The sequence below is a fragment of the Dicentrarchus labrax genome, unplaced genomic scaffold, assembly GCF_905237075.1.
Source record: "Dicentrarchus labrax unplaced genomic scaffold, dlabrax2021, whole genome shotgun sequence".
Taxonomy (NCBI): domain Eukaryota; kingdom Metazoa; phylum Chordata; class Actinopteri; family Moronidae; genus Dicentrarchus; species Dicentrarchus labrax.
Window position 1 is genome coordinate 4,145,690 of NW_026136702.1, and position 510,751 is coordinate 4,656,440.

Below are 510,751 nucleotides of genomic sequence, written 5' to 3' on the forward strand. Positions count from 1 at the left end.
GAACAGAGAATAGAAGAGTAAAGTTATTAAGATTAAGCCACCAAACTAGTTCATTATCAACAATCTTCAAAGTTAGTCTCTGAAATATTCATATACCAAAAGAGTATGAAACAGATTGAAGCAGACAGAATGAAATACAAAAGAAAAACAGCAGAGTTCTCTGAGGGAAATGTGAAAAATGACAGATATTTACAGTTTAGTAAATATTTAACCATTTCTCACCATTTCAGCTCCATTTGCCCAATTTCCTAAATCCTAATCTCTCGACCCCATCCTCCACCTCTGCAACATTTCTCCTCCAAATCTAACATTGTCTTGGCCAAACCATCCCTGACCTCAACCACCCCACGTACTCATATACTCTGCCAAAACTAACTGAGGTCAAAACATTACAACACATTTACTATATAGCCAGGACTGATGTGATAGCTCATTTAAATGAAAGTGTAGCCTAATTATGTGCATAAAATGTGTGCTGAATATGTTTAAACTAAAAAATGTGTCTATCTAGAAAGATTTTCTTGCCATATGCCATTTTCATGTCCTAATTCAGCTGTGTACCAGTGATAAACTAGACAAAGTAGGGCAACTTGTCATGCCATGAAAGTGGAAGCCATTAGTGCCATACTGTTGTTAGCATTCCTTGTCCTACTTTGCAGGATTGGATGCATCTGCCCCCACAAGTTCACAAGAGCTGGCAATACCTAATGATGTAAGTGTCACATTGTTTGTGTTCTTCCAGCATCGTTTTAATCCTCCTGTTACTTCATTAACACTTTCCAGGAGGACAGCTATAATGAGGAAATTTTGGACAAATGCATTTTTACCTTCTTAGCTGCAGAAAGTAATTTATTCTTGGCTAACATCAATTATTGCATAAATACACCAAATTCATCAGTGTATGGTTGTATTGTATTAGCTTGTTGAAGCTTATATTTCAAAACAAGAAAGAAAATCGGTGGACTATAAATTCATATGGCTTTTTTAGCAGTTCATTGCATATTCATAAATAATCATAAATAATCTGAGAATTAATCAATCATATGTGTTTTATATTTCTATAGAATTACACATAGTACAACCAAACCTCTGCCACTGATTCAGGGGTCCAATAGTTCAACATTTCAGGAAATATGCAGTAAAGTAAAATAAGATACTTCTCTCATGTCTGGAAACAGGGAAACTAAATATGGTTATTTAATCAGTACAAAGAACGAAGCATAAAACTGACAGGTTGTTGTTTTGCAGAGGATTGTGTGTCGGTCTATTTCTATGGTGGGAGCATTGACCTCCTGGAGTCTTGCTGGCACTGTGAGATTGCCAAGCAACAAGCTGAGACTCAAATAGTCGTTTGTACACTTTATTTTTTGCACATATTAAACAAGGAAGATAGAACTAAATGTTAATAAGTGAGATTTAGAGGTAGCCAGGCTAGCTGTTTCCCCTTGTTTCCAGTCTTTGTGCTAAGCTAAGCTAACCAGCTGCTCGTTGTAACTCCTATTTATTGTACAGACATGAGAGTGATACTGATAAATGTATCTTCCAAGATGTCCAACTATTAAAATTAAAGAGTAGCGGAGCCTGTGCTCTACTGACAACATGTGCGATATCGTCAACTAACATTTCATGAGATCTTACAATTACAGCGTGGTGTATGAAAAGCATCGAAACATGAGCTGATTAGCTATTTACATGTTTCCACTTTCTCCCCTTCTAGTTTATTGGCTGCATAATTGGAAGACAAGGCAGCAAGATCAATGAGATTCGCCAGGTCTCTGGAGCTCACATCAAAATTGCCAGCGCCACTGATGGCTCAGCTATGCGCCAAGTCACGATCACTGGTTCGCCGGCCAGCATCAGCGTGGCCCAGTACCTCATCAACGCCAGGTAAGACATTATACAGGGCGACCACGTCCAGCAGGGCTTCACATCGCAGCCTGGCGATAAGACAGCCAAACACCATGCTATTGTATGAGGGCAGAGTTATTGTACTCAGGGTGAGGCTGGATTTGTTCCATCTCACTGCTCCGTTCTCTTGACTGCATTAAAATCCTTATTGTCTCTGCTTTTTAACACATTCCTACTTTGATTCTTATGTTTTCTCCTCTCTCTCACCTCCCTTCTCCTTTTCTCACCCATTCTCCCCCCTTTTCATTTCTCACCGTCTCCTCTTAACCCATCACCATCTCAACTCCCCCTTTTCCAAACGTCACGACCTGCAGCTTAGAGATGGCTAAATACACCATGCAGGCCGCTTCCTCTGCGACCCCAGTTGACCTCAACATGAGCTTCTCTCAGTCCGCTCCCACTGCCTCCAACGCTGCTACCTCTATGGCCGTCCTGGCGGCCACCTCCCAAGCCCCCACCACCATTAACGTCCACTCTCCATCCACTTTATCAAACATCCAAAACCCACACTACGCCATCCCCATTTCCAGCCTGCTTGGCATGAAAAGTCTTCCCCTCCTGGCTGTCCACCCAGCAGCCGCTTCCAGCCTAGCACAGGGTTTATCCCCTTACACCACAAAAATGCCAAACTCCGGCATCAAAAAATCTGAACGGCAGAAGTTTGCTCCTTATTGATGTCTGCTTTTCAAGTCTAGTCAGTGTAGCTGACTGGTAAGACATTATTAAATGATGAGAAATTATTAAAAAAAGAAATTCGGGCATATGGGTGGAAAAATAGCTTACACCAGTGTGTGTAAGTTTTGCCAGTGTAGCACTTGTTATCCATAAATCAGGAGACTATTAGAAACAGACTGAAAGGATGGCGGTATCAAAACATGCCCTCATTAATTACAACAGGCAGCAGAGGTGCATATCAACTCAGTATTATCTTAAGGACATGCATAACAATTAATGTGGGTAACTCAGGCTTGTATTAGTATCCTAGAAAATATATTTTTCCGACGGATTCATGTTACAGAGCTTTATATTAAGGAGGAGAGGTATTTTCCATGATGCAAATATTGAATTAGTTTTCTATCTGTGTAACTAGTTTACAGTTTTTGTTAGATAATGCAAACTGGTATCATAAAACGTGGTGCTTTGTTGGCAGCAGGCTGTTATAATGTTTGTCTTGTACAATAGAAGTCAGTGTGTTAAGTATTTTTTAACAAGGATTGCTCCACTCTACTATAGGCTCTCATCAGTGCTAACAGGCTTGGGTGTCCTGTAGTTGCATTGCACTGTAGCAGTTCTGATGGGATTATCCTAAAGCCACATTGGATCCTAGTGGATTTCACTCTACACAGTAATCCTGTAAGGCGGGAATGGCCTAACTAACTCATTTATTGTTTCTGTATGGTAGCTTGTTTCTTGTTCATTCTACAACCTAAATAAATGCTCCAACTTTCAGCGTCTGCAATGGACGCTGAGCAATTATTGTAATAAATGTTTTATTCATGTGTTTCTGGTGTGGGTCTGCCCCCAAACAATGCAGATTTGTAATATTTGTTGATGAAATGACTTTGAAATAAATGGGACTTTTTATGAATACGGATTGGTTGTTTTGTTATAATTCTGCTGGTGTAGGAAATATTTTACATTTTTGTTGATTACTCTGACCCCTAAATAAAAACGTCTACTCTGAGGATTTATGCATTGTTTACTCTTAAGTGGCTTTGAGCTTTAATTGTATATAAATAAGGAATAACACTATTTCCACTCAACTGGAATTATAGTTAATAACTCAGAGAGCATTGAAGCTATTTTGTTTAAAACATCATGTCTCAGAGAAAAATCTCCTTGGTGCCAATTTTGCGTCAACAAAACATTTGTTAGACTTTGTTTACACATAATGGATGAGGAATTTGAACACCTGTAGTGATATAATGTGATATTTGTCTAATTTTCACATTTGATTGACGCAAATCCTTGACATACAGTCTAGGTGAACTTACACATAAGGTTATATTTCTTGTTTTTCTCTCATCTGTCAGCAGAAAAACAAAGACCAGATACAAAAGTCTGACTCACAAACAGATATTTTTCTCCAAAGACAATGCGCCTCCGCAGCCTGCACATGTAAAACATTAAACAGCAGTGATGCTGAAATATAGAAAACAATAGAGAGCAGAAACGGCCATTAGCTGTTTGCAACACACAGACGATTAGAGATGTTGGCAGGTATACAAAGACAACTCTGCACTAGCTAGTTCATGGTATTGTGGATGTAGTTTGTGTATGGCAGAGGGCACAAAGCTACTGCCCAAACAAACTTTTCCAGCTGCACTCTCCTGAAAAACAGGTACAAACTCGGCCTAACCCTCACAGTAAATATTCAACACATGTTGTGGCAAAATTCTCACGGGTCCCCGAAAAAGAACAACTTAACCTCCAGTTGTCCGCTCAAGCATACTGCTAATGGGCTGGTAGGGTACAGCGTAGTCGGTCGTTGTTGCTCTGTGTCCCTCTTTACCCTTAGCCCTGAATCTGACTCCCACCTCACCACCCCGCCACCCCCTTTTTTTTTCAGTATAAAAACCAGGAGGTGGGCACTTCTGTTCTGCTTGATCCGTGGAGTATGAGTAGCGAGCCATGTGGGCCATTTCCACAGCAGGGCTTGAAAATGCTGAAGTGGAGATAATCAATAGTTAATGGGGGCAGAAATGTAATGACAGTGAAGGATGACATTTGAACCTCGGGGAAGGTGTAGCAGCAGAGAACAGTGCTGCATGTATGCTGATGTGTGCCCAGGGCAGTTATGGGTTCACAGCCAGCTTCTAATGCTATATTAATGATTTCCTTTTTCAACCTGACACAGGCAGGAGTGAGGGGCCCATTTTTGGGGCTTGCTGCCATCATGCAGTTTTGAAAAAAAGCAATTTGGAAGTAAATAAGTAAATAAATAATCTTAGGAGCATAACCACTTGAAAGTTTGTGGCAAATTGGTAGGCACGGCTGTCACTCAATCCCTGATGAAAAATCACTGCAATGCTCTAAAAATATTCCTCTAGGGACAGAAAACCATGCATGTGGTGCTTAATTGTATATTTTACTTTGTCTACTCCATCAGTAGTTTTCCACTGTTTCTATAAACCACTCTTTTCTATTATTATAAAGCATAATACTTTATATATACAGTAAATAATGAATGTTTTAACCTGTTGTGATACTTATATAATATTCCTCAGATTTATTTATGTGGCAGTCGGTAGTGATTCTTATGGTTAACTTGCTGTGGTTTATGGTTTTATAAATCTACAATATTACAACAATACTACAATTATCTTCTTAAATTATGTTTTTGTGATATAGTAAATAACTCTGGAGACCATCTATTGCATTTCTATAATATTCTTATAGTATCCATGAGCTTAGATAACAGTGAAGTTCATCAGTTATGCTGATTTTTTAATGTGAATTTGGGGTTTTTAGTCGTTACCAGTGCTAGAAGAAGTAAAAGCAGCAATACTGCAATGTCAAATATATCCAACTCCAACACAAGTAAACATCCTGCATTCAAAATCTAACTTAGGCTTCCTACAAGGGGTTTTAACTGGTTATGAAACAGCCTAAATGTAATACTGATGCCTGTATATGACCTACATAAACAAACAAGAGCATCAGTGAGAAGACTGTTTCTATATAGTTATTTTTAAAGCCTGTCACCAGGTTGGAATCCCTATATAAGCAAATTCTAGTATTTTTTAAATGCAACTATTTGGCCTATATGTCAGCAAAATAACAAATAGATAAAAGACAACATTTAGTCCTTAATTTTGGTGAATAAAAAATAACTGAACGGTTAAAGGACCAGTTTGTAGGATTTACTGGCATCCAGCGGTCAAGTTGCAGATTGCAACCAACTGAGCACTGCTCGCGTCTGTATTTGACGACCTGGGAACGAGAATGGGCTTGCAAAACTCCCTACAGCCAGTGTTTGGTCTGTCCGTCCTGGGCTACCGTAGAAACATGGTGGTTCAACATGGTGGACTCTGTGGAAGGCGACCCGCAGCGTAAGGTAACGAAAACACATTGATTCTTATATTCAGGTGATTGTACACTAATGAAAACATACCTATGAATATTATATTAAATTTCTGCTGAATGTGACAAACTGGACCTTTAAGTGAAGAAATAAAACGGGAACAATCCAAATAATAATAAAGAAATGAGATTTATTTTTCAGCTGGTGGATTATATGTGGGGGTGTTAAATGCTGAAGGGGGCCTCAGTGTCTCATAAAATCCTGGCTGTGGCCCTGTATGATTCCTTGATGTACAACACTCAGGTATTACACTGTGTCTACATTTTAATTCCCTCCTTGTGTAAAATGTGCTTTAGTCTTTTTTCTCATTCGACAACAAATTACCCGGTGACCAAACCGTGTCAGGGAAACGACTTCCTAATTCGAGATAATTAAGTAAAGTCGTTAATCACAGCAGTGTGTGAACCTCATGAACCGACCTGTGAACGTCCACCGGGCTCACTAATTGACTGGCTGTTGTTCCTCATGTCTAAAAAACTGCTCCATCTAGTGGCGGCTCGGCTGAACGTGACGTCTGAACGCCACTCTCCCCCCTCCATCCTCCCTCCCTCCAACCTCCCTCCTTTTCATGTATTAAATTATTTATTTTTTTGTCACCGTGAGAAATAAAGTGCCAGTGTGGAGCAGGGACATCAGTAGCTGCGCGGCACTTTGCAGCGGCGCATCGCCGGAGACGGAGCGCTTTCACTCACTGTGGCGATTAAAGTTGAGGCGCGACACGCTGATGACCTGCGAGCATCCTCCGGGGAAACTGTGCATTTGACTGGCTTAACGAGCGTCAGTTTCCATCTCTTCACTACTGATCATTTGTTGCTGTCGTGGCTCCGCTGTCCAGCAGTCCGAAGGCTGTGTTTCAACCCAGCGCACTGACGGATACAGACAGACTCCCGAGGATCACAGGTGAATTATGCCAGTGCGGCTGTGTCAGGATGCAGCTTTTTTGGTTGTTGTTGTGGGTTTGTTTTTAAAATAAATCCATGCATGTTAAGTCCCATTTGCTTTAATGCTCAGGTTCAACTTTTACTGGGGATGAAGTGTTGGAATTGGTGTTGCATTTGAAGGTTTTTGCCTCCATGCCTGCCTGATAGATTAAATTGCATCTCATCTGAAAAGCGTTTATATGTAAATGAGCTTGATGTGGAAGGAAGGTTGGGGGGGTTGCTCTAATGCAGATTGTTCAAACCTGTGCAAAAGGCTGTTGCACCTGTAGAAGCTTCGTAGGTTTCAGTGGAGGTGAACTGTGTTGGCGTTTTGATGTAAATAGGACTGAGGCTGCTCTAAGAAGCATCAGAGGGATTTCAGTGGCTGCACAAAGACTCTGCCTGCTTACACACTCCAGGATGCAACATCCAGCCTCTAACACTAGAGCCAAAAAACACATAATACAACATATTTGTCGTTTAATAAATAAAATGTCCAGAAAAGCAGGTGGTTGGATGATGAATCTATCTTTTTTTAATGAATATAGCTGCTTGTTTTTTTTTTTTTTTTTTGTTTGTTGTTTTTTTTGTTCAGTTCTGATCACTGAATTGAGATTTATTCACATTTTTAATTATTACACCTCTGGGTGTGTCACAGAGTCAGAAAGAGCTGCTTGCCATCATCATCATCATCCTCATCTCTTTGTTCTTTTTGAGTAACATTAAAAGAAATCATGCTGATTTACACTCCTCTCCCTGATACATTTGCTGCTACAGACTTTTCCTGACAGGCTTTGTGTATGAGCAAATTCCCACCTTGTTCCGCTGCACATAATCTTAAGATTATATGACAGTTTTGCAAGGGCTGTCGGTTTTTCATCGCATGTTTAGGCAAACTTTCTTTTGATTTGGGTCACTCATAAGATTTACAGTCAGAGGATAAAATTCAATTAGGCAGCCCTGCAGCAATCTTTACTCACTGGCAGATGGCTTAATATTCTTGGATCCTGCCTTAGTGTCCCTTATTGCTCTAATTGGATTTCATCATTTCACACTGTTTATGTGTGTAAAAAATGAGTTTTAAAATGTGGCATCATTAATTCAATACTTTCTCAGCCCTGTCAGATCCAAGCCCACTAGCCAGCACTGTCTAAACATTTCACATCTCGTCCCTGGTGATCTGCTTTGTCATAAATTGAAGTAGACCTCAAAGTAAATTGTTGCATTCCCCGTGTGCCGTCGACGGCATGTTGGGATGTCGGAACAGTGTAAGTAGGAGAATCTGTATAGTGCAATAAATGAAGTGCACACAGCGGCGAGGGCATATTGTCTGTCTGAGTTAATTCTAGCCCCGAGGAGATGGTTTTCCTCTCAATGACATCCAGTTTGATTTTACAGCGAGACACTGCAGGAGTTTTATTCTCCAAGACAATGTGCATGTGATGTTTGCTTGCTTTGGAGGCTCATTGTCAGACTTACACAGTGCACAATGCCGGCCTCAAACAGAAATCCCAACAAGAAGGATGCTGTGAGCCTCACCACTTGCTGTATGACTTTCTCTGTTGCTATCTTTTTCTTCTGTCATCATGAAGTTTTTCAGCCAAATCAGATTATTCTTTTAAATAGTGCTCACACTTATTAACACCAAATGCTAATTAGAAATAAACAGACAAAAACATCTTAGCTTGTGTGTGGAGAATTCCTGGAGATGAGAGCGTTGCCTCAGTACATTTGGCCCTATTTATAGCATAATTGTGTGAGTGAAACTGCCATCAACCTCCCTGGAAGAATCCTTTCTGAGTGACATGAAAGAAGAAAGCAAGAGGCAGGTCAACCTTAACACAACTTAGCCACTAGGCCTTGTGTTATTGAACCCCTGCCAATTCAATCTATATGAATTATAGTATCTTATTAGCCAAGGTAAAGCCAGAATTTTACTCCAAGCTCAGGTTGTTGTGTCAAGACTTATGCGCTCTGCAGGGTAATGAAAACGACAATAATTTATGAGTCATAAATCAATGCAATGGTAAGCATCATTGAACCGTGAACTAACAGTCAGGTTGAAATCTTGCTTGATTAATCATTGTTGCTGCACCTCACTGGTCAGCTGGCTATGTGCAATAGCCTGAGATGTAAACAGAACTTTGGCCTTTGACGAGGGGGATTTACAGTATATCTATAGTGGTAGTGGTAATGACTGAACCCGCTCTCGCTGGTAAACACCGAGGCTAATACTGAGTTCATTCTCTCTATTGCAAGATGCCACTGCAACATTTAAATGTCAGTGGAAAGTGGAAACATCGTCAGTCATCAAAAGTAATAGTGCCGGGCATGGCAGCGTTTACATTTGCAATGTTAATAGGTGAGTGGAATAACAAAATCCAACTTTATTATTGTGAAATTAGCCATTTACAGCAGATAATTACAATTTTCTGCCTCTGCATGGCAATCCCAAGGTAACATCTACTTTATGTTTGATAATTGATGTTTACTGTGTGCGGAAAATTGAGCTGTAGAGATTTCTAAAGCCAGAACTGGAATTATTTGAGGAAAAAGGAAAAACATTTTTAATGGATCGCACAGTCAGGTCTTATTCTTATGAGGGTTTGGTCCCTGATGCTGAGGATGATTACCTACACTTTTACACTGGAACTGGATATTGTGCCAGCATTCAGGATCTTTAAATCTGACCTCATAAATACAAAAACATCTAATTATTTAGTGTTTTCCCCAGAAATATGAATCTCCATTGAAATCCAGACTGATACGCTGCTGCTTTTGAATGCAGTAAAAATACATAGTGGTAAAAAATAAGCATGAAATATAATTGCAGGTTGCTGCCTATGTAGCTGGAGACGGGGAGAGTGCCCTACATTACATCTGAAATGACAACATTGCCTAGCAAAGATCTAATATTTGAAGTATTAACCTGTATGTTTGGTTGACATTGACATTATCTTGATGTTTGGAGTGTAAAAATATTTTATATTTTCCATTTAAATATTTTAACCTTATTAAATTCCAACATGTAGAATTTAAAGCAGTAATGCATAATGACTGTAAATCATTGTTATTACACCAAAAAAAGGAAATATTTCATGTTTTGTATGCTGTATGGACTGAACCTGCATTTTGTTTACTTATGTTATCCTACATACATTATGCTTTAGTCAGTTAGAACTCCCCTTTAGACATTTGGTGAACGAACTCCAGTAACAGAAACACAAACACAACTATATATATATATCTTTATTTCTGATTTGGGAAGGTAGCCCAGCATAAAAACTGCAATCAACTCCAGTCACAAGTATAAAGCAGATGAAAAAATACTTGGTATTTAACCATTTTTTACAGCAGGAGTCTCTGAGACCCTAAACAGAAATAATGTGTTATTTTCTGTAGCAGACTTCTGGAACCTGAAATTAGTTAAAAATCATGTTTATAAGCAAATTGCATAGAATTAGAAGAAGTTGCCAAAGTGATAAAACAACCTGAAGTTGGGTTTTTTTGGGGCTGTTAAAGAAGAGAGGGAAGGAGACTATATCATACACATACTTTAATAGGAGGTTTGGCTTTCCATACTGACATCTAATGATGTATTATTGTATTTCATGGAATAAGCTTCTCCTGCTCTTGAGTTTCTAGTAGAGGTCCTCCTGCTGTTCGACCTGTCAGGCCGAAGGTTTGAACTGACAACTTTCACATCCCTGGTCTGAGTGCTGCCTGACCGCAGCTGTCTGGCTCAGTGGTGGATTAGAAACTCAGTTCATTTAAACTCTTGTACCGCCCGATCATTAAACTTTGATAACATGCGCAGAGATGTTTTAGTAATATGTATATTTAAGGCCTACATTTTACTCCAGGGGTGTGTAGTTTCCCAGTTCACACACACACTACATCACTTCTCACAGCTTCTGTTTACATCTTTATTTATTAATCAATTAAAGAAACAACATTAGATTACAATTCAGCGCAACAGCAAAGCTAAGTGGAGGTCTTAGTTTTAGTGGGAGTTATTAGCATGCTTTCTGTCTGGTTCCCAAGACTGTTTTAGTCCACCCCCTTATAGTGTAAAACAAACTGTATGTTGTTCCATTTTAAAATGTACAAGAACTTGACTGAATCGTCTTTTTTAATTGGCCATTTTGGGCTGGACTTATATGGGACTGTAGTATAGTTTGTCACTTGGTAATTGCTTGGGCCACTTCAGTATCAGTACCACGCAGAGTCAGTTGCAGAACAGATGTGGAAGCCACATGACCACTTAGCTCTGTGCAGTTAGAAAACACGACTGTTTCTTCAAGACAAAAATATACAGCTGATTTTCCAGCGTTAATAAGTGTTTGTTTTCCAGTGATAATTATTTGAAGCTGACAAGAGAGTTGTTTTTCCACTTCCAGAGCTGATTTTTTTTTCTCTGAAGTGGGTGTTCAAATGTGTCAGAAGTGTGAATGAACTCAGTGATGTTAGCTTATATAAACCCTGGTATGCTGCTGATTGATGCCTGCAACCAGTTGTTAGTATGAGGCTTTACTGAGCACGGGCCGCTTCAGGTCACACGTGAGCAGAGTTTATGAGTCTGACTGTGGCAGTGTTGGTAAAAACACAGAGAGTTGCTACATCACGTTTTGATCCTAAAAGAGACTTCACAGAACCATGGTTGCAGTTTATCACACATTATATGCTCATTACACTCAATTTTACTACTTGCAATTTGTCTGTATAATAGCGCACAAGCATCTACCCTATGCTGCAGAGACGTGTCAGCCCTGCATTGTGACTTTATGTAATTTCATAGCTGTGTTTTCTCTTTCAAGCCAGAAAGTATTCAAGATAGAGCAGTGAAGCAAAAAACAAAATTCTCTGCAGAGCTGTAGGGCAAAGATAAATCCATGACCTTTCACCAAATGGCTTATATGCAACACTATAAACGTAAGAAAGTTTGCCACCACTTGAACCTGAAAAGTGGTTAAGAAAAAGTATCCTCAAAGGCATCTTGAAAATGTTTAACAGTAGGCACTACAGTGAGAAGGACACATTTGTGTTTCAGTCTAACCTGTACATTTTCATGCGGCGCACATCTTTTTGTGTGGCTGGGAATTAATTAGACATTTAGAGAAGATGAGCATTAGGATTTAATGAATCTAGCAAACAATTTAATTTGTTGATCCACAGAATCTACATAAGGTTGTACAGATTTAGGTTAAATATTAAAGGATATTGCTGGGGTCCATATGTGCCTTATTATGCCTCAGCAAATGCCATGAAAAGACTAAAATTATAAATGCGCAATTCTGTCAGTATGCTTAATTCTCTATTCTGTGTGTGATACTGTCCTGAGCCCAGTCACACCTGCTGAAGACATACATCTTTAAAAATGGTCACAAATACAATAGTTTCTATTTTAAAGAAGGATCTGTATTCTCTTTGCAAATAGTGAGTCTGTTGAGGACAGGTTTTCAGCAATACATTAATACACATTTGCTGCAGAAGTGAATGTATGTCTGAATGGTGTCTGTGTGTAACTGACTAGTTAGCGACGCTAAGGGACTCTGCATTGTGTTGTGTTGAGTGGAGGAATAATGGAAATGAGGCCCGAGTTTGGGCTTGATTTATGTGCTTATTCTTGTATGGAAAGGAACAGAATACACACGAATCCGGAGGAAGACTTCCTACATTATGCACGCGTTTTTTGAATGCAAGCTGTCCAAAGAAGTGTACAATTCTCTACTTTTCCCTTTACTCTCTATGTAACATTACATAAGACAATGATGTCTAGGAAATTGTGAAGAATCTGTGTCGTTATCAGCTGCTCCAACAGTAGAGGCAAACTTCAACTTTGGAAAAAAACTGAATGTGAAACACACAAGACTGCTCCTGTCTGAGACCGCACACTTGACATACATTGTTAACATGCTTAGTGAAAACTTGAATAAATGAAAAAACATGAATACGTATTTATTAATTTTTTATCAACATAACTGGTATGTGATGATTAAATGCAACTCTTGATTGATTATGCTATAGTCTATATTTCTGGTTATTATCATAAAACATCAGTTTTAGTCTAATATGTAAAAAAATCCATATAAGATCCCTTCATCAGTAGCTGGAGGCCGCTGCCTCACGTCATCAATCCAACTACCCATGCTGCATTCACAGAGTCACTATGACTTGCCACCACAGTAATAGCGGCACAGATAGATTGTGGAGCACACAAACAGATTGCCGGACGCCAAATGTTTTTCCCCCAGGGTGGCAAAGTCATGAACTCTATTGTGGCTCTGATTAGCTAGAACTTGTTGCTTTCCCTGTCCTTTTTTGGGTTATGTTTAGGCATGAAGAGTAAGATTGGTTTGGGTTAGGATGAGAATATCAGGTCTGGGTCATGACTTCCCCATCCTGGGAGGAAAGATTGGTCAAATATTGGTCAGTACTAACCCCCACGGTTAGCTCAGTAAGAACCAGTACACAATTAAAGATGCAGAGTGTGTTTTTTGTCCAAATTAGTTCTGCAAAATGCATTCCTTCATAGTAGCATGTCAGCGAGTAGCATTTCAACACTAACATGTAGGCAACATTTTGAAATGAATTTGCTACATTGACCATAAGTGCCGAGTTTAACAATCTACCGAGACATGAACATTTGCATACTGAGAGAGAGAGAGAGAGAGAGAGAGAGAGAGAGAGAGAGAGAGAGAGAGAGTCTGTGAGCCACAAGACTACTACTGAATATAGCATATGGCAGGTGGAATAACACACTGTACTGACTCAAAATGAACTACATTGCCCATGTTCATCACAGAGAAAGACAATGCCAGCCAATATAACAGTGTGGCTCATTCATGTGTTTTTAATGTTGCAGTGGAGATCTGTGGCACAGCAGAATAAGCTAGATCAGGCCTTGGATACGCCTATACTTACATATTAGTAGGATCATTTTGTTGCTTTTCATGGGATTTGTCGACAATGAGACAAATGTATCGTAAGCCTTATCCTTTAAAGGTCCACTGTGGAGGATTTAGTGGTATCTAGCGGTGTAGTTGCAGCTGGCAACACCCTCCCTTCACCCTCACCTACCAAGTGCAAAGGTAAACCACAAAACTTGTGAAAAATACCAACAGCCCTACGTAAGGCTGCATTTGAATTTTCCGTTCTGAGCTGCTGTGGAAACATGGAAGGCTCATGCTAAGGTTACAAAAACATAACGATTAAAATTTTAGCACTAATAAAAACACTGTTTTGAATATTATATTCCATCTCGGCCATTAGATCCTCTTAAATGTGACACACAGGACCTTTAAAATTCTGTGGTGCTGTGGCAAGTTTGTGCCCAGTTGACAACCAGCCTGAGGGCCACCCAGTGCTCAGTCTTGACGGAGAGCACAGCAGCAGCAGTAACAGTGTGACAGCTAGTAACAGCTGTTAAGGTGGAGAGGTGAGGCTGAGAAAAGCCAAATGAGGTCCTTTTACTAATGAGGCTTGGGCTCATTTCCCTCTCTCTCTCTCCCTCTCTGTCTCTCTCTCTCTCTCTCTCAGCTGCAGCAGCGTTATCGGTATGCACCTCGTTCTGCTTCCTCTCAGTTCCACAGAAGCTCCAAGGATTCTGCCTCAAACATAGCAATTCAGCTAAAACACCGTTCAAATACCACTGGCATGCCAGCAGTCAATTTCAGCCTTTTTCCCTGTGAATGGATCAGAATTCATGAATATCAAAATGCGTTAAAACGAGTTAAAACATATGGGGAGACTTTGGCTTCATAGTTGCAGTCGGATAGAATTAATGTGGCTGGTTGTCCCAGCATTATCTCTGCTCTTTCTGTGTATTGCCACATACCGAAACGGATTTGCTTGCGGCTCATTTAATGTTTAGTTTCTCTTCACCTCCTGTTTAGGGCTCCTTATCGCTCTGTTGAAAATTAGCTGTGCTCATTGAGGTTGACAAATTAATCAATATGGTGGAATATTCTTAAACAGGCGCAGACAGGAGTTTGTAGTTAATTGTCGAGTCAATACGGAGTAATCTCACCTTCATTCAGAATAAGTTATAAATGTCAACACAGCTGCAGCCCGTTAAACAGAGCTTAACGATGACACTGAACATTTGGTGAGGAAATGAATGGAAGTAGGCCACCGAACGCAGGAAAGCAACATAGCAGGCATTTGAATTTCAAGACGCCGCAGTAAATCAAGTTAAGCAAGAGACAAAAACAAAAACATTGACTACAGCCTTTCAAAAATGTGCAGTCTCTGCAACGTCTGCAGTTGATCCCGGGATTTCACTCGACTTTAGCTGTTGTGTATTGACTCCTCGCAGTTCTGAGAGCTGTAAAGAAAGTGATGCGCTTTTACTTTTTGATTAAAACAAAACAATGAGATGTTTAGTGGGATTTTTTTTTTTTTGAGAAAGTTTTGATGCCCAATGCGGCTCTTCGCAAAGGCTGTAGCAGATCGGGCTTTATTTTGAAATTGATATGGCCACTTCAGTCAGCTATAGTAAATTCATCTTTCCAGACTGGAATTATGTTCTATTTTCAAATCAATTTCTCCTTTTGTACAGTTGACTGTGATTCATTTAAAAAAAAGCAGACATTGATCCTGATTCTTTGTTCCATAAGAGGAGCAGGAGCTTAAGAGTGTTAGATTCTGGTCCTTCTTTGGCTATTTTCCTCTTACTCTGTCACTGCTGGGACCGATTGATGCAGAGAGGTGTTACAGTATGAAGCAGTATCGATTTCCTAACACGGCCCTATGAATACTCCCTGTCCTGATGATCCAATTCACTGATCCTACAGGCTTGCGTCACACTCAGCAGGATGTTTAACATGATGGAGCAGTGCTCTAAAGTCGCCTGAATCTCTTCCAATGTTCTAGAAGCTGAACGAGACGAACGCCACACCTGGGATGAAAAGTGACAAAATACTGAGCACATAACCCCAGTTTAATTTTCTCTTTCCAGATGGACTGGCTCACACCTGAGATGTGAAGAGTGTTATGTGAGCCAAGGTGTTTTCCCACCTCGCTGGTGGTGGGGAGAGATGCTGCGCTCCGTTGCCATGACAGCAGAAGTTCTCTTTGTTCTGGGGGTCCTGATGAGCGGCGCTCAGTGTAATCCTATAGCGACCTTACCAGCGAGCCGAGAACGTTTGGAAAGGGTGTTGACCCAAGCCAGGGAGGACAAACATCAGGACAAGCAGGTCTCCGAGGAGCCGCTGGGATACGGCGCTCAGCAGCGGCCGGAGGAAATCAATGGTTTGGGCCCCAACAGGACTGCCGTGAGCCGCGCCAGACCGAATCTCAGCTCTCAGACACGAGGATCTAAGGGCGGGAAGCCCCAGGAGCTGTGGACTGAACAGGACAGCCTGAACCAAATAGACGAGGGCCCTACCAGTGACGTCACCCTCTCTCTGGACGCCATCGACGAGTACGCCTATCCAGACTACAGGGGGAAAGGCTGCATGGATGAGAGCGGCTTTGTGTACGCTATCGGTGAGCAGTTCACCCCGGGCCCTTCAACGTGCCCTTGCCTCTGCACAGACGAGGGCCCTCTGTGCACCAAACCAGAATGTCCCAGGGTTCACCCTCGCTGCATTAAAGTGGACACTAGCCAATGCTGCCCGCAGTGCAAGGAGAAAAAGAACTACTGCGAGTTTCGGGGCAAGATCTACGCCTCTCTAGAAGAGTTTAAGGTGAGACCATTAACTGCATTCACTCATTTTTGACATGCTCAAACAAAGAAGTGCTGACAGAACACTCCTTGCTGTTCAATGAAGTTCATAACAGGCACTACACAGAAACTAGTTACCTTGCCTCGCAGCATGCAAGCAAGCAGGCAGGCAGATTTATAATGGCAAAGGTCAGCACTTGTCTTTTTTCTTACACAACGCCTGAATATTACCTGAGGCTGAATTTAGCAATGCAGCTTCAGCAGAGTGTTTCCATATTCAGTTTGTTGATACACATAGAGTTACAGTAGTAATGTTACAACTCTGCAGAGCACGCTGCTACATGTAGGTGTTTGTGAAGAGACACAGGGCTTTTCATACTGCACTTAGCCCAGGGCTAAAAACATTCTTAGAACCTTCTTAGCTCCAAGCAACTTTTAGCCTCAGGCCAAAAAAGCTTTCACACTGCTAGAATCCCGGTGCGTTTAAAAGTGGGCTAACCCCGACTTTAGCCTAGGGCTTGTCTGCCAAGTTTGCGGGGTTATCCCTGAAAATTTACTAAACCTGGGGGTAAAAGGTGCCAGCTTGAAACAGGGCTAAGGTAAAAAGAGTGCAAACATAAATTTAAACATTAGTCAGGTGTTCCAAAAGACATTTAACCTAGGGCAGTGTCGGTCATATAGCCCAGGGCTTAGGTAAACCCCGGGTTAACAATGTGTGTGAAAAAAGGATAATTTATCCCAGGGTCTTAGCGCAGGGCTAAGAATATGCACTGTGAAAAATCAAAAAGATACACCAGCAAGATTTTTAACGTTTTATCTTCTGACACATTTTTGAAAGGCTTCAACTCAGAATTTCATCACAGTCTTGGTGTTATGTCTCTTATAAGATGCTACATTTTCCAGGTCCTAATGCTTCTCTTAATGTTGGCGAGTGTCTCAGCAGGAGGTTAAGGCTAATAAGGGATTTTCTTCTTCTAACTCACTGCGTTACCGACAGCTCTATGTCAAGTCTCTGCTGAGGGAAATCTACAGAAAGCTCCACTTTCACAAGCGACATACGTCAGCCTTTGTGCTGTGTGGTGTGGAGGGGGGTGCTTTGAAACTAAGCAACAGGCAGGTTTTTATGCTTGATTGCTAAGTTCTGGGGCTTCGTACTAAGTGCTTCCTCGCTCCATTTTTCACAGTGGAGTGCCATGCGGAGGCGCAAACCTCTGCAATCTACAGCAATGCTGGTAGAATTAACCTTTGCTCTGTTGTTAAGACCAAAGGTTTATGGCTTTATACAAGCAGCTGCTAAATGAAGCATTTCAAGTGGACTATAGTGGCTGGATGTAATTCAAACTGTATACTATCAGTCCCAGCCTTTGTCCCACATTTGTTCTATTTCGCGACACACAGGATCGCTCGGATAACCAAGTCATTTCTAATGTTTCTGTTCATGCACCAAGAAAATTGGAAGCATCTTTCGTTTGTATCCCATTCCTAATGATTTTTCCATACCCCCCGATTGGATGGTGAAATTCAATTCTCGACTCAGCACTCCCCAAAATGAAGCATTCATTGGCAATGAAGTTGAGAACGATGAGACTTCCCTATAGATGTAGCTTTGTGACATTGAATGCACACTGTCTTAAACAAACCAGACAGGCAGGAGTGTTTCTGTGTGTGTGCTGGAGAGAGAGAGAGAGAGAGAGAGAGAGAGAGAAAGAGAAAGAAAGAGCAGAGGAAAAAGAGAGACAGACACTGAGACAAACAAAGACCCAAAGACAAAGATAGCAAGAAATTAATTAAGAGGAGACTCTTTGTTGTCTGTGTGTCTGCTTGTGAACTGTTTATAGGGGTGTTAATTACTATTTCTTCTCTGCTATCCAGGTGTCTCCATGTGAGAAGTGCCGGTGTGAGCCAAGTGGAGAGGTGTTGTGTTCTGTGTCAGCCTGCCCTCAGACAGAGTGTGTGGACCCCGAGTACGAGCCGGATCAGTGCTGTCCCATCTGCAAGACTGGTGAGTGGAGACGATTTCCTTCAATGACGCTGCAGTGAACACTTGAAGGTCGAGCGTGTCGGATTTAGTGGCATCTAGCGGAGTAGTTGCGGATCGCAACTCCCTTGTTTTAACCTCTCCTTCCAAGCACAAAGGAGAAAATACAGTGGCCGCAAATCGTGCGAGAAACGCACTCTATTTAGAGCCGGTGTTTGGTTTGTCCATTGTGAAAACATGGCAACCTCCACGGAAGAACAACCTGCGGCGTCTGTAGGTTAAAAACACCTCATTCTAAGGTAACAAAAAAATAACAATGCCCATTTTCAGGTGATTATACACTAATAAAAACAAACCAATTAATATTATATTCCATTTCTACCAATAGATCATCCTAAATGTTACACACTGGATGTTTAACTCCAGTAAAACCAGTGTCCTAGTGGGGTGGCTGCTGGGTAGCTCCACTAGAGCAGGCTAGTGTCAGATATTTTTGCTCAAGGGCACCTCAACAGGAGTTATGAGGGCAAGGTAGCGTGACACTTGTTTTGCTGACGCAAAGCACGCAGCATGCTGCACTGCAGTGTTTGCAGTCCCTTGCCATATCAGATTGCATATTTGAAGTAATGAGATCTATTTCAATGAACTCACACCAAGAATGTGGTTAATCAGTTATGAGTCGTGGCCTGTTTTTGTGCAAAACAATTGCTCATGTGTCATTTCCAGTCTTAATTTCATATAATTATTCAGTTCATCTGATGGAGGCAGTAGCGTATGTTCCGAATCCGTCGCTACCGCCTGGTACAGAGATTTGAGGTCCGCTTGCATTTTTTGCTTCTAGGGGTTGTAAGTTTATGATCCTGTTGGTTTGAGAGCTTTGGCTCGTCTGAGAAGAAGGAATTCTGCGGCTCAGAGTCGATTATCTGAAGTTGTTTCGGATGACTCCAGACAGCATGTCCTAGATTATGTCCCCTTGTTTTCTTGGTGTGACTCTAATGCAACATGGCAATGTCAGCAACATTGCTTCCTTCAGCAAAAAGAATGATGACTTGCGATATGTATCTCTGACTTGGAATCTTAAAGTGGCGCAGGCTGTCTTCTATAAACAAGAGCAAGCAATCTGCATGAAGAGAAAATGCCTGTGATAGAGACAAGACACACAGTATGCTGCACATAGAAAGTGCTTCGTCTGTATGAGCCACTTATAAGACGACAGCACTGCTAATGTCATTGTTGAGTAGAACAGCAAGCAAGATATTTTTCATTTGTTGAATCTGAGCATTTTTACACATTAGAACAAGAACACAAGAGATTTAAGAATTACAGATTGTGGGCATGTAAAATTACAAAAACAACTGTCTTGAATGGAGGTTTATCCTGTAATGATTTAACTAGATGAAATAAGCAAAATATCCACAAAACGCCATATTCAGAATTTGACTACCATCTACTGAGTTCATTATAATGACATCCAAAATATCACATTAGGATAATTAATGTACCATTTTAGACTCATAAAACATTATAGAAATAAAAGTTTGCATGTAATGAATGTTCCTGACCAGTTATCAATCAGAGGTTGCCTCAGTCAAATTAAAAGCCTGTCTCACAACCTCCAGAGATAATAAGTTGAAACCATTGGTAGTCATGAAGCGTTACTCACTCTATTAATATTTGCCTGCTGTAATCTTGGGAAATGCACGATGGTCCTTTGTTCCTTTTTTTTTTTTTTTGCTGTTCACCCACTTTTTATATATGCACATATTGATCATGCTGAGAGTGCTTTGTGCAGAGTTTTGGGCAGTGCTCCATATTTTCCCCTGTGAAATGCCCAGTGGATTTGCTGGGTTGCTCCCTCAGGCACATCAGTCTTGCAGACAGATGTAGATACAGTACAGTATGTGCAAAGATGTGGCAGACTGAGGACAGCATGCTTCTGTATTCAAAAGTCCCACAAAATCCACGTGCTCATTCAGCCGATAAGGATTTTCAGTTTTAAGATGGCATCAGTCCCTATTACCATAAGATTACCACACATTACCATTCAATAAACAGAGCTCACTATGTCTTAAGATGCCAAGTTACCAAACCACAACTAACACGTTTCACAATATGAATAAGAAATACTTGGATAGTCCTTTGGGGTTATGCGGTTAAAGGGGCACTACACTGGTTCTACACATTAAGACCAGTTTACTCATCATGAGTAGAAATACGCAGCCTGTGAACACAGTTGTATAATGTCTTTCATGGCTCTGAGGGCGTTGAGTTTAAAGTATGTGGGCAGACAGTGTTTTAATACAGTTGTGAAGTGGGAGTAGCTGCTGCTTCTAGTAGTATTTTAATGCCACTGTTAATTCATTTTTAAAATCTTTTATGTTCCAGAAACACACAGAACTCTCTGGAATAATGTCACAATTCTTTATGTTTTTGTGTTGGCCATTGGTTTGATTTATGTCATCTTTGTAACTGAACAATCATGTTTTATGTCAGTTTGGCATGGCGCTGGACGGTTGTAAATACTACAATGCCCAGGAGGTTTGGCTGCTGTTGCTCTGAGTGTGAGCAAATTTAAAGCACTTAGTTGTTGAATTTGTGAATAAAAGACAATAAAACACAGCACTATAATTGCTGAATTGATTTAATATAGGTTCCAAATCCAAATGTTAATTAATATAAAATAGTTAATGTTTTATGTACACAGGTTATATCCATTGACAGTACATAATTAGTGGCTTCCAGGTCTGTGAAGTGAAGCCAACTTGGAAGTGTCTCAAACCTGTATTCTTTCTAATGGCCATCAGGGGGCAGCTCCATGTGCTGCAACAAAGAAGCACAATATTATTGAGTCTTATGGGGAAATGAGCCGACTTCTCACTTGATTTATGAGCTCAGTAAACAGTTTCCTAATGAGTTTATGGTCTCAGTCTCTAGCTTCAAGTCTTCTTCCATACATCATGATGTTCATTTAGTAAATGATGGTCCCATTCAGAGTAAAATGGATGATAAAGCAGGGTATGCTTTAGGGCGGGGGCTACCTTATGACTGACAGGTCATTCTCAGTGAGTCCGTCCAGCTCAACGCACCAAACTTAGATCAAACTGTCAAACTAAGCAGTGCAAATTAATTATGAATGAAAATTCTTTTACTGCGTTGACTATTTCTCTCCTAAAAGCTTTTCAGAAACCATTTTAGTGTGTGGCCAGAAAAAAGCTGTCATTGTTTCCTGCACACAGTTTTTTCTCGTTTGTATATACAACCAGGAGAGTTTCATCCAAGCCACCTGTCAGTCACCTAACATTGATTTTTGTTTTGCAGGAACCAGGGATGCCTCAAATAGCTCCTCCAACTTTGCAAGTCATTGAAAAACACTGCATTATGGGAATTGTAGGCTGCAGTGTTTTTGGAGCTTGACCTATATAAGCACTAACAGACAGGATCTCTTGGCCTCTGCTGTTTGACCACTTAAAAATAAATCTGTCTCTAGTGATTCCCAACAAATAGATGGTAGTGAAATAGTAAATCACTAGAGAGCCTCTCTAACCTGGTCGTATTATTTTCTTTCACACATACACCTGTATGGCACTTGGCTAAAATTAGGCTTCTGTTGCTACATCGTCATGCAACCTCTGTCAGCTCGGTCCCACACACTTTTAGAGTAATCTACAGGAGCACAGTGGTATTTATGAAGATGCGTAAATAGCCTTTGGCAGCATTTACGCCTCATTTGTGAAGCAGTCAGGCTACAGTGTTTTTAAAGCTGCAGCAAGTGAGATTTTATTTGGTAAAAATAAATATATTTTTAAGGTTTGTGCCAATCACTTACTAGACTTCCTTCTCATTTCTGTGCCTCCTGCTGGTGTTTTCACATATTCAGGATAGCCGTGAATATCAGAGCTCAAACTGTTAATTAAGCAGAGTTGAGTATTTTTGTATCAGTGTGTGTTTACAGCCTGTTATTGGACGGGGGAAACATTTCTGGCTCTGATTTGATGAACAGGGCTGGTGGGGTTGTCACTGTGTAAACATGAGGTGTAAACACTCTCTGCAATCACCAAACATCTTTGTGAGTGTCAGGCTCTGCATGCTGCTGGTCACCTTCCACCGACTGGAGAAAATGGAGGTCTCTGTCAGGGAATAATCCATCAAAAACACGCCGCTTTGAAGGCTTAATTGTCACATGTTTTCATTTGCATTTGCACTCCATTTCATGCTAGACTTGACACCATAAAGCACACATAATAAACAACATGTTGAAAAATTAACTACATAGGAGATACCTGTTTAAATAATTGGACGGTACACTAAATGGACGTAATCAGAAGTAAATGAGACATAATTTTAAATGACGCCACTGATCTTCCTTCAGTTCGTGTCAATATCAAAACGATTAAATGTTGGGTTTCACTTTGTCTTTTATTCATGATGCTTCTTTGCCAGGTATTACAGGCGCTGTGATTTAAATGATGGGGATCATTGATTGTCAACTCCCATCTTGCCGCTGTTGATCATGCAGCACTCAATACGAGACAGCGCCGCAGTGGTAGCTCCGTGATGAAATACTGATGATGTAAAATAAGGTTATTGGAGGTTGTCAGAGAGTTCCCGCTCTGGCAGTGTTGTTTGTCTTGTCTGCAGATGTTGTTTGAAGTGTAGACAGATGTTAAGACCTCCCAGGAACTCTGACACATCAGAAGTGTCACATCAAAGCTCAGCTCATTAATGGGAAAGAATTAAATACTCATCCAGATGTGTAGTGCCACCAAACAGGGGGAAAAAAGTCATAGAGTTTAAGAGAGTGCATATAAAAGTAAAAAAGGGAGAGAATGGAACAAATGAGGCGAAAGATTGAAACATCAGATCTGTAAAGAGAAAAAAACGTTTACCCTCATTTCCCGGCTAACAGCCCTTCTCTTTACCATTTTCCTCAATATTGATATAAATCACAATGAAGTATTTCAATGTTTGATAAGTTCATCAAATATGCACAGGCATTATCTTGGCCTTTTCAGGCATGCAAAATCAATGCTTATGGCAGAGCACCCTGTCTCGGATGTGTTATTCAGCCTGTATGCGAGGAGACACTTGGGGAAGAGCCAGGGGAGGAAGATGAAAGTGAGAGGTATCGCTAACATCCACCCCAGACAGTTGGTCATGAATATCAAAGAACAGCTGTGAATGGAGGCAGGTTCTCATCATTTTTTACTCATTATCTCAAAGCACTGGAACACATTGCAATTAAATGGTTTCATACCCTGTAAAGTTTGTGACTATCATTCACTCGCCACCATAAAGTTTAATTAAACAATATTGATTTCTTGCAAAGAACACCTTGTCAATACAAGTCAAAGGATGAAAACATGGTCTCTATATTTTTCCTGCTTGAAGTGTTATTTTTGTTTTCCACAACATATAGGTGTAAAAAAGACATGGAAGTGTTTGTTGTAAATTTTATGCCAAGTGTTTTCTCTCTCGCAGCGTCTGCTTTTGAAGAATGCTTAGGAAAAAAAAAATCAATGCAGGAGAAGCCTCTCTCCTCGGCACCTCGGCCGAAGCTCCCTCCCTCTTGTCCTTTGCTCTTGCAGGGTATCGCCTTGGCAACGCATGAAGAAACAAGTGGTGCTCTTCAAGACTCAGACATTAGGGTCAGCACTAATCTGGGGGGGATGTGATAAACAGTCTGAACCTGAGCCAAAATCACTTCAAATAAAGCAACACGAGACATGGTAGCCTGGTTGCCAAGAGGGATAGAGACACATTTAAATTAAGGGACCATGATTCATAGAAGGCCTTTTAAGATGTGGCATTTTTTTTATTTTTTATAAATGAACACATATTGAAGAAAAAAACACTCGAGTGAGAAAGAAATTGTTTATATGGATGTGAAATGGTGTGGTTCGTCCATTGGAAGCAGCCTCCATCTCTTCCTTACAGCACAGACAAAGAATAGTGTAGCAAACAGAGCTAGTCAGTAAATGCAAAAATTAATTCCCCTTTGTAATTGACTGTGTGCTACGCCCGGCATCCCTTACTTACTGTTACTGTGTCTGTCAAGATTTCCGTTCTCACAGTTTGCAAAGTGAACGGCGGCAAATAATAAACCATCAAATTTTATCAGATGTAGCTAGCTTGCATGGGCTAATGTCTCCACCTTTTTAATGTTTCAAGCTCATTTTAAAACCAAAAATCTGTAAATCGGTCTTATGTATGCACATGATGGTTACACATGATATAACATTAAATTGGAGGCTAAAGCTGCATGTCCTGAGCATCCTCTAGTGTTTGGGTTAGCCCTAGTATTATAGTAAAGTATTATCAATACAAAAAGGATAAAATGTTATTTATTCAAAGATTTCATTGTTTACATATTCAAGTAATATGTTACTTCTACAAGCTTTGAGGATGAGTTGGACAAACATAATGTACCCCTATCTAACAGCTGCAGTTACAGCAGCTACACACACTGTTCCTTGTTCCACTGTCTACATGGTTGTATTTTTGGTTTTGGAATCAAAACATGTAAGGTTGCATCATTCCCAGGTCATAATGCGAGTTTTTGCTGACCCTCTTACTCTCTAGTGTTTTTGTGTTTTGGCACAATGGTTCAGACTGCAATCTTTACTTCAATCCCACGCAATGACAGTCCCTCCACAGACACACACACATACCAGAGGGTTAGCCTCTCTGAGCCGTTAGCTAAGCTACAACACAGGCAATACACTCAAACTCTTACAAAAGGCCTTGAATGTGCTTCTAGTGACTCTCAAAGCTTTCAGGCTCTCTGTGTTTCGAACACGGAGAGTCTGGTAGCAGCTGCTCATAGCTGGTTAACTCTGACTACCAGCACTTAAGTTACACCTAAACATGTGAAAGATTGACTGGCTTGTTGTGCCTGGTTATGGTTGCTAAGCTATGATTGGACAATTTCTTTTTGTCTGCAGGATTTAACAGTTAATTAACAGGACAATTATAGCTCCTTTTAATAATATCAACTTATGTTAGTATACAAACAAACATCATGACAACCAGTAAGGAAATAAGTATGATGTTTCTGTTGTTACGCAATGACTGTTGGTCATTATGTAATCAGGAATAATGACTAAAGTGTACAATGATTTCATTTTTTAGATAAACCGAAACAGGAAAGTAGGACATTAGAAAAAGTTCCCCCATTTTACGCCTTTTGGTTTAATTCTTTCATCATGCTGTGTTTTATTATCTAAAGGCCATTTTTCATTACTGGACTTTCAGAGTTACAATAGAGAAAGGTCACTCTAATGAAGGTAATGGTTAGTCACATTATGTCTTAACAATTAGAGTACTGCTGGGTCACTAAGTGGTTAGATGTTATTTTCTATATTTTCTTCTGAATAAAAGTCAATGTTAATGTGACTTCCAAATAAAAATTTTTGACACAGAAATCGAGAGGACCAAAATTAGACAAAAAGAGCTTCTAGATTGACGTCAGTCCTTTAAATATGCTGTTCATGATTGAAGTCTGTCACCTGGACACTGCTGTGATGGCTGGCAAGCTTTTGTGTCCCCGTGAAGGACATCGGCCGTGGCAGTCACAAAGATTATCACTTGGCACAGTAGCTGCAGACAACATATGCAAACAAACATTCAGTATGAGGTGGCACTTCTATAAAACTCACTGTCTTCCGCTTTAATCCGAGGCGGTTCATATTTAAAAGTCCCAATCCGTTTCACACAGCACCTTGGAAAGAAATAATTCATATTGTTGTTAAACCATCGTCTCTCCCTGCAAAGTTCTGCCACTTCCTGTCTTTACAAAGCATGGTCATTTTTATTCTGCATTTATAATGCAAATGTACTCAAGAAATGCATTAAGATGAGTGATTTCTGCTATTCTTCTCTTTCCATTACCTTTATAAAGGAGCTAGGCAGGTTTTTAACATTTCAGAATTAAAGGGTGTGATGTTCGGGATGTGTCCTCGTTTCCCTGTCCATTATCTGGCACTGCTACGGAGCCAAAAGCCACAGGTGCTAATGGCTATCTCTTTCACACGCTACCCATGCCAGCTTCTAACACGCTGTAGTGACAGTTTGGGTCCAACTGTTCATGCACATGCACAGTCCATTTGTCTCTGCCTCTTCGGATGTCGTTGAGAAGCTCTTGTGAAGCCTGATGTGCCTATAAAAATCTCTTTCTGCCACAGAGAGAGAGGCATAGAAAGACAGGCAGTGATGGAGAGACGGTGGATATGTTATATTAATGAAGCAATGACAAAAAGGTGGGTGTTATATGAATGGCAGAATAATAGGGTGACAGCAATGAGTAAGCACAGTGGCTTCGAATCCATGCATTAATTAACACAAATGATGTCATGCAACTGTGAATGACTGACTGACAGGTTATGATTTAATCCAAGCTCCAGGAGGAAGCACTTTTGATTTATTTTGTAAAGTGTATGATTATTTCTCGCATTTTTCTCTCCAAGGATATCCTTGACATATGCGCCTTTTATTTGAGACGCTGTGTTCTAAATGCTGCTAATGATGATGAATCAGTAGCGACAGCAGCCTGGGCCACAGGATGAGTTGTTATTCAGATAGGGTGTGTGCGTGTTCATCTGAAGACTTATAAATGTGTTAGGGTTGACATTTTGACAGGCCTCGGCAAACTGTTCACATTGATTGATGTGCCAGCACGCTCCTCCTGGGTGCTGATGTCCAATGAAATGCGGTGGCTGCAGCCGAAAGACTCCCCATTTATCAGCATCTTAATTATACAACAGTGTGGCTCAAGACCTTGTTAGTCTAAGGGAAATAGCCATTGTTATGCTATACCTGATGTTGTGGAAGCAATTCCCGCAGTGTTTATATTTTGCCGTGTAGCTTGAGAGATAATGGATGATTTATGAGCACTTTTTTTTCGAGCCACTGGTTGAGGACAGAAGAACTTTCACTAAGCAAAAGCTTTCTCATCACACCTAGCAAAGAAGGTAATGGTGGTGATACAAGGAGGACATTTATGTTTGGTTTTGTGAGATTTTTTTTTTGTACACACAACCTTTTGCAGATGGAAAGGAGGATCAAAATAAGCTGGGTCCTAGTGGTAGTTCATTTTTTTTTTTTTTTTGCAGGTCTCTGCCCCACTTCAGGGCTCAGTTCTTAACAAATACTACCTTCAACATCAAAATTTCCATTAGTGAGATCCAATTTCCTGCAAAATAATAAAAAAAAGAGAACAGTCCCTTGGGGTGCACTTCAGAACTATATTAAAGCACTGCGTAACAGTGCTTAATTTGGGTTTTATGCACAATCCTCACTCTGTATATTCCAACCTTGGAGTTACATATGGGGGAAGGCCGCCTTCAGCAAGATTTATGCTTTACTTGTGGTGTAGCCAATCTTAGGAGTGTGGAACAAAATGCCATTAAATACCTCTCATGTGCACATCTAAAACAGAATCAAATTTTCAAGTTTGAAATAAAAGAAAACGTTGGGTTAAATGTCTGAATCCCAGGACACGACACTGGCAGACATAATCGTGTGAATCATGTCATTGAGAATTTAGTGTAATCACTGTAATCCCATGATGCATCTCTTTTACTGATGGGAGCCTGGTCTTCCAGAATGAAAATGCTCCTCTAGTTCAGCCATGAGTAGTCACTCAGTGGACTGAAGAGCTTGGTAATGATGACCAATGGGAAAGCTATTTTGAGCAGATACGAAGCCAATTGATAATTCATAGCAGATTGGAGAAACTGTAAATTCCACCTTTAAAGGGACCCCAGTGAGAGCTCATATTCATTATGATAATGCGATCAGCAATGGTTTCATTCTGATTTAATTCCTGTCAGAAATGGCCACTGACACCAGCAGAAGCAGCGTGTTCACAAATTTTGATGCCTGTGTATCCATTATTTTTTTTTCTGTGCCTCTTATGACACTATTTTGGGAAACAGTCAATGAAAGCCCAGATGTAAGAGCCCATTTTCCACTGAGAGGAATGAAATGAAGGGCAATGCATTTGGTCTCTCGTGTTCATTCTATTTCTTTGACTGACTGCGTTAAAGTTTGCTGGAATGTCATGAAACTATCTTAAAGAAACAAGATAACCAACTGCATTGAACCCCGTATGGAAATGTGGTCATTGCAACAGATATCTGAAAGTGGTAGTAAAACAATAACTGAAGCCCTGTCCTACTTTTAAACTAGCTTGTGTCCCATTGGCCTTCATTCCACAATGTATTTTTGCACCGAGGGTTTTCTTTTATCCGTCTTTGCAGAAAGCTGAAATAATAATTCTGCTCACATTCTCTTAAATCAGACACATGTTCATATATCTAAATTAATGTCTCTACGAGTTATTAAGATGTCAAACTTTTCGTCACAGCATTGACCTACTTTAGCTTGAGTTTTATACAAACATCATCAAAAAGTTGTCATATAATAATTAGAAAATAACAATATAAAATGTAAATATTTCTCGTTGAAATGATGAGGTACCTTTATTAGCAAGAACATATAATTTGGCTGAGTACTTGATTCTGATTGGCTGCTGGGTGATGAGGGACATTGTTCTAAATTAATGCACTGAAATAAACTGAATTAAAACAATATCTGTGTAGTCCTTCAGTGCCTCGTCCTTTGAACACCACAGGATGGAGACTATAATACACAAGCGCCCACACTGCCCCTCTGAACTCCCTGATGACTTTCTATAAGAGATCCTCCCACATGCGTCAGCTCAACACTTCAGGCTGCAGCCGTCAGTGCACATGCTCTGTCAATATCTATCTAATCTTTGATATTGATTTCTGTACAATGACATCGCTGGATAGCTAGCTTGTCTTACTGTTAAACATAGTGTCAAAGCAAATTTAGCATTTGTGGACCGTATGCAATGTTACTGACTTTGAATTTTGCTAGCCTAACATAATGATGTGTTTCCAGGGAAATTGAGTTATGGCTTGTAAAGAACTTTAGATTTTGATTGTAAAATGCATTCAGATATTAAATAACGATCTTGTTTTTTTCTTTGATAAGCGACCTTGGTATAAATGGGATAATGCCCTTCAATGTGTCCATAATCAGGAATTAATGGACTTTGCTGAGGCAACCGTCCTCTGTATCTTGCCTCCACGTCCATTAATTCCTGATAATGGACACAACATCGGGCATTATCCCTTACTTAGAACAGAACTGGCAACATATTTCAAGTTTTTGGAAACACCAATAAAAGAAACTACAAAATGAACCATGAAACAGAGGCTACAAGAGCTGTAATCTGATCAGGACTCTGTGTGGAATGGCAATAACCACGGTTGTTGAGCATGCACGTTTGCCAAACTAAAAATGCAGAGAATGAACTCAAATAAAAACCCTTGAAACCCTTTCTACTCCATAAGGATCCCTGTGATAAAAACCTCTAAATCTATTGATACCTTCATACACACTAATAAATCCAATGCAATATTTCATTCGTTATTCAGGGATACGTTAAAAGCTGTTCTGTGTTGCAAAAATATTTCTTATTTCTTTCATCTCACAAGGAAAGTGATCAGAAAAGATGGTTGCAAGGTCTCTATGTTTTTATCTCAGCTACAACCCCTTCTTCAGAGCTGTATAAAAAGAGATATGTACTCTTGGGTAATAAATAAATGAAATTAAATGAGATCTAGTGTCTCAATTTTTATACACCAACCCACGGGCTGTCATATGAATATGAAAACAAGTCGACGACTGGCACATCAGCTCAGCAGCTTCTCCGATACCTCAGATTAGGAGCAGGTCAAACAGTCTTGTTTTCAACAGGGTCTTAAAGTCATTTCACACCTCCCTCTACAAATCTTACGAAAGCGGTATGGACAGTTTTCTTAATGATTTAGAGTTCCACACAATTGACCCAGGGTTGGCCAGTGAACTGAACAGGTCTTTATAAATAGGAGAGAATATAGAGGCTATTAAGTCTACGCAAAGCGGGGAAGGCGCCAGGCCCAGATGGCTACAGGACTGAGTTTTATAAGATGTTTAGTGACAAGCTTGCACCAATTCTACTAAATATGTTTAATGAGTCATTGGAGGATGGATCTCTGCCCCATACACTCACTCAAGCTATTACTTTAAAAGGACAACGACCCCACAGAATCTTAAAGTCTATTTTCATTGCTTAACACAGAAAGTGAAGAGCTAAGGCCAGACGCCTTGAAGAGGATCTTCCTCAGATTACTTGTGAGGTACAGACTGACTTCATCAGCTGTTGGCACTCATTTTCCAAAGACTTTTAGATGTAGGGATGTGACGAGAACCAGTACTTCTCAAAGTTCTGAAAACATGACAATTTTTTCTACAGTGCCATAAGGTACCGGGGAAGCATATACATCTGCAAATATTCTAGTCTATAACAAACTAATAACACGTTGAAGATGGCGACAAGTGCAGCGACAGCTCTGCCTCGAGTTGTTGAAACGATATGAACTCTTCAGACGTGTGCTCACATGTTGGTAATACTCGGTTTGGTTTAGGCAGAGCATGCAAGAAGAGGAGGAGGAGGAGATGGAGGGCTCATTTGTAATTACAAACCAAATCTGACCAGAAATCACAAAATCGTCTACGTGTGACAGAAACAGAGGGTGAAGAGATGCTTTGTGGTGATTTTATAACTGAACTATGAGCAGGATACACAGACCTGAAAATACACTAATGAAAACACACCTTTGAGTATTATATTCCATTTCTGCCAATAGAGCCTCCTGTATGTTACACACTGGACCTTTAGTGTCTGAAACTTGGTCTGCCGTGTTCAAACTCCCCGTCCGGCACTTCGTACTAACAAAGTTTGATTCCTTTAGACATTCAATTTATTGAAACACCATGTCTAAAAATAGGGATATAGTCTCTAAGTCAAAGTCCAGACGGGAGGGGGTAACTGGGAATAGAACTGGCACAACAGGATTGGTGGGAAGTGGCATTAGATAGGGTGAATTTATCATCGCCCTATGCTTATTTGATCCAGTAGTGCACAGAGCCCACTTCAGTAAATCTAAACTGCATGAAATGTACCCTGATTCCAATCCCAAATGTGATTGTTGTGGCAGTCTACAGACAGACCTCTCACATATGTTCTGGTCTTGCCCAAAGCTCGGAACGAATTGGTCTTCGATCCTCGATGTATTCTTGACATTGTTGAACAACAGTTTACTTGTCTTGTTCGTTGCTGGCTATTTTCAGGGTGCCAGCGGAGCCCCTCAACCTGGTTGACATGATTGTTTTCACACTTCGAGCCAGGCGAAGAATACTCACCTAGAAATTGCTTAGCACCCCACTTTCACCCCAAATTCTCTCAGTTGAAAGATGTGATGTTGTTTTTGCATCTAGAAAAGATAATGTTTACGCTTAGAGGTTCTAGTGAGCAACCCTGTTCTTCCTCCTGACTGATTGCCGGTGTTTCTACACGATATCATCTGATTAAAGTGCTCCTTAATCTCACGCCCAAAAATAAACAAGTTAAAGGACGGATTTCTTCTTTTTTTATTATTTCGCTTTGATTTCTTTTTTTTTCTTTCTTTCTTTTTCTTTTCCACTTTATTTTTCCGGGCCATTTACTTTACTTACCCTATTGTTAGTATCATTGTATTGGTTGTCACAGAGTTTAGGAAAATCCTCTTTTTATTTTTTTTTTGAGGCCTCCATGCTGGTGACAGCCGTGGCCAGAGGCATTATCCTTCTATGGTTTTGTGCGTCCGTCCATCCCATTCTCGTGAACGGGGTATCTCAGGAATGCCTCATGGGAATTTTTTCCAATTTGGCACAAACATCAACTTCAGGACTGATTAAATTTTGCTGGTCAAAGGTAAAAAAAAACCCCAGGCATTCATGGTGGAAGATTGAACAACTAACTCTAAGATTTGAGAGCTTCTGTCCACAGTTATCAGCCAGCTTAGTGTAAAATCACCTGAATATAAAAGTCTCTGTGTTTTTGCTACCTTAGAATGAGCTGTTTTTATCTACAGACGCTGCCCTTCAATGGAGTCCACCGTGCTCAAACTATGTTTCTACAGTAGCCCAGAACGAACACTGGCTGCAGATGGTGTCTTTTGTGGGTTTTTCATAGGGTTCTACAGAATTCACAGCCCTATCTGATTCCCAGGTCGTGAAATACAGACACGAGCAGTGTTCAGTTGGTTGCAATCTGCAACTTGACCGCTAGATGTCCCTTAATCCTACACACTTGTCCTTTAATTATCCAGATCAAGACTCTTTATCAGTATTGTGACTCACACCGAGTGCACATTTGGACTAAAGGGTGTGTTTTATTGTTTATTTGTAAGAGAAATAATACATAAATGTTCTTTCTTATTTCAAATGTAACAAAGTCTCACTTTATCTCATCAGTTGCTTCCTCCATCTGTGCACTGATGTTTCTTTGTGTATTTTAATCTCACTTTGTTGGTTGTTGAAGTCATGAAGTGCACATAAAAGAAAAAAGTGTCACCCCGACACTTAGTGAGTGTCAAATGAAATGTTCACAATAATACTCTGTTAATTGGGGTCATTTATTCACTGGCTACTTATTCTGATATTTAATGTCACTTATGATTAATTGACAATAAAGCAAAGCTGTTAACTATTAATTAGATCTATTAACAGAACTGCAGAATTTACAGCTTGTTTTATTTTATGATTAACCTGCATCCAGACTGACTAGGATGTCTGTGAATCTGTGGAATTTATTAGGGTCCTCTTAGCAACAAAGAGGAATGTGACTTTGAATTCTGTGTTCAGTCCTATAATTGCACTTTTTACACATTGAACAGTGTCCTTGTTGGGTTTAGTTGCAGAAAATTACACAGACTATAGGGCAATAACACTTGTTTTCTTTCTTTAAAACTCCTCCGACACTAACATAAGGCAAATTTTTCTGCTCTCTCTATGTGTTAACAACTCATAATTCGAAGAATAAAACATGAACTGACCTCTCCTTAAGTTTCAGTTCATTTAGTTTGACCAGAGCACTGTTCTCACAGCATATTCAATCCTTGGAGCAAAGAATTGTGCATTTTCAGAGTTTCGAGTCTGACCTAAACAACGTAAAGTGGTGCTGACGACACACAAACACACAAAAAACACATTAAAACTGTATAAGACAAATTTGAAATGCAATTTTGAAACATATTGGTCAATTTTTTCCAATTTTCTCTACTTTTCCTGTTTTTCTCGTACCACTTACAGGGCCAAATTGCTACGCGGACACATCAGTGATACCGGCTGGCCGAGAGGTGAAGATTGATGAGTGTACAATCTGCTACTGCACATACGAGGAGGGGACATGGCAGATTGAGCGTCAGGCCACCTGCAGCAAGAACGAGTGCCAGCGGAGCTAGAGACTGGCACGGTGAGAGGGGACATTGGCACACAACACCAGCGCCAAGCCGCATGTAAACTCTCAGCCTTTCACCCAGTCTACCGGACATCAGGGTCGGACGGCAGCCCCCCCGGAGCGTTTCAGCATTTATAGTCACTCCTGTATTACTTTAAAAAAAAAAAATGCTTTTATGAAAGTTTATAATCCACACACAGAATATCTATTTATCTATGTATTGAATTATTTATGAATATATACAAATATAGGAGTCATTAATGCTGAACTAGTGAAAAAGTATTTTTTATAGCCTCTGTATTTTAATAAGCAATGTATTGGACCAGAGGTCAATAAAAACAGAATGTATAGAACACACACAGCTGTCTTTGGAGGTGAAAACCTCAATGTCTCGACATGCGGTGTCATCCGGCAAATCCTGACACCAGTCCCTCTACCACCAAAGTGCAGACCAGACTACAAGATTTGCTGTGAAGGACGATCAAATGCAGAGTTAAAAACAACAATGAGAAGAGGACTTGACTGTTTCCTGACTTTCTTTCATCTTTTTTTTTTTTTTTAGGGATGTTCAATTGTGTTTTGATTTTAAAGTGCTTTTTTTGTATTTTATCTTGGTACCGTGTGTTCATGTTTCAAATAAATGCCAACCTGCGCTCTGTAAATGCTCAAATGGTACTTTTCAGCTGTAGGTCTTCATGTTTAGTCTTTGCTGAAAGGATGGTGTTTTACATTTACAGACTTCCAATTGAATAAAATGTTCACTTGAATCAACAAATGATACCGAGATGGAATGATAAACCCAATTTTTCTTCCCCGGATTTTGCGTTTTAAGATATTACAGGTAACCTCTGGAAATGACAGTGAACAAATCCGGCCTTTAGATGTAACGTTAAGCATTTTTCTGTTTTGAAGTTCCAGGATGAGAACTGTTTGTGGGAAAGCTACAGGTAAATATTTAATGAGTTGTCAAGAGGATAGTTATTTAGTAATGCTGCGGTTTCATTTTCAATAGCTTTAAGCATCACAATATAAAGTGAGAATCTCCATAGCTGCCTCTGGACCTTCAACTCCATTAATGAAGGCCAGACTGGACGCTCCGATGTCATTGATCCCAATTTGCTTCCAAAAATTTAAAACCTGAAAGGTCATCTTCGATCTGAGGATGAGGAGTAATGAATGTCATGTATCTTGGCGAAGCCATTGGGCCCATCGACCAGCAGATCAAAATCATGAATAATAATTTAAGGCCAGGTTACAGTATGAACACTGAACTGCAGGTTGAGATAAACGGATCCAGATGTTGTGTTTGGTTTTTTTCTCTCTCCTGTTATCTTTTGCAGCCTTGCTCTCTCTTGTGTCACCCTTTTTGGCAATTTGTGCTGGCCGCGCCGCAGAACTCCTCTTTGATTGAGAGGTTGCCAGACAACGACGTTGCATCTCCAGCAGTGAGACGTGCCTGTCAGCCAGCCGGCAGGATCGAGGTAAATAAGCTTAAATGCATGTACATGCTACGTGACAGGTTTCTCTCAGAGCAGTAGGGGAGCGGTGGCACAGATCTATTAAGGTTTTCTGACCAGCCTTAACTCCTCTGTTTCTATGACTATAAGGGTCCCCTCAAACTAAACTCATTCATTCAAGGGACTTGTGCTTGTGCATACAAGTGGTAAATGATTGTGGGATTTTTCTCTTCTATCCATCAATCCTCACTCGTAATAGGAACAGCTCATTTTAATGCGCCTTGTTCTCCCCCCTCGGTTCTTCTTTTCAGAGGAATTATTGCCTTCCCCTCTCTATTCTTTTATATTACAAGATAATATCCCCATATGTCTCGCTTCCCTGCTGCGTATCAGCCGGGGAAGTCACGACTCTGACCAGGGATGTTATCTGTCACCCCCATCTGCTCTGTCCAGGTCATTAACATTCACAATTGGCTTTAAATCAGTTCCATATTCCAGCAGTTATTTCACTTCTCTGTATGACTGGATAGAAGAAAGTGTGATTAAGACTGCCTACAGAGTCTACTCATCAGAAACGAGGCTGGGTCTTTTACTTTGAAATACAATTCCCAGAACAGTAGGCATCTAAACTCCTTCAAAGACCGGCCATTAATTGGACACATCTGTTGGAGTAACCCATAAGAGATTAGCCTGGTCTCCCCAACGCTGTAACTAAGTAATTAGGCTTCTGCCCCGTTCTGGACAATGCGCACACAGCTGCACTGAGATGAGATGTGTTCATATTACAGTAGGTGATGAAATTCATTATTCATTTATAGCAATTGGCCAGCTCTCTAATTTGAAATGGAAGCGTAATAAGTTTGGACATACCAAAGTTTGGTCAACAAAAGAAAGTTTCATGCTCTTCAACAACATGCAGTCTCACAGTAATCTCAAATATAAAGCCATTAAATCAGATGTCCTCCAGAGTTATTGGGTCTTGGTGAAGGATTGTGAAACACTGTAACCTAAATGACACATTTTTTACACTTTAGTAGTTTATAATTTTAAGTTTGTTAAGAAAAGTAAAGTCTGCAGGCTCTTCTGGCACCAGCGACTCTCTCGTGAGCATGCAGCGAGGAGTGACAGTGGGTAACTATGGTTACGCTCTGCGTGTCTGACGCCATGAGACTTTCTTTTCAATACAATCTGCCAATATAATAACATAGCACTGTGTTGCCAACAACACCCTCTAAAATCAATCTCTCATACCAGATAAGAGGAAGCCTCAAAAGTCTCTTCTTTATGAAAAAATTATTACATACTGCACATTAATTATATATGTTAAATAGGTTTTCTGTGCACACAGGACAACGTCAGGCACACCCACATAACACTCCTTTCATACAGATTTGACTCACTTTGTGCATAAAAAATGCAACTTTTAATGGAGACTTTTAAGAGGTTAGATTATCAATAATGTGACCCTCATGCATTAGTATTTAAAGCTCTATTTATCAGACAGTAGCCTCTTATTGATTAATACCTTAATTTAGCTGTCAAGGAGTCACAAGATCACTTTCCTAGTCTTCTCAGTTAATATGTGTCAAAGAAAAATATGCCAAATCCAAAATACTTGAGCTGAGAACTCTTTCTGTTTCATTTAGTTCTAGTTTGTCTTTCTAGTTTAATAAAATCTTTGTTTGTTTTCAAAATGTTCCTGCGGGATTCACTGTCTTGGAACAATGTGTTTTTTCTCTTTCATTGAATTTTCATACAATGTTTGTAGATGTAGCTACTTTGCCAACCCTCCAGATTCTCCTGAGAGTCCCGTTTTTCAATGCCCCCTTCCCTCCCTCCACAGTCCTCCTGACTCCAACACAATTACTTCATAAATTCACCAGAATGCAGGAAAGCAGTCTGAAGTTTGCGGTTTTCTGGGGGAAGATCCTCAGACACGCTGGTTAGGTCGGGCCTCCCGATTTAGGCTATGATGTCTGGAGGTCAACCATACTTATTCATTATTGACCGTGGTTATTGACTTGGCTTTTTCATCTGTGAATGCTTTAAACTGTGACTGCTAAAATTCCTGGGGGGTTGAGGGCTGATGACCCTGGGTATTGTCACAGAAGGCCTACTCATAAAATGCCTTCACTGATACCGAATCTCACTACAAACTGAATAGAAAAGTTAGTAGCCTCCTGTAACATTAGAACTTAGCTCAGCCTAACGCAGCTGCTAGCGTGCTTTTTATTATATTAACCAAGTGCTTCTGTTTGCTTTCTTTACAGATCGTAACATTATTAAATGAATTATTGTAATGTGGTTTCATTTAACGCTACTTATATTAGGCCAGCAAGCACGATTTGCAAGCACCCATTGTGTCTTATCTTTACTTACTTTTGCTTAAATTGCAACCAAGTGGTTTAATATTTAATGTAGCCTCTTCTGTGCTGAGCAATTCAGTGAAAAAACAGAAATTAACTAAGTGAAACTTTTTTAAATGTGACCTTTGCTGGTCGTCAAAATCTGGTTTATTGCCACTTAGCTTTTCACATATAAGAAAATTGCAAATATAAATAGAAGAAGCAGAATATATGTAAATAAGGATGAAATGTCATGGGGCCTGATGTGGTTCCATACTAAGATGAGCTCTATGGTCATTTTTGAGGCCATGGTTAATATTGGATTGTATTAAGTTGTTATTTTGTCCACAGTGGTGCCCAACCTGGGGGTCGGGACCCCCCCGAGGGTTCGCCAAAGCTTCACAGGCATTCTTAAAAATGATTCACAGTAGGAGTAAATCTCATTTGATTCATTTTTGTAAGGAAAACTAAATAAAATAGTTATTTTTAAAGTTTAGATTATTATTTAATATGTAAACTTTGTAGATCTGCTAGACACTCTCTGCTAAACAGCCTCATCATGAAATAGAAAAATATGAAGTTAAAAAAAAAACCCTGAAGAACAGTGACAAGGCGTCAGGGAGAAGAAAACACTGAATTTGGCAATAAAAAAGAAGAAGCCTATTAAGTATGTATGATTGTTAAAATAAAATAAAAACATTATACAGACAGATTTTCAAAGGATAAAATCTGCTCAAAATACATCCAAATTTCCCATTTCACACAAACTCCCTGCAGTAATTGAGTTCACTATTTGGGTTAATTGTTTTTCCGTTGCTCTGTGCTGTTATTGTTATGCATCGAATATAATTTGGAAATGTCCATAAAATATGTCACTTAGTCAGGGGTCATCAGTTAACTCAATGGAAAGAAGAAAAAAAAGATGTCCCTGAAGGGGAAAAAGGTTGGAAACCACTGCTGTGCTATTACAATTCAGTCCAACACAAACAACTACAATTGAAGAGCACTGACAGATGTTACTTTCTGTCACTCCAACCAACCTCTCTCTCTCTCTCTCTCTCTCTCTCTCTCTCTGATCTGTCAAGGTTGGACATCCAAGGTGAGATGATCTTCCACCAGTCGCACGCCCACACAAACACACACACACACACACACACACACACACACACACACACACACACACACACACACACACACACACACACACACAGAGTCAGGTTCAGGTGGGAATGTAAGGCGGACAATGAGAGACTGTGTGTTATGTGAGTGTGTACACAGTTGAAAATAATCCATTACAGTTACAGAATGATACCCAATGTTTCCCATTACAACATCACTCTGTTCTCCTAATCTTACAGTTATCAATTCATTATCGAGGCCTCTAGTGAAAAAAACAAAAAGCTTCTACTGGGTGGAAGTTAGGGTTAGGGTTATTATTTAGTCTTTAAAGCAGAAACAGGGAACAACATCACAGCACAGTTCTGCCTTCCAGCTGTGAAAATGCTCTATAGGCTTCTGCCTGAATTTGTTTTATGAAAAGAAGTTTTTCTTTAAGAATATAAAATCATTATTGATGCTTGTTTTCATTTTAGTTTCTAAGGTTGCATTGTTCTTTGGTCTTACAGGATATGTTGAGGTCATCTTATTGATAATAGTTTTTGGTATCGAGGTAATCCAAAAGTAATCAAGTTACTTTATTATTGTGATACTTGGTTACTGACTACATCTTTTAACAGGTGATTAGTAATTGTATCAGATTTCATTTTTAAAGTAACCCTCCCAACCTTGTGTGTACCACAATAAACAGATAAAAGGGATTTAATTCCCCTGTTTACCCCCATGAAGATAACTTATAAGATAACAATAAGCCTATTTGAAATTAAGAATGTGTATAAAAATCATCTTCAGTTCATATATAACTAGAGCGGGAACATTTATTATCTATTACTGTTGCATTTTCCCTCTTTAGTGTCTTTTATTCTCGTCTCGGGAATTCACTTGTTACAGCAGCACAAGAAACATCACAACACGACAGATAAGAAAATACACATTAAATAAAAATATGATATAAAAATACACAATATAATAGAAATACAAAATAAGAATAAGAGTTATATGTACATTACATAAACCGTTTTATTTACAGAGTGCTTTCAATCTTGGATTCTATATTTTCACTGATTCAGTCATATTTATATGCTTTTTATAGGCTATCTGTGTAAAGTAATGTTTACACTAAGGCTCTGAAAGCTTTACAAGCAACGTTATCTCAATCTGTAGCTCCGTCTGAGAGAAATAGGTTTCTAAGTCCGTGCAGTTAAGGCTCAAACTAAATGGGAATACTTAAAACACCCCCTCCAGACATATAAATAATAATCGGCTTGGAACATTAATGTATGTCTGATACGTTAAAGTATAATTTCCACATTTAAGTTAAATATCGGACCAGGATTTGACTTACACACTGTTTCTGATGTCACTAATCATGCTTGTAGGCCCCACCTCCTTAAAATCATATCCTCAATGAGCTCAGAGAAACTTACACATAAATTTTTCTGCACAGAGAGGATCAAACATCCAACTGTAGGAACAAGAAGACTTTAAGGTATCTAACAGACAAATATTGAGCCTCAGGCTGTGATATTGTCTTACACACTGTTTCCCCATGACTGATGTTTTTTTTATTACTATTTTTTATCAATATTAGGTTTTGACACATTCCTGTCTTTTTGACATTTTTGACATGTTTCTCAGCCAATAACTTATTGAAAGCGATGTAATTAGTTTACTGCACATACTGGAGGGAGATACCGAGATGAATATTTCCAAGTCCTCCAAAAGCTTGTTGATAAAGTTCTTTAATGCACTGAGTGGAATTTGTAATGCCTGATTGAGTCTTTTGAAATGATAATAGGTGCCCTCTTATTGTTTTTTGTTGTGCTGTTGTTAAATCAATGTGTCATTGTGATGCAAAATATAAAAACAGGGAGGTTTCAGGAGCATTTCAAGACTTATTATAAATGTTTTTTGCAGTTTGGTTTGTCTTTAAAGTGCAACATAAAGATGCCATTTGATTGAAGCTTTAGATCTTCAGTGCCAACTTCAATCTAAAGTTGTGCAAGCACAGATTTATGATTTCCCACACACAAGCGTAAGCCTAAGCCAATAGCCCTATCTGTCTGCAGTCTTACAAAATGCATTAACAGCTTTGTGAGACAATGATTTGAGATGAAAATGTTCCATGAGAGGAAAGGGTCAAAGTACAGTTCACCTGCCTGCATCTATACCGGGCCAGTATTTTTTTGATGAATCATTTCTCCAGAAAGCAGCTCTCACTGCTACATGAAGAATTCACTTTGCTGTGATGATACCTTTGTGGACATCTCACTTATTAGACGTGAATAATTATGGAGGATTTTGTTTTTTTGTTGCAAATTTTTCTTCAAACAGGAAGAGCGAGACGGCAGCCAAAGGTTATGAATATTTAATGTCACATATGCAGCGTCTATTTCACTTTCTGAGGGAGGACTGAGTTTTTAACTGGAATCACTTTAAATAAAAGAAGGCTTGTTATCTGTAAGTGCATTTAGGCTTTCTGCTTAATATGGCCGTTATCAACAGAGCGGTTCATTAGTAGATTTCCAATTCTTCTTTCAGAGAGTCAGGCCCTTTTGAATTTCTGCTGTGAGAATACAGAGTTTCTGTGTCTCTGATGCTGACTTTATTCCTCCAAATTCGACTGTTCTGAACATTAATTTCACCGGACAGCTGCTAAATGCTGGTAAAATGCTTTGAGGATTCTATTTGCACCTTCTGAAATGATTTCCAAGCACATCACCTCAAATCCATTAAATCCAGCTTTGAATCTCTTGACAGTTCTGCGAGTCATCCTTGGAGCCACATGTAACATTCTCATGTGATTACGACGCTCCTTGATCAATCTGAGTGAATCACTTCATGATTGAGCGCCTGAGTCTCCAGAGTCTTGAGCCTGAAATTGTCCTTTATAGATTTGGTATTATATCTCCAGCGCTCCTCCTCTGCCATTAGCCAGACATTCACATTTTCAATTTCACCTCTCTGCCTTGTCTTGCCTCCAGATGAGGGTGACACCAGCCATTGCAGAGCTGAATTGCCCTCCCATTCATACATCTGTGGAGCACATCTCGCACAGTGACAGATAAGCTTCGATTAGCTATACGACCGGGTTTTATAAGGACAGGATATGGGAAGCAAACACCTAAGTAGACTTTGTATTAGCGTTAAAAAGTCATCTAAGCCTCCGAGAAAGCAAATCCCCTATATTCTCTAAGTGACATAGGTTGGATAGGTGAGCGCAGGTTCAATTTGGCCCTTTCCATCACAGGCTGTTACAGGCCGGGTAGGTGAGTGATAAGGCTTAGAGCATCTTGGAGGACAGCATTTCAGCATTTCATCCACAACAGACAGCCCATGCCAATGTGACCTGCTTGCTGAACACTTTTCAAGGGGGGTAGGGGGGCTCAATTCAGCAGAACACTGCTGAGCCATGCACATCTGCATAAGTTGCTGTCAGACTGGAGATAGTATTGTGGATTGTTGGGTTATCATAAAGGGAACAGCTTTTGTGTCAGCCCTGTGGAATACTAAGTGTTTGTATTTGCAACACAACATTTATCCTGGGGTATTCTTTTTTTTATTTTCTATGGCCCTTGTATGGTAATTCATCATCCAGGTCCTGATGGATACTGTGAGAGTGCCCAGTGAATGTATTAGCCACTGGCTGCACATTCCCTCGGGATATTTTGTGTATGAAAACTATAAGAACTATCAGCCCTCAGTGAAAACCACCCTGCAGAATTTGTTTTTTCCCCCTTTTTTTTTTGTCCTCCAAAAGAACATAAAAAGCTCTTCTTGGCAGAAAGGAAATGGAGGTTCAGATTGTGGGCGACCACTCTGTGGCTTCTTTACTATGCTTAAGCTTCAAAAGCAGGTAATTTCACTCTGGTCAGAGGGAACGGAAACAGCCTAGGTGAGCAATGTGGTGGAGGTTTAATAATGGAAACCAAGGTCTCAAGGGACAAGTCCATCTTTCTGAGCAACAGAGAAACTCCATTACCCTCAGTGTTTCTTTGACTAATGCAACGTCTTATTCGTAATTGAAAATCAGAGGTGTGTTGTTGCGCGCAGATCAAAAGCACAAACGTGGAGTGGTGTCCTGTATGCCACCTTTAGAAACCTTGAGACAGAGCCAGAAATATCCATAAAGGTAGAAATGATCTGAAACAGTGATTACATTTTTTGTCAGGCATACCCCTCGCATCCCTAGATGAGCTCAAGAGCCCCTTCACCACCCTTCATGGTTTTAAAGTGGATGTTAAGTAACACTATACATAAAAGTGAATATTACAGTATTTTTTTTTTTCATACAATACAATGGTCTATTTTTAGGTTGGTTTGATGACGTTTGCTTTCCTACGGCTAGAAGCCCGACCCTCAAACCCTTTAACCTCTACGTTTAGCTAATAATTTAATTTCTTTTAGTCATATATTTTAAGTGTTTATCCATTAATTGTAGCTAATTATTTTTACTGTTCACCCATGAGTTTAAGCTAATTATTTCAACTGTATATGCATTTCTTTTAGCCATATAATTTACGTGTTTATCTATTAATTGCAGCTAATTATTTCAACTGTTTATTCATTAATTGCAGTTAATTATTTCAACTGTTTATTCATTCATTTTTAGCTACTTATCCATTACTTTTAGTTTAACCAAATTAACTCTCCTCACTACTTTTCTTGGATAAAACCTTCCAGCTGACTCAGGTTGGTGTGAGGTTTGTACTCTGCAGTCAGACTGTGGCAGCTGGTAGTTTACAGGTTACTGTAACAATAAATCTACTAAAGATTAGCGTCAAACCAATTTGTAATTCTGATTGTATGTTTTATTTTCCTCCCAAATTAATTCCTAAATTTCTGTTTTCCTTAATTAGTTGAACGGCTCCGCAACCTTTCCACATACGCCCGGGAATCAGTGATCTAAAAACACCAGCTGGGCAGAAGTTCTGTTCTGTTCTGAGTATTTTACTGTTTACTGAGTTACTGTCGTTAAATGGTTTTAAAAAGCCCTTTTAGAAGAGTTACACATATGGCATACCTTTGTCATTTGCTGACGATTCTTTTTGAGCAGCACTTGCATTTATCTTTGGCCAGTTACCCCCTTTCATACTTAATAGTCCTCCAGTTCTGGAAGTTTGTGGGTGTGCTTCCTTGTAAACTAATTAATTGCTTTAATGATGTGAGACCTGAATACGTGACTCACAGTACAGTAAGAGTTTTTCCACCAGTTATTTCTTATCTTCTTTACAAGAAGGACAGGCACTGTCTCCTGATTTACAGCTGCTTGTGCATCTTCTGTAGTCAACATATTCATCACTGAAAGTGACATTGCATTATGCTGCCTCTCCTCTGGGGGATGTTAACATTAAACATCATGCTCATGCAGCATCATGATAGCCCAGAGGGTGCTTTGCAGGGGAAGAGTGTGTGTGAAAACTTCCATATTAAAAGCATTACAAAGAGCAGATTTTTCACTCCCACCACCCTCATGAAAAATGTACAGCGGCATATTCATTACTTCATTGAGTTAACTGAGTGTGACAAGCGGAGAGCTGCAGCAACCGGGGGCAGGGAAGCAGCACTACAATAAAGCCTTCGGCCACTCTCTGAGGACATGGCTACCCCCGCCGCTCATGGGAGCTTCATCCCTGCACTCTGTTTGGATTTTTCCAAATGGTTGAGGGTGCTGCACACAGCATGAGACAGAGTTCACTTCAGCCAATTTGCCCTCTAATCTAATGCATGCATGGTCATCGGGCGGTAATCAATTTACTGCCTTTACAGGGTGATGAATATGACCCATGAGCTATGACTTAGGGCCCTGATGCTATAAATATGGTCATGCATTTTCCTCAGTTAACAAGACACACAGAACACAAAAAGTGGATGCATTAAGCATCAGACGGGGCTCTTTGTGTGAACTGCATTGTATATCATGCATACAAAGAAACAACTGGGACTTTCATGAAATATAACCGCACAGGTATCCGCAGGTGCCTAATGCATCACAGCTTTAGAAATGTCACTGAACATTAATATCTGTCAGTCATCTGTTCCCATTTATCTGTTTAATTTCTTGAAGCGCTGATTCCCCAGCACAGCCAGTGATGAAGGATGCTGTCTTTCTATATTTTGGAGCACCCTCTCCCCTCTTGGATGATCCATTGCCTGCACCCGGTGGCCATATCTCCTCCTGGCCCTGCCTGTCTGATCCAAAGGTGTCATCCTGGGTCACCCTCAGCCCTGTTGTCTGATTAACAAAAATAATGCCCTGCCCAGAGCAGCATCAGCCCATATTGTCTTCATCTACAACACTACAATTATGACTTTGCTTTGATGACCCTCTACAGCCGCAGCAGCAGCAGGAGCAGCAGCAACAATGTCTCTTAATCCAGAGCAACAGTTTCCCTCAGATGAATGCAGCCTGCAAATTAATGGCTGCTGCATTGTAGCATTGGGCCCAGCACCATGGGCAAAATGTGAGATTTAAATAATTTCTGAGACTGTGGAGGAGTCTAGAGAATGGCAGACAAGCTGACTAATAACAGGGGATGCAGTAACAAGGGCTGCTCCAATGGTAATGACTCCTCACTCCAGAAATATCTGATTCCCTGCAAAAAATACAGTCATCTCAGGCTGAGGTTGGTATTTAAATTCCTGCAACAACAAAAAAGAAAAAGCCGTGAAATAATTGGGATACAAAACATTGGGGGAATATAATGTGGAGTACGGAGGAATTTCTGATATGGGAATAATTAATGGAGTCCAAATGCAATAAATCATGTGGACCTCTGGACCTATATAACCTCATTATAAATCTATGAATATACAATCAGCACAGCACTCATGAGACAAAAGACTGATGCAACAACTGGAATGTTTTCTATCTGGAGAGAGATTTCAAAAGGAGCCCACATTAGATCTCACAAGTGTCATTTTATGCTCTCCTTTTGTGGAGGAACATTGTGTGGGAGTTGGGCATGTTCACCACTCAGTTATCAGAATAACTTTAATTAGGCTATTTTTAACACATCCTCTCCAACAGCTCTTGGGTGTTTACATTTGCTAATGACAGCCTGAGTAAAAATCATCTATCAGCAAGCATCACCATCATGCCACTGACACATTAACATGGATCCTCTCCCAAGAAAAAAAGGCCACCTAGCGAGAGTGCTTTCACAATTTATATAAAGCGTGCATGTCGCTTCAGCATGTGTGTCCATATATTTATGTGGCATATGCATTTGCACATCAGAACACCCGAGCAAACTAATTAATAGGCACAGAGGCACATAGTATTTGGTGTTTTGTTTTTGCTCCAGCGAATATAAGACAGCTCTTTCAAGCCAGAGCATTCACCAGATTACACCCTTTGTAAAAACACTTTCTACATCCGTGCGATTTACATAATTTTCATTTAGTTTACCGTCAACTTTAAAAACACGGCGTACATTAGAAGTTTCACTGTCAACTGACAGCACTTCTGGCTGAGAATTATACCTTATTTAGCCCGCATGCACAAAGGAAAATAATTTTAATATTTCTTAAGGGACTTAAAAGTGTGTCTGAGGTATTCAGTATTGGGTTTATGGTCACCTTGTTGTACTATAATGGTATTTTTAATGTCATCATTTATCATCATAATATTACAACTGGGACTTAGATTTTTTTGCTCTGATATTTGTGGTCTGTCATTAAATTCATAAGGGACAGGGCAGCATACACAGGCATGTTTCTGGTGTTATAATCTGACAATACAGGCTCTTTTACTCCATCTAGTGGTCACTTTGAGGAAAAGCAGACAACTACTATCTTCTATGAAGGAGAAAAACAGCCTATTTAGAAAGAAAAAACCAAAACAATTCCTAACCCATCACAAGAAGTAATGTAGCACTCTCTCGGGAGGGTCAGTTCTCTAAACCCTGAGGCGGGGCCGAGTCTTCTCATTATTATTTGCCACCAAAACACTTCTGTCTGGAGTCATTTTCCCGGGACAGTGGCTGCCCCTGACGACTGACAAAACATTTTTATTTGGCCAGAGTGATAAATTAGTAGTTGTAAGTTGCCAAAATATAGCAGCTCAGAGGACACATTATTGCCTGTGAATGCTCCCCTGAGGTGAATTATTGGTGTGTGTGGCATCCAAAATAGATACAGGGGGTGTTTATTATACGTCTGTTCTCCATACAGAATAAACGTTCACACATAAAGGTATGCGGAGCTACACACCTCCACAGCCCGCAGGTCATGCTGCCTCCCCGCGTGTCTGTAATTTGATCCGAGCTGCAAACAAAGCCAGTCTCTGGGCAACCATCTCTCACTGCATCATTATAGCTGACATCAGATCTATGACCTGCTCTGCCAAACGCACACACACTCATGGGAACACACACACACACTCAATAGAGCTTCTCCCCTGGTAATAATGACTGCAGTTTTGGATCCCTCCAGGCCGTTCTCTGCAGACCTACAAGTCATCAGACGGTTGAACTCCAGTCTCTACGGGGCTGGTGGCAGAGAAACTGGACGTGCAAACTCTCCTTACGCTAGATTTCACCCCCCTGCAGAGCACGTCGCCCTGGCTCCCTTACGAGACGACGTCCCCTTGCTGGATCCTTGCTGCGGTCAGCTCAGCGCCGGAGCAGAGGTGGACCTGGGGGTCAAAGGTCGGCATAAATTCATAGATTTCCATCATGTGGCCTCTGCTCTGCGGGTCCCTCCAGGTTCCAGAGAGAGGCCGCAAACAGTCTCAAACCCTGCTGGCATCTGTATAGATTGGAGAGAAGACAAGGCCTGGAACTCCAGGAGGATCCCTGATGCAGTCTTAAGAGCAAGACTCAGTGGTAAAATAACAATATGTTTACCTGTGCTCCAAATAACACTGTCGGTATTAATACTCATATCTGTTGCCTATCATGATTTATATTGGGTGCTGTGTAGGTCAGAGTTATGATGTGGGGCAGGGTATCTACTGAAGAGAAGTCAGGGCTGGTTTAGCTGCGGGGCAACAAAATAAACTGCAACTAGACTAGAGCTGATTTAATTAGTCAATTAACTGATTAGTTGATTGACATAAAATTAATTTGCAGCAATTTAATTTGAGTATTTTTTCCAACAGTCAGGTCTGAAGATTTCCAGCTTTCATTTGTCTTTTATGAGAGTGAAACTGAATATCTTTGAGATCTGGACTGTTGTCTGATCAGGTCACCTTGAGCTCTCGAAAGCCGTTTTATTCACTATCTCTGGACATTTTATCTGACAAACAATTAATAGATTAATCAAGAAACTAACTGCTAGATTAATTAATATTGTCTCAGTCGATCACTTTGACCCCAAAGGGCAATCACCCAGCACCACTGCTGTGTGTGATTTACATAATTTCCATTTAGTTTACTGTCAACAAAGAAGACAGGTCACATTTAAAGTTTCTCTATCAACCAACATCACTTCTGGTTGAGAATGTATCTTTTTAGCCTGCATGTACACTATATCATTATAATTGGCAGATTAGTCAATGTTGTCTTAATTGGAAAGGGCAATCACCCCTTTCCTGATATGCACTCAGGAAACAATCACCTACAGCACCACTGCTGGCTGTGGTTGGATGTGGTCAGACGTTTGCAGGAGATCAGCAAAAACAAGATTTTCAGTGTTTCAGTTACTCTTGACATTTTAAAACAATTAAAGTTAAATTATGAGTAAAGTCATTAGTTTCTGCCTTATTAACGGCCTTAAGGTGGCTCCTGTCTGTGAGGCCTTGTGTCATAATCTAGTTTTATAACCTTTGTTGTTCTGCCCTCTGAGTGCATTTAATATATGTTAAATAAGACTTAGGCTATTGCAGTGCTCCCTCCTGGTCATTGCACAGCAGTAGTATTATTGCAGGCCCACTTTATATGAGACAGGCTGCAGGAGGCTTCTTCTTACTTGTTCCTTGGGCACTGTTTGTTAGTGCGTAAGTATTCTGTTAGCTGGTAGTTAGCGAAACCTGGTAGCCATGTGACTTCATGTTTCTGAATGTTGTAGCCTCAGCTACACAGTATATAAATATATGTTGGTTTTAATCTGCTTCCTATTGGCTTGTATTTCAGTTACATATGTGACACTTATTAAATGTCCACTAAATGTTTGGCCTTGTGTTTATTGGAGCACTTATTTGCTTACTCTTTAGCTATTAAACTCATTGCAGGGACACATATTCACTCTTTACATGTTGCATACGTTTCCATTTAATCTAATTATTATAAACAGACAGAGAACAAACTAGTATCAAGAACAGGAGTGCTAGTTGGTGTCTGCATCTCGCCATCTCTAAAACACTGAATTATTAAGCTGCCATTTATAGTCTGCTGTGTTACTCTGTACCTGATTTGTGCCTCAGGGCCCCCTCATGGGGTAGTCTGGCCTTGAGAGCAGTTGCTACTGTGCAATTCACAATCCGCCCGCGCTGTGTCATCCTAAGGTTCAAGCAGTCCAGTTAAAGTTCAAACACATCCTCTGAGGACGTCAACTAAAGCAACTTCGCACAGCAGTTTCCCTGATAAACACAGTGGACCTCAGGTGGGTGACGACTGAATTAGCTTTCCACTAAACAAGCACTTATTCACTTATTAGTATTCATATTCCATATGCAGAGGGATTGATATGAAGTTTTGTTTTCATTTTCCTTCATTTTTCCTGTTTAACTCTCTGAGCACATAAACACTTGTTGATTTACGCATTCAATTTACTGCATTGTAGACACGGCAAACATTTGGTTGAACTAATGCCGGCTTAGTAAGACGAAGTAGTTATTATTACATTTCATTAGATCACTGGTGTAAATCATAACACAAACACATATTAGATATGAAATAATAACCCATAAACACACACACGCCTCCCTTGGGGCTCACCACACATGTTGAGGGATCCCATTACTGTTATGTGGGCAGGTGTTCACAGTGAGAACATAATCATGCTGTATTATTATTATTACTATTATTTAGTTTCTGAGTCTGCTAATTGAAGTAATCATTAGTAGCTCCACATACATTATTGTGGTTGATGAGAAGCTTTACAGCTGATGTGAAGAGTTGTAAGTGTTCTCCAGTGAATGGAGGCTTGATTGGTGGCTGTATTTATGTAGTTTGAGACGTGGGAGGAGATTGGTGAATATAATGCTGCCTGTTAATGTTAAAAACATTAAAACTGTTTGATTGGCTCATTCAGATTCACACGAGAGATAATATCTTTATGTTTGTCTTTACTTTTGTTTTGGATTAGTTATTTAGACAAAACATCCTGACATGTTGTGCTTTTAGTCAGTCAGTCCACCGCTTTGGTCCAGACTAAAATATCTGATTGCCATTAAACGTGTACAGATATTCATTTATTCCCTGAGGATTAATCCTAATTCTGGGATTGTTCAGTGTTGTGGTCTTTTAGGGAAATGTCTCAACAACTGATAACGGATAAATAGTAATGACTTTGGTGGTCCTTTCAGTTTTCATTTTTTTCATCTTCAGATGAAAAATATACTTTGTGTTTAGTGTCAATATACCTGTGATACTAATTAAGGCGCTGTTCCATTTAGTGTAGCAGTTTCCAGTGAGCCAACATGCCCAATAGCAGCAGCCTGACTCTGTTTGACCTGAATGTAACACTCAGTTATCACTGGTAACACCTGTGTTTACCCTACTGTTTAATGTCAAAGTAGCTGCTGTGAGAAAGGCCTATTTGCAAGTTTTAGCGTGCTAATGGGCTAAACTAAGACGGGGAACACGGTACAACATTATACCTGCTAAACATCTGCATGTTTGCATCGTCACTTTGAGCATGTTAGTGCAGCATTTAGCTCAAAGCATTGCTGTGTCTAAGTGCTTGTGTGTAGTTTAATTCTATGTCCGGATATTTTTGTAATTTTCTTGATCCTATTATCCATCTACAGTTATTGCAAGGGTTTTAACTGAGGTGAATTTGTGCAGGCTGCCATCAGACTTACAAGTATCAGAGATCATTTAAGCTCATTAGGCTGGTGTTAGAGGCATGATACCGCTCATGTGAATAAACGATTATCTTGGAAGCTAAATTAAATCCAACGTGCCATCTGGAATAACACAGCACACTTCTTTTGGGAAAAATTAGTATACCCTGGTTCTTGTACAACACATCCTGTGAGGACTAGTCTTCTGGTAGTACCATGAACAAGTTGTATGATGAGAACTGTTCTGTATAAAGCTTCTTCTGCTTATAATATTGCTCCTCGCCAACATCAGACAGATCAAAAAGTCACTTAGTTGATGATTTTATTTTGTTGTTGCTTCCATTCATATGTAGAATCATTTCACTTCGTTTATGAGCTTTATATTTAGCTTTTTTTGGATTCTCCTGTCTCATTGACACTGAGTGATTTTAAGTTGTTGGTTGTTTTTATTGTTATTGTTTTTGGTGGACCCGAGGGAGACTAGCAACCACTTTATGGAGGCTAATGGGGATCACATTTAAGAATAAAGAATATATTAAAAAGTGTAAAAATAATACACATATGAATACACACATACTGCAGATACATCATCAATAAGTATATAAAGAAAGGAAGGTAATGACCAAGAATGAATGACCATTCAGCATCATTCATACATGTTTTTTTAGCAGTTTCTGCCTTTTCAACAAAATAAAACCACTAACAGTAGAATAAATAACAATAAAACTATGAATATTGTTTTCAAGGACGGCTTCTCTTCTGATCCGAGACTGTGGACGGACAACTCACCTGCAGTTCAACGCTTCAGATACACCTCTGCAACACAAAGGTAAACACACAGTGAGCTTTGTCTCATTTCAATAATAATAAAGCACAACAAAGCTCACCTCCCACACAATGCAGTATGTACAGTCCACACACACTTTGCTTTGAAGGGTTATTGAGAGTGACTGGGTTTGATTTTGTGCCCCAGTGATGTCATCGGGGAACAGTGTGTCCTCTTGTTGTGTTAATTGCTGTTCAATGAAATGATGTAGATGAACTGCAGCCTTGCTTAAAGCCTCGGGGAAGAATTAGCTCCCCAGTTAATAAGCTGTCTAGTATACTCCATGCAGCGAAGGGGGGGAATTAAAATTAAAGCAAATAACTTTTGACAATCAAGTTAATCAATTACATTCAAGGTACTTGGTACTGATGTTTAATGGCTGCAATTTCCTGTTTTGTACAGGAGTTATGAGGAAGTTAACTGGGATACAAAGTTACCCCGGCGCTTGAAGGCACCAGAAACGACCCTGGAGACAAAGGCAGACCCAGTGAGCGAGCGTCCCTCATCCAGGCGCTATGCTGGCCGACCTCAGCTGTGGCAGGTGAGCCTTGAGGAACAAACAGCGACTAACACTGCCAAGGCTGGAGCTCAGTTGCTTTCTCTTTCTCCAGCTTCTAAAGGTTTACACTCATTCCCACAACTGATTGAAGGAAATAGAACCGCTGTGCTGAAGTAATTAATCAGGCGTTGTTTTCAAGGGAGTAATTTACTATTAAGAAAAAATCAATCTAATTGGGTTACCTGAGTGTAATTACTATAAAAAATAAAAATGAAAATTGAAAACACTTTCCCTTCCAACCCACGAACAGTGTGTTTGGTTTATATCTGGTTTTAGTGAAAGGGATAAATGTGTCAGAGGTCATTTTTCTGCATTACTTTGTCTCACTCCACCTTGTTCAGAAATGCTGCGAGTTGCAGCGTAGACTTTACTAATTCTGTTGAACAACAATGCCCCATTACATCCCCATTACTTCCCTAATTTGTCATTAGTTTCGACCTGCTGGCACACACAATGAGACTGAAGGAGGCAGATAAAGATATGTCTGGTGATACTCTGTTGTCACTAACAGAGACCACGCCATTGTGGATGTGAAATTAGAATGGTTTACTGCATATAATGGATGAAGGTGAACCAAGATAATGTTAGCGTAGGAGGGGTGAAGGGTTTAAGAGTTTGGAGATGGACTGCGTCAGCTGGTGGCAGGAAGACGGGAGGAAACCGTTCAGACTCAGAAAAAGGGGGTTTCCATTCAGGGATGTGTTAACAGATACGGTTGAGTACTTTTCATGCAGAAATCAGATGAGTTCAACATGTGGTCTTTGTTTTAAAACCTAGTTGTAACACTTAATTTCTTCTTATTGCCATCAAATCCCATGAAAACACCAAATCAACAATTAATTGTATCCAGTATTGTATTGATGATATTCATGTATTGCCAGAGCCTGATATAGTCTTTCATATATTAGATATTAGATATCTTATCAGGGGTGAAGTGGGAATAAAAATGAAGTCATCAGATCTGAAATCTGAGATGTATAACATCATCCTGCTAGACAAACCTTTATTATTTTACCCCTGTTGTCTTCTGCCTGCCACTTCAGCTGCACAACCTCGGCGGGTGCTTTTACTTGTCTCAGTGAGCTGTGGTCCTGAATCTACTCTGATATTCTGGTCCTCTTTCTGCCTGTCATAGGCACTGCTATCTCTGCTGTCCCCAGCAGCACTGAATGCATTAACTTATTATTTTGAAGCATTTGGATGCCTCTATTTTTCAGAATTTCAGCCTTCTTTTCTCATAACTTTATAACTTTTCCTCTGCTGGCTGGGTCAGTGTTCGGTCAGAATTTATCGGAGCACCACGGTGTGAACTGCGGTTGAGTCAGAGGGGGCTTGGCTCCTCTTAATAAGACATGAGGTCCTCTGAAAACATGATTTGTGAAATTTTAGGGGGGGCTCTAAAATACTGATACATCATCATGGATCATGCATAGAATTAAGCTATTATTGATTTATGTGATTAACTGATTACAATATATCAGATGCGCTGACATGTAGGCCGTAATTGCAGCTATAAATGTTTCTTTGCAACTAGATATTAAAAAAATAGCTAATTCTAAAAGTAATAAGTATAAATTATTTTTACATTACTTTGAACTAATATGGGTAAGTTCAGCAAGATTTGGCTCGAAACCAGCGCATTTAGTGCTTGCCTGTTAAAAATAATGAATTTTACCCCCATTGTACCTTGTGCAAGAAAACACTAACTTTTAGGTATAAAGGCATAAGAGTCGGTGGAAAATCATAACAATATATATCTGCCATAAACAGCCACTGTAGCAGCAGAGTTCTGTGTTCACATTGGGATCACTAAAGGGCACCACAGTCAAACTCACATACATCACCCTGCAGCTCACAAAATGCGTATTAATCCGCAACTGAAAACAATCCACAGACAAATGGCCAAATTACCTACGTTTGAGGTAAATTAAAAATCACACAATAGAAGATTTCAATCTTCAGTAGGAACAAAGGGCTTGTGGCTGAGAGCAATGGACTGACGAAGGGTTGAGAGGGTTCAACTCTGCTGCTACAGTGGCTGTTTATGGCAGATATATATTGTTATGATTTTCCACCGACTCTTATGCCTTTATACCTAAAAGTTAGTCTGAGTGTTTTCTTGCACAAGGTACAGTGGGGGTAAAATTCATTATTTTTAACAGGCAAGCACTAAATGCGCTGGTTTCGAGCCAAATCTTGCTGAACTTACCCATATTAGTTCAAAGTAGTTGCAAAGAAACATTTATAGCTGCAATTACGGCCTACATGTCAGCACATCTGATATATTGTAATCAGTTAATCACATAAATCAATAATAGCTTAATTCTATGCATGATCCATGATGATGTATCAGTATTTTAGAGCCCCCCCCTAAAATTTCACAAATCATGTTTTCAAGGGGACCTCATGTCTTATTAAGAGGAGCCAAGCCCCCTCTGACTCAACCGCAGTCAGGTTTGTAGAGAATCTAGAATATATACTGTACATACTATATCCTGTCTTCATATCAATGCAGTAATAATACACTGATCATAAACACTGCATGCAGCTCTGCCTGAAAGGTGATTGAGTTCAATGTTTAAGTTCAGGTCAGACTACAGATTACCAATGTGAATGCTGTCTCATGTCTACCTGTGTGTGTGTTTATGTAGTGAAGTGAGAGGATGTATGGGGGCTTAATAAAGGTACCTGATAAATTCTGCTAAGAATCTGCTGTTACTGTCCTTTCCAAGTCTGTTGGAGCTGAGTGGAACAGACAGCAGCTTCGATCGAGGAATGATGCCAAGAAACCAATTTCATTGTAAGTTTCCAACAACCAGTGGCTTTTGTTTTAAGAGCGTTAATGATCACCAGCTTTACATCGTCTCTCTCCTGTCTCCAGCTGCAGTAGATGTCCAAAGTCAGGTCAGATCCCTCAGTACACGTGAGTACTTCATGTCTGAGAGGTCGCCACAAATGTCTCACATGTATGTTAGCATGTGTTCATGAATCAGGCCTTAGAGCTGACCTTGCTTTTTGTGTGTGATCGTATGTACTTGCAGCGGTACGATCGGCTCTGAGAACATGGATAATATCGACAATATGGAAGAAGACTTTCAGCCTCTGACCCTGAAGAGGAGCATTATTCCCCCGTACACGCCTACAGCACGGTCAGACACACACTCATACATTCGCTGTGGATCTCAGGAGCTCTATTTATTCACCATGAAATTTGCTCTGCATATTTATTTTCTCCCACTCTGGGTTATTAAAGTAGATTCTGACATTGCTGCTACCTTTGAAATTCCTCTCTCATGGTGATATTCAGCCTCCTGCAACAGATTCTAATAAATAATGTTCTGATTCGTCCCAGCCGAACCACCATCCCTGGATATGCAGGCAGGGCTGTGTATGCTAACTCTGCTGCTGATGCTGCAGCCTATGTCCCAGCTGTCTGCAGCCCTGCACACTCCTCCGGGTGAGTCCTCACAATAACTTTTATGAAGCCACTTAGGCAGCAAAATAAACAATTAGCAATTTGTCACTGAGTAGGCCCCTTTTTCAGTCATTTCTGGCAATTATTTAATACATCTGTCATCTTCTTTTTTTATTCTCTTTATGTTTTCACTTGATATTTCTCCCACCACAACTCACATCCTCAATATGCATTATTATTATAAATTATTGCACAAGGATTATCATGACTGCCCACTGGAGGGCGTTCTAACTCACTCCACTGACATCCTGCCTCAGGTTATGATCTGACTTCACCATACAGATGTGCTCATATTTTACTGCCATCCCTTTGGAAATTAAATACAACTGGGGTTTTACCTAGTAAATTAATAATTTAAAATGTTTTTAAGCCAGAATTTAATTTAACAGGCACATTAAGTGCTTTTATTAAAGTGAAAAGAAGCCAGATAGTTATTTTTATCAATCACTGTAAGAGGCAGATGTCTGATATCAGACCAGCAGGCTTTGAATACTGACTGAACAACGCGCTGCTGGCAGATATTTAGCACAAGATCATTCATTCACGATTTATCCTCGCGGAGAAAAAACATCTTTAAGCCTAAATCGTTGTGCTGCAAGTCATGAGAAGAAGGATGAGGGTGCACAGTGGCTTTATTCAGCTCTTACCAAAGGCACAAATAACAAAACCAATTCCATCATATAGAGAAAAAATACATGGAATCTTTTTTATATTTGTTTCTTTAAAGATAAATAAAAGAGCATAATATGAGAAAGTTTAGTAATACATACAATGAATACAGTGTCAAAAGAACAAGGATAATTTATATAAAATAATATATTATGATGTTCTTTCCTTTGCATTTTACTTGGAATTTTTATCTTTCCGTTCTTTGCGGTGCTTGTATGTGTTTGAGTGGCATCTCTTTAAGCATCAGCTAAATGTGCATCTTATTTTTTTTGGATGAGTGGGCGGGTGACATACAAGTTAATGGTCAGCTGGTAAAGACTACAGTAATTGGAAATGTTAAGAGAGAGATTAAAAAAAAACAGTGGATGTCATTCCCGAAGACAGACAGGAAGGAAATTGGAAGTCTTGGAAAACTGGGGAGAAAATGACAAGAAGGTTAATTTGAGGGCAAAAGAACATTCTTACATAGAGGAAATTTCACAGCAGATTTCAGGTTTTTCTTACGGTGCGCATTAAGTAAATATTTCAGTAAATGTCTTTTAAAAAAAAGAATTTACCATGTGAACAATGTCAGTTTACACGAATGAGTAGAGCGAGTGCAAACATCCCTCCTCTCTGGGAGTGTTGGCTGTCTGTTAAGGAGGTGCAAACCTGTTTCCTAGTTGGGCCCCAGTTGAGCGAACTTTACCGGCTTTTGGAGCAGGCATCTCCAGATGGCTGAATCCAGAGCAGCTCGTGGTAATCGTGGTTTTTCACAACCTAGATCCATTTTCCTGGTGCCTGACACCCCCCATGAGATCTGTTTCCTCTGCTGATTAGGCTGGCCTCCCATATTTTTTCCCCAAAACAGAAAAAAGACGAAGCACTTGGATTGATTAACTGTCTGCTGCAACGGTCAGACATCCTCGGGATTTTTTCTTGCCAAAGCTCACTCGTTACACAAGTGCCTGTGGGTATCTTTTAAGCAGCAGTCTTATTTATTTCACTATGATTACTGTTGGGTTCTTAGATTTTTACTTGATCCAAAATGACTGATAATTTACCGACTTTAAATCCTGATATTTTCACAGGACAATCAAACAATCCGGGGGACCTACTTTTGGCCATGCAGCCCCCCTGTCCCGAACGGTGACCACCATAACACCCTGCAACCCCTTCCTGAGACCTGCGCTTCCTGCCTCACACACAAACACGCGGAGGAGACATTAGACAAAGCAGATGAGAAAGTTTTGAGGGTGTCAGCCTTCTTTTTATGCCATCCAATCTGTTTATATGAATACGTCTATAATGATGTGATGTCAGTGACTGATTCGGAGTGAGCTGGAGAATAATGAGATGCCCCATTATCATAATTTCCCTGATTTAGATGAGTGGTTTTCTAACTCTGGGTAGTGAGCTCTTGCATTGTCCTTTTAAACATTCGCTCACTCGCTCACTGTGTTTGTATTTCAGCCCACACACTCTGTGTTTCTATCACGAAGGGCAAAGAAGAAAATATTTAGGGAAGTAAGGATTTTCTGCACTAATGTTGGATGTTTAACGGTATAAAAACTACCAAAGGTAAAATAGGTCCCTTATGAGTGACATTTTAGTAGGAACAGAGATCATTTGCTCAGGAAGTACATGTTAAAGACAGTCTGCAGTCTATGCACAGATCATTTAGAGGTGTTAGTGTGACTGTAATGCAAATCGACATTATTAAGTGTCTGCCAGCTATAGCTTTATGATTGTGGTTTGTGCAGCTTCACGCTTAGACAGGAAATAGGGATGAGCTGGTTTTCCTGTTTCTCTTCATCTATATTTTGTTTAGATTTACATTTCGCAAGGATTTTTACTTGAACACTCTGCTGATTTTGTGAAGGGTTGAGGTTAGTGTAATGATTCTAATCCACATCTCAGTCACATTATGTCGCATTTACTCTCATTAAAGGGGCACTTCAATGGTTAAGTGTTGCACTTCCATACATTTGGGGGGCTCACAAGAGACAGATTTAAAAAACAACGGTCAAGAATGAAGCAGCAGAAGCCCAGACATCCTGACTTTTAGTCTCCAGTAACTCAAAAAGTATTCCTTCATTTCTCACAATGCAGCTCAAAAGCATTTCATCAGACTTTATCAGGGTTATCTTTTCTTTGGAAAGCTGCCTACATAGCTACAGATGACAGTGTACACTTATTTACACAGGCTGTTTAGTACTCCTCCTGAAGAGCAGTGTTGGGCAAGCTACAGAGAAAACTGTAATCAATTACTAATTACATATTACACATTGAAAACATTACGTTGGTAGTTACTATGGTAGGTAGAAGAATTAACTCAAAATCCTCTCCACCTTCACTTCACATATTCTGTAGTGTAGAAATAGAAAACAAAACATGATTTTAAAGGACCAGTGTGTAGGATTTAGTGAAATCTAGGGATGAAGTTGTAGATTGCAGCTAACTGAACACCGCTCGCGTCTGTATTTGATGACCTTGAGATTGAGAACGGGCTGTGATGTGTGTAGGAGAAACTAAAGTCGTCACAAAACTCACAAAAAACAAAATACAGTAGAAACATGGTGGACCTGCAGCGTCTGTAGATAAAAACATCTCATTCTAAGGTAACAAAAACACAACCATTTCCTATATTCAGGTGATTATACACTAATGAAAACATACCTATGGATATTATATTCCATTTCTGCCAATTGATCCACCGAAATGTTCCTCACTGGACCTTTAACAAGCAGCCTGTCTACGTTTTAGAGGTATTAACTGACCAACAGCTTGATTAGCCCCAGTGACTGCACAAGGGTTCACACATCCTCCTATGAGCAAACACAGGTGACTCTGAAATGTAGGCCCACACATTTAAATACTTTGGGATAACCGGGAGTCCTGCCTCCCTACACCTCCAACTCCAGCGCCAAGCTAACATGTCTCAGACCAGGAAAGTCCGTCTGAATTCAGAGAGAAAACTGATATAAATCCCTCATCAAAATCTTTACTGGATTTATTGAAATAACTGAATTTCAACTTGCAAACCCTTTTACTAAACTGTACTGCCACATTAATGTAACATGTAACTAAGTAATGCATTACTGTTAAACACTGGTGACAATTCAATTTAAGTTAAATTTAAAGCTATTAAACATACCAACATACACTGTCCTATTGTTAAGATTTAGCCTTTCCTCTGCATTGTAGTGAATCTACAGCGTGCACTCTTCCTTCTGGCTTGATATCAGCTAACAGCTCTGTTGGTGATTGACGTCTAGAAACCACCAATTAATGCACTGGACAGTCTTGACTTTAAGTTTAAGATTAAGAGAGCCAGCATCTCGTTTTAACCACATTAATAAATGATGGAGGGCTCGGGCGATTTAGTGATCATTATTTCACCTATTTAGGATGTTTAGAGGCCCTTAAATATACACTTAAAGGTGTAGTTTGACATTTGCTTTGTTGCTGAGAGTTGCATGAGAAGATTGATATCACTAAATATAAAGCTACAGCCAGAAAATGGTTAGTAAAATCTATCCTAGCAGCTCCTCTTAAGCTAAAATATTAGCTTTTTTTAACTTCCTGTGCTAGCTGTTTCCACATATACTGTATGGAACAACAAAACAATTAATTGGAAATGTACCAAATTTTGCATTAGGGCTGTACAGTTAATCAAAATATTATTGAACTTGCGAGAAGACCAATATCCAAATCGTTGAAGCTGCAGTTTTTAAATGAAGGTAAAATGTGTGACATTACAGCATTATAATGAAGTACTGTAGAGTTCTCCACATGTAAGAAAACATGTTTGTCTGGCAGAGATCATCACAAATGTCACGTTCTCGTTTCTTGTTTTTCTGTGAAATTGTGATGCAAAAATTTCCACTAATCGTGAATCATATCAGTCAAAATTATCACAATGTGATTCTTTTTTCTTTTTTACCGTATCACGCAGCCCCAGTTTGTATGTTTGCTGTTGTGTTTAAAACCAATAAAACTGCGTGAAAACCTTCTCAAAGCAATCATAACTCTATTTTCAAAAAAAAAAAAACCTCCCTCCCTCCCTTCTCAGATTTTCCAGCCTGTGGTCTGAATCTCATCACTAGCTCCTTTTCAAAACAGGCTCACAAACATCGTGATTGATTCAGCCACTATCCTCCAGGATCTCTCAATGCCTGCCTGGGCTGGAGATTAATTTCCTTTTCCTCATCTTAATTTTTACTCATCGCCTCTCCATAAAAAGGCTAAATGTCAAGCATGCCTGACTCCTTCTAGTGACACGTCTATTCCAGCAGATAATTACCATAAGGAAATAGATGCTTTAGTGTGCAGAGGGGAATTTAATTTACTCTGACATCCTCACAGCATAATGCATTCCTAAAGAAAGAGAGTTTTTCAGTTTGCAATTGACTTTTTAGATAAATTGGACTATTTAATGTGATTATCAGCCTTGAACGTCTTTGACTTATTAAGGTGTTGAAACCAATTAAGGGTTACATGCTGCTCATGCTTCCAAATGTGAAACAGTGAATACTGCTTAAAGATCCATGAAATAAGAACCAGCCGGAGCCTTTTGTTCGGTAGTCGACCGGCTACATTGCCTGATGATGTTTTGAGACTTGCCAGGTAATGATATTAATTACAGCAACATGGCTTGCTTCAGGTTGTGGATTAACCCGAAGGAGCAGAGGGTTATGTTTAGATTGATTTGCAGCCGTGGATTACAGCCCCGTACGTGTAGTATAATCTCAAAATGCTGCAAAATTAAATAATCTTATAAAACCTTGAAGCCCTCTGCCGAAACATGCTTCAGTTTGTAGGTTTTTTGTATAAGTCAAACGTCAGGATGATGATCAGCAACTCAGCCAGCGGTGAGTATTGATCCCACCTCTGCAGTAACTTCTCTAAAACCTTGGCTGAATCATTGTCCTAACAGTATTTTGCCTTTCAGCCACAGCCACACAGAGCAAAGCTGCTGTGTCACTGGGACGGGACAGTATCTGTCGTTCATGGAAGGCCACAGTCACGTTCTGACCCCTCTGCGCTCGCTGATAGCACTGAGTCACATTTCAGTCCCAGCATTCCCTCTGCGTGGCCTCTGGAGTTGGTCATCCTGCAGCCTTCTCATACCTTGATGCGTCCAAAAGCTGCAGCCTCTTCTTACCTCGCAGACAAAGCAGAGCTGGCCCTTGTGGCTTTGAGGAAGTCGCAAAGCGTTGCTGCAATCCGTAGTATGGCCGTGAAGACACAGCAGGCCACAGTGCTCCTGCTCAAAGTTCCTCCTTTTGCAACCAACTGCCTGAATGTTGTGCTTCTTAGGAGATAAGGGCAGCCTCCCACGAAAGGTGACTCAGCAATCCAGCACCCACAGCCTCTCCTGAGATAAGAGTGCTCTGTGGGGCCTGAGGACAGCGGGATACTGGGAAGAAAAGTCACAAGTAGAGAAAAACAGTGGAAGTTAAATTCACCATAACCACCACTTATTCAAGTATTAACTCTTGTAACTTAATCAGCTGTGAATATACAGCTCTGGAAGGGGGGGAAAGAAGCTCTTTTAATAGTATAAGCTTTGAGTAGATCAGTAATTTTAAACACAGTAATTACAGGAAAGATCCACTCCACCAGTTATTCATATTAGATAATACTGAAAGCACATATCTGGAAATGAGAGGTGAGTTATTTTAGCCCAACCAGAAGTGTAACTCATCATTTATTTAGAATTTCCATCAATATTAATCCTCAATACATAGGCACCCATCACTCTGTGGCTTTACACGAATGACACTTATAATTGGCATTAGGAGAAAATTGGAAAGTAGTTATTAACCATCTGAAAAGGGGGTCTGTATAGTGAGACGTGGCTGCTGCTGTGCTGTAGTTGAGTGCACAGTCCTTATATGTTATGTTCATACTATCAGCATGAATGATAACAGAAGGGAGGGAGATGAAGTAGTGCAGTCCATACTGTTGACAGCAGGCGTAGAGTGTGGTGACGGTTTACTAATTTACATTTGATGTTGTGTATCTCAGTTTCAAGTCACTTCCAAGCAGTCCTGGATTTGGATGATTGACTTTACAGCAACATTTCAAATGTTAAGAGTTAAAAAAAAGAGTCTCATACTGGAAGCGTGAAGCTAAAATATCTCTGATGGGTTGGAACTAACAGGGCCAGTTGCATAGCGTTAGGGAAAACCACATTTCAGTGAATGTAATGCATATCTGCATGATGATCTTCTGCAGGACTGAGCCAGTAACGGGAAGAAGCACTCTGTACATGCATCTTAAAACAGGAAGTAACAAAGGCTTAAAATTGTGAAAAAAAAAGAAAACAATTTGCTCAGGGTTCAGACATAATCTGGATTCTGGACACTTTGCTGATGTGATGAGGTGGGACAGGAGGCTTCGACACTAAGGGGACAATCACTGGAGAGAAAGAGCAAAGTCAAATGGATGAAACATTAAAGAGAGAGAAAGAAAAACCTCATTATATGGGAAAGAAAACAGTTGTGTTAATTTCATGGACTGCTTCAGCAGTGCCAGAACAGGTGACAGAAGGTGTCCAATATGCAAGTGAGGACCCCCCCCATCCACACACACACATACACCCCCCCACCCCAGCTTCCTCGGTGAGAATGAAATAAATAAACAATGAATGGTCCACTCTCCTCGCGCGCCTCATCCCATCTCATGCATGGCTGCCAGTAATGGTCTACTGGGTGTCAGCTTTTATTGGCACGGCACAAAGCAAGTGCCAAGGGCTCGGTGGCTCGACTCCCCGCCGCAGACTCGGCCTGTGGATAAAAGCAAGCAAAATGCCCCAGTCGAGCTCAGAGACATAGTCATGTTGGGCTGGAACGAGGAAGTGCAGTGGAGAGGGGAGGGACTCAGGGCGCAGCTCCATGGGGCCGCCGCGGCGCTGCGACCTTCTGCACATGGAGCCGGGGAGAGTTGGAAGAACTTCATACTGCAAACTCAAGGAATAGCAGGTAAAGTGACTTCCACTGCGCTTTTCAGCTCGACACTAATCTCAAAGGCTAATTCAAGACCTCTAAAATTGAGCTCGTTTTCTTCTCAAGGGTTTTTAGGAAGCATTTGCACCTGACTGGAAAAAAGACTCTCCTTATAGTTTCGGTGCAGGTGCGCCGCAGCATCAGATCCCGTTTAGTGCGCGTTATTCTCTGCTGAGTACAGGACATGTAGCGGATTGACAAACCAGAGTGCCTTTTAAAATTAAATACAGAAAAATATATGTATTTATACGCTTCATTTGTGAATAAATTGCCAGAAGTTTAACGGAAATAGAGGAATGTTCCCCGTTTTCCAAGTCTCTTTTTCTGTTGGGAACACATGGATAAATAATTTCACAATCACTTATATTTATATAAAAATACTAGGCTGATTTTTAAGATTTTCATTCTATTTATCTACGCATTTCCTTATAATTTGAGTCTGTTTAAGACGTTTTCACACTCATGTTGTAGCACCTGTTGCAACAGATGTGCGCACTCAATAAACATATAGTCCCTCTGTAGCTGAACTTTAATAAAATATTAAAAGTCACATTTTAATGTGATAATATATATTTTTTAAATAGTAACTTTTAATGAAGACGTAAAGTTTTCTGGGGCCAAACACCAAACCGTAAGTGAAAATACTTTAGCGCTGCTTAAACAGGAAATCAGCACGCAGAGACTAACCCCTGTATCTTTCATACAGTATAAATCAATAATCGATAAATCTGATAATTTCTCATACCGTTAAGCTTTGTGTTCACCTGTTCGAACCACAGTCTCAGTTGTTAAACGTCTGTGTGAAGGGAAGAGGAAAGAAAAAAAAAACATATGTAGGCAGGACTGATGAAACTTTTTACACTGCTGACAAGTTGTTCATCAACGCCCAGACGAAAAAACAAGATTCACTGTTGAGGAAATAAAAGTGTTTTCATCTTTTCAACACGTTTCAAAAAGTTCCTGTAGAAAATTGAGGCTCTGTAATATATATATATATATATATATATATATATATATATATATATATATATATATATATTTGACCACAGGCTTTTTGGATCAAAGTAAGAATGAATCCATAATTGTTACTTTAATGTGGCGTTTAATGTGTGATGTACAGCAGTGAGTCAGTGAGTGGCCATGAGTTGTTAGTTCCTATGAGCGACAGCATATTCATCTTATGTTATCTGTATTTTCTTTTTTTTTTTTCTTTTTTTAGCAAGTATAAATGTATTTAAAGTTTACTTTCAGGTAAAAATGTTATTTTTTAAAACATTTTCAGGGAAGTTAATAATTCTGTAAATTCACTCAAATCAGGCTTAAATGCAAATATTCAACAACAAAAACACTTGACAGAAGTAGAAGAAAAGATACGTTAGATTTTTAAATGTAAGATCTATACTGCATTTTAAAACTTGGAAAGGAACCCCAATACCTGCACAAATTGGACTTTGTCATTGCTCGGTTGGAACGAGAAGTGCTGAAAGTGTGCTGCAAATCTGTCTGCAGATACATCATCTTTTCTTGTCAGTAGAAACAGAAGTAGGAGGTAGGTTGGGGGGGCAGAGGAAGGCAGACAGTTATTAAAATGATTGTACTGTCTGAATAGCAGAGTAGTGAAGTGTGTCAGATGCAAATGAAGGAAAGTTCTCTGCAGTGCACCTTTACTCTCCCCTCACCCCCTCGATAGGCTCCCAGAACACATCCGCTAACACTATCTACCCACTTACACCCATACATTTCATGAATTACTGATGAGAATCTCCATGTGCATATGAACAAAGGTGACCATGCACCACATTGCTTGGCAGTGTAAGATAATCTCTTCTCCTAATGGCTGATAAGAAAGCGCCCACTGCTTCATTACTTCTCATAAAACCCACAAGAGTGAAAATTATTAATTCAGATATTTTCATTAATCGTCAGAAAGTCTGCTTAGTAACTGTAAAAGTGGAAACTTTGAGTGCCAGTGTGGATTATTTGAGTTATGATTCATGTTGTTTTGCGCATGAAATAAGAGTGAGGTCAGCATTAATGTGTGATGAAACATGTACATGAACATGTTTTATTGCAGCCAAAAGTCTTATTGTCATAAGCAGAAACATAAAAAATATTTTACATGAGCTTCCTTGGCCCTAAATCACACTTTTATTTTGTTTTTAGTGTTTAATCGTTCTATTAAAAGTAACAGATTTTTATCAAATGACAACATAAGGGTGGATTATTATTTAAAAAATTAAAAATTTGATGACATGAAACTTAAATTAATCCTAACTAAAACCCTCAAGAGGTGTCTTTTTGTGACATTTCTATACTTGAGTGTTGGTTAATGTATTCCACTGTTTGCTGTTCATTTTAAATGTACATTATATGTGTATGTTTATACATACACACCAAGCTTCCTGCTGGGTATCCAGACTTGGTGTGGTCCTCAGTATCTGTTAACGGTTTCGTTGTTTCTCATCTCCACCCAGTTCCCTGGTGTAGCTTTTGCACCTCACTATAAGCAGACGCCTCTAACCTCCCCCCACCCCCCAACAACCCACCACCACGATCCACCAAACACACACACACACACACACTCACACACACACACACACACACACACACGCAAGAGGACGACCGAGAATTCTGTCAACCCACAAGCCTCTTCCTGCCTCTCCTCACTTGACGTACGTAAAACTTTTCCAGTCCCCCTGCGCTATATGTCAGAAGTCTTTCTGTGACTTCCATTTCACTGGCTGAAAGATTCCACCTGCCCCCAGTTCACACACACACACACACACACACACACACACACACACACACACACACACTCACACATCCAGCTACAACCAGGACATGAGCAATAATGGTTAAAAAAAAAAAAAAAGTTTGATTTGATTGAATAAATGAGAAAAACGTTATGACTGGTCATTTTTTAATTGCACCTGCTCTTATAGTACAGACACAGCGTCTAAAGATTGAGCTTCAACTACACAACAATGCGGGGAAAGTTTTATAAATAGCAACAAAACTGTCTGTAACATTAGAAAATAAAAAACAGCATAAAAATAGTATCACTTATAGCTACTTCCTGACTATTCTGTGTGCACCTTACTTTCCACATGCCTACGCAAGTGGGTTGTGGCTGAATGTAGGAACTCTCTTTTTTATTCCTGTCGAAGCCCCCCCGCCAACACATCCGTGTTTCCCCTCGCACCATCTGCCCAGAAAAAAAGGGCACATGAGAATATCCCCTCCCCCCGCCTCCCCTCTGCCCCCGACCTCCAAACTCCAGATGCTGAAGAACGCCGCTGCAGAGTCATAGCTCAGCAGAGTAACACCCAACACCCCTGTGTTGTGCCCGAACAAATCATCTGCACCAGTGACCTTTGCCCCATCTTCTCTTCCGCTCACACTTGCATCCTGGGCGTCTTTAGGCCACCGAGCTCCTGACTTGACTCCGCAGAATACTGTGCGTTGCGACAGAGCGGCCCGGTCGCTTCCCACTATTTGTTCCAAATGTGTGGAGCCATCTGTCAGTAAAACAGGAAGGCCTAGGTTCCCCTTCTCCCTTGGGCTCGTTTCGCTATTTTCGGGAGCTTCACTTCTCCCTGAGTGGCTGCTTGGACTGGGCAGCGGCCCCACCAAGGGCTTCTTGAAGTGGCGGAGCTGGGGCTGAGGCTGTCGGGCCCATCTGCTGCAGGCTTGAGGGCCATCCATTATTAATGGGGCCACGAGCACTGGTGACTCCTCAGATATTCAGCCCTGGCCAAAAGATCGCTTCTAAAAAATAAATAAAGAGAACTTCTCTGTCCTCCGGCCTGCTTTTCTCTCTTTCTTCTTTTCTCTCTGCACCTTCCTGTTGCGCTTGCTCTTCTGACTTCTTGCCCTTGCGTTGCTATCTCTGCTTCTATACCTATCTCGCCGCTTTTTCTGTCTCCTCTCTCTTGCTCTCCCTCTCTTTGTTTCTCATCGTGGCTCGCATGCGTCTGTGCTCAGGCCGCGGGCTCAGCGATGCATGCTCAGTAAATTAGAGAGAACATGAGCGCAGATCAGCTGGGCACGGCAAACACCCGCATCCTCGTGACCTGGGGGCCAGTTAATTTTCTGCTTAATTTTGCGGCAGTCAGTTTGCATTTTTGGATGATTACGTGGCAGGAAATTAACAATAAATAACAAATGTGGTCTGAAAGCCCATTCCCGGCAACCCCACGCTACCAGCGGGCCCCATCAGCCGGAGCCAAGCCGCTCTTCAAGCTCAGTCTCTCTGTCAGACTTGTAATGAAAATGTCTGTAATTCTTTGTAATGTAATGTGGGGGACAGCGGTGTGTCTGCAGCTGTGACAAGAGTGATCTCACTGAGGTGGCGAAGTCACACCGAGAAGTACACCCTTTACTCCACTCTAGCTTTTTATAATGTTGTTTCTTCAGCTTGCACTTGATTAAACTTACACACATCTACATCTCCATCTCTCTCCCATTAGAGTACCTGCACCGCATGGAGACAGAGGAGGCCCAGGAAATGGCCCAGATGCCAGGTAAAAGACTGCCTACTGCATGATTGAGCTGTAGAGTGCAAAAGGTAGATACAATAGGCCCACACACAGGCTCTTACACCACCCTGGAGGTAATTTTGCTTCCCCTGAATGAGACACGTAGAGGGGTTGCATGGTGAGTGATGGGTGTTCGATGGTGTGTGTCTCCCCAGGCAGGGACAGCCCCCCTGCCAATGAAGCATCCGAGGAGGCAGAGGAGCCCATGGCCGTCCCTGAGGACCTGTCAGCCAGCTCCACCCACCAGCAGAACAACAGAGGGGACAAAGGTACGAGGCAACATCTCACCAAACGCACCCACAGCCAGTCAGAACATCACTGATGCTTGTGTAAATTAAGAATAAGCAGCGTTGATGTGAGTGTATCCCATGAAGCAGCAATCAAAAAGAGTCAAAACCACTGCAGTGCCTTTCCCAATAGTAATTTATTTATTCCCAAAGCATCCAAATCAGAGTAAAACGCTTAAATGAAAGTAATGTCAGTATCAAAAGCCTAACATATATATATAAAAAGCATAAAAATGTTTTTATAACTTAATCCCATGCATATCCAGTGGGAGATATTTGCCGTTCCAAATCCCTTGGAAAAATTAATTTAAAGCTGCAAAGAGACACATTTAGGTCATTGGCAGAAAAAGGTAAAAAATAAATAAATAAATAAATCCCTTTGATCCATGGCATGTCATTAATAAGCCGAATCTTAAGGAATAGCTAATGTGGCCTTGATTTGAGTTTGTGAACACCCAGCCAGGGAATATCATGGTGAAAATAAGGATGAAGCGTGCTAGGGGGATTCACATCGGCGGCGTATATTTATCTCAAGTCTCCTAACGTGGGTGGCTTGTGAAAAAACAGGAAATGTTCAAGGTGGGATCATTATTGGTCATTAATAGCTAATCGGTTTGACATGACAGCAAGATGAATCAGACATAACATGCAGTTTTAATAGGATAAATAGTGTAGGTATTATGTTTGCTTATTATTATGGTTTATTCATGAGATTCGTAGCACGTCCAAGCACGTTAATATGTCCACTGAAATGTTAGGGGCCGTCACAGCGTTCAAGATCCACATTGTCATTTATTGAATTAATTTATTAAATCTTAACCAATTACAAAGATATAGGAGAGAGATTTAAAGAATCAGACACATTTTAGGGACAGTTTTCAGACAGTTAAAGATGTGAGATGTGTAAAAAAAAAAGAAAGAAAAAGAGGTGCATTTCGTTTTCATCGTGAAAAATAATTCTACTTAAAGTCAAACATGAAGGAAAAAAAAGCCTGACAGCTGACCATCCTATCGGTGTTTTTCCGCTTATCCAGATAACGGCAAAGATTAGCAACACACAGTCAAAAATAAAATGTGAGAGGAAACTGAAATAGGATGTGTAAGAGTTTCCTAAGAAGAACTTGCCATCAGACAGTTTCAACACTCCTGGAGATAAAGAGTTCAGGAACAGGGCCAAGCTCTCAGAGATCAGCGCATCACTACACCACATAGGTCACACACCTGCACTAACACTTACTCACAAAGGCTCGCTGTCTGACTTTACAACTGCTGAGATGTCGGGCAGGAATCTCTGAACAAGTCCTGAGACGGCGTCTAAACAATTAAAACACGTTAAGTGTAGTTTGTAGAGCCACGTTTTGTACGACTGTGTAATGGGTGTTTGGTGCAATACAGGAAAAAAATGGGCAGATGCTTTAAATGTGCGACCTTTATCGGCGGCATGTAAAGACGGTAAAGAAGGCACAGCTGGATGTATGACTTAATATGTAAGTTTCTGTTCATTCCCTACACAGTGTGATCACTTCGCATGTGTCTATATAGGGACAGAGAGAAAGAGCCCAAAGAAGGGAAGTGCAAGTATCTGGTACATCTATGCATCGCTGCCTTTGTGATAAAAGCCAGAATGAGTTATAATTATCACCCAGGATCATGTGCTGCTCAGTTCTCTGTTGTGAAAAAAGGCAAAAAGCAGGGGGACTATATGTGGGACACGGGACCTCAAAGTATCGAAAGCTCAAAACCTCAAAACCCAGGTTGTTTCCTGTTGCAAATAAGTCTTCACAGCCTGGGATCATCATTGTTGCTGCACTTTAACACATATACGACTGAGGTTCAAAGTCAGCTTTATTTTGTCGTTGACAGTAATTGTCACAAAAAAATGCAAGCTAGATAAATTGTATTGTCTTGTGTGGCTTTAACTGAAAATGAGCATGGAGACGTATTGTTACAGTACATTTGGTAAAAAGTCACAAGATGACTCTCAACATCCCGGTGAAATGATTTCTCTTTCACTTTCAGTGATTCAAATGGAGCCTTTGCTATTTCAGAGACCTGAGACTAAGAGGGAGACTGAGCTGAGTCTAGTTCCCGAAAACATGGAGGCGAATTTCTTTTTTTTCTTTTTTTTCTTTTTACAGTGTGAGGGGAAAAGCAGGCTGTTTTTGGTGTTCCTGCAAGTCGTGTCGAATGTGTTGCTGGCGTGGTTTAACACATGTGGTTCCACTATCTTGCACACAAGGTTATTTTCAGGCAGTGAGAGCAGCAGTAGTCAGTAACAGGAACCTCCAGCAGGCTCCCTGTGTTTCTACACTGCAACTAACACACTTGCTTTCTATCAACCATCGACCTCTTTCAGTACAGCTTGATTATTTCTTCTTTTTAATGCCCGAAAATGCTTCTTTTACACTAATGCTTTTTAAAAAAAAAAAATCTGTTTGTCACTTCTCTCAGTATTTGTCATCGTTTCGTTCTCCACAACGTGTTACCCCTAACACATTCAATATAAACTTTTTATTGCGACCTGTTTTGTTTGTCTACGATGTGATCTGACACTTGCTTCCCAAAATGAGCAAATCAGGATGTGTCACCGTGACAAACATGACATAAAGTAAAAAGCCTTCTTCCTATTCCCAATTCAGTCACAACTTCCCCATATCCATGAGAAGTGGGTGGCAGCCCAATGTTCATGGTTCCCTTCTGTCTGCTTTAGCCGGCTGATAACCTGAGAGCCTTGCTGGTGTATTAAATGTCTCAGGAACTGACGACTAAACATAAAGGTGTTTTAACAATTCTGAAATAATATGGCTTATGTACAATATAAACTTGCTTTAGGGTTATTCCTGGATCAGTGGCTACATTCCCATGTACAGATAAATGCCTCTTTTTCCAATTCTGAGCAAGGCACAAGTCTGTGTATGTCTTTATGTTGGTACATCATTTCACAACTCCCTGCTGGCTTTAGAAAAGTACTTTAGTTACTCAGAAAATTGTGGCAATCAGAGGTTTTGTGGCTAAAACCATAAATTGAATTAGAAGGGTTGAAGTGGTGTAGCCACTTATCGAGTTTTGCTTTCGAACCCTGTGATATGCAAATGGGACAAACTCGATCACTTGCACTAAAAAAAAATCCCTTTTACCTTACTTTTTTCTGACACTTACGTCATCATTAAACTGCTTATGCCTGACTGAAACACCTTGGTGGTTCAAGTGAGAAATTCACACGTAACCTTTTGCAACATGTGCAGCGTAGTCCTAGTCTCCAAAAAGATGACTCTGACTCTGTTCAGTGCAGGTTGTAGCACGTGTTCATCTCCACTGCTCTTCACAAACCGCCACAGAAGGTGTGAACATGTCGTACGTTGATGATTCCCGACCAGGCGAGCCGTGGAGGAATGTGGAGTAGCTAAAGTAATTTGAAAAAAAAAACATTCTCATATTGAGTCACCTGAACACAACTTATTGAGAGTGTGTGTGAGCTGGCGAGCGAAGAGAAGTTGTAACTGTAATGGTTAAAAGTAAGAATAAATGGTAATAGATAATGTTATGCTAAAAGAATGGATAAACAGTTGAAATAGCTCATCTCAGCTCAAATGAACACATGCATGGTTAGAATTGATAGCGTTAACGTTTAAATAGTAAGCTGAAAGTATTGGATAAATAGTTGAAATAGCTAAATAGTTAAGCCCAAATTAAGGGAGTTTGATAAAAGTAAAAGAAAATGGTTAAAATAAATGGTGGTGTGGATGAAGAGTTCCTATTACAGGTTATCTGTTAACCTGTGTAACACCAGTTAACTCCTAAATGAAAGTAAAAGCACAATAATAGTTTTGTGAATTTTGTGTTGAAATACAGTAGATCCCCACTGACATGCATAATTAGCTTTGTTGCATTGTAATTGTATTTTTAATGCACACGTTTTATATATAATGTGTAATATGTAATTTTAGCACCATTTCTTTTTCCTTTTTTTATTAACAGCGAAGCCTTTCCTTCCCTTTGCGTGTTCGGGTGGTGTCTCAGATGAGAAGATTGTCACGCAACAGCAAATTAAAAAAAAAAAATGTTGTGTGGAGATCGGACAATCGGATTATGTGACTTTGATCATAAACATTTCATGATCCTGTGCTGTTTGTTCTGTAAATTTCACTCCACCTCTTGCTCTCGATGGGAAACATTATGTACATTTGGGGATTTATTGTTCCCTTGGTTGCTCTCGGTGAAAACAAGACTCCTGCAGAAAAAAAACAAAAAACGTTTCAGTTACAGGCTGTTTTACAATTCCTTTCCCGTGCTTCCCTTTCTGTCACTTCTCCATAATTCTTGGTATTTCAGTTAGACAGGCCCTCTTTCTGAAGCTTCCCCTTTTCCATAGATTCCTATATTTCATGATTTCCACTTCTTCCTCTTCAGTTGTACAAACAGAGGTAGAGGCATGGGGAAATCAGGCTGCCACCATGACATGCAAACCACAGGTCTGTAGCCGTGGGACTTGCATGATCTGTCAGTTCTCTTAAATGCTTCAAAATGTCTCTGGTGGGAAAAAGAAGGAGCTGGTAGTTCAACACACAGGACATTTCTCTTTTCTGATTTATTTTGGGAACATCAGTCATCAAACAGTGTGTAATTGTTGCATGAATAACAGTCTGCATTTAATTTCTGTACCCTTGTAATCACAGGAATTCGACAGACTAAAAAGGCCAAATGTGAGTGTGTCTTGTGTGTGTTCATTGTGCTCTGTTGCTCTGATAGACACCGCTGTCGTCCCTAGTTTCACACTGCTTCCTGTGTCTCTGTTTCCTGTTTATCTTGCTGTCATTTGTTTCACCAAAGTGTGATGGTGTGAGATGATCTATGTTTCTTCATCACTGACATCCTCAAACAGCAGACATGCGATTCCACCTGTGAATCCTTATGAAATATACTATGCTGCTTTGAAAAGATGAGCAGTGGAGTCTACAGTTTAAACGAGTGGGCTGTGGGTTGATCTTATCTGCTGTTTGTTGATGTTGTTTCTCAGGCTGAATTCAGAAAAACGCCTGAAATGAGGGGAAGTTTTTGAAGTTTTGATGCAGCATCCCGGTAAACATGAAAATGTTGCGCACTAAAGGAGGTTTGTCGTTACGTTATTGCCGTTGTTGCTCTAGTTGTGTTACACTGCAGTTGTTACATACAGTGTCTATCCCAACATACAGAGGGAATGAACAGAACCATACTGACCACAGCACTGTATTAAAGTTCAGTTTCATGGCTGCGAGAGTTCATCAACATAGTCTCTATTGAGTGAGTGAGTCATTTATCTGAGTACGAAACAAAAACGTCTGAAATTCAAAGGTTTCTGAAACCATCTTACCAAAATAAAAGGTCAAACAATAAGGCAAAGGTGAATTTAACAATAACAACTGGTCAGGTAAATTATGAAATAAGTATAATGTTTAAACAACTAAAATAGAGGGATCAGGGTCGGGAGGGTTACCTTAAAAATGAAATCCATTACATTCACTAATTACCTTTAAAAAATGTAGTCAATAATCCAAACATCACAATATTAAAGTAAGCAACCTTTGAAAAGAAGATGGAAAGATTTTAAGCATGAAAAATGTGTCCTCTGCTTTATTTTTAAAGAAAAACGGATTTATTTTAAAATTGCAATCCGATTAAGTTATTTACCTTGTTTTGTATCCTGTGCTTAGTGACATGTAATCTATTACTCCCCAAGCCTGTTAGTACTACTTAAAAAACAAAAATAATGACAGAATAAAACTATAGTTTTACTTAAAATGAAGAAACAAAATTAAAAAGAGGCTAATTTGTAAGACAAAATAAATTCTCTTGCATCTAATTAATTATAAAGGATCAGTTATGTAAAGTGAATATAATGACCAAACCTCCATTAGAAAGAAGTGATTCAGTCAAATAGGTTCACAAAATTGTTTCCCCAACACTGTAAAACCAAATAAGTTACTTTCACTTAAGAAATGGTTGGAAATTGTAAGTAAAACTGACTCAATTTTGTCAATTTTATTCGTACTGTGAAAACAAAAAACCTAGTACTTAAGAGTATTTCTGACTTACAAAATTGAGTTTGTGTTACTTAAAATCTTAACAGTATTTTTGAGTTAGAATAACTTACATTACAGTGTATTATGAAGTCAGAACCAGAACAAAGGCACACTGTTACAGTAAGCAGCTCTATCTATTCTCACATCACATTGACAAACTGCCCATCTTCAGCATATAACATCATGACAGATCCATGCTCGTATTCTAAACCGTGGCCCCCCCTTGCCCTCTTTTCCAGCCTGTAACATTAAAGTTGAGGCTCGCAGTGATGAGGAGAATGGGCTGGCCTGTGACATGAATGGCGTGGAGGAGGAGGAGTGCGCGGAAGACTTGCGCGTGATCGATGCCTCGGGGGCCAAGGTGAACGGCTCACAGCCGAGCCCCGAAGCCAAAGCCTTCTCCTCGGCCGGCGGTATCCGGCTGCCCAACGGGAAGCTCAAGTGTGATATCTGTGGGATAGTTTGCATTGGCCCCAATGTGTTGATGGTGCACAAGCGAAGCCACACTGGTAAGCCGTCTGCAATCCTTCTTCCCCTTCCTTTGCACCCATGTTCACTGTTAGTATGAGAGGATGGATCAGGGGTAGAAAGGTGGCTCCCCCTCATGCTTAGAGCATTTCTTTAGACTTTAAAAGTCAAAAATGAAGTGAGTTGTACTGTAGCTTTGTGTCTTCTTTGCCTACACACAAACATAAGTGATAGAGTCTTAGAAATAAACTTTAAAGCCTGTTCTTATGTTTGCAGTCACCCTTATACTCAGTAGTTGTAATGGCATCCTCGCGTTTGGCTCTGTGCATGTAGACCCTCCTATCGTGCGTGAAATAGACTTTGAGCATACCATTAGCGTTCATTATTGTTCATCTAAATGACTGAATTACCACATGACAAGCAACAGTAACTGATCAAATTATTGTGCGATAAAGTAGCAGAGACGAACTTGGTCAGGAAAAAAAAAAAAAAAAAACATGCCCTCAGTTGAGAAACAGGATATCTGCTGCAATTAAATGGAATCTCTATGAACTGACAATTATCTGCCTATTAAAAGTTTTTCAAATTTCAAAATTGATATTCTATTGTAATGAAGCCAAAGCAGTGGTGGGGAACATTTTTGAAAAAGGCACTTAACTGTCAAGCTTTAGAAACTAATGAAACTCAAAATGGAAGAAAGGAACACTAGACTAATGTAAATGCAAAAGAAAGTACAATAAAAGATATAATGAAGTGCCTCCTATTTAAATAGAAAATATTCTGTGGTGAGTCTTTGCTCCTGAAATGCATTTTTAATGAATTTCCTTTTTTATATATTTTTGCTGCTTCACTGGTGACTCTTATTTTATGGGGGGCCTTTGAAAAAGAAAAAAAAAAAGCCATATTAAAACGTTCTCACAGAATGCCACAACACTCGGAGAGGCTGGATATTGGTTTATTCCAGAAGCGCTGATCAGGAAGACTGGCTCTCAACACAAAGTGTTTCCTTTGCTTTATTCAAATGAGGCTGAATTTGCATTGTGATGTGCCGCTCTTATTTTAGAGACGAAGAAGAGGAAAAAATGAGATTTTCAGATCAAATTGACCTAGGCAATGGTGCATTACGGAACTGGCAGGCTGAGTCTGAAAGGCTCTTGTTCGATCAGAGCGCCAGAAGTCGGTGGGGCAGGGGGAGCATGGAGAGATGGAGTGTCACTCTGCTGTGAAACCCTCCCACAGGCTGCTGGATCACTCTCTGCCCTAGAGACGCTCCATCATCCGGCTTGTTCTGCCGCTCGGGATTGCTTGTAGTGCAGTGACCCTGCATTCCCACAGCAGCAACATGCTTTTTCATCCACATAGAGAAGACTTTGTGCTTTTATTGTTGTCAGTGGAGGGATCAAACATACAGTGGTGAGATTAGAGAGAGTAGTGCAATCAAGAAAACATTAAAAATCATGAACTGCCTGGTAGGGTACTTAAAAAAAACATAAAAATCGGGTGCTAGTAAAACATACAAGTTATCCTTTTTCATTTTTTTGTGTGTGTTTTATCTGCATCTCTGTAGAGTAATGTCTGTTGTGTTCTTGTCCTCAGGAGAACGTCCTTTCCAGTGCAGCCAGTGCGGTGCCTCTTTCACCCAGAAGGGCAACCTCCTGCGACACATCAAGCTCCATTCAGGGGAAAAACCCTTCAAGTGTCACCTGTGCAGCTACGCCTGCCGCAGGAGGGACGCCCTCACCGGCCATTTACGCACCCATTCGGGTGAGTATGCGCAGCTCTCCCTCACTGAAAACCACTCGTGGTGTTTCTAGGACTGCTGCGTGGAAGCCTTTACAAAAGGCATGACATGTTCTGCAGTGCATACAGTGAGAGCTATGTAAGGGGAAGTTGACAGGGTGTAGATATGGTGTCACTTTTTTTTTTGCAAATAGTTTGCAGAAGTATGTGTTAATGAAATTTTTGGGTGTAAACAGTACACTTACAAAGCCTGCTCTTAATATTTTAGTAGTAGTATCTGTACTTAGAACAGTGAAACCATAACCTGCTAATTGTACACCAGTTTTAAATTAAATCAATTTGCACATTCAACTGCTTTAAAGGTGCAATCAGCGTTTCTAATCCAATATGCTTTTTGTCAAATTCAGCCAGGTTGAGCTGCTCTGATTGGCTGTGCAGCTTCGACTGTCACTAAAATATGATTCTGAAACGATTTAAGGAGAGAAATAGGCAACACAATAACAGAATCTTGATTCATATTTGATCAGCACTGCCTAGTGGCAAGAAGTAGACTAATTTCTCCATAAGACTGTATGCTATGTTTATTGCAGCCAATGAAGCTCCCCCTGCTGGCTGTTACATAAAATGCAGGTTTAAGACACTTCTGCCCTGGCTTTACTTCACAGACCCAGCAGCTTTGTCCTTTATACATGAGATATTTGACAGTGAGACTTTATTTATTTATTTTACTGTCGTCAAATCCCATGAAAGGGTTAAACCAGCAGTGTGTTATTCTGACTCTCATCCCTACTGTGTTTGTGACTCATCTTCAATCCCATTCATTCCTCGCAGGGTCACTGTGATGATGATGAATAATGTTCATCCAGTGAAACAAAGCGGCTCATTTACGTGTTGTTTTTTTTTAGCATTCTTCTGAGCTCTATCTTAGATTTTGGTCTACAGCAAAGAGGAATAAGCTATAGTTGTGGTTTATGCTCAGAGTAGCCAGAATTTCCCACTAAAACATCTGACCAGTCAACATAAGGATTTCTTTGTTTTGTATTTTATATATTCAATAGACTATGTTTCACAACTGTGGGTCTATAATTATGTAGTCTTCTCTACAAAGCCAGGAAGAAACTGCTGCCGGACTCAATCCTTTATTTATTTATTTTGAATTGAGTCTATACAGGAATCCGCTTATAAAAAACCCTCCATGAGTTGGACAAGTTTTTATCTGTAGAATAGAAACTCCCCCAAGTTACTTCCCGAATTCCCCCCAAAAAATCCAACACAGGACATTACCTCAGTAGTAGCTGGCTACAACCAAACTCATGATGCCATACCAAGAAGAAATGTGATGGTTTTGCACTGGACTTCCCAAAAAACTGTCACTGTGAGTTAAACAAAGTGGGTGGAACAGCCAGGCCATTTCCTTGGGTTTTCTGTCAAAGTTTATGTAGGTGGTGCTTTTTAAAAAAAAATCTTCTTCACCTAGTTTGTCTTCTATTTATTCCAGTCAAACTAGAAATAAAAAAGCCATCATTTCCTGTGTTTTTCCAGGAAATAGCTACCTAATAGGGCATTTAGAACAGCAGATTGAACTAACTAAAGCTTCAAGCATTATTGTGTAACTAAACCAAAGTGTATTCATTTAAAAATGCCATATACTTATATAAATAAATAAATAATATCAGGCATCACATAGAATATTACACTGCTCTGTTCACTTACATAATGTTATTTGTTGCAGTCGGAAAACCCCACAAGTGTGCTTACTGTGGGCGGAGTTACAAACAGCGCAGCTCACTGGAGGAGCACAAGGAGCGATGTCACAACTACCTCCAGTGCATGGGCCTGCAGAACAGCATATACACAGGTTGGTGCCTCACGTGACGCACACTGAGCTGTCACCCAAATATAATGACCTACTTTAGTCTAAGTGCAGGACTCACTGTGCATGCAACAGCAGTCTACCATGCCGACATTGTTGCTGTTACTAAACGCTCCAACAAGTCAGGCAGAAGTTATTTAGCCATTAAAGAGCTAATTAAGTCAAATTAATCATGTTGTCAGTGTAAAGTTCTGTATGTGGTCATATATAGTCAGCCAGTCATAAACTGAATGAACAAAAAATTCTTGAGAAACACATCTACATCTGTGAGCATGAACAGATTCTATATTTATAGACCAAGTGCTTCACATGTGTCAGAATAGTCCGCTCTGTGCTCTGTGAGAAAAAGTACCATCGTGTGTTATCAGGCGCCAGTTCATCACTTTAAACAGAACAAACTCAACTTACTTTGACTCTGAAATCTACTTTTCTGTCTTGCTTTCCAGTAATAAAGGAAGAAAGCAACCAGAATGAGCAGAGGGAAGACTTAAGCCAGACGGGATCTGACAGAGCCTTGGTGCTAGACAGACTAGCTAATAATGTAGCTAAGCGTAAGAGCACTATGCCACAGAAGTTTGTGGGTAAGGGCTGAAATCTGCTTCTTTTGTGTAAATATAATGTCGCTGCATTTGATGAAAAAAAAAACCTGTTACTGCTGCACGTATAAAGCTGCATAGGTTAATTTGTTTTGCCACCCTGGCTCTGCAGAATGCATGCAGACAAAAGGTCTATTTTTGCAGTTCAGCCTGATGTAGGAATTGTTAATTTAACTTCTTTATTTACTTTTTGAAAAGGCTGTGATTTGTTATTAATCCTGTATATTAATTTTACATTAAGATGATAGTAATCTTCATAAAAAAAGAGGGTGAAATAAAGTATTAAGAAGCTGAGGGAAGTGGTAGAATCAGACCATGAGACCAGAAAAAACAATGGTGAGTCATTTTCAAACTCAGCTAGGGAGGAGTAACCTCAGTATTAAGATCACAGGATGTAGACGAAAGTTTAAGTGTGTGAGTAACCTTCACGTTCTTCACACATGTCTCTCTCTGGTCTCTCAGGTGACAAACGTCTGTCAGACCTCTCCTACGATGGAGGAACAGGTGAGCTGATTCAGCCCCACGTCATCGACCAGGCCATCAACAGCGCCATCAGCTACCTGGGGGCCGAGTCGCTCCGGCCTCTGGTCCAGACCTCCCCGGCCTCCTCTTCTGACGTGGGCCTCAGCTCCATGTTCCCTCTCCACAAGCAGGCGCCCGAGGGCCACGCGGGGACGGGCTTGTCAGCCAAAGACAGCGCAGCTGAGAACCTGCTGCTGCTGTCTAACTCCAAGTCTGCCTCCAGTGAGAAGGACGGCTCACCCAGCCACAGCGGCCAGGACTCCACAGACACCGAGAGCAACAATGAGGATCGCCCAGGCGGGACGGCCACCGGCCTCATCTACCTGACCAACCACATCACCTCAGGGGTGAGGAATGGCGTGCTGGTGAAGGAGGAGCAGCAGAGGCAGTACGAAGCCATCCGGGCAAGCATCGAGATGGCCTCCGAGGGTTTCAAGGTGGTGACGGCAGACGGGGAGCAGGTGAGGGCGTACCGGTGCGAACACTGCCGCGTTCTCTTCCTCGACCACGTCATGTACACCATTCACATGGGCTGCCATGGCTTCAGAGACCCCTTCGAGTGCAACCTCTGTGGTCACCGGAGTCAAGACCGATACGAGTTCTCCTCTCACATAACGCGAGGGGAGCATCGCTACTGAGCCCCAGAGAACGCACACACTTTCACACAGACAAACAGGTGTACGTATGAAAAACATGCCACACTCACTCATTGACATCCCCCTGAAATAAATGCATAGAAAGAAAATGAGACGTAATGTATAATACACTGTTGATGTCTGAAAGTTGTGTTTTTTTTATACAAAGTATGCATGTTTGTTGGACACAGATAAATGTGAACTACTATTAAAAAAATGCATTTACTTTAATTTCAAATGAAGACTAGTTCATCAGAATAATGTTCAGTTACTGTTCCACAGCCTACATAGGATTTAAATCATGTATTTACAGTTGCCACATGTATAAAATGTATAAATGTGTCTTTTCTTTTGGAAAACCAGGCAGCAACTTTTCTTCTAGATTTAAAATAGAAAAGATATCCACCCTTACATTTAAAAACCACTGAACTGAAGTGTCTGAAATGTCAATAAAATATTCTATTCTGCAGTTTTCAGTGCAGTAAAACCTCCATTTTAATATTGGTATAAAACAATCAATGTAGATTCCAAAGTTTCAACCTGTTCTTGTATTTGTAACAACCTACGTATTATTTATATCACATTTACACGCCTGTGTGTTTTTGTATTTATTACAGTGATCGATGTTTGTCTGTAGGGTAGGTAATAAAAGCTGCATCTCTCTCTGTCCAATTGTACTAAATGTGTTTGAGGTGAAAACATGACTGCTGCTGGAAGCTTTAGTTTTATCAAAAGAAAATGTTATCAAGGCCTTTTGTTATATACCTGATGGCTATGGATTGTTTCACTCACAAAATGAAAATTAGCCGTTCGAGGTTTGAAGGAGCTTTATGCTTGCAAAATATCAATAAAGGATATTTTATATATGCACAAAGAGTGGGGAAGTGTTTTGTCTTTCACTGAATGAGTGTTTATTATTGATGAAATAGTTTAATATTATTTTAATTAAAGGATACTCAATGGCAATTGTATATGATTTTAACAGAATAGCTTTTCTTTCCTGCACTATAATCACAAAGAATATGGAAATGTTCACTTATATAATAATGATTTCTGGAGTTAATGCAAAGTTTCTCTGAGTTTTAGTGTATCATTTTCGCTTCTTAAGAAATGTGGAGATTTCATTTCACACTCTGGAACCTTCTGAAATAATTAAGTTTAGATGTCATTCAAGATGCTGCTCACTCCCACCTGTCAAGGAAGAGCCAAGAATGACTGGCATCTGAGTACAAAACAGAAAAACACTGAACACACTGATGGAACATTTACAGTGAGAGGTGAATAAATAAACACTTCTCCCCATGCTGTACAATTAAACTGTGTGGTTGCAAAGTACCGAATAGATTTAGCAAAAAATAAAGCATCAAATATAAATCTTTTCTTCAGTGTTTTTGTAGTTATAAAGCATTATTTAAAGCTAAAAACATTCATTTATATTGTCTTATAATTTACCAAGGATGCCAGAGTAAACAGGGCTAACACATCACAGTGGCATTTGTCTGCACAGAGACCCTCGTGTTAAAATTGAGACATCAAGGGAGTTCTGGTGCCATAAGCAGCACACCCACAAAAGGGTGTGTGAGAGTGTGGAGTTGCTCAGTGCACACACACACACACACACACACACACACACACACACACACACACACACACACACACACACACACACACACACACACACACACACACACACACACACCAGCATGTCAACATGTGCCGTGTCCAGGACCTGAAGAGTCCCGCTGGTCCTCTGAGGAGCAGCAGCAGCAGAGAGCTGGGACAGAGAGGATCAGGCACTGGAGCAGAAGGCAGGGGCCGGGGCTCTGAGGGCCAGGCCTGTCTGGAGAGGCTCAGCCGAGGCCGATAGTGGAGCTCGGAGGCGTTGTGCAGCGACAGACTCGTCCAGATGGCTGCTGTGTGATTTAGCAGAAACGGGAAGCAGCTGTGGTCAGCACTGAGCCCCCTCCCACGCTTGACTGGGACCAAACAGGGGAGGGAGGGCATTTGCATGAGAGGGATAATCTGGCCAACCAACTCGGGCCCTGCCAGAATCCCAAATCTCACTTCCCCTTTCAGCCAGCTGACTGAAATACTCAGACTCCACCATTTGTGCTGTTAACAGGGTCCAACAAGATGTTGGTAGATTCTTCACACTTTACATGACTGAATATTCACTGCAAACTTTGTGAAGTAAGTCGCTGTTTAAATTCAACTGGTGTTTCTCAACATTTGGGGCCGACTGCACAATTAAATGCACAATTAGATATAACATCTGATTGCCCCTCTTGGCTTTTTTTCACATGACTGGATGTCTATTTGGGAATGGGCAATGAGCAAATGGGCCCTTCTGCATACTTGATTCTGGGCATCAAGTTCCAGTGATGGAAAGTAACTAAATACACTCACTACTCAAGGTACTTGTTATATACTTGTTATACTTAAGTATTTTTATTTTATGCTATTTTATAACTACATTTCAGAAAAGGAATATTGTTATTTTCCTCTACTACATTAAATACACTGGATCAAATATTAAACCAGTGGTTCTTAATCTATCTGGTTTATGACAAGTTACAAAAAAACAAGTCTGTTTTGGGCCCCTTGTCACGTTTCAGATGTCCAAGAGTTGTCAGCAGTTCCACCAGACGTTTCCCCTTAAACTTCACTCATGGTTTCATTTGAAAGTGTTTGAGGCCCAAAGAGGTCAAATTCACAAAAAAGTGAAAGAGTGTAAGAAATATATATAAATGTGTGCAGCAGAACATGTGTTTTGCTTTAACTATCTCACAACCCCTCAGATGTATCCTCTGCACCACTTGGAATAACTACACTAAACTAACTTAATATATAATATATAATAATAATATAATAATACTTAAAACAAGTTGCAACTCAACCAGCTACAACAGTAAAATGCTACTAATGCACTGATGCATCAGTGTTATAAACAACCTATTTAATATATTATTAATATTAATATATAATAGTAAAACACTAAAACCCCTTTCAACAAAAAGCAGTATGTTTACTTTTAATACTTCAAAGTTATTATTATTGATAAATGGTGCAAGTACGTATTTAAACTACTGAAAACACTCTGATACAGATACAGTCAGAAATGCAACAGAAGACCAGCAGGTGTATCTATTTACAGTGAACTCAAACAAACTCATGTTGCTTTACTAATAAAGCTGTAAGTAATGATAAAAAACATTTCAGATTTAATGCTGCAAATGGCGGTAACGGAGTAGTTATCCAAAATATACATATGAAGGCAGTTTGAATGTGTGGAAATGGCAGACCCACCACCAACAATGAAAACTACTATATAATAATTACATAATGTAAATACATTAAAGGGATATTGCTGAAAAAAATGCCGATTTTTTCTTTTGCTTATACTTTGGTATTTTTTGACTTGGAGTGAAATTCATTCATAAATACACATTGACCCTTACATAGTGCAGGAACAGGCATTCAGGAGTATGAATGAAAGAGGCGCCATTCACTCTAATACAAGTCAGTGTACAATAAAAAGGATTTTAAAGGCTGTTATTTAATACCATAAAACCTCAACTACAACTGAACTCAGCCTGCCTTTATTTGGAACAGGCTTCTATATGGGACAGGACTTTTAATGTGAAATACTATCAGATTATTTATTTAAACCAGTATGAATATAACTTATTTAAGAACTAGGCTATTGAATAACAATTACCCATCATTCATTAGATCATTTGAGACGTTGGTTTCATTTATGTCGTGCAGGCGTTCTAAGCAGCAACCCAGTGGGCTTTAAGAGGTTTAATACATCCCAGAGACCTTTATTTGTTAAACACTGTAGCCACTCAGGCAAATAAAGGACACCTGCCTCTAATCAGGACCCTGCTTTTAATTAACGGTAGTTACATAATGTTCATACGGCTCTATTCTCTACAGCACCGGTGTTGTGAGTTTTTAAAGCAGAGGAAAACTATGGAGTGAAACTACACTGAATATGATTTATGCACGGAAAACAAACAAAACAGTTTGATAAAGCCATCGTGCCGACCTTTATTTCACTAAAATCCAATTTGTATCCCCTTTTTATTAGTTGCTTCCCCTGTCATTGTTAATGTTTGACCACAGCTGTGGAGTGTGGGAGAAGTTTGCTTTAACCACTGATCTCTGGGAACTTTATACCAAACATAAGGCAGTTATTAAAAAACAAATCCTCACCATCTCCCGGTTACTTTGTCTCTGTATACATTTCTAGCTCAGATTTGAATGACAAGCCTAAAGGCAGTAAAATTATTGTTTGTTTTCAATAAACATACTGTGTAATGTGTGTGTTTGTGACCACGTAAGCACAGATGGGACCACTGCTGCACAGCCACAGTCAAATTGAGCTACAAGCTTACACCATATGGCACCGTTTTTCGGTCCATACTCTATGGATCCCGCCAGCACCAGAGGAATTCTGTGCATCTGTCCCAGTCCAGCTGTGAGTCTCCGTCCCCGTGTACGGAGAAACGCCCGAGGGAAGGGTTGTGTGACTTCTTTCACTGCTGGCTAATTCAACAAAGTTTCAATACAGTGGCCAACCACACGCGTCTGAAATATTTATAAGGGACTTGACAAAAAGATGAAAAATGAATGAAAGTCTTTTTTCATGGTCTTCCAGATTTTCAAGATTGCTTCGTTAAATTTACATGAGAATTTCATTTCATGTGTGCACAATCTATAATTGTCCTCCTCGACAGCACAGTGCATGTCTGACCATTGAGGCACTCAACTCAAAAAACACCAGTGTTAAAAAACTCAGTGATCGATTAATCAACCTTCTGCTTGTGTGGAGGAGAGCAAGCGTCTGTCTTATTTATTAATACTAATAGCTGAGAAATTAAATACAGGTACAGAAATATATACATCTACAGCAGCCATGAGCCCCATGGATCAAGGTCATCACAATTTAAATCATGAAAAGTGCTTAATTTCTAATAGAAAGTGACACAGACTGCAGCAGTCTTAATCACCAACAGGAAGGGAGTCAAAGCTAAAGCAAAGTTTTAAGTTGGATACTTACTGTGTTGCCCAACTTCTGCGGATATGATTAACACATCCAGCCTCGGGAACATTTCAGGACAACGTTACTGAGATGTGCAAGTAAAACTCTCAACAAAGTGATCACACTGCCCTCTGTGGAGTAGATGGGGAAGAGGATTAAGTGGGGAAATGCCACAATACACCAGAGATAAACCTACAATTCATTTGTTTCAGTTCTGAGACATAAACAAAACACGTAAATCAGGGAAAACTTTAATTTGATTGTGAAAAAATAACATTTAAGCAACGCAATTAATCAACAAAAATCATTCAGGGGAGAATATCTTTGGGAATAAATGCTAAATAGTCAGAATATGACAAAAAAGGATGCTAATTGCTGTAAAGGAATTCAGACAAGAGATAATTGCTTCAACTTGAACACAACAGCAGGGTCCCTAATGCTTACATCGAACCACAAAACAGTAAAATTAAGATCCAAACAGAACAGTCTATGCATTACAATCTCCTGAAAATATTAATGCAGCACAGCGACTGCTCCACACAGAAGTCATTTAAGAATTACGTGTATGGCTGCATTTCAGACATTTTCAAAACCCACTTGTTTCAGCTGATGATGATTTGTTTTTATTCCAGGTCTGCCTGTAAGTAAGGACGAACGTTAATAGGCCACAAAACCCGAGAGGTTGGACACACAAGAGGTGGACAAAATAACCGAAACCTGCTCAGTATAACGCGATCTAACACACATCTCTGCTTTTAGAAAACAAATCTTTGTGAAGCTTTTTGGTGAGGCTTTCACAGAGTTGTTGATCTGAAACTGCAAGCTCATGTTTTTAGGCAATAGTGTAAAGTACTGCTGCCATTCTGTCCACCCACTCTATGTGGTGTGTGTGCAACACAATATTCAGCCTCTCCAGGATTTTGCAGACTTTAAGGGGATTGTTGCAGCCTAAAATGACTGATTTCACACAGATTTTTTGCAATTAATTAGTGTGAGAAAGTGAAATTTGCCCAAAAAATATTGTTGTAAATGTTGTATAATTCATTAAAAAACGGCAACTTGTTACAGTGAGAATAAAACACTGTTTGGACAGGGTTAATGTGAGACATTTGCATTTGGTGACACGGTTTTAAGCAGAAAATGAGACAATTAAATCATGTTTGCAGAAACGTTTGGACAAAATTTGGACAAAGGTCGTAGAGAATTCATCAAGATTGTTTGAATTTGTGTTAATGCTCATTTAACAGCTATATTTCTGAAATGTTTATCTCAACTCAGTTCAACATCACATCCATAACTTTATCGAGGTAGAGGATAATCGGAGTGATGACTTTAACGTCCACATCCAAAAGTCTTATTCCACTCTTCATACAGCTCCAAGTCTTTTGATGACACACTGGGTCGGACCGTCTTCAGGGCCTCCTGGAAGTCACAGTAGAGGATTGGTCGCACCTGATCTGCAGTGATAGTGGCGATGTCACTGAGCTGGATGCTGCGGATGGGCCCCAGAGCCGCCTCTCTACACAGCTGAGTCATATCGGCCCCTGAGAAGCCCTCGGTGGCAGTGACCACGCTGTCCAGCTCTTGCTCTCTCAGCTGGTTCTTCTCTTGAGCCATGAGGTTAGTCACTATCTGCCGCCGGGCGGTTGCTTCAGGGAGAGGTATGTACAACCTCTTTGCCAGTCGTCGGCGGGCAGCCTCGTCGATCTCTTGGGGCCGGTTTGTGGCACCAACCACCAGGATGCGGTCCTCAGCTGCTGTGGCTGCCCCATCCAGCTGAACCAAGAACTCCGTCTTTATCCTACGCGATGAGTCGTGCTCCCCGTCCGTCCGCTGGGACAACAGAGAGTCAATCTCGTCAATGAAAATGACAGCAGGCTGGTGGCAGCGGGCGATGGCAAACAGAGCTCGCACCATTTTCTCTCCTTCGCCCACCCACTTGGATGTGAGCGACGAGGCGCTGATGCTGAAGAAGGTGGCACCTGACTGGCAAGCTATGCATTTTCCTATTAGAGTTTTTCCGGTTCCTGGGGGTCCAAACAAGAGGATGCCTTTGGGTGGACCACGGAGGCCAGTAAAGATGTCAGGTCGGAGCATGGGCCAAACCACGATCTCCTTTATAGTGGTCTTGGCAAACTCCAGGCCTGCTATGTCATCCCAGGTCACAGGAGGCCCGTGATCCATAATCTCACTCATGATCAGCTCGATTATCTTCGGCTCAATGTTTTTCAGACGCTCATCCAGGATCTGAGGTTCCTCACTGGGATTACGGCTCGTCCCACCTTCTTCCTCCTCCTGACGTGGAATAGGTGACACGAATTTGGAAAATGTACCTCGAGGTCTGTTAGCACCCAGAGATTTCTTCACAGTCGCTGCCATCCCAGCGGCCGGACCTCTCTGGGGCTGATGGGAGTGCTTTTTCTGTTGATCCACAATGAACTGATAGCGAGCTGTTTTAAAGCTGCTTCCAGCTTGCGGGTCAGCGCCTGCTTGAGCTCCGTGTTGCCCCCTGCCACCATCACCTCCATCTGGGTTGTAAAAATTCTTCCGCTTAGATGGATTGGAGGTGGAGAAGGAGGACTGATAGTTCTGTGTGCTGGCTGCAGGGCCTGGGTTTCCCTGTGGAGGAACCGAAGAAGGATGTGGACGGGCTGGAGGTCGGGAGAATGAGCTCAGACTACCTGAGATCACCTCATAGCCTCTTGGCCTCTCTGACGTAATATTAGAAGCAGGATTCCTGGCAGTGTTGTTAACCTCTGTTTTAGGCTGTGGTGGTCCTATAGGTTTGAACAATGCAGCCTCTGACCTGACTCCGGTAGAGGGAGCAGACAGGGAGCCGCCTCTGCTCTCTTGCCCCACACATATGTTAACATCTCCTGCTGCCACCAGGGAGCCTCCTCCCCCTGCCCCTGCCCGAATCATCTTCTGCACGCAGGGCAGCTCCAGCACAGTCTCCATCGTCAGGGACGACTCCCATTTGTCGCTGTAGTTCCTCTGACTGCGGGCCAGATGCAAAGCACTCTCTGCATAGTTGTTAAGCCCTGCGCGGGGGTCATCCGAGTCCAGCACTGCGGCATAGCGCTCCGAGTAGGTCCTGAGCAGGCTGGCCATGCCGGCCTGAGAGAGCTGGGAGCTTGCCCATGCATACTGAATAGAGAGGATGTGGGCCCGGTAGGCATCGGCCGTCTGTTCAGGTGTACAGTTGCCAGATGAAATGTCAAAGGACCTCCTCTGCCATTCGTCCAGGTGTGCGCCACTCATGCCTGGCCTGCTCCAGTCTGATGAAGGAGAGGGGACAAAGGTTATTAAAAATACATGATCTCAGTAAAAGCCAAGGCGCACATCGCCCCCTGTACCCACACACACACATAAGAAGTTACATTTCATTACACTGTGTGAGATGTATTGGCACAGGATACAGGGGGTTCATTGATTCAGTATTGCACTTTTATAAAGTTCAGGGACGGAAAAGAACTGATTAAAAAAAGCACGGTTGAATTTGAAGCAGCAGAGGCAGAGATATTCTGACATTTATTCAATAGTAGGGGTCAAGCTCCAAAAAAATGCTGGATCCCACTCATTAACATTCCCAACTCAACAGCATCTCTTCGTTAAGACCCTCCCTGCCTCGTTAATGCCCACGTCTTTGAAACACCTCGATTTTTTGATCTGTTAGTTTCACCTGATGTGACCTGTAAATGTAAAAGGGTCTCCGGTAAGTTTGGTACAGAAACATTAATTCTATTTAGTGAAAAGTATAATCCAAATAATTATACAATACAAAATGAATCATAACAGGTCTGAATTTAGTGAAGAAGGAACACAAGTTTGAGTAGCTGAAAAGTACTATAACTACTAGTGTAACTAATTACTGTTACCAAGTAAAACAATATTACTTTTATGATGATTAAATTCAAAGAATCTATAACCAAGTTTGACTTTAAATAAAGAGGCTACAATCTAATATATTGCAATACTATAAGCAAATCTAATTATAGGAAAAATGTCCTGGTATAAATTAGACGCCAACATATACACAAAAACTGAGTAAAGAGCAAATACAACACTGCTACGTAGTGTTTGGGGGTTCAAACACAAAAATCAATACAGTGTTTTTAGGAATATCACAAAAAAAACAACAAAAACAAAAAGCAAATGATATATTTTTATATTACCTTACACCTGTATAGCCCTCTATGACATTTACAATATATACATGTATATACACACACACACACACACACACACATATGACTAACGTTATGTATAGATATGTAGATAAACTAAACCAAACTATTTCCTATAGGATTTCTGGACGGTTTCTATTGGAAAACCTGACAATTAATGACAGGTAATGACTAATAAATGACATTTTTAAGAGTAACACTGCTAGTAAATGAATAAATGTGGGGAAGTAAGTTCCTTTAACTTTAGTTTATCATGCATGCCACTGAAACCTGTATGACATACAGTTATAACAATAAACAACCTGACAGACAGACACACAGCTACAGACACACTGCTACAGACACACAGCTACAGACACACTGCTACAGACACAAAGCTACAGACACGCTGCTACAGACACACACAGCTACAGACACAAAGCTACAGACACACAGCTACAGACACACTGCTACAGACACAATGCTACAGACACAAAGCTACAGACACAAAGCTACAGACACACTGCTACAGACACACTGCTACAGACACACACTGCTACAGACACAAAGCTACAGACACACACTGCTACAGACACACACTGCTACAGACACAAAGCTACAGACACACTGCTACAGACACACTGCTACAGACACACACTGCTACAGACACACTGCTACAGACACAAAGCTACAGACACAAAGCTACAGACACACTGCTACAGACACACACTGCTACAGACACACTGCTACAGACACAAAGCTACAGACACACTGCTACAGACACACTGCCACAGACACACTGCTACAGACACACTGCTACAGACACAAAGCTACAGACACGCTGCTACAGACACGCTACTACAGACACACTGCTACAGACACACTGCTACAGACACACTGCTACAGACACACACTGCTACAGACACACTGCCACAGACACCAGGTGTTCACCAGGCCACCCCACAGCGGATAAAGACACTTACTGTCGCTGATATCTTCTTATGACAAAAACAAATACGCACGAGGCAACAGACAACAAGTTGTATTCCCGCCACCTGTTTCTTGTTTTAAGCGATCGACTTCCGGCTGGTTCCAATTCGTTTTCCGAAAAGCTTAAATGTGTCCCTCGTCGCCGGTTTCGCGCCAAATGTAGAAAACCCAGACAAGAACTGAAGTGTCTGTTTGTGTAACCGGTAAAATATCGATTTAAGACGCAAACAAAGCAACAACAACCAGCGTACGTGGAGCGAAAAAGTTACGTGAAGCTAATCGGAACGGGACCCATAACGTGTCACAGCCGGGGAGTGTTCGATTTACGCTCCCGGTTCGCCCGGAAACTCGTCACTGACCGTTAATGTGTTATTAATGTCGCTCCGTTACAGTCTCCGCGTAAAGCTACGTGATTAACGATGATTAATATTAGTCGGTTTTACCCAGAGGGAGAAATCTTTACTTGAGAGTTTTAAAACTTATTTTTTCTCCGTAGTCAGGTCTACGACGCCATCTTGTGGCGAGAAGACGCTAAAACAAATTCGACGGTTAGACGGTCGAGTTGTCGTGTTGTATTCTGGGAAATGTAGTAGCGACGTTGTTGAAAATTCAGCCGGGCACTGAATTTCGACATAAATTATATTTAAATAAACAATACGTGCGTGTAGATTACATTCCTAGTTATGTTTATTTACTTTTATTGCGTATAAGAATCAGTTAAATATCAACTACGTGCTGGATCAGCGTACGCGTAAACTACACTAACCACAACCGTTGAGCTTTTTGTTTATGCCGTCGACAGTGGATGACAGCGGCTGCAGAGAGAGGGAGCATACGCCGCCGGTGGGAAAATAGGCTGCGTTTGTGATATTGTGCAGCCAACTAAGCAAGGTAGTTAGTTAAAAACCCGCATTATTTATAATTAAACGTCTTCGCGTTTGAGGAGGGATACCGGAGAGTGCCCCGGATAGCTGATAACAGTTAGCCGAACCGGAGACGGGATGTAATACATGAATCCAGACGGGACCAGCCCCGGGAGCAGCAGTCAGTCACACCCTTGTCTGGCGGGGGTGGTGGTTTATTCCTGAAGCTCTAAAAAAACAAATAATAATCTGCTATCCTACAGATGTTGTGATGTTTTTGTATTCCCTAATGTTCGCCTGAGACTTGTGAACCGGTAGAAGAGTAGTTAACCGGGAAAGTGTGGATATGACTGACTCATCATTATGGCACGGACGGAGGAGATAACCCTGAACGGCCTGACTGCTGCAGTGCCAACCAGATAGCCTCACAACAGGCTACACTTCCTTTCACACACCCAGTCTTTTTTCTATTATATATATATATATATATAGATAGATATATAGTCAGCGTGGCATTATGAATTCCCCGGTGTACACCTTTGTCACCCGTGACGACAATAGCACTGTTTATGCAGAAGTTTCCAAAATCCTCCTCTCGACTGGACAATGGAAGAGGCTGAAAAGAGACAATCCCAGATTCAACTTAATGCTTGGTGAACGGAACAGACTGCCATTTGGACGTCTAGGTAAAGGATATTCTTCTTATTCCATAAATATATATATATATGTGTGTGTGTGTGTGTTTGTGTGCTATATTTGGTGCACACCCACTCAGGATGAGACAGCTGCTGTGAGGCTGTTTGCTTCAGCATCATTCCTCGTAGGTATGTTTTCATTGATGTCTAATCACTTGAATATGGGAATTTGCAGCAGTCAGAGTTTTCACAGTCAAATTCTGACGCGAGTGGTGTCCAGTTAGTTGCAATCAGCATCTGCAAACTAGATGCCACTGAATGCCACACACTGGTCCTTTAATGCACCTTAATGCGTCCTGACTTCGACTCCACAGGTCACGAACCAGGACTGGTGCAGCTGGTGAATTACTACAGAGGAGCAGACAAGCTTTGCAGGAAGGCGTCGTTGGTCAAGTACGTCAAAAGAGGAATCTGTAGCCTTTTTTTGTCTTGCCGTCATTTATGTAACTAATAAATTATTCAAGTGCGTGTTTACATTAGCTGACCATTTCTCCCTTCCTCACCATTAGGCTAATAAAGACCAGCCCAGAGCTGTCCGACTCCAGCAACTGGTTCCCAGAATCCTACATCATCTATCCCACTAACCTCAACACCCCCGTTGCTCCAGCTACAAATGGCATTAGCCATCTGAAGAACAATCCCAAGACGGATGAGAGGGAAGTTTTTTTGGCCTCCTATCACTCTAAAAAAGAAAATGGGGAGGGTACAGTGTGGATAGCCAAGTCTTCTGCTGGAGCTAAAGGTAAAATCTGTAGTTTCACTAGTTTAAATCCCAGATACGAGTTAGCTTTAGGCAGACATTTTCACTGTAGTGTCTTCTTAAATGACATTGACTTGTATCAAAGAGATTACATACTCCCTCGGAGCTATTTTGAATCTGCTAAAGGCAACCATTTTCTCTTTTAAATAGACGGTGTGGTAGAAGGCATATATTACACATTAACATATTTGTTTTTATTGCAACAGGTGCTGGTATTTTGATATCCCATGATGCTAATCAGCTGCTGGAGTACATCGATAATCAGGGACAGGTTCATGTTATTCAGAAGTACCTGGAGAAACCTCTGCTTCTGGAGCCGGGACATCGGAAGTTTGACATAAGGCAAGTCTTTTATGTGTAACACAAGTTACTAGTCTGTGTGGACTTTGTAGCTGAGGCTCTTATGTGTTATGTTATGCTATTTCTAGGAGCTGGGTGCTAGTGGACCATCAGTACAACATTTACTTATACCGGGAGGGCGTACTGCGGACTTCCTCAGAGCCCTACAACAGCTCTGACCTCCAGGACATGACCAGCCACCTGACCAACCACTGCATCCAGAAGGAGCACTCCCAGAACTACGGACGATATGAGGAGGGGAACGAGATGTTCTTCGACGAGTTCAGGCTGTACCTGCTGAACACTCACAATGTCACCCTGGAGACCACCATATTACCTCAGATAAAGCAGATTATAAAGTAGGTCCTTCTTGTTTTTTTAATTTTGGATGTCATCTACAAAGCACATATTTATTTTATTTCACTCCGTGGTTCTGCAGACTTTACTACTGAAGAATGCGGAGTTACAAACAAGAGATGAGATAACTTTGTTGTAGTTTGAGGGCATGTGGCAAATGAGAAAGCCACTGATTTCAGCTTGTAAATAAGTGAGATCTTTACTGCTCCATTGCATCAAATCATATTATCTTTGCGTAACTTGGATAGGATTGTTGACTAAAAACAAAAATATATCAATAGTGATTTATTTAATGTCAAACTCATCCTTTAGGCACATACTATTTATGTCTAACATAATGACTTTCATCCATTAAAGCTTAAAAGTTTTATTATCAAGCAGGTTTCTCAACCTGGATATTTAGAGATTAGTTTTCCAGTCGTCAAAGTTACCGGGAAATTAATTAAAATGACCAAATATCCTGGAAATAACCTATGTTGTCCTGGAACTTTTGAAATTGTATTTCAGCCCTTCGCTCACAGATATACGGCTCAGATGTGGGCGAAAAAATAATTAGTTCGAAACTCGACAACTCAAAGTGGAAGTGGAAATAGACTCGGTGTTGAGTCTATTTTTTCCAGAGCCACGAGCAGAATTCTCATGAAAGCCCAGTGGAAAAAAAAAATAATAGTGTTGTTGTTGCAGTTGATAAATATATGAACAGCAAAGTTAACTGCACATGTAGTACACACGTTCTACTTCTTCTTTCAACTGGCTAATAGGTTAGAAGATAAAACAATAATAAGACCATGTAGCGCCTTGTGACAAACGGTATCTGTAAATCTATTCTGTTCTTCACGGGAAGCCGGTGAAGGGACGAGAGGATTCGTGTGATGTGGGACCGACTGTTGGGTTTAGCTCGAGCTGGAGGCCAGACAGGACTCCTTGGGCCTGCATTAGTAATTCTGGACCTCTGGTTGATTTGATTTAGATTTTTGTGTGACGTTTCGGACCAATATTAACCCGTTTCGTTTGGCTTAACTGAAAAATAAGCGGTGGCGAGAAGTGCGATTGAACTGGCCAAGCAGCTTGTGTAGAGGTAACATGTATAATGAGAAAAGGATGGGACCGAGGAAATGGAAATTATTTTTCTGTCTGGTTTTCACAGGAGCTGTCTGACATGTATCGAGCCGACAATCAGCACCAAGCACCTGTCCTACCAGAGCTTCCAGCTCTTTGGGTTTGATTTCATGGTGGACGAGAGCTTCAAAGTGTGGCTCATTGAGATCAATGGAGCTCCAGCCTGTGCACAGTCAGTAACATTCAGATGATCACGCATGTTAAAATGGTTGTTTTTCAACATCTCTTTCAGTTTAACTTGTGTTTTTACCACTGTGTGTGTCTGTCTCCTATTCACATCTGTTCCTCCGGTCTACATTTAGACAGACTTTTTCCAGTATGGTGAAAACAAACTTCAATCTACTTCCCTACCTATCTAAAAATGTCTTGTCTTCCTCAAAGTCAGAAATATTGTTTTAAAGCTTAGCATTTGAATTTTGTTTCTTGTGAATTTTATTTTTAGAGCTTTGACTCCTCAGGAAGTTGTTCTATGCAGAAGTGTCGTGAATTAATTTCTTAAGTTAGATATTCACTCAGTCACAGCTAGCTTGTGGGATACGAGTGTTTCTCTTTGACTTTATTTTAAATTCACCAAGTCAGCAAGTGTGAAGGCCGAGTTGACGCTTCTATTATCTCTGCCCCACCAGGAAACTATATTCAGAGCTTTGTCAAGGCATCGTGGATGTGGCTATTTCCAGTGTCTTCTCCATGAACAGCGGCGGTGACTCTTCCTCTGCTTCCTCTTCTCCTTATTCTTCCTCACCGTCCTCCACGTTCACCACCAACTCCTGCTCCTCTCCCAAACTGAGAGGGCCTCTCCACGTGGGCCCTTTCACTCGACTGTAAGCACACAATTCCCCTCGTCTCCTCCGTACTAGAAGCTTCTTCCATGCTCTGTCCTCACTCCTAAACTCCACAGTACCTGATAAGTAGCACACTATAGCGAGCAGAGCCTTCACTCGTCCCTCGTCTGTCACGCCCGGATGCGAGTCTGTCTTTTTATGGAAATCACTGAACTGCAGAATTGATCTCTGTTCTTCTGATTATGCATATTATGAACGGGAAGATGGTTATGAACAGATCAACAAGCTTTCTGGGAGTTTCTGAATGAGGACAGACACCCTTCCATATCAGTTCCACCACCAGTTTCTCCCCAAGCAGATTAATGGAGGTCGGAAGGATGCAGAGACGCTCCGACTGAGACTGTAGTGCCTTACATTTCCAGCCATGCTCCCTTAAAAAGACTGCCAGTTAGCTTGCTCTGTTACTGTGACTTGTACTTGTTCAATAAGCCTTTGCACTGTTGCTCTATAAAGTCAATGCGGTCACGATCAGTCCACAAGAATTAGCATAAAACAGATTTGTTGATATTTGAGCACTTATGAATTTGTGTAATTTGTCTCATCAGACACAATTTGAATTTTGGAATTTTTTTTATTGCAGCTTGCCTGCAGCTTTCTGTACCCATTCATTTCAGTGAGGAATGCTAACAGTGATCAAGAAGCTACACAGATGGATGTGTTTATACGTACTTACACACTAACCCAATGTGTCTGATGAGCTAAACATTCAATATATCAAGGTTTGCCTTTAAAACCAACATTCCTCTTGGCTTGACCGTGTGGACACAACACGTTATTTACATTCAGGGCAGCTGGATTGCATAAGTAAACAGGGGAGACTGTGCTTGATCTGGCAGGTCTGAGTCTGTCCCAACAGACCTCTGACCTCTGTATGGCAGAGAGTAAATAGAAAAAGATATACGTTTCTGTTCTCAACAGATTCTTCTACAAAATAGTCCAGCTGAAGATGTTTTATTTGTCATTTGAAGAGAGCATGTTTGTGTGAAAGCATGTAGTAGTGTGCATCCTCATACAAGCCCCCATAGCACCTTCTGCCCCCCAGAGCTGCCCTAATGTCTGTTTTATTTCTGATGGATGAAAAGCTAGACTGTCTTGTGAAGTGTTGTCAGCAAGTGTGTGGATTATGTTTTTTGAACTGTTGAAATGAAAGTAGAGTAGATTGTACAAAGTGTTTTTATTATCTCCGCCAGGTTTGGTTGCGTTTGGTTGCGTGTGTGTATCCGTCCGCAGCTACACTCTTATGCTACTGGATCCATCGGATTAATATTTTTTGGCATTTTCATTTTGAAGTTTACATTTTACATCGCTGGTTTCCTTCCATCCGGAGAGGTACCGGAAGTAAACCAGTCACCATCACTGCGGTGGCGTCTCCCTAATATATGCGCACGTTTGAATGCACACTGTCCTAAGAAGTGTACAATTTTCTGCTTTTCCCTTTAATGTTACTTTTCTAAATATGTCTAGGAAATCAAGAAGAACCTGTGTCGTTACCAGCTGCTCCAACAGCAGTGGCAAACTGAACAAAGAAAAGACTGAATGTGAAACACACAAGCCTTTAATTCACGAAGAGTGGCCCTGTCTGAGACTGTACACAGATTCCCTGGGCCGGTAGAGGACCAACATGTTCACATGGTGAGCGATTTAGTGAAATAACCTTGGATACCTACGAAAAAATATTAATTATAACTTTTATTACTGTGATGATTAAATGTAGCTCTTAATTGATTATGCTTGCGAGCTAGTACAGTAGTATTACACAGTACATCACCTGAAATGGACAAGTGGTCCATTTTCTTCTCTATTTCTAGCTTCTATCGTAACAAACGTGTAAAATGTGAATACCGCTAAGTTTGCCATCCATATAAGGCACCTTCGTCAGTAACTGGGGGGCCACTGCCTAACGCCGTCAATCTACGACATGCCACCGCAGTAATGGCTACGCTGCCAGATGGCGGGAAACACACAAACCGTCGTTTTGTGTGTTTAGTTTGTCAACTCTAGTTACACCTCGATAATGTAACTAAGTCCACTAGTCTCATGCATGCACGCTGGATCATTGCACTCCCTGTCCCACACCCACGTGGCCGTGAACACACCTGGCGGAGACCTGCTCTCTAACGAGTGCACTCTTCTTGTAGTTTATTAAAATGATTTAAAGACCCCATGAAATTAAACCGAGTGGACACAATAGACATTTCTTTCTAAAATAACCAGAGAGCTGATGGAGAAACATGTGACCCTACTTCATACTTCTTACACTGGTCTCGTAGAACATGCTGTGTCTAATGTGTTACTCACCAAAGAACAGTCAGTGGACAGCGGCTGCAGGTCTTCATCTCGCCGCTGCTTCTTGCCGAGTTACAGCTGGTTTTTGGTCATGTCACTGCCGCTTTCTACATCGTTTTTGTATCAGAGTCGTATTTCATTAACTACAGATTTGTTTTGTTTCATGGGGTCCTTAAAGTATTTAATTTCTACTCTTTTCTTTTGACTGAATCTCTTTGTGAATAGATGAGACGTTAGAGTTGTAACTGTCCAAGCTGACTTGTGTCAGATCTGTTTTTACGTTACCGTTTGGACTGCTTGTTAGAAAGGACTCTTTAGTTTTTACGTAGACATGAAACTTTAAATTAGTGAAAGATCTGTGACGGCTGCACATTGGGTAGTTGATTCAACTGTTGTGTTTCCAGGGGCACATTTTAACCACAGCATAACTAGTTTATAACGTAATAATCGCCGCTGTTCCTCTCTTTTAACCTCGGTTCAAATATGTGAGGCTCTGCTTCCCGTGTTGTGAGTAACATAAGCGAAGGGACACCATCAGAGCATTTATTTAAGTTTTTAATCACTGTGTATTTGTGTTTACAAGATGACTCTGGGGAATGAAGGATGTGTAAGTGGCTGAAAGTCAGAAAGATGGAATAGTTACACAGCAGGTTACAGTGACAAATTCAGCCTTTGTTCTTTTAAAGAAACGGGGCTGTTATAAAGATTAATCCCAGTAACTCAGAACATGATGAATCCATTTCTGTGATGTATTACAGAGCCCTGCTGTAGCAGAAAATTATGTTTTTGGAAAGTTTTGGAAAAGATACTAATGTTAGCAGAAAATGGGTATTTATAGCATGATTGTGTTGGAAAATGAGTTACAAGTGTTGTTCAAAAACAAACTATCAGTATTTGTTTTTGTTTAATTTGTAGGGAAATGTCTTTCCATCAAAGGGAAGGGTGCCTTAGAGGGAATTGCATATTGATAACAAGAGGCAATGGACCTCCAGCATTTAAATGCACCTTCATTTGTTTGTCTGTATCGAAGTGAGTTTGCCTCATTCATCTTTAGACTTCTTTTAAATTAAATGATGTCATTTCCTCTTATTCAGAGTTTCTTTGCACATCTGACTCAGTCTACTGTGTTCTTATGTGTTTCATATTTGTCCTGGATTTCCTCATGTTTTACCAAAGATCAAAATTCATGCTGTTTTTTCAGTGTCAAATAATATTTTGTAGTTGTTATAATCTGGTTATTATCACATCAACTGGCCAACGTGATCCAGAAGCAAGTATCATATTCAGAGGGATGTCTGTGCTGTGTTTTTGTTAGGTGATGTTTTATCCAAAATCTTGCATGAACATTTGTCTTTATCAGAAACAATATTACTAGAATAAAAAAAAAATATTAATATTACCAAGCTTCTGTCATGTGTGCATTTCTGCTCTACGTGGTCCATTTGATTTCCTCCTGGTTCCAGCCTTTATGCTTTGCTCAGCTAAACACATCCCAGACCAACTGTACTGGACACAGAGATGAAGATCTTCTAATATGATGTAAACAAATGTATTTACGTTGTACTGTTTCTCTAATATATATAATTGTCAGTATGAAGCAACACTAAACAAGACGAAATAAGTCTTGTGTTTCTGGACCATGAATGCAGCTTGTGGGTAAGATACACACGGCCTCATGCAGCAACATGCTCTTAAATTTCTCTTCTGTTTTCTTTTATACCACGGTCTGGGTGAATACTCGATTGTGATTGGCTGCTGGGTGTCCATTAATCCCTGATGTAGGACACCTGCTAAGTGGTTCCAGTGAAACTGTCTGTTCCCTATTACAGCCCTGTAATAAATGTTCAGCTTTTGTTGGCAATATTTTAGTTGTTTGTTTGTTGACTTTATGTGTTTTGGGGAATTTCTTTGAGTTTGTGGGGATCATTTTCAGTGGTTAAGTTAAAGTATTTATATAGCAAATTTCACAAATCTCTCACATAAATACAATTTATTTAACTAGATCTTTTTTTATATTGTTTAAAACACGTGCAGTCATGGTCAGATTTGGGGGGCCCGAGAGCAAATGTTTACTGCAGGGCCCCAACTGATGACCTCCACCTCCTGACCTCTGCATGTTTGCGTACCTGCTGCCTCCAGGGTCCCATCAAGCACAGAGCAGACCTCACATGGTAGCTTCATTATTTGCTCTCATACTAAGAAACCAACCTGTACTCCTGGACGAACACATCTGGCTCCAGATTTCAGTTTGATTAAACACAACTTTATTTAGGAATATGCACCAAAGAAGCCAATCTAAACTAAGATAATACAGATAATTAAACTATTCTGGCACAGGGGCTCTCTAAAAACAATGAGGGCCACAGCATTAGGTGTTAATGCAGGGCCCACTGGAGCTATTGACTGATTTCTGAACGCTTTAAATCTCCCATTAGCATTGGCAACAGTGTTACTATGATCGACTTATTTTGTTTATAATGAAAGAATAAAGATGAATATCTCACTCCTACATTCATTTGTAGAGTGCCAAGCTCACAGTTTTGATGGATGACATGTATTTTCTCATTCTATATGCAAATAAATATGAGCATTTTTTGGAAGTCACAGCTGATTACGGTTTTGATCTTTTTTTAAATTTCAGCTACACAATGTATATTGTCAAAAATATTATACTGTGATATATTGAGCACATTATATTGTTAAACCCCCAGTGCATATGTATCATTATGACTGTATCTGTAGTTTTCTTCTGTAAAATGTAAAAAGTAATATAGCTTACTTTGCTTTATTTATTAGATACTGTGTGCTCAGTAAAATATAAATCTGCTTTCACTCTTTAACTGTCACAACTCTTAGTTTGTATTCATCTGGTTTTAGTTTTCATGCCATTTGGATTTATGTATTTGCACATAAAACACATCAGCAGAATCACAAATAAGAGAAAAGAAGCTAATTGTGCTGGTGAAATAAATAAATAAAAAACCTAGAGCCTTATAAAAGATAATCACACCTCCATATGCATTATAAGCGGATACAAAAATCATGTTATCCACTAAAATTAATCCCTGACCCCTGGCATTCTGTTTGCCCATTTTGTTTGCCTAACTCCGGGGTTTGAACTTGCATTGTGGGGGGTGTATATAGGTGTGTCTTCTTTCCAAAGAAAAACCTCCTATTACAGTGAAAAACACAGAGTCAAATAAGATAAGATACTCCTGTATTTGTCAGCTGTCGGGGAAAATATAAATTTGGCACAGCAGCACAGGGGACAGGTAGTGCAAGAGTAGAGAAATAATAAAATACAATAAAATATAATAAAATAAAAATACAAAAGGTATATATAAAAGACACTATGTACAATAAAGTGGAATATGGTCCAGATGTATAACTGTACGGATCAAATTAACCTGCACTTGTTATTTACACTCACAAACAAGCAAATAATCAGTTCAAAATACAATTTAATTACGGCTTTTTAGAGCACTGAGAAAGAAGAAATAGAAGATAATTCGATAAACATTTATATTTTCTACTGTGGCATTTTGACAATTATTATAGTAACATCATGCAGGAAAACTAGACAATGAACAGACTATTGGTTAATGCAAAAACATAAATTAATAATAAATTATGAAATGATAATAATTTAAAGCATTTTCTCGTTGCAAGACACAAGACAGAGATTGCAGGTGGAGTGGGGCTGTTCAAGTGGCTAATAGAGGTTGTAGGTGGAGGTTTGGGATGGTGTTGTCATGAACCAGCTGAAAGTCCAGACAGAACAAGGGAGACCACACAAATAAGTTTTAAAGTAACACAAAGACATACCAAAATACAAAGAAAGATGTAAATCAGTGCTATAAGTAGTGACTGATACATGAAATACAACCAGGTATGACTGATCAGCTATCAGTCTTTTGGATGCGCCTTCCCATCTGGGGCTCAGGCACACTTGACACTGGCTTGCTGGCTACCTCGTGGGCCTTATGGTCGGGAGGCTACATGTTCATCCCAGTCCCCTCCTTTGGTGAGCGAGTGCTTTTGTGTGACTCACCAGTAGATGAATACCATTTGGGCTACATGCTTTGGTCAGCTTAGCGACCTGAGTGGCCACTTTACATCTCGGTGGGCCTTTATCTGCTCTATGTGGGTCAATCTTTCCTTTGGCAGACTTACGTGAGCAGTCCTTTTGCATCTCAGACGTAGTGATTGAGTCTGATTGGTATGTTCACATGTGTAAATAGTTTGTTTGGGGCTGAACATATGGTTATGTTGTGACCCTGGTTATCCGAGTTATAGGTAATAGTGATCTATATGGAATTTGCAATGAGAGAGAAAACAGGGACAATGATGTAAGTGGATGATCTATTCAGGGATACATATATATATATACATGGACCTGCTGCACAAACTAGGACCCTGTACATACAGTAAAATATACAGTACAACACAACACTATTTTGCAACTTCTTTTCACCTCTAAACACACTGGGCTTTATCAGCTCTGTAATCCAACTGGGTCCAACTTGAGACAGAGGTATACAGAGATGATTCAGCTGAGTTTTCTGTTTATTTAGAGGTGATAAGAAGTTGCCAAATAGTGTTGTGTTGTAATGTATAAATAGGGATGAACATGGTCCTAGTCTCTATCTCAAATTGGACTGGGTTTACACCAGTCATGTCTCTCACGGAAGAAACAATGTTTCTTCTGGTTGCCGTTTGTTCTTTAATGTCAGCCCCTGTACTAACAGGGCCCATCGCAGACTCCTCGTATGTTGCTGCTGTGTACGAGCACAAGGTAATCGTCCCTCCGGTCTCTAATGTGTCCCGGGCCGAAGCCTTGCAGCACATTCAGAAGAACCTGGATATCTACGAACAGCAGGCTGCAGAGGCCGCAAAGCAGGTATGTCTGAACAGGAGAGAGTTATAAATGTTTAGTTTTTCAGTCAAAAAGAAGTCAAAGAATGTCGTAGAGTAATAAAGCGTGTGTCCTGTCTCATCTTTCCTCGGTCAGGGTGCCCAGATCCTGGTGTTTCCAGAATATGGTCTGAGTGGTTTCTACTTCGACCGTTCGTCCGTCTCTAGCTACCTAGAAACCATTCCTGACCCTCAGCAGGAGAACTGGAACCCCTGCTTGGAGCCAGGCAAATACAGCAACACCGAGGTGCACACTCGTACTTTTAGAGTTGATGTTGTTACTGAACAGGCATTCTGACAATATGCACTGACATGGAGACACCACCGGGGAGCCAAGAGCCTTCAATAATGCAACACTAGTCTGTGAATATAAATCACATTTGAGTGTGGTTGTGTTTCACAGGTTCTCCAGCGGTTGAGCTGTATGGCCCGCAGCAACAACCTCTACCTGGTGGCCAACATGGGTGACATGCAGCCCTGTCCCCTGAAGACCGATCCCACCTCCTCCTGTCCTCCCGATGGACGCTGGAAGTTCAACACCAACGTGGTTTTCAAGTGAAGTGTAGACTTTAAAATAGAAGTAGTTTAGCTGAAGTCAAGCAAAATGCATCAATACATAATTTCCTAGTCTATGTGAACTGATCGCAGCATCTTCTTTCATACAGGTCAGACGGCCAGCTGCTGGCGCGCTACCATAAATACAACCTCTACAAGGAGCCGTACTTTGACGTTCCACCTCAACCTGAGATCATAACGTTTGATACACCTTTTGCTGGAAAGTTTGGCACAATGATCTGCTTTGACATGTTCTTCCACAAGCCCACAGGCATCCTGCTGGACAAGGTAGAACAACCTCTGTACCCAACTCTACATTTCTGTGTTTGTTCTTCTCTTTTCCAAACATCCACCTCTCTTTGGACCCCCTTCAGGGTGTGCGTCAGCTGGTCTACCCCACAGCCTGGGTAAATTTCCCCCCTGTACTGGACTCAGTCCAGTTCCACCGGGGATTCAGCTTGGGTGCCAATGTCACCGTCCTTTCGTCCAACCTTCGTTTTGACAAAGAACACATAGGAGGAAGTGGTATCTACACCCCTTTTCCTTCCACCTACCACCACGCCACGGAAGGAGACCCAGAGGAGGGCAAGCTCGTGGTGGCCAGGGTGCCAGTCTTAGACCCAATGTGGAGGGGGGAGAGCACGGCCACAGAGGAGTCCACATCACCTACAGCTGCAACTTCTGGAGCCTGTCAGCATACTCCCGACCCTAATCCTGAAATTGCTTCTTCAGTCCCTCCCTCCTCCGACACCTTCATCGTATCCTTGATTGACGACCCTTATACATTTGTCCTCTTGAACAAGACAGAGGACGACTTGAAGGTCTGCAATGGCACCTTTTGCTGTCACCTGCAGTACAAGAGGTCACCACAAGCAGGCAGCGAAGAGCTCTATGCATTGGCAGCATTTTCTGGAACACATACTATTGTCAGAACCTTAAACCTACAGGTATGAATCACAGGAAGTGTGGATTGTTTAAAATAACTTTTTTTAAATTGCTCATGCTCACATTTATCACATCTCTGTTGCAGGTGTGCGCTCTGGTCCGCTGTGCAGGATCTGACTTCACTTCCTGTGGACAGCCAGTGGTAAAGGCTGAGTCTAAGATCGACTTCACATTGGAGGGGAAGTTTGCATCTAAACGTGTGTACCCGTCAGTTATGACCAGCAAGAACGTCATGGAGGAGCCACAGAATCTGGAAATGGCTGCAGATGGCAGAGTGACCATGAAACACTCAAACATGAGCGGTGGGCTGATCAGTGCCAGCCTGTTGGGACGACCCTATCAGATGGACGAGGAATGCACTGGGGAATAGTTGTGTGTGTGTGTGTGTGTGTGTGTGTGAGAGAGATTTAGCTGTTACACATGTGTATGCTGTCACACAAAACTGCAATAAATCAAAAAGCAAATGTCTTTGTTCATTCAATATTTAATCTGTATAAACATTGGCAGCGTTCATCCTCCAGCCTGAAAGCTTCAACGTCCTGAAAGATAAATTACAGATGTGCATTTATTGTTTCATAAGACAACATATAAATGCACATCTGTAATTTACCCACACTTGGGTTCGTGAGGCTTTCTTGATTTTAAGGGGGTGTAAGACAAGTGTATAAATATACACACACTAGGCCTGTATCTCAGGATTTTGTTCATTTCTGGGAAGAACATTTTTTTTTTTAAGTCTAGATTATTATTTAAGATGAAAACTTTGAACACAAGCTTTATTCTCAGAGCCTTCACTCTCGGATAAACAACCTCCTCATCCTGCATTAGAAACATTAAAGAAAAGAGATAATAGATCAATGGCCAAGCGCCAAAGAGAATAAAACACTGAATTTATCCAAAAAAAGACGCCTATAAGTATGTAGGATTGTTAAAAAATGTTTAAAAATACATAATACAGACAGAGAATTGTATATAAAGTCACTAAAACTCATCTCTCAATATTCAGAAGAAATAATCTGTTTAAAATGAATCTAAATCTCTCTTTTTATACAAACTTCCTCCAGTTATTGTGTTCATTTGGGTTGTCAGCTGTTCTCCAATATCCATAACAGAAACCACAGTGAGGGGGAGTCAGTTCACACAACCGCTGCTTAAGTGTCATATATTCAAACTGTTCAATGGACCCAAATAATGAACTCAGTGACTGAGAGAAGTTTGTGTAAAACGAGTGATTTGGATTCATTCTGAGAACTTTTTATTCAGTTTTCTGTCTGTATTCTGTATTTTTAACACTCATGAAGCTTTGGCGACCCCTAATATGCTTTCACTGTCTCCGTGTTGGTCCTTGCTCCTCTCCTCCAGGTGGAGTCGCTGTAGCAGCAACACACTGAACCGGTTTGTGGAGGTTCTGAATGGGAACCAGAACCTGAAGAAGCAGCGGTACCATATAAAGAGGTGGTTGTGGACCGTGTGTGTTGTGGCAGCAGTTTGTTGAACAGTAGAAAGAGTGTAAAAAGACTGGGTCCCGCTGTATTACTCAGGCTGCACTACAGCGTCTATTCACAGGCGCGATCCCACTACTGAGCGGCACGGGGGCTTTGACCTGCTCCGTTTCCGACCTGGGCCGGTGCACCCCTCCTTAGACGACCTGGTGGTCCCGGGCTCCCCCAGGAGCACCATATCGATACCGAACTTAGTGCGGACACCCGATCGGCATAGTCCGCTGCAGCTCAGAGCTCCTGAGCTCAATCGATCCGCCAGCCTCAGCCTCCCGGTAGCTTGGATTACAGGCGCGCGCCACCGCACCCGGCGAGGATCTCACGAGCTCATCGTGGTTTTGGGATTTGCGCTAGTGACGTCATCAGTGACGAAGACGTAAACAAACGTACAAACAATATGAATGACTTTATATTTGGTGTTGTCTGCTGCAACACTAAAGCACACAGTTTGTAATACATATAAAGTATTGATCTTTATTGAAATAAGGTTTTATCAGTGAGGGAAAATCTTCCACATCAGTGGAATCTCACAGTTCACAGGTTTGATGATTAACATTTATTTGCTCCTTCTATATGCAAATAAAAATGAGCAGCTGATTCAGGTATTATTGGGATTCATTAGCTCAGCTCCACAAAATATATTGTCAAAAGTATTATACTGTAATATACTGAGCCACATTATATTTTTAAACCCCAGGTGAATATGTAACATTTTGACTGCATCTGACCTGTAGTTTTATTCGGTAAAACGATTGATTGAAAAATGTTTTGTGAGAAGATCTGTCCATTTTTAATATAAGAGTACAATGTACAAAGGTATCACTGATGTAAACCCACTTTAGATTTACTGCTCCAGATCCTGTCTCCGCTGCTGTGTTTTGAATGTTGTATATATATATATACTGTATATTTTACCGAACACACAGTTTCTAATAACAAAAAAAAAGGATTGATCTTTACTGAAATAAGGTTTTAGGAGAACCGTGCAAAAATTGATCAGCCTTCGTCACTGATGACGTCACTTGCGTAAATCCCAAAACCCCGATGAGCTCGTGAGATGCTCGCCGGGTGCGGTGGCGCGCGCCTGTAATCCAAGCTACCGGGAGGCTGAGGCTGGCGGATCGATTGAGCTCAGGAGCTCTGAACTGCAGCGGACTATGCCGATCGGGTGTCCGCACTAAGTTCGGTATCGATATGGTGCTCCTGGGGGAGCCCGGGACCACCAGGTCGTCTAAGGAGGGGTGCACCGGCCCAGGTCGGAAACGGAGCAGGTCAAAGCCCCCGTGCCGCTCAGTAGTGGGATCGCGCCTGTGAATAGACGCTGTAGTGCAGCCTGAGTAATACAGCGGGACCCAGTCTTTTTACACTCTTTCTACTGTTCAACAAACTGCTGCCACAACACACACGGTCCACAACCACCTCTTTATATGGTACCGCTGCTTCTTCAGGTTCTGGTTCCCATTCAGAACCTCCACAAACCGGTTCAGTGTGTTGCTGCTACAGCGACTCCACCTGGAGGAGAGGAGCAAGGACCAACACGGAGACAGTGAAAGCATATTAGGGGTCGCCAAAGCTTCATGAGTGTTAAAAATACAGGATACAGACAGAAAACTGAATAAAAAGTTCTCAGAATGAATCCAAATCACTCGTTTTACACAAACTTCTCTCAGTCACTGAGTTCATTATTTGGGTCCATTGAACAGTTTGAATATATGACACTTAAGCAGCGGTTGTGTGAACTGACTCCCCCTCACTGTGGTTTCTGTTATGGATATTGGAGAACAGCTGACAACCCAAATGAACACAATAACTGGAGGAAGTTTGTATAAAAAGAGAGATTTAGATTCATTTTAAACAGATTATTTCTTCTGAATATTGAGATATTTTTGAACACTTTTTAACAATCCTACATACTTATAGGCGTCTTTTTTTGGATAAATTCAGTGTTTTGTTCTCTTTGGCGCTTGGCCATTGATCTATTATCTCTTTTCTTTAATGTTTCTAATGCAGGATGAGGAGGTTGTTTATCCGAGAGTGAAGGCTCTGAGAATAAAGCTTGTGTTCAAAGTTTTCATCTTAAATAATAATCTAGACTTAAAAAAAAAAATGTTCTTCCCAGAAATGAACAAAATCCTGAGATACAGGCCTAGTGTGTGTATATTTATACACTTGTCTTACACCCCCTTAAAATCAAGAAAGCCTCACGAACCCAAGTGTGGGTAAATTACAGATGTGCATTTATATGTTGTCTTATGAAACAATAAATGCACATCTGTAAATTTATCTTTCAGGACGTTGAAGCTTTCAGGCTGGAGGATGAACGCTGCCAATGTTTATACAGATTAAATAATGAATGAACAAAGACATTTGCTTTTTGATTTATTGCAGTTTTGTGTGACAGCATACACATGTGTAACAGCTAAATCTCTCTCTCTCACACACACACACACACACACACACACACACACAACTATTCCCCAGTGCATTCCTCGTCCATCTGATAGGGTCGTCCCAACAGGCTGGCACTGATCAGCCCACCGCTCATGTTTGAGTGTTTCATGGTCACTCTGCCATCTGCAGCCATTTCCAGATTCTGTGGCTCCTCCATGACGTTCTTGCTGGCCATAACTGACGGGTACACACGTTTAGATGCAAACTTCCCCTCCAATGTGAAGTCGATCTTAGACTCAGCCTTTACCACTGGCTGTCCACAGGAAGTGAAGTCAGATCCTGCACAGCGGACCAGAGCGCACACCTGCAACAGAGATGTGATAAATGTGAGCATGAGCAATTTAAAAAAAGTTATTTTAAACAATCCACACTTCCTGTGATTCATACCTGTAGGTTTAAGGTTCTGACAATAGTATGTGTTCCAGAAAATGCTGCCAATGCATAGAGCTCTTCGCTGCCTGCTTGTGGTGACCTCTTGTACTGCAGGTGACAGCAAAAGGTGCCATTGCAGACCTTCAAGTCGTCCTCTGTCTTGTTCAAGAGGACAAATGTATAAGGGTCTTCAATCAAGGATACGATGAAGGTGTCGGAGGAGGGAGGGACTGAAGAAGCAATTTCAGGATTAGGGTCGGGAGTATGCTGACAGGCTCCAGAAGTTGCAGCTGTAGGTGATGTGGACTCCTCTGTGGCCGTGCTCTCCCCCCTCCACATTGGGTCTAAGACTGGCACCCTGGCCACCACGAGCTTGCCCTCCTCTGGGTCTCCTTCCGTGGCGTGGTGGTAGGTGGAAGAAAAAGGGGTGTAGATACCACTTCCTCCTATGTGTTCTTTGTCAAAACGAAGGTTGGACGAAAGGACGGTGACATTGGCACCCAAGCTGAATCCCCGGTGGAACTGGACTGAGTCCAGTACAGGGGGGAAATTTACCCAGGCTGTGGGGTAGACCAGCTGACGCACACCCTAAAGGGGGTCCAAAGAGAGGTGGATGTTTGCATAAGAGAAGAACAAACACAGAAATGTAGAGTTGGGTACAGAGGTTGTTCTACCTTGTCCAGCAGGATGCCTGTGGGCTTGTGGAACAACATGTCAAAGCAGATCATTGTGCCAAACTTTCCAGCAAAAGGTGTATCAAACGTTATGATCTCAGGTTGAGGTGGAACGTCAAAGTACGGCTCCATGTAGAGGTTGTATTTATGGTAGCGCGCCAGCAGCTGGCCGTCTGACCTGTATGAAAGAAGATGCTGCGATCAGTTCACATAGACTAGGAAATTATGTATTGATGCATTTTGCTTGACTTCAGCTAAACTACTTCTATTTTAAAGTCTACACTTCACTTGAAAACCACGTTGGTGTTGAACTTCCAGCGTCCATCGGGAGGACAGGAGGAGGTGGGATCGGTCTTCAGGGGACAGGGCTGCATGTCACCCATGTTGGCCACCAGGTAGAGGTTGTTGCTGCGGGCCATACAGCTCAACCGCTGGAGAACCTGTGAAACACAACCACACTCAAATGTGATTTATATTCACAGACTAGTGTTGCATTATTGAAGGCTCTTGGCACCCTGGTGGTGTCTCCATGTCAGTGCATATTGTCAGAATGCCTGTTCAGTAACAACATCAACTCTAAAAGTACGAGTGTGCACCTCGGTGTTGCTGTATTTGCCTGGCTCCAAGCAGGGGTTCCAGTTCTCCTGCTGAGGGTCAGGAATGGTTTCTAGGTAGCTAGAGACGGACGAACGGTCGAGGTAGAAACCACTCAGACCATATTCTGGAAACACCAGGATCTGGGCACCCTGACCGAGGAAAGATGAGACAGGACACACGCTTTATTACTCTACGACATTCTTTGACTTCTTTTTGACTGAAAAACTAAACATTTATAACTCTCTCCTGTTCAGACATACCTGCTTTGCGGCCTCTGCAGCCTGCTGTTCGTAGATATCCAGGTTCTTCTGAATGTGCTGCAAGGCTTCGGCCCGGGACGCATTAGAGACCCGATGGACGATTACCTTGTGCTCGTACACAGCAGCAACATACGAGGAGTCTGCGATGGGCCCTGTTAGTACAGGGGCTGACATTAAAGAACAAACGGCAACCAGAAGAAACATTGTTTCTTCCGTGAGAGACATGACTGGTGTAAACCCAGTCCAATTTGAGATAGAGACTAGGACCATGTTCATCCCTATTTATACATTACAACACAACACTATTTGGCATCTTCTTATCACCTCTAAATAAACAGAAAACTCAGCTGAATCATCTCTGTGTACCTCTGTCTCAAGTTGGACCCAGTTGGATTACAGAGCTGATTTAGCCCAGTGTTTTTAGAGGTGAAAAGAAGTTGTACTGTATATTTTACCGTATGTACAGGGTCCTAGTTTGTGCACCAGGTCCATGTATACATCTATGTATCCCTGAATAGATCATCCAATTACATCATTGTCCCTGTTTTCTCTCTCATTGCAAATTCCATATAGATAGTCTCTTCACTCAGATAACCAAGGTCACAACGTAACCAGATGTTCAGCCCCAAACAAACTATTTACACATGTGAACATACCAACCAGACTCAATCACTACGGCAACAGGGCTGCTCACGTAAGTCCACCATTAAAATTCAAAACACACAGCAGACAACACCAAATATAAAGTCATTCATATTGTTTGTACGTTTGTTTACGTCTTCGTCACTGATGACGTCACTTGCGTAAATCCCAAAACCCCGATGAGCTCGTGAGATCGTCGCCGGGTGCGGTGGCGCGCGCCTGTAATCCAAGCTACCGGGAGGCTGAGGCTGGCGGATCGATTGAGCTCAGGAGCTCTGAACTGCAGCGGACTATGCCGATCGGGTGTCCGCACTAAGTTCGGTATCGATATGGTGCTCCTGGGGGAGCCCGGGACCACCAGGTCGTCTAAGGAGGGGTGCACCGGCCCAGGTCGGAAACGGAGCAGGTCAAAGCCCCCGTGCCGCTCAGTAGTGGGATCGCGCCTGTGAATAGACGCTGTAGTGCAGCCTGAGTAATACAGCGGGACCCAGTCTTTTTACACTCTTTCTACTGTTCAACAAACTGCTGCCACAACACACACGGTCCACAACCACCTCTTTATATGGTACCGCTGCTTCTTCAGGTTCTGGTTCCCATTCAGAACCTCCACAAACCGGTTCAGTGTGTTGCTGCTACAGCGACTCCACCTGGAGGAGAGGAGCAAGGACCAACACGGAGACAGTGAAAGCATATTAGGGGTCGCCAAAGCTTCATGAGTGTTAAAAATACAGGATACAGACAGAAAACTGAATAAAAAGTTCTCAGAATGAATCCAAATCACTCGTTTTACACAAACTTCTCTCAGTCACTGAGTTCATTATTTGGGTCCATTGAACAGTTTGAATATATGACACTTAAGCAGCGGTTGTGTGAACTGACTCCCCCTCACTGTGGTTTCTGTTATGGATATTGGAGAACAGCTGACAACCCAAATGAACACAATAACTGGAGGAAGTTTGTATAAAAAGAGAGATTTAGATTCATTTTTTGGACAAATTCAGTGTTTTATTCTCTTTGGCGCTTGGCCATTGATCTATTATCTCTTTTCTTTAATGTTTCTAATGCAGGATGAGGAGGTTGTTTATCCGAGAGTGAAGGCTCTGAGAATAAAGCTTGTGTTCAAAGTTTTCATCTTAAATAATAATCGAGACATAACAAAAACCTGAGATATAGGCCACACTTTTTAACAATCCTACATACTTATAGCCTTTTAATCAAAGTTTGCAAATCTCTTGTGCTACAGGGAAAGAAAATCAAATTCATAGGTTAACATTAAGAAAAAAAGGAAATTATAATATAAACAGTAATATATATATATATACATGTATAAACACATACACAAAAACACCCAGGAAATAATTATGCAGTGTATCCTTTTGAATATATATATATATATATTTAAATCATATATATATATATTAAAAAATCATTATATGTAAATATTTTATTTATTTATTTATTTTTAGCTCTTATTTTGACCCTATTTACCACCTTTGCCTCGTTCCCGCCCCCACACTCAATGTGATTGGTCAACGCAGCCGTATGCCCCGCTCTCATTGGCCCGAGCAGCTGTCACTCAACCGGTTGCCGGGGTCGTCTCAGTCCAACTGACAGTTGAGCGTCAGGTCATTCTCTGAGCGTGTGGCCACAATGGCGGGACGACTTCTTGTTCTTCTCCGAGCTTGTACAACAACAACAACAACAACAACAACACTGCGGCTGAGGAGCAATGCGGTGGTCCGACCGTTAGTCCGAGCCATGGCAACAGCCAAAGGTAAAGGGTTTACAACCGACGAGAGTCAGACGTTCAGTCCGTAAAACAGGCCCCGCAGACGGCGGTAGAGACGCGACTGTCCTGGCTCTTTAATATAGGAGTTAAGTTGAAGGAGCTTCAGTATTAAAGTGATTGTTTTTATTGCGCACTTTGTTGCTTTATCAGACTCGTATTGACACCAGCCAGCTACCACATAATATTTTTTACTATACAGAGACGATAAATAATAATAATCACTAAAAGTGTGTAGTTTTTACTCCCAGTGATTTGTTTTGTGTTATAGGAGTTTTTTGGTTTTTTTTTTATGTGACTCTGTTTCTCCTCAATGTGACTGCAACGTGTGGATCAAATAATGAAGGTCATTTGGACTTTAACTGGTGGAAAGGCCTTTGATAGACCCACCTCCTCCTCCTCCTCCTGGGTTGGTGTGGTGCCAGTATCCTGATAGGGGGTAGGGGCAGGTCCAGTGTGGGTGGCGTCCAGTGCCGACGTGCAGTTTCACTAGACAGCCCTGTGCCTATTTACTCCTCTTTCTCTAGGACATTACATACATAAATACACATTAAAACTACCTGTATAATCGTTATATTATCATGCAAAGTGTCCTGCACTTTGTTCTGATTGCAATTTGAAGATGCGTCATGGAAAATCTCAATAAATAAACAACTTTTTTCTCCTGCTTAAGTGACATATTTTATGCATATTTTATATTATATTCAAAACTGTTTAATTAACCCAAACAGTGAACTCAGTAACTGCAAGAAGTTTGTGTAAAATGAATGGTTAGGATGATTTTTGAGCAGATTATTTCCTGTTTAGGGAACTTTTTATACAATTATCTGTATGTATTATGTATTTTTTATATATTTTTAACAATCATACAGATTTATAGGCTTCTTTTTATGACAAATTCAGCGTTTTTTGTGCCCCTGACACTTGGCAATTGTTCTATTAGACAATTTACTGTATTTTTTCTTCACAGAAGTGAACCAAATGCTGAGATATTGGTCTACTGTGTATATTTTGTAATTTGTAATTAAAATCAAGTTAGGATTTTAGCCTCGCCTCTAACTACTCACTTCACCATTAAATATAATGACTAGAATCCTTCATAAATGTTATTTTTTGTATTATTGTGTGACTGTTATTTCCAATTGAGACATAAAATATCGAGAAACTCATAATATGTTAGTTAAAATACACGTTGTAGTTGCGTCCCCAGTAACTTCTCTCACTATATTGTCTGTATTTTAGATTTTAAGTATGACCGAGAAGTGTCGCTGCTATTGGCATTAATGTCATGTGGCAACATTTAACATATTTGAAGCTAAAAACTCTTAATTTGAGTCCTGTTACCACTTTGAACATTTATTTTTATTCATCATTTTGCCTTTCTACCATATTTATCAGGAATACCAACAGATGAAGAACAGGCCACTGGACTGGAGCGACGCGCCCTGCAGGCCCTGAAGCACGGAAAGGTCGGCTATTACACACACGCATACAGTCCTTAAACCCTACATGTGCTAATTTTCTTGGCATTGACATTACAGGATCCTTACAGTATGCTGAAGCCCAAAGAGTATGCCGGCACCAAGGAGGAACCTCACATTGTGCCATGCATTGGAACCAAGAGGCTGGTGGGCTGTCTTTGTAAGTGATGTACTATTAAAGGCAAAATCCAGAGTTAATATAGTTCAGTATTTTTCATTTTGGTTTTTAATTTTTGTTCGCAATTTAGTTTAGTTTCAGTTTCAGAGTGGGTTTGTTATCTTCTGTTTAGTTTTTGTTGTTTAAAAATGTTTAGTTTTACTCTAGTTTTTATTATTTTCAGTGTTATTGTAGGTTGTTTTCTTTAAATTATAATATAATGATATAATTTGAGGTTCAGAATAGTTATTACAGTACAAACATGTTGACTCACAGTCATGTAGACAACCCAGTCTCAATTAACATATGCACCAATGTCTCCTTATGATTGACAAATTTGACCAAATTGACTAAAACTAAAGACATTTCCGGTGTATTTCTATTTTTATTTTTAGTTAACTACAATAACCTTGCTGTGTATGACTGTGTACATTACAAACCAGGTGAATTACATTACAATCCTGTGCAGGTGAGGAAGACAACACTGCTATTGTGTGGTTCTGGCTTCATGAGGGAGATGCCCAGCGCTGTCCTTCCTGTGGTTCCCACTATAAGCTGGTCCACCATGAGCTGCCCCATTGAAACAAAACTTAACACAAGCTCTGGACATCCATATTTGCCTCCTTCGTGGCCATATACTCCAATGTGTACATTATCATTTAACATGTACAGTTTATCATTAAAATGTAAACCTGAACTGTCTTCTGAAATCTGTTGTCTGAAATTTGGGAACACAGATGAACATCCATCAGACTGCGACAAAGGGTGAGTTAAATTATTAAAGCGTAACTTTTAGTGGCGCTACACTCATTGATATGTCATACAATGAAACACAGTCACAGTTTCAGTGATCATGTTTTGATGCCACAGTAGAGCAAAATTGTGACCTGACCTATAAGCTGGATCACTTGAAGAGGGCCATCTTACCGTAATTCAACATCTAAAAAAAGGGAATATGATCACATAAAACCACCAAACATCCAATAATTGAGAATTAAAGAGACAGTAATAAAAAATGCCTTAAACAACAGGAGAGTATTTTATCCCCAAAATAACTCGCATTTATTTCAGTGGCTGTACTTTGTTTTTATTTGTGGATTGTTTAAGGCTTACAGCCAAGAAAAAATCCACTCAGGATCTAAAGTAAATGATTCACACTGCTCTCAATCAAATGTTACAACAGAACCGATGTCAAACATAAAGAGAGTTAGTTTACATTGTCTGCGTTCAAACATTTAACACACGGAGGTTGGACACATCATCATTAACTCCTGTAAAATACAGCCATGCAGCAACTACTACCACAGTGGAGCTTAACCCTGTCAGAGGTGTTGGTTTAAATCTGGTCATTTTAAGGGCCACAGTGTTTGGATTATATCTGGTAATAAGAATTTCCAACAGTATAGACTGAACAGAAACATCTATCACATTTTAAGCTTCAGATAGGTGGCGCTACTGCGTTGTATTGCACTTTACAGGTGTTTATGTTGCTGTATGCATGCCCTGTGTTACCAGTAGTTTGCTTCATCATACTTGTCATATCCAAACATGAATAAAAGCTTATCTACAAGAGCAATATCAAATGTGAATAGACTTGTAATAGGGCGTTAAATGCTATGATAGCATGAAAAAAAGCTGAGAAATCAAAGTCAAGATCAATGTGAAAGTCTAGACGTCCAACTCACAGTCTTTTATCTCACCCAGCATTCAATTCTTACAGCAGGCTTCTAAACGTTTGGGAATGTGGTTGCCACCAACAGTTCGGACATGTAGTTCGAGGCATTTCTGTGTACTATCAGGCGAGATTAAAGCCTTGATTGTGATCTATAGCCTGAAGAAGCTTCTCGCGGAGTGTTTCTAGAGTCGTGTACTTGGGCAGATCCAGCAGGTTGAAGCAGGTGTGGGCCACAGGTAAGTAATGCTCCCCTCCACTGGTGGGCTGGATCACCAGCTTCAGGCTTTTCATGCCCAAGATGGGTATGCGGTCACTTCCTGTGAGGAACACTAGAGACAAGAGACGTTGTTTTACTCTTCAATTCACCATTCCAAAACCACATTATTTAAATAATTCATGCATGGTGGGCAGCACTTACACAAAAACTGTTTTTTCTTCTCTAAAGGAAGATTGTGGAACACCTCCCAGAAGAGCCTGATGGTGGGATGGTCTGTCCAGTACTCCCCTTTGTATTCAGTACTCTGCAGGGTGGAGACAGAAGTTATTTGCACAGAATTACTCAGCAGACTTTGACAAGTTATGTGTATAAATTTAATATATTTCCATCAACTGCTATTTGATACTAGACCTTTTGGAGCTCCGTCCAGTCATAGTTAGTGTTGCCAATGACCATGGCTTGCAGTTCATTTGGCTGGAACAGCTCAAGGACTTTTCCACCGCACACCTTGTGGAAGCCTGCATAAAAGCACTCAAACAGCGGAGCCACAGATGTGTTGAAAACGTAGTCTACGTATGCACTGACAAAGTCCTGCCTAGAGAAAGAGAAAAGGGATTATGAAAGTGAAGAGATGTTGAATGTAAAACACACTTCTGAAACTGAAAGAGTTAAGCAAACAATAAAGGAGCTGAGTTACAACTATTTACTGGTTAAAAGAACACTTGAGCAGAGAAACTTTACTTAACACTGATTCTTAAGGAACGTTTGACATGTAGGGAAATGTGGAGTTTCTACACTTTGGTATTTTCAGTGATGGAGAAGAGTGTGTTGGCAGGATGCATTAATGCCTCGTCACCAAATGTGTTTGACCAAGTCAAGCAACCGGCCGCTCCCATAAACCCGTACGTGTTTGTCTTAATGAGTGCAGGCCTCTGTTCCTCTGGGCATACTGTACATTGAGTGAAAGAGGAGGGGCTGCTCACTGATGTGGCATTTGGGAAATGCATTGCGACTAATGAAATCCGTAAACGAGAAGCAAGAAACAAGAATTGTGTTTTAATTAATTTTTTATTGCTCACAGAGTCAGATAACGGAAACCGTATTCATTGATTGCTATTCACTGGATGACGCAGCACAAACAGGGAAGCCTTGATTTCTGATGTTGGGTCCACTTATACCCACCTACAGCTGGTTTTAACTGGTGAGCTTTAGAGGTTGGATTTTCTTTACTTTTGGATAGAACTGTTTCCCCTTGTTTCCAGTCTTTCTGCTAAACTAAACTAACTGGCTGCTGCCCCCCGCTACATATTTACTGTACAGACATGAGAGGAAGAAAGAAATTTGTACCTGTTTGATTTATTGACATTGATGTCTTCGCCATTAGGTACTAGCTCCAAGACCTCTGTGGCACCATAGTTTTCCTCTGTGATCTGAAAAAAAACAAATAAAAATACATACATATATCACAGCTATTTATTTTACAGTGTATATACACAGAAACTGTTGTTTGACAATCATCTTACTGTGAAGTTCAAGCAGAAGGTTTCCTCAAGGTCATCCTCTGCGTAGTCCAGTAACAGCTGCAGACTCCTGGTTTACGACAGAAATAGACATATTTAACAATGATTTTCTTAATCAGACATTTATTGAGCACTTGTGACGCCTTTAAATCAGCACTCCTTTTTGGTAATATACCTGCAACATTACAAGAGTCAGTTTCAGATGTAGTTAAATACCAAGGCAAACTGACGATCATAAACATGGTAAATGGGAACCTCAGATGACTGTTCCTTGATCTGACCTTCCCACATCTGGCATGAGCTCTTTCAGGTCATCAAGCGTTGGCTTCCTCTTCAGTAGCTTCTTGTAAAGGGCCACAGGGAAGTGGAGCTCCACAATAGTGAGATTGTAGATGGCCAGACCACAGATGACCCCGATGAGGTTGAACAAGTCAATGTCCTCAAACGTCTGCAAGGGACAGTCACTGATTGTCAAACATTTCATACAAGGCAGACTCAATGTGTCTCATGCATTCATTTATCTGGACGCAAACAACAAAGGCACATATATCCCAGTGTAGTTACAAACGCACATGTCTTATAAGGTACTAATAAAAAAAAAGAAGGGATGTTTATCTATAAATAATCTATATAGAATAAGAAAATACCTTATTAATGTTCATATCATAGGGTACACTAAGGATATGGCATTAAGATGTAACTTTTGTAAATTTTCGACTGCAGTTAAACATAGCCGGTGAAATGTCAGCATCAAACCGAGGTGAATTACACCACAAGTACCTTGTTTGAAAACCAGATGAGCCTGGACTCCTCGTAGTAACGAAACATCCCGTATTTGGGATCCAGCAGCTCTTTCATGATCAGGAGGAAGAACTCCTTTCTCACGCCTCCTGCATCGACTGCCTCCTCTCCCACGAAGATCACCTGCCACGAATGTCGCAAACATTAGAACAATGGCACACACTGAGTAATTTATTTCTTCTGACTATATTTGCCATCAACCCTGATTGGACATCCACATAAAACGTAAACATATTAACCCCCATATGAAGTTGATATAGCAAATATCCATAACAAAGTCCAATAATGACTCTCTTTTTAGCTCCGTTGTGGTTTCCACCAGCTCCCGAGGGCAATATCTGTCTCTTTAGCAGCTACATGCTCCACTAATGTTCACCAGCTAGTTGTTAACTTCCTCTGTGTACTACATGGTGCTGGGAACCATTATGGCAGCTTTTACCTTGAGTGGTTTCTTGTAGTCAACATTCTTGGACTTCCTGAGGACTTCCATGGTGTCTCCGACGATATTTTCCCTCCGAACAATGAGGATGAGGCACGGGTTGACAGATTCCACTGCTGGCATGAACATGGAGCTGAAGTTTTGCATCTGTGCCTGGTCCACTGCCATCTGTAAATAGAAGAATGATGAATGATGGCATGTTTACATGTTTCAAATCATTTGATAGCACCAGTCTGTGCAGTGAAACTAATCGAATGGAGGATATATCAACAAACGTGGAGAAAGAAACCTTCATTAAGTGATTTACTGTATTTTACTGTACCTGCATCTGTATGACAGCATCAGTCTGAAGCAGTGTGGTCTTTGCTTGGGCATCAAATACAAAGGGATACCTGCATAGAGTCACCACACCATCATGACCCTGAGGATACAGGGGCATAAATAAATGGTTCATACAGACACCTAATCACAGACAAATGTAATGGAAGTGAATGTAGAACTGAGATCAACAGCAGACTCACCATCGGATACATCTGCCTCTGAATCCATGTGACGTAATCATTTCTGATGTCTATCAGGTGATCCAACTCATGGATGTAGAATTTATCGTACTGAATGATGTGTCCTGCTCTCTCACTAACCTAAAGCAAAAGGAAAATATGGATGTTATCAACAGTTCTTCAAGGCGCTGTATTGTGTGCTGGATGAATTTAACAGCGGCGCGCGGTGTAACACAAAAGCCATGGATTTCTCACCGTGTGCAGGATCTCCAGGAGTCGGAGGGACGTGTCCAGGAAGCAGGTGAAAATTCTTTGCTCGGCTGAGGGAATGCCCACCTTGTGCATCTGAAGGAGATACACCACCACTTCCTTGTACAACTCGACCAGCCGCTGGAAGACTCTGGGCTCAAACGTAGACCACCAGTTTCCTGACGCAAATCAAACATTTTGTGGAGACAAACAGAAAAAGAAAAAAAAAATAAAGTCAGAGAAACCGTGCATCATGTGTGCCATAAAGGATAAATAATCTTCTTACCTAGCACCTTCAGTGGAGCCTCTTTCAAGCTGATGAGTGATTTGGCAAACGGGATGGCGATGGTTACATAATTATTTCGGTCACTGAAGAGAGGACATTCTGGAAGAGTGAGGTAGAGTCTCAGGGCTTCAATGTCTGGAGGAGAGTTGCTTAGTCTGGGTATTAGGTTCTTCTCCAGACTGGCAGCAATCTGAGGGTGACAGGAGAAGGTATGTACAACAGGTCTGCTATGATTCATGTAAAAATCCCTGATTGATGCAGTGTGATTAGAAGATGCTGGAGCATACTGCGACAATGACAATTCAGGTGCGGCAGGGTGCTAATGGTGTAAAAAGGCTGGACCTGGACTGGAGAAAACAAACTGCACCTGCTGTGTTTGTCCAGTTTAGTGTGGTTCATTTGGGCTGGTCTGAAAGCTGTCTATTTAACCCTGGTGCAGAACAATCACTGGACCGATATGGTTCATTTGTGGTGTGAAAGCAAGCAGATATGTGATTCCACAAGGATTTCAAATTACTGTTAAATCAGCTGACTGTGTTTTATAAGTATCACACAATATCCTATGAGGTTTAAGATGCTTGTATGGTGTTCATAAAGTAATAACTTTTACAGTTTACTATCGTGTTTTGATCAGTTTTATTATTGTGTTTACAAATAACCCTTCAGCAGACTACGTATGAACTGAAATTCTTTTCACCTTTGTCTTGAGCTCAGGGTATAAAGAGGACCATAAACATCATGGTGGGAATAATGATCTATAATGCTGTAAATCCTCATGGTGAAAGCATCATGCCAGGACAGTGTGCTGAGTAAACAGGGCTGAAATATGGGATTTCAGATTGAGCAGACTTTCTTTAATGTGTTATAAATTCTAATAACCAGTACAGATACATGTGTTTACTTGTTCTTTTATTATATGCACAGGTGTGAAAATGGTGTGTTAGAACAGTTATACACTATAAACAGAGTATCTCATATGATACTCTGTTCAAATCCAAACTAAATCCTGTTTGAAGTAACCCTAATTTTATTTCTACATGTATTGTTTGTTTTTTGTAATTTTGTAATTGTTCACATTATGATTGTCAATGCTGTCATGTTTTCAAAAATAAACAATAAATAAAATAAATCCTACAGTTTCCAGGCACTAAATCCACATTATATGAGCATCTTACAAAAGGCAAACAGTGACCAGATCTGGCCAGTCCAGTACAACCAGACTGTTAAAAAGAAACTGAAACCCAAACTAATTATATGAAAGCCAATAAGGCATAAAGCCATAAATTCAATGCTTTTACACCTACAGTAGACACTGTGTGATCCACTGTGTGAGTAATGTGTGCAGATAAACTGCTGTTATGTACACTTATTAAAACCATATGAAACAATACTGGTACACTTCTATGTAATTATTGCAATAAACTAGCAGGAAAATAAAGCAAATAATACATGGACACAACAACAGGATTTATTTGTGAGCACTGACCTGCTGAGTGACCTCAGGGTGATCTTGTTGAACCACTCTGTGATACAGGAGGCGAGCCATGTTCATATCCACCCCTGAACATTTGCTGCTGGTACTGTAGTGGTCTGGATGACTGTGTCAAAGAAACAGACAGTATATGAGAAGGTAGCATTACAAAAAGCCAAGCTACAAAGTCAAACAACGAATTACAAAGAGGGCAAAGAAGAAATCAAATAGGCAGAGCCCAACCTGGGATTTGATAATAAAGAATTAACACTTCAGGGCCTGACTAAGAAAATGACCTTATCTATAAGTAATTACCTCGTTGACAGAAAAGATCCATTGAGGCAGCTTGCTGAGGAGAACACGAGGTCAATCTCACTAAAAGAATCATAAAGGGCAAGTAATTAGTGCATGCACATTTCTATTAAGGAGTTATAGCATCATGACAACTTGTAGTATGTCTACAACAAACTAAGAGCAGCAATAACACCAATAGACCAATGTGAAGAGGGGACTTTACTTGGAGACTTCTAGTGGGAGTCTTCCTGGTGAGTGATTCAACCATTTTTGTATGATGTCCTCGTTTAAGGTGCAAATCTTTCTGTTGGGATCCTGTATCCTCACATCATCCATGTTCTGGAGCTTCTACAACAACAAAACATTTTAAAGTTAGAAAAAAGGGATTCAATAAAAAGTATGAACTTGTGTAAAGTTTAAGGAAAAGGCAAAGCGAAGAAATCGTGGTTTTTAAATGTGTTATTCACTTCAACCACGTAGCATCTTGAGACATTTTAGGCTTAAAACAAAATAGAAGAAGCACAACTTGAATGCAACCAAAATAAATCACAAGGAAGTGGGTGCTCTTGGCCCAAAGATAAACAGTGTTATAGAAGAGAGAGAGAGACCACAATCATGCAAAAAAACCCATACTGATTCAGTGTAGAACATGTATCAACCGTGCAGCATCAGGTGAAGCAGTCTCCAATAATTTGTTTGGGGAATTACATTCCCTCTCCTGTATAACACAGTTCTGTCATGTTAATAAGAAAAAAATCCTAGCATGGTTGTTAAAAAAAGTTGTCATCAATTCTTCTTTGTAACATCTCTAAGAAACATCAAGTCCTTTATTTATGAAAACTTACATTGGCAGTGAGATAGTGAGCAAAGCTCTGGTCTCCTCCAGCATAAATCCTCTTGACACAACAGCCCTGCTCTGAGTCTGCAATGCAAAGCAATAAATAAATGTTTGGATAAATAAGATGTTGGAATAACTTAAGAGAAGTAGAACATGCCATCTTAAAGCTCCTTCGTGTAATAGTTTAATATAGTAATAGTAAATCAACATGATATCTCTGCAATGTGAAACTGTTACTACTACTTCAGATTCCACTGAGAATGAACAACCAACCCGGTAGGGCCGAACAAACCAGGAATAAAACTTTAAAAACAGCTCACATGAGATACTCTGTTTATAGTATGATATATAGTCTAGTTATTATATCAGTTCTTTGCTGCTCTGAGTTTTGTCGTTTCTGCCTTCTAGTCCTCAGAAAATACCTGATGCAGCTTTAATTAGTGTGTCTCACCTGTTTCAGCATTGGAAGCTACGAAGGGTCCCTTAACGGGGGCGGGGCTTTTTCTGTTGCAAGTGGAGCGAGTACCAAGCTGCCCGTTGCCACCGAGCCCGAATGAGTACATCTTTCCAGAGGAGGGTGTGAAAGCCATCGTATGCTGCCTTATAACAGCACAGTCATTTGTTGTTTTATGACATTTCAATAAATGATGTCGCAAACAAATGTAAACAATATACAGTAAATTTTACCTTCCACATGATATCTGCGTGACTACATTTCCCATGAGCTCAAACACTTTCCGAGGATTGATTTCGTGGTTTGTAGAGTTATGTCCAAGTTGTCCGTATCCTCCGGCTCCGAATGTAAACACACCTCCTTCCTGTAAAATCAGCCACACCAGTTGTTCTCTCATGTTTCCCAAGAACTGCAAGGTCAACATGTTAGCAGACACCACAGCACACAGGGAGAAAGCATGTGGGATGATGTATGATGATGGATCACGTTAGAGATTTCACTACGGTTATGTATTAATAGGACACAGCCAGGCCTCGTCACAGTCTTAAGGCAGGGATCCACTACTATTAATTAAACTTTAGGCAAAAATAAATCAACTACTTCAATATCCAAAGGATGGTTCAGTTGGTAAAAGTCTTACTTTTTAACATTATTTAACATTATTTAACAAGTTAGTATCTTAGTAATATCTCAATAATGATATCTTACTAAAAGTGTAATTGTTTAAAGACCTGGGCTGAACTGAAGACTCCATTGTACGGCTGCAGCTATCAGTTATTTTAGTAATCGAGCTATAAGATAAGAAATACCTTAGCTTTATTCAAGAGCAAAGCCCCACATCCTATCTGCACCTGATTTACCGGCCGAACGGTTCCCTTTAAGGAAGTTGGAGTGTAGCAGGATTGTTAAGTATTTCCTGGTGTGTGAGAGGTATCTATGTCACTTTATTCATATAGTAATTTAGTTATATAACAGGGATGAGCGAGTACACCATCATCCGTATCTTTTCAACCAACTAAACTCTCTGTATTCACACTCAGAATGGACAGAGACAATTAAAATAGCCAAAACCCGATGTCTCCTGCATACATTTTCAACCCTGCGGAGCTGGAAGACACACCATCAGATAACTGGTGTGGAAAAACAAGCTTTAGCTGCTAACTAACTGGCTTTTCACAGTGAAGGATTGATGTTGTGTAACTATGGCAGGCTAGTTAGTTTACATCAGATATACTGTACAGAGTCGTCAACTGGTTTCAGCTTGAAATGATCCCAAACTTTGGACACACTTTCTCTCGCCGGTCTCTTCTCCTCGCTATTTTCTCTTTCTTACAACTTTGTGTGACAGTAATAACGCAGTAAAACACAGTGTGCTCTATAGCTCTATATAATCATATGGATGAAACGAAGCTTCGATGCAATCAGGTTTCAGCCCTACTCCATTGTAAGGCTCTGTTAAGTGGAATCCTTGTGACCCCAGATCTCAGGAATTATGCTGAGCAATAAAATATAATAGAAAAATCAGGAATGGTGGCCAAAATGATTTAAAAAAATAAGGCAGTGGATGTAAAAACAGTGATTTCACCAGCACTAATCTCACACCACTTTGAGTTAACGTAGCCATGGATTCCACACATAACACCACAATAATCAAAGAATCAAAAAGTATATAACTTAACTTGGTTAATGCCGCTGTGTGATCTTCTCCACAGGAGATGTAAATCACTCTCTGCGACCTAAGGGACTTCAGCAGGGTTGGGAACAACCGATCTGAAAAAGACCTTCTCAAAATGAGACTGATTTGAGGGTTTAAAGGCTCACAAGTACTTTAGGGTTTTGACCACCCACCATTGCTGTCATTGAGACCCAGCTGACCGAACTTGTTGCGTCCCCAACCGAACACCGCTCCTGAGAGAGTGAGGGCAAAGCTGTGAGCACCACCTGCTGATATCTGGGCAAAAGGGATGCCCTGAAGAGACTGAATGATTTGGGGTGTGGGAATGCTCTGTCCGTTTAATCCTAGACCAAGTTGTCCATACCGATTCTGGCCCCAGGAGAAGACCTGGCCCCCTATGAAAAGAAACAGACATGACACGGATTGTCTTAACACGTGGAGAAAAAAAACACAATAAGCTGAATGAATATGTAAATATGCATCATGTGGGTAGAAACCATCCACACCTCTTGAAAGTGCATGAGAGTGCCAGTACCCACAGGCTACCTGAGCAATTTGTACATCTGACAAACTCTTGATGTTTCTGGATTTTTTTTTTTAACAGGGAGAAAGAAAAACAACATTATTTTATAGATCCCATCATATGCACCAGAATTTAATTCAGACAACAAAGATATGTTGATTCATTTAAATCACTGTGCGAACTATACCGTGGCATTCGGGGGGTGCTTGACTGATGACAACAAAGAAGAGCGATGAATGATGGCGATTCAGCATGCAGACTGAGTTTGACTGGGAATGTTTTCACCGAGTTAAAGAGAGTAAAGTTTATGATATTGCGCCGCTACGCTTCAAATGGTGAATGCAAGAATACCGTGAGAGTCGGTATCTTGTTTGAATTAGATCACCCTCATGCATGAATCATCAATAATCGCCTAATTGTACACATTATCCATGATTATAAAGACACAGAAAGATGGAAATACATGAGAAAAACAGCATATACTCAAAATGCCATCATGTTATCAGGGTAGTTCATGAGAAGAGAAGCCAAGCTGTAGTTCGCACCCTGATTTAAATGTTATAATTACATGTCTTTTCTTACAGCAAACAGCAAACGAACGTATTGTCTGAATCTACCTAGGCACGCGAACACATTCTTCAAAGTTATTGAGGCCCAGCTGCCCATCGGAGCCCAGACCCCAGGAGAAAACCTGCCCTTTGTCGTTCAGGGCGAGTGTATGGCACCCTCCACACGACATCGCCACTATGATCTGTGCATCCAGAGCCACAACCTGCTCTAATAGGAGACAAAGAGAAAAATGTTTTACGTACTGATTTCAAGTGTTATCACAAATGTATCTCATTAAAAATCACCAACCTGGTTTCTTCCTGGACTTATCATGCCCCAGCTGTCCGAGGTCATTGCAGCCACAGGTGTACACCGTCCCATCCTCCAGCAGGAAGGCTGTGTGCCTGTGGCCACACCCCACGTCGCACACTTGCTTCCCGTGGAAGAATTCACACTGTCGTGGCTCCACCACAATCTCTTCATCAATCCCACCCAAGCCCAGCTGTCCGTAGGAGGCATTTCCCCAGCACAGCATTGTAGCTCTTCCCCTTTGGCTAAACACGCCAGCAGGACACCAGTCTCTGTGGAAGAACACACACACACACACACACACACACACACACACACACACACACACACACACCCCTCAGCTGATGTTAACCTCACAGATAATATAACGTCTCATAGTTTGGAGATCTTCAGTTCACCTAGCAAGGCAGCCAAACAGCTCAATATAGAGGACATAGAACAGTTCTGCGTGTGGTGAGCTAATTACTGTATTTACTGTATTATGAGAATAATATAATATAAATATAACATATAAATATAAAGACAATGAACTCGTGGCCGGCCGGGTAACATGTAAACAGATTAGCAAAGTAAGCTACGGTTAAATAAACGTTGGTACAACGGGAGGAACGTTGGCTGCCAGCGTCAAATGACACGACTTCCGTTCCGAGCGGCTGGAATTTCAAAATAAGGCACACGTCGTTTAAAGGGGCTTTTATTGGCATGTACAAGTTTACATTGTTGATTTTATATATATATAGAGACTATTAAGAACAAATATAATAATTAGGAAGAAAAAATTAAAGTAGACTTATACATAAATAATTATGGATTATTTTAAAATGTGATTATTTAATGTTTTACATTGTTATTATTGTTATTGTTATTATTATTACAATGTTATTCTGTAACATCTGCCCACACTTATCACAGTCACCTTTTGCACTATTTAATACCTGTAATGTGCAGTTTTACATACATATATAATGCACATTATTAATATTAGACCTGCACTGTATATTTATAGCCCTGTCTATAGCAGATCATCTAATACTTCTGTCCTGTGCAATTATTTATTTTCACACCATGCCACAACCTCCTGATATCAAAAACTGTATATAGTGTACATATTTATAACTCTTATTCTATTTTTATTTTATTTTTTTCATCTGTTGTGAATTGTTCTGGGATCAACACATCTTACATTACATTGCAACGAATAAATAAAACAACAATACAACAAATAAGAGCTCAAAATACTGAGATAAAAGTAATTACCGATTAAATGAAAACGGAAGCACTCCTCCGGTACCGCGGACAAACACGTTAACGTTACTTTACCACGATGATTACAAGAGAGGCAGCTCATCAAGTTAATTTACTATTATTTAACGCAACAATACCACAGTCAGCAATACGGGTTAACGATTTAAGGAGGCATTTAAACAACAAAACAAACAATAAATACGCTCGACACGTGGTGAGATTACATTAATACAGCGCCATAATAACAAGCAAACGTTAGTCAGTCGGTGCACTTCTTAAAACATAAACCTAAAACACATGTGACAATATATATTTTAACAAATTACAACCAGTAAATCTCCTATAACGTTAATAACAAAAACCTCTTACCGAACCCGCCGGATCCGGGACAATGCTACCGTGTTTCCCGGTGTTTAGGAGCTCACACACCGGCACATCTTCAGTGTTTAATATCAACAACCGACCGAACCGCTCGTTGTAGAAATTCCTGCCCAATTCCGGTAACGTTACTCCGGTTTTCTGTCAACAACGACTGCACGGCGCTACCGACGGAGGCGCGCATCATGCCAGCTCTACTGCACTGCGAACATCCGGTTTTTGCTTTTTAAAAAATAAAACTTTTTGTGTAGCAGCGCGGCCGGTTTCTTGTACATAACCGCGCAACAATGCCACCCCCGCTGCTCGCTATTAAGACTATTACCAGGATACTCTCAACACCTCATTAAAAACGTGTATTTTTAATGTGGAAGCGTGTGAGTCTAAAAGTGTGAAGCTTTAATCTGAAGGCGCAACCATTTCACCGGAAGTTGTACCGCGCTTGCGTACACTCAACTTCATGAAAGGGGAAGAAATGTCGCGACTCATCCACAATGTTCTAGATGGGGCGTACTCGCGCATGCGTGTCTCTGCAGCCATACATGTACACAGATGTACACATATGGATGTGTTATTAGGATAAACAAACAATGACACTCCTCCCACAAACACTGGTGTATATTTTTATATGTAGATGTATAGCTGTAAGTTAAAGTGTGAGAGATAGACATTGGTGCATGTACAGAAACTTAGCAATGTTCTCAGTGCTCACATTGTTATAGATCATCTTTAATTAAAATACATAGAATATATAAATACCCACGAAATAAACACTTATTATTATTATTATATATTTTAAATAGCAACATTAATATTGTATAAAATATCGTTGTTTTTATCCTACTAAACATTTTGCAAGTGTCAGCTGGAAGGATCTGGAACTTATTTGTTGGACTTTATGGACATTTGTCAAATCGTATTACTCAACCTGATGTGTGGTAAATAAAGTAATGTGCTGTGTGACATATTGGCTCCCTCTGGTGGAAAGGACAGGAAGTCTTGTCTTTGGTGATACCACAGGACAGCGATAGAAACATGTAAACAAAACTAACTGGTAGTGTAGCCTCTGCCACAATATCAGGTATTCTCAACCTTAAGTGACAGTATAAATACAATAAAAGGTTTGGGAATCTTACTTAAGTAAATGAACATTGTTGTCATTAATGTACTGAAAGTAAAACTACTTGTATAGCTGAGTATCATTAAATAAACTATTGGATTGTTTATACCGATGCATTAACAAGAAAGCAGCATTTTAATGTTGTAGCAGGTTAAGGGTATTTAATTTGGGTAGTTTATAACACTGTATTTATAGACTCATCTTGTGTAAACTGAGATGAAAGCTTTCAAATAAATGTAGAGAAGCAAATAAAGAGTTCAAAATCCCCTTTAAAATGTAGTAAAGTAAAAGTATAAGTACGTCAACAACATTGTAAACAATAACAGGGTCAGTATGGGCAATATGAGAGTATGTGTGGTATGGACAGGAGGAATCACATAAAAGGGAAAAAAGTATATATATATATATATTATAACATAATAATCATAATGCCAATAATTGTCTAATGTATTAAATAAATAAATATATATATATATACATACATACACACACAATCTAACACATTATGGTATGACTTAATAATCATTCCAATACTTTACATTTAATTGTATTTCAAATAGGACAGTGAGGAGGGGGGACAATAGGCAGTATTTATTATAATTATTTATCTATTTATTCCTTTATTTGATATATATATAATTATATATATTATTAAATATGTTAGTTTAGGTTTTAATTTTAAAGGAGACCATGCACTGGGGAGGACACCTGACTGCTGGGGAGACAGTCTTTTTATTGAGGAGCAGCAGTCTCCCTTTGTTGTGATTATTAAGTTTAAATACGTACATGTGCAACCCATCCTGGGGAGAGGAGGGTCGGCCCCCAGCCAGCCACCTCAGTAAATTATTGCTTTAAAAATAGGAACACTTTTATTCTATTGTGTCTATAGGTCAGACAAACAACACAATCTTAAGGTGTAACTGGAATTGGACAGGTGGCGACACTCTTTCCAACTGTTTCACAATGCTGCTTTTAAAATGTGAATCACAGCCAGTCGTAACTCTTTCCTTTATTCTTATTTGCAGGTGACGGGGAGATTCATTTTAAACTGGAAACTACGTTATCAAGAGCACTGAAAGGCGTAGTATGCGTAACCACACGCCTGTCTGCTTTATTATCATCTTTCAGGTGTAGTGCTCGTTGAAATGCTGTGTATCCTGTACTGCTGGTTCTTTGTGGGTGTTTTTCTAGTGTGACTTACGCACTGTGGTCCGATCTCTCAGAGCAGGAGGAACTTATTTAGCAATAGGTCACACCTCAGCTCACATGCAGGACAGAAACCAAGAGAAACAAACATGTTGAATTTGCTGGGAGTAAGTAAAAAAAAAAAACTCTTTATACAGTATTTTATTTTTAATAGCATTAGTGTCAACTAATTGAAGTTTTTAGTCTAATGAGGACTGTGTGATATTGACCGGTGTTTTCTTTTAATGTGCTCAGGTTGTTGCTGGCCTTCTGTTCATCATAATCTGCTTTTCAAAAGGACTCAAAGATGTAAGTGAACCTTTACAGTGTGTCTTCCTGTTTGTGGTATTTTAAAATGTAAAGAAATAAGATGTAAATCAACCTTTTGAACATAGTAATAAAGTTAAAGTGGCGCTGCTGCTGCTGCTGCTGCTGGAGGAAGTGAGCAGTCTTACCAAGAAGGAAATAAAGTGGCATTTTTCTGAAATGATTATGATCTTTAACAGGGAAATAAATCTCAAAAATCACAACCACTGGAATCATCTGCCAACAACAAGAAGGTGAGTGATTATCCAAAGATAAATGCTGTCATTATTTATAATAATTTAGATGATATATGTTAAATTTATCTCTTCAGCAGAAGATTCTGGATGAGGGAGATTTCCACTTGTTGGCCAAGATCCTTTCAGTTGGATTGGTGGATGCGGATCCAAACTATCTCCAGCATCTTAAAGCCTACAGAGACCTGCACGGTGGATGAGCTCCTTCATATATAAAAAAGAAATCAACGCATTTACAGAAATCAGCGGACAAATCTGTTCCTGGATATACAGATGATTTGTGATGGCATCGAATCGAGGCTCTTCAGCATTGGATTACCACAGCTCTAGTTACTCTTGCAACCCCTCCAGATGTTCCATGATTAGTGGAAAAATATGCACTTCATTCAGGTCAAAGAGGAACACTGGTAATGAATTAGGTATGATCCCCTGCAGAGAAAGGAATTCAGTGGTGCTTAATACGGATGTGATTGATGGCAGATCCTGACTGCTTCATTTATTGTTTAAATGTATCATCTGAAATATGTGAATACGTGGGCATACGTAGCCTCTGATATATTTTATTCAAGGTGCGCCCGTTTTTAAATAAGAAAATCTATGAAATGAAAATATAGAAACAGAAGATAGTGGTACTTGATTTATTACGCTTGCTTTGTTGTTTAAGTTACATTATTCAAGTGTTGTGCGGTGTTAAATACTCCCACTGTAATATCTTATTTTAACTCAAAACTTGTTGAAACATCAAAGATTTTAAGTTACATGAACTCAAAACATACTGACTGATACTGATTATGCAGCTTTTACTAGTTATTAACCATATATATCACTTTGTTTTGTAAAGCACAAATAAAATTAAAATCTCTTTTAATTACTAAAGATTCTTAATCAAGACAACTTTAAACTTTAAATTAAGTTAGTGTTACTTAAAATGGTCGATGTAATCAATTTCAACAATGTTGTGAGTTAAATTAAGTAACATTTACACCGGCTGTTGTTGGCAGTTTCAGTGCAATGAACCCCTTTAAAATGAGACTGTAACTTGTGTCCAACAGCTGCTACTGTTGATTGTAATGGAATAATGCTTGCCAAGTTGTATCTAAATGCTAAAGAGTAGTTTCTAGTTGCTAAACAGTTCTCCATTAGCTAAAATGCTGAACTAATGCAACATGTAGTAGTAGTGGAGAAGAATCATACTGAACCATATTTAAGGTTTGCTAACTTTGGTAAGCCATTATAAGCCACTGGTCGTACCAACAAGGGCTGTAACAGCAAAACCCCTGAGTGTATTTAACTGAGCAATGGTGCATTTTATTGCTTATAAATTAAACTTTTCATTTGTAAGAGGAAGAATGTGTTAGCTCTTCTTTCAGTCTCTCTTTAAGGGATTATTTCTGACCATTTTTATGTTGCAGAGAGGCTGAATCACTTCGCTTTTGCTGTCATGTTGTTCTCATCTAAAGGAGAGAGAGAGAGACAAAGAGAGAGATTAGAGACAAATGAGCATGTGATCTGTTGTTTATCTCCAAACTTAATGTCTCTTACACCAGACATGGCTGTTGAGTTTGTCCCCTAGCACGTAGAGCAAGGTCACCACTGTCATGTTGAATAGGAAGAAGCCCACCAGACCGGGGGTGCTGAAGTACCCGAGAAGGGGATACACCCAAATCCCAACTGACAAGTACACCCATATAATCCTGCAGAACATGTTTAGAGAGAGAGAGAGAGAGAGAGAGAGAGAGAGAGAGAAGAAACCCTCAGTGTATCTGTCAGATAATCATGTACTGTCGTGTTTCAGAGAACTAGTGTGTCCAGTGCAAGTATTCACTGGTTCCCACCCACTGAAAGATTGTAACAATAAAACACACATGATAAAATATCTCATCCACAACACGCAGTTTATTTATGGTTTTTATGAGGACCTGAAGGCAGCATTATAGTACGTGAGCCAGAACTATTGAAGTTTCAAAGGACCCTTTTAGTTTCCCCCTCAAGCTGTTTGCATTATGAATAGCTCTGGACGAGTCTAGACTAGTTTACAGGAGGAACATTTAGACACTGCTGTGCTTCAAAAGGGTGTAAAATAAATGGTGTGATATTTGTGCGTTATATTCCTGTTAAAGTTTTGCTTTGTCATGATTCTGCTGTGCATGCTGACTCAACACTTACCAAAATAAGTAAGACAAGCCCACAACTCCCAATGCTGCCAGCGCATGTTTGGTCGGTGGGTAGATGTGAGGCTGCACCAGCATCTCTCCAAGTAAAACAGGAAGGACGAACGTGTGCTGAGAACACAGCGGAGAGATAACTCATTACGTAATGACAGGAGAGAATCTGGATTATTTCAATTTTGGGGCTAAAGATTGCTGAAAATGCAAATTTACCTACCATAGCATGGTTTATCCAGGGGGGGAAGAAGGTGTCAATACTGGCTGGGTAGACTAATTCTCTGTCATAGGCAAAGATGCTCCAGAAAAGTAGAACAACAAACTAAATGAAAGAGCATAGACGAGTTAATGTGTTGCATTTTTATGATATTTTTTTTGTAAAATGTAGGAATATCCAAAATGTGTTTCTCACCATGCCCACAGGGAAGGCAAAGACAGAGAAGAGAAGGTCTTTACATTTGTTCAGAGTGCTCTCGGACTCCTCAGGTTGTAGATCATTCACTGCCGCCAGTCCAAAGAATGACATTTGTAACAGCTGAAATATTAAAAGCAGTATCCTTGTTTTCCAGTATCCTGCAGTAGATAGTATTGTAAATGCATTTCTACTATTATAATATATGTAATGTACTCACCAAATTCAAAAAAGTGAGGTACTTCCATGGTCCTCCGTAAACAAAGATCCCTGGTGGTAACTCCTCTCCATCCTTAGCAGCGAGGCTCTTTACAACAAAAGCATACCAGCTGAATACTGTGATGTGGTACACTTTCCTCAGGGTTGAAGTCATACTAACGTAAACTTATAAGACAGGGAAAAAACTATTTTGAAGTTTTACTCTAAAGTGTGAGTTTTCCCTTCCAACCTGAGGTACTTCTGGCAGTGAAGGCTCTATAAAGATTAGTGTAATTCGGGCACGAGCTTACAGTATCAAGACATTTGCGAGCAGTGGAGGTGCAGTGACACTTGCACACAAGAGGCCCACTGTTTCTTATGAAGCACAGGAGTCATTCTTTCATAACTGACGCACGGAAGCATGTGACTTCATTCCTAATGAGCGCATAATCGGTTTCATAGTGTTTTGCAAGAGAGAAGCCCCTCCGAGTTAAGTAAGTACCATAAATGAGTTCAAGTAGAGGAAGCAAATTAGTATCATTTGACAAATATACTTGAACTATGTATATATTTAAACACTGTTTTAGGCCTATTCTATTTTGCATTGTGCCTTTCATTATTTGTTATTGCCTTTTGTAGTATATTGCCTGTTGTGCCTCCGTTGTTGTACATTGCCTTTGTAAAGCACTTACTGTATGTCTGTGAAAAGCGTGATATAAATACGTTTTACTTACTTACTTGAACTGATTCTTAGAGGATAGATTAGACCAGAAGGTGGCAATATGGTAAAAGGTTTTGGATCTGTGCTGGAGATCCAGAGTTGATTCTGTGTTGCAAGGCCATAACCATGAAGTCAACGTGGTGTCAGAGGGCAAGGGACAATGAATTATTACATAATAATAATAATAATAATATATTTTTCCTGTATATATTTACAATTTAAAAACAAATTTCCTGACATTCTAACATATTTAAAAATGCACTAACACAACTTTTTTATTCATGTTTTACAGTAATGTGGTGGCCAACAGGAGCCTGTACATTTGAATTAGACTGTTGCAATGAAATAGCGTAAATGACACTCATATTACATTCTAGTTTTCCACTTTTTAATACTTTTGAGTGAGTAATGAAATAGAAAGACGGTGCAGTATTTGAGAATGATTGTACATACCTGCAGCTGCAGAACTGCAGTACACTATAACACTGGTACTAGAACTTGATTGGGCATTTTGAGCGTATTTACATTATATTTATATTATAGTGCCTTGTTGTGTGTAGAATCCTGAAGTGTCCCTGAGCAACACATAGTAGTCGACCTTGACCTCTGACCTTTTGCTGTCAAATTTGGGAGATAAAAAAAATACATTTTGTTTCTTGTAGTTTAAATTAGGTCATGAGGTAGAAATACAGCCCTCGCACACACAAATGCACACACATACACTAACATAGATTAGTTCTGCTAAGGCGAGCACCGTCTTCAAGAACTATCAAGCTAATTATTATAACTTAACTGATGTTTGAAGGTCAAGATAACCCTAAATGCCCTAAATGCATCATGTAATCAATCATGTGTTCATGGATTTGCATGGTGGCGCTGATACATTTGGCCTGAGGGTGGTGCTAGAGGAAAGGCCATTGTGGTGAGACACTGAGGGGATTTTTTGGGATTTCTTGTGTAAGTCATGATTTGATATCAACCATGACAGGTTGCCAAGTACAAGTTGGTCACATGCGATCTCTTCCTTAAGCTGCAGAAGAGAAAGACATGTTTGTTAATTCACATTGGGCAACTCACTTTCAATCATGTCATAAATCAAGAATGTTATTTCTGCAGGTATTTAAAACATAATACTGATGCTTCTTGGAAGGAGGGATGAAAAACAGAGTAGGACATTGTTTACAGAAGACATGTCACAGTAGGAAAAGACAGGTGTAAGTAATAAAATCATGGCTGGATTCCATGTAGCTGCTTCAGTTTTAGGGTATGATGCATGCTGGCTCACTGTTACACTGTCATGGCTTACTGGTTGAAAAGATTGGATGTTAATTAAAGTTACGAGCAACACCTGTTCTGTTCTTCCTATTTTTGGCCCAATTTAATTAACCGAACCAGTAGGTAACTTCCTTCTGTCAATGTCAGGCACAACAGGAGCCAGAAAAACACACAACATTTTGAAGAAGTTTTATTTACCAATGGCAAGTGTTGCTGTATCATAAGTCCATTATAAAAGTGTAACTTTCACAGCACAATTCTACATACTGTTCTGTAAATTCTTTGCAGTTTCAGATTGTCTTTGTTTTACTGTACAGAAATGACAAGTTTGGATTTAAAAGGCACCTTTTCAGAGACAATAAACGGGTTGGTTCCAGCAGATTACAAAAAATAACTTATCCACAGTGGAATGGAGCCATATAGGCAGCTTTGGCTTTACATTTAAACACTTAAAAAGCAACATATCTTTCCCTATGTGTTTGTTTCAAAAAGCATCTAAATAAAAATCATTTGGGTAATTTGGGTGAACAGACCATTTAAGACTTGGAAAATTGACCGTAGACTCATACTGGATAATGTTCAACAGAAACATTAAACATACTATATGTTGTAAAATTATTTAGACATTATATTATGTTTAAGCCACAATTCTGCTTCAATCTTAGGTTTGTTCATCATTTCAACACCATGTTTGATTCAGATTACAAACCATTAAAGTTACTATTTATTTACACCAGAACAATAACAGTCTGAATTTATATATCCACGTGTTTCACAAACACGTTTAATTATCAACATCTTTGTTTAACATGCATATGAAATACTACAATATAAACCACAGTGTTACAAACTCAGACTACTTTAGATTATGTAATACACTTTACACATCACATTATGTCTTAAAACCAGCTAACATTAATGTAATGGCTGTCAGAGCTGTAAAAAAAAACAGGACAGACCTCATCACAGAAACAACCTGTTGCAAACATTGCACTTTACCCATGCAGTCAGTAAAAACACATTTCATCATAGTCTCAGTCCATGTACTGTTCACACTCGGTGATTCACCCACAATAAGAAGCCCTTTGGTTGTAGCACGTGTAATTCAGACATCAGGTTTGTATTCATTTGTGTTACGAGTACTTTTACCCTTTGATACGGGTCCTCGGCCTCTTCTTCGCATAACATGCCTTGTTTGCAGAGAACCCCGCTGTGAAATCCCATTTTTATTAAATGTCTTTGGTGAGAAAATGTCTTGGTCATCATTTCAGCTTTTTGTGTGATTTTTCTTCCAGCCACTGTATGCACTGTTTATCTTCTCAACTTTCTTTGGATTCTCTTTAAGGTGCCATCTGTGGAAGTAACAGAGACACAGGATGATTTACTACAGGGGGCAACAAAACATACATTCAAATACGTAATATTAAGTGGTGTTAATGCATTTATACCTCAAATCGACTGTAAACTTTCCTCTCCTTCCTCATGCTTTGAATCCTCTCCAGCAGCTTATCGCGATCTTGATTTGACTTAGGCTGGCTCCTGCTGAGTGATCTGATCCCTCTGTCTTTCTCCCTTTTGGCATGTTTGTCAGCTTCGTCTTCCTTCTCGTCGTCAGTGACGGGAGACTCTTTGGTAGCTTCGTTCCTGCTTTGGCTGTTCGCAGAAATCTGCTCCAGAAGCAGCTTCGTATCGTCTCTGAGGTTGCTGCTAGAGAGCACGTTGGCTGTTGATGAGTGATAACGAGACTGGGTTGGTTTTGGCTGCTTGGACTGTGGTGATGGAGGAACAGCTTCTTCTGATGTGATCTCTGGATGTCCGGAGCAGTTGTTTTGCCTTACTTGGTCGTTTTTCTCGCTGCAGACCGATTCCTGTGTAGTAGCTTTATTAACCTCGTCTGTGGCCTCAGTATCATCAGTTTTCTTCTTCCCATGGTCAGGCATTTCAGGCACTTGGCTTACTTCATTCTGAGTGTGCGTAGTACTGTTTTCAGCAGGCACGGGTGGCTCTGAGGGTTGGGTTTCAGACATTACAGATTCAGGTGTTTTGCATGGCAGATCAGGTTCTGTTGGGACTTTTGAGGTAGGTTCAGTTGGGCTACAAGTTTCTGTTGATGGGAGCATTACCGTTTCGTTTGAGTCTGTTGTAACCTGCTCGGGAAGAGAGCTAGTATCTGAGGGGCTGTAAAAGGCAGGCAGTGTTTGTTCAGCCTCAGGGGACACAGCTGATGCAACTGACTCAGTTAGAGGAGAAGAACATGATACTGTTTCAGCAGGAGGGGGAGCGACAGGTCTTGTCAGGTTAAGTTCAGAGGGAGGGGTCACTTGTATTAGCGCTTCTGGAGGAGATGCAGCTGTTTTTGACTGTGAAACATCAGTTAAATCTGGATGGACAGGAGAGCTTGTTTCTGCTGGAGAACGCTCAGGCGGAGGGTCAGCTAGGGAGGGAGTAGGAATAACAGTCTCATTTTGATCAGATCTGGATTTACTTTCCAGATCAGATACATTAGGTAAACATGATCCAGGCGATGACGGGCTGGAAGGTGTGCTATCAGCTTTGACAACAGCCTTTTGAAAAGAGTTGTTTTCTGATTCAGAAACGTCTTTTTCTAAAAGTACAGGAGCACAAAGTTCTCCAGTGTTTGTCTCTGGCTGTAATGAGGATGTGTTTGGCTCTGAACCAGCAGCACATGAGTCCTGACAAAATTCAGATTCCACATGTGTAGAGTCAACTGCTGAAGGCGTCTCAGATGACGTCAATTGAGAAACAGAATCTGGATCAGCTTGTGCAGACTCAGAAATTTCCTCCACCAATCGAGAGGGCTCTGGCACTAAGGGGCTGACCATTTCCTGTGCATTTGGGGACAATATGCTGGAAGTTGGGGTTGAACTCGAGTCCTCTGGGGTAACATTACAGGATATGGTCTCTGCTGGGGCGGAAACAGGAGAGGAACTAGAGGGTGAAGGACATGGACTGATCTGTGAACCAGAATCTGGCTGAATGTGATGAGTGGAAGAGCTTTGTGCTGATGGCTTAGCAGAGCTGAATTCTGATCCAGTGTGTTGTTCAGATAGCAGCGGAGGGGAGGAGATGTTTGTTTCTAACTCAACTGATTCTGGACTTTGGGTGTTAGAATCCAATGCAGAAGATGGTGGTACCTCCACTGACCTGGGAGTGAGTGAACCAGACTCCTTTGAGGTAGAACCACTTTCATCAGTACCTTGAGCAAGAGAAGGAAGATTAACAGGAGTAGTACTCGTTGGTGTAGGTGGATGACTGGAGCTACCCTGTTTTACAGCAGGATTTGGTGTTTCTGGTGGTTCACTCGGAGGTGCTGCTGATGGGCTGTTCTTCAGCTCTATCTTCACTGAATCAGTTGAAACTGTGGTTTGTTCTTCTTTACAGCTTTGGCTGTTATCCTGACTTTTCTCCTTGTCAGTCTCATCACTGACATCTAAGGATAGACTGACTGACTTGCGTGCTTCTGTGGATACTGTTTTCCCTGCATCTTCTGCAGGCACAATTTTCTCTGACACACCCTCAGATATTGTAGTATCAGCCATTTTTTCTGAGGTTTGTTGTGGTACAGGCTCCTCCTTTTTATCAGTAGTGTTGATTTTCAGTTCAGGTTTCATCGGGACCCTCTCTTTGCTCTTTTCAGCTTCTGCAGCCTTAGCAGCTTTGCGTTTCGCTGCCAACTCTTTGAAAAACATCAGCCTTGAGTCAGGATCATTCATATCCACAAACGTACTGGTGAGCAAAGGTTTGGGTGGTTGTATTGGTTGATCAGTTTTGGCAGTCTCACAGTCAGAAGGCTTGGATCTGGGCATTGATGGTGATGAATTTTCTGAACAATCCTTTGAATTTTCGTCCTTTGATGAATCTTTATCACCTGCTTTACTGTCTCCATCATCTGGTTTTGATGAGTCTGTGGCAGAGTTATCGATAGTGTGTGACTTAATGTAACGGCTCCACTCAATAGGTTCTCTTGCAGTAGACCTCCTTGGTCCCAAAACTTGAGAAACAAAAGAGAGTTTGGTCTGATCAGGCTCATTTTTGTCACTTTCCTCATCCTGTTGGCCTGGAGCCGTTTGCTGCTCCAGAGAGCTGAATATCAGAGAGGATCTTAATCTAGAGCTCCTTGGTACTGCTGCATTGTATTTCCTACGGAATGACTCCTCCCTATGAAGACCAATAGTTTTCGGTTCCTTTTGCTCCAGCTCCTCTGTCTTTTCCCCTTCAGCCGTGGATGACGACTCTGAAGGCGTCGGTGTTGTTTTTGTTTCTGCAACCACTGCCGTAGGTTCCTCAGTCAATTTCTTTGTCTGCTCTCGTGCAGCGGTTTTGGCATAACCTGGCATTTGACTTGCCCTGGGAATTGCAGGAACCTTAAACTCTCTGACATTAGGGATTTTAGAGACTATTACATCTATGCCTGGTGCCGTTTGCTGTGCAGGGTTAGAATGCTCCTCAAAGGGATCTGGTACATTAGGTGGTGCCAATGGCAGGCCTTCATCATCCGGATTATCATATGCACTGAGGTATGAGCTAATCCTCCAGTCTCTTAGGCCCCGTTTCACCATAGGATCCTTGCGGTCAGTGTTAGGCTCCAGGAAAAACTGCTTCTGCTCAGTTGGATTCGAGGGGGTGGGAGACGTTTGGCAGGCATATGGCTGTCCTAAACTCAGTCTTTGAGGTTGAGATGAAGTTAACGGTAAATCTGCTGCAGGTGGTAATTTTTCTGAGCCCTGGTCAAAGTCCGCATTTCTGGTTGACGATAAATAGTTAAGCACGGGGTCAAAGTTATCAGGTGGGTCCATCTCTGGTGGTAAACCAGGTTCCGAATACTGACCTGCTAAATTAAAGTCTTGGTTCCAGAACTTGTCATAGCCACTATAATCTGCTTCTTTTCCTGGTCCTGGTCCTGCTCCTGGATAAGGCTGCTGCCCCCTGTGAAACTGCCTTCCCTGGTTCTCAGGTTCTGGTATTCCCTGCTGCTGCAGGAATGGGAAAGAGTATCTACCATGAACGCCTTCAGCAAAACTGTGACGTTTGACGGCTGGATTTTCCATCAGGGATCTGGAGGGGCCCTGATCAAAAGATGGATCCATTCGTGACTGCTGGGATGGAAACCTGCTGTATATATCTGCAGGGCCGTGCAAAGACTCCTGCCTTTTCATTCTCCAATCCACATCCACACGTTCATCATAGGGATGTCTTGCCCATTCCTCTGGATGAGCGGTGTCTATAAATTTCTTTGGCTCTCTGTACAGTGACGTTCTTTCACTTAGATATGGCCTCTTTTGTAAAATGCCAAAATCTTCCACTGGAGGGAGCATGTCTTCAATAATCAGTGGCTTGGACTGAGCAAACAGAATACGAAACTCTTCATCGAAGGTCGATACAAGTTGTCCAAGGAAAAGGTGTGCCATACAGCGGTGGAGCTTCTCAAAAGACCACATGAAGCTGGACAAAGAAATGACAATAAGTAGAATAATTTAAGCACTTCATTCAACATATACAAACTTAGTACACTCACATACATTAAATCACTCAAATCCTTGTGTGCTATGAGGTACTGATTTCTGTTAGCTCACCTGTAGTTTCCACTCAGCACAGCCCTGCAGTCTGTCAACAGGAAGCGATCCATCATCTGACCTTTGAAGGATTTGCCTGAGCGACATTGATACGTGATGCCAGACACCAGTCTCACACGTAAGAACTGCAACATAAAACATACACACATTAAATCACCCGGAAATTAATATTAAGTTCAACGAGTACATATAGTGGTGTTAATGTATTAATTGTAATCCAAGCTAGGTGGCAGCATTGTATTAGCACAACCACTTACAAAATAAGGGGGTGGAAAATGGCTGCATTTCAAGTTTCTTTTTTACAGTTACTGTGACTTCTATCAATAGAAAAACACTATACGGGATATATAAGGGACAATGCATATTAATTAACATCAATGTGATATAAATGTGCCAGATTTGTTCATGTAGCTACATGTTATCAGAACATGCAAATAAAAACAAACAATACAGCACACATAAAGTAACAGCAAACTAACATACAGCATATAAAGCAAATGACAAACAAGAGAAGAGGAAACAACATAGGCAGCCTGGAAGCTTGACAGTATTACTCATGATATGTAAGATTCACATTGCTGAATGAAGCAAGATGAAGGTTTTATGAAGTATCTGGATCCAGGTTGTTTGCTCAATGACTTTACTCAACATCTCTAATAATAGTTCTTTCAAGTCAGTTGGAAGTTTATGCCAGCCACGTGATGTGCGGAAAAAAAGGCTCATACGTTTTCTTTATTTGTTTGATGGGGTCACCTCTAGCAACAGTTGTGTGCCGACTGCACTTCTGCTTTCTGTTCTGTTGGTATGGTTGGAATCAGACTGTTTAGGTACTATTCTATACTTCTGCTATCAACCCCATGAAACCAACCATGTATTAGTCTTTTAATACTTTGTGACTTCCCTACTCTGTCCGTGGCTCTTTGGCTTTTAAAGATGTAAATCTTTAATGGGTCACAAAAAGAGTATCTGAGCCCTGTAGCAGCCGGACTCAAAATGAACTACAGTGCTTAAGATTGTGGCTCAAAAATATGCTTTAAATAAATTTTTTTGAGCTCTCATGTTTTTTCAGTTTCTGTAGTCAAACCGTAGTCAAAGTGAGATGAATATTAAAGTAGTTAGTTAAATGTTTTTGCATTCAAAACTTTCTTGACTTGTTTTTTTAAAGGTCCAGTGTGTAACATTTAGGAGGATGTTCTGGCAGAAATGGAATATAATATTTGTTCGTTTAGTCGTTATGTTTCTGTAACCTTGCAATGAGACATTTTTATCTACAGACAGCACTAAATCCAACACACTGGTCCTTTAAATGTATTTAAACTTTATTTAACCTGGAAATCCCCTGAGATTGAAATCTCTATTCCTGTTCAGGTTGACAGGACAGCCCATCAGTTACAATTTAAATAGAAATAAAAACATGTGACAAAGGACTAAAACAGGCTCAAATAAAGCAGTTACACAGAGTTGTAAAAAGTCTTAAATTCTTCTAAAAAAAAATCATAAAGAAAAGGATTATTAATAATATTTAAACTTATAAACTGCCTCATGTATTACTAAAAGTAGTTTTAAGTTCAGACATTTTTAAAACCTTTCCAAAAATGGTTGCAACCCGTGTGCAATGGTGGGTGGGATGTGCAGATTGTTTTAAATCAAATATTATAATACCACTTTATCACAGCGCCTGTACAGTGTTTCCAGGAATATGTACTCACTGGGACGCTCTGTAGATCGACTCTGCAGTTGGACACCATGTTGATAAAGTGATACACATTCTGCTTGTCCAGAAGGACGTAAACAGCGACATTTCTCATGGCAGCATTGAGAATATCATGAAGAATGTCAACATCTGTAAACATGTCCATCACTATTGCAATCACCTGTGGAGATAAAAGACAAAAACAACCACTGTCAATCCAACACTGCCAGGGGGAATTACACTTTTAAGGAACCTCCCTCCCTAAAGAAAGTGAAAGAGCTACCTGGTGAGCATTCTTGATAAGTCGTCGGGCCTGCTCCTTGATGCTCGGCATGTCGGGCTCAGGCGGGTTGACCAGAGTGGTGACCTCTGTCGGCCCAATGAAGTGATGCATCTGGGGCCAGCCAAGGTCCAAACCTGGGGCGTCCAGGTCGGAGTGAAGCGGCCAGTAAGTGTCTGAGGAGCCATCTCCGCCCGCCTCTAGGAAACGTTGGTCAGGGTGGTTGCTCTGCTGTGGGACCTGAACAGACTCCTGAATGTACTGAATCTCAGGAGAGGACAGGAAGTCCACCACATCTGCTTTCTGGAGGAACTGATAGTATCCCTCCAAGTCCTCCTCAACCAGTGCGTCAATAGCCAAGCGGTACTCTTCCCGATAGTGAGGGGGGAGGTAGTTGGGGTCCAGGGGGTTATCCCCAGCAGAGGAACACTGAGAGCGTCGCGCCATATTGTGGTCTAAAGAGAGGGCGAGGGCACAAGGAGACGTGGGATGAATTTTACTGTACATAGTATGAATCATTTCCTGTTTCAGTGTCACCAGATAACACAACAAGAATACCAGCTGGGTATTCACAATTCACTTACTCTGCAACCACTCTGATAATCAGCTAACTGTTAAGCACAAGTGTCAAACTTTTGCTGATCCAGCTCCTCAAATGTTTGCTTATATGAGAATTACTTTTATCGGCCAGGTATGTTCACACTGACTCCGGTTTTACGTTGCTCTCAGTGTACAAACACAGAATAAGTATAAATATGTTCTAATTCATGCTTTATGCTAAGTTTCGGACAGTTTCTCAGATAAGAAAAAAACATTTTGAGGGCATGAATTTGGGCTCTGGGAACTTTTCAATATCTTCTGACATTTTATGGACCAAACGATTCATCAATAGGTAAAATAATAATATGTGGCAGCCCATAAATACAAGTCGATTATTGTCGTTAAGAGGAATTATTCATTCATTCATTCATTTATCCCAACCTCTATATACTTCTCTGGAATACATTGAGGGGTGAACCCTCATTTTCACTGCTGTCGACATTACATTAAGCAACGAAAATAAAACATAAACAAACATAAACAAAATAATCGCAATAAAACAACAAAAAGGAAGACAGGCAATGGTATATATATAATTATACTGTCATTTTACATATCTTTGTTGACCATAACCGAATGATTAGAAGCGATACACAGAGTTACTGCAGTTTTAGAAGTTTGTTTATAGTGTGGAGCATCAATTTGACTACTTCAGGTGTGATTTTGCATCTATTTGCCATATTGTCACGATCTTACTAAGGTCATACTATATCTTCCAAACATGGCACCAAGTTCATTTGACACTTAAAAACCCCCAGAGGGTTCAGCTCCCATAGAGCAGATACAGCTCTCACCACCAGGATCCTCTCCCTATAATACTGGTAAAAGCACAATGAATGAGGGGGGGAGATGGAAACCACAGGATAGATGGTTTATGGGTGTGGCTCCTCCCTCTGGCCAGAAACCCAAGTCTCCATTTGCAAGTTCATGTGAAGCCACATATATGAGAAGTTCCGAGGGGAAACATCCGAACAAAAAACACCTAAAAAACCCACTGAGAAGACAAAATAACCAACTTCGAAAGACAATAAATTACTAATTAAATGTCCACCCTTCATCCAGACTTTATCTACAAACATTCCCCCCCATGAGATACTATGTCAGAAAACTTATGTTACATGTAACCTACATGTAACACACATGTTAACACTGTAGCAGAAGTCAATACTCGGTGGATATATATTAAACCTCACATCCTTAACCCCCACACACAACCGGACAGCCCCCGGTTTGGTGAACTTACCCCACTGATATTCACTCTTCAAGCTTGTCGTCGGTTAAACTTTGAGCCAGTCATATTGCTTTCTCCACCATGTTTTTCCTCCACCACCGTGGTATCGCGCTCCTCGTCCAGGTGGGACTTTGTCGAAGGTTTTCTCCTTTTTACATTGCCTTTTCCTTTTTTCCTCTCCCCCTCCGTCACCCAGATAAACCAGTTTATTGTCACGCTTGAGGCATGTTGGCGAGAAGTGCTTTTGAGAGAGACACACGAGAGAAAAAAACACAGTGCTGTCGACTCCTCTCGCCCCGCCTCGACCCAGTCAGCTCCTCTGTTGGTTCACTTCTGCTCCTGACAGCTCAGTCCATGCTTGTCCTGCTGAACTCTGCACATCTGTTATCTGTCTGCTGCTATCAGCTGGGGCCAGACCTGCTGCTGGGGGGGGTTAATTAATATGATGCACATCAGGCAGTGCTCATATTCATTCATTGCTTTATTCTTCTATATAAGAGTATTGGTATTAATAGATAGTTTAAAAACATTGCTCTGAAGCTCAGTTGTGTGAGTTTTCTATTAAATGTAGCATTTTCTGATATATTCTGGTCTTTTTACTTAATTCTATCTATTTTATTTGTTTATTCTGCTTTTATTATTAAATTTTTTTTTCTTTAATTATATTTTGGGTGTCATTTTGCTGTCTGTCAAAGCATTTTGTTTTTAAAAGATGCTATATAAATAAAAAAGTTCTTATTATTTAATCGACCCATGTCACCAAAAGTGTACCACTTTCTAATAAAGGTTTTATAAGCTGTAACTAATGCCTTTATTAATGCTTAATAAATATTGTGCTTTTTAGATTAGTTATTAGCTTTTAATGACAAACACTTTTATTAGAGCCACTACTGGATTACCAACAGGTTATACCTGGCTATTGCCCCAGGGGCCCCACACCCTGAGGGGGCTACCCCAAACTCAGTGGGGGTTTGATTGGTAATATGTAAAAATAAGGTAGCTATATCAGACCTTTTGCCTACATTGTGTATATTCCTAAATAAAGTTTTTCTTAGTAAAATTACCACTTACTAATAAATATACAAAAATAATATACGGTGGTCAGTAGGGCTCATTTTTGCTCCATAGCCAATGAATCCAGTCCTGGTTAAAGGTCCAGTTTGTAGGATTTAGGGGCATCTAGCGGTGAAGTTTCAGATGGCTAACTAACTGAACACTGCTCGCGTCTGTATTTGATGAGCTGGGAATGAGAACAGGCTGTGAAGTGTGTAGGAGAAATTACAGTGGTAGCGAAACTTGTAAAAAACCAGAAAAGCCCAATCTAGAGCCAGTGTTTGTTTGTAGATTAAAACGTCTCATTCACATACACAAATGAAAACATACCTATTAATATTATATAACTTTTCTACCAATAGAGCCTTTAATAGAGCTTTAATTGATGGATTAAAAAAGGGTGGAGCCTACTTTGGCAAAGGAAATAGAAAATTACATTTAATTCTTATAGTTTAATATCAGAGTTTCCTTAGTAACTGTATAGCACCGGAGATGAAAGGAGTTACTTTGATAAGAACTGGGGTCAGAAAATGATCAAACCTTCAAAAGATTTCTAATAAAAAAGACTAATAAGATGCTCAGAAGTGTCTCGGTAACAGAACAACACTTAAAATGGGAATTTCATCAGACAAACCAAACCTCTAGGTAAATGCCTGGACGGTAACAAAGAAAACCTCTTAATGTATTAACCTCAAACCTCATAATGTGGTGAGGATATCAACAAACAATGGAGGTACTGGGTGAGGACGATTATTATGAAGACTACCATGCCAACCTTCGATGAGGGTGCAGTCTACACAAACAGCAGAGCAGCAGCTGGGAGCCAGGACAAAGCCTCAGAGCCTGCGGGAAAGGCTTCTTCTGGCAACACAACACCAATATGAATTCTTTTATTCCTTTTCATGGTTCATCAACAATCTCTCTTGCACCATTTACAATTATGGTCATATACTGAAATGATATTACCTCGCCAGACAGGCTGTGATGTATCTTTATTCTGCAGTTCAGTGAGAGTGCTCATGTGGAAACTTAACTTTGAAGCTGGAGAACGGTCTTCCTGTATTTCCAAGAGAGGCCTTGGAGTACATGTTTTGTTAAACCCTGAAAGGAGAGAGAGAGAGAGAGAGAGACTGGATGCAGTGATTTCACTTTACTAAGACCTAAAATAGCCATGTCAGGATGAAATCTGCTGTAACTAAAGTAGAGGAAGTGATGCAACGTAGCTGCTCAAGTGAAGACTTGAAGACAATCTCTCATTGTTCCCTTCAGGCACCACCCAAGGCACACAGAGGAGCAGTTGGAATAGAAACATGAAAATGAACATGGACTGAGTTCATAGATATAGTTGCTGCACTACATACCACAGGGTAGCATTCACCGCTGCCTTCTTTTAACCCGTGTAGCTCTCAAAAAAACACACATTTGGTGTCCTGCCTTTCGGTTTTGTGACTGACGGCTCTGATTACGAAAACGCTGAATCAGAGCTGGAACCCTCCCCTCTTCCATAAAACATTCCAAGGAAAGTATGAATCAAAGTGTAATTGATATGATTTATGTGATAACACAGCGTCCTTCAAAACTGTTATTGTTCAACGTCCCTTGTGGTAAACAGTAAGCAACCGAGTAGATTAGATTATGCTGATAACCGTGTGTCCACATGGAGGCCTTGAAGAATAAATCTGGTTTACTTAAAGTATAAAGAGATACAGTTCATAAGTGACCACAAACATCAGCTGCTGCTTATCTTGGCAGGTAAGAGAGCCAACACACGCAAATTGCTCTACAGAGAACAGAGGGGAGTCAGACGGCGTGTTTTTCGTGTGCAAGGCGTCAGTTGGGTTGGCAGTCCTTCATTGTGGTCCAGGACACATACGTGCGTACACACTGATAAAAGAATGTGGTCACGTGAGCGCCCTTTAATGATGAACCTGAAAGCTCAGCGTTAATTGGAAGGTGCGGTTGGAAAGGTGTCGGCAGGTATTTTTTTTAAAGTGGGCCGTCACATGCCTACACAGGTAACAAAAAAAGATGGTTTTAAGCCATGATAACATTATGTCTTTAGGGATGGTAATGTTTGAATCTGACTGTGATGATTCATTGACATTTCCTCTGGCGCAACAATGAGATTCACATTTGTGGCTTTAACTGAAATGTCTCAACAACAATTGCCACGACATTTGGGACCTATACATGCACGTCCCTCCTCAGGATGAACTGTAATAACTTGATGTTGATCTCCGGACTTTACATTTTCATTGTACCAGTGCTTTATTTATGAATAAATACCTGAAAAACAAATGACATTCCCATTAATCCTTTAGCTGTACTGTTCAAATAGTTGCATGCTAAACATGTTTTATTCTGCAGCACCACCAGGGAAGTGTGTTCACCCCTTGTTTATAGCACGTCTCAAGGCTTTTGGCGTGCTGATAAGGAGGAGAGAGCATGGGGGAGAAAGACTGCCACAGGAGGAGGAAGAGGATGGGAAAACAAAGGAAAAAAGGGAAGAGCAAGCAGCTGCAAAATCCATTTCTAGATGCATCATTTGAACAGGAAGTCTTAGCAATTCTCAAGGAGGTGAGATCACGCTTGCCTACAGAGATGATGAAGGTGGAACAAAGAGAATGATGAATTAAAAGTCACTGCACTTGGGCTGGAGTAATACTTGTAATGTTAGGAAAATAATCAGTAATGCAGTTGAGATGATACAATATTTCTTATTTAAAAAGCAGCGATTAAACTTGATTTTAGATTAGTGGCGAGTATGTGAGAGACCACCCTTATCATTAGAGGAAAGACAAGCTCCTCTATATTTGTCACTCGGCGAGGCCGTGACAAATTCCACAGATGACTGTATCCCCACAACATCTTGTGTCTCTAAGAGATACTATGCAACCTTTGGTGGCAGCGATCACTCTGTAGCTGTGTCAGAGGAGGCTGGGGCCTGTCCAGCCAAAGATCACCACCTCGCTGGTGGAGAAAGGAGCCGACATAAACACACAGGTGAGACAAAACCACAGCAGTAGAAACAACAGGCTCTTGACAGTGTGGAATGTATCGACACACAGCAGCATGGAGGTGTGGAATAGATCCACGTTGGGTTTTAGGCAGAGCACATCTGTTTTAAGATGTATTTGCAGGCCATGTTGGGGGCAATAGCAACTGAGGGCTGACCTTGATGCACACAATGGGTGTATTACTGAGCAGCAGGTGTGCATTTGTATCGGATTTGACTGTCATTTTGCTTGTTGACAGTGTTTGTGTATTTAGGAAGGCATTCTGCTCTTTGTATCTGTGGGTTATTGCAAGACATTTTATAATCCCTTTTTAAAGAATCCTCTTCAACCACATTTCAGTTCAGTGTGCGTGCGTGTATTGGATAGATAGATAGATAGATAGATAGATAGATAGATAGATAGATAGATAGATAGATAGATAGATCGATAACTTTATTAATCCCACAATGGGGAAATTCACTTGTCACAGCAACATTTGAGTAAAATAAATAGGCTACAGATATAAAAAACAGGAACATTTGCATACAGCAGGTCCATGGTCTTAGTGTCTCTGGTGGTGCATGTGACAAACTGGTGGAAGGTTGGGAGTGTGGACGAGAGAGAAACGTGGTTGAAGTCCACTGTGATGATGATGAAGGCCTCCGGGCACGCATGGGCGCAATTACAGTGGCATGCACGCTTGTGTGTGGCTGTTACCACGCGTGGCAGGTCGCTACAGGAGCGGCAGTAGTTGCTGTTTGACAGCAGCTGTAATCTGAGTGGCAGTAAAACGTAAAAGGGGACAGTAAAGTGCAATGAAAAATGAAGCCTGTGAGATACACAACCAGTTCTGACCCCACCCAGACTCTTGTTTGCTGAAGCGTTCCATAAGACATTGTTTACAGTTTCATCCATTCAAAGAGTAAATTTACACAGGCCTCCAGGGACACCATGATGTAATGACAACAGAATAGATACAGAACAGTGAGCAGCAACTGCGCTTTACATTTAACAGTGTTGTCTTCCATCCAACAGTTTATTCCCCTTTTCTTTCCAGGTCTATTGTACTGTATCCTGTGGCACATCCTGCAGCTACAGAACATACTGGAATGTCCTCCGTTGAGTCAGGGAAACGTGTCTCAGGACAGACATCATATCCCCCCAATACATCTCAGATGCAAAGACAACACAATCTTACCTCGGCCTAAAGGGAGAGGTGGAGCAACTTAAACGAGAACGTGATGGATGCCAGAGTGATATAGCGCACATCTGGATTTAATTAGCATCTTTAGTATGGGAAAATGTGCTTGACATCATAGTGATGTCACTGCTGAGTTTGTGGGTGCAGAAAGAGGCGACACACAGCTGAATCACTGAAGGCAACGGCTCTACAAAGTAGGACGTGGACTTATCACATTTCTGCCATTTGTCAGTTCCAGGGTGGCTTCATTTCATACTTGCAGTGATCAGGTTGTTTTGTTTGCTTGTGGTTAGCTGGTCCGTGGTTCGTGGTTTGTGGTTCTGAAGACATGTTGGCAAAGGTTCAAACTGCAGCACAACAAGCAACTAGTAAACTGTGCCAAGCAAGCTCTAAGGGCTGCTTCGCACAGGCTTATACTTTTGTGTAAAATTTGGTATAGGTAACACAGGAAACACCCAGTTTTATACTTTCCCTTGTTCTGCTTTCCTGGAATGTGGTGTGATTCGCAAGATTAAATCGGATAATCAGAGGTGTGATGTTACAGCACAAACATCAAAACAAGCTCTTTAAAGTTGAAATAAAATGACATTTCTGTTTGACTGCTTCTAACCAGGCTCTCTGCTACAGAGAACTACAAATATGGAGCTTGATGAGCTGACAGTAGGTTTCTTAAATCAATCAGATTAGAGACTATTATAACAGCACCTTTACTTTTTACCCTCACAATCCCTGCTTCTACAAATCTGAGTATCTGTTATCAAACAGAAAGTGTAAGATAGAGTTTTAAATATATCCTGATACTCAACCCAGGTTGAGTTTTTACGTCCTGTCATTTGTTTATTTGTTTTATTCATTGAGGTATCTGAAGATGTCGTGCTCCTCTAATTATTCTTATTAAGCCAGAACTGAGTTCAGGTTGGACTGCATTGAGAAGTCTGGTCATGACATTCAACCAGCGCCACACCCCGGACAGCCTACTCACAGCATTTTATTCTATTGAGGTCATCCTGCCTGAGGCCAAAGTTTAGCAGCCTTGCAGTATAAATTTTGGCTCCTACTGTAACAATCACAGAGAATAAGTTTAGCGTGGAGTTGTTTTCATTTAAAAAAACAACAACCAGGAAATATCTCTGAGAACATTTGTATTTTTTGCTGATTTCGGACCACCTCAGTTCTTCCCCCCTAAAAACACACACGTGGCTCTGTGAGGAATGCAGACACATAAGTGATCTGGCATACAATGAGCACACTGAAGATTACAGTGATTCCCTGATAGGTGAATGTGCTGAGGAGGGCAACGCAGAGGCACCGTGTAACTGTTTAACTTATAATATCTGGAGTTAAAAGATCCGATTTTTCACTTTACATACGAAGCATTTGGTTGGAATTTAGTCCTTATAGATTAATGGACTTTGGACCTTTCATTGTGTTAATGTTAAACACTAAATTCTCCAATAGCTCACAATTGAAAGAGACAGTAAAAGATTAAGTATGTTTTACTGTTTGGACGGGTATTGATCTGTAATTGATTCTGACCTCTGACCTTTTTACAAAAGCAAGCAATCCTTCCCCCGGGAGGGACAATTGACTTTTTCTTCTGAATTATGGTCCAAGAAGCCCCTTTACAATGGTACATTCCAGAGCTGGACAAACACACTTATTATTATATCCGTGTACTCAGGGCTCCAGAGGCTGTAGTGGACTCTAAGTGAAGATTTGAAACTAGATAACTTAACGCACCCATTGCTACTAACCATGTTTTGAAGGGGTCTCCAAAGTTAGTCTACGCAGTGCCTGAATTGGCCGGTATCTTAATTCAGCACAACCATAACCTTAATTATTAAGAGATTGTTTTCTTAGCGTTATGCTCGCTACGTCGATTCCACAGAGCCACACTTGTCCAGAAGGGATTTAGAAATAACAATGTCTTAAAACTGAACGTTAGGGGCACACATCAAAGAATAAAAGTAGTTATTTTTTTTGACAATTATTTACTTTTATTGTCTACCCCTGGGAAGAAATACCAGTGATCCAGTGATACCAGCGGTGGCAGTACTCAATAAGAAGGCACTGGTTCTATGGATACCTAAAAGTCTCCATCCCCATTTATTTGCATGTAGTATAAATGTGTTATTTTAACACAGTGTATTTGAATATTTCTACATACTGGCTCCCTAAACAGTATTGCATAAACTGGGAATGACTGAAAAGCTGAGACACTTTATGCCCCACTTTTACCACACAAGTTAAGAGTATATTATCTACAATTACTAAGAGATCAAAAAGAAAAGAAACTTTATTGGTAAAAGAGTGTTTGTTAAAGTGAAGAAACACATTAAATATACAATTAATTAGCTTATTATTCTACAACAGAAATAAAAAGTTTATGATTACACTTTACTGTATTATGTATGTAATTATTTTTGTTGGTATAATGTGTAAAAATACTCTGAATGTGTCTTAAATAAAAAGCTTTATGAACTCGTTTTGAGGCGTTTTATCAACCGTAGAAGAAGTCTCAGCGAATGACGTCCTCCTTACGTAGGACGCTGACCACGCCCCTTACGTCGCCTGCCCGCGCAGTGCTCGCAAAGATCGTGTATTGTTGAGAAGATGAATCACGTCTTTAGGAGAAAATCGTCGCTGAAATATTGTTTTACCAGCAGCCACGCGTTAAATAAAACAACGAAGCTCATGTGATCTGAGCTCTGTTGTGTTTAAATTAAGTAATTTGACCCTAAATTTAACTAACAGCGTTTATTGGGAAAGTTAAACGACATGATGTCTTTATCGACATTTTAAACCGGAGTGAGACCTCCTCATTTGTCTCCCCATCTCTGGTCCCATGCGTGCTCCGTTTCGTGTGCAGGTTGTGATGCTACATTTTTTTTTAGCCTGAACATAAACACCTTTTATCCACATATATGAGTATCCACGGACACACGTGGCTGTTTAACTAAGTGAAACTAAGCCGGCAGCGCTGTAAACATGGCGGGAGTCATCCGGAGGCTCGACGAGACGGTTGTCAACCGAATAGCTGCAGGAGAAGTCATCCAGCGTCCTGCCAACGGCGTCAAAGAACTGATAGAAAACTGGTAACTGACACAGTTTATTGTGATAGTGTGAGGTAATGTTTGCTATTAATAGTAATAGTAAAAGTGACAGTGTAAGAGGCAGGAGCCACCGTTGTTTACATCACGTTTGAGGCAAAGCAGCTCATCAACGCCTGTAACTGTAACTCATTACGTGTAATCACATTACTTTCCCCAGTAACTAGTAGTGTAACTAATTACTAATACATTTCAGTAATACTATTACAGTTACACCCCCCTCCCTCCCTCAAATAAATAAGTAAATAATAATAATTAATTACAAAATGACTTTTATTTTGAAAATCCAATAATTAATTATTAATAATTATTATTATTTTTGTAATAATGGAGGAAACTGTCTTTGTAAATTCGAAACATTGCTGGAAATATTCGTATTATTTAGATTTTAACAAACACATCTGGTTTTTGATCTTAAATTTTGTGGAAAAAGGGACAAAATTATAAATTTTTGTGGGGAGTAATTTTACTTTTGCAAAGAGTAACGTGCAATAAATTACATTTTATGAGTAACTAGCCCGACACTGCCTGTAACATAGTAACAGTAATGTGGTACTGCAAACTGACTCCACCTACAATGTAATATGGCTGTATAATATGACTATAATAATAATAATAATAATAATATTCTTAAATGTTACAGTTTGGATGCCAAGTCCACCAACATTCAGGTGACGGTGAAAGACGGCGGACTGAAGCTCCTTCAGATTCAGGACAACGGCACTGGCATCAGGGTGGGTGACAGGCATCCACGGGGGGGGGTCCACTAGAGGCAGCAGGAGTGAAGATCCGCCCCTGTTAAGTGTCTGACGCTGTGATTTCCCCTGTGTGCTAACAATCAGTATTTACCAGAAAGATAAGATATAACAGAAGGGACCCTTTGGGAAAGATGTGGTTTGCAGGGGCGGATCTAGAGGAAATATATGCTGATTTAATTTACAGTATTTGCTTGAAAAAGCCTCCGAATGAAAATCAATTTAACTCAAAAACACTGAATTATTGTGGCACATTGGTAAAGAATTGAACAGTTTTTTTTTTTATTGATCTTAAGCCACTTAATCTAAAATGTGACCATAACAGATCATTAAATCATTTTTTACTACATTGTTTTTTTTAAATTAATCTAAATGAATGTGTTAAATTTGACACCAAACTGCTGTGGTCAGGACTTTTTGGTCATACCATCCCTCTTGATCCGCCCCTGGTGGTTTGTGTCCTCCCTAGTATCCAGTTTAATTGGTCCAGTCTGCCCCCATTAGGGTTAGATTTAGGGTTTTGTGTTGTTTTCTCTCTGCCCGGGTGGGACTCTCTGAAGAACTGTGTCTCTGCCGCTCTCTTTAAATTCACTAGTTTCCTCTGACCAAGCTGTATTTTCTATTTCGGCGGCAGAAAGAAGATATGGAAATCGTTTGCGAGAGGTTTACCACCAGCAAACTCCAGACTTTTGATGACCTCTCAGCCATTGCAACCTATGGATTCAGAGGAGAGGTGAGCAGCGCTGCTAACTTTACGCTATACGTTATTAAATGTTGACATACATTTTGTTGTACTTCACATTTTGTTGTCTGGGCTCCTGTTTGCAGGCCCTTGCCAGTATAAGCCATGTTGCCCATGTGACCATAACGACTAAGACAGCGGATGCCAAGTGCGCCTACAGGTATGGAAACATTTAAAATCATCGTTCACTCATCTATTCTCTTGTTAAAACTTCAAAAATATATATGCAGTTGGCTTATAGTTTAGCATTTCATTCATTTCTGTGATGGAAACTAAATTAAATTGATCATTTTTAAGTTGAGATTATAATTTAAGATATAAAATCTCACAGGATATCGGCACAGAGAACACAAACTGTATTCACAGAGCTTTCACTGTCTGTAAAACAGCCTCGTCCTGCATTAGAAAAGTACGCAGCTATTAACCAAAGGGCTAATAGAACGATGGCTAAGTGTCGGGGAGAAGAAAACACTGATTTTGTCAAAAAAAAAAAAAGCATATTAAGTATAAATGATTGTTAATAATGAAAAAAACAGACTGAGAATTGTATAAAAAGTTCCTAAAAATGTCTCTTTGTACACACATTTCCTGCAGTTATTGTGTTCACAGTTGTTCTGTACTGTTATTGTTATCTGAAATATGTCACCCTCATGGTCGTCAGTCGAGAGTCCTCTTAAGGAAAAAGGTTGTAAACTAAACAAACTGTTATAAAAAGGAAGCAACGGGGATGGCAGAGCTCTTGTGATTCATCTTATTCTGTAATTCAGAGCCAGCTACAGCGACGGCAAACTGAAAGGCCCTCCCAAACCATGTGCTGGCAACCAGGGAACGCAGATTCTCGTGAGTTTGTGGAGCACATAAACTATTAAAGAATGTAAGTTTACGGACGCTCGTGAACCTACAGTAGTGTACAATCCCTGTGTGCAGGTGGAGGACCTCTTCTATAATGTGTCCACCAGGAGGAAGGCTTTAAAGAGCCCCAGTGACGAGTACTCCAGGATCGTGGAGGTGGTCAGCAGGTCTGTAATCGGGGCTTTACTCCTTGTGTCTTGTGATTATTGTGTTTAGATACACATCTTACCTGTACTCACCTGTTAACATGTTGTTTTGAAGGTACGCCATACACAATTCAGGAAAAAGTTTCTCTGTCAAAAAGGTGAGACTTTTTTTAAGCACCTGACTCAAGAGGAAAATAGGGGATGATTGGGATAATTTACAGGACAATTTATAATTTATACATTTTACTGATCATTAAATTAATAATAATTTATTTTTAATTTATATGCAAACTAATTGATAGGCTTTATGTTTTTTAAAAGTATGTTTATGAAGTTTTTAGATGAACTTTACTAGAAAAAATAAACATTTGAAGTCAGAACAGTTTGTTGTTGTTGTGTTAACATTAGTGGTGTCAGAACAGAGATATACAATATTTAATCTTATCTTTGATTACATTTACGCCTTTCTTACCCTCAGGTGTGTAACAACTACAGGTTGTGAACCTTTTTTAAAATACAAAGATGTGAAATTATAAGTTATCTAATTAGTATCAGCCATAAGAAGCAGGAAGTTATCGGCTTAAAAAAGAGAGAGTTATTGTGGGATATTTATGGAAAGTTTATTGAGGAAGAAAGTCGACCATAAGAAGCTCCACAATACCACCTTCTCAGGATGCGTTTGCACTGAAGTTCACATAAGGCTACGAGGGTTTTCTTAAAGGTCGATAATATTTATGGTCTGTTTTTCCAGCAAGGGGAGACTGTGGCAGATGTGAGGACTCTACCCAACGCATCTGTAGTGGATAATATCCGAGGAGTTTTTGGCAATGCAGTCAGCAGGTATTAGACAAGAAAGAAAGTGTTTTGATGTTCTCTGCAGTTATGTGACCTCTTATCACCTTAACGCCGACTGACTGCGCGACTGCCTCTGTGGCATGTTCCCAGGGAGCTGATCGAAGTTGGCTGTGAGGATCAGAAGCTGGCGTACAAGATGAAAGGCTACATCTCGAACGCAAACTACTCCGTCAAGAAATGCATCTTGATCCTCTTCATCAACCGTACGTATGGCAGGAAGTGCAGGTTGCGAGATGATTTAATCTTATCAGCGCTTCGCTAAACGGAGGTTGTGATCTGTGATCTCTCAGATCGTCTGGTGGAGTCAAGTGCTTTGAAGAAAGCAATCGAGACGGTCTATGCTGCATACCTCCCCAAGAACACACACCCTTTTCTTTACCTCAGGTACCTTAATGTGCATTTGTCTGTTTTCTACTGATTCTGTTCTGGTTCAGTTGATTTAAAAACTGCTTTCTAATCGCCACAGCTTAGAGATTGCTCCGCAGAATGTAGACGTGAACGTCCATCCCACGAAACACGAGGTTCATTTCTTGCACGAAGACGGCGTCATCGAGAGCGTTCAGAAGCACATCGAGAGCAAGCTTCTGGGCTCCAACTCGTCACGTACATATTTCACTCAGGTATGATGAGACTCGATCGCTGTCTCTGTAAATATGCAGGCACGGCACTAATTCATCAGATGTTCTTATTGTGACGGTGACATGTTAACATCCACTCCTCCCAGCCTTGGAGGTACAAAAAAATTACCTCGCACAATGACGCATACACTGTGTGTTTGTGCAGACGCTGCTGCCAGGGCTGTCTGTCTCAGGCGGAGCTGAGGTCAAGTCCTCCAGCGCCGCAGCAGAGTCTGGTGAGCGAGTCTACGCACATCAGATGGTGAGGACCGACTGTCGCGCACAGAAGCTGGACGCCTTCCTCCAGCCGAAAGAGAAGCCTCCTCCTGATCCAGAACCAGCTGGTCCAAGCGGCGAGGAGGGTGAGACCGAGGCCGTCCAGCCGGACGTTGTGGAGATGGATGATGCAGACATGCTGGAGGCGCTGGATGAGCGGGAGGAGCAGGTGCCAAAAGGCGATGAAGACAATGCGAGTGCCGTTCAAAGGTGATTGACTTCCTTTCATAAATGAATCACGCCGGTTCTACACCGGACAGGTGAGTCAGTCAGAATCAACATGATTAATCCGGACACAAGTCAGATCGGGACGGAGGTGACTGATTCTGTAGCATGAGTCACCTTTACTGCCGGCAGGTAAGTTGAGTAAGAGGAGGACGAGGAGGGGTTCAAAAGTTAACACGGATAAGTCACTCATGAATGACGTCATCCTCCCCGGGGGCCAATCGGAAACAAATGTCACTTTGTGTTTACCTGTAACTGACTGACTTAGCATGTTATAGTAGCACAGTGAGACAATAATCCCCCTCCCAGTTTTTTTTTAGCTTTATTGTTTTGGTTTCGGTCTCTCTGCTCTCATTAATCCAGTCTTCTGCAGGTGGTTTTGATAAATCCACTGTAAACTACCTGCCTGTCACTAAAGAGCAGAGAGACAAGAGAGCAGCAGCAGGTCCAGCCAGCAGCTGGAGATAGTTCTCTCAGCAGTTAGACTAAAGATAGAGAGTGAATATTGGAGTTTCATTCATCAAACGGCCAGAAACACGACACAAATGTTGCTCAGTGTCTGTGGTAATAGTTTGCTAACCTAATCACTCCAACTTTTTAAAATGGCAAAGTTATAGTCATCAAATTGTGGGTTTCCTCTGCCCCCATGTGGCTGGAAAAGCAACTGACGCAGCCTTAACTTGTCCAGTACATGTTGCTTTTATTATTGCAAGACAGAAAGTATCTGCCTCCCATTAAGTGTGTGATGAAATGTTTAAACATTTTCACAGCCTGTTATGTCTTGTAGTGTGTCCACTGTAAGCTGGTGCGAGTTATTGTCTGGAGGATAAATGTTATGCAGAGTATTGTGGAGGTGTGACAGCTGTGTGTGTGTGTGTGTGTGTGTGTGTGTGTGTGTGTGTGTGTGTGTGTGTGTGTGTGTGTGTGTGTGTGTGTGTGTGTGTGTGGTGTGGGGTGATTGTGAGCTAGAAAGCGACCCAGAAGAGAGGAGGAGCAGCAGCAGGAGGAAGACGAAGAGGAGGACCTGACAGCTGCAGCCACGCCCAAGAGACGGATCATAAAACTGAACAGCATCAAAGAGCTCAGAACGGAGATCAGTGAGAACGCACACAAAGGTAAACATCAGGAAAAATGCCACCAACACACCCTCTGGTTTTTATTCTGCCAGCAATTTTACTGTCTGCTCTGGGCCACAACTCATCTCCGTAACTGGTTTTAAGCAACATCAGACCTGTATTTGTCTACAACTCAAAATAGAGGTTTTTTAAATTTGTAAATGCAGTTTTCCTCTTTTGAGTATGCACATATTTGTCTGCAGGTCTCCAAGAAATGCTGCAGAACCACTCGTTTGTGGGCTGCGTCAACCCCCAGTGGACTCTGATCCAGCACCACACCAAACTGTACCTGCTCAACACCACCAAACTCAGGTCAGAGCGAGAGGAAACAAACACTGCTCACTGTTCAGTTGTCTCAGCCTGCTGCTTTACGTCTCCCTTCACTCTTTGTTTCTGTTGCAGCCAGGAGCTTTTCTACCAAATACTGACCTACGACTTTGGGAACTTCGGCGTACTAAGATTATCTGTGAGTAAAGTCTAGATTTTTTCATTCATCAGCATTTTTGATAATAATAATAATAATAATAATAATAATAATGCCGATATAAAAAGGAATACAGCAAAACACTCAAATGCTTAATTTAAAATGTTTGGAATTCATCACTAAATTCATGGCAAACCATTTTTTTGTTATCATGTAGTAACACAAAAGGAATATTGAATATAAAATATGGTTTATTGAAATAAAAAATATATAATCTGATATTTTTTAAATTACCCCCTGTAGGACCGAAGTACCCCATTTGACAAACACTGATTTAGAATAAACTGTACAGGTTATGATTGTTTTTATGGTTTGATGATGTGAATCCAGACGCCTGCTCCACTTTATGATCTGGCCATGTTGGCTCTGGACTCTGAGGGGAGCGGCTGGACAGAAGATGATGGTCCTAAAGAAGGCCTGGCTCAGTACATAGTGGACTTCCTGAAGAAGAAAACTGAGATGCTGCAGGACTACTTCTCCATGGAGATAGACCAGGTGAGAACAGGGTGGCGTAGGTCTGTTAACTCTAAAATCTCATGTTTCCAAGCTACATTTTGTTGCTGTGTCTGTTATTACTCACCTTATAAAGTCTCGTGCATTATAGGAAGGAAATCTAACAGGGCTGCCGTTACTGCTCGACAAGTACACCCCGGTCATGGAGGGTCTCCCCTTGTTCATCCTACGTCTGGCCACTGAGGTTGAATGTCTTGAAGGTTTCTCATTCATGACGAGATTGTAGAAAACAACAAACTGCGTCTAAAAGCTTGTGCTTGGTGCTGTCGTGCAGGTGAACTGGGACAATGAAAAGGAGTGCTTCAGAGACTTCAGCAAGGAGTGCAGCATGTTTTACTCCATCAGGAAGGAGTACATCCTGGAGGCCGAGCCGGGAGAGGAGCAGGTATTAAGGAACTTCCTTCGCTTTGCGGTAACGTTAAAGATAAAGAAGTGAAGTGTGATGTGTAATGCTTGTTTCAGGATGCTGAGGCGAACTCGTGGCGTTGGAGGGTTGAGCACATCATCTTCAAAGCTTTCCGAACCCTCTTCAGTCCTCCGAAGAACTTCAGCGAGGACGGCACCGTGCTGCAGATCGCCAACTTACCTGATCTCTATAAAGTGTTCGAGAGGTGCTGAATCTGATCATCACATCGGACTACATTCAACCATACATGCTGCTCCTTTATACTTGTAACATTTGTGCTGTAAATAAACTTTGTATGAAACTTCAGATAGTTTTTTTTTTTTTTTTTTATGAGTGGAAAAACCATATTCCATGAGGTATAAAAGTCTGTCACAGGAAATCCTCGTCCCTCGCAGCCTATTTAAAACGTGCCAAGCCTTCACATGGTTTTCTAAAAGTAAGACTTGGGACGTGCAGCCAGGAAAATTAGAATCAGGTCATGAGTCCCAAAACGACATCCAAAATGTGCCAGCACACGAGCCTGACTTATTACAGCCTGTCAGTCGGAGACATCTGTGCAGCGTGGGGGGATCAGAGCTCAGCGTGAAGGAAGTCTGTCCAAATATCTTATGGACAATTACAATTAACACCTGTATAAACCGGGGAATTGAGTGAGTGAAGGAAACCTGCAGAACTGTTTCCATGATTCATGCTGTAGCGTAAAAGGTTCCTAACTGCCTCTATCATCCTGTCTTTATTAAACCAAACCGTTTAGAATAAAAAAAAGTGAACTCACACAGAAAATAAACAACGTACACACCTCATATGGATTCCAAACAGTAGAAAATAGCAAAACTTACATGAAAGAAGGAAAACATTGTATACACAGTTCTGTAAATTACACATTTATTTTCAAGAAATCTTTTAAATATTTGAAAAATTTCAATGAAACCGCAGCAGACACTTGGTTCTACATATTTTCAAATAATGACTGCACCTTTTTTTTAAATACATCATTCTGTACCTGTTAAAACAATTACTGTTTCATTGAGCGGTGCAGACCCCCTCCAGTCTCCTAGTGTGAAAAGGCACTTCACTGTGTGAGGGGAAGCCGGGAAGGTGCGGGGCCGGAGCAGCCGTGAGGGTTGAATAGTTAAAAGCAACATTATACTCATTCATGCAACTTATCAAAAAACAAAACAAAAAAAACAAAAAACAAAAGTACAGCCAAGCACCCAACCAGAGAGAAATAAAGTCTCGTGGATAACATGATGTAGTACAAAGCACTGAAAAATTAAGTAGTGACTAGAGAAATTTCCTCAGATGTATCTCCCAGCAACTTTATAGTTTTATTAGTTAAGTTTCTGAGTTATTCCTCCCCAAAAAAAAAAAACCCCTCAATGCTTCCAGGTTTTTAAAAAAGAGACACAGTTCAGCTTTTTGCCTGTGCTACAATGTTTTTTAAAGTGTTTTTTGGTTAGCTACAAATCTTAAAGTGTTACAGCTAAAAATGGAAATGTGCTCCAGACACAATATGGCAGTCAGAGGTCTGAGGTGCGAGTTTAAGGGCTTTTGTGGTGATGCTGCCTTGCCTCACTGCTGCGACAGAAGGGCGTTCCTGTTGGCCTTCATCTTCTCGAGGCGCTTTACTAGGTGGTTGTTGGTCATCTCCATTTCCTCGATCTTATCTAGAGATGTGCGCAGCTGTTGGGGGGGGCAGAGGGGAGACGTTAGCATTCAGCCTGCTGATGTTTTATATTAATATTATATATTAAGTGTGTGTCTTTACCTCTCTTTGAAGTTTCCGTTTTTCTGCTTTAAGTTCGTCTTCTACTTTCTCCGCGTTGTCTGCTGATGCCTTGTACCTGGCCACTTGCCCTTCAAGTCTGTTAATCTGGAGAACGGACACAAAAAGAGAACAATTTGGTGACTTGAAGCCTTAAGACTTGTGAATATTTCTATAATCTAATGTGAACTTCTTTTTCACTTACATTTTGTTCCATTGTACCCATTTCCTGCTCTGCCTTAGAAAGCTTGAACTTGTATTCACTAATCTGTCTGTTGGCATCTCCTACAGAGACAAACGGAAACCAGTGAGTTTAAAAAACAAAAGATGTTCATAATATTTCATGTATGTGCTTATAAAAAAAAATTATAAAGCCAACTTACTCTGCATCTCAATAAAGTGTAGGTCTGTACCGTTCTCAATCCTCTCCCCGTCTGTGTACGCACTGTCCATCTTTGTGTGTTTCTGCCTCTCCTCCTCCAGCTGATTCTTCAGCTTCCTGATCTGAGCCAACAGTTCATCTTTCTCCTCTGCCAACTTCCGTAGCCTGACATCTACAAAACAGCAGGAAAACACATTAAACCGAAGCAGTTTATCATAACAGATGTGCAGAGGAACTGTGTGTGTGTTGTGTTAGCAGGAGGGATATATTTTCTGGAATCGTGTGCAGCAGGTTAGAGTCCTGTTTCTTATTACAAGCGTTGGTGCTTCTAAATACACCTCATCATATCTATTTATTTAGCATCCATATAAACAGTTTATTTAGAGCCTTTAATCAAAACAACTTCTTTAGGTAAACATGTACCAGTGCTGTTCTATGGGACAGACATAATATCCCTGACTCACCCAGTGGGCCCTCTCCTGCAGACTCCAGCACCTGGGCGGCCTCCTGGGAGACCACAGTGATCCCTGAGGACTGAGGCTCATGGTTGACGTCTCCGTTTGGTGTGCCGTCTGGGATAATGACCAGCCCATGTTTCTGTGGTGAGAGCACACACATTGCTTAGGACCGGCTCCACTAGTGCAGAGAGGGTATGCACTGATGTTACTTTCCAAAAAGTAAACACAAATATTACAAAGGTAAAGGCCTCACAATGATCTGTACGACATACTGAACAGTCCGCGTTCTGTGGATGTTGCTGGATAAGCAAGAAAATGTAATCATCATTGTTCCTAGTTTGATCACTGATTGACTATTAAGACTTTATCTTCAAACCTAAAAATAGAAAAGGGAATTCCTTAAGGAAAAATCCTAAATTGGGGGGGGGGTCTGTGGTCAATTTTGCATCTATTGTGGGGGTCCTTGACATGAAACAGTTTGGGAACCCCTGCTCTAAAATATTGGTTTTGTAGAAGAAAATCAGTTATATCAGTAAAGGCCACAACAGAGAGATAATTATGATGAAATTCCATATCAGTGCAACTTAAAAGTTACGTACATATGTCTGCAGTATGTGGCTCAACAATGGGGGGCCTTAACGTTGCATTAACCAAAGCCTTAAGGCACAAACTAAAGACTCTATGTGTCTGGATTTGCCTGGACAAAGTAACAGGAACTTTGGATAGGTTAGTAAAAATACTTTCAATATATATATTAGCAGCCTCACTTTCAGTAAACAAAGCGCTGCCTTATTTCACAATGCTTCTTTCAGCAGTCGATAAAAAGTGACATTCTTTCTGACTCTGTTGTACAATCACCTGCCCAACCACATTCTCTCTGTTTTCCTTTAACATGTGAACCAACAGCAGTAGATACTGACTGCAGGTGTTTGCCACTGTAGGACATTACCGTGGTGACGTCCATGTTCATTGACATCTATAAACAACTACTACACGAGTAATGTGATATAGTGCGCTGTATCCATCGTGCAGTACAGTATAACATGTGCCAAATGAATTATGTAAAACCAGCAGGTAGTGAAAAAGTTGATGAGAAAATAAAATGGAAAGAAAAACAAAGAAGCAGAAGTTAAAGGTACAACACTTTGGCAGCATTAACTGGCTCAGTTCCAACCAAAAGGAAAGTATAAAAAGTAGTTTTGGGGCCAGAAACTCATTCCACCACGCTTGTTTTTGTCTGCTGGGACCTACCTCTCCAGCTTTGGCCTTCCCCTTGATGTCAGCGAGCTCATCTCTGAGCTCATCTCTCTCATTCCTAATGCAATCAAAGTACTCTTTCTGCCTCTCTAGGGCCTGGCCACACGGACGGGAAAAGAGACAAGAGAGAGGAGAAGAGGCAGAGGAGAAGTTGGATAGACTCTGGACAGACATGCAACACCACATGCTACAGCAAGACATCTTCCATACACAGACATGCACTGTGCACGAGGATAGAGAAACAAACACTCAGACGATGACAAGGCTACATGCTCATAGGAGATGTTAAAAAAAGGTTAACAGTTGGTAGAGCACAGGGACTAATGATAGAGTCTGTAAGGAGGTAGAGCTTTTTCACTTTGCAGAAACTACATACAAATAGGATCACTTAGACTTCACGTCTTAACAAATAAACTGATCCACAGGTGGAACCATGCATGTCATGCTAGAATATAAGCACTTCTCTTTAAGCAAAAACTGAAATGTTTTATTATTTTCTCCACACGCTGTCCACTGCAGGCTTTAACAGAGTGCCAGTGCATTGTTAGCTGAAGTTACGGGATCCAAATCGGGAAAAAAAACCTGTTATTTTGACATGCAAAAAAATAAAAAATAAAAATCCAGGCTGTGAATGTGGATGGATCCAGGTTTGTGCTAATGCCTAAGGGGTCTCCATCATGCAGAGACAGCATGAGAGGCAAAAGAGGTGGACGGACGCTAATGTCTGTCCGTCTATTGCCTCTCACGTTCTGTCAGAGCACCCACGTGGGACCTCCTACCCCAATCTTTTTGTCCTTCCAGTTAATCGTTTCCTGCAGGTCAAACACCTCTCTGGTGAGGTCATCTAACTTAGTCTGCATTCGCTGGCTCTCCTGGAGCGGTGAAGAGCAGTACCGAGATGACACAGTACAGGATAAGAACAGAATAGGATAAAATGAATGGAATAAAGACAAAAGATGTGACAATGCACATAAAATACATACAGATACAGAAATGAGGGATAGAAACAGGTGAAACAAGGACAGGAATGACTGATAGTGTTCAAAGTCAGATAGGACATTGAAACAGAGCTAAATGTCAGATGGGACAGAGCAATAGACCGGGAGAGGACCTAGAGGCCGACCAGTGCCAATCAATCCTTATCAGGTTCCTGCAGAACAGAACCTCTGCTGCAGCCTGCACAGAAGCACTAACACCTTTCAAGGTGTTGACAGAATAGCGGTCTGATGTGGTCACGCTGGCAGAAACAGTTTGCTTTTCTAATCCAAGGGCAGCCTTACCTCTATAAGCTCATCTCTCTGGCGGATTCCCTCTTTCAGTTCTTCTTGTTTGTGCTGCAGGACTGTACATGTATGCTTTTGTCTTTCTAGTTCCTGAAATAATAGACAAGAGCATTTTAGCCACAACCCTTGCATATAAGAACGTGAATGAACAGAAACATTTCTGACAGATGTTTTATTCCAGAACTTTTGAGTGACAGATATCTCACCTTTGACTTGTCTTCCAACTCTCTCTTCATCTCAGACATCTGTTCCTCCATTTCCTCTATGACATCCTTTAGTGTGTCCACTTGATAGATGAGGTTGCCTTTGTCGTTGTCCAGCTGTGCGTTCGATACCATGGCTTTTTTATACTTCTCCTCCACCTCTGCAAGTGACTCCTGATTAAGGGTGGGAGTGCGTCAATAAACAGAGTAAACTGATTTAAAGCACAGCTCACCTACATGCACCAGGTGGGCTCTCTGGTATACAAAGAATTAGTTTTAACACGTTCAACACACATTGGCCAAACATACTCCACAAATATTTTCTTATTTCTATATGTAAGACGGAGTAAAAGCATAATTCTGTGCCACATTTTGTGGTATTTTTTTGTAAACAAGTCATTATTTATTACTAATATGTGATGAGCAAGTGGTCAACAGTATGAATGCGTTGAGTCACTTTCAGGAGTGAAACAAGGCAATAGTGTGAAAAAGGGATCTGAAAGAGAGAACTACAAGTAAACCAGGGAACAAGATGATGAAAAGTAATCTAGCTAAAGTGCATTGGCTGAATCAACCTCTACCAAGAACAAGCCAGGAGTCAGATTTGTTAGTAAACTACTCTTATCAATGAAAAAAAAACAAACATACAGTGTCCTTTCAAAGAGAACAGGAAGCTGCTGAAGGTGACCGCAGAGGTCAGGCAGCCAGAAGGCAATCAAACACTGTGGCAATGAAAGCCTGGGTGGAAGAAGAGCCTCAAAATTGAAAGCATGACCATTATCTGTCAGCAGGTGGAGCATTTTAACTCTTCTTACAACTGTGAACGCAGCTGAGTTGTGGGAGTGTCTTCATTTCAGGCAGACAACCAGGGAGTTGGATCAAAACAGGAAGTGAAAGGAAAGGGAGATCATGCAAAAAAAAGGTGGATCATTACGCAATTCAGACTGGGAGAACGCAAAGACACGGCTGTGGTGTTAAGAGCTACAGGAGGGGGGGGGACAGAGGGGTAAATGAGTGGGGAGGCAGGGGGAGTTAGTGATGCCATACTGCTCCCAGAGAACAAGAGAAGGCATGCTGTGAGCTCAAGCCCCTCTACCTTCAGCTCTTTAAGCCCTTGCATGTACCGCCCTTCTACATCCTGAATCTGGTCCTTTAGTTCATAGATATCCTGTAGAGCAGACGGAAGGAATGGTTGGGGTAAACTGGGGCATAAGAGAGGGTGGGGTATCAAGGAGAGATAACAAAAAAAGCGCCCGCGCTGCCATCGGAGAGACAGCCCAGCTGGCATACACATCACCAGCCCACCCAGATACAAGGAACAGCTTCATAGGAAACATGTCACATCCAGTCCTCCCGTGCATACATGAAGAAGCAGACACTTAGAACAGCAAGGAAGAGCACAACAGAGGAAATGCTGTGGGAGGTTCATATGCAGAGGGAACAGATGTATACATACATTGCTCAGACATACAACAGGTGGATTTAATTTATGACAATGTGATGATGAACATCTGGAGGTCACACAATTCATATGCTAGCATTTGTCATCAGTTTATTCACTCGCATGAATAGAAGGGTGAAGCTGTGTGTACTGTACACCTTACCCTAAGTTCACTCAGACTGGTGTCGGGGTCATAGACGCTACCCGTGTCTGTGCTTCCCCGTCGTGACGAGGTGCCACCCAGCGACGCCAACGTGGCTGCCGAGAGGCCGGGGGTCGCACAGCGGGAAGATGGCTGAGAAGACACAGAAGTGGTGCAGAACTCCAGTCAGACACAGATAACAGCGGAGCACAAGGCAACACAACTCCGACATGTTATTCAACACCATCATCTGATCCCGCAGGCAAACAATCCTGCCTGATTCAAATCCTCTTGAGGGAGGTATTGTCACTGTCATGTGCAGAAGTGTATTTTATAAACTTGACAAACAAGCTCACATTTTCCTCAGGCTGTGTGTATAATAGGAAGATAATGCTTCTTTGTTGATGTGTTGTAGTTACACAGTAGCTGCCTAATATGACATAGAAATCAATTTATAGCTCAGTGTTGTCACACGTTATTGTGCATTCATATTTCCATTTTCTTTTTCACTGTGTGGCAGGTGGTAAAGAGACCCAGTGCTCAATATTTGGCATGTCCCAGGGGGGGAATAAAAATAGCACCTGGGACACAAAGACACAGACAGTAGAGAAATGTATCAATACAAATGAAATGATCACAATTTTGCATAATGGAATATATATCATCACCATATCAGGTGTTTACATTTTACAAAATACATACAAAATCAATTATCTATCAATCACACAGAGAGACCAGTGTTGCACGTTTCACTGTCTCACTGTTTCTCTCTGGATCTCTGGGTGAGTGTTTCTATAGCTTAAATGTAAATCGTTTGTTTGAGCTTGTAAATATTTAAACAAACAAACAAAAGAACAGGTTTGCATTTGCACTGCAGATTGCAGTGATGCATTTATTGAGCTGGAAAAATACAAGAAACAGCAACTCGACCAATCACTAAAATAATAATGAAAACAGACTGAGGACAAACACCTAGGGGGATTTCAATGTTGTATTCAAATATACTGTAAGTACAGAGAACAACCGGCATAACTTCCATGGTGGATCAGTGTGAGTTAAGAGTGATGCATGTTACTGAAACAACATTATTAAACTATATTAAATATGTAGAATGAAATAAAAATAACATCTATTTGGGACAAGAGGAGTTGCAGGACACTTAGGAAAACATTTAATTTCAAGCCTTGACTAGACCACAAAAAACAAATGTATCTAGCATTACTGTGGTCTCCACATAGCCCTGGTGTGTATTTACATTCTTGAGGAAATCTACTTCAGCGGTTTCTATATGTAGCTGCTGAGTTGGTAAAAAAGACACCACAACTCCTTGATGAAAACCTATTTGGTGCTTGGTAAGGATTTTGAGTGAATAAAGTAAAATAATGGTGCACTCACCCGACTATAATCTGTATACTGCTTGTCACATTTTTCATCCAGCTGAAAGAAAGAGAAGAAATATTATAAAATGAGATACAGAATATCTGGAGAACAAGCGTCCTGCGTCGTCATGCTTGGAGCCATTTCCTCATCTGTAAATCAGGGAGTTAGTCCAGAAGTTAATATGAGTTTGTGATAAGTGCTGCATGTTCACAGATCAGAAGGAGTTGCCAAGCAAATCAAACACTGAGTGAATCACACATCTCCATTAAAAGAAGATACCTTTTCATCAAAAGTCCATGCTGCTGCACACTGCAGCCACATCCACTTCAACTAACTTTATTCCACTCAACTAATTTATAAAAAGGTTGTCAATGAAAAAATAAAAAAAAACAGACTGTGGGATGAGTTTTGAAAAACAAATGTTATTTTTAATTCATGCACCAGTTATAAAACAACGCATTCATTGGTGTTGCACTGCAATTCCCAGCACACTGTTGTGAACTTAGCTTAGCCACTTACAGTGTCCAGATCTGGAATGCTCAAATCATCGAGGTCAGACACAATGCTGCCTCTTCGGTTGGAGCGGCTGAAATAATCAGCAGCCGACTCACTAATGTCCGAGAAGTCAGACGACTGTGTACACCACACACACAGGATGAAGAGGATAGAAATAGAGGCAGAGAAATAAAGAATAACAAGAGGGCCAAAGAGTAAAATTCATCAGAGAGGGTAAGGACAGAAGGAAAACAATGACATCATATACAGCCTGAGATCAATCAAGGTCAAAAAGATTTTACAAATCATGATGATGGGATGATGGCTGATACTCTTACGCAGTGCAATGAAATAAAATAATCTCTTGAACAAAGCTTTGATAAACTAGAACAACAATTGTGTGACTACTGTGACAGAACTGCATGAGTCTAGATTTTCTACAGTCCAATCCCTGAGGCTCACCACACTGTCCCTACGGCCTCTGCTGACGCGCTCCTGGGACACGCTGCTGACAGTGTCGTCATCTGAGGAAGACTGAGAGGAAAACGCACACATACATAGAAACACACACACACACATGATGAGGAGCCAGAGTAATGTAGGATGGCTGCATGCCCAAGGCTTTTTCCTGACACACACACACACACACACACACACACACACACACATACATAAACACACTTCTTGTTCAAACAGTAAACATCCAGTAGCGGTCTCTGTATTAAACAGATTATTGGATTACCATGTAAGTAATGCCAATTCATGCAATTAAGATAATTCTGTCAAATGCACCAACTGGAGCCAAGTCAGATAAGACAACCTTGCCACAACATATTATCCTGCACAGCACTGCAGAACTAAGTATTACTTCACACACTTTAATGTCAATCAACGATGCTGTTCCCTAATGCAAGCTGTAGCCGGTCTGATATTGGGGATCAACATTGTCCCTGAGAGGAAGAGGGGCCTGGTGCTCGGAGGGGACGAGGGGAAGCTTGTTAGTTGTGGGCATCCCTGTGTGTGTGTGGTGTTGACATCATGCAGGGTGGCGGTGTTTTTAAGGTGCTCACCACAGGGCTGCTGCGGGTGGAGCTGGCTCCAGAGGAGTACCAGCTATATTCAGAGGGCTGTGGATGAGGGGGGAACAGGAGGAGGACAGGATAGGGGATCAACATGAAGACAGACGTTAGGCCACAGGCATAACAGTAAGCTGCTGTGGTGGGGAACATTGTTGAAACGCTGTTTGACAAACATTCGAATGACTTACAGCTTTTGAACTGTACCCCGAGCCATAAAGAGCGGTGTCGTCGTAAATAGAGGCCTGAGGGCACACGTGGGAGACAATGCAGGACTCAGCAAAACACAAGAGAGAGCATAAATCTTTAACGCCCTAACTAAGTAGGTTGAGTAGAATAACTTTCTCTGGGTCATGCAATAAACAGAAACTCTCTGTATTTCCAACATCAAGTAGGCCATTTGTTTCAGTGTTGTACAACAAAAGGCCCGGCTTCATGCAAACTCCAGCCTTATCTATGTGACGCACAAATCTCTGGCCACCGTCAAGTGCTCAAGAGTGTCTAGGAGCTAAATATAAGCAGTCCCAGCTGCCCTGGGCATCCTATCAGATGAATGTGGACACAAGAGAGGGGGGAAGGTCTACTTCTGAAGGTAACTAGAGGTATGCAGAGAGATGCTGGCCACTCAGTGGACAGAAACTGACCGTGCTGTAGCTGCGAGTCAGCCCCGTGCCAGTGGTGGAGGACGAGGAAGTGGTGGCCTGTCAGAGAGGAGGGGAGCAGGGAAATGTTTAGAGGACAGAGGAAAGCTGTAGTGGGAATGTGAGGTGGAGGGAAACTAAAGAAATGCAGCAAGTGGAAACAGGATGAATGTTTTGCTGACCCTGTAGTGTTTAGGGTCAAAAGTGTTGAGTGGAGAAGTGAGGTCAGGTGACAATGTCCCTATAGACTGTTTCAATTCTGCAGGAGCACCACCTCTGTCAGTCAGTGAGTGCTTTACATAAATTCAAATGATCACAAGAACTGTTTTAGAGTAGAGAGATCTCATCTCAAAGTCAAACTTTGGATTTCTGTGACAGACAAGGGACCATCAGCTACAACAGCTAAGAAACCCAAACGATCTTTGCTTTGATGCTTCTATAACACAAACTAAAACCCCTCATTGCCATTATATAACAAATTTGTTAGGCATATACAAATAAACTAGACCATGCAGATAGGAATATACTGCTTCAACTGGCTCTGGTTTCACTGAGTGTCCTTTAACCACATCAGTCTGTGTATAAAGGGTTGGAAGTTGCACAGCACTGGCAAGAGGACCAACCCGAGGCTGATAGGTGGAAGTGGAGGAAGAAGGAGTTGCTTTGGTCTTCGTTAGGCTGGTGTAGTTCCTTTGATCATGGTACAGTCCAGTCTGGAAGGGTAGCAACATAATATATGACCCTCAAATAAACAACAACATAACACATTTTATTCTCAAGTGGCAGACTATTTAAGACACATTCAACACGGCTTGGCCAACATCTATGTGACGGCTCACAAGACAGTGAATAGTAAAGCTCATCAGGGGTAAAGACAGTAAATCACCACCGCAAGCCACTCTGATTAGTCAAAACTGCCTCCATGCTTAAGGCTGTAGCAAAGACATCGTCACTAAAAGGAGTACACTGACCAGCAGGTCCTTCTTCGAGGAGCTGGATGAGGCCTTTTTATGGCCATGCAGGTCACTGTACACAGAACTCTGTCCAGCCCAGGGAAAAAAAAAGTGTAAAATAAAACAACAACACTAAAATGAGACAAAAGGTGAAAAGCGTAGAGGCAGTGATAAACAGATGACCATCCCATAGGTACATACAGTGGAGCGGGAACTCTTGAGGGTGGAGCTAATGGAGTGGCCATCAGACTGAAGAGAGAACAGGAGTCACAAGAGTTATGATCAGAAGATGACCAAACATCTGAGGTGTTAGGTTGCTGTTAAGTCTGCACCGGCAGCGCACTGTCACTAACACTAGCTCAGCAGCTTAGTTGTTCAAAAGGTTAAGTAATCCAACACAGCAACTGATCAAGAAAGCCATTTCTTTTTCTACACCTTGCCAAGGCCACAGGGAAGGAACAAAACCATTTGTCAGTGGCACTCTGTCCATTACGATGGTTATGTGATGTTATTAAGTGAAGAAAAATATGTTGGAAATGCAGAATCAGCCTAAACTTTAACTTTTTTTGTATCACCTGCAACAAATGCAGAGATTCCCTTCACAATCCTGTTGAAAATAGCTATAGCCAATCTGTTTCTGTGTCCACAGTGTTCAACAGATTCTAGCTGTCCAAATGTCTTGTCATGGTACAATCCATCAAAATCACACAGCAACACATCCAAGAATGATACAGGGAGAAATTTAATGTGGGAAAGCATGTGAAACAGATGTCTCTCTACAGTAACCTCAAAGCTATTTCTCGTCTTGTATCATTTTGTGGGGTCACTATCGACCTTTTTAAAGGCGCAGTGATGCCGAAAATAAAATAAATAAAGAAAGAAAATACTGGGATATACAGCAAAACTGCCACAATCTTAAAAAATACTGTGATGCACATTTTTGGTCATACCACCCAGAACTACCAGGTATTCAATCAGTTTGCCAAACTCCACATAAATATACATCATGCTCTCACACACATGCACACACAACGCACCAAGGCATCTTTTCTACGGGAACTGGATCGACTTCCTACGTCACGTATTCCTGATGAGGTTGACTTTAAATTAAAAAAAAAAAAGACAAAAGAAAACATAAGGAGAAAAGTATTTTATGACCCAAAGGAACCAAATAAAAGTATTTCAAGTGCTTTTCAAACAAGAACAATGGCCTTCACACATCAGTGTGCCCCTATGAGAGTGCAGCTTTAATAAAACTGGCAGGGCTGTATTATGTACGCACCCTGTAGCTGCGGACTGACATGACATCATCATCCAGCCCCTGTTGATGTGGAAACAAAGAGTCACAGCAGAAAAGCAGACAGAGAGGAACATGGGTGATGAGAGATTAACTGCAGGATTAAAAGAGAAAGACGAAAGGAAATACAGGCAGACGAAGAGGAAGTGTGTGGGGGAGATACAGACCCGGCGATGACGACTGCTGGATCTACTACTACTAGTAGAGGATCTGGCTTTTTCTGTGTCAGCCTGGAGTAAGGAAGGAAAGTTGGTAAAGATTATAGAGTGAAAGTAAGAGAGGCTCAATCACAGGGGTGCGTAAGGTCACTGCAATTCTCAACAGTTGCTATGCAAAGCTCAAACCATGCAAAACAACGTCTGTCATCATGTTTATAACCAAATGGATGTCATAAACATTCGCAAATGTTATCCTCTTAAAGTACCACAGCGAGATTAATGATATACAAGAACAGCTAATATACTGCACATTTTTGTCTCATCTGTTCTTTTAAAAAAGCAACATAAGAGCACACAATAAAAAAGCTCTCTGCTTCTCTCTACTGTGTCGACACACCAACACACATACAGGTTAATTCCATGCAAGAGTTGTCCATTAACATCCAAAAGCATCCATCATTTCTGAAGTAGCCGGAGGTTGGAGGAGTAGAGCTAGACGTCCAAACCACCTTCTTGCATGCAGACTCACACACCCTAAATAAAGTCAAAGGCCAATGCTTGCTCTACAAATACACGCAGTCACAGATTTTGGTGTCTCCAAAGCAAATACACTGCTGAGGCATATTTCCGCAGTGAGGTACAGCGCAGTCTGTGAGTCAAGTGTAGCTAAATGGTCAGGGTTGACTGGGGCTCAATCCCACACAACAGGCTGTTAGTGGAGTGAGAGGCTGCAACACGCTCTTGCGCTCGCCTACCATCCACTGGTGGATCTGACCCCATTTTCTGTTGCTACCACTGGATGAGTGGTAAGAAAGCTGGACAGAGGGAAGAAGTGCCAGGAAAAACATACAATCATACTTCACTAAAAACAGCTGAAACGTAAAAAAAAATAAAATAAAAAAAACTGGGTGACATTTGCTGCAAGAATAGAACTTTTGGTTTCATCTGTGGACATGCAGCACTTTCATTTTTCTTTCTGTGGGTATATTTTTGTGTACGAAATGTCAGATTAATCCTTAAGAAATTCTTCCAAAGGGCATAAAGCCAAACAACTCCTCTGCACCAGCGACTATGGTTGCAGATGAGCAGCTGGCGAGTAAGTTACTGTAGTAACAAGGCATAGTTAATGTAAAAACAACCAATAAAAAGAAAAACAGAGGACAAAACAATATCCATGTTTAATCCACAGATGATGTGTGTTGAGAGCAACAGTTATGGGGCATTACAATAGCTTGACTGACGCGTTGAATAATGGTCACAGTGCATATTTGCCAGCCGTTATACCTCTTTCTGCTGCCGTTCAAGTTCCCTCATTCGAATGTCCCTGGCCTCGGCCCGAGCCGCCCTCTTCGCTGCCAGCCTCGCCTCCGCCTGTGAAACACAACATGAACACACTTGTTAGCCATGAATGGAAACTCGTAAAAAAGGTGCCTTTCACTGAGGACACGCCCCAATGAGTGCAAGGAATAAGCATAAGGAAGGGGATTGCCTCAATCAAACAACAATTACACAGCCCAATTCACAGGAGTTTATTTCAAGTCGTGTTTCCTGTGAGAGAAAAGAGACAGTGGAAAGTGTACACATGGGTTGAGTTCATTTCTGCACAAATGCTTAAGATTGGTTGTGAAAGCCTATGAGAGCATAGCTTTTCACTAGCTGATGCCTAATTAACCTTCTTATGATGAGGTTGACTTTATGGAAGTTCTGCATTGATTAAAAAATAAACCTCAGCGTTGTTAACAAATCAAAAATAAAATGGTTTTGTAATGTACAATCTAGATTAGAGGACAGACATGTACAGCATCAGAAGAACGTGCAGATCTAGAAGTATTTGCATGCAATAGTTAACGCTGCCTCTTCCTAAAAACAAGCACATATTCAAAACAACAGACCACACAGTTTTAGTGACTCACACTGGGATTAAAGCACTTAACCAAAACAAATACAACCCGGTCGATAAATCAGCCAGGTTGACTTGAATATAAGCACAAGTGTACAGGGATCACTGCACATAACGGCTGATAAATAACAAGAAACTGTGCTACGGAAATCCCAAAAATATATTAAGTGTGTTATTTTAGAAGAGTTACTCAATTACATGTAGTATTTTATCCACCAGAGAGCACTGACAAGTTTATCTTTCAACTGTAAAAAGTTCCACTCAGTACATATCTTGGTCTTTAATAAACAGATTTAAGGCCCCCTTCCTTTGAACGTATATATATATATACAAACATAAGTTGATATATTGTCTCATCTCTGTTCCCAATATTCAAAAAAGAAAAAAAAAAAACCTCAAATAACACCAGCCTAACAAATCCATCAACTATCGGGCTCTAATATGAACGGGATGCCCTCACTGACCAGTTCATCCGTGAGCCAGAGGGCTGTAGTCCTGTCCAGAGTGAGTGCTTGGGATGCCTCATCAACAACAACAACAACATGTGCTAACCATCAGTTTCAGGAGGAATGATTAAAAGACCTCATGGGGCACATGCCAGTAGCGGACAAACTGACGGAGAAGTACAGTATCGACAGGGAACAAAGTGAGTCACAATACTGTGGTTCTGCTCGGTCTGTAAACATGGAGGTGATTTCACAATATCAAACTAGCTCAACCCTATAAAGTACAAACAAATCGAAGTCAAAGCCAAACATAGCCCAATAAAATCTCCTCTGGGGGGGGAAAGTGCGAAGAGTCATCACACAATTTCCCCCCAACTGAGTCAGAATATGAACAGGAGCTAATTTTAAAGACCACTTCAGCAGAAGGAGCTAATTTAGGCGAGCCAGTACGCAGCCCTGAGGAGTCACACAGGTGACTATGTAGACTATCCTCCCATTAATACCAATTACATTCCGTACGTGCTCTGAAACTGAACATCCCACCAACAGAGAATGGCACACTTGCTCACGGAGGCTAGCCCTTTATCTCTAACTAAAAGACAGTCCATAAATACAGTGCGTGGTTCGTACAGTATCTCACTGCAGACAAACACTGTCAGCATTCCAGCAATTTCTTATCTGCACTGCCAGAATAGCCCGCCTGTGGGTATAGACTATTCCTGTTTCAATAGCAGCCTGGGGAGAATAAAAACTGTTTTAAAGTAATGTCAAACAACCACCCAAATCCAGGTTCTTCTTACCTGCACACTTTTTTTTTACAGTTTTGTGTAAAAGCAAATTGTTAAACCTAGTTATAAACATTTTAAACCCAGGAAAACACACTTGTGGCTGAGGTTGTGGTAGAGTTTAATAGTAGGAGGAAGTAACCTGTTCTTAAACCTATGGTTTTTCGGCTTATCAGTATAACAAACATCTTGTTTCACAGTGATAAGATACCTTAACTTAACTTCCCAAGATAGGCAACGAGTGAAAACCATGACCCAGAGAGATGCAGTTGGTTTGGGTTAATGAGTGAGATCCATCTATAACCATGGCATAAAAATATGCATTTTTAAGTAGCTAATACACAAATCATCCCTTATAGATGTGAACAAAGAAATATCATTAAATGACTTTTCGAGTGTGTAAATAAGTTTAATATGTAAATACTGACGCTTAGGTTAAAGGCCATGTGGGACATTTCTGTAACCATTTCCGAAGGCCGCTCTGTGTAAATCTGGAGTCTAACTGATGGTCATACAATGAAACATGCTTTGTAGAAGGTGAAAAAAGAATTAAAGTTGCGAATGTGTGAGGAGAGCAAATGAGAAAGCCAGAGAGACGGCTGGCTCTGTACTCTGCACCTGTTGAGCTGTCTGACAGTGTGACCTGCTCTGCACAGCAGCACAGCTGAGCTCTCTGTCTCTGTCCTATCTATAGCCTGGCCCATCCGGCCCCAGCTCTCTGACAGCCATATCATGGGAGGGTAACCTGAGCAGCAGAAGTTCACCATCAAACACACCTCCACCACTCTGGGCAATCAGAGTCCAGCGATTCAACATGAGATCACCTGGAGCACCTGACTGCACACAGTGAGAATATGATGTACCAGCTAATAGTCCAGTTAGGGTAGTTCCAATCAAATGTAAGGGATTTGCTGCTTTACCTGTTTTATATCATTGTAAGTTCTATTAAAGATTACTATTTGGGATTTTTGGACCATTGGTCAGGAAAAAAAAACAATTTGAAAACATCTGGGCTCTTGGAAATTGTGAATAGCTGCAAAGTTCAAAAACGTAATCAAGAGATTAATCAATAATCAAAATAATCAACAATATTCCAATAAATCAAAACTGAAATAAAACATGCAGTATCCAACAAATAATGAAATAAAACAAAACAACAACTAGTAAGTGGAGAAAGACATCTGCAGTTCATTACTGTGATTAATCACTGTGATTAATATTGCTGCATTGATTACCTCTGTACTATGAAAATGAAAAAGATTTCTGAGAAATAAGCGTACAATGGGTATACTAAATAGAAGGCGCTGATATGTAAACTGAATACTTTAAAATCCCCAATAATAAATACATTTGTAAATGCAGAATTTTATTTAGCAACAATCTCTGGCAGTTCAAACAACAAATACTCGTCAATATCATCACCACAAAGCCAGCATACTAGGGTATGTACAAACTACGTATGAAAGAGCTCATAAAAACAGCTAAATTTGTTAAAATACACGGACAGCTTTAAAAATTGGTCAGTACAGTCCCTCTAGGTGCTAATGACTAACCTTCAGGTCTTTTTTCTGCGACAAATTACACCCAATGGATCCTTGTGTTATTATATAAAGTATTAAAAACCACATTATCAGTTGGATCAAACAGTCCTGGCCCACTAATTGTTGACAGACTCTGTTATATATCCTTTATTCTCTGAAGGCAAGACGGTCTCCTAACCATACACGGAAAAATAAAAGTGTGACACTTGACTTGATATCACAAATGAAATCATATGGACTATGAACTATAGCTTCCACAAAACAAAATAAAAAACCACACACCCTCTGTATACTGAGGAAAGTCAATGATTGCCTTGTTCAAGTACCATTAGGTCCCTTAGATCCTAATCTAAAGGGACACCGGGTATGAGATGATCATCTAATTCTAACCACTGTCAGATTTGTAAGCACGCTGCTGGTATTCAAAGGGACTGACTACCCAGAAACGCAAGACGCCTCAGAACTCGGCTGGTGACGGTGCAGGCTCAAATTCACAGTCATTCTCAGCAGTGATCCGTGCCAAGCGCAGGCAGGCAGGCAGGCTGTAACTTTTCTTAATCAGGCACAGACAACGCGAGGCAGAAGCTGCAGTGTTTTGAAGATTTGTTGAGGAGGGGTGGTGATGTGTAACAAGTTAGACACTGACCCCTTGAACTCCCTGCACAGTTGATCTAATCTTTGGTTTGCTCCACAAAGAGATTCAGATTTAGGACCTGACTGGGAGGGTCAGATGACTCATGTTTCTATGATCGGCCTGCATGACTATAAAGAGAGCAAATGGAGCCTTGTGCTTAGTGCCCAAGAATGAGGCAGTGAACAGCTTTCAAACAGCACAGATGAAGCATTCTTAAGATTCACCAAAAGGCAAAAAAAAAGATTGATTTGTTCAGTGCTACAGTGCTACCTGTAAAAGCAAGAAATCATTTGACCTGACAAGAAGCCGTCACAGAAAATCCGCAGACAATTTGCTACTATTTCACCTTTACCAACCAAACATAAAAATACCTTTAAACTGTGAAAAATAATCTTCGTAGTTCATGCTGTGAGCCACCCCATTCTCAAGAAAGGCAAAGGAATGACAGCCCTGCTGTGGAACAAAACGGAATAATCCCAGGGCATGTCGTTACAGGCTAGGCAGCTTCTCTCCTCTGCCCGTGTTTTTCCCCCTCCAAACAAAAACACTACAAGTCAATCTCCCTGTGGTCCAAACCAGCTGTCTCCACTCGAGTGGGCTGAAACACATGTGGATATTCAGGTTCTGCTGGTTAATTTGTAAGTATACGCTTCAGACACAACTTTGACCACTACGTTTCAAATGAACATCATTTATTGCGTAACAGATACATGTTTCTCTCCCAAGTTGAGTAAAAGCCTGGGTGTTGAACGATTAATTTGGGAGTAGACCTAAAGTTTGACACATTACGCATTATCTGCCAGGCTGCATTAAAATCTGAATCCATCCCAATATTTAAAAAACTGTCAAAGCAACAAGTCCTTAAGTTAAATGCTATTAGAGTTACGCAAAGTTGACTTATTACCATCCAAACTTCTGACAAAAGCAAACAATATCTGCAAATATCTACAAAAAAAGCGTTAATATAAAAACAATGCCAAATCTAATCCTTATAGTTCTCTCCTTAAAATAATTACTTAGAAATGGATCACACCTTTGACAAGCATAACGTTTAGAAGGTGATCACAGCATGTTTCTCTGGTTTAGGTAATGATAATGACACAACATGGACTACAGGTACAACTGAAAACAGCCTACATACACATCAACATTTTCCGGCTTTGGCGATATAACATTTCATATGGGTTTTAGTTTAAAAGGTTTCTCTTTCAGCCATAATGCTGTGTCAGCCAGTCATATAAGTGCTGATAATGGTTTCAACTGTCTACTCACGTTCCCTTTATCCTCAAATGTGATTGTGCTGCAGCCCATATTAACAACATCTGGGATTGATAAAACAATCTTCTACCCATGTTTAAAGAGCCCACTATCCGGATGAGGATAAACAACAAAATGTGAGCTGTGTAAAATCATATAAGCATCGATTAAGCAATGCACGAATGGATGGTAGCATTGATCCATGCCAGTTTGCTCCAAAATGGGAAGAAGTGTGTGATGGGGAGTTTGAACTCACCTCTCGGGCAATGCTACTCAAAGCCTCATCCTCTGCCGAGAACCGATCTTTCACAGGGGCTCGCTTTCTACCAGAACCTTGTGTCCCCATGTTGCCTCTGCAACCGTAGCAGCTCCACCGGTGATGTACGAGTCCAGAGAATACACAGAACTGTATGCAAATGCCTAGAGAAAGAGAGAGAAAACAAAACTAATTTTAACAGGGGCTGTAAACAAAAGCCATGTGTTGGAATAATCTGACAAAACGCATGAGGGCTGTCTCCAGTTTCAACGACATTTCATTGTGCGAGGTTTAATGCACGCCACTCTCACTAACAACCCATACAGTCTCTTTCTTACCACAGAAACAGACAGTCTCTCATGTACGGCACCTACAATGGCTTCGGATAAACAGTTGTGGCTGACATGCAGGGCCACTGCAACCCTATAAATAAACATATGAACATAACATTCCCATAAACAACAGCTAATGGTGTCCACAGCAGGGAATGATACTATCATATGTTGTTTTTTTTTTTTTATGTTTGTTCACTGCTGAGGCTTTTTGCATTAACAGCTGGTGAGTTAGTGCTGCTCAGTGTTTAATGGACATTCAGATAATATCAAAAGTTAGCAGACAGACAAAAGAGCAACTCTCGCTGGCTGGTAAAGACAGGAGGGGGGAGGAGGGGGGAGGAAACGCCTAGTTCAGGACCCGACTGAGTCAAAGCGAGGGCATGAGCACTGCTTTAAGATGACCCCACGTTAAACCCTGTGGACTTATAATAAATATATATATATATATATAAATATAAATAATGAAACCAGTCTGACCAGCTCTCAGAAGAAACGTCCGGCTTTGATTAAGCGACTGGGAGAAGTTACCATTAACGTCAGCTACCCAACTTCACACTAACTTACTGCAGCGTTAAACACCCCATTCACCGAAACCTTACATTACTGCCCCTCTACACCCGCTAGCTGCCCATTAGAGGGAGGGGGGGGGCAATAGATATTAACTACCACGGCTAGGTTAAAGCTAAAGTTACACTGCCCTGTTAGCGTTAGCCAGCTCACTGATAAGCTAACTAGCTGACTCGCATTTCGTCCTCCCGACATTAAAAAGTTTTTTGTTCTTACTCCGCCGAACAAAAGCGGACATATCCCCCCCCCCAACACCACGGCTATCTCTCTGTGAGGTTAGCTGATCGGGTTGTAGCTGGGTGGTTAGCCTGGATAGCCAGTGGGGGCTAACCGAGAGGCAAGCTGGCATCGACCCCACCACCACCACCTAGAAACAAACACCCAGCGTTACCTTAGCGACACCGTCAAACAACCCGCGGTGCTACCGAGGTGTGCTCCCTGTTCTCCTGCAGGTTTTAAGGGAGAGCCCACAGATTGGTGGTGTTTTTTTTCGTCCACACTGACAGCTGTCATCAGTCCGCCCTCCCTGCGCCGCTCTCCGCTGCCCCACTTCCACACTCACTGGTCGGCTCCGGGAAAGGTCCCGGATGTTAGGGTGTGATGGTGCCTTCACGGGGCGTCGGACACATCAGACGTCAACCGCTTTAACTGACTGGAGAGTGTTTTTTTTTTTTTTTTCCATTGAGTGATACTTAATAGTCCCTATTTAACTACATATGAAGTGACTTTCCAGTATTCGGGTTTTTTAGGGGCTGACAGCATGGAAACTGCTGTAATGAGTACTGACGCACACTGCTGGTAGTATTATTCATACTATATAAAGACTGTAATGCCATTTCTAGCTTCTTTCAATGCTCTCATCGGACACCCAATTTGGATACATGATTCTTATTGCTGTGATTGCTTATTAAGACATTAGTTTAGTATTTTTAAAGTAATAAATATGATTTGCACATGTACAAATAGACACAGGCTTACCATATTCTACATTATTGTATATAGAGTTGCTATTTTTTATATTCTATTGTATTATATTATGTATTTTATTGTTTTTACTCTTCCTCCTGTACTGCTGTGCCAATTTGAATTTCCCCCATGGGGGATTAATACAGGAACATCTAATCTTATCTGAGTTCTACTTATAAGGGGTTTTAAGTCTTTACAACGACAGAATCAAATATATACTTGTGCGAAGCATTTAGCAGCCTCTGTATGAACAACAGAAGGTGAATAATTATAATCTGTAAAAAATGTAATTGGCTGTGAACATCAGTCAGTTTCCCCCTCTGTTTTTCCAGGTTATTTTTCCAATTAAGTGAATTAGGTAGCCTTACTATGAACTCACCTTGGCGTTAGAGCTTTCTTGTTTTAGAAGAGAAGCCTAATGTTATACTGTATTTCAAATTAATTAATTATTTTAGGTATAGGTAAAGGTATATACCATATAACAGAAAACCTACCACCTACATAAAATATTGAATATAAGCATAAGCATATTTAGTTTGTTCCGTAGAGCATAGAGCATCATTTTTCATATTCTTTAATTGAATGCATTTACAGTACAGCACCACATTTTGTTTTGTAGTGCAGGTCAAAATTATCCTAGTTCTTATAATATTTTATCCCTATAATAACATATAAAGCAAACAATATTCTATATTGCCAACTAACAATAGCAATATAGCGTATAAATAAAATAAAATAAAAACACAACCCTTGTCTTTTGACACAATCTGTTAGCTGTATCGGCTATTTACCTTTTGTCCACAAGAGGGCAGTGGAGGATAAAACATTTTTCTTGTGTGCTCGTGTGAAATGGCATACTAGCTATATTCAGCATGTAAATGGATATGCTCATCAAAATAAATCACCATAAATCCAGCATGCAGGTTCCATGATGATATTTAAAGTGTAGAACATTGTGGCACATTAAAAAATTGCAGTCTGACATAGATAATGATAATTACAGGATAGAAATCAGTGCACAGCAGAATAACTTCTGTTACAGTATAATCAATGCAATCAGTAGCAATATATATATGCATATATTATCTTTTTTGCATTTTGTTTTTAGGTGGCAGAGCACTTGCTCGAGAGATTTTCATACGGGACCTACATGGGAAATCCCTGATTGACACCCATAACACAGGTTGCGTGCAGGTAAACACACACTAACACACACCCACACAAGCAGTTGCTGTATTATTCTCCCTCATTCCAGGAAGCTAATGACTGTTTTGTCTCTGATCACCCCTCTCCTTTTGCTACCTTGCAGACAGACTTTACTGGAGTCTTAACCCAAAGACACCATCAGCCATACAGTCTCCAAACTACCACTCCTGGTAAACTTTCCATGTAGTCAGCACTAATTAACCACATTTCACAGTCATAATGATAAAGGATCCCATCTAAATCGACAACAGATGCACCGCACTGCGTTCAGTTACGCTGCTGCTGATTAAACTGCTGACAGAACAGATAGTCTTCACATGAAAATGGAAAATAAATATTCTGTTAACTTACATAACATTGTGAAGTCTGCTTTTTTGCTCAGTTCAGACCTGTAACAATGTGGTTTACTGTAACAAGAAGAAATAAAGAACCCTGTGAATTGTCTGAAGGAAAAGACATGCCTTCATAAAGAAAACAAAACGTGTGATTGTTGGAGAAGCCATAGGTGGAAGCAGTGGAGAAAAACAGAAGGCCTGAAGGCAGCCAGACAGTGCTTAAGTATGTTTGTCTAGTTTTATGGCCCTTTTAACTCATAAACACTCAACCCTCGGCTTGTTTTCCTGGGATAGACAGGCAGCTTCACCAAACCTGAAAATGTCACCCTACATGTCTTTCCCTTTAGTATCTTTCTGCCTTTGTCAGAGCTCTCCTCATCTGTTACTCTCACCCAGTAAACACTGTGCTACAGCATGTGTTTTTTGTGTGCGCTTGAGGGTGGATTTGTATAATTTTGGATGGCATGCATCACCAGTCGGTGATCAGCGGTTGGAAGCACCTCCCACTGCGTTAACAGGACTGGCTCAATTGTTAACTGGTCTGTCTTTAAGCCTGACTCTCCACAGAAAAAGAGTAGAAACCATGGAGCCCCAACTTGTAATTACCCCATGGAGGGCAGTGCTGCTCCCTCTCTCCATCTTCTCTGGAGCCCTTTGAAGATGCCCCTTAGGGAGTTGGTTGTAATCAGGACACATGACTCATTGATTACTCCTTTGCGGTCTTCCAGGAACACCGCACAAGGAATGGACGCTGCAGGGGGGATGGTAGTCCCTTCAGACTGTGCAGATAGGCCGGAGGTGCACATGCAGTATGGACAGCATGGTCTGGGGCTTGGACACAAATTAGATGCTATAAACAATCGGATGTGCATTGTTTTTCTGGTGGTTAGCTCAGTTGGTCTGTTAAAGTGGCTATTCATTACTGTCTGGAGCAAGGATGGGCAGCCTATTATGCCAAGGAAGGCCATGAGTCTGCAGGTTTTCATTTCAGTCAAACTCATTAGTACACTGATTAGTACAATGTCAGCCAGGGAGAGGAGGAACTAATCAGTGAATGCATCTGGTTCAGTGGTGGGTTTAAATAAAACCCATATATTATCCAATGTAAACAAACCATACACAACATATCAATTTACATATGTTGTACATGAACATACAGTGTTTGTGTTTTTTGTCTGGCATGATTATGGCCAGCAGGATATACATTTAATATGAAATGCTTACATTATATTTTGGGTATGCCACTTTAATACCACATAATTATACAGTGAAGACGTTAAAGGAAGTTTTGCAAATAAAACTGGCCATAGTACACAAAATGAGTTCTCATAGCTCTTCATGGGAAATGGCTGTGAATCCCTGAAACATGTAATTAGTCACATAACCTGTACTTTAGCTGCCCTCTCTGTACCACATTTCATTTCATTACTTTCCTACATTGTGCTCAGTTGAGTGTCCTAAAACAGGGTGACTGGATATTGTAAATGGCAAGGTTATAGAGAGAGTTATCTCTAATTGTGCGAAACCGAGGGCCTGGACAAAGGTTTTATCTTCATAGTCAGACTTGCAATAGATTTTTAGACGATGCTTCGTTTAGCATTGAGAAAGACATCTCTGGTAAACAGAATGGGCAAAGCTAGTAGACCATAAAAAAGATCATAAAAGATGTCTTTTGATGTTTCTGGGCTTGCACTCTGGACACCTGTGGGGTTGAACCCAGTGACTGGCTGTCCTATGTGAACATGTTGAGTAGAGGTAATTGGGTCATTACTTGTCAAGAAGCAGAATTAAAGCCTGAGGCAATGCTTTAGGCAGTGGAAATGTGTATTAATTGCAATGTGCAGGGGGGAAAGAAATTGATAAACCACCTGTTCTAAACAAGTTTGGATTCATTTAGAATTTGTTTGTGCAATTTTGTCTCCCTGCTTCTGCCTCACCACCCACGAATGGAAACATGTATCTTTTTGTCAGTTAACTGTCACGAATGATATAGGCTATAGGCTGTGGTTTCTATTTATATTTGAATTGTCATTTGGCAGTCAAGCGTTGTGGATGTCTTGCCTTTCTCACAAAGTTCTATGCCGGATGTCTCATGCCTTTTCTGGGAGAGTATTAGTGGTGTGGGGTGTGTCGTTCAGGCCTGTTCAGATGGCAAAACAAGAATCAGAGGAGCGTGGAGCTGCAGACGAGCCACATACGTACACCAAAGTCATTGTTGATGACCACACCGGAACAACAGTAGTCGTGGAGCAGCAGAAAAGGCCTGCAGCAGGGAAAGTTCAAAAGCCAATGAAGGAATGCTGTCCACTTACCAGAGGCTTGTAGAGAGGCTCATTGGTCACATTAGTGTCTTTATCTTGTCAGCGATGAGGAGCTTTTGTACTGCAGATGATATGTTAGCGTATGTCCTCTACTTGTTTGTCTCCATTCATATTGTGATCGCTGGACGATAACATTTCAAAGTCTGCGTTTTTGTGTAAAAAGCAACCCGTAAATAAGACAGCTGTCATGCAGATAGTGTTTGTGTGTGTGTTGCCTTGTGTATTCGTGTGTCTTTGTCTGCATCTGTGTATTTGCCTGGATTTTAACTGATTAGTATTGTTTAGTGTGGCAACCATTTAAAGGTCTATAATTCTTTATTTGCCTACATTTAGCATCTTCTTGCCTCCCGCCCGTTATAAAGAGAATGGCTAGCCTAATCAGGGGTCTTCTTTGGGGGTGGGCTGGGCTTATTTGCCAATTGACATTTGGTGAAAGGGTGTTAGATGGAAAAAAGCACCTCACACCATGAGGTAGAAGCCTCACACCAAAACTCATTTCAGACATGTTGTGTTTGTGTGTAAAGAGGAGCTTGTGTTTGAGTGTAAAGAGGAACTCGTTTAACCACTCTCTACTCAGAGCAGAGCGCACTCTCTCTGTGCTGTGTGAAGTGTGTTGATGTGTGCCCATAAACATCTTCTCCTTTAAGAAATATTTTGATGTAAATAAATGAAGCGGAGATAAATTGGCCTATTTGCTTCTTTTTCATTGTTTCGACAGCACGATGGGTGTAATTACATGTTGATAACCTGTATTTGGGACCTGTTATCTTAGCATTATCATTACAATAGCAGGCTGATTTTACCCTGTAATTACTTTAGTGGGACAAGACAGGTGCAGTTGTGCAATATTGATAATTACAGGTAATTTAGGTTTAGCACTGCAAATGCATATCCATGAGGAATGTCTAAAAAGCTTTTCTTCGGTTGAGTTTCCGGCTGATTTAATGCTTAATCAATTGTCTGAGCTAAGGTTCTCAATAATCTTTCAGAGATTTGTCCCAAAGTTGACAACCTGTTCAAGTCTAATTCTACGATATGTTAATTTTGTACTTGGGATGTGGCAAACCTGCTTGATAAACCTAGATACTATACTTTACTATACTATACTACAATAAACTATAAAACTAGATCAATCTATATTATGATGGAAAATATCAGCTTCCTCCAGCACATTACTGGTCCTCCAGCACATTTAAACTGACAGCAAATCAAGTTAAATTCGCTGGTATCGTGTGACCTGAGGCTAATAAAGCTCAATCCTCTCTTGCGTGACGCTATAAGACTCAGCAGTGCTCATACACTTTATAATGACTAGGCATTTCTGGCAGTAAAGTGACTCCAACTTGATGTGCTTGCTTTTCCGACTTCTTTGAAGAGTAAAGTAGAAACAAGGCAAGAGCAGAAAGACCGAACAACATGATGGGAAAGACAGGCTCTGGACAGTGAAGAAGTAATGGGTCTGAATCTAAGCCCCTCATTAGACGAGACTCATCCAGGGATGGAGGATGGGACTCTGCGGGGGGCCGCAATGTCAGATTTGCTATGAGGAAATGGCAGAGCACTAGGAATGTGTAGTGAAGTAAAAGTCAGCTGACTGCTCTTTGAACTGACTTTCTCTCTCCTTCTCTTCAGTGAACACTTTTTTTCATTCACGTCTACAAAGTATGTAATTGGCATTGCATTTCACCATATATTTTCATGTGAATTTATACCAAGAAATACCCTAGAAACAGTCATGTATTGGTGAGATAGATTTTTACACATTACTCTCTGTGGGTTGGAAAATACTTCATTTACATCCGAGTTTCATTGAAACCGATGCACCTTTTAGCAACTGTGCTCAAGAGTTTTCACTTGTCTTATCTGTGATTGGGATTAAATTGCCTTCAGTTGAGTCTAACAAGCACATTCAATTTGTAATTATTTTAGATACAGAATCCTTTGACTATGTTAGTTTAGCGTGTTGGCTTGCTAATCAACACAAAGTACAGCTGACAAATTAAGATATAAACCTGACAGAACTGAATGTAAAGTCCACTAATCCATTCAGTAGAAGCTGGAATATTCCTCTAGATAAGGGCAAACCTTGACCTGTGGGGGCACTAGAGGAAAAGGGGATCTCCAAAGCTGGTAGGATTCATCCTCTGGGAAACATGAAGGTCTGTAAGAATTTTTATTGCAATTCATCAAATAGTTGTTGAAACTGAACCAACAGACAGACCAACATTCCTTGAGCTACACAGGTAGTTTGGCTAAAATGTTACTCTAGATTTAAAGTGCTAAAGCAGATGATATATGCTGGTGGAAAACTAGTAATCACATAAATGCAATTCTCAAAAATGTACCACCCAACCGTTACCTGAATTAAGAATATTTTGCTAAAATGGTAAAATTCTTTTCTCAGTTATTGCTGTTTCATTCAAACAATAAGAGAGAACCCATATTAACTCCTATTAAGAATCAGTAAAGATCTTTTCATCAACAGGGGAGCAGGCTTGCCCTTTCATTATGCTAAACACAAGCACACATCGCTTCTTAATTGAACTGATTACAATAGGTGATTGATGCCAATTATTCCCCTGCCACCACTTCAGCACACTCCATGGTGCAAGGATTTACAGTAGCCCTTTACTGGGGCATATGTGTGCTTGCAGGAAAGGAACAATGTCTGTGAAATTGATCTCACACCTGGAAAAGACACTTAACTTCCAACCCGGATTGCAGTTGGCTATTGGCTGATGTCAGGCTCAAGCACGTCAGATCACTGTCCTCTTACTCTTACTTAGCTCTTTCTATAAATACAGCCTGGTTGCCTGGTTTACAAATCCACTTATGGCACAGAGAGATGTCATAACCTCTGCGTAAGAATGTGCCAAATGTTGAGTCCTGCGTACTGATGTGCTGGCTAAGAAGAGATGAGAAGGACGGAGTAAGAGTAGAGAGGCATTAGCATTCTAGCCAGTACGAAAAGTGATATAACAGCTCAGTCCTTGCACACTATTGTCATCTCAGATTAGCTTCCCTTCTCTGCCAGTGTGTGCTGTTCCTCCATAGAGGACAGAAAGACTTCACTGCTGCTATTGTGGAGACCAGCATCCTGTGCCTCACTGCAGGATTGCCCAAGACGCTTGGTAAACACAGGAAATACAAAGCCCCTAAATACATCCCTACTGTGTTTGGAGGACTGCCATGACAACACATAGTGGATCTCCTGGAGAGCCAGGGTGTTTGTTAGGTGGATACACACTGAGATATGCCCAAGCAGTGCCCTTCGGTGTGGGGGCGTGCAGCTTTAGCTTATGCACTGTCTGTCAAACCATCAAAATCAGAAGCGTCTCGCTACAGGGACATAGAGTTTGTCTGAGACAGGAATCCACTCCTGGCTCTCACAGCATGCCTAATTCTGAAGGAATGTCAGGATAAAATCTCAACTAAATGTAAACACTCTAATCTGCTCCATGGATCTTTACACTGGAGTCTAGAGATAAGGCTTGGAGAACTGCTCTGTGGGTTTTTGACACAGCGTACCTGCCCTGGCCTTTATGTTGCATGGCTGAGGATCTCCAGACAGCTTTAGATTAGCCCCTCTCTCTCCAGAAACAACTGTCAAGTCTAATCTGCTCTGTAAGCACAGGTCATCTGGACGCCAGATCCACACAATGCCGGCATCAAAGCTGGACTCTCTCTCGCTCTCCCAAACTGTCTCTACCTCATCCTTCTCTTTCTTTTCATCAGCCAAAGAGGGGGATATCCACATCCATACGCACATCCTGCAGAGGAGGTCCTCACTTTCATCGATTTCACAGAGGGAGGATATTTGGTGCAGGCTATAAAGACCAGTGAAAAGGGACATTGGCATTGATCCAACTAAAGCACGCCTAGCACTGATCAATAGAATAGATCTGCTAAGGAGCCATGAGTGTGGTGGTGTCAAACTGTACTAAATGAGGGCTGACGGCTGCTGGAGAGCAGCCCGACAGGAGCCTCTAAGGCCTTTGTCACCGTATCTGTCATCTTTTGTCTTATTTATTTAATGATTATGGCATTTGTTAAGTGGCGCCATGAGGTAGCGTGACTACATAATCCTAACTGAGGCCATATTGTGCAGAGTTCCCACGGAAAATACTGTAATTGTTGTTTTTGAAGCTATCTTAGCATAGAAGAACCACAAACCTATGTTGTTTGAAATGAGGCACTTGAGCTGGAAAAACAGGACTGCTTTTAGTCACAGTTTGCTTAATATGTTATGCTCTGACACCCACTCACTTACGGTACTTTGTACTGCTGTGCTGGCAAGTGTTTTATGGCTCTTTTACACCCTTTGTGCTGTTTTTATCAATACCATATACTGTATATGTAGCCTGTCATGTAGCTGCTGATTCTATCGATTAACCTCTATTCTGTGGACTGTATATATAGTCAAGGTTTGTAACTGCCAACTGAACATATGGTTAACTGAAGTGAGTTTCAAGGATGCTTTGATGTTTAAATTTGACCTCATCAGGATACGTGTAGAAACGCACTCAAACGCTCATGTCTTCCACTCTTCACGGGGAATCATGTTTTGATACATGTGAACCTCATCTGTTTCTATTTCAATTTAAGACACATGACAAAAAAAAGAAAAAAGATGATGGATCTCAGTTGCAGTCCTTCTCTGAGATTCTCTAAATCCCCTGTCCTTCATGTGCAAATCCCTCAACAAACTGGCCTAGAGTGTCACCCTGGGTTGTCTTGTTCAAAGGAACTCCGGGGTCAAACCTGCCAGGTCAACCTCTCTCAAAGTGACAGAGTTTACCCCCAAACTCACCCCCTTCTGTCTAAAAACACATGGGGCCCCAGATAGACTGTCATCCGTCCTTACACTGCAGGCTTGTGGTGATTTACTGCCTGGGTACACAGCCCATATAAACATATCATCCACATGTCATCATCTAGGCCTCTGGGGGGACTTTTCACAGAGCTGTGGTCCAGATTTTGAAGATTTATCCACTTCTCTGCTGTTAACATGATGAAACATTATCCGCAGCCAGCCTGTGATAGGATTTCTTCAGAAGTCCCTTCATCTTTGCCTCTGGAAGATAGATCAAAATACTGATCTTGGTTTATCTTGAAGCACATTCACTGTCAGGTGTTAATAGTAATCTTAAGAGCCATAAAGGGAAGTTCAGTTGCCACCCTTTTAACATATTTATGCCAGGAAGCTGTGGTGCTAACAGCCAGGAGCAGATAGAGGAAGGCTTGCCATATGTTGCCTTTAGGTAACACTGCAGACACACACTGTCTATCCTTCCAAAATTAACATAATTAATGAAACAATGGTATTTTGCATCACCTTCCACGAATAAATCCTTTCTTAATACCTCTTACCCCTGCTCACAACAAGATCCATTTCTTGTCTATAAGCCTTCCCCTTCAACTTTCCCTAATACCCCAGTACAAAGGGTTAAGGCTAGCCCTCCCCCATCCATTGCTTTTGTGTCATGTTTCAAAGACCCATTCATCAGGATAACATACACAAATGACAATACCATGCACCATTGCAAACTTTTGCCCTCCTCAACTTGAAATTATCAAGTTTCACATGACACGTAACTCTAAATATTTTGTTGTAAACTGCCCCTCCCTGATAATCGCTGTGTTTGCATGTTACCACTAATTACAATGTGCTTAATCATGCATGCCTTATAAGCCATATACATGCTTTTATACCAATTATGATAAACTAAACTGGTGCTGGTTAGTCTGACGGTGACAGCTGTTTGAACCTGTCTGTCCTCATCGTGTTTCCTATCTGTGCTGAGACTTAATACTGCATGAAGGATCAGCCTGTTCCCTGCATGACCCCTGACCCCCGTGCTGAGATAGGGGCCGGCCTGTCCAAATCAGTCCAGAGACAAGACCTCAGGGTGTCCCGCGATGTGTTGGTGGAGCCGTCTGAAATTACATTTATCTGCTCTGCAGTTTCGTGTTTGTTTGCTTTTTGCCTTGAGACATGTCCTGAAAAAAAAGAGAAAAGAAAAAGTGAAATAGAAACTAATGTAAAACAAGAGGATAGAAAGAAGATATACTGTACTGTGATTCTGAGGCAGGGTGTGATGAGGAAAAAGCCTTATTATCTTCCACAGTTTCTCAGTGCTGGATCCTTTCCACTCCACCTGCGAGCTGGGACCTGTCTCAGATGGGGGAGCAAAAGCTAACCACTAACTATACCTGGGAGACAAAGGCAAACAAACCAAACAGCAAACCACTGACCCCAAGGAAATGCTGCAGTTTGCCCCGTAACAAGCAATTTCCCCCCCAGCTGAATAAAATTTAATTGGGCGGTCTACCACGCTTTGGAAAAATGTGTGTATGTGATTATTTTTTTCATTTTAATTTAGATAATTATTTCCACACTGATCATGCTCCCCCCACATCATGGAGAAGCAATTAAAAAAACTGTTTGAAAAGGAAAATCATGGAAATGAAAGAGGAGGATGAAGGGCCATAAAACTGCGAGCTTACCGCACTGGTTTGTGCTCATAAAATTAATAGAATATTGACTCTTTAAGACATGCCAGCTGAGCCCTGTCTTTAACTGGAGCACATGCACTGGTATAAGACAAGCGGGAGTCGTTGCCAACAGTCTAAAACATTTTTTATAGGTGTTAGACTACAGTCCATTAGGCCTGGAGCTGTAGGAAGCCCCAGCTTTCAAGTGGCCATTGTGAAAACACACCCAACGGGTTTATGGCATCTTGTAGAAGGAGAGCAGCCACACGTGAAGGGCAAACAAGGAGGTGTGGAGGTGATAAGTCCAGATAGCTATAGAACAAAGATAAAATGCTCATGTAGCTATGTGGTTGAAGATGCATGCTTTTAATAAGGCTGCGTTCAGCTTTTAGCAGGCTAATAAGGGCCAAAGAGTCAAAAGGTAATTGACATGTTGGTAGGTGAGGGACTTGTTAGTGGCCATATGGGAGCAGCAAGGAGGGTGCTGGGGTGGGAGGGAGGTACCTGTGGGGTCCCATGTTCGCCTGTCACTCTGATCTTATCAGGGGGCCTGACCAAGAGGAGGACCAGCTGTCACTCTCGCCGCTCTTTTGATGTCCTCCTTCAGAGCTCACACACCACTTCAGAAGAGTCAAGGCTTGTTTTTGTTCATAATGAGGATTGGTGGCTTTGTTGGCGAGCCAGCAGTTGACAAACCCCACAGTAGAAAAAAAAAGCAAGATAAAGCAAGATAGTTACAGCTCTCTGAGGATATGTGGGGCCAGGGCGGTTCAATTTAGTTGTTTAGAGCCTGAGGCTTGACAAAAGAGAGGCAGCCCTCTGAGCTGACACAGGACATCCTGCTCATAAAACAGCAAGGACGTCCTCACAGAGACACTGGGACTGATAAAAGGGGAAACACCATGTATTCATTTGAAGCGTCTTCACAAATGCACTTGCCTCTGTTCCTCCCGTGAGCTCATGTCTTTTGAAAATTGCACACTTTGGGTAGAATCCCTGTAAGCTACAAGGCGATTGTGGAGTAATTATTTTTGCCTACCCATGCACGAAAGCTTGTTCTGAGATTCTGCTAGACTGTTTTGATAAAGTTTGTGGCTCAAGTAGCACCAACATGTTTCAGCCAAGTAAGAGTAAATTTACGCATTTGGAGGATTACTGGATTACTGCTATTATTTTTTCAGATCTCACTCATTTGTATAATCTTGCGGCTCGACTGTTGTTAGTTGAAAGGGCATGTTTGCCTCCTGTTTTCTACATTGCCTACTTTCATAACCATATCTTCACATCCACAGACAGCCGGCACGCACACTAACAACAAACAAAGTGATTTTTTCCGCCCAAATATTAAAATATGATCAAAATGCCAATATATATATATATATACTCGAGATATTTCAAGATCAAAACAACTGAGGATGTAGCCATGGAGTCAACATTGGGGATTGGGGCTGACCAAATCAGCTGGGGGTCTGGGGATCCTATGGGATGCTATTTTGAAGGATGTTTTCTTGTTGTACAATATATATATATATATATATATATATATATATATATATATATATATATATATACAATCCTGTTTGCTTGTTGTACAAAATATTGTTGTACAATATATATATGTATATATATATATATATATATATTGTAGAACAAGCAAACACCGTCCTTCAAAATAGCATCCCATAGGATCCCCAGACCCCCAGCTGATTTGGTCAGCCCCAATGTTGACTCCATGGCTACAGCCTCAGTTGTTTTGATCCTAAAATATCTCATCATCTCTCTTTAGACTCTTCTCAACAACTATTGGATGGATTGTCGTGGACTTTGGTAGAGACATTCATTTTATCCTCAGGTATAATTGTAATAACTGTAATAACTTTGGTGGTCCCCTGACTTTTTGTTTAGCACGGTCAGCCTTGATTTGATCAAAATATAAAGGACCAGTGTGTAGGATTTAGTGGAATTTAGTAGACAATCTGGGAATGAGAAGAGGCAGTGAAGTGTATAGGAGAAACCACAGTGGCTGCAAAACTCCAGAAAAAGGTGAAAGGCCCTACAGCCAATGTCTGTTTTACTGTAGAAACATGGCGGTTCAATATAGGGAACTCTGTAGAAGGTGACCCTTGCCATCTGTAGATAATGATTCACACTGGACCTTTAAATTTGTCCATTACTTTGATTTATGACCAAATACCTACAAAACTAATCACATTCCCATCAGCCTCAGCTGTACATTGTGTTAACTGTTAATTAGGAAATATTAGCATGCAAACACATTCAACTAAGATGGTGAACACAGTTAACATTATAGCCACTAAACATCATCGTTTTAGAGTTGTCATTATGAGCATATTAGCATTTAGCTCAACAGAGCTGCTAGTGTGGCTTTAGACTCGTTCAGATGGTACGTGGTTTTCCAAGTAGGCCAATTTCAAAAGGATCATGCTTCAATCTTTATAATATGACACTAAATAAAACACAGATCTCTCTCTTTATATTACATTAAGTGGTAATGCAGGGCCTGTTACAGTGCACTGTAGTCCAATTATCTGTCCCCAAATATTGGTTTGTTTGCATCAAAGAAAGTAACTGACGTTGGCCTCAAAAGCTAGAGCCCTGAGACTCCTTCACTTGCATGCACAGGGATTTCTCTCTGTCTCAGACAATTGCTTGGCAGGGGCGAACGCACTCACAATGCCCTCTGTAACTGTGAGTGCGTGCCCTCCTTACACTGCGAACTTTTGAACCACCTCTTGACCACAGCTTGAAGGGACTTGAGACAATGGTTAGTAAACACACTGGAGTGAATGAAGGGATTAGGTATTAAATGACAGGATGTGCTTAAAGAGGAGCAGGTGGTGGTTGAGGAAGGACCAGCTCAGCCTTGCAGGAGTGGATCATGCATCTCCCGGTGGCTTTTTACTCCATTTTCTTCATCTTCATGCTCTGTCTCTGTTGATCTTTCACACTTATCTCCGGTAGCTCATCTCTTCCTGCTCATTTCCCTCGCTTTCTATCTCCTCATCTCCCCGTTCTATATCTCTATTGTCCTCCTCTACACGACCAGAGAAGCCTGCTCCTTAACTCAGGCCTCAGACAATTGACATTCATGAGGTTGGACATTCCGGTCCAGCCCCATTCATATGTACAGTAAGCAAAGGGACAAAAGCCACCTCCCGTGCTACAGAGCCCATCCCCCATGCAAAGGGTCGCAGAATCTTAGTTGTTTCACTACAGACAAAGCTACTACATTGTTGGTGTATACATTCAATACACTTTGCAACTTAACCACAAAAAATAGTCTGTGGTCGCTGACCTTGTTCTCGTGTGTTACTGTGTCAGGAACTGAACCTGATGCTATTTTCCAGCTGATATTACATCTAACAAAGTTCTTATGCCAGCAAAACCTGCGATGCAGCTTTCACGATTCTGTCCAGAAAACTTGAAAATTTTAAAGCTAAATGTGCCAACGACTGAATCTGTCTGTAACTTCATTAATTTTCATAAGCAGATCTGATTTGATGCGGATATTGAACATGTCAAACTAAAGATAATCCTTCTTGCTTCCGAGGACCCCGGAAAAGCATGACCTCCTCTGTGTTTCCAGGGGTGCATTGTGGGTAGGAGTGGAAAGCTCCTCTCATCGGGGTGGTAATGAGTTTCTGAGCTCTCACTTGTCAACATAATAAATCCATAGCTTATCTCTGAGGCCCAGCACCCTCATCCAGTGAAAAATATGTACAACGTAAAGATACACATACAAGAAACTGTAAAATAACTACAAGATAAGCAGTGTTACTCTCAATTTAGACGGAGTATTACATGCTGCGACAGACTGCTGAAATAATGCTGAAACAACTATGATGAGGAGAGAAAGCAGACAGCTTGATCTGGTATTATAGTTTTTGAGCTTGGAGACAGACTGGGAAGGGCTGGTGCGTGTTGGGTTTTGGGATTACCTCATACACACGTAAGAGGAGAACCCCTCCTCCAACTGTGACTTAATGTGAACCAAGTCAAAGTTTAATTAGCACCTGTCTGCGGCACACCCTTTGTTATTTTTACTCTTTTTTTCCGTTCTCTTTTGCGTTTGTTCGCAATTTTTCTCTTGTTTTACGGATGACACATTGTTCAATCTACTGAACAATGCTGGATCTGATATTTGGCTATATATTGATAATCCCCCTTTGGATTACTTTAGACATGGAGGTCTGAATGAAATGTTAGGTAATCAAATAAGATGCATGTTAGTAGAGGCAAAGAGGAGTACGGTGACCTGATATGTAATAAGATCACTGTCCAAAGCTGCTCAGAGGCATGCGTTCTCTGCATTAACTCAGTGTTTACCTGCCCGGTACTCAGAGCAGTATGGCATGACACATCCGCCTATTTATATCTCACTGGACGTTGACAATGTCCTAGTGCAGTCTGATTTAGAAAGCACATGTGAAGAAAGCTGGGTGTGAGTGTAAAGTGAATAATCTGTTATTCTTATTTTGCTGGTTAAACCACGCACTTCCAGTTTCTTTAGTGCTCCGATATGTTATTATTGCTTTTCACTTTTTCTATCCAGACTGCGGTAAAATTAAAAGTTTAACAAAGTGAACTAGCCATGTGAAAAAGTCATCAGGTTTCTGTCTTTGTTATGGTTAAAGGAGTACAGTTACCTTTAATCAGTGTCAGCTGAAGGTGTATGATCTTGATTAGATACGACTGTTTGCCCATGTGTTCTCATGTATATGATGTCAAAGTCAGAGCACTTCTGTGTAATGAGATCCCACACGACATCTGTAGTCCTTCAGTGTGACTTGACAGCCATCCATAGGGAGTATTTTATAAAGCAGTATGGTGGTAACCCCCACCATCTGCACTTATAGGCTATAAAATATCATGACCAAATGCACCTGTACACCTGCTGCACAGGTTGATGCTTTGGGTTCGACCCCTGGAGGTTTCATTCCCTAGTTGAATTATCTTTATCAAGCATCCAATTACATTTTGTTGTCGTTACGGCACTGGTTCTGCAGAAAAAAACAAAAAAACATAATTTGTTTTGAAAGAACAAGCTTTAACAGTGAAGGGGCTTGCAGTGGACAGGTAGACTTACCTTCTTACAACAAACTCAAACAATAACTCAAAAGAAAGTAAAGACAGACATGTTGAACACAAAAAACGACAGCGAGGGTACAAAAAGGGCCCTGACCTCTCTATTGTGGGGAGACGTGTCCTCAGAAATGAGCTAGCTCTGCAGCTGGAAAGGTCAGCAAGCACACAAGGTCAAGCCGACACGGTCCTGCTATACTCAACATCAAAGACAAGTCCAGCGCCCGTCATGCTCCCTCTGAGCCGGGTTGAAAACAGCAGCACTAATCCCACCGACCACTCGCTCTCACTCTTGCGAAGAGGACAGAGGTCAGCTGGATGTACAAATCCTAATAAATTGATTCAATTGTAACAACTTGCTAAACTGAAAACAGTATCTTTGATGTGTATTGGGGTTTTTGGCCTTTAGACCTGTCTTGTGTTGTGATGAATAGAGAAAAGAAAGTAGCTGAATTAATATTCTTTTTAGTTTTATTCAAAGAATGACACCTTTTCTTGTTTGAAAGCAAACTGAACATTTCTAGTTAAAGGAGAGAAAATGAATGGACAAATGAACGATCCATGAGTCTTAAAAAGAATGGTCTCCACAGTAATTATATCTGCAGGGAACAGAACTTCAAAGGAAAATTTGATGAAATGGTGAAAATGTTTGTCAGTCCTATAAGCTTCTTAGTTGGGAAATGGTCAAAGAAGGTCACAGTGGCTGCCTAATGGGAGAACACATTATTATGTATGACCACAGGAGAGAGTGCTGATGTTTCGAAGGCCAGTCACTGGAGTACTTACCTTCTGGAGTGCCCTTTTACTCACCCTGTCTGTGAAAGAATTTTAATGGAAAGATACCAAGGCAGATTTTGGAAATGAGATTATTGGGCAACTCTGTGCAGCTGCCCTCGCTTTAATCTCCTCATGACAGCTCAGAAATGAGGAGCCTCTTATCATCTGTCATTCCTTCTAAATCCCATGTGCCCCTTGCCATATACACCAACTGTTTTAAAACCTCAGGTCTCTCCTCAGAAACCTGATCTTCTTCTACCGTCATCTTAATGTCTGTTTGTGAAATTGTAGGAGTGTGACTGTGTGTTTTAGTACTTCAGTGGAAGTGTGTTTGCTTACATTTAAATGACTGAGGCTGATAAGTTTCGCCCTCTAATTAAACATGACTGTCTGGGTTGATTGTCGAAGCTGCAATTTATTAAACCAGCAGCTGGTCGGAATCAGGAAACCAGATAAGGAGCTGTTAGCGCTATCTGTGCTGAATTGGTCTTCCTCAGTGGGACGCCTGTGAGGATTAAGTGGAGATTTTTTTTTAACATGTGTGATAAATAGTCACCAGAGGAAGAGAGAAGTTGGCAGATGGGATGTTGCAAACATTTTAACTCACAGATGAAAGAATAAGGATACATAAAAACTCTATTACTGTACTATTAAATACGTTTATAGATTTTTTTTTTAATAGATCTGGATAGTTATAATCAATAAGATAATAGAGACATTAACAGAAAACAATCATTTGCAATAATAAATGTAAAAAGATTGGTTTTATTTCTCCGGTACATACAATTATATGACAGAAATGTCCATGAAATTGTCAATTGCAGCCACATGCTATGAGGAACTTTCATGACAACATAAATATTTACAAATAAGTGTAAGTGTAATAATTGTGTTATACATGCTTTTATACCCTGCACCATTTTGTACAGTTTTCAGGTTCAACAATTGTAAATTCTTAACATTTTTTTTGTGTTAACAAAACTATCAGTGCACAAATGCAGTCCAGTTTAATTGCTGCCTCTCAGTGATGATTAAGGGTGTTGTGTTGAAGGACCAGGTGAGATCATTCCAAACTGTTTTAAAAAGCAGTTCCCACAGTCCTCTGTGTTTTCCCAACAGTTCTCATTCTGCCTGGGGAAACTTTGCTACACCAGGGTCATGACCTTCAGGGTGGCCGGCTGGAACCGACGAATCTTCTTCTTCAGGGCTCGGGAAGCTTTGATGCGGCAGGCTGATGGCTCAGGGCGTGGGAGCTGCTGGAGGGCCAGTCCAGCAGCGGTGGGCCCCAGAGTGGCCTCAGCCCACACAAGACCTCTCTCCTCCCCCTGGCTGTCCACCTGGTCCTCTTCGTCCAGGGACAGGCTGCTGTCAGAGTCGGAGACGGACTGGAAGCTCTGGCTGGATTCGCTATCTCCAAAGCGGTTGGTGGTGTTATCACTCATCTCCCCCTCACTGCTTTCAGCAATGGTGGAGTGAAACAGTGAGGCGCATTCGGCCGAGTACTCAGACTCACATCTGGGCGGGTAGAGGCTGGACATGTGGAATGGTGCTGGAGGGTATCTGGCATTAAGATTGTGGAGGAAAGAATTAGAGGACATGGAGGACTTTAAAGAGCGGGGAGGTCCTATCCACTGGCCTGACTTGGCGCTCATACTACGGACCATCTGCATCCCTGGTGCCTGAACATGGGGCTCTTTCGACCTCTGACGCTGACCACATGCGCCCTGGAACATCTCCACATCGGACGGCCATTTGGCAGCTCCCTGCCTCCTCTTCCTCTGCTCTGCAGCCTGCTCGTACTCCATGCTCTGCAGTCTGCGGCTTTTGCTGGACTTTGTAACAGCAGGGATGGGCTGTGGCTTAGGATGGACCTTGTGTGTGTACATGAGTCCCGGGCTACAGTGGCTGGAGTCTGAGCCTGAGCACTGTCTGCGCTCCTCTGTGTGACAGGTGGTACATTTCTGGGTCACTTTTCCTTTCCCTGATCTTCTTTGTTCCCCCTTGGTTCCACCACTGGTCTCTCTGGTCCTTTCACCGGAGGAGTAGCCATGTTGCTGCCTCAGTGCTCGAGGCTTCTCGCTGCTTTTTCTTCTCAGTTTCACAGCTTTGGTTTTACGGTCTGCCTGTCTCACCTTGACCCTCTGAGATCCAGCAGGGACAAATTTGGCATGGACAAACTCAGGGGAAGCTGCGTGGCCAGACTGAACCTCAAAGCCTTGACTCTCCTCTGTGCTGGAGCTGTGGGCCATCGCCGATCTTTGCCTATGGCCCTTCCTCTCTTGTGGCCTTGACTCTGGTTTATCCCCACATATTTTCTCTGAACTGTTTCTTGCTATACTACCATATTCTCCTTGGGGTCTATCATTCTTCCTCAGGGATGCAGTAGTGACCTCATCAGAGCTGTACTCCCTTGTGGCAGCAGGATAGGAGTATCGGTATAAAACCTCAGGGGCTCTGACTGACTGGAACTGGTTTGTGTTATCAGCTAGCTCTTGGCTGGAGTATATCATGCAGTGTCTCTTCTGGTCGCTATCTAGTGGGATGATGTTTTTGGTCTGGGCTGGAAGAGGCTGCAACTCTTTCTGTGACACTTCAGGAAACACAGTTATAACTTCAGTGGGCTTCTTGTGATAGTCACTGTGTGTCTGCATAGTGTCTGTGCCTGTTTCACTCTGGATTTTGCTCAAGCTACGCAGGAGGAGCTTGTCAATGTAACCCAGGGTCTTGGTCTCATAACCCATTTGTGCCCTCTGGAGGGTATCAGAACGGTTCGCTGGGGGTCCTTGGCCCTCTAGAAGTCCGGGTGCGGCTGGGTCGCCCCCATGAGAGAATATTGGGCTCTGGAGAGCCACAGCGTGCAGGGGGCTGGGGTATTGGTACACTTCAGTCCCGCTGCGGGAAACCAGGTTACTTTGGAACTTGGGGTCCATTGTGGAGGTCCTTACGTTTGTGCACATTGAGGGTTTCCTTGCATCCACAGATTTGTAGTAGCCCAGCCCTTGAGCCATCATCCTATCAAGATCACCTGATCGACAACACAAAAATACTGATTAACCTTTCAAATTACTCATCCACGGAGAAATTATATGTTATTATGCAGCGAAATATACACTGAGTTGCTTGGTAACGACAGATGCACGGTTCCCATTGCTACATAAGAGATCTTAAATCAGAGATTAAGAGATTTGGTTACCTGTTGACACAGGTCTTGGCCGTGCCTGTTCGGTGCTAGTAGTGCTTGCTCGGATCCTGCTACTGCCCAGATGGAGGCCTGTGCCCCGCGGAGGGTTGGGCTGGGTAGTGCTCTCATCAGCAGAACGCCGGCGGAATACATCGACTTGTGATGGAGGGCTAATGTGGGAGTTTGCAGTGCTCATGGGAAGGAGAAGAAGGCTTGTCTGGGAGGATGACAGACACTCACTGTACACGGAGGTGCAGGAGTTGGACAGTGAGCAAGAGCCACCATCACTGAGCTCATAGAAACCTGGAGAGAGCAGGAACATTAAGCACATGAGTATTTTTCTCAGTATTTACATACATACATGTGATGGTAGCGTGTGTGCTTTGTTACAGTACATGCTATAAAGCAAACAACTGTAGGGGTTTTTGAGCGTGTGCCTACATACCTGAACTTGGCCTGCTGTCACTCTCCAGCTGCTCTGTGGAGGCCTTGCTTACATCCAGCTTCAGCTCACTGATCTGTTGATCCAGCTGCTGCAAGTGAGTCTTCAGGCCTACATCCTGTTTCCGAAGGCGAGACTGTAAAACAGACAACACATTCAGTTTTAACCCCAAAATATGTGTGGTGCAACCTAAACCAAAACATGTCGTGTTAGATTTTTCTCAGAAAAGGAGGGAGTTCAGGAGTGGGATATAATGCAGTTAAGCTCCCTTTACACACATTAAGTACACAGAAATTATCTGTACAGGTGTATGACCAGCCACATTAAGCAGGAAAGTGAGGATGAAGGTAAGCAACGCGATAATTTGAACCAAGACGAGGTCTGTTGTTCAGATAAAAGATGCTCTAATGTACAGCCATCAGGAAAACAAAAGCGACTCAGCTGTGGCTGATGATTAACCTCAGCAGGACATGGGGGAGCATGGAAGAAGCAGTGGTGGGTAACTCATTTCTCCCCCACAGCGAGGGCCTGGCCATTGTGTAAACTACTAGAGGAGGAGAGCTTGGGGGGTTGGGGTGAAGGGCTGTTTGCTTTGCAGTTAGGGCTGGGCATTTACTGTAACAGTTGTTCCTTAAAATGAAGGCTGGAGGTCATTGCCTGCAAAATGCATCATTTAATTAATCTTTCATTCTCTTGTAAGATCAAGTTAGTTCAGATTTCTGTTGAAAAGGTAGCAAAAAAGAAGGAGTTATTGGAATATGTTTTTGGAGCATTAAGTCTTTTTATAGCCAGTGGTGGTTTTTAAAGGTAGGAGTCTGTATTGGATCCACTTTGCATGAATGTAAAACACAATCTAATGTCATCCTGGTACTTTACACAATGCATCATTGATACATGTTCTACTAAAAGTCAAACATAGCACCTTAATCCCTGTGCTTCCTGTTGTAACAACAGCCTTCATGGAAAAAGCTTGTCATGGAAAGCAGGACACAGCCAGTTGTCTCCAACACTCAGGGGGTTCTCATGACAGAGACTCCCTCTGAGTGTCATTAACAGCAGAAAATCCACCTTTAAAAAAACCCACCGCAATTCTTTCTTTTAAATATTTCCTTGCATTAGTGGTTAATGATTGAGGTTTGACCCCCTGCAGCCTGACACATGCACGGTGTGCGCGCACATACACAACTCAAAGTCCTCTTGGTCCTGCAATGAACCTTGATTTATGACACCTATCCTACTTCCTACCCCCAGCTGAGAGCATGAAAGTGTGTCTGGTAATAATTGAAGACGGAATGCACATGAGCATCAGCTGACGGCAACATTCAAACGGATGACTTTATTCCAAGGAGAATTAAACAGGGTAAATGTGAGCCCAGCGTTAGTCCACTATAATACTAAATAAGCACTATGATAAAAGTACAAATACTCTGGCGCCACCAAACTACTGCCTGTGCACGTCCCTACAGAGGTATTTTAATGCTTCTGTTTTATGGCTTTTAATTTAAATGACTTCCTACCAGCTGTTGCTTCAGGGATGTTAGAGTCGCCTCCAGCCGCTGTTCTTCAGCCCCCATCATCATGGGACCCTCCGGGCCTGCGTGGACAGAAGAGACCGGCTCCTCTCGGTCCACCCTCAGCGCCCAGCTCACCATGTCGCTCTGTCTGTCCTTCAGCAGATGCAGCTCCTGCAGCCCGGCCAGAGCCGCCTGCAGCCTCTCCCCGACCCTGCTGCGGTCTACCCCGGCTGCAGCGCTCATCATCCCCGCACAAGACCCCTTTCTGCTCAGCATGCTGGAGAGCGGCGTCCGGGCATATCCAGAAAGAAAATGCGGTAAAGAAACGTCCTCCTCGCAGGATAACTGCTTCGTTGGGCACTGTCTTGCTGCTGCTGCTGCTGCTGCTGTTGACCTGTTTGGTTTTTAAACTACCTGTTAGAATAAATCTTGAGCTCAGAGGAGAGACTGAGCTCCTCCCTCAGACCAAATGGCCCTCCTCCTTATTGGTTGGCCACTGGGTCCCAGTGAACATCTGGTACTAATCCTCCCCATTCAAGTTCCCTCTGGAGCTGCCCAGGCATGTACTAAGTTCATCTGCATAATACCACATGGCTTGATGAGCATATTATTATGCTATTTACACTATTCTTTTGTTGTTGTTTTCCTCTCCAGTAGTAGGCTACAGAGGTATGGGATTAACTTTGTGAAAGTCTGTAAGTGATTTGAGGGGAAGGTAAATGGGTGAATACTTGTGGCATGCCCTCTCATCACCACCACACAACCACCCACCACACCAAAAAACAGTTTAGTCACCTTAAAAGTATGTATTTGCTTTGAGGCAGGCATTCCACACACGTTGTACAAGGGTTGATGTCACACTGAATGGATCAATATCATATCAGTCACTTTTAATATCCTTCAATCACAGATTTAAAACTACTGATAAATAAAGGAATTTAGTGGTAGGTTTTATATTTTGTCTTGGGAATGGAGACTTGAAAGAGAAAATAGAGAAGGCAGGAGCTCCTATTAATATAAACCAGTGATAGATGAATGACGACCCCTTGTGGTAGTAAAGAGCACTACCTCAGGTAGAGCCACACGTATCTATAGGATGGGAAGTCAGCTACATATATATTATCTTTAAGTGCAAGTCTACACAAAGAGTGGGAAAAATATGTTAACTTAATTATACCAAAAACAGACACACAACATAATTACTTTTTCAAGACTTTACAGACGTATCACAGCAGCTGAATATAATTATTTTGGAGAAGATGTGGAAAGATCTCTGCGGTTACCTAACATGATATCAGTTTTCATTCACGGAAAGAATCTGATTAGAAGTTGAAAAATGGGTCAGTAGTGTCAGCATTCAGTGAGGAATGTTAACAGCTCTGTACAGGAGGAAGTGGAAGGATGGAGAACCATTTCAATTTAAAGAAAACATTTATTTGGCCTTTTTTTTGGGGCCTTTATTAGATTAGATTATTTTGACAGACATTACGAGTGCAATATGATACATGATTGTGGGAATAATCTTTTTTGCATCATAACTTCCATTGTCTCCAAAAAACCCAATACAGTCATGATGATGTGAATTTATGGGTTGGTCTGTTCCAACTAAACATGTTTTCTTCAATCTGGAGAACAAGATTTGTAGACTGGCGCACCTCTGCAGCACTACAGTGCTTCATTATAATGCTGTCTTGTCACATTTTTTACCCTCATCAAAACATTGCAGCTCTTGCGATTTGCATATTCCACTTGGCCATATTGCAATTTGCCATTTAATAATTTGATTAACTGTGCAGCTCTATATCTTAAACATACTGTTAGTGGTTTCTAGGGAATTATGCACTGGGTGACAGTAAGTACTCTCAACCTCAACAGATTCAAACGCTGAAACAAGTCTACACAATGCAACATATGACAGTAAAACTGAAAATTGAGACTTTTCTACAAAGAAGAATTTCAGTGATATTGTGCTTGAGGCTACGAATGCCTGTGGTTTAATTTGTTTGCAAGTACTTGTTAACTCTGTGTTCAAGTTAAAAAGGAGGACATTTATTTGTGTACAGGGCCTAAATATTATAGTGACTACTTTGTTTCACATTTAGTCATTAACATGCTTTATAAAATCAAATCACTGGTCTCATTTGTTCATTATTTTATCTCTCTCATACTCAGCTCATAGCAGTGCTCTTGTTTTCTTTCCATCTGAGCTCTGGTTCATAACTGACCCAAATCAAGCACTTGTTCTCACTGTCAATAAACTGATAACAAATAAAAATAAGGGAATGATTGTGAGCCCTCATCACAGGCAAAGGACACATGAGGTAGGCTACAGACTATTCACTGACACTGCTGCTGTTCATACTGGATCACAGGTGGGGAGATTCTTTCATGCTGATATCTGTGGCTATCTTGAAGACACAGTTCAAAGGAAATACCAAAATACCGGGAGGGGTGTACACCTGTGTGAGTTTCACACACACACACACACACACACACACACACACACACACACACACACACACACACACACAGTCTGAACAAAGACAAGGTGATTAAAGTGTTTGAAATATAACTAGTACATTTCCTGCTCGCCAAAATGTGGATTGCACACTGTTTGAATGTCTCACAATGACAACATGCATTGTACAGTGAATTAAAAACCTTTAAACTTCAGACACTAGAGGGCAGTGTCACACTACTTCTCAATTTTGTGAGCTTGGTTTTATACTTTGATATCCTGTTGCTGGATAGTCTGTACATTTTATGGATGGTGCATATTTCTCTCACCTGGAGATATGAACTTTAATGACCCTGGGTGCAATATAAAGCTGTTTTTGTCCACTCACCACGTAACTGATCATGAAATTTACAGTTTTCTTTGGGAGATTTGGAGATATGGGGCTAAATCACTTGTTTACCCATCCCTGATTGCAAAAAACACATCCCCATCACTTTGTCGGTGCACTTTGGTAGGCCCCTCATCAAGATGCTCGTATTATATTGTGAAGCCCACTCCTCACAAGGATAGCGTCACATCCTTGTAATGCTGCTGGCACACAACACTGCATTGTGATGCCTGGATGTCCCTCTGCCCCCATCCCCTTCAAAGCGCTTCCTTCACAGTGACATCAGCTGGGGTGCTGCTCCAAAAGGTGCCCTCTTTTTTAGCAATCGAATGTGGGCTTTCACTGGAGTAAGCAAGGCTCTCTTAAACCTCATCCAACCTGGCTCTCAGAAGAAAAAAAAAACGTTTTACCTACCACTTTGCAAAAGCTAAATCCAAACAGCTTTGTCTCACTGGAGGTTTCTCTTTGTGTGGCTTCTTCTTTGTGTTCTGCATTATCAGCAGATTTTCCATCCTCCCTCCTTTTTTTCCCCATCCACTTAAGAAATGATAAAGCGGCCAAATGTTGATAACAAAACAAAAGCACATGTGCAGGGATCCCTCCTACTGCATCCACGAAAATAGCTTCAGTGGAAAGAGTGTGCATGATAAAGAGTTTGTACCTGCTACAGGTAGATACAGACAGGAACAATGGAAGATGCTGCCACAAACAGGATGCGTGGGATGGAAGTCAGAGGGGTAAACATGGAGTGTTGTCATATGTGGGACAGAGCGAGTGTCTTTGTGTATGTGTCAGAGGAAGAGCTGGGGAGTGAATCTGTTGTCAGCTCTGTGTACATGGAAAAAAACAAGCTTTTCACATGTAGGCATTATGAGCTTATGACTTCAAAGGAGGAAAATCTGATATGATACATAAGACACTCCGATGCTTGCTTAAAAAAAAAGCAGGATTCCTATGATGGGTGTTGTTGATTTTGAGCTATTTCCGGGGGGTTTTGTGTATTTTCACATATTTCTATGTGTGTGTGTTTGGTTCTTGTTGCGTGTCAGGGGGATTCCCATGCAGGCCCCCTGATTGAAAATCCCTTTTCCCAGGTATTCCATCGTCAACAAAGGCAAAGATAGGGAATTTTAGAGATCAAAGTGGCCTCTTCTGTCTGCCAACAGAGCCTCCTCTCGCTCTGCCACCTCTGACCACTGCAGGAGTACAACCAACAATACAATTATCATGCGCTAGAATGAGTGAATGAACCCACCTCGCACACAGAAATGTGATGTTAACATGTGGCCACTCATCAGTTGATTGCTTAGATCTCTGCTCCTGATTTACTGAGGGAGATTATGGAATTAGACTTTATTTCCAAGTGAGTTTTACTGGCAATGAAATGCATCTGTTCTTTATCTGCCGCTTCTTAAATAGACATATCCCTTTTAAAGAAAGGCTTTCAGTGAATTCATCTTCATGATTTTGGGTGTTTTGAAACCTTGGACTTTTTTTTAACACCCCTAAGTTATTTCCAAACTAAAAAGCTCCAATTGTATCTCACCCATGGGACATATCGGAATTGCAGTACGCTAGTTGGGAAGTTATTTTTAATGTCCTGAAAAGGAAAGAAAAATTCACATTTGTTTTTCCAAATTCTTCCAACAAAACACATAATCAAAACTGCATCCAAGAAACACAATTCGTCACTGCTTTTGACACTGACTGATAGCGACTTTGCGCATAACAGTTCCCAGAGTTTCACAAGGTATTTGACATTTGTTCTGCTTCATAACTGGTAGCGCCTACAGTAACTGTCAAACCTACTGAAGACAGCCACTGCACAACCCACCATGTCAGGTTCCAATTCATTGTCAGTGGAGCAGCTCCAGGATTTATCTCCTGATGAAATCCCAGATTACAGGCTTGTTTCTGTGGGTTTTAGCTTTGATTGAGAGTTGTTCATGCCAAAAAATGTTGAATGAACTCTCTAATGTTGTTGGAATTCTCTTTAAAGTTACTTAATCCAACAGGGATATTTGATTAAATACATAATGCAGTGGGATATTCATTAAACCAGTCATAAAATTGGTTATTTTAGGATTCCAGTCTGATTGTGAGAAGCCAGTAACGTATTCATGAGGATTTTAGAGGCTTGTAGGTTTAAAAAGATCACTTTTGAAGGTACAAAAAGGACTTTTGACTGTTTTGTGGGCACGTGGAGGCCTGTCCCCAATGGTAGACCAGATCAGCCATATCTCCCTCTATCATCTTGTCCACCGTGTGCTGAACTACCTCTTCAGACTTTCAGTTGATTTGCCCTCAGTGCAGAACCCCTGCACATGAGAGAGACCTTTATGCTGTATGCTCGCAAAATTATCTCCTCATCAAATTTTATTTGAGCTGAACAAATTTTTGTTTATTCAGCAAGTGAGGGAGACTGGCTTCCATGCTGCACTCTTGCAAATCATAAAGACATCAGTCTAAATTAACTGATTTAGGATTGCCGTACCTTATGAATGCAGTGTGCTGCTTTCAGCCAAGTTCCCATGGAGAATTTAAAGCAGTAGATGGTCTATACCTCTTGTGTGACAAGCTGGGGGAGCTGTTTGGAAAATGTCTTTTTTCCCCCCATGTATCCTCAAGGGGATTTGTCAAGGGGCACAGTGTGCTACGCACAATTGGCGTGAATGTGATGTGACATTTTTATCATATTTATATGTTTACACCTGCTTCACCCACAAGTATTTTATAGATGTTGGAGATAACTTATGTGTGTACAGTATATCTGTCTGTTTGGGCTTCAGATGGAGAAAAACAGAGTTAACAAGATTCAAGTCTGAAAGACACCATTTACCTGGGGAGGGCTACATTTCAAGCATGGATGTAAAAGTGTCAAAGTCCATACAAGAGAGACTTATTACGGTCAGTCTCAAATGGCCCGTATCATTTCATAGTTGAGGGGACAACATGTCTGAGCTGTTTAAGTCTTGGACATCGTACTTAACTGACTCGGTCTGCAGAGACACCCACGCTCTTCTGCTGAAGAGACTGAACTGAATCACATCTGTTAATCAAATGAAGATCAGATTTAATTGATGAAATAGTTTTAGACTATCAACACAATATCACAGTCTGTTGTGGTTTGCAAGCTGTCGTCTTTGCTCTGTTTCTGCCAAACAGTCCAGACAGTTATTTCTTTTATACAGAGTGTTTTATTGCAGCTCCAAAGGTGGCACTTTATTTTTGGACAACAGAGTTGAGCAACAGTCTCAGAATGTGCACAAAGAACGTACTGAGGGGTGCTGACATTTCTTCTTTCGGTCAAAGATGTTCATTGTGCTACAGTAGTTGAGTCAGCAAATCTTTGGGTAACACAAATGTGGTTCAATGTTGCTGCCCAAAGACATGTTTTGTGAATAAAGAACTGTAATTCTGAAGACAGGATTGTTTCTGTTTTTATAGCCCTGTGGCTGTGGGGATGGCAATGTATGTCAGTCAGCCTGAACTATTGGATGGATGGATGCTATTAAATTTGGTACACATGTCTTCAGCAGATGAATCCTTATGATACCCAGACTTTCATTTTCCCGCCATGATGTTCACATTTGTGATTTTGAAATAAATGTGACATTCCCATCAGCCTCAGCTGTACTTTGTGTTTAGTGCTAATTGGTGGTGGAAATATTAGCATGCAAAACATTAAACTGAGATGGTAACCATTGTACCTGGTAAATATCATCCTGTTAGCATGGTCATTGCATGCTGACCTTAGCATCAGCTCAGTCGCTCGCAATTTATAGGCTGCTATAAGATATCAAGAACTGAAAATAACCTTTTTAAAGACAAAAGTTTAAGAACTGTAGAATTTAAAATAAACAGTCCCTTATCCTCCCTCTCTCTCTCACGCACAAACGGATGCACACGTAAAGAGGAAGTCTGTTGTGCAACCAGGCATCTGTGAACGCCATCCCGTGAAGGGAAGCTCTGCTGTCATAGTGAACAACAACAACACAATGCCAGTTGTTGTGTCCTTTGTCCCGTGTGCACTGTTTATGTATGTTTATCAAGATGGTGGCAGACACATAAAAGCCTGGTTTGGCTGCGACAACTAAATCTCCTCTCTTCCTTTAGAAGGGCAGCTTTGACGGAGCAAGTTTCTTCTTGTACACAGGAACACCAGCAGACGTGGCTTTAGACATCCACTAAGCTATCACAATGCAGTCGCAACACAAACTCAGACTCAGGAGAACCAAACTCTCTTGTCTAAACTTCCCTCATGTCTGATCAGCATCTGATTCCGGCATCAAATCTTCATCAGATGAGTTTGTGCTGAGATATTTACCCTTGAGGTTTGGGTTCATAGGAATATAACCACAGGCTATACAGGTTGAGTTCTGAAATTCTGCAGCCGCTGTCTCCACACAGGTGTGCAATTTTAAGAGGCCTCTTTATTTGCAAAATCACCTGAAGTTTTTCCACCAGTGGGGAGTGTGACAGAATTGCCCGTGCCCTCAGGCTGGCATTACAATCCGTCTGTCCACACAGAATTGTTATTCATCAAGTGTGCACACAACTGCCCCACTCCCCTTTGCCTTGTTCAGAAATAGAAAAAGGTGAGGTCTTGCTTCAGCTGTTTCCAAGACATAAGAGCGTTGCTGCTGAACACTGATGACAACTCAATGTGCTGTGTGGTTTGTGACCACCACCCCCAACTCCCATCCATCAGCCCAAACCAAAACAACCTGCAGCTCAACAGGAAAACACAAGACCCAGGTGATCTCGTGCCCCTCAGACATGCAGAATCCCCAGTGTGAGCCTGGGTGTGAGTAAATTACACTTGATAGGTTGACAAACTGAGGCTCATATCTGTGTAAGCTAGTTCAATCACAATAATACATCAGAGCACATTAATTTGTACTTGAGAGAAGATCAAATGTAAAACCCCAGGCTGACCCCTGAACACTTGCTCCTGAACCCTTCATCCCCTCCTCTGGTGTGCTAATCCTCCTGAAAAGCCCCCCATGGGAGCTCATGTGGCCCAGAGGAGATGGACCGGAGGAGGATGAGGATGACAGCACCAACACAGCTGGCCTTTATAGAGCTGTGAGCTAGGACTGGAAGCCTCCCTAGCACCCACGCTCACAGATGTGCTGGTCCCTGATGAGGAGGAAAAACCAACTTGTTCTACCCCATGCCCACCATGTGCTTGCCCCTGCAGAAACCACACTCCATGGTGAATATTGTGTGTTGGCCAGTGATCTGATGGCTAGGAGAGGCGTACGTGAGTGTGTTTCATTAGACACAGGACCACACAAGACTGTTGTTGGGTATTTCCATAAACATTTGAAATAAAAGGCTACATCTATCAAAAGCACCAGATTAAAGTTTGATTTTGCACAAACAAAGACTTGGGGGCCGCTTTCCCAGGGCCATCATAGAGCGAACGTCGAAAAATGTACCTTTTGTTTTTAAGGTGTTTCCCCACAACCTTTGAAACTTGCGTGTCATTAAAATTATGAGCAGACATTCACGGGGGCCCACACAGTTTCTTTTCCAATACTGTTATTTTATTGTATTTTCATCTCAGAAGCCAACTCACAAACATCAAATCAACAAGTTGATCTGTCATTTAAGGTACAGGGAATTTAGCAAACAGGGCTTGGCACAATAACAGAAACAATTTCTATGAATCTCTCCCCGAGGAGGAGCAATTATCTTTCCCTCCTATCAGGGAGAGAGTGAGGATTAGGAGTGTTTGTAACAAGATAATGTGCAGCAAATGTTTGCAAATTCCTCTGCATCACTCACATATTTGAGGAATGAGAGCTCTAAACTGTACTTGCAGACTGTTAAAGTCTTGTTTTATACTGAATGATATCCTCCTTTGACCAGGACACGACATCTTATATAGAAGGAGCCAAAGGTCAAGCTGCGGAGCACATGGAGTCATTTATAAAATGCCAGAGAGTGGTTGGTGCAGGCTGTGGGAAAGTTTTATCTTTTGGATGTCTTAAATCCTCTACCCCTGCTTGTCCTTTTTGCTCTGAAGGTTCAGCTTGCATTATGTTTATGGAAGTTAGATAAAAAATCAAGGCCATGTGGCAGGAGGAGATGAGAGATGTTGGTTGATGTCAAGCGCAGCAGTGGTAAGAGGCCTCTACTACCTTTATTGGTCATATATTTCTCCTGACAAGGCCTACAAAGCACTTATGTAAATCCTCCCAGTATCACATATCAGGGCAGGTATTTGAAAAGGTACAGCCGGACGACTATTTAAATCAGCAACCCGAATTAATTTATCGCCATGTTTGGATGGCAAATAGATTTTGATGGAGTGGCTGATAGCACAGACGTGTTTCTGGACATGACTGGGTGGTGAGTTTCCCAGCTGCCTGAGCCAAGAGCTGAGACGTGTGATTAGAAAGGGAAATTTTGGGGTGAAATAAAAAAAAACCCTCCATCCCTGACATTTTCTTGTGGTGAAAAAGTTGTGAACTACAGGGGAGAGGCAGGGGCCAAGGCCCCATAATATAGCCCTTCTCTCCAAGGCCAGGTCTGACGCAGGGAGCCCGACGCTCCGCAGGTTGGGACAGAGCAGGTCTGTGTGGTGAGCCAACCATAGAAACTCTGTCACCTCTCTGCGCTGCGTGGAAACCCCTGTGCACTGTCGCGAACAGCGTCCCACAACAACCACATGTTGATTCTGTTAATTTGTGAAGCATCATCTGCATTTTGTTTCACGCATAAAGATGTTTACAGACCATAACTGCTCCTGATTTAAAAAGCTGTTAATCAGCCAAAGGTCACATGGTTTTGATTAATAAAAGAAATAACAAATCTGTAAAACATGTTTTTATGCTTGTCCTACAAAAGAACACAGTCATGTAAAATGAAAACTTGTGATTACTCTAAATAGACTTTATGTAAATAGATATCTTTATGAATATAGTTAAAAGCTAGTTAAAATGTGATATCTAATTTGTTTTAAAAAAACAAGTTGACTGTGCACAAAACCCATAGTCTGTGTGCTAAGCTAAGCTAACTCGCTGCTGGCTGTAGATTCATACCAGACATGAGAATGGTATCGATCTTCTTATTTAACTCCTGGCAAGAGGCGTATTTCCCAAAATGTCGGCACATTCTTTTGATGATGTTCCAGGCTGAACAATACGGCAACAAATCACACAGTCTAAGTTGTGAAGTTCTAGGCATGAACTCCCAGAAGCTAATTGCACCACAGAAAGTGAAGGAAATTGTTGGAAAGCTTTGTGATTATTTTATTTTGTGTCAAAAATTTCAAGCATTCTAGGTCTGGTAACCAGCTGTTTGAGCAACACACGTTTTTTATTAAAACTGAATAGTTTGTGCTAATATCCTCAACTAATAACACCCATTAAAGTTGATATCTATCTCAAGCTGTCAAAATGTGTCAAGAATTTTGTTGGAATTTTTGCCTCTCTGCTGAACATGCTGTTGCCTACTCTGTGCTCAGGAATAGCCAAAACACAAATGCAATGAAGGAATTTATTGCTTTTTTTATGTGAAGAGTAAAACTTTTACCTTACATAAATGTCAAAGGACCCGTGTGTAGGATTAAGTGGCCTATAATTGCAGATTGCAACTACCTCACTTCCTCACTTCAAAGGAGAAACTAAGGGCTGTCAAATCTGTGAAAAACGTGAAAGGCCATTGTTTGGTTTCTGATTTGTAGAATCATGGCGGTTCAACATGGTGGACTAGAAGTCAGGTGAAAACGGCTCATTCTCAGGTAAGAGAACCCCAACAATTCTTATTTTTATTTATTATTTTACACTAATGAAAACTTATGAATATTATTTCCATTTCTGCCATAAATGTTAGACAGTGAACCTTTAATTGATTCTAAAACTGTAACATAAAAAGTTATTGTTAAACTAAGCCTTCACACAGTGAAAGGAAGCGTTGTGATAGAATCTGTCCCACATTCAGACAACATGGTGGAGATCCTGTGAGGTCCAGCTCACGTCAGATCCACCCGCCAGTTAAAACCGCCATTTACTGATTACTTCCTATCAGTTCTCTGTGTGACGGGGATGTGCACCGTGAGAGGTCTGGGTATCTCTTTGGGTATCTGAGCTATGTAAACTCACCGCTGTGGGTCATGGTGCAACAACTCCTTCCCCCCTGCTCTGCACAAGAGACGTTGGCATAGGTAAAGAATAACAGATTACTCTCACGGCTCTGGTCTGCAGGATGAGTCACAGATAGTGTCATCACCATGATGAGACAAAGATGAAAGTTGCAGGGTGCCATGTCTTTATCATGACTGCTGATCTCTCACTCAACAGCAAGAAGATACAAGAAAGGTTGGCGAGAATTCTGTGTAATCAAAAATATGGGTATTGATTACATTATCATCATCGGTCTGTAACTCCATTAAACGCAACATTGGCCATTGCCAGTACCAGGAAAGTCATGATCTTGTTACAACTCGTCAAAAATTATTTACCCTGTTCCTCAGTTAAAGTGTGCACAGACTTATGAGCTGCAACACGGCTTAAAATTTAGTTATGTGTTTGTGTTTAGGGTTTGTTAAGTTGCCAAGAGAGGGCTTGCGTATCACTGGTTCTCCTCCAAGTCACCAACCTGCCACACACTCCATGCCCTGTGGCACTGAACGGTTACATCACTTAGCTACACTGACTTGGCTCTAACAGACAAGTCGTTATGGCATTTTTTTAAAGTGAGTTTATGTGCATTGAAGAGATATCCACAACTATAATCAGGAGCATGGAATAGGGGCTTTGCAGAGGGGAATAGGGGCTTGTGTTGCCTTGAAAATGAATAGACTTTACAAAGTAGGTCTTGGTAGGTTAAATGAAGAGTTACATTTGAATTCTCTCTACAAATTTAAATTCTAATAAGAAAGTATTAATGATATGCAAAGAAAAATATCAGGATTGGAAGCGGGGTCGGGAGCCACACATAACTAAATCACATATAAAAAGCCAATAAAAACTTTGCAAAATGAGGCATGAATGCTTTCTTGTGCCACCAAATATTAGATTATGCAAGTAATCCTTTCAGTCAGCGATGGCTTGGAATTCGAGAAGGCACCGAAGGCCAAGTCGTGTCAAGTCATCAACTCCTTTCGCCAGCTCGTCGCTACGCAGTCCCCACTGTTTGTGATTGATGACCATGGCTTGTACATGACCTAGCCCAGTGAGGAGCCTTCCCAGCACTGACCAACACTGAACATTACATGGTTTTACTCAACTTACATCATGGTAAAAAGAGCTATAATCTAGCCCCATATTTCTTGAATGTTGATACTTTCTTGAGAGAAAAACAAGCGCATACGTTGATATTGTGGGCTTGGACCCAGCGCACTGTCTGTAAGGACTCATAAAACTTACATCTTGAACCGGATGGATTAAGTGGAGAGTTTGAACTTGAACATGGAAAAACATACCTGGGTCGATGCCTCTTTCATGGTTTTGATTTCAGCTGGCGATTGCCAGACATTCATCAGAGTTGCAACATAACCTACATTATGATGTTTTCATAAAGATAAGCCTTCATTCTGCTGGGTTCAATCCCAGCATGGCAACATCGCAACTCCATCTTCAGGTGCCAACTGTGAACGTCACACCTGATTTTATTGACAGCTATAATGATTATATTTCATATACTGTAATTACTACAGTCAAAATATTGTCTCAAAGCCTGAGAAACTGTATGGTGCAAGGTCTAAACAAAATACACACACAAGGAAGGGTTTGTGGATGGAAATCCTGTTTGCTTGCACAGCAAATGTTGGCTTTAATAATTTGGGTAGAAACGGTGTCATGCAGTGTTTTTTCTGCCTGAAATTCTTTCGGTGGAATCATTTAAAGATGACAAATCACTGGGTTAGGATAAAGACAGAGACAGTGAGATAACAGAGAGGTACTGAGAGTGTGGGAAGGGAAGACAAAGTGAGAACGAGTGTGTAGTGCCTTTATGTCTATCTGAGTGCATGTAGACCTTCTGTGCAGTGGGGGAAGTTTGAGCTCTGAATTATCTACATTGTTTGAAATCCCCATCCCTCTTGTGTCTTGGCAGACGAGGCACAGGCCGGGTTGTCCATGTGGGTGACTGTAAATGAAACATTCCGCGCTGAGTTCAGGACGGGGTTCTTCTTGACTCATCGTCCGTCACTGCATAAGCTCGCTCTCTTGCTAGTGAAGAAGCCCATTCTTCTGTCCACGGTGAGCCGGGCAGTAAATTCTCAGGGCCCTCATCGTTGAAAGCTCCATCACCTCCCTAGATGCCTCTATCTTCCCTAATCCACCTCTTGTGAACATCTGCGGTGATGGCCAACAGTGCACGGCACACATCTGTGGCTGTAGTGTCTGTGTTCACCTCAGAGACGCTGTAGACAAACTCAAGTGGATTATCTTATAAAATAATCAAAAGTAAACACCTGCATGGGTTTTGCCATTGATTCAGAACAAGTCTCTTTGTGCTCTGCTGAAACTGAAACTCATTTTAAAGCATTTATTTAAAGAAATGTATTGCTGAACATGCATGCTCTTCTTCAGCAGCTTCAGATTTTACACACATTCACAGCTGGAGCTTTCCAGTGCAAACACTTGGATGCTGTGCAGCTGTACGGGAGCAGTATGGTTTTCAGTGCCCTGCTCAAGGGCACCCAAAAGATGAAAAAGTGAAAAGTTATTGAGAGATATTCAACTCTACAGTGAATCCAGAGATGCGTTTGGGTGAAAGATAAACTTCCTCTGGATGTTGTCTCTGGTGTGAGTCTGACTCTTAATTTGGAGGTGTTTATGTGACTAATTCTTCATAATGCATTTTGGAGAGGAGTGAAAAGCTCTCCTCAGGGAGTGAACAGGCCCAGGTAGCCCTCACATCTGAAGAGCGACCTAATGGGAAAGCAAACACAGTGATTACCAAGGCCCCTTTACAAGGAGCAGCCTGCAGTGAGAGTGGAGTGCTGCACCTGAACAAGCATGTGTGTTCATCTGTATGTGTGTGTGTGTGTGTGTGTGTGTGTGTGTGTGTGTGTGTGTGTGTGTGTGTGTGTGCACATTCATGTTCCTGAGTAAGGTTTTGCCTCCTGTCTCTTATACTCCACAGCACTGTCAAATTCTTTAAAAGTTTTAATAATGAAGATAAATTGTTGTGGACTATATTTACTCTTATGAAAAAGTGTTCAACGTGGAAAGTTAATAATGATATAGTGCCATCTTTTTTCTTTTCGGACAGGAAGTGTCCCTCTATTATCAAGAATAATTTAATTTCAAGAAGCCCAGTTCACAATCTTTTTCTTGTTTTTGTATATGGAGTTTTATGTAGTGCAAGTGGGAAGTTAACATCGAATGAATGTTACATCAGTATTGTGTGTATTTGAGCCTTACGCCTAGATGAAGTAGTATACATCTGGCATGTACTTGCAATATAGTTGCCATGTTGGAATTTCAAGGAACACTGCATAAGATTTATGTAAAATAACAACTCCTGAATGAACCAAGATGGTGACTTTATGTGATGACCCTCAGTTAGTAAAATGATACTGCAAAGAGCAACACAACTTACAGTCAAACTTGTTCAAGGCTGTGAATCATTGTGGACTACAGTTGAGGGATTGTGTTTTTAAAATGTTCACCATCAGGTTGTTCAGGTGGCCTGCATGAGGATTTAGGACCCTGGTAATAGATGAAATGCATTTCATCCTTCCTCTCTCTCTCTCCCCCCCTTTTGTCTTTGCATCCCTACTTGTCAAATAGAGACAAAACTGCCAGAAGGACACTTTAAAAAGATTAACATAATCAAAGTTAAACACGTGCACAAAAGAGCATATCACACTGTCAAAGACAAGATAAACTACACCAAATTGAAATCCTTTTTTTTTTTTACTTTACAGCATATTAATGACAGGAAATATACAATAAAACAAACAAACTAAATCATGTCAAGCACATGCAATTAACTCACAAGAACTAGACCAAGAAAAACATTGGTCTGATGAAGAAGATAAACATTTGTGTGGATTATGAACTATTTAAAATTACTATATATGTATTACCTATTTACTTTGTATTTACTTACATATTTTATGTTAATACTTTTATTCTTTTTTAAATGATTCCCAGCATGGCAGCCTTGTGCTGTGGTGTGCCATGTCTCCTCAGGGACCGCGGCTGTAGCACAGAGGGGCTTTCTCTGCAGCACACGGGCCCTCTTCACTCTGTGTTGACTTAGTAAATTACTTGGGATGTCAGGGCCCAACCACAGCTTATCCTCGGAGGGGGAGCTGGGGGAGGGGGGACGCAGTGTGACGGTGAGAAAAAGAGGGAGTGTGTGAGAGAGAGAGAGAGAGAGAGAGAGAGAGAGAGAGAGAGAGGGAGAGGGAGAGAAATCATTGTAGAGCGCATAAACCGAAAGTTTCAGGTAGGAGTGAAAGTGTAATTTTGGGGAACAGAAGACCTGAGTCAAGGATAAATTAGTGACAGTTTTGTCCACAGGAAAAGGCTATTTGTATTTTCTCTACAATAATAAATACAGCAGTTCAGTCTCATGCTTGTTCACTAAGGACGACATACTCAATAAATCAGATGAAAGATTTCACTTGCTTTGCCTCAACAAATTGGAAAACAACACTCCCTAACTACATAACAAAAAAACCTCAGAGCTATTTCAGAGTGAGGGACTAAATAATACAAAACATGCGTAGCAGTAATCTTTAATCCCTTCATTATATTTACGAGACATTTCAATGTTAATGGAAAAAGGCCCCTCACATTTTTTCTCTGTGTTGTAATGTGTCATTTTTAGAGCGTAGACCCTCGCAACAAAGGTTTGTTGGGTTTCTTTTTCTTTTTTTTCCCCTCGCTCGTGCAGCCGATCCAGGTGGATGGAGGAGGCCAGTCAGAGAGAGTCCTGCAGGGCACAGGGCTGTATGGTATGCATGCAGGGCGCTTAGGGCTGTCTGTGCCGCAGCCTGCACACCTGTGGCCCCTCTGCTTAGTCCTGTTTGCTTTGACGCCTCGGATGCTGTCTCTTTCAACAACACATCTTTCATCCTTCGCCATCAACCTCATCAGCCCCCCTGGCCCACCACCTCTCCTTCCCCCATCCCACACACTTTTTTTGGGTGTTTCTTCTCAACTCAAACCAGCAAATTTAAAAAATCCTTTTTTAACTTTGCTTTTTTATTTTCTGTCAGTTTTGGCAGAGAAAAATATAAGGAAGGGTCTAAAACTTGTGTAACCTCAAGAACCTCATTCTTAGTTTTCTATTTTCTCAGCTTAGTGTGCTGTACTCCAAATGTGTTGAATTATGGGGTGAAAAAGGCTTTTTGTTTGATTCATAATGGCCTGGTTCCATCAACGCTTGCACTCAGTGCTATTCTCAGTTCCCTTACACTTCATTGGCTTCTTGGATTTTTTTCTTTTTCCTCATTTTTTTCCCTTCAAAATCACATTTTCCCCTTCATCTGTCCACAGACTACGCTAAGCCTTTGATAGGGATGGTGGTGGCGGGGCATGGGAGCGATGGGAGCGGAGGGTAATGTGTAATTGTGGGTCGGGGTGTCAGTGGCTCCCCAGGACCTACTCTGAAAGGATGTGACTGAATCCCTGGCCAAGTGAAGAAAAAAAAAAGTTCTCAAAGAAGCGCTTTGTGTGCAATCATCAAGCCATGATAGTGGCACAATCGCCTTGTCTAATTAGTCATAACATGCTTTGCCATTTGTTGACATCCCCTGTCCACCTTTAAAGGAAGGTTTCATCACTTGGCCACACCTCTGCAACTCTTTGAGTCTGACTGATGGACGTCGGCAGGGACAAGATTTGGGGAGTAATGGATGACATGAAAATTGTGAAACCAATTTTTCACATTTACATCTCTGCACAATTTTAACAACCTTTTTTTTTATTAGTATTAATCATCCATCCACTTTGTCCCTTAATTTTATTTTATCCTCTGTTATTTTATTCTGCATTTTGGGTAATAGAGTTAGAAGAGAAGATCAATAGCACTCCTATGTCTGTACATTACCAGCAGCTGGTTAGCTTATCTTAGTTTGGCGTAAGACTGGAAACGGGGAAACAACCATATCTCAAGAAAGCAAATCATTTCCAAAAATATCAAACTATTCCTTTTGAATTTAAAAGTTGTGTGGTGTCATAATCAATCGTAAGCAAGTGTATTTGTAGCATCTGTCAACAACAATTAAATGGTTTTAAACTATAAGACATAAAAAGGCATTAAGACAACATATAAAAGAAACAAAAGGTGATACAAAAAAGGCACAGATACATAGAAGGAGTGGGAAATAGATAGAAGGTAAAAATTAGGTAAAGTACAATAAAAAAGAAGAATAAAAAAATTACAGTGCAAAGTTAGTCTCAAATTTAATTTAATACAAAGCAATGGAAAACAACAATGTTTTAAGCTGCAATTTAAAAGAACTGAGTGCAGACCTCCAGTTTTCTAGGAGTTTGTTCCAGATATGTGTAGCACAGACTCTGGAGACAGTAAGCAGACCTGTCCGAGAGGATCTGAGAGGTTTGGGCAGTTCATAACGGAGCAGCAGATCAGAAAAGTATTCTGGCCCTGAACCATTTAGTGCTTTATGAACCAATAGTAGTATTTTAAAATCAATTCTTTGACACACAGGAAACCAAAGAGTGTGTAGTGTAAAGATCTGAGAACTGGAGTGATGTGATCCACCTTCCTGGTCTGCGTGAGGACTGAAGCAGTCTGGTTGACTTTTTAAAGACACCTGTAAAGACAGCATCACAGTAGCTGAGCCGACTAAAGATAAATGTAGACACGTTTTTCTGAGACTTGCTGAGTCAGTATTCTGTATTAAACTGAAGGTACTGTAACTTTACCAGCCCTGCTAGGGGCAACAGTGTTTTTTTTCATCTAACCCCAGTCCCACTCTCAGGCCTGCAGCACCCAGATCTGATGATTCAGTAGAATGGTGGGTCTTTGCTCTGATATAGACATTCAAAACTAATGCCATTTAAGCAGCCCTCTGACACTGGACATTCACACAGCCTGACTTCTAACGTTTTCCAGCCGGTGGAGGGGGAGGGAGGGCGGCAACAAGAGCCTCTTTCAGGGGCATTTCAGTGCGGATTACAGCGGCTGACTGCTCCCCACGTTTGAACAATGTGACCACAAGGCCTTCATGATTTGTAGCTTTGCTGGATTCGGGAGATCTAATAAATCATTAAATCACCTTATTCGCAATTGAAAAACGAGGGAGAAAGATTAGAGCAGCATGAGAACCATATGCAGAGTCTGAAAGGAAGACGGAGGGGGCAGAGGAGGAGATATGTTCTCTGTCTGACTCATAAATATTACATAGGATTCATGTAGATAGAATCTGTGTGAATTTTGCTTTAGTAGAATTTGAGCCCAATAAAAATACAGCAGTTATAAAGTAGTATGTGTGGTCATAGTCTTTCAGTAGGGGGCACCATACTTCAGTTACAGATTTGGAGTTAGTCAGAGTATGCAGAATTAATGAAGGAAAGAATCATGGGATGTGTTTACTGCCGACCTGTCGAGTTGCTTTCCTGTTGCATCTAGCTTGTTTGTGAGTCGTGTGATTTAGTGATCTATTAATCTACCCCTGTGTTATTCTGGTTATGTGAAGTGAGTGACTGGAGGAGAGTTATGTGATGAGTAGCTGCTTTGTCCCGGACTTGTTTAAAGCCGGAGCTCAGCAGTCAGACTCTTCCAGGGAAAGTACAAAGCCTTGCCTGGTGGTCTGCACACATGCCTGGATGATCTGCCCAAAACAGCCTGGATGGTGGGGTGGCAGAGACACACCTGCTTTGTCAACACCATCTTCCTCACTACTGCGGCCAACTGAAAATCCATCCTGTATAATTGCAAAGACTGTAAGGCACCATAGATCTGAAGTAGCCTCTGTTTCGGAATACTGAATTAATCTGAATACTTAAGGGAAGGTACACTGAATTTGATCCAGGTGTGGAGATCTTTTCATTTCCTGTTGTTTGAGGATGCTTGACAAGTTTAAGTATAAACGTGTTTGATATAGCAGCATGAAATGTATTGATTGCTGAAGGAAATGTGGTTATTGCTTCAGCAAAAGCAATATAATTCATCCTTGGAAAAGAAGATAAAATAAAAGAATTAAAATAAGTAAGATAAAAGTCAAAAGATATTAACAGTATATCATAAGAGTTGTGCTAGTGGCTCACATCTTAGTTTAGCATGTTAACATTAGTTTACAGCTGAGGAACAAATGTCAACCTCAAGGTGGTGCTATAGAGGAAACTCATTCGGATTCATCATTCGGGGAACCTGAATGTCTGTACAAAAGTTCATGGTAATCCATTTGATAAATGTTGAAATATTTCAATGGATGTGTGATAACATTGACCTACTGGTTGAACGTGAGGAAGAGTCAGAGGATCACCAAAGTCAAAAGGACTCATCTGGAAACGATGAATGTCATGAATGCACAAAATTGTGTGCCTATACATCTTGTGGATGTTGAGATATTTCACACAAGAGGAAAGCTTTGACCTACTGGTTCGTAGAATTCATCCTCTGAGATTCAAGCAGAAAATGGAAGTCTGTCCAGAGATATTTCTGTCTGGACCAAAGTGGTGGACAGACCCACTGACAGACCACTGAAGCAGCAATGTATGAATTTACAGGAATTTAAAGCATCACTTTCCCATTGCAAAGCCCTACTCACTTGAAAAAAATTTACTGCTTCAGTTGTTTGCAAGTAAAAATCTTTTTACCTCACCTGTGTTTATTTTTGTTTTTTCCAGACGTTCCTCCAGAGCATCCACCTGGATGCCAGAATGACCCCGGTTTATCACCTTTGACCTCCCAGAGACTGGAGTTCCACCACCTGAGAGCTGTGTTGTCTCACGGTGTTCACCTGATGTTTGGATAGACTACCTGCTTCTCAAAACAGGGCAGACATGGCAGGGCAGGTCACCAAAGAGAGAGCAAAACAAAGAGTCAGATTTCACAGACCCTCTATCAATCAAACATCTTAGAAGCACAATCACGCTCACACTACCTACAGGAATCCCACCGGCTTCAAAGGGAAAGGGATTTTTCTTCGCTTCTGAACATGGGATTGTTGCAGATCAGCGGCAGCATTGTCCTTTGTTGCTACTTGACACAACCAGAGGATGTTACTAAGACTGTGGTGCATTTACCAATATGGGATTAATACAACGTAGAAATAATAGTGCAGAAAATTAATCCTTTGTCTTCCATTCCTGCAAAGTAATACTTAACACAGCGTAGCAAGCATGGGCAAGCTCTTGTACATTCCCAAACATAAATTATGGCAGGACAAATGAATTCACCGACTGTTGTGTGTGTTACCAAATGCTGCCATGTCTGCTTTGTATACAGCACGCTGATTAAATGACTGGACTGAGATACACAGGCATTGTTCTGGTGTGAAGATCAACAGAGTGGTTTGTGTGTGAGGTTGATCTGTAACATATTCAGCTTGCCTGCTCAGGAAGGCTCAGGCTGTTGGTTTTCCACCTTTACCAGACTCTTGAATCTGCTCAGGAGGGTGTTTGTGAACATTCATGGTCTGTTTCTGAAGTGTGTAAACTTTCAGAGTTGTTTTGAATTGTGTAATAATCTTTCTACATGTATCTGTTGCGACAGATTCCTGTTTTCAGGTGTAATCTCTCCACGCCACGGCTGAAGTTGATGGACCAGTTTGCTTTGAAACGCTCCAGAGAGGATCTTTGGACAAATTTCTTTTTTTTGATATACTCGTCAGTCTGGGGGCTACTTATGGAAGTCTGTTTTCCTCCTCACCACCTCAGCCACCCTGTCTCTCTCACCCATCCACCCACCACCCGCCTCGCCTCGGACGTGCACCTGTCTGTAGCAGGCAGCTGTGGGTGGGCGGGTCTTGGCTGTCAGTGGAACATTCCAGAGGAGAAGTCACCCCGTTAATCCCTTGAGTTTAGACCCGACAGCCTCCCACCCCCCTCCACCAACCTCCTTCCCTCACTCTCTCACTACCTTGAGTACCCCTCATTGCCTCCCTCTCTCTCCCATCGTTGCCCCTTCCTTCGCGGCTCTCCCTCTCAGCCCTGGTCAGGCTCAAAAGGGATACTGCTATGTCAAAGGTAGACACTGTGAGAATGAGATTAAAGGACGAGTACCCCCCACATGCACACCCACCCTCCGGCTCCCAGGCCCAGAGGTTTTAATCCCCCCAAATATTCAAGAATGAAAGCAAATATTGTTATGTCCAGATCTGCAGGCTTGTTTTGGAGGGAAAAGGCTACGTGGACACATAATGCATCACTGTAACTTTCTAAAGATTTGTGCTTTCTCAGCGGTGTGTCTATTTTAAGTTTTTACACTATATTACGGTAACATTATCGATTTGAAATCATTATAATTCACAAGTTGAATGCTCAATATTTTTTCAGAAATGTGCGTTCTACTCTGTGAATGTGTGTCTATGTGTTATTAGTGGGTGTTTGTAGGTGTGAAGGCCATGCACACATATACAACTCTGTCCCTTGTCTACTGGAAATTTCACTCCTCTAATTGCCCATATCACTCTCCCAGTATCAAAATTTTTTCTCTCCCACTGTCTATTAACTGTGATTCAAACAAGAGTCTCTTTATCACCCTGGGAAATTCTGATGTCAGGCCAGATCCTGAACTTGGCAGCCACCCCATTCAGCTGGAACACATAAATGAGAAAAGCTGCACAATTCACTCTACGAGACGACGTTCCCTTCGGTTTTCCCTCGACACTGCAGACACTCTATCTCGAGCGTAACATTTTATCTTGCTCGGTTAGCTGTTTGGCAGGGACGATTAATGCTGTTTGTGTCCATCTCGAGCAACGAAGGCTAATATAACTTTACAGCAGTCTGGACAACAACAGTAGTTGTTATGCATTCGATGCGCTGAGGAAGAAAATGTCAGCTGTATGGGCTTATACAAATGGTATGAGCAAGATTTTTGGCTTGTCCAGACAAAACCATTGATTGCACATGTGGTTTGCTAAATGCTCTAGTTGTGTTTGCTTTTAACAAATTGTTTTGGGAAATACAATTATTCGCTTTATTTGCAATCTGCCAGATGTCACTGAATCCTATACACTGGTCCTTTAAATGAGATCAATACCCCTCTGATGTCTGTAGGATAACTATGACAGCAAGTAGCCTGTTAGCTTAGTATAAGTATAAAGACTTAGTATAAAGACTAGAAACAGCTACCCTGGCTTTGTCCAAAGGTAACAAAATGTGCCTATCAGCACCTCTTAACCTCATTTAATACATTTTTGTATCCTGTTTGTTTAATCCGTACAAAAAACAATAAAAAAAAGTTGCGGTTTTTGTGTATGTGTGGAACTATTTCGGGAGCAGTAACTTCCAAGAGTCTCTGCTGGTTGCCCAGCCAAGAAGTAGTCCTGCACATAAACTCCTGTTAAAGCACAACCTGCCATTTTTACACTTTAGTTTTGTACGGATTAAACATACAAGATATATGATGTTAATTAGTGAACTTTAGAGGTGCTGGTAGGTGGAATTTGTTACGTTTGGACAGAATTTGTTACGTTTGAAACCCCGTTTCCAGTCTTTATGCTAAGCTAAGCTAACCCTCTGCTGGCTTCAGCCTTATATTTATTTTACAAACGCGAGTGGTATCAATCTTCTCATACACTATTGCCCACCCATAACAAATTTGAGGGTAGATAAAATTTGTGAAAGGGGTCCTTGTGTGAGTGTGCCTAGTCCCATACAACACTTAACACCGCTTGTTTTTCTTTTGCACCCCATCCATTAAAAAGTCACACCTCCTCTAGCAATTAATTTTCTTGAGTGTAATGACTGGCGGTGTCCTGCGGCACTGGCTGGACTGCTGGGGTGTTTGGGCCACACCAGGGGAAGCAGTAAGAGAGTAAGAGAGGGTCCCAGGGTGCAGGCCGTCCTCACGCTGTTTACCCACAGACCAGAACCCCTCCGAGGGCCAGGGGGAAGCCGCCGCTGGGCCAGAGGCTATTAAAGCCCTGATGGCTTTTGACAGTAATTTCTTCATGAGTCCACAGCCCGCGGGGCCTGCCAGTGGTGAGATCGGGTGCCTCCTCTTGCCCATTAAAGCACACAAACTGTGCCCACAAATCCCACTCAATGGTATCTCTGTACTCAGGGAGTGTGTTTGTGCATGTGTGTGAGTGAGAGTAGCGAGGAAGCAGGACTGAGGAGCAAGAGAGGGGGAGGCTCGCCAATCGTGAGACGGTCCTGGTAACTGGGCCAAAAGGTTTGGATGCTTTTCTTCAGCTACTCCATCAGTTCAGGCAAGAGTCCAAGCCATCAGGGGAACATATTCGGAAAACCATGCCTTGACATCCAGCCAAATCGTAAAAGGTGTTTACGTGCATCTCAGCCCAGGGGAGTAGAAATCACACATGACAAGGCTTTAGCATTGTGTTGGATGGAGGCTGGAGCTTCAGCAGCATTTGAGGGGTTGGCTAGGGGTTTAAGTGAAGGTTGATGAGTTTGCTGGATGTGGAGAGCAGCAGCTTCTGCTTAGCTACACCTGTAACCGGCACGGCCACATTAACAGATTACATGGCTGTTTGGGAAAAGCAAATGTTGTTTTGGGCATGGTGCTAACATTACCTTCAGGGGGATTTAGGCCAGGAACATGGGTGGAAATTAGGGATGTTGCAAAAAAGGTGGAGCTGAATTGTTAATATTCAGAAGACTGTGTTTTAGGAAGCAAATAAGGAACAGCAAATGATTTTAGATCGAAAAGCTTGGTTAGCAGTACACTCGAGAACTGCGTTTTTCTTGAGGATAAAAACGTGTATACCCCTCCTGCATAGGACTTGCTGCTTCAGATTTAACTTTGCTGTGGATGGAGAAAGTGCTTAAGAAGGCCATAGGTTATCCATCTCTAATCCACCATCTTAGAGCAGACAGTCATAATCTCTTCTCTGTGTTCCCCTGGGGTGTTAAAACCAGACCATTGGGTTGGATTATATCACAGAAAGGAGACCGATGTGTTAATCATAAATTAGAGGCTAAGCCTGAGTGAGCAGGTCAGTCTGAGGTCAGTCGCTAAGCCCTATAGGGGACTTTCTGTGTGAAAAGCCACGGTTTACCACTTAGTAGCCTCAACATAATCAGGCAGGAACAATGTACAGTAGTGTAATGTGTCAAGGTTGCCCTGAGCCGAATGTTGTTCTTTGAGAAAGAATCCATTCAAACCTCACTGAGTGTTCGAGTGCACATTGACTGTATACATGTAAGTATACCTTATTCAAATACACACGTTCACACACACACACGCACTGGCTCATATAACGCCCTTTTAATGGGCACTCATACTACACACAGCCGAGATTGGTCCATTTATCTGTCTTCAGCCTACGTGGGAAATCCGTGACGAGAACAGAAATAAGTACCATCCGTTTTTCCAATTCCAAAATGTTCCCTCGGGGGAATTGGCAAGCTGTCTGAAAATGGGATGATACACGACCTTTGCTATGTATGACTAATACTTGGCTCCTAAAGACTGTGTCAACAAGGTGTTTTATTAAAGACACTGCAAGAAAACACAAGACATTACAAGATTTATGTAACAAGGAGGAAAATATAGAAGACTAATTGGATTAGAGAGAAACAAAGGAATTTACTGACCCAATTAACCTGCTTTGATGCATTAAGACTGGCAGTACCACAGAGAACAAAATGTATAAAAGAGTTCTTTATTTCTAATAAACATGAATACATGTGAACATGTAGGACATTTTTATGATCTATGTTTAAAACATTCTTGAAAACTGCTGTACATAGCCCAAGAAGAGATGCTATAGGTCAGTACACGAGAGATGGTATGGTAAGTTATTGAAGCCATGTAGCAAACCATCCATATATCTGCTTTAACATCATCGACGTGAGAGGAAAAGTACACTGGGGGAAGGGGCACAAAATGCAACATCAAAAATGAAAACTTGTACAACTCTGAAAAGTATACGTTTTAGACACACAAAGGACACATACATTGTATGTGTTAAATAATTTTTGTTTGTCAGGACATAAAAAGCTAACTACATCATTCACAGATTCAGCAGTCTGTTTAAATACCTTATTTCTACAAAGTGAATTTACATTTTTTTTTTTTTTAAAGTACAAAGTGCAAATACTATGGTTTCCATTATTGCCGATTGGTGAGGGCAGATTCTCCATGCGGGAGGGGAAATCTCAGCTGCTGGCTTAACCTTGCTTCTTCGAGGGATTCTGAGGAAACACAATTCAACAGTAATCAGCTTGGTGTGAGAGCTTTTTTAATGATGAATGTGCCATCAATTTCTCTTACAGCTATTGTATCCACTGGTATGGGGGGTAGTTTACTTACTAGTTTACTGGTAGGTAAGCCTTCGCCTGGTTTGGCCCCTGTGAGACAAAAAGTGAATTAATTCTCAACCATAATATGAGGAATACTGCACCTCGTTTAAAGCATCAAATCCTTGCTTCCACTATGTACAACTGACCCTTCACGAAGCACTGCCCGCTTATTGTTACAACAAGCTAGCGATCTAGCACTGTATGCAAAACCACTCGAAATTCATAGTATAATAAAATTTACTTTTCATTTCCAACAGGTGTAGACAAGCGTGGAAGAGTTTTTTTGTGTTTCTGCCTGACTCAAATGAACATTTTAATTTTTTATTTATATTTTAGCAGGGCAGCAACAGTTAAAGAACAAGATAAAATGTACACATAAAAACACATTTTTATTATTATACACATTTACATATATATATATGGATATCTATAAGTCTATACATCTACCTGTATGTTCACATTTAAAAACAGTTGCAAGTATATTCCTCTTGTAGCTCAATCAACATATGATACCAAAAAAATTAAAAACTCTTGTATGCATTTGATGGGTACAAACATGCTAATCCAGTGCTGTAATCATACAAAAATTTAATCCATTACTTACACTTTGGTGATACAAAAGCTTTTATGAGGTTTTCTACAGCCCAATGTGCATTGCTTCAGCATTTGGACAAATCCAAAGCTTGACTGTGTCTAGTTATGTTTGCTAAGCTATGATTGGATAGTTACTGTTTGGGGGATGTGATTAATGAATGGTCAATTGTTAAAAATCATGTAGCACTAATTATATTTTACCATCTGACTGTGATGATTATTATATTTTATCCATCAACATGCAGGTTTTAAGAACAGGAGAACACATTTAGACATCAGGTCGTGTTGTTCAGCTCACCTTCTTCTTTGGTCACCCCGAGGCAACCCATCAGCTCCTGCAGAGACAGCGCCTTGTCGTTGCTGATGTCGCAGTACTCCACAAACTTCTTCACACACTTCTTTGGCTTGGATTTCTTGCGCAGGAAGCGTTTGAAAGGCTTGATTTCCTTTTTTCCTATGTCCCCGCTGGAGTTTTTGTCCAGCTGGCTGAAATACCAGTGAACCACCCTCTCCTCCAGGGTGTGGTTGGGGTCAGGTTCGGCCATCCTAAATGACAGATATCAATCAATCAGCTAATAATCGCCCCTCAATCACTTCTTCCAACAGAATACTTTTATGCCTTTTTGGTTAAACCCACTAATGTTCATTAATAATAGTAAGATGAACAAATCCACTTCATACCTTCCGGCGGATGCTGGATCTGTGACGGCGTGCACCATGTCTGTCGACAGTGCATCAAGAACACTTGTCAGGAACTCTGTTTTCTTTGCCCCAGGACAACCTGGAAAAAAACCCACAGATACCTGAATGAGTGTGTTCGAGCATTCATATGCAGTTCATGTAGAAGTGTACATATATGTCAGCAAACATCGAAAAATTACCCCCCCCAGTAAACAGCATTACAACAGTGTGGAATGCTGCCATCATAGGTGGCCTAATAAATGTTTGGGGAGGGACGTCATGTAACAGTCAGCGTAGTTTTAACATACAGTAAAGACGGCAGAGAAGAAAATAAACCCCAACAAGACTCTCACAGTTGTCTTTTCCTCCCTCTCATAAAGTGTCAGACCTCCCCTCATCTGGAGGAGGAAGAGGGTACCTGCCAATCATCCTGGAGGCCCCTGAGTGGTTTGGACAGCTGGAGCACAGAAGATGTTACTGAATATTGTATGTATGGACAAGAGGCTCCATACAGCCCCTGAGACTCAGCTGAGACATCAAGGGGACCAAATACAGTCCTGACAGACACATTGAGACTTAGGATTTTGTCTGAGGGATGTCTGATTTAAAGGTATGCATCAAGAGCCTGGCACAACTCAACACCTGATCTTCAGTGTGTGGTGGGATTACTATTTGAAATGTCAGCCAGAGAAGAGACTGATATAATTAGCCCATAAACCAATAAGGTAAACATTATTACATGCAGAATGACGGGGAAAAAATCCGAATGAGATACAACTAAGGTGGAATGACCTTAATGATAGTAATTGTCTGTCAGGTCATATAGTTTTAAGAGTGAGGAGGCCAAGGTTGTTCTGGAAAAGCTGAAGGCTACGGAGGCCTGAGAGATTCCTGGATTCCTCAACCGGCTCTCCTCTGCTTTCTCACAGTCCGGCTTCCCTCTGCTATTCTGCCTGTGGAGAAGAAGAAATTCTCCACAGTTTGCTACTCTTTTTATGGCCCAGGCCTGCGGGGCCAGATTCTCCAGAGTTGGAGATAATAGCATGCTTTGCTCCTCTCTAACAGGTGGCGACCAGCATCGGCATAAACACCCAGCCTCCACTCCACCTTTCCCCAAGCAGCGCAGGGCTTTAACCGTCTGCACCAAGCCCAGGGTTGAAACATTCACATGTCCAAACTGTTCCACAGTCCCCTTTACATGCTGAACAGACTTGCACTTAAGTTTAACTAGGCCCTCCCTGGCTCTAGCCCAGTAAAATATCTGACCCACCTGTTAATGGCAAAACCGGTGCCTTGTGGAGCCTCTTGTGGTAAATTAGTCTAGACAGTCACACATTTTCAACCACAGAAGGCAAAGTGTTTTTATCTGGCTTCTGGCTCAAGAGAGATTTGTGGGATGCAGTTGGACTTGTTTGAGGCTTAGTGTTTTTCATGGACGGCACACGTCCTCTCTGTAATGCTGCAGGAATCTGAGCGTGTCTGCAGTTCATTCAAATAGGAAGCCATCAGGTAAAGCTTTAGACCCTTCCTCTTGGCTGCAAAGGTTTTTCTTGTGGGGGCGGGACAGATCACCTTCTGTCTGTCTGGACATCGTTTAGCTGAGGGGCAGGACACAAATGTTCCTGCTGTCATTCAGAGGAAATTGAGTCTGAGTCTTTTCCATTCTGTTCAAGGCTGCAGTTGTAAACGACTGCTGTCTTCTTCCATAGTGATTATAATTATGTAATACTCGAGTTTGACAGATGCAGGATGAAATCAAGTTGAGAAAGCCTCAAATGATTACATTTTTGAATGTTGAAAAGCTAAGAGTTAATATGCCTCCATATATCTGCTGCCTGTAAAAAGTTGGCCAGTGAGAGCATGTTTGCATGTGTGCGCCCGTGTGTTACTGTCAATAAGAAGCAGTGTTTTTCTATGGAGCCACATGGGGCAGAACCCTGTCAGCACTCACAGCTGCAGCTCCCAGTGGCTGCCCCAATGCTATCCCATGATCCCGCTCTGGGGAGAAAGCTTGCCAAATACTCCACTTTCCTCTCCTGCCCCTTTCAGGGCAAAGTTCTCCTTTCTCGCATCTCGCCCCATAAACCTCTCAACACCAGCGCTTCAACAGCAAATGGGCTGCAGCAATGTGAAGGCAACATTTATAATTATCCCTGGTTCATACAGTAACAGGGTTTACGGCGGTTGACGCAATTGCTCATAAAGAAAACAAGATGCTGTGTTTTTTGACTGTGTCCTGGTGCATTTTATAATTGGAGACCTGGCTGATACGGTGCAGGTTTTTTTTTTGACAGGTTTAGAATGAAGTCTGTGTACTCGTGTGAGCGTCTGCATTAGGTGATTGCATGGCTGAATAAGTATATTGTTTTCTATCCTACCACTATGCGTTTAGGAGGTGTTTGGTTGGGCTTGAGTCTTTCTCATGGGATAGTTGTGGCTATTTTCCACCCCATCACCACCTCTCAATTTCTGCTGACAGATACAAACTATGATTAATCATGCTCAATATCTTAGCAATAATATACACTACCAGTACCACTGGAAGGCAAAGATGAGTAACATTTGTTGGTCTAAGGAGCATTCATCTGTGACTGTCTATCCTCACTGTTTTATACACACTGTACAAGAGTGCTCGATGCCGGGGCAGAGACAGAGTGCTGCTCTGCTACTTAATGCAGCACCTGCGAGCAGAGAGTACAGCTCTGGCCCGGCACACTGTTACATAAACAGTTGTGGATGGGACGGGAACAGTGGCAGCTCTGTTCATATACTGCTGGATTATTAACATGTTTACCAAACCACCAAAAAAACAGCTAATCTGCCAAGCACCGTTCAGTGATTTGGTTGTATGCAGCACCTGAAAGCTACAGCTCTACTTTGCCTATCACTGGTTTTATGACAAGTACAAGCCATGAAATTACTGGTAAACTAAATATGATATTTATCATCTAATATTTAGAAATGTGATTAAAATGTACTGAAAAAGGTGAATGCACTCCATCCACTGCATTGTAAAACTGTGTCCATGTAAAAAGTAGAATAGATGAAACTTAAAGCTGAAAGCAGCTCAGCAAAATCAGGGGGACATTTATATCACACTGTTTGGGAAACCGGTTTAACCTTTGCTTTCATTTTCACATTAAAATAAGTGCTTTAGATAACTGCATTAGCATAGACATGTGTGAAATTAGTTGAATCATTCCTATTTGCAATGCCATGTGAGTTCCACTGTAAAGCTGAGTGGAGTGCTTCTTAGATGCTGTATCTCAGCAATTAAGCGATCAGTTTGTGGAGTGAAATCCATAAAATAAGACAAAGGTGGAAAAAAAACACATCAGTATATCTCCTGGTTCTAAAATAAGCAGATTTTTTTGGGTTTACTGACTGATGCTTTAGGAAAACTGGGTTCAAGACAGCCTTCCTAACTGTATGAGTCATGGCAGTCATCTCAAACACGTCCTCCAAATTAAACAGTTTGTAATTGCCCTCCAAAATGACACATAAACGTTATCTTATCTCATATCGACAGGACATACTACCTTGTACCATGCATTCCAAAACCGTCTTTTTATCTGAAACCACTATGGTTAAGGTTTGGTTAGGCTTATGGTTAGGATTAGGGAAAGATTGTGGTTTATAGTCAGCTAAGGTTATGGATTGAGTCATTGGTCATAGAGAAAACCTGACATTGACTGTTGGTAGGACACAGGAAGCGATCTTTAGGGTCTGTCATGTGAAAGTCTGATGTTTTATTGACCCATCCATCCAACCCAACGTCCTTCTTTGTTGTTTTTGGGGAATTTGCTGAAACAACTGACCTGATCTGTCAGGTTTTTTTGGAGGAAGGGTCTCTATAATGTCACACATTATCATTTCATACGTCTTCAGTTCTACTTATTGGCAAATACTACTAAATAGTATAAATATTTAAATTCTGCAGTTCTGAAGTGCCAGATCCTGACAAGCAAATATCCACCTAAAATAGCAAACATAGTCTCACCTGTAATTAAGCCCACCCCATGACCACCACCCCCAAACTGCTCTCCCACCCTCAATTTAGTTATCTACACTGTTGTCAGTCTTTCTATCACTACCTGTCTCTGGCATCCTATTAACCATTATCTCTACCTCTCCTGCCTGCTGTTTCTCCTCCGTGCTATCATCCCACTATCCCCCATCTCCCATGTCAGTGGAAGATTAATTCTACCCCCGATCCGTCTCTGTCTCCTCGCTTATTGACCAGTGAGGGGCAGTATCTGGCAATCCTCAACTCTTTATCAAGCATTTCCTTGACCAACAGTGCTAATGATGTCAACAAACACACACACACACACACACACACACACACACACACACTCTCTCTGTTATCACAACCTTGGAAGCGCGGCAGCAGTTGGAGGCCGATTGCTGAAGAACTTCACCATGTGGTCTGAACAGAGAGGAAAAACAGAGACTGAGTCCAGTGTTTAGAGACCTACCTTGGAGATGTCTGCTTCTATAATGGTCCTTAGGTTTAGTTGGGTGGGCTCTGGCATTGCCATCACACTTTGGCTGTTCATACCTGTGACAGAGAATATGCCATGTGAAAAGAAGGCCAATACATTTGAAGTGAAATGGGTGAAAGGGGTTGTTTATAACAGTAAAAGTATCCTCGTTGTAAAATCAGAGAGGAATCCCATGTTTTCCAATTACCCACGTACAGTTAAATCTGAGGGATTCAAATAATTGTTTTGTGGCAAACCAGAGGCTGTGAAACACATCCAAAAAGAGGGGAAGGATTTGGGGCTGGTATGAGGACAGACAGAGGGAGGGAGGGGGAGAAAGAGAGAGATAGAGGCAGAGAGGCAGACAGGCAAAGAGGGAGCGTGGGACACAAGGAAGCTTTCACGGCCTCCCTTGGAGAGCCGGCGGAGCCCCGATTGCTGCTGTGCGACTGGGCCAAAAGCTGGCCTGGGACAAGGAGAGAAAAGGGGGAAAATCCATGCTTCCATATGTGTGCTAATGTGCTGTCTGGCACTCGGCCCGAAGCCTTGTTAATCTGATACCCAGCCTCGCTGCTCAATAAGAGTGCACTGGTGCCCCACTCTGCCAGCCTGACTGACCTCTGACCCGCCGCTCTCCAGACCACTGAGTCACTCTGTCTCATCTGCAATGGAGATGTCTGTCTGCCTGCTTATGTCAGACTTATGTGCAGTCTCAAATACAGAAGCTTCTTATTGTTGTCTGAAAGTTGCTTTATTTCTGACGATTTCTTCTTAACAGAGAATATTCTATAACGTTTGCATGGTTGCAGACATGTGGAAAGATAATGCAGAATATTGTTCTAGGACAGTGCAGAAGACATTTGCCAACAAAGGGCGTGAAGCAGGGTCAACCAGTTGGACAGCCCCTCTATCAATGGGCCACTCTGCTGTTTTAGCGTGGCTATGATCACGTACCTGCTTTGTGTAACAACTGTCTGGTTTGTTTGCCACAAAGACCCAAGCAATAAATTCCAAGAATCTCTGTAAATCAGGGTGAAAGTACCATAGATAAGCCCCCAAATGGCCATATAACACATGGGCTTGGTATAGATGAAGTCTCTCCCACCTGGTGGAGGTCCCAGGTATGGGCCGTCCAGTGTCTACCAGCACACACCAGCAGTAGCCAGTGGAGGGGTGGCATTGGACCGGCTTGTACAGTCCTCCTTGGGCACAATCTGGTACAAATACAGCATCGTTCTTGTGTTGCCTCGCTTCTTCCTGGGCAGACTGCTGCTCCTGGTCACATGATGAGGCTGGAAAGAGGGGTCAGAGGTTATACAGGAATCAGCACATACAAACATACACACACACACACACACACACACACACACACACACACAAACAACAGCCATAAAGACAGCATTCACTTAGGTGGTCTAGGTTGTGTGACTCGGCAAATACACGCCCAAGACACACACACTTGACGTGAAGAAGAGGGTTTGTTTAAAGTTAAGAATGAGAGTCACTCAACACATTTTGAATTTATACAGCATACAGTGTGTTTGAATTAAATTCTATTTAAAAGCCAAATGCATGCATTACACTCTAAGCATTACTGAGACATCCCTGACGAAGAGGAGGAGGAGGTTAGGGCGCTGGAGAAGACAAAGGGGTGGAGGATGAGTGCTTGGAGACAGTGTGTGTAGACTGCTATATCAGCCCCCCGTGGCACTGTTTACGGACATTAACGGGCTAATGACTAAGTACAGCTCCCTATGCCCCAAGTTAAGTAAATATTTGGACACTCAACTGCCCTCTGTGGATGTGTGTGACAGAGAGAGAAACAGACAAGACAAAAGCAGAAACAGTGGTCAGTCGGGCCTTCGCCTTCACACACCCACATGCACTGTCACACTACTGCAGGGTACTGTAAAGTACCAGGGATCTATATGTTTATGTGTTCAAAATTCCCAGGGAAAAATGCAATGCTTCAAGATCCTTTCTTTTATCCGTACACACAGAGAATCCAGCGGCCTCGATGGGAGAAAGATGGGGTTTTGCAGAGCCTCAGCAGGATCTAATCAGACTTTATTTCTGTGCAGCAGCCTCCCTCTCTGCCGTGCAGCTCTCCAACAGAGATTTGAGCATTAAACTCCGGGATGAAAGTAGAGCTCTTCTGGCCATGAGGGCTTTCATCACCAATCTCTCCCTCTCTTTGCTGCTCGCCTCAAGGCTCGGAAGCTACTGCGGGATTATGGATATCCCTTTTCTTTGTTTATTTTCATTAGAGATCTTTACCCACACAAAAGAGACCAAATGAAATGCCTCCCCGCTTTCTCAACCGACTCTCTTCGCTCCAGTTCCTCCGTATGGGCTCTCTTTGTTGGGGCGGGTGTTTTTTTTTCACCCCAATACCCCAAAGAGCACATGGTAATCAAAACCATCAATGCTGCATTTCTCAGGCTTTTTATATTGGTTGTAAATTATGATAATGGGATTCACACAGAAATGCACACATGCACACAGGGTTCTCATCTCTATGCTAGCCTCAAAATAGCATTGTTTTATGCAGAAAGCAACCTATTTCCCCAAAGAGCAAAGAGGCAACTGATCGGTACAATTAGATAAACGTGCATGTGTGTAAGAGGAGAGCAGAACCAGAAGAATAGGAGATCCTGTGTTTGTGCCATGTGCTGATAATTACAGATACGCTGCAACGCAAAGAACCACAGAGAAGCAGATCCTCAAAGCCTGACGCACTCCAACACCAAGATGTATTGGTTTCACAACCCACCATCTGTCCTTAAAAGACAGGAACAGCCTCAAACCATGATTGCTCACACAAGTAGGAAAAACACAGAGGGTGCTTTCAGTTGAGGTTTGCAAACACCCGATCGCTGTCATTAAAGAAAAAGTGGTCTTTGAAACTCACATGGTGCTCTGGTTCTATTGTTCTGTCGGCTGCGAACCTGCTCCGTCCACAGAGTGGGGTACTGAGAAATGATGTCTGAAAGAAATCACCAAGACAGCTTTATTAGCTTCAATCGAAAACACACTTGTATATCATGTGAGCCAAACCTGGTGGTTCCAAAAATCACAGACTGTAAAACGCACATCAAGGTTATCATATCTCAAACTGCTGGAGTGGAGGTAGGAAGTAAATTATATGTGACAGCTGAACCAGAAATATATCAGCAAAAAGAGAGATAGGTACTGTGCCTAAGTGTCCCCTCCTGTCTTATCAAATGATCACATTAACATGAAATCATATAACACTACTTCCTTCAAAGTATAAAAGGCAGATGTAAGTGCTCAAATGTGAAGGATTATCTTAATTGAACTAGAAATACTCATTACAAGTAAAAAATACTGCATTCAAAAAACAGAGAAAGTATCAAAAGTAAAAGTACTCATTTGGCACATTTACCCCTTTCCAAGGTTTATATTGTTATTTATTATATTATTGAATTATCATTATTGATACAATTACATGTATGTAGCATTTTAATGTAGCATCTGGCCGAACTGGAGCTGACATTAACTACTTTATATGATGACAGGTATTTATCTGTGTATCAATACATCCTATTTTAAAGGTGATAATGTGTTTTATAGGAAACATTTGAATATGTCAAGTAACCAACAACTAGAGCTGTCAGATAATATAATATGTATAATAATACAGCACAGCCTTGCTCTAATTAACACTCTGCTTTGTTGTGCTATCGTATTTAATCTGGTATGACCTGTAGTTTATAGTAGGTGCAAGCTAATGGGAGCAAACCTAAAGATACATACCCATTTAATTGGTCATTTTGGTAACTTGCATTGTCTGGCTGTGATATCAAATGTATGGACATAAAAGAGCAAAAACACAACCCTAACGTTTCTGAAGCCTGATGCTGTAACTGTCTCATGTGCAGGCTCCTTTTTCCCTTTTAAGGATGTTTTGAAGCTATGCTTTTCAGTCAGTCAGCGGTGTCTCAGTAAACATAGGCACAGTATCAAACATTTCTTACTCGCAGTCAGACGGATAAAAGCTCACCTTCGTCATCGGCAGCAGGCTGTGGATCCACCACTAGGCCAGTCTCATCTGCATTTAGAATGGAGAATATTTGCAAGGAGACTACAATTACGAGAGTAAGCTAGATTAGAGAACAATTAACTATGTGAGATTTGCACATTGCCCGGCCAAGAGGGATAGAGGCAGAAGTAGAGGTGAGGAGAATGAGAAAGAGAAAGAGAAAGGGGTGTGTGTGTGTAATGAAAAACTGAAAGAGGTGATTTACAATAAGAGGAGAGAGGAAGGAGAATAAAAAACATAGTGGTCATATCTTCTCGTGGTTTCACTTCATGCAACAAGGGAGATCATTATGCTATGGAGGACAGATTGAGGTCAGTTAAAATGAATGAGGAGAAGATGAGGACCGGTTGTCCCTGATGTTCTTCTCCATCCTCCCATGCCTGCATTTGAGTTGTGAAAGCTGTGTGAACGTGGGAGAGACACAATAGGTAAAGAATGCAGTAGCCAAGTCTGAGACAAACCAATTTACAGTGAGAGAATCCAGCTCAGTGTTTGTTTGGTCTCTGTTTGTTTGATTTGTGGTAGGAGAGAGAAGGGGATGGAGGTTTGAGCCGCTTAGAGTGAAACCACGGCCGTAGGTGTGGTTAACCACAGTGTGGGTCACTCATTCTGCTCAAAGTAAAGCTCTGTTAATGCATGAGTCAGGGCATCTCTAATGGGCGCCTCCACAAACAGGGATTAAGCTTAAACTTAAACTTTTCTTTAACAATGAATTCTCCATTGCAAAATCAGGATTTTACATTTATTGCATGTTTGTTATGCCAGCCATTCATCTTCTCTAGAATGCATGGTGGATAAAAATACATACAGTCAGTGCGACTGACTGAGGCAGACATGTTATTACTCTGCTCACTTAACGGATGGAAATGCCATTTCAAAAAGTGTATTTATGATTCGGATTTATGATAAACCACTAATGACCTATCTTTACTTTGCGGCCTTTTACATGACTGTAACACCTCTTTTAGCATCTGCCAGGAAACCCCCGCGCTATTTGTGGTCATACGGCATTAGTTTAACTGCAGTTTGTCAGTCGTCAGCTGGATATGATTCCAGCATGTGAATGAATTTGTCAAGTCAAGCACCAGAAATGGGTTTATGGTAAAACATTTGGTGTTTAACATTAGCAATATTCTGATAATAAAAAGTGCAGCAATGGCCGCTGTGGAATGCTTATGCACTGATGGGCTTCTGCTGAATCAAAATATTGATGCAATCACTGCTATTTTCAGTGCTGGCACACCACAAATCTACAGTTTATTCTGCTTTTCACCACCCTGTTTATCCAACCAGTTCAGAATGAACCACAACCCCCCCTCCGCCTTCTTTCCTCCCTCTTTCCCTCTCCCACCATCCCTCCCCCTCAGTCAAATTTTGCATTCCCACTTGATCTATGTGTAATGAGTTGGCTGGGCTCAGACAGACACTATACCCAAGACTGTTTACACAGAGCGAGGCGCAGACGTAAATGTCACACTGACAGGAATAACCCATGTGACAAACACAAGTGGATGCAGACGCACTTTTTCTCTCCCACACACTCATACACACACGTCCATGCATGCAAACACACACACAGTCACATCAGGAATCGATCGGAGTCAACCCAAATCACACTTTTTTCTTTGTGAGCTTTCAAATCACATCACTTAAACAAATGTCAAGATGAGAGCAAGATATACAGTATCTGGAGTGGAGGAGGGAAACTTAGTGGTTCTATATCTGGAAGAGGGTAGATGTTGATGAGAGACAGAGTGAAAGTAGGGTGGAGGATAAAGTGTGAACATTTCCTTCTTATGACACTGTTGCTGAAAAAGAACCAAGACCAAGTGAGATAAAGTTAGAGAAGAAGAGCTTATGATAAGTCAGTTTTCCTCCACTCTGGCCGCTCCCTGGCCATTTGGCTGCCTGGTAAAGACAGCGGGCGGTTATAGGCGCTGCAGCTGCTGGCGGTGTGCATTAAAGCTCGCCACAGCCTCTCTTCTTAGACTTGTTACTCAGTCACAGACTGCTTTTATATCAGCCTTCAGGCTGCTTGCACTCTCTCAAATTGACAAAATATTAGAAAGGCAAGCCTTAACAGGCGACCCACCCTGCACATCTCCGACAGATGCAGGCTAACAGAGATACAAATGAATACACATACACATGAACATGCATGTTTAGATAGGTACACACACATGCATATGGACAAACACTAAAGTATACATGAACATATACAGGATTCCATTTCTTGAATTAAAGTCTCACCTGCTTTACCTGGCTCTCTTGTAGTAGCTCTCTCTTGCTTTGAACCTGAAAAGCAACAGGTTCATATTAATTAAAAATTCACCACCACACACCTTCATGTTACCCTCAACAATTCACCACCACACACCTTCATGTTACCCTCAACAATGAATATATCTTCAGCATACTTCAAGAATTTGGCTTCATTTTGTGGCACAGGACTGAACAGCCACCAGACTTAATAAAGACTAAACCACAGTGGAAAACTCTTTTCTGGCTTTTTATTGTCAGATGTTATTAATTCATTTGAAGTGGCTCAAATCAATTACACACTGCCTGTTGAGTTATGATTAAAGTACAGCTGACAGTACACAATACAACTATTACTGCTACTACTGCTACTTCTGGAGTTCTCTCACTATTGAGACAGGAGCGACTTCCGAGGCAGCCCCACAGAGACACACAGGGAGGACATGTGGCATTGGTTATTTGATTGTTTGGCAAACGCCATCCTCCGAGAACACTTACATTCCTTACAGTTTAACTTTGTTGCTCAACTCTACAGCAGGGATTTTCTACCAGGCTTATTTACACCGCAGCCCCATGCCTTGAGCAACGCTCAGTCCTCGGGTGGCTCCCAAAGCCTGTGGCCGTCAGTCCAGTCACTGACCACTTTCCCACAGGACTGAAGATTACACCCCCCACAAACATGGAATGTCATGCTTTGCTGTGTCGAATTCGATTTATCATCATTGCTTCACAAAATGACAGAAACCACATTCTAGTACAAATCAGCCATTTTAAATGTCATAAATCTGGTTTATTACAAATTCAGATGCTAGGGCACCAATATGCATAATCGTATACATTATTGAAAGTTGCCCATTATGAGACAGGTTGCTGGGGTTTTACCCACCTTGGCATCGAGGTTTTTTATTGGCCACTGCTGAGCCACTGATGGGTCGGCCGTTGGGGGTGACACACCAACAGTATCCAGTATAGCTGTGGCACTGAACCTGTATTCAAAACAGCATGTAAACACAAAGTAAATCAGGAATGGCATCAGTGAGAGTGAAACGTGAAGGCACAGTGTTTAAAAACCCATTAAGAGTTAAATTTATGCAGGACAAAAGAGCAATTCTTGCAAAAAGTTATCTCTTGGTGCGAAAGAGTTGCTCTTTTCTGCTGTGGCCTCCTTAGCCTAGTGCCTTGCCTCATATTAAAAACAATGTTGTGTTTTTTGTTACCTCACTATACGTGCCATCAGGGTTGCATACGGGCACAAAGACCTGCGGGAAGAGCTTCTTGGCCTGCTGCTCTGTGTACTTCTTCTCTGCTACACATCTGGATGTATCTGAGGAGCACCACAAATCACCAGAATCAGTACACATCACAGAGACCCATGATTCAACCCGCAGCTCAACTATTTTCTTATGCTGCACAACTATGAAACCAACATACTTAAAAAGTCAGTAGAAGATGTTGAATCTCACAGATGATGAAGAACGAAAGAAAAATGCGGGGAGAGAGGAGAGACGAAGGGGAAACAATTCAAGACATTTCGGAAGCGGCAGATACTTGTGTGGCTGGGAATAGAACCAACACCCCCAATCTTATTAGGAACAAGTCAGGCAAGCCTGCACAGTGCCTGGTGGTAAAGCCATTACTGAGTGAGGCAGCTCGTGCTGCTCCTGTAGAACATTCCAAGCACCCAAGAAAAGGGCTGATGCACAGGGAAAACCTGACCCTTCCTTAATGTCTCTGAATCTGTCTCACTCTTCTCCTAAACCTCGACAGTCTCCTCAGTTCAGCCCAAGCTGTCCTCTCACAATTTCTCAATATAAGAACTTTTCACCTACAATATGTGCACCTCAAGTCCTTTCACATCCCTCTGTGAGAACCATGGCTCATCCTGTCATACCACAGTTGCTTCATCTCACCTGGCCAACAGCACCAGCTGTGCAAACTCTCAGGAAATGTTGGGTAGTGATGGGTTTGATGGTAACTTACTGTGTCACATTAGTTGCCATGCAGTGCCTGTCTGGCTGGCAGGTTCAAATCACATTAAAACAATGACTCATGCCAGATTTAAAAACGTTCACCAGTTTGGTCAGGAGGCTGCATGTCGCTGGCATGGCTTACAGTAGATTGTCCATTAGACACACGAAGGGGAATGTGCACTGGTTTCTCTCAGTCTGTGTGTGTGTGTGTGTGTGTGTGTGTGTCACTGTCACTGGAGAGGAGAGGGGGCAAGACGCTGGATGTTCCGGATGGAGGAAAACAGCAAGTTGAGGAGCTCTAAAGTTAGCTCCAGTGGAAAAACCCAAAACCATCGTCCTTCTCCAGGGGGCTCCGACCAAAAAGCTGACTGGAAAAAATGACAGGACACTTGAATCATCTGAGCGCAGTGATAGAAAACAAATGTGGTGCCAGTCTCACCATCCTTAAACACAATCCCATCTCTGTGCTTTTTAGGCCAGACCGGCCCTCTGGTTTATTTCGGTTGCTGACTCTGCTGTTGCTGCTGTGTCTTTCACCCCGGCCGTCCAGAAGCAGAGGGGGGTCCGAACTCTTATAGACCCGATGTTATTGACGCATACAATACGACTTTCATGGACTCTCGTCCCTTTCAGCTTCCTAGCTGGAATCCTCTATTCTGTGTCCCGGCGCTGTCCGCCACATCCAGATGTCCGCTTAGAGACGTTGCTATAGAGACCCAACACGGGCATAAAATCGTGGAATGCTTTTCCATCATATGAGACTTCTTTTAAAGCGAACCCTTTTGCTGCATTAGCGATCTAATATTGTAATGTGTAAGAATGGGGCATTGTCCCCAGTCTGTAGAGCGATGAACTAGCAGTATAGAGTTAGTGAGTAGGGCGGGGTGAGAGGGTTTGGGGCTGCAGCATTGGGGTGTATGGGTGCTTCCTTCCAACTACGACTAACAATGAGGGAGTCTGTGAGCCGCCTGACCTCACTGGCTCTCTTTCCCCTTTTGCTTTTCATTTCCAGTCTTCCATCGGTCACATACGTACAGCTTTACATCTAGTATGATGAAAGTGAGACCATTAATTCTTGTCATGATATTTCATTCAATGCAAAGGCGATGGCATTTGCATAATAACTTGATTTCAGAAGCCTGAGGCCTTATCAAATCTGTGAGGAAGTTATTGGTCCCATGATGCTGTTGTGTATTTCTGTTGTAACAAAGCTTGAAATCCTTTAAACAAAAATACTTTCCACTGAAAACAAAATCATTTAGCATTTTGACAAATTAATGTACATTTCCTTCAACTATACAAATGGTGTGCAATTATGAAACCAGCCAGGCAGCAGCAAATCCCCCAACCACCCACTCTCACCGTGTCAACCCCACTCGTCCTTCCAGCACTCAAAGAATCAATTATGCTGAAATGAATTTAACCCACAAGTTTCTACTATGACCCCCTCTGCGCATTTGAGAGCGCCAGGCGGCGCTGAAGCGTGACTCATGACCTGACCTTTGCATGGCCCTCGGATGACCTCCAGCTGGGGGTCGCGGCACTTGGCTCGGAGGAACTCGCAGCGAGATGTGAAGGTCCTGCCATCGGAGGCGCACAGGGGCTTGCGAGTAGTCCCGCTGCATTCCATGTTGCACTCCTTATCCTGATCCACCCGCAGGAACTGCAGAAGTGAGAAAGCAGCAGATAAGCAGAGAAAACATTGGCTAAATGAGCCATTTTGGGGGAATCGGTGAGCTCTGCAGCATAGCATTTCACCACAACAACAGGGGTGTTTCTGGAGGGATTTATGAATTTAGGGGTTGGAGCTTGTGGAGGGGCAGAAACACTCTACTACACCCAAAAGTCTGTCGCAGAACAGGTGTTCATTGCCATACAAATAGTTAATTCTGTTTTAAAACTTTTATCATAAGCAAGTGCAACATCCTTTTCATAACACACAACACTGATAAACAGTACAACACACAGGCACAAAGATGAGGCAGTGTCAGTACAAGCCTGTCAGGGTGCAGCTATGCTTTGTTTTCATCTGAGGGACTGAAGAAGACTTGATGGACGCTTCCTCTTTTCTTTGTCTGTGCCAACACCTGCACGGGCATTCACCTGGAATCGCTCCCGAGGATGTTTTACTCATCCATGAAAAGAGAAACAAGGACGTAGACTTCTGGCTGAACGCATCAGATCACCTGTGTCAATGCCACCATTGTATCTGCCACCGTGGTATGAACCCCCTCGCCAGGCTACACAATGGGGTAGCGGCGGTGGTGAGGGGGTTGGCAACAAGCTGTGACTGCTACAATGAATGAAAAGACAGTGAATGATAGAGTGGCTGAATAAACTAGATGTCAGGGAGCTTTGTGTTACAGTGTGAGTGTTGGGATTTCATGAAGTTCATGTCATTCATTCGGTTTGGTGGAATAATGACCTGGGTTGAGTGGAAAAAAACAAACTGTATACCAATGCCTATGCAGGTGCTGTTTTCAGTCAGTCATATCCAAAGATAAATACTTCTCTGGACTGTTTTTGTCTCTTTCATAATGAAAATATTTGCACATATGAAACAGTAATTTTTCATTCAGTTTTATTCTTTTGTTCAGTTTTCAGTGGATGCACGAATATACTAAATCTGTATGAATGCCCTGTCAACTATTCACAACAGACACACACAAACAGAAACTGTGTGTCTTTCACTCTCTCTCACACACAAACTTATCAATTTGTTGCACAAAGCAGAGAATCAAAGCCCTCTCTTAAAGGTAAGCCACGAAAACCATGTTATGGGTTATTAAAAGAAAGGGCATGGCAAGATACAGAGAAAAAAGAAAAAACACACATCCATAAAAAGGGCGGGTTGATCACCTATAAAAAAATTTGTTGTGTCTGACATCTTACAAATGAAGTGAGAGATGAGGTTTGGGGGCAGCCCCCTGCATTCAGACGAGCAGGGCTGCAGGGCTGCATGCACCTGGAAGAGGGTTGGCAGGGAAGGCAGCGTCGCCCTGGGCCGGGGCTCATAAATCTTCCTGGGGTAGGGGGGATCAGAGAGGAGAGGCCCGTTCTAACACATCGGAAGAGGAGCCGCGAGGGAGGGAAGCTGAGTCTTTTGGACTCTATGAAATTTTTCAAAAACCAAATTTTTTTTACAAGACCTTTCTTCGCAGGCTTTTAAAAATGATGTGTTATCATGGGAAGAACAAAAAAGTATCCTGACACTGCAGAGCAGGAGAGCTGTTTGCTTCTGTGTCCAAGTCTCAACACCCATCCTTCATCTTTCTAGACATAAACATAAAGAGTAATACCTCTTTTTCCTTTAGGAATAGCAGAATATGAGTGAATGTTGTCTATTTCCAGTGGTATGGGGAAACTTATGAAATATTGTCTTTACTTTGGGCAAGGCAAGACATATAGTAGCAGGGGACTACATATTAATCTTGGATGATTGAAACCCCCTAGATAAATCTGAGTGGTCACAAGATGATAAAATAATTTAAAAGAGGGAAAATAACACTTGTGTTTGCCAAAATTATGTTTATTTTTCATTTTCAATTGTTGCCTTTCCTTGTGAAATACCGGATTTTATCTATTAGTTTTGGGCGATATGTGCCTTAATTTCATAGCAACAGTAGAGAGATGACATGGGAATGGAAATGAAGGGAGAGAGAAGAGGGAATGACATCCCCAGCCGGACGAGACGTGATGTTGCGGTTTATGGCTGGTCCCTATAGGCCAACAGAGTGCCCCAGATAATAGATATTTTTAGGCCACTAAAACCTTCAAATTGAAGATTTCTTAGTGAGAAAATCCCTTTTATATTCACATGAGGGCCATAATCTGTAATGATGGGTCCCAAGAACTGCTGTTATACTGTGATAGGAATAGTTTGGCATACTGTAATTCTCTTTCTACAGCTGCTCCTTTCTTTGCCCATTTCTCTGTATAAACTGGGGGTCTAATGTCTCCCTGTCCTCCTTGTTAGTGTGTCTGAGTTTCTTGGATTGTTGCATCGTTGCATCTAATTGACAGTCTCCCGTTGGTACCCTCCCTCCCTCTCCCCCTGTCCTCCCACACCAGTGAGGACATCCCTCCGCGGCTCTGACCTCCTCTCACCCTCCACTCTGTCTCTCACAGCTCACCCCTTCACATAAAGTCCAGCCGGCGTGACAGGCTGGTTTGAGGATGGGTTTTTTTTTCAAAGACCGCAACCTTCCAAAGCCAATAACAGCTCTGATAGTGTCTGAGTGCGTCCAGCCATGCTTGGTGGTGGACCGCACAGCCTCGCCACAGCTCATGCTGGCCACCCCAGCGCTCACACTACACCAGCATTATCAGCATCAGCCCCTGCAAGCCAGAAAACTGACAACCCAAACAGAGTTATTCAGCAGCCCAGCATCCTGCTAGATGTCCACTGCACAGCACACAGCAGAGCGCCAAGTGCCCGCAAGTTTATGATAAAGCTCCAAGAACGCAGCATGGAAAAACACAGCTAGCCATGAAATCAGCCACCCATAAAATCAACCACCCAGATTCACTATCAGACATCCAAGTGTTTGTTTCAAAGTCACAGTTGGCCACACTGAATGAGGAGAACCGAATAAGATGTGAAAGCCAGTGAGAGAAAGAAGAGACTAATGGTGTGTTGAGGACCTCTTCCTCCTCCTGTGTACTCCTAATGGTAGTTAGCTGTCTGCTGCAGATCTCCGTGTGTTTGGCCTGTGGTGATGGATGGGTGAGGCCGAGGCAGAGCCCTGACACTCCCCTGATGTCTCATTCCAGCCACTCCAAGCCGGCACCATTGCCGTGCACAGCAACACGGTGGAGAGTGATGGATGGCCTCCGCCTCAGCTACATGCAGCACAAGCTTCCACCCTGATTTATCATAAAGGGAGACTCATACAAGACCAAACACATATTGTGACTCAAATCCATTTATTGCTCAAATCCTTTTCTTGTCTACTTCCAGACAGCTGGCTCTCACTAGCTCTGTTTTTCTTTCTCTTTATTTTGCTCTTTCCTTTCATGATTTCCTTTTTTTTTCTTTGTGTGATCTCTCTTGGAAGATGCTTTCTGCATCTGCTCAAATAATACAAGAGGTTGGCAAAGGAACAAGAGACAGGCGAGAGAGGGCTAGACGGGTGGAGTGTAAGGGAAATTTTTTTTCCAAGACCAACCAGCGTACAAATCAAATCCTATTACCTCCCCCCAGCTCTGCGGCATTGTGGGATTGAATGGAGTACGGCGGAGGCGAGCCTCCAGCAGAGAGCACATTGAAGGCTGATAAGGGCCTTCTGGGCTGGGAGGCCCCCGCTTCCAGCACCCCGAGAGGCCCCTCACACCACGGCCCCACAGGGTCAATGGGGGCCCCAGCTGAGAGCCGTGGCAAACGTGTTAAATGGACGTGGCGGGAGTTTCCTGCGTGGATGCTAGGATGCAAAGGGGATCATTAGTTTCCAGCATGGTGGAAAGGGAAGAAAGTGACAGCCTTTAACCAGGCTACTAACTCAATCAAAGGAAAAGCCATTTAATTGCTGTGACAAATGTTAAATAGAAAGAGGGGTGGTGTGAAAGGCCACTGACAGTCATTTGACAAGAATAAATCTCTCTGGGCAGGTGCACAATTTTATGAAAGCACAGGGGTCAATGGAGCCCATATGTTAAACTAAAATTGCTCTCTACAGGTTTGAAAACAAGGCAGCAAATGCTCTATGCTCCCTCATCTTTTCACACACTATTTCATACTTCCATAAACCATGGAAAAAGTCTGTCTCATGAATAACCTGGGCAAATATCCCATCTATTAAACTGCCTGTTTGACCTCAAATATGCACAAAATATTACATAGAGACATTTTCTTGAAACCAACAGTAACCTCTCCTGTGTCATTCAAACAATAAGTCATTAATCACTCACAGAGTCCTGTAAAAGTACAGTCCAGTTCTCCATGTGCTATTCCAATAAAGAAGACCTAATGAACCACACTGGGGAGGTATGACACAGACACAGTTACCACTGAAACATGCAATGAAATAAGAGAAGTTACTCATTCCTACCGTCATATCCAGATAATAGTGGATTCTGTGTCACATCAAACCCCACTACACAGTATCGGTTAAATATTGCCACCCATGACCCCTCAATAAAGAAACACTCATATTATCTGTACTCTGTGTGTGTAAATGTGTTTATCATGGTGAAAATTCAGGGGGAGCATCTGCTCAGTGCCACACTTCCTCCCACATTCCACAGTTCCATAGTGCCGTCAGGGAGAAAGGATCTCCGACCCTTCACCTGCAGGTTAACGACTCATGGCCATTTGTTTCCAATTGGATATTAAGGCATCTTCACTCGGACCATAAATAACGGTGCTGGGGGAGGCGGCTGTCACATCAACCTCTAAATCAAGGGGTGAAGCCTTTGACAGTGCACATTCCGCTCTCTATTATTCCTCCTTTAACACCGTACCTGCACTTGACCGTGGCCATGAAATTCCCCCCATCTGAGATGCACTTTCTCCCACATTTTAAGGTAATATTGACAGGATGCACGGTTCTGCAGCTGCTGTAAACAATGCCATGTGCTTTGGTGAGGCAGACCTGCTGAAACTGGCAGAGTAGCCTCCACACAGCCGCTGGCACAACAAGAGCGAACAGGACAGAGAGGCACACAAGTCGAGAAGCTGGCAGGCAGGTAAAGGCACAGAAAGCAAACCACAGTGGTGGTGCTGCTAACAGACCAGTCAACTCCTCACAGGCAAGCCAGCAGCTCTGCCTTCTCAGACACTCTGAAACACAGGGATATGGAGTTTACACAAGTTATGGAGAACACAGAGACCTCTTTCTCCCAATGGAAACCTCTCAACTTGATGATCTATTGAGTTTTGACCTTCATCCTAAATTCAACCAAATAGGAAACATATTTAAACAGTAGAATCCTCTTTTGGAGAGAGATTATCTAAAAATCCTAGTATCTGCATCTGTCCTTATGTTGTTAAAATGGATGATTTAAAATGGATCTCTATGTTTTCTTTTAGTAGTTGTGATTATTGGAGGGGTAGCTCACAAGAAAGACATAAAGATGATGAACGCAACTCTTAAAAAAAAAAAAAAAGACCTGTTTTAAAACTATATTTCTCTCATAAAAAATGAATGTGCCGGATTGTGTCCCTTGTGGTCTTTCCAATATTACGCATTGATTAATGCACAAGCATCCTTCACTCTTTTACACATTCATATGAATGAGACGTATTCTGGGAGTAATGTGGCTCTTTCCTACCGTGAGAGCGGAGAACTTCTGAGCGCGACCAGCGCACAGCAGACACAGGACGACCAGCAGCGGACAGACGCGCATCCTGACGCAGCGTGGCAATAAACTCTCCAAATTACGCACGGTCCAAAATTCAGTCTGTGTTGCCTGGACTTCGCCAACCCACAGAAAGGGTCTCTGGAAGAAGTCGAAAATGTTTAAAAATCCAGTAGTAGTCCTTGCGCAAAAATGTCAGTGGTGGAGAGAGGGTTGCTGGTTTATTTCACTCCGTCTCCTTGGTTTCGTCTGCCAAACCGTTTGTGTAGACACTCTCCTTATTTCTGGCAGTGCGATAAACCCCCCCCCGTGTCCCTGACCTTTCCCCCTCCCTCGGTGTCTCTTCTCCCTTTCTCCCTCTCTCCAATTCGACTTCTTTTCTCCACACCCCTCCCTCCACACTTGATTTTGTCGACTAGATCTCTTATCGGATGCAGCCGGTAGGTGCGTAGGTAGGTGTAGGTTTAGAGGGACTCCGTCTGCTGCTGGTAGCAGAGGCAAACACGTCAGGTATTCTTTTCTTTCACCCTTCTTTCTTCTCTCCTTCTTCTTCAAAACCACAACAAGAAATCCCTTCTTTTTTTTATTTTCTTTGGTCAGAGGACCTTGTGATGATATTCGATTGGTAAAGAGAGGAGGGGATCAGACAAGGTACTGTCTGCTGGGAGGGTCAGCTAGAAGAAGAAACGCAGTCTGCGCTCAAATACTCATACTGCTGGACACACACACACACACACACACACACACACACACACACACACACACACACGAATAATATATATAATATATACAATTTGGATTTTCTCGATTCTCTCCCCGCTTATAATAACATTCTCCAAAGAAAGTTTAACAAAGTCCTTCAAGTTAACACAACACACAATCAGAGACGACACAATCTGGTATTTAGGTTCAAAAAGGAAAATAATTTAACAAGCTGCCCTTTTATGTTAGATTTAATCTGTTTAAATCACACACTGCACGCAAAGCAGTAGAGGACATTGAAATAGTAATATTAAATGACTATTATCAATATGGAAGCCAGATTTGGGAGGACATGATGAATTTGTCGTTTATTATTGATGCTCTTCTTGAGATAACTTTTGACAAGTTCGTGGCCATCTGAGCCAAATTTATTAATGGAGAGAGCACATTGCGACTATAACGCCATCTAACGGTGTTTATAAGTAGTTACAAGTTCTTACAGCCCACTCATCAGGCATATTGACCAAACCTTATCACAACACCCATTTCCACTTCTGTATTTATTCTGCGAGTTGCAGTATATTAAAAGTTTTTTTTTTTTATGTTTTTTAATCAGCTTTATAATTCCCGATCAATTATGAGACTTTTAATACAGAATATAATCCAGAGACTGCTAAGAAAGCAATAATTGTAGGGATGGAATATGAATTGCTCTTCCTCTGAGTCAGTCTATCCAAACTCAGGTTAGCAAGAATAATTCAGAAAGCAAAACATATCAATTACAGACATGAATCCAAAAAGAAAAACGGAAGCAAAAATAAAAATAAAGACTTACCTTTGCTCTAGGCTGAGGTCTCAAGCAATATATCATTTGTGGAATCGATAAAGTTTAACTTGGATTTTTCATAAATTATATTTATCTTAGCTATCTTATCTGTCTTTTATAAAAAAGGTTTCCACATAAGCAACTACACTGTGAAATATATATTATCTTATTTGTATTACATACAGAAGTTTCTTTAACATAAGCAACTACACTGTGCAATATATATTATCTTACGGGTTTATACAAAAGTTATTTTCTCTCTCTTTTATATTTGCTTATCTATTTTCAGACTGTACATACTGCCTCCCTTTTGATTCCTGCTGTGCTATTTAATTTTGATGCAAATCCAAATGACAAATAAAGTCTAAATGAGCAAAAACATCCACAACATAAAAGTTTTTGCTCATTTCTGTTGTGTTTGATTGATCATTAATAAAAAAAAAAAAAAAAACCAAAAACAAACAAACACTCGGCTGTAAAACTCTTTTCTACAAGCATAACGAGGGTAATTGACTACACACGTCACAGACACTACATTTCCCATAATGCTTCAATGCTACCGCGTTGCGCTCCGACGTCACAGCTCCTTTCCTTCCGCTTCCGGTCGTCTCTCAAGCGCCAGCTGCGTGGTTTAGCGGCGTTAGCTAGCCGAGCACACGTTCTCCTTTTCCACTCCGGCAACTGACGAGCTAAAAACTCACACCATGTCGTACCACGACGAGGAAGAAACACCGGCGGCGGCGGTACACACACACACACACACACACACTTTTCTTCCAGTCATTTGAACGCTTAATGATAATAACAACGATACGCGTGGTGGCTAGCTTTAGCCTTTGTACAGCTCCACCGGAATAACAGACAGTAGCTAACGATGAGCTAGCACGACATTAACGATGGCTGTAGCTTTGTTTGTGTGCAGAATACAACCATAACACCACAGTGTGTGTACAGCGGGTTAGATCAGCTAACGTTCATGATGACTGACTGTCTGCATTGGTAATCAATGTCTGCTCTGTTCACTTCCAGTACGATCCTTACACCTATCCAAACGACTACGACCTGCACACCGGTTAGTATTCTAATATCTGTTTATCTCTATGTATCCAACCGTGTGAGATCACCACTCCTTGTGCATGCAGTCTGCACATAATAACCTTATAGCTGTACAGACAGTGTGTCCTCCTGACTGTCCCTGTCTCCCTGCAGGTGACCCCAAAGCAGACCTGGCCTACGAGAGGCAGTATGAGCAGCAGACCTACCACGTCATCCCAGAGGTGATCAAGAACTTCCTGCAGTATTTCCACAAAACCATCTCCGACCTGATCGACCAGAAGGTGTACGAGCTGCAGTCCAACCGTGTGTCCAGCGAGAGCATTGAGCAGAAGATCTACGAGATCCAGGATGTCTACGAGAACAGGTGAAGGTCCATTTTCTGTGTGTGCGAACTTCTCCCATTGGTGTTGCCTCCTTTTTAACAGAGAAATTACAACTGTGTGTGTGTGTTTGCTATTTTATTCCTGTTCAGCTGGAATAAGTTGACTGACCGTTTCTTCAAGAACTCTCCCTGGCCAGAGGCTGAGGCCATCGCATCACTTGTTGGCAACGGTGAGTGTATCGTCTGTTTCTAGAGCGCTATCACTGGTTTTCCCACTGATATTAACTAATCACTGTACAAGCACCTCAAAAGGCAACATGATTGGTATTAATTCTGTTGTGTTTATGTTGTTAACAGTTGTATTAATTGACACTCCTCTGTTATTCTTTTAAGCTCACGTCTGTGTAGTTCAACAGCGGGAATGTTTCATTTCATTGTTTCCCCGTTATCTCCGACAGATGCTGTGTTCCTTATCCTCTATAAGGAACTGTACTACAGACACATCTACGCTAAAGTCAGCGTGAGTAAATGCTCAGTATAAACACTCGTCAGTCTCCCTCCGGATAACCGAGGAACGTTCAAAATGTGTGCAAACCTTCCCGGTATTTTGTTGTGACTGTTGTTTTCTTGATAATCAGGGTGGACCAACTTTGGACCAGAGGTTTGAGTCGTACTACAATTACTGCAACCTCTTCAACTACATTCTCAGTAAGTTACCAGAATGTGTCTTTACATTTTTTTCTCTCACCTGTAGCTATCAGTGTAAAATTACAATCAACGTTAGACGAGTCACGTGAGAATGTTTGTGATTGTGAACAGATGCTGATGGCCCTGCACCCTTGGAGCTGCCAAACCAGTGGCTCTGGGACATCATTGATGAGTTCATCTACCAGGTACACTGCATTTTATTCTTTATTAAATGTATCCTCAGAGACAAACACGAGTAAGAATCAGTGATGACATAGAGCCAGGTCAAATAGTAGCTGCCAGGAAAGGTTGAGTGTGTATTAATATGGCCCATGTGGATAACCACCGCTATCCTACTCCTCCTATCTTTTTACTTTGTATATGGACTCATAGAGACCTTTTACACATGTTGTATGTCTTGTTGTGTGTGTGTGTGTGTGGACCCCAGGAAAAGTAGCTGTAGTAGTAGTAGTGTCAACAAGTGGGGAAGAATAAGCCCATGGAAAGTGCTGGTGACACAGACATGGGAATGACACTTTTTCCTCTCCAGTTCCAGTCCTTCAGTCAGTACCGCTGTAAGACGGCCAAAAAGTCCGAAGAGGAGATCGAGTTCCTGAGGAACAACCCGAAAATCTGGAACGTCCACAGCGTCCTAAACGTTCTCCACTCTCTGGTGGATAAGAGCAACATTAACCGTCAGCTTGAGGTCTACACCAGCGGAGGTACGGAAGAATGTTTAGGAGGTATTTGTTGATGGGGATTAAAAATAAAGGGAAACGTGTTTTTAAAACCTTATTGTTATTATTTATTTAAATTAAACGCATTGGACCTCGTTAAAGTTACCAAAATACAGCACAGTTTAGCTTCTCTGTAGAGTTATAGTCCTGTAAAACTGTAGATTTAGTAGTTTGTAACCTCAGCATGTAGACTTCAGTGCACACCTCACAGTTGAGGAGTTATACGATGCAGCTAACATGTTATCTGTTGCCGTGTTGCAGGAGACCCAGAGAGTGTGGCGGGAGAATATGGGCGCCACTCCCTGTACAAGATGTTGGGTTACTTCAGCTTGGTGGGGCTCCTGAGGCTTCACTCTCTGCTTGGTGATTATTACCAGGCCATCAAAGTCCTAGAGAACATTGAGCTCAACAAGAAGGTAAGGCTTCATTTAGAGCACCTAATGTGGAGAGTGACACACTTGCTGCTAATGATGATGCTACTGAGTATGCCAAGCTCTTTTCCTTCTGTGTAGTCCACACTCCTGCATCTGTGTTATTTCCTGTCTTCCAGAGTATGTACTCCCGTGTGCCGGAGTGCCAGATCACCACTTATTACTATGTAGGTTTTGCCTACCTGATGATGAGGCGCTACCAGGATGCGATTCGAGTCTTTGCCAACATCCTGCTCTACATCCAGAGGACGAGAAACATGTTCCAGAGGTCAACGTATAAATATGAGATGGTCAGTCAGAGCTGCACTTCTTAGACAACATGGGAGGCTTAGCTATGGATCCTCCCACTTATTCCCCATACAGAATGTACAGAAAAGTTTGTTTTTGTCTTGAAAGTTTTTCTAAAAAATCGGACTCATTGAGACATTTGAAACGATCAAACTGTACTAAAGTTGAAACAGATGTCATTAAACTTGGAAAATCTGTTTTTTAGATTAACAAACAAAATGAGCAGATGCACGGACTGCTCGCCATCGCTCTCACCATGTACCCGATGCGTATCGATGAGAGCATCCACACCCAGCTGAGGGAGAAGTACGGAGACAAGATGCTGCGAATGCAAAAAGGGTATGAAAGAAAACTCATCAGATGGCGTTTGAACATCTGTATGTGAGGTTCACTGTTTGTCTCAATGTGTTGTCATTTCTTGTTGCCTTTATTTTACTACCACTTAAAATAGCCTTTTTTTTAATATTCGCTAGATAGCCCTATTTTGAGCTCCATTAAGCTTTTTGTTCTGTAGCACTGGTATTTATGCCCATACTGCATTTTATCAGGATAGAATTCTGTAGCAGCATTAATGTAATAAATCACACACATGTTCCCCTCTCCATCTCAGAGACCTGCAGGTGTTTGAAGAGCAGTTCAGCTTCGCCTGTCCCAAGTTCCTGTCACCTGTGGTGCCAAACTACGACAACGTCCACCCCAACTACCACAAAGAGCCTTTCCAGCAGCAGCTCAAGGTCTTTGCTGAGGAGGTTCAGCAGCAGGCCCAGCTCTCCACCATTCGCAGGTAGAGTATATCAACCTGTGTGTGGCATAGTTAAAGGGCCCCTTTGGAGTTGTCTGGTAAATAAACAGAAGTTGTTTGCCTTCAGTGTTGCCCACCAAAATACACTGTGTGAGGTCTAAAACACTACAGCATATCTTGGCGTATTACCCTCCGTTGATCAGAAGAATACTGTGACACTATGGGTAGGACTGAGATAAACAAAACAGGGACAGACTTGTCCAAAAATGGGGGGGGGGGATACCAGAGTCTAAAACTCAACATTGAACCTTTAATGTAATAATTTAGTGTTTTTATTCAACCATATGGCCCTTCAGAAAAATTATTTCTAGAGACTTGTTGACTCGGATGTGTCTGTACATATCATCTAAATCACAATCTGTCCTTGCAGCTTCCTGAAGCTGTACACCACCATGCCAGTAGCCAAGCTGGCAGGATTCCTGGACATGACGGAGCAGGAGTTCCGTATTCAGCTGCTCGTCTTCAAACACAAGATGAAGAACCTGGTGTGGACCAGCGGCATCTCAGCTCTGGACGGAGAGTTCCAGTCTGCTTCCGAGGTCGACTTTTATATTGACAAGGTGTGTTGAAGTCTGTTAAATGAAAGTGACTTGTGATATTGTCACGTATAAATAGTATGTCACAGGGGCAGATGGTTGACGGGGAACGTCATCTGCCAAAAGCAATGTTGGTTAAAATGACAGCAGATTCAGAAGGAACCTGTTATTTTTCACAGCACGTGCACATGCTGTATATATACCAGTTGAGATGTTAGGAGGCGATATGGCTCATTGTTGCAGACTGTTTTAAGTAGCTCTGTATGTCTGATGTGCGTTTCCTCTGTAACTCTCCCACAGGACATGATTCACATTGCCGACACTAAAGTCGCTCGTCGTTACGGAGACTTTTTCATCAGACAGATCCACAAGTTTGAGGAGGTGAGTAGTGATTCATTATGCCTCCCGCAAGGAAAGTGCAGTATTTTGAAGATGCTATTTATTTTAATATTTATTATTTAATTTTTAATTTTTGACCCACTTTGGAATTGTCACTGATGTTTTTATAAAAACAAATCTCCCGAACATACTTGGCTCTTAACGCACTCGTTCCATTGCTAGAACAGAATTATATTAAACACAGGCCTTCCAGTTGTAGCTTGGGTTTCAGAGACTGAAAAACAATCGCTTGTCTCCCTACAGTTGAATAGGACACTGAAGAAGATGCCCGCCTCCACTACCACTGCAGCAGCCGTGACCACCACAGCTCGAGCAGTCTGAGTCCTCTGCCCTCACAGTCACATTCAAGTTTTTTGACAGCTATTATTGATGAAAGCTTTTCTATGTAACCTGCTAATAATAAACGGATGGAGTGGTGTGCTACAACTCTTGGATGTCTTTTATTCCTTATCAAGTGGATACACTTTAACAACCACTAGGTGGCAGTATTCATCAAGTTGTCATATTGCCTCAGATGCTGAGTTTTGAAAAACTTAATTATGGATATAGAAAAGGGAAGTGACAAAAAAACAGTCATAGTCTGGTGAAGTTGTACGCATGAGTACAATAAAAGTCGTCACTGGGAGACAAAAAAAATATTTAGTTTCATGAATCTTTACGGGTTCTCAGATTCCCAGAGTCTTCTTCCTGTCTGCCCGGCTCATTTAATATCCTGCTTGAACTCATTCTGCTGCATTGGTTGTCATGTTGTTCTTGGCTGCTCTCCAATCATCATCCCACTGACAGAGGTCCAATGCTGTTGCATATTTCTTTTATTATCACAGATCATCCAACATTTCCCAACACAGATCTCAGGACTGGTGACAGTAATGACGAAGAAATAAAAACTTACAAAATGGGAATATAAAAAATTAATCTTAAAAACACACCACTCGTCATGAAACAGCATCAGTTGTCATATAAAGGAAAACAGAACAACATATGTCACCATAGCACAATATACACATACTCCAAACATCCAAAATTATTTTTTCCCTACCTGTTTTGGTAAGCCAGCATTTTTCTTCAAAAATATCTTTTAATTCCATCACATTTTCTATAAAATAAAAAAATAAAGCAAACCTCACTCATTTTGAGCATGACTCTTTTAGTCCCTCGGGTGGCAGTGTAAAGTCTCTGTGGGCACAATGCCATCTTAACGTCTATAAAAACAGGATCATTTTTTGTAAATTCCATCTATATGTCCTTACAAAGGCTTTCTTTAACTGCCTTTTAATATCAAATTTCTCATAAAAGATGCAAAGTTTTTTTTTTCATGTTGCTCTATTCTCAGACGAAGTTCATCCTTCTTCTATCTTCATTAGTAGAAGTTATTAGAGAAGAGCTGGACCAAGGTGTGAATGTTCACTGTTGCCCTGCAGACTGGGATTGTTTTGTCTTTTTGCCATTGATCCAAAAAAAGCTCTGTCATCAAAACAATACAGCAAAACAAATGCACAGGGGCCAGGGCCCCTCTTGCTCTTGTGTCAAGTGAAAACTCCCCTCTATAACCATCACAGGGAAATATCTGAAGTTCTCTTGTCTGAATTAAAGTCCATCTATAATTTCCCAACAACAAAATGTATCTAAAATCTGAAAGCGAAAAGTCTGCTGTCCCATCTTCACTCCTTCAACACTGATTGCATTGTTTTGCAAAAAGGAAAAATATCAGAACATGATAAGGAATTACGTCAATTTCTCAATGTCCCATTGATGGCCATCCGCTGGTCTGAGTGTGTGTTGCTTCATTTTTTTGAGTGTGTGTATTTGTGTTTGTGTGAGTGTATGCAGTCCAGGTATGACTTCAAAAGGATTAGCGAGAATGAGGCACCTTTTGATGATTATAAGGTCATGGTTCAACAAGCTTCTCCCATAGGGAGGCTTAGTCTCTTTTCCACTCAGCTCTTTGGAAGTCAGTGACACCAGTTGGTTTCGTCTTGCTGAAGACAAGAGCCCCCTTTTGAATTCCCATTTCCTAAAGGTTATTTGAATAAACCTTCTCTTGAAGTACCTAATTGGAGACCTTCAACATAAGGTCCACTCAAACCAACCCAATGGTGGGTAACTCCTCTTGCAGGGTGTCTCACTGATGCACTGAGGTCGGCAGATGGAGTTCCCTAGACTACACACACTCCTCCTCCAGTCCTCCCCAACCTTGTCAGGGTGGCAGTGTGGAGGCACAAGGACACACACGAGTCATGGTTGCGCTCAGACCAGCGAGGCCTCGGCTAGTCATAACTCTGTGATCTCCAGGGGACTCTCCGACAGGGTGTCCCCGTCCTTGTGACGGTGCATCGGAGTGGACTTGGCCGACTCGGTGCGGGCGTTGCGCTCAGAATAAAGCCCCCCGTCAGCGTTTAGTGCCTCCAGAGAACGAGCCAGGGCCCGCTGGTCGTCCTCTGGCAGGCTGTTGAGGTCAGAGGTCAGGAGGGTGCCTGTGCTGCCATGGACCACGTGTACACCTTCAGGACCCTTCAACTCCATAGGGAGCTTGTGCTTGAAGCGCAGAGTGCCGCGACCTCCGCCCATGCCCAGACGCTCGTCCTCATCATCGTCCAGGTCACTCTGGATCAGCTGTTGGAGGAGGACAGGAAAGGAGAGGGAGAAGAGAATGACAAGATGAGAGATTAATAACATGTTTATACAACACATCAGGATGACACAAATATAGCAGCTTTATAGGAGATAACTTTGAGGAAGAGCTGGAAAGAGGTAAACCAGGGGAAGGAAAAGGTTCAGGAGAGAAATTAGTAGATCACGTGCAGTAAAACACAACAAACTGGAAACTGATGAGTATTGCAGTATTTATATATTTGCAGTATTACAAACTGGGTGTGTGTGGGGGGAATTCAAAGTGCTGTAAACCCAACACTTCCTACTGCTGCAGCCTCACATAAAAAAACATTTAACTGGCAAAATGTGAATCACAGGAAAAGCATTGTGTTTGTCAGTGAGACTGGCACTATGTCTGCTATTGTTCATCAAACATGCGTCAACAAAAAAAGACTTCTTTATTATAACACCAGTTGCTCTTATTGGAGTTCTGACAAAGTATATGTAAGACCTGTAGTGTTATACCACACTTGCTGTTACAACCAGTAACCACAGGTGTTGCCAAATCAACCAACTGAAATCTTAAGGATTGTAACTTTAAGCTGTTTGGGAAGACTGCATGGGTGGGGGTTCTTCACATCAGAGCAATACAGAAGTGTAGGAAAGTGTAGAAATTGCACTCAACGCTACATTTCCTGCAATTGTCTAAACTTTCTGGCAATTTCTGTGTGGTAAACTCCATCCTCAGCTGAGTGCAAACTCTATTTGGCCCAAAGTGTGGTTCGAGGTAGCAGAGATAGCAGAGGTAGTGAGTAGGTGCCACGTCAGAGCAGCAGACAACACGTCAGAATGGGAAATCAAAGGAATGCAAGATCACTCTCCAGCGGTGTCAGACAGGAAGAGCACAGGAGCAGGTGCAGACAGAGCATCAGGTTTTCCCGAGCCCACCTCAGTGATTGATGACTGATCTCCCTGGCTGGTGGATACGGTGACGAGTCGAGCTGCAAAGAGCTTTTTCAGCCTCAGGTAGTCGTCCAGGACAACCTTGAGCAGAGAACCCTGACAGGACGGCAGTTAGGATCAAACAAAGTCTGTTACACCATCCACCTTTCACCTCCTCACTGTAATCATAAATGAGGAATGTCGGGCCCCTTATCTAAAATGCTGGATCTCAACAGCCTATTTTCCTGTCCTTGAGGCCTCCTCTCTTTGTTTTCTTCTTAGGACAAACTGGAGGAGGTCTTAGGTCCTGCCCTCTGACCTTGTCCCCCAAAGTGTTTTGGGAACGATGGAAGGAGAGAGTATATGACCAACAATCGTTATCTCTGGATAATCTAACATATGGCTGTCTCACCTTGATGGGCCCCTCCCTCATGATCTGGCCCAGTTTAGCAATGTTGTCGTACTCCTGAATGGCTGCTCTCAAGTAACGATCGTCCTCAGGCTTCGCTTGAGGCTCTCGACCAAATGTGCCCTGTGGGGATGACATACACACACACACGCATATTTAAAAATAGTCAGCTGTGAAATGGGGTTGACTTAGAGTCCTTGATAAAAGTTACAAACTTGTGTAACCCTGAGAAGGATGGCTTCGCTCTCTACCTCTCAGCATTGAAGCATGGTGCAAAATACAATCTAGGAAATTTAAACAAACTCAGATGAATGTTGGTACTGACGTGGGTCCGTGCAGGGCTGTTCCACAGGTCAGTTATCTCACTCAGATTCTCAGGCAGGTCGTCCTCGTGGTCAGCCTGAGTGGCCAGCTCCAGGTTGCGACAGAAGGGGTCCAGCCACACTGGATTAGCCCTGCAAATGGCATTACACACATCATTGACAAAATGCAAAGCAACTATAATGAGCTACAAAAATAACTCAAATTAGATTTTGACGTTGTCCTGCTTTTATGATATTCGTGTTATGGGGACGAAAGTTAAAATAGATTACCAGTATTATCTGGATTTTTGGATGTTAGGTTAATTAAAGGAATTGCTCATGTCATGCTTAATATGAAGCTAGGGCAGGCTATATTTTGTAGACTTCTTGAAGAAAAGCTTGTCCTTTAATCTTCTGAACAAAAAATAATGAGGGATCTTTTAGAGAAAAGAAGTGATGCAATATAAAATTCCCTTTAAGCAGTGTTTGACAAAGAAAACTAAGCTATTATCTTACCCCTCAAATGAGTACTTGTTAGTGTTAGGCATGTCCAGGATATCCATCAGTCCCTGGTTCCCTAGATGGTAGAGGACAGATAACTTAAAGAAAAACAGCCTTGCTTCAGTAGACCGACATGTTGTACATTAAAAGATGGTAAAACCACATCCTGACATCAACATCTGGCGGGACGTCCCCTCAACAAAGCTGCTTCTCACCTGTTGATCCAGCGACGATGGCTTTCAGCTTCCTCTGGTGTCTGCAACACATCAAAAGACATAAGTCACAAGATGGTAAACATGTTGATGTCGCTGCTCAGACTGACAGCATAAAAACATGCTCCATGACTGAGCATATTTCAAGTGACTCAGTGCACTCTAAATTCAAAACAAATATAGGTCAATGCAATATTTATTGAATGTTGAAGGATTCTTACACTCTGCGATAGTGCCAGTTCATTGTGACAAACAAAATGCCTGCCAAGCACAGCAGCACAGCCAGGATAATGATGACCAGCTGTGAAAGAGAAAAATAAAGTTTGAAAGCACCAAAACACAAACAAATCTGCAACAGTCTGTGGGTTTCCAGAGGTCCCAGCCTCACAGACCTGTAGTGTGGTGATGTCGTCAGGCAGTTTGTCACTGACAGCAGGCTGAACGTCCACAACGTTGTATTTCCTGAACAAGTTCCTCAGCTGCTCTTTGTTCTCGTCGATCATCTGAATTACCCTGCAAGACATTAAACAGCAGAACGAAGGTGAGCCAGCGTGAAAATCCTATGTGAATGTGTTCCTATTTAGCTTTGGAGCAAGATTTATTTAATTAACGAAGGTATACCTTTCAACATCTAGGATGGTGTTGGTCTGATTGTTGACAACGTGGATGAGCATGTCTGTTTGAGCATAATTCACCCTGCCCTTCTTGTCCACATGGAACTGGAGAAAAGGAGAAAAAGATGTCAGATATTTATACAACACACACACAAAAAAAAAAAACCCCAAACGTTACATTAACACATTACCATAAAAAGCCTAACCTGTATGTCATCTAAGTTGACAATGGCTCCAGTAATGTTGGACAGCAAGTTGATGAAATCTTCCTGATTTTCGCGGACCAAATCAGGGATCTCATTGAAGACTATCTTGACCCTCTGATCATCTCGGAGAATGTAGATGTTCACGTTGGTGGTTGTACTGTGTCCAGCGAAATCACAGGCCAAGATCTCTAGCTGAAAGTAACCCGGATTGTAGGCCGTGAAGAGGTCGTATGTTCGGATGATGCCATCTGTCAAACCTGTGGAAATCAGAATATTGTTTTTAAATGACAAATTAATTTGACTCAATGGCAAACAAGTTAATGTGGGATTGCATGCTATGTGATGTGTCATACTGTTTTTGTCATTTGTGTGTGAGAACTGAAGAAAATGAGAAATGTCTGCAGGAAGTGAGACTCAAGTCATGTTGAAAGCCAATTTGGTTAAAGCCATTTCAATTCATTTTTATATTTTTTATCAATTCAGATTCAAAAACATTTCATACTACTGATCATGGAGTTAAATGATAAATGTGGAGATATTCTGTGTTCATCACAGTGTCAACAAATCCAAAGAAAAAAACAAAACCAACAATGAATGTATCCTGCTAACAAGTATTGCCTGTGTATACAAAGCCTGACATATCTGTGTCATAAAGCTCCACTGTTTCCAAAAACAAGTCAGAAACTACTGACACCACAGCTGGGGGCTGGGGGTACACCAGATGAACTGGTTTTAGTTTCCTGCACAATGTGAATTTTTGCAATGCAGGTGCATAGCTGAATCAACTGTTGTAACTCTTCAATAGGCAACAAAATTTGCCAAGAGTGCTAAGGTCAGGGAAAGCTGTGTAGAGTGTATTTTCTGATTATAACACAACAATCAATAACCCACAGCTGACTTTACAGGGAAAAATACCATGGCACACAACAATTTGTGACACATATTTTTAACTCTAATAGTTGTGTTTTGAAAGTGAAACAATGTTTTTGGTATATTTTTATTTTTAAGTTCTGTTTTTACTATGTATATATATATATATATATGTGTGTTTGCGCAATAAAAATAATTTACATGCTGCAACTTTTTCATGCATTCTGATTCTTTCATAAATTGTATCATTTTGTTTAAACAACGCTTTGTTTAAAATTTAGTTTAATAAAAAAATACCGTGATATACGGTGATATACATTTCTGGTCATTGTTGGTATTGGGCTGTCTCTAAATTGTGTATAAATGTTTCAAAACAGCCTGAATATTACATTCCAAAGCTCACCGATGGTGAAGATGCTGCCAACATCCTCACTGCCATTGCTCTGTGACTGGAAGTAGCGGATTGTAACAATATGGTACTGGACCAAACTGTTGTTGCCAATGTCATTATCTATAGCCACCACCTTGATCAAATCTGAGCCCACTTTGGCGTTTGCTGCAACTCCTGAAACAAGGAACGCAAAGAGCAAAGGTTATGGTTTTACATAGACCAGCATACACATATACGCAAGAATGCAAAGAATTACCTGCAGTGTACTCTGCCTTAGTGAAGCGTGGTTTCTGGTCATTGATGTCTTCCAGTTCAATGCGGACTTCCAGCAGGCTGGGGTCACGGGCAGGGTCCAGTGCTCTGGTCTGTGCTGCTCTCTGACCCCTGGGAGGAGTCCAGCTCCTGTTGCTGGAAGCCTTGATGATGATGGTGTAGAACGGGATCTCCTCCCTGTCCAGGTCCTTGAGCAACTTCAGCTCTCCATCTAGACTCAGGCCAAAGTTTCCATCACTGTTTCCCCCTGCAGGAAGAGATGGAAAGGATGTGTGTTCAATCATCTACAGCACTACAGTAATTAGCTTTAAATAGAAAAGAAACACAGATGGATCTACACAAAGGTCCTCATTATTCAAAGGCTTTTGAAGTAAGAGGACTTTCATCTGACCACACAATGGCTGCAAGAGACAAACTGCATGGATCTAAATAGGAGAAACTCTTCATTCTCTGGTCTGGATCTTGTCTCTGGGACACCACATCACCTGCAATAAAGTAGTAGACAACGGCATTGGAGCCTTCATCTGCATCCACAGCTCTTGTTACGTTCCCCACCACGGTACCCGGAGGGGAGTGCTCAGGCACTGTCAGCGTCTGGTAAGGCAAGCTGCCACGCTGAGGTGCACACACACACACGCAAACACATACGAACCAAGAGTAAAACGTCACACACAGTTTAATAGCAGTTCTTATGTACAGATGACCACATTAGGACGTCTTCAGAGAGCTTCATACTCACCGGTGGTTTGAGGAAGACGGGTTCATTGTCGTCAATGTCTAACAGAGCCACCTGCAGAGGCTGTGTGGTCTCGTAAGGCACTGGCTGGCCCATGTCACGGGCCACAATGATAAGCTGAGAGAGTCGTTTACACTCAGTTAGAGACACACATACCTAAGCACGTACATATATGCAATACATTGACTGCACATACTGCACACACACACAGCTGACTCACGCTGTGCAGGGCCTGTTTTTCTCGGTCCAGTTTAACAGTAGTTGTGATGACTCCGGACATGGCATCGATGTGGAAGTTTTCCCAGTCTCTGTTACCCGCTCCAGTCTGCAGGAAGCCATAGCGGACCTCTCCGTTCACCCCCTCGTCAGAGTCTGTTGCATGCACCTCATACACCGGCAGGCCTGGGGGCTGCTCCTACATGGAGAGCAGAGAAGGTCAGTATGTGCTCGTGTGAACTTTGTATCTTGAAGGTCAACTGCAAAAGTAAGGTATTCAGATGTACAGACAGTTTATAGAACATCAAAATCTGGACCTCTTTACCTCGTAAACATTTTGATATGTCATAGCAGGAAAAGGATAGGTGTAATTAATAACATTAAATCTCCAATAACAGATTGGCACCCTAGGGCAAAAAACACTTATGTATTATTAACATGGAGCTTCATTCCATTGTAGCTGTGTTTTCTGTCCATCTAGTCTAATATTTACTCTCCTTTTCGGTCTGCTATGCTCTCCACCAACTCCTGAGGGAAATATTTGGGTCTTTGGCACTTAAAAGCTGCAGTATGTTCACCAGCTAGTTTCTAATGCTTGGTGCTGAACTAAACAGCTGTGTAACTCAAACAACAGACCTTTGTAGGGTTTTTGTTGTGGTTTGTGATGATTAGTACAACCCCAACAAATTTCCGCGCTGGGATCTATAAAGTGTTTCTGATTCTCATCGTCAATTAATTGGTATACCCCCTTATTAAAGCTGGTATGCAGCATTGGTATCGCCCTGATACTGACCTTATGAAGCTGACATGGTATCGGCCAGATGTGAGTGATCCACATTAAATAACAATTTCATCATCAGTGTCCACATAAAATGTATTGTTTTATTCAACAAGTCACAGTGGCCCACTGACTCATATTCATATAGCAGTACAGCACTCACTGGTGTCACATTTGTTCCACATAGTGAGTGGATGTTACACAGATTGTGAGTAAAAGGTCAATAGCATTGGACTCAGTATTGGTAGATGCATGCAGTGTGGGTATTGGAAGAGAAAAATCCTATTTTTGTGTAAATTGTCTGCTTATATAAAACTTATATCATCAATAACATTTAGAGAAAAAAAAGGGACAATGACATGCATAGAGACAAAAAAGTGCAAATACCTCTGAGATATGAATGATGGTTCCGTTGGCAGGCCTGACAAACACCGGTCTATTGTCATTGACGTCTATGACCGTAATGATTAGGTCTGCCGTGCCCCACAGGGGAGGACGCCCCTGGTCTGTAGCCACCACAGTCAGGTTGAAACGTTCAGAAGACTGAAGCAGACGGCGAGAACGCACCATACCAGTGTTTGGATCCAGGGAGAACGCATCTAAAAAGACAGAGAGAGATCAGGGACTAGCATGTAGATATGAATGCTGAACCATAGGTAGCCCCATATGTGTCTTTTCAAAGTCTGAGCAACATTCTTTTCACTAACTAAATATGTAATAAATAAGAACTACAAAGGGAATATTTAGAGACATCTTTAAGAAATGTTTAAATTTGTATTGCGATAAAATGAATAATTGTGCTTTCAAAGGCCGCTTTAGAATATTCAGTTAGGTAACCCTACTGAGGCTTTTATTAGTACAGTCATACCTGAATGGGCTCCTAGCATGCTGTAGAGTACTGCTCCATTTTCTCCTTCATCCAGGTCAGTAGCCCTCACTGTGATCACAGATGTTCCACTGGGCTCATTCTCAAACACGCTGGTGTTGTACACTCGCTCAGTAAAGCGTGGCCGATAGTCATTGATATCGAGAACTGTCACCAGGACCTGACAGGCGCCAATCGAGAGGAAGTATGAAGATGAGTTCAGACACAGAATATTCTGAACACAAAGTTATAATCTAGAAAAGGCCATGTGGAGCTCGACCAATACATCGGCTTCTGAGTTGTGAGTATTGTATGCATAATATACTTGTTTCTGATATGTTACATTCAAATTAATAATGTATGTTTTTCGTAACAGTTTAAAAGCCAGTGATCTCTACCTGGACAGAGTTCTCTCGTCTGTTGTTGGAGCTGCCACCAGGGTTGTCACGGGCAACAGCGGTTAAAGTGTAGTGATCCTTTGTCTCTCTGTCCAGAGGAGAAAGGATGTAGATCTCTCCCTGACACAGAGGAGAGGGAATGATTAGGAAGGAAGTACAGACACTGGCAGGGAGTGGTGGTTTTATCAAGACAACAAGACCTTTATTTGATTGTGTGACAGAAATAGAGAATGGAGGTCAAATATGTAGATTGTCTTTAGTACACGCCAATGTTTTGTTTAAAATTTAGTTTCCATGCAGGATGACATTCAGAGGCTGATTGAGCAGATGTGCTGGTGTATAGGTTAACTCACAGTTTTTGGTTTGATGCCAAACTTGCCTTCCCCGTCTACAAGGCTGTACTCGATGACAGCAAAGAGACCAGAGTCAGCGTCTGTAGCGCTGACACGAACTATGGTGGTGCCCAGGTTCACGTTCTCAAACACAGGCTCCTACAAACACAGATAAAGACACACTTTGGCTCTGGGACACTACAAGGATATGCCATTTGCTTTCGTGGGTGCAATTTGTTTGTTATAGCTCTGTTCAGTACCTGATATGAGGGTTGCAGGAAGACAGGGTTGTTGTCATTCACATCCACTATGCGCAGATAAACTGGCAGCTCAGTGATCCTGGGAGGAGTGCCATGGTCCTGGGCCCGAATAGTGAAATTCAACCACTGTACTTGCTCGAAATCCACCGTCTGGTTAGCTATAATCTTGCCTGGGAAATGTGTAACACGGTGATAGAAAGAGTTAGGAATCATTTACGAGACGAGAAGTAATTCTTATGAAACTTTGGAAATGTCTTGAACGAAACAGGTCATACCAGTGGAAGGGTCCTCCAGTCTAACGTATCCTCCGCGGGGCAGGTGAAGCAGCTGGTAGGTGACCTGGCCGTTGGGACCTTTATCCGGGTCTACAGCTGTTACTGATAGCAGCGTTGTGCCTGGCTGAGCTCCTTCTAAAATCTGCTCTGTGAAGTTGGACACTCCGAAGGGCCGGAAACGAGGGGCATTGTCATTTACATCCAACACATTTATGGTTAGTCTCGCTATAGAGGAGAGGAAGAGAGATGCAGAGTGAAAATTAGAAGAGAAAACTGAATGCAGATGAAATTGAAGATAAGCTTCATGTTAGAAAATGGACTTACCATTGGGAACACTTCCTGACTTGTCAATAACCTCACTAGCGTTGTCATGGACAGACACAATGATCTCAAATGTAGCTACCAGTTCTCTGTTGAGGGGGTTGCGTACAAACACTGCACCTGAAAATTCACCAAAACAAAACAAATTATTTTATTTTCCCAAATAGACACAATTTATTCACGATAATAGGCTTATATCATCTATCATCTAACATAATCCATCAAAATTCAAGATCATGACTCACCAGTGTGTAAATCAATGCCAAAGGACTCCTGAAGGCCATCCACTGGGTTGTTCCCATCATCCTTTGCCTCCACTGAGATGATGTAATACTCCAGCCGGGGATGCAGATCGGGGTCCTCAGCAGTCAGCGTGGCCACCACCACACCAGGCGGCGTGGACTCGTTGACGCTTATCATGGTTAAAGGCTCTATAAAACGGGGGCGAGAGTCGTTTACGTCATCCAGGATGACCGTCAGGGTGGCCGTGCCCGACATAGGGGGCGTGCCACGGTCACTTGCCATGACGACCAGTCGGTAGGACGCACGCTCTTCTCTATCGAGGGTAGTGTTGCCCACCAGGACAGCGCCAGAGAGCGAGTCGACCACAAAGCGGTCCTGAGCCCCGCTTTCAAGGCGATACGTGAGCCAGCCATTAGAGCCTGAATCAGCATCGGTGGCGGACAGCTGGGTCACCACCACACCTAGAAGAGACAAAGTAAAGACAAGGATACAAACTTTGAGGACATTTGTATTCTTGTAAGCAGTCATTGCCATTTCCAACCCTTAACCATCACACAGGGGAATGCAATGAAAGGACTGTAAGTGTAGATAATCACAGGAAGGAATTTAAACTTATTAATTTAATATACTTTTCTGTCAGTGAAAACTTAAAGTCATATTCCTGCCAGCCCACGCATATACACAGTTCATTAGGCACAAGCCGACCCACACACCAGTGGGGCTGTTCTCTGGGAGTCGAACGCTAAAACTGGATGGGCTGAAGACAGGAGGGTTGTCATTCTGGTCCAGGATGGTAACTGTGAGAGGGACGCTGCTGTTTAAACCTCCTATGTCCTCAGCAACCAGAAACAGCTCCACCCGAGGCTCCTGAAACGCCTCACGGTCCAACTTCGCCCCCTGACGCACATGTATCACACCTGCAGAGAAATACCGAGATATTAACAACTGCATTGCATTTTGTTTTTCATGCCTCTCTCTGTCTACTTGCTGAAGAGTAGTAATGTTACCAGTATCAGCATCCACAGTAAAGAGGTCCACCCTGGCTCCCAGAAGGCGGTACTTCACTACAGCATTGGGTCCAATGTCTTTATCCTCAGCCAGAACTGGCCCATTTAATACTGCTACAGTGTTGCCTGAAGGATGACAGAGAGAAAGAGAGGGACAGGTGGAGAATTAAAATGATCACAGTCAGGCTAGAATGTTTCACACTAAGCCAGCAAGCCCCCCGGTAATGTAGCTGCTACAAATTCACTAAGTTTGACTTGAAAGTAGTCTTGGCAAATGCCTGATTTGGCTTTTCTAACTCAAAAATGTCCAGCAGACATTTTAAAATGTTACTGTCACCACTCTGATAACTGTGATAAACTAGGACTCATATTCTGCATTCAAATAATCTAACTGACTGCTGTTGTGAGTCATTGGTCACACATTGTGAACAAATCCATTTTAAGATGCAAAGAGGTGATCTCACCTTTAACTTTTAATGTGAAAAAAAAAACATAACTGAATATAGCTGTATGTAAACAAAGTCAGGAAGTGGGTGTCACACAGAGTTTTGTGGCACGATGTTCTGTGCCTTTTTGCCCCTGCTCATGGGAAAAAAGAAAGATAGATACACCAGCATGAGTGGTACCTGCTGCAGAGTTCTCTGTGATCTCAGCCCTGTAGCTGGTCCTGGTGAATATAGGCCTGTTGTCATTCTCATCCAGAATGGTGATCACCAAGAGGTCTGAATCCTGGTGGTGAAGGTCAGGACAGGGGGGGATGAAGACACAATTATATGAGCAAAGGATTACGTGGTATGAGAGTAAAGATGAGAATATAAATGAGGAGAGAAAAATAAGTTTATCAGTCCTCAAAGAGGCAAATTGCTACAAAGCACTCCGCTGTTACAGAGCAGCTGGAATAGACATGTTTTGTAGTTGCTGTGCTGTTCACACACCAACAGGCTGGTTTCATAGTGCTGGTGGTTGATTTTCGCAGCTCTGCGAAGTTTCGCACCCCTTCAAACAGAGTTAAACCACATAACTGTTTTTACAGAAAAAGCTTGCAAGTACACTCCTGCTTATTTTAAGTAAATAATGTGCATGAGATTCTTATTATTATTCTTTCTTTACTTTGGTTATATGTCACAATGGTCACATCTTGAAAAAATAACGTTATTGGAATATTGATACAGAACACATAGGCCCATAAACCGAGCCGAAAACTGCAAAATTACTTAAATGCAGGCTGCCTTATCAGCCTAAATAATTAATAAATAAATCACAAAAGGCCTGCTTTAAGAAAGGTGTCCTGTAACTTTTGCGTTGGCAGTGTGCAGCTCATTCAGATTATAGTAAAAAGGTCTTTGAATTCTGCAACATCACATTTTATTGTCAATTGGGGCTGCCCATTGTGCAAAACTAGTAATTGCACCTACAAATTGTGTGATAACATGAATTACTCAAAAGCTGACTAGAAAAGATACAAGGTTTTATGTCAGTGGCAATGATTTGATTGTTTCTGTGGTCTGAGAGTGTAAGAATGTGAATAAAGTGTGAAAGCTTGAAGCGTATGTGCACAGGAGAGTGGCGTTACCCTTCGAGCGATGCGTGGGTTCTCAGGGTTGTCTTTGACAGTGATGGTGAGTCTGTACTCAGCCACTCGCTCTCTGTCCAGTGGTCTGTTCACCTGCACCACACCTGTCTGACATATACAGAGAGGAGAAGCTGTGTGTGTTTAGAGATTCATTCCCGATTATCACATTACCCATGCACACCTTGGAGTATTGTCTTCAGTGTTTTCACCTTCCCTCCTCTAAAAGCCATGCAGTATTTGTATACATGGTAATATATGTTTACGGTAAATTCACCAATGTGTGTGCTGCCACCATTTGCTGATCTGTTAACATATCTGTAGCAAGGCTGTTCAGGTGGTAAGACTGTAGATGAAAAGGAGCAGGAACACCTGTCCCAAGTCAGGTTAAACTGACAGCCTAATGTGTGATCATATCTGGAAGCTGCCAGTCACAAGACTTGCACTTCAATATTTCCCCTTTTTCACCACCTGCTCCACCTTCACCTCATCAGTAATTCATGGTTTTTCTGTCTTTACTACTTTACACCACACCCAGCATCACTGATGGATGTGGTTGGGTGTGGCCAGAAGGGTGCTCAGTTTAGCAGGTCTTGGAGTACACCTGTACAGTGTGAAAAGTTAAACCACTAGTGGCCAGCAGATTATAAGATAACTATTGATCTCACACTGGGGGAATTCACTTGTTACAGCAGCTCCAGATGTGTAACACAGCAGATAGAAAAAAAGAAAATACACTATTGATAACAAAATAAAATAGAAAAAATACAAAATATGAAGAAAAAAGTATAGACAGTATGTTTATACAGATGTCTACAGTGTCATGCAGGGGGTGAGAGGTGTTAAGTTACTTCACACCTTGCCTTTTTCTCACCGTGTCATTGACGTAGAAGGCTCCATCCTGGTTCCCAGCAGTGATGTTGTAAGAAAGGAGCGCGTTGTGTCCGCTGTCTGCATCTTGCGCTCGGACTCTGGCCACAGAGGTGTGTATGGAGGCGCCTTCGCTCACACTGGTGTTGTAAGGCAGGTTCAGGAGGACTGGGTCGTTGTCATTGATGTCTTGGACGAGGACCCCAACCACCACCTGCAGAAAAGCGATCCGGACAAAGGCAAAACTTTCCACCATTAATGTCAAAAAAACATCCCAGTTGTCAGTCAGAGCATGTTGGAAGTTTTTAACAACATAACCATAAAATCATGACCAGTCCTAATTTTCTTTTTATTTTAAATGTAAAATTGCCACAGTATCTATCGGCCAAATCTACTTTTTGAGATGTATTGCATGTTTAACTGGCATGATGATGGATTTGGTAGAGTAGTATAGTTTGTGAGTATATACATATATATATACGTCATGTACAAACCTCACAAACCGCCTCTTCATTTGTCGGAAATGTAAGTGTTCAGAGTGTTTAGAGCAAGCACAGAAGTGAAACTTGCGTGATCCTGATTGTTCAAGAGGATATGGTAAGACTGTGTTCCCACTTGCGTGTGTTTGTGTAATAAAGGCCCACCGAGCTGTTGCGAGACGGGGTTCCCAGGTCTCGTGCTGTGACAGTGATGTTATAGAACGCTGTTGTCTCTCTGTCCAGCTCAACATCCTTCCTCACCCGAAGCTCTCCCTCCACAGGAGAAACCATGAACTCATCTGAGCGAGAGAGAGATGAAGAAAGAAGCTCATAGACACATAGCAAGGACTTAAATATCACTCTCTCGTCAGAACAATCCAGTACTAACTTTGGTGATCTCCTCCGGTGATGCTGTACTCCACTTTGCCGTTGAGCCCAGAGTCTTCATCACTGGCTCTTAGAGTACAGACTCGAGGTCCTGGCTGGCCCTCAGTCACCTCGAAGGGTCCCTCATAGGCTCTGGGGAAAGTGGGCGTCACATCGTTCACATCTAGGACATTTACCAGCACCTGAGGAAGGAGAGAGAGGGATGAGAGAGGCGACTGATTGTGACATGTACATGTATGTGTGGCAGAAATAGGATGAACACTGAAAACTAGTTCACAATAATGTATGGCTAGCTCTACCACTATATCATAACATAAATATATTAATGTATTAATAGAAGGATTTCCACACTTTAGACATTAAATTAAAAAATTTCAGTGACTTTCAAGGTTTTATGTCTTGAAATCCAAATGAAAATGTTCTTTATGTAGGTATAAAGAATGGATTTGGATGTTTTGGGTATTATTTTAATCTGGATTCTGCAGACTGTTTTCTAAAAATAGAAAGCTATCACGGCCATCCACCAATTGTGCAATTTTTTCTTATTTTATTTCTCAAGTCCCAAAATTTCAGATTTCTTTTTTATTAAATATTATCATATTTGTTAGTATCATGAAAAATTTCAATTATTTTTTCAATAACTCAAATAATTGCTTAGTTTAAAAACAGCAAAAAAGGCTGTCTTTAAAATGCTTGTCTTGCCAAAGTCAAAAGACAAAACCATCAAATCCTCACATTGGAGGAGCTGGAACCAGCAACTGTTTAGCTTCTTATATTACCTGAATGATTACTTATTTTCTGTCAATCTACTAAGACTCATCGTTTCAGCTCTAAAATCTTAAATATTATTTACATAAAAAAAAAGATATAATAAGGTATATAGAGTGTGTCTCATTTGCATAATTACTGTTGTGCTGGATGTCAAGCGCAGAGCAGGATTTGCACACTGGTCCGTTGCTGTGACAACCAGTGCATAGTGTCCGTTGCTGATCTCGAAGTCCAGCTCCTTCACAGCTGTAATCCTCCCCTAAATACACACACATACACATCACACACAGAAGGTTAATGTATGGAGTTTTTTGCAGTTGCTTGTATCACTACAGAACAACAATTAACACGTCTTACCGTGATGCTGTTAATATTAAAGGTCTGAATCAGGTTGCCGTGAGTAATAGCATATCGCAAGGTGCCGTTCAGACCCTCATCGGGGTCGATGGCTGTTACCGTGGCGATGGTGGCACCCACTGTTTCTGGTCCCTCGCTCAACACTGTGACATACTCCTCCTCAGGAAACTCAGGGGCGTTATCGTTCTCATCCACAATGTGAACATAGATGGTGGTTGAGGTCTGTGTGAGAAACAGACAGACATGGTAAAACTTTTATAGCTATTATACTTCTATTTATGGCTTACTGTATTCAATTCTACTGGCAATATATGATTCACTTCCAGCATACAGTGTCAGCTGGGCCTGCAAGTGAGTCTAAATTTGATCTTGTAGTCCATTCATCACTATAATGTTGAAAGATTCTACGGTGATGTATCATCATATAAAAGGAGCAAATATCACAAATGAGGACTCTACCAAATCTACAAAACAGCAAGCTAATCTGGTAATCACTGTTTTTTCTTTTATAATAACGACTAAACAATAATATCTTGTCAATCATCAGTAATTTATCTAAACGCCTTGTTTTTTTTCACTTCATGTTGGATCCGCTCCTACACCTGACATATTGTTCACTTCCAGTGTGACTAATATAGTTTTTCTGCAAGAAAGGAAACATGGTTTTGCACAGTTTTTACTTACGATGTGATATTCAGGATTCATTTAACATGGGTGAATTGGTCAGTAGACTTGAGCGTATTTTGTTACAGACAGAAAGAAAGAATATCCTGTGAGAACCAAAAGGAAATCTGAAAGGGTAAGTGAGGCGAAGAGAAGACAAATGTTCTGATTCCGTATTGTGTCATCTACACACTCTGAAGGGAAAGGAGAAGTAGAAGATAGCTAGTGCATTCTGAAAGAAACTACTACTCAAACTGAAACGTTCTAGTGCAAAGTAAAAGTATCACTATGTGGAGTAAAAGTTGTTTTGAGCTAATTCCTGCTCCACCAGTCTGACCTTGTAGTTTCCCTCCCAGTTCTCCTCTCAGTGCGACTATAAAGGTGGACCAACGACTGGCACCCTCAGGCTGTGGCGATTAAAGAGGCTGTATCAGTTTCACAATATTGTGATGTGTGTGTGTGTGTGTGTGTGTGTGTGTGTGTGTGTGTGTGGAGAGCAAAAGATGACTAACAATTTCAACTAAAGACACAACAGGTTATCCAAACATCACAGAAACTTTCATTATTCATTGTTATGTTAATAACGTGCAACCATGCAGCCATATATTTGGCTATACTATCCAAAAGAACACAATAAAGTGCACTGCACATACTGCTCATGTGTGGAAGACAATGTACGTATCATAATTAAATTTGGAAAAAACAAACCAACAAACAAACATTTTCTCACAAATTCAAGTTTGTTAATGTGTCATAAAGTTTTGCATCTGTAGAAATGTCATGTTCATGTGTATTTAAAATGTGTGCAGGAATATTTTCAACAATGAGGTTTCAGCCTGTCAGTGGATGCCACTCTGACGCTACAAGCATCAGTTTTGACCTTGTTTTTACGCTTGAGCTGACTAGAGACAGTCAGCACGTTGCCCACTGACCATCCAATCACAAAAAGTGTCTGTCCAGTCGGGGTAAAAGGCTGTGGTGCTTTCTGGTTGCGTCTACCATTTTGGGTTTCTGGGGACCAGGCCTCACTGATTACTGTGCAATCACACAACTTTATTCACAGATTCTGGTAAAACTGGGCAATTTGTGTTGGGTCTTGTGATGTACTCTGGCTGCTCTGTCTTAACTCTCAGTGATTTACAGAGTTTCCTGATGGACAAATAGCTTTACTTGTTGCCAGAGTCACTAACTTCTGCTAACTGCAGCTGCTGTTAGACGCAGCTAGCGGTCCTGTCAGCTGACAGTGCCCGGACTGGGAGCTCGTAGCGGAAGGGGAGTGTTGCTGTTTACACTTCTAGCACAGAAACTTTGGATCGCTGGGAGGAGGAAGTTTTCAAACCAGAACCAAATACAGCGTCCGAGACTGACGGAGGTCAGTTTTATGACAGGGAATACAGAACCAAGGTGGTTTTCTTGCTGGGTTTGGCTCCATTCAGGCCTGGTGGGCGCTGACTGATGCCTGACCTTCCTCTCATTCCTCTCCCGTTTCACGCCTCTCCTGTCCTTCTGTGTCTTTGTTGTGAATCAGAGTCCTGGTTGGCGCCGCTGTATATGTAAATGCTGCTGCAACATGCTGATCGGCTAGTCAGCTCAAGCGTAAGAACACGGTCGAACTTTGTGCTTGTAGCTCATAGCCTGCAGCTTCAGTGTTACATACGCTGACTGAAAATGTGTGTGCCCTTCTCTCAGACACAGCACAATTTTTCATTACACTTGTCCACAAACTTGTCCACACATGCACAAAATAAGCTACAAAGCTCTATTACTCATTCACAAACTTTTTTTTCTTTTCTTTTTCTTTCTTTTTCTTTCTTCTTTTTTTTTTTTTTTACCAATTCACAGATTCAGATATGTGCGTGCATCACCAAAGGTGATGAAAAGCTGCAGGTTGTGAAATCATTTCTGAACGTCATTTCACAAGTTTAAAATGACCCTTATGTGCTTCCATATTCCTGTGGAGTAGTACTCAGCCTGTGAAACCACCTTTATAATCTCTTCTATGGCTCAAGGCTTTCTCAGCTTGTCTTTGAAAAATTATAATCATTAACAAAAAGACTTTGTCACAAACTCTGTGCTTGGTGTTTGCATGATTTAGCCGACTGGTCTCATAAAATGTAATGGGGTTGCATTATGGGACTAAAAGTCAGAATATCTTTATCTTTGCTAAATTAAATATGACCATCCATCCTTGAAAAATGTATCTGGCATGTACCCCATCTTTGTGGAAGAAGTTTTTATGTGTACTAGTATGGGGGTGTGACACAGAGGAAGCGAGAGAGAGAGGGAGGAGAGAGACTGACAGTAAGGGGAGGAGCCGGGCAGAATGTATCACGCTGTTTTTGCACTACAAAGTTCAGAAAGATCAAATCAGCTTGGAGACAAAGTGACGGGGAACTGTCAACCAACTCTCTGCGTTTCGGTATACAGCTGAAAGAATTTGTACAATTTAAGAGTGAGGGGAGAAGAAAAGTTTAACAAAGGCTATCTGTAGAGTTAGTTCACTTCTGTCTGAGTCACACAGTTCTGCATTCAACATCCAGACAAGCATGGAGCGGGGATTACCCTGTCGGACATCACTCTGGGGAAAGAAGCTCTTGCTTTGGTTATGCTCTCTCCTGGTTTGCATTGCTGCAGGTAAGCACGAAAAAAAAAAAAACCCCACTGACATCCATCCTGTTGTTTAACTGGCTCATCCAAGTCTCCGGGCGTGTGTGAACTTGTTGACAGTTTTCTTTTAGTGACAAACCCAGCGACTGAATTACATCAGTACAATAGTCTTTCAACTCAAGTCAACTTGACACACACGCAGAGTGACAGCTTAAATCCGGTTGTTAGTCTGGATGTTTAACGCACCCAGGTCATCAATTGACCTTTTCAACAGGAACTTAATGTATATGAAGACTAATGTTACATGGGGGGGTCAGAAGTTTATAGGACAGGCCTAATATAGCCTGTACATTCAGTCTGTTTTACAGCACAGAAACTTTTCTTTTTCCAGACTCACAAGGCTTTTTCTGTCAAGCTGTGGAGATTTTATCCTTTCAATAATAGCGAACAGAATATGCGTGTAGGCGGTTCCCGACCTTGACGCACATCTTTGTAAAGACAAAATTGCAGATATGGAAGTTATTTTATTTTAAATGCATGTTGTCTCCTGGTTAAACACTTTTTTTTTTTTTTGTAGTTTAAAGCCTTTCAGACTGGGTTTGTTGCTGCTGTTGTTTTGAGACAGAACATCTGGTGTGAAGCTGTTTTAAAGCCCCTCCCATGTGATGTACAGAGTGTAAATCTGCTGTATACTCACCCTCTATAACATAACCGCAAATTAAACAGTGGTCGTTGACGTTTTTAGATTGACGAGTCTTAAAATATCCAGAAATGTACACAACCTGGAGAACATACAGAAAACGACATTGGGAAAACAATCCGTGCGCTCTGTGCGCCTGTGCAGAGTGAGTTTGATGTCCTAGGCATCCAGTAATTTAACCCCCGACTGAAAAAAGTTATTTCTACATGTTCACAGAAACCCCGTGTGTATTCATGGGATCTGTAATGAAATGCAGGATTTTTTGGTTTTGCTTGGAGTTTGGGCTACCTGGCGCTGGAGGAAACGGGACACGCAGCTGTTTTCTCGGGCGCAGGCTGCTTCACTTCAAACGCCATGAAACCAGAGGTTATCAGTTTTCGGATTTCGGATTTAGTCTGTTTAGATAAACCCAGGCCACAGGATAAGTCCGTCAAAGGCAACTAGTGGTGTTTGTGAACCTTAAGGCTGATCCACCTTGACAAAAACATCTTTGTATATTGTTCAAAAAAGGCTTACTTTTCAAATTTGTAGATAAGATATCCATTAAAACTAAAGTAGCCTGTTTTTAACTCATTCATTCAAGCCTATAAAACCCAAGAAGCTCCAATAAAAGACCTACTCTGCTTAAGTCTCACTTTAAGACTCCAGTGCCCTCCTTTCTGCCCTGTTGTGTCTTCTTTGTTTGGAAGTTTCCTTCCTCTCAGCCCATGATGAAAACAGTTGTTTGTGCCACTGCCAATAATGGGTTTCTCCTCCACAAAACATGACTTGAGATAAACAGCAACAATCACTGGCTCTTTTCCTTTCAGTCTAGATAAGCATTTAGCTCCCTATAGGACAATGGGACAGTCAGAAATGGTCAATAAACTCCACAGGATGTGATTAGTCTCTTTATGTCCCCACTACTTTCTCCTCCTGTTGTGACAGAGCTGTGTCATGCATTGATCCCCTGTCCTAAATGAATAAATCATTATTAGGGTGCAGCGACACAGAAATGGTTTTCTCGCTCGATTTCATCAGCAAGAACAGGCCTAACCAGAGAGAGACAGTCAGCAGTTGTGTGGGCACATGCTGCATGTGCATGATTAATAAGAAGACACTGGAGGAGGGGGAGCTCCCGTATTCTTCTATGATTTTTGTGGGTATCACAAAGGTCAAGCATATGTAGCTGAAATTGTGGTATCTGATGCTCAATATGCAGCAAGTATGACAAATAAAAAAAATTCCCAAACACTTTCATGTTTCTAGTAAAGACATGTCTCCCACACGGGTGATTTTCTGAACAGTCCAAGGATACAGCATTGACCGGCACTGATAGAGCCTTGACTCCACTTCTAGTCACATCAGCAAACACAGCAACCTAATGTGCTTTGGCCAGTTAAGAGCTAAACTATCTAACTATAATAGAAACAGTAGAACAATTTAAACACACTATAAAAATCACTGTAAAGTGGAAAGCAGGAAGGACCCGAAAAGAAGGAGGAAGCAGGCAAACTAGTTGCAAATCTTGTTCAAATGATGTAACCACGCACGTTTAATGTTTCAAAAGTACAAAAATGCCCAATTCTACTTTCAAAATTACATTTCAGATGTAGGTAAATGAAGAAAGGATGTTGTAATAATGTTGTAAATATGTTTACGAAACTGTCTTTACATAACCCTTTACTAAAAATGTGTGATGTACATTTAGGGAAAGAAGAAGAGGAAGATTGGGTCTGTGACTGACTGCTGTACACTTTATTCAAATTACACTTGAACAAACAAGTTGATCACAAAGTACCTAAAGACACAGCTGAGCGACTATAATTAAATGTTATGGATCCCTGAACATGGTGACCTACATCACTGACCCATAACCACTTCCTTTTACATAGGTAGAGTCACATTTACACACTTCCTATTGTTGAAAAGATGCTTAATTCATGTGTTTGTTATGCTAGGAGCTTCAGCTGAAACTTTCTGTGTCCCTGTGTGTGTGGAGGGGCTAATCTGGGATCCTCCTGTTGGTTTCATTAACACCCTGTAATGGGATGGATAATCATTACCATTACAGTAGGTGTTAAAAAAGGTGGAGTTTGAGGTGTGTGTGTATGGGGGGAGCAGCCTTTGTACAAACACAGGTAGACAACTCATGATAGTAAAAGGATACCACATTTACCAGTAGGGTATGTTCAGGAACCTGTTTGGTTTTATAGCACCTCTTCAGTACAGCAGAGTAATAAAATATACTTTCGCAGTAGCAGTTCAAATAGTTTAACTTGGGGTAATTTAAGCACATATGAAGACATTAATTAATTCACATGGGCTGTGCTGCATGTCTGAATGTAAGAAAGCTGTCAGAGGCAACATGTCCTAAACAGGTGGCATTCAGGCTTAAAACAAAAGAGTGCCTGTTTCTGGGCCCTGAGGGGCTATCAGGATCCTGAGAACAGAGATCAGAGAAGGAAACTTAGATCTATTGTGGAGCCAAAACACAGATGTCTGGTGTATACAAGTGACAGAAATCCTGTCTGTACCAGACGGAGCAAAGCTTGCCGTCTGTTTTTACCTGGTTGCAACCACATCAAGACAGCTCAGATAGTGCTGACACTGTGGTAACACCACCCAGTTGGCACCTAATATGCTTTAAAAATCATATTCATTGTCTCTGAAACTATTTTACAAAGGTCTGGTCTTGTCTGTAAGCCATACCTCAATTATATTTGATGTGAATTATTTTCCCAGCTTGTAACCTTGTAATAATCGTGTTCTACCTCTCAATCAGGCAAATGTTGGACTTACATGTACATTTTACAACAGAAACTGCCACTCCATTGCCAGAAATCCATCTCCACTATTGCAAATGGGGTTGTCAAAAAGAAGGGCAGGGAGGAAGGCAGGGCGGGTGTGAAACAGGAGAGGAGAAGGGCTTCCCCTCCCATTGTCCCACCATGCAGGCAGGAACAGCCGTGGGGGCAACAGTTTCACTTTAATCACCCTCCCTGCTCTTCCTATTGCTTTTCCTACCACACAATGGCTAGTGTGGAGTTCAGTCGCACACACAGGAACATGGCACGTACCTCGTCCTCTATGACACTTACACAGGATGCACACATTCTGAATATACAAACATGCATAGCTAATCAAAAAGCAAAGGTCGTTGGCTGGTCAGCTACTGTATTTCCCGTACAGCTGAAAGTAAACCAACCACTTAACAGCGCTACTGACATTTATACTAAAATAATTGATGTGCTGACCCACAAGGCTGTCACGTGTTGCATGTGTTGCCCCCTTAGTAAAGTAGTGGTAGTGTATAAAGACAGCCCATAGTTAGTTCTTGGTTAAACCACAATGAATCGTGCAAAGCTGTTGTTCCACTGCTCTCTATGGGTTTAAACTTTCAAGCCTGTTGCAGTCTAATTTGTGATGTAACAGCATGTGTTTTGCCTCTGACGGCAGATGGAGAACACCTGCAGTGACGTTATTACTGATCGGGGCGTGGACAGAGGTGCAACCTGCTTGAAATGTTTAACTCAAAAGAGCCGTGCAGCAGCTGTAGCCCTTCAAAATCATTTTAAGCATTAAGGAGCCAGACAGGGGGAGGGAGTGGGAGGAGTGGGTGCAGTGTTCGCGTGCCTGGACCACTCAGGAAGGAAGTCCACTCCTCAAATCCTGGCACCGACCAGTGTGTGTTTGGAGGTTGACTGGTGATATGTGTTCCATGAACCCTCTGCAACAATACAAACTTTGCATGCTCTTTCAGTGCAGTCCACCCACACACATAGGTGTAAATCACACGCACACACTCACACATGGCCTTCCTGTCTTCTTTATAGCATCCGTGGTTGCTAAACCACACCACAGTTACAGACAGAGGATGGTAATGATCTGTTTAGAAAGCCAGTGAGTGACAGAGTTGAGAGTACATGCTGGATATACACTCATTATGTGTGCACTATGGCGTGTGGGGGCATTGTATTGAGGGTGGTAATGTATAGCAAGGTTAAGAGAGTGGCATCACATTGCTTGGCCTGGGGATATGTTTATTTTGTTGTGTTTTTGCAATGAAATGATAATTCAGAGCAAACATTAAAAAGTTTGTCTATTCGTGCTTTCCACTCCTGCACTAGTCAGAACAGGATGTGGTTGAAGGCAGCATGCAAGAACACTTTATGCAATATGTAAGGAAACGTCTCACAGCTGTCTATTTGGTTTCCTGAGTGTACATAAAAGGTGTGTGCTCAGATATGTCAGTGTTCACTATTCTGAGAAAGAAAGGGCTATTTTACAGCAATAATCAGTGTATATTGCAGAAATTGGAACAGAAGAGAAGTGAGATTTCTACTCTTTCCCAAGTTTAAGAGATGTCACGTGAGGTCTTGTATATATTGGCTAGTATCTCTCTCTCTGTAGCTGTATGAGAGGTACAGGCAATTTGACTCCCACAGCAGACATGTACTATCTCTAACCACAGAACACAAATATGCAGAACAAGAAATAAAACTGTGGTAACCAAAAATGCACAAAAACCAGGAAGCACGTAGCGTACAGAAATAGTGCATGGCAAATTGTTGGACTTCAGCTTTAAATCCAGATTGAGATTGGTAGCTATAATTAGTTTTTTGCACTGTGGTTATTTGTTTTGTGACTGTTGGTTCTAGGCAGGAACCGCATCCCATTTAACTTAAGATAGCAAATAATTTGAATAGATCAGTGGTTTACCATGCAACTTCCTGCTTGATATTAGGGTTATACCCTTATCAAACTTTACTTTAGTTAATACCCAAACTAATAAAAGACACCTGCTATTTTGCAAGGAACATCATTATGTACCTTCATTAGCATAAATAATCTATATTACTATTTAAATATTGGCTTCTATATTTTATTCTTTTAACTTTGTTTTGTTCTGGTTAGATGTGTCATTCAATTGCTAAATATGAATGTTTTGGATTTTGTACCTTGGAAAAACTAGCTGTCATTGTCATCAAAGTTCATATGTGATTTAAATGTTTCTTTTTTCTTCTAAAGATCTTCCTCTTTCCTTTGGTTTTCTTTGTCACCTGTTATATAAAAAACTCAGGCATACAAATCCTGGAAAGGCAAACCCTAACCACAACCATAACACAGAATCTTTATAAAATCTGACTCAGGGACTTTAGTATATCAGATTTCAGACTTTAGAATATCAGGTTTACTAAAGTTGATAAAACTGTTTTATGTGTTACCCACATTCTTTCATACTTGTCTTTTCTCTCTAGCTAAAGGCGAGATGTCCCACGCTCACTCCACACTGGGTGTTTCAGCCCCCCACCTGTACTATACCTGTCCAGAGGGTACCACTGTCAAACTGGTGTGTAATCACAGAGGTACCGCCGTGCACAACACGGATATCTTGAGGCGCGTCTGGCTTTTCACGCCCCACAGTGACCAGCACTGTACGGCACGGGTTGGCCCACGTCATACTGATGGTCATTCCCACAGCAGCCACAGCTTGCCAGGGTTGCAATTTGGATTTGCAGAGCAGGACTTCTGGGTGGTTCTGCAGAATGTGACCCACGCTGACCAGGGTCGCTACTGCTGTATGATCCAAGATATCCAGGTGGATCATAAACACGGCACCTTGATGCAGAAACCCCACAGCCACATTGTTCTCCAAGTTACACCACGTAAGGACATCAAATATATGGGTGTGATGGGTAAACTGGCGGGGGAAGACGTTAATTTGTATCAATCATAGTGTCTTTTGCAAAGTTGTTAAGTAGGACAAGATCATCATGTTGGTTTCCTAAATTCTATGTAATTTGGTCTATGAGTGCTCATTGTGGTCTATGGCTTTGTGCATAATTATTATATGTTCAGGTGGTTGACAACTGTTGCATTAACCAGACAGAAACCTAAACAGATGCTACATTGTGATACACTGTATGTGAGGAAAAACTGTATTTGTTTTGGGGTTTTTTTACAGCGAGAAATGGATCTCAAGAGTGCACTATCTGGGATCCCACGCCACCTGGAGGTATGTCACCTTATTTGAGCCTTCATAGCCAATGGACGACTGGCCATTTATTCAATTTATTTAACTCACAGTCTCTCTTGTTGCTTCCCCAGGCACTGTGCCAGTGGCCTTGGCCGTAGCAGCCTGCATCTTGGCTCTGCTTTCTCTGCCTCTTATCCTGGTGCTTGTGTACAAACAGAGGGAGAACGCCCAGTCGAGCAGACGTATGTATAACTGATATGCGCAAACAAGCACACACACATTCATTTCCATGTCCAAACTATGGGTCGAATATAAATCTCTCACACTGGGTTCCCCATAGTGTTTTGTCTGACACATATTTCCTGTCAGTGAGGTGGATTAACTGTATTTCACACAGTAGGAAGCACATTCACACTCTATCTGTGGTGTTCCATTCTGTTTCAATTTGTTCACAATGGCCCATTTCCCATTTCCTCTTTCCCAGGTGCACAAGAGCTGGTGAGGATGGACAGGTATGTTTTCCCACAGTCTGTCAGGCAGCTGACTACATAGACCAGCTTCAAAACACAGCTGCTCTTTTGAATAATAATTCTGTGTACATGGATATTCTACAGTGTAGGGGTGACAATATGTCTTATACAATAGATTCTTTTTAGCCAAACAACCTGATTAGGCCAAAACGTGTTACAGCTCTGCTGATGATTCCTATCAACTTTTGTTTACTAATGATCTACATATAGCTTTAAAACATCAATAAATGACTACTACATTCATTTGGACACATATCGAATAACTGTACAACAAAAAGGACTTATGCCCAGAACACTGGTGGTCTTTACTTACCTTTACACAATATACTGAATATTTGTTGAATACAAAAGTGACAGAAGTAAAGCATCTAAATGTCTTGAGCAACACAAGAAGTTTGTTGGGTCATACCGGCAACATCTTACTCATCTGGATTATTCGCTTTTTTGTGTGTCTATCTCTCTCCCTGTGTGTGTGTTCAGTGAGCCTCATGGCCATGAAAACCCCGTGTTTCTTGGGGGATCACCACAGATTAAGACCCGCACCGTGTCCCAGATCATGACAAGGCAATCCTCAGAGACAGGACGCCACTTGTTGTCTGAGCCAGGAACCCCCCTTTCTCCTCCTGCACATGGGGATGTATTCTTCCCATTAGAAGGTAGGACACACACAAAACTATACATCCTGGCACGACAGCAACTCATAATTCAGGGCACACACTGTTCAAAGACAGATCACTTGATAGAATGGACCTACAGTAGGATAGGAGACAAGAGTTGAAAAGTGTCCTGAGATAACTTCTGTTATGAATTGGCGCTATACAAATAAAATTGAATTGAATTGAATTGAATTGAATAGCTATCTACAGATTAAAGATGCTTATTATTAAATCACTCAGCACAGGCTGGGACATACCCTCTAAGCCATTCTCCATTTAGTTCATCTTTTGCCCTTTAGCCTGGCTCAAACTTCTTTCTGACCAGCACCATAACACAAAGAAAGCACAGTATGAGTTATCTCAGTCTCAGGGGACTTCATTTACATAGCTAAACGGGTGCCTTTCAGTTTAAGAATGAGTGTGCATTACATCCATTGGTGGATCATGCCTTATTAACTACATTCTGAATGCGCACACCTGACTCCCTTCACATCCCCATTCAATACACAAATTATGTACAAAAGTACTTAAGTAGTGGCACGTAACTGTATTGCACAAGGAGATCTGTTGTAGTTCTGGAAATGTCAAAATGTACACTCAGTATGGTAAAAAAACTTATGCAATCAAAGAACAAACAAGCCTGTACGTCTTTTGAAACATCCTGCATGTGGGGGAGGTGTTTGCGGAAAGTTGCTCACATACTTGTGCAAAATTGCACGCTCACACTCAATAACAGCTGGGTTGAGTCTGATGTGACTAAGAAAAAATATTCGGCATAGGGAGTTTAATTTCTCTCCCCCACACAACTGAAACAAGCTCCTTATGCTGTCATCATCTGAATTCTTCTCTTGCCTCCTTCACAAGTCATTCTCCACCCATCAGCACTCTCATTTAACACTAATGGCCCCTTCAGTCGTTCTCTCTGACTCAACTTGAAATACTGAAACATTAGTTACGGTGAAAGGGTTCAATCCTGAGTGTTTTTCTACCGATTCCCAAGGCACCTGTGCAGACATTCCAGGCATACTGAGGTGGATTGCCCCGTTTCCTGGCAGCACTGTCTATGACGGTATAGGGAAAGGCCAGAACCAGACAAAATCCACCCTAAAAAATCCCATGTATCATTTCTATGACCTTGAACAGTTTATTGTGCAAATATGGGCAAGTGAAACCTGTACTGGAGGTTCTCCATTGACAATATGCTGTATGTGAGAAGTGACAAGCAGTGAGACCTAATTGAGATGCTAGAAAATAGAGCCTAAATAGAATTCTGATGTTGTCTCTAGAAGGAAAACCTCTGCTACAGTAAGTGAAAGATTGAAACCTCCGCTTCTTGATTGTATCTCAGATTACAGCAAGGTTTTTCTTTAGAGAGAGACACAAATATTAATAAATCTAAAATCCTAGAAAAACCCAAAGCATATCGTACACGTTTCTCAAGGTGGATTTTCCCCTCCAGAGCACATTTTCTTCTGTCTTCCACAAACAATATGCCTGGTTTGAGGTTTAGTGTAACATGGATAAAAGCTACACTTCAGCTTTCTTCTTCATCTTTTTTGGCCTGTTGAACTTTAGCTGAGCGGAATTTAACTAGCAGCAGTTCCCTCTTATCTTCAACATGGCGCAACCCAGACTTGAGGCCTCTTTGTTCCCTTTTTTGATGGGTTTCCAGTTAATCATATCTTATTCTAAGAAACCTATCAGTGTACAACTCTATGGAGTAGGAGGTTGTGAAAAATAAATTCTGATCCGAATTTTGCGCATGATGTACACATTGAAACGTACAAACCCCCTCATATCTAAATTTCCACATATCAGCACACAGACATAAAATTTTGCAAATTGTGCAGGTTGATACATGTGGATTACCTGCTATCATTTCTATACTCTCACTGACCTGCGCTGTTCTCTTTTCCAGACACCATCCCTGAGTCTCCAGACTTCATGCAGGTTTAAAGGGGGTTGAAACCTCATTCATTGTTCTCACTGCTGATCTGGAGACAGCCCTGCAACTCTCTTCCTCTTCTCTCTGCCTCCAGAGTGATGATGCCCATATCAGCTATCTCACAATAACCTCTGCTGAGATTGTCGTCTGTACATTGTCTGGACCGCAGGAGGGAACGGACTGTGTTTTTGTTTTTTTTTTCAATTATTTCCACCTGCAACAACAGCTGGAGGCAAAAAGCAAAGTTTTGGTTGTGAGCACTTGTGTTGTGGAGCGGGGGCTGGGTTTGTGTGCGACATTCCATCAAAACGCTGACAATAGCTTGTGGACCAATAGATGCCCCTTCGTTGCTTGAGAAGAACCGATAGTGTTAAGGGTGGGGGATCTGCCAAGTGCAGGTGTGGCACGTTTCTGTGGCTTTCACAACTACCAACTATGGTGCATTTACTGGTTTGGTTTTGTTCATTTAGGCTGGTGTGCAGTCTGTAATTCAAACCCTGGTGTGGACCAAACAACTGCACTTGCACAGCTTGGGTTTATGTCCACAGAAAGTAAAAAAGGAGTTTAAACATGTGTGTCCTACTCTGTGTAATTTCGCATTAAAAAGTAAGAACTTAGCAGCCATACACAGCAACAAGCCCTCACTACTCTATTACAATACAAGACACCTTGTTTCTGTTCTGTCTCCTGCCATTCCACCGTTATTCATGACAGAAGTGATACATTTTTTAAATGTACTAGTTTTCCCTCTGTCATCCCTGTAGCGCTGATGATGAAAGATAACAATCACAAAAAACTGTCCAGTAAGAGTTGTCTGTCAGTCCATGTGGACACAAATGGACTGTAATTAAAACACAAGTGTACATGTATCTTTTTTCAGGTGTGAAAGTGACCTAAGGCTCTCTCTCATCCCAGTCATTGTAGTAATGCGCTTGAATAGCTTCATACCAAATGAGGCTCAATCATCAGAGAAGTCCTAATATTCTTGTACAAGTCATTTGTTTTTATAGCATTATTACACTGTTCCTCTGAATCATTTCCACTTGACCTCTGCTTCTTTTCTCTTCCCTCTTTGGTACCTCAGTTACTGTCAGCTCTGTCGCTCTAAATACTCTCCTTCCTTCCTGTATTGTCAGAAACGCAGCATTTCACAGTGGCCTTAAATATAGTCACAAACTGCTGAAAAGTGCAGTAAGTATTTTGATAGTTAGGATGTTTTTCATGTACAGTTAAATATTGAAGAATAAAATCTTTATTGATTTTCTCCTGAATGTAGCCTAATAGATTGTTAATTAAAAGAACACCATCATAAAACAGTTTAACCACTGCCATCTCAACACTGTTTTTGTGAATCCTTTTCAGATTTCTTTTGTTTTCATGTACAGTACCTTGATTTAATTTTTGAGATGTATACATTAATGTCATTTGTATTTTTTGCGTGCAATGGGATGTTAATAAGTAAATAGAGTGACAGAAAATGGGAAGTGATTGAAATGATATTGTTAGCAATTGTGAGAAACCACTCTTGTTTATTCATACTGAGGTAAAACGTGTACAGCAGAAATCATCTCAGAGTGATGTGTAGCAGCTGTCTAGGACAGGGTATTATGTATGTATGTTAAGATTTGAATACTTTTATAAGTACCAAGATCAAACCGAGATCCTTTTCAAATGTGCCTGTGTGTGTGTGTGTTTGTGTGTGTGTGTGTGTGTGTGTGTGCATCTGGATCTGCATCTGTATGTATGTTTTGTGTTTTAGACTGTAAAAAGCTTTTATTAGACATATACACAGTTTGTTCTGCGTATTGCATTTAAATTGCCCCCTGTTGTAGCTTGTATAATAAAATGGTGCTCTTAAACCTTAAATCCAATGTGTCTTGTCTTTGAAATCATTGTTCCTTTAAACTGGCAGGTCTCCAAAACTATCACTACAGAAGGACGTGCTGCACTTGCTACCTAGGGAGCCATTACAGACGGAACAAGGTTGTTCCACTTGTGTGCCTCTAAGATGGTGCACACCAGAGGGAGACTGGCATTGAGGAGAGAAAATGATAAAACAATCTTAGTATTTTGTTTTATGAGAAGAGATGGAGAGCTAGATGGTAGGAGGGGAAGCCTGTTGCTAGCCATTTCCTCTCCTCAGTGCCTTTTCTGCACTCTTACATTAGCTGTTTATATGTTGCATTACCAGGAGCTGCATTTATATAAGTTTATACTACCTACATCTTACTGTGTGACCCAGAGAAACAAAGTAAAAAAAAACAACACATTTTAATATGCCTTTGATGCTACAGATATTGCTAAACAGTCTTGTTCCTCTTTTTGGAAATTTGACTTGTGGCTTTCCTGTTTACGAAGATGTTTCCTGTGCATTCACAGCTGATGCTCATACAGAACATCAACCAAACACTACTTAATACACTGTGTGGGCTGTGTGAAGACAGAAGGTCTTGTTATGTGTCATACCTAACCTGTACTGAATCTTGGCACAAGGGAGGTAGACATAATCTCCACAAAAAGTACAGCTTGCAGGTACGATTGTTTATAGTACAATGACCAAAAGAGGGCTGAATCCGACAAATTCAAATCACCATGAACAGTTCAGATTACATTTACACCCCTAGAGGTCACTGCATTATACTGCATGAAGTAGTATGTTGAGATAGAAATAGCTGAGATAGTGCTCTACTTGTTGCAGCTGCTGTTCCTATCCCATCTTACCGAAAGAGGTGGCGCGCCATCATCCTCCACAGTGACAATGAGTCGGTACTCTTGCTGGCGCTCTCTGTCAGGAGGGGCCGGCCGTGTCACCATCTCTCCGGTCACGCGGTCCATGCGGAATGTCAGGTCCTGATTTCCAGCAGTGATGTAGTAAAACAGCATTGCGTTGGGACCGATGTCTCGGTCGGTAGCCATCACACGGAGGACTGAAGTACCACCTCCAACATTCTGCAATTTACATTATAAAAGAAGCATCATTATTGATTGCTCATGGTAGAATAAACACAAACCTGTGACCGAATATTTGTTTAAATCATAAGGACGTAAGGATAAGATGAACATCATGCACCATGTGATGTGCGAATGCGTCCCTACCTCACTTATGCTGACGTTGTAGCCCCTTTGGCTTTCAATAACAGGGGCATTGTCATTGATGTCCAGGATGTTGATGGTGAGGGAGTGGTCTGTGTGTCTGGGAGGTGAACCATTATCGATGGCACGCACCTGTAACAACATACACGTGCACTGGTGTGTACAAGTCTAACCATACATTTGGACAAAAGGCATACAATCACATAGATATATAATATATAAATATTTTGATATGATCGGATCATTCAAAACCTAAATAATGGAAATCAAATCACTATGATATAACACACAACACACAATCAGATTATTTTGCGGTGAGGTAAGATATCGAGTCAGGGTTGTGACATATATGTATAATGAGTCATATAGATCCTGTAATGTGGTGAAAGATGTCATAACTACATGTGGATTGCTGCCTGACCTTCAGTAGGTAGCGGTCTACCGACTCTCTGTCCAGGGGAGCATTGACATAAACCTCCCCATAGGTGTGATTCACTGTCTTGATCTTGAACACATCCTCCATGTTGCCTGCCACCAGAGTGAAATTGACCTGAGAGAGAGTAATGAGTCAGAATAAGACAAGGAGAAAGGTGAAGAGATAGACAGAGAGTGAAAGAACGGAAGTATTACAGTATAACAACTGCTTTGTTTCACTCAGAATCATAAAGTCGCCCATAATGTATAAATAGTTGACAGGTTGTGTTTGGCTGTGCCGGTTCTACATCTTAAATAAATCACAGCACATGCCAAAGAATCAGTAGGGAGCACAGCTAAGACCCCCATGGCGTAACAGAACCAAGAGCAAACAGACAAGAAATTCCACTGAATTCATGATTAAAAAAGAAAGTTTAAGAAATCATAACTGCCAGACAGGAGGGGGCTGGGCTAGTGGAGAGAAAAACTAGCACAAGCAGAGTAAAAACAAAAAACCAATGCTGACTACTCACTATACTCACTATGCTGATATGTCAAAATCAGTCAGTTGATGTGAAACTGAGGCAAGCTTCATTTGACCTACAGTACTGTAATCTGCTGAAGTAAACATTTATAGTACTCATATCATATAAAAAGGAACAACCAAAACAAGTCAAACCTAACTTGTAAATGTCATATTCAGTGCTTTGACGCCTGGTAAGTAATAGGTGACATTGATCGGTAATGTTTAAGTGCCATACGTACGATCTTCAAACTTTAATTGGAGTTTGTTTTTTTAATCTGTCAGAGTGAGAACGTGTTTTTCCACCTTTCTTCTTTATTCTCACCAGTCCATTTAATCCAGCATCCTTGTCCCTTCCCAGCACTACTGCCACTTTTTTCCCCATGGCTGTGTTTTCTGCGACGTTCACTGAAGTATCAGATGTGATGTCAAACTCTGGGCTGTTGTCATTCTCATCCAGAATAGTGATTGAAACCTGTCAAGAGATATGATCAAATGTAATCCGGCAATCCATAACTTGCCAGACTGATGCAATACTTACCTTTGAGATGAAGCCAATAACCAGAAAGATACCGCAGATGAATACATTTTCATGTTGCCTTCAAAAAGAACAGCAAGTCTTACCTTCTGCACTTCCAATGATGCAATGAATAAAAGAGGAATGCCATTAAGTTTTCTATAACAGAATAGACACGACACACACTGTGTTATATAGAATGTTGTACAGGAAAAGAAAGATAAATGAACACAATTCAGAATGAAGCATACCACAGTGGAGTCCTTTTTAGGTCCTCCATCATCAGCTACAACAGTCAAGGTGTACATATCTCCCCTCTCTCTGTCCAGCAGGCCTGTCACTGTGATACGGCCCTGAAAGACCACACATATCAGCATACATCTCCACATCCACAGAGATTCCATCCAAGATAGAAATCATCCCAGTGTGACCGACGAGGAGCACGGATAGAAATAGAGAAAGACTGACGTGTCATAAAAATCAACAACAAAAAAATCTCCATTTCTCATCTATCAAAGGAATCAAATGACTTCAAAGCAAACAAGCTCTTTGATCAGCTTACAGTCATGCAGCAACAAGAGTATAGTAGAGTGCTTAAATCACAGAGGAAGAGGTGTTATTGAATCACACTGTGGTTAATGGATAAAACATATTTGACAGCAGGTGGGTGTAGTCTTTGAAGTGTACAAAGAAGAGGCATGTACATTGTGCTCACATCATCAGTGACCTTTCCTCCACTTCTCCACAACTCACCGTGACGCTGTCTATCTTGAAGAGGGCCAGAGCTGCAGGCGACGTGTCAGGGTCGAAACGGTAAGTCAACTGGTTCAAGTTGTCGGCCGACTGGGCCTGCACCTGGACCACCTCGGTCCCCGTGGCGATGTTCTCACGCAGCGAAGCCTCATAACCGGCAGAGAAGAAGGCCACAGCCTCATCCAGCTCATTAAGTAACGTGACATAGACGGTGCAGAAGACTTGGTGGAAAGGTGAAGCCTGATCAGTGGCCGAGACGTTCATCAGATAGGTGGTCTTGGTCTCATAGTCCAGGTAGTCCACAGTGGTTATCAAGCCAGTGCTCACATCCACCTCAAACTTGCGGTCTGAGCCGGACACGAGGGCGTAAGCGACGGCTCCACCATCACCTGAGCAGGGAGAAGGGGGGTGGTTGGTAGGGAAAGCTTACAATAAATAAAACCTTTTAACATACATTGAAACTATAGTTACAACATGCAAACAGAAGTCCTGTTGTGTTTATTTCAGTTTCAGATCTAATGTTTTGGAAAATGCATTTCACAGTACCAAATGCGTCATATGGTTCCTAAGAAAGACATCATGGGAAGTGAATAGAGGAAGTCTGTACTGTGGAGCAGAAGTTCAGATTTAAATGCCTATTACAGTGAACACTTGTAACATAACAAGGTAAAAGACAAAGTAGGTTAAGTGATTTTATATTCTACATTGGAGTGGCACCCACTAGTGTAAATGTTGGTGACCTGCAAAACAATCGACTGCCAGCAGAGCAGAAGAGGAAAGCTTAAAGTCACAGTGAGCTGAATGTCTCTTTCTGTTTTGAACAAGGTTGAATAAAACCTGATACTGAAGGGTCGACAACAAGAACTGACTCTAACAACTGGACTCACCAGTGTCAGGATCTGTGGCACGCACCACGATCACAGAGGTGCCAATGCCAGCGGTCTCCCGAAGGCCCAGACGGTTGTATTGTTGCTGGGTAAACACTGGCACCTCGTCATTGGCATCGTCTACATATACGATCACCTGCAGGGGAAGACATATGTGCATCAACTACACATATCAACTTTAAGGAAAACAATCTTTGGGAAAAGGTCTTGGTCATTTTATCTTTTAGGCAATGAGACCAAAGACATAAATATTACAAATCCTGGCTGGATCCTCTAAGTCCACATTTCTACTGTCCATTTTTAAAAGATAGCCTGTTGTTCCTTAAAGGTATAAATCCTCATGCTCTATAATATAAAGAACAAACTAATTCTACATACAGTAAGCTGCACATTAGGCATGAATTACTGGGATGGATCTTGCATATGTTACAGCATCTTCCCCATCCTCCTACAGCTACCCTCCTCTTTCTCACCCTCACAGTGCTCCTCATGCTGCCCTCGTCACTGTTGTAGGCTTCCACCTCCAACACATGGGAGCTGCTGGTTTCCCTGTTCAGAGCCCTGAGGCCTCTTGTCACCAGCCCGGTCTGTCTGTCGATGCTGAACAGATTGTTGCTGTTCCCTGCATGCATGCATTCACAAACAGGAGCACACACACACAGACAGAAAGAGAGAGAGGGAAAGTGTCTCAGCACAGACTTGTATGTACATTTTAACAAAACATTTAATCTAGTCTTTGGGTCTTGATAATTTCATTTGCTTCCACAGCAAATTCACTTGTTTAAAGAACAATTTTTATTTCTGGTATTTTCACTATGATAAGAGCTGCCTTGTACCTACTGACTGCTTCTTGGCAAAAAAATTGGAATTGGAAACAAGCAGAATTATCATACCTGTTCATTGACAGAATTTTAACACAAAAGCTTGAATCATTAAAATTATAAAAACTGTTTCTTGGAGATTGTTTTTGTTGCCCATTTTGAAAAACTGGATTAACAGTGCTACCAAAATAAACACGTAGTGCATCTTGGGAGCCCGTTCTTTTAGTGCATTTGTTTGTGAGCAAGGAAACCATGTGCAAAGTCCATGTGGGAGGGCAATCAAAGTAGAACAGCTCTTACCAGTGATGATCCTGTACAGAACTTGACCATTTTCCCCCTGGTCTGCATCCGTAGCTTGAACCTGTACAGACAAACACAAGCAGAAAGTCTGTGTTTACAGAGGTTAACACCAAACACAACCAAATCTACAATATGTAAACAAAAACTGTCCGGCTACTAACGCGTTACACCAATGCCATCTCCCTTTACAACTGCTACCATTTGTTTCATTTTACAGTTTGACAGTGGAGCCAATATAGTATAATGTTTATTACCATAAAGTCACATGATAGTCAGTACATTTCATAGATTTTTCCTTTCTTCAATCAAAAAGATACATTGGAATTCCTCCGCATTCACCACACATCCACTGTTGCCCACTGTCTTGTTGCCACAACAACACCAACATGGCCTGGCACTAACTCTGTAATGGCAGAACCCCCCTCTCTCTCTCCCTCTCTCTCTCTCTCTCTCTCTCTCTCTCTCTCTCTCTCTCTGTCTCTGTCTCTCTCTCTCTGTGTGTCACAGGCTGATAGCTAAAAGGAGCCAAAAACCCAAACCCAGCACAGACAGCATGGCTCCACAGCATATACAGATAAATAGTGAAGCATGCTGGGCTGCTGGTGAATGGGCCATGTCATAAGACTGACTTCTGAATCCAGAGAGGCACAGAGCCGCTGGCACTGGATGAGGCGGACTTCATGTCACACCCTGCTCCTCTGTGGATGTGTCAAAACCTGTGGAGGTGCCTACAAAGTGCATATTCAATAGCAATACAGACACACACACACTCAAGACACTCGAGCACATGTACGTGCACTCGGGTACGCACAAATACAGATTCACACACTCTCACAGTCTCTCTCTCTCTCTCTCTCTTGCCCTGTGTGTCCTCCTTTGCTCTCTCTCACTCCCCCTGTGAAGAGGGGCCCAACTTCAGTCTCATTAGCTTTATAAAGAGATGTGGAGAGAAGAGGAGAAAGAGGAGGAGAGGGGAGGGGGAGACGGGAGAAAAAAAGAGGCTGGGGGGTCAGATTGGTGAGTGATGAATAGGGTATTACACAGCGGACTGCACCACTTAGGCCATAAAAGGGGTGTATAAAGTGTAAGACTACATTGCAGAGCCAGATGTTGTAAGTGTAAGCATGTGGAGTGTAAGCATTAAGAGATTATTCACTAAGCCACTGCATGGCTCAGAAAACACACTATTGCCTTTGGCTCTCTGGGATGAAAACAACAGAGAGATATTTCAATTCTAAAACTGTTACCCACATTTTACCCCCTTTTCCTCCTTGTTCCCCTCTTCCTCCCCAGCGTTTTCCCCTCTGTCTCTGGGAAAGCAGCAGTTTAAGGGGGGAAAAACAAGTGCGTGGAGCCAAGAAACAGGTCTGACCTCAGTTACTGGAATTAAGCAAGGTGCTGTTTTAAAGAGTTTCTAAAGTGTGGGTGTAAGTATACATTTTTCAAGGGTTTTATTCCAAATTACTAAATGTTCAGTCTGGAGAAGAAATGTTGATTGCTTAGCATTTAAGAGGTAAACATAATTAAATTCTTTCAAATCTTAACGTCCAAAGATTGCTAACAGTCTAACTGATGTCTCTAACAATACGTATTTTATGTCTGCTGTGGAGTCTCATTTTGGAATGAAACTCCTTAAAGGCATGTGAGAACTTGACATGTGCTTGACTAACTGCACATTGTCTAAGGGAGTATGTGTAGACTGTTGTATTATTGGGACTTATCTCGAAGCACGATTTGAATATTAGCTGAACATTTGACATCTATGAACTGTTATTGTATTCCCCATTTTTTTCTTCAACTATACAGATAATGCAGAGAATATACTGTTAAAAGAATATCTAATAAGCATTTGCTACTAAGAAACTAGAAGAACTTGTGAGTGCACAATTGGTCAAAATGTGAATAGGTTGGACAGAGTTTGCTTGAAAAGAAGCTAAGAATTGAGTTTGACTGTTTGAAAACTTGCTGAGCACTCAGATCCAGAGGAGCAACAATATGGGGGGGGGTAGAGAGGGAGAGTACCTTACAGCTAAGCTGCCAAGCTTAAGAGCAGCGTACCTAATCACAGTAGTGTGCAGTACAGTCTATAGCATGTGTGGATGAGAAAGAAAGTTTGTGTTTGAATAGTTGTGTGTGTATGTGTGTGTGCGTGTGGCATATGTGCTTGGAGGCGCTGACTAATGAACTGACTCTCTAACGAGCCATCCTGCTCCACTGGCCTTTTCACAGCTTTCCTGGCATTTGGTCTTAAAAATAATTTCACGTCCCAATGTGTTTCCCTTAAACCGATAAGCCATGCTTTGTCTCCGCTGAATTAAGGATGATGACATTTACAAATGTTACTATGCTGAAGATGGGGGCACGCAAAATGAGAGGGGGGGATAATTGGAGACCGGGGTAGAAGAGGTGGGTGCCTTGCATTTTACAAGGGGCATTTTAATAAACCCAATTTGTTTTACATTGAAGAAAACCTGTCAAGCATTGACTGTTTTGTAGTCCTTGATTTAATAGCTACATAATTGCCGCAAATGCCAAACACTCACAGCATCTGTATGTGCACGCAAGCGTCTATGTGCATGTTTGTGCATGTGTGTGTGTGTGTGTTTATCTTAATCCCTTGAGTGTATGATCTGCATACAGTGAAAATGAACCTACTCAGCTTGGTTAGACCTGGTTAGTGGGGCATGGAGCTGCTGTGGCACTTGGCTGTGCCTGACCACTCACATACATAATCTAATATTGTTTTCTCCACCCAGGGCCGAGACAACATGAACACCAGTGAACCAGGCTCCAACTTCACCTTTACCTCAAACACAGAAAATGTGACTCTGTCCAACTTGACCACCACCACCATCTCTGCCACCATCTCACAGCCTCCATCCTATTCTTCAGACAACTATGACCCAGAATACACCATCATGGTGGTACTGGGCTTATCACTGCTACTGGCAGGGTTAGCGGCCTTCCTGGCAGTATGCCGGCCATCGGAACAGGATGGGGAGTCTGAGGCGGGCTGTAGCCCAGGGGAGAGCCTAACCTGCGGAAGAAGCCGGTCCAGTGAGCCACAGCTCAAGGTGTGGAAAAGGCTGGGCTCATATCGGCGTTCATACAACCTCTCTTTCAGACGACCGCCCCATCGCAGACCGCACGAGCGCGAGAGCACACATGTGTCACGGTCTCCGGCCCGACAGACACCACAGCCAGAAGCCAGTGTGGAGCCCCACCTCACTATGCCTTGTCTATTTGACTATGTCACTGAAATCTGACTTGAGGACAGGCTGAGGCCTGACTGACTGCTCCCCAAAACAAGTGATACACTGTATATTTTACAGTTGGTGCTAATACCAAGCGTGGGTGAAGAGTACATAAAAATAATTTTCAGCATTTGCTTTAACATACTCTGAATGCTACTTGGATATGGTTTGCAACAAAACAATTGTTTAAAAATAATGCAATCAAAAAGCCATAGAAGAGTTTACACATTTGTGTGACTGATCTATTCACCCTCCATAGAAGGCAGCATTCTTGGGCAGTGATGCGCTTTTTCAGCACAGCTCTGTACTATATTCACGAGAGGTAAAAATGATTTAATCCGAAAACAACTCCATTTGATTACAATTCTCCCAGTAAGGATTTGATGCATCTTCACATTCTGCACAGGAGTAAATTGGATCTGATTTGATTGCATTCAAATTTTTCCAAGGAGTATAAAAGTAACTAAACAGATACAGCGAACAGTAACTCAACATATAAAAATCTTACAGCAAGGCACTAGTTCAAAGAATGGCTTTGGTCTTAAAAGTATTTTCCAATCACAATCAAAGTGTGGGTACAAGCATCATTTCTCTGCTTCACACTGCTTATTGTTCTGATGCAGAAAACCCCATCCACCTGGTAATTCATGAGCATTAAGACAGATACAAGGCATTATTTCATATAATACGATTTCATGCAGGTCTCAAAACATGATGGGTTACCAACAGTGACGAGACAAATGCAACCTGAGCCAAAAAGAGACCACTCTGTACCGGATTATTTGTGTTTTGTGATTATAACTTTAAGAAATAAAGTTTGACATTTAAAATTTTGCTGCTGAAACTTCAGTTTGTTACCAGATGTTTTTAGCACTGTGTGTGTGTTTTCTACCTGAAGGATGCTGGTTCCTTGGGGCACGCTCTCCAATATGCTGGTGTCATAGCTGTTTTGTAGGAAGATGGGTCTGTTGTCGTTAACATCCAGCACCTCAACAAATACAGTGGCTGTGCCTGTCCTCCGGCTGCCCGCTGGACCGTTGTCTATGTGCAGAAACAGACACATTCACCAACACATCAGCTGCAATCATTCAGGTTAATGCTAATTTTATGGTTGACAAGGACAACTCAAATAGACATGGCTGGGCTCAAAACTTGGGTCATTTTCAGCTGCTGGTGAATTAGGAAAAAAATGTGTAATTCTATTCTCCTTTACATTATCTCTGCCTCTTCTCTCCTCTCTTGTGTCTCTGGCCCCCCCAGCAGATAAGCCAGCCTGACTCAATGGTTTCCAAAACAGGAAAACCTCAGAGTTTTTGTTCTTTCTTTTAAAACAGGAACAAAGGCAGTTGAGCAATAGTCTGAAATCACCGCAGATGTGCAGGCATCGCTCTGTTTTTCATCATTGTCGCACAAAAGTACAAAGGAGCAGCTTTGAAGATCACAAACAAAACAAGCCAGAAAACAAGTCCTATTACAACAAATATAAACACACAGACTGTAAAAATGAGGATGATAAAAGACGATAAAGGTTTTGTATCATTATAAAAAGGTATCAATTTATGACACACCTATAGCTTCCACGACCAGAGTGTATGCTGCCTGGGTCTCTCTGTCTAGGCCAACCACCGTCCGAACAACCCCATCTCTGAAGCCCACGCTGAATTTACCGTCCTGATTACCACCTAAAAATACAGAGCACAATCACATTTCCAAATTAATTTACAGCATATTAGTTAAACATAAACACAGTACAGCTATGACACTAAGAGCTCACCTCATACATAAGTCACACAGAGATGGATGGATGGACAAAGGTACTGTATGTGCACATAGTTCTCATAACTGTACAACACTGTAGCCCTTAGACAACACACAAAAACAACTCCCACTGTGACCTCTGACCTGTGATGAAGTAGCTAAGCTCGGCGTTGAGGCCTGCGTCGTTGTCAGAGCAGCTGAGGCGCGCTACAATGTGGTCTCTAGGGACACTCTCCTTCAGGGAAACATTGTACACGCGAGGGTTGAAGGTAGGCGTCTCATCATTTACATCCAGAACTGACCCCCGCACACAAACACACAGACAAAAAAAGACATGAGGACACACAGATAGATGTACATGAGGACAAATAAGGCAGCAGGGTGGTGCAGTGAGTAGAAAGACTATTGTTAAATCAGAGGATTTGAAGTCTAGTAAAACTTCTGAAATTATTTCCAGCTTGGGTGTACAGCTCTCTGTGAAGACGTGAAACAGATCTCTGCGAAACAGTTCAAAATATTTTGATGCTTCTGACTCATCTGATCCATTTGAGAAACGCCAGAAAACCTTATTCAGTTTTTCCATTTCCTTTTCACAGCAGTCACACCATTTGTCTCCTTTTAGGATTTTTCTTGTCCCACCAGCAGGTGGCAACATCCTTTTCAGCAGATTCCTGAGAAGTCAGTGGTTAATTATCTGCCATAATGAAGTAACCCTTCATGTCACACAGAATCCAATCATACCGTGGCTTGGCAGTTTCATATGTAGGGTAATTTCAGAGGGAGCAAAGGGAAATAAAACCCAGTTTCTCATCATCATCAGCCACATTTTCAGACTCTCACCTGTGACAGTGAGGGTTGAAGTGGAGGTGCGAGGGAACTTCCCTGCATCATATGCAATAATTCTCAAATGGTACTGTCCAATCTGCTCACGATCCAAGACTGCCGTGGAGGTGAGAACACCAGTCGAGGTGTTCAGGTAGAAGTCGAGGCGAGGCATTCCCATCTGTAACGCCATTGTAATCAAACCGTTCTTATCCTCATCTGGGTCCTCCACCTGAACCTAGAGCAGAAAGAAGAGAAGAAATGATAAAGAGGAAGGCAGAGAAAGAACACAGGAGTTATAGACTGGGTAAAGGATGGCGGATGCTGTAAACAGTATGTTTTTTTTATTGGATAGCAATAATCATGAAGTATTGCCAGGAATATGTTTGGAAGTCTTATTAATATCAGAAAATCATTCCTGTTCCCCTAAAACAGAAAAATAAAATATTCTGAAACTTTTTCCTTTTTTAAAATGCAGTCATCATGGAATACAGTCTGATATTTTACCCTAAAAACTGAGGATCCAATGGGCTGTCCCTCTGGCACTTCAGCCACAAAGGGTAGGTTGAGGAAGGTTGGGTCATTGTCATTCAGATCCAGCAGGTTGACAAACACTGTGGTGCTCGCTGATGCATGCAGTGGAGGTGTCCCACCTAAAGAGGGCGCCAGAGGGACACATAAAGACAAAGACACAAACAAACACACACACACACACACACACACACACACACACACACACACACACCATATCTCATGGTCAAAGGAGTTTATTAGCCACAGTAAAAAGTTTCATGGTCAACATAAAACTTGAGGAATGAGGCTTAAAGAAAGAGGCTAATCGCTCAGAATCGAAAGCTCTCTGCTGAGAATGATATAAAGCTATTTAAGCTCGCTTACAGATGTTTTAGGTGTTTCACGAGACAGACAAATTTACACAGTGACAGGCAAATACTGACAACCGACCACACACATACACATTACTCACGGTCGACAGCTGAGATGATAATGGTCCTCATGAGTGCTGCGTCCCTGGGGTTGGAGCTTTCCCTGTCCAGGGTTACCCCACTGGTGCGGATCTTCCCTGTACTGCTGTTGATGGTGTAGAAGGGGTTTTCTGGACTGATACTGTACACCACTGTCCCATTTTCCCAATTGTCAGGGTCCACAGCCAACACCTGAACAAGGGAGAGACAAGAAAACCTTTCTGAACATCCTATGGCCTGAACTCTTTTAACAACTTCCCCCAACAAGAAGTGTTCCATATAGACCCTGTATAACAATCCTCAAATTAAAATGTGTGTTTTTTTTAAAGTGTATTAACAAGGAGAACTAATAGATGTGGGGACAGGAATGAGAAAAGAGGGGAGGAACGAGGAAATGAATCAGAGAAGAAAAAAGAATTGAAATAGTGATGGTAATAGTAACAAGAACGTCTGACCCACAGAGCGAGCATCTTCACACACAACCCCTTCCAACTGTTCTAACACATCCGTCAGCCAAAAGAAAAATGGTAACGTCTCTTTTCTGACACAAAGTGGCAATGGGTGATGAATGCAGGAAGCCGGGAGCCGGGCTAAAACACTGGCTGATTTTTAAAGAGCTGATAAATTATTCAGTACGCTGACTAAAAACGCTAGAAACTGGTTAATTGGTCATTAGAGGAACAAAGGTTTTGCAGGTGTTTAATTATTAAGGGGACATGGTAGGCAGGCATCTCAGAGGCCTATTGATTAGCAACTGCACAGACAAACGTAGGTGATATAAGATGTGGGGAAGTGTCTAGCCGAGGACAGTTGAACTAATCAATTCTGGCCTGAGCAGAGCACATTAAAAGATGGTGAGCAAATATATTAGCCTTGTCAATTGAACTCTAGCTCTAGTCCCACTGCAGAGTGGCAGAAAAGAGAATATTGTTGTGAAATGAGATAATAGAGGTCGCTCACTGTGTATGTATAGGTGCTGACTGTAAAAGGCTGCAGCAGTGATGGAGGGGTGCTCTGAGATTTGAGTGGGCAAATCCTTGCACTGGACACAGCAACCAAATTCATCGGCTCGCTGGACACCTCAAGGAGGACTCAGCAGGTGGCCTCTTGTCACCATGGAAACACTGGTTGGGCCAGGGCTACATTGGGGCCAATTACAGGACTGTAAGCCTGGGTGGTCCGATTTATTGAAAAATGGTCAGAGGGGCAATAGTGTCTGTCCAGTGAGCGCAGAGAGTCACATACTATACAATATGCATCGCATCGCTGGATGCACCATGAATGAACTCAACTGAGGAATAGCTACAAGGGAGCAGGAATAAGTGGAAAATGTAGCAACATTTTAGCAGTGCAACACTCGTATCTTTCATTTCTCTTTCGTTACCATTTCTCCATTCCACTCTCTTGCTCTGCAAGATGAGTTCTTGCTTCCTTTTCTGCCTAACAGCTAAATAATTTGCTATGCGTATGACTGCAGGCTACATTTTAATTAGCAATCGGACTCCCTTAATTACACTCACTGACGCCTCTTTAATTAATGGACAATCAGGGCTTAATTAACAACAACACACTGCCAAAGACACCAGCAGCACAATGGGAGAGTTTGGGCTAATATTAATGTTTACGTTGTGGTGACCTACGCAGTGATGGCAGCTTGTCCATCAATAGTGTGCATGCAGATGTATCCTTCAGCAAGTACTGTTTTTCATGTACAGTGTGACTTTAATGATCTTCCAGTGAACAACAATGCTGTATTACAAGTTACAACAACCTTCATATTTTGATCACTCCGCCCTGATTTCTAAAATCAAAATGCACCTTTTGCCTGAGCAAGCAAATTAAACCACAGACTAAAATAATGATTCAAAACAGAGAAACTGCCACTCAGGGATACTGGTGTTCTCTCCACATCACATCTGCATACAAAAACTATAGGCAAACATTTTAATAAATGCTTCAAACACCAATAATTATTATTCCAGTGTGTTCATTTGTGTTTTTCATGTTTAGTTAACCATCAGTTAGTCAACCAGTTAAAGTTTAAAGGTGCACTCACAGAGATAACGTCTGTGTTTATTGGGCTCATCTCCACTACGTTGGCATGGTATGGCTCGTCTCTCCACACAGGGGCGTTGTCATTGATGTCCAGGAGGGTGATGTTCACCTGAACAAAGAGGGAAAGAGGGGAAAGTAAAGTACATGGGAAAATACCTATCCATGATGATTATGGTTTACAGGCCAAAAAATCATAAATCAATATATACTGTGCATACAATAGATTATAATTTTACCAAAAATGATTACTGATTAAACATTAAATAGCTGTAGGTAGGATCAGAAGGATGATGGCTGCAAAGTGTTTACCGTGGCAATGCCAGTCTTCTGCTGAGGACCCACCCCTCCGTCCACAGCTCTGACTATCAGGATATACTCTGACTTCAGCTCTCGGTCCAGAAGGGCTGTGGTGGTGATCTCTCCTGAAACAAACATTGTATCAGATCAAAAATATAAAAAGTGAAGGGCAGGCACATAATATCAAAGCAGCTTCTAATGTCAGGATGAACTGAATTAAAAGTCAGAATAAAATTCATAAAAACCCCACACAACCCAGACACAATGTGCATACAATGCAGTGTGAAATGCTTAAGAAGGAAACGAAAAAAGGTATTGCAGACACAGATCTAGATAAGCACATATGCACAAGTCATTTTCAGCCCAATATGAACTGGCAGAATGAAAAAATTCAAATTTGAAATAAAAAATGGAATCAGATCAAAAAAAAATTCTGTCTCTATTCCAAGTATACTTTCAGAAAATACACACCCTTTCACATGCTCGTGCACACACACACACACACACACACACACACCTGAGCGCGAGTTGAGACGGAACTGAGAGGAGCCCTCCAGGGAGTAGATGAGCGAGGCCTGGCCAAACTCCCGCGAGGCGTCCAAATCAGTAGCATTCACAAGCAGCACAGTTGCCCCTGTGGAGGAGAGGGAGGGATGAAGGGAGTAAGAGAGAAAGAAAATTTACAACTCATCGAGGGTGAGAAAGAAGGAAAAAATGAACTGAGAGACAGAGTTATGGGGAAAATATGTGAAGTCTAGTAAAGAGGAAAGACAGACAGAGAACCAAGCTGCAGAGACAGACTCAAATGGCATTCAGAGAGCTAATTTTCTTCACCGCCCCCATCCACAGCTCAACTGATGGCATGGCAGTGAGTGGGTTTATGGATTAGTGGATTATCAGCTTGTTTGGCACAACCCATACTTGGCACAGGACTGATCAATACCCCGGCAGGCAGGGGGGATGAGAGGCTAGCCAGAGCCGCAGGGCTAGCCCTCAGCTCAGCCTTGCAGTCCAAGCCTTAGGCCCTTAGCTCAGGGCAAAGCACTTTAGCCATAGTCCCCTAAACCTCAGCCTTGGCCCAAGCCGCTCAACTATGTGCTCCTTCAAATCGGGTCCGAGACACAAAAAGCAGCCAGCGTCTGCTGGAGCTCAGAGAGAGAAAGGGGCGGTCAAACATCTCATTTCCCCTCTAGCGACTGGAAACTAATCTATTGTCTGGGATAAAAGAGTCTTCTGAATGCATGCATGAGAATGAATATAGCAGCCAGTGATTTTGCCTTGAATAGTCAATATGCAGCATTCTGGCTGAGCATTTAAAAACATTATGCAAAATCAAAACAAATAAGACAGTAGAGGCCAGAGGAAGCAAATAAAATAAAACATAAAAAAAAAAAACATACCCCCAAGAAAGTAAAGCTATTTGTTGAATATGTTAATAGTAAGGCAATTCAAGTGAGAGGTGACTGTTTGTGCTACACAAGGTGGTGGAGTGTTTCATCGTTGTGTTCGTTGTACAGACCAGAAAATGCATTCTAGCAACTAAACTGTAACCCCCCAAAATGTATAAAGCAACTCACCGGCAATAATGTTCTCTAGGATTTTGACAATGTAGGATGGCTTGCTGAACTCGGGTGGGTTGTCATTTTCATCCTGGAGGAGGTATAAACATCAACGACAGCTCAAATCAATGTGCTAAACAATGAGGAAAGCAAATGGTGCTTAAAAAAGAGGAACTGAAAAGGCTTTGAAGCTGTCATCGCACATTAGCACTGAGATTAACATATTTGAGAATTAAGTCACTGAGGGGCAAGAAATGTTTTAATAGTAAAACAGTAGTAGTAGTATCTGTTTAATTGTGTCTGTCTGATTAAACTGTAATCTCCTCTTCAAACACTGGGTTTTAGTGGTGCTGGCTTCTGTGTCTGTCATCTAATCACATACTATTTTATACCTGATATATGAAGTTATATAAAGTAAAGTTGAGGTAGCCATCCTATACATGCAGTGCAATGTGTTCATTGCTTTAGAACTGTAGGAGTGAGGAAAAAAAGAGGTGGAATAATGCAAAAGCTGAGGGAGATATTAAACAGGAGACACATCGGTGAGACAATCGTTCCAAACATTATTATTAATGGCATTACCTAAAACAAAAGGTAATCAAGACCTGTAATTTGACAGGGATGAATGACTACAACATGGAACAGCATCTTCTGTCACGTGGACTTTCCCAGAGCATTTATATTTCACAACCTCCCACTCATTGAATTAGACTCTATTTCACACTAACACATCCAGTTGTGTGGCTGTTCACAGAGAGGCTCCCCACTGTGTGAGCTGCTGAGAAATGTTAACACTTTAACAACAGTCACTGGCACCATTATCTATCTGGGCTCTGTGTTACACTGGCGCAAAGCATTGTGTGTGTGTGTGATGCTGCCAGCTACTGATAAACCCCTGCGGTGTGAGTCACGACACTGTGGAGGACAGAGAAAGAGAGAGAGACAGAGAGAGATAGAGGGAATACAGTATTGTGCACATCTATCCCTGTTGGTTTTTGCATTCCAGCATAGATTCCGTCATTCTTTTACACGATATTTCTCCCTGGTGTAGAGTGTGTATGATATTCTTACTGTCCTTGCATATACAAGAATATTCCAGCTGGATTAATCCATTGTACTCTGTCATTTCTTCTTTTATGATGAAAAGTTACATGTATAATGGATGCCTGTCAGGGGAAATGAGTTTAAGAGCCAGTAGGGGTATGAGGATAGGAGTTCTGGTTGCTCATTATATTTTTACTGCTGTATTTATGGTATCTTAGCAAAGATCAACACTCATGTTTACTATTTGAAAGTTAAAAGAAAAATACAGAAACAGACAAAAAGATTTAAAAGATAATACCTAACAAAGTCCGTTGGACAGAATAATCAGCATTCTTCTAATGCTTTAAGACTAGCGCTCCCAATGAGACTGACAGGCGGCAAAATCAGTGACACACCATAGCAATCTATGTTATTGTTAATAGTGATTGGTATAAGATAGATAACTACATTATTGTAGGACAGCAAGAAAAGCTCTATGGTACGCAAATTAATTAATTATTAAAAACATTAATAATCATATGAAACTTATTATATAACTTGCTATGAACCTCTCATCATGTGTCATACTTTTGATCAAATGAGAAATTGGACACAAGTTGTGACTACAAACAAAAATGTGTAATGCCCTAAAAAGATAGTGTAGTACAGGTGTCTCCAACCTTTTTGAGAGTGAGGGATACCTAAAGGGAGAACACTTTCTGGAGGGCTACTGTATGCGTGACAAACATCCATGTTAAACTGATGCTTTCAATTGAATAACAAGGTGCTGTATGTATTTTCACCTTTAGTAATTTTCATATACATGGTACCAGTTTGATTTGGAATGGGAATTGCAGGTGTGAAGTTGTTGATTCAACTTCGAACATGTAATAAAAGCTAACCTCAATATACTTTTTTAATGAATAAAACATATTTAAATGTTTTGACACAGTGGAACCCATTTGTACATTTCCTTGCAAGATCACAGAACATGCTCTGTGGGCATCTCATAGGATAACAGGTGCCATGTAACAGGAGTAACCAGTGCATGACGTGGTCTTTTATACATGAAAAAAGAGTAATTACACGTAACATTTACAAAAGAGGTCCAATTGAAACTAGATTACATGCAACAGAAACAGGAGGATTATCTTACTCTCTTATCTTAGGACCCAGAACCTTGTACAGAGTATCTTATTTTTTCAAGTCTCTCTGATCCACTGTGTGTGCGAGTAGACGGATGTGACTTTCTCCAGTGCCTTAAAATAAGACATTTAGCGATAAGACTGACAAAAGCAACAGAATTGGGAGCTCAGATAGCTGCACAGACTGCGATAAAAATGCAAACAGACATGGATCAAAAGGTACTCAGAATAATTCACACAGTGAGGAAATACTGAAATCCAATATGTAAGTAAAGTTGAAGACATATGAAATGATCCCCCATGAGCCGGGTTACACCTGTCACACACTGGATCAACATTTAGATAAATACAAGACAGCTTAGTCTTCATTCAGTGCACATGGTAGAACTGCTAGTTCCTCTCCCAAATTTTGCGCCAACAAATTTTTCAGTCACATGAGGGGAACTTAAATGAAAAGATTTCTGTGAAAGTTTGGAGATGCTTTTGAACGTGGGAGACTGTGAGGAATTTGTCACAGGGTGTGTCTGCCGCAGTTCCAAGAGTCATTAAATAGTTTCGAAAAAAAATACCACGCTTGAAGATGTATTTAAAAAAGTGTGAATTAGAAAGATTCTCAGCTAACAGGAAAAGAGAGACTAGAGACTATTTAAGTGCCTTTCTGGAACCAAAAACCAAACACACTGTCACATAAGGGGGGAAGACGCAAAGGTTTTTTGGCAGAAGGGCACTGACAGTGGCAATGATTGAACACAAAAACCTTATATTGAACAGCAGCTTTGATTACAGTGTTCTAGATACAAAATAGATGGACAGCAGAAAACTGCAGAAGATACCAGTGCACATCAAGAAGACTCCATTAGACAGAAATGGATCAATTTGCATCTTGTATTAGCTGCAAGTTAGCATGTCTGTTGGTTGCTTACTCATTTTTATGCTTATTACATTCTATTGATCAAAGATGCTCTAGCATTTATTCATAGCATTTTATATGAAATCATTTTTTTCTATCAGTGCACGGCTTATTTCTTACTGATTTGGAGTATAGTTAATCTCATGACTGTTTAGGATGAAATATATTACATATTAAATATTTTCTTGCACCATGTTTCTTGTTATGTACCAATATACCAAGGTAAATTTCTTGTATGTGACAACCTACTTGTCATTAAACTTAATTCTGATTCTGATCTCAACTACACTTGGTTGAGGACCACTGGCATACTGGTAATAAACTACGAACTATGTAACAAACTGTGCAGGTATAAACGTATGGCTGTACATGTGTCTATAATGCTAAAAGACTGTCCCATCGGCTGAACATAATGAATAATGATGATAAAAGAAAAAAAGGACACATGCTCTACTGGCTTTTAGATTTGGTCAGACTGGCTTGATCTCAGTGACCTCTATGAAAGAACGGGAGTTACATTGGACTGGCTGAGGTCGGACTCTGACACTGTTGTTTCTGAGAACATTTAAGGAACTCACTGATCCATGTCAGTGACATTAAGCATAAAATAACAACTGCTAGTAGATTTACATCAATATAAACAAGGACAACACTGGAATGGTTTGAACTTACAGGTCTATTCTTGTCTTATTGATCATACTGTGCAATCAATATAAACTTGATCTTTTTTTACAGTTAAAGCTAGACTTGAATTGTTGCTCTATCTACACATCAATATGTATAGCATGGCATGGCAGTAGGGACAAAATGTCATTCACCTTTTAATCTTTTCATGTGAATGAATAAACCTTGCTGGGCTGTATCTTTTGTAACATTTGAATCTGTTTTTAAACCTTCTAACTAACACACCAGATGGTATTCTTAATGAGAACACCATTTGTTATTAAGGTGCACTTTACTTTTGACCAGGAGTTTTTAACTTGTTCTCTCACAACTTGACTATGAATGCAGACTTCTAATGCTTATATTTGGATAATGTCCATAGGTTGGTGGATGACAGATGACAGAGAGAGAAAGAAGGCTAATGTACTTGCAAGGTTCTGCTTTGTGTCTGCAGACACTGACAGCTGCCACATTTTGAAGAGGCGCTGGTACTTGCACGTTTAGGTGTGGTGTGGTGTATCATGGCAGGACAGGAGTCAGGACCCAAGTTTGTGTCATTTAAAGTTTACATTTTGTTATAGATATGAGCATACTGTGTGAGTAAGAGAAGTGTTTTGCCTGGGTTGTACTTACAATAACCTCCACTGTGACTGGGACAGTGTTGTTGAGGGCTGGGTTTCCCCCATCTTTGGCCATCACTGTCAAGTAGATCATCCCATTGGGAACTTGCTCATAGTCCAGAGGCCTAGTCACGCTGATCACTGACGAAAGGAGAGGGGGAGGGGGACGGAGAGAGGTTGGGTTATGTGTTTTATTTTGTTTTGCGATGTATGTTTCTGTATTTGTCTATAGGTTAAAACATATCAGAATACTGTTAGACTTCTTCTTACTTGCAATTAGTTAAACGAGCAAATGTGTTAAAATAATGTGTGTGTTGTGGGTCAAGTAGCAAAACAGCAAACCAAAAACAAGCATAAACAGGAGTAGAGACTTTTCTATAACCCCCCTGCCCATACTGTAACTAGTACAATGCTCGAACATATTACAGATTAGGCTACAGGCTCCTAAAGTTAAGCGTACCTGCGTATCCCTCAACCATGATGATGCTGAAGTAACTGGGGAAGGCTGAGGCTGAAGTGATGGTGTATGTCAGGAAGTTGTTGGGAGGAGAATCCTCATCTGTAGCCTGTGGTTGAGCAGACAGTGGTGGGAAAAGTGGGAGACAGGTGTGCCTTTAACATATGCCTCAGCAACATTTAAAAGTCCACAGAGACAAGAAGTTTTGAGTGAGACAAAAAGACAGTGTAACAGGACAGATGCTGCAGAAGACAGTGATAATAGTTATAAGTGTATGTTTACACAGCATGGGTGTGTGTGAGTCTGTGCATATGTGTGCAGCCAGGAAGCTGTCAGTCAGTGATGGCATGTTATTGGACAGATTAAAGCTGATTCTGGCTGTTAGTGGTGCATGCGTCAATACTGGGGATGAACACCAACTGAGCCAAGACAAGCAATCAGGCAGAGGACAGATGAAACTATACTTTGCCGGGCTAATCCACAACAACATCAACAACAATGATGACACCCCCTCATTATTCTAGAGTTGGCAGTAACTTAAACATGAGTCCCCCGGCTGTGAGGAGAGTCTACTAGGTCTCACTGGCATCATTAGAGGCTGGACAGGTTGTCAAAAACACTCACTTGTATCTCTCCATAACACGCATATCTCTACTCTTTGATTTAATGCCAAAGTGTTGAGTAAGCAATACCTTTCTTCCCCCACAACTTCCTAAGCTGTGGGTTTTCTCTTCCAGACTGTCTTCCTATATCAAATTTCAACAAATAGTTTCCTATTAGATCGTTTACAACTAAAAGGTAAGAGGAGTTGGGGGCAGCAAATCAAATAGATGAGTGGCAAAAGACATAAAGGAATAAGAAGTGTAGAGAAATTAAAAAAAGGTTTGGCTGTTAGAAAGCATGAGCACTGTAGTAGGAGGGACAAGGCTCCCAGGCATTTTTTGGCCTGTCTTTGGTGAGTCTCTCAACGCATCCTCTCCTTCTATCTATTTCAGTCTTTTCCCGCTTTCCTCTTTCTCTCCATGTTTTCCAGAGTAGTGTGTGCGTTTGTGTGTGTATAGTAGGTTCCAGGGCAAATTGCTGACACACAGAATTGTGCGACTGGCTTCCCTGTTCCTCTCAGGCAGCGTATTAATATCAGCAGCGTTTAAGGTTAGCTCAGACTAATCAAACACAGTGAGCCAAGCGTTGAGCGCAGTCATCAGCTCAACTCCCACAATATAAGAGCAAGCCACACAGTGGACTGTGGCAGGGTAAGCCACTGCTGTACCCACTGCCACAAGGGACGTAATAGTCTTTTTCTCCAGGGCGCAATCAAAGGAAACGCTGAGCCATTAGTTACCATTGTGCCTGTGTACCTCTGCCTTTTGTGTGGCAGTGACTGATGGCCAACACACCCGGCCGACCTGTTCTTCTTGGATACAGTGCACACAAACACATAACTGCATGATTATAGTAACACAGAGGAAACAAGAAAGAGAAGGGGGGCAGCTAAACCAAAGGCTTTGGGGAGTAATGACTGGAAGTGTCTGTTTCAGGATGAGATCCTCTGTTGCAGGTGTAGTTTTTTATTAATGTACTGTACATGTGCATGTGTACATACTGTATTATCACAGGTATTTTTGTGTGAGTGCAAAACTTGCAATGCCTGCTTGTATCTTTTAATCTGCACCCAAATACACTTCTGACTCGCTGCTGACAATCTGCAGACATTCTACAGTCTATATTTACAATTTCACAGTATATGTATAAAAAAAAAAATTGTAGCCTAGCAATATAGTTAATGTATTGCAGCTAAGCAATTGTTGCTTAGCAACACTACAATACCATTATGAGTGTTGATTTTGGTTTAGCATATTAATATTTAAAATCAGTGGCGGTCACAGGTGTATGTTTATAGGGTGTTTTACAGCAGCTGTAAAAAGAACAGTTTTACTGTCTTGTAACAAGAGTCTACTCTTGTCCTCACACGTCTCTTCTAAAACTCCATACGTGCATGCTTTAAACACGTCTCACTCTGACTCGCGCCACTGGCTGGACAGCCTGTTGGTTCTCTCTCAGCGAGCCCGCGTATGCCTCTTTCTGGAACAGTGGCGCATTGTCGTTGACATCCAACACGTTGACACGGATCCTCCCAGTTGTCTCCTCTCCGCCGCCGTCCCTCGCAAGCACGGTCAGTGTGAAGCGCCGCATCAACTCATAGTCCAGACTGGCTTGCAGAATGACCCAGCCTGTCTCATCATCCAATGAGAACCTGCCAAAGACCAAAAAAAAGTCGAATTAGACAACATATTAAAGTGTTATGCTATAACAAGAAAAACACACAATCAAAGACATTGTAGGCATTGTACAGACATCATATCTTCTATCTATCTGTTTTTTTTTTTTTTTTTTAATCTGGTAATGAAATGTACTGAATAGTAAATGGTTTCTTAGAGCCGTAGTAAAAAGCACATTACAATGCATGACATGAGGATTGTCCAAAACTGTGTCATCCTAGTCTATCTATTTTATTTTTTTAATAAAATCTCTGTATTTAAACAAAATAGGTTTGTATGTTGTGATAGTAAAAATGTAGCATGAAAGTATATAGTTATAACAAGAAAGGGATCTTGTTACAAGTTCATTCTAGATGTTTTCTCATGTTTGCAATGATACGCTGGCATAGAAAAGAACTTTTCTAAACAAATGTAACTAATGACAAAATAAATGGAACACAAATACATAAAAATGCTGCTTAGTAAGGGTACAGAAAATCCCAAATAGTAGGAAAACACACTAATCTTGTTTGTCTGACACTGAAGATAATCAATGAATGAATGGATTATGAATGTGTGTTTTTATGTGTGTGTGATTCTTTATTTGTGGCCTGAAGAGAGCAGGCGTAAAGAAAAGCGCCAGGCATCATTGTAGCTCAGCTGTCTCTGGCGAGGCTGTGTGGCAGAAACAGTCCAATTGTTCACAAGTGTCCAAATAAATGAAAAATGTATGTGACTGTGTGTTGTGTGGACTGTTTGAGTATATGTGTGTGTGTGTATCTGTGTGGGTGTAGCTGTATCTTACTGGTCTGGCTCGTCACTGAAGTAGTAACGCACAATCCCAAACGTGCCTGCATCTCCGTCTGTGGCCTGGAAAGAAAAAACAGAGGGAAAAATAGGTTTTTGCTTTTAAATAAATGTTTACGTCCTTCTAATGAATGGATAGTTTTGTTTCCAATTTTGAGTTTGAGTTTCTCATCTGCTTTGGGTTTTGTTTTAAATTTACCTATGAAACCTTCTATCCTCTTTCAGGATTAATTTGCAAATGCATTTTCATACAGGGAAAAAAACTTTCTAAACTCTAAATAAAGTTTAATCAATATGATATGATGTGGCTGCCTTTTTCAAATGCAACTGTGAAAACTAAAGGGAGCGAAGTTCATGGTGCACTGTTACTTACCACAGGTACAATGTGCTGTGAAGTGATTCGCAATCAGTGAAACTAAATTATGATTGTGACATGTTCATTAAAGCAGAGTAATAGATAGGTTTTCCATTTCATGGTAATATTATATTATTCCTCACCATACATTTGTGCCTTTGATAAGATACAACCAAAATGCATCCATAAAATATGCTGTCAGTGACCGAGTTCTGCTCAGTTTCTTAAATTGCTCACCCTAACAGTTGTCCATGACTGTATGACTTTATGTTAAAACATGCAAGCCACGCTTCACTCAGAGGTGTTGATTGGATTAAATCTGGGAGAACTGATACATTTTCCTCATCCACATGACCCACCCTGGCCATAAAAGCAGCAACAACTGCTGTCAAGTTTTGCAGATAAAAAGGGGTGTCAAAGAAATGCGACATAAAGAGCAACACTTTCAGGAATCTTGTATTTTATGAAACGCCACATTAACACAATCTGTCTTTGTAAGCACATGCATGCGTGTGTGCACACATGCACTGATGCGTACACACAGGATGTTGTGTCTGCGCTGATGGATCGTGGCTGGAGAGGCTGTTGTAATAGAGTTTCACTTCAGTGGTTCTGCAGTGAGTTGAAGGGCCAAACTCGAACGTGTCTGCAGCCTGCTCTGTCAACCACAATGCTGGTCACTGTGATTTACTGATGCCCTGATAGCGACCCTATCATGCAGGACTGTGAGTGTGTGTAGGGCACATGCTTTTTTGCATGTGGCAGTAACTTATACATTTACAAATTTGAGAGACAGTGAGTGTGTTCATATGCGTTGAATGATATGAGTCTGATGTGAGGGTATATACATAAGCAAATAGGCCAACATGTGTGTTAGGTAATGGTGAACTGTGAATGTGGATCCATGTGTGCACATTTGAATGTGTTAGGAAATATCAGTGCCTTTTAAATTGAATGCATTTATGGTTGTGTGTGTGTGTGTGTGTGTGTGTGTGTGTGTGTTTGCCCATCTATGATGCCTCTCACAGATGGAACAACGGCTGCAGCTATCAATGTGCTTTTTCTCCTTCTTCAAAAAAATTACACCATGCTGTTTAGCTCAAGCCCGTAATTTCACAGAGAGCTTCCACCACATCGTTTTGGATGGTGAATCAATGCTTCTTTTTAATGTCCGAATGGTCCTCGCTTTGTTGTCAAGTGCACCGAAGCGCATCCTGCTGAACGAGCAGAGAGGGGGACGCTAAATACATGTGAGGTGTTTGGGACTCTAGTCAGGTTCTTATATTAACCTTTGAGTTTTCATCTGTCGTGTCTCGATGACCTCATCATTTAATGCCACTCAACTGCTTCTCCTCCTCTTTTTGCATTCCTACCCATTCCTCCCTCCTTTATCTTTCCCTTTTCTGTCTTTACCTCGCATTCCTCCCTGCACCCTGAGCTCCGCCTCCATCTCCACTGTCTCCCCTCTCCTCTACATATCTCCCTTAGCACACTCTTCCTCCTCTGCTTCCTCTCTCCCAGGTGAGTGACAGGCCCATAAGTGCCCCAATGATAGTGGTGGGGGTGTTAGCGTGACAGCTATCGTGGCGGTGACAGGAGCCGGGCTCAGCCTGGGAGCTGATACCGCCTCTGCTTCTGTGGCCGAGCCCCTCTCGCCATGACGACAGACAGACAGAGAGAGAGAAAGACGATAGCCATCACCCCCCCCATCATTCACAGACCCGCTCCCTATCTCCCACCAAACAATCACCATGACTGTAAGGCCCAGTCACTTTGCCAACTGCTTGCCAAAGACTTTCAACTTCAGACGCAGAAGGCCTGCAGCAGATGGATGGCGGAGATTGGTTTGTGCAGGGATTTGCTGTAACTTAACACCATGTGCACGGATCCTTGACACCAGGGTATTATGCATTTGCCCCTCATTGCCATGGTAGCTTAAACTTTTTTTGGTTGGGGAATTGGAGGTGATGGAAAAGTTGGTGAGGTGGGGTGCACAGGGAGGGAGTGAGTGCAGGATTTAATGAGGAAAGAAATGACATGGAAATAAAACTGGGCAAACTAATGTGCCTAATAACCTCACTGACAGTTACAACAAGCATTTTAAAGTACTGCGATGGTTCACAAGGATAAATAGTTTTTATACCAAATAAGTAATGCTGGTGGATTCATAAAACATCTCTTTTTAGGGAGCCTCCAAAATAACTGAAATTAGTTACAAAAACTTTAAGAAGTGTGAGGGATGCACATTGCCGTAAATGCTTGCCATCGACAAAGATGGTATAAAACCTTGGTGGTTAATTACCTGTTCTCTCATTGTCAAGGCGTCCAGCAGTATGTGCTGTAGATGAATACTGGGCCCAGACTGCAGAGATGAAAACCTCCCCTGTGCTAAGGAGCTGGGCACTAAGATATCAGAGTCAGCATTCTGATCAAAATCCAAACTAAATTGTTAAGGAGTTTCTGCACAAAGAGTCGGTGTGCTGCTGATTGCCAATATAAACTCTGCAAACCCTTGGGTCCTCAGGCAGTAACTACAAAAGAGAAATTAGTTCTCAGTTGACCAGTTTGGTTAAATGATGTGTTTCTTCCCTTCAGAGAGGCAAAGCCAGCAGGCAAACACAACTCTAAGTGTGTGTGTAGGTGTGTGTGTGAAGGTATTTATGTGGGTGTACCTGTGTACCAGTGTGCTCATTTGTGTGTCTGCATGCCTGTTAATGCAAAAGTGACAGTATGTGTGTGATGATTGGTGATGATAGTGTGTATGTGGGCGCATATGTTTGTGTGCATGTGAAGAGGATACACATGGGGTCTTGGGTTAAATATGCACCCCAACCATTTACAGTATAAACTTCTATTATCACACTCAATTGCTTTCAAGAGAAAGCGGAAATGAGAGATTCCACTCATGGGCGACAGAAAGACAGGGGGAAGTGTGTGTGTGTCTGTGTGTGTATAAACTAGTGTTGGGTTGGAGGGGGTACAGGAGCAGATTATCAGCCCAGCTATCTCATGGACAGCGAGGGAGGTTAAAGCTGCACAGGTTTTTCTATCTTGAGTGAGCTGGAATTTGAATTGATTGGCTCCTAAAATTGCTTTTTCTGCAGGAGCTTTGAGAGGCATGGAAAAGGAAACCAATTACTGGCTGTCAAAGCCTGCTGTCAAAATAGAGATGACCCCCAGTCCAAACATAGACAACCTCTTCTGTCTCAGTGTTGCACACCTAAACACAACCACAAAGAATAGATAAACATACATGGACATGCACACACACACACCACCACAGTGAAGATGTCCAACAGACAATCATTGTGGGGGAGACAATGATGAAGACACGGTTGTCAGGTTATCTTCCCAGGCTTTGGTCCTCAGCTCTGGTTAGTTCCACTCATGTGGACCCTTTAAAAGGCTTTGTGTCTCACTTTCTCAGTATCCATGACAAGATCATAGATCAGTCTTCACAAATGCTATACAAGTGGGATGCAGAGAACAGCTATTTTCAAATGAGCACCCCTTCATGTTAACACTTTGCATATTGTAATATATGTGTGTGTGAGACACACAAAGCAGAATCTTGGTCATACGACACATTCCCCACTGAATACCTCAGCATATTTTAGCGGTACATCATCTCAGCAAAATTATGGATTGGTAGTGTGGAAGTTTGTGGGTCCCTCTGCACTCACAGGCAACATGGGAATCAGACACAGGGTGGGATATGCATTTCCTATCATACTGCACACCACAGTTTACAGCACTCCAGTAAATCACTTCAAATCATGCCTGCTTGATAATCATCAGTAAAAAAAAAAGCACTAGCAATGAAAATAGCTTTGTGGTAGATTAAAAGATAGGCTCATATTTTTCAAGTCTGTCTTTAAATAATACCCAAATGCTTGTATGTACATTAATATAGCTATTGGTCACTTTAATTTTTCATTCTTGTCCATACTGGTCCAAAAGAGACACCTTCCCAACATGATTTCAATGTAAGAGATGGGAAACCAAACCCACAGTCCTTGTTCAGTGCAAAAATGCATGTCTAAACTTTAGCTAAAGCTAACAGGATAATAGAGGTCACTCTGAGATAATTAAATCAAGTGAGTATCTTTCAGTCTTTTTAGTACAAAATTCCCTTGTGTTTCCTCAGTGTTTTGTTGCTGAGCTCAAACTGCTGAAGCCTTATAGGTCAAATATATTATATGTCTGCTTGCAATACAACTTAAGGAATGACTGAAAGGAAGAGGTGAATGAAAGCACCCTCACTTCTCAGTAACCTACCAGGTGTCTGTTTCTATGTACAGAATCTACCATGGGACTGTGCAGAGCCAGTTTATATCTCTGATCAATACTACAGAGCAAGACTCAGAGCAAAGCAGTAACCTGGAAAAAGCACAGACGCTCTGTGGGGCTGGGGCTATTTAGGAATGTGTCCAATTAATGATCACATAACTTGAACAGCTTCTTGCTCAACACTCCTGTGACTCAGCTAATCAGTTCATTTATATATTCTCCTTAATTTTCATATCGGACACACATTGGACATGCATGTACAACTTAAGTTGTGTAAAATTATGCAACTGACTCAGAGGAGACAAGATGCAGAATGCCTCACCTACTCAAACGAGGACCAACCGCATCACTCGCCAGTCCCCCAGCTGTGACCTAGTGCACCTGCGGGGGTTGATGGGAGCTGTGTGTGTTTTTACTGCGGACACTTTAGTGTAATGGCGATGGCGAGCGTACGTTTACGACTGCTTTATTTCTCTAACACATTAACGAGCAGGTGGGGGTGCTCACAGCAACTGCTGCCTGCCGACAGGATTGAACAGCCTGTTTCTATTATCTCCTGACCACCCAGATAACAGCGAGACAGAGAGCGGGAGTGAGAGATACACTTTTTTTTTAGCAATGTATACTTATGTACAAGAGGAGTCTGATAAAGTGGAGCGGATGACTTTACAGCAAACTGTGACAGCTTGCAAGATAAATTGTACAGTTTGCATGCATACAAAGCCACTATATAATGATTCCAACCACATGTGAACCACAGGAAAAAAGCAGATGTTAGTTTTGGAATAAGAAGAAAAGAAGGGGAGAGAGATGGAGAGAGAGAAAGAGAGAGGACTGTATTGTGGGCATAAGCTGGAGACAGTTTGAGCTGCCAGTGAAAAGGCTTAATGCAGAGCTCAGTGGCTGGCAGCTTCACTTTGCCGACAGGCCTTGGTCCTCCCCCTCTCTTTCTCTCTCTCTCTCTGTCTCTGTCCTCAGTGATGAAGGAATAAGATTAGCACAAGCAGGATGAAAAGCATGATAAAAAGAGAAGAGTAGACTACAGAGACACACTGAATATATGGGGAAGGACAAAGAATGTGGATGTACATGGTGTCTATAGTTATGTCTGGAGGGACCAGGACTGAGGTCAAGAAATGACACAATCACAGACAGTGGACATGAACAAAAATGGCACATATATGATGATTTTCTGCTTATCTGTCTATAATATTATGGTAAACTGAATATATGGGTATTGAACTGCCTGTCAGACCAAAAAAAGACATATGAAGGACAATTTTTCACTATATCAAATATATTTTAATTAATTAATTAATTAATTAATTTATGGACCAAACAATTCCTCAATTCAAAAACAATCTGCAGATTTTGTTTCTAAATTTGAAATTTATTTTGATCTGCAGTCAATAATAGAGATAATAAGGCAAGAATCTATACAAAAAAAGTCAATAATACAAATAAGACAGCTGAAAACAATACAACACAATAACACAACATAAAGAATACTGCAGTCTGAAAAAGTGTAGGCTGAAGCTACAGTGTACTGTGCCAACACATTTCACAACACACACTGATAGGGAAAACAATCCTTAGTTGCAGCCCTAGTTGTTTTATCTTTAATTGTAGCACATCTGTTGGCCATTTAGTGTAAGTTGCTGAAACGTTGCACCACGGAGGTGAAGTTTATTTCTTCAGTTTTTTTTTATTTTCAGTTTTGTCTGAATTAAATGGATGAATTTAATAACAGACGACCAAACAAATAAACCTGATGGAGACCAGTCCTTTGGCTCGCATACATTCGCCAACTTCCTTTTACTCAAATTTGGAAATCTGATAGTGAACCAACTGGGAAATTTCAGACTTTTCACAACTCTCAGCTCCTGCCTGTTCGTCCTCTGCCCTGCACACCCATTCACACCCCGTCTCACAATGCCAGAACACCCATGATAAGTCCCCTTTTATTAACAGTGATGCTGTGTGAGCTACCACATGCAGGAGAGAGCCGGTCCTCACCCCTTTTATTACAATAATGAATTATAATTACTGTTGTGACTATTACCCTATAAAGGCCTGTCTAAACAGTGGCAGTAGCGAAACATCCTCCATTCTGTAATTTATAACCTTCTGCTAGAACCATTTATCATTGTGCCTTAGCCCTCAAACATACAGCATCTGCACAGAGCCCACAAAACACACAGAAGGGCATTGGTAGAACACATAGAAGACCCTAACCCAAGAAAGATGTTGCACTTGATAATATTTTATAGAAGCAAGACCAACTGTAAAAAGAAGGGAAGGTGCATATTAGACACGCATATATCCTCATTAAATATAAACATATCCTCCAGGTAGAGCCTGATGGGTAGGAAGAGCTAGAGGGAGTGTAATCCAAGCAGAAACAGACAGGGAATCATAGAGTGAATCAATGCAACACCTGAAAACCATTAGCAAACTAATGGTAAAACACAGGAAGGGGAAAAACAACAATAACTGAGGGCATACAGAAAATACAAAATGAAAGAAGGCAAATTCTCTGAAACCCAAGGAGAGAAAATCAGAGTGATTCCATTGATACGAGCAGCTGCTGGTGTCTAAAGTCTCCAGGGTAAGGACGAGACAGAAAGAGAGAGTGAGAGAGAAAGGGAGCCAGACAAAAGAGTAAATCACAATAAATATTTATAATGATAAGTAATGCTGCAGACCATAAATATTAAACAGCCACTGCCTCTGTGTGTATATGTGTGTGGTCCTATGTTAAGCACAAATGTCCACAGGGATGCAGGAGTGGGCACTGAGTAATGCATTCACTAACATTGTACATAAGCTTTGATCAGATGAGCTATGAATATTAACCCAAACAAAGCATTTCAATTATATTATCAGATTGCATGTTTGGCACTTTTTTAAAAAAACAACTGGGAACCAACGTGCATAATTTCAATTAGCATAGGTATAAAGTATTATATAAACATCATCCGGACCCCACCTTCTTTACATACAAACCACAATCACCGCATTATTGGTATACTGCACAAGAAACACTTTCATGCTGAAGAAACTGCAATGTACCAAGCTCTTGAAAATAACTACTTCACTGTGAGAGACACTATTATCAGTCTCATGGTTACTGTAATAGCAGGGGATAAAACTTAATTTGATGATCCTCTCCGCTGTGATTGGTACTAATAACATAAAGATTCAGACTGCTTTGAAAGGGTAATTTACTCATTTGTTAGAGTTTTAGTTACTTGATCTATGGATACATGGATGAGTTTTCTTCACTTAAAATGTTCTCAAATAAGCTGTATTACCATTGTGCCCAAAAATAGATTTTTTTCCTCATAATTTTTTGTAATGCAAAACCCTTTTCAGTACTGCTGAATTACTGGCCATGATGATATTGTCTCATCACTGAAAGACAATGTGGCCAATCACTTAAAAATCATGAAAGACATTCTGTGCTACGATAATTTACACATATTTGCAACCATTACAAAGGTTATTCTCCAACACTTTTTAAAGGAATTGTTGAACATTTTAAGAAACACGCTTAAATGCTTTTTTTTTCCTCTTAGGGTTAAATCAGAGGACTGATACCATTCTGTAGAGCTAGAGCCAGCAGGCAATTAGCTTAGCATAACATAAAAGTCTATGAAACAGCCTCCACGGAGTCTATTAATTTCTGAGTATGGACACCTCAAAGGGCATTTTTTGCATCTAAAGTTTTCCACAACCCATAAGTCTGCTTCCCTGGTAGCACCTGAGGGTATGACTAATACCTGGAACAATCATTACCATCCCAAAAAGTTCTAATGCAATGGAAAAGTTGTTGACTACTCCAGTAAATAGGATGAACCAGCAGCCTGAAATAGCGAGTTGAGTAGCAAATGGGATGTGGGAAGATTGCTTATACAAAGTATCAGGAAGTTCAGAGGGGGTAGGGGTTTATGCATTTTAGTCGCCATCCTGTGGTGTTCAGAGGATGAGGCACTGAAGGACGACACTCAGTGTTGTAAGATATATTTATAGGATTGTCAGATTTTGTTTTTATTTAATTTATTTCAGCACACTAACTTAGAGTGGTGAACAGACTGTTTCACTGTTCTATTTAGTAGGTGTCCTATATCAACAATTAATGGACACCCTGTAGCCAATCAGAATCGAGTATTCACCCAGATCATGATATAAGATAAGATAATCGGCTCCTGGCTATAGCTTAATGCACAGACATGAGAGTGGCATCAATCTTCTAATCTAACTCTCGGCAACAAAGCAAATGCACTTATTTCCTACAATGCCTAACTATTCCTTTAAACAAAATCGTGTGCTGGCCAGACCAACTCGAGAGATTAAGAATAAAAGAGTTGTCCTCCCTTTTGGTGCTAAAACATAATTTGGCCACCATCTGTTGCACCTCGCAGCCAAGACCACCGAGAGGCTAGTCTCAGCCTAACAATCTGGTTATACTGTAATGCCTTGAGTTGTTCCATGCACTTAGACAAGCAGGCAGTTTGAACTGCTGGAATATACTGGGTGAGACAGGTATACAGGGAAATCAGGAAAATAAAAAGGTGCCCGCCATGTGAGCAATCAAAGAGGCAGAGAGCAGTAAAGTTCAGAATAAAATGTACTTGAGTGAAGTACAAATATAACACAAGTTATGTAATAACATAACCAGTTGTTAGGGACCTCATACATTAATTTTGTCACAATTAACACTTCAATTCGATATGCTTCTCTGCAGATGGCAAGCAACATAATTTGTCCTTAACAATTGGGTGATGGACAGGTTAAGTTATTATTTTACCTGGTGCTGACTCATGGAGTGGGTTGAAAAGTGTTCTAGCACAAGGCCATATGATATCAAGGCTGGCTTAACATTTCTGTACTCTATATTTAAAATACATAACAGGTAATTTATTTGAAGAAATATGGCTTATTAAAAATGGACATCTCCTTTTTCCTCATCCCCACTTCTGCCTGAACAATAAGAGGCAGAGGAGCAGCAGTTTGATGTATTTAACTTCTTTCTGTGCTTCACTTTAGACTTTACAACTTATTTTATACAATGGGCGCAATGTCCATTCCAAAATAAATACCTCATTATTCACACAAACACAAGTGAGGCGACCGTGGCTTGTTTGATCAGACTGCAGCATATAAATAAACAGTCTCCGCTATTTTCACTGGATTACAGCCATTGTAACATATTGCCTAAATTACTAATGAACTAAAATTATGACAGACTCACATATGTAAACAAGTCTGTGCAAACACATTACTGAACACACACACAGACACACATACACAATAAATGGTAATCTTATGCAATAACAAATAGAATAAGGCCTACAATGAGCAATGACTTTGTCTGGTTTTAGCCACGTGTTGACCTTGTGGGAGGGAGACCTTTGGGGAGATTGTTGTGTATATATATGGGTATAGGGATGTGTTTGTGTGTCTATTTCTATTTCTCAGCCTCGGAGCAAAGTTTAGCAGAGTGTTGGAAACATCTGTTTAATCTGTATGTGTGTTTTGTCTCCAGTGGCATCTCAGAGGGCCACTGGGGTGTGTTTGTGTGTGTGTGTGTGTGTGTGTGTGTGTGTGTGTGTGTGTGTGTGTGTGTGTGTGTGTGTGGGCAGGTCAGAATATCGAAACCCTCATCTAACAGTGTATATATACGAGTGCTACCATCCATGCCAGTAAAGTTCTCACTGAGAGCAGTCACATCTCATTCTATTTACAGCCCATTCACTCTCTACTGCCAGCAATCAGGATTCCACGGCAGGCCGCACGCTTCAGCACGGGGCCGACATCAGCCAGACTTATCGGGTATTAGACTGCCCTGCAATCTCCATTTCATGAGCACCAGTCTATAAACACTATTGATTTTCACACTGTGCTTTTTCCACTTGTATCTAGTGGAGTGTGGGCGTTCTGTCACAGGAATGACTGATAATGAATAATAATGCAGAGTTTTAGGGAGATGGTTGGAGATTTTTCTGGTTAAAGTAGTTGCTGCCGGCTAGGTCAGCGGCTGAGAGCGAACTCTGCTGCATGGTGGTAGTCTGAGAAGATGAGGTGGAGTGGCCTCAAGGACACTTAAGCTGTGAGAAACTAAACACAGGAAAAAAGACCTGGAGGGAATAAATAACATAATTTCTGAAAATGATTCTTAAACCGTGTTCTAATTGGATTAATTTTAATGGAGGTGGTCCTGACATTATTATCGACATCTATAATATGAATCCAATATGAAAAGTTAGACGTTTTAAGATCCTCTGATAATAATAATCCAGTTGATATTTATGTAATGCAAACATTTATTTTATTTTTGCAACTAGCAAATAGGTTTCAGGGTAGAATATGAAACTTTATGTCTGAGCTGTGAACAGCAATTTGAGGGTAATCACTTGCATCCTGCCAAAATGCTTCTCTAGACCTACATACACAGCAAGCAAGTACACTACTGGACTTTCCTAAAATGACTAGATAAGCAATTTAGCTTTAATTGAAGACTTGTTGACTATGTTGTTATTAATTCAACCTTTATTACCTAAGTGGAACTCATTATCATGTGGCAGTAAATATTTAAATCTGCTTATCAGTTAATTTGCATAATTATGTTGAAACATGGTTTAACCACAGTTTGGTCACAAATTGTGCTGAACATTTAAAAGATGCCTTAGCCAATATAGGGGAGCAAATTTTTCATCTGTATGTATTTTTGTTTTTGTGTGAGGCAGCTTAGCTTGAGTCACCATAAATAACAACTCATATGGTGAAGTCTCAAGAGAGTACTGGGTCACATGGGGTACACAAACAAGCCAAGATTTCATTCCCAATAAAACAAGCCCCATAAAGGTTACTAGTACAAGTCGGGTTTTATTGTAATCTATTTGGACTCCAGTTAAATTTCTCCTCAGGGATAAATCACAAGAATCTATCTATCACATTCTCAGCCATATAGAGTGCACAGAGGTTTCCTACGATACTCACCAGGATGCGTATCAGTGAGGTACCAGGGGGGGTGTTTTCAGGAAGGCTGATGTTGTACAGCGGTTGGCTGAAGATGGGCCGGTTATCATTCTCATTGAGCAGCTCAATAAAGACACGAGCAAAACCCACGTGGTCGGACATGGACTCATTGGCATAAAGCTGAGGAGAGACACAAAGGTTTATAGTTACATTATAGATTTAAATATAGCCTTACATATTACAATACAGAAAAGAAACTGTAAAGGTTTAACATTGGTTTATTTATATAAAATATTTCACATTTTTATGTGGCATCCTAAAAATATATATAATCACAATTTGCTATTGTGCCAAAATGACTGTCGTAAAGAACTGACATGTTTGGGATTTGGAGATCTTGGATTAAGCACGGTAGTAGGGCACCCTCTGGTTCTGTAAACGACTCAGGGGTAAATTGAGGTGACGAAATACCAATTTCACTGTACAAACAAGTCTACAAGTCTGCCGTGTTGAGAAAGTGATACAGCCCCAGTTTGACTGAGCCTTGTGTCCCAACAAATAAAAACAAGTTGCAACAAACGTAATGAAGCTACATTCAGTCTTATTGCTTAGAAATCGGTCTTAGACTGGAGTTCAGTCAAGGGCATTCTCACAGAAGGACAATGTAGCTGCTTTATCTCCAACTGCTTAATGTTTGGTCATCAAAAGAAGATTGCCTTCTCTTATTCCACTTTGTATCTCTTTACAAAACCGATCTGTTGGACATTTACAATGATTGAAAATTTCTTCAGCGAGTTAAGCTCCTATATAAGCATCCTACTTCTTTAAGAATATTAGCTAGAAAGCTGTGCTTTGTGGGCGGGGGGGGACTCTGGCTATTATGTCCCTCCTCCTGAACCTGGTGTATTATTTGATTCCTTTTTCATCCATTCAGTTATTGTCTTACACTGTATGATTTTCAGCATCTCAGGGACTGGAGTCAATTCCAGCATTCACTCTCCCATTCATGTAAATGTTCAGAAGCACACTGTAAGAATACTGATAAGAAGCATAAAACTCACAGAGAAGCTGTAGCTGCGAATGTGTTCATAGTCCAGTGGCATGGCGACCCTTATTCTGATGTCGGCACGCCCCTGTACCGCCGTGGGGGAGATGGTGAAGTAATCTGAATTGTTTCCTGTCAGGAACACCTGGAACATGCTGTTCACCCCCTGCCACAGGAGGAATAAGAGTATAGAAAAACAGAGAAAAATAGGTTGTTGAGAGAGTGTGAGCGTGTGGTGATATATACTCTGTTCAGTACCACTGACGAATGTAGACGATGAAATCTACGCTATGGTATATATATCGAGTTTTTATATCAAAGGTACAGATACTGTACATAAAAATACAGAAAGATTCACCAAAACCCTGACCAAACCAACAGTAAAAGGTCACAAAATTCTAATGTTTCTTTGTCTTTGCCATTATATTGTGAAATGGTAAGGAAGAATACACTACAGACTAATACTTTTGTGTTGCTAACAGGTAAGATAACTGCATTAGGTTAATACCTGAATGACTCAATAGATTTTTCAGAACAGTTTCTACAGTTTGTTTGTGTTTTTAAACAAAAAGCAGCTGATAATAAATGTTCACAATAATAATGCTGATCATGAGGATTCACAGGGAGCATCAGCAGGGAAGCCAGCTGTATTCACTCTTATCAGTTGTCCGCAAGATGTTTCTTTTCTATCTCCTCCATCTTTCTGCAATACTTCCCCCATCATTCAATATCTTTATATACAGTAACTAGTACTATCTGTAATCTATCTGTTCTCTATACAATCAATCTGAACAGTATATGACACCTTCTATCTTTACACATTATGTAAATAGTCATTTGAGTGCAACATGGAGTAAATCTCCATATACTGCCCACAGAGCTGTGTATAGTGTGTCCGACTAGGATGATTACCCAGCCATTGAAGGAGGTTGAAACCATGTACTTTAATCATCAAAGTGTGTGTTTGTTAAATGATGTGATTCCTGATGGCAACAATGACTATGTACCTCAATAATATACTGTATGTTGTACTGTATACAAGACAATGTTAGCTTATATGAGCATGGAGTCTGATTTAGAAACACTATGTGCTGTATTGCTGGATGAGGTTAGTATTATTACCTCTACCATGCGTGTTTTGTTAAATGTGTGACTAAACATTTAACAAAACACAACACTGTAAAAACAAAATGCCTTGGCAGAGGTCTGTGCTTTCTGGGTGTCCCTCAACTAGTTTGATTAGTGGTTCTGTGAAATACGGAATAACCTCTAAAAAGAGCACCCATAAACTTCATCTTTCTCTTACATCTCTTGCTCAGATAAATCCCGAAGTGCAGAGGCATCGTGGGTAAATATAAACCAACTCAGGGTCGAAATGACATCATAGCCCTGAGAAGCCTGTGGCTGTCTTGAGCTGAGAAAACATCACTAGATCCCTCCTGTCTTGATATATAAAGCTGCAGGGCGGCCAATCATGTAGCCATTGTGGCAGACAGAGGAAGACGGGTGCGGTGGTCGATTGGCATTATGCTGGCGGTTGAAATAGCCCCCTTGTTTTTGTTTTCATCTCTGGGAGAACCATTGTGGCTGATGACTCCTATTTAAAAGACCATCCAATATGCAGGGATGTCACCTCAAACTGCCCATAAACGTAATTGCCCGTCCATTTGCTTTTGCCTTTAGAAGCCCCCAATAAAAGCACCCTGTCAGACGCGACTGCCACAAAGTTTAGTGACAAGTTCCAGCAGCAAAAGTTTTAAAGATGCTAACCGAGCAGAAGAGGATATGAAGGCAGCGACAGACACAGAGAGAGGTAACTACCACTTGTGTCATAGTCTAAGAAATGAAACGTCTGCCTATAATCCCTCACACTTGGAAAAACTGAGATTACAGCACAGGTGTAGCGGTGTGTGAATGAGTGTGTGTATCGGCACTGACATACAGGTTTAAAGGATCAAAACAGTAATACAAAACTGCAACACAAAAAATGTCTCATATATTTTCCTTCTTGGAATGGATGTATATGTGGCACTATGGCAGCAAGGTCACAATGCAAGACTGGTAGAGTGCAGGCAATTTCCATGTCTCCAGCACACAACTTGAGAACACAACTGCATTTAAATTTGTGTATGAGATCCTGCTTCTTTGTTCTTACAGATACATTTTGTTTTTTTATATGACAACAAAAAAGCAGTCAGCTATGGCTGCTAATGGACTGGTTCTGAAAAAGCGCTTTCTAATACAACATCTTTGGTGAATTTGATTAAAACCATGTCGGAATTACCATAGTGGTTCCCCCATTTGCGGTGAGCAATCTCAGTTTAGAGATACAGGAATGTTAAGCGTCTGGGGTACATGCCCCCCCCCAGACTGAGCACTGCTTTTGGTAGTGGTAAAATGTTTGGTGGTAACTTACAGAAGGACCTCTTATCACATGCCAGGAGTCTGGGCCATCACCCCACCTGTATGCAGCAAATCACTCGCGGTACTCCCCCCGCCTTGCCATTGTGACACACCATCCTCGGAATGAATAAACAGACGTGCTGCTAAATACTGTCTGCTGTTCTCTCTGTTTCGTCCTGCTCCACCAATTATTCAGACTTCTGGTTTTGCTCCATTGCAGGCTACTTTCTGCTCAACCATTTTTCCTCCTCTCTTCTCCTCTCCTCTCCTCATGCGTATGTCTGTCTCTCTTTACTCTCTACCTTTTTTCTCTATCCACTTGACTTGCAGTTATCTGTCAAATTCCACCCTGGCGGCTGCCGTGCCTGAATCAATCAGAGTTGACTAGCTTTCGGCTTATCTGCACCCTAGGTGATTGATTTTCCTCGTTAGGTATAATTTGATGCTCTATCCCATCTCTTCCAGAGCAAATTAAATTGTAGTCGAGTCCAATGTGCTGGTGTGAGCGAGTATTTGCACATGTGAGAGAGGGAGAGAGAAAGTGAGGGAGTCAGAATGGCAGAGCAAGTGTAAAGTGAAAAAGTGTTTCTGTGTGTGTGTGTGTGTGTGTGTGTGTGTGTGTGTGTGTGTGTGTGTGTGTGTGTTAGTGCCTGAGTGTGTGTGACTGTGTGTCACCACAGTAGGTTGATAGATACAGCTAATGGGAAGTGGCGGACACACTAAAGCACACTAAAGTGCTGTTGTACACTGCTGCTGACAGTCCATACACACACGCACTGCTGCCATGCAAGTGGTTTCACAGAGTGGCTGAGTGGCTTTTTGGCTGCTGCATTTATAAACAAGATAAATCTAAACCTAGAAATGAAAACACAAAATACACACCACTCACATGTAGCTGTCCTAGCTGTCTTTGTAGTTAGATCTTATCCGATCAAATCAAGAGTGAAAAATGTCTTGCAAATGAGACAGCTTTTACTAATGAATCTTTTATTGATGCCTTGTCTCACATTGAGTTTTTAAGTCTCTGAAGTACTTCCTTAATCCCTACAAATACCAGGTGGTTCATTCATAGTAATAATAGCTTCATTTGTATGAACAGTCAGGAATGTACCAATCAAGTTTAAATTTAAAATTGGGTATGTGCTGTTACCTTAGTCTGAGCCTAATCTGATTACATATTTATCCGACATACTGAAATAACATCTTCATTTCTGACTTAATCTGACACACATTCCAGCCACTTCCAATGACTGAAGGCCTTGGTTCAAACGTATTAAATTCATAAGCTTAAATAATTGATCCAATATGAACGAAAATTAACTGGACAATGTGACTCCTGAGATTGATGTGAAGTGAGAGAGAAGACATCTCACTCTGTTGGACTTGTTGGAACTACAGAATTCTCTCGCAGTTGTAAAGTGGTGATTCAGTGTGGAGGTTCTTCCCTCACAATGGACCAAGCACATACACTGCCTGCAGAAAGCACTTTAACCAGACAACAGACTAGTTTAATTTTTCGGCTGTTGTCAAGTTACTCAAGGAATTAATGTTAATTAGTGACAGCTGACATGACCTGTTGTTGGCGATGTTTATCATTTTAACCAGTGAAAGCGACTAGCAGAATGTTTTTCTACACTGTTCTTGTCACATTCACACACTCACACTACATTCACATGCATGTAGTGAAATGCTGCACTTTAGAGGCTGAATATTGTAAAGCGCAGCAGGCTGAGGTCGACAGAATCACAGAACACAGTAAAGAAAGGATTGGATTTTAATCAGCATTATTTTATCCGATTAGTATTCATTAAAATATGCCCGGATTGGTCCCAATACCAAACTTTAGGGTCGGTTTGAGACATTCCTCGAAACAATCGTCAGTTACTAAAGCAGCATGGTGTCAGTGCAAACGTATCTGTATTAGAGCCCAATGTTGAGACTGTGCCAGCCATCCGGATGTGATCCACTCACCTCGTCCTTGTCTTCGGCCTGGATGAAGAGGGGAAGGGCAAAGCCGACCTGGGCCAATTCAGTGATGCGGACACGGTACTCAGAGCTGTTGAACTTTGGGGCGTTATCATTTTTATCAATTAGCAGGATGGTGAAGGTGGTCCTCACTGTTGCGTTTGATGGACTGCGATCATCTTTCAACTCTGTGGCCTTGCAGAGAGCAACAGAGGGAAGTTGTAATCGGAGAAAAAGAGAGAGAGACACAGAGAGAGAGAGAGAGAGAGAGAGAGAGAGAGAGAGAGAGAGAGAGAAAGAGAAAGAGACATGAGATGTATTTGATTGCACTGAAAATGTCATTTTGGATGGTGGTGGTCAGAACGCAATCTCAGCCAGGTATTTACAGCTGTTCATTTATTGGATCAAAAGGTGGACAGACGGACTCAAGGCAATCATAGAAATAGGCTCAAAGTGAGGCCAAGAGAGGGCCAGCACATGTACATCCACACATACACATACATCCACACATCCACACAATGAGATTTAAGAGAAAGAAGTCCCATTGAGAAGACACAATTACACACTCTCTCCTTTTCTGGCTGCCCAAGTATCGAAGATGTGAGGCCTCTGAAATGAAAAAAATAGGTGAGAAAGATAGGAATGGGCAGTCGTGGTCTTTTATTGATGGAGGAGTGTCACAAGCAATAGGAGAAGAGGCAGGAACAACATGCTGGTCCCTGGGTAATCAAGGTAGTTTAGCCTCTCTGTCCCGACGCCACTGAATCATTTGACCTCCACCTCCACACGCTCAGCACTATCTAAGCTGCCTGAAGTTGAGAAATTAGTTGTATTACTATGGCACACCGCAATCAATAGTAGCACCACGTAAGAAAGCACAAGCAGAGAGAGGGGGAGAAAATGTAGAAGGAAAAAATCCATATCTTATAAATACATTTTTGGGCGACATTTTTTCGTTTTCAGCACTTTCACTTATTCTACTTTTCTTCTATGTAATTATTGATTTCAATTAAACAGATAGACTGAGGCTGGAATATGTAAGGCAAAATCTTTTTTGTATTAAACCTGAAAGCCATCTGTATCTCAATGGTTTCTCATATAAAAACTCATACAACCAGTTTTTTAATAATTGCAGTTATGTGCGTAAATACATGAGTGCTATTGAGCCATGCAAACGATTTGACTTGACACGCCATCAAAATCCACAATGTAACATTGCAGTTACATGGAATAAACTCTGGTCTTTGATCGCAAATCCTTCCACTTTCAGTAGCACTTGGAAATCCATTTCACGCACCCTCTCACACCCTGTGGGAGCCACTTGGTGTACAATACTGGAAGAGAGGAAATGACAACCACGAAAAAAAGTAGTAGAGTGGACAAGGTGGGAAGGCAGTGGGTGGGGTGAGAGGGCAGGACTAATATTTTTAAAAAGCAAGCGAGATAGACTTTAGGCTCAGTGCAGGGACAGAGGGATTTTAGAGACTGCACCTGCTTTAAACTGAAGAAAAAAGAAAGAGAGAAACAAAGGAGCCCTCAGCCTTGAGGACTCTAAATCCTGTTCTTTTGTCTTGTCCTCCTCTGCTCCTCCTGTCCTCCGTGGCTACTGGCGTTTCATTGAACAAGAGCCTCTGAAGGGGACACTATTATAACACCACAAATGCCTTCACTGACAAGCCCAATAAAGATACTTGGATTTGTCGGGGTCACATCTGCACAGAAGCATATTGACAAAGCATCTGCTAACATATATAGTATGGCAGGATCTTGTGTTTAGTCAGTGTTAAGTAAAGTACTGACCTTGAAATCTGTCCTAATTATAGCAGTGTGTATTTAATTCATGTATAGTACGACCAAGGGTCAAGTAGTGTATTTAGCAAGTCTTTTGAGGCTATATCAAACCCAGACACTGCATTGATTTAATACACTATCATATCAAAGCTCTCTCGATCCACCAGTGAAATAGATTTTCCATCCCTTCTTTAGGCTGCGACAGTCCCTCCACCCCCTAAACACCTCCCATTCAGCAGCTCACCTTGACAGTGAGAGTGAATCCTGCTGAGTAGAGTGGGTTTTCTCTGTCCAGCTGGCCATTCACTGTCAGGGATCCACTGATGTAGTCCAGGGCAAAAACGCTGTTGGTGTTCCCTGGACGGATAGATGGTGAGAGAGAGAGAGACAGAGACAGAGATAAGAAAGTCAGAGGGACAAATGCAACTGGCGTTGTGGATAATTCAACATAACCCCTGGGATGCAGCAAGGAGCCTCTGGAAGGGAAGGCGGTGGATGAGCTATGTGTATGTCTCTATTTCATGCAATATGGATACAGCTTTTGTCTCTCTTCCTGCCTTAGGCTGACCCACCACCTCCAACCTGTCCACAACCTGCCTCTCCTGTATCCCTCTGTTTCATCTGTCACTGTCCTTCCTTCAACTGCTTCTTTTTCTTCCCCTTCCTCTTCACTTCTTTACTGGATGTATGCTAAGGTTACCACCAATTCACTTCAAGTTGCATCGTTTATAAATTACAGTTCAACTGTAATTCACGTCAAGGATAACACTTTCGATAAGTTTTGATGAGACTACATACACATCAGCTCATGCCTTAAAGGTACCTGTGGCGTTTCTGAACACTACTAGTGGCCCAATGGTTTTATGAGTGGATCCTCGCTTTCTGTGTATTATGGTTAATTTGATGAAAAGTGAGACATTACAGAACATTTCACAACAGTATGCTGAACTGTCCCAGAGTGCTTTGCAACACAGTCCATCTAAAATGTGATCAACAGGATGAGATGACTTCATTCTAATTCACTTTCACTATTGAAAATACGGTATGCTAATTTAATTACTTTAAATAAGCTGAGCCTCTGCTGAGAAAGCAATCCCACCCCAAATTCGGAAACACAAGACACTTCTGTAAAGCTCAAGACAATACGACTGCATACAAGACTGATTGAATACTATGTGGCACACTGCACATTTCTTCTGAACCACTTCAAATTGGCTGATGAATTGAATTAACTTTGTTATAGTCTATGCACTCCTTTAAAGAGAGGCATTTCAAATTATGAACGCTGCACTGTTCTCATTAACAAGTTCAAGTGTGCCTGTGTTCTCTATTCACTTCGATTACACAGGTTAAAATATTAGACTGAGATCCACTTGAGTCCTCCTTTCATATTTTCTTATTCCCTTTCTTCCTTTCCAAATTACAGTACTTTGCGTTAACTTTCTCACCTCTTACACTCTCAGTCTCGCTCTCTCTCAGGCATCTTGCAGTTGTAGCTGTTGGCTGCTAATTACACCCAGCAGATGGAGACAACAAACGAAAATACACCCAATTTCCCTCACCTCTCCACTGTTAATATTCCCTTTCTCCCCCCTGTACTGCCACTGTCACCCATCGACCCACCATACACATTCCCTCGGGTCAAGTCAGATGAATCTTTCATTCAAAAATGTTCCTTACAATTTCATTGTGATTCTTTGTGCCTGCCACATGTGTCAGACCCGAGGAAGCCCCTGTGCAATCTTTAGATAGTAACAGTTCATACATGTGAATGTTATCAGAGTGATCTGTTCAGTGGAAGGCAAACATTGGAGCAGACAGAGCTATATGAGAGTGCCCAGTGAAGTCCACCTGGACCGAATTCACTTATGCCTTGTTAATACAAACCACTCTTACCAGCTGACAACACAGCAACTCCTCTGTGCTGCCGCACACTGTATGCTTAACAGGGCAATCTCTGGCAATCATTCCCTGTCTACATAAAAGTACATACATATGTGAATATATATCCACCACAAATACCAGGTTATCAAGTTGAAAGCAGTGGCTGAATCCCTAACAAGAGACAGGGAGTTTTAATAGAAAACTTAAAATATGTGAAAAAATTCCTGGAATACATAAAGAAAACTGTATAATAATAGAATACTGAGATAATGTATGCTGTTGTCCAGAGTAGAAGCAGTAGAATCAAATGTTTGAAATTCATCATTAGGAAACAGTTCTATTGTTGGTATTGCCATTACTCATATTTGTTTGTCAATGTGCAAAACAAAGCTGTTCCCTTTTGTCGCTTTGGTGTTTTGTTTTTAACTTTGACCATTGATGCTTGTTGTTTACCTGAAACACACATATGATCATAATACCATTAATAATTTTACACAGTAGTTTTAAAAAGGAATTCTATAAATGCAGGTAACGCCAATAATTACAGAACTGTCTGACAAAATGACATAAACCTAATTTTTCTTCTAAGCGGAAAGAATTAACTACAGTGACAGCAAAACGAAAAATCTATCTGTTCTGGGCTCCTGTTGAAACATGTTGGACTCTGGTGACCTGTGGCATCTGTAGATATAAAGGGCTCTTTCTAAGGTAACAAAAAAATAACAGTTCTTATTTCCAGGTGATTATGCACTAATGAAAACATAGTTATGCATATTATATTACATTTCTGTCAATAGATCCTTCCTTAATGTTACACACTGGACCTTTGACGTGTAAAAACCAAATTCAACATGCCCCCAAAAAGCAAGTTCTCTGAATTCACATGTATTTTCACATTACTTTTTTTAGTAGGGCACTCTGTGAACCTTGAGCTGCACTTTGAGGGATTAAGAATCACTCGCTTTCAGATAGTTTATAGTAATAGCTGAAGTCTAGACTCCAGAGAAGCATGGTCAGATGGTAAGTCTACAGTGCACAACGGCTAGGGTCAACAGATTAACCCATGCCTGTGTTCCCCACTCCCTGCTCGCTGCTCTATTATTGCCCTGTACCTAGCCTGGAATGGAGAGGAGGGAAGCTACAGAACAAAGCGCACAGAGGGGACGTAGAAGAGAGGAGGGAGGCCAGCCGAGAGAGCAGAGCCCTTGGGTAATTAGCCTGGATTGAGGCCAAAAGGTTTAGAAAGGGAGGGAGGTAGAAGGGACAAAAACTACTGCTGATTATATCCATCTTGCATCATCTATTTAACTACTTCATTACTGAAGTTCTAAACATGATAAAACCAACAATTAGTAAGGACGACATTGTTCGACTGTGCCTTTCAAAATCATTACAAGTCATCATCAAATTTCTAATCAATTTCATTTTCTGATTATAAACCTAAGCACAAAAAGGACTTGGTTTGAGATCAAAGATTATAGTTTGGGTTAAAATGACTACTTTGTTGAGTTTAAGGGACTTTTATGGTTACAATAATAAATGACTGGTTAAGTTTAGGGAAAGACTGCAGTCATTTGTTGACTTTGTGGCTCTATTCCTCTGGCCGCCTCTTGCTTTTTCCCTTGAACGTGAACATATGTTCTTTTTGGCCATTTGCTGAAACCACTGTCTTCTTCTTTTGTGGGAGGACAGTCTCACAATTTGAGTAACAGGAACACCCCCAGAAACAGGAAGATAATGAAACAGAGGATCAATAAGATTGAATGTTCCCTTGCAAAAATATGTAACGTATGTAATGCAATAATCCTGCCTGGGCCAAGTTGCTTATCAGTTTGTCAGTGTAAGACTAAACTTGGAAAAAAGAAATCATTTTGTGTCATACACCAATGAAAATAAGCTGACACAACATTAATTGCAACATTTCTTTTTTTGCCTGGATGGGAGGTGCAGGCATGATGCTGATAAGGATTGGTGGTAGTGGGGGGTAATGTGCATCAGGGACTTAGACCCCACTCAGTGTGGGCATCATGACTCTAAATTGGTTTGTCAGCTTCAGTGGCCTGACTAGCATGCCAATCTACTCTGACAGCCGCTCCTTACCCGGACGACTGGGCACTCACCTGGCCAACCAACGAGTGGCGTTTATGCACAAACACATACGCACACCTGCAAAAGTACACAAGTGGTGTACTGTACTGTAATGTACATGTGCACAGTAGCAGCAGACTGTTGGTTCTACTCTCTGTATGCGTCCGGTAAAGAGGCTTTGACTCACTGCTTCAGGTTCCACAGAATGGCCTTCGAGCTTGACCAGAGAGACAGACTGAAATTACACAGAGTGACTCACAGGTCTCACTGAGAGGAAAATATAATCATATTCTAATTGCTGATAGAAAGTGTTCTCCAGTGATCTGCCAGGACACTGTGATTAGACCCCCAGGGGGTGAAAATTGCTGCACACAGATACACACACGCTCAAAATTCAGCACAAATTAAGGCACACTTCTTATTCGCATTTCATATTCATATTTAGTGGCAGTGTTTATGTGTTTCATGTGTGTGTTAATGTGCAGGTATTTTAGCTCTGAATTCTTAAGTAGATAGAGTGTTTGTGAGAGAAAGTGTGTGTATCTGTGTGTGTGTGTGTGTGTGTGTGTGTGTGTGTGTGTGTGTGTGTGTGTGTAAGAGAGTGCATGTGGTGCTAACTGGCAGAGTTTGATTCTATGATGTGAGACTCCGGGGGATTAGCCATGCTCTCACATTACCAACAGTACTGGACTGGAAAATGAGAAACCATGCCATGATTTTGTCTAGTGTGGAGCACACACTCAAATGCACTCACACACACACACACACACACACACACACACACACACACACACACACACCTAAATAAATGCCCACAAGCATGCACACACACACAAACTCAGAGCCATTATTTCCGTGCTGCAAATTTAGCATGTGCGCAATAGCTTCAATAGCTAGTACTACAATTACAAGATAAAAGTAATCCAAATAATTTGCCATTTTGAATAATCTCAGCATTACCAAAGCATAAAGAAAAACAAGGGTGCGGATTTCATATTATCTATTGACAAACACATTTAAATTCTTGTGTCATGAACAATGAAGTGAAGGCTAATTTACTGAGAACAGTTTTCTCATTGAAATTCTCTCCTCCACTTACAAAGAGTAAAAGGATGAGTGCAGAGACAGAGAGGGAAAAATAGGCAGGCTTGAAATGGGAGAGTGTATTGAGTCGCAAAAGTGGAAAACATACATGTGTAGTTATTATGTGGGGATCGCCCAAGAGAACAGAAGATATAAGGCACTTGATCTGATGAGTTCAATCGGACGTGCGACAAGTGGATGACAATGACTTTCTCAGAGCAATGAGCTTTTGAGGACAGCCAAAGCAGGAGTTCTCCAAGTGTAATCGCCATGACTAAGCCAGTGACAACTGTTTTCTCTAGTTTGTGACAACACCATGGGGGCGCTGGAACATTCTAGTAATGTGATATGGCATGCAGCCAGTGCTCAGAGTCTTGGGGCTAAGATTTTGTGTACTTTGCTAAATGTACACAAATTAGTGTCACTTTTAAGGATTACGCCTACAGGCAAATCATGTTGATGATGAGGTTTTAGTTATTGTCTTCAAACTACACTCACTTCTAAATCTAAATGAACAGCTTCTCACATACACTGACTTGCTTGTGCACGTGCTCATGTGTGCATCAGAGACACACACCCCTCAGTGTGTGACACTACCGGTGCATATGTATGTGTTTTTCTGTGCGTGATGTGGAGTGATAATGGCCCTGTGGGTGTCTTGCCATTGGCAGACAAGCTGCATTTCATGAATACTCAATGAACTAGTTTCATCTAAAGTTTTTCTTCAAAATAGGTTCAAGGACAAATATTCTAAGACAATACATGGCAGATGAAAGCAAGTTCCTTTTTTGCCCAGGTATCACGTTCTGTATGATTCGCATAGCTGGTTAGATACGCTTCCACTGTCATTGAAGTCCCAATGCCTCGGCTTTGACTAGCAGCTCCTCCTGCTGCAACTAGAGGAGTTCTGTTAATCAGGCTCCCATTTCGCTTAAGCTTGCAACAAAATGATGTCTGCTTTTTTAAATACAGTGTCACTGCAAGGAACAGTGCTATATTGTGCACAGCAAGTCAATTTTTTCCAATGGAGACTGTGGCCATAATGGCACCCACTGCTCAGATTTTAGTAAGTAATGACACTTTACTTCAAATACACTCTTCCTCAAAAATAGGCTGGTGTTACGATGTCAATAGTTTTAGTGGAAGTATGGAAGAAGTGAACTTTTTGCGTCTCTGAATTTCTGGAATGATATAACTCTGATATATTCGATACCACTAGGACTAGAGTAAAAAACCTTGAGCATGACGGTAAATGTCAGAGGATGGGAACACCATTTAGAAAATGTGTTGCAATCGTTGGAAGACAGGTAATGCTTTACTCAATGCTCTTCATACCCACATGCTAGTTACATGTGGTGTGGAAAAGGGGTGCAGGAGGTTCACGCTATCCCACCCTCCATCCAAGAACTCTACCAATGAACCAGTACCCGTTCTGTGACTAGGACATGATACAATAACCGCTTCCCACCAGCCAACAATGCCAATTGTGTTTAAAAGAACACCAGTCCAACCAACTGCAACTGAACATGGATCTCTGCAATGATGGGCAAAGATTTTAAGGGTAATGTTTTAGGCCATACAGATGGAACTTACTGTAATGTCGAAGCTCTTCTCTCTGAGTAATGGTCCACTTATTACGGTACTTACTTAGAACAAATTGTACTACACATTCCTGAGTGCTTCCTCTGTTGAATTCGGTTCAGTGCCACAGTAGAAGCTAAACTGATTCTCAACCTAGTCACAGACAAAAGTATCGATCCACAGTCTTCAGGTCTCATGGAAAATAATCAAACTCAGTGCTATTGATTGCTGGCTTTGATCTGTCAGCTCAAGGTGTCCCATTTTCTCTTTTCAGAGTATTGTGCTGGCAGTGTAGTCTTATCTCTTCACTTCGTGTGTGTGTGTGTGTGTGTGTGTGTGTGTGTGTGTGTGTGTGTAAGTGCATATGTGTGAGAAATTGTGTCTGTGTTTCTAAGAGCAGACTACAGTACTTGGGATTTACCCTCCTATCTGATATTTTTTTGCAGTTTGCTAGACGATACAAAATCTGTTTCTGCACACTCTGTACAAAACAACAGCTGGCTAGAAGACAGCAGCAGAGGAAATTGGGTTTGACATCTGGAAATGTGCTTGTTCAGAAGCAGATAGCTTAGTATAACATTTCTCAAAGCCAGAAGCATCCCTTTTATCCTGTATAAATGAAAATAAAGGAGAACCACTAACACCAATAGATAAGCTGAAATATATATGTTAGGGATGTAATGTTGCTAAAAACATTTGCTTTGAGAGGACAACAACCAACATATGAGATCAAGGGCAGAACAGAGGATTCTGACTGAACCTTGAAGAATGTCCTCTAATCTTTTCTTATTCTTTCTAACATTTAAACCCTAACGTCTGTAATTTTGAAACAGGTAATCTGAATTTCTAGTATTAATTGTTAACTGCACGCAACTGAGAGACACAGGAATGAAGAAACCTTTATCAGTTCAGAAGGAATTGAATTAATGAAGAGAAGACAGAAGTAATTAAATGAGGAAACCTACTGTACGAGACCTATATCATAGCCCAGTGAGGTCTGGGCTTGATGGTGAACATAACTGCTAGGCTCTGCATGAGTCGACTATACTTGGGATTGTGCTGAGATCAGTGTCCCGCAGACTATCTGTCTTTTCTAAGAGATTACATAGCAACAGGCTACAGAGAGCCTCAGAGCATCTAATTGAAAACTCAGAGAAATCCCAGCGTCGCGGCAGTCACAATAAGCGCTCCCCATAGAATAACAGGTATTAGCCCTGTCCATATTACAGCATGCCTGCTGATACGAGTTAGGGAATATGGAATCAGAGCATCGGGGTGTAGCAGTACTGAAGGATAGAGATACGTGTGGAAAAGCAGACGAGGGGAAATAATCGCCTTTACTACTTATCAGTCTGCCCAGGCGGGAAATGGTGTGGCCATGGTCTGACCTGGATGCTAGAAAAAGGGTGGAAGACGAGGACAGTCGTCTCCGCAGACCCAGTGCACCGGGCTCGCCTGTCTCATTCCTTTGGCAGGGGCAGACGGTGTTCACATGTTGCCTCAGACAAAGGCCATACAAGTCAGTAGATGCCTGTGGCTACGCAGTGTCAGTGCAATATGTGGTCTTACTCTGCAGCCTCTGACAAACTTCAGGATAGTGTAAGATTTTTTTAGTAAATAGAAAAATTGAGTTATCATCTATATCAATTTAGACAATTATTCTGCTTGGGTTGCTGCAAATTAAAATCCAATGCGGTCAGGCAAGAGAATGTGAGAGCTAGCAGTTGGCTGGCATTGTGACAATTTCTTTGCTGCAGTTTCCCAAACAGGGAGACGATGCAAAGAGAGAGGAAGAATCGTCCAAAAGAAAAAGAAAATGGTAGAGATGGAAAAGGGCTTAAGATGGGATTAGTTGTGCTTGTGTGTGACAAGAGATAGAAACAAGCACACCCTGATAAACAACAGGCTGATATGAAAGGCTTGGGGGATGTCCTTTCATTCTGTGAGACGCTAGGCTGATTTTTATTCTGCTTGTTCTTACACTATCATTACAGCACAGTGGAGAGGCTGCACAAACTTTACATGAGGGCTTAACTCTTATCCTAACGGATAGCAACACTCTTGGACAAGACCTGTTGGCCTCTAACGCTCCGTAATAGGAAACTCAGATAGACAAGCTCTTTTCAGAGAGGTAAAGTTTATGTCCATTGTGCTAAATATTTTCTTTTCTAATTATTTTCATATTTCGTAGGAACCTTATTATGTTTTAATCTCCCTTTTTCCTTTCTTCCACTGTCCCTCTGTGTCTATGGATAAAGGAGGGGTTGGCCATGTATGCATGCATGCATGAGCAGTGTGTATTGTGTGGACGTTGTGCCAGAGTCAACCTGGGCTTTAGAGTGTCTGTCCCTAAGGTCGTTGGTATCAGTGAGACTACGACTGAGGATGTCTGTGCTCCTGCCTTGGTCGTCCTCGGGGTGGGTTTGAGTGGATAATGGTTGACGATTTGGGATTGTTTGTTGCTAGAGTTGTTGAAGGTCTAATGCATTGTACATGTGAATAAAAGCTCATTGCTGAAATTGGTTTTGTCAGAAAAACCACTTGACGTCTTTCCAATATTTGTTTACCTTTTGTAAAAATGTATCCCTTAACTTCACACCTGCTCTAACCTTTGTGTCAGTCAAAACAATAGAAACAAAGTCTGTATCAAATGATTTACATATATTTTTATTATTATTATTTATTTTCATGAATATTGATTTGTTTTGTCTGAACACTGTAGGAACTAACCCTAACCCTTGTTCCTTATGTCCCTGTGTTATGCAGGGACGTATTTAGTTACAGGAATTTCCTCAAAGAAGACATGTGAAGCAGAAAACATTTTGTTTTTGTGCAGTCAGCAAGTTAGACTGTCACTCCCTCCAGGAACGTGACTGTGCCACATAGTGTGGGAAATTTAATCCCACTTATCCCACTGATGACAATTATTATTTTTTCTAAAACATTCACTAGTTTGACATATCTCTACAAAATGCATATTATTATTCTGGTCACTAAATATTATTGTTTACAGTTTTTTAACCCTCAGGTGAGCAAGTAAGTTTATTTCAGACAAAAACATGTAACAACTGGGGTCAAAACTGACAACATGCTGGTGTAAGACTACAACTGTTACAGGAATATGTCATTTAATATTCCTAACAGTGCTGTGAGTCCTAGCAACCAGTGAAACAAGACTGAACAAGCAGATATTTGATTCCCTGATGAGCACACGGTTGCTACTCAGAAGAGATACCTGAACACCTGGTGAATTCTTCCCTGAATTTCCTAATGGGCCAATTACCAGCATGAGCCAAGAACAAATGTATTTTTTTAAAACAGAACTTTAATGGCCACTTAGATAACTCAGAGCAACTGTAAAAAAAATTCCCTTGATAGAAAATTGCCAGTGGCCAAATGAGACTGACTCAGTCCCATTTTTATACCACGGAAAATGTGAAGTTCTTTAAGGTGAGGGTTTCAGATCACGGGAAGCCCATTTGGATTCTATCACGTATCAAATATTTGGTTGAACATTAATAGTACCAGGAGAGAGCTAGGCATTAGTGATTATTGCCAGAGCACCTCCATAACTTTTGTCCGATCAATAATGATTTGTCAGTGAGTCTGTACAGCTTTCTCAAATAAAAAAGGCTTAGAAATTACAAACTCATTAATCACACAAATCTCTCAGACCCATGATTTAATTTCAGTCCAGCATGCCTCTCAGCAGTCTAAGGCATACTAACATGATTACTGGTGGATTAGAACAGAGGAAACTATTATATGGTATCCTGTTTGTTAAAATGGTTTTGCAAACACATCACATGGATAATGCTGTTTTTAAGATGGTCTTTGATAATTTTACTGTAAATCGAAATTGAGACTAGCAGGGGTCTACATCATTAAGTAGTAAATGTGCATTTGGATGTCACAGTTTAACATTAAAAAAAAAGTTATTATAAGGTGCAATTATGGCAGCATCTACAACAATGAATATTAGGTCATTAAATCAATATCACCTCTCCAATGTGTGTTTGTTCATGTTTAATGAGTAACCAGCAGGTTAGAGGTCCAATAAGGGCTACATCATACCCTGTGGACAAGGGATTTACCATCAAAACCCTACTCTCCACCTCCACGCACAAATCTCCACTATCATAACAAACAATAATAACTGCAACATTGGTGGCAGAGTGCTGCTGTGATGCTATCTCTTACACACATCAAATCCCAGATTCGCCCTCTGATTGGAGGAGGGAGAGGAAATCCTCATCTTGAGTCCCACAATCATTAGCATAAATCACAGCTGCAATTAAAACCTCGTTTATCTTAATTACTGAACTAATGAGACGAGTCCCGCAGGAGCGAGACGCACTCTCTGAGGACACTCGGGGCGAGGAGTGAGGAGGAAGGCAAGGGAGGTGTTGTGCGGAGTCACACTTAAGACTGCAAACAAGCACGCCCTCACACTAATGTGACTGCAGCAGGGTAAATGAGTCTGGATAGACTTAGATATGTGAGAAAGTACACATGTACAAGCACACAAACATACACACATGAAAAAAACATGCATACATGCTTATAGGATGTATCATCTGACAACCTTACCCTCCAACCTTTATCTCCTGGCACTGCATCACCCTTCAACTTCCATTATCTATCAAACTTATAATGATTTTATCAAGCCTACAGGCTCCATCTCCATAAGGGCTTAGTGCGGTGCTATAACTCTTGATTTTGCAACGACTGGGAATACATCGCACCACCTAATTAATGTCTTTTTAATGCTCTTCTCCTCTAGAGCTTAACTCAGCCCTTCAACTTTGCAACAAACACAACACACACAACAATATAACATGTCGCAGCAGACGGTAAGTAAGACTGAGTAGGTGTGTGCACTGAATGGGAGCAGAGTGTTTATGGTGAGCTCCATAGAGAAGTGGGCTGGGCTTTGGACTGTGCACACGCATTAAAGCATGGACACAAATAATACATGACTGCACACATGCTCACATACATGCACACACACACAGGGTCAAATTCCTTCATTCAGCTGTGAGGTCAGGCGGTGACTCAGCAGATGGCAGAACAAAGAATATCTTCATCACCCAAAATTCCCATGGTGCGCCAGGCTTATCAAGCAGGGCCAGCCCTTATCAGCCAGCTGGCAATACTGGAGGCACCAATGTCCTTCCATCCTGACCATTCTGGGCTCGGCAGGGGGCATGCAGAGTTTAAAGGATACGGTCCACACGTGGCTGTAATCCTCCCAACTGGTGTTTATTTTCACCACACAGATCAATGTTTCAGACCTGAAGGATCTTAGAGGGATTGTTCGTCCTTCAGGATTGAAACACTGATTGTGGTGAAAATAAACACCTTACGGGGGTATTAAAGCAGCATTACATCAGTGCATGAACCGCCGAGTCAAAAGTGTTGTTGTGTGTTTTATCTTAATAGGAATATGGAGTTTACTAGGAGCGGTAAGAAAAAAAGAGGGCTGCATCTTAAAGAAACTCTTACAAAAGCCATTTCCTGATCATTTTTTGACAAGAACAAACACAATACATTTGCATCAAATAAGTAATATTAATTACTAGTATAATATCAGGGGAACCAGAGGTACAATTAAATTATTTCCCAATCATTGACGTTTATATAAGTTATTTGAAAGTCAAGTTAATGACAAAAAGAATTTGAGTTAGCCATAAAGATAAAATATTGTCACCACAAAATGAAAGAAGGACTATTATTTACTTTGCATCGATTTCACCTCCTGTCCATTGTGTGCCCAATTAACACCAAAAGGAACCAGATGGTGCCACATAGATGCTACAGCAGGAGTAATGTAGAAGATTGTTATTGTGATATTACTGAGCTGTGTTAATTGAATTATGCTTACTCCATTACAAACTTACAGTGATTCAGATAACCTGATTAAGGTATTGAATTAATCTAGTTCCAGAGTGTCCTTTTACATTGTTAGTCCATTGCTCTCTATTTTGCTCTTCCCACTGTAGCTTTACTCACTTCAGCGTGGCCACATTCATCACTCAGGTAAGTTCAGCACACGCTCCACAAAAGGTTTCACAGGATTACAAATCAGGTTGTAAACAGTGACCACTGTCAGTGCGATGGGGTGGAAGGTTTTCAGTTTGAATTCCCTGACCTGGTAATGAGGAACGATCTCCTTGTAATACTGAAGTGCCATTAAGCAAACCTGAAGCAAACAGTGTGGTACTGTGTAACGCAAGGTATAACATGGACATCGCATAAAAATAGTTCCTCCTCCGACACTCCACCACCACTCCAAAACATAATTTCTGTCGTTAAAAGTTTATGTTAAATTGATTTCTTCATCCTGCAAACCTACCAAAGGGAATTGGAATAATTTCTGTATTTCCATGCCATTCCATAGATAAGACTAAATAACAAGATACCTGTCTAATAGTGACAATCCTAGATATGGACCAACACCAAACTCTAACGTAGAGCTCCTCGCCCCAAGGTAAGTCTGTCCACCAAGTTTCATGAAAATCTGTTCATGAGTTTTTCAGATATCCTCCTGGCAGACAGACAGACAAAGTAACTGGCAGGCACAAACATCACATCCTTGGCATTGGTAAGAAAACTCAGTTCAGGAGTATTAAAGCAGGATCACTGCTATATCCTTATCAGCACCATGCAAACTGTAGCTTCCTCTCATCTTCTTTTAAGTGAAACTCTCAAGTATAGTAACACCAACACAAGTTAGGGATTTTAGAAGAAGGCCCAATATGGCGCTCATTAGCACTAAGACCTCCGTCTCTGCGTATTTTGACCCAACAGCTTGTGTGGCATATCTAATAAAACAATCATAACAACACAAATAAGCAAACAGAAAGCAAAAGAAAATCATAATATCATCCTCTTCTGCCGAAGGTAAAATTTGTCACTCTGGCAAACATTATCCTGTTTTGATGGCACGAGCCAACTTGTGAATGATAACACTAAATGAAAGCTGACTTCCGCACAACTGCACCGAACAGTGATTAATAACTGCTCACGGGCAAGCCTATTCTCCAATTTTGAGGCTCTGCTCTCTGCTGTTATTGACTGTTGTGCTTGATGAGACTTGTCTATTATTGCTGTGGGATTATGATAAGAAGTGATCGATTCCCCTCTCTGTGCTGTGGATGTCAGATTGATTATGTGACTCAGACCTGAGATGATGGTGTAGCCGATGCCTCTCGGTCGGCCAAGATCCTGGTCAATGGCCGTTATCTTCCGCACTTCGTATCCCTGCAGAGACACACACAAAACACAGAGAATAAGCTGCAAATAATGTTTCAGTCGTATTTCTGTGCATTTTCATTTTCAGTAGCTTCCCTTTTAATCTGACCTGTTACCAATGACAAGTAACCTAATGCCCTCTGATATATGCACAAAATTATGTGAGCAGCTTTTATCATATTGTTAAAAAAAATGTTGGCCTTTGAGATGTCAATGAATGAAGTGAAGTCTGTAACATGAGCCTCAACTTGAGACACAACATTTCTTATTCTTATTCATTTCTTAGTCTTATTATTATTATATTATTAGCATTTAATTGGGGTTTCATTGTTTCAAAACTCTCCGGTAGCACCAATGAGTCCGCAACCTGACAAAACCACAGTATGACAGTTGAAAAAAAAAAAAACAGAAAAAGAAAGAGAAGGAAAGCCGTTTGAAAAGTCTTTGATCCACTGAGCTTTCTCAGCCTTCGTGCCTCAATCAGACACGGTGGTGATACTTAAAAAACCCCTGTGCTGCAGTGAGAGATGGAGAGACCCTCCCTACTTCCCAATTTCCTTCCTTCTCTCCTCCTCACACCCTCCTTCATTCCAACCCCCATCCCCCCCTTAGCTTTCCCACTCACACCCAAGCAAGCTGCCTCACATTGATCCTGCAAATTGTGTCTAAGGCGTGTTTATGCTCCATTTCTGCCAAAGCATCTCCTGTCATTGACCAATTACAGCAGAATCAATTACAAGCCTTTTAGAGAGACTGATTCACACCAATTGCTAGCTGAGAGGGAAACACACACACACACACACACACACACACACACACACACACACACACACACACACACACACACACACACACACGAAAGATTTAGGGACAGACTAAAAGAGAAATAAGGAACAGAGAAAACGAGTGAGGAGAAGAAGTGATGCTGAAGTAATATGAGCAATATTCTAGAGCTGTCTACACAAGTGGAATATGTTCAATCAACCATTAAAGATACAATCCCCCCCTCCTGCAAACACATACTCACTCTCTCTCTCTCTCTCTCTCTCTCTCTCTCTCACACACACACACACACACACACACACACACACACACACACACACACCAATACATCTTCCCAAACCAAAGCCATCCCCCCCTCATCCCCTCTTCACCCTTTCATTTCTAGCTATACAGTGCATTATTACCCCCCAGCCCATTCTTCTTTTCTCTCTTTCTCTTCATTGATTTGACAGCCAAATTGTGTTTGTCCTAGAACGGGCTTAAACGTCAGTCCAAGCAGCATGGATTCACAGCTATAACAGCTGAAAACCCTGCCCTGTGATTTCATCTGAAAAAAAAAAAATATTTTCTTCTACTCCTTTGTCAGAGTTTACTATGGATGACGGGTTGATTGGCCGGAGAAAAAGAGAAAGACAGACGGAGAGAAACAAACAGGAACTGAGAGAGACAGAGGCAGAAATACAGGGGGTGGGGGGGTTGTATGTATGCGAGTGTGTGTGCACTCACACCTTTGAGAAATGACCTATGACAGGGATCCCAGTTTGATTTCCCTTTACGTGTAAATGTCATGTGCCTTGAGAACAGTTGACACTCGTTCCGTCACTGTACGCCCTCGGCTTATCACCGCCCAACACTGCCTAATGGAAATGACACATGCCTGTTAGAATAGCACATGAGGGCATCGGAAGTGTTTGTGTGTATGAGCGCAGTGGCACTGTTGCCCTGTATTTCTGTATCTCACTTTAAGCACTGTTGTTATCCTGTCTGTATCTGCTGTGGGGTCAAAGGGGCTCGGTAACAGATTTTGGTTTGCACGCCTGCCGTGACCTCCTCCTAGAGCAGTGCAGTAATAGGATTATACACTGCCCCCTACTGTTAGAGGCAAGAGCTACAACACTCCAAGGCAGTATTACTGAGGCTTAACGCTGCTCAGCAGCTGTGAGAAATCTGGAATCCACTCACCAATGTCAACTTTGTGATCCAACATGATGTTGCTTTTTAAAGTCTCTTCTCTTTATTCCCTCAACTAACTTTTTCTTCTCTCACCTTTTTTTCATTTACCCCAACATGTCTTTCTATTTCTACCCCCTAACACCTCCCTTTCTCTTCCTCATGTTGTGACCTTCCTGGTGACAGTTGATGGATCAGAGAGTCGGGGAGACACCGGGCGTCGACTCCGTCACGCCCCGTTAATATGCATGCAAATGTAGCACTTGACATTTCTACTACGGCACGTGCTGGCCGGGGACGAGGGATGTGCGGGTGGGTGTCTGAGTAGGGGGAAGCTGGGTTGGGTGAGTCAGGGGGGAGACTTCGGGAGCGGCAGAATGAAAACTGATAGAGACAGAGAGAGAGAGAACAGAAATAAGGACGGACACCATTATGCCCCTGTGTGTAATTCCCTCTGTACGAGTGGAAACATCAATAGCTGGACCATTAGCCACCTGGGAGCTGAGTTTAGAAGGCTGAGTCAGGAGAGTGAACATAATGGTGTACAGGGAAACAGACACTCAGTGTATTAGATACCCATTACAAACGTACTTACAATAAAGACAAAGGTAAGGTCATAGTGAGACTCCAGTACTTAGTACTTCATACAATACACAGACTGCATACTTCACACACACATGCAGCACATGAGGTAGCATTTTGAGATAAATCCTATAGCCCCAGTGACCTTTGGTAGAGGCCTCACATCCCTGAAGCAGGACGGTAAATCTCCAATAGTAATTACAGTTTCAAACACCTGCAGTGCTGTATGTAGGGGCTGAGTTTGGGTGTGTGGGTGTTCCCCGGGGGGCAGAAGGGGGTGGGGGGCTCACAAATGAGGATGAGCGGTGAGACATCCTGCCCTGATAATAACTCAGGCCTCTGTTTTTTGACCATATTTCTCTTGCACCTGCTCCAAACACCTCCTGAATAATCAAAGAGGAGGATGAACATGGGCCAGGAGGAGCTGGAGATGAGCAATGCGGTGAAAGATAAGAGGAACATGTTGGCAACAGAGAAGAATGGGGAGGAAAGAAATGGACCAATTACAGGCATTCACATAAAAGCTGCATGAATACAATACAAGTTGTGGCAGCGTGATGTCAGGTTGGATTGTATTACTGACCAGGGGAATGTTCTCCTCTATGTTGGTACTGTAGGGCAGATTGGTGAAAATGGGGTCCATGTCCTGGACATCAGTGATGGTGATAGCTAAGTTGGCCAGCCTGGACAGAGGTCTCACTTTGTCTTGATCCTGATAGCAAAAGAAACAAAAGTTCAGTATATGGATGTGCGTTCATCTATACTAATGTGGACAGAAATTGCGCCATGCATATGCTGACCGTGGCGTTGACGGTGAGCTGGTAGGCTGAGGTTGTCTCGTAGTCCAGGCTTTTGATGACGGTGACGGTGCCACGGGCCCCGTCGATGGCGAAGAAGGGAGAAGATGGCTGGAAGGAGAAGAGAACGCTACCTCCAGTGCCCTGGTCTGGATCTGTGGCGTTCACCATGAACACTGATCTGCCTACTGGTGTGTCCTGAAAGACAAACACACACACGCACACACACAAGAGTTGGCATTGAGTAGCGGCAAACAGCCAGATAGACATGATCCAAGAACATGCTCGGATTTACACTGTAGTGTAATACTTTTTCTGTTTTTACAGTCAGAAATGTTCATGATGAATATTAATATACCACTACTGAAGTACAGACTAAACTTATGACCTTCTTGTCATTTACAGTGAAGCCTTATCTTACTACATAGCCACAAAAAACTATTTAATTTAGTCAGAATCTTTGGAACACAATTGAGTTGTGAGTTTGAGTTTATTCACAATACCACTTCAAACATTACAATAATACAATAATGCAGTTGGGGTACAAAATCAATTGGATAAAGTGAATGGGTCCCCCAAGGAAGCTAGGAAAGCTTATAGGTGGGGGCCCAATGTCCTACGTGTGAATGTGAATATACATATTCTTCCCCTGTAGCTACTCCCCCAAAAATAACAATGTATTCTTTGTCAAATTGGATAAATAAAAGGCAGTTATTAACATGGCTGCTTCGATCCGTTGTGATTGCACACTGGCCACAGGGTTGACTCAGCAATTCTTCAGTGGCTCCAAATGGTGGGGTACACATAGCATGTTCTCATTATTCATCATACTGGATACCAAATATACAAAAGAGAAAAAAATGAAACACACGTGAGTCAAACTAAACACAAAATGAGAATTCAGTCATCATTCACTCACATCAACAGCCAGACCACAACATCAAGCTGGGCTGTATATATGAGCAGCATCGTCTGAGATAATGAGCCAAATGTTGGAGCCACCTAGTAACTGTTTCGCTAACAACCTTTGGACCATGCTGCATGAGTTTTCAGAAATAGGGAGGACATTTTGTGTTTGTTTTACAGCTCTAAAAAGACTGTCTCATTGACATTTCCGCTGAAACGTTAGAAAGAAATCTCAGATGAAACCATGGCGCTATCTCACTGTGTGGTGGGATTCTACAAAGTTCACTGCAACCTCAACTGATAAGGGGGTGAGAAAAGATAATGACCTAAAGTTTCATTTTGAGCTGAACTTTTCTCATCACTTCCTGTGCACAGAGACGGTTTCAGAAGAGTGACCATAACCAGCTGGCAGCAGAGTTTAATTTGGGCAAACAGGACATGTTTATGGCATCTCAGTTGGGCAGAATGAAACACTCTGTTGTAATAATATAATATAAATATATAAATATAAATATTGATGTAACTCTCACAATAGTGCTTCTTCGATGGCACAGGAATATCCTATTATCAGAAAATATTTGTTGCACCTTGTTGTCCATTAAGATAGGCTTTGCAAATCTGTGTTGCCCCCCAAAATTGCCAAGGGTATCTAAAAGCTGAGAGTTAAGAAATATCAACTGTACAGGAAGGCTGCACAATGCCGTATCAGACTATACGTATCTGTTTGTCTTGGTCATGGTCATTGTCAAAAACCTGGCATAAAGAGGAGGCCATATAAAGAAACCCCAGGTATGGCAGAGCAGCTTGTCTGTTTGAGAAACTTCCCCATTAATTGGAATTTTATCTCAAAACAGCCACACACACACACATGCACACACAATTAATAAGAAATAAAAAATGAGAATGCCTACAGATATAAGAAAAAAATGGTTGTGCGGGAGGACAGGAGGTATTCCAGGTATATTATTGGAAATAAATACTTGAAAATGCGCCTTTTCTCTCCCCTGTCTTTGTCGCTCACACCTGCGTGCACACACACACACAGTCCAGGGTGTGTGGCCTTGTTTATTGCGCAGGGGGAATGTGACCACATGGGGAGGTCATGGTGTTGAACCGAGCTGGGCCCAGAGCCAAAGCTAAAGTGACACAGTAAGAGAGCAGTTGACCCCACAGTCTGTCTGCACTGGTGTCAGGGGAGTGTGGAGGTGTATTTGCATGTGTGTGTGTGTGTGTGTGTGTGTGTGTACATACTACCTTGTGCTATTGTCTTGCTGTGTCAGTCTATAAAATGGTTTGTGCTTATGTGTGAATGCTTTGGTTAAAACATGTATATGTTTGCTTGGAAAATATGAACATGTGGGATGAAACTGTGTCTGTGGACACGTGTGTACGCATTTGTAATTTTTGTAGCAAAATGTGTGTGTGACCTAGTCCTGTTGACCCATCACGCAGGTAACACAACAACATGGCAACAAGGTAAGGCTAACTGCCTCTGTCTACAGGACTTTACATTACAACAGCTGCACATACACTTCCTCACATACACTTCCTTGGTCTCTGCTTCTGCCATTCTTCTTGGTTGAGTTCCCTCCTTTAACTTTCTCCCATTGGTATCTACACAAGCATGAACAGCGCTGGAAACTGGTCTGTCTAACCAGATTAAGCCAGATTGCCACAAGGGAATTGAGGGATAGAAAGAGGAGAGTGATCCGAGTAGTGCAGCTGCAGGGAAAGACGAGGATCGCAGCAGATGCCAGAGAGAGCAACAGATACCACAACGCTCAGTTTCTCATCCTTCGAGTCAGAACACCCCTGATGTATGAAGACAGGGTCACATGTCATTCCTGAGGCTGCTGATGTATTAAAAATTAAGGTATTTCAGTTCAAAATACGTTTTGAAAGAATTACAGAATTATTTCTATTGTATATCAGGATTTTTCCTGCCTGTTTAGATTTTAGACCTACAACACTTAATTAAGTTAAGTGATGTTTTTTTTAGTGATGTTCCTACGACTATAAGGAAAAACACTGTAACTATCAGAGTGTGAAAAGACGGGAAGCGAGTAGGAATCCTCTCTTACTGTCAAAGTCAAACATCTCTCTCAGGAAAAAAGAGGAATAACAACAACTAGACATAAAAGTCTCTTTGGTAAGTCGGTTACTTTCCCATATTAGGATTTGCTCTGGTCACAGAAGTTGCACTGCAGCACTTAAAAGTATCGCTGAAGAAAACCTCATCATCACTGAGTGATGGAACTGAGTTACTAATCCACTCCCCCACAACAATAACTGCATTTGAATAAACATCTAAGCTGCATTTCTCTGATATGTTTATTATCCCTGTCAAGTTTTCTGCTTACGATAGAACTGGAAACACCTGTAAAAGGTACTCCATAGCCTGCAGCATGACACTGGAGCACAGGCACAAAATTAATGGGTAAAAATACACAAAATCAAACTCAAGGAGAATGATTTAAATATTCCTACTTGTGCTTGTTTGTGCGTGTGCACTTGTATACCTGTATGTGTGTCTGGCATGAGTGTCTGCTTTATCAACTTTTCTTTGATGTCAAGGAGGCAGTTTGACAGTTGAGCATTAGGTGAGTGTGTGTGTGTGTGTACCTCTTTTTGGAAAGATGAAGAGTGTGTGTGGATGAGATCTGGATGTGTGTGAAGGAAAGCGTGTGATATGATGTATCCCTTTCCTCCCTAAAGCATGCCAGTTTCTATCTCTCTCTACACAGCAGCTTGTGAAACAATGACTCATTAACACCGCCCAGTGTCAAATGCCATGAGGTTCAGTAAATAACGTCACACACTCAAATCAGTAAACTCACACACACACACACACACACACACACACACACACACACACACACACACACACACACACACCAGTTTTGATCTCCCAGATTTGACGGCACCACTGTGTTCAAAGCAGTTCAAGCAACAACAGTTCAAAGCTTTGCTGAGAAGCACAGATGACCCACTCCCAACAGTGTGTGTCAGTGTGCCAGTGAGGTACTTAAGAGGTTAGCAGACTTGGCTGTGTGCAGGTGAAGATCATCTTTGAGCTGTTATTAGACTGTGGAGGCTCTGATGCCTGCTAACAGAATCACAGCGTAACCATTACCCATTCACCTTATTCATTCTTCTTGCTCTCCCTTTATCCCTCCTGGACAGCTTTCAAGGTCAGAATGCTATGTTTGCATAAGTGGTGCATTTCAATACTAAAAGAAAAACAATAAAACAGCCTATTTAAACAGTTGCCTTGTGCTCATGCGCTACCCATGAAGAATTTCTTAGCATTCTCCACCTCTACAGAGAGCACTACAATCCGTCTAGTAATCTGCTCATAGCAGCTCACAGTGGAGCTCAAAGGAGAGTAAAGAGCCATCAGACATATAGTCTTCTGCTTGGTCTGCTGTACCTTCCACTGGGTCTCAATAGCCTCGCTATCAGGCCATTGATTGGACCTGTGTGATGCCAATTACAAGTCAATGTGGGTGACCAGGCGCGAAATCCTTGGCAGTGAATCCCTCTGTTTTTATTATCCTATAAGACTGTCCAATTACTTCTTCATAAACGAGTCACACAATAAACAATGCCCAGCAAGGGTTGGTGAGACCAGTGGTCATTAAACTGGGTACCACTGCAAGCTAGCTGAGAAGCATAGTGTCACTATTCCTTCAAGTGCAAAAGCCAATTGGTTAGCCATGGCTCATATTCCTGCGTATGTGCCTTGACAGTGCTTTGTAGCCTTTAAATAAATGGGGGCTATTTCCTACGGGAAGCAGAATGTTAAGTGGTGAGAAGTTGGAGAGGGATGAAGAGGGTTCCCTGCTGTGTCTTATCTGAAGTGCACTACAGGAATCACCCTCTTCTCCATCTGAGAGGTACTGCTTATGGAAGGAGAGAAGGAGAGACATATTGTGAATTACTGAGAGAGACAGACCCAGAGATTTAAAATGAAGAGCATACTGACTATTCAGACCTATTGTGCTATAAACCTAATTTTCCAATAATTTACTCCTGGTACTTCATAATGATGCAATATATATTTTACTAACTAACTAATTTTGAAATACTAGTACCTAATTTACCCAAGTACTTAGACCCTTGGCTACTACGAGTTGATTTTTCTTGTTTATGATCCTCATTTATTTGTGTCCAGAACTTGGAATTGACCAAAAGTCACATGTGAAAAATTCAGTAGATTGGACATAAATTACAGGCGCACACCGTCGTAAACAAGGTCACGTAGTTCACAGCACAACCAGTACCACAGCAAGAAAACCCACAAAGCCCTGAAGTCCAAGGAACTCTCTTCAAGTCCAAGATAGAATCGGGTTGATGCACAGATCCCTCGAAGAGCGCAAGAAATTGCTTAATCAATGAACGCTCCAAGGAGCACGGTGGCCATCATTGTATTAAGCAAGGAGTCTGGAAATGCCATGATTCTTCAGGGAGCTGGCTCTACAGCCAAGGTTAGTATATGGGCAACAAAGGCATTAGTCAGGCCAGTGGCGCTAACAGGGCTTCAGAGTTTCTCTGCAAAGATGGTAGAGCCTGTCAGAGGTACTGACATCACTGCATTATTTCATCAATCAGACCTTTGCAATAGTGTGTCTAGATGGAACTCATTTCAGATGTAACACATAACAGCCCCAGACAAGTTTGCCAAACAGCACCTAAAATACTGACAGCATGAAATAAAAGATTCTCTGATCTGAGACAAACTTTTTGGTCTGAATGCCACATTCCGCAACATGCCATCATCACACATCTGGTGAAATCCACAGTACTATCCCAATGAAATATGGTGCTGGCGATATGCTGCGGGATGGATTCTTCTGACAGGCAGATGGATATACCTTAAAGAAAACCTTCTTCAAATGCACTCAACCAAAAATTCAGTTTCAGTACATGAAATCAACAGTAAATACAATACTGGATTGGCTTCAGAAACAGTCTGAATGTTCTTCAGTGGACCCCAGAGTGAAGGGCAATGAACAGTTGGAAACACATGAAGACCACAAAAGTACACTGTCCCAATTGACAATTTGCTAGGAAGAATGGGGGACACTAAAGGGATACCAAAGCAAAAGCTGGAATTGCTGCCAATGGTGGTTCTACAAGATAATAATTAAAGGGTATGAAAACCTATTGTATGTAATGCAAATGTAATATTTTAGTTGTCCATTTTAGCTCGGATAGGGCATTGTGTGTAGCTTGATTGTGAGAAAGTCATATTTAAAATATACAAATAGAGTAACAGAGTCTGATTTCTTTCTGAACCCACTGCAGGCAGAAAAGGAGGAACAACAATGTCAGAAATGGAAGAGAAAATGACAGACTACAAGTTGTGAGGAGATTGAGAAAAAGAAAGACTGAGAGGAAGACAGACAGCGAGAGAAGAGAAAGAAAGCGAGAGCACATATATGAGCATAATGAAAGTCAAAGCCTGTCACTAACAGCCATGAGGCATCTCTAATAAAGAAGGGAGACCCTATTCGCTTTTAACTGTGCCTCTGCTGTATAATATGGTGGTGTTTGCGCTGCTGTTCCTGCTGCCTGGGTTGAAGGCAGCAGAGGAGTGCTTGTCTCCTGTGGGCCAGATTTCAGGTTCAACATGACAGGGAGACTTCTGGGGCCAGGACTACATTGCCCAGCTTCTCTCTGGGACCTTGAGGGATGACAGGGACTGAAGTCTACTGAGGGCTGAAGCTTTAAGTGTAATGGATTCCAGTGGTTAAAAGTCAGCTCTCTCTCCACTAGGGAGTCCTTGAGGGAAAAGTCACCACAGTATGCAATGATGCTCTGTCCAACAACAACTTAGTTTAACTAATTTATAGATAGATAGACCTAGTGATGGAAGAACTGAAGCCAAATTCACTCAGACTGCTGTGTAAAGGCAAATTATGCTCTTCAGGTGCATAAGCTAAAAGCCCCAAATTAGTGTATGATTTGTTCCAAAAATTATGCAAATCACCCAAACACAACTCTTGCAACAGAGAACTAAGTACAGTGCTATTGAAAGCATAGTGAGAGAAGACAGAAAGATATGAAAAATAGAAATTTATAGCATTCTATGTAACACCTTTTTTTTTAAGAAGAATAGTCATTATCAGCCTGAATGTGGAAGAAATTATAAGCATCTTGCATTAGTAACATTTCACTCATTAAGAAAAAAAGGAATGCAAAGTAACACCTTAACTCTGCACTTTCCCTTCTCTCTAAGGAAATGCAGATTGGTCTCCATCAGCTATGGAATTTATGCCATAATGCCTGTATATTTTAAGAGCGTGGAGGATAACCACGGTCCAATCATAGCTGGTTAGTATTCTTCTACTCATCTGCTAAGTGCATAGTGGATGAATTCATTACCATTCTTGACAATCAAACTCTGACTAAGTTAATTCATCAACCAAAAAATGACCTGAAACAGCTCTAAGTACTATTTCGGATCTATGCCAGCATCCCTCTCCTTGCTTAAGTACTTAATTTGCTCAGGATTTGCTTATTTGTAATATTTATAACAACACAGACCCTGCATTGATTTTGTGCTCAGAAAATGTCACGTATTCAACCTGAGATTTTCTAACCAAATGATCTACAGATCGTTGATAAGCAAAAAAGGCTCCTCTGCTAAATACTGTAATGTTCTATTGATTGCGACTGTGACAGAGTGAGCTTATTTACTCATACATGTAAATGAAACAGTTTTGGTTGACAAAAACATAATAGATTGGCGAACTTTGGGCAGTGGTTTAGATGATAATGTGACTTACCATCTCTCAAAAATACTGAATGAGAGACATGGATTAACTGTCTGACCAACTGACCAACTGCTAAGCTAAAACTCCTGTTGACACAGTAAGAAATGGCAGTCACAAGTCCGTCTCCAGCATACTATTTCTGTTATTTGAAGTCAACTAAACTTTTTGTTCTACCTGGTAAAGGCCATGGCAAACCCACGGACTTTGGAGTACAATGCTCTGCTCTTCTATTGTCAAAAATGTTAAAGACATGGTGATTTGCAGGGGCTGTGCCCGGGCTTTGGCCCCCTGCCGCTCACAGCTCCAGAGGCCCAGCTGTTCACTACAATAGAGCCATGATTACACCTACACTGCTCGCAAGGTTCTCAGTTCCTCCCCGGCTGTCTGCCCTCCGCTTCCAACCCAGCAGGCATGTGATTGTACCAGCTCCACTCACCCTTTCCCTGCCTGCCTCTCACAACCTCTGTCCCTCCATCAATGCCTCCCACATGTGGTGCCTTGTCACACTGCTACTGGCATTATTCTGACTTACGTGAGAGAATGTATTGCAAATAAGGAGATAAAGAAGCATAATTAAGTAAGAGGTAAGGGAAGAAAAAGATGTTAACTAAAAGTGCCACTACTGTGCCAAAGCACTGACATAAACCCTTACATAACCAACAAACATAACCATAAACTTGTGCACAGCAGAGATGTCCCTGTTTTTTGGCCATCGTTGAGATTGAGTGCACACTACCGTCTATAGGTTTAAGCAATGACTTGCATTGATTCTTTGAAAAGAAGAATGTTGATCACAGATATAATGCTAGAAGTTGCTAAGATTTGAATCACAAATATACCCCAGGGTCATCTGAATTTATCTATAGTATATATATATTCATAAAATATATGAACTGCACAACTACTTGATGGATAACATAGACTCCAGTATATAAATAGGTCAGGTCACGGCTCTGGTAATGATTTCAGTGTGCAGCTTTGGCAGAGATGCTGAAGCAGGTGAATCACGAGAACACTTAAATTAATCATAGAGGTGACACACAAAGCCATATTTCACATTTGAAATTAGCTTATCAATAATTCACTGGTATTGAAACAAGACTAAGTGTCCTTCATCTGCAAGGCTCCAACAGTAAATGGGGAAAATTATACAAAAATGATTTATACTCTAAAAAGAAGCTAAACCACTCTCTGGCTTTTCAGCACTCTGAATTCTCCAAATAAACATGCATTAAGTACGTAGAATTTGTGTTTGTGTGCTGTGTGTGTACGGTATGAGGACTTCTGTATACTATTCCAACATATTTTTGCAGTAAGGCATTTAGGACATGCCAGAGAATAGACAGCTGTGCAGATGTGCAAAATTATTGAGCTGTTCAGTCGTTCTTTCCAACGGTGCTAAACAGATTAGAGAAGACCCCCCAAAGGAATGAGAATCACAAAGACCTCAGCCCCAGAACCGGTGTACTATCACAATCTCAGTAACATCTAGAGAGTTGAACCAGCCCAATGAGCTGTTCAGTATGTGCAGACACTCAGCTTGTGGCTTAACATACAGTATTTCTTGCAAAGACATAAAATCATCTCTCTGATGCAGCCATGGTAAAATGAGCCCTCAGGCCCAAGGGGAGTTGTAACAACTTTAAATCATATGTATAGTAATAGCAATAACGTCCACAAACCAATGAGACAGCCTTACTCATAAAAGAATATCTGTTATTACAATTCCACTCATGGCAACAATTGTGACAGGGGTTCCTTTAAAGCCTATGCTTCCCCAGTGGCACGCAGAAGCAGTCCTCTTGTATGTACCCTAGATATCGCAATGGACACTGTACTTGGGGCTGTGGTGGAGGTATGAAACCCACCTCATAAAGCCCTTTAATCTTAGCAGCCCCAGTGCTAGAGCCTAGATGGCTGATGCCATCATTGCAGCCTGAGTGTTGAGCTCAGTTTGAGCTAAGAGACACACTGCCTGTGTGACAACATGCAATCGGCTGATAGGTCTGCCTATCAGTAGTTTTACTCCAATTCCAGGAATGATGGATTCTTGGAGGAGAGATTGCAGTGGGGTAGCTTTCCTCTGAATCAGAGGGATGACAGCTGTGTAAGCACGACTCATTGAATTTGCAGCGATAAGTCAGTTGTCTATGTATGACTAAGTCTGCGTTGTCCTGTTAAGGTGGAAATGAAACTTGCACAAAATAAAATGTCTGTTAAACAGCTAGCAAACATGGAACTGTGAGAACATATCTGTATAGTTGTTGCAAATTGAGGTCAATTATTGAAACTTCTAGCCAGGTAGCAATAGAAGATATTATAAGGTTAACTATAAGATAAGGGAATCCCTGTATTTATTCAGTCTCTGCCTGTGTCAGTGCACATATTCTCAAACAACCTTATCCACCAAGTCCAGCCTCAAAATACAGTACAATTTGAGATGAACAGAGGAAAGTGTGTACTGAGGGAAAAATAGTGATGCTAAACCAAAAGGTGTGTCAGAGCAATCAACATCAAACATTTCCAGTAAAGATCCTCTAAAATATATGACAAAGTGTTAATACCAGTGACAAGGTTTCATGACAAGTTTACAGCACCATTGATGTTAATATTCAACACAAGATGGACAACTGGCAATACCAAGTTAACTGTTGATCTATGCATGTATCTTCTGTTTATCTATAACGCCCTGTAATTAATAGCTCGCCTACACAGAAGGACAAACAGTGGATATTATGGTTTCTCGTATTCTCACAAAGCATTGGCTTTTTCATAGCTTGTCTAAATTAGCACAAATACCTGGTAAATACAACATGGTCACCTGTTATTTCTTGACTCCACTAGTTGACATGGGTTCTCTTTTGCTATGATTTTCCTGGTAAAAGAAAATTCAGTGACGCTGCAGTGGGGGCATCAGTCACAAAAAGCCACCCGGTCTTCTCAAACCCCAATTTTCCTTTTCTCTTTCTTTTCTCATCGGAGGATTCCTGTGGTCATAGCAACAAAGCAGTGAAAGAACCAGAAGAGCTTATCTTAAATGAAGTGAAAGAGTTACGCCAACTCTTTAAAGGGACTAATAGAAATGCCCCTACAAATAAGAGTAGGTTAGAACCATCTGTATTTCCAATCTGATGTATGTGTGTGCGTACAAGTGTGGCTCCCTTTAAATGGATTATGATTGGTCTTGTCAGAAAATCAATTGCTCTACTGACTGGATTGGCAATATTGTTTGTATGTACTTCCCTGACATCGTGACCATTCATTTTCTTCTTTAGCAGTTAGCCTTTCCCTGGAAATTCACCTGACCTCCTGTACCCAATGAATTTCTGTTAAAGTGGTCAGGGACATATAATACAACAAATAATATGGAGCCAGTCTTTGTGTACTGTACAAAATCTGATGGCAAAAAAATGGCTCACATTATAACTTCCTTGGATTCCATCTTGCTTTTGCACTGCTTTCCACTCTGTCCACTCTGCGGCCTGGCTGAGCGATGGGCGATTTTCTGGAGAAGCACTCAGCCGAACAAAATGATTCCACACCAACAGACAGCACGAGGAGCCACTTTTGAAAGGCAAGGACAGCCTATGAATTTGTGTGTGTGAATGCTTGTGTATGTGTGCGGGAATGCATGTATTTATTATGTGATGTGATCCCATGCTTTTAGTTTTAGCTCCTGACACATGGCTTTCTGTTAAGAACAGACATGTTGTCTGGTACTCACTTCTTTAATGGCCTTAAGTCTTGGAGTTTAAGTTAATAGCTTTACAATGACTTAGGTTACAATTAGGATTTAGGTTAGGGTAAAAACTGAGGTAGTAGTGATAGTTAAAGTAAGTGGTTAGGAGATAGGGAATCAATTTAGCCAATGGAGGGTCCTCACAAGGACAAGTACAAGGATGTGTGTGTGTGTGTGTGTGTGTGTGTGTGTGTGTGTGTGTGTGTGTGTGTGTGTGTGTGTGTGTGTGTGTGTGTGTGCGTATGGACAGGGCATTTTATCAGTAGAGAAACGAAACAAATAACATCTTTATCTCCTGATCAGTCTTCTCCCCCAACTGCCTAACCCCAGCCTCCCTGTCAGAGTTCATGCCTGACTGCCTCCAAAGAGCCAGGGCTGTTTGTTTAAATGTAAAGGTAATCAGGTCCGGCATGCTGGAGGGATCCACAGGGCCAGAGAGAGAGACAGAGAGGCAGATGGGCTGATCCCAGGGGAAGGGTACAAGGACAGGCCACATGAACAAGCCCTGCACCTTCTTTATACCTGTTGTGGAAAGTTATCCATCTGAATCGAGAATACTTTATTTATAGGTGGTACCCGTAGTCATGTTGGAAATTGAGATCCTTTCAGAATATTTACTACACAAAGGAAACAGACTTTAAAACAGAATGAAAAATGAATGTACAGCACAGTGGAGACTACCAGTTTCCTTTGTGATGCTCTTGTCTTTTTTTACAGTGAGTATACATGTTTGTGACCCCAACCTGATGTAGTAATGATCACAGTGATGAGGACACTGTACAGTCACAGTTGGGAGCACTATCAATGCTCTGGCCTTGCTTTAGAGCAGATGCTATAGAATCTGAGAGCTATTTGGTTTTCCCAGATAGTTCAGGAATTCAACCTAGTCAGGGCTGTAGGGTGCAAGCATGTCACTCACATTTGCAAGTGAAATTACAGTGTGAAAATGTTAAAACTCTCTGATTTAAACTCTCACACTTGTATTAGCAAAGCTCAGTGTACAGTGTCAGGTAGCAGCTTCTCATTTTCAGCCAGTGCTGATTGTCACTTTTGCTCGTGTTGAAGTCATCCCCCCCCTCGAATAGCACTGTCGTTAGGTTAGGTTACAGTTTGGTATAACAGAGATAACTGCTTAAGGTATAAGATTAGCTGATCGTGCCACATTTCAAGAATCTGCCAGTTAAAATGTATTTCTTCTATCAATAAATTAAGATGGTGAACTTTTAGTTGTGAACAAGGACCTTCGGCATTTGTTGTATTTTCCAAAGTCAGAAAGTGATTGGATTTATGGGTATATGTCTGTACAGTAGAGATAAAGTGTACATGTATGTTCTTATTATGAACTGGGTGGCCATAGCCCTCGAGGAAAAGTCACATTGTCTTAAACCAAAGAAAATTAACTACCTGATGAAAGACACTGAAAGGTAAATGATAACAAAGCCTGTTTGCTTTTCCTCCTACAGAATATCTTGTTCTCATACATCATTTTTTTCTGTTCTTCTTCACTTCTTCTCTTTTTTAAAAAGTCATTTTTTAAAATAGAATTAAATGCAAATTAGAGTAGAGCTGATTATCATATAAACGGCTGTTGCCTAGAGGGGCAAGACACTCTTGTTTTATTTATTTATTTTGTCATTTTTTTCACAGTTCCCCATAAAACTCTGGCTTTAATCAGTCCACACTTTCTTTTAAAGACATAGGGGAATCAGGGACCAGTTGAAGCGATGCATGTGTTTGTGTATGTGTGCAGCCTGTGTTTGTGTATGTGTGTGCATATGAGAGTTATACGACCAAGAGCAGAGAAAGAGACAGAGAGATCAAGCTCCAGTATTCATAGACCTGTACAGTTTCATTACCATCATGTTAACTGGTGCTATACATTGTTCAATTTGCTGGGCTCCGTGTGCTCATGTTGCTTCATGTTCATAATCTTTTACTATTCCCACTGAGGGCAATCACCTGTAAAGGTATACATCTGGAACAGCATTACAAAGGTCCATAATCCAATACTGAGCAGTAACTTTATGTAGTGGTAAAGAGGCTTTTTATGGTAGCTGGATTACGCAACCCCCCCCCAGTGGTCTGATTTGAATTCACTAGGAGTGAGGGAAATAATGTTCAGGCAATTACCCGGAACTAACATGGAAAAGAGAGATGAAGTGAAGTAGCGGGAAGAGATTTAGATAAAGACAAAGTAGAGAGTCTGGGCAAAATATAAGAATATCAACATGAGAATGGACAAGTTACTGCCAAAAGGGCAGTTTCTGTTTGATGCCAGTACTTGGATGAAGGCTTGATTATTTTTTTATTAACCAGTGAGAAGTTGACATTTCACTTGAAACAAGTCACTGTAGCTAAAGAGGCTAATCTATGCTAAAAAAAACATGCTCAAAATGTGACTTCAGGTAGTACTTTGAGGTTTGACAAACAGATTTTGTTAGATGTACTGTTCCTGACATCAAGGCTTTTCTGTACTTTGACATAGACAGTCGCTGATGCACTCTTTTCTTACCATCTCAACTACTGTAATCTCCAATGTCCCAGAACAGTTTGCCCAGAACACAGGGGCCAGACGCCCCAATTCCCTAAAGAGACCAAATTGCTCCTTTTTGTTGTCTATTAAACTGCCTTGTAGTTTATGCTCAATCTATACATTCCATATAACCACATTAACATTTTGGTGTACATGTGCTTTGTATGGTGTGGCATGATGTCTCAGTTCACACTGTAACCTCACAGCAAGAAGGTTTGAAGCCACCAGTCTGTGGATTTTGGATATTGTCAATGTCTCCATGGGTTTCCTCTAGGTGCTCTGTCTTTGCCTGACAATCACGCATAAGTGCCTTTTGGTTTTCACTTTATTATTTACTCTGACATTGTGTTCATAGGGAGTATCTGGCGTATTTTTCCATAACAAATTAGTAGTGACTGAAATATCCACCTCATCTCCACAGAACCTTATCGGTTTCTAGGGTCAGTTACCTTAATGATTCTGCTTTTATTTCCCATTTAAGTCAACTTTCAATAGCCTATATAACAGAGTTGATCTTATCCACTCGTCACTATTTGACTCCCATTGGCACAAAAATGTATTCATATTCTCAATCCCACCTACAGCTCTGTTTGGCTCAACATCAGATCTATTTGAATTACTGAAAAAAACTGAAAACTGATGTGGGCAGTGATTCAAAGGTCTCGAGCCATGCTAGTTTCCTTTCAAAGTCCAAAGATATGCAGGTTAGATTTATTGGGGAACCAATAAATATAAACAACTGACTGTTGTTTATATGTGCTAGCCCTGCGATAGATTGACAAACTGTTCATCTGTACGTCTTAGTTTGGGCTTAGGGCTCCTTGGTGCGCCTTTATTCTTAACGCAATATCCAAACAAACATGACTTGACATGACTTGACTTTACTGTGCTAACTATGGAACTTCTTTATGTAGTGTTTGGAGCCGATGACCAAGAGAAGCTACACTTTACACAGCATATTCTCAGACGAACTATGCTGCCCAAGTTGCTGTTGAGGCCATCTCTGCAACATCACATGGGTTTCAATGCACTCTGCTGTTTTTCAATAGATACCCTGCTCTCCTTCTCCCACCACCTTTCTCTCCTCTCTCTCCTTGTATTCCTGCGTGTGCTTGTTTTAAAGCCTTTTGTGTGTTTTCACTTCATTGTGAACTCTGTACCCCTGAATCTCTCCGTTCTGCAGTCTGGTCCTATAGGTACACTGCACTCTATATCAACATTTCTTTCTATCTGTAGCCTCGGGCACGGGGTATCATGAGGGCAGATGGGGCTCTACTTCCACAAGTCTTAATGTCTCAGGTGTCACAGACACATACACACACATACATGCTTCCCATCCAATGCATAATTCACAGACTTCAATCATTGCAGACACATCTGAGTACATATATCCTGGCTACCTTTCTCCTGCACTATGACCCAAGGTGCCAGTAATTTCCTATGCATTATTCCAGTGCTTTAAGAATGCCAGTGGTTACTCCCAAACAGGACAGTGTGAGTGACTGTGTGTGTGGTTAGACCCATCACTCATATCTCAGGCTTTCAGCAAGGACCACACAATCAGACCATTAAAATGCCTCTGTCTACTTACCAGCTAAGGAAGTCTAATAGGACTGGGGTGTTTGATGGGCAAAATAACATAGAACGTAGTAATATCAGAAAGTAATAAGGAGAGGTGATACGATAACAGATCAGCCTGGCAGAAATTATGAGCAATTCTAATAAAAAAATCTTATTTCAATTCCCACATAACAATCTGCCAAAAACGTTTGAATCTATTACTTTACTTTACAGCATTTAAGTCTTTACTAGCCATCTGTTCTGGTCAGAGAGTCAATAATATTACCTCAGCTGATATACTATGATGCTTTGGCAACACAGAAAATATGTTGCTATGCCAGTAAAGCATATTTTTCTAACTAATTTACCTTTGCTTTACAGTACTAAACTGGATTATACAGAATAGAAAAAAAATTATTTCATGACACAATGTCAAAAGCAAGTTAAACACTAATACAAGAAAATCTCATTAGTTTCAGCTTTACAATTAGGTCCAAAGTATTGATGCCAGTCTGTCAAGTGATGAATCTATAATAAATTAAATTAACTGAACTAAACATGAAAGTCACACACAGAAAGACAAACAGTTCTGAACGGACTGTACAGAGAAACCGCGCCACTACTGTGGTCCGTTTGCAATCACTTCATGTAGCTCTGCAGCAGAGAGGAGTGGGGACAGAGTGACAAGCAAGCAAAGAAAAGTACTGCATGTAGGAAGAAGATGGACATGAACAAGACAAAAACACTTGCATTTTTAGTTTATTACAGCAAAACATACCCAAAGTTTAGCCTGGTTGCATATTATATGATGACAGATCTCTAAAAAGCACTGGCAGCACTAATGACTCTAATACAAAACGGCAATGTGTATAATCATCTCTTGTATAAACTGATCATTACATGGCAATTGGTACTTCCTACGACAAAGCAAATATCCCAACCTGTTATTTCCATCATTTCATTCCCCTTTCATCTCTCTCTTTATCACAATTAGTAGAATGTGACGTTGTCAAATTACATTACATCTTGTTGATGAGACACAACACCAGTAATGGAGCTCTCATCAGGAGGAGTGCTGAGGATTGTCTTCGACTGTCTCAATCCCCTTTGCTCATGCAACAACATTTCTTAATAGCATTTTATTGATTCATTTGTAGAGACTCCTGAAATGTCGCCTTAGGTTTGTTATAGCAGTGGCTCTTAGCTGCACACTTTTCTTATAAAGTAGCTGTATTAAAATCCAATAGCCTCTCTACTGCCAAATATCTCGTATAAAAGATGTCTCAATTTCCTTTTGCTTCCTTTTTTTCTCCTTTCCCCTTTTAACCTACCTTTTCTATAAGCCAGTCTTGGGGGTGGGGGTGCATAGCAGAAAGAGTGAAAGAAAGGGGGAGAGGAGAGGCCGAGCGCACAACTCAATTATACATCAAAGCACTTATGTTGGGGACACCACGGAAGGGGGAGGCAAGAAAGAGGTGGAGGGGAAGATGCTGAGGACGAAAGGGGTTTCACTTGGATGAAAAGGGACCTTGGTGACGTTTGCTGGTATCAGTGTTCGTCGGTGACTATATGGGAAAACAGATCTTGCTTACTTAAAAGAACTATTGATATTGATTCTTTTGTTTCTTTCTGACATGTGTCCAATAAATGGAAGACTACAAGAAAAGACTCTCACCTCACCAAAGAATATCTCTAAATGTCTAACTGTTTTTCAGTCCAAAGGTTTGGTAATTGAAAGAAGAGGCTACCACACATATCTTTATATGTTATTGCAGTTTATACCAATATTATAAGTATAACTTGTTGTTTTTTTTGTTTTTTTTATGAATAATGCAATTAATTTGCTTTGTTTCCTAATGCAGGATCTTCCAAGCAAAGACCACTCTGGTCTTTGGGCACTTACACAACTATGTACAATACTTCATATTGATTTCTTCTTCTACTATGGCAGGTCAGAACAACACAGTTGCTGTTATCTTTTTTTTTTTTACTTTGCTCACTCCTGGTTTCAGAAAGTTCATTATTCACACACTCAGTCAGAAACAGGCTTGGCTTTGGTGGGTTTCTCACTGTGAGCATTACAATAACATTTATCCTGCACAAAATTAGCACCAGCCACCAGACAAATGCTGGTAAAATATACGAGTGGCTGGTAGATTTGCTTCACTTGCCAGTGAAAACAGTGGTTATCTATTGAGTGGCTGGTAAAATTTGAACATTTTGATTTGGCAAAGTAAACACTGCTATAACAAGATAGTGATTTGGGATTGGAAACAAAAGGTACAAGTAGACCCATTTTTAAACAGGAGAGAAAATACAATAAAAACACATCAGATTTCAGTGTAATTTATATCTGAAAGAATACAGAAATCATAAAATTGTATTATGCTGGCGAAAATAAGAAAAAATCAAGACATTACAATAGGTTATACAAAGCTTCTTCCAGGAAGGTAGAGAATCTCAATGTCCTAACAAGGAAAGAAGATTCCTCAGTATGTTTTACTCTATTCAAAGATTTCTCCTTCAGAGAAAACTATACTGAAAGCTCTGCTTCCACTATAGTGATTTTATAGGGAATTTCTGATAAATGATGAATTGCTTTTCTAGCCTTACCAGCAGTGGGGCCAAAATGTAAAATTTGATGATGGTGCTATTTAACTCAAACCGGTTCAGCCCCGGAGGAGCATAAATACTCAGCCTTAATCTCTTTCACAATCAGCCTATTAAATTATGACATATGTGTCTTGTGCAAAGCTAACATTTTAGACTTAGACTCGCCAGAGGAAAAGTCCATAAAGTGTCCAAAAATTCATAGTTGTGTGTATTGGCTTGAGGTGGCATTAGAGAGAATTCCATTAATTGGTCTAGTAGTTGTGACGTATTCCTGGAAACCATAGTGTTAGAGAGACCGACCAATATCTTGAGCCATCCTCAGTCTCAGCTAGTGGGGAAAGAAGGCTGATTTGCTCTATACACAACATTAGACTGACTAGAATGACAACCTGTAAATGCAGCAGAAATTTGACAAAGATGGGCTATAAGTTGGAGCTTAAACATCTGTTTGTCACCTTAATTAGTTTGAGAGGTGTTTGTTGTGGTTGTCATATATGCCTGCTGTAATATAGCTCTGTAAAACCAGGGATCTGAGGTGTAAAAGAAGTGGCAAAAACATCATATTTTAACAGGAAGCATTGCATTTATGAGCTCTAGTCAGTCGTGCTTTCTACAAAAGTTAAAACAAGGTATGAGTTACATTATAATATTTCACTCTACAGAAGGTTTTTTTTTATATGTATGGCTCATTGTATATGCATAAAAAACTACTACTACTACTACTACCTAATACTGTTATTATTATACTAGGCTGCACATAGATAAATACCAACAAGAAATAGGGGAAACTCTAGGTAGGTGTTTTTCACCTTTCTTTAATACTGCTCTATAATGCATCATTTTCTTTAAGGCTTCTCTCCCTACCACCTCAATTGTGGAAGTGACAGCCAAAACAGATTTGAGCAAATTGGAAAGGTTATAAAGCTCTATTAAGGAAAATCTAGCCACGGTCGGAGGAACAGTGAGGGGGAAAAAATGAATGGGGAGGGCGATGCATATTGAGACACAGAAGACAACAGAGGGAAAGAATTGTTGAGGAATTTGCATAATGCCAAGTGGAGTCCTGGTGAGCTCGAAGCCACGGCTCGTAGCCGAATATTGTTCCCATAACCATGGGCATCATACACACTGCAAAAAGCCAGGAGAGCTAGCACGCCCCTTCTTTCTCTCTTTTTAAACACAAACACACAAGCAGCTGCAAAATATTGAGGGACTGACAAGATGCACAACTGTCTTCCATGTTAGCAAAACCTTGTCGAATTTCACAATTCTGCCAAGTGAGTGTTACAGGGAAGAAGGGTGCCAAAGGCAGGGTGGGGTGGGGATGCAGGGGTGGGACCCACACACTTGAAAGAAAGGGAGAGAGGGAACGACAGGTTGATTTATTCAAAGAGTGAGGAGTGGGTGAATCAAACTTTAATGGCTTTTGGGAGTGCAAGCCGTTCTCTCTCCCCCTTCAATCTTGCCCCTCTCACTCAGACTTTCCTTGTGTGCTCCCACCTTACTTTCCTTATTCTGTCTTTCTGTCTCTCCCCCCGTCTCTCTCTCTCTCAGAAATACACTTTTCAATGGTCACTCACAAAAACGAGCCTTCCCTTTTTCTGACAGACAAATCTGCGCCCATCGCTGCATAGCACGCAAATCAAGGTGCTCTTCATGCTCAGCGGGATAAAGTAAATGACAGAAAGATAAAGAGAAAGAGGAGGTGATTTACCTTCACGAGTGGCAGCGTATTTGATGCCCAGGCAGTATTTGTTGCGTTAACCCCTGGACTGGAAAGGATGCACAGAAAAATTGTTCTACAGGCACGACATCCTCTCTGACAACTCACTTAAGCGACCATTTGCCCTGAAAGGCTTACTGAAGTCTACAAATGAATTATCATTCATGGAAGTGAATGACTGCACTCCCTACTTTAAGGGTGTGCTATCCACACATAGAGGGGATCTGCAGATGGAAAATTACACCCCCCTCACACACCTAAACAAACCCCATCAGTGAAATGTAGAAAGTGAAATTAGGGGACTCTTTTTGCATGAAATATGTAAACAAACAGCTGGTGAAACATCCTGGGCCTGTAGATAAACTGGCCATATGTACTGTATTTGCGTTGTGTAGGAGGAGGAGTTATATTAGTTTGTAGAGGATGATCATATGCCATGGTCTAATCAGTGCTGACAGATATAATCATATGGGCAGATGGAGAAAGATCTAAAAAATAAACAGAACTACCAATAGTTTACTGTTTCAACACCCTCTATACTGTATTCAGAATTGATTCATTATTCAGTATAAAGGATATGATGCAGATGAACAGCAGAATAAGGATATTTTTTTGAGTAACCACAACTTGGGTTACTCAGGAAGAAGAATTCTTAAGGTCCTAAGCACCATTTCTATGTAGTGGAAAGTTATAAATGGTGCCTGAGGTGAGTAAAATATTGACTGCTTCCCATTTAACCTTCTCACTTTATCCATTTTTTTCTCTCTTTCTCCCTAAATCCCTCCATCCCTCCCTACGGGGCTCAGGGTCTTAGTGTCAGGCAGAATTCTCTTTGAGGCCTGTGCCTGTCAACCAGCCACCACTCAGCTCAGTAACCACTAGATTCAATTACACTACATGAGAGACCAGGAGCGATGATACTGAAATCATTATGGGCTAAATCCAACTTCTAGGAAGCAGTGAATGTGTGTGTTGTGTTTCATGAACAAGGTGTGTGTTTGTTGGCTTTTGTGTATTTAATGTATATGACATATACATAATATATGAAGTTAGAAGTCAAATATCCTGACTGTGATTTTTAAATAAATATATTCCACTACAAATAAGACTAGTTTCTTTTAAGTTCCCAAAGAACCTTGCAACTGCAAAGACATTAGTCATCCACATACTGTAGCTGCGGCTGTAGAGCTGAAAGATTTGTTTGTAACCTGGTAAACAAATTACCTTTGGATGCTGTAACCTGCTGAGGTACGGGGCAGAAGGCGATAAAAGATTAGGGATTGAATTTCAGCTTTCAGAAGTGAACAAAGGCAAAGAAGAAAGGAATATAACAGATTCATCTATGTTTTACCTGACAGCGACAGAGGGCACATCAAATAACAGGTGCCTCTGTTTTGCTGCCAGAGCCCACATCAAGCACTAAACAGCTCATTCACAGGCGTAATAGGAGCTCTCAAACACCCTCTGCCAATATTATCTAAAATATGAGTGCATTTGTGTGTGTGTATTTGTGTGTTTCATGTGTGAAATGCTGTCATGCTATTCAACTCAAAATTGTTTGGAGGAAGTAGCAGCCAAAAATGATGGTGGTTTGAATTCCTTTGAGCAGTGGACCTGCTTCCCAAACACACAATAATTCAACTAATAATATCACGTATTAATCAAAAATATAATAAAACTGCGGCTAAGAGCCAGACTTGTCTTCTGGGCATTTTATTGAACACAGGTTAGGTATAATTGTTTTAGGAACAAATAACGTCAGGTTCTGATGAGGATTCCTGTTACTATACTTCTGTTAAAAAATAATTTTAAAATTAAATACAGAAGCCAGACTAAAGGGTTTTTCCTTCTTCAGATGTCTGACTTTCACCTGAGGGGTTTCCACCTTGGGCAGCCGGATTCTATAACATCGCCGTAGTTCATCAGAGCTTACCGTAGGTTAGAGAGGGACATTGAGATATGGCTGATAGAAAATAGAGGCTGAGGAGGGATTTGCTCACCTGCCTGACATACCTGAGAGACAGTAAACAGATAAAGTTTGGATATATATCACCTGGAGCCTCTTGCTTGTCTGCTTGTTTGCCAATACTTTTAATCCATCTATGTGCCGCATTACTCTGCTCGTCTGAAGTCGGCTATAGAAACTTGGGTGCACCATTACTGCAGAGGCAGGATTCCACTGCACTGCACATCTACTGTGGGTAGGGATGAATGTGAGGATTGTCACAAGGATGAAAAAGAAATTGTATTTAAATTATGAAATGTTGTAAGTGGGGGGGCTCAACCAAAGAAATAAAAAATAGACATGCATTTGAGACAGAAAAGAGAAGAAGAAGACTAAAAGAACAAGAGAAGACTGTGTTTTTGGTCAGGGACAGGCTTATGGAAACCACAGGAGTACACACTGGGAACAGTTAGAAGTTTTTAGTGTTGGCATTTGATATTATCACAGTGACACTGACAGAGAGACCGACTCCCAGTGGGGGAGTGTGAGGGTCAGGCAGCTGGGGAGAGGTGTGTGTGAGTGCTTTTGGGGAGGGTTGCTCTTTAAGACATAGATGGTCCCACAGTTGCTCAGACGGCAGCTCTGTGCTCCACAGATGCACACTTGGCAAAACATTTTGAGTGGCTTACTATATAGATGACTACCTGTCGCGCTTAGGGAATGTGAAAAACACTTCTCAGTATGTTGTGGGCTCACTCCATCATCTCATCCAATAATGGATTTGGGTTCTGGCCCATCTGCTGTTCTATCACAACATTATTTCTGGTGATAGTCGTCACTCCTTGTATCCAGTCTCTGCTGCTGGCTGCTTGAGTGTGTGGATGCTGTAAATCTGGCCAGCTCATTAGCAGTGACAGAGGGAATGCTAGCAGCCCACCTGCTCCCCTTCACCCTCTTTATGGCTCTACAAATTAAAACGACATTTACACACACACTCTCCCCCGCACTCCCTACTGCACTGCTCACCTTGCCACTCACATTGCTTCATCTGCTCACCGCTGAGCTGCATCAGGCCCACCTCAATATACCTCCTCCCCTAACTATTCTTCTTTCTCAACAACCCTGAAGCACTTTGCGTTGTTGTCTTTTTCTTTCTGTCAATCTGTTCCATATTCTGTGCCACTTTGCCTACGATAAATCTCATTATTTGACTCCTTTGTCTTTCTGTCATCACTCCTCTCTGTCGTCCTTCACATCCATCACCCTCTCTAAATTTTTTCTCAGTGTACTAAAGTTCAGTAGCACTCTAGTAGTGCTGATGGTACTTTAACCCCCAGTTGCTCTTGCATGCCCAGTGAGTGACAGTATGATGGAGTGATGTTGCAGCATGTTTGCTTCGCCCGCTGGAGGTCAGTTAAAGTCACTGAGGTAATGAGGCCATAAAAATGCAGGGAACAAAAGTTGTAGGAAAACAAGATAAGGTGGAGAAAAGGGCAGATGAAGGCAAAACAGGGTACAGTGAGGAAGAAACTGACTCCTGACAGAACACAGTTCCCAAAACTCCCACTTCCAGATGGAAGAGGTGGAAAGCTTTAATGAAGAGCTCTCAGATAGAGCTGTGGACTGCATTTGTTATTGTAACACAGTCCTAAAATATGAATGAGTTGGCAGCATCTCATTTATCAAGCAAGGCACACAAACAAATGTATTATATATATTTTATTTATTATTATTTGTGATAAAAATGATTATATTTGCATATTTGCATATTTTATTTTGATTAAGTTATGTTACAGGCTTTTTTCAGTGTAAACAAGATACCAGTGAATTAGACTAAGCTGTGTTCAGTGTTTTAAGGAATCTGATCTATTACCACATCCCATTGCCTCAAATAAAAAGCTTAAATTTTGTAAGAACTTGGGGGGCAGGACTGACATAAGCAGTAATTCACTGAGTGATGCAAGGGAGCAAACAATATGTGAGCGACTGAGGGTCAAACACAGCTCTATTTAATGGCTTTCCGGAGGCTAAACTGAAGCCTATTGTTTGCAGAGCTTGGAAAGTCTGAATGTGGACTATAAGTGAGTCCCACACAACTGAGCAATGGTTGCATTGGCCTGAGAGAACCTTCCCTGGTGGGTGGTCTAAACAGCCTCGTCTAAACAGTCCTTCTTTCTCCCATTTATTTGCCTGACTTTATGGATTGGGGAGAGAAAAAGCCAGTGGCTTTGAAGATTTGGTGAAGACTCAGAAAGAGGTATGCGCTCAATATCAACACAACAAGACATGTGGATGTGTGTGTGTGTTTGCGTGTGTGGATTTCAGCCCCTGTTTGAAGTCCTCCACTCCACTCTGGCAATTACTTCTATCAAGGATTAGATGAGGGAGAGGGCAAAGAGGAAAAGGAAAGGAGAGAGAAAGATGGAGAGAAGTGAGAGCTGAGGAGGGAGGTAGCAGATTCAGAGAGAGGACAGAGGAGTGAGAGAAACATAGAGAGGAGAAAAGAGATTGAGGTCTCCACTGCAGTGAGTGTTTTTTCTTCCCTATAAAGGAGGCTGTACACACTCTCTAAACATGAGCTAGAAGACAACTCCTCAAATCTTGGGAAGATCACAGGTAGCAAAACACAGCTATTTCCAGGCCAGCAGACCGAAAAGCACTATAAATTGTTGATGATCACCATAAGCTGAATGTAGCCACCATGCAGTTACTACTGTTACAATAGTCATAGCTGTGAATTTATATATGTTTTCTGACCTTTTCCTAAATTCCAAAAGAAAACCCTTGTTAGCCAAAGCAGTTTGGAGTCTTTGGAAGAACAAATAAATCAGCGTCAATTGTCCTACATATATTTTTGTTCGACAGGAAGAGCTTGGGCCCATTTGATAAAAGTTCATCACAACCTCTGATTCACCTCTGAGTGACCTTGGATGCAATAAGATAATTACTTTTTGTCAGCCTTACCTCTGGGATATGGACGGTGTAAGGCTGCCCATGGAAGATTGGTGCATTGTCGTTCACATCTCCAATCTGGATGTTTACTGTGTCTTTGACCACCTGAGGGAGGAAACACCTTGGTAAAACTGTTCCAAAGCCTCCTACACACGTTACTTGCCAGAAAACTGTAGTCAACGAAAATGTGTATTAGCCCCACCAAGTCAAGATTCAGAGTGAAAGAAAACAGGACAAGTGTGTGATAGATTACCCGCGGGGGAGAGTAGGTTGAACGTCAGTATGTTTCAGCAACTAAACTGCGTTGAGTGAGACAGGTGTCAGAATGATTACATGTGAGAAAGGGAGAAATAAGGGTGAGAATGAAGGCGAGAGACTGAAAGAGAGACGGATTGAGAGAGAAGGGGTCTATGTGACATGTGGTCAGGCTATATGCAGGTGTCAACATGTGACGGGAGGTGTCATAACTGTGATCACAGCGCAAATCTGCCTCTTACCTCCTGAATGTCACTCACGTAGAATTCGACCTGCATCTCTGACTTGGTCTGGTGGAGACAGAGACAGACATCAGCATAAACTTTGCATGGACATGCAGTGTAAAAGAGCAGTGCAGAAAAGCATAACAAGACACATAAATGCCACTCTGAACTCAAACCCTTTCTTTTTCATTCCTCCCCGCTGAAGAGAATTGCACTTTTCACTGCTCTTTCATCATTTGATAATTTAAATTCCAATAAAGTACTTAAAAAAATTGTCCTGAGTGTCTTTTCTTGTGTATAGTGCATTTGCTTTGATAATGTGTAAGAGTGTGTGCAGCAGTTACACAGTTTGTGTGTGTTTGGTGTTCATACCTCACGATCGAGCTGCTGTCGAAGCCAGACCACACCAGTGTCTTTGTTCACAGAAAAATACCTCATGGCTTCTTCTCCGGAAACCCCGTATATGAGGGGTTCCCCCTCAGGATCAACTGCCTTTAACTGGGCCACTGAAGAACCTGCAAGACAGAGAGTCAAAGGTCAGAGGTCCCACAGGGTCAAAGGCAAGGGTGTCTAACAAGATTTTTGATTAAATTAAAATGACCCCCTAAATACACACAAAAAAAGATCTATCGTATATGGTATGATGATAATGATACAAACAACTTGCTCCTCCAAAAAGAACTAAAGTTGTGTGGATACAGTAAGCTGCATTTTGCCAAGGACAAAGATGGCATAACAACACAACCACACACACAACCCTACACACACACACACACACACACACACACACACACACACACACACACACACACACACACACACACACACACACACACACACACACAAGCATCTGTAAAGGTAGAAGTTTTTTTAATTGTGGTTGCAGTGGTTCACAGTCTTCATTTATCACACACACCAGAACTCAGACAGACACCCAGAGGAGGAGCGCCATCAGACCAGCTAATCCACCATGCTGGACAGATGTATCAAGGAGGGCAATGATGAGGATAGGAGGGGCATGGAGAACAGCATCAGGACCCCTCGACCCAGAGGGACAAGGCTCATTACTGTCCAGGGTAAAACTGCATGGGCAGGTTATCGTAATGGGCTAAGGAGGGTATGCCGATATCAGTCACACACACACACACACACACACACACACACACACAATGGTGCCTCAGTGGTTATGAATATGTATAATATTCTCTTTACATTCACAGAACACAAACATTCACACACACAACTTACATACACACAGCTCAAATGTAGATAAACCAGAGTCCTGCACCTGTGCCAGGTAATCCACCAATACATTGTTTAACGAGTAAAAAATATATTTATATACATTTACGGGCATGGTTAAAAATTTATTAAATGCGGCTGGGCAGCAGGTGAACACAAAAATGTGTTTTATCTAAAAAATCTGAAATGAAAATGAGCAGGCTATTTTTAACATTTAAATCAGTTACATATTATCAAGCCTAATCAGCCGCCACGATTCTTTTTTTATTGGGAAAGCCACAAGCTTGCACATCCACTTTGAGGAAACATACAGCTGCAGCAGGAGCACTTAACAGAAACTATTCCAAGAACACAAACCACCTAAACAGTAGGACATGAACACTCAGTCAACTGTAAAGTTTGTACGCTGGAGATGGATTTCGCGAACTGGCAAAGGGCTTAACTGACATTGGTGCCCCACTGGCGGTGTGGACGCAGCAGCAGCGTAATAGAGTAGCAACAGTTGGTGATTGATTCAGGCAAACGATTAACTATGATTTCAATTCATGCTTATATAGGTTACACTTATAATTGCGTAAGTAAAAATATGTGTGTAGCGCACAGGTCATGGGTCGTGGGTCTTATATACACGGGTCATGTCGGATCTGGATTTGACTTGCACATAATTGTGGGTAATGGGTTAGTTCTGGTTATGAGCTCCACAGGTTTGCAAAACTGGACCAATGCAGGACTCTAAGACATATATATAGTACTGAGTACATTCCATTGACCTACTGTATTCATCCATAAACCCTGAGCCGTGGTTGGGGAATCGCCAGAACCAGATATTCTTGCACTTTCATTGATTTTCAAAAAACAAGGAGAAAACATGGACCCAGAGTAGGGATAAGACACTGTCCATGGTGCTGAACTGTAGTCCTGAAGAGGTGGGCTCGAAACACACTTACAACTACATTGCTTCACTTGGCCCAACAGCAACACAACTCTGTCATACTCTCATTCTCCCTTGTTCCATTATTCTCACAATGAACCCACAACTCAGTAACAAGTCTTTCTTCACCGAGGTCCAAAGATGTACTTCTCCAAATGTTTGTCTGTACGTTTGCCATGCGATGCTGACCTCCCTCAGTGCATGCTGAGATTAGCTTCAGCTCCACCATGGGAGAGTAAATACAGATCATACACACATGCAATGAGCGCATACACACACACACACACGCACACACATCCTCTCTCCCTCCCTGCAGGTACTCGGTCAGACAATAGAGGTGAAGCCAAACTAAATCAAGTCTGTCACTTGCGCACCAAAATGCTTAACACAACGACCAATTAGGCTTCACAATCACACACCCCTCTCGTTTTATTAATACACCCCATTTTCCTATGAAAGGGTGGCAAAAATGACTAATTAATATAACGATTTATGAACCCCTCTCATTGCGTCTAATGAGATTTATGCAAATTCAGCTGCTTTCAATATGAGTTATAATTTGGTTGAAGACGGTGCAAATTAAGCATTTTACCTCATAGTCATCAATAATAACTGATTTTTTTTCTCTCCTCCTTCCAGCCCTCTCGTCTGTGGAGGAATTGGCTGCTCCATGTGGGTAGACATACACTCAAGTGAAGGATAAAAAATGAATGATAACAAATCATCTGAGACTAAGACTATGTATGAGAGTCCCAGTCTTGTGGAAGATTAACTCCTACTCTGGAAAAAAGAGGCGAACTAGCTCCAAACCATTAGGCATACGGGTTAGATTCTTTACTCACTTAAGAGAAAGTATAGAGAGCTGGCACATGTGCAGAACTGGAGGCTAGAACATGTCCATTATCTACTGAATCTGTATGATTAGATAATGATTTGATATTGAATTATATGTATGATTTTGCTCTAATTTGTCTCCATTTTCTCACATAGTTTCACTGTATTCATCAGTTTATAAGCTTCCCCTTAGTAGCATACATTGGCACAGCATGAGCTCATTCGGTACAAAACTAAGAAATGGAGACGTGGAAAAACTGACAATTGGGTTAGTAGCGACAATATCTCTGTTTTGTTGACTATCAGACTAAGGAGTTTGAGTCAACAGCATCATGACATTTGATCATGATAAAAATAATCAATAAAAAAATAAATAAAAACATTTTTGTTCCAAACAAAACTGTATGTTTTCACATTTGTGCATGTTTGATTTGCTTTTGTTGACTGTTTGTATAAATGACAATGTCAGTGTCCTCAATGAATGATCTGAAAGATGAAAAACATTTTGTTGCCCGTTTCTGGGATTTAAATGATAAGGTTTGAGGATTAGGTTTGGTTGAGGTAAATTTTAGTTTTAGATTTAGGATTTGGATTAACGGTTCAGGAAAGATTTTGTATAAGAATAAAGGTAGGGACACACAGTGCTGAGGGTCAAGGTTTGTTTAGAGCATTGCTGTAATCACAAACATTTCTCACAAGTATTATATAAAGTATAGTGTGTGTGTGTGCGTGTGTGTGTGTAGGGGTGCGTGTGTGTGTGTTTGTGTGTATAGGTGTGTGTGTGTAGTGTAGTGTAGTGTAGTGTAGGTATCCTTCTAGTGCTTATCTGTAACACTGTGGCACCGGGCCCTTTCCCTGACAAATGATGCTATTTAGCAGCAAGTGATGCCAGTATTACTGTTATGAATGATACAGTGCACATTAACATTGCCCCTCCCCTTCTCCTCTACTCTGCAACACTGCTCTCATGACAAGAGCGATGGGCTGGAGGAATCATCTCTCTACCTCACCTTTCTCTCCCATTGTCCCCTGAACCTCTTACTCTCTCTACAACTCAAATACTGAACCCCCAATATCACTTCTGCATTCAGACAGTGAGGTCAAACCAGAACAACCAAAGCAGAGCTAAATGCAACAAACCATCAGGGGGCAAAACCAGAACACTTGTCAGTCATACCAACCTGGTAGATTTAGACATATGTGTGTCCGCCTGTGGGTTTATACAAAAGTTTAAAAAAAAGCTTCCACAATCCATGCAGAGTTTTTTTAGGCTCTTAAAACTCCAGACTCAAGTTGTGCCAAGCAAATATTTCAAAAATAACTAAATGCATGTGAAAGAATAAATCACTAAACTTTCAGCTAATGTATTTGCAGCTCTAATAAATGTGATTTTAAATATTTCACTGAAAGATGCACATATAGAATACAGATGTGCTTTTTATCTATACGGCATAACTTTAAAGCTGTTTAAGGGAAAAGTTGAAATATTGGAAGGGTTTAGGTTTACATTTTTAGAGGTGGAGCGCAGAGAATGGGTGAGCCAAAAGTGAGAAACGTGCAAAGTAAAATACACACATACAAGAATGAGAGGAAAGTAAACAAAAAAAGGAAGAAAAGGAACATGCAGAGGAGGTAAGATATGCTCAAGAAAGTAACAAATAGACTCTAATACCAAACATCTTCTAAAGTTACAGAAGGATTTCTGCAATAAGACAAAGCATCGTTGCTTCACTGTGGCAGGACTGAAAAACTCACTGCCATAAAACATACAAAATAAAAGCCAGTAGAGGCACAAGACTGAAACTGAGGAGGAGTAGAAGACGAAAAGTAGGAAGACTTGCTAACCTATACACAGCAGCAGCCTCATGCTTTACTCAGCCCAACCTTTTAGGAAAGGCAAGGGGGCCAACAGGGGCCTTAAATCAGCCGCTGGAGGACATCAATCCCAGCTGGATCAATAGGAGTCGGGCGTGTTAGACGGAGACTAGGCTCGGCCCTGCCCTGGGGCCTCAGGCTTGAGAAAGAAAAGGGGCTATAGGCCAAAGCCCTGTTTATTATGTTGGTGACATCTCTAGATGTCTCGTTCATCTGAGCACTGATTCAGTGGGACAGGCACTGTCAGGACAGCAATTTCAGGCATGTTGTGAATTATAGCTTTGAATTTTATGGGGCACAGGGGCTTAATGGGTATATGGGTAATGTTCAGTACGCTGTCTACCAAAGCAGCGGCAAACAACAGAAAAGATGAAACCACCTCAAGACAAAGTGGAGAGATGACTGACTGTGGAGGACAGGCCAGAGACATTCTTGATCTTTACCTGCTTTGTATAAATACTTGATGAATTGTCTTGAGGCAGAGCGAGTGAGCCTCAGGGTTGAAGTCCTACAATGAGCAGGCTGATGAGTCAGTCTGATGCCACTCATGTTACCACACTGTCTATCCACTGACAAAGAGAGCCTTCAAACACATCAGCAACACCAAGTTGACGCCACGTTGCCTCACATCAATCACTCCCATCAAAAATTCACACAGGCAAATACTGCCTTCAACTAACTGGCAGCATGAGCTCATTCGGTACAGTTTCTGTATTTTGTTCCTTACTATATAGTGCAGCATTTGTCACTCGATGGATTACCACATGAAGAGAAAATCAACAGTATACTCTGTGGAGAGAAACAGTAATTGAAAGCCTTCACATCTGTCACATAGATAAGTTGTGATTATGAGACTGTGACTCTAAGCTACAATGTTGTACACTTTTCAGCATCAGATCCATCAGGTCTAGGATAACAGGGAGAGGGCAAAAGAAGGAGCAAAAAAAACATGTCCTGCTAATTGACTGTGTGCCATTATAACAAAATTGGTCTGTATCTTGCACGCCACTATTACAGAAAGTGAGTGTGTGTTGGCATCTCTTTGACTCCCTGCACTAAAAAGATCTATACAGTCATAAGCTGGTAGTGAATGAGGCACACTCATGCAGAAATACCACTTTGCTTTTGTTAAAATGAGAAAGAGGAATATTAACTGGGGTCATTAGAGAAAACACCAAAATATAAGGACTGCATTTAACTAGCGACTGTTAAGACACAGGGGGATGTGAACTTTATGGCTGGTAATGACTGAAGAGTGGAACTATATGCTGCATATTTGTGTTGATCAGGCAGAATGCACCTCTAAGCCAATATCCTCTGCAGTCAGCCATACCAGAGTATAACCCCAGCTATTTCAGTCAATCTGTCTCATATTGGCACCATGAGGGTAATTTATGAGTCCGATTCCATCAGGGGATTTAAGTCACTGTTTCAGGCTCTTCCTTTTGAGAGACCTCTCAGGGGCACATACATTAACTTGCACCCTCACCTACAGTCAGACACACAATGAATTAAACTCTTTTCTTTAGAAATAAAATGGAAATGAGCTGAAATTAACTCATCGCCGCTTTCTCTGCCTGTGGTGCTGTGTGCTGCGTTAATGTCTAGAGAGTCAGGCTCCTTCTGGGAAGCCAGTTGGATGTGGTAATAAACTAAGCAGATCTACCTGGAATGACAATAGTGCGATGGACAGAAACTGAGTGCTTGGACCTCTATTTCCATACAAAGAGAGGCATATGTGTTCAGGGGGCATCTTTAATAGCAGAAAAGAGGATGCATGCAGATAGTTTATTTCCCTGTAGGATGAAGACAGCCATAGAGAGTGACAGTAAAGTCTTTTCCCCAGGGAGGTCAATTAGACAGGTAGCAATAAAAAAAAAAGATTGAAAGAAAGAAAAAGCTCACTGATTATGTTTGCAAGCCTTTGTGCTACGAATAAACAAATGCAACAATTTCTCAAATTGATATAACTGCTGCAGATGAGTACAATTTACATATTAAATAACTGAATGAATTACAACTAGAGGTCTTTAAAGGAGGTTAGATTTGTCCATTGGAAAAAGCTAATTTATCACACAAAAATCCTTACATTTTAATAGCTCCTTTGAAACGAGACATTTACCAAATTTTATCTAATTTTCCTCTCATTTACTCCTCATTTTTCACTTGCCTTCTCTCCTTTGTGTGTGTGTGTGTGTGTGTGTGTGTGTGTGTGTGTGTGTGTGTGTGTGTGTGTGTGTGTGTGTGTGTGTGTGTTTGCATGCGTTTGTGGGCGTGCGTGTTTGCGCGTGTGTTTGTGATATCAATAACCGTGATGGGGAAGAGAGCCGAAGACAAATAGTACCGGGAGTCTGGCTTTAAGTGACTCCTGTGTTTCAACAACACACACCACAAGAGTCCTTGGGAGGCTGTGTATTAATCCAACAGATTTATGACTAAATCTGTCACGGATGGGAGGAGAACACCCTCTGCCTTTCCTTTAGCCATTCCTGAGAGAAATACACACCTCCCAGACCACACATAAAACCTAAATGTGTGTGTGTCTGTGTCTGTGTGTGTGTGTGTGTGTGTGTGTGTGTGTGTGTACAGCTTTTAAGTGAATAGACTGTACATACAGAAACATAACATTCACACATTCATAAGGTGTGAAACACAGTGATACAAGTGGGCAGACATAGACACAAACAATTAGATGTAATCACATGGGCATATACATTCCTGAAGGTCATCTGGTGTAAATGTAAACTTAAAGTCTCTTGGAGGAAACCAAAGGGACAAGCAAATCTTCTGTGAGTGTGAGTATAGTTGGTATAGACAGTATGCAATGTATGTGCATTGCTGTTTCCAATAGAGACTAAACTATGGTTCATGGAATGACTTAAAAAGCAAAGTGTTGGAAACAAACGGTTTATGTATCTGAAGCTTAAAATCACTCACTGAGGTTTAAGAAAAAAACGAACAGAGCGAAGATTGCAGTCTGTGTTCTGTTCTCCTAAGCTTGTACAACGGAGGCGTCAAGGGATTTCTACAATAATATACAATGATGTATGCCATGAGAAAATATACTATGAATACCTCGAGTAAAGGTATATGCGAAAGGCAAAGTAAAACAATTCACCTAAGTAGTGCCATTAGGCACTTATGCAAATATTGCAGAATAAATGTTAGCTTTGCACTAGATGGAATCCATCAGTACATTTGGTTATCAGAGTATATTTGAAGTTGACTCTGCTGTCCAGATATGAATCATTCATTTGCCCTGCATACAATGAGAGCTATTTCATTCAGTGGAAAGTGAACTGAGGAGGACGAGGCTAGCGTATCATTGGGTATCCAGGATTGGCTTTCTAATCCACCCAAATGGTGAAATGATGAAAACACCGAGTGACAAGGCTGTGACTAACCAATCACATTGCAAAAGTCGGGGGACAGTGAAGGACATTAGTGGACAGTCATCCCACGCATTGGTGAGGAGAAGCAGACCTGTCACTGCAGATTCACACGCAGCTCTGTTCACTCTCCGATCACACAGGAGAGCTCTATGCTCTCCTCTTGCTATTTTCTATTCCATCCCATCACAGTCTTGCCGTTCCCCCACTCTCTCTCTTTCGTTTTTGTCATCCTCTCGTCACGCTCCGTCCTGCTTGCGGAGGCCAGACAGAGGGACATAGGCACTGCTGATAGGAGTGGACAGGTGGCTGTGTGCTACTGAGGCTTCTGGAGTGACGGCTGAGCCAGTCTGGCCTGTCGTTGTCACAAAAGCAAATGCCCGCCCCAAACACACGCGCATCCACCCCAAACCGTACCACTCCTGCCAACATGCCAATGTGTCCATCAACACTGGCACTTCGTAACGCCTGCCCAATTCTTTCCTTTTCTTTCTTTCTTTCCGTCTTGCTCTTTTCATCCAGTTTTGCCGCTCACCTCAGTTTTTAATCCCATTCTTATTCTGGTATTTACCTCTCTCTTTCACCCTGCCTACACTCCCTCTCTCCTCCACTGGCCCTCTACTGACCTCACCAGGGCTGACTATTACCTGAGAGTGAGCTAAATCATGGTCGGGTAATGGAACATGCCACCTTCATTGTGAAGCCACTCACACATAAACACACACACACACACACACACACACTGAAACAAAAGCCTCTCCCTTTTGGCCTTTCCCCTTTCTTCTCCCGTTTACATGTTTATCATTTGGCCCGCATGTTACTGAAATATAGGGTTGATGTTGTTTGTGTCAGCCCTGCGGATGTAGATGTGGATGTTGGGTAAAGGCAGGAGCCGGGGTCAAGAATAAGGCTGTGGCAACTCAGAGTTGACCTCCAGCCCTGGCTGTCATTGGAAGGGAAAGTCTGTCGTACTGCCTCAGAAAACAAGGGCCGTGGTTTCCTCGGTTTTGTATGAGGAATCCATAAAGAAGAAAAGGGTAGGGATGTACCTGCAAGGCACATGGGGAAGTTAATGTAACTATAGCTTCAGATTTATCTTGTATTTAAGTGTTTGTCAGCTTATTAACTAGCATTCCTCAAAAACGAAGTGCTGCTGACTGAAACAGCAAAAAGAGAAAAAAGAGAAATAAATATCTTTCACTTGAAGAATCGCAATGCAATAGAAGAAACAATATGGAAACGATGAGAGTTTTGCCTGCTAAGTTAAATCTCTGGTCTTCCAAAGCCACTCTGATGTAGCTACTTTCCTACCATCATTTACTTTCGGTTCTGTTCTAGTTAGGTGTGTAAACCAGCAGGCGCAATATCAGGGCCCTGTTACCCTTTACATTGAATGTAGTTATTATTGGTGTTATTAGTTCCAGCTTGACAAGGCAACATTTCCACTGTGAGAACTGTCGACACCTAAACCTTTGCTTTAATCATACCACATACTTATAATAAATTACAAGTGCAGGTTCTACATTAGCAGTAGAAGTAACAATAGTAATAGCAGTGCATGTCTCCATATGCTAGTAATTAGCTGCAAAACTCACACTAGAATTTTGTGAAGTCAACCAATAATTAGGAGGAAATGAGAATAATTAACTTCACTTTCAGGGCAGCTTAATATTTGGAGTCACAAGAACTATTTCAGAATGTTTTAATGAGTTGATCTGACTTGAAATTTTGTCACTTCAAATACTGAATGACTACTGAGAGTTCACTAAACCTTTATGGAGTTTAAGCTACATTTTTAAGAAAACCTTCTTTCTTCTAGTTTTATGAATAGCTGCTTAATGAAGCTAATATTGAAAACAGTACAGATATGATCAGCTAGTTGTAGGGTGGACTGAATCTAAAAAACCCTCACTCTTATTGTTTGTCAGCAGTGTGCTATTGTATTCCATTCTATTCTTTTTAGGCAAAAAAAAAAAACCCTACAAAAAACAAAAAGCAGCACTGGCTGACTTTGATTTATTTGAATTGACAGGGAAAACCCTGTTGTTGCAGCAGCCAATTCTCAAGTAGCAGATGTTGCAGCTTTTAAACCAGCATATAGATGGCTCATACATCACCACAAGGTTGGTACAATCTAATTTCTCTGGCAAATGTGAAACCTTGATACCTAGTTAAATTTTCCTCAAATGTAATTCAAAGTTAGCGTTAAAACTGACTTGCCATCTTGGTCAAGTTAGAAGCAAAGCAGTCCAACAACAAGATCCACATGTCACTGACAAACAGATGTAGACTATAGCATCAAGCCGTTGCTGCTACTTTATTTCCCATTCCCTTTTTATAGATAACTCAGTGGTGGCATGCAGACTTGGTGATCTCCAGTGGAACGTATCTGTAATGGTGTGTTCTCACCAGTCCATATGGTGTAACAGTTGTAGAAGTGCACTATGCTCCAGACGCCACACTAGCATGTCTGATCCTGGTCTGGTCCAACTCAGCTCAGTATGACTGACTGGCCAGACCAGGCCATGGCCAGCTGGACTTTATCTATATGGGTGGAGTCACTAGTGCATCTCCATCTTCCTCATCTCTCTCTTGTTCTCTTATGTCCATCTGCTGTGAAGCCCCTCTCACCCCATCTCCCCCTTTGCCAATATCTATTCCCATCTCTCCATGTGTGTATCCCTTCCACTTTCACATCCACGCTTTCTGCCAACTCCCCATCCGTTTATTCCGCTTCTTTCTGTGCATCCATCCTACTCTCATTCACCCTTTTCCCTGCTATATTCCCTGCACGCCCCTTTCTCCTACCTTTTATTTCTCCCTCCCTTGCTCTTTCTCCCTCTTTTCCCTCCGTATCCCATCTCCTTCCTTATATTTGGCATTCACCCTACTATGTCTCTTTCTTCAGCCTTTATCCAAAGTGATCCACTGTTTCCCATGAGACAGATGTATGACGGCAAGGAGAAAAAGAGAGACAATGAGACACAGGGGAAAAGAGAAAGCGAGAGAGAAGGAAAGACAGGACAGACAGAGATACATTGACAAGGTTGGGGGGGTAAGATGGTCACTGTCCGAAAAACCCGGCTAAAAATGTGCTCAAGCTGACCAGCAGAGGACTGCAATGCAGACATGCCAGAGTCTAAAGTGTGTGTGTGTGTGTGTGTGTGTGTGTGAGACAGAAAGAGAGAGCGAGGGTGAGTAAAAGCGGATGGTTTGTGTGTGTGTGTGTGTGTGTGTGTGTAAATGCGTGTCCAGATTGTTTGCTACGCTGCTGCCCAAACCTGATGTCCGGCTGCCGCCATTACAGCTTTTTTCATCCCGTAACACGCCACACTTGTTTTATGGATTATAAATGAACTCATTATCTGTAGCGCTCATTAGCTTCAGGTCCTAATTAGCCAAAATTAATATTGTTTCCTGACAAAGACATTGGCACTGGCAAATTGGCAATTGACCTCCTTGGTCAATCTGGAGAGAGGGACAGAGTGATGAGGGGAAGCATAAAAAAGAGGGGAGGTGAGCAGGAGAGCTGGACAATGACAGCTGCTCTGGTTGATCAGTTTTGGATTCCTCTCTCTGTCCCTCTCTCGCCCTCTCTTGCGCTGTCTTGCACAAACTCTCTCTCCTTCCACCAAAAAGCAGCTCCTTAAGCAGACATGCAGCACTCATATCACTATCGCCAAAGAACCATGACAGGTTTGGGTTAAAAATGTCTGGGTACAATACAGCAACTAGGTATTTTGTATGTGTGAGTTTGTGTGGTGACGTGAATGCAGGAATCAGTGGAAAATGAACAGCTAGAAAAACCACAGTATCTCACACTCACAATGGCTGACAGCAGAAAAGCTCGGGATTTGTTAGCAACTGGAACTTCTCACTGGAGACAAACTACCGCACAGAGAAACAAATAGGAGAGAGAAAGAGACAAAGAACAAGAATGTGTGCTAGGCAGAGAGAGAGAGAGAGAGAGAGAGAGAGAGAGAGAGAGAGAGAGAGAGGCAGAGACGACAAGCCTGCCTTATTCCTTAAAAAAAAGATCCATGCTTCTAAGGAGGCCTGTTAAATGTCAAACACCTTCTCGGCTGTGAGATAAGAGAGGAATTCAATTATACCGCACTTTCTCCATCCCACTAGTGTGCAAAGCCACGAACATATACACATATGAATGTATACACATCACTTCTCTCACTGCACCTAACATGGACAGATTTTAAAGACTGACACACACTTCGCTATCTAAAGATAGTAAGTGCAAACACCAAATTGACAACATATGTATCTGCACTGAACAGGTTGCATCATCTCACAGTGAATTGCAACATACCAAGAGCATAATGAGAGTGTAATAGGGGTGAGAGAGTAAATGAGTAAGTGAGAGCATTCTCCACCAGTGAAGAAGACTAAGAGATTGAGACACCAGGAAACAAAAGCAAGCAGATTTGAGCCAGAGACTGGTCTGTAAATGGGGGACATAGAGTGCAGGCACCCCACTTGTCAATTAATCCTATCTGGCACCAGCATGCTGGCCTTTATGAGAACAAATGTCAGCTTTCAAGACAAGGACGATATAACCTTTCTTCATAGAATGCACACCAGCCTCAAACGACCAGCGTTGATATTATACTGCAGGCGTCTAATATAAGCTGATCCAGCATGCCAGCCGAACAGTAATTCAAAGGGTTTAGCAAATTTGCTGTTCTGGAACTGATCAGGCTTGGTGGTAACTAAAAAATATTAAAAACACTGCTTTTTTATTGCCACAAGTTAAATACCAGCACTTACTGATGCAAAGGAAAAGCAGAACATATTAAGCTAGTCTGACCAGTGGGCTTACCCAAATCAGAAAATGGGTTGTATGTGAGGCAGAAATGGCTGGCAACAACAAGGTTGTGCGAAATATGGTGATTAAAGTGCTCTAAACACAGGTTCTTTTTCTCAGCAGGAGCTCATTTTCCAAGCAATATTCAGGACATTATGCACGCCCCAGTAAGGGATTTTTTTTTTTTCCCTTTGAAATCATCTCTAGTGGTCTTTGAGACATAACCTTCTGATTTTCAAAGACCATTAGGAGTTTTCTATGACATTTCGTTTTTTTTTATAATTTCTCACATCTTTCTTTTTTGTATGCATAAAAACACTTTCTGGGGAATTTAGACCTGTGTAACATACAAACAGCAACAATATATTTGCACTTGAGTGACAACACTGACTGCTGCATGTGTGTACTCCAAAGGGGCACAGATATACTGGAAAAAAACAACAGCTACATTCACACAAACACACATGCAAGCAACTTACACACACACACACACACACACACACACACACACACACACACACACACACACACACACGTATTTCCCCTCCTCACTCCTACAGCTTCCCTGCAATGGAGCAGGGAGAGGTGGTCGCTGATGTGAAACATCAATTTCCAGGTTAGCTGCTCTGCGTGGCTCAGCCAGGTATCAGCCGTGACCCACCTGGGCCAGATAAGCAGCTGCAAGAAGCTGATCTGCCACCCAGCAATGCACCTCTCAGTACTGGAGAATGGAGTAACGAGTGCGCGCACACACACACACACACGCACACACACATACAAACATAAATAAACAAATACTAAAACCTGAAACAATGAATGCAATGTGAGAGGGAAAATGGAAAAACAGCAATACAAAAATGGCCATATTACATTTCCAGTAAATAAATGTTATGTTGTGTTTGGAAATTCCTCCAAATGAGAGGAAGAATATACATCCTTGCATAAACACACACATACACAATGCATGCACACTGCTCAGGTAGAGGGTTCACCCTCTTAATACTTTGATCATTGAACTTTCTTGGATTGCTGGGATTAAAACTGGGTTTAAACCTGAGGCGTTTCAGATAGGAGTCCGACAAATACACACACACAAACATGTAAACAAACTAAACTCTGTGATGATGCTGATAATTTGGGAAAATAAAAAAAAGGAAAAGAAGATTGCATGTCTGATCTCTCTTTGACACACACACACACACACACACACACACACACACACAATCATGGTTAAGTGTCTTGCCCAGTGACACAGGATAGTGTGTCTAAATGCTACACACTGAAGGTAGTGTGCGAGAGCCCAACCTCGGTTGGTCAGGTAATCTAACCACTGCCACCGTCACAGCGATGCCTGTCAGCTCAGTGCTGGGTGCCTTGGCAGCGCTGCTCAAACTGGTGTCGAGCCACATTCCCACAGACAATTTCAATTAACTTTTACAAGCCAGAGAAATATCACACACACAGCCTGCAGCTATTCACCATGCTTTCCCCATCTTTGTCTCTGTCTCCCTCTATTCTCACTCTCTGTCTGGTCATAACACAGTAAAACTAGAATAGAACAGGCAACACCACAGAAGCAGGACGGACAGAGATCACTACAGTGTGAAGTGTCTGAGATAGCGTCTCTAAGGAAACACTAAACCAGTGTTACATAAGAGGGAACTGAAGACCACACTGACATATCCTCCTCAAGGTATTTTAAAGGTGGACCTACAATGACTATGAGCCCCCACAAATGACTACCATGAACGATAAACTGACTTTCAGTCAAATGCGAAGATGCAAGGTCAATGTTGGGTGTGCTCTACCTTTTTTTTTCTCACTTGTAAATCACAGTGACACATCAGAAGCATGTAAGCACTAATCAAATGTCCATTTGTGTAACCCAAGGACAGTAGCCGGCCAACCTATCTTCACCAGCCTAGTATCATGAACACCAAAACTATTGGTCTTTGAAAGGACAAAAACAGTCACAAATAGAATTTGCTGCACAACAATATAAAGTAGTTCAAATCTGCTTCACCTGAAGTCTGAAAGCAGACACCCTGCCTAATGAGTACTTTTAATGCTTACATTTTGCTGCCAATAAATCTGTAAATTTACTAGTACCATTTTACACTGTAGTATAATTGGGTTAAAGTGTGTTTTAACTGAAATGTAAAATGATCCATCTTAAGTCATTAAGTCTCATTACATCACATTTTAAGGTTTTATTTTTCCTAAAGCAGGTAAACTACAGAAATTTGACATCAGATTTAATCAAATGCAAATCAGGTTGTTTAAATGTTAATTAAAAAAGATTAAAGGTTCTGGCAGATGAGTGACCCAACTTGTTTTGCCCATTTTATTTAGAAAATCCATGACATGTGAAGCTGCACTGGAAATGTGCGTTAGCATGCATTGAAAATAACATTGTTTCACACCGCTGCAAGGACTGTATATAATTTTAGTCTGCGTAAGGGGAAACAGAGGAATTATTTGTTAAAATAAATGTTTTTATACATTTAAATTATGTACGAGTACGAGTGGAATGCTTAGCGTTCGTGGAAACTCAATGGCACTGCTGCAATGAGAAGCCAGAGTGTTGTGAGTGTTTGCATGAGCCATAATAACACTAACACATCACGTGCTGGGTAAGTGCAGACAATATAGCGCAGCACAGCGTCATGATGGATGGTGTGTTTGCAGACACCGCTGAACCGTGGACCCCATTATTTCCTGGGGGAGGAGGGGGGGAGCAAAGCACCACGGGGGAGAGATAAGGGATGATTGACTAAACCAAAACAGAAGTCCCTCAGTGTGCTGGCATTATTGGGAAGCCATTGTGGGAGTCAATGCAACAGCTCAATGACAGCAGAATGCCGCACAAGAAGTAAGAAGATCAAGTGTATCCCCTTCCTAAAGTGAGGTAGGAAGGAATTTTCATGTGGAGAGAAAAACTTCCAGTCATTAAGAATATCTCCCGGACATGTTGGGAATCATCTCCTGCTGAGATCAGGTGGTTCAAACCTCAACAGGGAGGAATTCTTCACTTGAGAGACACACACACACACACACACGCACAAACAGACTCACAGTCACTCTCATGCACACAGCGCAGCAGGCAACTCACACTCACAAGAAGTGACAGATACAGCGGCAGTTGTCAGAGATTCAGAAAGGACGCACACATCGCATTCCAATTTGGCTAAATGAGGGCTGAAAGCAGGAGCAGAAACAGACCTCTGCGTCGCCCTGCTCACAGTCAGACAGTAACAAATATCTAGAGCACATATCCTGCAAGTAGAGACAGCCCTGGATACCAGCCGACATCCCCAAAACAGTGAATCAATTGCCCCCTCTTCTTCCCAGACAATACCTGATTACCCTTTTATTTTACCACTGTTCATCTTTCTTTATTTCTCTTTTTATGCTTCTGTTTCTGCTCTAGATGATCTGCTCTATAGCGGCAAAGGACAGGCAAAATATTCTTGGTGTATTCTAGTCCTCTGAGGAACAATCTGCCAGCTTGAAGAGGTCATTTCAGATATTTAAAATGTCAAAAAAGAAATTCGCACTTATTCAAAAGGTTTTAAACCATGTTTCCTGGCGAAGAAAACAACATTTTCGGGAAGGATTGGGACGTTTTAGCTTTAAGGATGATAATTTATCTTAGTACACATTTGCATGCTTGTTTTTCAATAAAGGACATCTTGTTAGGAGCTCGACATGGGTGAAAATGTGTCAGAACTAAAGGAGATGGTGCAGCTGATTGGTCAGTGATGTGCATCAGGAGAGTGCCCACTAAGGAGACCGTTCTCTCCAACCAAGTAATGGTCCGACCAATCATTTGATCAGCAGCAGAAAAAAAACAGAGCGCTTATCTCCAGCCAATTGTCACCAAAGGGGAATCAAATATAGATTTCCCATTCCCAAACACAAAACCATCTTGAGCAGAAGAAAAGCCTGAGCCTCTACGCCTAAGTAATGTCTGCTTCTAAAATGTTTTCCACGGATGTAGAAATACAGTTCATGATTCATCAAAAAATTCCTAAAGATAATTGAGAGGTCTGCTTTCAGATATTAGATAAAGCCTCTATATCAGGAAACAGTGGTCCACTCAAGATAAAGGAGCATTCACACCACAATGCCATCAATCAATAGTTTTAAATACTGCTTTGTTTATGACTGCAGCTAACATAGTCAATATACTAAATCAGACAGCTGAGAAAGAGAGACAGTGTCCGGAGGAGGGAGTGTTGACAAGCCATAGTTAATGTAGAGTGTGCTAGGGAACTGACAGTGGGGAATTGGCAAGGGAGAGTACACAGACATTATCAACACGTTTAGGGGAAGGCTTTAATAAGTCGTTCCTTAAGGCTACTTCCTGCTCCTTAATTATTATTGAATTAGGAATGTCACAGAGCTAATTAAAAGTGCAAGGTATTTACTGTGGCAGTGGAAGAATGTGAGGAGAGCTAGTAAAAAAGAAAAGGAGAGCAAAGAAGTTCACACAGATGGATATGTTAACTGTTTTAAAGCTGGAGTAGGTAATGTATTTCAGAAGAGTTTCTTGTTATTTTTGCTGAAATATAATTTTATTATATTAATATAATATAATATTTGTTTATATCAATAAATCAAATGCTTTGAAAAAATAAATAAAAAATCTGGTATCTATAAGCAGTCACAGGCCTACGATAAGCCCAGCCAATCATTTCATTGGGAACAAATGAAACGATCAGCTGGTCGACCAGCTGGTCTTCCTACCTACCTGCCAACCTCGGCACACTCTGCCCCCCTAAAGTGCACTCAATGTGCAGGACCGGAGTCTTCCACAAGCAGGCCGGGCAGATATTGCTAAAGCTACAGAGCAAGTCAAACCAGAGTTAACATTGGTGTGGCTTTTCAACGATGGCAAGAACTGAGGGACAGGTAAATGATATGGTTTGTTTTCTGGGTAAATTATTATTATGTTATTTACCCGAACTATGTAGTATGTAGAACTATGTATGAATGAGACATGAGGTAGTTAGATACGATTAGCAATGATACGCACAACTATACGCCGTGCTTTGCACTACATGTTTGTGTGTTGAGGGAGTGGCTTTGAAGGGAGACCTCAATGGAGGGGGTGGGACTTTTTTTCCGTTGGATACTTTCTTGTGCTGGTACAGCAAAGATTCTACATCTTTGATGCACAGGACTAAGAACATAAAAAAATGGCCCTGCGGGCATTATAAGAGACACGTAAATATATAACCAAGCTAATGTGCTGCAGGGAAAAAGGTCTATTCGGGATGAAATAAGAGCTGGTATACTGCCTCCTCATGCTCAAACTGGTAAAATATTGCTTTGGATATCTAATTTGTCCACTGTGGGAAATATTTTCTGTTAATAGTCCTTTTCTATTGGAAATGTTATGCTCTTTTGTTTAATAACAAAGGATACAAGTGTGCTGATGGATATGAATGACTCTCAATGATTGAATGGTTGTTTGAAAGAGACCTTCAATTCAATTCATTCACTAATGTAATGAATAGTGCCAGAAGCTTCTCTCCTGTTGTACTCCCTGCCCTCTGAGGCTTCTTACGTCCTCAGTAAAAATAATTGAATTTGAATGTATACAATAACTCATCTTGTTTAAATGAACACATGTTTAATAAAGTTAGCCTGAGCCAAAATTGAAGCCTTATGCTCAATTGGCATACACTACAAGACATGCACAAACCATCCCAGCAGAGTGCGGAAGTTTCTTATTTTGAACAAATGTTGTGTTTTCCACAAGTTAATTACTCAGTAGAGAGCTTAATCTGCCGAATCAGGGCAAAGTGGATTAGGAGATGAGAGTGTTTAATCAAAGTGTTCTCTCAGTCTAATTACACATCCCATTTCCTGACACAACACACACTGTTATCTGCCACTGCATTTAAACATCAGCTCCTCTGTTTAGGTCCACCCCCCCTTATGAGTGTATGATCCCAGTGCCAAGATGTGACAAAAATGCATGAAATATTAAAACATGTGTGTGTACTCATACTAAATGGATGTACATAGAGAACACACAAACATGCAGAGAATGAACATAGAGTGTGTAGAGTAAAAATTTTGTTCAAAACACCATGAAATATTCCTCTTGTAAATATTTAAATAAATCATCTGATGCATCCTAATCGTGCATTACAAGCATCATTCACACCACTGGGGACCAAAGATTACTCTTAGGTTCAGTCTCATGTATCAAACTGAGGGTTTTGTGTTTGCCTGCATGACGGACAATGAAAACTGTACAGGGCGCAGAGGTAAAGGCCAGTATATGTGTCAGAGGTTCACGCTGAGTGAGGGCCTTCTCCCATTGTGTTACACGTGCCTCTACAGCACACACATCATCCGTCAAACACCTTGTGCTGGATCCTGAACCAGATCCCTTTCTGGTGAGAGGGGGGAGAGGAGCGGGTGTATTCTCAGATCAAATATCTATGCGTTTGGATGTGTTCCCTCATCTCTCTGATAAATAATTATGTGCTCCTGCCTGCCATACGGAGCTGAGGCTACTGGCCATGAGCTGAAGTCACTGATCTGGTGCCTAGACAAAGCCAGAATATGATGTTTGTGTGCGCATGCATGCAGACCAGTTTCAACTGAAGAAAGTCTGCGTTGCTCATCTCTATAATACAGTATCAGTGGTGCTATTGTGCATGTGTCAGTCACACCAACTGCTCACACGAACCCTATGCTGTTAGATCATCACCAAGACTAAGCCTAACAACCTCCATGGTAACTGAATGCGACCAATCACAGTGGCTGTGGGAACCTGATCACTGGGCTCAAGTCATGCAGTTTGGCTTCAGTTAGACAGGTGCTCATTTATGTTCATCAAATTTGTGGTAAAATAATGGCCTAATGAAGTATAGAGGGTTGTATGCAGTTTTGAATATGATTAAACCGCCTCCATTGTGCCCTGAAAGTCCAATTTAACAATTCTTTATTCTTTGTACAATCTTTTCACTGAACCTTGAGATGAGAAAATATGTATTTTCAATCTACCCTTTATTCAAATCAAGAGTAAGAGCGATGTCAGCATTGAAATTGCTGCCGGGCTACTCTATTAAGCCAGTGTGCTGGGTGATAAGTAATCTTGAGCTTGTGTGTGAGGGAACGTGTGTTTTCGTGGTGAAGAGGATCTTTACTATGTCACAACCTCTATTTATAAAACACACTCTCACAAAATTCACCAGCAGCTCAGCAGTAAATCATTATTTTGTGTCTGAAATCTACCAGCCACTTTCATATTTTACCAGCATTTGGCTGGTGGTTGGTGCTAATTTTCCACCCTCCACACACACACACTTGACTCACTGGCTTGTGGGTGTGCCTGTGTGTTTATGTGTTTATGAATTGGAGGGCCTCCTAGACGAGGACATCTGCTGAGCTAATAAACAATAATCTTGACAAATTGTCACTGTCCAATCACTCAGCCCGCCCTCATAATCACACCACTGAAGAAGCCATCACAGGCCGAGCCAGAGACATGACTGACAGCTCTCTGGACCAGTGGAAGGCGCTTCTGGACCGAAGCCCAGCTGCCCGAGGAGAGGACACAATGATTCATGGCCAGAGGGCAACCTGGACAGAGTGGTTAGGGAAATTAGCAACGCCACCCACCAACATATCCATGCCCTTCACTGGTTAGAACACAAGCTGACTGAAGGAAGAGATGGCCTTCTGCCAGAAACTGCTTAGTACTGTTGGACAAAGATGCCATACCAGGCAACTATGAGGGTAATGGTGTTTGGGGTCATGGTGATGATGATTTACTGTAGGCTCAGTGGGATACTGTAACCTTCCCTGGCTGCAGTACAAAACATGCAACTGAGAACATGATGATGGAGCTGATGCTGAAGTCGATATGACTGGGATAGTGATGATGATAGAGGCTTAGTGATGTATTTGGTCTTTCATGACCCCACGAAAAAAATGTGAAAAAGACAGAAAAATACAGTCTATGCTGTCTGTACCTGCAACACGTAACCACTCAAATAAAGCAACTCTGGCAGTAGACATGGATAAGCGAAAATTCCATGACGCAGACTAGGAGTGTTGACAGACTGGCAGAGTGTAAAGGTCATGTGATAAAAAAAAAAAAAAATTCTAGAAAATCAATCCAATATAAAGGATTTTAATTCCAAGCCACTGACACCCTCGAAAAGCCAGACATCTCTAAATTGCCCTGTCAATCACTGCATCCAACAAAACTGACAAAAAATAAATAAGAGGGGGAATAATATATCCAGGAGGAATCGGACTCAACCGTGTCTGGTGTCCATACAGTAAACCCAAGATTATAAAGAACATGGAGGTTTCAAATGTAGGCAAACTCTTTCATCATGACATGAACATGAGGATGTGACATATCCAAAGCGTCCCATGTTTCTATTGTGCCAACTACTGTATATAATCTAGAGAATCACTCAGATCAGGCTCTGGACTTTTCTTCTCCTCACACAAACAAACACACCACACACACGCGTCCTGATAGAGAACATCCACTGCCATCACTGTCAATGTCTTTTATGACATCTCTCTTTGCTCTCTTTCTCTTTCTCAGTTTATATTCACACGCTACAGAGGACAGACCATTTCTGTGTAGTAAACAAGTTGACAATGTAGATACATCATAATACAACAAGCTGGAACTCCACAGAGACTCACCAACAGGCGTATCTTCATAGATGAGAAGGTAGGTCGAGAAGAAGTAGTTCAGGAAGCGTGGTGGCTGGTTGGAGCCTGTGATAAAGAGAGAGGTATGTCAAAATATGTTTAAAATGATATCTATATTGAATTAAAGCCTAGCCTGATAGCTTACTTACTACTAGCCTACATATTACTTACTGTACTACTAGCCTGAAGGCTTTTTCAAATGTTGTTCTTGGTGTTCATACCCTTTTGTGCCCAGGAAGTGATGCATTGGACATTACCAGCAGTTTATTGGAAATCATACAGTAAAGCGTTGTACTTTATTTGTAAAGTAATCTTTAAGAAGTAAAGGTGCCAAACGTTTTTGCAATGAGAACATGAACTGAAACATTTGGCATCAAATGAATGCAACTGATGTACGACTGTTCAATTCACATGTGGTTTTCACAATACTTCCCAAACAAAGCATGACCCCTCCCTCGTAAAAGGGGGCTGTGGCAGATATATTGAGCATGTATAAGGCGCTGTAGCAAATATATTCAGTGTATGACACTGTGTGATCAGCTGGAGCAAATGTATTCAGTGTAAGACAGTGTATGACATCTGGGGACTTGAACTGACATTTTGAGGAAGACAAAAACATGTTTTCAAAGGTAAAAATATCAACACTTAGCTAATGACAGGCGTTCCAAAAGAGAAATTTACATCAACCCATTTATTTCCAGTCCTCTGACTGCATCCCAGAATGCACTGCATAATGGCCAAATATTTCTATCACACATATACAGCCAGCTTCTAAATCGAAGTGTTCTGATCAGGAGATTAGGCTCGACGAGTCAGAGTAACGTAAGATGGATAAACTTTGTTTGATAAGAATACCTAGCTTAGTAAATTGTTCTGCTTGGTGCCATTGATCTTGGCCTTTTGGCAATGCTAGCAATCCTTTAATTCCACTACTTTCAGCTGTGTGTACCTAGTACCCTCTGAATATAATCCAAGTATTGTAATGTAAAATGGGTCAATGGCTCCGTCTTTCTCTTACAAAACTAACCTAAATCCTAGGTTCAGAAGCAGTTGATTGTTCTCTTCTATAAATCCTATAGAAAATCCATCCTAACTTTCTCTTTAATCTGTTGGTTTGGAAACCTTAGTGTCAAATATAAAGATGGACCAAATGGGAAGAACCATCAACAAGAGTAGAGCGATTATAGGATCAAGCAGAGCAGCCTGTCCAGTATACATCTACTCACATCAGGTGGTGAAGATGGAGATCACCCCTTTCCCCTTAAGGTTAACCTACAGCCCTCAGTTACAGTTCTCCAGCATTCACCAAACACATTCTTTGTTTTACCCAGGGTCATTGTTTTTGTGCAGCAGCCTTTTACCTGACAACCAGTTTTTAGGCTGGTGTATTTTACTGTTCTTTTTTTATAGGTTTTACACCCCTTTTCGATTTTTGGTTGTCTTCCTCTCATCACTTCTGTATGTGTATTGAGTGTCAGTATCAGACATACCTCTGCACCACATCAATCACTCAGCAGAGGGACAGATACATAAACCTGACCTTGAGCAACAACCCTAACAAGTCCCCTGCAGGTATATTCTGCTCAATCATCTCACACAATGCCTCTTATTTATACATAAAAATGTTTAACAGATAACCACTTTCAAAAGCACTTAGCAGAACATCAGTTACACACAGAGCATTATACTGCTGTCAGTTTTGGTCATTATTTTTATGCTTTAACTTGAATAAAGGTTTACATGGTCTGTCTGTAGGTAGTGTCATTCATGCCTCCAGGGTCCATGAAAGTCATTCAACTCCACAGTCAATGTTTAACACTGCATCAGTCTGAAAATGTATGTTAAAATCTAAAAAGGTCACATTTCACAAATTAAAGCTTTAAATCTGAGTGCTGCACTTGTTCAGAGTGCAAACCATGACAACTATGTACATAGTATATTCAGGCGAACATTTGATATACCTAATATTGAATATCTTACAGGTATTCAATACAGGATAGAGTATTGTTACAACCCACACTTTTGAGGGTTAATAGTCTGCCGTGTATGGGCAGGGTTCTGTGGTGTCAGAAGGCAGTGCGATACAAGCTGTTTTGTTGGGAAGATCAGGGAACAAAGCTGATGGTCTTTGATCAGCTGAGCTGGGCGGCAGACCACAGAGACACTGAAGTGAGAGAAGGGGAGGCCAGTCTGTTTGAAGTGAGAGCGCTTGATAGAGTGAATCTGTGCTTTGAAAGTGGAAGCTTTACATTCAGTCGTGTGCCCGCCTGTGCGGAAGAAGATGCTTATCTCTGGCTTGCCAGCGTGGCTCTTAGTGAGTGCCAAGAACACGGAGCGTGCTTCATGGGATAGGGGCTGATGAGGAGGAGGGTTAACAAGCTCCCATCCACACCTGTGGCTTAATTACTAAGAGGCACTATAGTGGAATGCAGATAGATTGCAGCCACAAAATAATCACAGCAATGATCATCAATCCAATTTGCTGGATCAGGGAGGTAATGCTCAAGAGGAGCGCAGGGTCAGTGTGCTAATGAGTTAGTTAGAGAAAGCAAGGGAGAGCAAGGGAGAGGGAGAGGGAGGGAGAGAGAGAGAGAGAGAGAGAGAGAGAGAGAGAGGAAGAAAGAGGTAACGTATAAAGAAAGCACAAGGTCCTCCAGCCGCTCACACTCACCTCACAGGCATGAGAGGCGAGAGGCTGGGGGACTCCAGAGATATAAAAAAAAAGGCCTTGATAAACTCATTGTGCTTGATGGAAAGAGGTTGTGGCATTCACTTAATAACTTTCCTCGCTGCTTCAGCGCTGTGTGTGATTGGAGGTGTCTCCTGCCTGTCACTGTGAGACAGTTACCGTGACTTTCCACAACATCGAAGCTCTCTCTCACTATATCTGTCTCTGTCTTTCTCTCATGCTCTCACAGAGACACAGTCAGCAAGGAGGCAAATATTTTAAAGTAGTTCTTAACAACAGTAATGTGACACATTATGCAAGACAGACGAGAGGGGGGCTAGCAGAAAAAGAGGAGGAAGAGTGAAGTGATGACAGTGATAAAATGTGAAAAAATAAACAGCCCATGTACTGGCTGAAGAAATGGTTTACAAGTCAAGAAAAGGAAAGGGAATACATTATGTGTAGAAGGTAAGTGACAGAAATTCCTTTCAGACAGTTAATGAAGAACCGAGAAGTGGTAGAGATCAGTCATTGATAAAAACCAAACTATATTTATTCATAATCCAATATTTGACAAACAAAGGTAGATTTATATTTAAATGTTGATGCCACAGTGATATTTTTAAACCTTCATTCCTTTTTTTCAGGAAAGACGGACTGAACATAGTCCTTTTAAATTATTCAACTTTTTATTCAGTGTTGTACATATTCACAAAAATAGCTGCCAAGTAGAACCAGTGTCCTCTTCTTTTTTTCCACTGAGAAGCTACACTGGCATACATTAAACTGAAATATATGCACTGTACCAGGAATTTGGAGTCATTGTATAAATGATGCAGGGTAAATGCCTTCTCCCTCACCATCACCGCTAATAAAATAAGTCTAGTATTTGCAGATTTATACACATTCATTCCTTATAATGAAGAGGACTCACCTTCACAGAAAGAGTGGAGAATGAGGAAGGGAAGGAGGAGCTTGGCAAATGTCATCCTGCCGCCTAAACCCACACTCCACGACATCACCTGCACCTGATGGAGCACATACAAACACAGAATGCTGTACTGTCACTATCATTTGGTTAGCTGATTATCCACACTGCAGTATCAGTCTAGCCACGTAACGTCCAAAGAAATTTCAGCTCCTTTAGATTAGGTGATTACCGTGTTAGTGAGCATGCTTCAAGCAGGTGTTCTTGCTTGTGTTCTTTGGTTCTTGTGTGTGTGTGTGTGTGTGTGTGTGTGTGTGTGTGTGTGTGTGTGTGTGTGTGTGTGTGTGTCTGCTTGAGAGGTTGGTGTTGATGAAGGCAAATTCACAGCAACAGCTCATTTACAGTACCCACTGTGAAATAGCCAAAATGAAGATGTTGCACCGTTAATTTTCTAAAAACAAACAAGACAATTAAACACCGTCTTGTGCGAAAAGTGAGAAGTGTAAATTACATTTTCAAGATGGGCGGGACACTTCACTGAATGAACTGTAAGGTTAAAATTAATCGTGAAATTTAACATGTGGGGAGCAGAGAATTTATTTATAGTCAGGATGTTTGCTTAGAGGTGCCTCTAATTAACTGTAAATTGCTGCATAGCTTTAGCAGTGACTGTCTATACTTTCAACTTACTGATTCTGATATAGTTTTTGCTTATGTTTGCTTTAATAAGCCTCTTCTGAGCCCACATGTCGCAAATTGTGTATTAGTCCTCTGTTGCGTGAGGCTTCCTTTTAGATGACAGCTCGAGCAATGTAGAAATCGTCACTGTCTTCCCTCCCTCCCCTCATCTGCCTCCCTTTCCCTTCCGTCCCATTTGTTCCCTCTCTTTATACCGTCATCACTTGTCCCAGCAAGGCCTCACTGGTCGGCAAACTCATTCAGTGACAATTTAATTTTGAAGGGTTATCTTTCTAAATTGTCCTTCTCCCCAAAGCCCACTGTCTTTCATCTCACAGTAAAACTTGTGTTCAGAGACATGCAGCTTGTCCTTCAGGTAGCTGATGGCTAAAAAGCAAAAAAATTGCTGCAGAAACCAGCAACAAAATACAATACAGATGCTGCTTTGTGTTGCTGTTAGAGATATACAGTATGCTGTGGATTCCATTCAGACAAAGCAGCTAAAACTTACAGGTGACAGAGAAAGACACGCAAGGTAAAGAATAGGCTGTCATTGCTTATTGTGTATATACACAGTATACATATATATATATATAGATATATGTGTGTGTGTGTGATTGTGTATATGTATGTGTGCGTGCTTATAATAGCTGTGCATGTGTGTCAGTTTGAATAGGCACATTTGTTTTCATTTGGATTCCTGTTTCCTCAGCATTATTGCATTTCACTTTCTGTAACAATGCAACCTCCATGGCTATGTATGTTACTTTTTTCTCCATTGCTTCCTCATTTCCTTCTCCCTTCCTTCTTTGCTCATACACATTTTTTCATCTCTCTTGCTGGGCCCCCCCCCATCATACCCTTTACTCGCTCCTTGTCCTCTCCGATACAGTTGTAGTTCTCTAGTAGATAAATAGATAGATAACTTTATTAATCCCACAATGGGGAAATTCACTTGTCACAGTAGCATTTGAGTGAAAGAAATACAGATATAAAAAACAGGAACATTTGCATACAGCAGGTCCATGGTCTTAGTGTCTCTGGTGGTGCATGTGACAAACTGGTGGAAAGTTGGGAGTGTAGACGAGAGAGAAACGTGGTTGAAGTCCCCTGTGATGATGGAATATAAATATGGGATATATACAGTGATGGCGATAACACTGGAAAGTTCCCGTAGCAGATAACATGGACGGCGATTATGAGCACGACCAGTCCCCCTCCTTTCTTCTTGCAGGTTGCGGTGGTGTCCCTGTCTCGAACCGTCTGGAAGCCGGGCATGGTGACGTTGGAGTTCGGTATCTGCTTGTGTAGCCACGCTCGTTTCCAGTGATGACTGCAGAGATGTAGGGTTTAAACCTCCTCTTCTTCATCCTCCGTTTAACCCCCTCTCTGCAGCCTCGCCGTCTCCTCCTCAGCTCCTCCGGTATGGAGGGTCTCTCTCCAGTCAAGATGCTAGGGTGCCTCAGGGCAATCATCTGGTCGCGGGTGTAAACAATGCGACCCCCCGTCGCCATGGAGACCCATGCAAACAAAAAATAAAAAGTGCTCAAAAACACCAAAAAAGTATTTAGGCGACGTGAACAAAGTAGTAAGAAAGTAAGAAAAAGAAAAGACACAGGCTAAAAAGACACTGAAAACACACTAAAACTACAAAAATGATAGGAGCTGCCATGACAGGCTGCCGTTGTTGCCGGCGCCATGCAGAAAAAAAAAGAAAAAAGTAGAGGATATTATCTCAACTCAGTGGGAAGCTCAGTAGGAAGCGGACGACAACAGCCCGAACAGATTACACATTTAGACAACTTGTCCATTCCTGGTCAAAAAATCACTTCCTGTTCTCTAATATCAATTCCTACTGTGTGCATCATAAACACACCTGAGGTAGCGTGATTCAGACACCCTGGGGCACTTTAAGTAGCCTCATGCACTGATATACACAGTTTATCAAACCCAGTTACAACAACACAGCAAGCTACAAGACCTAAGGGCAAAATCTCAGTGTTTCCTGTGTTCCTCTTTGATGCTTGGTTAGGGTTGATCAGTCTAGATGAGGACAATCAATAGAGCCTATTCCCAGCTCTCCACACTGAAAAAAATTGTACACTGAGAAGCGAACACAATTTGAGTTTATTTTCATTTTAAAATCCCCTTTGCTGAATGAAAACACATTTCATTAAAAAAAAGTTGTTTTCTCTGTATCATTTCTTCATGATATTTAAATAAATAGAATCAGACCATGCTCTATTGATGTACTTAGTAGAAACAGAAATGGCCACAAACTGATTGAAAATATCAGATGTCATTATAAAAATCCATCACTGTGAAAAATCTGATACAATCTTATGTCTTTAAATTGATAACAGTACCAAAAAACTGTTGTGTACTACACTATCATTTTTAATTTCCCTGTTCTAATATATAATGTAAGAAAGTGTTTTTTGTGCGGATCCCTTTTTCCTTCCACCACATTTCTACCTAGACACCATCTCCCACCCAGGCCTCTTCCACTAATCCTTCCTCCAAATGCTAAAGGACATTTCTGAGATGATGAATGGGTGAATATGAGTGATGGATACTGGTTCAGACAGACATGTTGGGTTTGAGAGGGCTGAGGCAGCCATGGAAAATACAAGCAGTCCTCCTGCAGCAGCAGCAGCATTCACCTTTCTGCTCTCACCAGGATCCAGGAGTCAATATTAAAACATTCTCACAGAGAAAGCACCCCCATAAAGTGTTATATGGTCACATTGATCTACCTATCTTTAGTCTTGTCAGTATGTGTAACCTGGATTGTGCGTTTTACTCTAGGCTGCTATCATAGCCTGTCTTAAGCAAAGAAAACAGCTGTAAGGATCCTGCTCTGAGCAAATTACATGCAACATAGAATAACTTGTATGTATTAATGTGGTTAATATTTTATGCATTTTGTAATGTTTTATTACTGGCACTCAGCAAGAAACTATACTTGTGCTTCTTGTCTTTCTTTTGTTCTTTCTTTTTCACGCTGTACACTTGAAAATCACAAAGTTAATTTCAAAACTGTCGACCAGTTGTTTTTTGGGGGAGGAACACTAAAGTGTTTACCTGACTTTAAGGTTTCACCCAAATCACAGTCATTTTCCAACTTACCCCTGGGTATTTTACTATTCAGATAAATTTTGTTTTGCAGAGGTTTTTTGATATCTGCTGTAGAGTTTTCTGCTACCACACTAATACAATTTAGGTAAAGTGAATTACATTTTTGATGCATCGGAAATTGATGTTTGAAAAATTCAAACAGCAACACATCTTTCCAGAAAGACTGCACATAACTCTGGGTCAACAGTTTTTATTGGAAACTTAGTGAAAACTGTCCACAGCAGGTCTGTGGATTATCTGGAGTAAACAGGACTGCTGAATCTTCCTAATGTGATTTCTTAATATTTTCAGAACCACAAAAAGTTCCATTTAACTAAGATGTCTTATTGTGTGGTGGCAAATCACTGCTGCAGATATTATATTTCAGACTCTTAGCAAATCCAACTGAAACTATCTGCATGGTAAGATACCTTAACTTGTGACTTGGGTGAACCCTCTTAATGCCATGTATGCCTTTTTCCTGTTACTCTGCAGCAGACAATGTTCCTAATTCCACTATTGTTATGTTTTAGCACCATTTGAAGTTGAAAAACATTACTGAAAATGGTGCGGTAATTAGTTTTCTTAGTTATTACATGTTTGCCTCAAGCTATTGTGTGACCGTAGAATGTGCAGTTTATGGGGCATACATTTTGTACCACTGCAATCACTTCAGTTACAATGAGGAGAAGGGAAAGTGGGAAGGTGGAGAGTGGTAATCAAACCCTGCTTAGAACCCCAAGAACAACGGGCGTGTCAAGGCCTTCATACTCAAAAATTAAAACCCAATTCACTGATAAATTATTGTGTATGAATACTTAAACTGATATTTCTCAGAATATTCAAGTAATTTTTGACCATATAACTTCAAGGCAGAGTGAAACATAACTGAAGACACGTTAAATATGAGCATTTGAAAATACAGGCCTGTTTTTTTTTAGAAACTTCTCGGATATAAACAACAACCTTACATCAATGATCATATATATTTAGGTTTTGTCTGGTGTGAGTCCACAAATAAAAAAGACCTGTCAATCTATTTTGGAGTGATAGAAGTATATCATTTAGATAACTGACTGTGCCTTTAAGAAACGGTGAAGGAATACCATCGAGTACAGGGCGGACCAATGAAATTATGAAATGAATTAAATGAAATGAAAGCAGGGGCTCTTGAGATGGAGGTAAGTTATTAATTAGGGCAAAAGCTAGAGCTAGCTTTCGATTTAGCAGAGTTCCAGTAGGACACACTGACATGTTCCAATCAGTCAGTTATGCATGGGGCAATTACACTGCAGAGGACAGGGCTAAGCAGGAATGTGGTCCTCGATGCAAGCTGGGCCTTGCTGCGGCACTGTCCCACTCCATTGACTATACTGTCACCATCTATCAATCCCTCACTTTCTTCACCCCCTCCTTCACTCTGTCAGAGTCACTGCTCATCTTCTGCTCACCCCCTCACCCATAACATCTCAGACCAGTTTCTCACTCTCCTCAAGCTTGCCTTTTTCTGTTTCTGTTTTTCTTTGTTTTTTTTACTCTTTTTAGTCATCTCTCTTTTTCTGCTTCCTCTTCTTGGTCTAATCTACACTGATTTGTGTCTCTTCCTTTTTTTGATTTACCACACAACTTGGATGTCCAATTATACACTGTATATATTCTGTAGTCATTTCAAATGACTTTTTTTTCCTCTGTGCTAAGCTTTGGCAAATAATTATGTCTCCTGTGTCCTGATTTAAAATGGCAACCTAACAAATACATGTCTTCTGTGGGCCATGTATTTGTTGTGTTTTCATGTTAAGAATGGGTCCAAGACAACCGTTTCTGTGTACCAAAAGAGTAATTTAAAGTATATCTTATGATCTAAACTATTTTTCTTTAAAAAGGGTAAGATAACTTTAGACTGTTCTCAAGACTTTTTGTATTAGTAACAAGAGTAATTATTCAACTGTGAATCAGGTATGTAGCAGCCATTTCAATGTGGAAACTATTGTGATCCCATTAAATCAAGTCCAATGTTTACACTTGAAATACCAACATGCCCAAGATCCTGCCCTGAATCCTGATTTAAAGGCTAGAATGACTATCAGGAACGCATATAGCTCCCACTGGGCAAAGCTTAGGGTGGCTGAGATCCAGGTCTGTTTAATGAGTTGTGGTCCTATAGCTTATCTGACAGTAATGTGTGATTAAGGCTGTGTAAAGTGAAGAGTAATATCTGGACCTGCTATGCTCTCCCCAGAGAGGCATGCCTGCCCACATGGCTGTATCTCCTGGCTTACAGCACTCAATATTATTGATTACATGGCAATTGTGTCTGACTTGCCTTAACCTCAAAGGCACCCTTCGCAGAGGGAGTGGTGGGCTTCAGCCAACAGACAAATCTGGATTATCACAGCAAATCAATGGCAGATTTCTGCCTGCCCTCAGTCCTCATGAAAAAGCCATCACTCATTAGCACAGTGATCACAGACAGATTAGCAGACATTTGGCCTCGTCAGGGAAGAGGGAGGGACAGCGGTGCACTGATGAGCTGAGTAATGTCTTCCTTCCCGCCCTCTTGATCTCTTCATCTCCAACATGACACGACTTTCTGAAAGCCTTACTCAGCAAACCTCACTTACATGACAAGAGTGCAATGTAAACGTGATGGCATTTGGAGTGCAGAGCATGTAGTGCTTCCTGAGTAAAAATCCTAATCAAACTGGCATGGTACATTGAGGCTGAGTAAACTGTTCACTTTTGTCGGGTCAAATGTGAAATTGCTGGTGCTGATGTTCCACTTTCTTCACAAAATTAGTAGCCAAGGTCTTTGGAAAAGAAGTTCAAGACAATAGGCAAACAATGATATCTCCTAGACAACACGTAAGTTCAGCAACCATACTGGTTAGCGTATTTCATTTGGTCCAGCCCTTCATACAGAGGCCTGCACAGCATACTGTGTAAGTACCAGTGGAGGTTTACTTCCACATCAGTGACCCAATCTCACTTTTCTAAGAAGCATGTGGGTCGTCCTCTATCTTGATACACATTTTTGCAAACATAAACAAAAGCCTATGAGTCAGATGTTAATGAATTGTAAAACATGACATGAACAGCAGGTCCCTGTTGATTGGCTTCCTCAGAATGCAGCTGGAATATTCTGTACACACATCAAGTGCATGTCTGCCCATCCTGAAAGAGGGATCATTCCCCTTCCTGAGGTTTCTTCCCCAGTTAAAAAGGTCCAGTGTGTAGGATTAAGAGGCATCTCGTGGTGAGATATTTCAAGCAACTGAATACCGCTTGCCTTCCAATGCGTTTTGGAGAAACTACTGTGACCACGAAGCTCGAAAACAATGTAATGAGACACAACTATCAAGTGCCAGTGTCAGGTTTGTCTGTTCTGGGCTAATGCAGAAACATGGAGACACAATGTGACTCGATAGAAGAGCATCAGTTAATTCCAAGTTAAAAAAAACGATTCTTATTGTCAGGTGATTGTACACTAATGAAAACCTACTTATAAATATTATATTCCATTTCTGCCAATAGATCTTTCCAAATGTTATACAGTGGACCTTTAAATTGTGTTTTTCCTTATTCTGAACCTTAGGGTCTAAGGATAGAGGGTGTCGTATGGTGCACAGATTGTAAAGACCCTTGAGACAAATTTGTGATATTTAACTATAATTGACTTCACTTGACTCTCAATAAACTCCCTGCCAGGCAAACAGAAAATAGGGTACTATAGGACACATGCCAAGCCAAACTGTTCTTCCACTGGAGACAACCTCTTTGATCCTGTATGGACTGACAGTATAGCTAAACACTGTAGGAGAAACGAGGGAAGCTTACACAGGACCCAGGGAGATGGTAATTACCAGGAACAGGATGGGAGCGCTGCAAGGCGCCGCATTACAGCACCCTGTCACAAAACGCTTGAGCAGGCACAACTCATACACACTCTGTCCTCTGTTGACCAACACTATGATGTGTGTGTGAGAAAGAGTGACTTGGGGCATGGGTTGATTAGTGTTCACTTTGAGTAAATTGTGGGGGAGAAGCCTCCTCCTGTGTGCCACACACTGAGACACAGCTGGGTCAGACAGTGTGCTGCATTTGTCTAGTGAATGTTGAGGAGCTGTGTCTGCGGTAGGAGCACTACAACCTGATTAAGGAGGTAATATGTTGATGACAGCAAAATAAAACTGATAAATTCATAATCAGAAACTCAATACTCTTCTAAAGACATAATGTATTGCAGGTTCAGTCTGGTCACTAGTCTGAAGTAATTTGAGTTCACTTGATCTTCATCTAGACATCCAAAGAGCAATTTGAACAACATGATTGTGGGTCTCATTACCGAACTGTTTTAATATGAATAGCTTTCAATATTCACTGAAGTATACGATCACATAATAGACCAAATTCACATGTTCAAATATTTATTATCTTATTATATGACAGACGTCAGTATTCCTATAAAGATGAGAACTGTGGGCAATAAAATCTCAATTTCAGAGTTGAGAATTATGGAGAGACAATAATATATAATAAAGATAAAGATAAAGATAAAGATAATAATAATGAATTATTGTTCAACACTGCCTGGAGCCATTTCTACTGCTGTTACGGCTGCTCACTTCCTGGCCAGTGGCCATATCTCATCCACGTTGTATGTTGTCATACATGTACTGACAACACTGACCACTGTGTACCTGTATTCTGCTACTCCACATAAGATTACGACGGAGCAGGTGAGATGCTTTTTATGGAACTATAACATAAGAATTTACTATAATAGTAAACTGTGATGAAAACGTTTCTCACAAAATGTAATATTACATTACTAAGAACTGAGAGAACACTATACTGCAGCTATATCCATACATTTATCACATTAATACTGAATATAAAACAACTTATCAACAGACTTCTGAGAAAAAAAACAGTAAAGCCAATTGTCGCATAAAATATGCGATTTAAAAACCAAAGAAACATGCTGCAGAAAGGTGTGCAGACTAGGAATCAAGCAACCGTGTTGACTGCCACCTCCTTTTTGCCTGAGTGCAGACAGACATAACAATCTTAGCTCTCTGATTTTAGGCTTTTAGTGTTTTTGTGGACAAATTGTAGTGAGAACATAATGATACACTCTATGACTTTTTCCTCTCACCCATCAACAGATAAAAACAGCACAGATCAATATGCTGTCATGCCCCTCTTGTCCTCCACTCTACGTTTATTCTACTGAATCACAATGTTTTCAGCTTCACCTGTTTCACCATGTGGACAGCCTATAACAGTTTTTATGAGACAATGTGATGTATTGTTAATGAGTTTCCCTAGTTTTATCCTGTATGGACGGCATTAGTACACCGTTCATTTCAATGTATATTTGCCACAACTCGTGACTAACCTGTGATTTTTCTTTCTTCAGAGCCTCCATAATGTGAACCTATTGCCTCTTCCCCAAATTTCAATGTCAGTCTTAAAATGCCTGTTTCTTAGCCAAGCTTTCTTCTCACTTGGCCATTATCCGCTGCAATGAGCTTGGCAAAGCTGTCCCAGCAGAGGCATGTGTGTATATCAGACAACATAAACACAGACAGCTGTGTCAGAGGGCAGCCGATAGCCTGTAGAGACTCATTCATCTCCTTTTGTCTCTCTCTTTGTTAGAGCGCAGTCATTCCATCCCGCCAACAGCTGACTGTTTCTATCCCGGTTGAAAGATCAAAACAGACCATTTAGTAGCTCCTCTCCAGCACAGATGACCTTTGCATCTCAACACTTCACCTCTCTCCTCATTCAGCCCTGCCTCCCATCTTACTACAACCTCATTGTCTCTCATCCGGTCCTGTCTCTCTCCGTGCTGTTTCAGCCCCACTTCAGGGCAGCATTCCATGCGTAAATACCAACAACAAGGATTTGTCACACAACAAAGCTGCCATTAAATTGCTGTTTTGTTTGTTTTACATGACATGGTTTATTTTCAGGGGCAGAATATGACTCGATATGATAAACGCTACTGGCTTAGATATGAATCCCCACTGTTTTAATTGAGAAATGAAAGGCCTCCATCACTTCCTCCAGGAAATTTCTATTTCAAAATTCATTCATAGTGGTTTCACACTTACACAATAACAAATCAATACAGGGATTAGTATCAATAGACTACAACGAGATTATTGTGAACGGTTGGGTTTACAATCAACAATTTAAGCAATAATTCTCTCTAAACAGGGAGTGTCTGGGCCATAGTACAGCATCCCTGGTTCAGTTCTAACCTGCGGTCCTTTGCAACAGTTCGTCCCCTTAGTATCCTGTCTATCTTCAGCTATCACTTGCCAAATAAAGGCATAAAAAGGAGCCAAATAATTATATATATATTGAAAAAAAGCACTGTCAATGATCAGATCTATTGTAAGCCTTTTGCCCACCATTACAAACTTAGAAAAGCATGGCTTCACATCCACAAGGACAGCAGCATGCAGGAACTGACGGTTCACTTGTAATATAACTGGCTGAGCAAAATCATCTTCTCAGCCTTCTCTTCCTCTCCAACCTGTTTTCTTCAGTTCTGCCCGGCTGCCTTGGCTGATTTAATGACCACATACAGCTGGACAAGGAGAGAAGAGCGTGTAGAAATGAGAAAAGTGGGAAGCGCACAATGATCATAATTGCAACTACCAGAAATGTTGTGTAGACACCAAAAGCAGCTGGGAAAAAGGCAGAAAACTGACATTTAAGGGTTTGTGAGTTGTGTCAAAAGCTGTCATATAGAGACCACTGTGCTCAAACTACAACAGTGCATTATTCTGTCAGCAAAAATGCTCTCTGAATAAATACTGTTGCAATAAAAACTATTTCTGTCAACTGAAACTCTATGAGCTCATTGCGTCAAAGCAAACTGATATCCTGAATATATGTAAGTAAGCAAATGAATAAACAAACACGAATAAATAAATAACCTAAAAATGACATTCATGAACCATCACCTAATAGTTATTCAAAAGCAGGTATAAACAATACTCACATGCTTTCACACTTGGTGCCAGACCTCTCCCAATGGTTCCACTCACAATTTCCACACATTGGCAAAGCTACAAGATTTACATCAACACCATGGGAAAGAATGAGATGCCTTCCCTCCCTGTCCTCTTCCACACATTTACCATTCTTCAATTTTACAATACTTCCATCCTTTCTTGTCCTCATACCTTGCTCTGCTCCCTGTCTGAGACCTCATAAGATTGTCCAGCAGAGTCACTGTATCTGCAATTCATTCCTCTATCCCTCATATTGGCTTTCAATTGAGCCTGTCAGTCAAGGTGTCTGTCAGATATGGACTCTTCAGTTAACTATTTTTTTTCTTCCTTCTCGTATTCTGAATGAATTCAGGGAGAGTGACACTCTGAAGGGGAAACTGTCAGAGGCAATCTTTCCCCACATAATGCATGAAAAACAGCAGCAGTTTCTCTCCAGCTTATCACACACATAATATGAAATATCTGATTATTCGATGCTATAGTAATAATGATTTAAAAGACTTGTGTAGCACTTGCACATTTTATGGTATACTTTGTAGCAGGGCTGACAACAGCAGCACATCAGTACTTACTGTATAGACCGGTGGACCACAGTGAGTTGAGAGTGAACCTACAACCAGCCAACCAGGATTACTGAGACCCAAGCTTCCATCATATTTCAGCAGGAGTAGATACAGCATTCCCTCTGAGACAAAACAAGCCTGGTGACTCCTTTTATGTCATATAATTCTGATTTTCATTGTATGCATGCTCCCTCAGAAGAGGTCATATATTGCACTTCTGGTGAACATATATAGAAATTGTATGAAAACCGTTTAAATGTCAGAATTACCATGATCTTTATTTGCATGTTTAAGTTTTTTATGAACTTCATCAGCAGTTTTCCAAATGCAGTAAATCCGCCTTGCTTGGAAATGTATCACAAACATTACAATCCACATAATATCATATAGACTCATTGACAGTATTTTAAATAATAAACCTATTTTGCATTAAATCATGATTTATGATGTATGAGCACAGACCGGGAGGTAGCCTAAATAACCGATAATAAATAATAAATCTGCGTTGCATTTCTCTGCAAAGTCATTGTTGCATCAGCTGTCCATAAAGCAATTCCTGAATGACGACTAAACCTGTATTAAATCAAATATTTAACATTTGGTACTGCTGTATCCACAGTTATGCGAGAATATATTGGGGGAAAAATGTAGTGACCCCGGCCGCAGGTTTACAGTAATAGTTAGATTCCCAAAATGAGTGGTGTTCCCCTTTAACCTGGCGTTGCGTCTCTGCCGCGTTCAGGTGACACATGAATAAATAAGTGGGCACCGAGGCGCTTCCCAGCCGCCACTTTTGGAGTAACCAGGCTACCTGAGATAACACTGTGCACCTGACACCTCTGCGCAAGCATGCACACTACCTCACATTTACTGACTGCTTAATTACTCAGATAAAATAACCCGCGATGAAACAACAGCAACAGTTGGAGTGGACCACCAAGAAAAGACATCATAACTTGAATGAAGTGGGCGCAGAGGCAATTTTATATTACCCCCTAATCTAACTGGTCCTCCCACTGGACTGATAGCTCATCAAAACATTACTTGCATTCTCAACCAACTACTTCTGAACAAATTCAAAAGACACTGCACAACCATATGCCAAAGTAAGAGAACTAATAGTGAGCCAGAAAGTCGTGAATTACGCACACATGTAGTGGTTAGGACATGTTACACTACATAATGAAACACATTATCCTTTATGGGAAAACCTCCTGTTTGCCGCAGTCATCCCTCCAACTCAGTTTGGTGTCTATCAACTCAGAGCAGGATGATCATGCCATTATCATATTGTCCTACCTTCCTCGTCCGTGTCCGTCGCTGGCTGAGCGCCTTTAGATTCGATTGCCCGTCCTGCTGTGATGCGTTACCAAGTATCTGCTACCCCCTCTCTCTCTCTCTCTCTCTCTCTCTCTCTCTCTCTCTCTCTCCCTCCCTTCTCCCCTCTCTCTCTCTCTCTCCCTCTCTCTCTTTTTCCCGTTAGCTTTACTCTATCACCACCAACGCCCTGGTCACTGCAAATTTCACTTCCCAGTGTTCAGAACTACCCCTGCAAAAGCCAAAAATATAACAATCAATTGTGTGGAGCTCCCACATCATGTCCCGTATTATACCCACTCCTGCTGAAACAGGGTTACACTCCAGCAATTACAGCATTACAGGTACAGCCCCCACAGGTTTTAAATGTTGTCCCTAAAGCAATATGATGAACACACACTGCTCGTGCATGCAATCTTAAATGCTTTCCATATTTTCCATTTGATGTGGGTTGAATTTATTATTGCCTTATTTTGTTTGCAGATGGCAAACATAAAGGCATGGCCCTGCTGTGTGTATGTCAGTGAGAAATGTAAAATAATTATGTATTAAATGTGTTCACAAATCATTTGCAAGCTTCACGGATGAGGGCTGAATTATCTGAGATTAAAGAGATCTATTTATGAGCCCCCTAAATAAGATTATGAGCTAATATATTACACAGATTAAATTTGAAATCCATTATTTAACCACAGAGGTCATGGCTATTTAGAGCAATAGCCGGTGTGATAGCACCACCTAGTGTATAAAGTAAGAATTACTAGTAAAACCGCCGGCCACAGCAACTTTTTAAAGATGGATGTAGAGAAATTAATGCCCCTGCAAATGTCTTCTCTAATTTACACAACTGTAACCTCTAATATCCTATCTTATAATCTTATTAATTTGGATAAAATAGCCACTTACCACTTCCAATCCCAGGTTATTGTCAAATAGCGTATAATAAGCTCATACTGCTGATACCCTTTGATCTAAGCTCTTATATAAAGCATAAAATCAGTTCTTTGGTGGTCAGCAGTTATGATTTTTTTTTTCCAGAATGTAAAACTGTGGGCTGATTTACCTGTCTCAGTCAGGTCTTTGCCTCCTTTGATATGGCAGTCCACACGTACTCTGAACGGACTTGAAGAAGACGTTACTAGGAGGTCAAAAGATGCTGCCAGTTGTTTTAGTGGAGCTACTTAGTGGCAAAAGGGCACCTAACTGAGGTTTTTGTGACAGCAATGCATTCAAGATTTACGATTTTTTTCTTCTTGTGTGCTTGCATACATGAACTAGATTTACTGCCTCACAGTTGTATGCTTCTGCAAGTTGCAGTTTACATCCAGACTCAATGTAGTGAATACTTAGAGGAACAGAATAAAAGGTAGCCTATAAAATGTATTTATTTGACTAAATGGAAGTTATGACTATATTGATGATTCATACTCTATGTATGATTTCAGTGAATATACATTTTTGAACTGATTAATGAAGGATTATCAAACAGGTACACATGTACTTGATTACTATGTGAAGATGGATTCTTCTATTGTGTGTGGTGCTTTCTCTGAGCTGTAGGTGAAACTCACTCACTCACGCACGCTGCAATACTTTCTTTGCAAGTGATTCCAGTGGCGCTCCACATTCAGAATGAGGCAGGAGGGAAAACTGTTTGACTGTGGGAAGGGCTGTGGGCATCCTTTTTTATGCTAGAGATGCTGTCTGTGAACGCAGCATTGATGGTTAATCTCTAGCAGGAAGGGGGAGAGGGCCACCAGCAATCATGCTGGCAGTTGGGCCTTTTAAACAATGGCTCTCCCCACAGCGGCACCATTGACGGTCAGTGGGGTATGACAATGCCTGCCGACCCTCCTGAAGTCAGTCCACCTCCATCTTGTATGCATCATTCATCATTATTGTTGACGAGACCAACTGCTCTTGTAACTTTTTGTTTGTAGTTGGTGTTAGATCTGGGTTAGCAGGGTGGGGGCTCAGGATGCAGCCTGTGCTCACTGAGATGGATTTTGATGTGTAGCCTCGGCGTCAGGAAGTTGAGGATCCAGTTGCTGGTGCCAGTGTCCACAACCAGAAACCTCAGCTTCTCCACCAGCTGTTGTGGAACTGAACTTGGTGAAGAGGATCCTGGTGTAAGTGTTCTTCCTTTCCAGATGGGTCAGAGTGAGTTGGGGTGTGGTAGATATTGCATCTCCCATGGATTGGTGGGCTCTGTACGCACACTGTGGGGGATCTAGGGTTGCTATAAGCAGGCGTTGATGTGTGCGCTGCATGATGCTCAAAGCACTTCATGATGGTGGGAGTGAGGGCCACAGGGTGGAAATCGTCCATACAAGCTGGGTTTGAGTTATTGCAGTCACATTTTTCTTTTTCTTTTTCAATATTTGCAAGTGGCGTCATCAGTATTCCTCAATCAGTGTGAACATTTGTCAGCTGAGAGGGTAGTTTATTTAGATCATTATTGCCCATTACACAATTTAACATAGTAATATGTTAATACTTACATATTTTATTGCTAATGTATATATGTTAGAAAGAGAATTCATCTGAATGGAAGCTTACATGATTTTCATAAGATGCAGAAGTGTGAGAAAATGCATGAACATGGTTTGGAGTCTTTTTTTTACACCACCAAGATCTGCAAACTTTCTTTCTTATTCTGTTGGGTACATTTTTGCAGTGTGATGTGCTACAGCTTCATGGCCTTGCATCCAGATTCACTTTTCAACCTTGATAACTCTGGTATTACTCTTTTGTTTTCACTAATGCATATGAAAGACATTCCTTCCTTTGCCAATGGACTGAAATGCACGTCCACCATTCATGAGCTTTTAGAAAACATTCCGTTTGAGTAACAATCTGTCTTGCCCCTTAAAATTCCTACCACTTCTTTCTTCGCCCAGTCGGTAACTCAACTTGTGACAGATATATTTTAACTTTAAGTTCAGTTATTACTATACGACAAACGCCTGCCAAACTAAGTAAAATTTGGTTATAATTTACATAAGACAAAGGCAGTAATATCCTCTCTTTTTGCAAGATTGCAAATTTGAAAAAAAAAGTTGAAATTTGTGAATCTCCTGTTTTTATTGTCTTTTTCATTTACAATGCTCCACTGTAGTCAAATGAGGCAGTTTTATTGTTTTAAAAGGGGAAAGATTGTTACTTTAATCGCTCTTGCACGCCGTTCAGTTTCAGTTAATTGAGCCAGTGCCACTGTTTCAAACACTTTGTTAGTCTTAAAGCACACAATTTGATTATCAGACAAGATTAGATGGACTAGATTTTGCACCACTGTTACCAATATACGGAAGTTTAATATTAATATATATCTAATATTCATTCATTTTTAGAAGGTCTGGCTACTGCAAGTCACTCAAGTGGTTTGGCATTAAAATATTAGTCCTAAATCCGGCCAACGTTTCCTTCCTGACCACTACCCTCCTCCTTTCATTTATGACGCAGAGGGTATGGTGATGACTTAAAGTGATATTCTGCTTCCCTCTGGTGGAAATTTTACTCAACTGCAGTTTAGTAGTGGAGAGTTACCGTTAAGTTTGAAATTTAATTTTAAGCCCCCAGGAAAGGGTCACAGAGGCGCACAGGTTCAGCCACAATGTCAAGAATAGTACAACGTGAATGCAAGGAATGGCATAGAGAGTGGTAGACAATAGGAACGGGTTGTTTGACTTTAACCCTAGTGCTTTGCACCAGAATAACTCCTGTTGAGGATATGTGGATCTTGTGTTTTACAGTTTACAGGGTAGTGTGATATGTACTTTGAGCCTATATGATGTGTATTAATTAATTTTTGGCTTATAGCTGACCTTTTCTTGCTTGGCTGCCGGTAGGAAATGCAATAGTTATTTTTCTCCTCCTACACACATTTCTGGAACAATTCCAAAGCACTTATTCAAAGACAGTGTCTGCAAAGCCCCAGGCCACATAATCACTTTATAATGATCAATTCCCTATTAGGTAAAGGTCACCAATTTTATTCCACTGTATAAACATTTTTTTTCCTGTCTGGTGCCTCTGTGGTAGGTAATTTCACTCAAACTTTAACATAACTAACTTAATAATTTAAATGTTTATTAAGCTAAAGAATAGCCATTAAGGGTATAAACTGCCGGTATGAATATTGGACTGCCGTTTTTATCGTGAAGAATATTGGCTAAAACTGAATCATAACCGTAATCTTTCTAGTCCACACTTTATGTAACCATACTGCTGTTAGCTTACTGCTTTAATTCATATGGCAGTATCTCTGTACTGCCCTTCCAAAAAACTTTTCTTTATCTTTACCAAAACTATAATATACCTTCGTTTGTGCAGTTGGTTACCAAATTCCTGTGAGCATGTGACTGTGCCACATGTCTGCTGTAAAAGTCGCCCTCTTCATGGTAGCAATATTTGACATGTCATAGCAGGAGATGCACAGGTGAAATTAATGGCATTAATGGAGGCTGTGTTTAATTTAGACCTGCCTCAGTAAATCATGCCGGTGTGAGGTCCTGGAACTAAGTGGCATAAATGGGATGCAGCCAGTAAATGTTATCAATTAGCCACACCTGTGGGTTGCCTTCCCTAGCTGACGCAACAACATGGCTGCTGCGAGGAGGTTTATTGCAAGCATGAAATTTAGATTATGGGTACAGTTTTTCTCTGACCCTGTAAAATCTGTGACATTTCACTTATATTCCCACAGCACAACCATAGCGATAATTGCACCAATGTGTAATCTGTAAAAACATTGTAGCATATCTTAGTGTCAAAGTATTACGAATGGACACTGTTGTTTGTCCTTGTAGCTTTCTTACCTTCACAGTTACATTCAGGATAAACAGTGCTTATTTGCTTTAAGGCTTCTGCTTCCAATGTCTGCAATAACTTTTTATGAAACTCAATGGCAGTGCCAGAATCCTTGTGTAATGCCACTTGGCAGCAGCCACAAAAACCATGATAGATTTTCTCTAAATACCAGTGTATATCTGGGGGATTGTGATTAGGTGTTTAGACTGTAAGGAAGATTTAATTATGACAATAAACTCCTGGATTGGATTTAGGTGTCTTCACATTTTTGGCTTTGTGAGACAGGTGCACATGTTAACAAAACATATGGACTGTGACAAACTTTTGAAATAATTAGAAATTGTTGCATCAGCCTTTAAATTGATCAGTATTTCCATTTAAGATTATAAGGCTTAGACTGGACATGCAGAAATACCATATCATTTTACATATTGTTTAGTGGCAAGTATTTGTCCCCTGGAACCCGTTCTGACATCGAGCAGTTGCATCTTTACACACCAAGTGAGAGAGGTCCTTCTGCGTTTTGAGCAATGTGGTAGTTTGCTAATGACTTCCCAGCTGTCATCTGGAAGAAGCTGGTGCCAAAATGGGAAGGAGGATGAAGAAAGCTCAGCCTATTACACTGGCACTGCCATGGCAGCTTCCCTTGGCAGTCATGACTACCTAGACAATTGCTGGCCTAGGTTAATGTGCACCCCTATTAGTGACAGTTACCTAACACCTTTGAAAGGATCCACCACAGGAGTGTGCCAAGCAGCACTGGAGTTCCAGTATTGCCCCCAGTCTCCCATTATTCTTCTCTGCTGAAGGCGTGTCGTCTGTCTGCTCCACAGAGCTGCTCATGCACTGTTGAGGCGCTGCTGTGCTCTTTCAGGCCACTTCTATAGATAGGATAAAGGGTTATTGGTGAGAGACACAGGAGAAGAATGGAGGGATGACTTGTTGATGAACAGAGAAGTCCCCTGTGTTATTATTCAGTCACACGCCAAGTGCACGAATGAAAGTAAAACTCATGATAAAAAAGTGAAGAAGGATAGATTTTGTTCAGTTAGTAATAACATAGGGTTTTCAGGATAATAGGCCTTTTTCCTTGAAGGCATTTTGACATGTCACAGTAGGAAAAGCAATTAATGAAACGAATGGTGGCTGAATTCCATTTAGCTGCTTCAGTTTCATGATCCTGGTATTGTGCATGCTGGCTCTCTGTTATGGCTTACTGGCACACTTACAGAGAACAGAGCCATCATGTTATCAGTAACACCTGTGCTTTCCCTATGACAAGGCAAAATTGCTGTTAATAGGCCTTTTGTAACAGCCATACCTTATATAGGAGGCAGGCAGGATGAGGGCTCTATGTGGCCATTTATTTTCTGAGAAGGAATAGCATATAGTGGAAACATTTATTTTATGTGATCATTTAAATTATGTTTTATTTGCACTAGAAATAACCCACTATTATTGTATTTTTTTAGTAGAAAGTTCTAAATAGTTTTAAATATTTTCTTCACCTAATGTCTGCATTGTGCATTCTCGTAGAAAGAGAGAGGGAAAGGGTTGAAGGGGGAATAACTAGCTGATGGAGTGACTGTGAGATGAAGAGAGAGAAGAAGCTGCCTCTGGGTTTCACAGTCATTGGCTGGAGACTGAGCTGCATAGCTGGATGGAGCTGAAAATCTTAACGTCTCCAAGACAACTTCGGCAATGAACCATGAGAATGACCCTTGCAAAACACCATGCACAATGACACAGTGGACGTGTGTCATGTAGTATGACTGGGGCTGAGGAGACCAGATTTTAGAGTTATAGTAAACTTTACACACAATAAAACCGTTCACACGTCCACAAAGTCATATTCTCACAGGTCACATACTGCATGTGTATTGAGCTGCATTATTTTCACTTCTAGATGTTTTACTGTATGTTATTATCTAACAATTTGCATCTCTAGTTATGCTAAAATATGTGTAGAGCATTTAGATATTAGCCAAAGGCAAATAAAACCAAAGCGCTTTTTAATGTGCAAAATTTAAAAGCTTCTTTGCTATGACAACAACGCATGTGAGCAAAGGTGCCTAAATGATGAAAGGTACCTCAAACACTCTTATCTTTGATTGTAATGAGACACTTTTTAGTGAGAAATTGGGAAAACTAGCAGGGTACGGCATGGAAGGAAGTAATCTATGTCAGAGTATGGACAACTCATTTCTGACATCAAAGGACTTCTAATAGAAATGAAATAATAAACAGACTTATTGCATCAATTGCACTTGTACTGTCTGATGTCATGCATCCTGTAAAGCAGTTAAATTTTTTAGGTAGTTATAAGGTGTGTAATTGATGAGGCTTGTATGTGCATGTAAGACATAAATCACTATAAAAAGCATAAAGGGAAGAAACACGATGCTGGTTGCAATGATTGTTTCTTTGAAACAGACGTGTCTGCCACCATGCAGCGAGGAGAGTAATACATCTAGGCTAGTTTTTGACCGACTTAGTTGCAATAACAGATGGCAGGTTGAGTCCTCATGAATAACAAGGAGCACAGTAGACCCTGACTTGTTTCTCTTAGAATCATATTAAAATGAAAATACTGGGAGCAGTTTGGCATGAAAGGGGTGAGAGTGTAATTTGCTCAGAGGAGAGAAGATGCAGGCAGGATAGCTGTCTGTGTTTGATACTCATCCTGCTTCTCTTTCTCTTTTGCCTAATTACACATGCTCAGGCATGCCATTCTTAATGTAGTTTCACACTTCTGTTTTTAATTAGACATCTTTACAAACCTGAAACAGTTTTTATTTGCTTTTATTTTTTTCTTTCCTCTGTCCCTACCTATTCATTTGTTTGCATATCAGTTTTAATGGATTTTTGGTTAAGAGTAAAGAGGAAATATGGGAAAAGAGAGGGGGTGTGAGGCAGAAATGGTCCCTCATGAAATGAGGGGCATGCATCTAAGACCACCAAGCACAGCAGCACTTTTTATTCCTACCACACCATGTGGAAAGGCTTATTTTATCTTCTTGAAAAAGTTTACACTTGTTTCATTAGTTAGGCCATAGCATCTGCTGTACATTATGTATGACATAATATGCAGATCCACACAGACAACTATAGTATTTTAGGTCCTAGTGCAGAAAGTGTCAGACATTACTGTATACACATAAATTCTTAGGAAAGGGAGCAATAAGGCTCTGGTGACTGGCTGAAGGTAATAACAGTTTCATCAGTGACCTTTACCAAAGGAAATGAGATAGGATTTAGTACTTGCGTTGTTCAGTTAATTAGAGAATCATATCTTTTTTTCTCCACAACAGCTCTTCCCTTATACATTTTGCAGTGAATCACCAAATGTTAGAAGAGGAGACAATGGGCCCAGTTGTACCAATTGCAATCACTCATTTCTCAAAGTACTTCTCTTTAGTGTTCTTAATTTATACCCCTCTCTTTCCTATCTCCCAAATCTTTTTTCCCTCCTGGCTCTGATACCACAATCTCTTCTCATCAATGGGGATTTTTAGATTAGAAAAAGATGAGAGTATCGTGTAAATCAAGACAAATTTAGTTTCCAGAACTTATGCCCAGTTTGGGTGTGAAGTTACGAATGTTTCAAATACTGTACTGTACTTTTACAATTTACTGTAAATTACTGTTAATAAGCACAAGCTGAAATATCATATCATGTTCAGCAGTGGAGATTCAAGTCTGTGAGCCCAACCTCTGCTAAGGTTGATGTTGATGTGTTGAGAATCACCAAACTATATGTACCAGTTAGAATGTTAATGGTGTTACCCCGTTGCAGATTAAACAAAACAAGAGAGTCGGGGATACCTTGTTTCTGAGAAATTATGTTTAAATATTTGTTTTGTTGTCCGAAAAACTTTCTGATGCTAAATTAAATTACTGTCTTGATTATGCTGCCTGGTGATTTTATTTCTAGTGTTGGTAATGCTACATTAATGTACTGCACACACATCTTTGAAGGCTAGTCAGGGTAAATGCTCAGTCAACAAAAGCACTTTGATTAAATGACCAGTAGGATTTAGCGGCATCTAGTGGTGTAGTTGTAGCTTTCAACTGACTCGATTCATTCAGTCTATGGTTCATTCTAAGGTGACAAAAACACAATGATTCTTAGTTTCAGTATTATACCAATGAAAACATACCAATGAATATTATGTTCTATTTCAGTCAATGGATTGACCAATGGAATTTTACCAATACACCCAGGATCAATATTTCATTAAATAACATTAGGTTTCATTCAAAGCACTTTGGCTTTTGCATATGTGTAGTATGTAAAGCAGGAGCAATACTATCTCCTAGAAATTATCGTTATAGAACATAAATGTAGCACTTCGCTTCGAGGGTCCTGCTGTAAAAACTTCAATAAATATACATGAATGACATAAATCGTGAAATCCAGTCACAGAAACATTGTACATAAGGTGGAGGTCGGGGTAGTGCAGGGTGCTGACATTAGTGTATCAGCTGAGTGGAAAATGTTGGTTATAATGTCCACACTGTACACTCAGAGGACTTTACTAGTCAGCGGGTACTGTAGCCAAGCAACTGGCGAATGAGCCAATGATGGTGAAGCATGAAACAGCTAATGCTAAACCTTACTTCACTGCTCTTGCCTGTAATTGAACAATATATCTTTTTGATTGTTTTGAATGTGTGTAACTTGGTGCATTCCATGTAATGCATTTGAAATGTGGCAATATTAAGGCATTTTCTTGTTGACCTCATGTTTCAAAAGTGTGGTTCCGGTGTTCACTCACTTTGGGTGTTCACTGTATATTAGACGTTTGTGATTGTGACAAGTCCCATAGAGTTTAGCAGCCGGGTGAAATTACCATGGAGTCGTGGAGAACAGGTGTGGAATCGCCAGCAAATAAGAGGCCTTGTACTCTACAAAGTACAGCCCCGGGTAAATCAATACATTTTCTTACTCAACAAGAAAGTACATTTCAGGGGTGAATCAATATATTTTCTCTTGCCCTTGTTTAAAGAAAGAATTTTGGATTTTTTGCTTTAGGTGTTAGATTGATCATTGACAAGTTTCTCATTCCATTCTTGGCTTATCTGTGAAGCAGCATCTGATTATAAGATTTATAAATATATTTAATTATAAGACAATAGTTCACGGTCCCATTCTGTTTATGTGCATACTGTACGTAGTCTGTAAATCAGTGCACGGAAAAAGTAAAAATATAAATCTCTGGCATTTTTCACAAACATCTAAACGGACTCTGAAAGGTAGAGTCAATTGAGCTCTGATTCATTTCTCTCCTCCCCTTTAAAACCAGCAATTTATCCACCTAGAAGTAAAGCCTTTTTCTGCAATAGCTATCCAAGAGCTTGCATTACAATAAGGCAAATGGATGACAGTGTGAAAAATCGAATAAAACCACAGTAGGCCCCTGGACCAGACAAAAAGAGCTGCATGAATATTCCTATTCTTGTCGCAGTTTAATATTTCATCACTGTGTGTCATTGTCAATGGCAGAACTAATTGCTGACATTAATTACTAATTTCACTGATGGCATTAACTCTGATAAGTGCGATGATGATCGGATTAGTCAAGCTGTATTATGCTTAAAGACCCAGAGCAAGATCGTGAGTGTACAAACATGGGGGACAGTGATAGGAAAGACACTAAATTCCCTCTTTTCCCCATATCTCTACCAGATATACAAGTTCAAACTTAACATTTACAGCTTCAGAACCATTTACTTATATTTAGCTCTAACTGCCCGAGGCAATGAATTTGACACGTACATTTAACCTAAATGAAGACAGTAATAAGAAACTCCTATTAGCAACGATTATACATTTCATTATGTATTACTGATAACACACATGCCTTGACAAATGTGGGAACAACTGTTGGCCTGGTATTAAGATTACAGCAACACTGATCCAGGGGCGAGTCCTAGGAAGAAAAAAAAGCACACCACATAACAATATAATTCAACTGAATTGTTTTTGGGTGAACTGATCCTTTATGCTGAAATCCACAACTCTGCATGTTGTCACCCTCTCCAGCCACTAGAGGTAATTGATATGCTGTCCAAGAAAGATGGTAGAGCTGTTGTGGAAGCCTGTTGTTTTGTTTGAATAAAGCAACGCAAAACTTTTTTAATGTACGAGATTAGCAGGCTTAAGCTGCTGATCTTAACAACAATATTATGAGACATACGTAGTCAGCTTTGGTTTGAACAGACTTGGTTTTGTTCACTAGGGCAACTGCAAACTGATCGGTGCTACTTAATAAAGAAGTATTGATAAATGAATACAGTGATTTCAGTGTTTTTAGGTAGCTTTTTAAATATAAGCTTCATTTCTGTATCTCCACATTTTGGAGACATACATATTCCCATATATCCTTAATGTGATACCATGACCTAATACATAATGTGTGCTTGTGTGGATGATAACTGACATCTGGAGTAATACTAAACTTTTCTCTTAACCCTTTGAACCATATATGGTAACTTCCTTATGACGGTTTTAATTACACTTCATTGGCATATTTTGGTGTTTTTTATTTATGTTACGGCTTTCTTTCACAAATAACTCAACGTGGGCTGGATCTTGATTTGCTTATGTCTTATGTATTACATATTTTTTATAGTATATTGATGTGGCATATTTCTTTTGCAGCAGCTGTCTGCTCAGTCCTTCTATGGGAAGAGGAGGCCTGCTGTGCCACAGATTGTTGCTGTGCCAGCCCACCTAGACAGAAACAGAAAAAGTGTCTTCTTATATCCACCAATAACACTCCAGGGTTGAAATTTTAAATGTCCAAGTATTTCAATGAGTGCCCTATAAAGGGTTATATAACCACATTATAAGAAAGATTTGATTTGATCAGGTCAAATACAGCCCTGATTGTCAGTAGTATCTGTAAATCACTTCCATGATAAATTCTCTTTTTTCACCAACAGCTAACAGCCAACTAAAAATATGCTCCGGTGTGCATTGAGCAGGAACCAATCAGACCCAAGAAGACTTATATGTCAAGACCTCTACAGGTTTTTTTTTTGTCTTACTGCTGCCAGTCAATTAACTTGAGTGTTGGACCCAGAGAAAAATCTGGCCGTAGCTTGCTTCACAATTTATGAGCAGTTTGAATTTTGACAGGAGACGTTTTAATCTCAACTTGGTCTGGTCCGCTGAAGCTGTTTGTTTTTCATCTTAAACCACTGTGTCTCATTATCACCTATGAATTTTTTGGACAGAAAAAGCTAGAAAATTATATTTTAGCAGAACAGGCCACTGCTTTTATTATTCTTAGATACAGATGTTTCATGCAAGAATAATATGTTTCAGTTTAAAAAACATTACTAAACAAGATCAATACTGTTTCAAGCTACGCTACTTGTGTGTGTTAAATATAAATATATTTGATTATCAAATTCTATCAGTCCTATGTCTTCATAAACAGCAGAGTATGCTATTGAACTTAAAAATGTGTCAACCAGGATCCTGAAGCAATAAGTCTCATAAACGTATAATTTTGCCCCAACCAAACTGTTAATATCAACAGTTCACAGGAGGTAGACTTGGACTCAAGTTTTTGTGAAGTAGTGCAATTCCAGTGAAATGGAATATTGATCACACTCTATTCTTTGCTTTGGGTGGTAAAAAAAAAAATTCCATTCACAGGCAGTGATTAAAACAGAACCTGATGCCAGAATGAATTGTATTTAACATATACTCTGGCTGAGATTAGCTGGTACTGCTCCTTGTCAGTATATCTCAAAACAACTTCAGTGGCTCAGCATTATTCCTTTTAAAGGTCCAGTGTGTGACATTTAGGAGGATCTATTGGCTGAAATGGAATATAATATTCATAAGTACGTTTTCATTAGTGTATAATGACCTGAATATAGGAATTGAACTGCTTTTCTTACCTCAGATTGAACCGTTTTCATTTACAGATGTCGTGGGTCGCCGTTCATGGAATGTTAAACTGCCATGTTTCTACAGTAGCCCAGAATGGACAAACCAAACACTAACTCTAGATAGGGCCATGTGCGTATTTCTTGCGTTTCGTGGCAAGCTTAATTTCTCCTTTGTGCTTGGAAGGAGTGAAACAAGGGAGTTGCAATCTGAAACCATTATAACAGATTAGAGAAAAAAAAAACTCTTGCATGGTGCTGCTTTTGGCAGTCATTTTATGGTCATATTTTACATCAGCTAAAGTTGCCAACAACACAAAACATCAAGTTTCACGAAGGTTAGCTAATGACAAAAAATTCTGGATGATTAATTCTGTTAATGGGGAAGGCCACACTGTCGATGATAGAGGATGGGAACCAGTCTGAGTGTTGAAATATTTCTCCCTCCACTTTGGGGACTAGTTGAATCAACTGACACAGTTGGCAAATCTTGCTCAAGAGCAGATTTTTAGGGAATAATTATAGATCCCTCAGAATGAAACTGGGCTGCTTTCCCTTTTATGACACCTTTCAAGTACTACAACCTCATTTCCCATGTTCTGACACATCCCTTTTTCTTCAGTTGCACATCTTACTTAGCCACGGATACAGTGCTCAGCGAAGGAGTATGTTATCACATAGTAGCCTTATACAACAAACTTTACACCCCCTTAGGTGGATCAGCATGTAAAAATGCTGCCCACATACTGATGCAACTCTGTATATAAACCACGAATGAGGGATGTTTTCCAATAAAACCTCGCCCAAAGTGTAATGAGCAGAGATGTGCAATAAAGCCTAAAACCCAGGGAGCAATGGACCAATCCCTGTGTAGCATGATGAGTCACTCTGTCGCAGAGACTGTCCTAAACAGACGACAGTACCTTCACCCATACCCATGGAGGTGATTAGTAGCTCTTCGTAACAACGTATTCAACTTTGATTTATTTAAGTACGACCTATTTTAGGGTTTGCCATATGTCTAACCTTGCAGTCTTTCCACAACCTCAGGGAATGTGACTCATAGTCTATACTGCAGAGAAAGAAAGAAAAGAACTCCAGAGGTGGGTCAAGGAAACAGAAATATAAAAATGCTGATTGCAATTAAACTAAATAAAAGAGTAGAGATGAAAAGGAAAGATGTGCATTTTCATATAGCTCTTACATGTTTTCTTTTTGACAACAAAGAATAAGTCAGAATAGTATTAACCAGAAAGAGCAAAGTAATATTTTTCTGTCCTATAAATGAGTGTTTATGTAGTCCTGTGCCAATGCTCGGAAACGTCTGGAAAACCCTCCTGACCAGAGTGAATCATCTGAATCACGACTGCTGTGATGCTGTGAGGTAAAACCATGTTGATAGCTTGTAATAAACATGCCACACTCTCTAAAAGCTGAAAAGTCTGATGGCTGCCAGAAAGCTTTGAAGTTAGTTCTCACCTTCTAACCTATCACCATTTTACGTCTCCTCTTGTTTTGTTTTGTTCTTATTAGCGAGCTGGCAAAGACTTCAGGCACATCACCCCCAAACTCCACTGTATGAAACACAGAAATAGATCAAAACCTCCACCGTGTACCTAACTCTGTGTGTGTGTATGTTTGTGAGTGTGCATGTATAAATTCATTTATCTTTGTCAATCGCAGCAAACAGGATGCCTTTGTTAACCAGCAAGAATGCACCATTTCTAAATTGCATCTGCAGAGTCAGTTTCCAGCTTGTGAAGCTTGTGACCTAGAAAGGCGGTGGAAAAGTTTTTGGGTCAGGGGCTTTTTCAACGATGGTCTCTCCCTCTCTTTGACACACATGCACGCACACATATTCACACACACACACACACACACACACACACACACAGAGCTGAATCTTGGAATGGCAGGTAATGCAGGAAGGCCAGTTTTAGAAGGCATCAAATATTCATGTGTGTCTATGAAGTGCTGGCCAGGTTTCCTGGCCCGTAGGTATGCTGCTGCCTGTGCTCCTTTATCACTGCCTGGCTGCATAGACCCTGAGGTGCTTGAATCTTCATAGCGGTTTGATTGGAAAGTATGGGGAAGAGCCAACGGAGAGCAGGACTCCCGTGAACCGGCCTTCTTTTGGCACGATAATGTAATATTATATGTCAGGCTGAGTGTTGAGCCGATTGCCTGATGCCAGCCATTCAACCGTTGTGACAATGTTACGGTCATGAACACCTACCCAGACTGTACCACTGGGGGGGTCGTCACATTTACTGTGAGTGCTTCATTATTTATGAGGAGATGTTTGTTCGGGAGCAATGTGTTGGTTATAGACTAGACAAGAAGAAATTCCATGCATGGCAGTATTGCATTACTGGCAGGGGCGTAGGACTGCGGGGCAAAGGCGGGCACACAGGGCCTATGTCAGCACAAATATACTAGAATGAATAGCAGTGGATGGGGACCATTGAGAATGCCTATATACAGGGTACAGAATTTCATGCTGCACCCCCACTGGGCAGGAGCACTGAATTTATTCATCTGGCCTCCTGTGAAGGACTGAGTGGTGCTCCAGAAACTTCTACTGATTCTCCAAAGTGAAGCCAAGGAATGAGAGAGAGAGAGAGAGAGAGAGAGAGAGAGAGAGAGAGAGAGAGAGAGAGCGAGAGAGAGAGAGAAGCTGACTATACGACGCTCAGAGTCTCCTCTCTTTACTTTGCTCTCTCCCATCACTTTCACCCTCAGTACTCTGCCACCTCTCTTATGTTTGCAGATGTCCTCTGCTCACAGGAGTCCAACCCAGTTTAAGTAATTGAAGGAGTGGGAGAAGGGAGACTTTGACTCTACAGAGAGGCAGCTGTCAGCAACAGAGTTGGAATAAAGAAATTCGCCCGAGGGGACCGAAACAGACCGAGACCAGCGGGGAGACAGGCGAAGGCGAAGGATAAAGGAGAGACTGCTTCAGGTGACCGAGTCGCAATGGAGGCGCACGGCATGTGTGATCAGAGCACCGCGTCTGGAAGCGCTCGCTGTGCAAAGTGAGCAACCCCTTAGAACTGACCGGGACCTGCCTTTGTCCATTTCACTTGACGGATTATCTCAGCATCATGAACGTGTCACCCCCGGACCGGAGGAAAAACATGCGAGAGCTGGCTCTGGAGATTGGCATCCGAGTTCTGCTTTTCGGAGTTTTTGTGTAAGTAAAGCCTCAACCTGCCGAGTTTTCTGTTCTCTGATCAGTCTAGTCTGGCATCATGTGCCCTGGCGATGACATTCATTCAGACATTCATGACTGGTGTTATCCATGCGCCTTTTCATGCTTTAGACGCCAACTGCTGTGTTCAGGTTGATATGCGGCGGTGTGGTGCTGGACGAACAGGTCCCGGTGCTGAGCCGCGGTTCATGGACAGATAGTAGACAGACGCTGCGTTAACAGGTTGTTAAAAAAAAAGCCCAGTTAAGTAGGATATCCGGCAGCATTTTACTTTATACCATATACCATAAATCAGTGTGTTACTCTGATGACACTTGGGAAACATCCCGGTGGCATTTCATTTCTGATTAGAGGTGTTCAGAAGCAGCTTCTGTGACCACTTCACTCCCCAAGAAATAGACAGTAGTACAAAGGAAGCCCAACACTGTGTGATATTTATGACACTTTGTAAGGTTGTGTCTCACAGGCGCAGCCCTCAAAACTAACATAAATATGAATTATTAATTGTTTGCCTCGCCTGAAGGTAGTACTAAGCCTTGTTTGCATCATGATTGTATCATTTATTGATTTTCTCCTTCATATGATTTGAAAAAAGCTCCAGGTTCTGTTATCTGAAATGACTTTGCTCTGGAGGAAGAAAAAAAAAAACTATAAAAATTAACAGAAATCAGCTCCTCTGATTTGGGGTGTGTAGATACACTGCCTGCATAGCCTGTGTACATTACCGTTAATAACTGTCCTTGGGCTAAGTGCTATTGTATGTGTGCTGTCACCCTAAAAGGATTATACAGCTAAGACGATGCTGCACCATTCACAGTGTTTGACGTGGGAAAACTCAACTGGAGGGATCAGTCTAAAGAATGAAACATGTCAGAGAGGAGGCTTCAGACTATTACACTGTAGCCTCCTGATGTAGCCCTTTGTGTCTGAGTCTGCAGGATTCACATTTGTGGCTTATTTATTATTGTGTGTCAGAGCTGGAGGCCACATAAAAAACAATTTCACACAATAATGTCATCATCATTGACTAACTGCTGTATTTTGCCACAGAGAGCCGCAGTCAGAAAGTCCTTGATCACTGTAATGAATTGAGTTTTACCCACCATATTCCCTCCTCACTACACAGAAACCAAGCTAAGACAAATAAACGGTGTTTGTTGTGGGGCCCCATCAGTAAACTTGATCTGCTAAGTACTTACACAGTTATGCCTCTGAACTGAGTATAAGACATTAAATTAATTTGGTTACACGGCCAGGTTTACTTGTTCTCACAAGTGCAGCCATGAAACATCAACTCCTTCATGTCATCTTCATACCTTCACTGTATTGTGCAGCTTTGGGAGGGTTGTGACATTTAAGCACGACCACATGGGCAGTTGTGATTGGATAGTGATAAATGTTGGTGTAACAAGGAGCCACGCAAGCGTTATTACATCATTTAGTTAATGACATTTTTTTAATAGAATTTTAGAAAGATAGTAGAAGATTTCAGGCTCTATGCTCAAGATTGAGAGCTTTTATTTTTGACAGCAAAAGAACAAGTTTCAATCATAGGGAGCATTTGGTCTCTTTGGGACCGGCAGTAATTGCTGTATTGAACTAGGTTTTTGCCCGGCCGATCAGAGAGAGCTGCCCTCTGGCCCTGTAGAGCAGCAGTTCCCTGTTCTTGTTTCACCTCAAAGCCCGAAATGAAGGCAGGATAATTGGGGTCAACTAGAATCTGTTGTTTTCTTCTCTGGAGGTGTAAAGGACAGTTTTTAGCTGCCACCTTTTGTCTCTGCTGTTCAGTGTAGGTGTAGCGTACTGTAGTTTTATCTTGGGAGGAAAATGGCAGCTTTATCTGTGTATGGTTACCAGTAAGATTAAGCAGTCATGTATTTCCTTGCTCCATTGCTTAATTAAAATCTTGCATCTCACATTAGAACATAATTGCATTGCTTCCTACCTCTGCAGCTCAGTATTAAATTTGAGTCAGTGGAAGAAAAAAAAAAAGAACTGATTTTCTCATTTGCTGTTCACATTCTTTCATAATTGTGAACATGTACCAAGGGAGGCTGAAAATGAATGAATTAATCCTTTAGTTTTGGCTCATAAGTGGATATGAATGCATCAGAGAGATGTCTTTAATCAGAGATCACACATGCAAGTTCTGTCATTCTTTTTGTCTTTGATTAAATAATGCTGACTGTAACACCAAAATACATAACTTATTCTTTGCACTTGGCTGATGACCCACACAAACTGTTTTAGTTTTTCTCCACCACACAGTAAACTACATCTCTGTAGTCTCAGAGGACTGTTTCTGTATTGTGGGGCATTTTAAACCTGCATTATTCACATCCAAATTTTGTCAGAGATGACCCGCCTTTAAGGGAGTATTACTTTTTATTTGCCCTTGTCCGCCAAGCTGCCCGTCTGTTCCAGCCCTCAGGTGGTACACTGACCTTAGTGGCGGTGTGACGTTAGGTCGACCCTGTGCCATCAAACTGCTAATACCATGCAGTCACCCTAGCTTGGTGGGCTCCACAGTCACCTAACTTCATCTCTCAAGTGTAAAGCAAAAAAAGTTCAATCTAAATGGAAATGGATCTTTGACATTTAACAAAATGGAAAAAATATTTTAAAAAATATATATCTTCTCTTCTGCGGTTAGCCACTCAACATAGGAAGAGAGGATAATGAGATTGGTGCTTTTTCACTTTCCTTGTAATCTGGAGCAAAACAAGCAAGAAGCTTAGACAAATACCAAGAAGTCATTTCTTCCTTGAGTGGCTGTGTGGTACAGCTTGTGTCTTCAATCAATCAAAACAAGCTCAGAGTTTAAGTTTCTGTGTGTTTGTTCCTCAGTTTATAGTTGGACACTTGAATAAGCAGATGCATTCCAGTGAATATCAGAACACTGGCTCAAAGGAGAACAGGAGGTAAAGCAAGAAGGACACAGAGCCAAAAGAGAAACAGACAGTGGTGGAAGATAAGACGGAGGACATGGAGTTAGGAAGATCTAGATTGTGTGTAGATTTTACAGATTAAGACCTGAGGCACATCCAATAAAGAGGCACCAAAACCACTCTGAGAACTCCTGGTAATCTAAAAGCTTTGTGATGGAGCGATTGGCCACAGAAGAGGGCAGTTTTATGGGATAATGTACGCAACAAAACAGAATAGATTTGTTTGTGCCTCGGGGAACAATTTGGATTTAAGCTGAATTGACTCTTTTATTGCAGATACTTATGTCGAATGAGTAGGAATCTCTTGTATTGCATGTATTTGCGTCAACGCATGCCAGAATGTCCAATATGAGATAAGCTAAATACCCTCTGTCATTGATATGATCTTGGAATTTTAAGGATTATAATATAGTTGTTGTCAAATGAGGTTAACAGCATGTGCTCTAAAACAACACCAGTCATCCTTCAAAACAGTGTTCGGCGCTGCATATCATCCTCCTCTCTCAGAGGACGGCTTAGGAGCAGCCCTGGGATACAGCCCAGAGCCTTGGCAAGTCTCAGAAAGCCTTGTGAGATCGGGAAGAGTAGAATGTCAGGCCTTAGACTGTTTAAGAATAAGCGGATTGTTTAGCTTGCATGTTAAGGATGGGGGCTCTTGCACTCTGGTTTCTGAAGGAGAAAATCTCTTTGTAGAGGATTTGCTGCAGTGTCATCAGAGCACATTATATCTGTGTTGCTGATGTAAACAGTTAAGTATTTTTAATCTAGGAGAATGTTATTTCTGTTATGGTTATTGGATTAATGATGAAAAACTTGAAGTTGTAATCCTTAAAATTTCAGTCCTGGTTGATTTTGTGACACCCATGGTTAACACATAGTTAAATAGTACAACAAACACTTAGTGGGATGTTCAGAAATACATGCTGAGGGGTTGGAGGTGCGCAGCCTGTCACCTGCAGCTCTGCCTAGAACAGTTCACTGTGGCTGCTCCTTCTTGTTCCATTTGCTACACTCTTGTTATTTAAATGATATGCTGATGAAAAACTGCCAAAAAGGACGGTGACATTGCTTTTTCTGTGACTGCTTCACAATAAAAAGCCACAATTTAAAGCCACAATATGTAACACTTGCTCAATAAAATGTCTCAGAAAGACTGGACCTATATTATAGATTTTGTTGAGTCGCATACTTACATTATCACAAATGTTTCCAACAATGTTCAAAACCAGAAAAAATCTGTAATTTAATTTAAGGTAAGGGGTGTTTCATTTGGTTGTCTATCAATGGCATCATATCACCCCTACCCAATGTAACTGCTACTTCAGGGGAAACACAGGATACATCATGGAGTTAGGAAGTAAGTCGGTGAACTAGCTAGCCACTAGCGTTACTTGGGGCTATTTCATTGGAATTGCGTTGAATAAACGTGACAGAATAAAACTTTAATACCTTGTCCGTGAACATGATTTCTGCCTGAGTCTGGTCAACTAGATTTTCATCCACAATGGTGGTTGTTTAACAATGAGTACTTCACAATGTCATCAAAGTTCACCTTTGTTATCGTCTTGATTGACAGGCCCCTTCTGTCAGAAATTACATACTGTGCATTTATGTATTCTACAAAAGAGAGTTAACACTGAACAATGAGGATGTTATCAGTGAGAAAAAAATTCTGCTGAATATGGGCATTTTTAAATCTCTACACCTTCTATTGTAGACAATGTGAATTCAGTGCAGCAGTGACTCTGTCCCTAACAATGAAAAACTAAATATATTGAGAATAAATTACAGAATATAAATACATTCAATGCCTATTGCAGAAAATTGCAAATCATAAACAGAATTCAAATTTCGGTTTGATTTCATGAAAGTTTGAAGGATCCTAACTTTAAAAGGGTAAAAGGGGTTTTCTGGTAATGTACTGACACTAAAATATTACTAATAAAATATATTAAAATTATAAAACTTTAATAGTATAGGATGATTTCCTGATACAAAATGTTCAGCCAAGAGCCACAGGTGTGAGTGCTACTTTAAAGCTCTATTAAATGGTGTTTAATATTAATCCTGTAAACTGAAAGGATTTTGACTCAGCAGCTCTGAAGCTTTTAGTGCTTTGTTTTATTTCAGCGGTCTATATGGTTTTAGTCCAAACGGCTCTTCCCTTGGGCAAAATCTCCGTGCAAACAAGCTCACTCAAGCTGATTTTACTGTACCTGCACAATGGGTAATGGCAGAAAGCTTAAGTAGAGGAGTTGCTGACGAAGGAAGTCCAACATCTAGCTTTAAGATCTAGGCATTTTTCTCAGAAGCTGGTTGACTTCAAAAGGCACATGAACACTGGAATTATATTCATCAGGGAGTGAGAAAGAGGACTCCTGCGGCAACCGTTTGCCCATTTACACACTTTTGTCACTTTTAGTTTATTTTGATTTTTTCTGTTCTATTGTGGCCAGAAATTACTTCTCAAGAATGTGACACATCTCTAGCTCTAGCAATCTGCAGTTGTCACTGCCTGCATGTTCAGTGTATTCTCTGGCTGCATTTCTTAATTTTGGCAGCCAACATCTGAGGCACTGAATCACAGGTCATCCAATCTGTAACCCTCATTATCTTGGGGAAGAAGGAAAAATTGAGATTGCAGGCTTGACAACTGACTGTGGCTGGAGGGACATAGAAACACTTTCCGACTAGAGGCTGTTGACACAAATTGACCAGAGACGGGGGAAAACAATGACAGAAAAGAGTGTGACCTCTAGGAATGTTCATGCATTGATCTTTGTCTGAAAAGCACAGAGAGAAAACCCATTGTCGTACTTGATTATGTAAAATCAACCTGATTAATTACTTAGTTCTTAAAGGTGTAGCTTTTGAATAGTGACAGTCTGTTCAGGGAAATCCAATTAAACCAAACAAAAGAAAGATAATTCGACAAGTACAGGTGAAAGCCTGAGTGAAAGTAAAGATGGGACACAGTGCCAGATATATGAGCTTTTAAAGAGGACTTGGGTGTTGTATGCTAAATTTGATTAGTGACCATGGTGAATTCAGAATCTGAGAGGTCTGTGAAAGCATGGAATAATGGAGGATAAGATGGATGGGAATACTGACAAATGGAAAAGGCAGACAGAAAAAATGGACAGAATGGAGTTGTTTGTGTTTAGCAGAAGGATAGAGGAGGGGAGACAGAAAAGTGTGGATCAGCAAACTCTGCAGGTGCTGGGGCAGAAATAACTGTGATTCCAATGAGGCAGCTGACTATCACACCAAGACCAGGGATTCCCTGACAGCTCAGTCTGTCACCGCTCTAAGCTACTCTGGCATTTCATTCCCCACAATCGTTTGATCAGCTCATTATGCTCGCCGTCCCTGCTGTCATCTATCCAACCCCATCTCTTTATCCCTCCATGGGCTTCAGATCCCTCAGTTACTCTCCGTGTGTCCTTTTCACTATTTCATCTTAAAGGAATATAGCAAGTTTTTGCAGAGCTTGCCCTGTGGGTCAACTTATCCATTAGATGATGAAAATTTGCTGTAGGCACAAAAAAGGTAGGACGGGAGAAGCAAAAAATGAAATATCTCAACAGCTCTTAGATGGATTGCCATGAAATCTTGTACAGACATTCATCCATTAATTCCCAGACAATCAAAGCAAATCACAAACAATTTGGGGGGAAATCATAACCAATTTTCTTTACTTAATGGTGTAGTTATTAGTGACATGTATTTCAAAACATGTAGAATTAATCATTTATTCATATTTTTGTAGAGTTGCAGTCTTCATCACGAATCTGACTTAATTCCCAGCCCACCCCCATAGCCCTCATTTACAAAGTGAAAATAAGAAAATTAGTCATGTTTACAGGAGGCATTTAGTCAGAAATCCAGTCATTAAGACGACAGTCACAGTAATGATTGTGCTTACGCTGGTGGGCATTTCTTAAATGCCATTTTTCAGCTGGAAATTTATGTGCTGGAATTCAACTGCTACTATTATACAATTAAATTTGACATCGCTGATCCTTAGGAAGTAGTTTTTACTGCAACATGCTATTCTGTTAAAAGGTTATTCAGTGTTTGGACGACCTTTATGACAAACTAATTCCTTCATCATGGTAACATTGGATCAAACAATCCTATCTCTTTACCCCTAAATAAATAAGGGCATGTCACATGATTCTGGCTGTGCAATCAATTACTATCAGTCCATAAACTGAATGATACTTGAACCTCTGTTTTAGATGTTTAAGACACACTTGAAATGATAGAGTAAAGTGGTAGGAGAACTGTTCTATGATGAAGAGATGTGTTATTTTAACAAAACTGTAAAGAAATCTTCAATCAAAGCTCAATTCACATGAAAGAAAGAAAAACTCAGTACAAAATTAAATCACATCAATTAAGAATATGTAGATAACACTTTAACAGCTCCAAGCTGATTTTGTAAAAATGTCCCCTATTACTTTTGTAGATGATAAAATATGTGAACCAGTTGGTGGAGGAATGCTGTAGATCTCAGAGGTGTGGACAGAGTGTGGATGTGAAACTTTCTGTCGAAGCAGAGAGAAAGATCCCGGCACTGCTTTACACTTCCTCCCATCGTGATATTTCTATTCTTATACCTTCCGTGTATCTCTCACCTTCTCTCTCTGTCACTTCTTCCCTCCATTGCCCCTTTCTCAGGTATTTTCTTAGATCTCCTCCATTACTGTCATTTTCAGCTTCATACCCTTATCTGTACAAAGACAGATGAGGGGCTGAGGAGATGAAAGAGCCTTCCTCCAACACACACACTCACACATGCACCAGTCTCCTGGCCCGAATCTCAAAATATATAACAAGCAAGCCCCTCTCCTTCTGGAGAAGCTTTCATCACGTCTGTGTGTGTGTGTCCCTCTCAGGCCCCTGGGTTTTGCTGTCAGACCAGACTCTCTCTCCTTGATGACTCCTCTGTGGTTTCCTTTAGACAATGCATTGCAGACTGATAGCTCACTTTCTGCCACAGCAAGGTGTATCACACACAGCATATAGTATGTCATAATAGAAGAGAAGAAAGAGGTAAAGACACGTCTCTGACAACTTTTATAACTTTAAGATATACAACCATTGTGTTACAGAAAAAAAATATTGTCAAAGAAAAAAAACTAACATTTATTTGACCAACATTAAATGTACATCAGCTTTGCTAAAGCTGGGAACAGATGTGGGTATTATTGAGAAAGACAAGACCCTCCACATGCAATAACTCATTATATTTCCACCCACATACACAGAGTTTTACTTTTGACAGCAGGAAGAAGCACATATCGAACATTGGGCACCACACTAACAACTCTAAAATAAAAACATATCAAAAATATTCAGCTTTCTCATTTATGCTGCATGACTAGCGAAGACACAAATGAAAAAGGCAAAGCTGGATGACAGTGTTGAGGGAGAAATACGGGGAGACATGAACTGTTAAAGTAAAGCAAAAAAAATTGGATCTTCTGATGAAATCCAATGATAAAAAATAAAAATAAAAACTCTCTCACTCAAGGCACACAATGCTATTTCTCCAATTGGCCCACTGTATCAGACAGTCTCTTTAATTATTACTCACCACCTACACCTATTCTATCAATGGTGCACATTTCAGTTGTAAAGATTAAAAAAACAGTAATCATAATATGACTGACTGATAGAGACTGGATCAGGTTTACAATTAGAGTCAATAAACAACTATTAGACTCACCATCCAGCTTTACTTAATAAAGACTGAGGACTTTCTCCGGGCTTTCATTGCTAAAACTAGGTGTAAACAATGAGAGTAAAACCCTGCATAACAGAACCAATCCAAAGCCTTTAGAGTGGTGACATGGCACTGAATGTGGAAGTTATGCTTGTAAACACTATCATACCATATAACTTTGCTCAGGATATCCATTTTCAACAGGGCTTTCAGCTGCTCCCCCCCGACTATGGTACTCACTCCCATCGGACCTCACCTATTCAGAACTGCATACCCCACTTAACTCGCCACATTGTCTTTTTCCTGTCTGTTTCTTATTTCTTACTGTTTCTAGAGAGGCGCCTTAAATAAAATGTATTATTATAATTATTACATGGGCCAGACTGAAGTGGACTTAGATGACAAACCTTTTTATTCTGAAAATGCAAATATGGTTTAAAACCCCTGCAGCGTCTGTAGATAAAAATGTCTCATTCTAAGGTAACGAAAACACAATGATTCTTATTTTCAGGTGATTATACACTAATATATACTAATTTCTGCCAACCCACTGGACCTTTAACTCTAATTAGTTTTATGTAAAGATGGGGAAATCTTCTGAATCTCCCTGGGAATTTAAATGAAAAAAATCCACTATTAATGCTATTCCTCTAACTACATCTGTACGTCAAATGAATTTCATACAAATACCTCTAATGTGACAACCTGTCAGGGATGACCAATCGTGCTGAAGAGTTTCATTTAAGAAATTAGATCAATATAATTTTTTCCATTCATAGTTTAATTTAATGGTTTCACTTTATTGTAAAGCAGCTGTTGAGACCAAGTAAGACACCAGCTGAAAGCCATTCACACCCAAGTAAACCCACACAGGTGATTTCAATTAGTTTGGTTGATCAGAGCTCTTCTTAAGACTGTGTGGGCTTGATTGACATCCACCCCACTTCTGTTGCCTTTATCATCCATATTAGCGCATGGAGTTTGGTGACCTCACATAATTCTAGCATAGCTTCACCCACATTCAACATGAGCAGATGTCTAGTCAGACAGAATATCTGAACAGGGCCTTTAAGCTATACTGTACACAAGGCAGGGACCTGCACTGTGTATTTGCTCATGTTTGTAAGAAAAAGCGAGAGTATTTGTGTATTGAGATCTCTGTTTTTGTGTGTGCATGTTCAGTATGTATCTGTGAGTCTGTCTTTCAGCATACACAAGTGTGTATATGTCTGTGGGCATCTATTAGTGCACCTTGGCTTCTGAAGCTGCTAATGACCAGCTTTAACACTCCGTAGATGCTGTTGAGGCGTGTGCATGTTCAGCCTTCCTTTAAATGAACAAAGAGGACAAGGCTGGAATATCTCTCCTGTTGCTGTCGACTTTGACATTTGCCAGGATGAGCAGTGAGCATTACAACACCGATAAATGTCAGCCTTGTGTCCCAGGCCCATATCTGTATCCAACCTCACAGCCAGTGTGACTGATCAGGGTGTCTCTGTCTAATTCTTTCCACCTCTCTCTCCCTCCCTTCCTCTGTCTTTTTCCCTACAAGCATGGTTACTCTCATGTCTGACTTAATAAACTCCACGCACAAGCAAAAAAACACACACACACACACACACACACCCAAGTGTCTTTACATACCTTTTGCTGAGTCTCAAAACACTAGGTGCTTCCTTTGAGATGAAAACAGATTCTTTAACCTCTGAGGTGACCAGATGTCAGTTATTCTGCCTGCAGAATTCATTATCTGTGTCAGGCACAGATAATGAATGCCTGTTTTTGTTTTTTGACAATCATCAGTTTTACAGCACGGGAATATAATGAAACTAAGATTTGACCTTGGTACTATAGAAATACATTACAAAGTTAACTGATAATAGATCATTCCCATGTCTATGTACCCTTCAGCAACTGTGGTTTAACTAGAGGATAATTACAGAGCACTGGGGTGAGTGTAGCTGCAATAAACTCTTGTCCTGGATGTATAGTAGGTACAAACAGGTTTATTTCGTACTACTTATTAAAGGACAGATCCACCAGAAAACAAAACAGCACTGTTACAGTGGAGTATATCTAAAAAATGTTATAAGAGTGAGGCTTCTTTCAAGAGCAGCTGTCTGGAAATTAATTGTCAAATAGAAAGGACTGCCAATTTCTTAATAAATGGTAGCTTTAACAGAAAGAGATGAACAGAAGGCATTTTATGTAAGCTGTGGTAGAGAGACTTAGATAAGACTGATGGTACTCTAATGTCTGAATATGAGCTAGAAACAAAAGGCCAGTGTCAGACATGTTACCTGAAAAACCTAATCAATGACTCATTGCATAGTAGTAATAAATGACATTGTAATTGTAAATGTGGTTACATTACTCATTACATAAGGCTATTTTCTCACACAGTCCAGCTCTGCCAAAGGAGTCTTAAAACACATTCAAAGCTACGACACCCACACATCACATCTTCTGTAGGGAACCTTAGGGTTTAACAAGCAGCCACCTTACCACCAACTAATGGAGCGAAGCCTGCGAGCTAGTTCAGGCAGTCAACTCGAGCTGCGCTGCTATACACACATGACATGCCTCACTCCATAATCACAAACCAAGCGCACCCTTCCAATCTGGCGGTCTATTCAAACTGCACAATTTCCCAGCTCTCCCTCGGCTCTGTAATGCCACTGTTGCCCTGCATCCGTATTGCTGCTGCTGCTCTGTAAGCCCCACCACCACCCTGGCATCCACCCGTAGGCTCCGGTTTAATGTATTTGCTCATCACTCCCCAATATCTCTATGTAAACATATCTGCGGGGAGTGATGAGGTCAGAGCCTAGACGCCAAAATCTAAATATGCTATACTGCTGTAAAAAACATTTCAAACGTGAGTTGTCTGACTGATCTAGCTTAACGTTAGCCTATTCCCAAATGTAGGCTTGCCTGGGGCTAGAATTAGTAAGGCAGCTAAGAAGATGCAGCATGTATGTTTTTCAAAGAAGTCATTTAGACGTGAACAGAACAAGCTACCTGTTACAGTAGGCACCAAGGCACAGGTGTAAAATATTACCATAGAATGACCAGTGTTAGATTTAGTGGCATCTAACGGTGCAGACTGCAACCAACTGAATAGGGTACATACGTTTGTCCGATCCGGGTTACTGTAGTAACATGACGGTTCAACGATTGTTATTTTCACCTTTTAATGAGTCCATTAATTCAATTTAGCTGCTTCAGTTTCAGGGTCCTATTTTGCATGCTGGTTCACTTTTACAATGTGTCACCCATCATAATGTTATCGGTAACACCTGTGCTTTTCCTACTATGACAAGTCAGAATTTCTGCTGTGAAAAAGGCCTTTAAAACAACATATTACCGGGAAGCACATTTCTCGTTGCCGGACCTTTTCACCTCCCCCTCCTGGGTGAATTGAACATATCCCAGACCAGTCTGTCAACTGAATGCAGAGAGACCAAACTGATGTCTCCATCAAACTCCCGGTAAGATTTCAACCACAGGAGGTTTAGAGGTGTTAGCAGGTGTGTTTTTTAAATTTGAAAAGAGCGCCAGGAGAGGTTTACTGCAGTTCCTAGTCATGCTATGCTGAGCTAATTGCCTTCCAGCTTAAATCTGTACTTGACATTCACTGAATCGAATAAGCATATTTCACAAAGCTTTTAACTGTGTCCTTAAATGCAGTATCTGTTGTCAAAATTTGTAGTTGCAAAAGTAGGACGTGAACTACTGAATTTCATGGAGATGAGAAGAAATGGGTGCACTAGAGAAGTGAACTACAACACTCCTATGCACTACAGTACTGTGGAAGCATCTGAGAGTGACTATTCAGTGCAAAAGAGAGAGAAAGCTCAACAAATCTGATGAGCCGACTCCAATGGGCCGGCAAAGTCGATGCATTAACTCAGCAAGCTCAATGAATAAAAGCTGTGGACCTGTGGAGCATTTGCAAAGCCTGCTGGCAAATCATCTGTGCGTAGCTGCCTGGCTCCTTTCTCTCCTGCTGTGGCTTGGAAACTTATCTCACCATGCCCCCCCACCATGCTTCCTTGACTCCCCAATCCCTCGGTGTCCCTTTGGCCATGTCCTGCCAGCTTCAGACCACTGCATTTCCTAATACCTGTCTCAAATACGGGCCTCTGACCTTTCTCCAAGTGTCTCCAGGGCTTTTATCGTGAATAGACACCTGTAGTCTGACCAAGTCAGCCCTTGCTTCTCATTATATTATAGCTTCTTTAAAATCCCTTCTTGAATTAGCCAGTGTGAATGGATAATTAAAATTAAGAGAATGGCCCTGCGTTTTCCACTGTATCCCCCACCAGGGTTTTGCGTGACAAAGGGAAGGATGATGTTTGGGTTTTTTTTCCTCTCCTTTAGCCAACTTGAGAAGGGATATCTCCAGGGAAGCCAGAGCTAGCTGAGTGTCATTCAGCATCTATCCCGCTCCCCTCCTCTCTCTGCCTGTGACAGGACCGGTGCTGTGCATTCCTGACACGTTCGGTCAAGGCCCTGACTGTAACCACTAACACGAACAGAGACAGAGAGTGGATGTGATATTTACTGCACTCGCAGAATTCTGACTTGCGTAGCAGAGTATGGTATAAGACGCCTCTAGGAAAATACACAATGTCTGTTTTGAACACATCCTAGTAATTATGTTGATTTAAATATGTTTATATTAGCGATGCAGTTTGCTGTATGCGAAATTCAGACGAGGTTATTAATATTACGAGTGTAGCTTTCCCACAGAGCAGGTGTGTGACTTCATTTGTTGGCTAATATAATTTACCCATCTGTTTCTATTTTTTTAAACTCTGTTTACTGCTGTGACTATGATGTTGAAAAAGGGTAAAGAATTGATATGCTTCTCCTTAGAGGCACAATACTCCCTTAGCTCAGAGCCCATCTCCAGGCCTCAGTTCTCTCTCCAAACTTCAGCCTTAAATCCATTTCCATAACCAGCTACACAACCCCACCTCCAGGCTTAATGCCTTCTGTTCCCACACATTTCCCTGCAGTCCGGTCCCTTTCCATCCAAAAAAGCAGCCTTGAATGTCTTGCTTTTAGGTTTCTGGAATCCAGTGGGAATCTACCTGGTAGATTGTTTGTAACTTCTGTTCCTAAAAAGTGCAATTTTCTTCCGGCCCTCTACAATCAGCAGTACACATACTGTAAGTTAGTGTTGTGTCATTTGTGAACGATTTGTTCAAAAGAACAAATCTTTTGGTTAAACGAACTGAACTGAATCACTTCCTGATACAATCTATTTCTAAGTCAGTTCAGTTGAAAGCTAAATGATAAATAGCGCTTTTCTGTTCTACTCAAAGCACTTTATAACACTTGTCACATTCACCCATTCACGCACTGATGACAGAGGCTGCCATGCAAGGTGCCAACTGCTCATCAGGAGCGATACAGAACTTTCTATCCAAAGTACTCACGATGATACGAAGCTCACCCATACCCACACTCACACACCATTGGGAACAATTTTTGGTTCAGTAAAACTGTCTAAATTGTGAGTGAACTTCGGGGTTACACTCACTCACTGAGTAAGTAATAGACACTCGCTGAGTCACTCACGTCCACCCCTCTCCCTCCCTCTCATGTCTTGAAGTCAAAGTAGGAAATAGTAGTGTGCGCAGTTGTGTGCCACCCCAGGCCACCCTCTGGACACACCCATATGTGCTGTACATGATAGGGTAGGATTTTTATAGTACCTTTAGTTTGTAACATTATCTTATCTATATAAGTTCTCAGCTCACTGGCTTACAACCGTTCTCAGTAAGAGAGCGATCTGAACTGGACACTCAGCCATGTTTCAGTTCAGTGAGTAGGACTATGCAGTCGGAGCTCCGGTCAAGCACCGAACGATTCGATGAACGAATCTTTTGAACAAAGCTTTTTAATGAATTGACTCTAATGATTCAGTACACTGAGAAGAACTGCTTTGCACATCACTAACATAAGCACACATAAGTTGTCAAGGCAGCAGCCCTGCCCTCCAGTCTACAGGTCCAATAATGAATGAAATAAAGCAACATAATTAAATCAAGAATGTGTCCTCAGTCTGTCATTCGGCTCCCCTCTTTCTCCACTGTGACCCACCCCTAATGGAATTGCAGCAGCAGCTCTTTATTAAATCAAAGATACACAGTTGTCTTTATTCTAATCCAGCCGTGCCAGAGAACTTAGATTTGATTTTGCTGGAATAGCAAACGCAGGGTTTTTTTTCCTGTGTGGAGTAAGAAATGGAAAGTTAAGCAAAACCGGTGTTGTACTTTTTCCTTCCAGCAGTGTGTGAGTTGTGGATTTGTGATAAACAGAAGCTCACCTGATGTGACACTCAACCACCAATCATTACAAATCTCTCTTTTGTTGGTTAAAACATTGTGCCAGCACATTTCTCAACTCTAGAAAAATATCCATTTAGTATATGCCTAATATCATCATAGACTTACATAGACTTGGTTAAAATATGTCTAGCTGACCCACTTTCCCAGGTTGGTACACTTGCACATTGTAATCGAACCCAATACAGTACAGGCAATTAGTTTTGCTGACACTGTAAGATTTACCAAATAGTACAACACAGTAGAAAGTGTATTCAAAGGTATCTACGCTTATTTGTTTTCTTGGTCTTGGTTCTTCATCAGTTACTGATAGGCGTACAAGAAAAAGTGCATTTTAAACACATTATTACAATGTCCTAATTTTGTGGAGAGCTTATTCTACAATTTGGGATGATCCGCCTTTTAATTGGAAACTGTCTGTCTGTGCAACAACCGAAGGCCTCTGGTCAGACAATCTAGAGATCTTAAGAGGCGTTGAGTGGCCATCCAAGGACTATGTTGATGATTTGTCCACTCCAGAACATCCTGTCTGTGCGCCAGCCACCACTGGGACAGAACTCGGCCAAGAATCTGAGAGCCAGAAAATAGTGTGCTCCACCATTCTCTGTCTTCATATCTCTTATTATTTATCCTTGAATCTTTCGCCTCACTGTCTTTTCTTCCAATAATTTTTTTTTACATGTACAACATATTGAGGTCCAACATTCACCACTGAACATTTAGTTTTATTGAACGGCCCAATTCTCCAGTTGGATCTAATGGCGTGTAAGAGGAGGAATGGGAATTTACTAAATGAACCAGAAGATGCACTGAACAGAGCAGAATGGGAATTCCCCTCAGGACTCTATACACAACCTCTGATCCTAATAGTTTGTAAATCTCATAATTCACTTTTCAATAGCTCCCTGCTATATGATTAAATGATTGGAGTAATAAGTTGTCAGTGACATGTGAGTGCCATCAGACTGCGAGAAAGGCAGTGATGATTGGCCACCTCTGATTTGGTGGGAAAAGTCATTTTTAAATTCTTTCCCAGATCTAGCAGATGGTCAGCTACATTTTTCCCCCCTCAGTCCCTTCACTACACACACACAGCTCACTCCTTGCTCAGCTGAGTCAAAAGTGCACTTTGTGAGAGTGCATATATATATATATATATATATATATATATATATATATATATATAATCAAATGTGAATGAACACAATGCCCTGCGTCCTTTTGAAAATGTCTCTGGGTTGCATCAGGTACTCTAGCAGTCATACCTGTGAACAGTGCTGGTGTAAAGTAAAGTAAGGAAAACGGCTTAACCCTCACCATGTACGAAGGACAAGACTTCCCCCGAGCTCTAAGACATCTGAACAGACCTCTGTGTGGGACTTTGAGCCTCTGTGTCGTGGACATTACAAAGCTCCCTGATATTTTCCATTTCTCTTGAGAGGTGAAGGTCAGACACTCTGTCTGCTAAGAGAGCAATGCAGTGTTAAAGCCGCTCTGTGGCCTCCTGCACCTGTAGATAAATGCTGTGTGACTGTAGTTTAATAATGGCTCTCGGCATTTGGCTTCTGCTCCGCCAACCCCTGCTAGCAGATATAATGCGATCAATATTGATGAAAGCACTCAGCCTCTGTTTGGATATATCTGTGATAGGCTGATGCACGTAAACACTCAGACAGACAGCACCACACACATACACTCAGAGATTCAGCCAAATGATTACTTTCAAAGTTAGTTTTGTGAGAATGTTAGCTTGCCTGAATTTGATACAACTAAGCTGTTCCACTCTTCTGTCTGCTTCATTACTTCACAGCATATCGAACTAATTAAGGAGGAATTTCTTGACTTTTTCTACTTTTTGTCTGGGTGGCACAGCAGAAGATATCTATTCCCGAGGCCATAGCCACAGATTCTGCCCATTGTGCATTGTAAATCAAGAGCTTTCAAATTAGCTGCTCGTATTGTTCTTGATGCTGTTGTGTGCTAAATCTCCAAGGCGTTTCAGCTGGGGAAGGAAGAGAGAGGAGATCTCGAGAAATAATTCAGTTTTATTTCCTTGGCTGTGGCTTGTCAGATTTAGAATATGCATCTAGCAGAGATAGATAGGAATTGGTGATGATAAATTGGCCCAATTGCAGAGCTTTGATGAAGAGGAACAGGGAAGAGGCAAAAAGCTAAAAATTTAGAAAGTTAGAAAAGGTCAGATTTAAATATTTAAAGCCAAAGCTATGCGGTAGTTATGGTCTGCACTATGTGGAAATGAATGTGGATCTACGTGGCTTACACTGGGTCCACTGAGCAATGATGTAAACTATTTGCAGAAAAATGAAGCCTCTCACCGCTATAAATCCCTACTTTTTCAAAAGTTTGATGCCAACATAATTTATCTTAAGAACTTCAAGACTTCCCAGGTTGTAAGTTAATCTCTAATACTGTAGTTTGGCCCCTATAGCAGCCATTACGCCTTTGCTCAATAATGTCTCTACACAGAGCAAACAAGCTGATAAAACAGAATGAGGTACTCCCCAGGCAGCCAGCAGGCGGTGCTGAGTTCAGGGCTTGTATTTATGGGCACTTAGAGAGCTCATGTTTTCGGGCCAGAAATCGTGTCAGAGGGCCTCGGCTCTCATGGGAGCACTGATGAGAGTCTGCCTTTGTAGAAAAACTGTTTCTTTAACATTAATACACGGTTGGTCATTCAAACTATTTCTCTATTTTTATAGCTTTGTCTCTTCTCAATAGCCCCTGCTCCTTTGGTCATTTACATGAGAGTAATCTTCTCACAGGTCTTTAAGCTTGGAAATGTAACAGGACATAAACTACAAACAAAAGACATGAATGACACACGTACAGTATAACTATTTTTGCTGTTAACCAGACCTTTTCCCTGTGTGAATGTACCAGTTTCTGTAATGTAGTCCACCATCATCTTCCACCCTGTATCTCTCTTTGAATCAATGTGATTAAAATTATTTCCCAGCAGGATAAATTGGGGGGCATGCGAATGTCATTACCTCTCCAAGCTCTGACATTAGCTCTTCTTATCTGAATGTAATCCATATTGTCCTTCCTTCCCCACACAGACAAAATGCATCCTCTGTCATCAGCTATTTTTATCTCAACCTGTAAATTACAATTAATTCACACTGAGGCTAGGCTCTTCTGTCCATGGAATCAAGGATGAAGCCTTGATTTATTCCATCTGTGTTTGACATTTGGAGCCTGGAGCCCTTAAAGTGCGCCCAAACCATATTGGAGTTTGTCTTTTAATAAAGTTTATTGTTGGAAAAGAGAAGATGAGGCTAAAACTCAATCTGAATCTCGAGCCAAGGGAAATCCTGAGGGCGGTATTGATTTGTTGGAGAAGATTGGATACAAACTCTTCTAAAGAAGGAATATAATTACATGTCCAAAAGGCATTTGAATTTTGAGCTTATGAAAGTGATCAACACCAGTAAACAAGGTGATGTTGATTTTTTCCATTGGTGAACCATGATGAACATTTATAAATTACTCCTAACATTTATGGTTGTATGATGAGGGTTAAAAAGTCAAATCTGATCCCAACCCGAGAATGGCAGACTCCGCCACTACTAATCAAAACTACGTTATAGACAAGGAATTACAAAATGTAAATACACTGAATGAGTATTGCAGAAAAAACAGTCCATAAATACTCATCAAAATGGGATTTGATTTCATAAAGATTGTTACCTTTAAAACCTGAGAATGGCCCATGTCTCTTGTCCCACTGCAGCAAGTCTGTGCATGCTATGTCCATTCTGATGTGAATATGAATTTTATCTATGTAGTTACCTTGGGGAATCTGTGCCTCAAACTCATTAAGACATTTGGAGTTGCATTAAGATAAGCCTTGCAGAGTGACAGGTAGACTGCTGCAGTATTTAATGACCTGAGAGCTCTGCGTCTGTGTTCATAAGAGAGGAGGTATGGGGAGTGTCTGTGTGTTGAGGTGGGGGTCTGCCTTGACTGACTCTATCTGTCCATGCTCTATCTCTCTGCTTTTAATCCCTGGGGACTAAAATAACCCTTCTTTCCTCTGATGTCTGAACAAGTGAGCTGAAGAGAGGACAAGCTGGGAAAATGGAGTAATTCATGAAGCATATTGTGTATCATTAGCACAGTGTAATCTATTGTGCACCTCATACCGTAAATGTAATGCGGCTGAAGTGAATCATGCACTCGGGCTCAGCAAGGTGTAAAATGAGCTAGTACTGATTAGGCTGCTCTCTTGTAAAAACATCATGACACATAGTTATCAGCGGACCAACAAATAGACTTTCCACAGCATGTAATGCACCGCATGTCTTTTAGAGAGATTAAAAACGTATAATTGATTTTCCTGTAGCTTGCAGAGAGAGAAAGTAAGAACATCTGTTGTAAAGTAATCCATTTTTATCTGGGTACAATTTGCAGAAGATGCATGTGCCTTTTAGCCAACATTTCCACAGTTAGATTCACACTGTGGAGCTGCACAGGATCCAGGACATCCTCATGCTTCTGCCGCTGGCCAGCGAGCAGCTCTGCTTGAGCAGATGTGTGATAAATGCCTTGCTGAAGGGCATGTAGTTCTTTGGTAGAGCATCACTATTTCCACTTAGACTGAAGCAGTTCATGTGGAGATTGAAACCGTCTCACCTGCTATTATTTATTTATTTTTTCATACGATTTATATGATTGTAAGTCAAAACATGTTTAATGATTTAGAATATATTTATATAAGTTTGGTTTAAGCAGTACCTCTATGCAGTGACAGCTGGTGGAGATTTTGGGTGGGTGGGCTAACAAATGCATTACCCTCATCAATACGTTCACACAGCAGCAACAGCAGCATCACATCAAGTTACAGCAATAACATTGTATACTTTGTTATAGCAAGGGCTCTACGGCAACACTGGGGAGACAAACCCAAAAGAAAGACCCGATGCCAAAAAAAAATCTCTCTCTCTCTCCTCTGTACACATCAGCACATGCCAATTGCACTACGACTACATTATAGAAAAAGTACCAGCAACACCATGTACCAGAAATAAATCTATAAAACCAAAGCAAAACTAATTATTTGTAGAAGAGAGTTGTTTCAGAGCTTGGGCATACCTTATTTAAAACACAGCTCACATCGACGCAAACAGGTTAATCACCATGTCAAACTCCACCCTGCTGTACCTCACCATCAGCTCACCTTTCAGTGTCTCTCTGCAGATCATTGGCTAATGTGCACATGCAAAGACAACAAGCGCCTGGCTTTCTCAAAGCAAGCCTTTGACTTTTCGACCATTAAGTCAAAGCACACTGTGCGACTACTGGCACATTATCAGAGCGCCGCATCCTGCCCGGCGTTACAGCGGCTGCAGCTGTGTCCGCATCTGGATGTGGCTGATTGTCATCTGTGGTCAGCAGTTCAGATACGGAGCACGAAACATTCTCCAGGCCCTGTCTCGTTTTGAGAGAATCTGTCTTAGACGTGTACTTTGCAACCTGTGTGTTTGATAGGTGATCAGCTAATTGACTGTCTAAAAGAGAGAACTGGTCCCCGCTGGAGTGAAGTGGGAGATTCGTCGGACCCCCGCAGGGCAAGCTTGTGTCCCCCACAAAATATAATACAGTCCACAGTCCGTGATAGTGAATGTCTGTGTTTCTTTACCAGCTCGTTGTGTCTCTGTACAGGATGCAGTGACCCTCATTAAGCTGACAGGCGATGTTCACTTTACCCAGCAATGACAGCTTTACGCTATTTCCAATGTGGCTCGTGCTGCATTCATGTTTCCTAATTTTGTCGGATAAATGGTTTAAATCCACAATTCCTTGTTGGGTCCAAACCGAGTCTCCAGAACAGAAAAGTGAATTTCTAGCTACACTTGCTGTTAGCCAGTCCGTTAGCTGAAACCACGGAACACAAAATTCCGATTTTGTCATTTGTCCTTTTGTGTTATTTGAACATCGTTTGGATGATGTGTTCCCAATCTCTGTATTTCCATTTTTTCCTCCAAAGGCTTTAAAGAAAATTGATTAGAAAGTAAATAATCCACCTCGTTCATGTTCATGCTAACGCCCGCCATACTACGAACTAGCCTCACTGTACTGTAGCTACTGCGCCGTGATTGGTCGAAGGTCACTGTACTGTAGCTACTGCGCCGTGATTGGTCGAAGGTCACTGTACTGTAGCTACTGCGCCGTGATTGGTCGAAGGTCACTGTACTGTAGCTACTGCGCTGTGATTGGTCGAAGGTCACTGTACTGTAGCTACTGCGCTGTGATTGGTCGAAGGTCACTGTACTGTAGCTACTGCGCCGTGATTGGTCGAAGGTCACTGTACTGTAGCTACTGCGCCGTGATTGGTCGAAGGTCACTGTACTGTAGCTACTGCGCCGTGATTGGTCGAAGGTCACTGTACTGTAGCTACTGCGCCGTGATTGGTCGAAGGTCACTGTACTGTAGCTACTGCGCCGTGATTGGTCGAAGGTCACTGTACTGTAGCTACTGCGCCGTGATTGGTCGAAGGTCCCTGTACTGTAGCTACTGCACTGTGATTGGTCGAAGGTCAGCCTTTGGGCTGAATGAAATTAGCCCAAATGGGCAGCATAGGAAGGGGGCGTGTCACGACACCTGTCAATCACAATCAATGGAAGCTTACTCTACTGTGCTTGGGCTGAATACATTTAGCCCATTCACAGGAAAAAACCCAAGATATATCGTATATCCTGGGTTTTTCACTTTTTGCTGCTGTTGCTGCTCTAGGTTCTACCAAAATTCAAAACAATATGTTCTAAGGTTTTTAATAATAGTTTTTCATCTTTACTGTAAAAGATAGGGGGGGGGCTTAGCCCTATTAGCCCATATATACCAGCCGTCCCTCCCTCTATGTATGTATGAATGGAATAGATTTAACTGTTGAGCTGTTAAACTGCTAGCAAGCCAGGTAGCATAATAATCCTCCATTTATAGAATATACTCATTAACATTAGTGGTTCCCTGATATACACCAACAACCCCTTCAGTTAAGCAGAAGTACCACTTCATCAACACCACCTATCCTGTTCCAAATATGTTCTGAGTGGATTTTTAACTGTGAAGGAACACTTTTTAATCATATAGAAGTGGAAATTGTTACAATATTTTTCAAAATGAAAGGATGATTCATTTGACCCAGAGCTTCAGAGCACACAGGCCCTGGAACATGTTTGCAGAAATGTACTATTTTGGGGTCATAAGTAAGTTGTTTTCAGGGGTCCCAGAATTTCTAGCTGCACCCCTGACTGTGCAGCTGTACTTCTGATTGGATAGTCGATTGGAAGACTAGTAATGCCTTCCTCACTCCCTTATTTTAATTCCAAAGGATCCCAGTGACAGAATTTCTTTAATAGTGTTTTATTGCTAGAAGACAATGTCTCAGCAACACTATTTCTGCTGTGTTTAGTGTTTTAAATATTTGGAGCTCTCTATAGCCCTAGGTGGTACATTCTCAAAACCCGAAAGAGCAGCCTATTGAATTGTTTTAGAGTGCAGTGACAAAAAGACGTTGAGACGACAGAGAACAAGGTCGTGTCTGACAGATCACTGGGTGGCCAGGGAGGGCTGGAGGAAGCAGGAGCATGCTAATTTGTCTCACGCTCTGTGAGAGTGTGAAACAGCAGTGCTCTTCAGTGTAGGTGATCTTGGGTTAAGTCGCCCTGCTTACATGGCCTCAGTTTATCCTTGTGGAAGAACAAACAGGTCCTCTTCTCCCTGTGCCCTTCAAAGCCACTACATGGCAGACTGCACAAAAAATCACATGATATCATAACAATAATCACATGGTACATTGTATGCTGCCCTGTGTAAAAGCATCTGCTAAATGTCTAAAAATGACTAACTGATCAGTGTACATTTGTTCTTTACCACAGATTTACAGAGTTCCTGGAGCCCTTTGAGAGGGTGATTCAACCAGAGGAGCTTTGGCTCTACAAGAATCCTCTAGTTGAGTCAGACCACATTCCCAAGAGGGTCATGTTCGTAAGTACCTGCTGTCTAATTATATATTCCTTTTATTACAGACTTGATTGCCACTAAATACTTGGTCATTATTGCAATCATTGAACCCCATCCCATGTTTAATTCTTAGTAATCTTTGTGGTGCAGAAATCCTTCATTTATGACGATCAATATTGCAAAGCCTCTTCTCTCCACTGTTGAGGTGAGGCCTGAATAGTGTTGATAGATATGAGAAGGACATTAACGGAACTGCGGTGATTAGCGCTTCCAATGTAAATATAATCTCCTCTTGAATAGAAGTGGGCGGTGCAGGGATAAGATGAATTTCCAACCAACACAGCACAGACTGAAAATATTTTTTCCTCTGGCTCATGAGCACTGAACACTGAGCAAATAACCTAAAGAATCTCTTGGCAAACACTTCTATCCAGCACATATTGAAGCCTCATATTGTTCTCAGTGGAGTTCTCAGCGACAATCACTAGCTCCAGTACACCATACTGGTCATTACAGAGCTCATTCTAATGCAGTTGTCACACACTGCTTCCAGACTCAGAAAACGGAGACTAGATAGTCCTATTTCAAAGAGTGATTATGGTAAAATATGACAACACCAAGGATGCCAAAACAAACAATCTGTTGTTAAACCTGAGAATACTACCACTAATTCCATCTGCCATTTACATGTTTGGGAGACAATTTTAATAATATGATTTATGAGTTTATAAAGAAACATTTGGGCAAATATGCTGATTTTCTTTCTTAGCACGAATTTGATGAAAAGATTCATACCACTACCTCATGTCTGTGCAATAAGTACGATGTTAGAGCCAGGAGGCGATTAAGACAGGAAGACAGCTAGTCTGTCTCTGTTCAATCTCCCATCTTAAGGATGGGAATGGGTGAGATTGGATTGATACCAATTTCATTATTGATTTTGCTTATCAGTCTGATTCTTTATCGATTCCAATCCATTCCTACTGATTACTTTGGGGGAAAAAGTAGGGCTACACATGTTTTTGGCATCAGTGCAACAGTTTTCATTATCTCTGAGTCTGAACAAACAGAATAGATCAGAACAGTGTAAAAACAGATTAGAAAAAATGCATGCATGTGACACAGGTGTGTTTAACAGTTTCAGTCAGATTTTCTTAGTCAAAGAAAAAATCTAACCCTGCCTGCTGATGTTATTATATTATATGATATTTACCCTTGGTAACAGATGTGGCATTCTTGCGTAGAGCATCAAATACATGGCATTCCTGGAATTTAACCCTATGTTGCGCAGAAAGATGTTTCAGCATTTTGGTGCTGTTTACTTGAAATTATAGTTTTACAGACAATACAACTGTTGCATACATTGGACCATTTCTTCCTCTTCACCTTCCTCTTCTTCTTCTTTCTTCAGCACAGACGCTTGAGTTTGATGTCCTTGTTTTGTTACAAAAACATGACAACATCAACAATAGGAACTGATAAGCTCGGAGGCATATGAATGCAGAGACATTTTAAAAAAGCTAATAAAAAACAAAATTATTGCAGACGATAGCCGATGGGTTCCAAGATTGCATTTCGGCCACTGCGTTCCGGCTCTTTGGCTCTCCGCATGGACTGTTTACCTGCAGGCAACCAAAGCCCAGTCAAATGTGATTGGTCAATACTACTTTCACTACAAACGGAAACCAGAAAGCTTCAGAGGCCAGAATCTTGGTGCCTTACGGATTTAACATTTATATGCAGATATCTATTTATAGAGAGTAGTCTCTGTCCACAGTTAAACACGCACTTATCATCACATCTACATCTCACTTATTAACACATTATATCTCCTTTTATTGAATCCATACACAAACCATCCATACAAAAACAGGAGGTTGTGTTTGTACGAGTAGTTATGGGCTGTAATTATGTCTAAGCAGCCAGGCGTTGTGACTTTCTGCTGTCTTGTTGTCCCTGTGAGGTTGCCATGCAACCAGCAGAACCTCCAGGAGGTCACAGCACCCGGCCGAAGGAAATATATAGAACAGTTGTAACAGTTCTGTAACTTTAAACAGAAAGCCTGAACAGCAGGTACTCTCGTCTGTATGTGCCTCATACAGAGCAGAGTAGCTTTTTACAGCTGCTATAATATGAATACCTTCTAAATGTGTTTTCCTTACTGGTGCTCTAGGGCAGAAGTAGGTCCTTTCATTATATGCCCTATTCTCTTATACTCTCGTTTTCAACCACATTTAGGTCTCTGTGGCAGGGTTTGAATTGTTTTTTGACAGCAATGGCAGATATTGTTGCAGATGTTGCTTCAAAATAGCCTGCTTGCCCATTGCTGGCTTTGTTCACCTCTCTGTGAACTGACAGCATTTGACTGGCTTGTGCTCCGCTGTGTCCTATGCACCTCCACACACATCAGTCATCTCATTATGTGCAGAAACAGCTGCGGAGTAGTTGGAGAGCGCTAACTGACAGTTTTAGGCTAGAAAAAATGTCAATAATAAACCTTGCCATTCTGTAAAATGTAGTATATGTAATACAAGATTGAATTAGACAGTAGATACTGTATGGTAAGGATTAGCTTGAGTCCACTTAAAGACTTTGTGTCAGACCAATTTCACCAATGATTAACATACAAGGGGTTAACACATTAGCAGAAGTGGTTTTGCTCATAAAAGAAAAACTGAGCTTTAAATTACTCATCAACAAATCATTTATAGGGTATTTATTATAAGCACTTAAATCGCATTAGTCATAGAAAACCTCCACCAATGCAGGCAGAAAACACACAAACAAAACACAAACGCCTACAATTAAACTTCGTCACCGTTCGTCTGTGGTGCTGATCGTCCAGCAAAAAGCAATAGATAAACCCTTGAGATTATCTACAGCATATCTGCACTCTATTTGCTTTTTCCTTTATAAAAAATGTTGACAGTTTATATTTACTTCAATGTCCATGGATCTTTTTCTTATGGCAGGCCACTAAATAATGAGTGGAAGAGAAGGCCCCCCCCTCACCGACATGCCTCTCAGGGAAAATTCTCCCCGTACAGACACCAAACAGTCAGGCTTCTTCAATGTCATTGAGCTGACAGTTGCCCTGAGGGTGTGGAGAATTTATCTGGCCATTAAAAATAGTCTGTAGAGGGGATTTACATGAAGCTACATTATGACTCAACGACCTTCGTTAAGATATATACTGTATTAGGTTGCCTGGCTCAAGAGTCACTCACTCTTGGATTCTGTCATTATGGGAGGGGCAGGGATGTTCTCTGTACTAAAAATGTTATTTATTGTTGGGCCCGGTGATATTGGAGTACAAACCTCCTGATCAGTATAGTCACATTTCTGTCGGCAGAATGTGTAACCAGGCTAATACTGTAGATTACAGCCCTCAAATCTGTGCCTTAAGATCAAATCTAGGTTTCAAGGAAATCTTTGCTCTTCCCATTTTCATGTAATTAGCAGATAAAACAAGTAATATTTCCAAAAGAGATATACAGAATGCAACTAAGTATCAAGGTAACTGAAAACTGAGAATTATTTATGCTGAACTATACATTATTGACAATGGGAATCTTCCTGAGAGCTACAAATGTGAGTATAGTCAACCCTCTAGGCAGGCACTTGGTGAAAGCCACAGATCAATTGTTTAATGAGATTTACACAAGTGGAGATGTCTGTTTGGTTTTTTCACCCACGTGAAAGAGATGTTGTTACAGTTATTCACATTGCAAGAGACATATGACCTTTGACTTTACTTACTTTACTTACTTAAGTTAAACTCATACATACAGTATGTAGTCTTCATAGGGGTGTGTCAAGTGAACATGCAAGAGCATCCAGAAATGTGTAATAGAGTATAACGAACCTTAATTAAGGCCATATTGCAAAATGCTCTCTTTATTAACGGAAAGGCTTGGATGCTCTTTTAGAAGTGTCTTTAAATTGCCACAAAATATTATGAGACAAGATCATTTAGATTGCCAAACCATTAAGAAGTTTTGGAACACTTTAATGTGTTTCCATGGGAACTCAAATCCTCCTAAATCCTGCTTTCCTCATCTACATATGACTCTTCACATCTTTGACAAATGTATTAGACTCCCACGAATGCCAATGTATAATTTTAGGATGTGAAGAGCTACTATAAGTGAAATAGTGTCAGAAATTGTAAAAGAGAATGTCAAAAACTGCCAAATCAACCACCGCACGGGACACCTTTGGTACCGGTGCCATTCAGCATATTTGTCTCACCGTGCATACATTCTGAGGAGATGAAAGTCTTCAACAGAGAAATAGATGTTTTTTTTGCCACTGGATTCCCTCACAACCTCAGTGATGAAGTGATGGGAGCTGCTGTGACAGAAAGGGTGCTGATACACAGGGTGCATTTTTGGCAATCATGATGGATGCCACCAGCTGCTGAGCTGCCACAGCTTTGTTGATTTAATCCATTTTTGCCATGCAGGAAACAGTATTTTTATTGGCCTTTTTTGGTGGTTGCTTCTTGCAAACACTGTCCACCTATTTAGCCAGCGTGACTTATTCAAGCTCCTGGTTCTATTCAGTATGCAGCATACAGTAGATCCCTCAACGGAGCAAGGCACTGTTAAATGTTTCCATCTGCATGTGCGGATCTAGGGAAATATTCATGGGGTGACAAGAGAGTGCAGTTCATAGCTACAGTATGAGCAGTAAAGTGTATCTAAGTCTTAAAGTGACAATTTGACTCTGCCTATACCCATCTCGTGATCACATAAAGAAATTGTAGCCAATTTAATTTTGAATTCAGGCAGTAACTGTTAGAGCACTTACAAGCATAACTCCAAGTGCAATTACAAGTTTGAATTCAGCTACTTCAAAGGGGATAGTGAAGTACAAAATGAGTTCATAATTGGCAGAGTTACACAGATGTGAACACAGTTGGACTGACGAACGGCACTCAAGAGGGATTCAATATGTGTTATAAAAATGGAACTGAAACTGTGCCTTTGTTTTTACTACCTCTGTTACAAAGAAAATATATTGAATTTGGCCAGAGAATAATTAATACAGTCTGAGGCATGAATAATTACCTAGGTGCTGAGGAGGCCCAAATCTCTTATCAAGTCAGGGGCAAAATTCTTCTCTGTGCAGACAAGAAGCCTCAGTGAACACTAAAGAAGCTTGTTTGGCTCCACAGTTTGTCTTGTTAAAATTAACTCTGAATAATGGATAGGGTTCTTGTCATTCCCTGAGGAAAGTCATATTACGATTAACCTGCAAAACAGACCCTGTGGAATGCTGCGGCGCATCTCTAATGTCACAATAACTGCACATTTTTCTCTCTTATTTTCCTCACAGGCAATTTCATTCCTTACCCCGTTGGCGGTGATATTTGTGGTGAAGATAATTCAGAGGACGGACAAGACAGAGATCAAAGAGGCATGTTTAGGTACGTGGAGCCAATTACTTGAAATGTCAGGAATTTCTTGCTGTTAGTCACAATCTACCCTGTGAGACGTCTTCAGATGACTGAATATTTGTTGTAGTTGGGGCATATATATACTGCATCTGTTGGAGTTTTTTAATAAACCCTCATTCTACTTGGAAGCCTGGGTTAATTGGTCACCTAGATGAACTTTATTGTGCTTAATGTTGCAGATCTTTCAAAACTGTGAGCTTTCAAAGTGTTACAGTCAGCATGGTACCACACAAATGAATCTTAATCACAGAAGCCACAAGTATTTACGCCCATTTAAATTGCCATGGTATTTGTACAATTCTCAAACAGTATCTGGGCATTACTCTCAAACGGATTTTTTCCCATTTGCTATGCCCCCCCTGGTCGAGAGGCCTGCAGAGGCTTTGGCACATCAGAGAGCATTAAGAAAGTTTAACACAAATCCAATTAAAGAGACACACAGAGATGAATCGGATGGAGAGAGGGTGGCTCAGTGCATCGGTGTAGAGATTACACTGCTGTGTAGAACTTAACTGGCCTATTATCGCCTGCAGTGAAGCACTTCTGCGAGGGTTATAGACGTGCAGAAAAACAACATCATTCAGAAGAACAAAGAATAAAAAGGAGCCCATTATTCTGACAAGTTTCTACATGATCATAGTTTTAAACGTTGCTTTGAACCAGTGCTACCTCTAGACATAATGAGAAAGAAAGAGCGTTTTTCGGTTGGGTGTGCAGTCTAAAAGTAGCTTCTTTTTATCTACCTACAGACCTATTTATTTTTCATCGCAAGCAAAAATCACAGAATAGCAGCTGTCCCTATATTCCTAATATAATTTATTAAGTTCAAAGTTGTCCCTGAGGGTCTTCTACTTCTGAATTCATGAATCAAAATTTCAAACAGATATAATTGAGCTGGAATAAATTATGGGTGTGAGTTAGATTTTTACTCTTGGAATACCAGTGGGACTGGGTTTTTCTAATACTGTGCATTTATTGTTTGATACAGTGCATTGAGCTAGCACATCGACTCTTTGCTATTCTTTGTCTTAAAAATAACACATTGTTCCCTTTGTAAAGTTGTCTAATAACCTCTTTACCATTACCAAACCCCTGCAGCTTAATTGTGTGATTATTTATCAGTCAAGATTGAAGGTGGACATTTTGAAAATGTGATTATATTATTCAAAAGGCTACACTCAGACACAGAGATGATTTTGCAGTGATCTTTTTTAATTTTGGTTACAAAGCATGAAGAATATTATTTATCATCTGAGTGTAAGATCTTGTCGCACGCTGAGCCATTATTGTTTGGTCTGTGTAGAGGGAGTAATCTTCCAGTTAGTGAGACAAAGGGAGGGTTTTCAATAATGGCAGTTTGTGTGGTCCCTGCTAATTAGGTCTAATGACTTTAACTTTGAGCATTCCAGTATATTCAGCACTACAGTATTGGGCCACCCTGCTGCTGAATGAGAGGGAGTTTATAGTGTAAAGTGATGGAACACTGTCTACTCAACAGGGGTCTAATTGTTCCTGAAACAGTACCCTAGTGCAGTCACTAATGCAAACTCTGGCATAAGTGCATGGGAATGTGACCAATTTCTGGTGACCAAAGGCATAAGCACAGTCCTAATGCAGCACAGACCAAGCACAATCAGACCTATGCAGGTTGAATACACTGTTAGGAGGAGGAATGCAGTATCAGCAGGTGCTTCTGGCGAGCCTCAAGAAAGGCCAATCACATCAGTTCCTCTCATACTTTTTAAAAGAAGCAGCAGAGGCAAGTCCAGGCTAAACGGAAGGCACAAAGTCGCAAGGCACGAATATGCCACATTACTATATAGCAGCCCAAATATGCTACAAGGTCAGAGGATGTCTCTCATTATGATCTTTTGGATCAGCTATGCTACTGCAGTTAACTGGGCAGAAACTGTCTCATTTGATGCCAGGAGTTTCACAAACAGGCGTAAGTGCAAATAAATAGACTGCCAAAACTATGTCAGGGCTGCTGGCGGGTTTCAGCCAGCTCAAAAATGAATTAATAGTTTACTGACCATCAGCAAACTTTCCAAAGCTAGACTATATATGGGAGTATGCAGCTGGAGCCATAGTTGTATGTGTATAGTGCTAGGCCTCCTCAGACCAAGAGGGATCTGACAAAGAGAACACATTGAAATTTAATGTCCCATTTTTTGACTGGTCAAATGGAACAGATCTCATTTTGGGCTTTCAACCTATTTGCATAGTTTGCCCAAATTAACAAGCTGTTAAATAACATTTACACTGTACTCCTCTCAGCAGCTCAAGAAGATAATACATTTGAGCTTTGGCAACATGGGGTGAATTCAATTGACCTGCAGACTACTGGGATTAACCTGTCTGCTCAGGAACTCTGGCTAATGATGAGCCCCAGTGGTTTGCTTCATAGCTAATCCAATGAATGTACAGTTACAGTCCAATGATGCTACCTGTCAACTACCAGCAGGCCTCCTGTTTTTTCTCCCAATCAAAGATTTGATAGAAACTTGCAGCATTAAACTATACACTGGCACAGCTTTGAGTGAAATGTCTCAATAACGATAGGATGGATTGCCATGAAATCTGCTAATCATGCATGTCTCCCTCAGCTTTACTTTGTGTTTAAATAAGCAAATGTTAGTATGCTAACACGCTGAGCTCTGATGGTGAACATGGCAAAACCTGCTAAACATAAGCTTGTTAACAGTTTTCATTGTGAGAACATTAGCATGCTGATGTTAGCATTTTGCTCATAGCGTCACTGTACCTAAGTAGCCTCACAGCCTTGTTTAATCATCAGTCACATTAAACTGGATCTATTACTGGAAAGGAATAGTGTGTGCACCACAGGAGTGGGACTACAAAATCAGAGCTTCATTATATTAGGATGAACAAAAGACTTCCCAGGCCTTACTGTTATATATGTGTTTGTCTATTTCTGTGTGTGTGTCTGTGTGTGTGTTTGTGATTGTGAAGCTTGCACTGTGTTTAAAACCAGCTTGCTACTGTTGGTGCTTAGAAATTATGAGAGGCTTCACACATAAATCCTGACAACCATCTGTCCAGCTGCAAGGGAAATTTCCATGAACCTAATTGGCTGTTTTATTTGTACATTATGTCAGGAGAGTGGGCCACCTGCAAGAGCCTGCATTGCACTGATAGTAAAATTAATTATTTTACTACAGCATTGCTGTTTTTTCTGTCTATGTTATTTACATTGAAAATGCTGTGTCAACCTTGTCTGTATCACCTAATACAGTAAAACCTCTGTAAGATGCTTATTTGATTGTGTCTGTCAATCTTCCTACTCCAGCTGTGTCCCTGGCTCTCGCCCTGAATGGAGTCTTCACAAATACCATCAAGCTGATTGTTGGCAGGTACGCTAAACAAATTACAAGCATTATACAGGCTCTGTTAGTGATGCTAAATGTTAAGCTGTAGGCTTTGAAGATCATTTTTTTCAGTTTTGACTTACATGATTTATAGTCAATGAACTGTTTGACAAGTAAATGGAATTCTATCTACTGAAGACACAGAAACCATCTTTTGGGTTGTGCTTGATTTTTAGACCCAGGCCCGACTACTTCCAGCGCTGTTTCCCAGATGGACAAGTAAATGTGAAGATGCTGTGCACCGGGGAGCCAGATCTAGTCTCAGAGGGACGCAAGAGCTTCCCCAGCAGTCATTCCTCCTGTGAGTGCCAGTTATCAGTCCAAGCAGATCACTGCCAGAACATGCAACACAATGCCAAAATATATCAGAACTCACACACTGACTCATTAAAACTGTATACAACTGCAGATATTGACTGATCTTGATGCTTCTGACTGGGTATGTACTGTACAATGTGTTCACTACAACATGTAACAGAGTTATCACTCAATTTTGCTTATGGTTTTGGTTGATTGAGTCAATCAATCCTCACCTGGTGTACTGATGAGTGTTGAACACCTGCTGTTTCAGCTTTATCTGACTTCCTGCTGTGTTCAGCTGTGCAGACCAGTGTGGGACACCAGACAATATTTCTACCATATTGCTTTTCAAGCTGTTTTCACTTCAGCAGCATGCTAAATAATTCACATGTTTTTTCTGTTGTCCAGCAGATGAATGTTCAGTGGTATGCATGGAGTGTTTGCTCTGGGCCACATAGATGTTGACCTCAGCATTATATGGTGCATCAGGCACGTAAAGACTGCTTTTAAGAAGATACATCTACATCATATCACTTAATTACTTTGTTGCCATTGAACATAAAACACACTTGTGACTGTATGGCTTTGAAGTTTCTTTTTTCCACCAACAGTAAAATGCTTACATTGGAAGTACACGGAACCTTCTGCTATCTATGATGCAAAATTACATCTATATATATATATCTATATAGCTTCCAGTGAGCCCAAACTGTGTCTAGCTTGTATGTTGTTTGCTTTTGTTTAAAATTCTTATTACATTTCCACTCTAGCTGCACATTATACAATACATAAATAAGCAAATGTTCCATCTAAAACAAGCATTTCATTATGAGTAGTAAAAGACAGGAAAAGCCTTGGTGCTATGAACATCTTGAACTCCTATATAGTTTTGTATTTCATATTCTCTTCAAACTGAAAATGTTACATGTAAATCAGGAAGATGTATTCTTGAGAGGTAGATGTGTGTGCAAGAAACAAAATGCTTGTGAAATGGTTTGTGAATGTGTTTAATTGCCATCCTGCTGTGAGTGTGACTGCCTTAACCTACTCTATAAAAGACTTCAAATCAAATCCAATGGCATTAATTGTTCTTTATGTGTCACAATCACACAGCAAGATACCATAATGGATAAGATGGCGTAGATGGTGAAATTTCTTTTTGATGTTAAAGACAGCTGTAATTTCATGGTCCAGTGTGATTTCAAATTGATGTTTTGGCATAATATTGAAGTTGCATACTTACAGCTTTTCACATACCTGCTTTAAAAAAGGAATGCTTTGAAGTGCTGGTTGTGTCCCATTAGAAGTGGCAGAGAGGGACATTGCTCTGTAATTCACTGCAGCACTGTCTATGGATTACATTCATCTGCGCGACAGCTCTAATAGCCTTATGTTGTTGCACTGTGAGCGAGAAAGTGATTGAGAGAACCGTGCGACTGGGACACAGGGAGCACCCATATGCCAGCACGTCTAGAGAGCAGAAGAAATCCAATTTCCTGTCTGTGTCCCTTTTCAACAGGACAACGCCTGTTGGACCACGCATAAGTTACAGAGCTTTTACCCAGACAAATATGGCAATGGACAGGGACTAGGGCCAGACAAATGGCAAGAGTGAATATAGCTGTATACAAAGTGGCATCTGGATGTAACACAACATCATTTCTGGCTTGTATTAAGCTTGATGCATGGACTATAGGTAAAATAAAGAGTTTTGCATTCAGAGACTCTGGCCTCTTCCAAAAGGATGCTAGATAATCTGCATGGTAAAAATAAAACTAATCCATCAGAATCAGCCTGGACAAAAAATATAAATATACACTAGGCTTCAGTGTTTGATGACAGCTATTTTTTAAAGCACGCAAACTATTATTGCATTTCAAAGTTTTTAAAGCCGCTCGGGTTCTCTGTGATTTGATTTACTTTCTTCACCTCAAAGCAAAGTAACAGGGTAACAGAAATCGGAGGAGACAGGTCCCAGAAAGAGGAAAACAAACAGATAAATACTAACTCCCCTGAACCCACTGCACCAATATACACAGCGGTAAAGCAAGAAGACCCTAAAGCATTAGCTTCTTCTTATTCATATTCATCTCACCATCTACCCTTGTGCATATCAAGCCATTAGATATGATCAATTAATATGCACTTTTAAAAGATAATGAATCCTGTGAGACGGATCTAATCACAATTTTGGATCTCTACATTGCTTCTTACACACAACTAAATTAACCATAGCTTGTAATGTCCATCATATTAGTTCAGTTAGGGAGAGAATTATACCTCTGCAAAATGTGCTCTAAACTATAATAAACGATAAACTTTATTTATATAGCACTTTCCTTAACAAGGTTACAAAGTGCTATACAGACAAAAAAAGAGGTAAAAACAAGTGTGAAAATAAAGACAAAAGGATCCTAAAACACAAAACAACGAAGTAATAAAAAAATAAAGTTAAATATGTGAAAAGGCAAGAATGTATTGATAAAACCTAGCAACATTACATTTTCATAACCGCTTTTCCATAAAAGAAAGGAAGTAAGAAAGGAATTTAAAAGATGATAATGTTGAAGCTTGCCAGATTTAAATAGGTAGAGTGTTTCACACTCTGGGGGATCTAACAGCAAAGTGGGATTTGCTATAAAATGGAAACGGTTCTGTTGGACAGGTATGAATGTAGCAGGTGTAGAGCAGGTCCTTTGTGTGAAGCAGGTTATAGAATGTGCTGGACCAAAGACTATCAAATCAGGTTTATCATCATTCAGTTTTGAGACATTCAACATTTTCTATTGCTAAGTCAGGCAAGGAGATTATCTAAGCTTCTGGAGTTACTGGACTGGAGAGGAACTTAAAGTTGTGTGTCATATGTATAATAGTGATGGGAAACACCATGGGTCTGGATGATGTGGCTAAGAGAAAGCATGTATATTGAGAACAGCAGTGGGCCAAGAATGGACGCTTGAGGAATACCACAGCTAAACTGAGCAACAATTGGAGTGAAATTTGTCATAGCATGGAAAAGGTTCCACTGGGCAGGTATGAATGTAGCAAACGCAGGTTTCTAGAAGTGCAGAAATAACACATCAGTTTCAATCTAAGAGCACCAGGACTGAGCAGTGCCCTCTACAAGCTGTTCATCATCATCATTTTGTTTAAAACACATTGAAGAATTGCCCTCATTCACAATGGTGGCGAGGTACAAACAAGAAAAAGAGCAGATACACAAAAAAAAAATCAGAGAAGCTAGGACAAGAATTCATGGTGAAAATAAGGTGAAAATTTAACAAAGGTAAAAGTGTAACTATCAATTAATTAAAAGTAGGTCAGTTGAGACCTTCGCAAGGGCTCTCTCTGTGCTGCCGAGCTCTGAAGTCCAACTAGAAAGTATTAAAAATGTTATTATTGTTCATAAAAGTTATTAATTGAGTTGAAATTACTTTCTTCCTTGGATGGAAATGATCATTTAGAAATTGGTCTGTAATTACTGAGTAACAGGATATTCAGATTAGGTTTTTCAGAAGTGGTTGAATAACTGTAATTTATTTTTATTTGTGTGTAAGTGCTCTCATATATTTACTATAACTCACTCAGGCACACTTCAGTCCACCTGGAGAGTCCGAAGAGGTTGACGAACAGCTTGTGTAGGAGTGCAGCAGCAATTATACAGTGCTAATAATGAGTTACTGTTGGGCTTTTGTATATTAATGAATGGAGCAAATTCAGTGCCTAAGTGGTTGGTTAATATGCATTGCTTCTGACAAGAGGCAGAGGGGTGTCACTGGTCCCTGCAGGGGCCAAAGGTTAAAACAGAAATGAGAGGGAAGGGAGATTGCTGGGAGATGGAAAAGAGAACTGCTACTATTTTTGAGCAACGTACCTTGCTCTACTATGCCTCTGTTTGTGGTCAGTTAGTGTAATAATGGATAACAGAAATAAAGGGGAGAAAGGTAAAGAGACTGATATTACCAAAATCTTTGCAGAGGCTTTGACTAGAATGTGACTCTTGTACACTCTTTAAATTTATACCCAATCCATGAAGTTTGAAATAACACTTATCTACTTTAAAATGTGTCCTCAATGGTTTCACAATGCTAATTTACTGTGGCTTCCTTTTTTACCTTACAGTCTGTGGTACCACCCATTCTTTCTTGCTTCACACCTTATCTCATTTAGAAGTCTTTGTATGAGGTCTGCTCCGTTCTTGCCAACCAACCACCATCCCCACCATACTCTCATACAAAATGAAATCATACAGTGCTCAGATAGATACTGCCACAGTGGAAAAATTACAGAATGGAGTGTAGCTCACTTCGAATGCCAATATGCTTTCTACCATTTCTCTATTCTTGAGAGTGGTGTTGACAGAAACTACTGTCCCTCAGAGTACCGTACAATGCTAATTATGAAGCTACCAACTGGAAAATAGTAGTTAATAGTGGCTCTGTGAATCTGTCCTTAGGCACAAGGGTGCTAAGGCCAGCATGCTGAAATACTCACAATGACAATGCTAACGCGCTGATGTTAAACAGGAATAATGTTTACCATGTTAACTCTTTTGAATTAAGTGTTTTAGCATGCTAACATTTGCTAATTAGTAGAAACACAAAGTAGCTCTGGATGTTGGGAATGGTTTTTGTTTTGCAAGGATTTCTACACAAACCAAAGTGTTGGATAAAGTAAGATTTTGACCTAATGATGCCACAATTTTTATCTAGTGTGAAGTCATTGTTACTCATACTGAGGGGAACACACATGTCTGTACTAAATGTCATGGCAGTCCACCAACAGTTGTTGAGATATGCAAACTGGATTTGGGTGCCGGAATGTTAGTTGGGTATAAGATTAGTATAAGATAACATAAGATTATGTCCATTTCAATTTTTCATGCTTAAATTGACATCCATCTTCGTTTTTTACCAGCCATCTTTTCCAAACTTTTGTCACCAGAAAATCTCAGTTCGGTCGTGCTTCTAAAAAGAGCATTTAGACATTGTTCTTCTTTACCTGCAACCTCTGAACAAACACTGTGCTTGTTTAAAGATGAAAAAAACAATCATGCTGCACTCGTCAGTCTCATTAGGCCTCTTTGTTTTGTCTCAAGGGAATTACTCTTCAAGGCTTTTTAAATGCATGAAGTGGATTCATTACGAGGATGTTTTTCCATTTGTTGGCCTCCTCTCTGTCCTCTGGCCTTTCAGGGACTCCTGCTGCCTCTTGGGGAGCATCCTTCAGTGGTTATTAGCACACCTAGCATTCATTGTATCACCCTGCCGCTGCACGTATATTGGCTCAGTTAATTATGCCAATTTTACATGCGTGTGAGTGACACCTACTTGCTGTCCCCACTCATGTATTATGCATATCACCAACATTTTTACTAGTATAATCCTCAAGATGTTTACTCACTGTGTGTGCAAACATATTGTTTTCTATGCAGTATGGAAATAAAACATGCTCATTTACTGCTACAATTAACCATTTTTCCTTTCAAATTCAAATGCACTTGCAGTTGCTTCGTTTTATTTGCAAATCTCTTCATATCTGTGTTACAATTCTAAAACAGCCTACAGAATATTGTATACAGTTTCCATTTACAGTTCCTTTTCTGTCTTAATTGCCACCTATATTGCCATAAAAGCCTCACACTCAGAAAAAATTACACACAGGAAATCAACAATGCCTAATAACCCAAAAAACTAGTTTCTAACGGAAGCAGCAAGTACAGTCTGAGACATATACAACTATTTTAAAGCTTTAGTCTTTACTGTTTCTATGGTTTCCTCCAGTCTAAAGACAAATAAGTTAGGGGGATTGTATTGTAGATTTTAAATGGTCTACCTTGAAACTGTGACTGTGGGTGAATAAATGTGTTCACCCTCTGAGGGTTGGGTGACCTGTCCACAGCTTTCCTCTCAAAGCATGCTTGGATAATTTCCAGCCCTCATTACTCTGAATGAATAATGATAACACGTAGCAATAAACTAGAGTCCCTGCTGGATTCCTCACAAGGAATGGAATTTGGGAGATGAATTTGATTAACAATACTGTACAAGAGAAGAAACAACTACAAAAAAAACCAACTATAATAAGCAATGGATTGATATGTATTTATGTCTTTGTTATAAAATTTCAGTTAATCGGTGGATCAACTCAAGCTAAACCGTAAGACGGGGGCCAGGTGTTTTGGAGAGAGGGGATTGTGTTATGTAAAACTGCTGTGAGTTTTCAAAAGTTAAAATGTTCAGTCAGCACACTGAGTCACTGGTTCATGGATAATTTAGTTCTGTCTATCCAAATGACTAATGTAATCATCTTAGCTTTGGTTTAAGCTATTAAAATGAATGGTGTGAGCTGCTGTGTGATTGGAAATGTGGGGAGGTCGTCCAGAAGTGAGATGGATGGGCATTGAGGGATGCTGAGGCTGAGGATCTCAAATGGCTTGTTCATGACCTCCGGACAGAAGGGCTGGACTGATGAACTGAGCCAGAAAGGTTGTTGTTTTATGTTAAACCCACGTGGCACAGTTTGTGGGTGGTGATGATGAATATATGCAGGATTTGATATACCACAGGGTGTCAATTAATTCTTTAGCATATTTCATATTTCCTCTGCTCTCCATATGGATGTATGTAACTAGCTGAATTTATTAACTTGATTATTCCAGACATTGGTGGAATCCGTTTCCAAAGGGCTATTAACAACTGGTCCACTTTAAAGTTTAAGCTATTAAAAAGAATCCACTGGCCATCATTCTTGCAAACTAAACCACCATAAGGTCTCCAGTAGGTGAGGTTGTATTGCCACCAAAGGGGCCCATACAGTCAGTATTATGAGTTTTCCATATGGGTTCCATTTGTTTAATGACAGACGTATCTTGTTCTAGGCCATATTAACTGTACAGATGTCGTTTAGAGATGTTGGTGTACTGTTTTTATCCACTTTACCGTTTTGGCTCTGTGGACGGTCTGATATTTTTGGTTTTAAGTTAAATTAAATTATTGGATGCTATATACAAATTCAAGGTCCCTGGAGGATAAATCATAATTCATTGTCATCAGATCAAAATTAAAATGTTGCAAAACCTTGGTTTATGACCAAATACCTGCAATACAAATAGAAATGTTTACATGTATCCTCCCAGAAGCATAATTTCTGCATTTCTGGGGCCCCCACTTTTTCAAGCCTATGCCCATGAGTTGCCCATGTTGCCCACATTTTACCCACATGAGCTACATGAATGTGTTGGCTGGGGAGAAACAACAAGAAAATCTACAGTACACCATACATACCTTTCTGGACTTTAGCCAAAATCCCATATTAGATTCAGTCCTGCTAATGTGTTCAATATCAGAGTCAATTTTAAAGTAGAATGCAATCAAGCAAAGTACATTACATCCATCATTTCCAGTTAATTCCATAACCATTTAAAAAAAATAAAAACCCAATATCAGCCTATACCAGCCATCCAATATTTTGGTCTAAATTGCCTAATGGAAAACGCTGAGTTCTTAATAGAGCCAGCTCCTTCTCCCTGACAGCAGGACAGCTACTGAGATAGCTGGACTTTTTCTGCCATTTCTTCCCATCATCCTTCCACTCTCTCTCTCTCTCTACAGGCTACACACGTGTCCTGGTGTCCTTAGTATTCTTGGCCAGTTTGTGGGTTGAGTGACAAATGGGCAGCTGATGGGTGCTGATGGGTGCTGTTTGGCCCGCTGCAGCAGTAAACTAATGACCCTGTCTCAGCACCACCTTTTACGGCTCCATCACACAACCTTTAATTCATACAATTAGACCTCCGCTGTTTCTCTTTCACTAACCACCATCGTCTAAGACACAGACCACCTTCAGCACAACATGGCCAGCAGCTATATTACATTTGTTTCTCATACAGGGCTTTAGCTTTCACTGTGACCTCAGGCTCCCAGGTCTCCTGTGCAGAGGAGAGCTGCTGGATAATATTAATATTGTGAATCAACTATGTATTCATGTATCAGCTCTATACTAATCTTGACATGTGGTGTGCTTTGGGACTAACATACTCTTCTCTCTTATCTCAGTTAGGCAGTGTTTGCATAGAAACATCATTAAGAACCTAATTTTGTACTGTGTATTGGTTCAGGGATGCACACTGATGCCACATAAAGCAGTATACACATTACTAAATAATTCTCCTTCAGTGTGTGGGTTGTGCTTAGTACAGCTGTGTGGATCTGGTGGTCTGTTTGCCTTCGCCAGCTCTCAGGCACCTTTTACGCACAGTGATTTAGCATGGAGGTATTTGCCTAACAGACTGTTATATCCCCCATTGAGCTTACCTGTGAGTGGGTAGCAGTGGACAAGCTGCAAATCTCCCATCTGGTTTCTTCATCACGGTTTTCTGTCAGTATTTTGGTTATCACACTGCAGTTGTCCACTTCATTGTTGATTGTATTTTTTTCTATGTCACCTGTTGTACACTCGTCCATCATTCAGTGTAATTCACTTTTTCTTTGCTGATATACCAGAAGATTCCACAGCCACAGAAATGATAAGAGTTAATTATCTGAATGCTGTATATAATATTCTTCTTCTTCTTCTTTTTTTTTCTCTTTGTCTGATCACTTCTCTGCCTGCTAGTTGCATTCTCCGGTCTTGGCTTCACCTCCTTCTACCTGGCAGGAAAGCTGCAGTGTTTTACGGATCAGGGTCGAGGGCGTAGCTGGCGCCTCTGTGCCATGGTGCTGCCTCTCTACAGCGCTATGATGATTGCATTGTCCCGCACCTGCGACTACAAACACCACTGGCAAGGTCCAACTAACAGCTCAGACACAGGACACGTGAAAATGAATTTCCTGCATCAATCAAAATTGCTGTCAAATAAATGCTGTGACATCCTAACTTACATCAAATTTGCCTGTGTCAGCCTGAGAAGGATTGCTGTGCAGAAGTCTGTTTCAATCACACCTGCATCAAGGCAGGTTTATAATTATTATACAGATCATTTATGAGGCAAACTCGGGGTAATGGTTATTTCAAACAGCTGTACTGCTGTAATCACATTTTGAACTTAATCAGCATCACTGACAAATCAAGTCTAAAAAACATAAGAATGTACAGAAAATCAGGCTGAGCAGCTTTCTTATTTGCCCAACAGACTGAAAATTGTGTCTTATAAGGCTGTTTTCTGTCAGCTATAGCATAATGCCTCCGATGACAGTGAGGTAGCATTTAATTCAGCAGCCTGGGTAGAAAATTATAATTACAAGCTTCATTTTTTCATATCTGTTCTAAAAGAACTGGATGGAGACTTGGAGGGACAGAAGGGAGGGAATGCATATGTGGGAGGGGTGTGGGAGCGAATATGTGGTAATATGTTGACAGCTCTGTCATATGGTGTTAATTAGTTTTAGAGAGCCATATGTTCCTGGGGAGTAGGGTAACTAAAAACAGACAAGTCTTTTAACAACCAGGATTTATTTACATCAAAAGTACAACATACAGTAGTTACAGGCAAGCTGGCCACTCTCTGATTCCTCTTAGTATTTCTTAGCTCTACACGCCCTTTTTCTCATCCCTCTCCCCAGCAGACTATGAGTAAGCAGCAATGGTGCAGCCCATTAAACTTGAGGGGCCCCAAACTGCACTCAGTGTAAACACAAGCTGGGAGCCCCCATTAGCCTGGCTGCTGAGCCATGTTTGATGGATACTCATATTCCTCACCATCCCTTTGCACTTTGGAGGTGCGCTCTGTCCTCGAGGGGGAAAGGCTGGGCATCCAATCACTGTCTCAATGAGGCCACCAAACTAATATATTGCATCAAGTCACAGTCTATTAAATTCAGTTGACAGGAGTTGATGAAACATTCACAGAGTAAGCTCATGCATTGTGTAGTTTCTGAATGGTCGAAATCGATGTTGTATTATATTTCATCTCGCCCAGAAGGAGAAAATAAAGAGAATTTGGTGAGACCTATGGAGAAATATAATTTTGATATTATGGAAACCTCTACTTCAACTGCTCTAGCCACCAGCTGGCCATGTCATTTTGATCTATACCTGGCAATATAGGCTTAATAATCACTATGGCAGTGTGATATTGTATGATGTATTATAGCTTACAGGGGACCAGGTATAATACGAAACTGCTCAGCATAGATGACAAAGTGACAGAGACAGCCTGTCCAGAGGCAAGTGAGCCCAGTGCTCAGTAGAACAGATTCATCACTTTGCCTTTCAGTTTACTTTCATCACCCTCTAAACTAGCCAGGCATGATGAATGCTCACTGCAACACTATTGCACATACACTGATGCTAATTAATTGTGCTGATTGTAAGAGCAGGTGTTATTTTTCTTCCTCCACATAGGCTAAAATTAACTAAGATGCATACCTTAAAATATATATGTGTTTTTGTGACGTTGCAGACGCCTTTGTTGGAGGAGTGATCGGGTTGCTATTTGCGTACATCTGCTACCGCCAGCACTACCCACCATTTCTGCACATGGAATGCCACCTGCCTTATGCCAGTCTGGCTGCTGCCGCCTACGCCCCCTCGCATCCAGAGGACGACCCGCAGCCCACTGACAATGCCACCACCCTTCCCCTGGAGGGCTTGACTGAAGGGCCAGTATGACTAGTGGCCACCACCGAGACTCCCCCCAACACCCTTACCAAGCCACCAAGCCCACCTCATTCTCAGTGACTGACTGGCACTTGTAAACATTCCTATGGACAGAAATACACCTTGCCCATCTCCATACTTGTAGACCTCGTCTCGGTGACACCTACATTCTTTTGTGTTTGTTTTTTTTTTTTTCTATATCTGGTTCTTGCTCAGCAGCCGTGAAAGTCTATATTTAGATGTGATGTATGAGAAGAACCTACGAATATGGGACATCACCGTTGAGAGGGAAGAGAGAAAAACATGTTCAAATCCTGAAAAAAACAAGTCTTACTAATGGGTGTGAAGAAAGATGAAAATATTGCCAGTTTTTGCTGGAATTCTTTGCTTAATGAGAAATGTGGTTGGCAGGTTGTTTTATGCTGCTGTGTATTTAATGATTGGGACAGTAAGCTGGGGGAGACCCACGAGAAATCCCACGAAATGTCACAGCAATCAAACCATTAAATCATACCAGTTAAACTATTAGAATATTGTAGGTTATATGTCATTTGTCACAATGAATTATGGGATTTGATAGCAGTTAGTGCCAGATGTCCAACAGCTTTCTGTCTGTTACAGTTAGACTTTTAGACACTGCAGATTCAGAAGGCACCAATTTGTTGGTTAAAAAAATCAAGGACTATGGGCACTGCTCTCAATTCATACCTCCTCACTTTTAATAATTTCTAGCTGTCCATAGGAACATAATGATACATATAGAATGGATACACTCTTGGAGAAAAAGCACTGATCCATGCCAATAAAATGACAATATTCAGTGTTCCCCAAACTCTTCTACATTCACCCGATTTTTATTATTCCATTTCACCCCATTCTCTTGGGCTTGTCTAATTTTCCAGTGCAATCCTGCATATCAGCCTTTCCCCATTCCTCTTCCTCTCCCTGTCACCATCCAACTTTATTTTTCACAAGCCCTGCATTTAACACGTTCTCACAAGGTTGCACAGGGACATGAACCCAAACTGTAGCTCAATGAGTGCAATCAATAACGGGCAGGTGGGAATGGCGTGGTGGAAGTGTGTCTGGACAGGCACAAACTCTAATCTGATCCTGCATTAATCCTCATTAAGGGAGATCAGCCACTGCTGCTTATGAGCACATTAGGACTATATGAGGTGCCCCACGGACTGCCCAAGCACTGAAAAATGGCTTTCAGCCCACTGCGGTTCCACAAATAGACAATCTAGCATTCAGGAGACGACAGGCCTAAACCCTGGACAGCGATTTTGATGTATTATTCATCCATTAATGTTCCATTAAATATGAATATTTCCAGACTTAATTTAGAGATTGCACGTTCAAACAAAGAATACACCAAAGTTTGTAGCTTTTTTTCTGCTTGGGTTGTATGCACCCTGTTATGCTTTATTAACACACAGAGATGACACATAGCCAGATTACTGCGTCCCTAACATCAACAAAGCAATTTGTAGCCCCTTACAAGTTTTGTTAGAAATTATGTATAATTTTGTTGCCTCGGTTACTGTGTCTTTTTTGCCATTGCTGTGACATTAATGGGAAGGTGCAATCTCAGTTTACCTCTTACCCAACCCCGCTACATAGAAAGGCATGGTTTGCACAGAAAGGGGTGAAAAAACAAGAGACAGCGCATCAAAACAGCGTGATATAAAATGAGCAGCAAGCCAAAAGTACAAGGTTATTTTGTAATTGTATTATCCTGTCAGAATGTTAGTCAAGCCTATTTGTGAATTTGTCCGTCTCCACTTACAAAAGACTACACGTTTCTGTGTAGAAAGTGATGGTTGAAACAGCTGCACCTTCAGCTGCTGTTTGCTTAATTATGGACACAATTTGGCCTCTTACACAGGAATAGACAAGGGAACTTTTTCTCTGTTAAAAATGATTTTAAACATCATTTCCTGAAATGAGCCACAATTAAGCTTCCATAACTAATGCAACCCATTGGCAGCTTCTTAAAACTGTGTGTGTATGTGTGTGTGTGTGTGTGTGTGTGTGTGTGTGTGTGCAGGTTTTTGACAAGGCTTATCCCACACTGATGCAATACAAAATGGAACTTTAAGAAGAACGAACCTTTCACCAGAGGGGCAAAAGGTGCTCGACTCTGCACATCAGACTCTGTGACGGGACTTGACCAGACTCTGAGAGTTGACTGAAAAGAAACTGGTAACTCACTGGAGTCTTTTAGCACAGGCCTGGAGATCTGTGACTGTGAGATTTGGACATCTTGAGGCGGTTTTGGAGATGAGATGATTGTGACCCAGATTCATTATGTTCTATAGACCTGCATTTGCCTGACTTGGCAGCCTGATGTTTGTACTTTGTCATTTAGTTTCCTACTGTTAGATGGTACAGTGTATATTGGAAAAAAAAAATGTTGTTTAGAAGTAATGTCTGTGTGAGTATTTTCGCTTTATCAAGGATTTAAGTTTCCCATGTCCCTTCAAATCATTCCATGATTTGTTTTAATTTGGTGCTATAGATGGTTTTGTAGCAGTAGGTGTCACTTTTTCCAAACAGTGGATGTGTCATTTTGAAATGAAAGTTCAATAATTTTCTACAGAGAAAGAAAAAAATATATAATAATGCGTATGTCTTAATCAGATGCACAGGGGCAACAAGTGCAGGATACTCTGTGATTTTTTTATTTAATCATTTCACCATCCCAAAGACTGATGGGATAAAAGTATACAAAAATATTAAAGAATGATGAAATTATTATCAATTATAATGAATAGATGTCTGAAGAAAAAAAGAGTGTAAGACTTAAGAATCTTTGTTCATGGCATGCCAGTTCCATTTGTGAGAAAAGACAGTTTTCTATGAATAAGCATGTCTGGCCTTGAGAACTATTTGAGCTGTGTTTTGCTGTTTGTATACTTTATGTACAATAAAGGACTGCAGCTGTGTGACATTTGTCCATGGAGAAAACAAAGGAGCCTAATGTATCTTGTCAAAGTTTGATCGTTGGAGCCTACTTTTGTTGCTATGATGGGAACTTGCCTCTTCACTTGGATTCAGTGCATCAATGGAAGGTTTGAGGATGTTTATATGACAAATGTCCTCCCTGTACTCAGAATTTAGGTATACTGCATTATTCTTTATCATATGCAAATGAACAATCTTACATTATGCAGCATCAGACGTTTGAATGAGCTATATCCCAAGTTCAGTTCAATAAATTTATGCTTCAACGAGCCTGCTGTCAGATTGCCCAGTGCTACTGAGGCAATTGAGTGTATGTGTGTGAATGTAACTCTGTCGTGTGTTGTGCTTTTCTGCATCAGTTGTGTTGCACTCTTGTTTAGAGAGTTTCCAATAAACGTGTGTATGCTTACCTACCTGTTGCTTTTCATATCAGTAGGATTTAATTGGGCTGCTGTCAAAGACAAATCAGCTGTCATTATATGCTTTAGAAGCTAACTTTTGAGAGTATTCGTTAGTCAGTTGGTCACTCCATCACTTTGGTTCAGACTGAAATATCTTAACAACTATAGTATGGATAGCCATTCATTGTTTTTTTTCTTTGACAGACATTTGTGTTCCTCAGATGATGAGTCCTAATTACTTTGTTGATTTGTCTGAGTGAAATAGCTAAACAACTGCATGGATTGCATAGTCAGTATGCCTGGAGAATAAATTAACATTACTTTAGCGATCCCCTAGTTCACCTAGTCGTTTTTTTAACCAAATACACGCAAAACAATAAAAGACATTCCCGGCAGCATTAGCTGTACTTGCGTTTAGTGCTAATTAGCCAATGTTAGCATGCTAACACTAAACTACTATGGTGAACATGGTAAACATTTTACCTGCTAAATGTTAGCACTGCCTTTGGGAGCATGTCTCCATGCATTGTGCGCTTACACACAATATACTGTATGAACCTTGTGTTTAGAGTGCATGGTGAACTTACAGTTCCCCTGAAAGAAAACATGAATGCTTTTAGTCCTATTTAGAACATCAGGCAGTGGTGCACTCCAGCCACTTGTGGCCTAAATCAGCAAAACAACCAAAAACACAAACCAAAAGAAATTTTAAGCCATAAACACAGGAGAGAAAGCTGTTCGGATCAGACTTGGATCACTTTTGGATCAATTGTTCTCATTTTTTTCTCACTTGCTGCCCAAGGCTTCTGTACATCTGACGTGTGGTAACATCCCATCCAATCAAACCCAGGAGTGCTGCAGCAGCCACTGTAACTAGATTCCTGCTGAGAAACAAACTGAAAGATCCTGGTTTCATTTCACTCTACATGGCTCATATATCTGATCCATTAGGTGAGAATATGATCTTAATTTGTCAGCTTTTGGAATGAAGGTCATTCAGTTTGGTCTGTGTTAATAATAATAATACAATCAGGAAAGACATCATTTTTGAATAAACAAATATATTTAATTGATATGTGCATCACCCCATCATGACGTGATCGTATTTGAAGGGGTTGGTGAAGCCGTGATTAGGAAACCCCCTGATGGAGTCTGGACACTGGTGCTTGTGATGGTGGTGGTGATGAAGGAATGAAGAGAAAGCTGAAGATCTGGATGCGATGAGGACTGGACTTCTAATGAGCTCAGCCTGGGAACTGGATATGATGAACTGCAGGTGAAAGGGGTGGTGGAGGCTCACAACGATGTTGTACTGAAATGACAGCTGAAAGCAGCAGAGAGAAGAACTGATTTTGACAGCAGCAACATGGTTGGCTGGAGGAGATTGTGGCAAAGTCTGATTGGATTAACTGAAAGAGTAAACGCCCATAGCTGATTAGAAAGGCGAGTGAGAGCATTGTGGATGAATGAGGCATAGTAAGAAGGTCTTCCTGATTGAATTTACGCTGAGCTTCAGTGGTCCCAAAGTCTTCCTGCACCTGTCAGATTTAACTTTATTTGGAGTTCACAGTGAATTGCTAAAAGGGCCTAATATTTTGAGAGTCTGTGCTCCTCTTTTGTATTGCAGATAGTACAGTTTAGGGCACACCGAGCACTAACATAACAGTAAAACACCCACATAGCGGCAATTACACAGACAGCCATTGTTGCTCCTGAGCAACCTATTGAAACCTTACAAGAAACCACATACTGTGAGATTATGTGTGCTATTGGAGTAAATTATGCACAAAATACAGCCTTTATTTAGCACTGCAGAGGACTAACATTTGATACAGCAGCAAAGAGCCGCCTGTCAGTTACACATTTGTTTGCTTGTTTGCCTTGGAAATAGAAGAGATGGTTTCCTTTCAGTGTATGAATGATTATAGTGCTCAATCAATGGCAACTGTGTCATCCCTCAAAACACCCATATTGTTTTCCTGTCAAGGACAGCTCTCTGCTTCTGGATGAGCAGTGCCATTATGGCAGTCAAATCAACCGGGATCTAATGCATCAACACTCAGCTGGCATCTAATATCACTTAACATTGCAATACCCTTCAAGACGCTGCACATAATACTCCATCACACTATTGTTTTCAGAAGGCTATTTAAATTGAGATTTCATGAACCTGTGGTAACATAAGTTCGCACCATGAGAAAATCGTAAACATGGTAATAAGATATTGTAGATTCTGACAAAATACTGAATGCTAGTGGGTGTCAGACCAAATTTTATCAGATCATATCAGAAAAACATTATGTGACACTCTTTCCACCCTTCAATGCAAGTAACCCTAGCTAGGTTTGATGAAAATGTTCAATTCAATAAAAAGGGATTCAAATTCAGAAAGTGTGTGTCAGTCTCATCAACACTCATAGTAACAGTTATCAGACATCTGCTTTCAAATAAATCACAGTCCAGAGCTGTGGAGAGAACCTACTTGTCAGTTAATCATGCAACTTGATTTAGTCTTTACTAGCTGGCAGCTGCATGACAGAACAAGTGTGGATAATTTGTTCATGTGCAAGAGACAGCATAACACAAACTGTAACAAACGTGCCAGGAAGCAAACTCTTGACAAATTATTTTTTCAAAGTTCCCTACTGCAGTAAGTGATAATTTACCACTGTAAGGAATTGTTTCATTACAGCATAAGTTTTAAATAATGAATACTTTTTTCTCCCCTCCGCATCTAATTTGGTTTTGGTTTTACAAAATGCGACATTTCTGAATAATAAATGGATCTGGATTCTGAAACATGTGGCAAATAAAGGAGTCATCAGATTGGCTCATAATTAATGGATCAGCTAAGGAATGTGAGACTCATCTGTTATAATTCCCTTATGTGGCGTTGTAACCGATATAGGAAAAAACAGAAAAAGAATGTTTCTGCTGAGCTTGCTGGGTCGCCACAAAAGTCAAAAGTCAGTAAAAAGTCACTCACATATTTAGATTACTTGAGGCACATTAATTACTCTTCCTAGATTGTGGCTTTTTGGAAAAGAACTGTTTCTCTGTTCATGAATCTATAACTTGCCTGACTTCATTACAGTTCTCACTCTGCAATTAAACATCAGATTCATTAAGCTTTCCATTAGGAGGTTTTGTATGGGTCTTGAGATCTACTGACAGCATTAAAAAAACAATATGTATTGTATTCAATTTTATCTCGGTTAAAAAAGCCCCTCCCTCGTGATATTTCATATCATCAAATAAACTTTATATATGTAAGGTAGCATGCTCAATAAACCAACTCGGCTTGAATCACAACCAAAGTGGAAACTGACATTCATAATAGATCAATAGCAATGAGCAGACAGCTGTAGATGTACCTTTCATGTTCCCGTTAATTCCTCAGGGTACTGTGCTATATTGCAGAATGAGAAAGAGTGATTTCTGTCATGTCTGCCTCATTAATACACAAACCGCAATTCTGTCAAAGTGCAACATTCAGTACAAACCCTTAAAGAAGGGTCTGGGGAATTGTCAGTGTGAGTGGCAGGCTTGCTCTCTTGGTTCTTAAATGCTAAGTACTGATTGCACTCTTGTTTGGCTCGCTCCGAGGGAGAAATTGATCCACACCATTCAGACACATGGCATAGTCAAACGTCAGCAGAGGACAAACATGCTTGAATGGAACAATGGAGGTTTTTTTCCAAAGGTAGTCGAATAAAACTAAGAAGTGGTTTGAGGAAGTTTTTGAACTACTCTTTTCTGCTGCACAGTCAACTTTAACTATATGCAGGAGCTCTATATACACTCTACTGTGTATAGATAGATTCTTTAACATTGGCTGTATGGTTTTACTGATCAATACGTCAACTGAGACTCAAATCTGGTAAATGTCAGTCAAGATAAATCTTGTCATGTCTAGAAGGTCAAAGTTGCTGTTCTTTCGCTTTATATTGACGGCTGGTCTGTGAGGTGACTGCGTATGCACTAAAGCAAGAAATTACCAAACAAACAAAAACAAAACACGGGAACAAAGCCACTATTAAAATGCTGTTTTGCTATATCCATTATCCTCATCGGACATTATTAGTAAGAAATGTCTGAGCTGTTATAAGCTGGAGAGATGTTTGCCATTCTGGTAAGTGTGTTTGTTCTATGCTACCTAACAAAGAGCCAAGGTAAGATCTGAATAAAAACTTTTATAATTATTAAATAGAATATTTGTATAACTCCTACTTAAAATTGCAATCCTTGCCTCTCTACTTTCTCCTTTGACATTACTATTTGTTTCCTAATCTGGCTGAACTATTATCAGAAGAAACAGACTTTTGTTCTATTTCAATTACTTCAATTACTTTCACATTGACTCCTCCCTCTCGGTTTTTACTCCGACTGCATCTGTTGTTGACTTTACTCCCACACATTTCCTTCAGAGGGAACACAGACCTGTATATGTGTGTTATGCAAAAACATGAATTTTGAAATAACTTTTCATATAAAATTAATAACTACTCTTTGAAGAGCTATATTTTCCTCAGACTGCCACACGAGATGGGTTACATAAGTTGTTTTATCATCTCTAATAGTGAAATATTTGAAATCACAATGTAAACAGTGTTGCTGAAGTTCAGAAGTTTAAATCTCAGCTCTAGCAGTTTTGCACAAAGTTGGTATTCCCCCGTTGAATCCGCAGGCTTAGGCTCACTCTGGAGGACATTGTTATATCCTCTTCTTTGCTGTTGCTGTTTCATGGGCGATATTGATGGCTGAGGTGTGAGGAGAGCTAAGTGACACACTGAGAGAACAAACCCAGTCTGCACTGTCAGCACAGCTGAACTTTAATGTTCACTTCTAACCTTTCAAAAAACTTCCCAAAGTGTAAAACTTGCAATTTCCAACAACTTTAACATTTACCTTTTTCATCGTGCAGCAAATGCGTTAATGTACGTGGTAACCAGTGATGTAATGGAAAGATAACTCATCTACTGTAAAGTTGCAGGGAATATCTTTTTCATAAGATGGCGTTAAATGGGTTTTAACATAGCATAAGACAACTCAAACAATAGACAGGAGGACACAGGTTCCTCTACAAAGATTGCAGTGTGCAGGGGGCTGTTCCAGAAAAGGTGTCAGACATTTAAAAAAGTGAAAATCAATAGACATACCCTCTGTTGCAGCACTGCTGCAGTGAATAACATTGCTAACACCACAGCATTCTCTCCCACAGCTGAGGCAACTGGGAACTTTCCTGCAGGAGAGCTAAAGGATTACCAAAATTATCTGCTCTGCACCAGGTATGGCAGCCACAGGTGAGCTGCATTATGCTAACAGCTACTGACCTAGTTGTGAGCACTTTTAAGAAGTGGAAAACTGGAAGAGTGGCTAAGCCTGCTGGGACTCTGAACAGAAAGCACTGCTGTAGCACAACGCTTCTCCAATATACCATGCCTTATTTCCCCAAACATGTTTGGCTGTCTAGGATAAGAATGTGCAGGAAAACATACTTGAACTTTAACAAAGAATAGCAGAACATAGAAGTACTACAGTACGGAACTTTGGGTATTAATCATCCAGTCTTTTCCTTTAAACATATACAAACAAGATATTTTTATTAAACAGAGTGGGAGATTTAGAAAAGTTGCTCCTATTTTCGGGGATTTTGGATTGTCCAGACATTTCACACTCTTTGGCTTAAATTGGCCAGGAGATTTGACTACTATGTTGAGTACAAAACTGTCTATTTTGTATTGAAAAATAGATATTCAATCAGTTTACTCATTGATTGGTCTTACATGGATAGTATATTTACTTTGTTACACCCTTGAAAATATACTATCCATGTAAGAGTAACTAGTAGTAAGGCTATTAAAACTCCACTAGGCAGAACTTTCCACCTATCTCTCTGCTGCTTCGTATCACTCCGCTAAAAACCTTCCACCAATCCCACAACAGCAGCAGAAGGAGTTGGCTGCCCTGTGAAACCTCATGTCTCGTAGGGCCTGCTCTTCACGGCATGAGCCTCACCAAGTCTTCTCAAAGATACCCCTCCAGCACTTCATGGCCCCAGGGCAGAGCGCCCCAGGCTTGAGGGCCAGCAATCCTGTCTAACAGTGGAATGAAAGTATAGTACACCACATACACATCACTGTCCCTCCTCAAAAGTTATTCCCCACACCTCTTTGCCTCTCGTGGATAGGAGCAACATAGCATCGCACATAAGGGGCCTGAGGCTCCATGTAGTTCTGGAGCATGTTTTGTTGCCGTTGTAAGCAAATAAGGTATTTTCTGCTAGATTTTCCATCATTGAATCAGGCATTCACCATCTGAAGGGAACAGCCAATAAGAAAGCCCTCTCTCTGAAATGTGATTGGCCAAGGTCTCCCATCACAGGCTAGTTTTTCTAAAGCCTGAAAATAGAGCCTAGAGGAGGTCCAGAAGTCTTGTTTTCTTTCAGAACTCTTGAATTACAGTATGCTGAAAGGTTATTATTACATTTCTGCACAATGATGCCAAATATACTGCCAACCCCTCAGCTTTAAGGGTCAGTATTGCCTTCTGTTAAACTATTTTAAAAAGATGATTATAATGTTGTTCCCAATGTATTATATTTATAGTGATTTATTTGCATGTATAATTGATGGACTGTATATTAAGAAACTGGAAACAGCCTCCACAATCACCCCGATGAAGGCAATAAAGCTGAGAAGCATGTTAAAAAGGAAAGAAAAAAGTGTTTAATTTTGACTTAAACTAAAACTCACTCACACAGACACCTACATGCCACCATAGTGGTCAGATGCATATTATAGAAGAACATGGAGCATGTGTTTGTGTGCATGTATAGTGTACTTGTGTGTCTATGAGCTCATAGAAGATGGAGCAGAACATTTCTGTCATATTTGACCTGAAGTTGTGTTTTTCTCCCTAGAAGTAGTTTGCATTTTTGTGGAATTGTAGGAAAGGTCAAGAAAGGTTTGTGGACTGTTACAAATAAAGCACAATTTCAGCCCGGGCTAAATCGCGAGACAACATCAGACAACATTTTGCTGCAATAATCTACATTTGTTCATTTTGCCAACACTGATGATTTATTTTAGGAGCTATGTTTCAAAATGACATATCTGCCAATGTGATACCAACTCACCCGACAGCACAAAATTGAAAATTATGAGTCTAGGGGGAGAAAATGATAGCAGGTAATTTCTATCTGCAGTTGACACATTGATGGCACCTTTACAGACTGGATCGCCTGGTGTAAATTTTTGAGATACTGAGTGATAGATATCAGGTAACTTTTTTCAGAATAGATGTAAGATGAGTCATTTTTATGGACATGATCTCTCATAGATCATTTTCTTTAAATCTGTGTTGAGGGTAAAGGTTTAATCGACACCACTGAAATGTTGACTTATCTGCCATCTGCAGACCTGCGGGATGAATTGGTGCTACAGAGAGGTGGAGGGATTTATCTCAGCACCACCAACCCCCCCAATCTACATACCATGATTGATGACACTAGGGGCAGGAATCCTCTTTCTGATGACTCTGTTTGTGTGTGTGTGTGTTGTGGTTTCATGTAAATATGAAACAGTAGACCTTCACAATGATGAGATGGAGATGTGGCAGGTCTTTTAAGATAACAAACACGTGTGTTTGTATACTTGTGTGCACTGTGCAGGAGAAAAGCAGTGTGGAATAAATAAATATTTTATGATTGCCAAGTGTTGTGGTCCAACATGAAGCAGCAGTAGACCTGACTATTAATGCTGAAGTGACAATCTGGGAGCCCATACCAACCCATACAGGCAATCTGATCCTGAACACCTTTACTGATTGTGAAAATATTATATTTTGTAATATTAAAATTCAAATTGTCATAGAAGCACAAGATAGCAGAATTGGTTGTCAGATATATATATACATATATATATATATATATATATATATATTATATATTCATGTCCCATGCACCAGCTGAGACAACATCTGCAATCATCCATATTTGCTACATTCACTGTGAGAAAATTGGAACAAAAATTACCTTTCCAATATTAGCTCAAAATGAAATAATCTGGTTTTCTATGTGCCAGAACTTAGTGCTGTATAATGTTAATGCTTATTTGGGCTGATGTTCACATGGGTAGGGTAAGATCACATTTTTTCTGTATTCAAACAATATACTCACTTTCCCATCTGTACAGAGAGAGTTAATGGTCGCTGGAATTGTTATAATTGTAATTGTAATTTTTGCCTTGTGAATTTAACCAGTACAGTACAGTGCAGTGTTAATTACATGTTAATTCAACCCAAAAGATCAATGTACTGACTGTACTGTACTAATGTTTGCTATGCTAGCTGGAAACATACTTACCAACAGTGTGTCTCTGAGGGAGAATCGCCCCTGGGATAAGTGCACATTTCCAACTTGCATGGACATGTCTTTCTCTTCAGTTTGTGCCACAGACGGCGAATTCACATCTATTCCCTCTCACATGTGTCTTTCCATTGACTTTGTATAGAACTGTGCTGCCTCTATCACTTGGTGTTCTGTCTTAACACATGGTGAGGAATGCATTTTCACCTAAAATGACGATGGTGGATTTTGTCCTCCATCTCTTACATTGAATTCATGTTAGGAAGGCTTGTATGGACTGGAGAAACAATTACAATGAGAAGAAGATGATATACTTTATTAATCCCCAATGGGGAAACTCTTTTTTCCCTCTGTTTTACGCACACACATAGGCCTGAAATACAATCATGCACATGCAGGGCTTAGAGACATGCAAATGTGAATGGATGGTGGAGTGATGGGCTGCCACATAGCGGTGCTCCAGGAGCAGTTAGGGTTAGGTCCTGTAAGTCCCTGCAGACTGAACAACCAATAACTTGTTTATACAGTACATATATACAATAAGTATAAAAATGTGAACCTATCCTTTAAACTTGGTGAACACTGCCACCAGCATTGCACCATCTGAACATTCCTGGGCTTAGGCAGTACAACATTAGCTATTGTCACACAGCAACTTATATATTCATGGAATATTTACAACGCATGTGAGGTTTTCATTTATTAATCTATGGAAATCAGAGTGCAAAGTAAAATTACAGATCCCCTAAAACATACAGGTGCCCATCCGTGGATAAAAAACCCTGAAATTCAATCTGTTCCAGCTGACTGACTTTAGGAACATTAGAAACCACAGGATTACCTGTCAACCTATTTACAGACACACTGACTCTGGGGAAACAGCGTGCATGCCTCACGCATTATGCATAAACTTGGGTGAGTGTGCACTCATGTGTGTCTGTGTGTCCTGCTGTCTACCTGCTTGTCTGCCAGTGAGCAGGAGAGACCTATAAAAAATGAGAAAATGAAGCTGTAAAGAATAACTAGTTTGTCATGAGTAGCACCACTGCCTCTTAAAAGCAGAGAAACATCAATAATTCAACAGATACAATTGCTCATCGCGGGTTACAAACCTGCATGTCTGGTTATATCTCTGCTTTACAACATCCTGCCTCTGCATCTTACACCATCACACTGAGCTTGCAGTTAAACAACCATCCAGCACTGAGATCTGACAAACAAGAAAAATTGACCAAATACCTGTGCAGATCTTTTCCTGTATCATAACCCTAGTAACAGCTTATGTGATGGATGCTCTCACCTGCTTCTGCTTGTTGCTACATGACATAATAACTGTGTGTTGGATTTACACTTAAAGTTTACCTCTAAATTACCAATCATGTATCAAGGTTATATGTATTTTAGAATGCACAACAAACAGAACAGAAATACAGCTTTTTATCAGACACATTTTTGTGAACCTTTTCTCTTCTTTGCCTTTCTCTACATGTTTGCTTGGCGGCCTCATTGTTGGTTTACAGAGTTTATTATAAAGGCCATCACTGCACTTTTGTGTCATGACCATCTGCTAAATTCTTTTGACATTTTGCAAATTGTTTTTTTCTTGCCGAGGGTCAGATGAGGGCATTGACACAGTATTCATTTCTGTGTGTTCAATAAGGCAGCAGCCGGGTAGCTTAGCTCAGCATATAGACTGCAAATGGGGAAACAGTTAGCCTGGCTCTGTCTAAAGGTAACAATATACACTTACCAGCACCTCTTAAACTCTCTAATTAACACGTTATATTGTTGAATCCATACATAAACCAAACTGTAAATTACAGTGTTCTTGGCCGTGCACAGTCTGGAGTCTCCTCTGGTTTCCTGGCAACCTCAGGATAATGACAAGACTCTGGCTAGCTGATTCCCGCCAACCATCTCCTGGCTGTAGCCTAATATTTAGCAGACAGGAGGCAACTAGCTTAGCATAAAGCCTGTAAGCAGGGGGAAAAAAGCATGCATTTTTGTCAGCACTGTGAGGTTGCCAGAAACCACATAGTGATTGTGTAGTAGTAGTTATTAGCAAATATAAGTGTACTTCCCAAAGCTATTCCATTAAGTAAATTCTCCTAGAATAGTACAGCTTTGTCATATGCTCCTACCGTACATGTGTTCAGTAACATGCAAGGTGGAATACTGCCTATCCTACACCTGTGACATAATGGTGAAATGACCTCCATGTCAGACGTCATCAGTGCGCTGATGGGTTTGAGATAACACGCTATTGTCACCAAGAGTTTGGGCCCGTAGAAAGACTTTAAAAAAATTTCAGGTCACTGAATACAATAAGTAATGCATTGGCTGTCACTGTAACTGTCACTATTTCTTCCTCGTGGATCTCTTCAAGGATAAGGCTAGAGAAGGTGGTCATAAATTCACTCGATCTAAAAAAACAGTTGAGCTCAGACATAAAAAAACCCCCCACCATGATGGAGAATCTACTGTGTATATAATAGTCCACACTGATGAAGCATAACTAGAAAGAATAAGAGATTTGTTTTGATTTCCGCTGCATTTTGATAAACCAAAAATCTTTTTGCCTATTACAAAAGACTCATCTTGCCCGAGGTACAGAAATTGTCTCAGAAATATCTGTCTGTCCCTGAAAGAAAAATGCCTCGTTTCAACCTGGCAACTCCACTGCCCCAAGGCCCCCCGGAGCTCTCTTTCTTACTGTCTCTCTCTCAGGAAACATCAGACTTCACAGGTTATGGTAAATATCACATTGAGGAATGCACCTATATTGTTAATGATGAATTATAGATATGTGTTGTTTGTTTTTTTCAGTTGCTGGTACTCCTGATGTGTACCTTTCAAAAGCAGCAAAAGAGAAAAACAAAGATAGTATTTTTATAAAGTTAATTGATGGAAACTACACAGCTAGTTCTGAACAGAGATGTGTTGAGCAAAGAAACTCAACAGACAGGATAAATATTTAAACTGTCTCCCATTTTCCTTATTTATTCATTTTAGCTATTTAATTGGCTCTCAGTCCCCTTGTCTGGTTCCAGTTGATGAATCACAGATGAATCGCAGCCTGTTTTCTTTTTCTCTGAAGAGCTTGCGAAGTTAAGTTTGTCAAAGAATTTACAGTATTTTCTTCCACTAAGGAGGCCATGGTTTCCCCGATTGTTTGTGAGTATTTCTCAAAAAACTGGGTAGGTCTCAGTTGGTCATTTCTATCATTTTATAAATGCTGTCATTTCACTGTAACTGTGACAAATAAAACCAAATATTTTCCATCTATTCTATCTTTGCGTGATAGAATTGATGTCTTGGAGATTTCTTTTCAGAACTGGCAGAGGTTTCATCTAGCTCTGTGTAATTTGCATGTTTTGTGTACCAACTAAAATAAACAGGAAGTGGATGTTTATGGGCAGAGTATGAACAGGCATTTACAAATTAAATTGCCGTCTCACTTCAAAAAAGATAACTGATTTTCCTCTGCAATATTCCGATGGCAGAATTGTATCAGGTGTGTTTGTGGTGGGCCTTTTTCACATAAAGTGATATTCATGAAATCTCTAATTGCCTCGGTTTGTTAATTTTATGCACACACACACGCATGCAGACACTCACATACACAGACGTCGGCCAGCCCTCTGAAGTGGAGATGATGTGTGAATCTAGGGCATGCAGTGACTGATGTTCAGCACTGATGGGCATTGGCACTGCCACTCTGCCAAACCCATGAGGAGCCCGGCAGAGGAGAGGGGCTACAGCTGGCCTGGATAAGATTCGCCATCAAGACCGACAGCCACCTGGCTTCTGTGGGAGTAGAAATACATGGGCCGGGGACACTTTGAGGATGCTGATGCTGCTGTTGTCTCCTGCTCTATGAAATACTTTGTGAAAAATGATTGAAATGGGCAAGTGAAGGAAGGCCCACTGTATGTTTGGTAAAAAGTAAGGCAAAATAAAATCAGATGCTACTTTTGAAACATGACAAAGACCAGAGAGTCTGCACAGACTATCTGGTCCAATACTGTCTGATATTGATTAAACATCTGAGAACAACTCAAGTGTGTGGGGGAATCACAGACATATGCCAAGAATAGAAAAAAGCTAATGAGAGAGGAGTTCACAGTGAGGTGAATCTGGCTGGTTATCTCAGTTTTTGTTGTATTGCACAGTACAACTCCATGTTGTACTGTGGATTGTACTAAGGATTGAAGAATACGGATGTATCAGAACACAGCAGGATTTTCTTAGTTCTATATCTTAAAAAGAAAAATAAGGTTTTTTTAAGTCAATGAGAATTTTGTTATCTGCCCCAGCATTCAGGATGTTGTATTTGGGATGGGTACTCCTGCCCCACTTCCCCAACTCTTTGTACTGCCTGTATCGCCTCGGTTAAAGCAATAAGCTGGCCACCACAATTGGATTCATCTGTTCTCTTCTTTTCTCTCCTTTTCAGTGCTGTTATTCATGTCCTGTGTGCAGCTGATGTTCACTCAAAGGTACTTGCAGAATTGTTGCTCTTCTAGACCCTTGCTTGTAATAAGGCTCTTGGACAATGGAAGTCTCCTACATAGGTGACCACCTTTTCAGCCTCACATCACTTCCCTGGCTGCTCATAAAATGGCAATAGTCAGGAGCATGCAGGTTATCATCATCTTCAACCTCCACAGACTTTCAATCCTTTTGGGGCAGAGGTACAAGGCATGATACTATCACCTTTTGAGCTGTATAAATACTGGAATACAATTGGCAGACCATGTTCACTATGTTTTCCTGAAATGTAGAAAGTTACAAAATATTTTTTTCATCCACTGAACTGACTTGACCCCTCTCTATGTCCTCTGGGGAATAAAACATACTGCTGCGTTGATTTGCAAAGTTAGAGGACCTCATCTGCTACAATAACGCAGTAGGTCAAAATAAAAAAAAGCTTAACAAGCTATGCCTCCCACGCAAAAAGGTCAATTGGCATGAAACCTGGAACTCATAACAAACTGTACTACTCAACACATTTGCCTCAGAGACCAGCGATGTACACAAGACTAGATGTAATTCCTAATAAGAATTATAGAAAAAGAGTTTTCACAGCTTTTTCAGTTTTTACACATTTTTTACATTTACTACATAGTACAGTACATGCTATACTCATACAAAATATTGACCACATTGTTATTGTAGCTGATTAATTGTACATTAATTGTGGGGGGCAGCATGTCTACTTGTTGCCTTGGTTACTACTGTATGAGTGGTAATGAGATGCAGTTCCACTTCATCAGCTTCTCTGTTGTTGCAAAGCAGTAATGGTATTCCTTACAATAATACTCAGAAAAAAGACTCTTTCCACTGCGTGTAACATTTAATATGGTTACTGTAGAGTAATAGGCTATGAGACATCAAACCAGCTATGAATGAGTCCCTCTTAATTTGCTGGCCTCGGTCCATTTCCTAATGGAGAGGGCTTTGTTAGCTGTAGAGGCATCTGGAAGGATGCACACATGAAAAGATAGGTTTGTTTATCCAGTCATTTCCATTGAGGCTGTATGCCTCTCATCCATCTGAGGGGCTTTGTGAAGAACGGGTGAAAAAGGATGCCTTCAGGCTGTTCGATGGGGTGCTGGCTGCTGAGAGCACCTATGTTCATTATCATATAAAGCAGAAGATGTATTGGTTCTACACTCAGGCTCAGGATTTTTACTGCTTATGAGACTTCATTAAAAATGCATGAATCATTACAGTGATTTACAGATGATTTCCTGTATATGAATCTTTAATGCTTTGCACTATGTCATCTGGCAAGTGATACAACCTCTGATAATCAGTAAGCATTTTATTTTTTTCAGCATCCTGTAGCCTCACTGTCTTCCTTCCTCTAAGAATGCACTAGATATTTTTGCAAGCTCAGACGTCAAAGTAAGGTTTTTTTTTTTGTCTCTCAGTCATCTTTCTTACTTTGAAATGATGCATGAATACTACATCTGCATTTAGTTTGTAATAAAAGATCCACTAAAGTTGCTCGAACTCCCCAGTTTCATTATCACTAATGAAGCCAATTACATTTCAGGCTGTATGGGTGCAAGGATAAAAACACATCTTTGATACATCCAAGCACCAGTAAACAGGGTGGCCTATGGCAAACAAACAATGTTATGACAATCAAGATGCAGCTGCAAAGCACATTCAGCATATCAGTAGCAAATAATGTAAAGAAGCTATCCGATAAAATCAATTTGTGATAAGAGGAACAGCAAAAGTAGTTTTTATTTTGTATTTTTTATCTCAGCCAGAAGTAACCCTGGAGGGGATTATGAGTTTGGTTGTGTGTGTGTGTGTGTGTGTGTGTGTGTGTGTGTGTGTGTGTGTGTGTGTGTGTGTGTGTGTGTGTGTGTGTGTGTGTGTGTGTGTGTGTGTGTGTCTGTTTGCGTGTGTATTTGTCTGCAATCAATCTTGCATACTACTGAACCCATCAGCCTCATATTTTTTGTGCACATTTATGGCTGTATGCTCAAGGACTTCTAATGGTTGAGGTGAGTTACAGTTTGTGAAAAACTTTGAAGAAGTTATTTTATTGACTGGTCTCTTTCATAGTGGCTGCTGACTCCTCACTCCTCCTAATTGGCCGGAAGGAGTTGCAAGTGATTAACAACGGCAAGGCTAAAAACAAGGCTTGCCTAGTTTTTTGCAGGACACATTTAGGCCTTTATCATCGCTCAAAAACTGACATCCATAGATAGTTTAGTTTATAGTTAGATCTCATCTTGAACCGAGCAGCAGATTGATTCCATACCTGATATATTATGATCCACTAAAGTAAGGCACGATACATATGAGATGAATAAATCCAGCTGCCCTCTTGACTGTGGGACCTGGAGCAAAAGATATCTCTTCTGTCGCTGCTCTGCGAGTGCATGGTTGCCATATTGTAGACGGCAAGATCTGCTAGTAAACACAATGCGAACTGAGAGATGAAGAAATTTGGTTTGTTATAAACGTGAGAAATGTAACATGATACTGGTTACTTAGTGGAATTAAGTTAAGATTTCTGTATGTATTATATTGTTATAAGGCTGCCTGGTTGCTTGTAATGTTGTAAATAAATAACAAAATGTTTAAACTGAGAAATTTGGACATATCGACCCATTTATTGTTTAAGCACAGTTATAGTACCACACTATTAAAAACTTTGCATATGTCTATATAAGAAGGCAGTTGTAGTGACGTTGCAGTAGGTGCTTCACTATCTGTTGCCTGGCGCAGATCTGCACTCTACTGAGTGCGCTTTTCCAGTTGATGCTTAAATTACATTTTAATGGCATGCTAAAACATGTGCAAGGTGAATAAGGAGTCAGGAAATTTGTAAAATCTAACTCTCTGGCTGCCACCGTTCCACTGTACAATATTAAGTCCAGGATTTGGATATCAGTGCGTAACCTGTCCACAGCTAAACTCAGCACAGACACCTCAGCAATATTTCTTGTGAGTTCACACTCATCAGTGTGTATTGCTAATCTTCTTATTCCACTGCCAGGCGGATTACCTGACTGCTGATATGTTGAATAAACCTTTGTGTGTTTTCCCTCTCCTTCTTCCCTCGAGGTCTCTCATCTTGTGAGTGTGTCTAGGCAGAAGATGCAGTCAGTAATCATTTAGTTGCAGCTGGTCGCACAAATAGCACCATATCCAGGGATTCCATCTTACCCACCATGAATACTGTCTAAAAGCATTTGCAGACATGTACTGCTCTTTCTCTTGTCTGCCGTTGAAGCTTTGTTTGTTTAACTACTGAGTGAAACATTCCAGCAAAAACTGATAATGCATAACAATTGTACACATTTAGCAGAGTTGGGAAATCTCCTAAATCAGTTTTGTGTTTGGTACGTATGCATGCATAATTTGGAATTGTTGCATAATTTCTAGTGACTGTAACCTAGTAGTGTTAATTATCGGAAAGACTTCTTGAGTAGTATAAATGGCCTCTTAGAGCTGCTCTGTAGGGTCTGTTTTTGTGTCCGCTTGCTGAGCAGCCAGCAGGACACTGGTCGCAGAGTGTGTTGTATGCTGTCACATCCTGGCAAGGACACATTTAGCCCTTCATCAGTAGCCTCAGTCAATGACCCTGGGATGTGATTCTCCCTGCCTTCCTGTCATGTTTTTCTCTTCTGTCTTACACACAAGTGCATACTGTCCATGCATGCACTTACACACAGGCAGAATAACACGCTGGCTTTGTTTTTTTATCTCCCTCTTCATCTAGTGTTTGCCCTGAAAATGCAGACATTTGGCATGCAACCCTGCAACTGTAAAACAAAATGTTTTTTTGTTAATTTTCTCCATTCTGCTCTAGTTGGTGCAATGGCTAAATTGCTGCTCATTAGAAGAGATGCGGCCACACAGTGTCCTAGGTCCATCCTGTTCCCCTGTGTATGGGAAACAACTCCACTATTAAGAGGGAAAGCATTAAGAGTGGCCATTAGTGGGCATACAGTGAAGACTCATAAAAAGCAAAATAGCACCACACACTCTGGCAGAAAGAAATAAAGAGTTTCAGCATTACATTATTCTATTTAGCATCTGGATAATGAAATTAACATTTGTTTTCCACAGTTGGACGCCAACTGTATCACAAATACAAAGTTCTGGCATCGGTGCTCAAAAATAAGGACTTCAGCATATGCATAACTGTTGACAGCTTTGTGCTTTTCCCATTGAATGCTTGAGCTGGTATTTTTTTAATTATAACATCCCCATGACACTGGACCAAAGTAATGGTATGGACAGATGTGGTAGTTTATACCACCTTAACCACCTTAATTTAGCATTTTTGCATGTTCAAATTTACTAATTGGCAATGAGTACAAAGTAGCCACAGCTGAGGCATTATTTTAGCAGTTATTTGGCAATAAACCAAAATATTGGACTTGAGCTTGATATTGTGGTGGTACCAGATGAAAAGTCAGAGGATTGTGTTTTTAGTTCACCTTGAGGTGGGCTTGAATTTATGTAGCAAATTTAATGACAATCCATCCAAAAGTTGTTAAGACTTTTCACTTAAAAACTAAAATGTCAACCTCATGGTGGTGCTAGAGGAAAATCCAGGAGATCACCAAAGTCAACAGGATCTATCTCTAGCAACCTTCAATGTCTGTACCAGATTTTGTACCAAGTCTGTCCAGTACATGTTGAGATACTTCAAAGGATAAGTGAAACCTTTGACTTGCTGGTGGCCCTAGAGGAAAAGTCAGGGGATCACCAAAGTCTTAAAGATCCATCCTCTGGACGCCATGAATGTATGTACAAAAATTACACGATCCATCTTATGGTTTGTTGAGATTCAGTCAGAGCCAACTGACCATCATTCCCATAGAGCCCTGCCACAAGCATGGCTAAAAATACTCTACATTGGTTGTAGCATTTATCTACAAAGAGTTAGTTTTCAGTTAATCATGAGTATTTTTTTACCAGCTGCAGTGAGGAGATCCACATCTTGTCTGAACTTTAACATTTTCTCCTCCCACCCACTGAGTAGCTAAAGGTCAAAGCTTCTTCTCCCATTGACACAAGTTAAACGTCCGATTCAACCGAGGTTTCTGTGGAACCATGCTGCTGAAATGTTTTCCTGTTGCAACCTGGTTCTTAATAAGTATCCCGTTTCACTTTAATAAGCACTTTGCTCAGATGAAAGACAAACACAAGTATTTGCTGATGTATACAGTAAGGGCAGCATAGGGGAAAATGTTTTCTTTTCTTTGGCTTCAAAAGTTATCATCAGTCCTGGCGAGCATGCACATTTAAACAGCACTGCTTCATGTTTGTCCATCTAAATGTTCAATTTGCTCATCGAGCCGTGACATCTATTTAAAATTGCAAACTTTCTTGAATGACAGCGGTTGTGCAATAAATTATTCATACAAAAATGCTATTTTGCCATATTTTAGGACATCATAGTAGTTACTAACAGCAACAGCATTCAGGGCAAAAATAAGGCTTGTGTTAATTTCTACTGACAGTGTCATCCCACACCCTGTCTTAATGTGTTTTTATACAACCACCATCTTTCGGAAGGTTGTGCAGTCTTGATTTTTAATAAACCATCTAAACAAACAAGATCAGATCAAATCTACAATCTACTGTTCATATACGTATGTTAGGATTTATTGGAAGTCTACACAGCCAAAATATTTTTCTTTGAAGGATTCATTATTTATTTCAAAAATATTTTCTTCAAATTCTGACAGAGTAGACGGTGGTGACCCCTCGAGGTAAAAAAGACACCTAATTTGAATGCGCTTCAGCACCAATATACCGCAAACTGTATAGAAAGTGCATCAGCAACAACGTAGCTGAGTTGGGTGTCATGTTTTATTCAGCACTCTCTGGAAAAGAAGAGACCTTGGAATAAAAACATTTTTGTCGGAGGAGAGACAGGGGAAGCAGGAGGGAGGAGGAGGAGTCAGCAAAAATTTGCCTCTTTTTGACAGCACAGAGTTCAAGCTGAAAGTACTCAAAGTGTACTCCTTCGTTGTCCAATATAGTTCTTTAGGGTAGCCAATATGTGAAATTGACAGTCTATTCCTTTTCTACAAGATTGTTGCTCTTGGCCACAAACTGAGTTATTTCATATTTTTCTGTGACCTCTTTCACATCAGAGCTTCTGCTCTGAGATTTTTCACATTTCCAGGTTCCAGTATATTATAATGGGTCAGGTATGCTAGAACAGATGTATCTTGAAGGATGTGTTGTCCAACCTCGTCGGAAATCAACAGTGTTAATGATGGTTGTTCTGTACAATCCCCATAGAGCTGCCTAAGCACATATTTATATAAGAATGTACAGTATCTACCATCCATTTGCAGATTTCACACAAACAATACAAGGCCACTTCCAGTAAATACATACCCCATATTTTTCGTTTGCCTTCATTTGTCATTTTAACTCCCACCTGATCACAAAGTCATCAAGCCCCATAAGTCTGACAGGTGATTAATAGCTGCAGGGCACAAATCGCTTGCTAAATGGCTGTAACTGACATAAGCTGCAATCAAACTGTTTACAAAGCAAAATAGATCTGTCACCTCTTCAGAGAATAACACAGTCCCATTCCCTTCCCATCAGATGAAAACTCAGTTTTTGCTAAGTAAGAAAAATGTATGCAGTCCTTCTCTGGTGGTGTTCTGGTGTTTTTATACAGTTGGAATGCCTGCAACATATTTGCAGATCCACACAACTCTCAATCTTTTTTATTTTTGTATTTTAGTTAATATTTGAGACAGGGTTGAAGTTTAAAGTTTGAGGTTGAAGATCTTATGCACTACTAAGCTCCTCAGCCCTCCACCCACCCAGTGCTCCCTGTCGGTGTGGGTCAGGTCTCGGTTCTGTGCCTGGTAGGGACGTGATCAAACTTTGCCATTGTCTTTTCCACTCGGTTGCACTTCTCTCACTAACCTCCTCTCTCCTGCCACCCTGGTGTCTCTTTCCCTTTCCTCTCTCCCTGTCACTGCCTCCGGATCGCTGCAGTGGAACCTGCTCTCATCTCAGCAGTGGGGGGTGATTGATTACCCATCAGCACCCAGACACATCTACTCTTACCATCAATGCTGTGCTGTCGTTGGTCGTGTTTTAGGGCTAGTATTGGTCAGAGCCAAAAACAAGGGTGTGACTGACTTTGATTTCAGTCCAGTGCTATAAATAATCCCCTAATCTTGGTCGTTACTCTAACCAATTTCAACTTTTGGCTCCCCAAGAGTTGAATGACCTTCACAGTCCAGCTAGAAAGATCAAAGTCACTTCTCATCTTCTATAACAGGCAAGTAAGTCATCTTTTAGTCATGACTGCATTACATTCTTTTATGCCAAATTCCACTTCTGCACTGACTCTTACTACTCTCGTCAAAAAGGGCTCCCTCTTTAATAGAGTATTCTGTTTCTCTTTCATGAGTACCTACTCCATCACGATTGCTTTAGCTTCCATAACAAATAGTGTCAAAAACATTGTGTTTGTGCTGCAAACACATTTTCCCAGCTGAGTTTCTTGTTCTGCACAAAAAGAACAAATAAGATGACCACTAACAGAACAGCATCAGAAGAAGATGTGGATGTGTGTGACAGGTGGTGTAAGATTAATTGCTTCAGTCAGTGGTGACAGTATGTCCTTGAAGCTGGAGTTGTTCACATGCAGTATTGATGTGTGGGAGGCTAAGATATGATACAGATCTCCGTTAAATGTTTCATACGAGTGTTAAGTGCTTGACAGATGGATTATTTTAGTTATGCGGCTGTTTTGGAACTGAATGACTGCATTATTAATGTAACTGTGGAGGATGAAGGCATTATGCTGTGATAGTGAAGCACAATGGTGGACAGAACGAGGATGTCTGACATTAATCTGGGAAGTGCTGTTGTAAATATTTATGACAAGAATAGTGATTTACATGGTAGCGTGATTGAAGATTTTACAAATCCCCGGATTACATTCAACGACAATTTTTTTTTTCTGCCAATAGGGGCATTAGATCAGAAAACTAATCTTCTAATTTGGCTTTCTTGAAACTTTTTATATATTTGTGAGTTTGGGCTCTCGTAGATGACAGTCAAGACACCAATAATGTTAATTGTACAATTTAGCTTAACAAAAAAGTTAGACACAATATAGACTTACAATTTCTGCCAGTCATGGAGGTTTGTAACATCAACATTTAAGTCAGACAAAAAAATCACAGTGTCATCAGCATATATTGCCGGACGGCTGGAGTATTTAGGTCTCATCTTGTCAAATGTACGATAGACCACAACACTCCAAAACATCTTCCGTTTACTGACTGCACTGCATTCGTTTAGCCTTCTAGCTCTTTTCATTTGGATTTGACCTGGCGAAGGCAAGACATCGAGACAGAGGAGTTACATAAACAGCCTGAGGTGAAAATTACTTTTACTAAAGGGCCCGTAAACAAACTAACCTATTTACTTTTTTTCCTATTTTTTTCTCTGTTCATCTATATATATTTCTGGCGTCCTCTGCCCACCTTTTCCAAACATCTATCTCTTTTTTCTTACTCACTCACTCCCTCACTGGCATACTGCAGGCACTCAAAATCACACTTGTACCAAGGCAGTGGTCAATTAATATTGAGCTGTCATGCATCCTTGCTTTTGGAACGTAATCTGGCTTAATTGAAACTGGGGTAATTAGCAGATAACTCATCTCTGGTTCAAGATGGAGTGCCTCTAATTGAAGCCCATACATGCACCAGTGAACATGCAAGTGCACATAATGTGTGTACACGTGCATGGATGCAAATATACACATAATTAAAAGCTGCCCAGGTGAGTTCAGCTGTAATTCTTTTATGGTCGATAGGCTGGGTATATTTACATTAGAAGAGGAATAGAGTGGAGTGAAGAGAGTGCAGTAGTCTCTTGCTGTGCAGCTAACTTGTAATGAATGTCTGAGCTTACTGTGGATTTCTGCCATTTTTTCCTCCTTTGCAGGCATCAACCTTGAGTTTCCTTTATTCTCTCTCTGTCGGCTTCTCCTTGACGTTCTCCCTTTCGTCTCACTTTCCCTCCCTCCATTATATTCAGTCTGGATTCAATTTTGCGTCACATTGATTCTTTATTATTATGAAGCCTACGTGATCAATACTGCCAAAGCGTCACAATGCAATGAGATGTCACTGAGATAAAGACAAACATTATTTTTCTTTATTTTTTTTGTCTCCCTCTCTCTGTCTTTGTTCTCTTTGTCTTTCTGTGCCACCGTATCCTGCCATGATTTAAGTGTATCCCTGGCAACTGGGCCTTTATTGTTGCCATTACTGTATGGTTGCCAGGGACGAACCTATCCATTTTCTCTTAGGCGTGTATGAGAAACTAAGTCTATAAAAAGTCACTTTATACTAAGTTCAGACCACAGAGCCAAATGACATTGTTAGGAGGTTAGATAAACTCATATTAGTGTCAGTATATTAATCCAGAATATGTGTGCACCCAAGGCTGTAATTCAACATATCATAGTTGTACTCTCTGCCTTAGGAAACCAAGTATGCAAGGTTTTGATCATAGAAACATATGCTAGTGATTAACAAAAGTGATTTGCATGACTGCTAGACATTTAAAGCTTATCATGTTGTGGGAGATTTATAGGCTTCATCACTGCATTAAGCTGTTGAAATACTGTTCTCATGGCCTTTATACTATCCCTACGCTACTCTTCCTTGGTGCAACTAATAGGCTGTGAAGCCTCATCTGCCCTGCATGTTGAATATACAGTAGTCTTAATGTTTTATTGAAACATCACACACCCAAGGTTTAATTCATTTTGTTTATACTCCTCTTGGAAAAGGCTCATTTTCTTTAACCGCAATTCATGTCTGACCGTCCGTCACCTTGTCATCTATTAGACGGTAATAAAACATCAAGGAGGCCACAGCAAGTAATATGTTATGCTGACAGCCTCATCAGCATATGTGGTTTGTGTTGATGAGGCATCAAGTGTGGCCAGGAGACTGAACGCACTACTTATGGTTCTCTCAGGGTCAGGTTTATGTGACACTGTGGTACCACTACATTAAATATTGTTTTCACAGGCATTGGAAAATGAAGCTGATGTTACAGGCCTCAAGCATGAGTTACCCGTAAGCAGGCATTGTGTCCTGTTTTGTGCAGGAAAAGCAGAGACAGGAGACGTTACTTGTGATCGCTCAGCAGGTTGTTCTCTGTTTTTTATTTAACAGAATCTTTCTTTTTCACTTCATTTAAACCATCTTAGTGTTTGGTTCACAACAATCTTCCTTAAAACACATTTCGCTATTTACATTTCATCAAGCTTTAAGGTTCATGTACTAACCCACTGGACTGACATTTTACAAATGTACAAAATTACTGCTGAATGAAACAGAAATCAGATTCAAACTCCTAATTTGTACCATAGTTCACCAACAGTGGGTCCAAAACCACATTTACAGTAGCATTAATACTTTTAAGCCCAAGCTGTTCACATTTTTACTAAATTCCTAAACACAAAGTATACATAACAATAACAGGCCATCATTACAAAAATACCTTTGCCCTTTTTAACTTTACCAAAATATTTTATCTACATATATTCAGTATTATCCTGGTAACATGACTTGGATGAACGACTTAACAACTTTACATAACCGTACTTCTCAAAGCTTTGGCAAACAAATACAAGACAGAGGGTATGTCAAGGAGCAGGGACCATAAATAAAATAGTTATGAAGAGTAAGGACGCCATGTTGTCTACCTTTTTTTCACGTGAGCTAGCAAGACTTCATTGCAGGAAAACTCAGTTTCTTAGCAAAGCAAACTACTGTTTAACACATCAAACGTTGTCAAAACAACATAATGATCCCTTATAAATGCATTGTGACAAGATATGAAACACCACTAGCCTGTTTTGTGCAGGAAAAGCAGAGACAGGAGACGTTACTTTTGATCGCTCAGCAGGCGGAAGCCTCACGCAGCCCTACTAGCGCTCACCAAAGTGGACCACAACTGAGAAATTGCACTTTTAAAACTACTACTCCAATGTCTTGTAAAGATTAATTAACATTTGACCTTTTTCACTGGCTAATACACCAAACATTTTAACAATTGTGACTATACATTTGTAGGCGTCACACTGACATATATTGGTTTAAGGTAAATAGCCTATAAGTGCAGTCATTATTTGTCTGTCTTGGTGCCTTGGTCAATTTATGGGAATACATTTTCATCATATAGTTTGCCAAGGGCTCAATGGTTTATTCACTCATTCACTCTAATGTTTAAATGGTTTTGAGTGTGTGTATATAGTAGTTCAGAAGGGGCTTAATGACCAGTATTATGTAAGCTCCATCCCACTCGTATCTCCACTAATATGAGAGAGAATGTTTGCATACAGAAAAACTTGGAACCCTTTCAAATATCTATTAATGTGAATCCTCAATTGCTACCATGCTTACTCACAAACACACATGTTAGAGATATAAATAGAGATGGGTGAAAATAAAAATAAAAACCAAACAGTTACATATGATAGGGTGTTGGGCCACCACAAGCACACCGCTGTATTACAGTGACGCACATGGGAAAGGTTTTCCAAGCATCTGGCAGGATAAATGCCATTCTTATAAAAGATATTTCCTGATGACGCTGGCAGAGAGTACTGTCTAACACATTGGCCCAAAATCTTTCATATGTGTTCCATTGGGCTGAGCTGATTGCGAAGGTCATTGCATATGATGCATATGAGTTTTCACACTCATCAAACTGTGGATGATAAAGATCATGTGACATGATCAAAAGCTCAAGAACAGATACAAAATGGATCTTTAAGTGTGAACTTTGGAACTTAACATTCAAATGTGTATGCTTCTTTCCTGAGCGAAAAACGCAATAATGTTAATCCATTGCCACTATCCCTCAAAGCACTCTGATTTTCACCTACTACTTTGCACTTAGTTGTGGCTCAGACACTTTTATTTCTCTACAGAGATAAAAACACATGGCCTTCATTTGCACCCAGTTGATGAAAATTACTTTCCAGTATGGGTAATTGTAGACAATTCTGAGGGTAGAAAATACCTTCATTTCTTTTGGCTTTAATAAAATAATGATGCTCAACAATGAAGCTCATCACAATATTATTATATTATATGTATGTCAGCCAAAAAGCTATGCTCAAGCCTGTGAAATGACTGGATTTCAAAAAATATTGAGAATTCATATTGGGAAAAAATCTTGCAGGACGGTGCACAGAGAATAACCTACTGCTCAACGCCAGCAAAAACCAAGCTGCTGATTGTTGATTGTAGGAAAAAGGAGACAAAGACACACACCCCTGTCTATACCAGTGGAGCTGAGGTGGAGCAGGTGAACAGTTAAAGACTTCCTGGAATCTGTCATGGTCATCTCACATCTCCACCTTACAATTGTATTTCTTAAGGAAACTTAAGAAGGAAAAATTCCCTTGCCAAGTTATTGTTAGCTTTTACAGAGGAGCGATAGAAAAAACCCTGACTGGCATGGGATGTGCCTGGCCCAGGACAGGAGGACTCTGCAGCAGGTGAACAGCAGAACAACATTTATCATGCAGCAGTGAAAGTATTCAAAGAATACTAAAACACAGTACCTGCCCCAGCCACAGCCTGTTCACCCTGCTGCCATCTGGCAAGCAATACAGAAGTATCAGAGCAGCTTCTTTCCTCAGGCTGTGAAACTCCTCAACTCATCCTCCGCACTTCACTGTAAATAAATTACATTGACTTTGCACATACTGTACTGCTTTCTGGATGCATAGATTTATATATATGTATAGAAATAACTGTTTTATTTTATTCAACTGCATTTTAATTTGAATATTTGTAGGTTCTACATATGTGTAGCAGGAAGGGGCTAACTGACATTTCAATGTGCGATGTGCAGTCCTGTAAAATGACAATAAATTGATACCTTGAAATAGATGTTGAGTATTCACATGCAATCAAATGAAAATTGATCGGAAGAATTTTCCACCCCTTCTATAGGTAGAAAATCACAGTATGTATTATAATTCGTATGTTTTATGTCATTATGCAATTTACGCCCTCCCTGTCACTCCTGATTCTGCTGTATTTATGATGAATAAAATGTGTTCGTTATGTAGGCTATCATTTTCCCAGTGTGAAGAAATTATGCACCCTGAACATAAAATGATGAGTCATTTTGCTGCTACAAGCCAGCAATTTAGAATCAATTTCATACCAGCAGAAATAATAGAAACAGTGCTGCCAATTACACAGATGACAATGCCATCACTGTACGACTCATTCAAGCTTTCATTAATATACATATGGCAGATGTTCAATTGCCTGATGATAAAAGCAAATCAGAGATCTCTTGTGGGGGACTCTCCTCTCAATAACTCATCCTGACATCTAGTGCTGTAACCATCAAGCGGGACTGTTGAAATATGGAAGAGAGCAGTTAACACATTCTGGAGGCATGATTCAAAGGGCTTGTCCAGTAATGTGGATCTGACATGCTTCATGAGCAAAAGAGGGTCTTATATGGTGATGAGAACTTTTAAATAAAACATTCTGTCTTTTTTCAGGTACCTCAAAGTTTTCAAGTGAACTAAGATGTGACATAGTAACACATTAAGTTGAACTTCCCATATGGTTTTAGAGAAATCAATGAGATTTTTATGGCCCTGTTGCCTCTGTTTCATCTTCCCTATATGCCCACTGTGCTCACAGAGGGAATTGTGCTGATGTGAAGATCAAGAGGATGTGGGCAGGATGGCAAAAATGAGAGCATACAGACACTGGGGGCTTCAGCTTGTCATTTATTCTCTTTTTTTTCTGTGAAACATAAAAACAGACATGGCGGAGCTGTGTTTGAGGACAGATGATGATGATAGGGGGAGCCACATGATAAGCCTCTTGGCTTTTTAGGCTCTGACAGCACATCTGTTGTTACAATATGACTCTTTCATTCTGTATTAGGGTTTGGGTGTGGTTTTTTATGTTTTGTTTTCCTTTTTTGATATTGTGCAAAATATACTATACATTATGCTAGTTTAAAACTCCCAATTCATATGATTTTCATTGTGAAATTAACTATTATTTTGTTGGCACTGAGCAAGTCATTTATTGCTGTGCAGTGAAGGAGCATAATAAATTCAGCAAGAGCCTTTTTTCAACATGCCAGCAATATGTTTGAATTTATCCATTCGATCTGATGAATTTTGAAATGGTTACAGACCACATGAACTGAAATTTCTTCTTTTCAACTCTTAAAGGTCCAGTGTTTAACATTAGGAGGATCTATTGCCAGAAATGGAGTATAATATGTAGAAATAATAATTGGTGCATAATCAACTGAAAATAAGAATTGCTATGTCTTCGCTACCGACAGTCTTCGTGGGTGAGGAGAGCGCCACGTTGAACCCGAAACGTTTCTACAGTAGCCCAGAGCAGACAAAGCAAATGGGTTAGGCATTTTCCGTGCGTTTTGTGGCCATCGTGGGGAATTGCCATCTACAGCTACAGCCTTAGATGCTACTTAATTAGACACACCGATCCTTTAAAAGGAACATACAGAATGTGCTTTCAGCAGCAAAAAAGAAGATTAATGGTATGCTAAGTGCTAAAACCTAGTTAAAAGTAGTGCAATTGTCACACACTTACTGACATGGTAGGTATGATTTACTGCTGTGTGTAATTTTGTAATGTTTGCTTGGTGCTGTTGTGTCACTATGTGTATGTTTGAATTGTGACTTTCTGCCATGAGCTGGCAGATGAAACATGTATGTTTAACACTGCACATGGTCCCTTACAACTAATTAGTTAATATTAATTATATGTTTTAATTTTAAATATTAATTAATTACTTAATTAATTAATTAGAAGGTAAAAGCCATCAAGTCAGTAAACTAACTTATATTAAGTTTATGTTACTAGAACCATTTCCTGTCTCTCGTCTACATCCTGTTCTTACTTCTCCATAACCGGTTCTCATTGTGCATACATATTACTGCACAACCTGCCTACATCACAGTTTATTCATTTTATTACTACTGTACCAGTCTACCGCAGCATTTTATTTTTATTTTGTTATATTTTATATATTATATTTTATTCCTGCATTTAACATCTGCAGTATTGTATATATATTTCTGTCTTCGATTCTCATACTTTTCATTTTTACTTTACTTACTGTTCAAATATGTGTGGTCATTGTTGGAGGGAGCCTGAGAGCAAATAATTTCATTGCCAACAACTGATTTGCTGTAATTGTATGACAGAACTTGAACTGGAACTATTCCCTTAAAGGCACATCATAAAGTGGTGGGGATCAATCAGTTTGTGTGAATAAACAATGTGCAGTACATCAATAAAATATTTCAGCACGCTCATAAACAAATTTAAAATAAGGGTGGATATAGAGGCTGGATATACAGATGGGTAGCGGAAATAATGGGGACATTTCACACGGCTGATGGCCAGCAGTCAAGCGCACTCAGAGCACTCAGGCTTTAATTGGGTTTTTACGTGGCCCAAAGTGTGATTATCCCTGCTCTCCATTTTCATTACAGAACCTTCGTTACACATTGGTGCTCAGGTCTCTTGGCCAGCAAAGCCACAGAAACTTAAAGGCTTTAGGAAGAAAAACAAGAGAGAAAAATAAAAGACTGATTTATTACCTTTCACTCATAATGTCTGTCCTGAGAGGGCAACCTAGACCCATGGCTTCATTGCTATTGACCAAAACAGAGCTAAAATGACAGTGCATTTTACATTTATTAAGAAGAAAGAAACCAGAGAAAAATGCCTCAGCCATTTCATCAAATACCCCAAAACGACTTTTCATTTTGCACTGTTTTTGTACAGAACCTTTTGTACAGCGTGTTGCTAAGCTGATTTTTAAGATTTTAAAGAGTGAATAAATGCATACTCCCAAAATGTCAAATTATTCCTTAAGCCAGGTAACCCAAACCACAATGTTTCTCTATCCCTAACCAACCCTTAACAAGAGTGGTATCAGAAAGCAGTTCACATTATGCAACAGTGATTTGCAGTGGGTTTGGAAGGCACTGACAAGTAATGGTATTACTGGTGGTATATTTCAAACTGTTGTTGTTTATTTGACAGACTTATTGGGCCAGAAACAACTGATCCTCTTCCGTGTTACCATACTGGTCTTAATACCATGATGGCATGTCAGTCACCCACTGGTCAAAAATGACCCAATGCACATAGAATATGTACATAATGTTGATATCAAGATGTGACAGACAACATATCAAGTCAGAATAGTCAGTTAAAATACTATAATTAAGAGTCTGAGTGAGGTAGTGTTGCAAAACTGTTCCATATAGTGACAACAGCAGAAGGATGTGCCTCAAGAAATGTTCTAATAACATCATCTGTATGCTCTGTAACAGAAGCATATCAAGAGGTATTTTGACAGTAAAAAAAATGATAGCAAATAGTAAAACATTTACTGTTGACAGAAAAAAAGGCCTGACGTTGGTCCCCAGACAGAAGTGAACCAGGAATGTCATAGTTACTATGTACATGTTTTCAGACCATTGTCTGACCAGAACAAGCAGACCCATCACTCTTAAAGAGACACTTTGACATTTTGGGGAAATGCTTGGTAGTGGTCTCATGCATTCAGATGGGAAGATCAATATAAATTTAATTTCTGTGCAACTGTTCCTCCTTGGGTTTTCAAAAAAGGAAAGGTTTCACATTCATCAAACAAATCGTGAAAAAATATATTCAGTGTAGGTTTTTTGAAGTCTTACCACATACTGCTAAATGTATCAGTTCAAGTTGGGGAAACTAACTCGGAAATGCTTAAATGAGATCCATTAGAAACCCTTAGTTTTCAAATTAAGTATTTTCTAACCCAAAACTAGGAAAGAGTAAGAAACAGTATACGAATTCTACCAGCTCAGCAGTGTTTCTAAAGACAGCAGACCAGCAATAATTATGATGAATGTGACAGATTCTGGGTGTGTACATTGAGTGTGCAGAAAACCATGACCACAAGATGATTCTGACATACTGTCAAACATCCAGGATGTAAAGCGAGCTGCAATCTTGAGTCAACCAACTGACAATTAACATGCAAATCAGCAAAGAGCTGCAGGGGATTGCAAACAAAATCCAATAACCCTTTGACAAAGACAGCCATGGAACATGTTCATTTAGTCTGTCTGCCTCAAAGGCAATATAAGAAGATTGGAATTCATTTTCCCTATAGCTGGACCTGTATATTAGAATTAGTTCACAATATTTTTTAAAGAATGGGAATCATTTAAAAAAGATAAATATATTAAGATGAACATTCAGACGTATTATTGTGATTGCAGAACATAATAGAGTGTGTAAATGCCGTATGCAGAGTGTGAATGTTTTACAACTCCCTGAAGAAAATAGCCCAAAATAACAATGTGGTTTTCTTATGTGAAAAAAAAACAGTTAATAGGGCTGCATTTGCAGCCAATGAACTGTGAATGAAATTGTCAAATTTGACTCTTTGAATATGTTACTCAGTGGGGGGAAAGATACAGTATATCTTTCTCAAAGGTCATCTAAAGGTTTTATAGACTCCATCAATGCTGTCATCTACCAGTTAATGAAAAATATATCTTAAGGTTGCTGAACCATAACAAATAAACAATGTGTCCATGCACCAATTTGTGCATTTTTTCGGCACTTTCAGTGTGTTGTTTCACTCTGTGTATTTTCTTTGTATAGCACTGAAAGCTGCGCCACAATTCACCCTCCCCAGAAGAGAGAATCTTTAACATGAAGGCCAACAACAGCATGCCATCATATAGAAACAAATGCTCAAGGTAACTTTTTGTCTTGTGTGAAACTTGGCCTATTCTTGTTGTTAAAAAGTGGAAGATAAACATCTCGTCCCTGAGCTGAGGATGTTTGATACAGAAATAAGTAGCATGGCAGAACACAATGAGAATCTGAATGCAACAATAAGTTTGAATATGTGTGACAAAGGCTGTGTAGGATTTGATTGTGGCTGTCCAACAAATCAGAGGGTCGAGAGTTGGACAGGAGAACATGCCAGAGATTTTTTGTATGTGTGTGTGTGTGTGTGTGTGTGTGTGTGTGTGTGTGTGTGTGTGTGTGTGTCAGAGCTGTTGATGAACTGAAATCAAACTATATTCAGTCAGTCAGTCAAGTGTTAGTTCAGGGTCAATCCACCTTGATAAGACTTATCCAGGACAGATGCTCTTTCCCCAGAGTCATGAATATGTGATCAGCATCAACCAGTGTGCCAACTTAGGTCACCGCAGGGAGGAAGAGCCGCCACATAAAAGGCAGAAAGATTCTGACGATTTGAACTGCCAACAGTTATTTGAGGGAGTTTAGATTTAAGTTGCACAGCTGTGGTGGCCAAAAGCCGTCGTCACTGCTCTCCCTCGTGTCTTGCTTTCAAGCCCATCAGACTAAACCATGACATAACTGCCTTCCTGCAGGTCTCTGCTCTTAGCAGCATACTGAACCTCAAGGGGTCTCTCAAGTATTTCAGACTCCTATGCATCATGGGGCATTAGATCATTAGTGTCTTGGTAATAACATAATAAAGGCTATAATGTATAAGTTGCTAGGACAATTGTTTATCATGGGTTTATGTTATTAAATATTTAATAAGCTGTTGTACAATTTCAAATGATTGGAATAACCGACACTATCTGATTAATAATACATTTCTGGTGATACAGTAGAAAAGAATCAATGAGGCCCTAGATTTACACTTATACAATACTTGACCAACAAAGATAGTATTTACCATATTTTATTTAATTGTATTTTGGATTTAATTGATGACCTTCAGTTTAAACTAAACTGCAACTTCTGAGTTGACAGAAGGTCAACTAATAAATATTAGATTTGTCCATGAGCAAGTGCTGCCAGCTTTTCTATTTGACTATAATTACAAATTACCACAGGGACAGTACACACATTTACAGACATTTTACACCAAATATTGGTTAAAGATGGCCCAATAACTGTTCCCCAATTATTGGATAAGAGCCGATATGTATTATCTTAACCCTTACAACATGTTACATTCACAAAACGTTAAGGCACTATTGGATGTCAAATAAATAGTACATTATTTAAAAGCCCATTAGAAATGTTTCTTTTTTTACTTAGGAATTTATTAATTTCAACATTTTACCTCCAGACTTTTGCAAACATGACCTGTCCGTGGGGGAACCTTGTTACTCTGGGATGTTTGCTCCAACACGGCGACCCATTTTGAAAACACCGTGTCACTTCCTGTTAGACATCTCAACAGAGCCGAGCCACAGAAGCTAGTCCATGGTAGCAGCGTTTGCTCAACCAATGTGAATGTAGCAGAAATACTGAGCAACAACAATGATTCCGTACACTGTCAACATCAAACTCGCGGCTCGGACGCTGACTGGCACTCTCAACCTACAGAATAAAACCGCTGTAGACTGGTGAGTCCTGCGTCTCTGCCGTTAGCATTGTTGTGTAGCTGGCCCACTTTTGCCAAAGATGCGCCGCCGACAGATGCTGTTTCCAAACTGCGAGTTCTACATTGCATGCGTTTCATTTCATTGTTTACGATGATTGCTGTCTATCGATAATGGATGCTGGTGATATAGATTCTTCTCCACGCAACAAAGCAACGTATAGGGTGTCCTGTGTCATGTCATGTGATGTGTTGTGACATTTTGCTCGGCCTGATGGATTTCCTTTAGGCTTTATCTTCCCATAGTTACCCAGCAGAGACTGTGACTGCAGTGGGTCTGTTGTTTAAGTCATCGCAGTCCCTGGTGTGTGAGGGAGTATTAACACTTTCCTCAAGGGTTGCACAGCTTTGTGCATGGGGCTGGCAATGAGTTAGAAAATGTTGCAGTAATTGTTTTTCCCCTCTTGCAGATAGACAGCATGTGCAGTGTGTGGTGGATTAATATATCTGTTGAATGGTTTTTATAGTAAATAATACATATACACATATATATTTTTTTGGTTATTACTGCCCTATTTTGATTCACAGTCCAACACTTGTGTTAGCTGTGGATAATGCCATCCTCTTGCACCGGGACTTGAAAGACTTGCATATATATGAGTTTCAAAATTGTATGTGGAATTGAGCCTTGATTTTTTTTTGTGCAGTCTGGATGCAGCCCGGCCACATATTCATGCAGGCTCTGTATGCACACTGAAAGATGAAGATAGATATAGGGATGGATGGGAATTGTAATGCAGACACAGCTTTTGAGGACTATATTCATAGTAAAGGTCATGCAAATCAGTGTCAGGCCAAATAGGCACAGTCATTGATGCTGTTTCATAAAATGTTTGTATTCACATCTTGAATTATGTTCTATGTAATCTTGTGCATCACTTGACTCAATCTCCTGCTTACAAACCATCTCTTTTATTCTGTAGTGGAAAGTTCCCTCACACTGGCCTCATCATTCACCTTCCTCCGTATCTGTTACTCTTCTCTTTCTATCATTCTCTCTGGCTTTCATTTACTGTAGGGGTTGGCAGGGGCTGATAGCTCAGGGATGTCACTCCAGTATTCTCATCATCGATCCAAAGACGTCCCAGACCATCCAGGTGTTGGAGAGGCACAAAGCGAATGTGGTCAAGGTGAGTTACCTAAACATTTTCTCCATCTCTTTAATTGTTTATCTCCATAATAATCTCCATAATAGGGCTGCATCTAATGGTCATTTCCATTTCCTGTTAAATTATTAATAGTTTAGTGTATAAAATGTCAATAGATTGTGAAAAATGCCCATTGCAATTTCCCACAGCCCAAAGTGATGTCCAATTATCCAAAGCCCAAAGGAATTATATTGACAGTGAAAGAAAAGCAGCATAATCCTCCAATTTCAGAAGCTGAAAATGGGTGGAACAATGAATCAATGATAAGAATCGTTACCAATTCAGTTTTTGTTCAATTCACTAATCAGTTAATAGACTAATAGTTGCAGCTCTGCTCCATAGGCTACGAAATAGAATTTAGTATATGTCAATAAGTCAAGCTGTTGAGTAAGAAACACGCATAAAAAGACTTACTATTTAATGTAAAAAAAAAAAATCTTTTTTCTTTTTTTTTCTTTCATAATCACAAAAAGTGTTTAATAAATACCTGAGTCTAGGAAACAAGACCCTAAATCTTACCTGTTGCACTTTAAGTCGGAATACGTGTATGTGAAGTATGATTTGTAAGCTTTAATTGTCTTCAGCGCGCTGCAGTGTATGTTCAGAGATGCCAGTTTCTTGCAGATTTTGTTTTCCAGGGCAAACACAAACACACACCAGCTGATAGAGTAATATTGTATCACCCAGTATTATTGTAAGCATTGTGTGACCTTGAGCTAAGTTGTTTTCGTCCCTCTCTGGCAGACAGATTCAGCTCTGCTTCACTGTGTAAGCCAACACCAGAACACTGATAAAGGTTCTGCATTGACAGAGAGTCCTATTGTGTGTGTTTGGGTGTATGTGTGTGTGTGTGTATGTGTGTGTATATATATGTTTGTGTGTTTTGTAGAAGGCCAAATAATGGGCAATAAATTCTACAGTGATTATCAGTGCCTGGGCTCAATCCGAGGCTCTCATTCCTCACTCCGAAGCGCACTTTAATCTTGTAAAGCACCGCAGCCACAGCAGTGGGCCATTCCTCACCGCCCAGCCTGACATAAGAAAGCTTGCCGAATTAAAAAAAAGTAGTAGTAGCCGCAGTGAAGAGCATGGGCAACAAATACACAGACAGAATCAATTATTTAAACACCAACTTGTTCATAGAGTCATTTGTCTTTTTTAAGTGTAGAACTTGCATTGGCTGCATTTCAATGTTGTGTGTTTCCTATACGGTTTGTGTCTCATTCCTTCAAATTTCTATATCATACCCAGTGATTACGACTTTGATGAAAGATCGAATGGATTATCCCTCAGATATCTCAGTAAATAATATCCATCAGTATTCAGTCAAGGCATAATATAAATAATATTTTACATTTGAAAATGTACAAAAGGGAATCTGGGGTAGTCAGTTTGAATGGGCCTGATACAGATATTCTGAGACTTAAAGCTGTAATGTTGTGAGGACTGGACGAATTACCAGGCAGCAGAGCCAAATCTCAGATTTTACTTTTTGATTATTTTCTACATTTTATATTTTCTACATGTTGAGATTAATTTAAGATTCTATAGAAAATATTATATTGAATAAATACTGTTTGTTCATTCGTCTTTGTGTTCTGTATAGATCTCTTAGACCGACAAATGGAGCAAACAGTTTTAAAGGAGGCGCAGTTTTCGTTTGGTGTGATTGTGTGGCAATGTCAAATAATTTACATGGTTTATTATCAGGTAGAAGGGACCAGAGCAGAAATCTGCTTGTAATACTAGTTATTTGTTTAAATCCGTAAAAGCGCTAACACAGAACAAGACCTGGACAGGTCTACAGTAGTACAGAACGAGAAGATCTGTGTATCTGTTGTATAATTGTGAAGTTCATCATCATCTCTGTCAGAAAAATATTGTTACCATCAGCCTCTATTTAGTGTTTCTATTGCGACTGCCACACACTCAGCATGTGTTTTGTGTCTGGTAGGTGAAATGGTCAAGGGAAAACTACTACCACAACATGAGCTCTCCCTACTGTCTGCGGCTGGCCTCGGGAGATGCCTCTGGGAAGATCATAGTGTGGGATGTGGTCAGCGGCACTGCCCACTGTGAGATTCAGGAGCACTCCAAACCTATTCAGGGTAAGAGATTTTCCAGAAACCCCTCCTCCCCTTATGTAGGCTTGGATTGATTCTTTGTCCATCCGCTCTGTACAGGAAGGGGACATTACCCTGCCAGCACTGCCAAGGAGAAACTTTGAGAAACTTTGAACTGTTGCCATTTGTTTTCATTAAGATGCTCTTATCATCATTCTCTGTCTTTCCTCCTGGCACACACTACGCCTCCATCCTCTTCATTCTCTCATTCTCCTCTCTGTCTTGCTCTGTTTCTATGCCAGACTTGGAGTGGCTGTGGAATCAGGATGCGTCTCGCGATCTGCTGCTAGCCATCCACCCTCCCAACTACATCGTTCTGTGGAACGGAGACACAGGAACCAAGCTGTGGAAGAAGAGCTATGCTGAGAACATCCTCTCCTTTTCTTTTGACCCATTTGACCCCTCCAACATGGCATGTAGGTGAACAATATCTGACCATAGTTTATTCACCTTTACACTTTCTCGCCCACATACACACATCATGTCTCTATACTGTAGCTGGAGCTCTTTTGGATTTACGATTCATCAAGCTCAGTATGAAATTGAATGAATGAAATTCAATACACAGACACATATCAGAGACTGTACCACCTCCAGAGAGATGCATGGAATTCAATTATGGTATTTATTGAACTGTTGGGAACATGTCTTCACTTTTTTTGAAGAAGAAGGTGAAGGAAAACAGGAAAACATATTTTCTCAAGCGACAGATGCACAGTGGCTAACAACAGTTGTGACAAGCATGTGCATCTTCTTTTATAATACTTTGTCAATCTTTCTTGGCAGTGCTGACCAGTGAAGGAATAGTCTTTATCACAGACTTTACCCACTCCAAACCACCAGGCAGCGCTGGCAAAAAGGTCTACATTGCCAGCCCCCATGCAAGTCCCGCCCACACCAAGCCTGCGCCTGCAGCTGCTCCAGCCCCTACTGGCGCCAAGAAGGCTCTCAACAAGGTTAAAGTGCTAATCACCAATGAAAAACCCACGTAAGAGCCAATTAATTTATATTATGTTTTTTATAATCTGTGTGTTTTTGAACATGTAAATACATCTATTCCATATTTTAAACCATTTTCAAATCTGTCAGATTCTTGACTCTATATCAGTCTTAGAAATCTCCCATAACCCAGGCTGCATTCCAGGTAAGGTCCCTTGCAGTTTTATTTCTGCAAGTGGGACTGAAGGGCATTGCTCAGGGTCAACTCAGTGGAGTTTTATTCAAACGGAGTTCCAAGAGATAATTTTATCAGACAATTTATCACGCTTAGGGCAGCTTCACCTGCAAAGAGTATGTGTTTGGCCTTGACCTGTTGTGAAACTGCACCTGTCAGCATGCGTTAATTCCGTTATGTCCTCTGCTTCTAGACAACATATTCAGGCACTGAATTTTTTTTTTATAAATCAAAGTCTCCATCTCATAGATATGAGGGTTAAATGCAGTCTGGGGAGCACAACACCAATACCTTGTCAGTTTTTTGAAAGGGCTCTCCACAGGTTGACTCAGCCTGTCTGTATCAGTTTTTGCTCCCCCCCCATTCCC

At 41.0% G+C, this 510,751-nt stretch overlaps 22 protein-coding genes and 2 long non-coding RNA genes across 47 annotated transcripts in view; 14 read left to right on the forward strand and 10 right to left on the reverse strand.

Moving 5' to 3' along the window:
• The window catches only part of zgc:110045 (uncharacterized protein LOC664755 homolog), an 11,140-nt gene extending 7,638 nt beyond the window's left edge, over positions 1-3,502 (forward strand). Inside the window, exons 11-13 of one of the 2 annotated variants that reach the window (XM_051378116.1) lie at positions 660-712; positions 1,718-1,887; positions 2,223-3,502. In XM_051378116.1, coding sequence (XP_051234076.1) covers positions 660-712; positions 1,718-1,887; positions 2,223-2,583 — 584 coding nt within the window. In that variant the 3' untranslated portion in view covers positions 2,584-3,502. The remainder of the gene's footprint in view (positions 1-659; positions 713-1,717; positions 1,888-2,222) is intronic. The other variant, XM_051378126.1, reaches the window with a different exon arrangement.
• Positions 3,503-6,580: 3,078 nt separating this feature from the next.
• Positions 6,581-34,686, forward strand: vwc2 (von Willebrand factor C domain containing 2). The gene is made up of 4 exons (XM_051378534.1): positions 6,581-6,892; positions 15,872-16,601; positions 18,452-18,581; positions 33,759-34,686. The coding sequence occupies exons 2-4, from the start codon at positions 15,951-15,953 to the stop codon at positions 33,908-33,910; spliced, it is 933 nt and encodes a 310-aa protein (XP_051234494.1). The 5' UTR covers positions 6,581-6,892; positions 15,872-15,950; the 3' UTR covers positions 33,911-34,686.
• Positions 34,687-47,138: 12,452 nt separating this feature from the next.
• On the forward strand, positions 47,139-60,297 carry LOC127375697 (spermatogenesis-associated protein 48). The gene is made up of 9 exons (XM_051421841.1): positions 47,139-47,652; positions 49,272-49,369; positions 51,521-51,603; positions 52,003-52,141; positions 54,892-54,959; positions 55,041-55,082; positions 55,201-55,308; positions 55,512-55,616; positions 57,374-60,297. The coding sequence occupies exons 1-9, from the start codon at positions 47,235-47,237 to the stop codon at positions 57,510-57,512; spliced, it is 1,200 nt and encodes a 399-aa protein (XP_051277801.1). The 5' UTR covers positions 47,139-47,234; the 3' UTR covers positions 57,513-60,297.
• Positions 56,249-64,724, reverse strand: LOC127375701 (uncharacterized). The gene is made up of 2 exons (XR_007887393.1): positions 64,041-64,724; positions 56,249-61,704 (listed from the first exon to the last, which is right to left on the reverse strand). It is a non-coding gene; the product is annotated as an uncharacterized LOC127375701 (long non-coding RNA).
• ikzf1 (IKAROS family zinc finger 1 (Ikaros)) lies at positions 62,962-80,887 on the forward strand. Of its 6 annotated transcripts, none has more exons than XM_051421783.1 (8): positions 63,005-63,271; positions 67,765-67,818; positions 67,989-68,102; positions 74,419-74,688; positions 76,244-76,411; positions 78,120-78,245; positions 78,707-78,841; positions 79,319-80,887. In XM_051421783.1, exons 1-8 carry the CDS (start codon positions 63,127-63,129, stop codon positions 80,014-80,016), a joined length of 1,710 nt encoding a protein of 569 aa, XP_051277743.1. In that variant the 5' UTR covers positions 63,005-63,126; the 3' UTR covers positions 80,017-80,887. The 6 variants fall into 6 exon arrangements, with proteins under 6 accessions (XP_051277769.1, XP_051277753.1, XP_051277743.1 ...); XM_051421817.1 differs by having other exon boundaries at positions 63,253-63,271; positions 67,765-67,862; XM_051421793.1 differs by lacking the exon at positions 78,707-78,841 and having other exon boundaries at positions 63,003-63,271.
• Positions 80,888-85,295: 4,408 nt separating this feature from the next.
• Positions 85,296-90,592, reverse strand: fignl1 (fidgetin-like 1). Its single transcript, XM_051425024.1, has 2 exons — positions 90,210-90,592; positions 85,296-88,338 (listed from the first exon to the last, which is right to left on the reverse strand). Exon 2 carries the CDS (start codon positions 88,319-88,321, stop codon positions 86,393-86,395), a length of 1,929 nt encoding a protein of 642 aa, XP_051280984.1. The 5' UTR covers positions 88,322-88,338; positions 90,210-90,592; the 3' UTR covers positions 85,296-86,392.
• Positions 90,593-91,002: 410 nt separating this feature from the next.
• Positions 91,003-99,340, forward strand: ttl (tubulin tyrosine ligase). The gene is made up of 7 exons (XM_051425036.1): positions 91,003-91,765; positions 92,089-92,167; positions 92,284-92,516; positions 92,741-92,876; positions 92,963-93,232; positions 94,378-94,521; positions 94,976-99,340. Exons 1-7 carry the CDS (start codon positions 91,597-91,599, stop codon positions 95,172-95,174), a joined length of 1,230 nt encoding a protein of 409 aa, XP_051280996.1. The 5' UTR covers positions 91,003-91,596; the 3' UTR covers positions 95,175-99,340.
• A 2,771-nt stretch (positions 99,341-102,111) lies between these two features.
• On the forward strand, positions 102,112-104,355 carry LOC127351033 (biotinidase-like). The gene is made up of 6 exons (XM_051378200.1): positions 102,112-102,377; positions 102,489-102,638; positions 102,795-102,946; positions 103,057-103,234; positions 103,321-103,893; positions 103,977-104,355. Exons 1-6 carry the CDS (start codon positions 102,153-102,155, stop codon positions 104,259-104,261), a joined length of 1,563 nt encoding a protein of 520 aa, XP_051234160.1. The 5' UTR covers positions 102,112-102,152; the 3' UTR covers positions 104,262-104,355.
• Positions 104,356-107,756: 3,401 nt separating this feature from the next.
• LOC127375999 (biotinidase-like) lies at positions 107,757-110,003 on the reverse strand. The gene is made up of 6 exons (XM_051422466.1): positions 109,745-110,003; positions 109,484-109,633; positions 109,176-109,327; positions 108,888-109,065; positions 108,229-108,801; positions 107,757-108,145 (listed from the first exon to the last, which is right to left on the reverse strand). Exons 1-6 carry the CDS (start codon positions 109,967-109,969, stop codon positions 107,861-107,863), a joined length of 1,563 nt encoding a protein of 520 aa, XP_051278426.1. The 5' UTR covers positions 109,970-110,003; the 3' UTR covers positions 107,757-107,860.
• A 1,986-nt stretch (positions 110,004-111,989) lies between these two features.
• On the forward strand, positions 111,990-114,507 carry LOC127376010 (cytochrome c oxidase subunit 5B, mitochondrial). The gene is made up of 4 exons (XM_051422478.1): positions 111,990-112,160; positions 113,571-113,641; positions 113,714-113,813; positions 114,280-114,507. Exons 1-4 carry the CDS (start codon positions 112,037-112,039, stop codon positions 114,390-114,392), a joined length of 408 nt encoding a protein of 135 aa, XP_051278438.1. The 5' UTR covers positions 111,990-112,036; the 3' UTR covers positions 114,393-114,507.
• Positions 114,508-114,846: 339 nt separating this feature from the next.
• herc4 (HECT and RLD domain containing E3 ubiquitin protein ligase 4) lies at positions 114,847-127,424 on the reverse strand. Of its 4 annotated transcripts, none has more exons than XM_051422439.1 (24): positions 127,225-127,424; positions 125,611-125,882; positions 125,370-125,529; positions 124,736-124,812; positions 124,403-124,624; positions 124,229-124,324; positions 122,788-122,914; positions 122,552-122,700; positions 122,108-122,184; positions 121,486-121,610; positions 121,284-121,343; positions 120,984-121,095; positions 119,498-119,687; positions 119,218-119,390; positions 118,984-119,103; positions 118,785-118,883; positions 118,463-118,630; positions 118,003-118,146; positions 117,504-117,670; positions 117,226-117,292; positions 117,050-117,132; positions 116,114-116,297; positions 115,904-116,006; positions 114,847-115,814 (listed from the first exon to the last, which is right to left on the reverse strand). In XM_051422439.1, exons 2-24 carry the CDS (start codon positions 125,834-125,836, stop codon positions 115,606-115,608), a joined length of 3,138 nt encoding a protein of 1,045 aa, XP_051278399.1. In that variant the 5' UTR covers positions 125,837-125,882; positions 127,225-127,424; the 3' UTR covers positions 114,847-115,605. The 4 variants fall into 4 exon arrangements, with proteins under 4 accessions (XP_051278399.1, XP_051278392.1, XP_051278408.1 ...); XM_051422432.1 differs by having other exon boundaries at positions 122,788-122,918; positions 124,233-124,324; positions 127,225-127,423; XM_051422448.1 differs by lacking the exon at positions 127,225-127,424 and adding an exon at positions 126,009-126,237 and having other exon boundaries at positions 122,788-122,918; positions 124,233-124,324.
• A 3,563-nt stretch (positions 127,425-130,987) lies between these two features.
• On the reverse strand, positions 130,988-133,577 carry LOC127375709 (androgen-dependent TFPI-regulating protein). The gene is made up of 6 exons (XM_051421879.1): positions 132,893-133,577; positions 132,673-132,795; positions 132,481-132,582; positions 132,262-132,377; positions 131,638-131,789; positions 130,988-131,549 (listed from the first exon to the last, which is right to left on the reverse strand). Exons 1-6 carry the CDS (start codon positions 133,043-133,045, stop codon positions 131,518-131,520), a joined length of 678 nt encoding a protein of 225 aa, XP_051277839.1. The 5' UTR covers positions 133,046-133,577; the 3' UTR covers positions 130,988-131,517.
• A 1,466-nt stretch (positions 133,578-135,043) lies between these two features.
• fam83ha (family with sequence similarity 83 member Ha) lies at positions 135,044-144,589 on the reverse strand. Its single transcript, XM_051421865.1, has 6 exons — positions 144,277-144,589; positions 142,437-142,888; positions 142,170-142,334; positions 140,461-140,585; positions 136,315-140,329; positions 135,044-136,218 (listed from the first exon to the last, which is right to left on the reverse strand). Exons 2-6 carry the CDS (start codon positions 142,878-142,880, stop codon positions 136,207-136,209), a joined length of 4,761 nt encoding a protein of 1,586 aa, XP_051277825.1. The 5' UTR covers positions 142,881-142,888; positions 144,277-144,589; the 3' UTR covers positions 135,044-136,206.
• Positions 144,590-152,344: 7,755 nt separating this feature from the next.
• mlh1 (mutL homolog 1, colon cancer, nonpolyposis type 2 (E. coli)) lies at positions 152,345-159,916 on the forward strand. The gene is made up of 19 exons (XM_051421739.1): positions 152,345-152,609; positions 153,268-153,358; positions 154,014-154,112; positions 154,208-154,281; positions 154,889-154,961; positions 155,049-155,140; positions 155,235-155,277; positions 155,871-155,959; positions 156,065-156,177; positions 156,265-156,358; positions 156,441-156,594; positions 156,758-157,077; positions 158,062-158,207; positions 158,411-158,519; positions 158,610-158,673; positions 159,022-159,186; positions 159,296-159,388; positions 159,479-159,589; positions 159,667-159,916. Exons 1-19 carry the CDS (start codon positions 152,503-152,505, stop codon positions 159,820-159,822), a joined length of 2,193 nt encoding a protein of 730 aa, XP_051277699.1. The 5' UTR covers positions 152,345-152,502; the 3' UTR covers positions 159,823-159,916.
• Positions 159,917-160,478: 562 nt separating this feature from the next.
• On the reverse strand, positions 160,479-180,838 carry lrrfip2 (leucine rich repeat (in FLII) interacting protein 2). Of its 12 annotated transcripts, XM_051421628.1 has the most exons (27): positions 180,654-180,838; positions 179,361-179,524; positions 173,826-173,912; positions 173,297-173,356; positions 172,551-172,613; positions 172,369-172,407; positions 172,124-172,186; positions 171,288-171,335; positions 171,105-171,173; positions 170,757-170,846; positions 170,137-170,193; positions 169,684-169,737; positions 169,487-169,543; positions 168,879-168,950; positions 168,441-168,554; positions 167,937-167,978; positions 166,563-166,694; positions 166,055-166,126; positions 164,962-165,132; positions 164,753-164,845; positions 164,252-164,344; positions 163,467-163,568; positions 162,222-162,354; positions 161,759-161,929; positions 161,581-161,660; positions 161,379-161,483; positions 160,479-161,293 (listed from the first exon to the last, which is right to left on the reverse strand). In XM_051421628.1, the coding sequence occupies exons 2-27, from the start codon at positions 179,448-179,450 to the stop codon at positions 161,183-161,185; spliced, it is 2,268 nt and encodes a 755-aa protein (XP_051277588.1). In that variant the 5' UTR covers positions 179,451-179,524; positions 180,654-180,838; the 3' UTR covers positions 160,479-161,182. The 12 variants fall into 12 exon arrangements, with proteins under 12 accessions (XP_051277588.1, XP_051277597.1, XP_051277606.1 ...); XM_051421637.1 differs by lacking the exon at positions 166,055-166,126; XM_051421646.1 differs by lacking the exon at positions 164,252-164,344.
• On the forward strand, positions 178,400-182,735 carry LOC127375648 (uncharacterized). Its single transcript, XR_007887389.1, has 3 exons — positions 178,400-178,485; positions 182,337-182,422; positions 182,538-182,735. It is a non-coding gene; the product is annotated as an uncharacterized LOC127375648 (long non-coding RNA).
• Positions 182,736-198,210: 15,475 nt separating this feature from the next.
• dact2 (dishevelled-binding antagonist of beta-catenin 2) lies at positions 198,211-203,024 on the reverse strand. Its single transcript, XM_051377676.1, has 4 exons — positions 202,606-203,024; positions 201,092-201,224; positions 200,659-200,949; positions 198,211-200,490 (listed from the first exon to the last, which is right to left on the reverse strand). The coding sequence occupies exons 1-4, from the start codon at positions 202,876-202,878 to the stop codon at positions 198,611-198,613; spliced, it is 2,577 nt and encodes an 858-aa protein (XP_051233636.1). The 5' UTR covers positions 202,879-203,024; the 3' UTR covers positions 198,211-198,610.
• A 24,147-nt stretch (positions 203,025-227,171) lies between these two features.
• On the reverse strand, positions 227,172-249,850 carry smoc2 (SPARC related modular calcium binding 2). Of its 3 annotated transcripts, none has more exons than XM_051377432.1 (13): positions 249,148-249,850; positions 243,379-243,541; positions 241,126-241,232; positions 240,795-240,894; positions 239,900-239,944; positions 237,611-237,691; positions 236,498-236,572; positions 234,692-234,878; positions 233,581-233,663; positions 229,103-229,202; positions 228,720-228,967; positions 227,838-227,875; positions 227,172-227,719 (listed from the first exon to the last, which is right to left on the reverse strand). In XM_051377432.1, exons 1-13 carry the CDS (start codon positions 249,220-249,222, stop codon positions 227,696-227,698), a joined length of 1,326 nt encoding a protein of 441 aa, XP_051233392.1. In that variant the 5' UTR covers positions 249,223-249,850; the 3' UTR covers positions 227,172-227,695. The 3 variants fall into 3 exon arrangements, with proteins under 3 accessions (XP_051233392.1, XP_051233408.1, XP_051233401.1); XM_051377448.1 differs by having other exon boundaries at positions 237,611-237,658; positions 239,909-239,944; positions 249,148-249,849; XM_051377441.1 differs by having other exon boundaries at positions 237,611-237,658; positions 249,148-249,849.
• Positions 249,851-251,281: 1,431 nt separating this feature from the next.
• eif3s6ip (eukaryotic translation initiation factor 3, subunit 6 interacting protein) lies at positions 251,282-256,386 on the forward strand. Its single transcript, XM_051415693.1, has 15 exons — positions 251,282-251,445; positions 251,732-251,774; positions 251,912-252,122; positions 252,231-252,310; positions 252,539-252,600; positions 252,719-252,788; positions 252,900-252,973; positions 253,318-253,489; positions 253,766-253,920; positions 254,055-254,225; positions 254,429-254,562; positions 254,834-255,007; positions 255,396-255,585; positions 255,862-255,942; positions 256,204-256,386. Exons 1-15 carry the CDS (start codon positions 251,407-251,409, stop codon positions 256,279-256,281), a joined length of 1,734 nt encoding a protein of 577 aa, XP_051271653.1. The 5' UTR covers positions 251,282-251,406; the 3' UTR covers positions 256,282-256,386.
• A 368-nt stretch (positions 256,387-256,754) lies between these two features.
• cdh23 (cadherin-related 23) lies at positions 256,755-411,541 on the reverse strand. The gene is made up of 69 exons (XM_051415680.1): positions 411,466-411,541; positions 398,787-398,880; positions 395,176-395,250; positions 373,767-373,909; positions 373,413-373,460; positions 372,928-373,020; positions 348,169-348,363; positions 347,952-348,080; positions 344,764-344,842; positions 331,188-331,300; positions 329,159-329,347; positions 324,801-324,950; positions 323,761-323,919; positions 312,112-312,176; positions 311,065-311,302; positions 309,052-309,157; positions 308,605-308,732; positions 304,249-304,321; positions 303,189-303,305; positions 302,684-302,796; positions 302,376-302,483; positions 300,322-300,511; positions 299,844-299,989; positions 299,355-299,574; positions 298,659-298,811; positions 298,325-298,438; positions 297,649-297,797; positions 293,503-293,563; positions 292,855-293,003; positions 292,382-292,517; positions 291,495-291,883; positions 290,993-291,094; positions 290,849-290,851; positions 290,550-290,699; positions 289,709-289,837; positions 289,291-289,419; positions 288,916-289,143; positions 273,135-273,356; positions 272,917-273,036; positions 272,011-272,191; positions 271,788-271,921; positions 271,148-271,357; positions 270,277-270,384; positions 269,330-269,432; positions 268,704-268,829; positions 268,410-268,613; positions 267,699-268,157; positions 267,457-267,573; positions 267,133-267,357; positions 266,858-267,027; positions 266,619-266,756; positions 266,266-266,385; positions 265,871-266,048; positions 265,390-265,601; positions 264,229-264,423; positions 264,012-264,125; positions 263,758-263,887; positions 263,256-263,519; positions 263,012-263,173; positions 261,739-261,995; positions 261,540-261,637; positions 261,311-261,431; positions 261,140-261,219; positions 260,922-260,962; positions 260,722-260,782; positions 260,229-260,358; positions 259,907-260,026; positions 259,501-259,611; positions 256,755-258,573 (listed from the first exon to the last, which is right to left on the reverse strand). The coding sequence occupies exons 2-69, from the start codon at positions 398,869-398,871 to the stop codon at positions 258,232-258,234; spliced, it is 10,107 nt and encodes a 3,368-aa protein (XP_051271640.1). The 5' UTR covers positions 398,872-398,880; positions 411,466-411,541; the 3' UTR covers positions 256,755-258,231.
• Positions 276,139-288,060, forward strand: vsir (V-set immunoregulatory receptor). The gene is made up of 7 exons (XM_051415706.1): positions 276,139-276,431; positions 282,345-282,752; positions 283,052-283,102; positions 283,195-283,305; positions 283,548-283,575; positions 284,074-284,249; positions 286,168-288,060. Exons 1-7 carry the CDS (start codon positions 276,344-276,346, stop codon positions 286,203-286,205), a joined length of 900 nt encoding a protein of 299 aa, XP_051271666.1. The 5' UTR covers positions 276,139-276,343; the 3' UTR covers positions 286,206-288,060.
• On the forward strand, positions 294,692-297,586 carry LOC127372214 (uncharacterized protein C10orf105-like). Of its 2 annotated transcripts, none has more exons than XM_051415722.1 (2): positions 294,692-294,923; positions 296,259-297,586. In XM_051415722.1, exon 2 carries the CDS (start codon positions 296,271-296,273, stop codon positions 296,766-296,768), a length of 498 nt encoding a protein of 165 aa, XP_051271682.1. In that variant the 5' UTR covers positions 294,692-294,923; positions 296,259-296,270; the 3' UTR covers positions 296,769-297,586. The 2 variants fall into 2 exon arrangements, with proteins under 2 accessions (XP_051271682.1, XP_051271674.1); XM_051415714.1 differs by having other exon boundaries at positions 294,700-294,929.
• A 15,348-nt stretch (positions 411,542-426,889) lies between the features above and the next one.
• On the forward strand, positions 426,890-473,158 carry plpp4 (phospholipid phosphatase 4). Its single transcript, XM_051378141.1, has 7 exons — positions 426,890-427,390; positions 450,348-450,456; positions 455,773-455,863; positions 459,204-459,267; positions 459,459-459,583; positions 468,199-468,369; positions 469,985-473,158. The coding sequence occupies exons 1-7, from the start codon at positions 427,302-427,304 to the stop codon at positions 470,191-470,193; spliced, it is 858 nt and encodes a 285-aa protein (XP_051234101.1). The 5' UTR covers positions 426,890-427,301; the 3' UTR covers positions 470,194-473,158.
• A 32,538-nt stretch (positions 473,159-505,696) lies between these two features.
• wdr11 (WD repeat domain 11) overlaps positions 505,697-510,751 on the forward strand; it is a 54,491-nt gene continuing 49,436 nt past the window's right edge. The window contains exons 1-5 of the mRNA XM_051422528.1: positions 505,697-505,903; positions 506,957-507,068; positions 509,041-509,194; positions 509,452-509,625; positions 509,996-510,197. Of these exons, the coding sequence (XP_051278488.1) occupies positions 505,818-505,903; positions 506,957-507,068; positions 509,041-509,194; positions 509,452-509,625; positions 509,996-510,197 (728 nt within the window). The 5' untranslated portion in view covers positions 505,697-505,817. The remainder of the gene's footprint in view (positions 505,904-506,956; positions 507,069-509,040; positions 509,195-509,451; positions 509,626-509,995; positions 510,198-510,751) is intronic.

Bases quoted from the DNA above. Each gene is read 5' to 3' on its own strand.
- vwc2 (XM_051378534.1), top strand. From the start codon at position 15,951: ATGCTGCGCTCCGTTGCCATGACAGCAGAAGTTCTCTTTGTTCTGGGG. The intron at 16,602-18,451 runs GTGAGACCATTA...TCTGCTATCCAG, and splicing joins CCTCTCTAGAAGAGTTTAAG to GTGTCTCCATGTGAGAAGTG. The intron at 18,582-33,758 runs GTGAGTGGAGAC...TACCACTTACAG, and splicing joins CTGTCCCATCTGCAAGACTG to GGCCAAATTGCTACGCGGAC.
- LOC127375697 (XM_051421841.1), top strand. From the start codon at position 47,235: ATGACTGCAGTTTTGGATCCCTCCAGGCCGTTCTCTGCAGACCTACAA. The intron at 49,370-51,520 runs GTGGGTGACGAC...ATTGTTTTCAAG, and splicing joins ATAAACACAGTGGACCTCAG to GACGGCTTCTCTTCTGATCC. The intron at 55,083-55,200 runs GTGAGTACTTCA...ATGTACTTGCAG, and splicing joins GGTCAGATCCCTCAGTACAC to CGGTACGATCGGCTCTGAGA.
- ikzf1 (XM_051421783.1), top strand. From the start codon at position 63,127: ATGTTGGGCTGGAACGAGGAAGTGCAGTGGAGAGGGGAGGGACTCAGG. The intron at 74,689-76,243 runs GTAAGCCGTCTG...TCTTGTCCTCAG, and splicing joins GCACAAGCGAAGCCACACTG to GAGAACGTCCTTTCCAGTGC. The intron at 76,412-78,119 runs GTGAGTATGCGC...TATTTGTTGCAG, and splicing joins CCATTTACGCACCCATTCGG to TCGGAAAACCCCACAAGTGT.
- fignl1 (XM_051425024.1), bottom strand. From the start codon at position 88,321: ATGAGTGGCGCACACCTGGACGAATGGCAGAGGAGGTCCTTTGACATT.
- ttl (XM_051425036.1), top strand. From the start codon at position 91,597: ATGAATTCCCCGGTGTACACCTTTGTCACCCGTGACGACAATAGCACT. The intron at 93,233-94,377 runs GTAGGTCCTTCT...TGGTTTTCACAG, and splicing joins CAGATAAAGCAGATTATAAA to GAGCTGTCTGACATGTATCG. The intron at 94,522-94,975 runs GTCAGTAACATT...CTGCCCCACCAG, and splicing joins GGAGCTCCAGCCTGTGCACA to GAAACTATATTCAGAGCTTT.
- LOC127351033 (XM_051378200.1), top strand. From the start codon at position 102,153: ATGTCTCTCACGGAAGAAACAATGTTTCTTCTGGTTGCCGTTTGTTCT. The intron at 102,947-103,056 runs GTGAAGTGTAGA...TCTTTCATACAG, and splicing joins AACACCAACGTGGTTTTCAA to GTCAGACGGCCAGCTGCTGG. The intron at 103,235-103,320 runs GTAGAACAACCT...GACCCCCTTCAG, and splicing joins CAGGCATCCTGCTGGACAAG to GGTGTGCGTCAGCTGGTCTA.
- LOC127375999 (XM_051422466.1), bottom strand. From the start codon at position 109,969: ATGTCTCTCACGGAAGAAACAATGTTTCTTCTGGTTGCCGTTTGTTCT. The intron at 109,328-109,483 runs GTGCACACTCGT...TGTGTTTCACAG, and splicing joins GCAAATACAGCAACACCGAG to GTTCTCCAGCGGTTGAGCTG. The intron at 108,802-108,887 runs GTAGAACAACCT...GACCCCCTTTAG, and splicing joins CAGGCATCCTGCTGGACAAG to GGTGTGCGTCAGCTGGTCTA.
- LOC127376010 (XM_051422478.1), top strand. From the start codon at position 112,037: ATGGCGGGACGACTTCTTGTTCTTCTCCGAGCTTGTACAACAACAACA. The intron at 113,642-113,713 runs GTCGGCTATTAC...TTGACATTACAG, and splicing joins AGGCCCTGAAGCACGGAAAG to GATCCTTACAGTATGCTGAA. The intron at 113,814-114,279 runs GTAAGTGATGTA...AATCCTGTGCAG, and splicing joins GAGGCTGGTGGGCTGTCTTT to GTGAGGAAGACAACACTGCT.
- herc4 (XM_051422439.1), bottom strand. From the start codon at position 125,836: ATGCTGTGCTGGGGAAATGCCTCCTACGGACAGCTGGGCTTGGGTGGG. The intron at 124,325-124,402 runs GTGGGTGGTCAA...GGTCTTTTTCAG, and splicing joins GGGTCTCAATGACAGCAATG to ATCGGTTGTTCCCAACCCTG. The intron at 118,147-118,462 runs GTAAAAGCTGCC...CATTCGTGGCAG, and splicing joins ACTACAAGAAACCACTCAAG to GTGATCTTCGTGGGAGAGGA.
- LOC127375709 (XM_051421879.1), bottom strand. From the start codon at position 133,045: ATGACTTCAACCCTGAGGAAAGTGTACCACATCACAGTATTCAGCTGG. The intron at 132,796-132,892 runs GTGAGTACATTA...TTAATATTTCAG, and splicing joins ACCTCACTTTTTTGAATTTG to CTGTTACAAATGTCATTCTT. The intron at 132,583-132,672 runs GTGAGAAACACA...TCTTTCATTTAG, and splicing joins TTGCCTTCCCTGTGGGCATG to TTTGTTGTTCTACTTTTCTG.
- fam83ha (XM_051421865.1), bottom strand. From the start codon at position 142,880: ATGGCGCGACGCTCTCAGTGTTCCTCTGCTGGGGATAACCCCCTGGAC. The intron at 142,335-142,436 runs GTAGCTCTTTCA...TTATCTCCACAG, and splicing joins TTATCAAGAATGCTCACCAG to GTGATTGCAATAGTGATGGA. The intron at 140,586-142,169 runs GTGAGTACATAT...TTTATGTTGCAG, and splicing joins TCGATCTACAGAGCGTCCCA to TTCTTACGTGTGAGACTGGT.
- mlh1 (XM_051421739.1), top strand. From the start codon at position 152,503: ATGGCGGGAGTCATCCGGAGGCTCGACGAGACGGTTGTCAACCGAATA. The intron at 153,359-154,013 runs GTGGGTGACAGG...TTTCGGCGGCAG, and splicing joins ACAACGGCACTGGCATCAGG to AAAGAAGATATGGAAATCGT. The intron at 155,278-155,870 runs GTGAGACTTTTT...CTGTTTTTCCAG, and splicing joins AAAGTTTCTCTGTCAAAAAG to CAAGGGGAGACTGTGGCAGA.
- lrrfip2 (XM_051421628.1), bottom strand. From the start codon at position 179,450: ATGGGGACACAAGGTTCTGGTAGAAAGCGAGCCCCTGTGAAAGATCGG. The intron at 172,187-172,368 runs GTGCGTACATAA...TTTAATTTAAAG, and splicing joins TGTCAGTCCGCAGCTACAGG to TCAACCTCATCAGGAATACG. The intron at 168,951-169,486 runs GTGAGCACCTTA...TTTTCCTCTCAG, and splicing joins CCACCCGCAGCAGCCCTGTG to TCTTCCTCAGATGACGACAC.
- dact2 (XM_051377676.1), bottom strand. From the start codon at position 202,878: ATGCTGAGCAGAAAGGGGTCTTGTGCGGGGATGATGAGCGCTGCAGCC. The intron at 200,950-201,091 runs GTATGTAGGCAC...TGCTCTCTCCAG, and splicing joins TGACAGCAGGCCAAGTTCAG to GTTTCTATGAGCTCAGTGAT. The intron at 200,491-200,658 runs GTAACCAAATCT...GTTGTCGATCAG, and splicing joins GCCAAGACCTGTGTCAACAG to GTGATCTTGATAGGATGATG.
- smoc2 (XM_051377432.1), bottom strand. From the start codon at position 249,222: ATGCGCGTCTGTCCGCTGCTGGTCGTCCTGTGTCTGCTGTGCGCTGGT. The intron at 241,233-243,378 runs GTCAGGTCATGA...GGTGCTCCTCAG, and splicing joins CATCCGAGGGCCATGCAAAG to ATACATCCAGATGTGTAGCA. The intron at 236,573-237,610 runs GTGAGCTTTTAT...GATTTCTTTCAG, and splicing joins GCCTGCTGCCGATGACGAAG to ACATCATTTCTCAGTACCCC.
- eif3s6ip (XM_051415693.1), top strand. From the start codon at position 251,407: ATGTCGTACCACGACGAGGAAGAAACACCGGCGGCGGCG. The intron at 252,789-252,899 runs GTAAGTTACCAG...GATTGTGAACAG, and splicing joins CCTCTTCAACTACATTCTCA to ATGCTGATGGCCCTGCACCC. The intron at 255,943-256,203 runs GTGAGTAGTGAT...GTCTCCCTACAG, and splicing joins AGATCCACAAGTTTGAGGAG to TTGAATAGGACACTGAAGAA.
- vsir (XM_051415706.1), top strand. From the start codon at position 276,344: ATGGAGCGGGGATTACCCTGTCGGACATCACTCTGGGGAAAGAAGCTC. The intron at 276,432-282,344 runs GTAAGCACGAAA...TTTTCTCTCTAG, and splicing joins CCTGGTTTGCATTGCTGCAG to CTAAAGGCGAGATGTCCCAC. The intron at 283,103-283,194 runs GTATGTCACCTT...TTGCTTCCCCAG, and splicing joins GGATCCCACGCCACCTGGAG to GCACTGTGCCAGTGGCCTTG.
- LOC127372214 (XM_051415722.1), top strand. From the start codon at position 296,271: ATGAACACCAGTGAACCAGGCTCCAACTTCACCTTTACCTCAAACACA.
- cdh23 (XM_051415680.1), bottom strand. From the start codon at position 398,871: ATGTCGTGGAGTGTGGGTTTAGGCGGCAGGATGACATTTGCCAAGCTC. The intron at 263,174-263,255 runs GTAATTCTTTGC...TCCTTGTTTCAG, and splicing joins TAAGGCAGAGTACACTGCAG to GAGTTGCAGCAAACGCCAAA. The intron at 260,359-260,721 runs GTAAGATAATAG...TGCCATTTGCAG, and splicing joins AACAAGTACTCATTTGAGGG to GGCTAATCCAGTGTGGCTGG.
- plpp4 (XM_051378141.1), top strand. From the start codon at position 427,302: ATGAACGTGTCACCCCCGGACCGGAGGAAAAACATGCGAGAGCTGGCT. The intron at 459,268-459,458 runs GTACGCTAAACA...CTTGATTTTTAG, and splicing joins ATCAAGCTGATTGTTGGCAG to ACCCAGGCCCGACTACTTCC. The intron at 468,370-469,984 runs GTCCAACTAACA...GTGACGTTGCAG, and splicing joins CTACAAACACCACTGGCAAG to ACGCCTTTGTTGGAGGAGTG.